This window comes from Canis lupus, chromosome 2, assembly GCF_048164855.1.
Source record: "Canis lupus baileyi chromosome 2, mCanLup2.hap1, whole genome shotgun sequence".
NCBI lineage: Eukaryota > Metazoa > Chordata > Mammalia > Carnivora > Canidae > Canis > Canis lupus.
This window is the reverse complement of record NC_132839.1, coordinates 74,243,755-74,766,475: the sequence shown is the minus strand read 5'-3', so window position 1 is coordinate 74,766,475 and position 522,721 is coordinate 74,243,755. Positions and strand designations below refer to the sequence as shown.

The window sequence follows — 522,721 nt, the reverse complement described above, 5'->3', positions numbered from 1 at the left end:
AAATATACACAAAAAATTAATATATATTGATAGTGGAAGTTGTTTTCTTTTTTCCCCCTCTTATTAACTAATTTAACTTTCTCTAAAATCAAATGAAGGTAGGTATTGTTATCCCCATTCTAAACTTCAGAGCACAATCTCGGAGGAGGTAATTTGCTCAAGGTCAAAAAACTAGAGTGCCTGGCTGGCTCAGTAGGTGGGTGTGTGACCTTTGATTTCAGGGTTGTGAGTTTGAGCCCCACGTTGGGTGTAGTGATTACTGAAGAATAAAATCTTACAGCAATACAAAACAAAACAAGGCACCTGAGTGGCTCAGTTGTTAAGTGTCTGCCTTGGGCTCAGGTCATGATGCCAGGGTCCTAGGATCCAGTCCCACATCAGGCTCCTTGCTCATCAGGGATCCTGCTTCTCCATCTCCCTGTACCCCTCCACCCGATTCATGTTCTCTCTCGGTATCTCTCTCTCTCAGATAAATAAAATCTTTAAAACAAACTAATGTCATGAACTGGGTTTAAACTAGACATTTATGACCGAGTTCAATTCGCTATTACATTATACAGTCCTTAAAAGAGTCGTATCATTTTAAAATTGAAAAGCATTTAAATATATAAACACATGAGCCAATGCACAAAAATTAAAATTTTGAAAAATCCAAATATGTTTAGTATTCATAAAGTTAAATATGCAATGGCCATTACTTACCAACTTTGTTTAGTTACTAAGTTAATGCAATGTTAGAAAAATTAAGTTCACAAGCCTAAGAATGTTCTCAGCCAACTTCTTGAAAACATACTAAAATTGATCACAGTTATGTTTTTTGCATCACATTTGAGATAAAAGTGAATATTAAAAATGAAAAGCTGAAAAGATTTAAAAATAAACATGAAAAGCTAAGATAACAATACAATTTTATAATATAGCAAAGAAAAGATAAAATGGGTACACTATATCATGAAGTTCTATCATTCCTAAAAGGCTTGAAATAAAGTCCTTGATTGAACTAAGAATTGTTGAATGGGCAATAAGGAAATGGTTTGGAGTACAGAATGATAAGGTTAGGTAATGAAAATAGAATAAGTCAAGTCAGTGAAACTAGGGTAATTATGCAAGTTACCAAGATCTAGTAGGGGAGAAGAAAAAAAGACAAAACAAGGAGACTAATGTAGAATATCTGCATTCTTGCCAACACTGGAATGGTGAGCCAAAAGTATACAGCAGCAGTTTGATAAAAATGATTTTTTTTTTTTTCTGAAACTAAATTGAGTAACTGTAAGTTGCCCTGGCCAGAAGACTCTTTTCTTGGGCATAATAAAAATACATGTGGTATAACAAGCTCTGAGTGAATGTCTGGCAAAGAGTTTGGGCCATGTTTAGTGTAAAAGAATACCCCAATTTGATACCATATACAAAAATAAATACTATATATTAAAGACTTAAATGTAAAAAATTAGAATAAAAAAATCATTCCAGAAAGTCTATAAGCAAGGGAAAACTTCAAAACCAAAAGTAGAACCAAGTAGCTGTTTTAAAAATACTTATTTAACCACAGATCATGCAAAAGATCTCTTACAAATTGATTTTTAAAAAGACAGCCCCATAAAATTAGTGAATACTGTTAAATAATGTACAGAAGAATACAAATGACCAACGGAAAAGTGTTCACATTCATTAGCACCCAGAGAAATACAAAGTAAACTGACAATGAATGCCATGTAAAGTCATATCTTATTGTAGCTTTCATTTACATTTCCCTGATGCCTAATGCTGTTGAGCAATTTTGCATGAGTTTATTAGTCATGCATATACCTTTTTTTGAGAAATGTCTGTTCAAATTATTTACCCATTTTTGGTGGAGTTGTCTTTTTATTATTGAGTTTTAAAATTTCTTTACAAGTTTTATTTTTTTAAAAGATTCTATTTATTTGTTCATGAGAGACAGAGAGAGAGAGAGAGAGAGAGAGAGGCAGAGACACAGGCAGAGGGAGAAGCAGACTCCATGCAGGGAGCCCAATGCAGGCCTCAATCCCAGGATCATGCCCTGGGCTGAAGGCAGGCGCTAAACCACTGATCCACCCAGGGATCCCCCTTCTTTACAGATTTTATTTTATTATTTTATTTTTTTTACAAAGATTTTATTTATTCATTCATGAGACAGAGAGAGAGAGAGAGGCAGAGACACCGGCAGAGGGAGAAACATGCTCCATGCGGGAAGCCCAATGTGGGGCTCAATCCTGGGACTCGATCCTGGGACTCCAGGGTCACACCCTGGGCGGAAGGCGGGCACTAAACCACTGAGCCACCCAGGGATCCCTCTTATCAAACATTATCTGCAAATATTTTCTCCCAGTCTGTGGGCTGTCTTTTCACTTTCATGGTCATGTCCTTTGAGGGACAAAGGTTTTTATTTCTATGAAGTCCACAATTTATTCTTTTCTTTTGTCATTTGTGGTTTTGGTATCATATCCAAGAAATAATTGCTTAAACCAAAGTAATGAATTCCTACATTTTCTTCTAAGAATATTATAGTTATATTATAGTTCTATATAAGAAATAATTGTATTTCTTCTATAGAATATTATAACTATTGCATTTTATCTCTTTAACTTATTTGAGTTAATTTTTATATATTCTGTAAGGTAGGGGTCCAACTTTATTTTTTGTATGGATATCCAGTTGTCCCAACACAATTTGTTAAATTTAATTCTTTTCCTCCATTGAATTGTCTTGATAACCTTGTTGAAAATCAATTGCCCACAAATGCATAGTTTTATTTCTGGACTTTCAATTCTATTTCATTGATCTATATAACTACCCTTATGCTAATAACACACTGTTTTGGTTACTGTAGCTTTGCATAAGATTTAAAATAGAAAAATGTGAGCCCTTCAACTTTGTTCTTCTTTTTCATGATTATTTTGTATATTCTGAGTCCCTTGATATTCCTTATGAATTTTAGGATCAAAAAAAGACAGCTGGTATTTTAATAGAGATTTTATTGAATCTGTCCATTTGTTTGGGGAGTATTGCCATCTTAAGTATATTAAGTCTCTGATCCATGAATGTGGTATATATTCACATTTTCTTTTTTAATTTCTTTAAAACAAATTTTGTAGTTTTTAGAGTACAAATTTTGTACTTTCATTAAATTTATGTATTTTATTTTAATGCTATTATAGATTTTTTAATTTTCATTTCTGGATTATTCATTTCTAGTATAGAAAAATGCAATTGATTTTTGTGTATTGATCTTATATCCTGCAAACTTGCTCAACTTATTTATTATAATGGTTTTTAGCAGATTCCTTGGAATTTTCTATGTACAAGATGATGACATCTGCATAGTTTTACTTCTTCCTGTCTAATCTAGATAGTCTATATTTCCTTTTTGTCAGTAATTCCCCTGGCTAGAACCTCCAGTACAATGGTAAGCAGAAGTGGCAAGAGTGGATATCCCTTCCCCCTGCCTAAGCTTAGGGAGAAAGCATTCAGTCTTTCACCATTAAGTATAACATTAGTTACATGGTTTTTTGGTAGATGATCTTTCTCAGTTTGAGGAAATTGCTTTTCACCCCTAGTTTATTGAGTATTTTTATCATGAATGAATGTTGAGTTTTAAGGGTTGGGGATTTTGTCAAGTGTTTTTCTGTGTCTATTACTGTGATCATAGATTTTTTTGGTCCTTTATTAGTATTGCATATTGTATTAATTGATTTTCAGTTACGGGCCTTTGCTTACATTCCTTGGATAAATTTCACTTGGTCATGTTGTACATTCTTTTTTTATATACATTACTGGAGTTAGTTTGCTAGCCACTTTCATTATTGAAAGATCTTTTTCTGAGTATAGAATCTATGTGGACAGCTTTTTTCTTTCAGTACTTTAATATGTTGCTTCACTGTCTTCTGGCTTGCGTGGTTTCCAACAAGAAGTCTACTCATTTTCTAATCTTTGTTCCTCTATGCATTTTTCTTAACCTGGCTTCTAAGATTTTCTGTCATCACAGGTTTTAAATAACTTTTTAGTTTTTTTCATGTTTCTTTTTTTTTAATTTTTTTTTAAATTTTTATTTATTTATGATAGTCACAGAGAGAGAGAGAGAGAGAGGCAGAGACACAGGCAGAGGGAGAAGCAGGCTCCATGCACCGGGAGCCCGATGTGGGATTCGATCCCGGGTCTCCGGGATCACACCCTGGGCCAAAGGCAGGCGCCAAACCGCTGCGCCACCCAGGGATCCCTTTCATGTTTCTTATGCTTAGTGTCCATTGAGTTTTGGGATCTGTAGGGTTAGCATTTTCATCAAATTCAGAAATTTTTTTCAACCTTTACTTTTTCAAATATTCTATTCCTTCACTCCCAGCTCCTTCTGGGACTCCAATTACACATAAATTAGGCTCATGATGTTGTTTCCCAACTTTGTAATGCTCTATACATCTCTCAGTGATTGGCTGTTGGTTTTTTTTTTTGGGGGGGGGGTGAGTACAGGAGGGCACAAGGGGATGTTTATGTTGCCGTATCTCAAAGTTCACTCATCTTTTGTTTTTGCTGATGGTTGTTTGGATTCATGAGTCACATGCCTAATCTCTTTAGTAAATGGTTGTCCATACCCATGACCCCATTTCCAGAACATGCTATCTGGATAGGCTGAGAATTTTCCAAATAACCAAGTGCTTGTTCTTTTGTGCTTAGCAGCTCATTCTCAACCTACCTCTATCCTCTCACATTTTACTATAAGAAGCAAGGAGAAACTAGGCTGTGCCTTCTAACACCTTAGTTGAAAATCTCCTTAGTTAAATATGCAAATTTATCACTTACAAATTCTGCTTTCCACCCAACACAATATAATTCAGCCCACTTCTCTACCACTTTATTTTTTTTTTAAAGATTTATTTATTTATTCATTCAGAGAGAGCGAAGAGAGAGGCAGAGACACAGGCAGAGGGAGAAGAAGCAGGCTCCCTGCAGGAAGCCCGATGTGGGACTCGATCCCTGGTCTCCAGGATCACACCCTGGGCTGCAGGCAGCGCTAAACCGCTGCGCCACCGGGGCTGCCCTCTACCACTTTATAACAAGGATCACCTTTCCTCCAGTATCCAATAACATGTCCCTTATTTCCATCTGAGACCTCACCGGAAGCACTGTGAACATTCAGCAACATTCTGTTATGACAATTTATTCTCTAAAAATTCAGGAACTTCCTCTATAGCTCTCCTGACTGTGCTCTCATCAGAAACACCTTTAATGTCCACATTTCAGCCAACAATGTCTTTAAAGCAATTTAAGCTTACTACCAAGTACCTCAAAATTCTACCAGCCTCTATCCATAAGCCATTTCTATCTTGTAGGTATTTGTTACAGCAGCACACCACTACCTGGTACCAAAATCTATATTAGTTTCCCAGGGCTACTATAACAAAATACCTCAAACCATGCAACTTAAAACAGAGGAAATTTGTTGTCTCACAGTTCTGGAAGCTAGAAGTCCAATTTCAAGGTGTTTGACAGGACCATGTACCCCTTGAAACATGGGGGAGAATTATTACTTGCCTCTTCCTAGGTCTGACGTGAGCATCAATCCTTGGCATTCTTTGGGTGCAGCTACATCTATCAATCTCTGCCTCTATCATCACATGGCTTTCTCCCTCTGTGTCTGTGTTCAAATTTCCCTGTTCTTGTAAGTACATAAGTCATATTAAATTATGGCTATGTTAATGATATCTTAATTATACCTGCAAATATCCTATTTCCAAATAAACCTGTATTCACAAATACCAGGGCTTAGGACTTCCACATATATTTTTGGGGGACACAAACTTATCACATCAACAAAACCAAAACTGTTTCTTGAAAAGGTCAACAAAATTGACATATTTAGCTAGACAGGAAAAAATGAGAAAACATTCAAATTATTATAATCAGGAATAAAAGAGGAAACATCACTATTAACCCTATAGAAATAAAGTATAAAGGAATACTGCAAACAACAGGATGCCAAAAAACTGGATAACCTAGATGAAAAGCATAAATTCCTAGAAAGACACAAATTATCAAAACTGACTCAAAAAGAAGTCGAAAATCTGATTAGACCTGTAACAAGACATGGAATTTCTAACTAAAAAACAAGTTCACACACACACAAAGCCTAGTAAGACTAATTATCTACTCTATCCAGATAATCCCACTTCTTTCAATTCTTCATATCCTTACTCTATCATTTTACCTTAACTACCTTTTCTGAGACAAACCCAATAGTCTATTAAATAATATCTGCTTTGAGTCTCTTGAAATGCTCTGCCCTGGTTTGCAGGGCAAAGTCTGCACTCTCCTGATTTTCATTTTTCTGGCCTAATTTTATCTCTGTTCTGTAGACTTCCCTTGAAGAGTGGCAAAATATCCCACTCCAAAATAAGCTACTTTGACATAAGGATTATTTTGAGCTAACGGTACCTAAAAAATAGCAGATGCAAAAGACTAATCTTCTTTTCTTCCTGAAAACGGGGATTAAAAACTCCCATGTGAAAGATACCCTCCCTGTACCATAAGAAATGGCATTCTTACCATCAAGGAGATGCTGAAATTGAAGAGTCTATACAAACGGAACTTATTGACATAATTATTTTTTTTTCTCCTCACCATAGTTTATAGTTGCTTTCCCACAGTCGCGTCTCTTTGTTCAGCCAAATATAAAAGCATGCATGCACGCAGGTGTCATTTCTTTGGGTCTTTTCCTTAGGAAAAGGAACACGTATTTGTAGGCTTTTCTTCCTTAATCTGTCTTAGGTTAGTCTAATTCTCAGGCCGAGCTGAAAAACCCTAAGAGGGTAAATTTTGTCTCCCTTACATTCCCTAAAGCTAGAAAGTCCCATTCACTCCTTTAAATAGTGGATGGCCAATTTCTGAATTTCTACTTCTCTAACCTTTTTCTCTTTCACTCAATCCCCTAGTAATGATATTTTCATTTTAATGGGCAGGTCTTAAAAATAATAATAATAATAATGGGCAGGTCTTGCACCTGAAACTAAACTAACTAAACAAAACCCGACGCCAAGGGAACAGTATCCTCCTTAAGAACGGTAACATCCATCATTAGTTCCTTGAAACCATTTTCTTGAAGCAAATACGATTCCTACCTAATGCTGATAAGAAAAAAGGGTGGGCACTTGGGCAAAAGAAGTACTTTCATAACGAACGAAGCACAAATCTATGGCAGGGCATAATATTTGGGGAAAAGCTGCCAGGTCCGAAGTCTAAACAGAGAAGCAATCAGTGCTCATTTTTCTTGCCCAATTTAGTTGGCCTATTAACGCCTTGAAGAAGACTACTTCTCACATCCTGTGTCTTCTAGCCCAGAAGCCTGGGAAGGAAAAGAGAGAGAGAGATGACGCGCAGGCCCGCCCAAGTCCTCCCTGCGCGTACTCTGCACGAGTATCTGGCCCAAGAGCAAATCCCCGTTCTCGGTTCTTGCAACATTCAGGGCCTTTTCGTTGCCTGGAATCCGGGCGCCCCCGCCCGCCGCCATCGACATCTTCGGCACCGGGAGCAGAAGTTGACGCAGGACGTCCTAAGGGCGTCCCCGGCCTCGTCCAATCAGAGCCCAAGAAGGAAGGGAGGGTGGGCCGGAGCTCCTGACGCACAACCATTCGGGGCCCGCCTCCGCGCGTGTCACGTGACTCCAGTCCACGCCTCCCGTCCGCCCCTGCGGAGGCCCCACGAGGCTCCGCCCCCCCGGGTAGAGCTCCATGATTGGTCACTGCTCGCGCGGTCTCCTGGGTGACGGGAACGCGTTAGCCCTCCTGGAGCTGACTCTCCGCGCCTGCGCACTTTCCGGATCGCGCGGCCGCTCTAGCCTTGAGATGAAGGTAAATAACTTACAAACCCCGGGGCCGGCGCGGCGGGGAAACGCGACCACAGGCGCTGGGCCCGCTGAGCGTCACATTGAGGAGAGGGGGCCTGTGTCCCCCTCCCTCCTCCCGAGGGGGGCTAGGAATGGCGAAGAGAGCTGGGTGACCTGGGGCGGGGTGGGGGGGCGAAGTTGAAGGAAAGAGGAGGGGAACGCGGAGAGGGGAGGCCTCATTTCTGGGACCGCGAACGGAGTTGAAGCGGGGCGGGCGGAGGGAACCCGGGCACGGCCCGAAAGGAGCAGACCGGGTCGGAAAAGACCCCGAACTACCCACGGCGGGGAGACCGGTATGCTGGGAGGCTCGGCCCCCGCAAGCAGCTGAACCCCTGGCAAGCCGCGCAACCGCTCAGCGTTTAAAAAGAGTGAAGAGCTTCCGAAAGAAGAATGTCAGAGTGTATCGCCGGTGACTAATGTACAAATCACGCAGTGGCTCGTGGATGTAATTCGCGGGGAAATCTGCGCCTGCACACGCGGGTCCTGCTGGAGAGCATCATCCTCTGCACGCACCGTTCCTGCGCTTGGGCTTCGGGCGAACCCCATCCCCGGCCCCTGGGCTACAGCGCCCTCGCCCCCCTGCTTTACCACTGCCTTAGCCCTCCGCCCCGATCTGGCAAAGAAATGGATAGTTCAATTTTAAATTGAAGATTCCTTGTGGCTCTTAGCGTGGAAATTGGAATTGACAGGCTGGTAATCGATCATAACTTCACATTTCTAAAGCCTTTCACGATTTCTGAAGTTGTCAGCACGGAGGAGGCATTCCTCTTGGTTCGCAACTGAAAATTTTGTGCTTGAGGCAACTTAAGCGACTTGTTTTAAGCCCTACAGCTGATCATAAGTTAAAAAGTACAATTCAGACCTTGGTTTTCTGGTGTTGAAGCTAGCGCTTTTTCAGTCTACTGTATATGGAGCACTATACTGTATATGAAGAAAACTAAGATGTACGATCACAGCCAGAAGAGGTCTACCCGGGAGCTAGTCAAATTGAAGTTTAAGGATCCCTCACTTGCAGGAAGGGGTTCCAGGGTCACTTGGTCACAAAGGTCACACCTTTTTTTCCCAAGGTGTTTTCAAGCTCCACGAAACGTGGATGGACTTGTAATTATAATACACTTCTGTTTCCAATAGAGATGGATTTCATCTCCTTAACATACCAAACGACTAATGATTGGTATTTAATTTTAAAATTATATATATACATTTATTTATATTTTTTAAGACAGAGAGTGAGAACATGGGTGCAAAGGGAGAGGAGGAAAGAATCTCAAGCACTTTCCCAGCCGAGTGCAGGGCTCAATTTCAGGACCCTCAGACCATGATCTGAGCAGAAATCAAGAGCCTGACACTTGGCCAACTGCGCCACCCAGGTGACCCTTGGTATTTAATTTTAAGCATTGAATGAGTTTTGTATGGCCACTCTGATTGTCAAGCCACCTGTAGTAGTATGTGAACTTCATATGCCTAGCTGTGGTCTATGATTTAACCTAATTGTTTATAATTTAACCTAATATTAAAATTAAATTCTCTTATTCAAGCTCTATATTCGTAATTGTTTTGGATCAGTATTGTTTGATATAAATGTACTGTGAGCGAATGTAATTTAAAATTTTTAGTGGCCATCTTAAAATGTTTTAAAAACAAACAGGGATGCGTAGGTGGCTCAGGGCAGATCCCAGGATCTTGGGCTTGAGTCCCCCATCAGGCTCCTCCTGGCAGGGAGCCTGCTTCTCCTGCCTATTTCTTGCCTGTCTCTCATGAATAAATACATAAAATCTTTAAAAATAAATAAATAAAATAAACAGGTAAGATTAATTTAAATAATATATTTTATTTTATCCAGTATATTAAAAATATTATCTCAATATGTAATCAACAAAAAATTATCAATGAGATAGTTTACATTTTTCATAGTCCTTGAAATGGGTATGTATTCTATATTTACAACACTTCTAATTTGGACTGCCTACATTTCAAGCCCTCAATAAAATCAAGTCCACCTGTGTTTGTGGCTTTTATATTGGGTACCCCAGTTCTTGACTGTATGAGTGAAAAGAAAGGCTTTTGAGTTGACCACCAGTCAACCACCACCCAGTAGTCAAAGTGAGCACTTAATGATTAAGTAAATATAACTAGTGGGTAAAGGTAGAAAATAATTTTGAATGAAGGACAGTTTGTATTTTTATCATGGTTAAGTTTTTTTTTTTTTTTTTTTTGAGATTTTATTTGTTTATTCATGAGAGACACACACAGAGAGGCAGAGACACAGGTAGATGGAAAGGGAGAAGTAGGCTCCACACAGGAAGCCCGATGTGGGACTTCATCCCAGGACCCCAGGATCATGCCCTGAACCAAAGGCAGATGCTCAACCGCTGAGCCACCCAGGTGTCCCTCAAAAACATTTTAAACCAAAACTTTATAATAAATGCTTGCCTATGTGTTGAGGTCCATACTTTAACAACCAGATTGTAGAAGTTCGTTGGTTGGTTGGTTGATCTGATTATTTTGTCTGTTACATTGTTGACTTTTTCTGGATAAGCTCTAACAGTAAGCCTTTAACATCTGAATCTTACTGTTTTCATGATCATGTTTGATATCTTTGACCAACCCTTAATTGTATGTTTTGAAAATATAAAAATATTTATCTTTTTAGCGTGTTTTCTCACTGCTAGAGAAGAGTGGGCCTGGCACACCAATACAGTTCACCTGGCAAAAAACATCAGGAAACTACCTTGCAGTAACAGGGTAAGAAATCAGTGAATGTTTTAAGTAAATTATCCTGACTTCAAATGGTTATATGCCTGCATAACCACACAATTTATTTAGTAGCGGTTCTTGTGTGATGCTTGTATAGTGGGAAGAATAATACATTCACCTGCATGAACATCACAGTTCATAAAATCTTTTCCCTGGTACTAACTTTGTAGATATAAATTATGAAACTGTCCCGAGAGAGTGCTGAAATCATTTGGATGGCAGCTTAAATATTTTTGATATACATTTATAAAAAGAAACACTTAAATTTTAATTTTGTGCTCTCTTTGCTTTTAGAGCTGATCATATTGTGAAAATCTTTGATCGCCATGGTCAAAAAAGAAGTGAAATTAACTTACCTGGGTAAGTACAGAGGTGGATCAGAAACTTCTTCAAGCTTTCTTTCCTAAAAGATAAAAAAGTATTACCTTAAAACTATAATCAAATAGAATTTTACAACTTATATAGAATCTGTATGTCCTCTTTTGCTTTCTTCAATTGCAAAGCAATTTGTTTTTCTGTTTTTTTTTTTAAACATTTATTTACTTATTTTTAGAGAAAGAGCATAAGTGGGAGAGGCAGAAGGAACAGGAGAGAGAATCCAAGACTGTGCTCAGCACAGAGCCCAATCTGGGGTTGCATCTCAGGACCCCGACATCACAACCTGAACAAAGACCATTGACTGCACCACCCAGGCACCCCAGGGATTTGATTTTTTTAACACATAAGTTGTTAGTGAAGTGTGTAGACATATAGCATATGAGTTAGAGTTGATATTTATAACCTCCATACGTTCACAGGGAAGCTTTAATGTACAATTACAAATGAATCCAAATGAAAGATTCTTATTTAATTATAAACAAGCCTTATTTTGTGTATAAGCAGAGAAGATAAGCCCATATCACTGTAATATTTCCTCTCATAAATTGTTGGAAAATAATTACTTTCAACATACTTTTTAAACCTTTTTTTTTTTTTTTTTTTTAAAGAGTGTGCATGCCTGCAAGCAGGGTGGCAGGGGACGTGGGGCAGGGTAAGAATCTTAAGCAGACTCCACACTGAGTGAGCCCCAATGTGGGGTTTAATCTCATGACCCTGAGATCATGATCTGAGGTGAAATCAACCGTCTGATGCTTAATTGACTGAGCTACCGAGGTGCCCCTTGACATACCTTTTTAAAGGACAAGGCCTATCAGTTTTCAGTAAATCATTTTAGATTACACAAAACATAAGCATTTTTAAAAAAGATTATTTATTTTAGAGAGAGTGTGTGTGTGAGCACAGGGTTAGAGGGGGAGGAAGAGAGAGTCTCAAGTAGACTGCACCAACATGGGGCTTAATCCCGTGACCCTGAAATCACGAGCTGAAACCTTTTTCTCTCTGTAAATCTTTTTTTTTTTAATATTTTATTTATTTACATATGAGAGACAGAGAGAGAGAGGCAGAGGGAGAAGCAGGCTTCATGCAGGGAGCCCGACATGGGACTCCTAGGACCCCAGGATCACGCCCTGGGCTGAAGACAGGCGCTAAACCGCTGAGCCACACAGGAATCCCTCTCTCTGTAAATCTGATATAACCTTTAACACTTGGTCATACAAATTACCTCTTGATTCCAGAATTGATTGCTTTGTAGGGGTACTTGATGAGTTTGTTTTACCAGAAGGCCAGGTTCTTTATAGGATGTAAGAAAATGTGCTTACAAGGTGTGATTTTATTTAATGTAATATATATAAAAAATATTTAAAATAGAATTTAAAATTTTCCCATCCCCTCAATAATAATAAAAAATTTAACTTAGTGAGGTACCTGGGTGGCTAACTCAGGTAAGTGTCCAACTCTTGGCTTCAGCTCAGGTCATGATCTCAGAGTCATGGGATCGAGCCTCGCATTGGGCTCCACACTCAGTGCAGAGTCTAAAGATTCTCTCTCTCTCTCTTTGCCCCTCCTCCTTCCTGCTTACATGCTCTCTCTCTCAAAAAAAAAAAAAATTTGTATTATCTAAGCAGTGAATAGTGAGTTGTATTTTCCGCTTTAGAAAGTTTATGATCTATTCAAAATAGATTGAATGGTCTTGTTATAGATAAAAATCACAAATACATATTTAAATTTCTTTCTCCTACTTTAAGAAAACGTATAGTTATATTTTGCTTTCTTTTTTTAAAAGTAACTGTGTTGCTATGGATTGGGATAAAGATGGAGATATCCTAGCAGTGATTGCTGAGAAATCTAGTTGCATTTATCTGTGGGATGCCAACACAAATAAAACCAGCCAATTAGACAGTGGTATGAGGTAAGAATAACTTTTTTATTTTAAATCTTCACTTAGAAATAAGATTGTTTGTAGGTTTGATGCTAATAATACTTACTGCTCTCATTATAAAGATGTGTTTGTGAGTTATTTTCCTATGAAAGTTTATTTTTTTATTGCATATAATCCTATTGATTTTGCCAAATGAATTAGAATAAAATTGTTAAAATTGTAAAATATAAATAGCTTCTTGAAAATTTGCTTTTGGCAGAACAGACTAAAATGTTCAAAGATGAGACAAAACATCTGGAAAAATCTGCAAATAGGATTGGCCTCAGGCATTGCTGGGTCCACTGCTTCTAGTGATGCAGTCAAGACTCTCTCCATCTCTTAGGTCTTCCTTTCTCTCTATTGACTTTATTCTAAGTCAGACTCTCCCCATGGCTGCTGCCAGCTATTGGGTTATATCATTCTTCACAGCAAGTTATGCCAAAGAGAAGAGCATGTCCCCATCACATCCACTCCGTTACTCAAAAGGTCTCTGAGTAGAGTAGTAGGCAGGGCCATGGGATTGAAAATTCCTATAGGTGAAGAGTGGGATAAAAGTTGAGACACTTCCCAAATGGAAAATATACTGGGTAATAAAAGAAATGACAGATTTCTGCTAAAATAGAAACTATTATACCATATGGAATAGAAAAATTTATTCACAACTGAAACTTGGCAGTTCAACGTTGAACAAGTTGCTTGCTTTACTTCTTTCTAAACTTCAATTTCTTCAACTATATGGAATGTGAATAATAACTCCCACGTAGTGTCATATGACATGCAGGTAGGCCACACACATACTGCAAGATTAGACTGTATATTTCCAGTTTACTGAGGAATAACAACCCGAAGGAAGTAAGGTGGCCATGAAGAACAGGACCAGAGGTAACTCTAACCCTCCAAATTGACACATGAGGTATGCAATTCACAGATGATATTGTCCACCCATCATAAAGTCTTGCTAGATTTGAGAGCCTTCATTTCTTGCTCTGTCCTTTTATACTTTGGGTATATATCACTTTTTAGAAAGATTTTACATACTATCTGTTCTTCCATTCAAGAGAATATTTATAAATATCAATTAGTGGTTCTTGAACCAAATTAAGCATCAGTGAGAATGCATTCTCATGCAGAGAAAAATGCATAATTAATCTGTGGTGTTTCAGACTGGTATATGTCTGCCTCTGCTGTCTATCTTCCCACAGATCCATTTCCTTACATCATCTCAGAGTTGTTGTGATGTTTAATTGCATGTCATGGCCAGGCATAAAATCAGGAACTGAATGAATAGTATAGATGTTACTGTAATTATCAAGGTAGAACAAATTAAATATTTGTTGATATTAATATTTAATGTCTAAAAGACTTTTGTATATACATAGGTACAGCTACTATTATTTGTCTCTTATTTAAAGGTCAATCTATTACACTAAGATACTTAAACATAATTTTTAATATCAGTTTTTTTAAGTATATTAATTTTGCAAACAAATATCCTTAAAAAATTTAAATTCCATTTGCAAATTTAGTTGGAATTTATTCTTTTGAGCACTTCAGATATCTTAGTACACAAAACATATTCAAATATAATCATTGCAAAACTTACTACAGTGTCACTTAACTATCTTAAATTATTATGTTAACACAACAGATTGAATTTATTAGTTTTTACTAAGTGTATTTTTATAACTTCTTAGAATTATAGTGGTACATCCCCTGATCTTACCTAGGCTTATAGCAATTATGTCCCTGGGGTACAGCAATCTTTCCAGAGAACTAAATACAACATCTCATTTGTGAACCAGTTGATTTCTGGTTGGATCATTGGACATGGTTGCTTCTTCCAAAGGCCATTCAGACCTAAGTACTAGTCATCCTACTCAGTCTCTTTTCTAATTGATCTTCAGTTTTTATATCAGCAAGACTTTTTTAAGTCTGTGCCTTTCACATAGGTTGCATTTTTTTTTTTTTTTGTAGCCACATGCATTTTCCTAGAATAATATATTCTTTAACTTGGCCAAAAATACATGTAATCACTATATATTGTTCTCATCCGCTAGCATTATTGGGAACTTATGTGTGTCACAATATCTTATTGTAATTTGTAGAGCCTTCTAGAGGCCTTATCTCTGAAGAAAAGAAGATGGGGTCTGTTCAGCTGGCTCTTCTTTTGAGGATATTTGGTTACTTGATCTTCTTGGAACATACTGTTTAACTCTTTTTCTAGTTGGTTGTTATGTGACTGTTGGTAATGATAAACTATTGAATGAACTATTGTTACACTATTCTTACTAAATGTAACCACTATTGCTGATCACACTTTGGGCTTCTCATGCAGTTCCTCCTTTCTCTGGTGCTATTTAGCTGGCTCACAAGTCTTTCTATTTGTGTTTTCTGAAAAGCAGACTCCCAAACAGGATTGAGTGTGTGAGATTTATTACAGGAAATACCTGTAAGGAAACATAGAAGGAGCAGGTTAGAAGAGCCATCAGACCACAGTGCATATCTGACCCTTGTAAAGGGGAGAGGGAAGGAAGAAACGTTGGGTAGAAACATCTTATACTGGAGCCCAATTCTAAGAAAGTTCAGGTAGGCCTCTGAGGAGACTTTCAGCCAATGTTACCCATCAGTGGAATTCTGTCTCTCAGGAATGGGCCTCAACAGTATCCTTGCCCACTCAGTTACAGTCTAGGAAGCTGTGGGAAGGTATGGCCCCAGCACATCAAAGTAATAGATTCCAGTGGGGGCCTTCATCAGTTACACTTTCCGTAGCTAGAGATCTGAGAGGCATATTCTCATAGCTGTCACGCCTACTTAAGCAGACAGAAAAACAAGCATATTGTTCTTCTAAAAACATATATTTAATAGATGAAACCCAGCAGCCTGGGATATTAGTACTTATTAGAAATAATTTTTCTAACTAAATATTTTATTACATTCACCTATTGTTACAATGAACTTTTTGTATACTTTACATGAATTTTTGTCTTTTAGGTATGAGCATTCTTGAAAGCAGTATTGCTTTATGTAAACAGTGAATGATCTGTCAGTGGTTCTCAAACTTTAGCTGCATCAGAGTGCCTATTAAAACACAGATAGCTGAATGCCACCCCCAGAGTTTCTCATTCAGTAGGCCTGGGGTGGGATCAGAGAACTGGCATTTCTGAAGTTCCCAAGTGATGCTGTTGGTCCTGGGATGGCATTTTCAGAACCACTTTTCTATACCCACTGTGATTTCTTTCCTTGATATATAAAATGAGCTACTCTCTCAGGAGTCCTGATTCCATTTAGTAGGGAATTACATAAAAGTTTAGCCAGTAGGTCTTAGAATGTACTTAAGAACTGATGGTAGGCAAATGTGCTTTCTACCTCTTTCCAAGTGAGCTAATCTTTTTTTTTTTTTTTTTTTTAAGATTTTATTTACTCATGAGAGACACACACACACACAGAGAGAGATAGGCAGAGGAAGAAACAAGCTCCATGCAGGGAGCCCGATGTGGTACTCGATCCCAGGACTGGGATTAAGCCCTGGGCTGAAGGCAGGCGCTAAACCACTGAGCCACCCAGTGATGCCCCGCTGAGCCACCCAGGGATCCCCCGTGAGCTAATCTTAATAGTGGCAGAGATGGGAAAAACAAGAAGATGTCAATGGAGTAGAAGAACCCTAGGTTCATCTCATCCCATAAATACAACTAGATAACCATCAAATCATCCTAAATAGCCCAGTAATCAACCAGAAGAATAACAGAACAAACTCTACAACTAAAGGGAGAGAAGAAGCCACACTGAAGAAGGTAAGTGTGGAGGCGTGGTCTAGTGGAGAAACAGATCCTGACTGCTGTGGAGGGGAAGGAGTCGTCATCATGGAGAAGAGCAGCAAGCAAGCCTTTGGTTTGGAAAATGGGGCTGAATTTCATGAATTCTCATGACCATTGGTGCTTAAAGCTTGGAGTTTTCAATGTCCGTGGCCTTGGCTAGGATCAATCCTGGAAGGCACTGCTCTACTCCTGGGAAGAAGGCAGGGAAACAACCCTGGGACATACAGCATGAAAACAACATCTGAAGAGAGCCCAGGGCAGAAAGTGGGGAGATTATTTGCTCTTCTTAGAGCATGTTCCTGAAAGATAGTACTCAGAGAGACACCTCTCTGTGAGCCATTTCCCTTTCCCACCCTTCACCATAAACACAGAGCCATCTATAGAAGCAGTGCAGTGTGGCTACTGGCTGCCTAATTTGCTTATACTAAGCACTCCCTGGCTTTAGCAGAACTGCTTTGCTCAGTCATGCTTACCTCAGTCCCGGTGTGCCCAGCTCCTCCTCCAGACCAGCACAGACCCCTGCCCACACCATGTCTCCCAACCAGAGAGTGCTGCAGAGCCTCAGTTCTAGTGGTTCTATGACAGGTCTCATATCACAAGCAAACCAAAGCACATTTAGTTAAAACTGACCACATTCAGGTCAGTGACCAACACTGTATACAGCAGACAAGAAGAGCCTCTGCAGATGACTGGCCTGAGGGATAGAGTAGCCAAAACACAATAGCAGAGGGTACAGAATGTACATTGAGGGCATTCCCTAAAGCTCCAGGCCCTGGGCACTACATCTATTTTATAAAGTCATTATGTTCAGGAGCAGGAGATATAACTGGATTTTCTAACACAAAAAAAGAAAGCAGAGACTTAGAAAAAAATGAGAAGACAGAGGAATTTATCCCAAATAAAAGAACAAAATAAGACCACACCCAGAGATCTAAGTGAAGTAGATATAAGTGACATGCCTGATGGAGATTTTAAGCAACAATTATAAGGATACTCACTGTGCTTGGGAGGACACCAGTGAGACACTACCACAAAGATAAAAGAGTTAAAAAAGAACCAGAGATGAAGAGTGCAATAAATGAGGTCAGAAACACACTTGATGCAATGAACAGCAGGCTGGAAGACCCAGAGGAACAAATTAATGACCTAGAAGACAAAGTAATGGAAAGCAATAAAGCTGAACCAAAAAAAAAAGATGAATTCTGCAACATGAGAATAAACATAGGGAACTCAGTCAAATGTAATAATATTCCCATTATAGAAATCCCAGAAGAAGAAAAGAAAGAAAAGGGGGCAGAAAATTTATTTGAGGAAATAGTAGCTAAAAACTTTCTTAACCTGGAGAAGGAAACAGACATCCAGATCCAGGAGGCACAAAGAACTCCTAACAAAATCAACAAAACAGACCCACGCCAAGATATATTGTAATTATGCTTGCAAAATACAGTAGTAAAGAAAAAATTTTCAAAGCAATAAGACAGAAGTAGTCACTAACTTACAAGGGAGAACCCATAAGGCTAGCAGGAGATTTTTTTCAACAGAAATTTGGCAAGCCAGAAGGGAGTGGCATAATATCTTCAAAGTACTGAATAGGAAAACTCTGCAGTCAAGAATATTCTATCTAGCAAGGCTAGCATTCAGAATAGAAAGAGAAAAAAATTTCCCAAACAAAACTAAAGGAGTTCATGACCACTAAAAGAGCGCTGCAAGAAATATTAAAAAGGACTCTTTGAATGCAAAAGAGAAACCAAAAATGACAATATAAAGGCAGGAAGCACAATTTTACAGAATATTTCTGTAAAAAAATTCAGTCAAGGAACTTATACAAAAAATGGATATAAAATATAACATGTATCTAAAACATGGGAAGGAGAGGAGAAAAGAATGAGTTCAAAATTAATCAACCATCAACTTAGTATAGACTGCTATTTGCTAAAGAGGTTATATACAAACTTAAGGGGAACAATATATCAAACAACACTAATAAACATGCAACAAATAAAGAGAAAGAAATCCAAATTTATCACTAAAGAAAATCAAACCATGAAAGAGAGAAAGACAAGAAAGGGTCAGAGAAAATCTCCAGGAACAACCACAAAACAAGTAATAAAATGGCAATATATACATATCTATCAGTAATTACTTTGAATGTAAATGGACTAAATCAAAAGAATAGACCGTTAGAATGGATTAAAAAAGCAAGACCTGTCTATATGCCGCCTAAAGGAGATTCATTTTAGATCTGAAGACACCTGCAGATTGAAAATGAGGGGGATAGAGAAACAACATGCAAATGGATGTTGAAAGGAAGCTAGAGTAGCAATATTTATATGGGACAAACTAGACTTTTAGACTTTAATACGAAGACTGAAACAAGACAAAGAAGGACACTATATAATAAAGGAGACAAGAAGGTGTAACAATTCTAAATTGCATAAGGGAAATAAGCCAGTGAAAGACAGATTATAAATTTTATAAATGAAATAAGTCAGCCAGTGAAAGACATGATTTTAGTCTTATGTGGAATTTAAGAAACAAGACAAGCAAAGGAAGAAAAAGAGAGAGAGAGACAAACCAAGAAACAGACTCCTAACTATAGAGAATAAACAGATGGTTACCAGAGGGGAGGTGATGGCAGTGGCGGTGGAGGTTAGGTGAGATAGGTGATGGGGATTATGGAGTGCAGTTGCTGTGATGAGCACCGAGTGTTGTATAGAAGTGTTGAATCACTATATTGCACACCTAAGACTAATATTATACTGTATGTTAACTAATTGGGATTTAAATAAGAATTTTAAAAAGTGACAGAGTTGGAAAAGATATGTCCTACTTAAGGTGGTGAATTCCCAATGATTTTTACAATTTAATATGTTATAGGACCCTACTTTTAAATTTTTTCAAATTTTTTTAAGGGAAGGAGGCTGAGGAAGAGAATCTTAAGAGGTTCCATACCCACTGTGGAGCCTGATGCAGGGCTCAATCTCACAACCCTGAGATCATGACCTGAGCCAGAATCAAGAGTCAGATGCTTAGCCATTTAAGCCACCCAGGCACCCAGACTCCACTTTTTTTTTTTTTTAAAGCACGTGATGTTAAAAAATAAAAAAATAAAGCATGTGATGTTAATCATCCATTAACATTTTTCCACATTTACAACTGTCATTAGACTAAACTACCTCATCATGAGTCATTTTATGAAATTTGAGGTTCCATCATGACTGAAGCGGAGCTTGTATTCATTATATATGTATCTTAGGTCTAACTGACCATAAGATCATCTTAAAGCATCTCCAGAATGTCTTTAGCACTTAGTCTTTGCCTAAAGCATTAAGTTGTTATTTTGTTCTATAACTTCTAAGTAGATATTAAAATTATTCATGAAATGCTTTTTTAAAGAACTCTTTGGATATTATGATTGTGAATCTTTTAGTGATTTATATCTTAATGTTACAGGGATCAAATGTCTTTTCTTCTTTGGTCAAAAATTGGAAGTGTCCTGGCTGTTGGAACTGTTAAAGGAAATTTGCTTATTTATAATCGTCAGACATCTCGAAAGATTCCTGTGCTGGGTAGGTTATACCTGGAAACACTGCTAAATACTTAAGATGCTTTAGATAGATGTCATGTTTTACTGCCTCAGATTTTTTTTTTTAAGGAAGGCGATATTTGCATTTGTGTCCTGGAAGTCAGAAGCCCCTTCTCACTTCCTTTTTTTTTTTTTTTTAAAGACTTTATTTATTTATTCATGAGAGAGACAGACAGAGAGAGGCAGAGACATAGGGAGAGGGAGAAGCAGGCTCCATGCAGGGAGCCTGATGTGGGACTCGATCCCAGAACCCCGGGATCATGCCCTGAGCATGAAGGCAGGTGCTAAACCACTGAGCCACCCTGGCATCCCAGATATTTCTGACACTGCAAGGGAAATTATGTTGTAATAAAGCTCCCCTGGTCAAGCCATATATCTAGCTAACCTACAAGATCCCTCTTCACTGTCTACTAAGAATTATCCAGGCTACATAGAATGGCTGCTCTAATGGCAGCTTGTGCCTTTGGACACCAGGACATTAATAGCATGGCTTCCATTTGTCCCTTTCTCACCTAGATTGTACCTGTGGACGTGGAATAGCTTGGTGTTTATCAATACCTTAGTAGATGGACTGAAACATTTGTGACTGTTTGGTCCAAATATATTAGATTCTTAATTCTGACCTCTTACTCTCTCCAAACACCAATTTAGTCTAGGTGTGCACTGTGAGTTACATTTGCCTCAGAGTATATGACTAGAGAAGGTTTTGTTCCTTGTTTGACCTTGGTTCAGGTTCTTTGATTCCCCCAATCTCTGGTCACTTAGCATCTGTCCTCTGAATGAATACCCAAGAAGAAGCAGATGAATTCTTCTCAATGATTAGAACATCATGCTGGTGAATGGTAAAACTAGTAGGCTTAATTATACCCAGGTGGCCAGAAAAATTATCATTTATTGCTAAGGAAGGAATTAAACTCTGCAGAGAAGAGTGCCCACAGAATACTTGAGAAAGTGTCTATCAACTAAGGACACTTAATTATTTCCGTTTTTCTCACATTTATGTCTATCTTTAATATCAGTGGTTTTGGTGCTCCAGCTGAAAGGTAATGCCATTGATCCTATAAAACTAAAGATATTTTGAGTTACAAAAATCAATGTAAATTGACCATTTGACTTCAGTTAGGCAATTTTTTGTATCCCACTTCATCTGTAAGAATACCCTACCAGCTAACTTAAGGCCCCAGAAATTTTGACACTTGACATATGAGAAAATAAGTTGTCAAAGCATGATTATTTCATGTCAGGTATTTATTACATATATGTGATTTTATATGTGATCTTTGTATTTAATATAAATATTGAGTCTGTTCTCGGTCATTTATTGTGTAAAATGGGCCTGAGGAGATTCAGGCTGATTATGTATCTTAGGTCCTTTGGCTAAATACATACTGCCTCTCTTGGGGTTGGTTATGATTTGTGGCTCTACTTTTTTTTGCTTTTAAATAACTCACTTTCCTAGATCCAAGCTTTTCCACTCTAGATAGCCACTACATGGTAGCATGGTCTGCCAGCATTTCACAATAACTAAAATCTGTTAATCTTGTTACATCTTGTACTCATTTATTTCCTTCAGCTAGACCAGATACAGGCAGTTCTCATGTTGCATGGTTCTTGTATACATGAAATTCATTTACTGTGGTTTAATTAAATATTGCCAGCCTCCCAGTAACATGATTCAAACTTCAGTTACCAGAATATATTAATTGTGAATTAATATTATGTCAATAAGTCAGTACATGTGAAGTGCCCAGAACACTGTAAGGAGGCATACAAAACAGGTTAACTGTTCTTGATGTTAAGTTTAACCTGAGTTCTGAGCTCTGGAAGCCAAGAGGCCATCATCTATACAGGAGGAAGAAAGAAGAGCTTTTCTTCTCCCTTTCTGGGGTATAGAAAGAAGTCTGTCTTTGACATTTCCCACCTCTCTTCATGCATTCTTTTTCTTTCCTGATGCCCATCTCTTTGGGCCCAATTGCAATGTACACAAGTCCCTTAATCTATGATCATTAAACTCTCCTATATCTCAGTGTCTTCTCTGAATGATCCCTTCTCTTTTGTGCCCTCATCTCCTGATTTGAAATGCCATTTATATCCTGACCAGTCTTATATTTGTCTCTTCCTATCCCTAGGCTCATGTATCCAACTGCTTATTCAACATCTCTGATGAGATGTCTAGTAAACACTTTAAATTTAATAATTTAATATCTCTAAAACCCTTTTGACCCACAGCTGTCCCCCCTCACCACTGATGACATCCCATCCTTTTAGATCTTCAGGCTAAAACCTTAACATCATCCTTGACTCTCCTCTTTCTCATACCTTCTGCATCTAATTTGCCAGAAAATCTTGTAGGCTCTTCAAATATTTCTGGAATCCAGCCTGTTCTCAACACCTCTCATGTTACCACTATGTGTGAGCCTCAGACATCTTCCACGTGAATTTCTGCAATCTCTGAACTGGTTTCCCTGCTTCAGCTCTTTCCACATTATACAATATTCTCAGCCTAGGTACCAGTGAGCTTTCTGCTCAGAAGTTTCCAATGGCTCTCCATAAGCCAGAGGTTTTACAATGGCCATCCAACACCTGCATGATTTGGCCCTTGCAAACTCCCTGATTTCATCTCATATTCCTCTCTTTTTACTTCCTCTGCTCCAGTTACACTATCCTTTTTGCTGAGCCTCTAACACACCAGACACTCTCCTGCCTCAGGCTCTACTCACTTAATAACTACTTATTTAGAACCTCCTTCCTGCATAGGTACTGTATTAAGTTCTGTCAGGGGTAGGAAGAATAAAATGAGTGTGGTCTCTGCTCTCAAAAGTAGCTAAAATAGCTAAACTCTTATAGTACTTTATATATGCCTGGCACTCTTCTAAGTGCTTGAACTCATTTGACCTTCAACTCTGTGAGACAGGCCCTAAGTATTATCCCCAATTTATGGATATGTGACTAAGGAATAGAAATGTTAGGTAGCTTACCCAGTGTTTTACAGTAAGTGGTGGAGCCAAGATTCAAATCCAGGCAGTCCGGCTCCAGAATATGTATACTTAACCATTCTACATCTCATTGTAGAATTAATCTTGAGACTCAAGGATTTATCTATCCTAGGACCTTCAACAAATGTACACAGTATATGATTTCCCCCACCCAAAAAATTCAGTTTTTGCACTGGCTAGGTTCCTCAATGAAAAAGTTTCCTGACACTCACTGGTTCCATCTAATATCATTGACTGGTTAAGTGACTCAGTTCTCAACACAAGTCTCACTAGGATACATTCAGATTTGGAGCTCAGCATTATCAGAAGTCATATGTGCTCTAGTTTTACATGAATATCCAAAACTTTGAATGTTGAATCTGTTTATACCAAGGGTCTACCATACTGTGAAGCTGAGTATAGTAAAGATAACTCAAGTGCCTTGGGATTTACTTCTCTTGAGACATTATTGTTATAGGTTTGGTTGTATGGTAAATAAACTTGTCAAGGAGTGGAGGAGTATCTTTTCGTGTTAGGGCCTATGCTCCTATCCACATAATATTGAAAAGCAGTATTGCTCTTAAATAGAGTTAGAATTTGATTTAGAATTTGGTAATAAACTTTTATATAAGGTTGCTTAGACATCGACTGCTTTGATGAGATTTAATATTCCTTGTCTGTTTAATATCCAAGACATATTACTTAGACTTTCAGATTGATATCACAGATCTTTTATTTATTTATTTATTTTTTGAGAAACCCATGTGTCTATACACAAATCATCTCTTTTTCAGGAAAACATACTAAGAGAATCACATGTGGATGTTGGAATGCAGAAAATCTGCTTGCTTTAGGTGGTGAAGATAAAATGATTACAGTTAGCAATCAGGAAGGTGACACAATAAGACAGGTAATACAATAACATCTTTGGTATGATATATTCAAAATTTTTCCTGAAATAAAGTTTGTCTAACAATCTATGAAATTTTAAAATCCCTATGTGAGATACATATGCAATAACTTCATATTCTAAACAACAAAAGCTGTTCTTTTTTATGTATTAGAACACTTTTCTTTCATTGGAGTCCTTTACCCAAATATCTTCCTTTGTACATTTTCTGTTACCTAGAATTAACATGGACTACCAGCTCTATGGTTATAGGCTGTATGTTTGTGAGATAGCTTTTATTTTATATATATAATATAAATGTTAATAACTGGACTCAGTCTGGTCTGCCTGATTCTTTTTTTTTATATATATATTTATTCATGAGAGACACAGAGAGGCAGAGACATAGGCAGAGGAAGAAGCAGGCTCCGTGCAGGGAGCCCAACGTGGGACTTGATCCCAGACCAGGATCATGCCCTGAGCTGAAAGCAGACGCTCAACTGCTGAGCCACTCATATTTCCCATGATCTGCCTGATTCTAAAGCCCATACATTTAACTGATATGTTAAATTGCTTCCAAACTAACCATAATTTAATTTTAGGATGAAGTTTACTACTGTTCAAATTTCCCAATTGATTAGATCTTCAGTGGCTCCTCCTTAAGGAAATTTGTATTACTTATAGTTACTACATAATCTCACCAGTGGGTAAATTTTACTTTGGACTACCTGGCTTATGATTTAGTATTTCTGGGGCAATATTAACTAGCAAGTTCTTTGAATACCCTCTAGGTATATTGGCACTGTGCTATGCATTTTAGAAGAAATATGAAATATGGTCCTATATTAGTTCTCTATTGGTTCGTAACAAATTACCCCCAAACGTAGCAGTTTCCAAACAATATACATTTATTGTTTTATAGTTTTTGTGGATGAGGAATGCAGGTGCATTCCTAGCTGCATTAAGATCTCAAGGCTGGGATCCCTGGGTGGCGCAGCGGTTTGGCGCCTGCCTTTGGCCCAGGGCGCGATCCTGGAGACCCGGGATCGAATCCCACGTCGGGCTCCCGGTGCATGGAGCCTGCTTCTCCCTCTGCCTGTGTCTCTGCGCCTGTCTCTCTCTCTCTGTGACTATCATAAATAAATAAAAATTAAAAAAAAATTAAAAAAAAAATCTCAAGGCTGCATTTTATTGGTCAAGGTTGGAGTCTCATCTGAAGGCTTGACTGGGAAAAAAAATCCGTTTCCAAGCTCAATCACATGGTCATTGACAAGAGTTCAGTTCCTTACAGGTTATGGTTTAAGGTCTCAGTTCCTCTCTGGCCATTGATTAGAAGCCTGCCTAATTTCCATGCCACATGGATCTCTCCATAGAGTGTCTCACAATATAGCAGGTGGTAAGAGAATGAGAGCAGCTATTTAAAACTTAAGCCACAATCTCTTAACAAATAACTTGATCTCAAAATTATTTTTGCTATATTTTGTTATGTAGAGGTGAGTCCCTAGGTCCAGCCCACACTCAGAGAGGTGTAGAGATGGGGATTATAGAAAGAAACCAGGATCACTGCGGATCATCTTAGAAGCTGCTGACCATAGGCCCTTACTCTAAGAAGATACAAACAAATCATGCTAAAACACACACAGTCTTATATGATTGCCATATTTTGTGGTATAGTTTACAAGTTCTATAATATTTGAGATGGAGGAGATCAATGAAAGTTGGATTGTGAATCTTTAAAAGACAGATGATCTGAATTAGTCAAGGTATAGGATAAATTGTAACAGTTCCAGACTTACAGGGGATCTAAGATATGGTAGTTTGGGTGTTTTTTCCCTCTTTCTCTTTCTTAGGTAACAGAGACAGGTAGGCAAATCATCTGTGCATCTTTGCTTTCACAGGGCGCTATACACAGTCCCAGGTTTTCCTCCATCTTCTTATTGCTCTGCCATTTGCAATGATGTTTTGTCTTCATCTGCATAATTACCCACACCACATCTGCATTTCCGCTCCAGAGAAGGGAGAAAGAGAAGTGGAGTGCAGGAAATATTTAAAGGACCTAGTCTGGAAGATGCATTTTATTATTTCCATTCATATCACTAGAACCTACTCATATAGTCACACCCCACTGCTGCCAGTGAAGCTGCAAATTTAGTCTCTGTAGGAAATCATGTGCTGTGCTGGAACTTGTTTTAGTGGAAACCATAAGACATTTAACAGCCTGTCATTTAACCCAAACAAAAGAGCATGGACAGAGATATGAGGAGAAACTTCTACCTTGTTCATGGCTTGTTCAAGATTGGCTTGACTGAAGATAGGGGCTTTCAGCATTTATAGAAAATAAGGCTGGTTGGTTGTTTCCTGTACTTGGAAAGCTCCAAAAGTGAGGCAGAAGTAACTCAACCGTGTTGAGTAGAACCATAGCACAATTAAACTGGTTTCTAAGATTAATTAATGTAGAAACCTAAAATTTTCTGGAAACCTAAAATTTTGATCATTCTATTTTGGTGCCATTTTGAATTAGAATGGTAGATATACAAGTCCAAATGCTTTAGCTCCCCATTCATTCTTATATATCCATATCAGACATCATCAGTAGATGTTGGCATTTTTTTTCCTCCTCAAGACATGGCCTTACAATATTTTGCTATATAACATCCCAGGAAATCACTACATTCAGCTATTATTTACATACAAGATAGCTATTTACCTTTTTTGATCTCTAAGAAGTATGCTTCTAGAATTAGACATACTATTTAAGTTGTCATGCAGTAAGCAAAGCATACGTTAAAAGTATTGCTTTATTTGGTGTTGTCTCTGAACTGCTTTGACTTTACTATTCTACAGATCACTCCATTGTTACTTGTGTGAATTTATTTTGATTCTACTAAGGAATTGTCTTATTTCTTAAATCTGAAGATTGCTTTCTTTTATTGATACTGGAAAATTCTGTCATCTCTTTCAGTATTAGTCTCTTGCCCTTTCTATTCTGTCCTGGAGTATCTGTTAGACATACATTGGACCTTCTCTCTCTCTTTCTCTCTCTCTAAGATTTTATTTATTTATTTGAGAGAGAGCAGGGGGAGGATCAGAGAGAGAGGGACAAGCAGACTGCACTGAGTGGGGAGCCCAACATGGGGCTCAATCTCATGACCCTGAGATTATGACTCTGAGATCATGACTTGAGCCAAAACCAAGAGTCAGATGTTTTACCAACTGAGCCACCCAAGCACCCCTCTTTGTCTCTCTTTCCTCTCTTTCATAATATCTATCTTTTTGTTACACTGTGCAACCTTGTGGATAATTTACCTAATCAATGTATTTACTCTTTCTACAAATTTGTCTGGTCTTCTATCTTTTTGAGTTTTTTTTTTTATTTTAATGATTCTACTTTTTGTTTTTAGGAAGTATTTTAGGGCAAAATAGGCAAACAGGGTTAAAAAGTCCAATTATGAAATAAATAAGTATTGAGGGTATAATATACAGGATAAGGAATATAGTCAGTAACATTATAATAATTTTGTATAGTGAGATAGTAACTAGACTTACCATGGGGATCATTTTGTGATGTATATAAATACTGAATCAGTATGATGTACCCCTAGAGCTAATAGGATATCGTATGTCAAGTATACAGTTTATCTCTCAACAACATTGGTTTCAACTGTGTAGATTTACTCACATGCAGATATATTTTGGTAAATACAGCACTGTAAATATATTTTCTCTTAAGATTTGCTTAATAATATTTTCTCTAGATTACTGTAAGAATACAGTATTTGATATACATAACATACAAAACATGTATGAGTTGAGTGTTCGTTATTAGTAAGGCTTCCAGTCAACAGTAGGCTATTAGTAGTTAAATATGGGGGGAGTCAACATTATATTTGAATTTTCAACTGTGCAGTGGCTTAGGTCCCCTAACCCACACATCGTTCAAGCGTCATCTGTCTTTAAATTAATAAAGAAAAGTACTTTGTAGTTTCCTAAAAAATCTGCCTGGACTTTTTTTTTAAGTCTATTGTCATACTTATGAGTCCTTTTGTGTTTTCAGTCATTTTTAAAGTTTTATTATGATCTCGGTGATAATTCTGTTATTTTTAGATCCACTAACTTTTGTTCTTGATGCATTATTTCTTGTGACATTTCTGATTTTGAATTGTGAGCTCATCTTTCAGCAGGGCTTGTATGTGGAAATTTTTTGGAGCTTTGGAAAAGGCTTTGGATCTGTTTTTGATAAACATTCCAAGGAGTTTCTAGACCACTCAAAGTATAAATTTGGACTTCAGAGCCTAAGCAAGAGAGGATGGGAGAGTCTTTTATTTGAAAAGAACTTTTTCAGCTTTTTTTTTTTTTCTGACCCAAAGCTCAGCCAGACTCAAATGAGCTTCTTTATTGTCTCCTTACCAACTGCTCTGGATTACACAGCATCAGTTTCTACACATACTTTGGTTATGGTTTAATCTTTGTTTATTGTCCCTGGAAATTTTCCTTACCTTTTTTCAATCTTATCTATTTAATAAGACATGTGTTCTGTTTCATCCAGAATTTCTAGATGTTTGTAACAGTGGGATTTTTAGGTATAACAAGTGAAAGCAAGTTACTGGTTTTATTAATATTAGGAATGAATAGGAAATGAATAGGAATGAATAGGAAAACACTTAGTGTTGTGCTTGTTCATAATGATAATATTTCTATCCCTACAGACAGCAGTGAGATCAGAGCCTAGTAACATGCAGTTTTCCATGATGAAGACTGATGATCGAATGTCTGCTGCTGAAAGCACAGTAAGAATTCTAAGTCAAATCCATATTCGTTATTTTGATAATTTTGTAGATTATACTTTCTCCTTTTCTAGGATGGTTCAGAATGTATAGTGATAAATTATTATCTGTCATTTATTAAATTAGTATTAGACTCCAGTGTCTCAGGCATATGTTACTTTTGCTGCTCTGGCAGCAGCTAGCTACCTGTATCACAGCAAATGAGGAAACCTTCCTATTATATTTGGTATTGTTCTTCTCATTCTTGTGGTACTAAAAACAGTGAGGGTCCCTTTATAAACAGAAATTTTGATTTGTTTATGATTTTTTATTTTCACTCAATTGGAGGTGGTAACCAGAGCTCTAGAAATTGTAGCTTTTATTTTCTTAATACCTTAGATGCATTTTACCTGCCACATTTTATTGTTCTAAAATCCAGATGATTTTTATAATTAATACAAATATGAAATGAAATAATGTTTCTATTTCTTAAAAAGCTGTTATTAACTTGATATAGTGACTTAATTGAAAGAGTCAAGGAAATATATCAAAGCATTTCTCTTATATAAATCCATCCTTCTTAATGAGCTCAAATAAGTAATATACTCTTTTCTCTCCCTCACATGGTTATACCTTCCACTGAGAACTACAGTTAAGTATTGGCTTGCATGAGTAATAGAGGGACACTATCTAGCCACGTTGACCAATGATCTGCAGATGATGGAAATAATGATCCAAAAAACCAAGCTCATTTATCCACACAGTATGGACTGTAATCCCCAATGGTTCAAAATCAGAATGACTTCTTAAGAGGGAAGACCCTTTGTACTCTATGAATTCAATTTCAGTGGAATTATGTCAGACTTCCAGCCCAGTACTGCACAGTACTCTAATGAGAGGTATAGAGGATTTTAAAAAGTTAATCCATCTAGCTATTTTAGTGTCTTCTCAAAGGCTGTGTTGGATACGTGTAAAGCCAAGGACCCTTCTCAGACTGTATATTAGTACAATATATTTTTTAAAGTCACATTGTTATCTTATTAATTATAATGTTTAATGTAAACTTGGCTTACTGTTTTCATAAATGAGGTTCAGCTATTTGAATTTGCTTATTGGTCTTCATGAAGTACTGAATAATTCATTTCACAATCTCTTAATCTTTTCTGGCAGATCAGTGTAGTGGTTGGCAAGAAAACTTTGTTTCTTTATAATCTGAATGAACCAGATAACCCAATTGATCTGGAATTTCAGCAGCATTATGGGAACATTGTCTCCTATAGCTGGTATGTGCAAGAAGCTCATTACCAAAAGATATCCATGTGTTTTTCCTTACTAATTATATCTAATTTTTGCCCATAGCATTTTCACTTCTCTATGTAACATTTTCTGGATCATAGACTATGATTTAATATGTGAAACTACCTAACATATTATCTGGCCCTCAACAAATTGTATTCTATAGTTCCTTAGTTTTAATGTACTTGCTAACTTATTGTATTGCCAATGATAGTTAACCATCCATTTACCATATTATTGCCTTTGCTGCTATAGGTATGGTGATGGCTACATCATGATTGGTTTTTCACGTGGAATTTTTGTGGTCCTCTCCACTTATATTCGAGAGATTGGCCAAGAGGTATTTCAGGCTCGTGACCACAAAGATCGTCTAACCAGTATTGCAGTATCACAGACCCTTAGTAAAGCTGCTACATGTGGTGATAATTGGTAAGTTATATTCAAAAATCTCAGAAAATGTTATGTAAGGAATATTTAAGAGATTCAACAAGACTTTGATAGCTAGTATGAATCTGTCAGCGATACTCTCCTGCACTTTTAAAACATTTTTGCAATTGAAAATTCCTAAGACTCCTGCTGTAACACATAGGGCAAAACCTAAAATGCTAAATGTATACTAACTACAAAACCTAAAATGGAGAATGCTTGAAAAACAATCTTAAAATAGGTACTTCCAAATAATATGGTGTCAGCACACTTCACCCCGTCTCTCTCACTGAATACAATGATAAAACCTGGGCAGAATGTATGGAGCAGTTATTTAAGGACTCTGAAAAGTGAATAGTAGGCAGAATAAAGAAGAAGAAGAGCAGAATTTGAAGTATCACTGAACCAGTGAGGAGTCCCCTACTTGTCTTCTACTCTCTCAAGATTCAAGACAGCCAAAATCTGGAAGTGAACACCAAAGCATAAATGAGAGAGCTCTGAGAGAAACCCTGTAGTTCTGGCTCAAGTTGCAGGAAAGAGAACTCCTAACACTTAGTTGGGGAAATCTCCCAGTTTCCTTTCTTTTTCTTTCTTTCTTCTTTCATGCCCCAGCCACCAAGCAACCTCATCATGGCAGTGGCAGCAACAGCAATGGCAGGAAGGACCTACAGACACCTACTCTGACACAGAGTAACCTTCCTTAAAGGATCTATGGCCCCAGGAATGGGGGCAAACTCTGTTGCTTATTTTTCTCTCTGCCCTCATACTGCGTGGCCACAGGCATGGGTGCAGTTGTGGGAAGGACAAGGCACTATAGGTAACTAGAGCCCCAGCTTTCCTGGAGGAAGATAAAAAATGGGAGCCCCAGGAAATCAGAACATACTAGGAAGATCCTGAAGAGGAAGAAGTTCTGGAAAGCAACCCTCTGAAGATATTTATGAACTCCCAGTTTCACTTCTTAACGATATATGCATATCTCATCCTAAATAAACCAAAGACTCTGAGAACTGAACTGAGGGATAGATCATAATACAAGTCCTATAGATCACAAACTGGGCTGAATAGGGACATATCTGAATACAACTGCAAAGCCTTTCAAATTGGAACTGACATTGAAACCACAACCCGCAGAAGGCTGGTTGATACTCAACCCAACAGAGTTGATTGCCTGCTTAAAAAAAAAAAAAAAAAAAAGTTAACCTTCTCCATGGGATTTAAAACAAGATACAAGAGTCTCAAACATAATGTTCAGCATGTCCAAAATATAACCCAAAGTTATCTGATATATGAAGAATCAGAAAAATTTCAACCTACTTGGGAAAAGGCAATTGAAAGATGCCAATACCAAGATGATGCAGGTAGCAGCTATTACAAAAATGCTCCAAGAGATAAGGGCTAGCATTTTCAAAACAGATGAAAATGTAGTCTCAAAAAAGAAATAGAATCTCTAAAGAATAACTAAATGGAAGTTTTTAGACCTGAAAAGTATAATTAATACAGTATACTTAATAGCAAAATGGAAATCACAAAGAGTCAGTGAACTTAAAAATAGACCAATAGAAATATCCCAGCGAACACAGAGAAAGAAAAGATTGGAAGAAAATAAACAGTCAGTCTCAGCGGCCTGTGAAACAATACCAAAAAAATCTAACGTTTACGTCACAAGAGTTTCAGAAATAATGGCTAGAAACTGCTCACATCTTCCAAAAGACATAAACCTATATATTGTAGAAGCTCAGCAAGTCCCTAAAAGGATAAGTCCAAAAAAAACCTAGCTCAGACACATCAGTATCAAACTGCTAAAACTAAAGACGAAGAAAAAACTTGAAAGCAGCTAACGAGCAACATTTTAAATGACAGTGGATTTCTCACCATAAGCCATTGAGGCCAGTTCCAAGGAAGCATCATGACTTAAGTGCTGAAAGAAAAGAACTGTCAGTTTCATTACGCAGTGAAATACCCATCAGTGGTTTCTTCTCAGATGAAGAAAAATGAAGAGAATTTATTGCTAGCAGACCTGCTGTAGAATTGCTGAAAGAAGTTCTTCAAATGGAAGAGAACAGATGACAGAAGGAAATTTGGGACATCAAGAATTAAGGAAGAGCAACAGAAATGGTAAATATAGCAGCTCATTTTTTTTTCTTTTGAGATTTTTTTAAACATATATGTTGCTGTTTAAAGTAAAAATTATGATATTGTTTGATAGTGTTTTCAGTATTTAAGATACATTACATAAGACAACCACAACAGAAAGGGGAGAGGGTAGGGGCTCCTGGGTGGCTCAGTTAGTAAAATGTTTGCCTTCAGCTCAGGTCATGACCTCAGGGTCTTGGGATTGAGCCCCATGTCAGGGCCCCTGCTCAGTGGGGAGTCTGCTTCTCCATTTCCCTCTGCCCCTTCTGCTCACTCCTGCATGCACTCTTTCTCTCTCTCAAATAAATAAATAAAATCTTTAAAAAATAAAATGTTTAAAAAAAGAGAGGCTAAAGTTATTATATGTGATTTCTATAATATTTGAAGTGGTAAAATACTTATTCTAAAGAGCCTATGAGAAATTAAATATGTATGTTATAATCTATAGCAATCACTAAAAAATACACAGATTTATACACAAAACCCCAATAGGTAAATTAAAAGGGAATACGGGAAATGTTCAAATCTAAAAGGTGGCAAGAAAGGAGAAATGGAAACAAAAGGGAGAAACAAAACAATAAAACAATAGATTTAAGTTCATACAGATCAATTAACTATGTTAAATGTGTAAATGACAATGCTATTAGACTATTAGAATTTTTTTTAGAATAGAATTTTTAAATGACCCTATTATTTGCTGAAACTCACTTCAATTCACACGGTGAATACAGGTAAAACTTGGGACAGCTGAAAAAGGTCAGTGGATCATATCAATGTCAGTATTTCCATTATAATATTATTCTATAGTTTTTCAAGATGTTACCATTTGAGGGAAAGGTGGAGGGTATGTATGATCTCTGTATTATTTCTCATAGTTGCATACAGATTCATAATTATATCAAAATAAAAAGTTAAATGATAACAATGAGAGAAAATATAAAGGGGAAAAGCTCTGGGAGGGCAGAAGGGAGGAGGGTGTTAAGACCAGGAAGAAAGATATAGCCATTAGGTGCCAACATTGTGCTGCTACACAGCTTTCTTTGGCCAACCTATCTTCCCTGTGACCCTATGCAGTAAAATGCCCCCAATTTTTCAGAGTTTTTGACCTATGTCTTGTGATTCCAAATCGAATGCTCTTTCTGCTATACCTCATTACTTTTTGTATGAAGAAAGTCAGGGTGATGGGGGGAGCACGTTGCAAAAAGAAACCTTTTTCCTCTAACAGCTAGGGAGAATGTTTTCCTACTCATACTTTTCTTCAGGGCAACTTCAGCCTCTTTGTTCCTGAAACTACAGATCAGAGAATTTAACCAGGCACATCCACCATACCCCTAAGAGATTTCTTTTAAAGATAAAATAAATTACAGAAATTCTGTTATTGTCTTACCTCAACCCAATAGATTTTCTATCCTACATATATCCCTTTTTGGAGAACACTGACTTGTTCTGTAGCGTACAATTTTTTGTGAATGAAAACTATTTTATTTAACACCTGTATTTACAATATACATATTTTTTCATTTTTCAGTATTAAAATTCATGACTTGGCAGAACTGAAAGACATGTATGCTATAATCAACCTGGACGATGAAAATAAAGGTACCGATTTTTCTGAAGCAGAGTGACATTTTATCACTGCGGTGACAGAGTAATGTGTTTATTATTATTTGATTTGCATTAATCATAGGAGGAATAAAACTAACACCCTTCATTAGAGTTCCCTAAAATAACTTACTTATTTTAGTAATTATAGAAGACTGTAAGTCCACTTTGATCCAAAGATTTATAGTGAATTTAATCTCAATTTCAGTTATAAAACCTAAATTCTTACACTCTTTCCCTTTGTTCCACTACTGAATGAATCAGTGCTCCTGTTCACATGCATACCTGTCCGTGGTGAATTTTTACTTTGTATAGACAAAACTATTAAAGATAGCACTTGAAGATTTTTATGTCTGCAGCTTACATGAAAATACGTGCTTGTTTGCACCAATATAACTTGTTTTTTATTAATCCTTGATTCTGTCAAATATTTCAGGTTTGGGCACGTTGTCCTGGACAGATGATGGCCAGTTGCTGGCATTGTCTACCCAAAGGGGCTCTCTGCATGTTTTCCTGACCAAGCTTCCCATACTCGGGGATGCCTGCAGCACAAGGATCGCGTACCTCACCTCCCTCCTTGAAGTCACCGTAGCCAACCCTGTTGAAGGAGTATGATCATGGTGTTATTTTGATTTGATTTATTAGGAAAATCAAAAAAGTTGTAGCAGTTGATTTGCTACTGTGCTTTTTCTGTATTATAGGAGCTGCCAATCACAGTTTCTGTTGACGTGGAACCCAATTTTGTAGCAGTAGGGCTTTATCATCTGGCCGTGGGAATGAATAATCGGGCTTGGTTTTATGTCCTCGGAGAGAATGGCAAGTCTCAATCCAGCTGTTGTTTTCTTACTTTCTTACTTAGCATTTAAATTCTGTTACTGTTTGGGAAGCACCATGTCTTTCACTCTTTTCCTTCAGCTGTCTCTTTCTTAAGAAGCTTAAACAGTTTTGTGAATCCTCTAAAAATTTTGCATAATTTTTGGAAAGATCTTATTCTTTACCTTTGTAGTGAATACAGCATGGTATAGTGGGCAGAGTATGACCTTAGGAATTAGGCCCTGAGTTTAAATTCCCCAGCTGCCTCTTGTAGCTAGCTGGGTGACTAGATAAATTCTTTACTTCTCTGAGCCTTGGTTTAGAAGACTTCGTCCAGAATATGAGGATTCTTCTACACGTAAGGGGTCATGAGGAAAACTAAATGAAATAAAATGATGTGATCCACTTTTGCACAATGTCCTTCTTAGGCACTCCTTGGTCAGGTAATTGAGTTCCTCCCTATTCCTTTTATTCTTGAGGTAATGACCACTAGCATCTGAAGGGATGCTAGTGGTCATTTTTTTTTTTTCTTCTCCCCACTGGAGGTCAGATATCCCTTAGGAGTAGAACAAGCTGGAGATTTAGCCTCAGATAGAGTACACCATTAAGCTTATTGTCACTAAAGTGGAAACTTTTGGTTGTTTCACGTGTAATTTTATTTTCTACTACTTTGTTTCATGTGATTCATTATGGAATTCCTGAAGGCAAATTTATGTAACAACTAAGATTTTCTTTACAGTGGCTAAAATAAAAATTTTAGATTTAGAATATCCTTAAAAATGCACTCATTTAAAAAATGCACTCATTTAAAAATTATTTGCAAATCTTTGTAATTATATTTTTACATGTATGTTTTTTTATTGCTACAGCTGTTAAAAAATTGAAAGATGTGGAGTATCTGGGGACAGTTGCCAGTGTTTGCCTTCATTCTGACTATGCTGCTGCACTTTTTGAAGGCAAAGTCCAGTTGCATTTGGTAAGTAATTTTGATGTCCTGGAGCCCTCAGGACTCTTGATGGATGACCCGGTTTAGTGATAATGAACAGCTTAATGTCATATTACCAAGAACATTGGTCAGGAAGCAACCACATACAGACTAGCTAGAAAATCAAGTGTGTTGACGGAATGAGCACTGGGTGTTATGCTATATGTTGGCAAATCGAACTCCAATAAAAAATATACAAAAAAGGACTAACAAAACTCTTTGCCCTTCTGGATGAGATGTTCAGTTAATTTTCTTATTCTTTTCCAATAAAGCCAACAAAGTTTCAACTATGCTACTCACAATATTGCCATGGTAAAAATGACCCAGTTGGAAAATGCATCTAGTAGAAAATTAAAAACTGATTGGAAAGTTCTATGCCTGAGCTTCCTGAAATGAATTGACTTATATATTTGGGCATATCACTTACGGGGAATCCTTGAAACTATGCTGGTTAAATTGTTCAAAAGATAGTGGCTCCTGAGACAAACCATTGAGACTCTTAATCATAGGAAATAAAATGAAGGTTGTTGGACAGGAGGCGGGGAGAGGGACGGGGGTGGGGTAACTGGGTGATGAACTAAGGAGGGCACGTGATGTAGTGAGCACTGGGTATTATATAAAACTGATGAATCACTAATCTCCACCTCTGAAACTAATAATATGGTAATTAATTGAATTTAAACTTTAAAAAAAGGATCTAGCGTTAAAAAAAAAAATAGAGACTTTAAAAAAGAAGATATTGGCTTCTAACCAAGGGCATCTCCTACATCTATTTCTTGGCTCTTTGCTTCTGGGAAGCCAGAGAATAGCTACTAGACCACTGTAGAGCCTCCCACAAAGATTATTCCCACCGAAGAGGGATGTTTAATGCTGCCCGACTGGCAAGCTGTGATCCCTGTCTGATGTCTTTCTCATTAGACTGGTAGTCTGAGGAGTCTGAATGTTTAATTGAACTTCAGGAGAAGACCTTCCCCTATCTCCCAAGATGGTGTGGACCCACTTTACTCAAATCTATAAGCTACTCTGATTCTTTATGTTTTAGATAGAAAGTGAGATCTTGGATGCTCAAGAAGAACGTGAGACTCGGCTTTTCCCAGCAGTGGATGATAAGTGCCGTATTTTATGCCATGCCTTAACTGGTGATTTCCTCATCTACGGTACAGATGTAGGTATTGGCTTCTTTGATATAGAACATGGGGGAATTTCTAATTTTTACTTTGTAATATATATATGTGTGTATTGTATACATTATGTTAAATTGCTATGTACAGTACGTACACACTTATGTACAGCCCAGCATATAGATCACATGATTTGCTAGTATCAAGTGCTTTTGATTATAAGCAATTCTGATGGCAGAGTAAAAAGAGCAGACTTTGGAGTTTGGAAAATCTGGGCTCAAATGCCAGTTTTATTACTTGCTAGGTGCTACTTAACCCCTTCCAAGCCTCATTTTCCTTATCTAGATGCTAATTTAATTTGATGATGAACATAAGATAGCTTATTCAGCTTTAGATTTCCAGAGCCTACATTTAGTAGGCATTTAATAAATAGTAAAATTAATTGAATATTGAGAATCCTACTTTGATCTTTTGGGGATGTTTTGAAAAAGAGAGAGTTGGAGGTTGGGCAGAGGGAGAGGGAGAAAGAGAATCTTAAGGAGGCCCCAGGCTCAGTGTGGAGCCCAATGCTTGGCTCAGTCTCACGACCCTGAGATCATGATGCAAGCAAAAATCAGGAGTTGGACACTTAACTGACTGACCCACCCAGATGCCCCTCCCTGGCTTTTGGTCCTTTGAGTTACCAGTACCCTATACCTCTACATAGTAAGCTAGCTAGATGAACATTCTAGTAGTAGCATCTTACATTTGTAAATGTTTTCAGAGCATATCATGCCTATTATCTTGTTCAGTCTCTAAAAGAATTTAGTATAGGTGGTAGGAAGGGCACTATTTTCCGCACTAGAAAAACAATTATTCACAGTTTCAAATGCTTCATTTTCTCACATTAAACTGTTTTTTTTAAAGCATGTTTTAAAACATGTTTATTGCCATAAGAGAGACTTTAAATTTAAGTTCGACAAAAAATAATAATCTTTTTACTAATATATACCAATAGGGTAGGTTTCATGTGTCAGATTAAGTGGTAAGGGATATGGTAAATAATAGTAAATATAATACATTTGTATGATAACGTAACAGTTTGTAAAGCCTTAATCTCACTTATTTTATCTCATTAGTTTTATAAAACAAGCAGAGAAGTTTTAGAGACTGAAGAAAAGTGAAGATTAAGCAGTTAGTAAGTTTGTAACAAATGTGACACTTGAACCACGATTCCACATGGCATTTTGAAATAAGAACTCAAAGTGTGGGATGACTGGGTGGCTCAGTGGTTGAGCCTCTACCTTTGGCTCAGGTCATGATCCTGGGGTCCTGGGATCGAGACCCACATCAGGCTCCCTAGGAGGAGCCTGGTTCTGTCTCTGCCTACGTCTCTGCCTCTCTCCCTGTGTCTCTCATGAATAAATAAATTTTTAAAAAAAGAACTCAAGGGCAGCCTCGGTGGCTTAGCAGTTTAGCGCTGCCTTCAGCCCGGGGCATGATCCTGGAGACCCGGGATCGAGTCCCACATCGGGCTCCCTGCATGAAGCCTGCTTCTCCCTCTGCCTATGTCCCTCTCTCTCTCTCTCTCTCTCTCTAAAAAAAAAAAAACAAAAAACAAAAACTCGAAGTGTGATAGTCTGTCAGTAAGTCAGCATTTATCTCAGTCTCTTTCTTGAGTAATTCTGAAAATATGTCTTTAAAGTTTTATCAAGTTATTAATATACAACAAACTGCACTATTTAAAGTCTACAATTATATAACAGTTTTGATGTGCATATACCTGTGAAACACCATCAACTTAATCAAAATAGTGAATGTATTCATCATTGCCAAAAGTTTTCTCGTGCCCCTTTATGATTCCTCCTTCCTGTCCCGCCCCCTCTGAGGTCACTATAAATGAGTTTCTGTTATCTAGTTTTATATAAATGGAATCAGAGTATGTACTTCTTCCTATTTGCCTTCTTTTATCCAGGATCATTATTTTGAGGCTTATTTCTCTTGTGTGTATCAATTATTGATTACTTTTTCTTTTTTGCATTTTATAGAATACACTTAAAATTGACTTAACCATGAACCCAAGGATGGACACTGGGGGCTATTTTCAGTTTGGGGTTGTTTCCATCCTGGATTGTTTCCAGTATGGGGTATTTACAAATAAAGCTGCTATAAACATTCATGTTCAAGTCTTTGCATGGGCGTGTTTTCTTTTCTTTTGGATAAATACTAAGAAGTAGAATGACTACATCATATGGCATGTGTATGTTTAAGTTTTTAAGAAACTGACAGACTATTCTCTAAATTGCTTGTACCATTTTACATTCCCATCAACTGTGTGGATGTTCCAATTCCTCTACATCCTCATGAACATTTGATATGGTCAGTCTTTTTAATTTCAGCCACTCTTAAGTGTGTACTGAAATCTTAACTGTGATTTTAATTTGCTTATCCCTAATGGACTCATGTGAAGCATCTTTTCTTTCTTTTCTTCCTTCCCTACCCCCACCAGCATCTTTTCACATGCTTGTTTGTTCTCTGTATATCTTTGGTGAAGTGTCTGTTCAAATTTCTTTGGCCATTTCTTAATTGGATTGTTTTCTTATTATTGATTTTTGAGAATTCTTTATATATTCTAGATTCAAGTCCTTTATCAGATACATGCTTTGCAAGTATATTTTTCCCAGTGTATCAGTGGTCTTTTCATTCTCTTAACAGTGTCTTTAAAGAGAAGACATTTTTAAAATTTTTGATGAAGTCAATTTACTAATTTGTTTTTTACAGATCATGCTTCTGGTATCATATCTAAGTAATCTAACCCAAGGTCACAAAGTTTTTCTCCTTTATTTTCATCTGTAAGCTTTATAGCTTTATGTGTTTTTTTTTTTAATTTTTATTTATTTATTTATGATAGTCACAGAGAGAGAGAGAGAGGCAGAGACACAGGCAGAGGGAGAAGCAGGCTCCATGCACCGGGAGCCCGATGTGGGATTCGATCCCGGGTCTCCAGGATTGCACCCTGGGCCAAAGGCAGGCACCAAACCGCTGCGCCACCCAGGGATCCCCTATAGCTTTATGTTTTATATTTAGGTCTATGATCCATTTTGAGTTAATTTTTATTTATGCTGTGAGTTATAGATCAAAGTTCATTTTTTTGTTTATAGATATTCCAATTGTTTTAGCACCATTTGTTGAAAAGACTGTCCTTCCTCCACTCAGTCCTCTTTGTACTTTTGTCAAAAATCAATTGTCCATAAATGTGTGGATATTTTTCTGGAATTGCTCATTCCATTGATATGTGTGTTTGTGTTTATAACAGTATCACCCTGTTTTAAGTACTTGTATCTTTATAATAAGTCTTGAAATCAGGTAGCATTAGCCCTCCAATTTTGAGCTCCTTTCTCAAAGTTGTTTTGGCTATTCTCAGTACTTTGCATTCCCATTTGAACTTGTGATAAGCTTGTCAATTTTTACAAAAAGCCTGTTGGGAATTTTAAAGGGATCATGTTGAACTTATAGATCAGTTGCCATCTTGACAAAATCTACTCACCAATGAACAAGGTATATATCTCCATTAATTTAGGTTTTATCTCCATTAATTTAGGTTTTAATTTCTCTTAGTGTTTTCGAATTTTTGGTATACCAGTCCCCCTTTTTGTCAGAGAAATGAAGATATAAGTCCACACAAGAATTTGTATACCAGTATTCATAGCAAAATTACTTACAATAATCAAAAGCTGGAAACAACCCAAATGTCCATCAACTGATAAGTAAACAATATATAGCATATCTGTATAATAGACTATTGTTTGGCAGCAAAAAGGAATAAAATACTGATATATACTGCAACATAGACGAACCTTGAAAACATCATGTTAAGTAAAAGAAGACAATCAGAAAAGGCCACATACTGTATGATACCATGTATATGAAATGTCCAGAATTGGCAAATCTATGGAGATAAAAAGTAGATTAGTGGTTGCCTAAGACTGCAGGGTGGCAGGGGAGTGGAGGGGGGTTGGGGAGATTAAGGAAAGACTACTAAATGGGGTTTCTTTTGGAAGTGATAAAATATTTTTAAATGAATTGTGATCAAGTATGCAACTCTGTGAATATACAAAAAAACCATGGAGTTGTACATTTTATGTGGGTGAATTACATGGTATGTGAGTTATACTTCAATATGCTTTTTTGTTTTTATTAAAATGCAGACATCTTTTTAAAAAGGGAAAATAATCTCTGGGGATATCTGGGTGGGTCTATTCTGGGCTTCTTTATTCTGTTCCAGTGATCTATGTGTCTGTCCCTTCATCCATACTACACAGTTTTGATTACTGTAGCAGAACAAAAAAAAAAAAAAAAAAGAAGTCTTGAAACGGAATAGACTAATTTTCCCACCTTATTCTTTTTTTATTCAAAATTGCTTTATTCTAGTTCCTTTGCCATTTCATATAAATTTTAGAATAATCTTGTTTCTATCTACAAAAACGTTTTAAGATTTGAATTGGAATTATATTAAACCTGTATATCAGAGAGAATTAATTAACATGTTTATTGTGGTGATTCTTCCAATCCATGAATACAGTATATCTCTCCATTTATTTAGATCTTCTTTGATTTTTCCATCAGTGTTATATAGTTTTTAGCATACAAATGCTATGCAAGGTTTGCTAATATTTATACCTAAATATTTCATTTTTTAAATGATTATAAATGGTAATATATTTCTAAATTTTGGTATCTATAGTTCATTGCTAATATATAGAAATACAATTGATTGCATCAGATGGTTTTGTTTAATTTTCTAATTTGTCTTAACAGCAAAAATGTTTAAAAATAGCATGATTTGGAAAGCTATTCTTAAACAGTAAGGATATTTCCTATAAGATGAAAATCTGAAAATCAGTTATGCTTTAATATCACTAGGAATGTTAGAACTAATTGACTGTTGAATCAGATGTACATTCTCACTCATTTTCTTGGGTCTATACCTCTACATGTAATAAATATTATTTTAGACTTCATGAAAAATACAGTATATTATCTCTTAAAATTGGAAGTATGTTTAAATGCTTACAGTATTTTCTCGACAACCTTATATGTGTACTACTGGGGTTTTTTTTTAGACTGGTGTTATTCAGTATTTCTACATTGAAGACTGGCAATTTGTTAATGATTATCGACATCCTGTCAGCGTGAAAAAGATTTTTCCTGACCCAAATGGAACCAGATTAGTTTTCATTGATGAAAAAAGTGATGGATTTGTCTACTGTCCAGTAAGTCTGGGAGATTTTTTTTAAGCATTCATTTTTTTAAAAATGTGATATGCAAAAGTATTTTAATATATATTATATATAAAATAATTTTTTCTTAAACAGTTCAAGGATTGTAATACTTTATAGTGTTTGTGATCCATTTTCATAACTATTTACATCAAGAAAACTTTCTCCATTATTCTATAGTTTTTCATAGTGTCAGTCCCAGAAGGATTTTTTAAATGGAAAAATAGTTATATTCTGTACTGCCTTAACCTTATTTACTGCACAATATTACAGTACATCTTGATGTGTATGACTTTTCTCTCCAGGTGTGCAATAAGCTTGAGAAGGCAAGGACTCCTCTCTGCCCACCTCACTTGATTTTCCTTTTGCCTTAATGATCCTAAACACAAAGAAAAGATATTTTTGTATAAGATAATAAAAAACAGATGGGCCCTTTTTAGAATCAGTTACTGTTATTTTTATAGATCCTTAACTTTTTCAAAAATAGGTTAGAAGGAGATAGTTTTTTACATCATTTGCTGTACTTGAATTTTTCATTTACTTTTGATACCCAGTTAATGATTTAGCATGTTCTTGGTCACAGTTCACAGAGACTACAGTTGCTCTGAGATGCATCCTAATAATTGTTCCCCTCACCTTAGTAGCCACTTGATGAAGACCACTTTCCCCTCACTGGCCACTTCACAAGATACTGAGCCAGCCTCCCTGCCTGCCTGCCTGCCTTCTCTCTCTCTTCCTTTCCTTCCTTCCTGTTTGTCCTTCTTCTTCTTCTTCCTTTATATTTTTCTTTTTTTTCTCTTCTTTTTATCTTTGATAAATATAACCGGTTTCTACAGGAGCACCTGGATTATCTAGGCAAAATTCCCAATATGCCAGTTCTTGTTCACCCCATTCCTCTCCCAGTCATAAAACAAATGAGGGAAAATGACCTCAAGAGAAGGATAACCCTGAGTTCTTTCTTCTTGACCCAGAAATTCCTCTTGTACAGATCCCCTTTCTGTAACAGGGCTGTTATTCCAGCTGCCTGGCTTCCCTGCATGGGTTCACCACAGAGGGAAGCTGCTGCTGAGGGTCCTGTGAAAGCAGGTGGGGAAATCGGGGATCTGACAGGAGTCCAAGTTAGAACTGGGGTCTGGCTGCTAGGGGAAGGGTGAAAAGCTAGAGCAGTCTAAATGAATTGACACATTTTTCTTTCTCCTTTTACAGTTCTCCTTTCCTAGATAATTTCTGTTAAAGAGGCTACATGACCTTCCTCATGTAGTTGCCATGAGGTTTCAGTGAGTTGGTTTTTCTAAAGATTTTATATTTTTAAAGATTTTATTTATTCATGAGAGAGAGAGAGAGCGCGCGCGCAAGTGAGCAGAGACACAGGCAGAGGGAGAAGCAGGCTCCATGCAGGGAGCCTGACGTGGGACTCGATCCCAGGACTCCAGGTTCACGTCCTGGGCCGAAGGCAGGCGCTAAACCGTTGAGCCACCCAGGGATCCCCTGAGTTGGTTTTTCTAAACACATGATCAGGCATCTGGTAGCTATTTAGCAGGTGTTAGTGAAAGCCCTGCCTCTGTTTTGCTTTACTACCCTTAAACCCCTTAAGTTCCAGAACTATCTCACTGTTTCCTCCCATTCCCACTCCCATCTCCAACTCTAACCTGCAGCTTAGTTACATGTTAAGGAAAAAAAGAGTCTGGGTAAAACAACATCCACACAAAAGACTGACTCTCCCTAACCCAGCCCGTGGACGGTGTTAGCTTTTATACAAATGAAGATCTCCCTGCTGGGTTAGACTCTTAGGCAGTTGTGGGCAAGATGTCCGAGGGGAGTACAGGAGTGAATTCCTCTTTTAAATGACACCAGACAGTCTCTACAGGGAAGGCGAGCTGGGCAGGGCAGGGAACGGCAGGCTTGTGCGGAGCCTTTCCCACCGCCGAGGGCCCCTGGACTCCAGCCCGGAGGGCTGTGCATTTGATCTGATTTGATCACTCACCCTGTCAAAGTCTGTTACTACTGCAGCTTACTTTACTACTCCATTTCAACAAATTTGAGAGAAACATTGCTCCTGTGGCATACATATGTGAAAATGTGTATCTATTCCGATGGCTGCTGTTCCTCTGTCAAGTTTTACATGTCCTTGCAACTTCCCTTCATATGTATATTTATTCAATCAGCTGTCCCACACTGTGACTGATGGGCTACCGTAGAATTGGGAGAGATGACTTTTTCCCTACAAACACCCTAATAAAACAGCCTTGTACTGCATCACACACCAGAAGCCCATTAAGGATGATTTGCTGTGTATTACAGGAAGTTCATAATATGTAGAGTGTAGTAGTTAAGTGCGTGGACTTTGAAGACAGGCGAACAGACCTGGATTTAAGATTAGTAATAATTACAACTAATATTTTTGTGCTGAGTACTCCTTAACTGTATAAATTCTCTCTTAATCCTTAAAGCAGCCCCAGAGATAAATACTCCTATTTTTTTAAAGTAAACTTTATGCCCAGTCTAGGACTCAAGCTCATAATCCCAAGATCAAGAGTCACAATGTTCTACTGACCGAGCCACCGGGCACCCCAACAAATAATCATATTATTGGCCATTTTACAGGTGAAGAAACTAAGGTTAGAAAAGGTAAGTACCTTGTCCAAGGTCACACAGTCAGAAAACAGTATCCGTGGTATGAGCCCTGGGTGGCTTCCTCCAGAGCTCTCACCTTGATTGGGTTCCCAGTTTCACCATTTATAAAATGGGTGCAGCTCTATCTACTCTGTAGGTTGCTATGTAAAAACTAAACAAGATGATGTGCGTAAAGCTTTTACTACAGTGCCTGCCATGTAATAAGCACTCACAAATGGTTGCCTTTTTAAAAAGACTTTTGGGGCAGCCCGGTGGCTCAGCAGTTTAGCGCCGCCTTCAGCCCAGGGCGTGATTCTGGAGTTCCGGGATCGAGTCCCGCGTCGGGCTCCCTGCATGGAGCCTGCTTCCCCTTGCCTGTGTCTCTGCCTCTTTTTCTCTCTGTCTCTCATGAATGAATAAATAAAATATTTTTTAAAAATAACTTAATAAAAAATAAATAAATAAATAAATAAAAATAACTTAATAAAAAAAAAAAAGACTTTTGCCACCAGTCGAGTGACATTGGTTGTCTCATCTGCACAAAGCAAGGGTCACTATAACACAGTGGTCAGAAGCAGACTGTAGAGCCAAACTGCCTTCTGGTTCAAGTCCTCACCCCCCTAGCTATCTATCTTTGGGCTAATTTCTTTGTGGCTGAATCTCTTCATCTGCAAAATGGGAGTAAGAATGCCTGTCTTGTATAGTATGAGTTAGAATTAAATGAGGTTGCGTTTATATGAGAAATTAGCATGATACCTGAAAAGTAGCACTGTCTAATAGAAATATAATTAGAACTACATATAATTTTAAATTTTCTACTAGCCATATTTTTTTAAAAGAAGGTAAAAAGAAACAGGTGAAATTAATGTATTTAACCCAACATTGCTACTTCAGTATGTCATCTATGTAAAAAGTATGCTGAGATGCTTTACCCTTTTTTTTATATTAGCTCCATGAGACCTAGTGGGTAGTTTAAACTTTCATCTCAGTCAGACTAGACACATCTCAGTGTTCAAATAGCCACATATAGATGTGAAACAGTGGCTACTGTGTTGGACAGCACAGCTCTATAGTATTATTCACAAGTCTTCCATTTCATTCTTATTTTGAGAACAAGATGAGGTAGGGTGGAGGTAGATTTCTTAGCTTCACATTGTTTTTAAAGATTTATTTATTTATTTATGATAGACATAGAGAGAGAGAGAGGCAGAGACACAGGAGGAGGGAGAAGCAGGCTCCATGCCGGGAGCCCGATGTGGAACTCGATCCCCGGACTCCAGGATCGCGCCCTGGGCCAAAGGCAGCCACTAAACCGCTGAGCCACCCAGGGATCCCCCTCAGCTTCACATTCAGGGAATATATAAGCCTGTCTGCCAAGGTCCCTGGAATATGTGGATTGATTTTTTTTAATAGTTTATATCACTAACAGCACATTTTATGTTTATTGGAATGCATTATAGAGAGGTTTTTGAAAAAAAACAGACCCAGTGGAATTTGATTTTCAAATACGTAGGAATTAATCTGCTTCTTCTCTAGCTAGAGCATTTCTCTACCAGGTATTGGAAATTTTCTGAACACAGTGTGTTCATAGTTTAAATATCTCTTGTCTTCAGCAGATTCAACTTTTTTTCCCCCTAAGCTGAAGCTTTGTGTCCATATTTGTAGTTTTTCCTGAAAATTCACCAAGTTTTAGAGAAAAACCTTAATTTGCCGTATAAACCACAGGGTTTCTTTCAAGCCAGATCTAGTACAAGAATAGAAAAAGGTAATGTAAAAAAAAAAAAAAGAAAAAAAAAAAGAAAAAGGTAATGTGCTTGCAGTGTTGTTGGGTTGCTGGGAAAGCTACGCCAGCCAAGGCAGCGGAACAGGCTCCTACCAAGGCAAGTGATGACATTTAAGTACAGTCTTGAGGCAAATCTGTAAATCCTGTTTTGTAGGTTAATGATGCTACCTATGAGATTCCAGACTTTTCACCAACCATCAAAGGTGTTCTTTGGGAAAACTGGCCAATGGATAAAGGCGTATTTATTGCATACGATGATGATAAGGTATACACTTACGTCTTTCACAAGGACACGATACAAGGTATTTAATCACTTTTTGTGCATTTGTTGACAAACAGATTTCCGTGACAGTGAAATTAAAACCGTCCTTTTGATTTATATGCCGGTATCCGCTTTCAGCATTAAAATGTCTTTTAAAATCTAAGGATCCAAGGTCATTTTGGCTGGAGGCACCAAAGTCCCCTTCTCTCATAAACCTTTGCTGTTATATAATGGAGAGCTGACCTGCCAGACGCAGAGTGGAAAAATCAACAACATGTACCTGAGCACGCACAGGTTCCTCGACAGTTTAAAAGATGTGGGGCCTAATGAGCTGAGGCAAATGCTGACACAGACTTTAATGCTCAAGAGGTAGGACTCAAAACACTTCTCTGGAGCGTCTCATTTGCTTTTGTGATTTTAAAGGTCAAATCCTATTAAAATAGATGGAGATGATAGTATTTATCTTGTTTACAGTATTATTGTGAGGCCCAGGTGAGAATGTATGTAAGTCCTAAAGGAAATACTGTTGTACTAAGCCCAAATAGCATACTTACTGTGAAATTCTAATAAACCTATTGTTTCAACAGTATCCTAATGTCAACATAAGAATTTTGGTTTTGCCTTGCTTGGGATTTCCTTTTTCTGCTTTTTTGTCTTACCTATTCTAGCCACCTTGAGTCTTCTTTGTGGTTTTGACCATGTCTTAAATGTTGCTGTTCCTCAGGGTCCCATGAGCCCCCTCTTCTCTTCTCTAATGATTCTTTCTGAATGAATCTCCTCTACTTACATGGCTTCAATAGCATTCATAAGAGGCTGACTCCAAAACGTCCATCTTTCACTTAAACGTATATTTACCACTGCCTGCCAATTGTGTGTTCGGAAGCCCATGAACCCCTCAGATTTGCTCTATTTTAAACAATTCATCTGGGAAACCCTGAATGGCTCAGCGGTTTGGCGCCGCCTTCAGCCTGGGGCGTGATCCTGGAGACCTGGGATCGAGTCCCACGTCCGGCTCCCTGCATGGAGCCTGCTTTTCCCTCTGCTTGTGTCTCTGCCTCTCTTTCTCTCTGTGTCTCTCTTGTGAATAAATAAATAAAATCTTAATATAAAATAAAATAAAATAAAATAAAATAAAATAAAATAAAACAATTAATCTTCCCCAGCCCCCTCGCTTCCCCTAGTCCTAATCCCATGTGTACATGTCCCAACACACACACACCTATACCTACACACACCCACACACCAGACTCTTTTCTCCGTTCCCCCACCCCCACCCCATACTCCCCCATTAACTCAGGCCCCCACTCAGAGTAATGTATAATGGAACCACTCCCTGACTGCTCTCTCTACTGATAGTCTCATGACAATCTCATTTATTCACTACACTTGAAAATATCAGTCTGATCCTCTTACCCCCCTGCTGGAGATCTTTCCCATTGCCTTGAGGAAGAAATCCCTCCTCCTCAGGGACCTCAGGACATATTAGATCCTTGTTTTATTACTAGTCTCAACTGTGCCTCTACTCCCTCTCTGTTCTGCTGGCTGCTTGAATTCGATATTTTTCATGATTCTTTGCCTTGGCACATACAGCTTTCCCTTCCTGGAATGTCCTTCCTCTGTGTCTGTAGGCAGTAACTTCTATTTTTCACATTCAGCTGAGGCCTCTCCTGCTCCAGGATGCCTTCCCCAGAGCCCCCTAAACTCTGGTGGCCTGGGTTGCGGGCCCTCCTGGTGAATGGCCTCCAGGCAGTAAACACAGTGATTTAGAGCACTTTGCACCCTCCTGCTATGTGATGGGCTGGTCTTGGGAGGCCTCTGAGCTTCACTCTTCCTCATCTATAAAGGAGAAATTATAATATTCCTTAGTGGTTAGGGTAACACAGTGAGAGAATCTATGCAAAGTGTTTGGCACAGATTCACATATTAGAAGCACTCAGTTAACCTCTGTCACACTGTGTCAGGGTCATCTGTTGACTTATCTGTCTCTTCCACCTTCCCCAGTCATGACCACCTAAAGGACAGTGAATGTGTGTTTGATCTTTGTATCTTGGTTCCAAACACAGTTTCTGGCACAAAAAAGGTGCTCAATAAATGCACATTGGGTGGGAAAATGCAATAAGTGAATAGATGTAATACATTCTTTGATGTAGCAGTCCCACAAAAAGTTCAATTGGCATTTGTGGCTGTGCTTTAAAACCAGAGATCAGCAAGCTTTTTCTGTTATGGACCAAATGGTGAGCATTTCAGGCTTTAAAAGCCATGAAATATTTGTCACATCTACTCAAGCCGTTGTAACACAAGAGCAGCCAAGACAGTCCATAAAAATTTAGGCCAAGTGGCTATGTTCCACCCAGACTTCGGTCATGGAAGCAGACAGCTGACTGGATTTGGAGTGTAGGCCATAGTTGCTGGCCCCTGTTTTAAACTTCCCAATATGTAGGAACAGAGAGAGTACTGCATTAGATTTATGTGAGAACAGAAATATTTTCATCTATGTGTGAAGTAAACCCAAAAACAAATAAAAAGAGTTAGTTGTTAATGATGGAGGTCATTACACAGAGTAGATTCAGATTAGTAAAAAATTCAAGAGGGGATCCCTGGGTGGCTCAGTGGTTTAGCACCTGCCTTCGGCTCAGGGAGTGATCCTGGAGTCCTGGGATCAAGTTCCATATCAGGATCCCTGCATGGAACCTGCTTTTCCCTCTGCTTGTGTCTCTGCCTCTCTCTCTGTGTGTGTCTCTCATGAATAAATAAATAAAATCTTTAAAAAAATTTTTTCAAAAAAAAAAAAAAAAACATGTATCTGTACAATAAAGAAAGAAAAGTTTATGCAATTTTCTATAATTTGGAAATGATGATTAAGGATGAAGAACTGTTTTGCAGAATTTAAGACCTAACATTAAATTATATATAACCTGAAAATTACCAACTAGGGGTCAAGTAGAGCTCCCCAATTAAACCAACATATTCAAATGCTAGGTTTTCAGATGCTTGGGAAATGTGCAAAATTCTGAACGATCACACTGCCTGGAATGAGCTGGCCAGAGCTTGTCTCCATCACATGGAAGTGGAGTTTGCAATTCGCGTCTATCGGACAATTGGAAATGTGGGCATAGTGATGTCCTTGGAACAGATAAAGGTAAACAGCATCTCATGAGACTTACTGTATTAGGATCTAAATGGTATTTATTCAATTATTTTAAGTTTCTGCAGTGAGTCTTCCCTAACTCATCAGCAAATTGACCAATGAAACGTTACTACTTCCTACTAAGCAGAAGCTTTAAAAAATAATAATAATAAAAAAAAAAAGAAATGAAACCCTGTATTCCTTCTCATTAAAATTGCTTTTATTTGTAGGGAATAGAAGACTACAATCTTTTGGCAGGACATCTTGCCATGTTTACTAATGACTTCAACCTGGCTCAGGACCTGTACCTTGCGTCCAGCTGTCCTGTTGCTGCCCTGGAGGTATGGCAGTGGATAAGGATGGGAAGAACATGCAACGGGGGGATCCCCCTTAAAAATTTAAAATTAAATTTAAAATTTGGGACGCCTGGGTGGCTCAGTGGTTAAGTGCCCGCCTTTGGCCCAGGGCGTGATCCTGGAGTCCCAGGATCGAGTCCCACATCAGGCTCCCTGCATGGAGCCTGCTTCTCCCTCTGCCTGGGTCTCTGCCTCTCTCTGGATCTCTCATGAATAAGTAAATAAAATCTTAAAAAAGAATGAAAAAAAATAAAATTTAAAATTTCTCAGCACCAGAAACCACATGCCTTCCCACTCCTGGAATTTAGACATTTCAGAAAGCTTTAAGAACCCTGGAGTATTCATTAACTTCAAAAGTACTTTCATTTTGTGTTCTGTGGAACCATAAAAGGCATGTTATTGTAACATTACCAAATAATTTAAAGTCTTACTCTGTCCAAAGAGAACAGATTATGTAACTTACAAAAACACGCACACACGGAAACAGCTACCATTTATTGAGAGCCTACATGGTGCCAGGCACGTTTCTAAGCACTTAATGTATTTTAACTAATTTAACCCTTACAATAATCCCAGGAGATAGTTATTTTCTCCATTTCTGAAATGGGGAAAATGAGATACACATATCTTTTACTTGGCAATGAGATTCTCTTGTGTGTTAAGAGGTGAAATAAGGACCTTATTTTCCCAGAGGTGAGCATTACAGGGGAAGGACTAGAACAGAGGGAAGGACCTAGCTCAATTGTAGGGTGAAGTGGCTATATAGAATAGCAATTAAGAACATGAACTTTAGGGTTAGACATGTCTGGGTTCAGATCCCAGCTCTGTCACCCTGGGCAACTTATTTAACCTTTCTATGTCCTACGTCCTCTTTCTCTAAAGTGGGGTAACAATATCTGGCCCACAGGTTGTTGTAAAAATTTAAAAATGAGGCTAGACCTGATCAGTAGTAAAGACACAAAATGGTTGCTCTTTGTCATTAATGTTATCTTACCTCAAATCAGCATTTCCACAACTACCTAGAGGAGGTGTTTTGAAAACATACTTGGTATTAGTTTTACAACTTCATTTTCTCACATTGGTCTACAGCGAATTTTCATTTTTAAATTTTAAGTAAACTGAATTGTGTTTTAACAAAAAAAAAATTAAATAATTTTACATTATTTGTAATAATTAGGGACACCCTGAGAAATTTTCAGAACTTAGACTACTAGTACGCATGGAAGTAGGAATATGGTTGTCATATGAGGGCAAAAATGTCCCCTTAATTCTTCTGCATTTAGCTGTGAGCACTTGTGTGCTACTGGATTTGTAAAGGATTTGAGGTGTTGATTTCCCAGTGTCATTCCTTTAACCTAACTTTGAAGGCTGAGGAGTTAGCTACGTAAAGGGATTAGAGGCACAGCCCTGCTGCTCAGCTTTGCCAGATACTAGCAGTATAACTTTGTATATAAAACTAGCCTCTCTTTGCCTCAGTTTCTGGATCTCTAAAATGGGTACAAGGAAGGTTTCTTGCAAAAGGCCCAGTTGGAAAAAGTAAACAAGCTAATGCCCTTGAATAGTAGTACCTGGCAAATAATAGCACTTGAAAAATATTACTTGTTATTAATTCTTTACAAAGGGTGAATAAAGTGAAGAGTGAACTGTAAAAGATTCTCTAATGATTAGTTTATGTTCGGAATTGTGTGCCAGATGCAGATAAAAGACCATAAGAACCAGGAAGAAAGACACGTTCACATTTTATATTTATGTCTGTTATTCATGTTGTAATATAGCTTCACATTTTCTCAGAAAATAACATCAATTCCTATAGTAAAGTATTTCTCATTTTTTATTAGCTCCCCTCTAATAAAAATTAATCTTAATTGATTGGATTCATTTTAATTCAGTTTAATTTTTTCTTATGGTAGAAATTAAATAATAAAGGATAATTTTTTTTAGGTAGGATTGAGTTTTGGAAGACCACAAACCATTGTAATAGTAAGACATTTTTGCTCTCCCAGAACCAATATTACCCCTTTCAAGTATACTGAGAATGTGTGCTCTAGTAATATATTATCCTTGCCAAGATCAAGTTCCACTTTTTAAACAAAAGTTTTTCTAATCGCTTCTAGTAAAACTAGCACTGTGTGGTGACTATGCAAAGTAATTTGTTCATTTGAAATTAAGGTCTCTCTCTCCCAATAGATGAGAAGGGATCTACAGCATTGGGACAGTGCCCTGCAACTGGCCAAGCGGTTAGCCCCAGACCAGATACCGTTTATATCAAAAGAATATGCTATTCAGCTTGAATTCACGTAAGTCCTTATCTTTCTGTTTTTCAGTCAGTATTTAACTTCTGAGTATCTCCAATTCCAAATTAGAAGGCCCTCCATTGATTTAATAATTGCTTATTAGGGGTAAAAAGCAGGGACGCCTGGGGATTCAGTGGTTGAGCATCTGCATTCAGCTCAGGTCATGATCCCAGGGTCCTGGGATCGAGTCCCACATTAGGCTCCCTGCAGGGAGCCTGCTTCTCCCGCTTCCTGTGTCTCTGCCTCTCTGTGTGTGTGTCTCTCATAAATAAATAAATAAAATCTTTTGAAAGAGGAGGGTAAAAAGCTATGTATATGTACTTCCAAAAAATGTCTTTTCTCACTAATGAAGGGTTGTCCAGGCCTTTGTGTACTTTTATTTCCAGCATCAAAATTGAAGTCTGAGTGTCAGCCTTTTCTACACTTAGTCTAAATACTGTTTTGAATCACGTTGGGCGAGCAACAGTTACATGTAGCACCGGGTTGATGTACTGCTTTTCATAGCCTGTGTTTGTGATCGTGACCTCTTTGAACACTTTGAGGATTTGCAGTAAAATTTCAACTCATATTGAAAAAAAAAAAAAAAAACAGAATTTGGTCTACATCTTCTGTTTGCTTAAAGTTATAGTTTTTCTTTTAACTGAATTGTGTGGGGATAAAAATTAGCATTGAAAGTCAAGCCAGGGACGCCTGTGTGGCTCAGTGGTTGAGCATCTGCCTTTGGCTTAGGTCATGATCCAAGAGTCCTGGGATTGAGTCCCACATTGGGCTCCCCATAGGGAGCCTGCTTCTCCTTCTGCCTATGTCTCTGCCTCTCTCTCTCTCTGTGTGTGTCTCTCATAAATAAATAAATTCTTTAAAAAAAAAAAGAAAGAAAGTCAAGCCAGAAGCTTTTTACAGGAAGTTTATTCAGCACTTGAGTAATTAATCCTTCATGTTGCATGACTAGGCTTTACAAATCTCTCCTACCTTGGGAAATTCCATAATCTATTCCAATAGAGTTTAGAGTTTTCTGGTGCTCTTCATTGCTCCACAGTCATAATTGTCAGTAGTCTTAATTGACAGACTGTAGATTTTTATTTCATTGTTACATAAAGGTGTAATTTTAGAAGCAATTAAGATCCATTTTTAAGCTCACGTGCAGCCATGGTTGGTGCTACCAATGCGAACACCCATAGAGAGAATTCAATTGAATAATTTACTTGCAAATTAAGTTCACACAGGTATGTACAATAACAACTATATCACAACTGGACAATTTCTTTTGACATTTATTATACCTTCCAATTTCAAAAATAATAAAATGTGGAAAAGTATTGATCTTTGAACAAAGAAAATATGGTTCTAATAGTCTTTTTAAAATATTTTTATGTAGTTACACTTTATTTTCGTGCAGACTTTATTTTTTTTCGTGCAGACTTTAGATTCATTGCCAATATTGACACCCAAATTATAGCTCTAGAAATTATTCTATCAAAAAGTAGTCCTTCACTTCTAACCACGATACCTTATTTGAAATTTTATTTTTTAAAAATTAAAACTTTTTAGAGATTTTAATTCTTTTGTACTCAACTTCAATTTAAATTGAGTTTAAATTTAAATTTACATATCTGCCCCTTAAAAAGTGACTCTGTAGGGGCGCCTGGGCTGGCTCAGCTGGTAGAGCATACAATTCTTTTTTTTTTTTTTTTAGAGCATGCAATTCTTGATCTCAGGGCTGTGATTTCAAGTCCCAGGTTGGCTGTAGAGATCATTTAAAAACAAAATCTTATTTAAAAAAAAAAGTAATTTTATATATTAAAAAGGACTGATTGCAAACTTACTGTATAACATATGGGACAAATGCCTTGGCCCTCCATCTGTGTCCTGAGGGTGACAGTCTTAGAGCACAAAATTTCTGTGCTGAAGGGAAAGGGGTCATTACATTGAGAAATGCAATGTACACTTATCATAATGAGCACCGAGGAGTGTATAGAATAGCTGAATTATTATACACCTGAAACTAACATAACACTGTGTGTTAATTATACTTGAAATTTAAAAATAATTTTTAAACACAAAGGATTCCCCCCAAAAGTGGCCCATCACATTTAATGTAGCTCCCCAAAATGCCTAACATACTACAAAGTAAGTACCCTACAATGTAGCATAATCCAGCTTTATAATAATTATTTTTTTGAGAGAGAGTGCATGTGAGGTGGGGGAGCAGAGGGAAAGGGAGAGAGAGGGATCCCTGGGTGGCGCAGCGGTTTGGCGCCTGCCTTTGGCCCAGGGCCTGATCCTGGAGACCCGGGATCGAATCCCACGTCGGGCTCCCGGTGCATGGAGCCTGCTTCTCCCTCTGCCTGTGGCTCTGCCTCTCCCTCTCTCTCTCTCTCTCTCTCTCTCTCTCTCTGTGTGTGACTATCATAAATAAATAAAAATTTAAAAAAAAAAAAAAAGAAAAGAAAGGGAGAGAGAGAATCTTAAGCAGGCTCTGTGCTTAGCCTGGAGCCCAACATGGGGCTCAGGTTCATGACCCATGAGATCATGACCAGAGCTGAAATCAAGAGTCGGATGCTTAATTGAGCCACTCAGGCACTCCTATAATTATTTTTAAAGTAGCAAAATAATAATGAACTACACTTGAAACAATATCTTATATGTTGTGTATCACATCTTTTGTGAGCTCAAACAACTCAGTGACAAAGATTATCTTTTAAATATTGTATATGGAAATGAGATATTTCAATATGTATTAAAATTCACTCTGATTTTTCTTTCAGGGGTGATTATGTAAATGCTTTGGCTCATTATGAGAAAGGAATAACTGGTGATCATAAGGTAACCTTGAATAAAGATATGTTTAATTATCTTTAGGTTTGTTAGTTTTATTTAAAAAGCCATGCTGTGAATTGCATTTTATTTACTCAATATCTAGTAGGTGAGCTCTTTTTCAAGGATATAGTTAAATCAGTTAAAAACACTTACAAACTAAAGATGAAAATATTTTTATCAGTATGAAAAAAATACATCGTCCCTTGTATGCTAAACATGAGATGCTTATTAATGTTGGAAGTAAAATTTTTATCCCTTCCCACTTACAGGCTAACTATGATATTCACGAGGCTTTTCCTTCACTCTTTTAAAAAGTTTCAATAACCACTGTAAAGTGAACTCCCAGTCCATAAAAGTCCTTTCTGCCATTTCATCTGTCACACTGTATCTTTTATGATGATCCTGGAAAGCATGTACTTTATACTATTCCAGCTCATTCTCCCATCCCAGAATTTTAGCTCAAGAAGCTAAATTTTGCAGTAAAAATTGATGTTTTTACGTGATGTCTTGCAAAGATTGAAAATCTTTTTATTTCCTGTTTTATATCTAGAATTTTTATTACAAAAGTAATACAATTTCATTATAGTCAATTTTAAAAATCGCTACAGTGTAACATGAGAAAGGAGAATCCACCATTCTCTCCTCTATCACACGAATCGGTGGTAACCACTGTTTTTTTGTTTGTTTTTTAAGATTTTATTTATTTATTCATGAGAGACACAGAGAGAGAGGCAGAGACACAGGCAGAGGGAGAAGCAGGCTCCAGGCAGGGAGCCTGACGTGGGACTCTTTCCCAGGTCTCCAGGATCACGCCCTGGGCTGAAGGTGGCGCTAAACCGCTGGGCCACCAGGGCTGCCCGGTAACCACTGTTAATAGTTTTATATATTTCCACTCAGAATCTCTTGTAAGCATACAAATATGTATGAAATGTGGGTTTTTACTAAATATGAAATCATTCGTTTCTATTCATTTAGCAAAGATCAACTGAAATCTGTTCTACGAAAAGCAGCATTCTGCTTTCTTGATGGTCTCTGAAGTCAATACATACAAATCAATTTTAATCATTTAAGAGTTTCTAATATTCTGTTGTTAATATATAGCACAATTTTTTAATCTACTCTTTTATTGAATTATAATTGTCTTTGCTTTTTTACTATCAAAATACTGCAATGAATATTCTATCGAGTATGCATGTATCAATAACTACCTGAGATAGTATTTCGGAAGGACATATTCTTACAGATGGGATTTCTAGGTCATAAAATGTATGCTTTTAATTTTTTTTATTGTCAAATTGCTCTCCAGAAGAATTTATAGCAACTCACACAGCTCCTGGCCATATATGACAGTGTTCGTTTTCCCCCACATTTCCCACAACACAGAATGTTATCATTTATCTTCATCTACCAATTCATAAGCCAAAACAAAGGTATTTTGTGTGTATTTTATTTTTAGTGAAGCTGAGCATGTTTTATTTATTGGTCAAGCATATGGTTTTTTGTTTTTGTTTTTGTTTTTTTAATGAATTGCCTGATCATATCCTTTGCCCATGTAACTCGGGTTTTGATACTTTCTTTGGCTACATATATTTTATGTGCTTTCTTACATCTGTGTTAGTGAATACAGTAACTATTACTGCATGGCTATTTAAATTATTAAAAATTAAATCAAATTTAAAATCCAGTTTCTCGGGCAGCTCTGGTGGCTCAGTGGTTTAGTGCTGCCTTCAGCCCAGGGCATGATCCTGGGGACCCAGGATCAAGTCCCACATCGGGCTCCCTGCATGGAGCCTGCTTCTCCCTCTGCCAGTGTCTCTGCTTTTCTCTCTCTGTGTGTGTGTCTCTCGTGAATAAATAAATAAGATCTTTAAAAAAATAAAATAAAATCCAGTTTCTCTGTCCCACTGGCCATATTTCAACTGCTCAATAGCCACTTGTGACTATTAGCTACCATATTGGACCAAACAGATATAGAATATTTCCATCATCGCACAGTGTTCCACCAGATATGCTGCTTCACATAAGATGCAATCTGACATTATATTTCACTAGTCCAGATTAGTTACTTGAAAGTTATTTAGTTATCTTTAATGAATTAAACAATTTTAATTTTACATAAAGTTTTTATTTTTAGAAAGTTTTTTTTTTTTTTTTTTTTTTTTTTTAATTTATGATAGTCACCGAGAGAGAGAGAGGCAGAGACACAGGCAGAGGGAGAAGCAGGCTCCACGCACCGGGAGCCCGATGTGGGATTCGATCCCAGATCTCCAGGATCGCGCCCTGGGCCAAAGGCAGGCGCCAAACCGCTGCGCCACCCAGGGGTCCCTACATAAAGTTTTTAATGTTTAATCATGACTAGTAGAGAAATCTTCAGTTTGATAAATGGTTTTTCCATAATTTTGTTCATAGCATTTATGCTGTGTATATTACCTGTTATATAAAATTTTATACCAAGAAGACATACAAAGATATACAAGGCATTATGACAAGGGATAGTAAAAATTTGTTCTTAAACATAAAAGATCTAGACTTTTTTTGGGGGGGGTGATGACTTTTTTTTTTGAAACATTTTTAAATTTTTATTTAAATTCAATTAACATATAATGTATTATTGGTTTCAGAGATAGATCAGTCTTATATAATACCCAGTGCTCATTATATCATGTGCCCTCCTTAATGTCCATCATCCAATTACCCCGTCCCTCCACCCCCCTTGCCTCCAGTGACCCTCAGTTGTTTTTTTTATTTTATATAAATTCATGTTAGTTAATATATAGTGTATTATTAGTTTCAGAGGAAGAATTTAGTGAATCCAGTTCTATATAACACCAAGTGTTCATTATATCAAGTGCCCTCCTTAATGCCTGTCATCAGTTACCTCATCCACCTCCCCTCCTGAACCATCAGTTTGTCCTAGAGTTGAGTCTTTATGGTTTACCTCCCCCTCTGCTTTTATCTTATTTTTCCTTCCCTTCCCCTATGTTCATCAGTTTTGTTTCTTAAATTCCACATGAGTGAAATTATATGGTATTTGAAAAGATGTAGACTTCTGAATATATATATAACTTTGTAACAGGTGATTTAGGAAAAAAAAAAAGGATTCAGTGTTATTTCATAATCTTGAGAGATTTGCCTGAAAGGATTAATGGAAGTAACATTTGGGCTCATTTGAGAAAGTAATTGTTTGGCTGAAATACATTAGTATAACTCAGGGTCTGATTTGTTAGTTATTTGCCTGATAATTCCAGGAACATGATGAACTGTGTCTGGCTGGAGTGGCCCAGATGTCCATACGAATGGGAGACATACGCCGAGGAGTTAACCAGGCCCTGAAGCATCCCAGCAGGGTCCTGAAAAGAGACTGTGGAGCTATCTTGGAGAATATGAAGGTATACTTTTCTCTGAATAAATATTCCTGCGATCTTATATGTAACAAATTCAGTGTTTTAATAATCTCATATTACTTTAGCAATTTTCAGAAGCAGCCCAACTGTATGAAAAAGGTCTCTATTTTGACAAAGCAGCCTCTGTTTACATCCGCTGTAAGAATTGGTAAGAATTTGCTACAGTTTGTTCTGAGCAGGTGTGGAAATGAATGGGTCCTGGTGGTCTGCCCTCCTGCCTGTACATCCTGTTCCCTCTTCTCTTTTTCTCCTTCTTCTTAGAGGAGTTCATATTCATAGTTTGCTTTCCAAAAAAAAAAAAAAAAAAAACAGTACATCCTGTCAGTTTGGTGTGGGGACATCCCTGATCAGACACATTACTGGGGAAAATAGCCCTATTGTCCTCGAAGAGCTAATGAACTAACCTTCATTTTCTCACAGAGAAGGAGGACAGGGGTGGGTGTCATAAGGAAAAGCAGTTATGTCTGCTTTTATCCGTAGGAAGCAAGATTTTTTTTTTAAAGATCATGAGAACTGTGTTTTGAATCCAAAAAACATCTGATTGTAAGGAGCTACTTTGGGAGTGAATATAGTGCTGACATTATTGTCCTAAACCTACATTTTAGGGCAAAAGTTGGTGAGCTTCTGCCTCGTGTTGCTTCCCCAAAGATTCACCTGCAGTATGCCAAAGCAAAAGAAGCAGATGGAAGGTTTGTACGTTGTCTCAAATTCATACAAATTGAAAGCACTGTGTAAGTTTGATAAATTAACCATCCACCTTTGTACCTCTACGAAAGGCAGAGTGGAGGAAGAAAACATCTTTACCCTTTGCCAGGCCTGAAGTGCCAGACTGTTCAGTTTCTCCCATATCTTATATCCCTCAATTGATCTTTTGTGTGTTCAGATATAGAGGCTACTGTCTCTTTTGAGAGTTAAATACTAAAAGTTGATATTTTGATATAATATGGCATTAAAACAAAGTGATCCTCATTTTATTAAGAGGAATAACTTACAGATGCAGAAGACAAGAGCAGTGAAGAAATATGAACTCCACACCTATGACTGCACAGTATGAGCTGCAAAACAGTGTCAAGATATTGCAGTGGAGAGTTAATATCCTAAATATACAAAGATTCCCTGCAACTTGATATAAGAAATTCAAAGTCAAGGAATCCCAGAGTAGAAAACACAATTATGAAATTGCTTTTCATACAAACAACAAAAGTTCTACCTCACTAATAATAGCTAAAGTGACAGTATGTTATTTTTTAACCTATAATATCATGGAAGATTTTAAACTAATCACCAAATCATCAAAACATACTCTGAAAAAAAAAAAAAAAAACATACTCTGAAAAAAAAAAAAGTACTCTGTATGCATGATTGATGGGAGTATAATTTCTATAGCCTTTGGAAAATTATTTGGCAATAGACATTAAAAGATTTTTAAAGGTCAGTACCATCTACTTTTAGAAAAGCAACCTTAGGAAACAGATATAACACTAAGTATCTTGTTAAAAGGGAAAGAGCTGGAGAGCTTGTCTGGAAGAGAAGTCTTGAGCTCCATCTAGAGGTCAACGTGCAAAGATTTTCTCTGTCACCCTCAGCTGTATCCATAAATGTGAAATAGTCTGTATTTTCTTTAAAATAAATTTCCATTCCTACTCAAAAAACAACAGCACAGTGAGGAAAAAAAGCAAAGTGTAAAAAATGATACGGTTTAGACGAGAAAAAGCAATTTGATATTAACACTTTACTGTTAGTTTATCAGACCTCTAAAAAGAACACATTTTATATATTTATATATATTTCATTTATATATATTTCAAGAAAAATAAGCAACCACCATCAGTAAAAAAACTGTCCAATTTATTGACACTTTCCCCCCAAATGTGGCATGTTAAGAAAGCTTTTCTGAACCAAATATTTCTTATAGATACAAAGAAGCTGTTGTGGCTTATGAGAATGCAAAACAATGGAACAGCGTAATCCGCATCTATCTGGATCACCTCAACAATCCCGAAAAGGCTGTCAGTATTGTCAGAGAGACCCAGTCTTTGGATGGCGCCAAAATGGTAGCCAGGTAACAGAATGCATTATTTTTGGACTTCCAAAAACTAGCCTTAAAAGAAAGTGCCCCTTCCCTTCATCAAATAAATACATTCAAAGGGAATATTTATTCCTTTTCATTTTTTTGGTAGGTCTAAGTGTTTAAATTCAGTCTGTTTCTGGTAGAGTGGAAGAGTTCATTTTTCAAATATAAGCATATGTAGTGTGTAGAACTGCAGTTTGATTAATTTTTATTTTTTTATTTTTTATTTTTTTAATTAATTTTTTTTTAAGATTTTATTTATTTATTCATGATAGTCACACAGAGAGAGAGGGAGAGGCAGAGACACAGGCAGAGGGAGAAGCAGGCTCCATGTAGGGAGCCCGACGTGGGACTCGATCCCGGGTCTCCAGGATCGCGCCCTGGGCCAAAGGCAGGCGCCAAACCACTGCGCCACCCAGGGATCCCTAATTTTTATTTTTAAGTGGTTTCTCATAGTTGCAAAAAGATTTGATTTTGTAAATGACAAACTTATTTTACATGAATCAAGGTGATTAAAGTACTTTGTTTTAGGTTTTTCCTACAGTTGGGTGACTACGGGTCTGCCATCCAGTTTCTCGTTATGTCTAAATGTAATAATGAAGCTTTCACACTGGCTCAGCAGCACAACAAAATGGAAATCTATGCAGACATTATTGGTAAATACCATTGTTTTCCCAAATTTCTCCTAAAGATTTGTGACATAGAAATACTTGACCCTTAGAATCTAATTATCAGATTGGCATGCCCATAAGCACACGCACACACACCATTTATACGTAGATACATGCATATCTATATGTTACTTGTTAGATTTCAAGATTCCTACCGTCTTAAAGGTGAAATGGAATTATAAGACCATTTTCAAAAATTAAGGTTTTTGGGTAACCTCTAAAAGAGGCCAGATTTCCCAAATTCTGTTTGTCAACCAGTAGTAAAACAAAGTTCCAAAATGAAGGTGATAGAAAACACAAAAGAATTTTCTAAGAAATATTTTCATGAATTTTTAAAAGTGACTTACAAATTAAGATTATATGGTTATTCTTTGATGAAGAGTGATATACACAGATGTGGTTTTCCAAAAGAAAGTCCAAAAGAGAATTTTATAGTCTGAGAACACATGCTAATAGGTTTTCTTCCCTTGCTTGCAATTATTCTTAGAAACTACTGAAATAATTTTCAGATTCTCATTTTATGGGCCATACATAATGTTATTTGTGGTAGTGTTTTGTTTTGTTTTTATTGTAGAAAAAGTATATAACATAAATGTGCCATTTTAACCATTTTTACATGTACAGTTCAGTCATATTACGTACATTCACATTATTGTACAACCATCACCACCACTCATCTCCAGAACTTTTTCATCATCCTGAACTAAAACCCTGTATTCATTAAACAGCACCTCCCCACTTCCCTGTCCACCAACCCCTAGTAGCCACTATTCTACTTTGTCTCTATAAATTTGACTATTCATGGTACATCATATAAGTGGAGTCACAAAATATTTGTCCCTTTGTGTTATTTGGGGTTTTTTAAAATTTCTTTTTGTTTATTATTTATTTATTTATTTATTTTTTAAGTTGGCTCCACGCTCAGCGTGGAGTCCAGTGTGAGGCTTGAACTCATGACCCTGAGATCAAGACCTGAGGTCTAATCAAGAGCTGGCACTCAATGGACTGAATCCCCCCAGACACCCTTGTGTTATTTGGTTTTAAAAATTCACAAGATGACCATAAGAAATGATGATAGAATTTATTAGAAAATTTTTATTTCAGTCTTTCAGACAAACAGGTGAAAGCATCTTCTAATATCTTAGCCATTCAGATAATTGGAGAAAATAAAAAGCTAAAGAAAAAAAGGAAATAGAGATAAAAGCAACGTTAGAATTATTAATGTTTAACTTGACAGATGACATTTCTGTCTTAACACTACAAATCACCATAGGACTAACACATTTAGGTTTTTTCCATTTCCGAAGAATGTGGTTTATCCTGCATCACACACATGGTTCCTTTTTCTCCACCTTTCTTTACCCCCTTCTCTCATAAACTCCCTGTGTGCCTTGGGGCTGGAAGTCCAGGGCTGTCACTATACCTTGGCATCGTAATGGGCCTCCAACTCCCCTGGGTAAGTGTAAACAATGAGTCAGAACTCCTGCAGATTTGAGATTCTTCTTCTGTGCTTAACATATTTAAGCTTCAAACCAAAGGAAAAACAGTTATTATCTGTAAATGGCATCTATGGGCTCCTTGAATATTATCTCCTTACTTGTGTGATAAATATAGACAGTTGTCTAAACCAGGCATTGCTGAGACAGGGAGACTTGTATGTATTATGTTTGACTTCTGACTGTTCTGAAGCTCTAGGCACATCATGATAGCGATTATGGTCCTGATTGTTCCTGTTGTTTCAGGAAATGAGATTGAGACTCTTTAAGATGGATAACAGTCACAAAGGGTAATGTCAAACCACAGCCTAGATTCTCAAAGGCCTCATCATTTCCTGTCCTGATTCCTGTGTTGAGTAAAAAGAAGGTGGAACAGAGTTGATATTTGGTATAATGAGGGTGAATGGTTTTTGTGATGAAAACAACACTGATATTCAGTTAAAATTTTTTCAATCACCTGTTTTTAGATCTTACTTTTAAGTTAGCAATAAAAGGTCAGCAAGTTTTACTCAGATATTTTACTCAGTGAATTTTTGTTGTAGGTTCTGAAGATACTACTAATGAAGACTATCAAAGTATTGCCTTATATTTTGAAGGAGAAAAAAGACATTTTCAGGCTGGAAAATTCTTCTTGCTGTGTGGCCAATATTCACGAGTTCGTATTTCCCAAGAAAATATGCATTGAATTCCACAAGAATTCTTATAGGAAATATTTTATCTATCTATCTATCTATCTATCTATCTATCTATCTATCTATTTATCTATCTATCATCTCTATGCCCAACATGGAGCCTGAACTCATGAGCCTGAGATAAACACTCACATGCTCCATTAACTGAGTCAGCCAGGTGCCCCAGAAATGTATTATGCTCCCAGACACCCAGATCTGGAATCTGAGTTAACTTTAAATCATCTTCTCTCTCCCACAGCTGGTCACATTCTTTCCTTGTAGTATCTCTGACATCTGTCCCGTTTCATTATAACGATCATCAACTTAATTCAAACCTGGGTCACTCACCTCACTTATTTTTAGATTAATACAATATTATTTCTACTTTCCCTGTTTTTAGTTTCTGTCCCTGTAACTCCTCCTGCATTTTGTTCCCCAGACAGTACATACTTTCTGTGCTACAGAACCCCTACAGCAGGGGTTACGGTGTTCCAGCAAGGGATGTAACTAATTGAAGCTGTACCTTCATTGTATGTCAGGTCAGGGGCCAATGGGTGGCACTTGTTTGGTCTGAAGGAAATAGCTTCTGCTTCCAGAAAATTCTTGCCTTTCAGGAGTTGGTCCTACTAGTGCCTGATCATAGGATTTTTCATGAGAAATAGGAGTCTCAGTCTCCCAATTTTAAAATACGGGCCCAGATATTCATAGAATACCTCAGCCACTGAAGAAACATGTCTGTGTGTGAACTCAGCCTTCTGGCCACCTATTTACTGTTTCTGGGCACTTAAAGTCCAGACTCCTTAGCTGGCACACAAGAGAATTCCCGCAAATTGATCAAGAAGCCTGAACTTCCCAACAAGCTGTTGGCATCCAGCTGTTTACACTGAAGAAACCTGTATTCCCGCTGGCCATTCCCCATCCCTGTTCTCACCTGGATTCCTCTCCGTCCTCTTCCCCATCTACCACAGACTTGTTCATCTCAAGTCCTTTTTCCTTGGTGGCACCTTTAGGGTCATCCCTATGTTTAATCAACTTTTGTTCCTCAGAGCACCTATGAAAACTGGGCCATACTGCCCATTTGTCTTTTAAACTTTTATAACCTTAAATTTCTTCATAGGTGTGGTGGTGTAGTGTTCAGGAATCAGACAGTTATGACTTAAAATAATTGGTTCCTTATAGTATCATGTTACATAGATCTCCCCAATTAGATTGTGCATAATACAAGAGGGGCCATATCATATCCTTCCTGGGATTCTCCGCAGCATCCAGCACAATCTCATGCATAGTAGCAGGTGGGCAGCAAATATTTGTTGAATGAACAAATGAATGAAAATAATTATATCTTCACAATGAAAGAGGGATGGTTTTTTATTCTCCTCTCACCAGAAGTCAGAACTAAATTCTTCAGAGGATTTGCTGGATCCTTCCATTGTTTAAACTGCACTCAACCTGTTAAGTGTCTATTTTAAGACCCAGACTATGCAAGCCCCTGGCTGAGAGGAAGATACTTTCACAAACTATAATTACTTTAAGTATGTGAAAGCTTTGTTTTTCCCCAGTGTGAAAGCAGCCTGAAAATTTTTAATTGCTATACGATTCTCATTTCAGGCGCTTAAACATTTCCTGAAATGTCCAAGCTCAGAAGATAATGCGGCAATAGAAATGGCAATTGAAACTGTAAGTAAACACTCTAATGCGGACTTTTGTGAATGCCAATATTTTTAAAACTTTTTGAAGAAATTTCCAAACATACAAAAGTAGACCAAATAGTGTAACAAGTTCCCATGTACCCATCATCTGACTTCAACAGCCATCAACATAGAACCAATCTTATGTCATTCATACCCCCACCTCTTTCCCAGTATTATTTTAAAACAAATCACAGACACCATGTCATTTATTTATGGGTACAAAATCTGTCTATAAAAGATAAGAACCTTTGGATTTTCTTTTAGGTGTAACTTGGATGCAATAAAGTACACAAATCCTAAGTATATAACTCATTTTTTCAGATATGTACACTGGTTAAACCCCTACTGAGATCAAGATATAGAACATTTCCAGCTCCCCAGAAGGCTCTCTTATGTTGCCTCCCAGTCAGTGCCCCCAGCCAAGGGTAACCACAATTCTGACTTCTGTCCTTATAGATTGGTTTTATCTGTCTATGTATTTCAGATAAATGGAGTCATACATACTTTGTACTATTTTATGTCCAGTTTTCTTCCAATCAACAGTCTGTTAATGCATGTGTGTTACTACATGCAGCAAGAGTTCATTCTTATTCGTGGCTGTGTAGTATTCCACTATGTGACTATACCACAATTTATTTAACCATTATTCTGTTAACAGGCATTTGGGTTGTCTCCAGTTTGGGCATGTCATGAATAAGGTTGCCATAAATTTGTTCATGTCTTTTGATGGACGTAGCACTTTGCCTTATTGGGTGTATTTATATTTCCAGGAGTAGAATTATTAGGTCATAAGATACAGATATTTTAGCATAGCAGGCATTGCCAAACATTTTTTTCAAAGTAGTTATACCAATTTACACTCTACCCGCAGTGTGAAAGAATTTAGTTGCTCTCTTTACTAACACCTACCAGTCTATTTCATTGTAACTATTCTGATAGATGTATAGTGTATCTCATTATGGTTTTAATTCATTTTTCTAAAGACTGATTACTGAGCAACTTTTCATATGTATATTGGTCATTTGGATAGCCTCTTCTGAAGTGCATTTTAAATCTTTTTTCTAATTTTTAATTATATCATCTCACCTTATTCTTACTGATTTGTAGGACTTTTTTTAATAATTTCTAGATACAAGTCTTTTCATCAAAATGTGTATTGTGAAAATTTCTCAAGCTGTGGCTTGCCTTTTTATTCTTCAGTGTGTCTTGATAGAAATTCCTAAGTTTTAATAAAGTCCAACTTATGAATCTTTTCTTTAATGGTTAGTGTTTTTTAGTCCTATTTGATAAGTCATTGCCTATCCCATGGTCATTAAGGTATTTCTCTTTTGTTTTCTTCTAGAGATTTGATTGCTTTAGCTTTCGTACTTATGCCTATCCCCATCCTGGATTAACTTTTGTGTATGGTGCGAGGTAGGAGTCAGGAATCTTTTTTTCCCATATAGGTATCTGGTTGATCCAGCACCATTTATCAAAAGACCATTTTCCCCCCCCACTGAATTACCATGGAGCATTTATTATAGATGAAATGACCATTTTTGTGTGAGTCTGGTTTTGGATTCTGTATTCTCTTCCATTGATTTGTCTCCCCTGTACCACTACCACACTGTCTTAATTGTTGTGTTATATGTATTCTTTATTATAATCTGTGGATTTGCATATTCTAGACAGTTTATATAACTGGAACCATACAATATGTGACCTTTGTGCCTGGCATCTTTCATGTAGAATGTTTTCAAAGTTCAACTGTGTTGTAGCATGTACTAATACTTCATTCCTTTTTTGGCTGAATAACACTGTATTGTAGGACTCTACCACATTGTGTTTATCCATTCATCAGTTGGTAGACACTTGGGTTACTTCTAACTTTCGAGCTTTTATGAATAATGCTGCTGTTAACCTTTGTGTACAAGTTTTTGTGTGGACATGTGTTTTCATTTCTCTTGGGCATATATACCTAGGAATTGGTAGGACATGAGTTAACTCTATGTTTAACATTTTGAGGAACTGCCCAACTGTTTCCCCAAAGAAGCTAAACCATTTTACATTTCCAGCATTGCCTTGCAATTTCTCCAACAGTCATTTCTTGATATTATTGAGCATCTAGTTAGGATGCAAATTTCTCCATCTCCTGTATTTCCCACCAACTAGTAATTAATTCTAGATACTTGATCAGACACAGATTTGATCTTTTTAGATAAATGACTTCATAGATGGTACTGTGTACTTCATATTTCATCATATCAGTAGGCTCATATCTTTTTGTTGTTAGGATTTCGCTTGGGTTTACTTTGGATATTTTTTTAAATTTTTGTTTAAATTCCATTAACATGTAGTGTATTATCAATTTCAGAGGTAGAGGCCAGTGATTCATCAGTCTTATAAAATACTCAGTGCTCATGACATCATGTGCCCTCCTGAACATCCATCACCCAGTTACCCCATCCTGCCCCCCGCTCCCCTCCAGTAACCCTCAGTTTGTTTCCTATGATTAAGAGTCTCTTATGGTTTGTCTCCCTTTCTGATTTCATCTTGTTTTATTTTCCCCTGCCTTCCTATAAGATCTTCTATTTTGTTTCTTAAATTCCCCATGAGTGAGATCATATGATAATTGTCTTTCTTGATTTATGTATTTTGCTTAAGTAGGTTCCTAATATCTTAATTTGCTCAGGCTGCCCTAACAAAATACCACAGAGTTTAGGTGGCTTAAAAAACAGAAATTTATTTCTCACAGTTCTGGAGGCTGAGAAGGCTAAGGTCAAGGGCCCAGCCATTTTGGTTGAGAGCTCTCTTCCAGACATGTAGATGGCCACCTTCTTGCTATGTCCTCACATGACCTTTCCAGGAAATTTCTCTCCCTTCCCCTTTTTATAACACCACTAATCCCATCATAAGATCCCCACCCTCATGACCTCATCTAACTGTAATTACTCCCAAAGGCCCTATCTTCAAATATAATCACATCGTGGGGTAGGGCTTCCACATATGAACTGGGTAGGGGGGACATAAACATTCAGCCTATAATATAGCCCATAATTTGTCATCTCTGTTTTTATGGTGTTAAAATGGATTTTTGGATGTTGGAGCAGTCAGCCCGATCCCTCCATTATAAGGTTTCCCATCAACCTTTTACCTAATGGCAGCCATTAATATTTATTACCTAGATCCGTTATTTCATTAGGGGTTGTAAATGACCTCTGTAGGTGACCTCCAGAGGTAATTTTGTTTTTAATATCATTGTGAAATCATAGGTTTTTAACGTATTTGATTTCAGTCCATTGCAGTTGATATTGTTTATGCTCAAATGTCTCTTTGTGTTAATGATTATTGCATTTTGACACAATCCTAATTAATCTCTAATAGCTTCCTTGCCCTCAGGTACAACAAGATATCAGAGATTACATTTCTTAATTTCGTTTTTAATTATATAAGGTTCAATTGTACAGCTTTATAATTCGATATCTGTATGCACTACAAAGGATCATCATCATAGGTCTAGTTACCATCCATCATCATATAGTTGACCTATTTCACCCATCCCCCAACCTCCTTCCTTTCTGTACCACTGGTCTGTTCTCTGTATCTATGAATTTGTTTGGTTTTATTTTGTTTTAGATTCCACATATGAGTGAAATTTTATAGTATCTGTCTTTGTCTTATTTCACTTAGCATAATTCCCTCAAAGACCATCCATGTTGTCACATTTGGCAAGATTTCATTCTTTTTTATGGCCGAGTAGTATTCCATTGTGTATGTATGTATGTGTGTGTGTGTGTGTGTGTGTGTGTGTGTGTATATATATATATATATATATATATATGACATATTTATTCATCCTATGAATGGATGCAAATTTTCATATCTTGGCTATTGTAAATGTTGCAACAAACATAACTGCACATATTTTTTAAATTAGTGTTTTTATATTATTTCAATAAATACTGAGCAATGGAATGGCTGGGGCATGTGGTAGTTCTAAATTTTTTGAGGAATCTCCATACTGTTTTCCATAGTGACTGTACTAATTTAAAATCCCACCAACAGCATACCAGGGTTCCCTTTTAGCCACATTTTTTCCAACATTTGTTATTTCTTGTCTTTTTGATAATAGCCACTCTAATAGGTGTTAGGTGATATCTCAATTGTGGTTTTGATTTGCATTTTCCTAATAATTAGTAATGTGCAGCAGTTTTTCATGTGCCTGTTGGCCATTTGTATGTCTTCTTCAGAGAAATATCTATTCAGATCCTCTGCCCATTTTTTGATCAGGTTGGTTTTGTTGTTGAGTTGCATGAGTTTTTTATATATATTTTTTGAGTTTTTATATATATATTTTGGATGAGTTGAGTTGCATGAGGTTTTTATATATATATTTTGAGTTTTTTATATATATATTTTGGATATTAACCCCTTATTGGATATATAGATTGCAAATACCTTCTCCCATTTGGTAGGTTGCCTTTTCGTTTTTGATGATGGTTTCCTTTGCTGTGCAACTTTTTAGTTTGATGTGATCCCATTTGTTCACTTTTGCTTTTGTTTGCCTTGCCTTTGGAGTCAGATCCATAAAGACATCACTAAGAGTGATGTCAAGGAATTTACCCCCCCCTTATGTTTTCTTTTAGGAATTTCATGGTTTCAGGTCTCACATTTAAGCCTAATACATTTTGAGTTAATGTTTGTGTATGGTGTAAGAAAGTGGTCTAGTTTCATTCTTTTCAATGTGGCTTTCCACTTTTCCCAAGTTTGTGGGAGTGGGGACAGGGGCTGCACTTATCTTGTTCACTTTTATTTTATTTTTATTTATTCTTAATTTTTTTTTTTTAGAGAGAGAGCATGAGCGGGCAGGTGGCAGAGGGAAAGGGAGTGACAATCCCAAGCAGGCTCCACTCTCAGCATGGAACCAATGCAGCGCTCTGTTTCCCAACCCTGAGATCATGACCTGAGCCAAAATCAAGACAGAAACTTAGCCAGCTGAGCCAATTTTTATTAAAATGATTGTCTTGGGGCGCCTGGCTGGCTCAGTGGTTGAGCGTCTGCCTTTGGCTCAGGGTGTGATCCTGGGGTCCTAGGATCAAGTCTCATGTTGGGCTCCCCAGAGGGAGCCTGCTTCTCCCTCTGCCTATGTCTCTGCCTCTCTCTGTGTGTCTCTCATGAATAAATAAATAAAATCTTAAAAAAAATAAGACTGTCCTTTCTTCATTGTATGGTTTTGGCTCCTTTATCATAGATTAACTGTCCCTATATGTGTGGGTTTTATTCTGGGCTCTCTCCATTGACCTGTCTGTTTTTGTACTAGTACCATACTGTTTTGATTACAGTAGCTTTGTAGTATAATTTGAAATCAGGGAGCATGATTCCTGCGTGCAATTTTGTTCTTCTTTCTCAACATTGCTTTGGCTATTTGGGATCTTCTGTGGTTCCATACAAAATTTAGAATTATTTGTTCTAGTTCTGTGAAGCATGCCATTAGAATTTTGATAGGCATCACACTGAATCTGTAATTGCTTTGGGTAATAGGGACATTTTTTTTAATTTTTTAATTTTTATTTTTTTTAAATACACCCTTGTCTTCATGCTCCTACACAACACAGAAAACCCACTTCACACATAAGCCTTTCCTGAAATTTCACCCTCCTTAGAATCTTGTCTAAGTACTTTTGAACATCACTTACCACTACAATTATCACCCCTTCAGAGTAATAGCTCCTCAAGGTCAAGGACTCATTTTTTCATAGAGGGTTTAGCACATTGTGGGCACTCAGTAAATATTTGCTGAATTGAACACATGTTGGTTCCCAGCTCAGTAGAAGCACTATATAGATGATATAAATTTTTTTCCAATCTTCCATTCTTTTCTTTCCTTTCTACCTTGAGACACCCTCCCCCGAATTGAACTTTCTTATAGTCTGTCCACTCTTACTTGCTGACCCTATAATTAAGAATATCTTTAAAATATTCATACTTCACCCACCTCAACCCCACCCCCATCTTCTACCCCTCAAGTTGCTGAAATACATTCTTGGCATGTGTGTATGTGTGTTGATGTGTGTGTAGTAGAGGCCTAGTGGAGAATCATTATCTGAGTGAACCCAGGAGATGGTTGAGAAAGATGGGTCTTCACAGTATCCGGTAGCCATGTCGCGGGCCTTCCTGCCTCTTTGCAGTCAGCTTCTGCCTTCACCTTTCTATAAACCTTCTCTAAAAGGTCCCCAATGATCTCCTACATGCTAAATGCATGAGTCTCTTCTCAGTCTTTACTCCATGTTATGGCAGCATTTTATGTTATTATACTACACCTTTCTTGAAATTTTTACTCCCTTAGAACACTGTTTCTCTAGTTCTCAGATGGTCCTTTCTCAGCCTCCTTCACTGACTTTTCTGCTCCTTAAATGTTAGTGTGCCTCAGCCTTCTGTCTCCATCCTCCTTTTAATTTTAATTCTTAGTGGCCACACCTGTTCCTTACCAGCTACCCTTTCCATCTATCCTAACATTTTGGGTGTGCTCAAGCCTCTGAAATTCAAATTTAACTGGTGTCCTGTATTTTTATTTGCTATATCTGGCAACACCATTTACTTAGCACCAGTCCAGGCACTTTAAGGGTATTAACTTATTTAATCCTTAAAACTGTGAGTTAGGTATTATCTTTATCCTCATTGAGGTCCCAAGAGTAACCTGAAGATCACTCAGGTGATCTTTTGAGTTCAAGCAGGCTGATTCCAGAGCCTTTCTTTGCTTTAACCATGTCTCTATACTGGCTTATTCACCCAAAACCATACACATGAGGAACTATAAAGGATTTCTCTTCCATACAGCGAGCGTCCTTTTCCTTATGGCAATGGTAAAAGTAAAGGCAATAGATTTATAAAAGCTTAGCTTTCTTGCACTGATGACACACAAGTGTGTAGAAATCCACAAGAGCCCCTCTACTCCACAGATTCACAACAATCCCTTCTGCACAAGGAACTTTCAAACTTCTTTTTATTCCTTCCCCTGTAGCAAGCTAGGCCATGTGTTGCTTTGTCCTAATGACCATTACCTTCATTTTCCAGTGGCTTTTCTTACTGTATCACTAATACAGTGAAGGCAGTGCTATACTCCAGTATTCCTCCCCTCTAGTGTACCTCCAGTTGTATTCTTGGCTCACCCCTTTTTTATAGACACAAGAGTCTTAAGCCTCCTACTCATGTCAGTAGTTACTCCAACTAACACATTCCCATCCTCCAATATGGTACATAAGTTTTCTTCTACACTATGCAACAATAGTGATTTAATGCTGACCTTCATGGAAGTGACTCTCAGATCTAGATCTCCAGGCCAGCATCCTCTCCAAAACTCCACCTACACTTCCAGTTGCCTGCCCTCTTCTGGGTCCCTACAGCCATACTTTTTCTGCTTTGGATGGCATGTGGCCATGGACAAGTTCATTTCCCTTGAAAATGCTGAAGATGCAGCAGTTGGTGCTATGTTGTCACAGACGGCCCAGTTCCTGCACTCAGGACCCTATTGTCTAGATGTCACTTACCTTAAAGTTTTTACTGAAACATTCAAGAAGTGTATTCTGTCTGTGAAAAAAAAATGCAGCCTTTTGATACAGCAACTTAGAGAAGCTATAGCTTCTAAGGAGAGACTTTTATTAATGGAGACTTTATAAATGAATGAAGGACTCTGAATTTGTATCATGTCAGGTTCTTAACTACAGATATTTCTACAATTTTTTTATTCTATTTCCTTAGCACAAGATTATTTATTTCCTCCACTCCTCTTCCTTCCTAGTTTTTTAAGATGCTGAATTTATGGTTTCTTTCTCTTCCTAACTAGGTTGGTCAAGCCAAAGATGAACTGCTGACCAATCAGCTGATAGACCACCTTATGGGAGAGAGTGATGGCATGCCTAAGGTACCAGGAATATTGTTGTCACTTGGATTTTTTAAGTATTTTAGTTATGATTTGACTTTATTCTGCCCTGTTTTTACCTATTATGGCTCCTGCATCATAGACTTAAACAGTTTTCTAAGTTTAGCCTGAAGTCTTCTAAACTGACCCTGCATTTTAGAGGATATTAGGTATATTCACTCTGACACTGGCATTGCCACCTGTGCAATAGGCACAACCATCATCAAGATAACAATTCTTACCACCCGCAATTTTCCTCAAACAAAGGTAAAGAGTTTTATTTATTCTGGGAACTATAAGAAATATTATTAGAATTATGAGTTAGCATTAATCCCTAAAAATCAGTATACTTTGTTCACATTTCAAATATTGGGGAACTAATAACAATCATATTCAGCGGGATCCCCAGGTGGCTCAGTGGTTTGGAGCCTGCCTTTGGCCTAGGGTGTGATCCTAGAGTCCCGGGATCAAATCCTACATCAGGTTCCCTGCATGGAGCCTGCTTCTCCCTCTGCCTGTGTCTCTGCCTCTCTCTCTGTGTCTCTCATGAATAAATAAATAAATAAAATATTTTTTTTAAAATCCTATTTAGCGTAAAAGTAACTCACTGTAAATATAAAGTAGAAATAAATAATTAAGAACATATTTTCAAAGTATGTGACTCTTGGGAGTTTATACAGACACTGATCCTCTTTCATTCCCTATGAGAATGACCTTGTTTGGTTTTATTTTGCCTTTTTCTTGCCTTTTACTGTGATGTTTGAGGTGATTTTCTTGTGAAGGGAGTCACCTTACTGATTTGGAGCAAAGGTGCAAGAATGTCATAGCTGGAGAGGATTATAGGGAACTTGATCCCCGAGTCCATTTCCAGTATTTCACAGATAGAGATGTGGAGCCCCAGGCCCTTAGACTGTTCCAAACCAGCTCACCTTATGTCCTCTTATTTTAACAAAATCAGAAACCAGCATCAAGTATATGAAATTGTCTAGAGGTGAAGAGAATGGGAATAGAAAATAGTCAAAGGCCAAAGTTTTTATGGGCCAAATTTATATAGGTGTAACAGTTTTTGAAATTTTGCAAAGTTAGTACATTGTACCAACTTGATTTCAAGTACACAGGAGGTAACTCTATGGTGTAGGGTTAGGAACAGATTCTGAGGCCCAATCACCATGGGTCAGATCCAGACTCTGAAGAGGCCCTGTTATGTTTGTTTCTCATCAGTGCAATTGGCATATAATTGTACCTTCCTCCCAGGGAAGGTATGAAGATTTAAACACATTAATACTTCTCAAGTACTAGGAATATGACCTGGCGCATACTGAATTATAAATAAATACTTGATAAAGCAAATTCTTTGTTGAATGGATTTTTTTAAAAACAGTATCAAAAGTGGATTTCAACTGAAATGCAAAATTGTAGGTGTTTCTCCCCTTAGCTAATGAAGACAGTGATGTTTCTCTAATGGTTTGTATGTCAGGATGCCAAGTACCTGTTCCGCTTGTACATGGCCCTGAAACAATCCCGAGAAGCTGCCCGGACTGCCATCATCATTGCCAGAGAAGAGCAGTCTGCAGGTAGGCCCTGGAAATTCATCTGTTTCTCATATTCAAGTAGTAGAATCAAACCCCATCCTCTTTTCTGATCTGGGTTTGCTCCGAACCCAGAAGATTAAGGAAATAATCATTTCTGGGTTCGAGAGAAGTAAAATAATTCCCCATCACAGAATAACCCCATTAATGTGTCCTTGCTTGTGCTGTTTCATCCTCCCTTAATGGCCTCAAGGCTCTCATCTCCAAGAAGGCAGCCTCTCTACCCTCAACCAGCACATAGCCTCTCTCCTACACCATGCAACACTTCCTTCCCATCCAATGTATAGGGCTTTAACAACATAAAAGATGTTAGAAGATGGGAGATGATGTGGTATGGTTATTGACCTAGCTCTTAAGAGTATACAGGGACTATCTATAGAACCTCCAGAATGGTTCTACTCACTTATTCACATGCTCTCTGAATATTTATTGACTAATTTTTGCAAGCTGATTCTTTTAGATGTTCATAAATATGGAACACAGCTTTGGCAAATATAGAATTTAAAAAATCACTACTTTATTCATTTTACATTGATCCAACACTTACTATAGGGATACATGATGCGGGCTCAGGATTCAGAGGACTGAGCCCCAGTTCTGCCCTTAGGGAGTCCTGGTTAGGTGGGACACATAGAAAGTAGATTCAGAGTTGTTATACAGGCTGAGAAGTGCCAGAGTGGAAAGAAAACCCATTAGAAGGGCACCATGAGAGAGACCCACCTCATCCTGAGGGGTGGATGTATAGGGAGTTGGAGGATGGAGAGGAGAGAAGGCAACAGAAGTTCCCCCCGAGTTTTGAAAGGCCGAGGTTCAGGCAGGAGCTGAGGGAGAAGGGGGTGTCCAAGGAGAACAGCAGCAGGGGGTGCAGGGGCACCTACCAGGGCTCAGAGGCAGGTCCATCAGGCAGGCAGAGGCAGATCCTGAAGGGCTCGGGCCCTCTGCTCAGGAACTTGTACTCCATCCCCAAGGCCCTTGGAGGGTTTTCTGTTGGAGTGTGAATTTGGCATTTTTCCAGAACACTCTGACATGAGAATGGAGGCAGAACAAGCACAGGGGAGTGCCAATTAGTATGCTGCTGCAGAGTGGTGCTGGCGAGAAGCATGAAAGCGACCCGTGGGGCTGGACTTTGGAGGCTTAGAAGGTAGACTCAGAACTGGGCTGACCCCCTGGCTTTGGGAGCAGGTGGTGCCCTGAGGAAGGAGATACCTCAGATGACAACATTCTCTCCCTGAGGGACTGGCTGGACACTATCATCAGTTAGCACAGGAAAAACTATTAAGTTATTTTAGATGAGAAATTTAAAAGATAATGCTGGTAACAAAGTCTGCCTGTACAGTGAGGGTCCACATGATGATGAGCCCCTGGTGATGCATAGAAATCTTGAGCCACTATATTGTACACCTGAAACTAATATTACACCGTATGTTGGAATTTCAATAAAAACTTCAAAAAAATAAGGACTACAGGAAGTCCTCAGATTTCATCCTCTGCAATAATATCATTCTGCCACCTTTTTTCAAGGAAACTATCGGAATGCCCACGACGTTCTCTTTAGTATGTATGCAGAACTTAAATCCCAGAAGATCAAGATTCCCTCGGAGATGGCTACCAACCTCATGATTCTGCACAGCTATATACTAGTGAAGGTGAGGCCCTTCGAGTGACTCGGGACGTAGTCTGCCAAGTGAGTTTATCACCTGAAGGGATTTCTCATGGGCACCTCTCCATCGGATTAGAGCCATTTTCTAGATCTCCATACTGTTAAGTGAAAAAAACAATAATTACACTGTATGCTACCTTTTGTGTACAAAAGGGCAAAACATAAGAATGAATATATATTCACTGTAAATAAAATTAGAAATATACTCAAAAGTCTAGCTAGCAAAAGTAGTTTCCTAAAGGGAATGAGACATGGGGCAGAGGAGGCATGGGACCAATCCCCAGGAAGGGGATAAGAGGGAAAGCAGGTTTCTCTGTGTATATATTAGGGAATCACCTGGTAAAAAAAAAAAGGATTTACCTAAGACATTTAACCAGAGCTTACTAGTTTATGAATTCTAAGATAGATTTTATACACTCCCACAATTTTTGAGTTTAGTTTTCATCTCAATATAAAACCACATATTCACTGAAAAGACTTAGAGAATGTAGAAATGTATAATGGAAAAGTACCTTCTAAGTCCATCGCCCTACGTAACAGCTGCTATCACTGCGCTGTAAATATCCTTTATGCTTCTATACATACATGGGTGCACTCTTACTTTTTAATCACATTAGGATTATATTTATGTCCAGTTGTATTTTGTTTTTTTAATTAGTAAATTTTAATTAAAAAAATATAGCATGCAGACCTCAAATGCTCGTATGTACCATTTACTTAAATGTTTTATGTGTATAAATACATTCACACACACAGCATCTCTGTAAAGATATAGGTAGAATTCAACTTAGGTATTTTTCTATATTTTCATTATATCAAAGCACATCTTCCCATGTTAATGCTGATTTAGTTTTCAGGCCAGTCTACAAGAGCTTATTTAATTTTGATGGTACCTAGGATAGAGGACTCCTCTTACAAATTATTTAGATCCTGATATGATCTCTTAACAGCACCATCCCCCAGAACTTTCTACAGCGTTGTAAGTGTACTGTGTCTGTGCTGCCCCCTACAGCAGCCACTGGCCTGGCTGTGGAGCACCTGAAGCACAGTTAGTGCAACTGATAAGCCAAATTTGTTTTATATAATTTTAAATTTAAAATTTAAATAGCTGTATCTGGCTAGTGACTACCATATTAGGCCACACAGTTCTGTAAGAAAAAACCCTAGAATTCCAACTTGCAACCCCCAAGAATACATTTGCTTCCAGAGCAGCAGGAGCATACCTTCTCACATGGAAAGAAGTAGAAAGGGAGAAGGGAGACTTCTCTCAACTGCAGGCATGAGTGGTGATGCCAATGTGCTAGGAGCACAGAATCCAGCAAAATGGAGTTTTGTGGGGTAGAAGACGGGAAGCAAGGGTTAGGGAATCCTAAGAAGCCCTCCAGAACCAGGGCTTTCTACCACCATTCATCACAGGGATGGCTCTCAAGTCTTTTCCTCTGGCCCCAAGAGCTGGCCTGTCACTTACATAGGACCAACCAGACACCCTGCTCCCCTCCCACTGAGGGGCACCTGTGACTCTTCCCTATTGCCACAGTTCTCAACTCTTATGCAAACACCAAACATTCTGAGGCCCAGAGAGTCAGTGGAGGACAAGCAGCAAGGGATTCCCTATCCCTTCTTGAGATTCAGTTAATATTTATTATGTTGCAGAGCTCAGTAAATTATACTATCTTCCATTTGCTTAGACCTGATGCCTGGGAGTTACTCTAAACTCGCCCTGCACATTCTCACCAAATACCACCAGTTCTGCCTCCTACTGGGTCTACTTCTCTCCACCCCCACCCCTATCTCCTGCCTCACCTCTGTGGGCTACCCCATCTTGCTGGATGATACTGTGACATCATGGCCTGGCCATGATCACAGACCACACACATACTCACTCCGTACTCACCCAGTCTTTCCAGCCACCACTGCCCCTTGGCCTTAACCACAGCAGTGCCCTCTTCCCTTAACAACTCATCCTTTCTGCCTGAGAGACTCCACTTTCAGGTCTCACAATAACTTGGCAAAGTTGGTATTATTAACCCTCCAACGATGGCCAGTAAAAGATAGATCAGGGATTTGAACTCATGTCACGTGGTCTAGGGTAAAGTAAAAAGCAGAGCACAGAGAAGGGGTAAGGCCAGTGAGGCCATGGTGCCAGGCAGCAGCTGCTGGAAGGAGAAATAAAGGAGAAATCCCAAGTCCAGTAAGCCAAGAAAGGCTGTGAGGATCATGGGACGACCCTGTTCAGGGTGATAATGAAGGAGTTGATTATCTAAGGGAATAAAGCATGAATTAAGATTAATCAAAATATCTTACAGTTAGTAAAATACATCATTTATTTCAGATTCACGTTAAAAATGGAGATCATATGAAAGGGGCACGTATGCTTATTCGGGTGGCCAACAACATCAGCAAGTTTCCGTCACGTAAGTACTGTTGAGAAGAGCCTGTCATCCATATTTCTGCATTAATAGCAGTCACTAACTCAGCCAGCCACTGTTCTCTGCATAAATTAACCTATTTAATCCTCACAGTCACCCCCCCAGGAAGTAGTATAATGGGATCCCAAGACACCCCCAGGTTTGACAGTTCACTAGGACTCACACAACTCAACATAGTAGTAGTGCTGAAGGCTAAGACTGATTTCAGCAAAAGAATACAAAAACCAAATTGGCAAAGGGAAAAGGCACTCGGGGCAGAGTCCGGAGGAAAACAGGCAAGTTTCCAGGAGTCCCCTCCAAGTGGAGTCACCTAGGACACTCTTGACTCCTCTGGCAGTGAGTTGTGTGATAGCACATATAAAATGGTATCTACCAGAGGTGCTCATGAGAGACTCGATGCCCAGGGGTTGTACTGCGGGCTGGGTATGTAGGCATCCCCTGCTTGGCATGCACTAAATTTCCAAACTCCCAGAAAGCAGGTGTTTGGCTTAAACCACATTGTTTGTACAAAGAGTTTAGGCACTGTGAGTCACTCTTACCTGGAAATGGCAGAAACTTCCCCAAAACCCAAGTTCCAAGATGCCAGCCAAGATCAAGCAGATCTTTCTAAGGATAACAGCTTCAAAAGTACACCCATGGGTACTATTATTATTTTCCCTATTTCACAGAGAAGCAAACTGAGGCAAAAGAAGTGAAGTACCACTTGCCCAAGATCACAGTGTTAGCTAATAAGTCTGACTCTGTCCTCAACCATGAAAGGCCACTGCTGCTATAAATATGGTCCCATTATTCTAAAAGACACGTCATTATAACATTCAATTAATAGACTTTCTCACATTCTACAACAGGAGTCAACAAAATCTTTCTATAAAGGTACAGATGTCAATGTCTGGGGCTTCATGGACCATAGCGGTTGGTCACAACTACTATTTTTACATAAACCGTACGGAAGTGAATGAGCATGGCTGTGTTCCAGCATAACTTTATTTTTCTTGGATGCTGACATTTAAACCTCATCTAATCTTCACATGTCACAATACTCTTCTTCGATTTCTTTCAACCATTTGACAACATAAAAGTCATTCTTAGCTCATGAGCTATACAAAAACAGGGGGCCAGATTTGGGCCACAGGTCAAAATTCAGCAACCCCTCTTCTATAGCTGTATTCTTTTTTGTCACATGAAAAAGACTTTAATTCTGTACCATGTAATAGGACAGGCACTCTCATGACTGCTCCGGGGAACAGTATGGCCTTTCTAAAAAGCAATTTGGCAGTTTGTGCTAGGAGCATTTTTTAAAAAGTCATGTTGTTTGATCCAGTAATTCACCTTCTGGGTATCTGTCCTGAAGAAACAGACACATGTAGAGAGGTCAGTGCATAAAATTAGTAATCTCCCTTACCATTCACGGGCAGCCCTGTCAAAGGCAAAAATGCATCTCAGTGGTATCAGAGGATACATGCAAAAGGTGACAGCAAGGGAGTGCAGGTCCTGGTGTCACAGGGCAAAACATAAGATCATCACAGGAAGGACACTGTGATAAGCAGTGACTGCACTGCTATGCCTCATTCAACAAACAGGTCATATCTGTTTTTTTGCCAGAAAAAAGCAAATTTAGAAAGCTGTGATCCTGTTTTCCTCCTGAAGGAGGATGGAGTCACGACAGTAGAGGCACTGTACATTCTGCTGTCCCGTTTCTATTGCAGACATTGTGCCAATCCTGACGTCTACTGTGATCGAGTGTCACAGAGCAGGCCTGAAGAACTCTGCTTTCAGCTTCGCTGCTATGCTGATGAGGCCTGAGTACCGCAACAAAATAGACCCCAAATACAAAAAGAAGATTGAGGCAATGGTCAGGTAGGCAGTGACAACTGGTTCTACTATCTAATCACATTTTACAAACGTATTTTTTACAATATGGCTGCTAATGTGCTGGCTCCGTAAGAGAATGGATTAGGGGTAGCAATTAGAATTGTATTCAGCTACCAGCTGCAGAAAACCCAACAACGACTTGAAAAAGGATTTATTTGATTCCTAAACAAAGTGTCATGGCTCAGGGTGGGTGCCGCTGTGTCCTGATACCAGGAAAGCAGAGCCCTGTGTCTTCCAGCTTTGTCCTCCAGAGCACAGAAGTCTCCTCCCTTGTCAGGTGGGTGGAAAATGCTAGAGCATGTCTCCCCTGACAATTTAGTGCCACTGTGGCCTGGGCACTAGCTTGGAAGAGATGCTAGACATTCTCCCCCCACATAAGATTCCTACACAACTAGGAGGTCTAATATGGTAACTGCTAGCCACATGTGGCTACTTAAATTTAAAAGATTTTATTTATTCATGAGAGACACAGAAAGAGAGACAGAGACACGAGCAGAGGGAGCAGGCTCCCTGCAGGAGGGCTGACCTGGGACTGGATCCCAGAACTCCGGGATCTCACCCTGAGCCAAAGGCAGATGCGCAACCATTGAGCCACTCAGGCGTCCCTAACTTAAATTTAAATTAATTAAAATTTTAAAAAATTTAAAATTTGGTTCCTCAAACTATCCATATGAAAAGCTTCATGTGGTTCATGGTTACCGCATTGGAGGGTACAGAACTGGAACACTGCCATTGTCACAGAAAGTTCTCTTGCACAGCCCCGCATAGCCTTTACCGCTTCAGGACACTAAAGGGAGAGACGGGAAGAAGCAGGCTTACCACGCCAGTGGCACAGGAAGAGAAGAGACGGCAAGACCCACCCATGTTGTCTGCCACTTAATGGGCTAAGAACTGCAGCCCCCAAGTGCCTGTATAATGCTACAGTTTGACCCATCTTAATTCCTCTTCCTCCTCCCGGAGCTCTGGAGTGCAGACTGACAGTGAGCTTATCTCTAGTGTCAGATTCTGACTGTGAAGAAGCAGGCATGTCACACAGGATTCTTTCTCACAGGAGACCTGATACATCTGAGACAGAAGAAGCCACAACCCCATGTCCATTCTGTGAATTTCTTCTCCCAGAGTGTGAACTCCTCTGTCCTGGATGTAAAAATAACATCCCATATTGCATTGCAACAGTAAGTTTGTTTATAATACACACACACACACACACACACACACACACACACACACACACATAGTGGGGGGAGGGAGACCACTTGAATACCTGATGTGTATAAAACACACTTGGCAATCAGATGGTCCTGGGCTTAAATCCTTTCTCTGCCACTTGATTGGCTATATAACCTGCAATTTGCTTTACTTTGCTAGGTCCAACCATAACAATGCCTGCCTACTGAGATAAACTGCAGGCTGATGACAGAACAGTCTGAAGCCTTAGTACACTACTGGCCATACTGAATAAGTGGTGGTTTTTATTATTAATTTTATCTAGTAGAAACAAAATTTAAAGAATTTATTTTATTTGACAGCACAATCAAGGGACTGATTGGGGGGTGGGGACAGAGGGAGAGGGACAAGCACACTCCACACTGAGCATTAGAGCCTGACACGGGGTTTGCAGGACTCAATCCCATGACCCTGAGATCATGACCTGAGCTGAAATCAAGAGTCAGACACTCAACCCACTGAGCCACCCAGGTGCCCCCTATTAGGAAATTTTAAATACCAGATTATATGTTAATCACTAGACTATCTTAAACTTTATTATAAAGGAAAATAAATTTAGGTAATGATGTCACAAAATTCAAGACTATTCTTTTATACATGAATTTGATAAGTGATATCTGGCTTCAGTCTGTTTGATGCCATCTCTATTACTCGCCTAATTTAGAGGTCTGGCTTTTAATTTTAATACATTTATTATAATTGAATAATGGCGGGAATTTTTTTCAGTGAATTTTACTCTTAAATGTACTGTTTCCAGGGTCGACATATGTTGAAAGATGATTGGACTGTGTGTCCACATTGCGATTTCCCTGCTCTGTACTCAGAATTTAAGATGTAAGTGTGCATTGTTTCATTCAGTCACACAGAGTTCCCCAAAAATAGGCCTTTCATTCAATCACTTATTCTAAGGTCTCCTTATTCATATTCCTATAGATCTCTAAAGACCCAAACCTTCTATGACCTTTAAGAACATTTTCCTTAAAGAGGATCTTGCATGAGACTGAATATTCCTAATTCTTAAATCACGTGATGAATATGTACTAAGGAGGTATAGACAGGAATGGTTGTTTTTCTCATTAGAATAACCCAAAGCTAACGGAATATTACATATTTAATCTACTCTGCTTTCCCTCCCCAAACAGCTTGTTAAACACTGAAAGCACATGTCCTATGTGTTCAGAAAGATTAAACTTTGCTCAACTAAAAAAAATCTCAGACTGTACCCAGTACCTGCGAACAGAGGTGGAGCAGTGAGCGGCATGTGCAGGTAAGTGCCAGACCATCTACTCACTTCCCCAGGGCACGAGGGTCCACAGAGTAGACAGTTTTACAGTTTGTACGGGCAGTGGCTCCTTTTTGTGCATCGTGTAACTTGTCAGATTTGAATTATCTTGACAACAAAACTTTAATGTCCTTAAACAATGCTAAAATGCAGAGTGTACAATCTCCATGGTGACAAAGGCTTTCTGGCCAAGCAGCATCACGGATTCCAACTATAATGTATTTTATCAAATTATAAGGGCTTCTTTTTAATCAGTCCATTACTAGAGCCAATTAATAACAATGGAGCTTTTTAAAGTTCAGAATATATATATTCTGAATAAAACTTTTAGCATCCATAGATCTGAAAAATCCCTCTTTCCAAGTCTCATTTTTTGTCACATGAGAGCTGCACACACCCCTTCAATTTGCATTCCATTGGCAAGAATTTACTCGTGGCCACACATACTGCAAGGGAGGCAGGGAAATGTTGTGTCTACCTGGGAAGCCAAAAGCCTGCCCACGTGCGGCAGACTCTTCAAAGGGAAGCAGGGAGCTCAGTCCCTGCCACGGCATCTAGTCTAGCCTGCTTAAAATGGGACTCTGGCCCTCTGTCAGGAGCAGCTCCGCTCAAGCAGCTGCTCCGGTGGGAACCCGGTCGTTAGGTGTGACTCCCCTCACCCTCACCCCTGTCACCCAGTCCATGGTGAGTCCTCTCAACTACCTGCAGTGTAGCAAGTTCCTTCATAAGCCCCCCGGGATTTTTTAATCACATGTGCAAAAACAAAGGCTGCTGGCCACCACCTCTGCTCACTGTGCAGCAGCCCCACTAACCTTTTTGCTGTTCCTTGAACATTCCAAACTGCTTTCCACAGCACCTGCAACTCTTCCATTTCCCCCACAAAGGCTCCAGTTGCCCCCACATCCTCATCAACACTTGTCAGCCTTGTTGTTTATAATCATCTAGTAGGTGGGAAGTGGTATCTCATTGTGGTTTTGATCTCCATATCCCTAATGGCTCAGGATTTGGAGCATCTTTTCATGTACTTGTTGGCCATTTGTGTATCTTCTTTGGAGAACTGTCTATTCAAGTCCTTTCTCCATTTTTTAACTGGCTAGTTTGTCTTTTTATTGTTGAGTTATAATAATTTTTTAAAATTATTTATTCATGAGAGACACACAGAGAGAGGCAGAGACACAGGCAGAGGAAGAAGCAGCCTCCACGCAGGGAGCCTGATGTGGGACTTGATCCCGGGGCTCCTGGATCACACCCTGGGCCAAAGGCAGACACTGAACCACTAAGCCATCCAGGAGTCCCGAGTTATAAGAATTCTTTTTTTTTTCTTTCTTTTTTTTTTTTTTTAAGGTGTAAGAATTCTTAACAGACTCTAGATATGGGTGTTTTATCAGATACGTGATTTGCAAATACCTTCTCCCATTCTTTTGCCATGTACATGTCCCAGTATCTTTTTCTGAAAAGATTGTTCTTCCCCATTGTTACTGGGTTGTCTTTTTGTTATTGAGTTGTAAAACTTCTTTTATTTGTATCTAGATATAAGTCTGTCAGATATATTTTTCAAGTTTTTTTTCTGTGGCTTTCCAACTCTTTTCCTTAATGCTGTCTTTTGATGAGATTTTGATGAATTATAATCTATACATTTTTAAGTTTTATGGTTATTGTATCCTGTCAAAAAAAGTATTTGCCTTCTAACAAGTCCCAGGCTTATTCTGGTATGTTTTCTTCTAGAAGCTGTAGGTCTATGATCCATTTTGAAATTATTTTTGTTTATACTCTGAGAGGAGGATTGAGATTCCCCCTGCCCCAGCTGGATATCCAGTCTTCCCACACCATTTGCTGAAAAGTCTTCTTTGCCTATTGTATTACTTGGGTGGTTTTTTTTTTTTTTGAAAATCAATGAGGTTTTAAATATTGATCTATTTCTGGACCTCTCTTCTTTTCCTTTGATGTATTTGTCCCCTATGCAATACTACGCTATCTTAGCTACTGTGACTTTCTAGTGTATCTTTAAATCAGGTACTGTGGATCCAACAATGTTATCATTTTTTCCAAGATTGTTTTCACTACTCTTAATCCTTTCCATCTCCCTATAAAATTTTAGAATCAGCTTGTCAAATTCTATTTTTAAAACTTGCTCAAATTATAATTGGAATGTTTAATTTTCCTGTGGCTGTATAACATCACAAATTTAGCATCTTAATATATATTAATTATGTCAACTTTATTGATATATAATTGACATCAGTTGTTTTAGGTGTGTATGACATAATGATTATACAGAAATGATTTTACCACAATAAGTTAGCATCCGTCGCCACACAGAGGTACATATTTTTTTTTTAATGAGAACTTTTAAATCTCTTAGTAACCTCCAAATGTACAATATGATTAACTGTAGTTACCATGCAGTACATTACATCCCTAGGACTTATGACCTTGTACCTTTTGACCACTTTCATCCATTCCATCCACTCCCCACCCCAGGCCTATGGCAACAACAAACCATTCTCTGTATCTATCTATGAGTTCAATTTTTTTGTATGTATAAGTGAGACTATACAGTATTGTCTTTAGCTAGTTTCACTTACCATAGTGCCCTCCCCTCAAGGTCCATCCATGTTCTTGCAAATGGCAGTATTTCCTTCTTTTTTATGGCTGAATAACATTCCTGTGTTATGTGCGTGCACTGCATACACTTGTGCCATTTTCTTTATCCAGTGTAGATGAACACTTAGGTTGTTTTCTTATGTTGGCTATGGTAAATAATGCCAAAATGAACAAGGGGGTGCGGATATCTTTTCAAGATAGTGATTTTGTTTTTCAGATAAATACCCAACAGTGGAACAGCTGGACCATATGATAATTCTATTTTTAATTTTTTGAGGAACCTCTGTACTGTTTTCCACCGTTGCTGCCAGTTTGCATCCCCACCAACAGTGCACAAAGGTTCTCTTTCCTCCACATCCTTGCCAACACTTGTGATTTCTTGTCATTTTGGTAATAGCCATCTAACAGGTGTGAGGTGATACATCATTGTGGTTTTAATTTGCCTTTCCCTGATAACCGGTGATATTTAGCAGCAGCACCCTTTCATGTACCTGTTGACCATTTGTGTATCTTGTTTGGAGAAATTTCTATTCAGATCCGGTGCCCATTTTTAATTGAACTATGTGAGTTTTTTACATTAACCCCTTATCAGATCTATGACTTAAAAATATTTTCTCCCAATCCATATGTTGCCCTTTCATTTTGTTCATGGTTTTCTTTGTTGCATAGGTTTTTAGTTCAGTGTAGTCTCACTTGTTTATATCTGCTTAGCTGCCAAATCCAAAAAATCATTACCAAGACTAATGTCAAGGAGCTTACCCCCTATCTTTTCTTCTAGAAGTTTTAATGCTTTCAGGTCTTCCGTTCAAGTTTTTAATTCATTTTGAGTTGATTTTAATGTATGGTGTGACCTAGTGCTCCAGTTTTCCCAGCACCATTTATTAAAGAGACTCTCCTTTCCCCATTATATATTCTTGGCTCCTTTGTCACAAGTTAACTGACCATATATAGTTTTTTTTTTTTTTCTGAGCTCTCTGTTCCATTGATCTTCACATCTACTATGTGACTTATTGTTGTTGTTGTTGTTTTTTAAGATTTTATTTATTCATGAGAGACAGAGAGAATGGCAGAGGGAGAAGCAGGATCCATGCAGGGAGCCTGACGCGGGACTCGATCCCAGGTCTCCAGGATCAGGCCCTGGGCTGAAGGCGGCGCTAAACCACTGAGCCACCCGGGCTGCCTGTGACTTACTGTTTTTATGCCAATACCATTTTTTATTACTATAACTGTGTAATATAGTTTCAGGAAATGTGCCTCCAGTTGTGTCCTTTCTCAAGATTGCTTTGGCTACTCAGGGACTTTCATGGTTCCATACAAATATTAGGATTGTTTATTTCTGTGAAAAACATCATTGGAAACCGCATCAAATCTGTAGATTGTTTTGGGTAGTATGAACACTTTAACAATTTTAATTCTTCTAATCTGTGAGCACAGAATATTTTTCTATTTATTTGCCTTTAATTTCTTTCATCAATGTCTTACAGTTTTCAGCAAAAACTTCCACTGGTCTTCCACATCCTTGGTTAAATTTATACATTCTTTTTTATGCAATTGTAAATGGGATTATTAACCTCTGATAGTTATTAGTATATAGAAATGCAACAGACTTTTGTATATTGTGTATCTTGCAACTCACTAAATTCAATTAGGCTCTAACAGTTTCTTAGTGGTCTTTAGGGTTTTCTCTATATATCATGTCACCGACAAATAGTAACACTTTAACTTCTTCCTTTCCAATTGGAACGCCTTTTCTTTTTCTTGCCTAACTGCTCTAGGACTCGTATTATGTTTCATTAAAAGTGCAAGAGTAGGCATCTATCTTCTTATCTCAGAGGAAAAGCTTTTAGCCACTGAGGAGGATGACAGCTGTGGGCTTACCCTATAAGCCAAGCCCTTTGTTATGTTGAGGATGTTCCCTCTGTACCCGCTTTAGTTAAGCTTTTATCAGTGGATGTTGAATACTGTTAAAATGCTTTTTTCTGTATCTACTGAGATGATATGATTTGTATTCTTCATTTAATTAATGTGACCAATCACACTGATTGGTTGTGGATGCTAAACTATCTGTGCATCCCTGGAATAAATCTCAGTTGATCATGGTAGATGATCCGTTTAACATTGTTGAATTCAGTTTGTTGGGATCCCTGGGTGGCTCAGCGGTTTAGCGCCTGCCTTCGGCCCAGGGCGTGATCCTGGAGTCCTGAGATCGAGTCCCACGTCGGGCTCCCTGCATGGAGCCTGCTTCTCTCTCTGCCTGTGTCTCTCATGAATAAATAAATAAAATCTTTAAAAAAAAAAAACAAAAAAGAATTCAGTTTGCTAGTAGACTGCTTAGGATTTTTGCATCTATTTTCATCAGGGATATTAGCCTGTAATTTTCTTTATTGTGGTATCCTTGTCTGGTTTTGGTATCTGACTATTCCTGGCCACATAAAATGAGTCTGGAAGTGTTCCCTCCTCTTCTGTTTTTTGGAAGATTATTTTTAGGATTGATATGAATGCTTCAAGTGTTTGGTAGAATTCACCAGTGAAGCCATCTGGTCTTAGACTTTGTTTGCTGGGAGGCTTTTTGATTACAGATTTAATCTTCTTGCTAGTAATTGGTCTGTTCAGATTTTGTTTCTTCATGATCCAGTCTTGTAAGGTTGTACGTTTCTAGGAATACTCCATTTCTAAGTTGTTTCATTTGTCCATGTTCATAGTAGTCTTTTTGTATTTGTTATCCTTTGTAACATCTCTTTTCTGTTTAAGTCTAGCTCAAGTTTCATCTATTTTCTTTAGCTCTTAGTTTTATTGCTCTTTTATTGTCTTTTTAGTGTCTATTTCATTTCTGCTCTTTATTTTCTTGCTTTTGTTAACTTTAGGCTTAGCTTGTTCTCTTTCTCTTTCCTTGGAGTATAAAGTAAGATATGTTTAACTTGAGATCTTTCTTGTTTCTGGATATAGGCACTAATTGCTATGAGCTCCCCTCTTAGAACTGCTTTTGCAGCATCCCTTAAGTTTTGGTATGTTGTCTTTCCATTTTCACTTGTCTCAAGGTATGTTTTTTCTTTTGATTTCTTCTCTGACCCACTGATTGTTCCAGCATGTTGTTGAATCTCCACTATTTTTTAATTTTCCAGTTTTCTTTTTATGACTTCTAGTTCCATATCTTTGTGATTAGAAAAGATATTTGCTATGATTTCAGTCTTCTTAAATTTACTGACTTGTTTTTGTGGCCTAACCTACAATCTGTCCTGGAGATTATTTCATGTGTGCTTAAAACTGTGTATTCTGCTTTTGGATGAAATGTTCTGTAAATGTCTGTTAAGTGCACTGTTTCATTATATTGATTTTCTGTTTGGATGATCTATCCACTGTCTGCCCCTGCCCCTATTATAATTGCTTTTTCTCCCTTTAGACCTGTTACTTTCTGCTTTATATCTTTAGATACTCCTATGTTGGATGCATACACAAATGTTATACTCACTTTTGTGTTGACCTCTTTATTATGTAATGACCTTCTTTGTCTCTGGTTAGTCTTCCTTTCAAAAACCTTTTTTGCCTAATATAGTTATTCCAGCTTTGTTTTGGCTTCCATTAGCCTGGATTATCTTTTTCCATTCCTTCACTTTCAATCTGTGTCTGTCCTTAAAACTGTGTCCTGTCAGCAGCAAGACAGATGGATATGGTTTCTTCATTCATTCAGCCACTCTATTGATCAGAGGATTTAGCCCATTTGCATTTAATTATTGACAGATATGGACTTACTGCCACTTTTGTTTTCTGGAAATTTTGTAATTCCTTTGTTCCTTTTTTCTCTTGCTCTCTTTATGATTTGTTTTCTATAGTGATATGCTTAGATTACTTTTATATTTTGTGTATCAACTGTAGATTTTTGTTTTGTGAATACCATGAGGCTTACATTAGACCTATTGTAAGCTGGTAAATTCTGAGGTTCTACATTTTTACCCCCGTTCTATTTTTGATGTCATAGTTTATATCTTTAACATTTTGAGGGTCCATTAAACTGTTGTCATTATGGTTATTTTACTACTTTTGTAGGTGATTAACCCACCATTACAATATAAGATTATTCTGAATTTATATATTAACCTTTAAATATTCAGATACATATTTTCATAGGTTTTCCTCTTACTAAACAGTTTAAAGCACCTTTAACATTTCCTGTAAGGCTGGTCTAGTGATTATGAACTCCTTTAGCTTTTCCTTGTTTGGAAAACTGTCTCTTTCAATACTGAAGGACACCATTGCCAGGTAGAGTATTCTTGGTTCACATTACTTTTCGTTCAGCAGCCATGCCACTGTCTTCCAGTCTGCAAAGGTTTCTAACTGAAAAATTTACTAAGGGTCTTACAAGGTTCCCTTGTATATAACAAGTTGTTTCTCTCCCTTAGCTTTTGGCAATTTAATTACAATGTGTCTTGCTGTGGGTCTTTTGGGGTTCCTGTTGTTTGGAACTCGGTTTCCTGGATTTGGTGGTCTGTTTCCTTCGGGAAATTTTCACCCTCTTTCTCGTCTCTTTTAAGGACGCATATAATGTGAAAATTGGTTGGCTTGATGTTATCCCATAAATCCCTTAAGCTGTAATCACTTTCTTTTTTTTTTTATCTTTTTGCTGTGATTAGAGGAGTTCCATGGACCTGTCTTCAGGTTCACTGATCCTTTCTGTTTTAGTGTTACTGAACCGTTCTTTGTATTTTCCAGTTCAGCAGTGGTATTCTTCAAGTTCTGTGATTTGTTTAGTACTTTCTTCACGAATTGTTTTATGACCATTGTAAACTCTTTATCATGTAAATCACTTATCTCCATTTTGTTAAGGTCTTTTTCTGAGGTTTTACCTGTTCATTTGGAACTGTTTCCTCATTTTCACTGATTGTGTTGGTTTCTATGCATTAGCTAAAACAGCCACCTCCCCCAATCTTGGAGTGGACTCATGTAGGAAGTAAGCCTAGCCATTCAACACTATCCTGGTTCTTTCTTCTTTGTTCATAGTTGCTCCCAGTAGTTGAGGGTATGCCAAGACCTGTCAGCATCCTAAAGGGGGGGGAATCAGTCAGTACCTACATGCAGGCTGACTGCAACTTGGACCTACAGTTATTAGGATAAGCAAATAAACCTCTTTTGTGGGAAGACTGGGCATTTCTGTCTGCTGCCTCTGCATTAAGCTCTGGCAGATTAGCTTGTTAAGAACTGTTTGTGACAGTCCAGTTGGATTTGCAAACATAAGCCCCACTGGCCACCAGAGCTAGGTGATTAAGGGGTGTCCCCTGGGTGGCAGCTGTAAAAACTGGAGTGCCAGACTTGTGCACAAGTTCCTGAGAGATACTGGCCACCTGGCACAAGGCAGAGAGAGAACACAAAGATGGTGCCTGCTAGACTCTGCAGTGTGTTGCAGTTAGCCCCTAAGTATGTGTTAAATTAGAAGCCTGCCCTTCAGGTCAAAGCTTTTAAGATTATTAGGCCTTTTTCACAGACTGGATGCATTTCAGTCTGCTGCCTCTGAGCTAGGCCTTGGGGGATTAGCCACGGGATCACTTGAACTCGTTTTGAACTGTTTTTCAGTTTGCTATGTCCTCTACTCATGGATACAAGGCCCATTGCCTTTTAAAGCTAGAGATAGGTGTGGGAGGCCCATCTCTCAGGTGGTAGTCTTAAAAGTCAGGACACCAAATGTGGGGTCCAGATCCTTTACCCCTCAGGGAGAAGTTAGGAGTTGTTGAGTTCCCTCCTGGTTGGGTGTCATCATCCTGGGGGTGGGGCTTACAGCAAGATTTTCTCACCCTCTCCTGCCATTTTGATTTGGGTGTTTTCTTGTTCATCTGATGTACAGGAGTTGATCAGCTAGTTTCTGGCTCTCTTTCAGAGACTTGTTCTATATGTAGCTATAGATGCACTGCATCCACGGGAAGAGGTAGTTCAGGATCTTCCTACATTGCCATCTTGAACCAGAACCTATCTCACAGTTTGTGGATCAGCAATATAGGCGTGGCTTAGCAGTCTTCCGTTCAAGGTCTCACAAGGCTGCAGTTGGTTGGAGCTGCAATCTAATGTGAGGTTCTTGTCTAGCCTGTTTGTTGATGGAATTCCATTCTTTACTGTCAAGAGTACTGAGGCCTTCATATCCTAGAAACAGCCCTCGGTTTCCTAACACATGGCATTCCCTACAACATGGAACTGTGTTGCTTCTAGTCCAGAATAAGCCTGTGAAGTTCAAAAGGGTTTACGTGGAGTTTATATGCAGATTTGGGGGGGGCAGTGCTCTTTTCAGGATATTCTCCTTCACATTTCAGTAGTTCTGGCAGATCCAAAGTCTCTTCTCTGAGTCTGAGCTAGTAAGTCATAGACTTACCCTCAGGTGCAAGCACATATGAAGATGAATCTTACCCAGCGGACTTCTGTTTTTTTCAAGAGTTGACACCTTTTCCAATTTCTACCAGCTTTTGGTTGCTCTCCAATGCCTTTGAATACTTATATTTTGTCCCAAGTTTGTAACCAGTATCTGCATGAGGATAATATGCAATTCTGCCAAAGTAGGATCTTTCTTGTGTTTTTAATCCTACATACACTCTCTCCAAACAGTATCCCTGCATTATTGTAGATGCTTAGACCCATGATTCATATAAATTACAGATTATGCTTCAGAAAGTTATGATTATGCACCATCTTTTGAAGAAGTCACTATAAATGTCTTACTGTATAAGGAGTACTGGTTGGAACAGCTGTTCACGGACTCCTCTTAGACAAGGAATCATTAATGACCATTTAATTTCAAGAAAATCTTCACGGATTGCTGAGCACTTACCTTGTATTTTCCCATTCTTTCCAGTAAGGTAGCTATTATCACCACCCTCACTTTATAGTAACAGTCCAACAGCTTGCCTGTACAATTTCAGTCAAGGCCAAGATTTAAACTCAATATTGATAATAGACCAGCAGTTTCCAACTTGAATATGGTCATTCTGCTTCACATTGCAGAAATGAGCAAAAACTTCAATACAGCTTTGCTTTATTATTGCATGCCAGTTACGTGAAACACTTCTAAGATGTGATTTTTTTTTTTTTTTTTCTCCAAGATATAATGTTCCTGAAAAGATACCTTTTTCCCACAGGAAACCAAGTTTTTACCCCTGTGGTTTCTGGATACAGAAAAAAGACTCTCCAAGTCACAGACATTGTAGAGGTGCCATTGTAGAATGGCAAAACAATGACATATACCCTCGCTGTTTATTATCTTCATGGAGTTCTTCAAAGTCCTATATATTCTATGCTCTGCACTGTTAATAGTAGCCTATGATGTAACTGTAAATATTCAACTTTTTTGATAACTTTTATATTTTGAAATATCTCCTTTAAAATAAAATTGTTGACTAGATATAGTAATGTTTGTTTTCTTGGATTTGGAGATAGAAAAAGGAAGAAAGGAAAATAGCTCTGCAGCACATCATGAAGTTTGGGCAGCACAGATATTAAGTTTAGTAGAATTAGTCTTAGAATAAAAACACCAGTTTGAAAGAATGAAATTATAAATCGTAAGCTTGCATCTCCTGAGTCATTAATTCCTTTCACAAAAGTAAATCACTTGGCTTCCTCTGAAGACATACATTATTCAGAATCTTCCCAATATCACACACCACTCCATATTTTTCTTACATCAGTATATGCTTCCTTGCTGTCCAAAGCCAATGTTACCAAAGTCTGAGCAGCTGGCAGAAATGAGTCATGTAGCCTAATTTTGAATGTTTCCGATGATAGGATCTTACAGTACAGCCACCAGCATCCTGAGTATTACAGAGGTAGTTGCTAGCCTACGGTAGTACCCAAGTGCCAATAATGTTTTATTGCATCCAAGTATCCACATACATAATGCCTCCAACTTTATGATCTGATCTTCCTCCCACAAAGGCTGGCTAGAGAATAGGCCAGAGGACTTGGCTTTACTAAGTGATATTAGTCATTACCAGTAAACCCACCTATTATCCTGTTTTCCCGCTATCACTGGAGGGATGTTGTAAAGTTACAGGAAGAAGAGCCATAGGCAGTTGGGATCTGTGAGAATAAAGCACATCATATTTGGGGAGTGACAGGCTTTAAATATTCACTATAAGCATAATTACACCAGAACTTATTTAAGAAGATACTCCTCCTAGTACATACAACAACACTGTTCCTTGTTAATAACTTCAAGAGGCCAAATAATGTTGCTACAATAATGGACTGCTAAAACTTAACAGGATGAACAATAAAGCACGGTAGTTTGTTATAGCTTCCAAAATGGCCAAGACACAATGGATCTCAAATGAAGTAATGCAGTTTTATTCTGCAAAGGCATGTGGCATCACGTAGCTTCAGGAGACCCACGCTGTCCTCCTCATATTTTAAAGCATATATATAATCTCTAATTCTAAAAGTTATACACTGATTATGCCAATCATAGAGCATTTAGAATTAATAACAAAATCATAATTTACAGTAAAAGACATTATTCATTGTTCTGGCTGCAAGTAGATTACACTCCCTTTCCTAGGGAGTAAAAAACAAACAAGTAGGCAGACATGACTTTCGTATCAAAAAGCAATAGAAAGGGAAGAATATGCAAAAGAAAGCCATGCTCACCCCGCTAGTGAGGTGAGGCAGTTATCAATCAAGGAGATCTTCCCTGAAGCAGAAATTTCAAGCTGGGCTTTAACAAAGAGAGGGGCAAGGCTGAAGGCAATGTTTCATTCCCATAATGAACTTAGTCTACATGAAAGACGTTTTTCACACTAAAGTGGTAAATACACTTTAAATGTCTCAAGAACTTTTATGTCTCACCTCCCAAACAAGACTGTCAATTACTTAAAGGGAGAAAATAGTATCCTAATTTTACATTCCTTTTAGCACATACCTCTGAGCATTTACTGACAAAATTTCCAAATAGACAACAAAACTCCAGGCTAGTTCCACAGCCTCAAAGCCATTCAGCAAGTACAGGTACAATCTAAAATTCCAGTACAGTTTGTAGAATCAGTCACAGAGCAGAACCAGCTCTCCCAGAGACAAAGTAAACAAAAGCCAGTGTTCATTTTGTCCCAAGCCAGAGTGAGACAGAGATTATGTCTGACCCAGCCTAGACTCTACTGGTCTGAACCTGATGAGCTGAGACTCTGGAAAGATAAAAATGCGGCAATCCTTTAACAGCCAGGCCCTCATACCTTCTAGTGATAATACCACAGAGGCCTCTCCATGACACAATGTTCACAAGACAGAGATGGCTGGCACTCGTAGAGGTAATCAAGCTGGGCATTAGAGTTCTGACTGTCCAAACGCCATAGTTCTACATCACATAGCTCGTTAGTGAGGAATATAATTAGCTTTTTACCCAATCATTTGCAAACTAGTAAGGAATGTAATATACCAACATATTATTTTACTGTACAAGATTGACATTCTTAAGAATTTGCAAATGTATCACATGGAACATTTTTATTCCTAATTTATATTTTGAAGATATTTGACAATATACAAAGAATACCAGTTCTAGGTGGTGACTGTTTTGTATTAGCATTTATTTACAAAATTTCACCACATTAATAATAACTACCTTTTAAAAAAAAGATCAGCACCGGTCCTATAAAGGCCATTAGGATAAATGCTTAAGCCTACAAAAGTTGCCTTAAGTACCAATGCTCCCAGGCATATTATTGTTAACTAAAATCTGACTCCAAAGCCCACATGTAGTTTCGGATTATACACAGTCAATTTGAAGCACAATCCAAGTAGATTAACAGGGGACAGTGGAGGACCCAAGCAGTCCTATCAACCTCTATAAGAGGTGTATGTTAGCCTACTGGTTACATCCCTCTAGCTGTACCACCACTTATTTATAATGGGATAACTGAGTTGCCCCATTATGCTAAAATATGATTCCTTTGGAAAAAACAAGGCATTATCTAGACAAGCTAGACTGGTCAACAGGGTGAGTAAAAAGTGGCTGTCAGTAGTGAAAAACAGTTTCATTTCTTTGAACTTTTTCCTTTTCCTTTTCTGGACTCCTTATCTTTTTCTGATTTTGAAGGCTTTGAAGATTTTGTCTTCTTCTGTTGGGAGGAAAAGAATGCACAAAATAGTTAATAGCTATACTTATGAGGAAATGAAATAAACTAATTTCTAAAATAAAGCAAATCTTTACCTGCAACTTAATAAAAAGAAAGGTTGCAAACATCTTCAACTACCACTAGGCCTGATGAGCTTACTTTCAAGCAACAACTAGGCTATCTGGAGCCTTTAACTACTGAAAAGCTATTTAGAATCTAGAACTAAGATATGTTTCCAAGGCATACAGTTTCTTGGATTTAGGACACAGGTATATTTAGGAAAGACAAAATGAGTAGGAGATAATTTACTAATAAGGTAACATTTTAGTGAATTTCCTTTCCTTTCGGTTTCAGATTAGAGATCTAAACAGGTTCAATTAGTTTGAGCCTGGAATTCTGTTCATATGTCTACATAAGACTACAGAGCTACACCGCAGAAGGCCACTTTTCCTACCTCTGCATATACAAAACAGAAACGAGGGACAAGGATGACACACACTAAGGATAGAAGAGAACAGACTAGATTCCTTTGCCTTAGCCAATGGTAAACAGTGGGCTGACACCATAAATGATTTTAATCTTTCCTAGCACGAGACAAGATTGTTTTATTCTCAGAAACTTCTATAGGCAGTTCAATGGCTATAGTAAAACACAAATTATAGAAGAGAGAAATGGTTTCATTGAAAATGTTTTTCTTAAACTGTAGAAATATGTGTCTGTGGTAAAGCACACAACAATGGCCAAAAATGGTACTTTTTCTAACACAGCATATGACCATTAATATGATGGCCTATTTTCTTGCTATCTGGCTCTTCCACTATTAAAAGCAGCTGACTATAAGAATAAAATCTGGGACACCTGGGTGGCTCGGCACGTGATCCTGGAGTCCCAGGATTGAGTCCCACATCGGGCTCCCTGCATGGAGCCTGCTTCTCCCTCTGCCTATGTCTCTGCCTGTGTGTCTTTCATGAATAAATAAATAAAATTAAAAAAATAAAATAAAATCTACACTTCTCTACCCTGAAAGTAATTAACGTAAAAGCTTAAACATAGGCCCTGAATAATTTTAGAAGGCAAGTTCTACACAAGAAAAGATAAACTGCTGAGGGTGTATCATAGCATTTCCTGTCTATAGCTTAAAATACTACCTTGATCATTCCATCAGTTTCCATAGAGTCTTGGTCTTTCTCATCAGATTGAGAGTCATCTTCAATTAACTCTTCATTGTATTCAGAATCCAGTGCCGGGCCTGTGCTGTGTCTGGGTGTCTTTACTGCTTGAAGTGAATATGGAGTAAGGTGGACTTCCTTATTGTAGGTTCTTGTGAAGGCTGCTTTCACCTATAGAAAAGGAACAGAAAGAGTCTGTTAAAAATGTAAGTGCCAAACAATACATTTAAAGGTTTCATGAGTTCCTGCAGGGTCCTTGAAATATTTAGCAAAATATTTATGCATGTACATGTAAGTGTATTTACATACATTTTTCTATGGAGAAGTCTATATTTTTCATGACATTCTTAATAAAGCCCATGACTCAAAAACAAGAACTAGTATTTGGGAACATTAGGAAAAAAAAAAAAAAAAGAACTTTAACTCATCATTTTTGCCTGCTTAATCGCATTCCACAGTTTTACAAAGTGAGAAGCCTATGAATCAATAAATCAAAAAAGACTTACAGTAAGGTACAAATTAAAAGTTGGCCTTAAATTATCACAAAATACATAAATTTCCTTTACCATAATAGTAGTGGTTAATTCAAAATACTAAGTAACTTGAAAAGCCTTAATTTGAAACTTCTAAACATAATTGTACAATTTAGTCCTTGAACACTAACAATGGAGGTCTCTCATGAGAATTTACCCATAACCATAAAGTCAGGTCAAAATTCTAGAGAAGGCAAGCCATAGAGAATATATCTAGAAATATAGAAAAAAGAAACAGGCAGAGTATGAAGTACTGGACATTACAAATTCATGTTATGTCACTTTATACAATGAAAGTAAGGAATACATTATTACATAATAGAATGTCCAACTATAATAAATACTAAATTCATAGATTAGGCAAACTAAGAAAAAGTATCCAAATCCTCAGCCAATACAAACAACTTTGTTTTCATATTACCACCATCTGATTTATTTTCCCAGGCTCATCCGCCCACTTTTATAAGGAATACATTTATATTTGCTTCTCAGATTTTATGTCTTGCCTTTTCACTCAATGTTAAGCAATGATAGAACTATAAATCGTTAAGGTCAAATGCAGAAGTCCATTCTTAATACTGCACTCAAATATGGAAAGCATAGACCATAAGAAGCAAAAAGGCATTTAAGAGGGAAAATTTTAATCTTTTTAAAGCACCTACAACATCTCTGAAATATTCCTACTATAAACCTGGTAATTACAAGTGATGGAGAACCAGTGGGTTAGTTACGTAATTTACCTTGGGATCCAGCTTGGAGAAGGGACTAGGTTTCCCTCCCCAGCTGCTAATTTCCATGATATTCTCAAAGTCTTCTTTCATCAAGTAGTAGGCATCCATAAGAGCAATAACATCCTGTACTCCTTCTACCCCTTGTGAGGTCAAGGGCTGTACAAGTGCATCCCTTATATGTGACAGATAATCCATGTTTACAGTCCTTTTGCTGGAATAAGTTCTTAAACCAAAACAAAAGAGGCATAACTGTAGTCAGTGGCAAACTACCACCAAGCTCAAGACATAAATGCTCAAGTTCAATCCACCTTTAATAATGCCCAATGTAAAAAAAAAATAAAAAAATAAAAAAAATAATGCCCAGTGTAATGTCTACTATTTAAATCAGCTGGTAGAAAAAAAATAAAAATAAAAATAAATCAGCTGGTAGAGAAAGCCTAGCACTCACTACAACATCAGGATAATGGATACAGACCAGTGTGCTCAAAGGGAATGGATTTCCTACTTATCTGCATCAGTGAATGAAAAACACAAATGTAGGTTCTACTTCCAACCTACTCTCAAGGCCTGGGCAACAATAAGACTTCTATGTGCTCATACTCATTATAACCAAATATTACTCATTCCCAGTTCCAAATATTACAAGCATCGGGAAAAGGCAGTGAGATTTCCTACCTCAAGTACCAGTGCTACTTCCTACATGAGGGCTTGTAACACCATTTGATCTCTGATTATAACACGCAAAATTATATATGAATGTTTCCCTCATATTTCCTAATATGAGGTTACTCCGAAATCTTTAGTTCTAGAGCAAGGCTTTCCCCAAACTTAGAAAACTGCCGAAAATGTCCCTGCAGAATCACAAGGTGGTCCACACTTGTGAGAGGAAGGCTTCAGGAAAAAGTCTCGCATCTGCTGAGAACAATGCTATCATGAAATGACTTTCTCACTCACTCTTAAATATGGTCACTCAAAACTAGAACAAAATGCCACCAATCTAAACCTTTCCAATCCAGCTGCTTCCATCATCAAATGAGGAAACAAGAAACCTCAAAAGTTGCTGGGCTTCAGAGCCCATAAACATTTTTAAATTATTAATGGGCCCTGCTATTGCCTTTAGGTAACTGAATATGAAGAGTTCTCTTGATCAGAAATCTAGAACCCTGCTCCTGTCAAAGAATCCAAAAACTCGTATTTTAAATTCACCCGTTTCCTCTAGATTCAGTAGTCTTCCATAACCAAGCACTATTAGTGCTTAAAGACAAGCCCTAAGCCACAGTGCCTACAAAAATCATGAAACCTTTCTCAAAAGTATTCTCTCATATTTTGTTAATTACTGTTACCTTCTACTTAGAATCACAGAAAATACCTCTAGAAAAGTCTAAAGGTATCATCTAGTGTTCCTAAATCAAGGGTTCTTAACCTCAGAAATCTGTAATTCCTCTAGCATTATTTGTACTTTACTGCCTTTGGGATTAATAAAAATCAAAGAGCTTTCAGATTCTCAATGGCATCTATCACCCTAACTAGAACTAATACTAAAAGTACTATTTTGTACTTCCATTTTTAAAGATAAACTGAGATCTATAAAAGTTCAAGGACTTAGGGTTAAAAATTAAATAGGAAGGTCCTAATTTATTCTAAAAATTCTGAATTCATTATAGATGTCCTTTGATGATGATAATGTCCTGTATATGATTCATTAAGGAACATTCATGGAGCAATTTAATGTGCTGGATGAGTAGGCCTCAGTTCCTATCACCAGATATGTTCGGTCTAACAGGAAAAGGGGACAGACATACAAAAGCACAGCCACAAAACAAGATGGAAGTCCAATGCCAATGATCTATGAAAACGGTGGGGGCATCAAAGATGAATACCTACCACCAGGGCACAGGGATGCATCACCTTTTTTAAAAGCAGAGGGCAGGGAGTAGAAAAGAGCTTAGAGCCAGGCCTTGCACTTTGACCACGAGCAGTGGGGAAAGCAACCCCTTCCAGTTTATAGAGGCCATAGACATCCCTTGGCTCATGGTCTCTTTTCCCATCTTCAAAGCCAACAATGTAACATCTTAGAATCTCTTTCCCTCTCTGACTAGATACTGCTGTCTCTCTTTTATTTCTTTTTGGTAAAGATCCTTGTAATTACACTGTGCCTGCCCAGATAATCCAGGAGATTCTTTGCATCCTAAGACAGCAATAAATGTGTGTTATTTTAAACCATTAAGGGTTTTTTTTTTAAAGATTTTATTTATTTGACAGAGAGAGAGAGAGAAGAGAGCGTGGCAGACAGAAGAGAAGCAGGCTCCCTGCTGAGCAGGCAGCCCAATGTGGGGCTCCATCCCAGGAGCCCGGGATCATGACCTAAGCTGAAGGCAGACTCTTAACTGCCTGAGCCACACAGGTACCCCTAAACCATTAAATTCTTAGCAATTTGTTACAGCAACAATAGGAAACTAATACAAGAGTGGCAAAAAAAAGCGCCATGCTATAGGCTAGGAAGAGGGAACATAGTCAGAATTTTATAGGAACAGTAGAAAGGAAGCATTTCAGTTCAGCTTCAAACAGAAGTTAAGAGTGGACCAATGTTAACGAATATTCCCTCCAGAGATCAGAAAAAAAAAGAAGACTACTCAAGTAGTTCTTTGTGGTTAAAAATAAATTCCTAAAGTTCACTGAATATTTGGGTGTGTGCACATTTTCTAAGTTTTTCAACTTTAACAAAATTGTACCAAATAACAAGAATTTTTGGACTTCATTAAACTTCTCCAAACTTCTTGGTTTTTCAACTTTAACAAAATTGTACCAAATAACAAGAATTTTTGGACTCCATTAAACTTCTCCATTAAACACTGATTTTTCAATCATCTGCACATCTGCCTCCTGTTGTTATATGCTAAACTGTGTCCCCGATCATAAATGACTAGTTCAGTTTATTACTAGGATAGGTAAAAACTAGTTCATTTATTTAAATAGTCTCTCTTTCTTCCTATTAAATTATTTGGAAGCTGAGACATTATGTATCCCTACAAGTAATAGGTGTAGTCACAATAATAAATAGTAGCACTACCTCAGATTTACATAGCTTCAATATTTATCTTAAAATTATGGCACATCTACCAACTGTGCTCATCTTCAAAGTATCCTTTTAAATGATAAAACAAGTATTATACCTATTATAGATAATAAAACTCAGGCCCACAATATATAAGGAACTTATCCAGGGTCATTTATCTAGTTAGCAATAAAATCACAACTAAAACACAAATCTTTTAATTTACACTATCCTCACTGGATAAAAGCTAAATATGCTATACTGATAAAATGCCAGACATGAACTAATACCACTTACCTGAGACTCATGTGCAGTGCTAGATCCTGTACAATACGATCGTGTTTGCCGGTAGATGAGTGCTTCCCTAACCAGCTTGGGAAAGTAGGAAACTGGGTCATGTACCCCCTCATTAGCTCTCCAGGAAGAACACTGGCATAAATGGCCTTAAAAAAAAAAAAAAAAAAAAATCAATTGCAGTCCACAATCTGAATTCAGTACCAAGCTGCTTCCTACACAGCTGTTGGCTTCTGAGTCGTTTCTGGCAAACGAAGCCACACTGTCCTAGGCACCTAATTCCAGGGCATCACACCCCTTCCCTCTGTCTCTCATCTGTTGGTAGGGGAAGCTACTCCCAGAGAAAACAACAGATAAGTCCAAAACACGTTATGGCCCTGAGAGAGATCTTGCTAACTAGGTCTCCGCACCAACTGACCCCAAGAAACTTGATGCACAAAGGATTTTAAGAGGAACATGACTGTCTTTAACATAAACTATTAACAGCACAGGTAGATCAAAGCATAGAAAACTGAATAGAGTATTAAGTAAACCGACACTAGAGAAAAGATTTTTATTTATTTTTTAAAGATTTGATTTATTTATTCATGAGGAGGGGGCAGAGAAATAGGCAGAAGGAGAAGCAGGCTCCCTATAGGGAGCCCAATGCAGGACTCGATCCCAGGACCCTGGTATCACAACCTGAGAGCCAAAGGCAGACGCTCAACTTCTGAGCCACCCAGGTGCCCCAAGAAAAGATTTTTAAAAAGGTATTCTTGAATATCTTCTTTATCCAGGGCTTATACTTTCTTGAAGTTGGAATTACACATAAATTTTGTATCCTGCTTTATTCTAATAATATTCTCTCATAAGCATTTTTTCATATTAGACAATCTTTTTTTTTATATTAGACAATCTTTATAAATAATTTTAAGGACTGCGTAATAGTCCATCAAGAGTATTTATCATAATCATTCTCCTATTGCTAGACATGGAGATTTTCTCCAATGTCTTAGAGTATCAAAACTAATATAGTATTTTTGTACAGCAATCTTTTCCTATGTTTAAAGTTATTTCTTTAGGATAAATTCTTAAAGGTACAATTTTTAGTTTAAAAAGTGAACACTTGGGGATCCCCAGGTGGCTCAGCAGTTTGGCGTCTGCCTTCTGCCCAGGGCGTGATCCTGGAGTCCCAGGATCGAGTCCCACATCAGGCTCCCTGCATGGAGCCTGCTTCTCCCTCTGCCTGTGTCTCTGCCTCTCTCTCTCTCTCTCTCTCTGTCTCTCATGAATAAATAAATAAAATCTTTAAAAAATAATAAAAAATAAAAAAATAAAAAGTGAACTCTTGTAAAACATAATAGAAAGGATTCTTTACATCCAGAATGCATCTTTATTTTTTGTTTTCCAACAATGTATAAGTAGAATTAAGAGAGGAGGAGGCCTCCCAAAAGTCCCTTGCTTATTATTACTCACATATCAGCTGCTGACCTGCCCTGGTTGCATTACTTCAACTAGGAGAGCCAAAAAATGACAAAAAAGAAATGGACTCTTAAGGTAAAGCAGAGCAAATAAAACTTTTGACTGACATCTTACTTACGTCAAGAATCTAATGTTCCTATTTCCCTATGTCAATTTACATAAAACATTTTGAAACCCTGAAAAATAAGGCTTTTTAAAAAATTTTTATTAAGAAATCACAATTGTGACCACAGAGTGATTTAATTTAGAACAAGACTTTATTTTTGCCCTAAGAGCCATATGTTTATCTGGTATTTCAAATAACTCTACGAACTAAAAAGCTATTTTGTTCTCTTTAACTAAAGCAGAGTCTGCATTTTAAGGAGAGCCCTGTGCTTACCTGTGTAGGCAGAAGACTCCAGTTTTGCTTACTCCGGATCTGACGGTCCACTAGGTCACCATCACATATGCTATCTGCTGCTCTGCTTAAAAGCATCAAGTGCTTTTTCATGTCGCCCCTGCATAAATAAACCAGTCTGGATTACACCACTGTCCGTATCTCATACCCCTCTTTCCCAGGTATATGGCCTTCGCTGTGCCAGGAGGGTATGAATTCTATCCCTCACTAATTCTGAACACTCACCCTGCAGCTACAGGTTTCACATGTAAGTAGTTCTCCTGGACGAAGAGGGGTGCTATTGAATAATCATGAAAAAAGAGATCTGACTTATCCACAAGTGACATGTGAGCGGTCTCCTCTCCAGCTGCAAACACTTTCCGGGCAACATCAAACGGGCCCTAAAAAAAGGGAAGGACACACCTAATAGAATGGCCAATGTCCAAAATACTGACAACATCAAATGCTGGCAAAGATGTGGAGCAATACGAACTCTCATTTATTGCTAGCAGGATTGCAAAATGGTATAGTCATTTAGAAGACAGATTGGCAGTATTTTTTACAAAACTACTCTTACCATTCCATCCACAATTGTCCTCCTTGGTATTTATCCAAATAAACTGAAAACATACTACACAAAAACCCTGCACATGGATCTTTACAGCAGCTTTATTCGTAACTGACAAAACTTGGAAGCAATCCAAATGTCTTTCAAAAGGTGAATAAACTGGTACATCCAGACACTGGAATATTATACAGCACAGAAAAGAAATGAGCTATAATAAGGCCATAGAAAATATATGGAGAAACCTTAAATGAGTATTACTAATTCAAAGAAGCCAATCTGGGGGCCCCTGGGTGGTAGTTGGTTAAGCATCCAACTCTTGATTTTGGTTCAGATCATGATGTCAGGGTCGTGAGATAAAGCCCTGCATCATAGAGCCTGTTTAAGACTTTCTCTCCTAACCCCCTGCCCCTCCCCCAGTCATACTCGCTCACTCTCTCAAGAAAGAAAAAAAGAAAGAAGCCAACCTAAAAAGTTTATATACTGTATGATTCCAACTACATGACTCATTGTGAAAACTGATGCAACTAGAGACAATAAAAAGATTAGTGATTGGGGTGCCTTGGGTGGCTCAGTCAGTTAGGCGGCTGAGTTGATTTTGGCTCAGCTCATGACCTCAGGGTCATGAGATCAAGCCCTGTGTCGGGCACCACACTAAACCTAAAGTCTGCTTATCCCTCTCTCTCTGCTTCTCCCCCCTGGCTCATGCTCTCTCTCTAAAATAAATAAATAAAATCTAAAAAGATTAGTGATTGTCAGGGGTTGGAAGAAGTGATGGATAAACAGGAGGCAGTGAAAGTATTCTGTGTGATATACAATGGTAGATAAAAGCTTGATACATTTGTCAAAACCCATGGAAGCTGTATCAAGAGTGAACTAACCCTGATGTAAACTATGGACTTTGGGTGATAATGATGTAGGTTCAACTATAACAAATGTATCACTCTGGTGGGGGTACTGATAGAAGAAGAGGTTGCAGGAGTCTGGAGGCAGAGAATAAGAAGGGAAGTCTTTGTACTGTGTGCTAAATCTCACTATGAAACTAAAACTGCTCTTAGACCTCTAGTTTCAAGTTTCAGACAGGTTATTAAATGATAAGCCATTTGAAATAGATTATTCTCAAAGTTCCAAAACTTCAAAACATGAAATCTATACATAAGGGACTCTGAAAAGGCCATTTTATAACTACTGAAGCATGAATATAATTTAAAACTTCTATATCTCATAATTTATACATAATATATGCTAACAAACAGTCCTTGAAGAAAAATTAATCTGAACTAGAAAATCTTTTATAGCAGCTGTCTTTCTTATTATAAATATCCACAGGTTCAATAGGCGTTATCAAGGAACTATAATAACTACTTCTATTAAGTTAATATGAACAGAACAAGAAATGCTTTAGCTTGAGAAAGTAAATGGAAATTTATTTTACCAGTCTGATATCCTTTTTGGCTCTATGAGAATCAGCCTTGGCCTGGTCATAGGTTAGTGCCTTACTGCGTGCACACCACATACTCAGATTGTGTAAAACCTAACAGAAATCATAAATAAGACATGGTCAAGGTGAAACTCTGAAAAGTCGAAGGCATTAATTCAAAAGAATCAGCAACTGTTAATAATACCTATCCCATTTACCTGTCTGATATCTTGATTGGCACCCAAAATTATTTCATTCATAGCCGGAGGCGGGATCTTCAAACCCTCTTTAAATGCAATAGACATCATAGCACCCTGAAATTAACAAAGGGGAATCGTAAATTTTTTTAATTCACATAATCAGGTATTTTTAAAAAATTTATCAGATACTTTTAAAAACTGACCAAAAAGTAAAAAGGATAGTGTGATGGAGAAAAAAATTCCAATCATCATACCTTAATCTGTTCAACTCGAGGTCTTTGAAAACGAAGATCAAAACAATAATGAACCAAAGAACGAATCTTAGGATGATTTCTATCATTGCACATGCAAATAATGGGAATTTTTGTATGTTTTATCAGGCCAATTAATTCCTGAAAGGCAAATTTGCAACACAAAAATAATTAAAAAAAACAATAATACTACACAGTATTTTAGGTTTTGAAAATTTCAGCAAAATGCTTTAATTGTAAATATCACAGTATAATTAGTTCTTTAAATATTAAAAAAAAAAAAACCTACAACTAAAAAATCAACAGTAAAACTGCAAAACTACAGTGCTTTCCTTACCTGAATTCCTCCCCTGTCCTCATTGCCTGCCATGCCATCTACTTCATCCATGATAAGAGCATGTTTTGAGCCTACTGAATGGGCTGCTCCATCTGACCCATGTTGAGAAGCTATGGGATGCAACAAAAAAGAGCAATTGCTCAAATACTGCTGCTTTATTAAAAAAACACATAAACATTTTAAACTGACAATACAGAGGTCCATAGTACAAAATGCAAAAGGTACAAGCATATGCAGATGAAAATAAATTCTCCCTCCCACCTTTGCCCTCTCAGGTATCCCTATACATATTAAAAACATATGTGTGTAAAAATACACATCTTGGTTTTATCATTCAATATATTTTGGTGATTTGTTCCTTATCTGTAAATATAGAACACCTCATTTTTTAAGGCTGTTTAACAATATCCCATTTTACACATGTATCATAATTAACCATTATCTATTAAAATACGAAGATGCTTCCAATCATCTGCTATTATAAATCATACTACGTGAATATCCTTATATATGTAATTTTGGATATATAGAAGTATATCAATTGCTAAATTCCAAGGCTAGAATTTCTGGGCTAAAGGGTATGTATAATGTCACTTTTGAGAAATACGGCCAGACTACTCTCCAGAGTAGTATCAATTAACACTCCCACCAACCAGAGTGACGTTTCCTGAGCAAATCCTTTTAATAATGATTTGCTACACCACTGAAAATACCAAGAATTCAGGTGATCATGCAATAACGACTTTAGGTTCTAAACCTGCACTAGTGAGTCTGTAGTTTGAGCATCTTATTTTTCCAATCAACTCTGGCCATACTAGACCACCAGCTATAGCCAGAAACATAGTGGCACCTTCATAGTTTCTTCTCCTCTGCTACTATCTTTGCCTATATGAACTCTTTTACCACAAATGATCCTCTTCCATCCTTCAAGATCTGTCAAACAAATGTCACCCATTATCCTGGCTTTCCCTAGTGCTTCAAATTGAATCACTTCATCTACAGGCCTTTATTACCTCACTCATCACCCTGAATTCACTATGAATCCTCTAAAATAATGTGCAAAAATGCATAAACATATCCATATATGTACTTTAACACATTCTCAGAAACCTCTAAGACCTGAAAAAAAGGTGGGAGGACTATTGTCCTGTAAGAGTTCCATCATTAGCCCCAGGATTTAGCAGGGTGCTTGGCACATAGTAATGTTCAATTCTGGTTTCTAAATGTTGAAGTGAACTTGAAAAACAAAGAAAAACAGTTCAAATACCCACATACTTGAATAAAAGCCTGTGATGCTGGTATTATTCAGTGATTCAGCAACAACCTCCTTCAAACTATTCTTACTCCGAGTATCACTCGCATTCAGTTCCACGTAGCTATATCCCAATTCCTAAACAAAATATTGGAAACCATTACTATCACAATGCAAATTAACTCTCCCAAAAAACAAGGCAATTAATGAAGAAAGAGGGCATAAAAAAGACAAAGATGATATGATAATATGCTTCATAATATAAAGAGATTTTTTAAATATATACATATATACCACACATACACAAACATAAGTTCGGTCTTAAAACCATAGCTGATAAATCACTCCTCTAGAAGCGGTTTTACTAATAAGTTTGCTTCTTAAAGTCCTATAAAGAATTAAATACACCCATCCCAAGATTTTAATATCAGATATAGAATTAATTATAAGATACCAAAAATAATTCTTGACTCTTCAAGATAAAGATAAACCATTCATTATCAAACCATCCCAATACACAATCTTCTTACCAAGCTATGAAAAATCAAGTTATTCTGGCTCATTTCCCAAATTTGATTAAATTGATCATAAGCATTATAAAATGCCTTAAAGCAATTCCCCTCCAAAATAATGATAATAATAAAGGGAGAAAAGAGTCATGTTCACAATTTGTAGAGACCAGGAAAAAAAATTTTTTTTGTTTTTTTTAATATTTATAATAGAATAGAAAATATATAGCCGTTATACCAGCTAAACATTTATGCTCAAAATATAAAACAGGGACAAAACAAAACCACCAGCTTATAAGACAAGGGTTGGGAAATCCAGTAATAAATTTAAAACAAGCTTAAAAATCCCTCATTTTATCATTCTGATACCACTTTATTATTTCACATTCTGATACATGAACTCTGGTTTGCTCTAAGGACTCCTCCTCTCTCTGTCTCAATAAGGAAGCCGTAGAGACCAGAGCAAAGGCAGGCTCAGACTACCCGAGTTCATACTCTGCCACCAGCTTCCTCTGTTAAGCCCATTTCATTTGTCACATGAGGATGGTAAGAATACGTATATTCAGTACAAAGGATTTTTACAAGAATATATAAGATATTTATATCCATAAGAGTCTATAAAGACACATTTATATTACCTAAAAGATAATGCATCCAAGGGCTTATTAGCACATTGCCTGACACATACATAAATATGACCTATTATTTTAATTATCAATATTAAAAAAGGATGAAAATGACAAATATCCCCATAACCAAAGTAAATTCTAACAGTTTGACTTTAGAAAGTATACTACACAGAAGGTTAAAATACATATACCACAGACCTACTAACACACACGTGTCTATCTCCTACACATGCCCATTCCTGGGTTAGCTTTCCAACTGCACTATAACAGAACACTCACCTGACAAACCAAAGAAGCTGTGGTGGTCTTGCCAACACCTGGAGGGCCTGAGAGCAGCGCTGCTTTAAAACTAGAGCCATCATCTTTGCCAGCAAACTTACCAAACTTTGCTGCTAAGAAAAAAGAAGTTCCAGAGTGTTAGCCTACGTTATCTAAGAGAAATGCAGGAATGGCAGGAATCACTGTGCATACACTGAAAATCAAGCACAGTCCTCCAGTTTACTTCTAAATTTGTAGAATATTTTCTACAAACCATAAACGAGTTTCCAGATCATTTAGTGAAATTCTACTGCCCACCTCACTTATACCCATAATAACACACTACAACTAACTCTGAAATTCTGATTTAAAACCATAATTTTATGAGTTTCCTATTCTATAAAAGCACAGGTCAGGAAGCAGAGTATCTGGGCTCCAATCCTAACTCCAGCTATCCTAATTCCACCGCTCACCAACTGGGAGAAGTGATTTAACCTCCTGGGCCTATTTCCTCCTTTGTAAAATGAGGGTAACGATGGCAATGTGCCTGGCAGAGATATTGTAAAGATAAACATTCTGATCGCAGAGCCAGATGCCTCAATAAATGTCAGCAAGCATCATCAGCTACATGATCACAAAAACAATGAATTGAAGATGGTGTGTCTGCAACTATCCTGTAGAGCCCAACTCTAGAGCATTCTTCTCCCCTTATCCCATGCGTGTCTGACACATCAGGGGTGCTCAATACATACACGATGACAACATTGGCCAATGTCTAGTGACCAGCTGGACATGGACAACCCAGTCATCACCACAGGAATTCAATGTGATGCTCACTAAATTTTGCCTTATTTCTCACACAATATCCTCTAAGGCTGCTGGTGAAGCTCAAGAAAACACTATTAACATCACAGATGAAACCTCACAGAAACTGAAACCTCAGTTTCAATAATACCCTGGACATTAAATACAGATTTGTACTGTTCATTTTGCACGACAAATACACGGTAAAGAAGCACAGAAACCAGAGCTCAGACCTGCTAAAAGCAAACACTGCCAGGATTTTTAGGCAGCCTACTCTGTAAGCATGCTTTGGCTTTTAATTTGCACACTCTGCCAGCCCCCAAGTCTCCTTGGCACTCTCAGTGGCTCACTCACACATCTTCGAACCTTGGTACCTGTATTCTCTCCCACACAATGCTCCTCCCTCCCTTCACCTAGCTAACCCCTAGGAAACTTAGTTTCCAAGTCTTTGCTTAGCTCTCCCTTCCTCCACACACTCCATGCCCTTAGCACCTTACGCTGACCCCTATACCAGTACTTGGCACAACATATCTTAATTGCTGGTTCATCTATGTCTGTGGCTAACTGAGCTCCTTGAGGGAGACGGTTTTGTTCACAACAGCACCTCTGAGGCCTAGTACAGCACTTGGACTCAGAGCAGGTTTTCAACAAGTGTTTGCTGAGAGATGAACGAGACAACTATTTTACTTTCTTACGTATGTGGAACTGAGCAATTACACAGTGACAGACACACACAAAATGAACGAAGCTGTAAAATCACCGCGTTTCTTGTCTTCAGAGGGACCCCTGTGCCAATTTTGGAGCCAGCGTAGGAGCTTGTTGGCACAGCTCTGGTCACCTTGCTGTCCAATTATGGTCTTGAGAGAAGTTGGCTTATATTTATCCACCCAGAGCAAATTTTCCACTTTGTTTTCACTGCTGTCACCGGCCAAATTCCTAGCCCGGCTGTCGTCATTTGTCTCCTCAGCCACCTGCTCCTCAAAGTTCAGGCATCTCCAAAGCACACTTGTTTCCTTTTTTACGGACTTTATAGAGCTGTCCTTCTTGGGAGTAAGTCTACTTCTTTTAGATTCTGATTCCTTCTTAGTTGGGCTAATTTTTCTTTTTCCTTGGTCTTTTTTTTGAGGTGTTCTTTCCAATTTGGACTTTTCTTTCTTCATCTTTAAAATTGGAAAAGTGAGGAAAATAGAAAGCTGATAAGATACACAAAATGTCTATCCTGCTAACTGTACTCTCTAGGGCAACTCAGGATATCCAAATGAGCCACCCAACGTGGGTCTCACTTTTACAATGAACCCTGCTGCTGTGGAATCACCACTTTCCCAACTTTATAAAAATTATCAATAAACACACCAAAAAGCACCCAAATGCAATTTTTTAGGTGAGAACATATCAGTTTACAAATGATAAGTATTCCATAATCAGCCTGAAATCCAAGGTAAATTTTTTTCTAGCTTTCTGATTTATTAAAAGTTAACACCTCCACAAAAACTTGTACCCAAGTATTCACAGCAGCATTATATTTAATTATGATTATAAATTAATTACAAAACTACATTATTATTACAACCAAAATATAGAAACAACCCAAAATGGCCACCAACTGATGAATGAATAAACAAAATGTGGTATGCATACACAATGGAATTTTAATCACCAAAAGAAAGGGAGCAAAGTCCTGACACATGTATTTCAGTGCAGTTGAACCTTGAAAACATACTAAGTCAAAGAAGCCAGATACAAAGGTCACAAATTGCATGTTTCCCTTTAAAATGTCCAGGACAGGCAAATCCATAGAAACAAAAAATACAACAGTGGTTGCCAGGGGCTGGGGATGAGGAATGAGGGCTAACTGGGTATGGGGAATGATGAAAATGTTCTAAAATTAGACACTGGTGATGGCTGTACAATTGTGTGAATATACTAAAAATCTCTGACATACATTTTAAAAGGCTGGATTTTATGGGTGAAAGTCTCAAAAAAGAAAAAAAAAAAAATATGCCTCTTTGCCAGTGAGTGGATGCTGAAAATTAGTGGATGAAAGTTTGAGGAGAAATAGGTTATTAGCATAGTACTAACATGGTCTCCAAGATATTTATCAGTTACAAACGGGAAAATAGTCACTTTACTAGTGGAGAAACCAGTCAGAAACCAGTTTAATCAAGGTTAACCTCACTAACAGGAAGACATACTGACCCAGGGTCATGAGATCAAGCCCCAAGTCAGGCTCTGCACTGGGCATGGAGCCTGCTTAAGATTCTCTCTTCCTCTCCCTCTGCCTGCCCCCACCTCTCTAAAAAAAAAAAAAAAAAATTAAAAGGCATATTAACATACATAATATAATGCATTGAGGACAAAATACCACTTCTGTGGAATTCCTGCCAAAAATGTGTAACTTCAAATCTAATCATAAGACATCAAAAAACACAAACTATGAGACATTCTACAAAAGAACTAACTAGTACTCATCAAAAGTCTCAAGTCTGGAGGGTGCCTGGGTGGCTTAGTTGGTTAGGCACTGGACTCTTGATTTCTGCTCAGGTCATGATCTCAGTGTCCTGGGATCAGGACCCTACACTGGGCTCTGCCCTCAGCATGGAGTCTCCTGTCCCTCTTCCTTTGTTCCTTCGCCCACCTACGCTAGCTCTAAAATAAATAAAATCTTAAAAAAAAAAAAAAAAGTCTCAGGCCAGGGTGCCTGGCTGGCTTAGTCAGCTAAGCTTCTAAGCTCAGTTCATAATCTCAGGGTCATGAGACTGAGCCCATGACAGGTCCTGTGCTCGGTGGGGAGTCTTCTTCTCTCCCTCTCCCTCTGCTCCTCTCCCTGTTCATGTGCACATGCTCACTCCCTCTCTAAAATAATTATCTCTTGAAGGCCATAAAAAGACAAGGAAAGGCTGAGGAACTGTCATAGATTGAAGGAGATGAAGAACAGACCACAACTAAATGCAGTTTGGGATCCTAGAAAAGAAAAAGGACAATTGGGGAAAAATGTGAAGTTTGAATAACACCGGTACTTTTAATTAATAGTATGGTATCAATGTTAATTTCCCAGCTTTGATAACTTCTGGTTGGTTATGTAAGTAGCTCACATTAGGGGACACTGGGTGAAGGGCCAATCCCAATAATTCCCCAAGACTGTTTAACTGCAATAAGTAGGAAGATCACCTCACTACCTGGGTGACAGAGCTTGGGGACATTAAAGCTGGACCACTGGCACCCTTGTGTCCTGTATGTGGAAAAAGTCCTGAATAGAGTGGAAATGAATGAGGACGACAAAACAGAAAACAGCAACAGAAACTGAAAGAGTCCTGAGTCTGTGGTCTCCAGACCCAGTAGTTCTGACATCAGACGCGGCCAGCCCACAATTGAGTATATGAGACAATTTTTTTTCCTTTTTGCTAAAACTAATACGGGCCTCTATCCTGAGAAAGCCCTAATAAGTTAATAAATTCTAAATGAAAAGGACATAACATGCTGGTATCTATGACATATCCTTCAAAGAACTCTTAAAAGCAATAACCTTTGTATAAATCACTGCAAGATGTGGAAAGTTTAATAAGTAGATATGGTAGGTGCACTATATTGTGCTCTCGCTCTCTTCATACTCCTTTAAGAAAGGTAAGAAAATACACCAAAGAAGACAGTCTAAATCAAAATCCACCCGCTCAGAAGGAAATAAGGTAGGTTCATCTGTGGTGGAAAGGGAAGTTAATCTTTTAGGTAACAGGCCTGTAGCCACTCACGAAACATCTCTATGAAATAAGAAAGTTGTTATATATACCAACTGAAATAAATCAAGTTCATTTTATACAAACCTCAGCTTCAACTGCTATTTCGTACTTAGACTTCTTGCCTGGCATGGTTCGAATCAGATTTAATAGGCCATCTTCATCAATAATATTTGTCCCCAAGGCTGCTGCCTATTGATTAAAAATACAAATCATTAAAACCATACCCTAACCATTACCTTTTGTCAAAAAAAAAAGAATGATAAGGGTCTGTTCATAGGTGAACACCACATCTGTAAATTAGAAAAACTGGAATATAAGTTTTAAAAACCATATTCATTAAAAAGTACCATTAAAAAGAGAAAATAAGAGATCTATCCCCTAAGAGTTATGAGCTGGCAATGGAGGCATCACATTACCACTTCTGTGGGTTGCTTTATCTTTTCTTCTACCCTAGGAGGCACAAAGCCACTCCAGGCCTTCCAGGATGGACTCGTCTGGAAGATTTTGTCTTCCCCCACCATCTTCTCTGTTAAAATAACTCCAATGTGTCCACCTCCGAGTGAAGAATTACGATTGAAAATCAGAAAAGTCCTCATCCTCCCCAAACTCCCTTATAAGCTATGAATAGCAGCCATATGACAGCTCTGGCCAATGAGACTTAAGGGGAATTCTACAAGAGGTATTTCCAGGAAAACTCTTATAAAGCCAATCACAACAAGTGTGACATCATGCCATGCTTCCTTTTTCCTGCCTTAAATGGGGACCTGAATGCCTACAGCTATAGTTACCTTGTAACACAAAGCAAGGTGCACAGAGACCAAAGCTAACACAATCAAGATGTCACAGATGGGGAATGGAAGTAGCCTAGCTACATCACAGAGCTGCTGGGCCATCCGCTGCAACTGCCTATCTCTGGGATTCTTGTCAGGTAAGAAAATAAGCAGCTATTTGCCAAACCACAGTTATCAGATACTCTGTTACTTGGCTAAACATAATTTTCCCCAACACAAAAAGAGCTTTCAATAAACAAAACTTAAGATGGAGTCTCACAGTAGCATATATAGAAGTATTTAGGCCTAGAAGAAAAAGAAAACTGCATTTGCTTCTATCTTTGAAAAATGATCTAAACTAGAATACTACACTGAGAAATTCAACTGAACAGGAACTATGCCTTCAACTGGAAAGCCAAAATCCTGAAGTTGAAGCCAGAGTACTTCTGCAGAAGAAATAATATAGGGATGAAATTACTTTTCTAATTTTTCTCTTCATTTAATTCTGTGTAGAGGGCATTACTACAAATACTCCCAGTAAGAGCCTGCCAAGGCAAGCAGACTATCTCACTGTGTCAAAAAGATAGCAGGACCCACCTTATCACTCTTGGACTGTCCACTATCACGACCCATGACAAGGTAGTTTGTTTTCTTGCTGACATTTCCTGTTACTTTTCCCCCATAACGCTCAATTAGAGACTTGGCCTCATCTCGTTCGATGGACTCCAGCACTCCTGTGATTACAAATGTAAGGCCTTCCAAGCAATTTTCAGCTCCCTAAAAACCAAAATGTTCAAGCAGAGAGGAAATTACATGGTAACCTTCCAAAGAAATATTTGGCATCAATACTGCAGGAAGTTGATTTTTCTCATTTGACATCATAAATAATCTCAGCATGAAAAATTTGCAGGAAATTCACAGCAAGTAAGTAGAACCTGAAATTAAATCCTGAGAAATTCTCATGTAGGTTGCATTTAAAAAACTTAAAAAACCAGCAATGAAAAATATCTATCCACTACACTTCACTAAAGCTTATGAATCTATTCATACTACTCTCATGTCTTTTTAATATTTAAACCACTAGTTAATTTGCAAAACTTTAAATAAACTAGATAAAATCCACCTATAGAATTTCTTGTTGTTAAAAAAGAAAGATTTGATTCTAAAAAGGCTAAGCAAGTTTGAGCTCTTGCCCTTCTCTCTGTGTGATAGTAAATCGAACAAACTGTAAGTAACTTAAAGGCAAAATCATATTATCTCTTGATTAGAAAGATAACTTAATATACAAAAGATACTAGCCAAAGAGAACTGGATGAAGGAGACACTTAATCTTAATTGGAACTATGTACAGTTATAGATTTTTTCAAATTTTTGCAATGGTTCAATAAAATAACCAAGGAAAATGAAAATTATGTAAAAACCATTCCAAGTTACTTATTACCCTTTGAACAGAGAATTGGGATCAATATAGATTTAAAACAGGCCTGAAATGAAGAAGCTAAGCAAATATCAAAGACTACCCCAATACAAGTTCAATCTTTCACCATCCTGCTAAAGAATCTTTCTTAGTGGGGGGAAAAAAGCTATGAATCTGCTTGGAGAGAAAAAGTTTGATTAACGACTCAAGGTCCCTTCAAGCCCTATGATTCTAGGATTGAAATAATCTTGTGAACAATAAGGTATTTAAATTCTTCTCAACAAATTCAAAATGACCCTGGGAAAGTCCAAATGCAAGCCTCTATCCCACACCCTAATCACCTATCCTGAACTATCAACCATTGTGGCTCTGAATACCTATTTTACAACCAATCTCAGCATTATTAGCCTCTCGACCAAACTCTTCTACTCTAGAACATGTGGGACCAGCAACCTACCTAATATCCTCAACCTCTACTCAGTATTTCCTCCACCATCTTGCCTTCATTGAGTCCCCTAAGAACTTCACTTTGCCTAAAGTCCTCTCAAGCAGCAGCACTTGGGTGGCTCAGTCGGTTCAGCATCTGCCTTTTGGCTCAGGTAATGATCTCAGGGTCCTGGGATTGAGCCCCACATTGAGCTCCCTGCTCAGCAAGGAGTCTGCTTCTCCCTCTCCTTCACCTCCTCCCCCAGTTGTGCATGTTCTCTCTCTCAAATAAATAAAATCTTTAAAAAAAAAAAAGTCCTCTCGGGAGCTTGCTGAGTCTTACAGTCTTTCTTACACCACATGCAAGAGGCAGGGCTGACATCCTCCTCTAGCCTCCTACGCAACCCCGCAGCCCTGTAAGGTTCATCCTCATCCCTTCTTTATTAGGGGAACTACTAATCTCCATTTGTAATCTGAATCCCCTCCTCTCTACCTTCTCAGAAATCTTCTATTACATTTGATTATCCTTCTCTTTCTGGTATACCTTCTATCTCCCTTTCTGGTGGATCCACACCTATCAGCAAAAAGCTCTGGTTTTATGACTACCATATTCCTCAAAACTGAGCCCCTCCAGGGTTATTGGTTACTTAAGGGAAATTTTTTTCTAATAGTATCAAGCAGTAATTCATACTATAAATAAAAATCCCTAATCACAAAGATGGTGACTAAGGCTTTTCTGTTAATTTTTTTTTTTTTAAGATTTTATTTTTTTAAGTAATCTCTACACTCAATGTGGGGGTTGACCTCACAACGCTGAGACCAAGAGTCACAGTCCACTGACTGAGCCAACCAGGGACCCCTCTCCATTTTTTTTTTTTAATTTTTATTTATTTATGATAGTCACACAGAGAGAGAGAGAGAGGCAGAGACATAGGCAGAGAGAGAAGCAGGCTCTATGCACCGGGAGCCCGACGTGGGATTCGATCTCGGGTCTCCAGGATCGCACCCTGGGCCAAAGGCAGGTGCTAAACCGCTGCGCCACCCAGGGATCCCCTCCATTTTTAATTATAAATTCTCTACTGCTATGAACATAGTGAATACATGCACGGACCCAGGGACCAGAGGCCCTAACAAAACAGCATGCCCTCTTAGCACTCATACCTTTGGTATTTCTTTGGAGCCCAGGGCTTTGGGGCCTTCTCGATTTAAGTAGCTTCGATACGCTTGATAATTTGTGCGTCTCTTCTCAGAATCTTCAGGACTTATAGACTTTGGGGAGAGGGGGGGAAATTGAATAAAGTCATGCAAATTCATGTAAAATTCAAAATACGTATCAATAAATACACATTAAGTCACTTCTGTGTTTGGTCCTGAAATTAACATTTTTAGCTAAGCTATACAGTACTCCCCAGTATAGATAAGCCTGGCTTATAAACATCCTTGTATCAGCTCTTCTCAAGCCTTTTGACTCTCTAAAGGCACATATGCAAGGGCAGATTAGGTACATAAACCAAGCTGCTAGCACCAAGAGAAGAAACAAAAAAAGTACATTTCAAAAATTCATGTGAATTTCAAGTTCTTTTCCATAATATAACCATGTGTATTTTAATGAAAAAAATTAATTTCCCCCCCAGGTATACTTGATCACACAAGAAGATATCTCATGTTATCCTATACCCTTGCACACCCCTAAAGCAACATAAATGGCCCTATACCTCTGAGTATAGGAGTACTACAGGCTGACGATTGAGGGCTTCCTATACACAGCAGGTTCAAACAACAGGCAAGCTTTACTCCAAAAAGTAGACACATTCTATATGCCACCACCTCCTTTCTAGGTTTAATGTCTCCTATTCTGTTTCTCTCATATAGACCTCTGGGTCTATCTCAGAAAACCGTGGGGAAACTTTTCAAACTATATATCCCTGGACTCACTCCAAGGTTCCGTTAGCAATAATCGCACCTCGGATAAACCTCATTGGCTACGATACTGCCACTGCGCAAAGCTACTCCAAGTATCTGATTCAGAAATATGGGATATGGCTGGGGCATGTGTATTTGGGGGAAAATGACCGTAATAATTCTGATTTCAGAACCAGTACAAGAAAGGTCTCTTGTTTTTTCTACTTCCCATTTCATATTCTTTCAACTTATAAGCCAGCTCAAATCCCTTTGAGAATAAAAATATTACTTTTATACAAATAAATTATTTTAATCAATAAAATAAGTAAGCTGCTTTGGTTATAAGCTAAGTAAGCCATTAGAAGCTGCTAGACTCTGTTTTAACAGTGGTTCTCAAATGCTGGTGGGCATTCATATCCATCTGAGCTTATTAAAATACACTTATTCAGACTACCAAGTCATATATTTAATAAGCTTCAAAGGAGAATCCAAAGCATACCAAAATGGGAAAATTATTTATTTATAGCATTGATTCTATAAAAAACATAATTATGATTTATAAACCACTTATAAAGTAACTTTGAAGCACATCCATTTATGAAGTCAAAATTATTTAACCCGGGTAGACTGAATTTATTAAATGCTTTGATATTCCCAAATGCTAAAATAAAAGTTCTAAGTCATTTCTATTCTAACTTTGAAAAATAAGGTGAAGAATAAAGCAACATTTAAAGGTTTCTTCTCCTTTAATAAAAATAGACTAGCCTCTATAAAATGAACATGTTTAGTATGCCTGAAGAAAAACATTCATCTACCAGATAAGCATTTAGTGAAAAACAATCTGAAACCAAATGTTAATTGTTCCCTCAAGCATATTTATGAGCAATGGCCACAAATAAAAGCATCTAGAAATCACCATTTCACTATTCTGCACAAAAAAAAAAAAAAAAGTGATAAGCAGTTAAAATGGACAATATTCTACTTTTAACTCAAAGTGCATTAAGAGGCTTGAAGGAACAGTGGTTTCTCATTATGAATCTAACATGGGTCCAAATAGAGATCTTAAGAAATCATCCAATTCTCAAATATATATAAAAACAAAAATTTTGAAAACTATACTGCATTATTTCATTGTTTTTTGCCTTTCCAAATGATTTCATTATCTCAATGCTGTTATACAAGAGCAAAATGGGGTACATTCAGGACAAATTCAAATGATTTTAATAATAACAAAAACATAGCACTTATTATGTACCAGGCACTGTTCCAAAATTCCAATACTAACTCAGGTACTATTATTACCCCTATTTTACAAATGAGGAAACCAAAGCAGAGAGAAGTAATACATCTGCTCAATGGCAGGGCTATATGATCTGAAAATGGCTCCAGAGTCCATGCTCAAAAGCCACCATGTTATTATATTGCTGTTTTGTTTTGTTTTTACCTCAGAGGAACTGAATTAAAAGTTGGCTCTGCTACTTACTAGCTGGATGATCTTGGAAAAGTTCCTTAACTCTTTCATCAGCCTGTTTCCTCATCATTAAAAACTATCACGTTACAGGGTTGTTGTTAAGATTAAATGAGATATCGTATGTATTACTGCAATATCTAATACAGTTTAACACTCAATAAATATTGGCTAATTTAGCTACATTAATAAGCTATATTCTGCAAAAGCATCTAAGTCAGATAGCTTAAAAGTACTACCATGACTTATAAAGCTAAAAGTAAACTTGAAAACAGTCAAACCCAAGCCAACACATAGCCCCCAAATGATAAACTTCTAGAAAATTTCTACCTCTTTTTTAGCTGGAGAACTTTTGGGTTTCTTAGGAGTCTTTGTCTGTCCTTTTAATTCAACAGCATTTTTTCTTTTTGAAGTCATAGGCTCTGTTTCTTTATAAGAACTCTCTCCTTTTTTTTTCAAAAGGGCCAACTTGGAACTGGCTTTTGGAGAAGTTTCTATTTTGTGAGGTGATGACTTCAAATGTTGCTGAGATCCTATCAAACTTTCACATTTAGCTTGCTTCTTAGGACTACAGTTCTTCCTGCCATCTGAAAATTGTTCTGTTTTTACTAGAAAGAAAGAAAAGAATATGACTGTTGTTTTGGAAAAAAATGATACTCCAAATCAAGACCTTTTTTTCAATAGTAGCACACAATATGGTGATCTCTTAATATTCATATTAAGATTTTAGTTCTTGAGTCTGGCCAAGGAGGTGATTAAACAGCTCAGCTTCTCTTAAAAAAAAAAAAAAAAAAAAAAGATTTTAGTTCTTGGGCAGCCCAGGTGGCTCAGCGGTTTAGCGCCGCCTTCGGCCCAGGGCGTGATACTGGAGACCCGGGATCAAGTCCCGCGTTGGGCTCCCTGCACGGAGCCTGCTTCTCCCTCTGCCTGTGTCTCTGCCTTTCTCTCTCTCTCTCTTTCTCTTTATCTCTCATGAATAAATTAATAAAATATTTTTTAAAAAGAAAATCTTAAAGATTTTAGTTCTTTATACAGAACATTTATTTTTAAAACTTAAACATTTGTACATTTTTGTATAACCAGTTCAAATTAAAGGATCTGTCTTTTTAAATATAAAGGACTCATGGGGCACCTGGGTGGCTCAGTCAGTTAAGCACTGGACTCTTGGTTTCTGCTCAGGTCAGGATCTCAGGGTTGTAAGATCCAGCCCTGTGTTGGGCTCTACACTGGATGTGGAGTCTGCTTAAGATTCTATCCCTCCCTCTGCCCCTCCCTCCTCAAAATAAAATAAATGAATGAATGACTCATTACTTCAAATGATATCATAAACATCTAAGGCCATGGCCTTTATTCCACAGATAAACTTCAATGACCTGAAACTTACACAGAGAAAACTTACTGAGTAGAATGTCACATAAAAATTCTGTGTTTGTAGGGGCACCTGTGTGGCTCAGTAGTTAAGCATCCAGCTCTCGGTTTTAGTTCAGGTCATGATCTCAGGGCCATGAAATTAAGCCTTGTGTCAGACTCTCTGCTCAGCACAGAGTCAGCCTGAGACTTTCTCCCTCACCCCTCCACCCCCCTTCCCTTCCCCTGCTCACCACCTACAAACACACACACACACACACACACACACACTCTCTCTCTCTCTCTCTCTCTCTCTCAAATAAGTTTTTGAAGATTTTATTTATTTATTCATGAGACACACACAGAGAGAGAGAGAGAGAGCAGAGACATAGCAGAGAGAGAAGCAGGCTCCATGCAGGGAGCCCAATGTGGGACTTGATCCCAGGACTCCAGGATCACACCCTGAGCCAAAGACAAATGCTTCATCACTGAGCCACCCAGGCGTCCCAATAAATAAATATTTCTTTAAAATGTCTGTGTTTGTAATATAATCTGAAAGCCCAAAATTCTGTAATTTCAAGGCTATATAAATGAATTTACTTATAGGGAGTAAGACCATCTATACTAGCAGATGCTTAGATTATCAGGACCAGTAAAAAATAAAACCTACAATCAGCAGGAAAGATTCTGATGACATGGACAACTACAAGTCAACTCTATGAGCTTGAAACATCTTTGCCATCTATACTGAAGCCCACATGTTGCAATGCACTTGGAAATTAACCTTAACATGAAACCAAGAAATGAAACACATTTTTTACAACAATTATAGACTGGCATTCAACAACAGCTAATATCCAAATATAGCTTTCAAAGTATCTAAGAACATGTTTCAATATTCCTATGAAATAATGTCTACCTAACAATACAAGGCAATTACTGAATAGAATGTTTAAACGGGTCATCATGAATTTTCTTCTGTAAAGGTAAATAAATGTTCTAGCTTACTTTTCTCTGTTAGTATTACCTTTATGAGGAGATTTATGTTTTCCTGCTTTACGTAAATTGGCTTGGACAGATGAAAACGTTTCTCGCTCCTCTGGGTCCTTCCAAGCCTAAGAAAATTTAAAGTGTCAAATGTGACAAATAATGGGAAAACTACTATCACAAAGTATGTTGTTAAGATTGACCAAAGTTTTAATTTAATTAAGTTTTAATTCTAAGGGCCACATTCCAAAGCAGGAAGACAATATAATAAATTCTCATTCATTCATCCATAAAGTTTCTCGGAAAAATGAAGCATTTTTTTCTTACTTTTAACTTTATAGATAAGGAAACTGATGAAAAGTTATAAAAAATACATCTATAAAAATTATCACAGTTGTTCCCAACTTGTGAGAATGGAAGACTTGCTTCTGTTTCTTTCATCTCAATTCTTAAATTGTTAGTATTATGCAGTTAAAAACTAAAATCCAAACCCAAAAGACTAAATTTAAAAAACAATCTAAAGCTCAAAAGAAGACAGACACTTTCTCAAGAGAGGGAAAAAAAAAATTTCTCCAGTGCTCCCTCAAAACTCCATTTTACAAAGAGGTTACAAACTGGGATGCATAACACAGTATTTTTTTTAATAATTATAATTTTAAGAAAATAAAAATAAAAAATAATTATAACTTGAATGCATTTAGGGGGAGTAAGGGTTTTCAAACGACAAAGTCCCTCCATTCCTTATTGTCTTATATCCACCAACTATAAATCTTTTAAAATAGGTATTAATATTCACAATATTAACAGAATGCGGTTCCATGGAAACAAGACTAATTTTTTGGAGATCAGGTGCTTTAAAAAAACAGATTCTTTTAAAGACTCCCAAAAATAAACTCATTATTATTGGAGGCTGTCCTAACACAGATATTAAAATTGCTAATTAGAATTAGCAAAAATGTGTTCCAAAAAGAAGAAACCAGTAATTAGCATTAAAGTTATTAAACTTTGGGCAGCCTGGGTGACTCAGCGGTTGAGCGCCACCTTCAGCCCAGGGCGTGATCCTGGAGACCCGGGATCGAGTCCCATGTCAGGCTCCCTGTGTGGAGCCTGCTTCTCCCTCTGCCTGAGTCTCTGCCTCTCTCTCTCTCTCTGTGACTCATGAATAAATAAATAAAATCTTTAAAAAATAATAAATAAAGTTATTAAACTTTAAATTTCCTTAAGAACTTTTGTGTTATTCTTTAAACAAGTACATAAGAGCTCATTTGTGACAGAGAGTAAGTACAAGCTAAAATTCATTGTACTGTTAAGAAAGATTCTGGTTGGCTTTGGATCAATCAATCTTCCTTTTAGAGCAAGAATAAGTTTCTCAATGAGCTTCCCCAAAAACATCGTTAAAAATTACAATAATTTAGCTTCTTTCTAGAAGAGTTATTCATGGTTGTTATCTCCAGAGCCTAGAATACACAGGTTTGAAAGGGAACACTGATCTGCAATATATATTCAGAGTACAAACAATTTGGTGATACGCCACCTTTTTGGTCTTGGGCTCTTCATCCAACATAGCTAATGTTCTGGCAAACTCTTCATCTTCATGCAGTTGTCTCTCCAACTGTAAAAGGTATCAAGAGAGTAAGCTTTTTTCTTTTTATAAATAAAAGTTTTTAAATGTTTGAGTCATGATACTTAGAAGAAACTGGAAAAAACATTTTCCACAAAGTATGACATTCTTCCACTTAATAGTTCAGTATCACAGATTGCTTCATTAAGTCAAATTAGATTTCAGAACACTTATTTTTAGTTTTACAGGTGAAACAAATTGTGCATATTTTTAAATCACATTTCTCACTTATAATGTTCAAAGTCTATAGTTTTTAAGAGTCCCAATACAACACTTATAGTTCTCTTATTTCTATTTATTTTGAACTCTACAAAGAACTCTGAAAAGAATCTCATCCTAATAGAAAAACAATAGTCTGAAGGGCACAAAAAAAAGTAAATCTAAGAAATAAAGAAAATTATGTAATTTCCTTGCACACAATATAATCATCAAATTTCCATTTTCAGTCACTAATTCAAATATATCTGTTCTGACTTGAGAATTTAAGCCACCATATCACAGAAGTTTTCCTAACATGCTAATATAACACACAGATATTCTAATTACTTTGTTATTATTTCTAGTATTTTCATTTGCAGCAAAATGGAGGTTTTCCAGAAAAGAAGGTGTAGCAGAATATACTTCTCATTACAAACTCACTGGTATTATGCCCCCTGATAAAACAGCTTAATGTAACATCAAATAAAAGCCTACTTATATTATTCAAACAAAGGAAAGAATGTTCAAATCACCCAATCGAAAAGAAAAGGTTTGGAAATTGGCATATACCTGATGAGAACACAGTAACCAAGCCTCTTCTTGTTTTTTAATAAAATAATCTTGAGCTACACAGAACCATAAGCAAGCCAGACAGATGCACATCAATACATTCTCTGTTGCCTAATATTTACTTACCATATCTGAATTACACATCTAAGTACTAAAAAAAATATATATGAAAAATCTTCATCATTGAAAGGTCCTTCAAACTCTAAACCTCCAAGTGCCCTGCAAGGATTTCTGGTTGAAACTCGTATCATTTTCCCAAAATTTCACACTATGTAGTATACGTTAGTAAAGAGAATTTGAGAAGCCAGAACAGAAGAAATGTAAATACTCCCACTAGAAATTCATTATTGGTAATTATGGCATCCTTTGATCAAAAGTCCTGATTTTAAATACAATGTTTAGCACAGGTAGTATTTAACATATTAACTTGTTAGATATTAGACACACAATTTATTAAATGTATAAACAAAGAGGTAAAAGTGAGAGAAAAAAAGTCTTGGAAAGGTAATTAGAAAAGACATCACTGTTTTTTTTTTTTTTAAAAAAAAGACATCACAGTTATTAAAGACCCTCAAAGTCCATCATCAGAGTAATAAATTACTCAAACAAGATTCTAAAAGAATGTGACAGAAATGGGAAAATATGGTTTTATGATACGAAGTACCACAGCAAGTTAGGAAAGGGTGGGACAGACTTCCAGTATACGGGACAGATAAGAAGTCATATCCTTAAAATCACAGTTTTACCTAAACCATTTGTGCTACCTTCAGTCATATGGATACCTGTTTATGGTTTATGTAACTCAGTGTAATCAAATAAGATGGAAAAGATTTTGAAAACACAAACTCCAAACTGCCAAAGTATTTCATAAAACTGGAATACTGTTCTCTCACAGTATTTAATAAGAGCCTTTTCTACACCAAGCACTAAAATAAGCACTGATGTCACAAAAGTTAAGCAAAACATAAACAGCCCTGGTGGGTGGAGCTTAGAACCTACATATAGGAAGACACACAAATACTAATTATAAGAAGTGTTTAAAAGTAGCTACAATGGGGTACAACACAGTATATAAGAGGGGTTTCTGATATAGTTTAGGAAGTATGAGAAAGTGACACTTAAGCTAATAGCAAGGGGGTTCAAGCATTAGGTATCAAGGTCTGGAGCCTCTGACGGAGACAAACACTGCTCTTAGAAATCCTTTCTTCTTTTGGCTTCCAGAAAATACCAAGCTTTCCTCAAACTCCTACTTCACTAGCCATTTTCTTAAATCTCCGTCGTTGGATCATCTTCCTCTTCCTGACCTCTACATATTAATAGTACCCTAGAGTTCAATCCTGAGATTTCTTTTCTGTTTATATACTCTCATCCAGTTACACAGGTTTCAAATACCATTCAAATGCTAATGATCCCCAAACATACATCTTTGGTTTAGATCTCCCCGCTCCCCAGCTCCAGATTCCTCTATAGAAACACCTACTCCACATCTCCCCTGGAAATCTATTAGACATCTCAAACTTAACATGTCCAAAACAGAATTCTCTTCTTTGTACCAGTGTTCCTCTTAATAAATGGTATCATCATTGATCCAGTTGCTCAAGCCAAAAAACACGGAGTCCTCTTTTCATCTTCTCTTTCCCTTATACCTCACACCCAATCTGTCAACAACTGGAAGGTTGCACCTTCAAAGCACATACAGATTATGACCACTCCTCATTACCCCTTCCATTATCACCCAGGTACAAGGCAACATCTTCTCTCACTTATCCAACCATAGTAGTCTCCAAACTAATCTGCTTTTGATCTTGCCAGACCATGGTTTATTAGCCTCCCAGTAGCCAGAATAATTTTAAGATCCATCAAATTGTGTCCACTTCTGTGTTCAACCATTCCAATGGCTTCTCATCTCACAAAAACTAGAATCCAAAACCCTTACCATTCCAAGTCCTTTTGGTAGGTTACAGAGACTTGTCATGACTTACAAGATTTCCAAATTCATCAAATCAAATGTTTCTACCTTAAGAAAAGCACTTGCAGTTCTGTTTAGAGGAAATCTTCCTCCAGGCAGTCAGACTGTCATTTCATTTTGTTCCCCAATGTCACTTCCTCAGAGGGGCCTTTCCAACCCCTCTATTTAAAATGGAACACTCATAACCCCACTAATCATCCCTAAAACTATCTATACCTTCACTTTTCTTCACAGTAGTTATGATGACCTGACTTTTTTTTCTTTTTTTTCTTTTTCTTTTTGTTTTTACTGTAGTATCCTTAACACCTAAGCTAGAACTGTGCCATATACTCAGTAAGGGCTCATAAATATTTGTTGAATGAATGTAACAGGTGTACTGCCCAAGAGAGCACTCTGAACTAGAACAGATTTAGGGATCATCAGCATATATATAGTATTTAGAGCCACAGGAGTGGATGAAATTACCCATAGTGAAAAAGAAAAAGGATATGACCAAATTAAATTATTTTAACTATACTAAATACAGCTTCTATTCAAAGAAATCTAATAATAAATCTTTAAATAAACATCCCTTGCTCTTATTTATCTTTTACATAAAATTAAATTTTTATAAATTATATTTTAACTCATTTTACACATAATTCTTACAATGAGAGTCAATCCAAAATTAAACTGGGACAGTCCCAAACTGTTTGCCTAAGTAGACTAAATAGCAAGATACAACATCAAGTTGTTAATGATACGTAAATGAAATGCCAATACCTCTGCATCCTCATCAAGTTGCAATTGCTTGGCAATGGCTTCATCATTTAATCTGGAATCATCTGCATTCTGTGAAGGCTATTTCAAAGAAAATCAAGCAAGATCAGCATAAACCTTAAGTAAAAATAAGGTGGGTTTTTTTTGTTTTTTTTTTACTGTAGCTAATTAAATACACCAGTGAGAGATAAGTTTATGTTATAAAATAGTTTCACTGCACACCAGCCAGAAGATTATGTTCACAGCTACTCCCTAACCATATCCAATTTCCTAATGAGCAAATATCCTATAAACAGATGGTTTTCAGTTAATTCTATTGAAGTGTTCAAAAGAAGTACCCTGCAAAAAACCTATAAACATATAGTCTTCAGAATAATCCAGAGCATTGGGAAACCAATGTGTGTGTGTAAATGGTTACATTTGTCCGATAGAGGCACTAATGAAATCAATATACACACACCATTTGGCAGGGCTGAATTCAGAAGATTACTTTCACTTTTATTTATCCGTATTTGTTTCTTAAATGTCCAGAAAAAAATAAATCCAACAGCAGCCAAAGTAGAAAGGTCAAAAATATAACAGGTGAGTCCTATTTATAAGTTATATATTTATGACCTCAAATGGGAATAAGCTTACTGTCCAATTCTGTCTGGCTGAGGTCAATGATACCATGAATTTGCATTCTGAGTATTTAAATTGTAAGAGTTACAATTTATTCTTATGATTTAAATTATCTTTTCCCAATTTCAAATATAAAAAAATTAAATGTGCAATATTTTAACTTCCTCACCCTCTAAAATGATGGCAATATGGTTTATCCATTATCACAGAAAAACAATTATCATTAATAAAAACACAGACCTATTTATAACATCCAAATTTCTCTTATTAAAAACAGTGAATGGGTACAAACCCTGAATATTCTTGCTTGCATGTAGAACACTCACCTCTTTTCTTTTGCTTGCTACCATCTTCTTATCTGATCTTTGGACACTCCCAGTTCCAAAATAATCAAGCACTGACGTGGGGGTAAGTTTTATTGGTGATAAAGGTTTATTCTTGGTCTTAGTGTTTTCTTCATTCTTTTTCATGTTTGATGTCCCAAGATAACTATGTGTAGATCCTCCATTCTCTTTTGATTTAGAAGCTGCCTTCTTACACATAAAGTCATCTTCTTCATCTTAAATGGAATATAACCAAATATTATAAAATATCGATTCTAATTTTATAAAGCAACCACTTCCATCAGCTTTATAGAAAGCATACCAGAGCTAAAGAATGCTGATTTCTTTTCTTCCTATCTCTTGAATTCAATACTTATCCTCACCTTTACCAATGCCACACATGTAATAAACAATTCCCGTCAATTACCACCCAGAGCCCACAAATATAATTATTTACTCATGTATTCAACAAATATTTACAGAGCACCCATTATGCACCAACACTAAGGATTTAACAATGAATAAAAAAGACAAAATCCCTGACCTCATGAAGCTTGGGGTCTAGAAAAGGAAAAGATATAGAAGTAAACAAATAGGGCAGCCCCGGTGGCGCAGCGGTTTAGCGCCACCTGCAGCCCGGGGTGTGATCCTGGAGACCCAGGATCGAGTCCCACATCGGGCTTCCTGCACGGAGCCTGCTTCTCCCTCTGCCTGTGTCTCTGCCTCTCTCTCGTCCTCTCTGAATGAATAAATAAATAAATCTTTAAAAAAAAAATAAAAATTTTAAAAAAAAGTAGTAAACAAATATATGCTGTCAAGTTATAACCGCTATAAAGAAAAAGTAAAACAGGATGAAAGAATTAAAGAGCAATGGGGGATGCTCTTTCAGTTATGGTTGTCAGGGAAAGCCTCTCTGATAAGCAATGAAGTAACCTCAGGCAATGAAAAGGGCAAATGCAGAAAACTTCAAGTGAATGTGCTTGGAGTTTACTGTGACTGCAGCGCAAAGGGGCTATAGCACAGGAGTTAAGGTGAGAGAGGCAGGAGTCAAATCACGTGGGATTTTCCAGGTCATGCAAAGAATGTTAGGTTCTATTTTAGAATAAGAATCCACTGAAAAATTTTCAGCAGTGATCAAACTTAAGTCCTGTCCTTTGGAGAACACACCGTCAAGGGGCAAAAGCGAATGCAGGAAGACCATGTTGAAAGCTACTGCTGTTACAGAAGAAATGCTGACGCCTTGGACTAGGTGGTATTTGCAGAGGTGGCAAGAAGCTGTCAGAGTCTAGCTATATATGAAGTGGGCTGTCTAGCAAATATCTAAGCCTTCACTTAAGACTTTAAGCACATTGTTACATTTTATCTTTCTAAAAAGTTTCCATTAAATATCTGGTTTTAAAAGTCTTTCTAAGCTTTCTAGTCTTTCTAGTCTAACTTGGATACAACAGTGTACCTCAAAAGGGCCTCAAAAAATTTTGTTTGGCTCTGTGATTCACAAGATAAAAAGCTCTTTGTGTTGGCCTAATGACAAAAGACATCCAATAAAAAGAAAAATCTAAAAGGCACTTGTGAAGACTGGGTCACTAGGGGTGGTAGGGACCGCTTCATAAATTTGGTATGCAAGGCCACATATGAGTGAGTCACTTCCTCTCAAATAGTCCTCCGTTCAGCCAAGAGCATTTGCCAGGTACTGTGCTATTCCTATGTGGTTGCCATCTCAAAGAGGAAAATACCTAAGATATGTAAAAATCAAAAAGGACTTCGTCTTACTTTCCAATTACTAAGTTAAAATGAAACTATGAACTCTACAAACTAGAAACCCTTGCAGGTTTCTGATTACTAAATATAAAAAGTAATCCACCACTTGAAGCAAATTCATCACAAATGAATTGTTCGCTACAAATTCCCAGAAATTTACACCTTAGGCTACCCTCCAAGGGCCTGCAATAATCATGGGTAAATTTGTAAGATGACTCCATACTCCTTGCCACCAACAACTGGACCAGGAGTGGGCACTTGGATCACAATGGGGGCCAATCTTACCCTTGATCAGTTTGCTGAACATGTTTAAACTAAGGTACTAAAGATTCATTCTTGCATTCAGTGAGATGTGACAATGGCCTAACAAATGCCATTTTGCTTAAAGTAGGCTTTTTACAATAAGCAGGTTTTAACCTGCAACCAAAAGATTTTAATTAAAGCATACTTGTTTTATCTTCAACTACAGTCAATCTACCTTCAAGCTTAAAATAAAAATTCATTCGTAAATTTTTCTAAGCACATCCACGGCTTGATATACTTATCAGATTTCAGTATAACTATTGTTAACAAGAGTCAGCCAGCAGATTAGGTTCAGTAACTGATGTATCTGTTCTCCCTGCCTGATAATCGATCCTTCTTTGCCCCTGCCAGATGTGGGAAAAGGTGTCTGATTCTGATGGTTTTGCAAAGGAGAGGTGACATTATCACCATTCCACTTAAGTACACCAACCATAAAAATCACCTATAATGTATTATTAGTTCTAATATAAACACTGATTATGAAAACATGTAAACCAGAAAGAATTTCCAGAAAGCAATTTGGCAAAATATATGCAGACCCTTAAAGATGTTCATAACCTTTAGCCCAGTAATTCCTGGAGATAATCAGAGGTACTGACAAATATTTGTATACACGAACATTTAGCACACTATTAGGAACATGAAAAATGTAAGCAACAGAAATAATCAAAACTGGGAAAGAGCTATATAAATTGTGGTCTAGCCATACAATGGATCCATGTAGTCATTAAAAGTTAATCTCGAATTTCAAAGCTCAAAAATATTATGGGAACAGTAAAATTAAGCTGGCAAAAAAACAAAAATGCATCACTCTTTTCCTTTAGGTTAGCCTTACCATTATAGGTATGTCACCCCTAAAAGTGGGGTCTTTTTTCACGAGCCTTCTCTACTAGAGATCTCTTTGTAACAGTGGAGGGTAATAGAGCCTTTCTCTGAATTTTTGGTTTAGAATACACAAATTCAAACTTAACAATGTCTTCAAGCTATAGATCCAAAAGATGTACTATACCCCAAACACAGACATAATTTTATAAGCATTTTCATAATTTAAGTAAAAATGGAATTACACATGAATTTTCAAAAAAATATGGAAGTGTTCTGCATAAAATTTCAACTGTGTTTATATTGTACTAAGCTAAAACTACATACAAGGCGCCTTTTACTCTGCTAACCACAAAATAAATAGCTCTCCAGGCCCCTTGGAAAGTAGAAGCAATTTGAGTGAAATACAGCTATGAAAAGAGAAAAGACTGGCTTCCTTGATTTGACACTTACATAGTATTCCATGATTTATGCACTTCCCCATACTCCTTACAGTGACTGGGAAAACTAACAACAAAAAAGTAAACTCATGATCCTAAGCATTAAGGTATTTCTTATAAATACAGAGGGTTTCATTAAGGATAATATAGAAAAATATGGTGTTCTATAAAGTCGCAGATATATCTGAAAGAATTTGGTCATCTTGCCTTGACAAAACCAGAAAACCTGAAGAAATCAAGAGTCCTACTGTCTGTACTATGACTTCTAAACTGGCTGTCTTAAAAATCCTTTAGTCCTTAATATTTCAAAGGCTATATACCAATACGTTATGGAAAAAGAAGGCAAAAGAGGCCAAAGGTGAGAACAATGCTTGCCGAAGACAGTCATTTAACAGAAGCTGCTGTCACCATCCTCACATAAAATAAATATTTTACGATCCTAAAGTGTAGAAATGAAACATTCCAAATAAAGTTATGATTATTTCTCTTTTTTAAACATTTGTTCTTATTTTTTAATAAGCCTAAATTTGTTCTTGCACCTTCAGAAGCCAAAGGCAACTTGTGTTCCCTTCTCCGCAGAAACTTATAATACAATAATGATAAATAGATCTAAGTCCAATTTCTCAGACCTAGTTGAAAATCATGGGCAATTGAACACTTAGAATCTCCCTCCAGGATATCTGTCTCCTTATAAAAACACCATTTATTTTTATTTATACACAACATAACCTCAAATGTGGTAACAATCACCAAATAAACGAGCATTATCCAACATACAGCAGAGGAATTGCCTGGGAAAGAAGATTGCTTTGCCACTCTGAGTTAGAGACATTCATTTATTTAGAAAAGATAACAAATGAAAGAGAAAGAAAATAATGTGCAGGTCCATATAAAAATCTATTTACAAGCAAAAAAGGAAAAAAATCTAATTATGGAGTTCATCCTACTTAGAGTTTGGGATTCTGACGTTCATTCCTTTCGTCTGGAACACAAAAGAAACAAATTAATGGAGATCGTGCTAGAGAGATCTGGCTACAGAGATTAAAAATAATTTATTTTGCAACAACTAGTCAAAAACTAAAAAGGGAATCTGAGTTCCCTTTTCCTACAAAATTTCCAAAAGGAATCTGAGAGCCTTTTCCTACAAAATTCCTTTTCAATACTTCTTTGAGTCAAAAACCTAAACTGTTATTTTGGTTTTGGAAGTAGAGAAAGGTTCAAACATATGCCAAGTCTTTAATAAGTATTTGCTAATTAGGTGGATGGAAGAGAAACTAAACATCCATCTTCACACCATTTATGTGGTGAATCAAATATTCTGTACTTTAGTATAATTAAATAAAACCTCTGAGATTGACCATTTTTACTCAAGAAAGAGAGCTCATGATTCAGTACCACTAAATCCTCTTAGAATCGAACAGAGTTCATTATATTTTTTTAAAAATAAACCCGTAATTTGTGAGGCCTAGTGAGGTGAGTAATGATATATAAGAGGAAAAAAAGTACCGGCTTGCGTTGTGATGTTATCCACCACATAGGTCCCAACTCCCCACCAGAGTAGGAATAACAGTCCATTGAAAGTCACTGCCAGTTTCAATTACTAAGAAAATGTAACACAGAAGGAGAAAGTGGAACAATTTACTACTTACTTTCCCTCCCTCTCTCTCCACTGGATCTCACAGAAAAAGGAAAGTAGCAAGGGGAGCCTCAAGGGGAGGCTTGGACAATGGGACACAGGTACATCACACAGAGCTTCTTACAATTCTTAGGTATGAAACAGGCAGCATGGAGGAAACCTGATTGGCCATCAAGAGTAAAGAGAGTGGTTCAACAATGCCATTCCCCACTTTCATTCACATTCCACTTTCCCACATATGAGAGGAGGTAACAAAATTGTCTCAGCATCAGAGCCAAGTATAAATCACTTGTATATTATTTTATTACTATTTAATTATACTTTCCTAATATAATCCTACTTCCTCGGCATTCTAGAATACAATCCTGTGTCTCTCAAAGTTTCACAAGTGCCTGACAGTAAAACATGTGTCTCAAGAACAAACAGCAGTATGCTCATTTTCAAAGATGCTTCAGAACCTCAAAAATCATTAGATACTCTAGTGCTCCCCTATGCCACTTAATTTTTTTTCAGGTCTCATAATATGCACTTTTAAAAGAGGCCTAAAGAACAAACTATTAGGCAAAAAAGACTGTAAGAAAGCATCTAGCTCCTATAAAGACGTTTCAGTTAATGTCAATCTGTGAATAAAATTGCTAAAGCAGTAACCGTGACTTTTGACTCATCTATAAAATGGAAGTGTCTAAAGGTTAAAAACAAGAAATGGAATCCCAATTGCCAGAAAGTGAATGGCAGGTCCCCAAACACAGAACTACAGAAGAGGAAAGGTTTAGTGACAATTCTGTGCAATAATATCAAGAGCAGATTAAATGGAATATTCAACAAGACAAGGATCACAGGAATAAACCATGCTAACCTAAGTGCTTCTTTTTGTAAGTTAAAGGACTAGCAAACGAAATGAATCTAGAAATAAGGGTTATCTGGAGTTCAACAAAACATTCACCAAATTCTCTTCTGATAGGGTAAGGCAAGGTTTCCAACCTCTACATTAACATTTTGAGCCAAATATTCCTTCTGTACGGAGCTCTCCTGCACACTGTACAATGTTTAGTAGCATCTCTAGCCTCTATCAACCAGACGCCATAACACCTGCCAGCTAATGATGACCAAAAATGTCTCTGGATCTTGCCAAAGGTTCCCTGAGAGACAAGTCACCCTTGACTGAGAAGCACTGATTCATGGCAAGATGAAATACGAGATAAGTAACAGAGGCTATTAGATCCATAAGTAACTGAACAACTATTCATGAGAAATAGAAAAGCTATATCCAAGGCGCTGATTAATAGATTGTGTCAATTTTGGAAAAGGTACCTTTACCTGTCTCTTAACACTAAATAATTTTACCAATGACTTGGAAAGAAATACAAAGATATATTTAACAAATTTGTAGAAGCTATAAAATCTGATATGGAAAAACAAGTAGATGAAAGACATCCAAAGAATTACTACATTCTTCCACAGTAAAACTCTGCAATTTTAGATTGAAAATTGCTTCCTTTCCAAAAAGAAGTTTCTAAAGGAAGCTTTCTAAATGTAAGTCATCCCTAATATTAGGAAGATCTGAAGTTCAAATGAGATGGATATGAAATATAAGCCTTATAATAAATAATGCGATTCCATTCATGAAGTCAGTAGAAGTGTTTTTGAAAAAAAATTACAGTATATAAGATGAAATTTATTTCATCATTGTGGTAGACTTCTTTCACTCTGGACACAGGTGTTTCAAATAAAGTAAAAGACTCCTATGTAGAAGATACCATAATTAAGAAAATATAAGCCATGGGGTGCTGGGTGGCTCAGTCGGTTATGCATCCGACTCTTGGGTTTCAGCTCAGGTCATGATTTCAGGGTTGTGAAATCAAGCCCCACAGCAGACTCCATGCTCAGCACGTGGTCTGTTTGAGATTCTCTCTCTCTCTCGCTCTCTCCTCCCCAACCCCATTCATTCAAGCATGTGCTCTCTCTAAAATAAATAAATCTTTAAAAAATGTTTCCCCATCAAAAAAATATATATGAGCTACAATACTAGGTAGTATTAATCATGTAAATCTGTAAAAATTTACACACTGAATTTTTAAAATAGATTTTCTTTCTATAATAGGTTAGAAAGTAATGAATAATGCATATGAAATAGCAGATGCTTCCACATTATTCTCTTTCTAGCACACAGTACCTAAGTTTCCATGATAAATTCTTCCAAAACTTTTCACATTTATCTCAAATTTCTGTCTCTTCCAGGAAATGTTTCCTGAACCTCCAAAACAAAAGTTACCACTCCCATGCCTCAATATCCTTGGAAGATATTTTTATCACTGCTAATTTTTTCCTTAAATAATTTTTATATAAGACTTATCTTCCCAATGAACTCTAAGCCCTGAAGACAAGACTATGCTTTTATTCTGGTATCTATTTCATAGAATATTCAGTACACTATTACATACATACAGTGAACACATGACATTTGTTGAATAAATAAATTAGTGAGGATTTAATATTGTTAAATATTGTTAAATAAATGAATGGATCAGGATACAAAAGCCTGGAATCTAATAAAAATACAAGAGCTTCAGGGCACCTGGATGGCTAAGTTGGTTAAACGTCTGACTCTTGCTTTTGGCTCAGGTCATGATCTCAGGGCCGTGAGATTAAGCCTGCATCAGTTGGGCTCTGCACTGGACACCGAGCCTGCTTGGGGTTCTCTTTCTCCTTCTCCCTCTGCTCCTCCCCCAGCCCCACAGCATGTGTGCATGGGTACGCATGCGCTCACTCTCTAATAAATTTTAAATGTCTTTAAAAATAAAAAAGATGTAAGAATTTCTTTCAGAAAGAAATTTAATAAAGGTAACTGTAAAGTCTCCCTTTTCTGGACCTGAAAACTGGAAAAGACTTGGCTTAATAGTAGCATATGTTCAAAAAAATTTATTATTAGTGGTGCTTTGATCCATAAGATTAATAAAGTCAAAAGGAAAAACAAAATGCTGCTGGTAGGGAATGGGGAGAACCCTCAAAGGAGCACTATGCCTAGAAGCAGAAAGTGGAAGCCCTATCTATTCTTCATAATATAAGTAGGTAAACTACATTCTTAAAATGAACCTCAAGAAATACTATTCTCTTTTAGGTAATCATAATCTTCACTGTGAATCACTCATTTATTGTAAAATATATTGTAATGAAGCATAAACAGGTATGTTCACAAATCAGTAATCCAATATCCAAAATAAGAACATGAATAAAATTAAGTGCATACTATTAAATTCCACACAGAAATTTAAAAGAATGAGATAAAAGTCTTTCTGAGGAAGAGGCAAGGAGGGAGACAGGAGAGGAAAAGAGGGAGAAAGGGAAAGAGCAAGTCAAAGACATTAAGTTATGAAAAAGGAAGCTACAGAAATGTCAAAATAAAATGCCACTCTAATAAATACAAAGCTGTATATACAGATATATATGTACATTTGGGTGCGTGTATATATTATTTATATAGCTATGTAAGGCAAAGGAATGGATGACAGAATGAAACATTTTCATCTGAATTGTCTCTTTTTTCAATGAGAATGTGTTACTTAGATAATTTAAAATAATATTAATCTAAATACTCATCGCCCAAAATGATAAATTTAGTTTCTTTTATAGTCTTAGTGCATAAATCAATATTAATTTATAAACAAGTATAATCAAAGAAATGTAATACACAGTTCTTAGTTTCCTCTCACTTCAGAGAAATTTTTTGTCTCAATCACTCTGGTTTCCCTGAAAACATCTAAGAAATGTTCTCTATCTTATACATAATCTATTCCTATTTGACTGGTAAGCAAAACTGTATGTCTCTAAAGATCAGCAAAAGAGAATGTGACACACACACATCCTCAGCAGTATTTTCTGCTACTGTTTTCCAAAGCCACAGATTGCTAATATTACATGGTGAAATAGAGACCACCACATTCTCAATTTTTTTCCCATTTAACATCCCCAAAATAATTATAACTTCAAGAGCACTGTCTCTGGAATTATAAAATTCCAGATTAAAATTAAAATTAAATTAAAAATAACCGTTATAAACAAATTTCAAGACAGGGAAAACCCCCATCATTTTCAACCAAACACCAGCCCCTGATGAAACTGCCTAATAAAAGGTCATCTTGGCCAAACAAAACTCAAGGTCTCTCACTTCATTAAACAGCTAAAAGTAAATATATTTACCCAGTAAAACAAGTATTTGGGATTTTACCAACTTACAAGAACATTTTACTAGAGTCCGTGGTTAGCTAGGAAGATGTCTATATGCTATTTTTTCCTTTCCCTGTATTTTGGAAGATTAATGTAATCAACGTACTTTAAAAATCAACAGAAGACAGATTTAATAAAAGTGATGATGAAAAATACATCATGAAGCTAAACATGCTAACAAGCCTAAAGAGCTGAATGAAGTACCTGAATGTACAAAAGTACTTGAATGAAGTACATTATTTTCTCAATTAAGGTTATTTCCTATTTTTCTCATTGTTTATAAAGCCCTGTGCAACAGGAATGTGAGCTACATATGTAGTTTTAAATTTTCTCATAACCGTATTTAAAAGAAGTAAAAAGAAACAAGTAAAATTAACTTAAATGTTTGGTTTAATCCAAATAACCAAATTTTAAAAAGTAAAGAAACAAGTGAAATTAATTTTAATAATATATTTTATTCAACCCAACATACCCAAATTATTATCATTTCAACATGTAATCAATACTAAAAAATATTAATAAGATAATTTACTTCATTTTGGTACTAATTCACTTACAAGAGTTTCAGTTTGGGCTAGTCACATTTCAAGTGTTCAAAAGCTGTAACTAGTAGTTCCCATACTGGACAGCACATATCCACAACAAGTGGGTCAAATACAATTTCTAAATTTCTGAAGTAGTTACAAAATCAACAGAAAGTCCTAAGTACTTAAGCCAAAACAAAATGTCTTTAGCATAGTCTTTAAAGGCAGATGTAGAGATACAACAAAATTAAAATGTAAGACTAACAGTTAATAATTGAGCATTTACCATATGACCCTGTTTTAAATGCTTTTCAAGAATTATCTCATTTGATCATCAAAAGGCCTCTGACATACGTGCTAGTAATAAATCCATTTCACAAATGAGGGAACTAAGCCACAGGGAAGGTAAATGAAGGTTAACCCACCCAGACTGAATCAAGAGCTCATGCTCTTAAACACTACAAATACTATGCTGCAAGAAAAATACCAAACAAAAATTGGTTTATAAAAAATAAACTATAGAATAATGAACCACAAAGTGTTTCTTTTATTTTTTTAAGATTTTATTCATTAGAGAGAGAGAATGAGCATGAGCTAGGGGGGAGAGGCAGTTGGACGAAGAAAAGTAGACTCCCCGCTGAGCAGGGAGCCCAAGTGGGGCTCCATCCCAGGACCCTGAGATCATGACCTGAGCCAAAGACAGCCATTTAACTGACTGAGCCACCCAGGCACTCGTTTCTTTTGTTATTAATAGGTTGTTAAAACCAAATCATTGTCATATAACCCTCTTCCACAAGAATCTCCAATCTCCAAATAAACAGTACAATTTTAGGTTAGAATTTTTATTTTTAAACTATTATTACCATAAATATTCTATTTAACCTGATACTAGTAATATTTATATTTATAATGTGAATATTTCTTCATGACCCACTACTGAAAAACTATAGTTTTAGTTTAAAAAAATATTTTTTTAATTATTTTAAGATGAAGCATTTTCCAGCTTATTAATTTCAAGAAGCTACACCTTTCTTAAAACTCTTTATATTTCTGATTTTATTATGGGCTGCTTTTTAACAGTTCATTCTCTTATGAAGAGGGAAAAAAGGACTTATTTTTCTTCCCATGCACCTGTCATTTCAAGGAATAACAAAGTATGAGAAGATAAATATAGGCAAGGAAAGAACTAGCTTTTTCCTATATCTTAATTCTAAGAAAAAACAGAATACTATATAATTAATACTGAACATCCTATTAGATGGGTACATCATATTTCAAGATTTTCAGCTAAAACAAGGGGATGATGTTCACCTTCCCATATATGTGCCACCAGCAGAATGACATAAAACACTGATAATGTTCACAAAATTTTCAGATAAAATGCTGGGTATCTATTCAGAAAATAACATTTGAAAATACCCAGTCTGAAATAAACAATCCTGTGTTAGAGAAAATCTGTGATCAGAGCTTAAATCGTCTGACCCTTCTGTGTACCTAAAATCACAAGATAAGGATAGCCAACTGAACCACAGTTGAAGGCCACGGCTGTCTGCACACTAACTTTGACGTTTCCAGGCTGTCACTGGGAAGCTTGATCACACCACCTTCAGTTACATAATAAACCTATCACCATACTGTTTCTAGTATCCCTCCCACATATTCAAAACTTCACAAAGGTGGCCAGATCTCAGAGGGGGATCTCTGAATAGAAGAGTGCATTTGCACAATGTGCCTGAACAGATATTTAGCAATAGAACAAAAAGGTTAAGGCCTGTATCATAATGAAGAAATATCTCAGCTTACCAAAAAGCTTACAGAAAATACGTTCATGTTACCTACATTGTTTTTGATCATTTGAACAACTTTATCAAATAAATGAGAACCTACAAAACTCATCTGTGGGCTTTTCCTTTTTCCTTCAGACTGTTTTTATTTGCCTCAGGCATCGGGTCTGGCCCTTCCCTACGCATCATCCAGGGAAGTCTCTCCAACAAGCCTATTCAATTGGTGTTTCTGCTTTATAGAAAGTGAGACAGACTCAAACAAGCTATTAGGACACTCAGGCAGGGCTTCTGACATTCCAGACTCAGGTTCCTTCTACAACAGGAAGGACTTTCCTTTTCTGTTTTATTCCTTACTTATCAACCAGTGGTTCTACCATGAGTACCTGCACACTCTCAAGTAACAGCCCATACATTTAACTAAAGCCTTATAGTTACTCATATCTTCAAAAAACCTTGACCTTTTATCTGCAAATTCCAATAATATTAAACTCTTAGAGGTGGGGACGCCTGGGTGGCTCAGTAGTTGGATGTCTGCCTTCGGCTCAGAGCATGATCCTGGATCCTGGATCGAGTCCCACATCAGGCTCCCCTTGGGGACCCTGCTTCTCCCTCTGCCTATGTCTCTGCTTCTCTCTCTGTGTCTCTCATGAATAAGTAAATAAAATATTAAAAATAAAATCTTAGAGGTGATATGTATAATCAATAAAGCTGTTTTTGGAAAAACAAACAAACAAAAAACAAAACCAAAAATCAAGAGGCACCTGGCTGGCTCAGTGGGTAGAGTCAAGGTTGTGGGTTCAAGCCCCATGTTGGGTGCACAGATTACTTAAAAAATAATTTTCAAAAAAATTTTTAAAATAACAAAAAACCCTTAAACATGCTAAAGACATTAACTCTCCAATTATCCTAATTATAGTATCATAGGTAATCCAAACACCTAATATGTAACTCATTTCTCAAAAATGTTTATAAATCACTACTGCAAACTTTTTATGTCTCTCATTACTTCACTCCTAGTCAAAGCCTCAACTTCCCTAATTACAGTTTCTATACTCCATCCCACCTTGAACACTAGCAATCTAGCAATCATCCTTAAATACCATTTTCATCATTCCACAACTCTCTTCAAAAACTTCAGGAGTAAAAAAAAAAAAAAAAAAAAAAAAACTTCAGGAGTGCCTGGGTGGTTCAACTGGTTAAGGATCTGCCTTCAGCTTAGGTCATGATCCTAAGACCCCAAGATCAAGCCCCACATGGGGCTCCCTGCTCAGCAGGAAATCTGCTTCTCCCTCTCCCTCTACCCTTTCTCCCTTGCACATTCTTTCTCTCTCAAATAAATAAATAAAACTTTAATGGTTCCCTTTTCCCTGCTATGTTAAGTCTAAATTCATCTGCCTAGCTTTCAAGGTCTTCCCTCATCCTACCTCCCACCACTCCTTGTCATGTGGGCAAGCAGTCTCTTCTGTGTCCTATGAACACACCAACCCCTGTACTGGATGCTGTGCCTTAAATAATCCCATCTGCCTAAACGGACATGTTCTTTCCTCCATCATCTGCTCATCCTTCAACTGCCAGATCAAATCCTACCCTTTAAGCACTCGGCCTGACTACTGCTTATTGCTGCCTCAAGAGACTCCTAGAGTACTTGGGAGTCTCTGATCATCTATTATATCCCCAGCACCTAGTAACTGGGTTGTAAAAATGACTCAATAAATGTTTGTTGAATATAAGTTGTACTATGCTATGCCAAAAATAATTATGTGGCTTTTCCCTATCTCTTCAAACCAGGTGTATTCACTTCAATAGCAATAAAAATAACAGAGTGCTAAAAATAATGGTTTCAGAGGTTTTCTTCAATATGAACAAATCAGTAACCTATGAAATGCTTTCACGGCCCCTTCAAGCATTTCTGTATAGGAACCAATTCAAAGGGTTGAAGATTAATACATTTACATTTTTATTCCTGTTATTGTCTGCCCTAGTAGTTAATAATGTCAGAATCAAAAGGACTTTACAATGAACACATCTGAGTTTTTCCTCAGATGACAATTCAGAGTTCCTTACCAAATGACACGATCATTTATATATTTTACCATTTGAAGATTAGTGTACATTTATGACTTTTGCTTTTTGACCATTCAAAACAGATCGAACAAATGAATTTAAGTAGAAGAGCAATTACCTTTTAAAAAGTCAATGCTAAAGTCTAGGGTCACAAGGGAATACAAAGAATTCAGGTCACATCTGCACTATATTTTTTTAAAAGATTTATTTATTTATTTGAGAAAGGGAGAGGAGAGGGAGAGAACACACATGAGCTGGGGAAGGGGCAGAGGAATAAGGAAACTCCCTGGTGAGTGCAGAGCCAGATGCAGGGCTCAATCCCAGGACTCTGTGATCACGACCTGAGCCAAAGTCAGATGCCTAACTGACTAAGCCACCCAGGCACCCCATGCTAAATTATAAACCACAAATATGAATACCATTATATACTTAGATTATGACTTTAGAATGCAAGATAAAATACTAACGTAAAAAAGAAGTTTTAAAACACACCAATAATATTTTAATATATGATTAAAGATAGAACTTCCAACTTATTCGATATAGAACACCTAGGGGTGCCTGGGTGGCTCAGTCGGTTAAGTAGCTGACTATTGGTTTTGAATTGGGTCATGATTATAGGGTCCTGGAATCAGGCCCACATCAGGCTATGTGTTCAGTGGGGAGTCTGCTTGGGGATTCTCTTCTCCCTCAGCCTCTCTCCTACTCACACTCACATGTGCTAAAACAAATAGATAAATATTTTTTTAAAAAAGAACACCTAAAAAAATTCCAAGGCCAATAGCCCTGAAATTGCCCCACAGAAAATGCCAAGGATAATGACTATAGACTTATTCTGATAAATATAAACCAACGAAGCAAAAAAGGCAACAGAAATTCTATTCAAAGTGAAGGAGGTACACCCAGACACCAATGAGAAGCTCAAGAACATAACGCACACTACTCTTCTTCTAAAACAATAAACATATTCAGTACCTTACCTGTTTCTGAAATATATGTAACGGGATCCTGGCGTAGAATTTTAGCAGGTTTAGAGGCCAATGGCAATTTTTCTGGTTGCTTTTTGGCATTTTTAATCTGCACTGTCTCCTCTGATTCTGAATCTGTACATGAAAGGAAAATCAAACAAAACTCTCAACAATAAAATACAGTGCATTTTTACAGTGACTGTTAACCAATTCTTCAAGGCTCATTTGAGATAAAACTCGTATCGTGCATTCTCACAGGTTACTCCTACCAGTATTAAGTCTTTGTCTTTGTTTTCTTTTGTTACTATAACAAATCACCACAAATTTAGTGGCTTAAAACAACATAAATGTATTATTTTACAGATCTGAAGGTTAGAAATCCCATATGGGTCTCATTGGGCTAATATTAAAGTGTCAGCAGGGCTATGATCCTTTCCTGGTTACTCTAGGGAAAAATTCATTTCCTTGTCTTTTCCAGTTTCTAATGATTGCTAACATTCCTTAGTTTATGGCTCCCTTCCTCCATCTTCAAAGCCAGCAACATCAGGCAAAATCCTTCTCATGCTGCCATCTCTCTGGTTCTCTTTCTTCCACAGTTAATCTCTCTCTTGTGTTCTCTGTTCTCTTCCTTGTGAATACAATGGGCCCACCACCAGAGAATCCAGGACAATCTCCCTATTTTAAGGTCATCTGATTATCAACCTCAATGCCACCTACAACTTTAATTTCTCTTTTGTCATGTAACCGAACTGAACCTATTCACAAGTTCTAGGAATTAGGACATGGACATCTCTGGGAGCCACTAGTCTATCTACCACAACCTAATCACCCAAGACATTTAAATACAAACCAAGACAAAGCAATACAAAAATAGAAGTTTCATAAACTTTAGTATCCTTCCTTTTCCTCTGCCATGCATTTATAAATCCTATTTCATACAATCCTAAACTGCATCAAACAATTAAATTTCCAGTTTCCCAAAAGACAAACTCCCAGGGAATGAGGATGTGTATTTATTTCAAATTCCTTACAGTATACAGCAGTTAAAAACTCACAATAAACATTCAAATATTTTTAGGATGGAATCAGAATCTTTGCTATCATAGTCAAATCCTAACAATCTATAAATGCTTCCTTAGGTTACCTTTTTAAGAATTCACACCAGATGAGTCTTCTCCACAAAAGCAAAACCTAAAACTTACTGAGTTTCACCATTATTTTAATCTATCATAAAAGACATCCATAAAAATACACATTCTCCATTTTAAAAGTATATTCAAATATTTTATATGGTGCTTTTCCATTTTAAATGCAAGAAAAAAGGACTAGATTAAAAGCACAAGGGATCCCTGGGTGGCGCAGTGGTTTGGCGCCTGCCTTTGGCCCAGGGCGCGATCCTGGAGATCGGGGATCGAATCCCATGTCGGACTCCCGGTGCATGGAGCCTGCTTCTCCCTCTGCCTCTCTCTCTCTCTCTCTCTGTGTGACTATCATAAATAAATAAAAATTAAAAAAAAAAAAAAAAACACAAAAATTAAATTTTAAGATCTTTGTTCTTAAAGCAATATTCTAAGGCACTATTTTCCAAATTCAGTTTCTAAGCTCAGTCACAATAGTAGCATGAATATTTTTAAAAATGGGGATCCCTGGGTGGCTCAGCCATTTAGCACCTGCCTTCAGCCCAAGGCGTAATCCTGGAGTCCTGGGATGGAGTCCCACATCAGGCTCCCTGCATGGAGCCTGCTTCTCCCTCTACCTGTGTCTCTGCCTCTCTCTCTCTCTCTCTCTGTGCCTCTGATGAATAAATAAAATCTTTAAAAAAAATATTTTTTTTTAATAAATATGCCATATTCAAAGTAAGTCTAAGACATACTATATATACTATATACCCCCCTGAACATATTTAATACATTAACGTATTTCAGCTCTGATAAGTTCTGATATTAAAACTATTACAACTTTTTTTGAGCATAGAGCCCTCCCCTCACAGGACCTATTATAACATCAGAGAGAGCTGTGTGTCTCAGAACATCAGTTTGGAAAACACTGTTGTTGTTGTTTTTTTTTTAATTTTTATTTATTTATGATAGTCACACAGAGAGAGAGAGAGAGAGAGGCAGAGACACAGGCAGAGGGAGAAGCAGGCTCCATGCTCCAGGAGCCCGACGCGGGATTCGATCCCAGGTCTCCAGGATTGCACCCTGGGCCAAAGGCAGGCGCTAAACCGCTGCGCCGCCCAGGGATCCCAGGAAAACACTGTTCTATGGGATATAAAATTATTTTAAAACTTTAAAGCTCCTCAGAAGAAATATTACCTGAATCATAGATGATCCTCTTTTTCTTGTTTGGTTGCTTCTGTTTAGAGTCATCTTCTTTACAAGAACTATTTACCTATAAACAGTACAGTATGATTAGAATACAAAAAAGTCCATATAACTTAGTTTTTTTCTCTTTAAACTTGAGCTCGGTAATTTTGCCCTCATGGAGAATTTTTTGCTTGTCATAATGGAAGAGGGGGTTGTTACTGACATCTAATGGGTAGGTGGTAGACCAGGGATGTTTCTAAACATCCTACAATGCCTAAGACAGTCCTCCACAACAAAGAATTATACAGCCTAAAATGTCATTAATGCCCTAATTAGACTGAAGAATAAGCCTGATCCACCATCAAAAAGAGAAAAGATAACAAATGCTGGCATGGATGTGGAGAAAAAGGAACCTTCTGCACTGCTGATAGGACCATAAAGTGGAACAGCCACTATAGAAAACAGTCTGGAGGATCTTAAGAAAAAAAATTTTTTTAAAGATTTTATTTATTTATTCATGAGAGACACAGAGAGAGAGGCAGAGACAGGCAGACAGAGAAGCAGATTCCCCGTGGGGAACCCAAGATCATGCCCTGAACCAAAGGCTCAATCACTGAGCTCTCCAGGCACCCCTCAAAAAAAAATTTTTTTTTTAACTACCATATGACCCACCAGTCTACTTCTGGAAATATATCCAAAGGAAACAACAACACTAACTCAAAAAGATATCTGCACCAACCCCACCCCCCACCCCATGTTCACATAATCACTTATAATAGCCAAGACATGGAAACAATCTAAGTGACCATCAAAGTAGGAAAGGATAAAGTTGTGACACGCATTAAAAAAAAAAAAAAAAAAAGAGGAAATCCTACCACTTGTAACAACATGGATGAACCCTGAAGGCATTATGCTAAGTGAAATAAGTCAGACAGGGAAAGACAAACACTATATGATCTCATCAATTTGTAGACTCTAAAACAAAAAACAACCAAACTCATAGAAAAAGAGATAAGACTTACAGTTACCAGAGGCAGGGAGTACAACTAAAGGAAAGTAGACAAAAGGTTTAAACTTTAAGCTATAGGGATCCCTGGGTGGCGCAGCGGTTTGGCGCCTGCCTTTGGCCCAGGGCGCAATCCTGGAGACCCGGGATCGAATCCCACGTCGGGCTCCTGGTGCATGGAGCCTGCTTCTCCCTCTGCCTGTGTCTCTGCCTCTCTCTCTCTCTCTGTGACTATCATAAATAAATAAAAATTAAAAAAAATAAAAAAATAAACTTTAAGCTATAAGTACTAGGGATGTAATATACAACATGATGACTATAGTTAACACTGCTATTTGACACACAGGAAACTTATTAAGAGGGTAGATTTGAAAGTTCTTATTAAAGAAGAATTTTTTTTTCTTCTGTGTTTATATGAGATAATGGATGTTAACTAAATCCACTGTGATAATCATTTCACAATATATGTAAATCAAACCATCATGCTATATAACCAAACTTATATAGCTATATATGTCAATTATTTCTTAATAAAACTGAAAACAAAAGAATCCAGACAATAATTTTAACAGATGGGAAAGAAAGAATTGCAGAAAAAGCTGTATTATTAATCAGCTCCACTTTCACCACTAATTTACATATAACAAAGTATAAAAGAAGGTCAGATATTACAAGGCAAATGCTTTCTGAAAATGATAGAGACAAATAAAAATTAAGGAGTTGTGAGCCCTGCACCAACCAATTCCTGTTAGAAAACTAAAGATAACCGAGGCAAAAGGTATTATTTATATTTAGTAGTTATACATTTCTAAACTATTTAAATTTTCCCAAAATGCATCAAGAAAGTAATCAATTATAAGATAAAAATATGTTTCTAGGGACACCTGGCTGGCTCAGTCTGAGCATGTGACTCTTGATCTCAAGACTGAATTCAAGCCCCACATCAGGTGTAGGGATTACTTAATAAAATCTTAGGGGCACCTGGATGGCTCAGTCAGTTAAGCATCCAACTCTTGATTTCAGCTCAGGTCATGATATCATAGATATGAGATTGAGCCCCACATCAGGCTCTGCGCTAATATTCTCTCTCCTTCTCCCTCTGATCCCACCCCTACTCGTGTGTACTCTCTCTATATAAATCAATCAATCAAATTTTTAAGTGAATAAATAAAATCTTTTAAAAATGAAATATGCTTCTATTCATTAAACTGAAACTTGAAAAATATAATAAGCAACTAGCTTGCAAGAAAATAAGACAAAAGAACTATTTTAATTCAAATGCACCACCAGACTAGAGGACAGAGTTAGAATCAACTACATTAACTCCCAGAAGGGAGAGAGCCACAGAAGGGGAGTCTCAAATTCTGCCAATAAACTTAGCCCAAATCTGTGGCTGTCTCCTGAACTACATATGAATGGAACAACTCCCAATGCCCCAGCTAAGTATAAAAGACTTGAACAAAGATTTCATATGCTGCCCATCACAGGGGAGACAAGAGTTGAGAGCTTGAGTTCAGCCAAATTAATTGCCTGCTAAACCAAAAGAAATTAACACTTTTTGGAGGAATGTAACAGAGTCCAAATTTCCTATACTATATAATTCACACTGTCCAACGTAAGTCCAAAATAACCAGACACACACACAAAAAAATTAGGAAATGTGACCTGTGATGCTTAATTTTACCTGTGAACTTGTCTGGGCCTCAAAGTGCTCAGATTATTACATCAAACATTATCCGAAGTATTTCTATGAAGGTGTTTTTGGATCATTTTAACATTTAAACCAATAAATTGATTAAAGCAGATCGTTCTCTCTAATGTGAGTAAACCTGATCCAATCAGTTGAAGGTCTGAAGAGAACAAAAGGCTAACCCTATCTTATATAAGAGAATTCCTCCTTCCTGACTGCCTTCAACCTGGGATATCACCTGTTCCTACCTTGGCTAGCAGGCTTGAGCCTGCAATCACCCTACTGGCTCTCCTGGTTCACAGGACTTCAGATTCATACTTAAACTATACCATCAGCTATCATAAGTCTCCAGCTTGCCAACTGTAGGTCTAGGGACTTGTCAGTCTCCGTAATTATGTGTATGAAATCTTTCAAATGAATCTTTCTAGATTCTACTTCTCTAGAGAATGCTAGTACAGATTTTGCTACAATGAAATGGAGTGGTGCAGTACCTAAAAAATGGAAGTGGCTTTGGAACTGGGTTATGGTGAAGGCTGGAAAAGTTTTGATGTGCATGCTTAAAAAAGCCTAGGACTTCTAATTCACGAAGGCAATGCAGAAAGACCTTGAACTCACCTCCACAGGACACACCAAATCTATACCTATTTATAGAGCAATTCCTCCTGAAGAACTGGGGGCTGACTGAACAGCTTCTGCACTACAAAAGATAGAGAGACCACATAGAGAATAGCAAGAGAAATAGAGACATGGTTAACGAAAGGAACCCCCACCCCTGTCACTGCAAACCGCATTAGGGAAGGATAGTACTGAGGGACCATAAGTAGATTTGTCTTCCCTGGAGCAGAGAAAAAAGGTCATGGTTTAAAAGAGTAACTAGATTATAAAAATATCCAGCCCTAGGATTCCACCAAATGGTGGGGGAGCTGCTGGAACTCTGCAGGTTGGTGGGCCAAGGTAAACCCCTTGAAGGGGCCATGGTTTACATTCTCTCTGCACCCTGACAGCATGGACAGGAGTAGGGTGCTGGTGCCCTTGGTGACCTATCACCTCAGTATCCCCCAGGCCCCATCCCACACCAGCCCCAGACACTCCCCCCATGTGACCCTAGTGCAACACACACCACAACATCCCTGGTTAGCTCCCCCCTATAGTGCTAGTTGTCTCGCCAAGGTGACACAAGTGCAAGGCACCTCAGAACACTCCAGGGCCATACCCCTTTGGCTCCAGATAACTCCAGACAATTTTGGCTCCATTTCAGCTTCAACTGTCCTACCAGGGCACCGTGTGCACAGAGAGCCCCAGAACCACCCAGCTTGTATGTACTTCAGCCTCAGCAGTCCTGCTATGCAGAGAGCCCTAGGATCACCCTGCCCCCATCCACTTCAGCTCAGGCCATCCCACCAGTAAACCCCAGCAAAAAGTGCCCCAGGACCACCAGCTACAACGTCAGCTAGCCAGCCAAAGTCACCGGTGACTGCTTTGTATCTAAGGTTCTGTTTGGAATAAGAATATGCAGGGTTGCAAGAATCCCTGAGTGGCTCAGCGGTTTGGCGCCTGCCTTCTACCCAGGGCATGGTCCTGGGTTCCTGGGATCAAGTCCCACATTGGGCTTCCTGCATGAAGCCTGCTTCTCCCTCTACCTGTGTCTCTGCCTCTCTCTGTGTCTCTCATGAATAAATGTATAAAATCCTTAAAAAAAAAAAAAAAAAAAAGGCCCCAAGTAGCCAAAGCAATCTTGAAAAAGAACAAAACTGGAGGTATTACAATCCCAGATTTCAACATATACTATAAAGCTGCAGCAATCAAAGCAGTATGATACTGGCACGAACTAGACACTTAGATCAATGGAACAGAAGAGAGCGTCCAGAAATAAACCCATACTTATACACTGAATTAATCTACAACAAAGGAGGCAAAAATATACAATGGGAAAATCTCTTCAACAAATGGTGGTGGGAAAACTGGACAGCTACATGCAAAAGAATGAAACTGGACCACAGTCTTACACCATAAATAAACTCAAAATAGATGAAAGAACTTATGTTAAGAACTGAAACCATAAAACTTCTTAAAGAAAATACAGGCAGTAATAATCTCTTTGATATCAGCCTTTTAGGAAATTTTTCCTAGATGCCTCCTTCAGCAAAGGAAACAAAAGCAAAAATAAGATTATTGAAACTACACCAAAATAAAGGCTTTTGCATAGCAAAGGAAACCATAAATGGTTCCTTCATAAAATGAAGAGGCAACCTACTGAATGGAAGAAGATATTTGCAAATGATATACCCAATAAGGGGCTAATATCCGAAGTATATAAAGAACTTTTACAACTCAACACCACAGAAACTCAAATAATCTAATTAAGAAAATGGGCAGAGAACCCAAAAACACATTCAGATGGCCAACAGACACATGAAAAGGTGCTCAACATCACTAATCATTAGGTCAAATAAAAAACACTATGAGATATTACACTATAACCTGTCAAAATGGCTAGACTCGAAAAGACAGGGTTGGTGAATATGTGGAGGAAAAAAAAAAGGCTCATGTAATGTTGGTGGGAATGCAAACTAGTACAGCCACTGTGGAAAACAGTGTGGAGGCGCCTCAAAACACTAAAAACAGAAAGGCATACAATCTGGTAATTCCACAAGTGAGTATTTACCCAAAAAAATCTCAAACCACTAATTCAAAAAGATATATACACCCCTACATTTACTGCATTATTTATAATAGCCAAGATATGAAAACAACTTAAATGTCCATCAACAGATAAAGATTTGAGATACACACATACATATACACACCCACACACACTATTACTCATCCATAAAAAGAATGAGATCTTGCCATTTGTAAAAACTAGAAAGTATTACACTAAGTCAGACAACAAAAGACAAGTACCATGTGATTTCACTTATAAATGAAATCTAAAAAAAAAAAAAAAAAATGAACAAACAAAGCAAAAACTGATCCATAAATACAGAGAACTAACTGGTGGTTGCCAGACGGAAGGGGGTTGGGGACATGGGCAAATAAGGGTGGAGGGAAGTACAGATACAGGCTTCCAATTATAAAATGAATCAGGCACGAGGATGAAACATACAGCATAAGGAATACAGTCAATGATATTCTAATAATGTTGTATAGTTATGGATGGTAGATACACTTGTGAGCATAGTAAACACAGAGTTGTTGAATCATAATGTTGTACACCTGAAACTAATGTAACATTGTCAACTATATAGTTCAATAAGCAAAATAAATACATTAAAAAGAAAAATTTTGTAAAATGTAGGCTTCTGTGAAGGGACTGTTAGTGGTAATACGGATGTTAAATGCAACTCCAGCAAAGTCTTAGGGAGAAAAGATAAGAGCTAGTGAAAGTTTCTATCACCTTGAGAATATACATATCATAAACAGAATGTTTAAAATATGAACATGAACGACCATTCTGGTAAGGATTCAGAAAGAAATGAAGAACATATTGTTGGAAATTGGAGAAAAAGACAATCCTTGTTATAAAATGGCAAAGAACTGGCTAAATTGTGTTTTAGTGCTTTGTGAAAGACACAACTTGTGAATAATGAAATTGAATATTTAGCTGAGAACATTTCTAAGTAAAGTGTTGGAAGGTACAGGCTGTTGGAAGGTCCTCTACAGTAAAATCTAAGAGGAGAGAAATGAACTGAGTTGTTAAAAAGAACCAAGACTTAAAGATTTGGAAAATACTCAATCTGTCTATATTGCAAAAAATGAGAATGAATCGTCTAAAGAGAATACTGAAAGTGTGGCTAGACTATCACTCAATAAAGAGATGGTGGAATTACACAAGCAGAAACACTGCTAGTTCAAAATGAAAGAAAAAATGAAGGAAAGGCTGTCAGACTTCTTGATTCTACAGGACAGGACAATAGGCTACTCAACTGCAAACCTGCACTATTCTCCAAGAAAAGGAGATGAGACCATAAAGGTGATTCAGAGATCATCAGGGCTGTCTTATTTCTTTTTTCAACAGATCAGACTCCATCAAGAAGCCTTGGGAATGGGACCATCCTGAAGAGCTGTCAGGGTGGTACCACTGTTCTAGTGGATCCAGAAGGCAGGGCATCGAACTAAAGATTTTCTCAAGCTTTAAGATCTAATAGAATTTGCCCTGTGAGGTTTTTGGACTTCTTTGGAACCCATCACCCCTTTCTTCCTTGTGATCTCTTCCTTTTGAAATGAGAATGTCTATTCTGTGCCTGTCCCACCACTCTATTTTGGAAACACATACTGTCCGGTTTCAGAGGTTCACAGGTGAAGAAAAATTTTGCCTCAGGATGAATCATATCTGGAGTCTCGCCCGTATCTGATTTTTTTTCCCCATATCTGATTTAAATGATATTTAGATAAGACTTTGGACTTTAGAGTTGATGTTATAGTGAGTTCCAACTTCTGTGAGAAACACATGAATTTGGGGAGCCATTTGGCAAAATGTTTGGAATGAATGCTTGTATTCCTCCAAAGTCATATGCTGAGTCCCTATACCCCCATTGTGGCTGTATCTGGAGATGGAGTTTCTAAGGAAGCAATTAAGGTTAAATGAGGTCATAGGGACGGAACTCTGCTATGATAAGCTTAATACTCTTAGAAGAGATACTAGAGAGCTCACTCACATACATATATGTACACACACTCACTAGCTCTCTCCCTGTCTCAACCTCTCCCACCATGTGCTCACACCAGGAAAAGGTTATGTGAGGACATGGCAAGAAGGTAGCCACTACAATCCAGGAAAAGAGCTCTTGCCAGGAACCGAACTAGCTAAAACCTTAATCATAATCCTGTCTCCAGAACTGCAATAAAATAAACTTCTGTTGTTTAAACCATCCAATCTATTATATTTTTGTTACAGTAGCTGAAACTGATTAATACTTGAGCCATAGACTCAAGAGAAAAGGAATTTAACAGAGACCAATCCTCATATGTTAATATTAACAAACAAAAGTTTAAAGTAGCAATTATAGGGGTGTCTGGGTGACTCAGTCAGCTGAGCATCTGCCTTTGGTCACGATCCCAGGGTCCTAGAATGGAGCCCCACATCAAGCTCCCCTCAAGGAGCCTGCTTCTCCCTCATCTCCCTGCTTGTGCTCTCTCTCTCTCAAATAAAAGTAAATAAAACCTTTAAAAATAAAGTAGCTATTTTAACTACATTCAAGAACATAAAGCAGAAAAATTAAAACTATGAAAAGGAAACTAATTAAAATTCTAGAATTGCAAAACACAATATTCACAATAAAATATTCACCACATATGTTTAATAGCATATTAGAGAGGAAGGAGCTTAAAGACAAGCTTAAAGACGAGAAATTATACAATCTGAAATACAGAGAAAGGAAGGATAAAAATGAACAAGCTTTGATGAGCTATGAGACAATATCAAAATTCTAATATGTGTATAACTGGAATCCCAGAAGAGGAGAAAGAGAATGAGACAAATATATTTGAAGAAGTAATGGCAAAGAGTTCCCAAATTTGGTGAGATTTATAAATTTATAGATTGAAGAAGCTCAGAAACCATAAACAGAACACACACACACACAAACTATACCCAGGCACACCACAGTCAAAGCTAAAAACCACACATAAAAATCCTAAAGGAAAACAGTATCAATCCAAAATTCTGTAACCAGCAAAAATATCTTTCAAGAATGAAGATAATTAAATAGAAGCTTCCAGAATTTGTTACCAAAATCTTACACTACAAGAAATGATAAAGAAAATTCTTCAGGTTTAAAGATATAGAAATTCAGAAATTCTTATCTTCAATAAGAAATGAAAAGCACCAGAAATGGCAAATATGTGGGTGAATATAAAAGATCAACTTTTTCCTTTTAATTTCTTTAAAATATGTGTTTAGAGAAAAAAGTATTACACTGAATGTGGAGTATTAACATAGGTAGATATAATACATGACAACTAAAACATAAAAGATGAAGTGGTGATAAACAGACCTGTAGAGTTGCAAAATTCTTACATTTTACTCGAAGTGGAATAATATGAACTCAGACACACTACTGTAGCCTTTGCCTGCTTTCTATGGCGACACTGTACCTTAACTTTTCTGAGGCCCAAAGAAGACAGAGAAAAGAATAAAGCTTTCCTCCAAAGCCTTCCTTCACCATTAGTCCAACACCTTTCACTTGGGGCTCACATCTCTACGAGCAAACTCTGGTCATAAAATGCAAAATTTTAACAACTAAAAAGGGTTCCACCTCTATTTCAGAAAAACAAGCAATGAATGCAGTCAGCTACATTAATTAGAAATACACTTACCTTCTTCTGCAAAATGAGTTGAAATCTATTTTATTTTAGGCTCCCACTACATCAAGTCTAGGAACTGAATTTATTTAACTTTTTATACAATTCAACATTTATCTGGAAAACTGACCTTAATTTCCTTTATTCCTTTCTTTGATTTTAAAGTTTCTTCAGCAGACTTTGTTTTCTCATTCTTCTTTACTGTTTCGGTTACAGGTTTCTTTCCACTTGGTATAACCCCAAAGAATTTCCGAATATCCTAAAAGCAAAAAAGGACATGCATAAACAAATACTAACTGCACAAAATTTGAATTCCAACTACAAAATGGGACAGCTCTACACACACACACTGGTTTACCTTCAATTTCTTCATAATGAGATAGTTCCAGGTGTGCAACAGCATTCTTTTCACATGCAAAAGTTAAGTGATAAAATTACCTGAGTTAAAAATAATTTGCCTAATGAAAAATATGTTAACTTACAGAATTTGGCCAAAAACAGAACAAAAATGATCAAGTGAAATATTTCTTAACAACAGCACAATTACTAAAGAGGCAAGTAACAAGTATTTATTGTTCATACATACATATACTCATCCCACCAATCCAGGCCCAGTGAGGGAGAAGACAAATGTTGAAGAGTATAATCCTTGCCCATGGGATTTATATTCCCACTATAACTTCATTATTATTCTTTCAAATTCGCAACCTTGATCATTTAAGACCTTAATAACTAAAAGCCTTACAAATTATTTTTTATGATATTTTCAAATTCTGAAAAAATACTTTGATGCTTATTACAATATTCTAAGAGCTCTATCCCCTTGTGTTATACTGAATTAAAATTAATCATAATGAAATTTACAATGTAATTTACAATTTAAATCACTTTTATCTTTTGCATACATATCCTTCCCTACTTGTTTAGATTTTAGCTTTGAAGAAAGTGTAGTGTAGAGAACAAGAATAGACCTTAGAATCAAAAAGCCTAGGTTTGAATACCTGCTGTAGTTTTTATGTGTGACATTGGGCAGGTTACCTGAATCTGCTTTCCCATCAGTAAAATGGAACTAATACTGCCTACACTTTATGAGAATTACTTTTTGTTCAGCAAAAAGCTGCCCTTCTCCTCATTTATGAACTATTATCCTTTCACATCACAGACACATCTCTATTTACAATTACCTCTGCTCCCAGGTAAGGATATGAGGAACACAAAAAAATGAGATCCAAATAAGGATCTGAATTCCTAAGAACTGGGTTCAAGAGCCAGGTGTTCTCCTCATTCTATCCTTAATGGTCACACTCCTGAGTTTTCAATCCTTTTTACCTTTTTCAACCTCTCTCTTTATTATAGTGAGGAAAATGACTGTTAAAAGTACTTTGTGAAGCAGGAACCTGGGTGGCTCAGTGGTTAAGCATCTGCCTTTGCCAGGTTGTGATGCTGGGATCGAGTCCCACATCAGGGCTCCCATTGGGAGCCTGCTTCTCCCTCTGCCCATGTTTCTGCCTCTCTTTCTGTATCTCTCATGAATAAATACATAAAATCTTTAAAAAAAAAAAAGGCACTTTGTGAAGTATAAGAAAGTTAACAATTATTTCCTAAATCCTGGCAATAAACGTCATACTCTTAACATGTCAAAAATCCCAAGTAAGTGTGTAATGCACACACACACAAACACAAATAGCCGTGTGTCTAAGAAAATAAAGCAAATAAATGAAATACACAGATACCTTAAATTTTTATTAAGATTATAGACTTTCCTGGTTTTATGTGCTTTTGTAAATTTCTTAATTCACAAAAGTCACAAACCCATCCTAATAAAATCTAAGTCTAAAAAATACTATTTATGAAATGGATACCTCAGCTATGAAAAACTAAGACATTTGTGTCAGGTGCTAAAGAAAGATGGACAATAAAGAAAGCCACAGTCTTCCGTATAACTTGCAAAAAATTGGGTTTGAGGTTGACAACCACTTACTTTATTGTTTCTGGAGGAAATGAAAGTTTCACATTGGAGTTTCACTTTTAAAATTACCAAATGGTTCTTCAAATGGTGGTAACAGCAAGCACACCCTCCACAGCATGGCACAGCACATGCACCATGGAAATACCAAAACTGAGTATTAATAATGAGGTTACAGTCAGTGCTGGTTTTCAATCTGTATTAGAACTACAAATGCTTAAAACCACAAAGACAAAGAAAACAAAACATAATTTAAGAAATGGAATTGTCGGTTATATTGAGACTGTCTGATTTCTGTTTGTTCCATACTGCTACTCCTTAGCATTGTTAAAATCTTCCTTTCCAAGTAATCCCTTCTACTCGTATCTCCTTTCTCTTCCTTTCCTTTATCTTTCTTTAAAGATTAATTTGAGAGAGAGAGACATGGGAGGAGAGAGGAGGAGTCCTAAACAGACTCCACACTGAGCTAAGCCCACTGCCCCATGCGGTGCTCAATCTCACCACCCTGAACCTGAGCCAAACCAAGAATCAGATGCTTAACCCACTCCACCACCCCAACATCCCCCTCCTTTCCTTTACTCTACTCTACTCTCTCACTCCCCGCACCCTTATACTCTGACACCAACAGAGCAGTTAAAGAAATTACAACATGATCTAACTCAATATACACTGAAAATCTAAACTCTTGGAAAAGAATTTTCATCAGAATGAAAGCCAATAGACTCTACCTTTTAAGGATTATCTCCAACATGAGCAACCATCATGTATGTAAATATCTAAAGGTCGGATCCCTGGGTGGCGCAGCGGTTTAGCGCCTGCCTTTGGCCCAGGGCGCGATCCTGGAGACCCGGGATCGAGTCCCACATCGGGCTCCCGGTGCATGGAGCCTGTTTCTCCCTCTGCCTGTGTCTCTGCCTCTCTCGCTCTCTCTGTGTGACTATCATAAATAAATAAAAATTAAAAAAAAAAAAAATATCTTAAGGTCACTAATTTGGCTTCAATTCAGAATGACTTCACCTTCCTCCTCAACACTCTCTGTCTAGCATTCCCAGTTTTCATGATTTTGTGAAATGATGGACATCTCTAATGGTTAATCATATTCCCAAACAATAGATCTAAACAGCACTTTTCCCTTCAAAGAATAATTTTTGTTGAGTCTATGAGTAAAAAAAGAAACAGATTTTTAAATTTACTTTTATAATCTTGGCAAAGGGAAAGACTAAGCAGAGCATCAAGGCTAAAAACCATCCATAAAGAAAGATCTGACTCCATAAAAATAAAAGATCCCATAAACAAAAGTTAAAATACAAACAACTAACTTCAAAATATCTACAATATTTATTATATATAAAGGTTCCTACAAATCAATAAAAGATAGCTGAGTAGAAAAAACAAAAGGCAACTAAAGCATATTATATAAAAGATCCAAATAACCAACAAACAATATGAGATGTTCAATTTCAAAAATAACAGATAAATTGAAGCTGGATTATTTTTCTCTAAATGTTAAAATATTGATAATGCCCAGATTTATCAAAGATATGTAAAAACAGATGCTCACACACTATACTGCTATTAAAGTAAAAACTAGTATAATGGAAGACAAAAACTGTTCCAGAGGACAATCAGCAACACTCATCAAAATTGTAAATGTATATACCCACTGTCCCAGGAATTCCACCTCTAAAAGAAATGATAATAGAAAATAATATTATTTTTATTTGGGGAAATCAAAAAAAAAAGTAGTAATTATTTCTTCTTATTTTATTCAACAGTTATTAGCTGAACAAGAAAGTCAGTTCAAATGAGGCAAAAGTTTAGGCAAAAATCACAAAGTTAAAACAAATTTTAGCACAAATAGCTAATAAGTTTTTCATGTTTTTACTTATAGCTACTGGACATATATCTTTTGATGACTCTATGAAGTATACAGGGGCAAACAACATCTCCATCTTACAGATGAATAAAATTAAGTCGAATGCAAGCTTTGTCAGTTTTGCCATTTACTACTACAGGTCACTTGGGATGAATTACTTCTCTGCTCTTTAGTTTCCTCTTGATACCACATGCCTCATAAAATTCCTGTGGGGATTAAGATGGTACACCAAAACCTCCACTATGGAACCCGGTAGTCTGACTCCAAATCTCTTTCATAGTTTTCCACTTGACCATGACTGTCCCTTCAGAGTTTCCCTATAATTGTAAGATCTATGCAAAGGTAGCCATATCCTACAACTAGCAGTATGGTCTTTCCCTTCTCATTCCTGATACATTTGTGTGCTTACAGGCAGGACTCAGAACACAAACAGGAAAATGCCTTCATGCAGCTACCTAAGAGATAAATATATAAAGAATTAGATTAAAAACTGCTAAGATAGATCTTATCACTAAACTATAAGAGGACCAGGAGCACAAACACAAATAGCCTTTGGGACAGCTTCCCAACAGAAGCAACACCTGAACTGAGTCCTAAAATGATTAGGAGGAGATTTTTTTCTTTTTTTTTTTTTTAACGTAACCTCTAGCTCCAACGTGGGACACAAGCTCACAACCCGAAGACCGAGAGTCACAAGCTCCACTGACTGGGCCACCACCTGCCCCAGTAGGACATACTTTTGATAGTCATAGAAATCTGAGCTTGAAGGCAGGGCTGTAAGTTCCACATAGCAGGCTTGTTTATCTTACCACTCTATCTCAAGTACAGGGACAGCACCCTGTAGATGCTTAATTAATACTGGTTCAATGCAAGGAGCACCTGGCTGGTTCAGCTAGTGAAGCATGCAGCTCTTGATCTTGAGGTTTGAGTTTGAGCTCCACGTTGGGTGTGGAGATTACTTAAAAATAAAACCTTAAAAAAAAAAAATCAGTTGAACACATGAGTAGTTATTTCTAAGGTCACTGACCTTCACACCTGGGCTCCAAAAGAGGTTCTTCATTACCTAAAATGAAACTCATGGTAGATTTGTTTTTAAAAGATTAAGTATTAAAATAATATTTAACTGAAATTAATTTTGTGCTATGAATTTACCTTACTGCTTTTGGCTTTAAGAAATTTTAAGTGGATTTTTTTTAAAGTGGATATTAAATTAACACCTATTGTATATTATTTCTTAAGTACATTATTAAAGTTAACGTTCCAGGGGCACCTGGCTGGCTGTTGGTGAAGCATGGAACTCGATCTCAGTGTTGTGAGTTCAAGCCCCCGCTGGGTACAGATATTACTTAAAAAAATAAAATATTTTTAAAAAGTAAAAATAAAAATAAAAATAAATAATAAATAATAATAAAAATAACGTGACTTCTATAATTGACCCTTGCAATATGGTATTCTCTTGTCACATTATAATACTATGGCTACTTAAAAAAATTAGAAAAAATTGCTTCCACTTTTAGTACAATATTTCCTGTTTTTAACCAAACGAATTGCCTTTTATTTATTTTTTTTAAAGATTTTATTTATTTATTCATGATAGACATAAAAAGAGGGGGTGGCAGAGACACAGGCAGAGGGAGAAGCAGGCTCCATGCCGGAAGCCCGACGCGGGATCATGCCCCGGGCCAAAGGCAGGCGCTAAACCGCTGAGCCACCCAGGGATCCCCACGAATTGGCTTTTAGAAATTTACATATATATCTACATATAACTGATGTTAATAATACAGCCAAGTCTAGCACTGGACTCAAGAAATTCTCTGAGGAAGATACCAGTGAGTAAAAGTGTGGTCTGAAAAATTTTTAAATAATAACAGGTTATAACCAGAAAGAATTTTAAGAACCTGCATCAACTAACTAACTTGCTTGCTTCCTTCCTTCCTTCCTTCAACAAACATTCACTGAGAGTCTTCTATGAGCCAAGAACTATTTTTTTAAGATTTTATTTATTTATTCACAGAGACAGACAGAGAGGCAGAGACACAGGCAGAGGGAGAAGCAGGCTCTCCGTGGGGAGCCGGATGTGGGACAACCCCAGAACTCCAGGATCACGCCCTGAGCCAAAGGCAGACACCCAACCGCTCAGCCACCCAGGCGTCGCAAGCCACTAACTATTCTTGGTGTTTGGAATAAAACAGACAAAAGTGTCTGTTCTTGTGGAACTTCATTCTATGCTCTTGGTCTTTCTGTCTTCAGGGAAAAAAAGCAGAACACAGGAAATAACAGACAAAATAAAGCACAGCAAAGGAACAGAAATGGAGAATATATGATTAAGGGAAATATCTACCTCTCCTCCTTGCCTTGGAATCTACTCAGTCTACTACCTGAGACGTTGCTTCCAAGACCGTGAAGAAACCCACTTCTATTCTTAGTTGTGGTGAGGAAGATGTGTAAAATTCTGAAGCCACAGTATGTATATCATATGGGCCTTAGACTACTCTTTCAATGAAACAGTGTATCACAGAAAGTTTTCAAGTATACCTGATCCAAAAATACTAACAAACACTAGCAAAATTAAACAGAAAATGGAAATTAATGCAGATTTTTTTAAAAATAAGTTCTTCAAATCTGCATAATTGAGATAATTGAAACATTTAAAACTCTTTATGCCTGATATAATGGTTTATTTCAACATTTTGACATTTTCACCAAGGTTATTGTAGTCTGATTATGGTTTTTATTCATTCAGAAATCAACTTCTTACAATTGATTTCTAATCTAAAAAATTTAATCTACTTGAATGAATATTACAAATATGTTCAAATCAAAAAGACCTACCAACCTAAATGTCCACTGACAAATGAATACACAAAGATGTGGTGTGTACACACAACCACACGAATATTACTCGGTCATGAATAAGCATGAGATCTTACCATTTGTGACCACATGGATAGACCTGGAGAGTATTATGCTAAGTGAAATATGTCAGACAAAAAAACAAATCCCATATGATTTCATTTATATGTAGAATATATAAAACAAACAAAAACCACAGAAAAGACCATACATACAGAGAACCGGTGGTTGCCAGAAGGGAGAGGGTGGAGGGGATAGGCAAAGAGAGTGAAGGGGCGTGGGAGATACAGGCTTCCAATTATAGAATTAGTAAGTCACAGAGACGAAAAGCACAGCATAGAGAATATAGTCAATGGTATTGTAACAGTGTTTTACAGTGACACACAATAGCTACTACATTAAAAAAAATAGCTACTACATTCATGAGCACAGCATAAACTATAGAATTGTCAATTCACTATGTTGTACATCTGAAATGAATGTAACATTGTCGACTATACTTCAATTTAAAAAGTACGTAATTTTAAAAAAAAGAAAGAAAATAGACCTATCAAATAATAAATACTGTATTTCTCTAGGCTATATTATTCACTGTCATTAAATGTTCAATACAAAACAAAAAACAAAAAAAAATAAAAAATAAAAAAAATAAAAAAATAAATGTTCAATACATTAACTATAAAGTAGAAAGGACTAGAGAAGAGGTTTCCATACCAGTAAATTTTATTCTGGTTGACTTCTCTTCTATTGGAAACATTAAGTTTATTTATACTTCTTCATTCACCAAATACTTATTGAATATGTACCACATGCCAGGCACTGTATAGCAGTTCTCCATCCTTATGGCCCCTATCCTTATGGCCCCTATCCATACTATATGCTAGTATAAGAAGCTGTCAATAACAGGTTGACTATTAACATCCAAAATGTGTGCCAAGACAACATTAAACATACCAGGCTTTGTTTATGCTTTTGTAGATCTGACAAAAGCTATGAATATTTTCCACAAAACACTATATTACAAATACATATTTGGCCTTTATATTCCTGGCACAGAGATCCTAAAACCCTTGGACTTAACTGACAGGCGTATCCTGTTACTTACAATCAGCCCTTTGGATCGCATCTAAGTTTATGCTAATGAGGCAACTCAGGATGGGGACTGGTCACTAGAAAGGCCAAGGATGGGAACTCTCCACCCCACTCCTAGGGCTATAGGGAGAAGAGGAAGGTCAAGACTGAGTTATAAAAACTCTCAATCAAGCAACGTCTGATGTTTGAAGAATATCTGGGTTGGTGGACATATCAAGCTGCTGAGAGGGTGGTGTACCCAGAGATGGCCTGAAGTTCTGTATATCCCCCAATCTCCCATATCTTACACTGTGGATCTTTGCCTTCCGTTTGACTGTTTCTAAGTTGTATCCTTATGATAAACTAGTAAATATAAGTAAAGTGTTTCCCCAAGTTCTGTGAGACATTCTAGCAAATTATCAAACCCGAGAAGGTCTTGAATAACTAATTTAGAGGCAGAAGTACAGCTGTCTCACGACTCTCAATTGACTTCTGAAGTGGAAGCAGTCAATGGGATTGAGCCCCTTAACCTGTGCAATCTGCACTAACTACAAAAAATGTCCAAATTGAACCGAACTGTAGGACACCCAGCTGGTGTCAAGAGAATAGAGAACTAATTGGTGTCAGAAAACACCCCACACACAAAACTTCATGTAACCTAAAATGCAGAGTTGGGGTGCCTGGGTGGCTCAGTCAGTTGAGCAGCGGCTCAGTCAGTTGAGCAGCCGACTCTTGATTTCAGCTCAGGTCACTATCTCAAGATTCTGGGATCAAGCCCCACATCCGGCTTCACACTCAGCAGGAAGTCTGCTTCAGGATTCTCTCTCTTCCTCTGTCCCTCCACTTGCCTGCTATCACTCTGCCTGCGCACTCTCTCTCTCTCTCAATAAATAAATAAATCTTAAAAAAAAAAAAAAAGAAGTGAGGTTTTCCCATGAAACCTATTAATGGTTCCCCATGAACCCAAAATTTTAAAGTTCTGATCCACCTACATTGTGTAAGCTAACTCACATCCATCTCAACATCATCTCTAAATCTTGTGTCTCCACTCCTCCTCTAAGCTCTGTAGCCAATAGTCTGCCAGAAACATCTCTGTCCAAATGCCCCAAAGATGCCTCCAATTCATATTGTCCAAAAGTAAGCTCATATTCCTCTGGGACTTGCTTCTCTTTTATTCCTCACCTCAACGCATATCACCATCATTTGCCCAAACCAGAAAAATGGGCACTGTTTTTCCTCCTCAATCTGACTCTACCTATTCAACCCACCTATCTCCCAAATACTGCTGTCCTCTTCCCTCTATTTTTATTGCCAATGCCCAGATTAAAAGCTTCATTTATTTACTTATTTAATAAACTCTCAAACAGACTTGCTCTGACAGGCAATAATTTAAGCACTTCAAAAAATTAACTTATTCAATCCTCATAACCACCCTATGAAGTTTTTTAACTTCAATTAATAGATGAAAAAAATTGAGAATGCCAACAAGATGTTCTATAGTAAAAGTTTTGAAATTCAAGATGCTTAAATGTAAGCAAAAAAAAAGGTTTCTTGCATTTTCTACTTTAAGGTGTAATAAACAATTCTACAACTCTATTAGAAGCATCTTCTAGCAAGTAGCCAAATGCAATTTTAATATGCAGAAGTCAAGACAAAGTACCCAACTTTGCCAAGTACAAAAAATAAAAAAATAAAAAAATTCCTGTGTTTTTAGCCCTTTACCTGTACCAAGCAGTTTCCAATTTGGTTGGTTATAATATTAGTAGAGTTAGAGATGAAGAAAAAATTCTTCTTGCAATAAACACTCCTAAACCCACAAAGTAAGCTTTCATAATGACCTTTAGCTTTCAAAGGTCAAAGTACAAAAGCTGCTATATATTTACTTTGACGTATAACCAAAAAACTCTAATTACTTATTTCCACTGCTGATGAGCTCAACCAATAAACAAGTCATATTTGTCTATCAAAAATGCAAAAAGAAAGTAAATTATGTCACTCTGTTCACTTTTCTTTGAAGGGTACAGGGTTTTATGCAAATAAGTACTACAGTGCTCTGTAATTGCCAAATATTGTATCTTGGCTTTACTTCTCTACTCTAAAAGTAACAAAGAAATATAAATATTTGATTAATAATGTTAAGCCACCCACCAAATCCACAACCAGAAACTGATTACCATCATCAAATTCACAAGCTCTATCCAAATGTAAGAATCTTTCATCCTGAAAAACACTGAAAGACAAAATTTTATATCTGACTAATATACCCAGTGATTTAACTGGTAGCAGCACAATAGAAACAAATTATGAAATAAACTTAAAGTACTTAAAACTACATTAAGGCCTTTGAAAGCAAAAAATTGTTGGAATGCTTTCCCCTGAGATCAGGAAAAAGACACAACCACTCCCAATACTTCTATTCAATCCTGTGGAAGTTCCAGCAAAAGCATTTAGGCAAAAAAAAAAAAAAAAAAAAAAAAGAGATAAAAGGCACCTAGATTAGACAGGATGAAGCAAAACTATCTCTATTTACAGATGAAATGATCTTATATAGAAAAAAAATCCTAAAGAAAAAACTATTAGAACTACTAAATGAGATTAGCAATGTTGCAGAATACAAAATCAATATACAAAAGTATATTGTATTTCTATACTCTTGGAATAAACAATCTAAAACTGAAATTAAGAAAACTATTTCAGGGACACCTAGGTGGTTCAGTGATTGAGCATCTTGCCTTTGGCTCAGAGCATGATCCCGAAGTCCCAGGATTGAGTCTTAAATTGGGCTTCCTGCAGGGAGCCTATTTCTCCCTCTACCTATGTCTCTGCCTCTCTTTGTCTCTGAGTAAATAAATAAAATCTTTAAAAAAAAAAAAAGAAAGAAAAGAAAACTATTTCATTTACAATATCATCAAAAAGAAAAAGGCGCTTGGAAAAAATAAAAGTGTAAAGCCCATACCTTAAAACTATAAAACACTGTTTAAAGAAATTGAAGACCTAAACAAATGGAAAGATAGTCCATGTTCATAGATCAGAAGACCTTCTACTGTTGAGATGGCAATATTTCCCAAAATGATCTACAGGATTCAACATGATCACTAATAAAATCCCAGCTGGCTTCTTTAACAATTGTAAAATTCATGTGGAAATTCAATAGCCCCCGACCAGAACACAAAACAATCTTGAAAAATAACAAAGTTGAAAGACTAATAATACTTCCTGATTTCAAAACTTACCACAAGGGGGGGTGGGGAACTTACCACAAAACTACAGTAATAAATACAATGCATTACTGGCATTAAGATAGATACATAGGGGAAATACAACAGAGAATCCAGAAAAGAACCCTCACACTTACAGTCAATTGATCTTTGACAAGGGAGACAAGATAATTCAATGAGAAAGAACAGTCTACAACTGGTGCCAGAACAACTGAACATACACATGCAAAAGAATAAATTTGAACTTCTACTTCACATCCCATACAAAAATTAACTCAAAATGTTTCAAAGTTAAATGTAAGAAGTAAAACTCTTAGAAGACACGCATAAATCTTCATGACCTTGGATTAGGCAATGGTTTCTTAGATATAACACCAAAAGCTCTGAGGAAGTGATGACTGAGGCTTGAATGATGAGAAAAAGGCAGATATACAAGGAAGAATCTCAACAAGGAGAAGAAACAGCAAAAACAAAAGATGGGACAGAACAGCATAAGATACTCAAAAGACAGATAAGAGAGGCAGGGAGGGGCCTTACAGGGCAACTACCAGTATATATGGCAAAATCTACATTATAATAGAGTGACAGCACACTCCAGGGAGAGCATTCACATAGTAAACTACAATATGAAAGGTATCCCCTAGAATAGGGCATGAAGAAGCTCAAATGTATTTAGATTTGACAGCTTCTTCAAACAGGCTATCCTCTAGGTCTCATGTGTGTTTAATTCAATCTTATGCATATTTTCAATAAATTATACCAGCCAATGAATTATATATGCTGACTTCTTTAAAATGGCAGCTCAGGTTTTATTCACATTTTGAGTAAATAATTAAACTCTCATAGCAATCCAAATTGTTTACATGGCTTCTTTTCTCTTTTCATTTTTAATTTTGTTACAGTTCCTTTAATAGACATTATGTTTACATTGTTCAAAATTCAAGAGTAAAAAGTCTCCCTCCCATCCCGCCTCTCAAGACACATATTTCCCACCTTTGGAGGCAACAAATGCTATCAGTTAGTTCCCTGTGTAACCTTCCAGACTACAAGCTAATGTGTATATATTCTTTTCTCTTTCTCTACACAAAGTGACACATACATAACTTACTGTCCTACACCTTCATTTTTCACTGAATTATCCTGATAATTGTTTTATATCAGAGTATAAAATTTTCTTTCTTAATGCTCACAGAGTATTCCATTTTGTGGATACAGTATTTTATTCCTTTATTAATAACTTCAAGAAAAAAAAATGTAGCTCCCAAGGCAAAAGTCGTTAACATCTACAGAAGGGCTCAGAAGATTTGCAAATCCTCTTAAATGCTGTGATATGCTCATATGTATTTCTGTGGGCAGAAAATTTGCATACCACTCATCACATTATCACATAACTGTAACCCAAAGAACTACTGTTCTACAATATAACATGTACACAGATGTTCAATAAACCTATGCTAAACAGAATTTTAGTCTGAGGTTTTGCTAATATTTGTACTAGAGATAGAAGGACCAAATTAAATACCAATATAACCAAAAATTCCTATGTTATAAACCCTTTTCCCTTTAACAAACAGCAAAACTCCTTCTGACTCCAACTTCTTTTCCAAGAAGGGCTTTATTTTTCACCTGTATTGTGAACAAGAGTACTAAGAACCAAAATTTAAAGTATCTGAATGATCAAAAGTTGACTATACAAGACACTGTTCGCCGAAACTGACAGCAGAGGCATCTTTGATGCCCCTTAAACAGTGTAACATTCCACAGAGTCCTCCTAAGAAAATTAGATCACTGGTAGTCACATAGTAGCAGAATACCTCCACATGCCAGGTTCCACAATAGAAGCTTTAGCTTTATTATTCTGTTTAATCCTCAAGATAATCACTTAAGGCAGCTATATTTTGCCCCTTTTAACAGTTAAGGAAAACACAGGCTTTAAAAAGGTTTAAGTTAAGCTATTTACTTAAATCAAATAAAGCCCACAACCTCATAACTAGTAAATGGTAGAGCAAGACTAAATCATCACCTCACTCTTACCTTCCAGTCTCCAAATCCCATCAACTTTCCACAATACCATAGTGCCTTAAGTCCAAAAAGTAATATTGATAATCATTTTAGGGAGCCAAGATAATACAGTGGTCAGAATTCTAATCCAACCATTTATTAGTTGTATGACAAACTATTTAAACTCTAAAAGCCTCCTTTTACCATCTGTACAACTAGCCTGCTATGAGGTTTAAATGAGAAAAGGTTTATAAAACCAATAGCTCCCATATTGGCATTTGGTACAAAGTGGCTAGTATGTCTCCTTTGAGGAAAAAAACACAAAGGGCTGCAAGGCTTCTCAATCTGGCATAAAAATTTTCCCTCCAGAATGCTGGCCTTGTGACAAGCTACAAAATAGTTGAAAAAAATTATGTCTGATTACGAAGTAGATTCTAACTTAACAGGACATAATGGATTGTCCTTCAAATACAGTATTTCAAACACACGCCTGTCTATCTATGAAGGTCTGTTCTGATGGCTGCATCATCATTTCTCTCTCAATTTACACGCTTTATGCAGAATCACACAGAGGTGGGGTTTTCTTTTTAAGATTATTTTTAACACCAGGTGATAAGCGATGACAGCTGTCAAACATATTACATCTGCGGGGTTTGGGTTTTTGTTGCTGTTTTTTTTGTTCCTAGTAAGCCGTGTTATCCCATTAACTTCTTTGAACTTCTTTAAACAAAATAAAGCAGCCTCCCTACACCTTCGGTCTCGAAACGGCTGTGTGATGATGAGCTTTTCATGGCGCTATTAATGACGAAAGTTGAAGGCCTAAGACAACTTCTCCTAAGAAAGGAAAAGTTTGTTACGTTTTTCTCCGCTTTGAACCAAAGCTTGAAATCAATGCTTGAGGGCAGGACGCACACAGAGGTTTGGGGCAACGCCAAACAGGAAAACAACTTTATCGATGAGCCCCCAAATCACCTTTTTACTCCCTTCCTTTCTCCCTTCCCCCAAGAATGAAGAAAAAAAAAAAAAAGAAAGAAAGTGCTGCGCAGCACCACAAGCCCTGCGCGCAGCCTGGCGCCCAGCGCTGTAACCCCGCGGCCCCCGGAAAGCCGTGCGCCCAGCGCCCCCTCTGCGGCCCCTCCGTGCCCTCGCTCCCTCCGCAGCCCCGCACCGCCATCCTCCCCCACCCTCCGCACCAAAACCGCCCGGTCCACACCCGGCCTGCCAACTCCCCGAGCCCCCGAGCCGCACAGCCTCCCCCCGGGGCTCACCATCGCAGCCCACGGACTAAGGCGCGAGCCGGCGGGCCTGTCGGCTGGGGAATCCGTTACCGGGACTCGGGATCCATTCGCGCCAACAACTTCTCCCGCGAAGTGGAAAGAGGCGCGGGGAGGGGGGGGTCTCGGCGCCCGGTGATGACGTCAGAAGGCGCGCAGCTCCGCTCCAGCCCGGGCGGGAGGCGGGAGGTGCGACGTCGGCCCAGGTGACGCCCCGCAGGCCCCGCGGGCCGCTGCCATCGCGAGGAGCCGCGGGAGCGGGGCCCGCGCGCACGTTTGCGTCGGAGGCTTTTGCCGGGGGCGCTCGAGGTTGAGCCCCGAGGGCGGGCGGAGCGCGTTTCCCCGCACGACACGTGCGGAGGGTGCCCTGCCCTGCGCCCCGCTTGCAAGTGTTCTGACCCCCCCCCCCGCGGTGGAAATACGCGCTTCACGTGGAGGTCTCGACGTACTACGTTTCTTTTTTTTTTCTCCGCACATTATATTTAAATATCTATTGTTTAACAAGAGTTTCTCCGAAGAGGAGTTACCCTCATTTTTTTTTTTTTATTATTAATGAGAGAGGCAGAGGGAGAAGCAGGCTCCATGCAAGGGGCCTGATGTGGGACTCGATCCTGGGTCTCCAGGGTCACGCCCTGAGCCAAAGGCAGACGCACAACCACTGAGCCACCCAGGCTTCTTTCTTTTCTTTTTTTTTTTTTTTTTTTTTTTTTACTGTTTGACCCACTGAAATGTTGTTGTTTTGTTTTGTTTTTGCCTACTAAGTGGAGACCCACAGTTTGAAAACCAAGCTAAAGGACAATTTTATGTTGTGTAATTGCAGACCAGGAAAGACTTTGGTGAAATCATCTCATCATCAACACCCACTCCGTTTTATAAGTGAAGAATGGGAGGCCCCAACAAGCTGAGGGGTCCAGGCGGGGAGTCTGGGCCTCTCCATCCCCACACCTGCACTAAGTTCCTCAGAGCAGTGGGGTGGGTGAAGCCAAGTCATAAGCAAGGTGTATCACGATAAGAAAAACAGTGATCCCAAAAGCTTTGGGGTAAACAGGTTCCATGTTAATAGATAAGCTACGAGCTTGGAAGAGAATGATACATCTGCGTACAATTTTAAGAGAAAACGGGAGACCCTACGGAGTTTAGTGGGGGAAAAGCGGTGTCTCTGGCTTTGGTCCGAAACTTTGAGATGTTCGCTCATCACCTACACTCCCTCCACTTTTTAGGTCTTGCATTTTTATCACACCAATAGCTCTTCAATGAAAGATAGTAAAGGCTTCTGGACTACAACAGAGGCAAAGTGTGCAGAGCTTGTATTTATTAAATACCAAATTTAATATGTGCCAGGCGTGCAGCTATGGACTATCCTAGTTCAGCTCATGTAATACTCGCAGTGACCCTGGCTACTATTATTATCCCCAATTTACAAAGGAGTAAAGTATTAGGAAGAGGGCCTCATTGCCTCAGACCTCCTGCAGCCAGTATCGTAGGGGATCCCAGCTGTACAACATGCTAATTGAGTGACCATGGGCAAGTTACTAAGCCTCAGTTTCTTCATCCTTAAAATCAGAATAATAATAGTACCTCATAGGGCTGTTATAGGATGTTGTTGCTGGCACATAAGATACTAATTTTTTTAAGTCTACTATTTATCATTATTATGCAAGGCTGGGTGGATAGTTCTAAAAATGAACTTATGCACTCCATGATTTTTCTTAGGGAAATACCTAATGGGGGAGGTGGGGATCATTAGATCCTTTGAAAAATCAGTAGAAACTATGAACCTATTCTCCAGAAAAATGTACACAGCAGACACATCACAGAAATTTTTGCTTATAATCTCAGAGGATCTAAACCAATGTAAAATATTTGTTGTGTTGCGAATAAGTAAGATGCATATTCAACATTTTCCATCTTTTATATTATATTACTTTTAACTTTCGTATTTCTCTTTCAGGATTTGAAGACTTCCTTGAATATAGGTGAGACTTAAGTCAGAAGCCTGTAAGTTCCAGTGAGACTTATTGGATTGTTTTCTTTAGGAACATTTACTTGGAAATATTCTATCTCAGAAATGTACCAGATTAAAAATGCTGCATATGCTTTGATACTCCTCCTCTCATCTGGGCTAGTGTGTCTGATTTGACAGTTCCAGATGTAAACTTTAAGAGGACTTGCAGGTTCCTACCTCGCTCTGTTGGACCCCCGAGCTGCCATGGGAAGCAAGAGAAGGGGCCAGCTGCACCCAAGCTGCCAGGCTTGCCAGTGAAACATCTTAAACCCACCATACCAGCTGCTGGTGAAATTCTACTATTCTACTAAATGACCCCAATCAGACTCTTAGAGCAGAAAAGTCACCAAAAAATCAAGGTTTGCCTAAATTCTGACAGTAGTGTAAGCATAATAAAATTATTCTTCTTTTAAGGTAGTAAGTTTTGGGGTAGTTTGCTGTGAAGTGATAAATAACCAGAACAAAACCCAAAGTGTAAAGAACCCAAAATGTAATCAAAACTAAGCATGAACAGAATATTCATACTTCTTTTCTCCACTGTGGTGGTGTTTATTGATGCATCATTCAACAAATATTTATTGACATGTAGTGTGTGTCAGCACTTTTGCTGTGCTTGCTAGGAACCCACAGTTAATAAGAGAGACCGTCCCAACTTTTCCTGAAGTTTCTATCTTTGAGGAAAAGAGAAAAATAAATAAGTAGACAAAAATAAAGGCTGTACTTTCAGATAAGGGTTAAGTGCTATACAGAAAATAAAGCAGCTTAATGAGCTAGAGGATAGCTAAGAAGGGTGTGGAAGTATTGTACATAAATGACCTGAGAAGGAGTCATTGAGCTGGGACACGAGTGTTAAGAAGAGGCCAGCAAGTATAAAGGCCCTGACATGATTATGAGTTAAACATGCAGGTAATAGGCAGCTAGCCAGTTCTATGGCCGGTGCAGAGTTAACAAGTGGAAGTGATAAGACATTAATTTGGGTGGAGGTGAGGGGAGAGATCCTCTAAAGTCTTAGGCCCCAAAAAGAAGTTTAAATTTTATTCTAAGTGTAATAGGAAGGCTTTGTAAGATTGTAAGCCCTGCGATTGCAATGATCCCATCATTCTTACACTTGGTATTTTTTGACCAAAAAGAAAAAAAGACTACTATGTGTTGTTTTTTAAAGATTATTTATTTATGAGACATGGGGGAGAGGGGGGCAGAGACACAGGCAGAGGGAGAAGCAGGCCTCCAAGCAGGAAGCCTGATGTGGGACTCGATCCCAGGTCTCCAGGACCACTCCCTGGGCTGAAGGCAGCGCTAAACTGTTGAGCCACCGGGGCTGCCCTACTATGTGTTTTATGGCAAAGATGATACCCATTTGTTTTCCATGGTAGAGAAATCTGAAGAGTGCTAAAAAGATTACCAAATATGATTTGTTTTACTCGTCTATAGGGCAACAGTTATCTCTTACTAAATTTGTTTCTCCACAATAACCACATCTGGACTTTAACCCTTCCTGGGCACTACTCTATTATAGTGTCCAGTTTGCATTTGTTCCGGGCAAAAGACCAGCCTATATGTACCTCCCATCTCTGTGGCCTCTCTTTGACAATGAGAATAAAATGATAGGAGATCATAACTACTTGCATGTCTCAGTATTAATTGAAAGACTGCAATAATGCCTTTCCAAGAAATTGAGGGTATACAAAGAACATAACACATTAGGGTTGCTGATTTTTAGATAGTTTTTCAGAGAGACATAGAAAAGTCATTTATTGGTGATGTAAAACATAATCTAACGAAGACTGTTGGCATGTTTTCTTAAAAATATTTTCAAGTTTTTCCTCATGCCCTCCTTATGAGTTTAGTTCTTCATATAAATATTTCTCAAACCAAGCTGATGAATAAATAAGACTATTAATTCATTGTAGAATGACATTGGTAACAGATAATACAGCAATTGGATAAGTATTACTGTTTCCAGAATTAAGGACAGGCATATATTAAAAGCCTAAATTATCTTTAAGTAATTTTATTTATTTATTTATTTTTAGGATTTTATTTATTTATTCATGAGAGACCTAGAGAGAGAGGCAGAGACATAGGCAGAGGGAGAAGCAGGATCCCTATGAGGAGCCTGATGTGGGACTCCATTCTCAGACCCTGGCCAGGATCACGACCTGAGCCAAAGGTAGATGCTCAACCACTGAGCCACCCAGGTGCCCCAAGTATTTTTTTTAATATTATTGATTTATTTGAGAGAGAGAGAGCAAGCACAAGTAGGGGAGAGTGGCAGAGGGGACGGGAGAAGCAGACCATGCTAAGCAGAGAGCCTGATGTGGGGCTTGATCCCTAGACCCCAAGATCATGACCTGAGCCGAAGGCAGACGCCCAACCAACTGAGCCACCCAGGTGCCCCTTAAATATATTTAATAATGATTTGAGACCTACCATAAAGAAGACACATTTTTAAGGGATTTTTAAGGGATTATATATTGGTTCTGATTACCCGATGCTCACTGGCATTGTGCATCCTTAAAAGAAGGCTTCAGGGAAAACTTTGTCAACAAAGTCAGTTTTGTGAAAGTCAAGGATCTCTTTCCCTCCCCCAACTTAGGGGTCTATCACTGGTGGAAGAATTATTTCTATTCAATGAAGAACCTTTTACCACAAAAATTAGAATAGTGACATTAACATCTTTATTGGTATGTTTCTAAACTTGTGAATAGTTGGAGTATGCATATAATAATTGGCTCTCTTTCTGTAACACAACAGAGAGTTAAATAATTGTCCTCCTGAAATGACTAAAAACTGTGTATTATTTAGAAAGTACATGATTTGAATTTTGGACATCCACTATAATCTAACCACTGCCATGTCTAAGTGGAAGACAGCTGTTCAGTGTAAATTCTCAGTGTTAATGCCACTGCCTTAGTTAACATATCTGTGTGATAGAAATACCTCTTCACTTGGAATCTCTTTAAAATCCTTTTCAGAATGGAAACAACTGGGTGGCTCAGTGGTTGAGTATCTGTCTTTGGCTCAGTTCATGATCCCAGGATCCTGGGATCAAATCCCACATCAGGCTCCCCATAGGGAACCTGCTTCTCCCTCTGCCTACGTCTCTGCCTCTCTCTCTGTGTCTCTCATGAATAAATAAATAAAATCTTTTCTAAAAAATCCTTTTCAGGAGCACAATAATTACATTGTCTTTCACATAGACTTTTATAAGTCAACAGAAATCAATCGAATTTTCACTGTGCAACAACAAATATGACTTTCTGCCCTCTGGATAAATATTAGCATGTCCTGCTTTGTCAAGGTTTATTGGAACATATTCCTTATAGAAAACAGTCAGCAAAGTAGCTTATCCTTTTCGGTGTTTGTGATGACTGCAGATCCAGCCCAGTGATGTTGACCTTGTAATCCATTTATGAGCATAATCATTAAGTCATAATCTGTCACCATGATAGTGCATATATTCTAATTTAGGAAATTAGGCACTATGCCATTTATCTTAATTCTTCGATGATATCCAATTAGCCTTCTTAATATGATTATGCTTTAGTAATATAAATTTATATAAACTTGCCTGATGATTTTTATAAACTGTAATAATAAAAAGTTTATCCCAAGTATATCAGTATCTTCACTTAAGTTAGAGGAAACATTTACATTTAAAGTACTAAACTAGGGATGTCTAGGTGGCTCAGTGGTTGAGCATCCACCTTAGCTCAGGGCGTGATCCTGGAGTCTGGAGTCCCGAGATCAAGTCTCAAATCGGGTTTCCCACAAGGAGCCTGCTTCTCCCTCTGCCTATGTCTCTACCTCTCTCTGTGTGTGTCTCTCTAGAATAAATAAATAAAATCTTTGAAAAAAAAAAGTACTAAACTAAACAAAAAGCATATAACTTCACTGCTGACAAACACATTTGGTTATGCCATATCTCAAGTTGCAGACTAATTTCCTAAAATATTAATTGGCAAGTCTAAAAGTGATTATAGACAGAGCAACAAGAATGCCAACAGCATTTTGTAGTAATAATTGATTTTATGGTTAGGATAATCTTTCATTCTCCAAATCCTACAACTCAAAGTAATTCCAGGATTTTTATTTTTATTGTTTTATGGAATTAATGTGAAGCATAGCAAATAAAAGAAACTACCATCAGTTATCTGAAAATTGATGCTATAGTAAGAATGACCAGATATCTGTAAATTATATACCTTTAAGACTCTTGAGAATCTGAGCTTCCATAATATGTACCCTGAACCTTCATTCGAATTACAATGTTTGCAATAAAAAAATGTTTTTAACTTCATTGGAAATCTTACATATCATCTTTCTTGACATGCAATTTAAATAGTGTTGAATATATAATCACTGTTTATATAGAGTAGTGTATATGAGAAGAAAAAAATCTTGTAAATGAACACAAATCAGAATAGAAAAGACACATGAAAAGGAAATTCCAATAAACTCATATATTCCATAAAATATACAGCAAAAATTTTATTCAGATAAAGTCTAATTCATTGCCACAAAAAAGATATAAGCAATACTTTTTAACATATCCATTTAAACTGCTAGTTGTGACAGAGAGGGTTAATCTTGCTTGAAGACAAATAAGGTCAAATGCTTTGGATTCTACATTTTAAAATATACTTGGCTTGATGCCTTTTTATAAATATTATCATTAGCTCTAGGATGGTGATAAGCATTGTAATTGGTAAAGTAAATAAAACAGACCACTAATACCTGGGATTCCCTAGACATATTTTAGAAAATGTTTCTTTTAGTTTGAGTGGAATTTGCAAAAACTTAATATTACTAAATGTTGTATATCACTACTATAAAAAAGGAAACTCCATACTATAGTTGAATTTCACCTCTTTTCCCTTCTTCCACCATGGGGCAATCTAAATCTGATCATGAGAGCACATCAGATAAACCACAACTGAGAAACATTCTATAAAATAACTGACCAGGATTCATCAACAGTGTCTAGGTCATGAAAAACAGGGGAAGACTGAGGAACTGTTAGAGATTGGAGAGAACTAAAATACATATTAACTAAATTAAATGTGGAATCCTGGACAGAAAAAAGACATTAGAAGGAAAATGGGTAAAATTTTAATAAGGCATTCAAATAAAGTATTCACTTTAGTGAATACTAGCATAGCGTAGTATCCTGATCATTGTAAATGATCATTGTAAATGACTATGTAAGTTAACATGAAGCTAAACAGAAAGATATGTGTGAACTCTCTGTACTGTTTTTTCAACCTTTCTATAACTTTTTTTAAATTAAAAGAAAAGATTCCCCCAAGGTAAATGGCTGTGGTTGAACAAACAGGATTGGAGGTAGGAAACAAGAATTGGTTCAGGGGGGGACCCCTGGGTGGCGCAGTGGTTTAGCACCTGCCTTTGGCCCAGAGCACGATCCTGGAGACCTGGGATCGAATCCTACGTCAGGCTCCCGGTGCATAGAGCCTGCTTCTCTCTTTGCCTCTCTCTCTCTCTCTCTCTCTCTCTCTCTCTGTGTGTGTGTGTGTGTGTGTGACTATCATAAATAAATAAAAATTTTAAAAAATAAAAATAAATAAGTAAATAAATAAAAAGAATTGGTTCAGGGGCATGTTAAGTCTGACTTGTCAATTAGACTTGGGACAAAAGAAATAGTCCTGACCAAAGAAATCAGAAAATTTATATTTATGTCTAAATAATGTATAAGATGGTCATGAAGCGTAATGAAATTATAAGAAGGATTCTTTGCTTTAAAAAATGAAGACAGGGTATTATGCTGAGTGAAGTAAGTCAATCGGAGAAGGACAAACAGTGTATGTTCTCATTCATTTGGGGAATATAAATAATAGTAAAATAAAAAAATAATAGTAAAATATAAGGGAAGGGAGAAGAAATGTGTGGGAAATATCAGAAAGGGAGACAGAACATAAAGACTCCTAATTCTGGGAAACGAACTAGGGGTGGTGGAAGGGGAGAAGGGCGGGGGGTGGGGATGAATGGGTGACTGAGGGGGGCACTTGATGGGATGAGCACTGGGTGTTACTCTGTATGTTGGTAAATTGAACACCAATAAAAAATAAATTTATTTTAAAAAAAGAAAGAAATATAAACAAGCCATTAGAACAAAATTTCCTAATTGATATTATGGGAATTAGCATGGATTAAGGAGCAAAGCAAGTCACCTTAAGACATTTAAGTTTGTTTGTGTGTGTGTATGTGTGTGCTCAATTTAATTCTGATTATAAAATCTTTAGCATAAAATACCAAAAAAAATGCCACCAAGAATATCCTTGGAAATATTTTGTTCTGTTGTAGAAGCACCTATTTTTGAAAAAGAAATTTGACATATATATTTGATAATTTACTTTTCTTTTGAGACTATGCTTTTCAGAAATTTTATATCCTCCAATATTATTATACAGGATGACTGGCAATGTAAGTAGCTTGCTTTCCATAATAACAGTAAGTAAATATATGGAGAACATACTATGTGCCTGGAAATTTTCTAAGTACTCTACATGTAATATATAAAATATTTCTAAATTAAACTAAACAGAAAAACAGAAAAAAATAAATAAAATAAAATAAAAAATAAAAAATGAAGACATAATTAATAAATTATTAATAACCTGGAATTTATATTTCTATGATTTCAACAAAACATTTCTCTAGAAGTATTTATTTTTTTTAAAGATTTATTTATTTATTTTAGAGAGAGAGCATGCACACATGCACAGTGAGTAGGGGCAGAGGGAGAGAGAGAATCTCAAGCACTCCCTACTAAGTGTGGAGCCAAGGTCATGAACTGAGCCAAAATCAAGAGTCAGGCACTCAACTGAGTGAGCCACCCAGGTATCCCTCCCTAGAAATATTTCTTGACGAAATACTTTCTTTACTTGGTTTCAAGGGTCTCTGTAGTCTCCTGGTTTTCTTCCTTCTTTGACAGCCAGCCCTAGGACTGTTGTGTTCATTGCTCCTGATTTTCCTGTCCTCTTAACCCTTAATTGCCCTAGGGCCCATTTCTCTACTCACTACCTGGTGACTTCATCCAATGTCATAGCTTTATAAACTGTCTGAATACTGACACTTCCAAATTTCTATCAACTGCTGAATTTTCCTGTAGACCTCAGAGTTGTATATTCATTTTCCAACTTCACATCTCCACTTGACTGTCTACGAGATATATGAAAGTTAGTGTGTTCAAAACTAAATTCCTGACCCTCTCCCACAAACCTGTGTCTCAACTGATAGCACCTCCATCCTTCTATTTGCTCAGGCCAAAAATTTTGAAATAATCTTTGAATTTCTCTCTCTCTCACTCTCTCTCTTTCTATCTCTCCTCCCCCTCAAGCCCCACCACCACTGTACACACATTCAAACCATCAGCAAATTCTGTTGGCTCCACCTTCAAAATCCAACCAGAACCCAACTAATCTCATTATGTCTACCACTACCACACAGGTCTAAGCTACCATCATGTCTCCCCGGTTATTGTCTCTTGACTGATCGCCCTGATTCTGCTTTTGTTCCACTTACAGTACGGTCTAAACACGGCACCCAGAGTGATTCTCTTCTTTTTTCTTTTTTAAAGATTTTATTTATTTATTCATGAGAGACACACAAAGAGAGAAGCAGAGACATGGGCAGAGGGAGAAGCAGGCTCCATGCTGGGAGCCCAAAATGGGACTTGATCCCTGGACTCCAGGATCATGCCCTGGGCTGAAGGTGGCACTAAACCACTGAGCCACCCAGGCTGCCCAAGTGATTTTTTTCTAAATTTATTTATTTATTTATTTATTTATTTATTTATGATAGTCACAGAGAGAGAGAGGCAGAGACACAGGCAGAGGGAGAAGCAGGCTCCATGTAGGGAGCCCGACGTGGGACTCGATCCTGGGTCTCCAGGATCGCGCCCTGGGCCAAAGGCAGGCGCCAAACCACTGCGCCACCCAGGGATCCCCCGAGTGATTCTTTTCAAATGTGGTTGGATCATATCACTCTCAGCTGAAAACTTTCCAGTGCTCCTCTTCTTGGTAAGAGTATAGAACAAATCCCTCCCTTTTCCCCTGCACCATCTGGTCCCCTTGCCTGTAATTACTGCCTTCTACTCAAAATCATTCCATTCCAGCCATAGTTCTTCATTGTTTCTGGAAGGTAACACATGATTATGTTTCAAGGACTTTTCACTCACTGTTCATTATGTACCTAGAGTGCTCTTCCCCCTGATAACTGTATGGATCATCCCTCACCACTACAAAGTCTCTACTCACAATCAAGGATGACTAAGCACCAGCACTATGAGTGCGAGTCAGGTCAGCAGAAACATAAAATAGATTTAAATTCCAGATAATTAGCAATTCAAAATACAGAACAGCTGTGTATGGAGAATTTACTGACATAATCACAACAAATAACCTTGTAAGTGTTAGACTTCAGTGTAGGAAACAGAAATCATTCTGGATATTTCTTTCAGAAAAAGGTTTTGCTGTTGTGTTAGCAGGGAGTTAATTTGGTACTTAATATGTTGGAGGGGCAGGAATTGAAGAAATGAAGCCAGACATCATAACTAGACTCTTGGCTTTAAGGTCACACTTGGAGGGGCACCTGAGTGGCTCAGATGGTTAAGTGTCTGCCTTTGGCTCAGGTCATGATCCCAGGATCCTGGAATCGAGCCCTGCCTGAGTCAGGCTCCCTACTCAGCATGGGGTCTGCTTCTCCCTCTCCCTTTGTCTCTGCCTCTGTCTCTGGCTTGTGCTCTCTCACTCTCTCAAATAAATAAATAAAATCTTTTTTTTTTTTTTTTAAAGGTCACACTTGGAAACTGTAACTGCTGGTGCTGCTGTTTCAACCACTGCCAATGCTACAGCCTCCCACACTTAAGAACTTGGAGCCAGTCCATGGACCATGGAACTGACTGCTGCAAAAACTCATGATGCTGGACATGGTGCATCAGCTTCTTTTACCACCTCCATCCCCCTTCAACAGTTTATATGAAAACGATCCTGAACATAGAATTCTAAACCCAACCAATCATAGTACACTACAATACTCAGCCATAAATAATCTTTATGTAAAAATAACATAAACCCTAAATATCAATTTAACCAAAAAGGTAAATTTTTTTACCAACACAAAATGATAATATAAGAAACGTAAATCTTTATCTACCCTAACAGCAAATCGATAGTCTAAAGTTAATGAATTGAAAGATAGCAGTACCTGAATATTATGCAAAATATAAATGCGGAGATGTACAAATTCTAGAACAACTAAAAAGTTGAAAAGGGAGGAAAGGACTTGGGGGGAATAAATACCTTGATATATAGGAAAATTAATTTTAAAAAGACCACACATAGAAAACAAAACTAAAGTCCTAAAAAGAAAATATGAGGGGTGCCTGGGTGGCTCAGTCAGTTAAGTGTCTGTCTTCTGCTCAGGTCATGATCCCAGAGTCCTGGGATCCAGTACCAGGAGCAGGGAGCCTGCTTCTCTCTCTGCCTCTGCCCCTTTCCCTGCTTGTGCTCTGTCTCTCTCTGTCAAATAAATCAATAAAATCTTAAAAAAAAAAAAGAAAGAAAATATGAGAGGATATCTTTAGAACTTGGGGACTGTGTTCCTACCCAGAAATGCTAAGGGAAATGAATAATAAATTTGCACAAAAATGAAAAACTTCTTCACTTGTGAGTACATTAAGGTAGCATTAAATAATGTTCTGAAATTGATTATATTATATTCTGAACACACTGAAAACTGTTGAGTTGTATACTTTTAGTGGATTAATTGTATGGCATGGGAATTATATATCAATAAAGCTATTTTAAAAGAGTTAAGAGACAAAATGTAGAAAGAAAGTAGTTGCAACATATATATCAGAGATTTAATGCTTTATGTATAATGAACTCCTTCATTAGAAAAAGGCAAAAAATAGGGAAGTTTAAAAATGAGGTAAAAAGACAACCTACGGGAGAGGAAGTACAAATGACCAATAAGAATATGATAAGATTAGTAATCAGAGAAACCCAAATGAATACAAGAATGAAATATCTTCTTTATCATACTAACAAAAAAGAGAAGTGCTGGTAACACTTAATATTGAGGAGAGTAGGGGAAACTGCTCTCATGCACTAATGGTAGGAGCTTAAAAGTATCAATTGACTTTCCAAAGGGCAATAAAGAAATATTCATAAACAGAAAATGTACATACCCCTTAGCCCCAACAATTCCAATTTTAGTAATTTCTTGTATCTCAACAATATGTAGAATTATTAATTCAGAGTTGGTAATTGCTGCTGAATTGTAATAGGAAAAAAAAAATGGAGTGACGCCTGGGTGGCTCAGTGGTTGAGCAAATGCCTTCAGCTCAGGTCATGATCCTGGGGTCCTAGAATCGAGTCCCACATAAGGCTCCCTGTGGGCAGCCTGCTTCTCACTCTGCATATGTCTCTGCCTCTCTCTGTGTTTCTCTCATGAATAAATAAAAGGAAAAAAAAGAAGAAAAAAATGGAAAAACTTGTGTTTTTCAGTAAGTAAATGGTTAAATAAATAAAATATGTGCACTGATGCCATGAAATATCATGCATCTATTCCGAGAGATTGCACTAGACATGTGTACTGACATTGAAAGATCGTCACAATAAATTATTAAGAGAATAAAGCGTGCTGTGAAATACTGTATATGGTGTGTGATCATATTTATGTTTCTTAAAAGTATGAAAAATGTGTGTGGCCTGTGGGAGTAGGTGTATGTGTATAAAGATACACTCTAAATGTTAATTGAGGGGACCTCAACATTCTGCTCCATGTTCTCTTATTTTTACTCACTTAAAACCACCTCTTAATAATATCCAAAATATATAAAGAACTTTTTACTCATTACAAAAAAAAATTAAAATAGGCAGAAGTCATGAATAGATATTTTCCGAAGACATACAGATGAGCAACAGATATATGAAAAGATGCTCAACATCACTCATCATCAGGGAAATCCAAATCAAAACCAAAATGAGATATCACTTCACACCTGTCAGAATGAATAAAATTAAAAATTTTAAAAAAGCATTGACAAGGATATGGAGAGAAAGGAAAACTCATGCACTGTTGGTAGGAATATCCATTGATACAGCCACTGTGGAAAACAGTATGAAGTTTCCTCAAAAAGTTAAAAACAGAATTGCCACAGATCCAGTAATTCCACTACTTTGGGTTTTTCTCCAAAGCATACAAAAACACTAATTCAAAAAGATAGATAGACCCCTATGTGTATTGCCGCATTATTTTTAATAGCCAAAACCAAATATGGAAGCAGCCCAAGTGTCCACTGATAGATTATTGGACAAAGAAGAATATATATATATATAGATAGATATATATATAGTTGAATATTATTCAGTCATAAAAAAGTGATTTTAAAAATTAAAAATTGAAAAAAAGAATGAAATTTGCAACAACATGAATGAATCTAGAAGGTATAATGCTAAGTGAAATAAATTAGTCAGGGAAAAACAAATAGCATATGATTTCACTCAGGTGTGGAATTTAAGAACCAAAACAAATAAACAAAGGAAAAACAAGACAAAATAAAAAACAGACTCTTAAATATAGAGAACAAACTGGTGTTTACCAGAGAGGAAGTGGGTGGGAGGATGAGTGAAATAGATAAAGGGGACTAATAAGGTACAGAATTATTATGTTTTGTTTTTGTTTATAAATTTTATTTTTAAGTTGTCCCCACACCCAACATGGAGCTCAAACTCACAACCAGAGATCAAGAGTGGCTTACTCTACTAACTGAGCCAGCCAGGTGTCCCTAGAATTATTAAGTCATTATATTGTACACCTGAAACTACTATAACACCGTATGCTAATTGAACTTGAATTTTTAAAGTAAATAAATATATTTTTTTAAAACCACGTCTTAACAATTTGTTTCTAATATTTTTAAAATATGAATTCTAAAAAGAAACAGGAGTCAAGTGTCTACTCAGATTGACTAATTAGTCTCCAGAGATGAAGACTGAGTATGTGGTAGTTTTTAAAGCTCAAGAAGTGATTCTGATGCACAACAAAGATTAAGACTTTGGAAAACTGTATAGAAATTTCTCAAAAACTTAAACATAGAATTACCATATGATCCAACAATTCCTTCTCTGGGTACATACTCCAAATAATTGAAAGCAAGGACCCTAACAGATACTTAAACACTCATGTTCATAGCAGCATTATTCACAATAGCCCAAAGGTAGAAACAACCCAAATGATCACCAACAGATAAATGAATAGATAAAATGTAGTATATCCATACAATGAAATATTATTCAGCCTTAAAAAGGAATTAAATTCTGACACATGCCACAACATGGATGAAACATAATGCTAAGTGAAATAAGCCAGACACAAAATACAAGTATTGTATGATTATATTTCTGTGAGGTACCTGGAATAGTCAATTCATATAGACACAGAAAGTAGATTGATGGTTGCTGGGGTCTAAGGGAAGGGAAAATGGAGAGTTATCATTTAATGGATACAGAGTTTCAGCTTGGAAAGATGAAAGAGTTCTGGAGATGGATAATAATAATGGTTGCACAAAAATGTGAATGTACTTAATGCCACTGAACCACACATATAAAAATGGTTAGAATGGGAAGGGTACCTGGCTGGTTCACTTGGTAGAGCATGGGACTCTTTATCTGGGGGTCATGAGTTCAAATCCCATGTTGGGTGTAGAGTTTACTTTAAAAAAAAAAAGGTTAAAATGGAAAATCATATATTTTTATACTATAAAAAATGTTTTTAAAGAGTTGAGAAAAATGACACTTTTACCTCTTACTACATGATTTATCTCCATTTATGTCCAGAGCTCCAACCACTATTAATATATTGAAAATGTCCACATTATACTTTTGGGAGAAATCTTTCCTCAAAAGTTAGTCTCAAATAGCTACCTCCACATTGGATACCTAATACCTCAAACTCAAAGTTTTAAAATATTTAAAACAGGGATGCCTGGGTGGCTAAGTGGTTGAATGTCTGCCTTTGGCTTAGGGTGTGATCCCGGGGTCCTGGGATCAAGTCCTGCATCGGGCTCCCCACAGGAAGCCCGCTTTTCCCTCTGCCTCTGTCTCTGTGTCTCTCATGAATAAATAAATAAAACCTTTAAAAACTATATTTAAAACACCATCTTCTTTTCTTTTTTTTTAAAGTAGGCTCCACGCCCAGCATGGAGGCCAACTTAGGGCTTGGACTCACGACCCTGAGATAAGACTAGAGCTGAGATCAAAAGTTGGATGCTTAGCCAACTGAGCCACCCAGGTGCCCCCACCATCTTCTTTTCAAAGTCTCCCGAGTTCTCAATTTCACCCAGTTGCCCAACTCGGAAATCTGAGTCATCATAAACTCTTACCTCTCCTAAACTCAGTCTCAATATTCAGTTGGTTATCGAGTCCAGGTGATATTTTCTTCCAACTGGTTCCTGAACTTGTCTCTTTCTCTCCATCTACAATGTACTACCTTTGCTCAAGCCATGTTATTTTTTGCTCAGCTTAAGAGAAGAGCCATTTAACCTGTTTTCACCACCTCCATTATTTTTTTTAAAGATTTTATTTATTTAAAAAAAAGATTTTATTCATTTATTCATGAGACACAGGGAGAGAAAGAGGCAGAGACACAGGCAGAGGGAGAAGCAGGCTCCATGGAGGGAGCCCGATGTGGGACTCGATCCCGAACTCCAGGGCCACGCCCTGGGCCAAAGGCAGACGCCAAACCATCGAGCCATCCAAGGATTCCCCTCCTCCCCCCTTATTAACCACTCCATGCACTCACTGCCAGAGGGATTCTCCTAAAATGCAGATCTAATCACGTCACTCTCTCATGGCAGAAAACACCAACTAAACACTAAACTTTATGTCTCCCTCCATACCATTAACTATAGAATATAGAGTGCCTGCCCAGGCAGAGGCTTCATGTGGCAGCCCACCTTGCATCTACAGGTGGCCCCATGACTAATTTTCTCCAATGGAATGTAATTAGAAATTACGTACATTACTTCCTGGCCAAAGCTTTTCAGAAGATTTCCACTTCTACATGCTGAGTACAGTGGGTAAGATTCCTTGTGAGGCCTTCAAGGGTAGCAGAACTACAGGCATAAGCACCCTGGGTCTCTGAATCACTGTGGAAATAAGCCTCTGAAAACTGGGTACCCTTTCCTCAGACAAATGTGTAAAAATGACCTTTTTGGGCCTCGACTTCATATTTTGGAGTCTATTTACACAGTATTACCCTAACTTATATACTTGCCTAAAATATTTTCAATGGCTGCCTATCTCTTTCCAGTAACATGGTTCACAAAGTCCTTTATGATCTGGTTTTTGCCAATCTCTGCAAATCATTTCTTGCCATTCCCCACTAACTCTTAAGGCCTGGGTGTCCTGAACCACTTGTCAAACTTCTTCATCTCTGGAACATCCAATATGTTACTCCATCTACATGGGATAGCCTCCTCTCTCTTTCTGTCTTTCTTCTGGCTGACATCTCATCATTCTTCATTTTTGAGGACTTAGAGTTTTCAACTCAATCCTTCCACCTACACACATATGTACATGTTCATGAGCACATGTCCCACTGGATTGTATATCCCTCCTGTGTTTTCCTATAAAATTTGTAAATACTGTAACATATTCAATTTACTTGTTTATTTATCTATTTCTATTTCTTAATTGAAGTATAGTTGACACACAGTAATTACAGTAGTTTCAGGTGAACAGCATAGTGATTCAACAAGTTTATACATTATGCTGTGTTCATCACAAGGGTAGCTACCATCTGTCACCACACAACACTATTACACTGACTATATTCCTTAATGCTGTACTTCTATTCTCATGACATATTCATTCTATAAGTGAAAGCCCATATCTCCCACTTTCTCTCTCATTTTCCCTAGGCCCCGCCCACCTCCACTCCAGCAATCTTTGGTTTGTTCTCTGTATTTATGGGACTATTTCTGCTTTTTGTTTGTTTATTCATTTGCTTTTTAGATTCCACTTATAAGTGAAATCATGTGATTTGTCTTTCTCTGACTTCTTTTACTTATCATAATACTCTCTAGATCTGTCCATGTTTTCACAAATGGTAAGATCTCATCCTTTTTTATACCTGAGTAATATTCCATTGCATATATATGTATATATGTGTGTGCATATATGTGTATATGTGTATATATATATATATATATACACATGTGTGTATGTATGTGTATATATCTCATATCTTTACCCAACTACCTATTGATGGAAATCTGGGTTCCATTCGTATCTTGGCTAATGTAAATAATGCTGCAATAAACACAGGGATACGTATAGCTTTTCAAATTAGTGTTTTTGTTTTCTTTGGGTAAATATCCAGTGGTGCAATTACTGGATCATATGGTATTTATACTTTTAACTTTTTAAAAAAATATTTTATTTATTTATTCATGAGAGACACAGAGAGAGAGAGAGAGAGGCAGAGACACAGGCAGAGGGAGAAGCAGGCTCCGTGCAGGGAGCCCGATGTGGGACTCGATCCCGGATCTTCAGGATCACACCCTGGGCTGAAGGCAGCGCTAAACCGCTGAGCCATTCAGGGAGCCAGCCCTATACTTTTAACTTTTTGAAGAAACTTCATACTGTTTTCCACAGTGGTTGCACCAACATACATTCACACCAACAGTATCAAAGGGTTCCTTTTCCTCTACTTTCTTACCAACATCTTCAATTTTAAATCTCAACCTCCAACAAAGTGCTTGACCCAAGGGGATACTCAATAAAGATTTTTTGAAATGAATAAATGAATGATGACTTCTGGACTCTACTGGGTCTTAAAACCCTTATCTAAAATAAAGGGCTAAACTAGGTGATTTCTAAGGACCCTTCCCACTGTACACTTCTGTCACTTGTATGAAGCGTTATGAAGTGATGTTTTGAATACAGAATTCCTAGACCACATATGTCTGTCCCACTCACTTGATACCTGGGACATACTATTTTTTTCTTAGACATTTTATGGTTTTTATTATGCATCTTGGCTAAGCTGTAAGCTCTTTTTTTGGAGGTGGGAACATATATATTCTCTCCTAAGACTTCATATGGGCCCTTTTATAAGTAAAATATTCAATAAATATTTGATAATTTTTCAGGAAAAATGTAGTCCCTATTCCAATTCATTAAATCATGATAAACGTTTCAAAAATTCATACCCTATTTTCATAAATATTTGAGAATTTGTTAAGCTTCAGTATTAAGTCATTATCATAAAAATTTCTTCATATTTTTCCTCATTCATTCTTTCAAAAAGAATGTTTTCATTGTGGCAAAATATACACACATAAAATTTATCATTGATCCATTTTTAGGTGTACACTTTGTTGTGCAACCAACACCATCCATCCCCCCAAAATGAACTCTTTCATTTTCCCAAACTGAAACTCTGTATCTGTTAAATGACAATTCCTTTTTCTCCCCACTCCCCAGCCCCTGGCAACTATCATTCTACTTTCTGTGACTATATGAATTTGACTATTGCAGATACCTCATAGAAGTATAATCATATAATATTTGTCTATTGTGTCTGGATTATTTCATACTGTCTTCAAAATTTATCCATGTTGTGGCATGTGTCAGAATTAAATTCCTTTTTAAGGCTGGGTAATATTCCACTGTGTATATATACCATATTTTGTTTATCCATTTGTCTGTTGATAAATGCTTAGATTGTTTCTACTTTTTGGCCATTATGAATAATGATACCATGAACATGGGTATACAGATATCTGTTGGAGTCCCTGCTTTCAATTATTTGGAATATATACCCAGAAGTAGAATTGCTGAATCATATGGTAATTCTATGTTTAATTTTTGAGAAATTGCCATACTATCTTTCACAATATGTGCACCATTTTACATTCTTACCAGCAATACACAAAGGGTCCAACTTCTCTGCATATTCTCTAACACTTGTAATTTTCTGGTGTCTTTCTTTTCTTCATAGTAGCCATCCTAATGGGTGTGAAGTTATGTTATTTTTATCTAAATGTGTTCTGATTTCGCCAGCTTAATGAACTTGCCCTGACAATTATCCAATTCCTTTGTTTTCTCATATAAAACCTGAAATAGTTTACTGATAAATCATTGGCCACTAGCAAACAAATATTCAGTGTACATTTCAAAACTTAACCTCTGTCAGGACAACTGGATGGCTCAGTTGGTTAAGCCTCCAATTCTTGATCTCAGCTCAGGTCTTGAACTCAAGGTTGTGAGTTCAAGCCCTGCATTGGACTCCACATTGGGCGTGGAACATACTTAAGAAAAAACTTAACTTTGAGATGCTTAGCTGGCTCAGTTGGTTGAGTGTCCAACTCCTGATTTCAGTTCAGGTGATGATCTCAGGATCCTGGGATCCAGCCCCTTATTAGGCTCAGAGCTCAGACTCACCACTTGAGGATTCTCTCCCTCTCCCTCTCCTTCTGCCCCTCCTCCTATTTGCTAACACCCTCTCTCTAAAGAAAATAATAAATCTTAGAAAAAGAAGAGAAGGAGACGAAGGAAATGAAGGGATACCTGGGTGGCTCAGTCAGTTAAGTGTCTGACTCTTGGTTTGGGCTCAGGTCAAGATCTCGAGGTCATGAAATCAAGCTCCACGTCTGGCTGGTGCTTAGCAGGGAGTCTGCTTGGGATTCTCTCTCCCTGCCCCCACCTCTCCCCTCACTCACACTCTTTCTCTTTCTCTCTTTCTCAAATACATACATACATACATACATACTTTAAAAAAAGAAAAAACAGTTTTTGTCAGTAAAAATTTTTTAATTAATAGACTTTTTCTGAGAAATTATAGTTACAGAGTTCCCATATACCCCTTCACTTCTTCCCTCCCAGCCCCAACTCTTCCCCTATTTTTAACATCTTGCATCAGTGGGGTACATTTGTTAGAATTGATAAGCCAATATTATTACTTTATTAACTAAAGTTCATAGTGTACGTTAGGGTTCACTCTTTGTGTTGTACATTCTATGGGTTTTTTTTAAGATTTTATTTATTTATTCATAGAGACAGAGAGAGAGAGAGAGGCAGAGACACAGGCAGAGGGAGAAGCAGGCTTCACGCAGGGAGCCCAACGTGGGACTCCATCCTGGGTCCCCAGGATCATGCCCTGGGCTGAAGGCGGCGCTAAACCGCTGAGCCACCCGGGCTGCCCCATTCTATGGGTTTTGATAAATAGATCCACCATTAGAGTATCCTACAGAATAATAGTTTCATTGCCCGAAAAATGCACTGTGTTCCACCTATTCGTTCCTCCCTCAACCCATTCCCAGGTAATCACTGACCTTCATACAGTTTCTCTTTTACTTTTTCCAGATTATTATATAATTGGAATCATTCAGTACATAGCCTTTAAAGATTGGCTTCTTTCATTTAGTAATTTGCATTTAAGTCTTCTCCATGTCTTTATCTGGCTTGATAGATCATTTCATTTTATTGCTAAATAATATTTCATTGTATGGACTTATCACAGTTTTGTTTATCCAATCACCCATTAAAGGACACGTTGGTCATTTTGGCAATTATGCCTAAAGGTGCTGTAAACAATCATGTTCAGATTTTTGTAAGAACACAAGTTTTTAATTCTTTTGGGGAAATACCAAAGTTTGTCATTGCTGGATGGTGTAAAAGGAAACTTATAAGTAGTTTTGTAAAAACTTCCAACCTGTCTTCCAAAGAGTGTGTAGCATTTTGCATTCCCACCAACAATAAATAAGAGTTCTTGTTACTCTACATTCTTGCCGACATTTGGTGTTGTCAGTGTTTTGGATGTTGACCATCCTAAAAGGTAGGTAATAGTACCTCCTTGTCGTTTTAATTTACAACTCCCTAATGATATATGATGTGGAATCTCTTTTCATATGCTTAATATCTCCTTTGCTAAGGTGTTTGCTCAGATCTTTGCCTGCTTTCTAATTATTTTGTTGTTGTTGAGTTTTAAGAGTTATTTGTATATTTTGAATACCAGTCCTTTATCTGATATGTATCTGTTTTGCAAGGATTTTCTCCTAGTCTGTGGCTTGTCTTTTCATCTCTTAACAGTGTTTTTTGCAAAACAGAATTTTTTTTAATGAAGTCCAATGTATCTTTTTTGGGTTATGTTTTTGGTGTTACACCTAAGAAGTCATCACCAAACCCAAGTCTCCTAGATTTTCTTCTCTGCTGTCTTCTAGACTTTTATACTCTTGCATTTTATGATCCAATGGATTTAGGTCTATGACTTACTTTGAGTTAATCTTTGGGTGGTATGTATAGTCTGTGTCTCTATATTCATTTTTTTTACATGTGAATAATTCAGTTGTTCCATTATCGTTGTTGGAAAGGCTAACCTTTCTTCCTTGAATCACTTTTGCTCCTTTGTCAAAGATCAATTGACTCTATTTATGTGGGTTCTCTAGTCCATTCTGTTTTCTATGTCTCTATTCTTTTGCCAATAGTACACTGTCTTGATTACTGTAGCTTTAGAGTCTTGAGATCAAGTAGCATCAGTCCTTGGATTATCAATCCTTCAATATTTTGTTGCTGTTCTGGGTCTTTTGCCTTTCCATATAAACTTTAGAAACAATTCATCAATATCCATGAAACAACTGGCTAAGACTTTTATTGGGATTGCTTTGAATCTATACAACAAATTACAGAGAACTCACACCTCAATGATATTTAATTTTCTTATCCATGTACATGGAATGCCTCTCCATTTATTTAGATTTTCTTTGATGTCTTTCAGTAGAGTTTTGTAGCTTTCCTCCTATAAATCTTGTACAGGGCAGCCCTGGTGGCTCAGCAGTTTAGCGCCGCCTTCAGCCCAAGGTGGGATCCTAGAGACCCAGGATTGAGTCCCATGTTAGGCTCCCTGCATGGAGCCTGCTTCTCCCTCTGCCTGTGTCTCTGGCTCTCTCTCTCTCTATGTCTCTCATGCATTAATAAATAAAATCTTTTTTAAATAAATAAATCTTGTATATATTTTATTAGATTTATACCTAAGTAATTTTTTTGGTGCTAATGTAAATAGTATTGTCTTTTTAACTTCAAGTTCCAGTTGTTCATTTCTGGTAATAATTGACTTTTATATATTAATTCTACTCAATTATAGAGAACAATCTGATGGTTACCAGAAGGGATATGTGGGGGAGATGGGTTAAATAGGTGTTGGTGATTAAGGAGTGCATTATGAGGCATCTGAGTGGCTCAGTTAATGGGCATCCAACTCTTAATTTTGGCTCAGGTCATGATCTCAGGGTCATGGGATGAAGATCTGCATCAAGCTCCACATTCAGTGCAGAGTCTGCTTGTTCCCCTCCCTCTGCTCCTCACCCTACACTCTCTCTCTCTCTCAAATAAATAAATAAATAGATAGACAAATAAATAATTTTTTTAAAAGAGTGCACTTGTTAGGAGCAAAGGGTGATATATGGAACTGTTGAATTACTGTATTGTACACCTGAAACTAATATAACAATGTATGTTAACTAACTGTAATTAAAATAAAAACTTTAAAAATAAATAAAATTTTATATATACATATAGCATATATATGATATATAGTATATAGTATACATATACATAGTACACACATATATATGTACATATGATATATATGTATAATATGTATAACTATAGCAACCTTGCTATAGTTACTTCTTATTTCCAGGATTTCTTTTATTGGGTCTTTTCTATAGATACAATAATTATCATCTATGAACAGACTTTTAGTTTTTACTCCCCAATTTTTATACTTTTTATTTACCTTTCTTGTTGTATTGGATTAGCTAGGACTTCTAGTATGATGTTGAATAGAAGAGTAGACTTCTTTGCCTTGTTCCTAATCTATATAGGAAAATATAGTTCCTCATCAATAAACTTTTATTACTAATATTGACTAATTTTTCCTTTTTTTCCTTTATGCTCTTTTTTATTAAAAATAAAAAATTGGGCAGCCCTGGTGGCGCAGCGGTTTAGCGCCGCCTGCAGCCCGGGGTGTGATCCTGGGGACCCTGGATCGAGTCCTACGTCAGGCTCCCTGCATGGAGCCTGCTTCTCCCTCTGCCTGTGCCTCTGCCTCTCTCTCTCTCTGTGTCTCTATGAATAAATAAATAAAATCTTTAAAAAAATAAAAAATAAAAATAAAAAATTGAGGCACCTAAGTGGCTCGGTGGTTGAGCATCTGCCTTTGGCTTGGGTCATGGTCCCAGGGTCCTTGGATCGAGTCCTGCATTGGGCTCCCCACAGAGAAACTGCTTCTCCCTCTGCCTGTGTCTCTGTGTCTCTCATGAAGAAGTAAATAATATCTCTAAAAAATAATAAAATAATAAAATTTTTTAAAAATTGGAACACCTGTCTGGGTTATTTGGTAGACCTTGTAACTCTTAATCTCAGGGTCATGAGTTCAAGGCCCACATTGGGCATTGAGCTTACTTTAAAAAAGTCACTGAGGGTGGGAACCCAGGTGGTTCTGTCAGTTAAGTGTCTGCTTTTGGCTCAGGTCATGACCCCAGAGTCCTGGGATTGAGTCCCACATTGGGCTCCTTGCTCAGGAGGGATCCTGTTTCCCCCTCTGCCTGCCACTCCCCCAGCTGGTGCTCTCTCTGTCAAATAAATAAACTTTTTAAAAAAATCATTGATTTAATTTTTTTAAATTTATTTGTTTATTTGAGACAGAGACTGAGAGGGAGAGGCAGAGACATAGGCAGAGGAAGAAGCAGGCTCCATGCAGGAAGCCCGATGTGGGACTCGATCCTGACACTCCGGAATCACTCCCTGAGCCAAAGGCAGATGCTCAACTGCTGAGCCACCCAGGTGTCCTGAGTTAAAAAATTTTTAATTGAAAGTTTAGATTAAATATGTAAAAGAAGGAGAATAACTATAACCTATTATTCACCATCCAAACACAATATAGCAAAATGTGGGTATTTTCTTACAATTCTATATATTGGTTATTGCTTTTATTACATCATTATAATCATACTGATTATTCAATTTATTATCTGGATATTTTTCAGTTAGTTTTTTCTTTTTTAAAGATTTTTTAAAAATCTATTTGAGGATTTCTCTCTCTCCCCCTCTGGCTGTTTATGTGTGTGTGTCTCTCTCTCTCTCTAAAATACATAAATAAATCTTAAAAAAAAAAAAAAAAAAAAAGAGGAGTGCCTGGATGGCTCAGTTGGTTGAACGTCTGCCTTTGGCTCAGGTCATGATTTCAGGGTCCTGACATCAAGTCCCACATCGGGCTCCCTGCTTGGATGCTGCTCCTTCTCCCACTCACCCTGCTTGTGCTCTTTTGCTCTTTTCTGTCAAATAGATAAATAAAATCTTTTTTAAAAATGTTAATGACTCTATGATGTTTTAGCAAATGGATATTCCATGCCTTACGTAATTATTCCCCTGTGAATGGATCTTTAAATTGTCTTAAATTTTAGGGCACCTGAGTGGCTTATTTGGTTAAGCATATGCCTTCAGCTCAGTTCATGATCCTAGGGTCCTAGAATCCAAATCCTTGTCAGGCTCTCTGCTCAGTGGGGAGCCTACTTCTCCCTCTCCCTCTGCCTGCCACTCCTCCTGCTTGTGCTCTCTCTCCCTGTCAAATAAAGAAATAAAATCTAATAAATAATTAAATAATTTCAAATTTTTTACTCTGTCATAAATAATTCTGCTATAAAATATTTGCACATACAGCATTTTATGTATTCAGAATTAATTTATTATGATAAATTTCTGCTATTATTGAATTAAAAGATATGAAAAAATCTAAGGTTAATTATATATTGGAAAATTGCTTTCTTTAAGTATTATACAGATCCATGTTTTAATCAGCAATGTCTTACAATCTCATTAACAGTTTTCATCACTTGTTTTTATTCTTGCTAATTTAATAAGAGAAAATATTTGGAGTTTGGGTTTTTTCAGGATTTTATTTTTAGATCATCTCTACACCCAATGTGGGGCTCAAACCTAGAGTAAGAGTTGCATGTTTTACCAGCTGAGCCAGCCAGGCATCCCTAGAGTTATTTTTATATGTGTTTTTAATTACTGGTTATTTAAAAAAATTTTTTTTAATGAGACAGTTGCACTTCCTCTTTTGCATACTTTTTATTCATGTTGTTTGGCCATTTCTCTAATTTACAGTGTTTTTCTTATTGATTTGCCTGAATTGCTTATATAATAAAAAATTGACTTTTAGATTTGCTCAAATATTTTCCAAATTTGTTATTGACCTTTCAATTTTTTCATATATCTTAATTATAGCTAAATTATTTATATAGGTTCATATTCAAGTTTATAAATACCATTATATAAAGTATATATTAATGTAATTTAATATTTCATTTTTTCTAGCTTTCTGTAGCTATATATTTTTAAATTAAATATATTTATGAGGATGTAAATTATCACATTTAAAAATTTTATTTTTGGGCAGCCGGGGTGGCTCAGCAGTTTAGCGCCACCTTTGGCCCAGGGCCTGATCCTGGATGACCTAGGATCAAGTTCCATGCCAGGATCCCTGCATGGGGCCTGCTTCTCCCTCTGCCTGTGTCTCTGCCTCTCTCTCTCTCTCTCTCTCTCTGTGTCTCTCATGAATAAATAAATAAATTTTTTTAAAAAATTTATTTTTAGTAATCAGTTCACAATATATACATATATCATTATGTTGTACATCTAAACTAATATAATGTTACATGTCAATTATATCTCACTAAATCTGGAAAAAGTATTTTATACGTAGTGAATTAATTCCATCAACTCCATTCATTTAATTATTAAGCATTTACTCAGATAAGTGATGATAAAAATTTAGATAACAGACACTCTTGAGGGACACCTGGGTGGCTCAGGGGTTGAGCGTCTGCCTTCCGCTCAAGGTGTAATCCCGGAGTGCGGGGATCGAGTCCCACATCGGGCTCCCCGCAGGCAGCCTGCTTCTCCCTCTGCCTGTGTCTTCGCCTCTCTCTGCAGCCCTCATGAATAAATAAATAAAATCTTAAAAAAAAAAAAAAGAGAGAGAGAGACATTCTTGAAGTCTGGTGGAGGAGATAAACAATTCTCGGATTATGTGGTAAATGCAGTGATAGAAGTATACATACCATAAAATAGGCACTATAATTCAACTTTAGTGACTACTAGGCCCCAGATATTCCATAGAGACCAAACAGTAATGTCCCCTGTTTTTGGGATCCCTGGGTGGCACAGCGGTTTGGCGCCTGCCTTTGGCCCAGGGCGCGATCCTGGAGACCCAGGATCGAATCCCACGTCAGGCTCCCGGTGCATGGAGCCTGCTTCTTCCTCTGCCTGTGTCTCTGCCTCTCTCTCTCTCTCTCTGTGTGACTATCATAAATAAATAAATTTTTTTTTTAAAAATGTCCCCTGTTTTTAAAGAGAGACCTAGAGAGAAATTTAAGTCAAATAGGAGTTATAAATTTATAGTGTGATGAGTGTCATAACAGAGAAAGTATGGGCTGCCATGGAAACATGGAACAAGGAGATATATCTATATCAAATCCAACTGTCTTATTTCCTCTCTGGCTGCCTGAGGACTAATCACAGTCATGAGCAACATGGTTATTGTCCAGACCAGGAAGTTCATGACCAACTGACTACTTCACCCAAGGAATACAACAGTCCCTAAGACAAAAATTCAGGAAAAACTAACCCAAATGTACAAGACTGCACCAGATGTCATCTTTGGATTTGGATCCAGAGCCTATTTTGGTGATGGGAAGACAACTGGCTTTAGCATGATTTATGATTTCTTGGATTACACCTCCAAAAAATGAACCCAGATATAGACTTGTAGGACACGGCCTGTATGAGAAGAAACAGACATTCTGCAAGAACAGAATGAAATCAGGGGGATTGCAAAGGCCAATGTTGGTGCTGGCAAAAGTGAACCGGAGATCAGACACAGAAGGAGTAAAGATTCTATAATGACTTTATCTACAGTGATTGTGTGGATTTTTCACAAGAGGATTAATAACACTATAAATTTTTGAAATTTGAATAAATAAGTAATTCAAAACAAACTAGGAAATTGGAAAAAAAAAAAACAAACTAGGAAATTGGAAAGTCTTGCTAGAGGAGGTACTGCAGTTTTGAAGAACACATAGACATGGGCTAGACAAAGAGGGGGACACATCCTATGCAGAGAGCACACATATCAAGACACAGGATGTGAGCCCTCCACATGTGTCCAACTTATTAAAAATTGTTTGTTATGGCTGAAGGGAAGTGTATGACATGTTAAGCAAAGAGAAATGAAGTTCAAAATGTGGGCAGGAGCCAGAATATAGCATCTTTTGTGCTAAATCTTAGTGTCACTTTCTGAAGAATCTTTCCTTTTCACATAGAAATAAGAATAATGTTTATTGAGCACTTATTATATGTCAGTGTCTCTTCTAAGTGCTTTAAGAGTATTAAGTCACTTAATTCTCACAATTAACCATGCAGTAGATACTAGTATTGCACCTTTTCTTACATCACAGGAAACACTGGGGTGCAGAAAGGTTAAATAACTTATCCCCAGTCACACAGCTGTATTTCAACTCAGGCAGTCTGATTCTAGAGGCCAAACTCTTAACCACTCTGCCTTTCATTATTATGGGATACTTCAAATATTTAAAAGATTAAATTTTTAGAAAGTTATTTAGAGCCTCTGGATTATGTAGAGTATTCTCTTTCTACTTATTCCAGAATCATGTTGTTTCAGTTGTGCTTTTTTCTTCATATCTAAAGGTAATCTATGCCTTCACTATTTTTCTTTTCAGGGTTTTTTTTTCTTTGCTTTTCTTTTGGGTAATTATTGCCTATTTATTCGTCAAGTGAACATTTACAATAATTTTGTTGAACTAAAATTTGGGATTAGAGGATTGAGGTCAAAGGTGCATTTAAATTTATAAATTAAATTTGTCCACTCCGAAAGTGTTATATATTTCTGCATTCACTTCTTTCAAGTTTATTGATACACTTCTATAATTTTCTTAACATAGGTAGCATTTGACAAGGTTATTCTTAAACATGTAATTTCTGTGGTAGTATAATATCTTTTTTTTTTAAGGTTTTATTTCTTTATTTGACAGAGAGAGCACAAGCAGGGGGAGAGGCAGAGGGAGAACGAGAAGCAAACTCCCCACTGAGCAGGGAGCCCATCGTGGGGCTGGATCCCAGGACCCTGGGAAGGCAGATGCTCAACCGGCTGAGCCACCCAGGTGCCCTGGAAGTGTAACATCTTATTGTGTTTTCTAATTCTGTATTATCGACATAGAAGAATGCTATTTCTTTGTAATGCTTCTCCTGAAACGTGAAAGAATAATATTACCACGCAAAAACTATAAAAATAGGAGGAGTATACACTTTATTCAGTAATGTTCGAAACATTTAGGAAAGATCTGGGTCAATATGAAAGACTTACAAAGAGAATATGGCATTTTTACTGATTGTTTATCTGTGTTTTAGTCACACGTCAAACTACTGTCAGTGGTGCATTTTCATATCACTTTCCCCATAGTAAGAGAGAAGGAAACGTGTTGGTGAGCGTAGTAGAGCCACCTCCCTCAAATTACGTTGCTCTCCATGACCCATCCTAAGTCTCACAGTTCAAGCTAATCATTGACAGAGCTTTACAATCACAAGCTTTTACTGAAGCGTTGATAAGACAGGCGAGCAGTTAGTGGCAAATGAAGCCAGGCTGTGCGGCTGGATCTCCAGGGAATGAATGGATTTTCCTCAGCACCGATGAAAGCAACACACACTATAGGAAAACAATGTGCAACCACGGGCTACAGAGATCTGTCATCCTGTCAGCATTTATTCTCCTAGGAGCTGTTCCTGGATTCTCTGGAGACGGAAGAGCTATATGGTCTAAAAATCCTCATTTTAGTCCGGTAAATGAAAGTCAGCTGTTTCTCTATGACACTTTTCCTAAAAACTTTTTTTGGGGCGTTGGGACTGGAGCATTTCAAGTGGAAGGGAATTGGAAGACAGATGGAAAAGGACCCTCTATATGGGATCATTTCATCCACACACACCTTAAAAATGTCAACAGCATGAATAGTTCCAGTGACAGTTACATTTTTCTGGAAAAAGACCTATCAGCCCTGGATTTTATCGGAGTTTCTTTTTATCAATTTTCAATTTCCTGGCCAAGGCTTTTCCCCGATGGAATAGCAGCAGTTGCCAACGCAAAAGGTCTCCAGTACTACAATTCTCTTCTCGATGCTCTAGTACTTAGGAACATTGAACCTATAGTTACTTTATACCATTGGGATTTGCCTTTGGCACTACAAGAAAAATATGGGGGGTGGAAAAATGAAACCATAACGGATATCTTCAATGACTATGCCACCTACTGTTTCCAGACGTTCGGGGATCGTGTCAAATACTGGATTACAATTCACAATCCATATCTAGTTGCTTGGCATGGGTATGGGACAGGTATGCACGCGCCTGGAGAGAAGGGAAACTTAGCAGCTGTCTACACTGTGGGACACAACCTAATCAAGGTACTGTACAGCTGGCTTCGGGTTATAGCTTCAGAATGAAAGAAACACTAAGAAATGTATCTTCTATTTAAATAATTCTTTTTATTGACACCAACTCAACTAATTGGGATCTAACTCACAAGTTCTAGCCTCAAATTCACATTTAAGCTTGTGTTGTATTTATCTAAGCTCTGAATAATGTATTAAGCCACTTATTTTCCTTAAATGTGCTTTTAAAATTTTGCAACTCTTAAAATCTACAAGTATACATTAGAGTGTGAGAACATGAGTTTACTTTCATTCTGTGAAAAAACAGTACTTTACAAACCTAATTGCTGAAACCCTTTTCTGATAACATGCAACCATTTCAGAATTATTTTACGGCTGGCCATTCCCAATCACTGTTTGTTGTCAGTATTGCTATTCTTGATGATACTCAGCAATAATAAGCTAAATACATGGTAACTAACTGATTCATATTAATACAGGAATTGAGATAAATGTACTTCACTGTTGGTTTTGTCTGTATTACATGGCAGAGAAGATGAGGTTAACTCTTCTAGGAGTTACAATTAAACTAAGAATATAAAAGCTGGGAAGAATATGCTCTACTCAGAATGTTTTATTTTATTTGTTTTTATTTATTTTTTTTTACTCAGGATGTTTTAAAAGCTAGAGTTAATGCTGGGAGGTTAAAATTACTAAAACAGTGGTGAAAATGTAAGCAAATAATGGCAAATATTGGCTCAATGCTTACTATGTGCCAAAGACTATATTAAGCATTCTGTGTATATTATCACATTTAATCCTCATGATAACTTTATGAACTAGGTCCTATTAGTATCCCCATGTTAAAGATAAGGAAACTGAAGCTTAGTGGAATTAAATAAAATTCATTTATAAATGACAACATAATTAAACACCAAATGTATTAAGAATGTTTTTAAAAGAGCAATCTTTCAGGGATTTTGAAAAGACTTCACCTCACTTCCAGGCTAATATCTAGAATCAGGTTTGACTTTTTGAGTCAAATAATTTCCTTGGGGAAAATAAATTACTCTGGACATCTGTTATGTTTTGAAAATGAAAACACTTTATTTGGGTTTCATAATGTGCTAGGAGGAGTAATTTGATTTTTTATAATCAAATAGGAAATGCACAGAAGTAGAAAAAATGTATAGGAACATAAAATTATTCCGTGTCTAAATTTGCACATAGAAAAATATCTGCCCATTCTTTTCTTTTTGAACTTTCTGGGCTACTATACATGTGTGTCATACTATGGTTTAGTCACATCTGCTTTTGCAGTAAACAGATTGCATTATGATTTCAAGGTCACTTACATATCTTTGATTAGGGCTGTCTATAGAAGAAATGATTAATGTGAGAGTGTACTGTGATTTGGCAAGGAGGACTTTAAAGGGGAGAAAACTTATAGCTATGAAGATTATATATATATATATGACAGAAAAATATTCCTTTTATCTAGTTCTTTAAATTATGAAAACTTATACATTTGTATATACTACATGCTAGTGTAGATTGAGAAACATCAGATTGTACCAGAGGCTATAGAGCAAAAAAGTTAAATTCCTCTCTCCCTCTCCACCCACCAATCCCAACCTCAAGGAAGCTACTGTTGATGGTTTCTGATACAGTTTTTTTAAAGTTAAATAGGCAAATACATGCACATGTAGGTTTAGTGAGCCTTATAAAGAAAAATGTTCTGAATTGTTGAAAAGTTTTCAGTTACCTGGAAAAAGGTTAACAATTGGAATTTTCATGAACACTATGTTTTGGGGGTTAATTTAAAACCTTCAAAACTGGCTATCTGATTTTAAAAAACACACAGGAAAAGTGGTAACTAGCAAATAGACATTGCTTTCAAACTTAACATATAAAATGCCGTATTTTCAAATGTTTTTCATTTTCCCCTCATTCGAGATGAATTCTGCCTTTAACACAAAATTAGCGCTCTCTGATGGTGAAATAAATTTTATTGTTCTAAATTAAGGGATTACATTTTTTGATTATTGCATTTTCCAAATAATTTCTATCTCTTTAAAATTTCTAAATCACTAACCTAATTAAGGAGTGGAAGGAGTCTCTTGAAATCAGTCAGAAAGTGAAATATGCTTCATAACCCAGTGACATATAGCTCCAGAGAGAAATCTTGCAATGGTTTGGTAGCCCGGCATGACCTCCTCTTGCCCATTTGTTCCTTCTCTCTTCTTCCTTTAACATGGAAAAGATACATTTGACATTTTATGTTGCAATCAGGTATTTTTTTTCCTTATTCTGCCCCCTGTGGCCCAGAAACAGCATTCTTGGGGATTGGTTTTTAGTCCAAGTTAACACATTTTACTGAGTTAAAAAAACAGGCTAACATACAAGTAAATTCACTTTATTTCCCCCTCCTCTGACATTGAAAAGATTTCATAGTGGCTGTTGGGGTCTCTCTAGTTCTGGGACAACCTTGAAAAAACTCCATTTCAGTATGCAGAGTCCTGGTTTGGAGGAAACCTGAAAGGCCTAGCCAGTTCTGAGATGGATCTGGAACTTAAATTTCAACTTTATTGCAGATTCAGTGATTACCGTGAGTCTAAGACTCAGGTGTAAAAAAAAAAAAAAAAAAAACCCTGCCATAATCACACCTACTAATGGATGCTCCACTCTGAATTTTGAACAGTATTTGGAACAGAAAGAGAGAGTACATTTTTTGACTTCCCCATCTCTAAGCATGGTAATCATGGCTTTAAATATTATCTGTAATTTTGACAATTATTATCCCTGTTTTATCACAGAGTGATTATTTCTAACATGCATCATGTTCCTGCCTTGCATAAAATCCATGAAGTGACTCTCCAAAGCTTTTTGGGACTTAAGTCCTGATTTTTCATCAAGAAACTCAACCCACAACCCTGGCCTCCATTTCAGCCTCCTTCCTGGCCACACTCTCCCATGTCCATCACTAATGCCAACCCCTTGTACTCCATATTCCACTATGATGCACTACTAGCAGTATCTTGGTTTTACCTCACTATTTCTCCCCATTCAGTCTTTGCCAGTGTTCTATCCAGTGAGGTTGCCCTTTGTACTCCTTACTTCACTCATCTAATGTCCTTCCAGACTTAGTTTAGGCAGTCACCACCTCTAAGTTATCCTTGACCTGTTAGGTTAGTGTCCACCCTAAAGACTCCCACAGTGAGTTGTGCTTGCTTCTACCTTAGCACTCATACCATCTGGTACTCTTCTGTCTCCCCAAGTAGCCTCAGAGCTCCCTGAAAGGAAAGACTGTTCTTTGTGTTTGTGTTTCTAGCACCCAGCACACAATATTAGGTACATGCTAGGTAGAAATGTTGGTTGAGTGGGTGGTTCAGGATTTCTATCTTAAACCTTGTAATCTAAAAACCAATCTCAAGTTTGAAATTCACATTTTGTTGCACTATGGCTGATTCTTGAAATATTGCCTATGTTAATCCACTGGTATATTAGTCAGGACTTCTTGGTTGTGAGTGACAGAAACCTAATTCAAGTTGGCTTAAGCAAAAATGAACAATTTCCTGGCTCAGGAACCAAATCACAGGGATGAATGGACCCAGTAATGAGGACACTGCCAGAAGCTCTTTATCTCGATCTCTAGGGTCCTTTTCTTCTTGGGGGGTTGGCATGATTCTCTCTTTTGTAGAGGAAATATTTCTTTCAGATTCAGCTTTTAAAACCCCAGAGACAGGGATCCCTGGGTGGCGCAGTGGTTTAGCGCCTGCCTTTGACCCAGGGCGCGATCCTGGAGACCCGGGATCGAATCCCACGTCAGGCTCCCGGTGCATGGAGCCTGCTTCTCTCTCTGCCTGTGTCTCTGCCTCTCTCTCTCTGTGTCTATCATGAATAAATAAATAAAATCTAAAAAAAAAAAAAAAAAAAAAAAAAAAAACCCCAGAGACAATGGGGGGTGGGGAGGGGGCACCTGGGTGGCTCAGTTGGTTAAGCGGTTAAGTGTCTGCCTTCGGCTCAGGTCATGATCCCAGGGTCCTGGGGTTAATCCTCCGCTTCTCTCTCTGCTCGTCCCCCTGCTCATGCTATCAGGTGCACTCTCTCATAAATTAATTAATTAATTAATTTCCAGAGACAGATTCCAGCCTATGTGGCCGACTGCTCTAAAGCCCCAAGGTTTCACATTAGTAAAGGCAGTTAAGATATCTGTTTTCTTTCTATTTTTATGGCCATAAATAGGCATAATAATTTAAGTCCCCCTCCGCTTAAAAGGGAACGTCTGAGAGCCTCTGAGTAAGCATGCACAGAGGTTAGGGAAGATGAGTTTGCTCATATGACGGTAAGTCATTCAGTTTATTGCTCCACAGAATAGCTTCCATGATAGTTTTGACTTCACCACTTCAAATTTGTGTCTTTCATAGACGTGTACTGTTTACAGAGTACCAGGATTTCTCAACCTCAGTACTATTGACATTTGGGACCAAATAATTCTTTTTTGGTGGGGTGTCCTATGCGTTGTAGAACGTTGAACGGTGTCCCTGGACTCAACCCACTAGATGACAGCAACACCCTGGTCTCCAGGGTTGTGACACCAAAATTGTCTCCAGACTTTGCCAAATGTCCCCAGCAAGTGGGAGGTACATACAACTCCTCTCCTTTCCCTCTCCTGAAAACCACTGAAAACCTTACTAGACAACTGGCTGAAGACATGATGCATAAAGATCAAGGACGTTGAAATATAATTAGTATTAGGGACATAAAATTGCCTTGATTTTTAAAAATTGCCTCAAGATTTTCACCAGAAGGGATCCCTGGGTGGCTCAGCGGTTTAGCGCCTGCTTTCGGCCCAGGGCCTGATCCTGGAGATCCAGGATCGAATCCCACATCGGGCTCCCTGCATGGAGCCTGCTTCTCCCTCTGCCTGTGTCTCTGCCTCTCTCTCTCTCTCTCTCTCTCTCTCTCTCTCTCTCTCTCTCTGTGTCTCATGAATAAATAAATAAAACCTATAAAAAAAAAAAGATTTTCACCAGAAGTGTAAGTTGCCTATATAAACTCTAAATTAATTTATGTCTAGTTTGGCTTTCACACATTGAGAATAGAGACTGCCTCTACCCCTCTGCCTTATTTGTGAGATACTTGCAAGAGCTGCCCTAAATCATTTCTCTGATATAGTTATTTGCGATCAAAAAACTAACCCTACATTTTGAAAGCTTGTACTTTTTAAAAAGCAAAATTCAAGGATTCAAACAAATATAAGCAATTTTTATCCCTCTTTGATGCTACAACATTGTGTTTCACAAAATTTGTTTTGTTTTATTGTGCATCACTTCATGTTGGCTTTCTTTATTTTTTACTTTTTTTATTTATGATAGTCATACAGAGAGAGAGAGAGAGAGAGGCAGAGACACAGACAGGGAGAAGCAGGCTCCATGCACTGGGAGCCCGAGGTGGGACTCGATCCCGGGTCTCCAGGATCACGACCCGGGCCAAAGGCAGGCGCTAAACCGCTAGGCCACCCAGGGATTCCTATGTTGGCTTTTTATGCTGGGGTCTTTGTCTGGTTTTTTTTTTTGGTGGTGGGGGGTGGGTTGTTGTTGTTTGCATATCCAAGTGCCACACGTATCCTATTATTTGCTAAAATGTTTTTCTTTAAAATATTTATCTTGAGGGATACCTGGGTGGCTCAACGGTTTAGCACCTGCCTTCAGCTCAGGGCATGATCCTGGAGACCCAGGATCGAGTCCCACTCAGCTCCCTGCATGGAGCCTGCTTCCCCCTCTGTCTATGTCTCTGCCTCTCTCTTTCTGAGTCTCTCATGAATAAATAAATAAAATCCTAAAAAGAATAAAATATTTATTTTGAAAGGAAATTTTAATTCTACAATACATGTGACTAGTATTTTCAAATACCCTTAAAATAAACATGTAACATGTAAACCATAAAATTTCATCTTTGCTTCACCTAATGTCATGTCCCATACAAAAAGAGGTAGGTCTATCGGACTTGAAAATAACACTGTAATACAGTTTCTCCTAAAACCAAAGACAAAAAACAACAAAAATAAATAAATAAATAAATAAATAAATAAATAAATAAATAAATACAATGTGCCATCTTAAAAGGTATCAAAAAATGTTTTTTCTTATGTAATTAAAATAAATTTAATACTGTAAGACTATTAAATGGAATAATGTCCATATTGATGTATATATATATGATCATCTTAAATATTCATAATTTGTTTTTTGAATGTTTTCAATTTATTTAAAACAAACATTTTAATACAATTTTTAATAAAATAGGGCATCTGGGTGGCTCAGTCAGTTGAGCATCTGCCTTCAGCTCAGGTTATGATCCCAGGGTCCTAGGATAGAGCCTCGCATCAGGCTCCCTGCTCAATGAGGAGTCTGCTTCTCTCTCTCCCTCTGGCCCTCCCCCTGCTCATGCTCTCTCTCTCTCTCTGTGTCAAATAAATAAATACAATCTTTAAAAAAAACAATTTAAAAATAGGCTTATGTAAAATAAAATATATGTCAACACTTTTTTGTATATCACACAAATGATGAAATTATTTTTTAAATTCCTTAGGGGTTCACGAGATTGCTTAATACTGTGAAACAGGCTTTCAGGACAAGAAATGTTGGGAAACTCTGCTCGAGGTCGATACTTCACCAACTTGTTCCTGAGCCTGGGATAAGATTTGATTTATTCCCTATTTTTCTACCTCTTTGAAGAATGTTGTCTTACCATTTCTAGGCATCGTTCCCTCAGAGAAGTTCATGCAAGGCTGGGTAGGTATTAAGTATTCAATAAATAATTCAATTGATTATTTTCTATTTAAGGAAGCTCTACCTTGTTCTAGAAAGGATTTAAAACTACAATGGAATAAAATTGGATTTCAGACATATACACGCACACACATACACACACTCATCACAGACTCTGGCATAAACACACAGGCTTTTCAAAACATGCAAATTACCAATACATATGCCTGTTTCTATCAAAAATTTTACATCCAAAGCCCATCTTGAAACAAGCTGCAGAATATTGATGACACTTAAAGCTGAGTGATGTGCTCATGCGAGTTCACTATATTATTCTTTTTATTTTTATATGTTACATAAACTTCCACAATTAAAAGTGAAAAATAGGAGTGCCAGTGGCTCAGTTGTTAAGCGTCTGCCTTGGGCTCAGGTCATGATCCCTGGATCCTGGGATTGAGCCCAGTGAGAGGCTCCTTGCTCAGTGGGGAGTCTGCTTCTCCCTCTGTCTCTGCCCCTGCTTGTGCTCTCTCCCTCTCTCCTAGATAAATAAATACTTTTTTTAAGTAAAAAATAAAATAAGTAAAGGATTATTTTATATTTTAGAAGAAAACAATTGTCTTTATGTAGTATACCTCTTAAAAGCACTATTAGAAGTCTTAACCAAAATTCAGTGTTAAAACTCAAAACACAGCTATAATGTGAAAAAGTCACCATTCACATGATTAATAGCCAAACCTTCTTTGCCAACAGGATGCTGCAACTGCTTTATTGAACAAGAGGACTGCAGTGTTTCACAGGCACATTTAAGTAGATTAAATGTCATTTTTAAAGCTTTACTGCCCAAACCTCCACCAATAACTTGAAGACTAAGTGTCATATTTTGAAATGGAAATAGCTTTCAGGAGCCTTCTTTAGCTTGTCTTGGTCAGACAGAAACAAAGTCTCCAATGATCATCTGAAATTATTTTTTTTTTCCATGAGAAAAATAAAGGAATGTTTAAAAACTCCCTCGTTAAAGTTGGGTTCTAAGGCAACAACATACCAAAATTAATTTTTGCTAAATCTGTGATTTAAAAACTAGCCCAAGCTTTTGTGCCAAAGGACAGAAAAAAAAGAAGGTTAAAAAGAAAAAAAAGCCTTATTACTTGCTACCTTTTACCACTTTCCTCTCCCACACAAAACAAACAAAAAAAGGACACAGAAAGGAGGAGATGGGGAGAAAGGACAGAGATTAGTCTTAATTTTTACAGTAAAGTGGAAGATTGAGGCAATTATTGCAGATAACCTTTTGACATTCTATCATACTACTCTTACTAATTATTACTATAAGAAGAATATTGCATAACCACCGTAGTGTCCAAAACTGTACTAGGTACTTTTCATGTATTATCTCATTTAATTTGCACATCAACTCTGCCAGGTAGGGTACTCTCAGAGCCAACTTGCATTGATGATGCTGAAGCTCAGAGAAATTCCCCTGAGGTTATGCAGCTGTATGTGGGTTTTTTTTGACTCCACAATGATTGTCAGAGCCAAAATTCTAATTTTATCCAACCGAATCCAAGCTAACAAGGTTTAACAACATGAATCAGCCACCTAGCTTCAGTGAAAAGGAGCAATTTACAGTCTTAAAACCCATGGCATCCGCTTGCGATGATGCTGACTCACAGATATTTAACTTCACTCTGCCTATTTAAAGACCAGAACCATCCATCGACATGTTTTATTTGTCCACAAAATCTATGAACAATTTATCCCTGACTCATACATTAATCATGAGGTTTTCCATGTGTCCCCATGATTTTAATGTTTTATTCGCTCAAAACTTTAGTGTCCTGTTAAAGTGATGTTAGATCATGTGTGTGCCCTTGGCAAAACCATCTGAAGTTTAAATAAATGTTAACACAATTATTCATTGAATTAGCCAATCCATAACACCTATATTATAATCCCAACTCATCTCCCTTAGGATCTAAGACACAAAATATAGGAAATAATGATTCAACAAGTTAAGACTAGTGTTCTTACAGACATTTCTAATCAAATTTGAATAAAAAGATAAAAACTACTTGTTGATAAGAATTGCCAAATACATTTCTATAACCAAAATACCATTGTTAGATATAAATTCTGTTAAAAAAAAAAACAACCCAATTTGTGGAAGACAATTGGTATTCTAAAACCTTCAAGAGAGCAATATTTACTTTTTCTAATCGTTGAGTAGAAAAAGTTATACTTCAGTGAATGATTAACAAGAGTTTAAATAAATGTAATTATAAATGTTCAGAGAATAACATTGTGATCATATTTAAACAGCTTGATTTGAAACAGACTCTCTCATAGAAAATACGGCCCAGCTGGAGATTGGAAAATACTATAAGCAGTGAAGCAGTGCTAGATATGATGCAAGAAATGAACTGAGGAAACCTTTACATTAGCTTACAGTGTAAACTAAGTCATTTAATTGTATATCAAATTACTGTATATAAAAAATCTTATTGAGAAAACTCAAAACTCATTTAGTCTATATTCAAAGAAGAGGGAGTCATTAAACCATTGAACATGAAGGATTGTGTTGCTGAAAATTAGTAGGAAGGCTGAGAAAAGACCCGAACCTTCTAACTTACTAACCAGGAAAGAGTGAATCAGAGAAGTAATTAAAATGGCTGTTGGCTGATCTACCTGAAAATGTTGGAAGTGACTCTTGAGAATGGAGAAAACCAGATCTTTTAGTATTGGGGGCAGTATATTGATTGGTTGGTTCTTCATAGTGTCATATCTTGGCCAGAATTATGTGACTGAGTCTTTAAAAAGAGACCTAGTGTTTACTGTTATCAGTTCTTTTGTGTTAATCACGTATGTATCGTACGTCTTCTGCCCCTACCTTTGATTATCAACATATTATTGTGGAGTAAGAAGTCATTCTTTAATATATAGTGAAATCTAGAATAACTGAACTTTTTCTTTCAGTTTCTGTTTTTTCCTTTGAGATTTTTGGAACTTTGGAGAAACTGAAGAGTAACTACATACAACAATTAAATCCACTGACAGAAACCATTTGTTTCAACCAATTCTCCTGACTTTCGTAAATTACAAAAATAGTGCATTTTTACTGCAAAACATTCAAACAATATAGAAAGACATAAAGTAAAAAATGAACAGTCTCCTTTTTCCTTACTCCCTGACCCCGTACACTGGAAGTAACAACTGCTAGCAGCTTATTCAATGTCCAAATACTTTTCTATGTGTATATGAACACATACATATAGTCACTTTTCTTTACAAAATTTACATCATATTATGACATTACATTTTGATTATTGTCTCTGATTAATTGAAATGCAAAAGTATTCTGCTTCTATCTACATATATTTGTACTTCTCTTTCCTACTAGAGATTATAGTTCATCTGAAAGCAGGAGTTATCTTATTAACTTTTTTCCTCAATGCCTACCAAAGTGCCTTGTGTTTATTAAATAAGTATTTGTAGACTTGAATTTAAGCAATTAATCAATGAGAATGAATGAAGAGAGCAGAACCTCATAATAGCTGTGGGTGGAAGGAAAGAGATAAAATGATTCGTTGAAACTTGCTTTTGCTGATGTGTGTAATTCCTATAGGGGAAAAAGAAATTAAACAGAAGGTAAAAAAACAAAAAACAAAAAACAAAACAAAACAAAACAAAAAACAAAAACAGAAGGTAATGCTGATGAATTCTCAGTTTGACTGGGTACTAATATGGTGCCCCAGCTGGTGAGTCTGGATGAAGGCATAATCAAAGCCACCACTCCCGGCTACCCTCTTTCTCTTGAGTATTGCTGGGACCCAAAAACTGTCACATGGCTTTCACAATGTCCTGGTGCCTTGTCTGTAACATACCCCTTACATTGTCTCTGCCTGTTCAGTCACCTTTGAGTCTAAGGCATAAAAGTATGTTTCTTTTTTTTTTTTTTTTTTAAGATTTTATTGGGGATCCCTGGATGGCTCGGCGGTTTAGCGCCTGCCTTTGGCCCAGGGCGCGATCCTGGAGTCTCGGGATCGAGTCCCACGTCGGGCTCCCGGCATGGAGCCTGCTTCTCCCTTCTGTGTCTCTGCCTCTCTCTTTCTCTCTCTGTATATCATAAATAAATAAATAAATCTTAAAAAAAAAAGATTTTATTTATTTATTCATGAGAGACACAGAGAAAGGGGCAGAGACACAGGCAGAGGGAGAAGCAGGCTCCATGCAGGAGCCGGACGTGGGACTCGATCCCGGGTCTCCAAGATCAGGCCCTGGGCCAAAGGCGGTGCTAAACCACTGAGCCACCTGGACTGCCTAAAAGTATGTTTCAAAGCCATATAAATGAATGTGTGTAATGTCCTGGAAATGACAGTGACTGAGAAAGCAGAAAGACTTACTCTTCTTTTTATACAATTTTTTTAAAGATCTTATTTATTTGAGAGAGGGAGAGTATGAGAGAGAGAGAGAGATCACAAGCAGCAGGGAGGGGTAGATGGAGAAGTAGACTTCTTGCTGATCAGGGACCCCCAATGCGGGGCTCAATCCCAGGACCCTGGGATCATGACCTGAGCTGAAGGCAGATGCTTAACCCACTGAACCACCCAGGCTCCCCTGAAAGATTTAGTTCTAATTCTGGTTTTTCCACTGAGACTTTGAGCAAGTCACTTATTTCTTGGGCTTCAGCATCTCATCTATAAATAGGAGATTTTTGAAGAATGGATCAAGTGGCCTCTAAGGTCCATCTTCTACCCCTAGTTATCATCAGTCAAGAGCACAGGACCTAGAGCAATACAGCATGGGCTTGACTTAGTTTGTGAAACTAGGCAAGTGAATAACTTAGCCTTCTACCCCTTCATCTCCTCTGCTCTAGAGTGGGAATGCTAATAGCACCTATCTTAATTCTCCAAAATGGGATTAAATGAGGTAATACACGGGAAGCACTTAGAAGAGTGCTCAGCACATGTGGCACTAGATATGTGTTAGTTCTTATTACTATTTATATTACTAATTTTCCATGGTTCTGTAATTTGATCAGTGTTCTAATTGATCATGAAAGTCACTCATTTTTAAGATCATTTAATTGATTTGTTTGAAAATTGTGCTGTGAAGGGACACCTGGAAGGTTTAGTCAGTTGAACAGCCAACTTCATTTTGGCTCAGGTCATGATCTTGGGCTCCTGGGATGAAGCCCTGATTCAGAGAAGTCTCCTTAAGATTCTCTCCCTTTCTCTTTGCCCCTTCCCCCAGTCATGTGTGCTCTCTCTCAAATAAATAAATAAATAAATAAATTCTCTAAAAAAGAAAGAGAGAATGAGAAAGAAAATTGTGCTGTGCTGAATGCTATACAACGACAGCCTCCTTCCCTTTTTGGTCTAACATTCACAATGGTGTAAAGATCTCAATCCTCAATCAAGATGGTCAAGCATGGGCAGCCCGGGTGGCCCAGTGGTTTAGCGCTGCCTTCAGCCCAGGGCCTGATTCTGGAGACCCAGAATCAAGTCCCATGTCAGGATCCCTGCATGGAGCCTGCTTCTCCCTCTGCCTGTATCTCTCTGTCTCTCTCTCTCTGCCTCTCATGAATAAATAAATAAATAAAATCTTAAAAAAAAAAAAAAAAAAAAAAGATGGTCAAGCATGTGGAAGTGGCCCCTAAGGATTCATGGATTCATTTAGCCTCTGACACCAGTAAGGACAATATCTAATGCCAATTTTGCTGGTTCTAGGAAAGGGGCCCAGGGAATTACACACAAGTGTTCTCTGCTGTGCTAAGCACTTGGACAACTACATGGCTTTCTGAAAACCCCAAATTTCCTGGCAAGTCCTCCTTGACCTTTCTAGGTGATCTAGAATTTCAGACATACATGGATATTTTCTCCTCAGCATTTGAGAATAGGCAACTATCTATCACTAATTCTATCACTGGTTAGTTTTTTTTTATCAATTATAATCAAGTACAGCAGAAATTTATTTAAAATATAATTTTAGGGTAACTTGGATGGCTCATTCAGTTAAGCATCTGCTTTTGGCTCAGGTCATGATCTTGGGATCCTGGGATTGAGCCCTGCATCAGGCTCCCTGCTCAGTGGGGAGCCTGCTTCTCACTCTCCCTCTGTCCCTCATCCCCACTCGTGCTATCTCTCTCTCTCTCTCTCTCTCTCTCTCTCTCTCTGCTCTCTCTCAAATAAATAAGTAAAATCTTTAAAGAAAATAAAATAAAACATAATTTTAAAATAGTATGTTGTGGTTCATGTCAAATGGTCCCCAACTGCTTCAAAATTTAGGACTGATGGACATAAAGAAACCAGGATGGTTTAGTAAAGTGATCTGAGAGGCCTGGGTTCAGATGCTACCCTTACCAGTGCTCAGCCTCTGTGAACTTCAATTTCTTCTCTAAAATGGAAAAAATAGCTCTGCAGGGGCTGTGCTATCAACAACATATGTGAGATGACAGCTAACTAGCTGATCCATAGTGGGCATTCATTCAGCAAGTACTCTGTGACAGGCTCTTCACAGGCATCTGTATGTACAACGGTCAGCAAAATAGATACAGTTTCTGCCCCCAAGAAGCTGGTAGGCCAGGCACAGTTCTGCAATCCATGGGCCTGAGATGTACAATCGGGGGACCTTCTGTAAGATAAAAAAAAAAAAAATTATGGATGCAAAGTTAGTACAAAAGTGAACATTTATTTGGAATGAGAAAAATATTACAACAGATTACTGTAATCTTAGAGATTCATATTCCTTCTTTTCTGAGGTCTCTTTGGAAATTCATCAGCAATACTTTTCTAGAAATGCTTCTAAATGCAACCAGCTTCCAACCCACCTAGAACATTTTATAGGGACCCATGCAAGTGAGGAGTCCTAAGGCTTCCGCTTCCTTCAGTTCCGGGAAATCTGCCTTTGTTGCCAGGCCTAAAACTAGTAGGTTTTATTTTTGTTATTGTAATAACTGTATTATTTGTAATTTCCAGAGTGGTTTCTACATGGACTGTCTTTAACTCTTCATTCCTAAATCCTGAGGAAAGGCTTCATGTCCCTCACCCAGGCCATTTTAGCTTCATTTATACTCTGAGATATGCTCCTTTTGCATGAAAAAATTACTAACAGGATCCCAATTGTTAATGTAATAATAACAGGAAGCTTAAAATAGCATTCCAACCTCTGCAGAGTTGGCATGCAAATGTTCTTCTTGGGCAAGGAAATTGAACTTCAGTTAAGCATCAATTTGCTAATATTGATTTCTTAAAGCTCCCTTCTAATATCTGGGGAAACCCACAGATGCTTCACTTAATTAATTATAAGCTTTATTCTAGACTTTTTTTTCCCCTCTGTGTTGCCAGGTTTAGACTCTGATTCAAGCATTAGTTGAATTTACTAATATTATCATTGAAATTAGGATTCTATAAGAATATTAAAGCCATTTTTTGAAGGAACAAATATATTAGAGTTTAGTTTTTACATGATTCCTATAGGGAAACCCTGAAACTATACAAATTGATAACAAGCAAAGATTTGTTATAATCATTTGAAAATATGATGATGAAAAGAAAAAAAGAGGGGGCACCTGGGTGGCTCAGTCAGTTGAGCGACAGCCTTGGGCTCAGGTCATGATCCCAGGGTCCTGGGATGGAGCCCTGCATGGGCTCTCTGCCCAGGAGGGACCCTCTTCTTACTCTCCCTCTGTTCTTCCCTCTGCTTGTGCTCTCTCACTCACTCTTTCTCTCTGAAATAAATAAAAGCTTTTTTAAAAAAAGAATATAAGAAGAAAACTCATTAAAACAAAATATAATATGATTATTACTGAGCTATTCCAACTATAGAAAACATGAATTTGAGGGATGCCTGGGTGGCTCAGTTGATTAAGCATCTGCCTTTGGCTCAGGTCATGATCCTGGGGTCCTGGGATAAAGCCCAGAGTCCTGGGTTCCCTACTTATGGGGAGCCTGCTTCTCCCTTTCCCTCTGTCCCTTCCCCTGCTCATGCTGGCTTGCTCGTGCGCTCTTTCCCGCTCTCATGCACACAAATAAATAAAATCTTTAAAAAAAAAAAAAACACACATGAGGGGATCCCTGGGTGGCGCAGCGGTTTGGCGCCTGCCTTTGGCCCAGGGCGCGATCCTGGAGACCCGGGATCGAGTCCCACGTCGGGCTTCCGGTGCATGGAGCCTGCTTCTCCCTCTCCCTCTGCCTATGTCTCTGCCTCTCTCTCTCTCTCTCTCTCTCTCTCTCTCTCTGTGACTATCATAAATAAATAAAAATTTGAAAAAATTTTAAAAAAACGTGAATTTGAGCCATTAAAAATAGGATAGGTAAAAATTTTCTTTATGAAAGGTGGGAACTTTTATTAATATTTAAGCTGCCTCCTAAGACAGATGAGGGTAAGATACTGTTTCCAAGAATTTCAAGATTCAAAAAAAATTTTTTTAAATAACAGTCATATATTTTATTTTATTTTTTTAAAGATTTTACTTTTATGTTATCTCTATAGCCAACATGGGGCTCAAGCTCACAATCCCAAGATCAAGAGTCACATACTCCACCAACTAAGCCAGGTACCCCCACATATTTTTAATGAAATAATAGTCATATATTTTTTATCAATGAACAGTAAAAGTTTGCATACCTTAAGCCCTCAATAAATATTTGTGGAATGCAGAATGAAGGACAGCAATTTTAATTAACAGAAAACTTGATACTAATATAAAGTGCTAGTAGAAGAAACAAATGAATCAATGAATCAAACTGAAATTATGATTGCTATTATTTTTGGTTTCAGGTGTAGAATTTAGTGATTTATCACTTACATATAACACCCAGTGCTCATCATAACAAGTGCCCTCCTTAATCCCCATCACCCATTTAGTCCATCCCCCACCCAACTCCCTCCATCAACCCTCAGTTTGTTTCCCATAGTTAAGAGTCTCTCATGGTTTGCTTCCCTCTCTCTCTTTTTCCTTACCCTCTGTTCATTTGTTTTGTTTCTTAAATTCCACATCTGAGTGAATATCATATGGTATTTGACTTTCTCTAACATTTTGCCAGCATAATACACTCAAGCTCCATCCAATCAAACTGAAATTAATCCCAATTCAAATGGACAATGACTAAAATTCAATCAGCTGCAAGAAATAAATGAGAACACACATATCTAGCCATGAAACTCAAGAGGTAGGGAGAGCTAGCTGCAGACCACTCTTCTAGGCCACACAGACTTCCCACCATTGTTTTTCACAGCAAGATAAATTATTTTCAGCTTAGTCTTTTAATGTACTTCAAATTTATATTTGTGTTATCTTCATAGGGTCTTGACATGTTTACCTCTTTCAATTTTCACAACAATTCTCTAGCGTGTTTCTTTTTAGCTAGAATAACAGAGGGAGAACTGAGGCAACTAGGAGGGGATGATTTATCCAAGGTGATAAAGCCAGTTAGCAGTAGGTCCAATACTAGAGCCTGGGTCTCTTACTTTCAAGACCCTTTCTCCTACAGTAGCATGTAGGTAAATAGCAGTTTCCTGTCGTTCTTGCTAACCATATATCCCCAAATAGACAACCAATGTTTTGAAGCAGTTGGTCAAAGAACACTCACATCAATGGACAAAATGTGTGAAAAGCAATTTGGAACTATGTAAAACAATTTTGAAAATAGGTAGCCCATGCCTGGGATTAACAGAAGGAAAGAATCCAAACAAATTAAAAGTTATATTCCAAAGTTAGATATTACGACATTATTTATGATGGGGGGAAAAAAAGAGAGGAAGGAAGGAAGGAAAGAAAAGCAAGCTAATGCATATCAAAAGAGACATAACTAAGTAAACCATATTTCATCAAATTGGTGAATGGTTATGAAGACTAGGAAGATGGAAAATGCTCAAAGTGATTTTAGCTGGGAAATATATTTGGAAAAATTGGAAGGGAACACAGAAATATGAAAACAGTTTGCTCTGATTGTGGAGTTTTAAAATAAATTTTATAAAATAAAATAAATTTTCTTTAACTGTTTTTATTTAAGACTTTATGAAATAACTTTAACCATAAAAAAGTTTATAGTTCACATGAAGGTATTTCAACCTCAATGTGACTAAAATCATACACAGATGTGGAAATTTAGCTTTCGACAAATGTTTGGGGCTTTCTTAAAAACAGGCGCCTGTGATGTGTGAGGTTTGTTCATCTGTCTTCAACCCCTGTTGTCCACAGGGTCCCACATGTCTTCCTGACCTCTGACCCCGTCTTCACTTTGTTTCTAAAGTCATGCCCACTATCTTATTTGCTTCCTATCATTCATAGAACTTATCTGAGTCTGGTCTTCTAGGCATCAAAGAAGCTACTACGTTAGACTAGAGGAGGGAACAGAACGAGATATTAGGCCCCTGGCTGTTTCTCAATGACATCAGGCCCTGATAGCTGGCTTGGAAAGAAAAAGCTGCTGACTTCCCCTTTAAGCTACTGAATCTACTGAATCTAAAGAACAAAGGTTGAAGCTCCCTTAAATCAATCATTCCAAAGGTAGATGGCCTTGTACAAGATAGAGGGTAACCTTGAAAATCGCACAAGGACTGTTGTGCAAGGTTGCAGAGCCCGGGCCGCACTTCTGCACCCCATTTTAGTTTTCCCAGTAGACCTCCTTCATGAGTGTCAGACCAAAGGACACCCCTAGATATCTCTCTTACATCTAGATTTATATCCAACTCATACCTCGAAGCAATACTTTTTACCTTGTTACTTGGCAAACAGGATCAAGTTATAACCATAAGTGCCACACAAAGAACCTCCCCCACATTCCCCACATAAGCATGGAGAGGCTGTCTTCAGGCCAGAGCACAGATAACCTTAGATACCTTGATAGCCTATGCAAACAGCAGCAAAGGTGAAAGAGACACTGTGGAATACGAAGGTCACCTTGGGGCATGACAACACATATCTATATATAGATATATACAGATATCTCCAGAAAACTTGCTTGGAAGGGAATTGCAAATCTGTGTATCTGTTGTCCTCCAAGCTATCCTATTTCTCATTAAAATGCTGACCTAGGGATGCCTGGGTGCCTCAGTGGCTGGGCGCCTCCCTTTGGCCCAGGGAGTGATCCTGGAATCCAGGGATCGAGTCCCACCATGGAGCCTGCTTCTTCCTCTGCCTGTGTCTCTACCTCTCTGTCTCTCATGAATAAATAAATAAAATCTTTAAAAATAAAATAAAATAAAATGCTGACGTAACCAAGATTTTATCAATGCTTAGGTCATCTTTCATATACTCACTGAAATAGGTATTAGATCATCTATCTTAAAGAAATTCCCCTCTCCTTTTTTTGTTCCTCTGAGGACTGATTTAATAAATGTATACTGATTCCATCTTTCTCTTTAGTTTCTGACGGCATGGTAGTTGTGAGGCAACTTATTGTGACTTGGAATCTTGTGTGTCCAGGGCTTTAGAGTTTACACATCAGAGGGGCACAACAGCCCTGAAGAGATGTACTGATCACTGTGGTGTTTGTGAATGAAATTACAGAGGATAGCAAAGGATTAAAAGAGAGATTGGAATAAAGCAAAGAATGCTGCCTTTGAATTCTAGTCATGCATGATTGCTTTTGTAGCAAATCAGAAGGGAAAAAAAAAAGGAAGAAAGAAAAGGGAGCAGCTTTCAAGTCTCTCTATTGTTATTTCAGCTCCAGAAAAGCCTAGAAAGAGCACCTAAGACCATTTCAGGTGAAGTCTGTCCCAGACTCCCTCTGTGTTTCCTTCCAGAAGCCGGAACTCAGGTTCTGGATTAGGGAGAAGGCCACAGCCTAAATACTTCTCTAGTAGAAGAACATCCTGGAGAATGTTTGGGTGCTGAATGATTCCAGGATCTTCCAGTGAAAATTGAGCAAGGACAAGTGGAATAGTGGTAATACTTCAAAGCATCTACTCCTTCAGAAAATCTTTCAGGGAAGGATTTAAATTAGCTATTGCATAAAGCAAGGAGGCATCTGTTCTGGAATCCTTACCTCTTAGGGTAACACCTATCTCTCCCCATCCTAACACAATTTAGGGAACTTTTCAGTGTTCACAGAATCTATTAGTTTTTTGTTCTGTTTTTTTTTTTTTTAATTTTTATTTATTTATGATAGTCACAGAGAGAGAGAGAGGCAGAGACATGGGCAGAAGGAGAAGCAGGCTCCATGCACCAGGAGCCCGACGTGGGATTCGATCCCGGGTCTCCAGGATTGCGCCCTGGGCCAAAGGCAGGCGCCAAACCGCTGCGCCATCCAGGGATCCCCCCTTTTTTTTTTAAGATTTATTTGAGAGAGAGAGAGAGCATGGGTGGGGAGAGGCAAAGGGAGAAGGAGACAGGCAGGCTCTTGGAGCGGGAAGCTGGTTGTGGGGCTCCATTCCAGGACCCCAAGATCATGACCTGAGCCAAAATCAAGCTTCAGACGCTCAACTGACTGAGCAACCCAGGATCTATGAGGTTTGAACCATTGTTCAGATATGATTGTTTTTGGCCTACAAAAAGGCATTTCAGATCATTCAACCCAGTACAAAATACAGCTCTAATGAGCAAAAGACAAACTAAGAAACAAAACGGAAAGCAGATATTGTGAGTTAAAAATAGTAAGGGTTTGTGCACTTGTTTTAGAAACACCTAAACAGAGGAGGAATTGGGACACCTTGGAAGAGATGTCAGGAGGCAAGCAAGTCTGAGGGGAAGAGATACTGTCACACAGATAAAGGACAATTCTAAGGCTGCCAGGGTCACCAAGTGACCCTGAGCATTAACTGGCCTAGAGTCCTTAATTGTAGGCCTTGATATTGGCTCCCCCTGAAATAGCTCATGACTCTTTACCAAACTTTTAATTATTTTTTCATTTAATGACCTATTTTATGCTGTTTTATACATGTTTTCTTCCACATATTCCATCTTATTTTCTCAATAAGATTATTGGCTCCTGAGGGCACATTTCTGTGCCATTTATTTCAGTCTCTCAGGGCAGATCAAGGCAAACCAAGCACTAAGCTAGTGCTCACTGAGTACCTCTTAAGTAGACTAGAAACCTATCATGAGGCTCTGTTACAAGAAAACCCAACTGGAAATGTAAATTGTGGGAGGACCAATAGCAACGACATGCATCTTTGAGCAGTACCTCCTACATGCTTCATTGTGTGCTACACATTTAATATATATGTTAGCGTCACATCTAACAACTTTACAAAGGGTATTATTATTATTATTATTAACTTCTTTTTACAGCTGAAGATACTAAGAGATTTCAGAAAGGTTAAGTGAATTATCTAAGGCCACATGGTAAGTATCTGAACTTCAAGCCCAAGAGTGCTGAACCCAAAACCCACACTCTTTCCTGCAGGGTATAATCCCTGTCATCCTTTTACAATAGCAGTAATAATAACTGCTATATTAATAATAACAATATTGTTATAAAAGAAGAGTTATAAAAATAAAAGTTATATTAACAATATTAGTGTTATAAAAATAATAGTAACAGTAGTAATAATAATGGATTATATAGGGGTTACTCTGTGCCAGGCACTATTCTAAAGTCCTTTACACGTATTAATTCATTCAATCTTCACAAGCCCAGAAGATGGGATCTATTATTCATTTACAGGACTTGGAGAGTGCATTATCTAGGACTTCTAAGTTAGGGCTAAAAGGAGATTCTGTAGAACAATGAAAGATCATTGCTCTTTGTTTTTTTAAGGAGAGGAAGAAACTCTGTAATCCACACCTTACCTACACTCAGCACCAAGAGGGCGCATGAAAGGAGCCAGGGAGAGCAAAAGTAAGATGGAGTTTGGACCAGGGCTCTTTGCTTGCCCATTGGCAATCCAATAGGAGAGGCTTTACGTTGGAGGCACAGCAGAAGCAGACAGAGAGCAGACTTTGAGATCATTAGGGTTCCCTGACAGCTCTCTGCTGCATCGTGTGCTTCACTAATTTGTCCATGAAAAGACCTTCTACCAGCCAAGTTACAATCCTTGTGAGTTAGGACCATAAAGATTAATGATATTTTCTTCTTATTAGGCTCATTCGAAAGTTTGGCATAACTACAACACAAATTTCCGCCCATATCAGAAGGGTTTGTTATCAATCACGTTGGGATCCCATTGGATTGAACCAAACAGATCAGAAAACATGATGGATATACTCAAATGTCAACAATCCATGGTTTCAGTGCTCGGGTGGTTTGCCAACCCCATCCATGGGAATGGAGACTATCCAGAAGTGATGAAAAAGAAGTTGCTCTCCACTCTACCCCTTTTCTCTGAAGCAGAGAAGAATGAAGTGAGGGGCACAGCTGACTTCTTTGCCTTTTCCTTTGGACCCAACAATTTCAAGCCCCAGAACACCATGGCTAAAATGGGACAAAATGTGTCACTCAATTTAAGAGAAGTGCTGAATTGGATTAAACTGGAATATGGCAACCCCCGAATCTTGATTGCTGAGAATGGCTGGTTCACAGACAGTCATGTGAAAACAGAAGATACCACAGCCATTTACATGATGAAGAATTTCCTCAACCAGGTTCTTCAAGGTTGGTTGCACATTAGCTCAATTTTTTAAAACTTTGTAATACATATCCTATAGGACACTTAAAGTCATCTTTGAACATATTATTGTTGTTGGGCTTTCCCATTGTGCAATGTTGATAGAATTTTTGTGTTACTCTCATGTCCTTTTTTTTTTTTTAATTTATGATAGGCACACAGTGAGAGAGAGAGGCAGAGACACAGGCAGAGGGAGAAGCAGGCTCCATGCACCGGGAGCCCGACGTGGGACTCGATCCCGGGTCTCCAGGATCAGGCCCTGGGCCAAAGGCAGGCACTATACCGCTGCGCCACCCAGGGATCCCTCTCATGTCCTTTTTAAATAAAAGTTTGAAAACAAAATAATACTAGACTGTAGATATACACCCTTGTTGGCAACAAGGTGCTGTATCATTCTTTTTATTTTTATTTTTTAAAGATTTAAAAAATGTATTTATTTATTTGAGATATGGAGGAGCAAGGGGGAAGTGAGAGAGATTCTCAAGCAAATTCCAGGCTGAGCATAGAGACTCAGGAAAGGGTTGATCTCTCAAGCCTGAGATCATGACCTGAATCGGGAGTTAGACACTTAACTGACTAAGCCACCCAGTTGCCCTCATGCTCAATCATCCTTTTTAAAAGGACACATGCTACAAGAGATATGTTCCAAAGTTTTCCAACAGTAGTACCTTAGTCTGAGATACTGAAAGCTTTTCTTGAAATTAGGCTCCTTAAAAAGAGCACCTGGATGACCAGTTGGTTGAGCATTCCACTCTTGATATGGATTCAGGTTGTGATCTCAGGGTCGTGGCATGGAGCCCTGTGGAGGTCTATGTGCTCAGTGGGGAGCCTGCTTCTCTCTGTCTCCCTTTCCCTCTGCCCCTCCCCCCACTTGATCTACCTCAAATAAGTAAATAAATAAATCTTTAAAGAAAAAATAAATTGTGCTCTTTTTATTCTATTACATGACTAAATGGTGAAAAGGTCTAAAGAGTGAGCCATGAATGGCAAAATTGAGTAATTTCTATTGCTCCTGGGTGTTTCTCTGACCCCTACTAACCCCCTCATTCCTTTTCTGCTACTCAAGTAGTGACATCTACAGGTGGCTGATTGAAATAATGGAGCAGAAGACAAACTCAAATGATGATGGGTCTGTCCCCTACAGAATTGGGCTCCATTTCACCCAAATATAAAGAAATTCTCAGTAGATCTTTCTAAAAGTTTGTAGCCCTCTTTAGAAGTCGCAAGCCTATGGGTGCCTGGCTGGCCCAGTCAGTAGAGCATGCAACTATTTTTTTTTTTTTGAAGATTTTATTTATTCCAGAGAGAGAGAGAGAGAGAGAGTAACTGGGATTAGAGCAGGGGGAGAGGAACCAGCAGACTCTGCACTGAGTGTGGAGCCTGTCACAGGGCTCGATCTCAAGACCCTGAGATCACAACCTGAGCTTAAACCAAGAGTCAAATGCTTAACCAACTAAGCCACCCTGGCGCTCCTGAGTATACAGTTCTCGATCTTAGGGTGTTGAGTCCCAGCCCCACATTCGGGATAGAGTTTACTTAAAAATAAATAAACTAATTAACTAATTATAATTTAGAAGTCACAAGCCTAGAGGAAAACACAGGTTCTGCAGGAGTACCTTCAGGGAAGGTCCTCAGGGAGAGCAAGATCTTTTTGCCCCAAACTGTGGGAAGGAGCATCATGGAACAGCCACGCCCAGCCATGGGCATGTGCACATGGGGGCCTCCAGAGCAAAGGACTCTGCCTAGAGAGCCTTGGCCAAATACCATGCAGTTGGGCAGAAGGGGTATCCATTCCCTAGGTGTTACCATTCCATCTCCCCTGAGGGCCCTACAACACCAAAGGGACTAGAACCAGGGCCTACTGGAATGTATTGATCTCACTAGAATCTCTTGGGCTGGATCTCGCACCTTTTAGGAAAAGAACATCAGTGACAAAAACCCAAAAATGCGGAAGTGATGCATTTCTATGAGAGAATTGGAAGCTTTTAAGAAAAGAAAAATAGTTCTTAATTGATTTAGGTATTTGTTGCTTTTATTGCTGTTGTTGATTCTCATATTTCATTTCTACCCAATTCCTAAAAGTTATTGAATCAGGGGTGCCCGGCTGGCTCAGTCGGTAGAGCATGTGACTCTTGGTCTTGGGGTTGTAAGTTGGAGTTCCACATTCTCGAAAAAAAAAATAGATCTTTAAAAAATAAGTTATTGAATTGGAGTTTTCAAAGATCCTGAAAGATCTTTTCCAATCTTTTCTGTTAACAAACGAGATCAATAAATTTGCCCAATAGCACCCTCCCAGGAGCATAGCAGCCCCCTACCTCCTGCCCCTCACCAGTCAGTTCTCTTAAAGCACTATACTATTTCTCCTCATGGACACTCACTTATGGTCATTCTGCAAGCTGATTTTTCAGTCCTTAAAGGGTGGTTTCATAGAAGATAGTTTGTGCACAAATGGGAACTAACCCAAGCTTGCAATGAAAAACTCTTGGTCACGAGCAGACATCTGCCTTGGTCCCAAAGGGTTCTGGGAATTTCTATGCCTTCTGACACAGATTCACACACTAATATTCTCAGGAATATTTTAAAATTGATCTTTTAACTGTGTCTTTTACTTGCTGTGAGTAGGGGGAGGACCATTCTGGATGAAACTGACTGCCGCTTCTCAAGTATAAACATGAATCTTCTATTTTATATAATGAGCCTGTAATTTAGGAAAAAAGTTGGTTTCACAATATGCTCCTGGCAACATGTCCCCTGGCAGATTGTTAGCGAATCATAAACATGAGCAAGAGTGAACATCTCTGCTTTTCTTCCTCTGTGCAGCAATAAGGTTTGACGAAATACAAGTGTTTGGCTACACTGCTTGGTCTCTCCTGGATGGCTTTGAATGGCAGGATGCTTACTCCACTCGCCGAGGATTATTTTATGTGGATTTTAATAGTAAACAAAAAGAAAGAAAGCCCAAGTCTTCGGCATATTACTATAAACAGATCATACAAGAAAATGGTTTTACTTTCAAAGAGTCCACCCCAGATGTGCAGGGTCAGTTTCCCTGTGACTTCTCATGGGGTGTCACCGAATCTGTCCTTAAGGTAAGTGACTGCTTACAAAGTAACCATAAATTGGTGCAAATAGTACACAGTATTTTATTTCCTTTATTCAGTGACAGCTGTCAGACAATAGCAAATATGACTATTTGGAGGTTATAGAGGGGAGTTGGGGTAAGAGGAAGGAAGGTGAGAATCAAGGCTTATGGAGAGCCTTTCATGTGCTAGAATTTATCTTTGGTGATGGAGATGGGAGGCTGCCCTCAAGAAGTATACAGTCTCCAGGGAACTTATAGCTATTTTTGCAAGAGGCATTGGTCAGTAGTATCAAAATTATAAACTTTTTTATATATTTTGTTTTGCCAAAAGCAAATTATTATTAGTGGCCCTTTATTTAACTGGTTCCTGTTATTTGATAGATTTGAATAATTTGCTTATGAGGTCCCTATGTCCTGGTGGGGACTCCCAAGCCTCATTCGTCACCTTCATCACATGACTTACTTAAATGCCACCTTCTCAATAAGGCTTCCCTCCACTCCAAAAAAATCACAATCCTCTCATTCCCCTTTATTCCTTTCCCCCCCATATATGCTATTCATCACTATCTAACATACTACTATGTACTTTTCACACGTTTCTTTTGTTCTCTAGCTGTATTGAGATATAACTGACTACCACATTATGTAAGTTTAACAACACATTGACTTGATTCAATTATATATTGCAAAATGAATACCACCATAACAATTCCCATTTCTTTTTGTGGTGAGAACATTTAAGATCTATTCTCTTGGCAACTTTATGTAATACAGCGTCATTACTAATAATCACTATGCTGTGCATCAGATCCTCAGAACTTAATTTTATCACTGGATGTTTGTACCCTTTAACCAATATCTCCCCATGTCCCCCACCTCCACAGCCCCTTGTAACTGCTCTATGGATTTTTCTTTTTTTTTTTTTTTATAATTTATTTATTTATTTATTTATGATAGTCACACACAGAGAGAGAGAGAGAGAGAGGCAGAGACACAGGCAGAGGGAGAAGCAGGCTCCATGCACCGGGAGCCCGACGTGGGATTTGATCCCAGGTCTCCAGGATCGCGCCCTAGGCCAAAGGCAGGCGCTAAACCGCTGCGCCACCCAGGGATCCCTCTATGGATTTTTCTTATGTCATTTTTTCACCCTACTAGAATGCAAGCTTTTTCTGCAGAAGGGTGGAGATGCTTGAGGCTTTGCTCCCTGCTGTGTGCCTTACTAGGGCAGCGTCGGGTACATGGACCACTGAGCACCGGCCATGTACCATGCAAAGTGAATTTGTTAAGGCCAACTTTTAGAGCCAGATGAGACCTTAGAGACCTCCTCTTCCAAATCCTTCATTTTACAGATAAGGAAAGTGAGATCTATCATTTCATAAATGAGTCCAAGGTAACATAAGTAGTAGCAGGACTGTAACAGGCATCCCCAAGCCCCCACATTTACAGTGCTCTTTTCAAAATAATAGCAACTATTTTTTAAAGATTTATTTATTCATGAGACTCAGAGAGAGAGAGAGAGAGAGAGGCACAGACACAGGCAGAGGGAGAAGCAGGCTCCATTCCATGCAGGGAGCAGGACATGCGACTCCATCCCAGATCTCCAGGACCACACCCTGGCCTGAAGGCGGCGCCGCTGAGCCACCCGGGCTGCCCGCAGCTATTTTTTTAAGTCCTTATTATGTGCCAAGCATATAACTGTTGTATATATGCATATTCTCTCCTAAATCTTAAAACCCTCATTTTACAAGCAAGGAAACTGAGGCTTAGGGAGGTTACCTGATTTGTTCAGGGTACCCAGATCTGTCTGCTTCCTGACACCATGCTATAAGACCTCACAATTCCACACTATGGCCTATATTCTAGAAGCATATGGAAAGCCAGCAAGATCTACAAGGGATGAGACCAAACAAAAGGGCTCAAACCATGAATGAATAAAGTTCACATATTATGAATCTCAGTCCCTGTTGATACTTAAACATGATTTGGTAAAGGCTCAAAGATAATATAGGGGGGAAAGATAGAGTAACCTAAATACAGAACTGACTCATCTTCAATTTGTGTCTCCTGTAGAGCCAACTACTTACTCGGTTGCTATCTCTTCCACATGGCAAAGGCAGGCCATCTTTCCCCTACTACTTCAAATGGGTTTATACTTTTTATAATTCCACACCCAACAAAGAAAGATCCCAGGAGAGATAAGAGTTCCTGCCTGTATATGACCCAACCTGCAAGTTTCTGCTTCATCTAAAGACCCACTTGTGCCCCAGTGATTGACACTGTGAATGTCTATCCTACCTGGGGACCCTACCCTACTCCTAGGAGGAAGAGTGAATCACTTGGGTCAGAGGAAAGCAATTCTATGATCAACTAGTTCTGAGTCTCATGCTTATACCTGAAGCCCAGGGAGGCATCAGCTGCCCTTGAACTTGGACTAAGAGTGAGGATGAATTGTTTGCCAAGAAAAATGAGAGTGCTTTTTGAAAACACAGTCAGAGGATGTATGAGTAGATGCCAAAAAACTAGATGTCCTCTATAGGAAGACTGACAAAATGAAAGTAACACTTAAAAAATATTAGTATATCTACCTATAAACATCCCTATCTTATTTTCCTCCAGCCTCTCAGTATTCTTTTCTCCTCTCACCTTTTGTTTTGAGAAATTTCAACCTAGTGCAATAAACACTCATATTCCCTTCATCTAGATTGACTAATTTTTAGCATGTTGCCACAATTTCTTTCTCTTTTATAAACCAGTGAAAAGTTGCAGACATTATTACACTTCACCCCAAAATATTTCTATTCAAACGTGTCTCCTAAAAATAAGAACATTCTCCTATATCATTATAGCATTATCAAACCCATATTTAATATTGATTCATATCATCTAACATACATTCCATATTCAAATTATCCTAAATGTTCCCAAAATGTCCTTATAAAGATTTTTAGATCAAGAATACAAACAAGGATGACACATTGGTTCTCATTTATCTTCAGCCTCCTTTAATTCAGAATAATTCCCCCAAGTTCATGTTATTATCACTTTTGAAGAGCCCAGAACATTTGATTGGAGAATGTCTCATGTTCTCCATTTCTTTTTTTCTTTATTGTAAAGATAAATAAACTTCTGTAAAGATAAACTTCTGTAAAGATACTACATAGATGAGGTTGTATTTCCCAATATATTGCATCAGGAAGCACGTGTCATTGTTTCATTATGGAAGATGTTATTGTGTTGAAGTAGTAGTTACCATATTTCTTGATTAAGGCAGCATTTGCCAGACCTCTTAATTGAAAGGTAACTTTTCCATTTGTAATTAAGACGTAATCTAAAAAAAAAAAAAAAAACAAGAAGTAATCTGCTGGTTACACTTAGAGACCATATACATATCCTGCTTCCCAACAACATATCACTAATGGTCTTTTTTTTCTTAAGATTTTATTTATTTATTCATGAGAGACACAGAGAGAGAGGCAGAGACACAGGCAGAGGGAGAAGCAGGCTCTCTGAAAAGAGCCTGATGCAGGACTCAACCCCAGGACTCCACCCCAGGACTCCAGGATCGCAACCTGAGCCAAAGGCAGATGCTCAACCACTGAGCCATCCAGGCGCCCTACTAATGGCCTTAATATTGATTCATAAAATTTACCTGAATGATTACTTTGTAGATTGCAAAATGATGAATTTCTAATTGTTATTCCTTCTACGTATATTAGGTAATTCTTTTAATTTCAATGCATTATATATAATTCATTACTGTAATTGTTTCATTAGTCCTTTTGATGCACAAATTATCTCAAAGGTGGCCAGTGGGACTCCTTCAAACTGCTCCTGTGTGACATTTCCTTTTCAGTTTTTAAGTGCATCCTTATTTTTCTGGCATAAGATGTACCAGCATCACCTCATTCTTTTCCTGCCCCAGATAGGAAAAAGCCATTTCTCCAAGGAGTCCAGGATCCTCTTAGTGGGAAACAGAATTTTAGAACTAAGCTCTTGGGAGCTAGGGTTGAGATCATAGTTCACCATTTCCAACCAGATGTCTAAGCAGATTAATCACACCCACTTCTCAACCGAATGCTTTTTGGAGGTTTTTAAAAGATTTGCATTTGGCTTGCCTTACCTCATAGCAAGATTGCTCTTTGAACATCCTTTCAACATTAAGATGCTCTGAGGTTTCAAAACACTGGGATTGTCAATCTAAGCTAGAAGGATTTTACTCAATTATATGCAGATTTAACTTCATGCTCACATGATCAATGCTCTCTTAGTTTAATGTTCTAGATAACTAGCTGGCAGATGGTAAGTGGGCAGTGATATGGTTTTGTAATTAGACTATGAAGGATGACATACGAGAAAACAATTAGAGGGAAAATATTTACCCAAGGTTAATTACCATTTTTCCAGGTGTATTTAAATTCAGCCATAGGAAGGAAAAGTACTTTAAAACAAGTACAGAACTTTTATTTTTTCTTATTAATTTTGAAGTTGGAAATGTTTCTCTTAAGCCCTTTTCTGTTTTAATTTAGACTCAAGGGCCTAACAGGAAATTATTGCAACCGTGGAAAACTAAACCCAAGTCATGACTACCTTATGTTTGTAGATTGCTTTAGAGTTGACAGAGTGCTTTCCCAGAGTCATTGACTCCTCACAACACACCTGTGCGGTGCGTGAGATTGCTCTGTTACTATACAGAGTTGCCAAATCCGAGTTTCAAGGGGGCAGAATAAGGACAGGAGTCCAGGATTATCTTCTTACTGGGAAGCAGGGTATGACACACCATCAGATCCAAAGTCAATTTGGGAGTTTCCTGGGGATATTTTATGTTTTTTTTTCCAGTCATAATCCCAGTACCTTGCATAAAGAGGGTGTTTGGTATTTTCCTATTGGATGAACACATGCCGTATTCTCACAGGCACATGGGTAGGGACAACATAATGATGCATATGTGGTCTCCCTTGGACTTTTCAAATATAAGGTGTTAGAGAGTTGCGTTAGGTACAAGGTAAGGGGTTGTTCCCTACGCCATCCCACTGGCCTCTTTTAAGAACTCTGGCTGGGTCAACCAGCCACCTCTAACTCCAAGTTCTGATCTCAGTGAAATCCTTTGCAGCTGGAATTTCAACTTTGCTGGCCATTTATGGGAGGGTTTAGAAGGTCAACCTTCCTTCTAACTAAGCCAAATTTCCAGATGCATTTGCACAGAATCATGTGAGACCCCACTACGTCACTTCAGTTTTTAGGACAAATGAACTAGAAAACCGTTTCTCAGTGTTTTCTGAAAAACAACTTGCCTTGGAAGCCAAGCCGTGGGTGTGGTCCCTTTCCTGTCTTCTGGTCTCCCTGAGAGATTGCAAGAGCTGGATGGGAGGATAATCCAGCAGGCCTCTTGCATGACATCACCAGCGCTGCAAGAACATGCAGGTGGTTAAGGCTCCATGCTTCATTCATTTTCTCTATTGTCAGTAAGCAGCACAGTAAGACCGGGGCTCTTCTTCCCCTTCCATGGTGCATGCTAAGGGCCCGTGAGCCGGGTGTGCTTTACCTGAATGTGCTTGTTTTTCACAGCCCAAAGTCGTGGCTTCCTCCCCACAGTTCAGCGACCCTCACCTGTACGTGTGGAATGTGACAGGCAACAGACTGTTGCACCGAGTGGAAGGGGTGAGGCTGAAGACACGGCCGGCTCAATGCACAGATTTTGTCAGCATCAAAAGACAACTTGAGATGTTGGCGAGGATGAACGTCACTCACTACAGGTTTGCTCTGGACTGGCCCTCCATCCTTCCCACCGGCAACCTGTCCACGGTTAACCGACAAGCCCTGAGGTACTACAGGTGTGTGGTCAGCGAGTCGCTGAAGCTCAGCATCTCCCCGATGGTCACGCTGTACTACCCGACCCACGCCCACCTGGGCCTCCCCTCGCCGCTGCTGCACAGCGGGGGCTGGCTGAACGCGTCCACCGCCCGCGCCTTCCAGGACTATGCCGGGCTGTGCTTCCAGGAGCTGGGGGACCTGGTGAAGCTCTGGATCACCATCAATGAGCCCAACCGGCTGAGTGACGTCTACAGCCACACCAGCAGCGACACCTACCGGGCAGCGCACAACCTGCTGATCGCCCACGCCCTGGTGTGGCACCTGTACGACCGGCGGTACCGGCCGGCGCAGCGCGGGGCCGTGTCGCTGTCCCTGCACTCGGACTGGGCGGAGCCCGCCAACCCCTACGCCGACTCGCACTGGAAGGCGGCCGAGCGCTTCCTGCAGTTCGAAATCGCCTGGTTCGCCGAGCCGCTCTTCAAGACCGGGGACTACCCGCCGGCCATGAGGGAGTACATCGCCTCCAAGAACAGGCAGGGGCTCTCGCGCTCCACCCTGCCCCGCTTCACCGACGAGGAGAGGAGGCTGGTCAAGGGCGCCGCCGACTTCTACGCGCTGAACCACTTCACCACCAGGTTCGTGATGCACGCGCGCCAGAACGGCAGCCGCTACGACGCGGACCGCGACGTCCAGTTCCTGCAGGACATCACCTGCCTGAGCTCCCCCAGCCGCCTGGCCGTCCTGCCCTGGGGGGAGCGCAAGGTGCTCAGGTGGATCCAGAAGAACTACGGAGACGTGGACGTGTACATCACGGCCAGTGGCATCGATGACCAGTCTCTGGAAAATGATGAGCTCAGAAAATACTACTTGGAGAAATACATCCAGGAGGCTCTGAAAGGTGAGGTCCGGGCCCACCCCGGATACCGTGAAATGACATTACCGGCTGAGGTGAACGAAGGAAGGAACGAGGGGAGGAGGTGCGTTAGTGACAGTGCCAGCTCATGAGCGAAAATTGGGCGCGTATAGGCAAGTATTTTTTTTTAAAGATCAAGAAAATGCAAATTACCTGAACTCTCACTCCCCCCAAACAAGCACTGGTAGTATTTTGGATTATTTACTCCCAGTACGCATGCTGGACACTTTTAGTACAAGTGGAAGTTTTTGTATCCAATTTTTTTTTCTAAATATAACATTATAAGTGTTCCACGTTTCTAAAATTGCCTTAATATTATTTTAATGGTTGCCTAAAAGCCCATCATATGAACATATCTTCTTTTTTTTTAAGGGCATCTACATATGCCATGAAGCTTTCCTTTTTTTTTTTTTTTTTTTTTTTTAAGATTTTATTTATTTACTCATGAGAGAGGCAGAGGGAGAAGCAGGCTCCATGCAGGAAGCCAGTAAGATTTTTAACATGTCAGAGGCAAAAAGCTCTATGGAGAAAAAACAGCAGGGAAGAGGGTGACAGGAAGTGGGGTACGGGAGTAGTTACTATTCTAAGGCGTGGTTGGGGAAGTCTTCCAAGATCTGGAGGAGCAAGGCAGAAAACTATCCAGTTATCCGTGAAGTGTTCCCAGTAAGAACAGCAAATGCAAAACCCTAATGTGGGACCATACCTGGCTGTTTGAGGTTCAGGAAGGAGGTCAACCTGGTTGAAATGAGCAACGGGGGAAAGTAATCAAAGATGAGGTCAAGGAAGTACAAGAACTGTGGCTCTTACTCTGAGATAGGCAAGCCATGGAAGGGGACATGATCTAACAGTTTAAAAGAATCACTCTCGCTACTCTTTTTGAATACATTATAAAGGAGCAAGAACAGAATCAGGGAGGGTTGGGGTAGTGTAAGTAAGAAATAATGGGGGACTGGATTAGGTTATTAAAAATGGAGATAGTTAAGAACGCCTGGGTGGCTCAGCAGTTGAGCATCTGCCTTTAGCTCAGGGCGAGATCCTGGAGTCCCAGGATCGATTCCGGCATCAGGCTCCCTGCATGGAGCCTGCTTCTCCCTCTGCCTCTGCCTCTCATGAATAAATAAAATCTTAAAAAAAAAAAAAAAAAAAAGTGGAGATGGTTAACAAGTGGCTAGCTTCTCGATTTATTTTGAAGGTAAAGTCAACAGAATTGGACGGAGGGTGTGAAGAAGAGGGAAGAATGAATGTTTTGGTTTGAGCAACTAAAGAGTGAGTGGGTCAGAGACTGGTAGAACAAATTTTTGGAGTTGTTTGGTGTTGCACAGGTTAAATCTGAGAGGTCTATCAGACGTCCAATTACAGATGTCAAATAGGCTATTTGGAGTTTCAGGTTCAGAGGGAGGTCTGAGGCTGAGATACAAATTGGGAGTTAAGAGCAAGAATGGTGTTTGGAAACAATAAGGCTGGATGATATCACAAGGGAGCAAGCAAAGAGGCCTGAGCCCTGGGACACTTCAATATTCAGAGGTCAGAGAGATGAGAAACCAGTAAGAGTTAATAGGAGCCAGTGCTGTAAAGATAACTAGAGGAGGGTATGCAATCTAGGTGGGGGGGGGGGGGCTTTTTTTTTTTTTTTTTTTTGGCTAGAGATATCAGAAGTTAAAGCATGTTCATATGGAAATGACCCAGTAGTAAGGGGAAATACATGAAAGAAGGGGAGAACAGATGGAGATGTCCTTGAGTAAACAAGAGACAGTAAACTTAGTGTATAGGTGGAAGAGTCAGCCTCTTCCAGGAACATGGACAGGTCATCCACAGTAGCATAAGTATGACAGCAGGTGGACAGATGTGATTATGGGAAATTGAAGAATTCTCCTGAGTACTTCAGGTTTTAAGTAAAATAGGTAGGAAGATCATCCCTTCAAAGCAAGATGACAGAAGGTGCTGTATGTTTAAGGAGGGAAAGGTGTGTCATCAGACAAGTAAATGACTAGGGGAAAACCAAGTATGGTTATTGGGCAGTAAGTACCAAGAGCACATCTGAGGTCTGGAATCAGGCCAAATAGACAAGATTTTTTTCTGCTTGTAACCAAATGAACACAATGACAATAAGTCCTTTTACACTTTGGTGGCTCCAATTCTTAAATTTGTTTTTGTACCCTCCCCACACCATCCCAGTGTTTTTGTATTATTTATGGATCAAAGTTTTACTTCAAGGGGATCCCTTGGTGGCTCAGTGGTTTGGCGCCTGCCTTTGGCCCATGGTGTGGTCCTGGAGTCCTGGGATCGAGTCCCGCATCAGGCTCCCTGCATGGAGCCTGCTTCTCCCTCTGCCTGTATCTCTGCCTCTCTCTCTGTATCTCTCATGAGTAAGTAAATAAAATCTTCTTTAAAAAATAAAGTTTTATTTCAAAAATTTTAAAACTCAATTACACATATTTTTACTTTTTACCAATCATAAAAGAATGTCAAAAATCCTTTAGGGACTACTGCTACTTTAATGAGCTTAGCTTATTTCAATAGAAACTAAATTCTTACTCAGATATTTTATAGCCCATTTGTGATTAATGTTCACTTCTGATATTTTTCAGCACACCTAATTGATAAAGTCAAAGTCAAAGGCTATTATGCATTCAAACTGACTGAAGAAAAATCTAAACCCAGATTTGGATTCTTCACGTCTGAATTCAAAGCTAAATCCTCAGTTCAGCTTTACAACAAACTGATCAGCAACAGTGGCTTCCCTTCTGAGAACAGGAGTCCTAGATGCAGTGAGACTCAAAGAAACACAGAGTGCATGGTCTGCTTATTTCTTGTGCAAAAGAAACCACTGATATTCTTTAGTTGTTGCTTCTTCTCTACCCTGGTTCTACTTTCATCGATTACCATTCTTCATAAGCGAAAGAGAAGAAAAATTTGGAAAGCAAAGAACTTACAACATATACCATTAAAGTGAGGCCACAGAAAGTTCTTAGTGAAACTGATCCTATTTCTGTCTGCATGATAGAAAGTCTAAAAATTCACTCCAGTCCCAAATACTGGTAACATAGAAGACAATTTGAAACACTAGTAGTAACCAAGGTGATGACAATCAAGGTCTCTGCTGTGTGGTCCAAATGAATTTTCCATTAGGTGTTGACATCACTGAATACAGTTTTTAGATCTGAAGACTAAGATCTAGAGAGTAAGCTAGGATTATCTGATACAATGCTTCATTAAGTTTAATAAGCTGTTATCCATCATTCTTCTCTGGCTTCCTTCTAGAAATACCAATAGCTAATTATAGCAACTTAGAAAAAAGTGCAACTTTTGCTAGACTCCATAGCAGAAATCTAAAACTCTTAACACTGGATATTCAGTGATTATTCTATCACTTCTAACAAGGTGCTTTTCCCCTTTAGAAGATATACAATAGGGTAAATAGTGCTCCTTTATCATCCATTCCAGCACTTTTTTTTTCCAGCATAGACTCTTAAACACATTGATCCTAGTTTTTCTCAATAGAAATAAAAAATCATTTAGAAAACATGGAATTTTGTGAGGTCTCTCCTTGCATTAGATCTGAGTTTTTTTTAAAAAAAAGACTTAACTTCCATAACCCATCTCATGGGAAGATCACAGGACTAAGATTAAGGAGAGTTAGACCCATCAACTGCCTGAGGAGACAGCACTCAACCTCACAGTACAGCAAATTCCTTGGGACAAACTGACAGCAATCTTCCGCACTTGGATTGTTGAGGCAGCACACAAGATCTTAACATACTTAGGAAAGTTAAATATTCTAAAAAGATGTAAAGTTTTATTTTTATTATCAAGTCTTCAAAGGACCATATTATTCCATAAGACTTGCTCTCTCCTGAGTTCCACTCTTCTGACACTATGTGTATATGGGGACACTCAAACTGCACCTTGACATTGCAACTTTGGATACAATTCAGAATGTAAATGTTTGAAGGACTTAAAACTTTCTCCACTGCACCTTTTGAAGCTGGGATTAAGTAAATACGAACTGGGAGTTTGACTTTTTTGAACTCTGTGCTTGATTTATTCACTGTATTCTAAATTTTAAGGAAAACCTGAATGTAAACCCATTCATACCCTTTCTTTGGGTTAGTAAACATTTAACCACCCATTTCACCTAGTTGCTAATCACTGTCCACATGCTCTAGGAATTTGAGTCAAAGGAAAGCGTTCTTGTCCAAAAAAACCTTGATAGGAAACTACCCTAAATTAAATAAATTGTGCTTTCCACAAATGACTATGTCAGAAGTCAAATTTTGCAGGTAATGGAGATTCTGATAAGAGCAGGAAGTTTCAAAAATACCATAATGAGGTAATACAATTGGTCAGGTGAATACAAAAGTGATGGGAAATCAATTTTACTTTTTGGCTGGCCAAATTATTATTATTTTTTTTAATTTTTATTTATTTACTTATGATAGTCAGAGAGAGAGAGAGAGAGAGGCAGAGACACAGGCAGAGGGAGAAGCAGGCTCCATGCATCGGGAGCCTGATATGGGATTCGATCCCGGGTCTCCAGGATCACACCCTGGGCCAAAGGCAGGCGCCAGACCGCTGCGCCACCCAGGGATCCCGGCTGGCCAAATTAAAACAGTAATTGTGTTTTTTTGTCCTCGTTGCCCCCACTGTATCCATTCTCCCAGCTTTGGCGGTTTTTATATTATGCTTTTTATGTTTCCGAATAATTTTTGGTATTTCCTCTTTGAAAACTCGTATCGCGAGCCTAAGGCTATCCACAGTTACAACTGATTGTTTTAATGTTAACTATGGGGAAAGACTGTCATTTAAAAGAATCACTTGGCTGGGTTGGTTGTTTTTCCCTTAGTGCCACATGGATTCATTGACCCCAAAGTTCCAGTGAATATCCTTATAGGAGTTATCAGTTGAACAGCTTATTACCAACTTTTCAACCTCTCTAACATCCAACATCTTGAAAAAGTAATGAATATTCAGTCATAGGAATAACAAAATTTAGAATTAAGGTTTTGCTTTTCTGGTGTCTAAATACTTTGTGTTCTGATTAAAAATTATCTTGTATTGTTTATCATTTAAATCTTCAATACTTTGTCTTTCTTTACATTTAGAGCTGAAGTTAAAATGTGTCCTTTTTCAAATGTTACCTTGCCATAAACTCCCCCAAATTGTCAAGTCCCAAACTAATGCTTACAGTCCTAGAACACCAGGGAATTACAAGTTTTTAAACCATCACCATACAAGAATCCTTAAGTAAATATTTAATCTAAATCATGATCAATTATACTTAATACTCAGGTTTATCCCAAACTGATTTTAAGATTTTATTCACGAAGAGACAGACATAGGCATAGGGAGAAGCAGGCTCCTCATAGAGAGCCCAATACGGGACTTGATCACTGGACCCCAGGATCACGCCCTGAGCCGAAGACAGACACCAACAGCATAGTCACCCAGGCATCCCTATCCCAAACTGATTTAAAAACCAAGTCATTTGAAATGGACAGCTTTTTGACAGGGTAAGACCTTTAGAATTTAAGCCTGGGACTTGGGGGAGGGGGGCGGGGGTGGTGGAAATCCTCTTAAAAATCAGGTGTTCTATTTTGGTGTGGTATTAATTTGCAGTCAATGGAACAACCCCATCTTTCACTAACAAGTCTGATACATATGGAAAATATAACTCTAGTGTTTAAAGATCCTCTGTAAAATGAGGTGGTCAGTACATTGACTAATTTCTTAATCTAACTTATTCCAAATACACTGCTTTATGCTGATTATTTATATTCACTAACATTATCTGGTCAATTTTAAGAACCATATAAAATGTGAATGGGTCTGGTGTATAATTGGATTCTGCCCAACATTGCCTCTGCCCATCTTCCCAAGCTGTGTGCATCCTGGATAACTTTCTTTGGAGTATATAAAATATGGATATCTAAACCTCAAAGTTGGGAAATGTAACACACAAGTGATTATCCATTGTAGACCTATTGGACGATTCTTCCCAGGAGAAATTGGATTTTCCCTTACCACATCCAATTTTAACTTTTTAAAATTTATTCATTTGACACAGTGAGCACAAATGGAGTAGCAGGAACACCAGGGAGAAGGAGCAGACTCCCCGCTGAGCAAGGAACCTGATGCAGGGGCTCAATCCCAGATCCTAGGGTCCTGGGATCATGACCTAAGCTTAAGGCAGAGGAGATGCTTAACCAAATGAAACACCCAGGCACCCCCTACCACATCCAACTTAAGTGAAAAAAAAAAAAAAAAAAAAAAAAAACACTGTTGCTACAACCAGCCTCCAATTATTATGCTGTGAAGTCTCACCCATCATGTTAATCCATCTCACTGTGAGAAATTACTTACTCCCACGGCTGCTTCCACCACCTATACAACTGACACTCTCAATTGTAACACCTTTATCCTTCTAAAATATTGCCATTTGGAATTTTCTTCAACCTTCAAAATCACTTATATAATCCTCAATACCTTCCAAAACATTTCTTTCCAGTCCCATTGGTGAGTCTTCAACCTAGGTTGAATGGTACCTCCCTGGCAACCTAGGTACCATTCACCCCGCAAATAGCTATGCACCAGGCACTATTGTCCCTAGTACTCTGAATATCCCAGTGAGAAAAGATCCATCCTCACAAAGGTTACATTCTAACTGGAAAAAAGCAACCAATACACAACAAAGTAAACCACATTACATTATAAATGCTATGGACAAAAGCAAGTGAAGCAGAGGTAAGGGTAGGTATGCTAGGATGGGGCTGAGGAATCAACACAATAGGGTGATCAAGGCAGGCTTCACTGAAAATATCTGACAATAGACTTGAAAGTTAAATTGCCACTCCAAAGGGAAAGGACTTCAAAACAAACAAACAAACAAACAAAGGGAAAGGACTTCTAAAAAGACAACTTGAAGGTTTTAAGGCAGTGGTACTGAAGAATAGCAAGGCCAGTTCAGTCACTCAATCAGACACAGTGGAGGTTGAGAAAAGCATTCTCACTACTGCTGAAAACAGATAACCAGCCAAAAAGCTAATATACAAATCCAGGCAAAATGTAGTTTTTCATTTCCTAAGTTATGAAAAATCTCAAAACTTTATATAAGGCTGGTGTTTCCATCAGTTGAGATGGGAGAACTGCAGAAAGAGGTTGGGAGCAACCCTGCTAAGTTAGTCCAGTATGGTCACATATTTGAAGTGTGACACACAGAATTGGGGGATTTTGAGTGTTATCAATTTCTTAAAAAAAAGTCAAGGACTGAATATGGGAGTAAAAAGCTGAGGTAGTATAGAGAGTGAATAGAGTATCTTGGACACAACAGCCCTGTTTATCATGAACACAAATTAACTTTATCACTTTGTTCCACTCTGTTGCTTTCTACACAAGTTACCAGTATCCAGACAGGTGACTCAAGCATACTTACCTCACAAATATTCAAATTATGCCTCTGTAGAATTAGTAGATACCTTCAGGATCTCCCCCCAAAGTTCTACATCCAATGATGAACAGTGTTGCCTGTCACTGGTACTGTATTCCTCTTGCCTGAAAAACCAAATTCAGCCAATTCTCCCATAAAGTTTTACTAGAAAAAAATTCCTGTTCTATTCCTTGTTACTGTTCTTGGCACAAAACAATTTACTTCTGAATGGTTTAACTGCCAAATAGCTAGAAAGAATTATTGGTTTAAGAAAAAGCCACAGGGGTGCCTGGATGGCTCAGTTGGTTAAGCCTCTGCCTTTGGCTTAGGTCATGATCCTGGGTTCCTGGGATGGAGCCTTGCATCAGGCTTCTAACTCATGCTCTGGGTCTCTCTCAAATAAATATTTTTAAAAAGAAAGAAAAAGCCCCAAATCAGTGTAGTTTTTATTGCATTCTTAAGGTATCACAAATAAGTCTGAAAAATCATCTGGCATCTTGCTGTTTCTGTTGCTGGACAACTGTAAAAAGAAATGAAAAGATCTGTCAATTCCCATCAATACCCTCTGAAACATGTTCTACCTTAAATAATCTAAAACATTGTCTAAGATTCTGACTTACTAGAGTTCATAGGAAAAATGCATGGCAATTTTCTTATTCTGCCAAATTTAGTGTGTTCCAGAATGTAACTCACTTTCTGCCATTATAACTCCAGTTCCAGACTTAGTAAATTAAGACCTCTATAACTAAACCAGTAAGGAAACTTACAGACACTGCCAAGAACCTACCTCAGAGCTTATTCATCAGCCTGCTGAACTGTTCCTTTTTCAGAAACATAGATACCATCCAAAAATTTTCTGATATCCTTGTTTTTAACAGTTGTTGCTTGCTGGATCAAAGCAGCTATTAACAGCAAAAAAAAAATAAGTAGATTATGTTATAGCCAAACTCATCTTAAAAGGATTTTACTAAATGCCATACTTAAAAACCTCTGTATCTTGGTAGTTTTACTTAATTCCACAAATTAAAAAGCTCAGAGAATACCGTGTATTCAACTACAAGATTTAAACAAAACTTCATAGGCAGTAATTAGGCATACTAAACATGCAAACCTGAGTTTGAAACAAGTTCAATGTCATTTCCTTCAAGAATTAACTCATCTTTTTGGGCTTGAGATACCGAACAAGCAACACCTAAAAAGAGAAAAAGGCATTCACATAATGTCAACATAAAATCAAATCTGTATATTCAATTTAAAAACATTTAAAGTAGCAACTTATTCCATTTAAGACTCCACACAACAAATAAAACTTCTTGAGATTCTAATTTTATAGGACCTGACTTATCTGGGCAACAACATCTGGTTTGTGTTCCTGCTTGAACAAATTTGTTCCAGAGTAGTCAGACCTTCAGTGCTTCAGTCAAGAAGTGTAAGATGGTATTCAGCTAGCACAACTTAGCTGTGCAAAGCTTCATTATAAAGTGTTATATAACAATCCCCACTAAATGCTGTTGATCACAGCTAATACCACACAATTATTTTTGTTCATTAAACTGATACTAAGAATTCCTTCTTTCCACCCCAATGGAATCAAGAAGCTTCAAGAGAGCACTAAACTGGGCAGCCCCGGTGGCGCAGCAGTTTAGCGCCGCCTGCAGCCCAGGGCGTGACCCTGGATCAAGTCCCACATCAGGCTCTCTGTATGATGCCTGCTTCTCCCTCTGCCTGGGTCTCTACCTCTGTCTCTATGAATAAATAAATAAAATCTTTAAAAAAAAAAGAGAGAGCACTAAGCTTTAAAATTTTCTAATTGTTGGGGCACCAGGCTGACTCAGTCAATGGAACATGTGACTCTTGATCTAACGATTGTGGCGATTACTTAAAAATAAAATTTTTAATGCTTCTGTGTTTACTGTTATCAAGCAAGAACTGTTGCAAGTGCATTTTGATTTTAACTCATTTAACCATAGATGTTCCCAATTTTAGAGGACTACAATGATGCACAAAGGTAGATGATTTGCCCAAAGTTGAAAGGAGAACTGAGATCTGAGTCTGATATTCATCGCTATTCAAATTTTAGGATTTCACATTTTGCAAAGAGAATTAAACTCTGCTAACACTCCCTGAAACTACTCTAGTGCACAAGCCTCTAGGAATCACAATCAGTACAAACAGGATATAAAACCATAACTGGCACCAAGAGTTATTATAAGCATAATCAAAATGGACAATTATGAAGTATGGATTTATAGCCAACCCCAAACCCCAGTCTTCACAAGTAAAAAGGAACCATTTCTGAACCATATGCACATACCTGGCCTCATCCGAACCCTGCGAATGTATTTTTCACCTAAGAAATTTCGGATTTCAACAAGAGAACCATTCTCCTGAATAACAACGTTGATGGGGAAGTGAGCATACACCGACCTCATCTTGTAACGGAAGCCCTGTTAGGTAAACAATTAGCAAAACTGAGCAATTTCAAAGACAAAACCAGTTTCTAAATTTTGTAGGATGCTGACATTACTTATAATTTAAAAATGAAAGTCTTCACATAGGAATGCATTGTCACCTGACCAAAATCTTCCAAATTGTATACATAAACACGTTTCTGACTCTTCAAGACTGTAAAACCCTTTAAAGCAGCATTTACTTTATTACCCCCCCCCATGACCGCAGTAAACAATGTCAGCTTTTAAAAATGAGAACCCCAAAGCCCTTCTTCTTGGACGTGAGACTAACATTTGAGTTATTACAGTATGCCAGATGGTAAGAATTCAGACAGGCCTCTGTGCCCTCAAGGAACTTACTCTGGTAGCAAGGTAAATAGGGGAAACATGACCTAATAGGCTTATAATGGAGTTGAAAGGTGCCATTATGGGGTGCACTCTGAATGGGCTGGGTTTTAATGCAAAGAAAATCGTTTCAGCAAAGACAGCAACATGATCTTAAAGGCTGGGGGGAGAGGGAGTTATAGAGAATAGTGACATCAAATAGGTTTTTTTGTTAGTAGACTCGGAGCACAGAAAGCTGATCCAGCCTTTTCTACACCCTCAAGGGGCCCTGGTGGTGAGAGGCAAGCCAACAACAACAAAAAAAGCAAAGCGTACCCTATATGCTACGTTCTCTATAAACAAAACACACATCCCAAAGGTGTGAATTTTATGTGAAAAAAAAAAACACCATCAGCCTACTAAGACCATCTTGTCTTCACTAACATTTATCACTTAATCCCAAAGACCAACGAACGCCTATTAAACTGCTAAGATCACCTTTACCCAAAGACCTCAATAAGTTACAGGCATAATCTATGTTCTGCAGTAGACATTGATGTTGCATAGGTGAAGTACAGCCGAGGAACTCCTTCCCCTCCCAAGCCAAGCTGTCTGGTCCGTCTGCTTACCAGTGTCACGCCCTTGATCATGTTCTGAACGTGACTACAGATCGTGCGAACGGTAGCCAGTTCTTTTCTATTTCCCCACCATTTGTCAACTCGGAGCTGTAACAGAACAAAACTTCCGTGAGAGGCTTTCCAGTTAATAAGGAAGCCTGAAAGAAAAATTCACTTATTCACAGAATTATTCTACATTTTCAGTATCCACCCCGATTAAAACCACCACATATAAAAAGCCCTCAATGATCTCACAAGGGAATGTCAACCCAGAAATACTAATTTTTCGAGTTGCATCATACTTCATGCCTGGAGAGCTTGCAAGACCTGCCTGGTTCCCAAGATTCCCACGAAATAATCAGGAGAGAAAGAAGCCTAACTTTTAACAGTATTAAGACCTCGACACAAACGATGACTCGTACCAACATCGAGCTTTATAACCTATTCACTATTTCCTTTCTCCACTTCACGAAGGCCGTTAACACCGAGACTAGCCACACTTTTGTGGACACCAAAATTTTTAAGCTGAGACACTGAACCTCAATTCTTTAATTCTTAGAGCGACCAAATTCGGAGCTAATCAATCCCTACCTCCCAAACGAACAACGAATGTGTTAGGAAAACAACAACAACAACCCGTATCTCACCCTCTTCTTCTTCTTTCCGAGAAGACTGAGTTCTACGTTGATGTGATTGAAGTCCCTTCGCAGGGTTCCTCTGGGGCCCTTCACGATCACAGTGCGTCCCTTCAGGGTGATGTCGACTGGGAGAGAACATACCAGTGAGGCCTCGGAACAAGGCACATAGCAGGCAGTAAAGACGTAAGAACACAAACATCAGGTCTCCTACCATTTTCTGGAATGTCGACAGTCTGATTGCTGAGAATGGTCTTCATTCTGAAACACAAACGCGTGGCGTTACGAGGCGGGCGCAAGGCCTGCTGGCGACCACAGTACCCCGCGCGGGGCTCCCCCGCTACCGGAGGCCGGCAAGCAGAAACCCCGGGGAGGGCGCAGGGGGCCCGAGCGGGAGAGCAGCCCCCGCTGGGTCCTGACCAGGAACGAGCAGCTTCCAAGAAGACATTAGGCGCAGAGGGCGAGCTCCCGCTCAGCGCAACCCTAGGCGCCCCATTGAGGCGGCGCCATCACGCCAACGCTGAGGGGCGGGGGTAGGCCCTACAGGCCCAACACAGGGCTCGAATCCCAGCGCCGCCAGATCCATATGGCGCTCGGCGCGCGGAGGAACAACCGGCATAAAGGCTCCGAGGGCCAAACTCGCGCCACTGGCTTTCCCACAGCCGATGGCTTCAGATTCCCCAAACCCCCAAAACTCAGAGACAACCTCACCTCGCAATAGATGCGGCAAAGAGAGAGCGTCATTCGTCATCACGTACTTGTAGCCCGTAAGGGCCCTGCGTCTGGCGTCATAAGTGCGCGACGCTACCAGGCTAATGCAGCCAATTGCGGAGCAGCTCCGGTTCCGCTGGATCCGCGGCGGCTCAGGTTCCTTGTCATAAATAGAGCGACGGTTTGTTGATCTGTCTTTCCCGGGAGTTCATGATCCCTCGACCCTGCTAGAAAAAAAAAAGGAGAGGGATGTCTCTACGCTGCGGGGGCGCCGCCTGCACCGTGGGGCCCCGGGTGAGCGGCGGGGACCGCAGGGTGCGGGCTCGGGTGGACGGTTTCCCATCTCTTCAGAGCGCCCAGTAATGAGGCTGGCTCTTACTCAGCGTTTACCTTTAGCCAGGCGCTATTCCCAAATTCCTCGTGTAGTATCTCATTTAATTCTCCGGACCCACGATCAGGTAGGGTCTCTGATCCTGGTTTCTAGGGAGGTCTTTCTGGCAGATGCGGAGGGCTCCTCCCCCCCCCTCCCCCGGCTTATCAGAGAGAACTGAACCCTGTATTAGTGGGAGCATCATAGGAGCCCTGGGATGAGCACCCCAAATTCCTGCTTTGTGTTGGGGCTCTTAGTTTGTAGTAGACCCCCGTCTGAGCGATGAGAACGCAAACCTGTGCCCTTCTTTAGGGGCACTCATCAAATGCAGTAGCAATCCCGCAGCACCCCAACAGGCACTCTTCAATTGTTGAAGGTTCTCATGCCTTACGTGTACTGACTCGTGATTTTACTGTTCTGGTTCAGATCTAGAAGCCAGTGATTGCTTAACGGTCAATAAATGTATATTGAGTGACTACCGTATTGAAACATAGAATGTAATCTAGAAAATTAAAATATTAGGTTTGGTTTCCTGCCTTTCAGTTCTCTGAAACCAACTGAGTATTACCTCTGTATTTTGTTTTATTATTTAAAAAAAATACTTTATTTATTCATGAGAGACAGAGAAGCAGAGGCATAGGCAGCAGGAGAAGCAGGCTCCATGCAGGGAGCCTGACGTGGGACTCGATCCCGGGTCTCCAGGATCTCCAAAGGCAGACGCTCAACGCCCAGCCACCCAGGGGTCCCTCCCTCTATATTTTAACACCTATGCCTCTCCAAAGCCCAAATAAGAGAGACTTATTGCAAATTTTCCTTTTAAACGTCCTTGACTGGACGCTGGAGTAGAAAATTCAAAGTTGTGACATCTGCAGATACTGCAGTTAAAACTTTATAAAAGACAGACTGTTAGTAGTTAAGTGGATTACAAGAAAGTGTGACATAGTGCAGCTTGGGTGGCTCAGTGATTTAGAGCCACCTTTGGCCCGGGTTGTGATCCTAGAGACCGGGATCAAGTCCTACACTTGGGCTCCCTGCATGGAGCCTGCTTCTCCCCCTGCCTGTGTCTCTGCCTCTCTCTCGCTCTGTGTCTCTCATGAATAAATAAATAAAGTCTTAAAAAAAAAAGTGTGATATATGTTAGCCAGGTCCAAAGGTTTCCAAATCTCTTGTACCTCCAGCAGTAAACAGTTGCCATTCTCTTTTAGGTTTCGTTTGTTCTTGCGACTTTAATCCTAGATTCTGAGCTCCTACACAGAGCTTGTAAATTGTTCTACATAATTTCTGTATTCTCTGGCTTTACCTTTTCTTTTAGGTATTAAAATGGGTTAAAACTAAATTATTTCAAACCCCACTAAATACATGTCATAATGAACTCTGTCTTTAGGTATTGGGAAGATATTTATGCAGTCCATTCCGAACAGTAAGTTCCTTGCCAGATAAAAAAAAGGAATTCTTACAAAATGGACCAGACCTTCAAGATTTTGTATCTGGAGATCTTGCAGACAAGAGCAAGTGGGATGAATATAAAGGAAACTTAAAACGCCAGAAAGGAGAGAGGTAATTGAAATTTTGAGATAGATTCCTTCATTGTGCATTATTTTCAGATATAACCAAGCCCTAGATTATAATTTTATTTAGACTTGGTATATTTAGCTAAAAATCCTTAGAAAGAAGTAATCAGACGTAGAACAGGTAAATACCTGAAATTGGTGGAATCCTCTTCTGTTCTCTGTGCCTTTTAATAGTTTTTATTCAGTCTTCCTAGGACTTAGCCATCCTATACCACCATCTCCCATTTTGCATGTAGCATGAAATTTCTTCATAGAGCAAACATCATTTTGCTACTAGTTGATTTGATCTTGATAAATTTTTCATGTTACTGGGTATTGATGATCTAACTTGTTGCTCCTCCTATTCAATGTACATATGACCTATGGATACCTTGCTTTATTCAAAAGAATGGTGAGGTAATTTCACACAGAGGGCAAATTGTTTTGGGAGATACTTTACCCGACAACTTCTAGTTCACAAGTGGATATAAACTAAGGGGAACCTGAGGATACATAGTCTTCACTCCAAATTTTAGAATTTTTTCCCATTTAATAACCATCATGAATCTGGAACCTTGAGCAGAAAGTATACTTGTGGGATCTCTCTTTTCTCTGAACAAATACAGAACTTTTTATTAGTATTATTCACTGGGGAATGAGATATTCAAAAACTTCCTGGTTAATAGTTATGTTTGGCTTTCCTCAGGTTAAGACTACCACCATGGCTAAAGACAGAGATTCCCATGGGGAAAAATTACAATAAACTGAAAAATACATTGCGGAATCTGAATCTTCATACGGTAAGTTTCAAGTGTTAAATTTCCCTGTTAACTAAAAGTCATGGTGTTTCTGCATATGTGTAACTTAAAATTTAATAAACTACAAATCAAAAGTAGCAAGGAGAGATCCCTGGGTGGCGCAGTGGTTTAGCGCCTGCCTTTGGTCCAGGGCGCGATCCTGGAGACCCGGGATCGAATCCCACGTCGGGCTCCCGGTGCATGGAGCCTGCTTCTCCCTCTGCCTGTGTCTCTGCCTCTCTCTCTCACTGTGTGCCTATCATAAATAAATAAAAATTAAAAAAATAAAGTTGTTTAAAAAAAAAAAAGTAGCAAGGAAAGTGACTAAAGATGTTTAGGGATGCAGTATTATCAGTAATGGAAATACATTTAAAAATCATTTTCTCGGGGTACCAGGCTGGCTCAGTCAATGGAGCATGCAGCTCTTGATCTTGAGGTTGTTAGTTCGAACCCCATATTGGGTGTAGAGATTACTTAAAAATAAAATCTTTAAAAAATTTTTTTAAATCATTTTCCTTGCAAAAGAAATAAGAAATTGTATTTCTTAATTTCACATTTAATAGTACAAAAAATATTAGGAGTTTTTTTGTGAGTGTGTGTTTGTGTGTGTGTGTTTTAAAGATTTTATTTATTTATTCATGAGAGACACAAAGAGAGAGAGAGAGAGGCAGAGACACAGGCAGTGGGAGAAGCAGGGCTCCATGCAGGGAGCCCGACGCGGGACTCGATCCTGGGTCTCTAGGATCACACCCCGGGCCGAAGGCGGCACTAAACCACTAAGCCACCGGGGCTGCCTTTTGTATGTGTTTTGTGTTACAAATTAAGTACATGCTTATTGGAAAGAATATAATATTAAATGTGTCATATATGCAATCCCAAATGTTAACTACACCAGTTTTATTTATTAGCATATTTCCATCCAGACCTTCTTTGCATATATGAAATATATACATTCATGTTGTTTTTATTTTTATTTTTTTAAGATTTTTATTTATTTATTCATGAGAGACACACAGAGAGAGAGACAGAGACACAGGCAGAGGGAGAAGCAGGCTCCATGCAGAGAGCCCGACGTGGGACTTGATCCCTGGACTCCCTGATCAAACCCTGAGCTGAAGGCAGGCACCAAACCGCTGAGCCACCCAGGCGTCTCCATTCATGTTCTTTTTAATTTAAAAATGGGACCTTGGGATGCCTGGGTGACTCAACAGTTAAGCACCTGCCTTTGGCCTGGGGCGTGACCCCAGGGTCCTGGGATCAAGTCCCATGTCGGGCTCCCTGCTTGAAGCCTGCCTCTCCCTCTCCCTGTGTCTCTGCCTCTCTCTCACTCTCTCTCTGTTTGTCATAAAAAAAAAAAAGAAAGAAAAAAGAAAAAGAAAAAGGAAAAAAATAAAGACACACATACACACACATGCCTGATCACTAATTTGCTCAGTTAGTTAATATTTTCAACTTGATTCTATTCCATTCCCTTTACTCACAGGTGTGTGAGGAAGCTCGATGTCCCAACATTGGAGATTGTTGGGGAGGTGGAGAATATGCCACCGCCACAGCCACCATCATGGTAAGAACAACCTCAGACTATAAAGTTTTAGTCTAGAAACTGAAAGGAATATTTTGTGTCTCCTAAAAATGTGCATTATGAATCTGTGACCAGATTTTTTGTTACATGTGAATTTATGAGAAATGTGAGGAAAAAAAACCTGACAGAATAATCTAGCTGATGATATGCTCTCATCCTTCTCTGAATAAAATCTATTACTGATTTTTCCATGTATGTGACAGTTAATCATGTGCTGCCTTAAGATATCTCTTCCATTTTGGAAATGTTATTCATGATTGCTTAACCTTTTCCCCCCTAAACAATAATAAGCATTTATTTTTGTCTCTCGTGGCCATTTGGTTGCCTGGAGTATAGCTGATCTTGACTGGGCTAAAATTGGACTGCGGGAAGTAGTTTGGGGTCTCAGGGTTTAGGTCTGCTCCACAGAGCTTTTTTCTCCTTAGACCAGCAGGTTTCCAAGCCATCCATGTTCTTATCATGAAGAATGGAAAGAGCACCAGAGGGCAAACCAACCATCCATGCACATTTGAGGCCTCTGCTTGGTCATGCCTGCTATCATTCTTTTGGCCAAAGTAAGTCACATGGCCAAGCCAAATAGCAATGGAGGTAGAGACATAAGCTCCTCCCCCATAGGAGGGCCCTGCAAGTTAAATGGCAAAGGGTGAGATGTGTAATCTTAGTGTGTTGGAATAACAATTGCCATTAACTGTGTACTCTACCATATATATCTAGAGGGGTTCAGAGATTGAGATATTGGGGTTAAATCTAAAATCTGTGCAACTGAAAGGTCATAGTTGTCTGGGAATGTCTTGAGTTGTACCAGCAGAAGGCTATTTACTTGAGGAACCAAGGAATCTTATGAAATAGAGCTGGCCCTGGAGCTTATCCAAGTTACAGAACCTCTGTTCTTGAAGGCAGGAGTGATTTAGAACACTCCATGATGGAAAACTCTGGTTTCATCCCTTGCCTGGCCCTTCCTCACTGACTTATGAGTGATTTCTGGGAAGAGTTTAGGTTTCAAGAAATCCTTATGAGATGTTAGGACATAGCTATGAATGTCCCCCGCCCCTGCCCCCGCAAGGGTTAAACATAAAGAAGAGCTTTCTCTTCCAAATCTCAACCTATTACTTTGCAGCTTTGAAACTCCAGTGGCCCCAGAACATCTGCAGTGGCTTAGCTTGGCATAGGGCAGAATGTAATAGTGACCTGTAGCAGCAGAAGCAGTGTTCTACAGAATAACCCACAGGAAGCAGAGTTTATGTGTTGTTTCATCTATTTAACAAGAAGGAACTTCTATTTAACTCCAGAGACTTACATGTTGATTTTTTTTTTTTAAGATCTCATTTATTTATTTGAGAGAGAGAGAGTGAGGGCATGTGCCTAGAGAGAGAGAGAGAGAGAGAGAGAGAGAGTACACCTGAGCACGAACAGGGGGAGGAGGGGCAGAGGGAGAGGGAGAGGCATATTCTCCGCCTAAGCAAGCTCTCATGACCTGAGCCGAAGGCAGACACCTAACTGACCGAGCCACCCAAGATCCCCCATGTTGATATGTTAATTGAATATTTTATTTCCTTTAGAATCATTTTTATTAATATTAAATAGGTACAAAAGAATATAAACTATATGTAAGTTTAAAGAGTAACTAAGTAATAGACAGCCTGGTAACTCCAGCTTGAGAGTAGAACATTAACATTACCTTGAACCCCCCTGTACATCACCTTTTTTTCCCCCTTTAACAATTTTTTTTTTTTTTAAAGTAGGCTCCACATCCAGCATGGAACCAGTATAGGGCTTTTACTCTTGACCCTGAGATCAGGACCTGAACTGAGATTGAGTCAGACACTTAACTGACTGAGCCATCCAGACGCTGCTCCTTTAACACTATTTTTAATTCTGAGTTTACCTTTAACACTATTTTTAATTCTGAGTTTATCGTTTTCTTTTCTTTCTAGTTCGATTACATATATTTGTATTCCTTAACTATATTTTGTTTACCTTTGAATGTTTCAAATTTCCTGTAAGAATCAAACTGTACTCATATGTTTTGTAATTTGCTTTATTCTCTCAACATATGTTCTTTAGGGCCATTCATGTATTTGATTTAAATTGTAACATCTCTGTTCTAGTTGATGGGTGACACATGTACAAGAGGTTGCAGATTTTGTTCTGTTAAAACTGCAAGAAATCCGCCTCCACTGGATGCCAGTGAGCCCTACAATACTGCAAAGGCAATTGCAGAGTGGGGTCTGGATTATGTTGTCCTGACATCTGTGGATCGAGATGGTTAGTGTACCATCATTGCCTCCTCCAGAAATTGGCTCTTACTAAGTTGCAACATCATCTTGAGCAGTGGACTCTTTTGTTTCTAGATATGCCTGATGGAGGAGCTGAGCATTTTGCAAAGACTGTATCATACTTAAAGGAAAGGTACATGTTTTTCATTTGCTTGTGTAATTTGAGGGCTTTTTTTTTTAGCCCATATAAATTCAGTTTACTTATGGTGGTTACCTTAAAGCAGAGGTTATTAACCTTTTAGGGGATTATAAGCCCTTCTGATAATCTCCTGAAATTTACATGGTCTTTTTTCTGGAAAAAGTATATTTAAACATGCAGATACATATTTGCATAGAATTTTAGGGATTTAGCAGCACAGACTTATGGGCCTTTATTTTTTTTTTTTTAAGATTTTATTTATTTATTCATGAGAGACACAGAGAGAGAGGCAGAGACACAGCCAGAGGGAGAAGCAGGCTCCATGCAGGGAGCCCGATATGGGACTCAATCCCTGTCTCCGGGATCACGCCCTGGGCCGAAGGCGGCGCTAAACTGCTGAGCCACCCAGGCTGCCCTAGACCTTTAGTCCATAAAAGCTGTCCTTCATATTTGAGTGTTAGTTTAAACTTTGAGTAATTTTTTTAAAAATATATAAAACTACAGTCTTCCAGCACTAATTTTGAATAAATCATCCTCTAAAAGTATATGGAATGAGATAAACTCCCACATTGTTAAAATATGCAATGCTTGATATAGATTTTATTCATATGCATTTGCCCTGGGAAATTTACCCATTACATTTTATTAATATTTAATCCCATCTATTTAAAAAGCACTAAAAAAGGGTGTTATGCTTACTACCTATAGCTTAGTGTTAGTTGAGCACCTGGCACTTAGTAAATGTTTTTCTAATGATTCCCCAGTGTTTTCTTTTCTTTTTTTTTTTATTTTTATTTTTATAGTTTACTTTAAAAAGCTCTGTTTGCAACCCACTAAATTGGTTTCACAAATTGGTCTCAACTTTACAATTAAAAAAACAGGGAGTTATAAGCTATGTTCTTTCAGCATCTCTTATATCTGTGAGAGGGTATGTATGAGTTCTTTCTACATCTGTTCTCTCAGGAGACAGCTCCAGAAACTTTGCCATTGGTTTTATGAAAAAATTTATCAGTAGTTCTAGTCATTTCTGCTGCTGTCTAAAGGAACAGCACTGTGACCTAGTTCACATTTTCATGCTTGAATGCATGCATAGATATAGCCAGAATATAAATAAGAAGATTAATGTTTAACTTGTATTTCATTTAAGCAAAGCTCATGACTCAGCAACTCAGAAAATAGTTTTTTAAACCTACAGCACTTGTGAAATATTTGTGTAGAGGAAGGGAGGATGACACTATTTGATGAATTTTTAAAGAAATCAGAATTAAAGCAATCAAATGCTCCTTGCATTCACATAAGAAATGTCCCAATTTACTTTGCAAAGAATAAAAAGATATTTTATATTTCATGTTTTAATGTTTATAATTGTTATAAGCAATTTTTTCTTAATACTTTCTCAATAAAGTGTAAGTCTATTAACCTCAAAATTTATTCTGATCATTATTTGCATGCAGATGTATTTTAACTACTATGTACAATATATTTGATGTTCAGGGTTTATTTTTTCATAAAACAGTTTATATGTGAACATTTAGTTATGTGTTCATGCTTTCCTTGGCAAGACTCCAAAGATGCCTGTGTTGAAACTGATACTTAATGAGTACTAGTAATTTCTGTTTTGAGTAATAATTATGTCAATGCTTTGCCTGAGTTTGATACTTATTTTTTTTCCCCATAGGAATCCAAAAATTCTTGTGGAATGTCTCACCCCTGATTTCCGAGGAGACCTAAAAGCAATAGAGAAAGTTGCTCTGTCAGGATTAGATGTGTATGCACATAATATAGAAACAGTTCCAGAATTACAGAGGTGATTACATATACAGAGTAACTGGCAAGTTTGGAGGGCCAGCATCTGCTATATTTTCTTACTTTTTGCAGGGGAGAACTTTCTATTTGACTTTTACAAAGTGAACTCTTTCCTTTTTTTTTTTTTTTTTTTTCTCTTTCCTTTTGTAACAAAATATTTTCTGAAAATCAGAAAATATTCCTAACAAAAAGAGCATAAGCACCATCTGTAATATTTCCACCCAGTAATATTGATTACTATAACCTAACTGTATATATTTATATGCATATGTATATATATTTTTTATATTTTATTTATTTATTCATGAGAGACACAGAGAGAGAGGCAGAGACACAGGCAGAGGGAGAAGCAGGCTCCATACAGGGAGCCCAACGTAGGACTCGATCCCCAGTCTCCAGGATCACAGCTGGGCAGAAGGCAGTGCTAAACCGCTGAGCCACCCAGGCTACCCAAGAAAAGACTTTTAAAAATACTTTTGGCACTAAAATTTCAATAAGTGATACAAAAGGAGCAGTTCTCATTCAGATGTATTTTCAATCTCTTTTAAAAAAATATGTACTATTCTTTCTAATAATGTTAATAGTGAGGAAAATTTCCAGATTGTTATGCCACACTAATAATTCATTATTATATCAGAAAGATAAAAATTATTTTAACCTTCAGAAAGATTAGTATGTTTATCTTACTTAATTTTAGTAAAGTATATTTGGCAGTGTTGTTACTGGCCACTACATATTATCTGTATTATAGAACTTGAAAAAACTATGATAAACAATAACCAGTGTTTCCACTAAATCATAAACATTAAGGGAACATAACTTAAAATCAGTGGAGACATACTTTCAAGAGTAATTATGTTCACTATTGTCGATTTTGTGATTGTTTTTAAATTCACAAACTGGTTTCCTTTCTTCCTTTGAGCTAGTCTCTGATTAAAAATAAGAACAGCAAGTCAGTTACACAAAATAAAGGTGCACTAGAAATTCAAACAAACACTGGATTAACATCAAATAGTCAGCAATTCTGTCCTTTTGGCATTCTCGCCACTTAAAACATGGTGGTTTGGCTGCTGTTGAGGTCTAACACACAGCCTGTTCCAGCCCTGTCATTTCTCATGATACTACCACCAGTGGGTGCCAATTTCCCTGGTTTCACTTAAGAAACATTATCCTTTCCAGTGAAAATTCCAGAATCCTGCATTACCTAAGAGATGTCAGTGTCATATACTCACCAGCAGAGGGCAGCTTGGTCTTTATAAAAGCACTGAACATAAAAGTTTCAGGCCTCTGAAATGTGGGTTCATGTTAAACAGTTTTTCCTTTGTTCAGTATTGAGATTTTCTTACTTCTACTCTTTTTCCCTTTTCTCTTGACTATCCCTTGCAATCACTCATTCTCAGCTTCAAATTCTGGTTTCTCAGTAATTCATAACTTACTTCTGTTCTAGCTTTCTCTGCCCAAGGCTTAAAAGGCCTTAAAAGTAGGCAGAATGAAGGGGCCCAGTGAAGCCTGATTTTCTTTATCAAAGTAACAGCTAGACACTTGTGCACCAAATGCTAGTATCAAACCACATGATATAATACAGTGTTCAGAATGTACTCTCCTGGTCTTTTAGATTGCTTGCATAACTATGTACTTAGTTGAGCTTGTGGTTATTCTTGCTGACAACAGCCCTGCTGTTTTCAAGGAAAGTTCGTGATCCCCGGGCCAATTTCAGCCAGTCTCTGCGCGTACTGAAACACGCCAAGGAAGTTCGGCCTGATGTGATTTCTAAAACCTCTATCATGTTGGGTTTAGGTGAAAATGATGAGCAAGTATATGCAACAATGAAAGGTAATAAAAAATGAAAACTCTTTTTCATTTAATTTGAGGAACCCCATTTCAAAGACCCTGTTATGCCTCCTCTATGGTCTCAGTGAAAGTGCCCTTAAAAACAAAGTACAGGATATGATTCTAATAGCGTAAAAAGGAAAGGAAGTATGTTTTCTTAGGAACTTTATGGGATGATATGCAGAAAACTCAGGATATGAAATTTGTATCCCATTTTATTCCCTACCCTTTAATCAAGTGAAAATAAGATTCTATCCACTTTTCTTATTTAGTCATTGCAGTTTTAAGAGCCAGCCAGGTGCCAGGTACCAGGAGCTCTGACAGGCAGTGACAAGATGAATGAAATGAAGCCAGGCCTTTGAGGAAGAGCTTGCTGGTAACACTGTCACATAATATGATGTGCTTTGGACTTTATGAATCTTAGTCTCATAAGCCCATTTGCTTTGTGATTCTTGGGCTTTATAAACTGGTTAGAAAAAAAAAAAAGGCTGTTATTTAGTTGAGGATCCTTTGCCTACTTGCCATTGTTTATTGGTTCTAAGAGTAACAATTCCAAATAGTAATTAAAAGGTCCTTATTACTAGAATAAAATTACAGTTTTACTGGAAAAATTCTCATATATGATAGGTCAAATCACATCCTCTAGAGCATGTCTTGCACAGCTAGTAAAACTGAATATAGCATATCTGGTCTATAATATGGGCGCTTTCAGGCCTTTTAAAATTATTTTAGGATTTCATTTATTTATTCGACACAGAGAGAGAGCAAAAGCAGGAGGAGCAGCAGAGGGAGAGGGAGCAGACTCCCTGCTGAGCAGGGATTCCCGATGCAGGGGCTCAATCCCAGGACCCTGGGATCACCACCTGAGCAGAAGGCAGACACTTAACCATTGAGCCATCCAGGGACTCCAATTTCAACCCTTTTATATACTGTTCCTTTCACCTTTTCTAACAGACTCCTGCTCAAAACCCCCTTCACTCATATTTTAGTATTTATTCCATGGTCTTACTCATTCCTATTTTTTCAATCTTTTCATATTCCCTGGCACTTTCAAATGGATATAGTCTTACCTCCCAACATCAGGATTATAGGCCAGGGTAAAATTCACATTGTTCTGAAGTAAAATTTTGCCCAGGGAAATTATGCTTGAATCAACCATTTCAACCATTTCAGCATCTAAATCTCTACTGGAGCATATCACTCTCAGTCTCAGGGTTGTGAGTTTAAGATCCATGTTGGGTGTAGAGATTACTTAAAAAAATCTTGGGGTGCCCGGCTGGCCCAGTCTGTAAAGCATGCAACTCTTAATCTCAGTGTTGTAAGTTCATGTCCCCTTTTGGGTATAGAGATTACTTAAAATGTTTGTTTTTTTTTTTTTTTAATTAAAAAATCCTTTTAAAATATGCTAACATAATGTGTGCCCTTTTTTTCTATAGCACTTCGTGAAGCTGATGTGGACTGTTTGACTTTAGGACAATATATGCAACCAACAAAGCGCCATCTTAAGGTATTGCAATCTTGAGTTGCTGAACGTTTGCTGGTAATTTGAATTAAGTCTTTGTTGTCCATAGGTACAATTAAGAAGCTGCTGGCTTTTTAGTGAATGTTCCATGTCTATTTCCAAGTCCCAGTTTCCATTTTATTTTCTGGATAAAGCCAACAGATATTCTGGCACTTTTTTTTTGCTGCCCTAAAAATTGTACAACTTAAGTGAATGTACAAAAAAGAAATAGTTGAGAAATTGCATTCATTTGCATGTGGTCATCTTGTGACTTGTTTTAGAGTCAGAGGTGATGTAAAAAAGAAAAGTCAATCTTATTTCATTCATTTAAGAAACTTTTGTTGAGTAGTAACTGTGAATACAGCACATCTGGTCTATAATATGGGTGCTGGTAACACTGTCTACACACAGTGCTAAGCACAAGATACAAGACAAGACAAGGAAGTCTTGGGCCTCAGGAATCTTACAAGTATGATTAATTCTTGTTCATACCTGTTAGTGAAGGAGTAATACAGATACATAATCTCTATAGATGGTCTCATTTTTTTTATCTTTTGGAATAGTTAACAAACTACAAAATTGGTATTTTCTCTCCTAATTCCCCAGAATCAAGTCCTGATATAGGGGGTAGTAACCAGTGGACAAGTAGTCTGTGAGGAAGAAAAGGAGGAAAGCCTCCGGGCAACTGGATAAATTATGAAGTGAAAACCAGGAAACTATGCTCATGAATGTATGAGCATAGATTTTCTACAGAATCAAAATTATTTAGGGAAATTCTAAAATCTATCTGAATTAATTCTTTAAATGTAGGTTGAAGAATACATTACTCCTGAAAAGTTCAAATACTGGGAAAAAGTAGGAAATGAACTTGGATTTCATTATACTGCAAGTGGCCCTTTGGTGCGTTCTTCATATAAAGCAGGTAAGTTACACTGCAGGGGATGGTTTTATTTAGACCACAACTTTCCATGTGAAGATTATAATAGCTGTGGTTGCCTTTTGTAGGAAAAGTAAGTTTTTTCTGGAACATCCTTAGGAACTTTGCTCCATAGGGCTCATGTTAAGGAAAAATTTATCTTAAATCTGTTTTTTTCCTTAAATAATCCCTTCAGGGACACTTGAATGGCTCAGCATTTGAGCATCTGCCTTTAGCACAGGGTGTGATCCCAGGATCAAGTCCCCACATCAGGCTCCCTGCAGGGAGCCTGCTTCTTCCTCTGCCTATGCCTCTGCCTCTCTCTCTGTGTTTCTCATGAATAAATAAATAAAATCTTAAAAAAAAAGAAAGGAATTTCTTCCCCGTTTATAGCTCAGCTACTATGACGAAAGCAGGAGTAATCAGCTTATTCTTTGTATGGATTTCAATAGTAGGTTATTCAGAAATGACAAATACCAGTTAAGTAAATAACATGGTTTTCTGAAAAATGTATATTCATTTGACAGTCATGCCAGCTGCATCTCTAAACTGCTAATTTCAGATCAGTTTAAATCCTAAAAAGTATCTGACTGCATTGCTGCTTATTCATTAATATCTTTGTGGTTTTCCTCCCAGAAGCAACAAAAAAAAATTTGTAAGATTATTTTCCATATAGGAATTTCTAATGTTTTGGGACACCTGGGTGGCTCAGTGGTTGAGCATTTGCCTTCGGCTCAGGGTGTGATCCCAGGGTCCTGGGATCAAGTTCCACATTGGGCTCCCCATGGAGAGCCTGCTTCTCCCTCTGCCTGTGTCTCTGCCTCTCTCTGTGTGTCTGTCATGAATAAATAAAATCTTTAAAAAAAAAAGAAAAAGAAAAAAATTTTTACTGCTTTTTCTAGCTACACCGCAGTTCTTCACCTTTGTAATTTCAGCTCTTAGTTTGATTAGTAGCTTGATTTGACTTATGAAAAGAAAAGCCTTGGAATGCCTGGGTGGCTCAGTGGTTGAGCATCTGCATTTGGTTCAGGGCATGATCCTGGGGTCCTGGGATCAAGTCCTGCATTGTGTCCCTGCATGGAGCCTGCTTCTCTCTCTGCCTGTATCTTTACCTCTCTCTCTGTCTCTCATGAATAAATAAATAAAATCTAAAAAAATAAATAAATACTTTATTTATTCATGAGAGACACAGAGAGAGAGGTAAAGATACAGGCAGAGAGAGAAGCAGGCTCCATGCAGGGACCCCCATGTGGGACTTGATCCTGTGACTTCAGGATCACACCCTGGGCTTATATATGTAAAAGGAAAGCCTCTTCAAGGGATAAAAAGTCATGTGATAATGGCCATCAAAAAGTCTGTAAGAACATATCTAAAGCTTGAATTTAATCCAAAAAATGTTTATAATGTTTTCCCTGCCAGTTGGACTTAACAATTATAATTTCTTGAAGAATAAACAGTTATTTTTTTGATAGGTCTAAACCACATGATTACTTTAAATTATCTTTTAGATGATTGTTTTATATATTGCATTTAAATTATAGATCTAAATTAGGCACACATTGGCAAAAACTAATGTTTGTATATTAGTAATATTCAGTGTGTTCCTATAAAGAAATTCAAGACATTTTAATGAACTAACAACAGCTTATCCTAGTTATAAAACCTAAGACTTTGATTCAGCACTGACTCACAGGATGTGGGGAATTTGGAAGCCAATAAAGTGATGTATTCTTCAAGCAAGAATAATTCTGCAGACAAGCTGAAAACATAAGTAAAGGATAGGACTAACATCAGCTTCCGGAGTGGTTAAAGTAAAATCATTTGAAAAGTTTTTATTTTGTTTTAAGAGAATTTTCTAACATTTACAAGAAAGTGAATTATGAACTTTGTAATGTTTTTAAAGTTACCAGGAGGCAACCCCGGGTGGCTCAGCAATTTAGCGCCACCTTCAGCCCAGAGCGTGATCCTGGAGACCTGGGATCAAGTCCCATGTCAGGCTTCCTGCATGGAGCCTGCTTCTCCCTCTGCCTGTGTCTCTGCCTCTCTCTCTCTCTGTGTGTCTCTCATGAATAAATAAATAAAATCTTTAAAAAAACAAAGTTACCAGGATAAGAGCAAATTCTACTACGTAGAACATTAGATTCAGATGATGGGCTAGGGCCTGAAAATGTTGATTCTACTCCTGCCAGATTTAGATAAGGTATGGAGGGGCATGACTAACTCTCCATTACTTGGCTGGGTTATAAACCTTGGGATTCTCGGTGATTGTGTACAGATATGGTCATTGTGGTTATACTTGTATATTAAGATGACAAAGCAAAGTTCATTAGACTCCTCATAAAATCAGGCTCACAGTGCTGGTCTCTGCCACTAACTGAGCTGTGCTGTAACAGTGAGAGACTAAATGGAATCCTCATGACCTGAAAAGGGAATGTGCCCCCTCTAAACAGCTAACTTAATGCACAAGCACAACTGTGGGGCTGGAGAGAAAACCCATTATAAATGAAGAGCTCTTGCTTCCCTAGAGGGGAATAAGCTAAAGGGATTCCATCAGACGAGTCTGCTCAACTGCAGTGAGGTCTGTTTTATAAACATCAGATCCAGGCTAATAATATAGCAGAATTGCTCTCTAAAATGAATTGTGCCAACAGCAATACTTTGTCAGTGATGAGGAATAGATAGTGTACAGAAAGTAGAAAAAATGTTCAAAAGCAGACCCGTAGATACAAAAGGGCCACCCTTTATAATACTGAGTTACTAGAAAGAATAATAGAGACTGGTGTTAAAATTTTTTTGTATAGGGTGTAGAGTTTACTTTAAAAAAAAAAAAAGATACAGCTAATGGGGTGCTGGGTGGACTCTAGTCAGTAGAGCATGCAACTCTTGATCTCAGGGTCATGAATTCAATTCCCACGGTGGTATAGAGCTTAACATTTAAAAAAAGGGAAACACTGAAGTATGATTCTGAAATTTATGTTAAATTGATATTAACGTGTTTTCATTTTTCCTAAATAGGTGAATTTTTCCTGAAAAATCTAGTGGCTAAAAGAAAAAAGTCCTCTAAAACATAATGAGACCTTCAAGATCACAGGAATTTTTAATATCTGATTCCAGATGGTAATAGAAGTGGTACCAGAATGCCTAGACTTCAGTGGATATACCTCAGTCTCTTTGTTTTAAGAAACATGTCAATAGCTGTGCATATTTAAATTAAGTAATTCACTTGTCTTTTAGCATATGTTCTGTGTTCTGTTAAACAATTGATTGCTGTGATGTAATCATAAAATATCTTTTAAGAGTTTTACTGTTAACAGTATAATTAAAAATACTTGAAAAACTTGGAGAAAAGCTTCCAAGCCTGTTACCTATACATCGTCATCACATTTCACTTCTGAAAAATGACACTGTTGATGAAACAGTCAGTATAGGGACACCTGGGTAGCTCAGCAATTGAGCGCCTGCCTCCAGCTCAGAGTGTGATCCCGGTTTAGGGATCAAATCCCACATCAGGCTCCCTGGGAGGAGCCTGCTACTTCCTCTGCCTATGTCTCTGCCTCTCTCTCTCTCTCTCTCTCTCTCTCTCTCTCTCTCTCTCTGTGTTTCTCATGAATAAATAAATAAAATGTTAAAAGTATAGATCGAGGCTGTGATCTGCTTACTTAGAGTTGGCCTATGTCCTTTACAGAGTACTACAGCATCACTGGAATAATTTAGAAAGGCTGAAGAGTTTGAATGCTGATTCTTCAGCAATGGAAAATAGTTTTACATTAATTACTTGTTTACGACCTCTGTGAAATCAAGATTATGATGTTATTGAAGACAGAAATATAACCTAAGAAAAAGGGTGTTAATCCTCATTTTATAGTAGTTTGCTACATTCATGTGCACTATCCCATTTATTCCTTCTCTTTTTCACACCACATTGGTGAGGTGGTTGTATATGATGTTAATGACCTGAAGGAGGATTTTCTTCCCTAGGTACTAGAACTCAACTTCCATCTTTTGACTCTAAATCCTGTTTTTCTTTTCTTTTTTTAATTTTAATCCTGTTTTTCTACTACATTCTTACAAAGAAGTTTTTAGATAGCTATATTGTAAAATCTGCAATGTAGAAGGCCAATTCTATTTTGAATTTCTAAGTAGGTGAACTAGTATTTTTTATAAAAGTAATGCATAACTTCGAACATTATTTACATTTTAATTTAACTCAGGGGAGCCATATATACTTTGACTTATACTTTCTTTATAGATTCTAATAAATTTTGCCGTGTAAAATTAACCCAACTTTAAACATCTCCGGAAGCAACATCTGTTGCTTCAGGGGCAATGATGCATTAATAGGGCCATTTAACTGCTCAGTCACTGGAGTGTATAATTCTTGATCTCGTGGGTTTGAGACCCATGCAGCCTGTAGAGGTTGCTTAAAAATAAAATCTTTAAATAAATAAAGTTTTTACAAATCTGTTATGTCACAGAAAAATGGATTACTATTGAGATTCTATGACATAATCTGGGTATTTCCTAATTTTGCACAATGTAGGTGAATGGTAATGAAACATTTGTAGCAGAAGAATAATTTGTCAAATGAAATTTTCATAGAATTCAATGTAAAAGAATTAAAAGCATTTTATTAGTGCAAATACATGTTGCGGCTTCATATTTTTAACTATTTATAAAAACAGTGAATGATAAAATGAAGCTATTTTGATACAAATGTGAAATTGGGAGTCATGAATGACATTTTGGTCAGCCCCAGCATTAGCGCAGTATTGAGAAAACTGATAAAGTGAAATAATAGTGAATCATGTATAATTTTATACTTTTTTTTAAAAGATCTTATTTATTTATTCATTCATGAGAGACACAGATAGAGAGAGGCAGAGACACAGGCAGAGGGAGAAGCAGGCTCCATGCAGGGAGCCCAACATGGGACTCTAGTCCAGGTCTCCAGGACCACGCCCTGGGCCGAAGGCGGCACTAAACCACTGAACCACCTGGGCTGCCCATAATTTTAAAACGCCTACTCTTGCAATCTCAGGACACTCTCCAGTTAAACTTAATCCCCCAAATTGAAAGAAGTATAGCAAGAAATGTTTGTTTCAAAGTGGAATCACAAATTGTAGCTTCTGGATTTGTTATTTCTTCACTCATTACATAAATGGCCATATGACATGACTAGAACATGTGACCAAGTACCTGGATCTTGTTGGACATTTGAGTGTGGTTAATATATGTTGTACAGTTGCACAACTGTACAAGAATGGACAGGCTTAAATCTTAAAAGGCCAGAACAGAGCTTTCACCTTCCTAAGCAATGATGCATTAATAGGGCCATTTAAATGCCCAGACATGATGAGAGGTCTATATAAAAATTCTTGCTGGAGCTGGACAATTTAACACATCAGTGGTCTCCAATGTAATAAAGTTTGGTGCGTGCCCATTTTGCCATATCTGATCTTTTTCTTTCTGTAGCAAGCACAAAGGGCATTTTTAAGAAAAGAAAAGTGATAAATGCTTATGGTTTTTAGGATACCAACTAATACAGGAGTCCCAGCCTCTTTTCCAACTACCGAATCAGCCAACCCTGAAACCCACTTCCTGTTTGGTGAGATAATAAATGTCTGTATTAATGAAACCGATTTTGGGGCACCTGGGTGGCTCAGTCAGTTAAGCAGCTGCCAGAGTCCTGGGATCCAGCCCCACATTGAGGGAGCCCCTGCCCCACATGGAGCTCTCTACTCAGCAGGGAGTCGGCTTCTCCCTCTCCCTTTGCCCTTCTGCCTGCTTATGTTCTCATGCCTCACTTTCTCCCTCTTTCTCTAATAAGTAAAATCTTTTTTTTTTTTTTTTTTCTAATAAGTAAAATCTTTTTTAAAAAATGAAACCAGTTTGAATAGGAGTTTCTCTTACTTGAAGCTTGAAAGCATCTAACTTTGGAAGTATTATCAATATTATTACTTTAACAAACATGAGCACCAGTGGCTTTGCAGAAAATTGAGAGTAAAATTCCAAAGAGGGATTCAGAATGTAAGTAGAGCATAGTAGCAGGTACAGCCATGAGAGAGGTGTGAGACCATGCCCTTCATCCCCCTGAGGGTCAAGCTAGACATGTTTGCTGATAAAATATTTTAATCTATTTTACATGACAATTTCCTTTGACAATGATTTCCTTGCTAAAATTTTGGCCGCTGCCTTTTCATTTTCAAGAGTTCTGTGATGATTCTGATGATGCCTTTTTTTCTTTCTTTTTTAAAACAGCATCCTGTTGGTTTCCTAGCTGCATTTCTTCTATTTTTCTAAGGATAATTAGTCTTTTGAAGTTGTGTTTCTTCACCTTGAGCCCTGTCTCTCCTTTGTTTTATCTCTGCCTTCTGTGTTGAAGGCTCTCAACTGTCTGGTGATCCTTGGTTCTTCATGCATACGAGTGATGAGCCACCCTAAGGTTGATGGGAAGCTGAGGTGGAGGGAGCCATCTAATTGATGGAGCTTCACTGTGGAGGTGTTTCTCAGTGAGGGACTCCCAAATATTTGGATTATTTCTCTAAAGCCATTCAAAGTTTTAAAAAAGAATAATCTTGGGTGCAGTGGTTGAGTGTCTGCCTTCTGCTCAGGGCATGATCCTGGGGTCCTGGAATTGAGTCCTGCATTGGGCTCCTCACAGGGAGCCTGCTTCTCCCTATGCCTGTCTCTGCCTCTCTCTGTGAATAAATAAATAAAATCTATATATATATATATATCCATCTGACCAAAACTTTCCAGAAATTTCTTTAAATCTCTTTACCACGGATAGCCCCTTCCTATTCTCTATGTTTTATTGGATAATGTCTTTCCCCCCTCTTGCTGTAATTTTAATGGGGTTCTAAGAAGGGAGAGGTTATAAGTGTGTGCTCAGTATACGATGCTGACAGAGAGCTCTGCTTGCTGTCTTTTTAATAATAGCTTTGTAGATAGTTTTACATACATATTGTAATTATCTATGTGTGTACATATGCATTTATATTTAAACCAGTCATTTGCAGGAATCCTGAAACACCTCTGTAGAGATGTTTGGATCACAGTTTGAAAATAATTGCTAGAAAACTAATAACACCTAATATTTACTTTACATCTGTGTGTTTGACATTACGTAGACATGGTCTTTAAGTGTTAGAAGAACTGTCATCCCTGGTAGTTTCCTAAGGTTGGTGTTACTAATTAAAACTACCATTGTGTTGGGACGCCTGGGTGGCTCAGCGGTTGGGCACCTCCCTTCGGCCCAGAGCTTAATCCTGGAGACTTGGGATGGAGTCCCGCATCGGGCTCCCCACGGAGAGCCTGCTTCTCCCTCTGCCTATGCCTCTGCCTCTCTCTCATGAATAAATACAATCTTAAAAAAAAAAAAAAAATACCACTGTGTTTCCTAAACTCTACCCATTCGTATACAACCTTCACAATTTTGCCCTACAAAAATTGATGAGAACTACAGTATTATTATTGTTTTTTTTTTATTGGCTGAATTTCTAAACTTAAATCCCTTTAAAATGAAACTTGAGGGATCCCTGGGTGGTGCAGCGGTTTAGCGCCTGCCTTTGGCTCAGGGCGCGATCCTGGAGACCCGGCATCAAATCCCACGTCAGGCTCCCGGTGCATGGAGCCTGCTTCTCCCTCTGCCTATGTCTCTGCCCCCCTCTCTCTCTCTCTGTGACTATCATAAATAAATAAATTAATTAATTAATTTAAAAAAATGAAACTTGATATCCCCCCACCACAATGAAAAATCAACAATAATAGCAAAGAAAATGTTGATTTTATGTGTAAGTCTGCTAATTGTTCCCAATTACTATAACCTTCCTACGATGATAGAATTTTTAGCTGGCACATAGTTGGTTGTCCTGCTAAAAATTATATTTCCCAGACTCCGTTGGAGATAGTTGTGAACCTGTGGCTAAGTTTTGACCAACAGTATGCAAACGGTGGTGATTTGTGCTACTTCTAAATGTGTTCCTAGGGACGCCTGGGTGACTTAGAGGTTGAGCATCTGCCTTCGGCTCAGAGTGTGATCCTGGAGTCCCGGGATCGAGTCCCACACTGGGCTCCCCTCGTGGGGCCTGCTTCTCCCTCTGCCGTTGTCTCTCTCTCTCTGTGTATGTCTCTCATGAATAAATACAATATAATAAATACATAAATACATAAATAAATACATAAATAAATAAGTTCTTAAAGGGGGGTCATCCTTTCCTTCTCTCCCCTCCTCCCTGCTGGTGAGGATGAGAACATGACCTTGGGGCTGGAGCAGCCATCTTGGATATTGAGATAGGAGAGTCGCGTCAAGGATGGCAGAGCAACCAGGTGATGAAGCCTCGACCTCTCTATCTGTGAAGGTGCTCTAACCAGCCCTGGACCACCTATGTGGACTTTTATATGAGAGAGAAATGTATTTCAGTTCTGTTTAAGACACTATAATTTTTGGTCTCTGTTAGAGCAACCAAGTATATGTACTAACAAATATCATTTGTAAATGTTTATTCTAACACCTTTAAAATAAATTCCTAACAAGAAAAAAATGTATATTCAACTAAAATTAATCTCCCATGGTAGTAGTGGCATATTGTAAAATGCAGATCTACAATGAGCACTCTTTTATCTGTCTGCATTCAGAAAAAGGAAGGACAGAAGGAAGCAAGAGGTCACTGTATCCAAATTATCCTGTGAAGTTTAAAGGTTATTTATAGGGGTGTCTGGGTGGCTCAGTCAGTTGAGCATCTGACTCTTGATTTCAGCTCAGGTTCTGACCTCAGGGTCACCATCGAGCTTGGTGTCAAGCTCCTCACTGAGCGGGGAGTCTGCTTCTCTCCTGCCCCTCCCCCAGCTCACCTGTGCTCTCTCTCTCTCTCTCTCTCTCAAATAAATAAATAAATCGTGGGCAACCCAGGTGCCACTTCAGCCCAGGGCGTGATCCCAGAGACCCGGGATTGAGTCCCGTGTCAGGCTCCCTGCATGGAGACTGCTTCTCCCTCTGCCTCTCTCTCTCTCTCTCTCTCTCTCTCTCTATCTCTCATGAATAAATAAAATCTTTAAAAAAATAAATATTTTTAAAGGTCATTTATAAATATTTTTTGCAAGACTGGCACTAATGTATTTCTTGTGTTTTGGTCCAAAACTTGAATACAGTGCCAGAATATGAATAAACTAGATGGTAATAACTAGTTTGGTGCTGCACACTCTAGTTTTTGTTAAAAAGTGACTACACTGTAAAAAGAAAATCTTCAGTGTTTCCATTTTATCATTTTAACCATTCTAAAGTGCATAACTGAGTGGCATTAGGTATATTCACAAATGTCGTGTAGCCACTGGTGTCTCCATTTTGACAACTAAATGTTCTCATAACACCTTGGAGTTCAAGGGTTCCTATAATCTGTTCTTAGTCTAACCTTCCAGACCAGTTCTGCCTCTTCACTCTTCTTTCAACTCCAGAGAAAAGGCAACTTGCCTTCCTTAAACCCAGTCTCAATTTTCCTGTGTCCATCTTTTCGCTTCCATTGCTTCTGCCCCTGATGTGTTAATTCTACCCATGGTTTCCTTCCAAATCATGTCTATTAAGATCCAACTCAAATGCTTTCCTTTCTGCAAGTTGAGAGTCTCCAAGAGGATGAAAGGCATGGACTCACATCCTTCTCAGCTGCTGCTCAGGTTCTTCTTTTTTAATGTATTTATTTATTTATTATAATTTTTTGTTCCTTGGACTTTTTTAAAAAAGATTTTATTTATTAGAGAGAGAGAGAGAGAGAGAGAGAGGCAGAGACAACAGGCAGAGGGAGAAGGAGGCTCCATGCAGGGAGCCCGACGTGGGACTGGATCCTGGGACTCCAGGATCATGCTCTGGGCCGAAGGCAGATGCTCATCCACTGAGCCACCCAGGCATCCCTGCTCAGGCTCTTTTACCCTATCTACCTTCTGATTCTTTCCTTGGGATGCTATTCCTCTAGTCTGCCTAAGGCCACAGGTACTCACTCTTTTCATAATACTTCTAAAATTAGGACAAACATTTTATGGTCTCATTCATTTGGGGAATATAAATAATAGTGAAAGGGAGGGAATAGAAGGGAAGGGAGAAGAAATGGGTAGGAAATACCAGAAAGGGAGACAGAACATGAAGACTCCTAACTCTGGGAAACGAACTAGGGGTGGTGGAAGGGGAGGAGGGCGGGGGGTGGGGGTGAATGGGTGATGGGCACTGAGGGGGCACTTGACGGGATGAGCACTGAGTGTTATTCTATATGTTGGCAAATTGAACACCAATAAAAAATAAATTTATTATTTAAAAAATGAAAAAAATAAAATTAGGATGCTTTCAACATCAGGAAAAGCTCCTTTCCAAATTGTTGCGACCTTGAGCAAATTAATCTCTCTAGCCTCCTGCCTTCATCTGAAAATTGGAATAGAACTTCTCTCAAAGGACTTAAGTGAAGAATAGATGAGAAAATGCACCTTGGGGATCCCTGGATGGCTTAGTGGTTTAGCACCTGCCTTCGGCCCAGTGCGTGGTACTGGAGTCCAGGGATCGAGTCCCGCACATCAAGCTCCCTGCATGGAGCCTGCTTCTCCTTCTGCCTGTGTCTCCGCCTCTCTCTCTGTGTCTCTCATGAATAAAAAAATTTAAAAAAAAATAAAAAAAAGAAAGAAAGAAAATGCACCTAAAGGGCTTGGCATAGAGTTTGCTTTGTAATGCTATGTTAATTATCGTCATTTTGGTGATTCAAGAGCCTACATGTGGTTCTGGTTCAATGGGACCAGCTTGTTATGCTAAAGGCAACGTCCATCACCTGCAGCCACTATGCAGTAAGATATTTGTATAAACATTGATCTCATATAATCTTTGTAACACTTTTTTTATTTTTTTTGTTTTTTAAATTTATGATAGTCACACAGAGAGAGAGAGAGAGAGAGAGGCAGAGACATAGGCAGAGGGAGAAGCAGGCTCCATGCACCGGGAGCCCGACGTGGGACTCGATCCCGGGTCTCCAGGATCGCACCCTGGGCCAAAGGCAGGCGCCAAACCGCTGTGCCACCCAGGGATCCCCTGTAACACTTCTTTGTGTTAGAGAGGAATTATCTCTAGTTTACAGATGAGGAAAACAAGGCTTTCAGGTAACTTAGCCAAGATATCAAATGCTAATAGGTAGTGCAATTAGGATTTAAAGCTTAAGTGGAATGACATATTCTGGAAAACACATTGTGAGTCAGATTTCACTTTTTTATATACCCTCATATCTATTTGAATGTTTTGTTTTTTTTACCCTTGTCCCTGTATTATTTTCTTTCTTCTTCTCCTCCTCCTTCTTCTTTTTCAGAGAGGGAGGGTAGAGGGGCAGAGGGAGAGGAAGGATCCCAAGCGTGGAGCCTGATGCAGGGTTTGATCCTACAGCCCTGAGATCGTGAAATGAGCCAAAATCAAGAGTCGGACGCTTAACTGACTGAGCCACTCAGGTGCTATCTCCATATTATTTTCAGTTGTAAATCCTAGTTAATAATCTCACCAGTATTCATTGCCCCAGTCAAAAACATACCAGCTAATAAAAATAGAAGCCTTATGTCATTTAAAACACACAGAGATGCTTTAATTTTCTTAGCAGGGGGAGAAAAGGCTAACCACCTTCTTGCAACTTTTCACACAAAGGACTCAAATTGCTAAGTTACTTGCCCAGTTACTGGGTTTTTTTTTTTCTCCCCATTTGTAATGGGGAGAAAAATATACTGGTTCTATGAGCTATCTTTAGCTCATCTTTCCTTCTTTTTAGTCAATAACTATACACATAATTATTTACTTATAAATCCTAGGCATTGAAGGATCCTGCAACTTAAATTCAGTGCCTGATTCTGCTTTTGTAAGAAACCTCTGGGTTATAATCCCTTCGATAGACTATTAAACAGAATACAAGAATATTTTCAAACAGGAATATAAAGCAAATTCTAATTAATAAGCTCATTCTCACTTCAAGGTCTTTTTTTTTTTAAGATTTTATTTATTTATTCATGATAGTCACAGAGAGAGAGAGAGAGAGAGAGAGAGAGAGGCAGAGATACAGGCAGAGGGAGAAGCAGGCTCCATGCAGGGAGCCCGACATGGGATTCGATCCCGGGTCTCCAGGATCGCGCCCTGGGCCAAAGGCAGGCGCCAAACCGCTGTGCCACCCAGGGATCCCTCACTTCAAGGTCTTATGAGTAAGGAATCAGTTTAGGTTGAATCCGTCTGGTGCTTTTCTCTTTCTGGTGTTTTGTTTTTTTTCCCTCTGATCTGCAAACGTTTTCTTAAAAAGCCAGATAGCAAATATTTTAGGCTTTTCAGGCCAACGGGCAAAACTGGGGACTTACATAACCATTTAAAATGTAATCTTGTAAAAATGTAAAAACTATTTTTAGCTTACAGGGGGCTGGCCAGATTTAGCCCATGAGATTTGGTTTGTCAATACCTGATCTATTTGCTAAATTCCCACCCTTTCTGACATCATTTGAAAGAATGATGTAATACCCTTTTCTTACAAAACTAAGGAGTAATGTTTTTCTGTCTAATGTCAGACTGTCATGACTCATTTGTTACTTGCACCGTGACAAAAAATACACTCACGCAATTGTTGATACAGAATATTTTATTTATGTATGTGATATCTGTAGATGTCTGTCCTCATCTTTATATTTGTCTCTGCATTCGTACTGAACTGCAAAATTCCTAAAGGATGAGACATGTATCTGTTCAACTTTATTTGTACATTCTCAGCATAGTACAAGCAACAAATGGACATCTGACATATTTCAATAATGATAAAGCACAAGAGAAAATAAAATATAATAAGAGACATAAGAAAAGAGCATATGGAAACATACAGAAATTCTTATTTTAGAATTATGCCATACATAATTTCTAAAAATCTACTTCTTTAAGCTCATACATGAGATTATATTGGTTTTCTTATTTAAAAGGAAACTTCAATGAGTTACAGAAATAAAATGCAAAATTAAGGTAACAAATATTTTTGTCTCCTGCACTAAAAAAAATAATGATCAATGAGAAAAAATGAGAAGTGAAGAATAAACTAGACTAATACTAATATACTCTTCATGATTAAAAAAATTGCCTTTTAGTCTTATTTGATTGACTGTAAATGAACAGTGATGATCTTGGGCTAAAACAACAACAACACAGCTCCTTAAAACAAAAGGAGCAAAGGAACATTAACTCAAACCAAACTTTCAGGGTCACTGATAACATGGAAGTATAGGAAAATGTTTTAAGCACATTCAAAAAAGAAAAGAGAGAAAAGCACACAAGGCCCCATCCTGCCACTGCATCTTCCTTCCATGTTCAGAGAGACAAGAAAGGCTTGAAAACAGGTTACCCAATTAAGCCAGACGCCTCTAAGTCTCCAGGACACTTTTAGAAAGGCTGGCCAGCTTAGCCCAGTATTCAGAATAGCAATTTCATGGTTTAAAATACAGATTTAATGACAAGTAAATAAACCAATGATCAGAAAAACTGAAGAGTGCCTTTTCCTTTACGACGTGATATTAAAGTGCTGTCTATGTATTTTGTATAATCAAAAGTGTTTGAGGTTTAATTTTTGTTTTACAAAAATTGACACAATTAAAACCAACATGATTATCACTCATCCAATCACTGAGGTAACAACATTATAAAAATATGTAAAAAATATTCTAGATTCGTAATACCAGATATGCTAATTCCCATACCGCTAGTATAAATTTGATTATTAAAAAAATAGCTTTGTTTCCTTAAAAACACTTGGTTCATTTATCACTTAATATCAGATAGATATCTGCTATCCTAAAGTACCAAAAAAATTACAAATAAAAATGGAGATGTCTATACTCTGGGTTTCTTGTTTGGTGGATCCTGAAGACTAAACTTTGGAATTTCTCCAGAAGGAGCATACGGAATTCTCTTTGAAGACACCTTTTTTCCAATTGTTTCAATCTGGGGGGGAAAAAAAGATTTTAGAAACAAAATGTATTTTTTTCCTTTTAAAAGCAAAAGAGGGTTTCAAGTTGTCTGGTTGCTATGAAAGATCTTTGGTTCCTTCCATATTTTTCATGTTTCTAGAGTCATTGTATACTCCTACTCTCCCTAGCAATGTCTAGACACTCTTACTCCTGCCACTCCCAACACCAGATCCCCTCAGAAGACAGGCTCACATGCCTCCATTGTCTCAGCACATGGATGAGAGCAACTTACAGACCAGATTCCAAGGAAATCACATTCTCTCTCAAACTCTATTCTCATGTCTACTTAGAATTAAAAAGGGCAACTCCCACTGAAGTTCCCATACTTTTCACTCAGACCTCTCAGGTGCGAGGACAGTGCTGAGCACTCAGAAGGTACAGGATCCTGTACAACAACTCTACTGCATTTTGCAGTTTTCAAAACATTCATATAGGAATAAGTGACCTGGGTCACTGTGGTCCAGACAGTTTGACAGAACAGCCTGGGTGGCTCTGGGAAGAAAAATCTTTTCTTCTAAGTTTTATATCTTCTTACTTGATCTTTAAATAGAGTAAGGCAGGGTACATTCTATCCCTATTTATTAGGCAACTGCTGACTCCTAGGTATATAAGGAAGACCAATACTGAATGATCTATAGATCACAATTAAGGAGAGAATGAAGTAATTACACAAATCACATAGAGATTTCCCAGAGAACTGACATGGTGCCCCTGAGTTATGTTATTGCTAAAGAAGGGAACATGAAAATTCTAAAAGTCAAACCCACTACAAAAAAAATGACCAAACAAAACAAAGCCAATCCAGGATCCTAATAATTACCTGGAAGCCAATGGTTTGTAGTTCATTATGGAGCCCATCCAGGACACGTCGCCCATCAAAGATAAAGGCTGGCTTCAGCATTTTTTTATGAATGCGTTCATAATCCAGTTCCTATAAAGACAGAACCAAAACCACAATTAGAACATATATATGCATACATACTCAACCCCAACTGATACCAGAATACTCTAAAATTTTCTTTAGGGGTGGCTGGGTGGCTCAGTCAGTTAAGTATCTGCTTTCGGCTCTGGTCATGATCCCAGGGCCCTGGGATTGAACCCCTGCATCAGGCTCCCTGCTCAGTGGAGAGCCAGCTTTTCCCTCTCCCTCTGTCCTTCCCCCAGCCCATGTGCATGCACTTTCTCTCTCTTATATAAAATCTTTAAAAAAAAAAAATAATAATAATAATAATAATAAATAAATTTTCTTTCTTTCTTTCTTTCTTTCTTTCTTTCTTTCTTTCTTTCTTTCTTTCTTTCAAGATTTTTTATTTATTTATTCATGAGAGACACAGAGAGAGAGAGAGGCAGAGACATAGGCAGAGGGAGAAGCAGGCTCCATGCAGGGAGCCCAATGCAGGACTCGATCCTGGGTCCCCAGGATCATGTCCCGGGCTGAAGGTGGCACTAAACCACTGAGCCACCCAGGCTGCCCAATAAATTTTCTTTCATATTACTTTTGTCACCTCACCTTAAACATGTCCCATTCTGTGCAAATAACCACAGCATGGGCACCATCACATGCTTCATATGGATCCTTAGAAATGGTCACAAGCCGGGACACTGTAACAACAGCAACAAGAAACTGGCAATAAAAAAGGAGTTATTGGAAATTATGCACTTTAATACTAGGATTGCAGGAAGAGTTGAGGGTCCAACAGAAGTGAAATGGTATGATTGAAGTGAGAATAAGAGTAAAGGTCGGGGCCTAGAGCACCTAAAACTTGTCCTAGCAGCATCTCCTAGGAACCTCTGGGGCTTTTTAAAATATGTTGGAAAAATCATTAGACTAAGCTGCACACAACTACTTCAAATCAAAGTTGATGGAACAAAGTCGAAGTGTTTAATTTTAGAGAAATGAGGCTGAAAAGAGGTTTTACCAATGATAAAAATGGAACCACCATGGAATCAGCACAAATATTTATCAATAGATGAATGGTTAAAGATGTGTTTTATATATTTATATATATTCAATATGGAATATTATTCAGCCATAAAAAAGAATGAAAACTTGCCATTTGCAATGACACAGATAGAGCTAAAGAGTATAATGCTAAGTGAAATAAGCCAGTCAGAGAAATACAAATACTATATGATTTCACTTATGTGTGGAATTTAAGAAACAAAACAAAGGACAAAGAGAGAAGAGAGAGATTAAGAAACAGACTCTCGGCTATAGAGAACAAACTGATGGTTACTAGAGGGGAGGCAGGTGAAGGATGGGTAAAATAGGTGATGGGGATTAAGAGTGCAATATCATGATGAGCACCAGATAATGTATCGAACTGTTGAATTACTAAATTGTAATTCTGAAACTAATATAATACTGTATGTTAACTATACTGGGATTAAAACTTTTTTAAAATGTAGCATTTCATTAAAAAAAGAAAAAGAAAAGAAAACACAATGACAAAACAACCAAAGGTTTCTAGTGAACAAACAAGTCTTAGGGCCCATACTCAGTGATTCATGAAACTCACAGCTTTACCTTGGTCATCCTGTGAAACTCCTGGGTGAGAAAGATCCACAACTATTTGTTCCCTTGGTACTTTTGGATCATATATATGGAGATGTGCACCTTCATCCATCAAATATTTGCTGATATATATACTAGAAGATTCTCTGAAGGAAAAAAATCAGTATTGCTAAGCTTTCAAATGGCATATATTCTAATACCTAGGGGTTTATAGAGGTAAGATTCTATTTCTTGTGAGGACATGGATGTTTATTTTTATTCTTTATACTATATATATGTATATATTTCCATACACATACCCACCATAAAAAATCAAAAAAAGATGAGTTAACACTCTCAAAGGGGTTGAAATATTTTAAGGAACTGATTGATACCTTGTATCACCGGTGTCCTTTTTGAATGCAAATCCCAAAATAGCTATCTTCTTATCAGTTACTGTATTAAACAAACTGTCTATAATCCGGGAAGCAAATCTCCTTCTCTGGTAGTCATTCATATCTATAACCTGAAATTACACATACAATTATGCAATGTTGGATGTACAATTAGTGCAGAGGGGCAGCCTATGCCATACACTGTTCAGAGTTTTATAGTACTATTGTATGAATACCAACTTCATAAAGTAACAGGAGGCAAAAACTAACCAACCTTGTTAGTATCTATTGATTTAAAAAAGAATTAGCACCCCACCACTTAAAGCCATCATGAAAATTTCCATTTGGCTTAACTTTCCATTCATCAATCTGGAATGGAATGGATGGTGAGAGCACGACTAAGTTTCAACCCCATTAGAGGTTAAAAAAGGCACTTAGTGTTCTCCTTAGCCAGCTTCTCCAAACTCTGTGGAAGCAAAGCTGCAAGCAATCAAATCCCAAAGCCCCCCCCCCCCCCGCCCATATGTTATCCCTCACCCCTCACCAGTGAGTAGAAAGTGGACAGAGAACATTTGAACAATGCACAGAGTTATAGTTGCTTCTGGATGAACCAGAACATCACTAACCCTTGGCAAAGTTGTTTCTGAGAGGGAGCGTGCAGGGATGGTCAGATGGAGAGGGAGACAGAAGAACCTTAAGCAGGTCCAACACAATCTCACCACCCTGAGATCATGACCTGAGCCAAAATCAAGAGCCAGAAGCTTAACCAACAGAGCCACACAGGTGCCCCTCCCTTGGCAAAGTTTTTTTTTTTTTTCTTGGCAAAGTTTTAAAATAAATATTATAAGAGTAAAAGTCTCCAATCACCTAATCCTTTACTCTCCTAAGAGTGTATAGACAAGACTTCAAATTAGTGACCAGATGAATGTAAGGAAGGAGACTGGCGTTTACTTTTTTTTTCAAGGCTCTGACTTTTAGGGGCTGTTTTAAAGTCTGAGAGCTGCGGAAATAAGCTCCAAGTGTTGAAAAACCAAGCCTTTATCTGCATTTTTGCCATGACGACAGGAAGATAAAGTCATCTTGCTGGATTGAGTGAAACAAACTTTTATATCATACATTTTTCTTAAAAATGTACATTTCCTTATATTCTCACCCACTGCTGAAATCTAAAAACTATAAACTTGCAGGAAAATTTTTGAGGAAGATATTTATACTGGCTGGTATCTTGGACAAATTATTTAACATCTCTAAGGTTCAGTTTCTTTACCTATAATGGAGGCCAATATTAGTGATGAGGACTAAATGAAATACTATACCCAAAGTACCTAAAAAAATGCCTGGTGCAGAGAAAGCACTCAATTAATATTAACTCTATTTTCAATTTGGGAAGGGTCTCTAATTTTAGCTCTGCAAATCTCAAAAGGACAAAACAAGTATCAACACACACAAACCACTTGAAAGAATTACAATACAGATTCCTCCTTTATTTTGATTTTCTGTTTTTCTTTTTTAATTTTTTTGATTTTCTGCTTTTAAAGATAGAAAAGATTTATAATTTAAAAAATATTTCTTCATTTATTTTAGAGAAAAGGAGAGAGCACATCAAAGTGCAGGGGGGTGATGTGGGGTGGAGGGAGAGAGGGAGAGAGAATCTCAAGCAGATTCCATGGTGAACACAGAGCCTGATCTGGGCTCAATACCAAACCAAGAGTTGGACACTTAACCAACTGTGCCATCCAGGTGCCCAAAAAGATTTATAGTTAAGCATAATAATTCTTGGGGTGTCTAGGTAGCACAGTTAAGCACCTGACTCTTGATTTCAGCTCAGGTCATGATCTCAGGGTTGTGATATCAAGCCCTATGTGGGGCTCTGGGCTGAGTGTGGAGCCTGCTAAGATTTTCTCTCCCTCTGCTCCTCCCCCTCTAAAAAGAATAACAGTTCTGCTTTATTCTGAGAGCAAATTTGTTATAGAACTAGAAGAAATATGGCTTATCAGAAATTTTCATCAGAGTTCTTTAGCAAAAAGGGCAAATTAAAAACATAGACGCCTAACAAATAAACCTAAAATAAACAAATTGAATGTAATAATAGTTGAGTTCCCGGAATAAATAATTCCTTTCAAAAACATTTTACAGACAAAAGGTGACAGGTTTTAATTAGAAATTAATCAAAAAAAAAAAAAAGAAATTAATCAAAAGTTGTTGACTATAAAGATTAATACCTGCTGCCAATAACGAGCTACTTCAGGCAAATTCAGAGCTTCACAGAGATAAACCAAATTCAGAACATCCTTCTGAAAGCAGCTTCCGCCAAAACCTGAAGAAAAAAGTAACAGTATTTTCATTTAAAAACCACAAATGAGGGGGCACCTGGGTGGCTCAGTTTCTGAGTGTCTGCCTTTAGCTCAGGTCATGATTCTGGGATCCTGGGATCAAGTCCCACATCGGGCTCCCCGTGGGGAGCCTGCTTCTCCCTCTGCCTATGTCTCTGCCTCTCTTTGTGTCTTTCATGAATAGATAAATAAAATCCTTAAAAAAAAAAAAAAAAGAATCACAAATGATTCATGTGACAAATCTGTCACACTAAATTTAAGGGCCTGTGCTAGAATTTTTTTCTAAGTAAACTCCATACCATACATGGGGCTCAAACTCACAACCTTGAGATCAAGAGTCACATGCTCTACTGACTGTGCCAGCCAGATGGCCCCATGCTAGGATTTTTGGGGGCTCTTTTTTTTTTTTTTTTTTTTTAAGAGAGAGGGGAGGGGTGGGAATGACAGAAGGAGAGGGAGAGAATCTTAAGCAGGCCCCATGCCCAGTGTGGATCTCACAACCTTGAGATCAAACCTGAGTGGAAATCAAGGGTCAAACACTTAACCAACTGAACCATCCAGATGCCCCTAGGATTCTTTTTTATGACTGACTGATTGATTGATTGATTGATTTGAGAAGGAGAGAGGGGGGTGTACCAGCAGTAGGGAGGGGCAAAGGGAGAGGGAGAAGCAGACTCTCCAGTGAGTAGGGAGCCCAATGCAGGGCTCAATCCTAGGACCCCGGGATCATGACCTGAGGCAAAAACAGACACTTAACCGACTGAACCACCCAGGCACCCCTACACCTAGAAATTTTTAATAATAAAATTTGCAGGCAGCCCAGGTGGCATAGCGATTTAGCACCGCCTTCAGCCCAGGGTGTGATCCTGAAGACCAGGGATCAAGTCCCACATCAGGCTCCCTGCATGGAGCCTCCTTCTCCCTCTGCTTGTGTCTCTGCCTCTCTCTCTCTCTCTCTCATGAACAAATAAATAAAATCCTAAAAAATAATAATAAAATTTGGATATTGGAAATTTAGTGGGTTTATAGATTGTGTGAAATCTGCAAGCAACTAATCAACTCTATAAATAATTCCCAGATAATCTAGTTGTTTTATTATGGCTACATTTTCTATTTTATTTTTCATTCATCTAGTATCACTGTCCCATATCTCTTATTTTAGCACAGGGCTGGTAAACTTTTATGGGACAAATTGTAAATATTTTAGCTTTCGTGGGCCACACAGTCTCTGGCACAACTATTCAATTCTGCCTTTGTAGCTCAAAAGCAGTCAAACAATATGTACTAAAATAGCCATGGCTGTATTCCAATAAAACTATTTATAAAAACAAACTATGAGTCAGGTTTGGCCCAAGGACAATAGTTTGCCCACTTCGTTCTAGTGCAAATTCAATATACAGTGAGGATTGGCAGGGGCTTTGAAGTCAGAAACACCTAGCCACTCAGCAGTTATAGGACTCTGAGCAAGTTGCAAAAATTTCCCAAACCTCAATTATTTCTATTAAGGAGATACCAGCACCTTCTTAACAGGCTACAAGGATTAATAAAAGAGATACATAAAGTACTAGTTCAGAACTCTGATAATAAGCCTTCAAGAAACAGTAGCTATTTTTACTAAATGGTAGCTTAAAGAAAATACTAAAAAGATAGAAAAGGGCCAGGGAAAATAGTACTGGGATACGGCATAAGGGCCCAGAAATACAAGACAAGCTGCCCAGGGCCCAATCTATAAAACTCTATTTACCCTGACATCAACCTTATTAACTTATATCTAAAAATACACTCAATTTTTATTATCCAGTAGTTATATTCTGCAAAAGTGCCAGAAACATGGGATTACTGAATACTAAAGCATTGCTCCTAGGGGAAATAGGTTCCTATTGAGCTTATAATGGTCACATTTCACCAACAAATTGATACATTATCAGCTTATTTTTATTACATTTTTAAAAATTTTATGTTTTTTGTAAGTTGGATATTTCATATATATATAAATTTATTTATTTGTTAAATAAATAAATATATATTTATATATATATGTTAATTTTAATTCCAGTAAACATATAGTGTTATATTAGTTTCAGGTATACAACACAGTGATTCAACAATTCTATATATTACCCAAAGGGCTATTTAAAAAAGTGACATTACCAAGAAAAAGTACAAAAATGTAAAAAATGTGACACTAAGTAGACCACTTGTTTACAGAATAGGAGCTGAAACAAGAGAATACAATCACTGCCTTACGTAACTTTTGCTGGGAATGTCTCTGTTGGGTGGCTCAAATTTTTTGCTGTTCAATTGTCTGTAAATGACCATGAAAGTACTATGAGTATTGATTTTGGGGTTACAAAGAAATTTTAGCAAGTAAAATTATTCATACATACAAAACTGGCAAATAATGAGGACCAACTGTATATCACCAAGGCCACATTTCCAAAAGCGTATGTAGTAGGCAAAGCAAATGATGGGGAATTTTTTTTCCTCTTTGTAAGGTATTGAGTTATTTCTTATGTGGTCTCCTGAACTTACTCTTCCTAAATGTTCTAACTAAATACTAATTAATCCTCCTAAAACAGTGAACTATATTTATCTTACAAATCAATCAATAATTATTAAAACTACATAACTTTAATTACTGCTTCACTTGGAAAGTTCCTGATAAGTTAAAGGTTACATGTTATAAAGACTTCCTTAAAGTTAGAGACCTAGCTACTGATGAACCTACTTTATGTACAGAAAAATTTCAATTTACCAACACTGGCTTTCAGAAACTTATTTCCAATTCTCTGGTCCATTCCAATGGCTGTTGCCACCTCTTCTACATCAGCCCCTGTTGCTTCACAGAGGGCACTTATGGAGTTAATGCTGCTGATCCTCTGGGCAAGAAAAGCATTTGCTGCCTTTGGGGAAAAAAAACAGGAAAGGCATGATGTGTTAAAATAGCAATTTTATATGTCTCTATAGTAATTCACTGAATTGATACAAATTACTGAGGAGATATAAGTTACTGGACTCAATTTCAGGAGGCTATGGATGTGCTGGTAAAGGAAAATATTTTAAACTAGAGAAGAAAGATGAGAAAGATGATTAAGAATGGGATTAAAAATAGAGTGATTTTATTGTATTTTTTTTTTAAGATTTATTTATTTATTTATTCAGAGAGAGTGAAAGAGAGGCAGAGACACAGGCAGAGAGAGAAGCAGGCTCCATGCAGGGAGCCAGACTTGGGACTCGATCCCGGGTCTCCAGGATCACACCCCCGGGCTGCAGGCGGCACTAAACTGCTGCGCCACCGGGGCTACCCTATTGTATTTTTTTTTTTAAGATTTTATTTATTTATTCATGAGAGTCAGAGAGAGAGAGAGAGAGAGAGGCAGAGACATAGGCAGAGGGAGATGCAGGCTCCACGCAGGGAGCCTGATGTGGGACTCAATCCTGGGACTCCAGGATCACGCCCTGGGCCGAAGGCAGGCGCTAAACCGCTGAGCCACCCAGGGATCCCCAAAAGAATGATTTTAAAAACTATTTTCTTTTTAAAGATTTATTTATTTGAGAGAGAGAAAGAGAAAGTAAGCAACTACTGGGGCGGGGGGAGGGGCAGAGGGAGAAAGAGAGAATATCAAGCAGACTACCCCTGCACACAGAGCCTGACACAGGGCTGGATCCCATGACCCTGAAATCATGACCTGAGCCGAAATCAAGAGCCGGACACTCAACCAACTGAGCCACTCAGGAGCCCCATTAGAAACTACTATTTTAATGCATCCTCCATTTTATGTCACATTTTATTAAAAATTTATAATTTTTTTACTTTAGAATTTTTCAGAATATTTTTACCCTTATATTTGATTTCCCTTGTGAAATTTATTTCATAATTATTTCATAATGGACAGGAATATTATGTTCTAAATATTATTAAGAGAGTACCTGTGTAGCTTATCAGGCTTAAGAGATATAAGTCCTTAGCTTTAAATTTAATGGAGGGTTGAATGCTATGTACCAACCAGTTTGGAAAGTTCTGAAGACCAAGTATTAGTGGTGAGGATCTTTTCTCTGGGAACCCAGTGCTCATACACAGCACACAGTGCCTGCACAGCTCTCTGGCCCTCTGGGGTTTCATCCCCTCCAATCAGTACTCTGTCTGGGTTCTTTAGGTCCTTGATGGCTGTTCCTTCTGCCAAGAACTCAGGGTTGGACAGCACCTAGAATCCCAATGCAAAGCAAAGTTTTAAGCTTAGAATTAGCCACAGGCAACTACAAGTTGTCAATATTTATATAAGAATCAGGTTCTAGTGCTTCCTTTTTATCATACCTGTAAATTCAAGTTGGGTTTTGTGTTTGCATCAAATATTCGGCGAATACTTTCTGCTGCCCGCACTGGAACTGTGCTTTTCTCAGTCACAATTTTGTACCCATGTGAGTTTTGCACAATGCGTCTGGCACAAGCCTCAATATACTTCAGATCTGCCGCGCGACCTTTCCCCATTCCATACGTTTTTGTTGGAGTGTTCACCTGATAAAAGCATATGGGATTACAAAGTATCTATGAGACATTCAGTGATTTCAAGATGAACCCTGAATCATCAATTAACCAGTTAAGTGGGAAGTTAACAATCATCATTAGTTTTAATTCAACCCTCTATTAGATTCATGGAAATGATACATTTTATAATCACCAGACAAAACAGCCTGAAGCATTTGGGGAACTCATTCAGCAAATTTCTGTTGAGAAGCTAGTGTGTAATGACAGTTATCAGACAGACACGTTCTAAGCTAAGCCCTGAAGATATAAAGATGAATAAGACTGTTTTTGTCCTAAAGGAGTTTATAGTCTGAAAGGAAATGTATGTTTTCTTTCCTTTCTTTATTGTATGTAATATATTATCCTGGTCTTTTTTTTTTTTTTAAGGTTTTATTTATTTATTTATTCATGAGAGACACACACAGAGAGAGGCAGAGACACAGGCAGAGGGAGAAGCAGGCTCCATGCAGGGAGCCCGACGTGGGACTCGATCCTGGGACTCCAGGATCACGCCCTGGGCCAAAGGGAGGTGCTAAACCGCTGAGCTACCCAGGGATCCCCTCCTGGTCTTTAAAACCAAATTTTAAATTCCTTTTCTATCCTCCTTTTTAAATAGACCTATATATCAATACCTTTTCAAAAATGTTTGCAGTATCATTCACAAATGCTTTCTCAGCTCATTAAAGGCTAGACATTATCTAGCATCTTCAGGACTCACCATACTATGCAGACGAAGACTATCAAATAGAAAGAAAAATAAATCATGAGTCCAGTGAGCTGCCTTTGCTCCAACCACCTCATTGGAAAATGAGGTTTGTATGCTCTCTAAAATCTCATCTGGAGGGGTGCCTGGGTGGCTCAGTCCATTAAACAACTGACTCTTGGTTTGGTCTCATGTCATGATCTCAGGGTTGTGAGATCAAGCCCCATGTTGGACTCTGCACTGAGTATGGAGTCTGTTTAAGATTCTCTCTCTCTCAAAAAAAAAAAAAAAAAAAAAAGATTCTCTCTCCCCCTCTCTCTTTGTCCCTCTCTACTTGCTCAGTCACTCTCTCTCTCTCTTTAAAAACTAAAATAAATAAAAATATTTCAAAAAAATAAAATCTAATCTGGGTTTTATAATGCTTTGGTAAAAATCAAAGCACTCCAGAAAGCCTAAAATTCTATATAGGTATAGTGTGAGTGTGTGCGTGTGTTTTAACTAGGCTCCATGCCCAACGTGGGGCTTGAACTCAGGGCCCTGAGATTTAGTTGTGTGCTCTACCAACTGAGTCAGCCAGGTGCCCCTTACAGGAATAGTTTCTGAACCAGTAATTAGTGATACTAATTCTCATTTCTTGACAAACTTATAACCTAATAGGGACTAAATAAAGGAAGGAAGCCAAAATAAACCAAAACTCAAAGACTGTGTTGAGACGTGAAAATCAGGAGAACAAAAGTTGTTTATCTGCTTGGAAAAGTTAGGAAAAGCCTTAGACATGGAAGTACCCAAGTTCAGAAGGGCCAAGATGGCTAACAGGATAGGTGGAACATGCTAAAGATGAGGCTGGATCAGAGAGCTTCCCCTATAAAGTGCTCTGAGTATCACAATTGAAAATTGATCCACATAAAACTCTTCCTACCTGCAGTTTGCCTGAAAATAGCTGGGGGTAGGAGGAAAGGGAGAGAAGCAGTAAAGAAACAAGATCAGCCATGGTTACTGCTGACCATAGAGAATGTGTAAACAGGGGTTCATTATAGTATCATCTTCATCTTTTATATGAATTTGATATTTTCCATAAGGAAAAGTGTATGACAAATACATTTTAAAAAGCTAGTCAGGGGATCCCTGGGTGGCGCAGCGGTTTAGCGCCTGCCTTTGGCCCAAGGCGCGATCCTGGAGACCCGGGATCGAATCCCACGTCAGGCTCCCGGTGCATGGAGCCTGCTTCTCTCTCTGCCTGTGTCTCTGCCTCTCTCTCTCTCTCTCTCTCTCTCTGTGTGACTATCTAAAAAAAATAAAATCTTAAAAAAAAATAAATAAAAAGCTAGTCAAGAGAATAATGGGAAGTAGATGCAAGTTATACAGTAATAAGTTACCATAACATTTATACACAGTAGCTTGGAAAGACTCACAGTGGCTCCAGCTAGATCTGCACAGAGGCAACTATAAAATTAACTGTCTGGCCAGACCACCCTAAAGGGACTCTACTGCCTGAGAATAGATTCTCTTAAAAAAAATTTTTTTTAATAGAAAATCCCCCTATTCACATCTGAGCTCCGGTTATCCAAAAGTTGGACTTAGATAATTTCTTGATTTTCTCCAAGTACCTAGTTATTCCAAAGTCTTTTCTCATTTTCTATGTCTTGTACCTTAACCTTCTCTAAGCTTAAGTAGAGGATGGGTTGGCAAGTCACAGAAGCTGCACCAGTTTGTCTGAAGTAATTAAGAATGCTAAATGAGAGACTAAACTCATAACACTTTCACCACTGGCTTCATTACCACTTTCTTCTGGAGTTAACATACCTCTATAGTACTGCTTTTGTCTTATCAGTCCGAAAATAATCCCTAATTCAACAACTTATAATCAACAAAATGCATAATCAATTCAACAACATCTACCCTCTGGGGACCCTATGATGTTTCTTTCCTTTAGTTCATGGGACTCAGTCAAAGCCCAGACCACTGGCTTTCCCTTTATTCTTCAAGGCTCTAAAGGTCTTGAATCGTGTAACTCAGTCATAAGAGTATATATCCCATCACATACAGAATATTTGAGCAAATGGCTACGAGGACAGTAAGAAGAAAAATATCTTGGTTCAAATATTAGATTACCAGAGTTACTCCCAAGCATTGGCTCTATTTTTTCATTACAAAGGTACAACAGGTTAGCCATATTATGAGTCAAAGGTGCCTGTGACTAGCCTGTCACCTAACCAATACAAGCCAAGTTGCAAAGAGTTCATTTAAAATGATTTCTGGTGGGGGAGCTGGCTGACTCAGCGGAGCATGAGACTCTTGACCTCATGTCAACTTTGAGCCTCATCTTGGGTGTAAAATTAAAATCTTAAAAAAGTTTTTAAATAAGAAATAAAATGACTTCTAGAACATAATTCATCTAGATAGGAGATACCCATAAGTTTGCACACACATTTTACCCGATTCTCTTTATCTCACCTCTACCAAGCAATGGTTGAAATCTTTTTTTTTTTTTTTTTTTTAAGATTTTATTTATTCATGAGACAGAGAGAGAGAGAGAGAGAGGCAGAGACACAGGCAGAGGGAGGAAATGCAGGCTCCATGCAAGGAGCCCGACATGGGACTTGATCCCAGGTCTCCAGGATCAGGCCCTGGGCTAAGGCGGCGCTAAACTGCCGAGCCACCTGGACGTCCCCAAGCAGTGGTTGAAACAAGAAATGATGAAATACATATACTATCACCACACTGGTCTCACACGTTGTCAGCACCTCCTAATTTTAGGTCCCAGACTGAATTTTCTCCAAATTCTTTTGCTCAGTGACTGGAAGTGACACGTTTGACCAGATGACTACGGGGTATGGTCAAGTGCTGGGCAAAGTGACAACCAAGATTCCACTGGACAAGTCTTGATACCCACGGATGACTATTAAAATACAATGAAACTCCTGTGTAGACAAGAATGTATTAGAACTCACACAGCGAAAGAAAATACTTACAGAAATAAATACAAGATCAGCTTCTTTAATGGCATCGTCAATATTGGTAGAAAAAAACAGATTCTTTCCTCGGCAGGATTCAACCACTTCTTTCAGTCCAGGCTAAAAAGAAAGAGTCGTGGTTACAGTTTACCAGTCACAGGAGACGACCTAAAAGAATAGCATTTTACGTGGTTGTTTTTATTTATTTTATTTTATTTATTTATTTATTTATTTATTTATTCATTCATTCATTCATTCATTCATTCATTCATACTCATGAGAGACACAGAGAGAGAGAGGGGCAGAGATACAGGCAGAGGGAGATAGTTATATTTTAATTTAAAGGTCTAGACTTGCCCTCAAACAACACCTTTGTAGAGATATCTAAGATCACACAGCAAAGGCCAAAAGTGTACATTATGTAACAATGCTAAACACAGCAAAGTTGGCCTTGCCTCAGTAGTAGCACAGGCTCATTTCAATGTGTCATTGTTTACCATGTGCCTGATTGTTTTATAAGAGTTAACCATTATCTGAGTATCAACACAATTATCTGAAAATTCAAGGTCTTCTGTGATTTCAAGCAGACATTTGATTTTGCATCATCATTATGAATGCAGGTTCTTACCCCCAAGAATTCAAGTCATACAACTGGTTGTCAGTCAACATTTACTCTGTGCCTACATAGACGTATATTTTTTCTAAGTCCTAATGTAAGACACACTTTCACTGAGAATTTTATTACTTTCCCCACACAGTTTAATAGGAAATATAGTTACGTTAAGAATATTGAGCTGTACAAAACCACCTAACAAGTATTCTTGTCTGAAAGAAGGAAAGGAAAGGAAAAGAAAGGGGAAAAAAAGGGAAAAAAAAGAAAGGAAAGAAAAGGAAAAGGAAAAGGAAAGGGAAAGGGAAAGGGAAAGGGAAAGGGAAAGGGAAAGGGAAAGGGAAAGGGAAAGGGAAAGGGAAAGGGAAAGGAAAGGAAAGGAAAGGAAAGGAAAGGAAAGGAAAGGAGAAAAAAAATCAGATCTAAATCTGCTTAGATCAGTCCAATCAGCAAAATCCAGACTGAGTATTTTTTTTTTTAAGATTTTATTTATTTATTCACGAGAGACACACACAGAGAGAGAGGCAGAGACACAGGCAGAGGGAGAAGCAGGCTCCATGCAGGGAGCCCGATGTGGGACTTGATCCCAGGTCTCCAGGATTACGCTCTGGACCGAAGGCGGTGCTAAACCACTGAGCCACCCCCACTGCCCCTGAGACTGAGAATTTCTGTAGGATAAACAACCTGGTTTCTTCAACAAATAAACTGAAGAGAAAAACAGCTAAAAAGAGAAATTTTTAAAATTATGGTCTTAAAAGATACAAGTGATGCAAATGTAATTGTTCTTGCAATAGTTACAATGACCCCCATAACACCAAATTTGATGAATACGTCCCAGTCTTGATTTCTTCTGTATCTGGCATAATGGAGAGCTCATTCATTCATTCAGCAAATGTTTACAGAGTACTTATTATGTGCTAGTCACTGAGTTACTCATAAACAAAACATATACAGTTGACCTTTGACAACATAGATTTGAATTGTACAGGCCTGCTTATATGTGAATTTTTCTCAATACAGTACAGTACTGTAAATCTATTTTCTCTTATCATACTGTTTTCTTTTTAAAGTATTTTATTTATTTATTCATGAGAGACACAGAAAGAGAAGCAGAGACACAGGCAGAGGGAGAAACAGCCTCCCTGTAAGGAGCCTGTTGTGGGACTCAATCCCAGAACCCCGGGATCATGACCTGAGCCAAAGGCTCAACCACTGAGCCACCCTGGCATCCCTATTATAATTTTCTTTTCTTTTTAATTTTTATTTATTTATGATAGTCACACACAGAGAGAGAGAGGCAGAGACACAGGCAGAGGGAGAAGCAGGCTCCATGCACCGGGAGCCCGACGTGGGATTCGATCCCGGGTCTCCAGGATCGCGCCCTGGGCCAAAGGCAGGCGCTAAACCACTGCGCCACCCAGGGATCCCCCCTATTATAATTTTCTTAATAACACTTTCTTTTCTCTAGCTTACTTTATTGTAAGAATACAGTATATAACATAAGGTGGGTGCCCCTAGCCCCTACATTGTCAAGGGTCAACTGTACATCTTTTTTTTTTTTTTTTTTTTTTTTTATGATAGTCAGAGAGAGAGAGAGAGAGAGAGAGGCAGAGACATAGGCAGAGGGAGAAGCAGGCTCCATGCACCGGGAGCCCGACTTGGAATTCGATCCCAGGTCTCCAGGATCGCGCCTTGGGCCAAAGGCAGGCGCTAAACCGCTGCGCCACCCAGGGATCCCCAACTGTACATCTTTATGGGGCTTGTACTACTAAAACTCTTCTGGGTTTTGGTTCACCTTTGATGAACTACTTTTTGTTGCTTTTCTATGGCATTCCCTTCTCCTATCATCAAACATTAAGAGTTTTTCTGGGTTCTGTCCTTGACTCATGCTCCGCTCTCTCTACAGACTCTTCTTGGGAGAGCTCATTTACTCTGATTTCAACTACTACCTGTATTATCCTAACTTTACATCTCAAGCCATGCATTATTTACTTACACTTTTGATATATCCAACTGCCTCCTGAACATCTCTATTTGGATGTCCCAAAGCCTTTATAACTAAATAGGACCAAACAGAACTTGAAATTTCATTTCCCACTACCCTCCACAACATCCTGCATCCTTAATCTAAATTAATGGCACAATCATGCACCCATCATCCAAACTGGAAACCTGGATATCTTTCTAGACTCCTTCTTCTCCTTCACCCTTCTTATATAATCAACAATCAAGTCCTGTCATTTTCTTTCTAAATATTTTTCTAATTAGTCTAGTTAGTCTCAAAGCAGATGGAAGAGGCTGTGTACACAAAGAACATATTAAATACTATAATGACATATTATAGAATTTCCCTACCAGTGACCACAAGTTAAAATTAGTCACTAGTAGGGACTTCCTGACCTGAAAACATGGTATTTACAATGAAAAATCAATGTCATTGATTTTTATAATTATCCTTGAGAACAAATACTTACTTAGTTGTATATTTTTAAATGCATTATAGGATACAGATTTACAAAAAAAAGTTGATTGCAAAGGTATCCAAGCTAGACATAAAAATATTCTTTTGCCTTGTCCAAGGTAGGTATGTATAAAGTTACAAGTAGTAACAACATGTATATGCTACTCAATAAAGCAATTCAGAGAGCAATGTGAATTCCAGTTAAACCTGTCATTTTTGGGGATCCCTGGGTAGCTCAGCAGTTTAGTGCTGGCCTTTGGCCCAGGGTGTGATCCTCAAGTCCCGGGATCAAGTCCCGGGATCAAGTCCCACATCAGGGTCCCTGCATGGAGCCTGCTTCTCCCTCTGCCTGTTGTGTCTCTGGCTCCCTCTCTCTCCATGTGTCTCTCATGAATAAATAAATAAAATCTTTAAAAAAAAAAAACTGTCATTTTTCTTTTATAGTTCTTCTCATTTGATGTTTCACCTAACATTTTACATCTCCAAGATGGCCAAGACAATGTAGAGGAATAGTTCATTTTACAACATAAAATTAAGAAGTAAAAATGGAACAAAAGCCTAACTCTGAAAATTGAATGGGTCACACAATTCATTACCTAAGTTGTTGCTTTTTTTTAATGCAACGTTGTAGAAATTATTTTCTGACTTATAAATTCTTTAATTTATAAGGCATGTTTTAACAACTGATATCTTAGAAAGACACATGAAAATTAAAAGCCTAAATCATTTACCTGCTAAAAGGAAAATCATTTACTTGCTAAGATGATTTCTTCTAGAATTTTAAAGTAGCAGTGCCATGGGATTTTTTTTTAAGGTTTTATTTATTTATTCATGAGAGACAGAGAGAAAGAGAGAGAGAGAGAGAGAGAGAGAGAGAGAGAGAGAGAGAGGCAGAGACACAGGCAGAGGGAGAAGCAGGCTCCATGCAGGGAGCCCGATGTGGGACTCGATCCCCGGTCTCCAAGATCACGCCCCAGGCTGCAGGCGGCGCCAAACCGCAGCGACACCGGGGCAGCCCCCTCCAAAATGTTTTTAAAAATTCCTCCAAAACCAAATCTATTGGTAATAACAGGAAAGGAAATGCTATAGCACTAAAGTAATTTAAAGAACTATTATGGGGGAGAGAGGGGGAGGGTGCCTAGGTAGTTCTGTCAGTGAAGCAACAGACTCTTGGTTTTGGCTAGGATGACGTCATGGTATCAGAGTCATGGAATTGGGCCTGTGTTGGACTCTACAATGAGTGTAGAATCTGCTTCTCCCATCTCTCTCTCTCTCTCTCAAATAAATAAAAATCTTTAGAGAACTATTATAGGTAGTTTGTCTGGTAGAAAAAGAGAGGGTAAAGTACAAAGAGAAGGTACCACACACACAGAGGTTATTTATTTATTTACTTTTATTCCAAGTCTGATTCAGATAGGAATAAATCCATGATGTTGGATAGCTACTACTCTATGGGTGCTTTTTCATGGATTTCTATATTTTATATGCCTATCAAAATATTGATAGGGTTGAGACTTCCCTTCCAAAGGACTAACACATTTAAAGACTATGGTTAAGCAACTGACTCTTGATTTCCGCTCAGCTCATAATCTCAGGGTCATGAGACAGGAGCCCCAAGTCAGGGTCCCCACTCAGTGGGGAATCGGCTTCAGTTTCTCTCCCTATCCCTCTGTCCCTCTCTTTGCTCATGCTCTTTCTCTAAAATAAATTAATAAATATTATATATAAAGACAGACAGAGTATGGTTGATAACAGTCTTACAAATAACAAAGCTTTCCTGAAGGAAAAAAAAAGAATATATTAATGCTGGAAAAAATTGTTACCATCAAATTTTCAAATGCTTCTCTGCTGGGTTTCAAAAGCATAATATCATGAACTCATTTTACAATGAATTTTTTAAAAATGGGATCCACATAGCTTAATAAAATAGTTGAAGCATATTTTCCTAACTATACAATATCTTAATTCACAGAAATTTTGAAATTCTAATTAAACAAATTTGCAATACCAACCACTAGATATAAAAGACATCATTTATCCACTCATGGCTTACCTGATATGAGTACAGTACAATAACCCCCAAATATAATGGACTTATATGAATTAATATTAAAAACATCAAGTTTTATTATTTTCTTAAAATTCTAAAATTTTACTATTACAATATGGTAACCACATTAACAAAATTAGAAAATTAATTAACATGAGAAAATAGAGAAAAGAAAAAAAATACCCATATTCTCACTGCACTAATGTAACCATTATTAATATTCTAATATATTTCTTCCCAGTCATTTTCCCTGGGCATATCTGACATAATTATAGTTGTAATGTCCATAACATTGTGTATCTAGATTTCTCATTTAATTTCTTTCCAGTTGCAGTCATAGATTTTTACATTAATAGTAATTTATTTAATAAAATAAGAAAACAAAGAACGTAAGAACAAAGAGTTGTTTAAAATAGTTTACCTCATAAATAGGAAGTGTAGGAGAGTTCCATGCATTAATTCTAGATTCATTGACGTCAACAACTGTTACCCTGATTTCAGGGCACATATGAGCGATGACACTACATGTAGGTCCTCCAACATAGCCCGCACCAATGCAACAGATCTTCTTAATTTCAAACATGATTAAACTAGAAGAAAAGCAGTAAGACTGTTCTACTATTGAAAATAGAAAATTTAAAGAAATCACATTGCACATTTATCACACTTCATAAAAACTGTCAAGGTGACAGATATCTGGAAAGATTTCCTGCATTCACACTATTAAGAATTATTAAAAGTGCGAAAATATATAACATTCCAATTGGAATGTCTGTTCTAGTTTGCATTAGCATAAAACATGGGGAAAAAAGTAACTGTTATTACTGAAGAAATGCCACAAAGATTATAATGATCGAATATTCAAAAATTCAAGGAAGAAAATAAAAGCTTACTTGGGTCTCTAAGGCCACTCGGGTAACTTTGATTGCTGAGGAAAAATGCAAGGGTGACTACACCAGGGCAATTCTTGCTTAAATAAATGTCGGTGTACAAAGGTCAGCCTATGGCAGGTTTAGATTAACGTGACAGATATTAAAACACATGATAGGTAATAAGATTAGTTTGAAAGTCCAGAATTGACCTCTGTGATTATATTCCCTATACAATTTGGCTTCAGTAGTTTATTTTTAGGTACTTGACAATGATCTTAAACTCCATTTCAACTTTAATCAGAAACTATGAGATGGTTAAAGGAAAGTAATTTCTGTAGTTAACAAAGCTGTTACACAGATTTTGATGGGTTTTCAAAAGCCATTTAGGTGAACTGATTCACACTAATCAAAATGACAAGGTACTGATTTATATATAAGAATATCAGTTTATTCATTATAATGAGAACAAAAACTATCAAACTGATCAGACTCTTAGAATTTTAGTCCTTGCGAAGACCTCAGATATCCTCTAATCTAATCCATTCATGGATTCCCAAGAGAAGGAAATTGGTTAACAGAGAGTTTAAGAATTTGCTAATATATTCCTGCATGGATCAAAGAAGATACTACAGAAGGCTAATCTCATTACAATGCCTGGCAAGCACAACCCTATTGTGAAAAAAAGATACACAAGCCACATAATTCAGATGATCCAATTCCCTTAAAGTCTGAATCTGTATTAAACCAAACAATGTTCTAATTACTGATTTTCTGGGTAGACTTCCCTACTGGAAAAGAATGAGCTGAACAACCCATACAAGTATCTTGGTCTTGAGGAAACAACGTATCTTGGTATGAGGAAACAACCATCTGACTTATAAATCAATCTTCAGTGGTCATGTTTCATAGATATCAACTCAGAGTCTAATCTCTAATGACCTTTAAAAAACTTAAAAAAAACCCAGAAATTTGGTAAAAATATAAGCAAAATTTGGAATCTATTGATTCTACAAAAGAAAGCAATATTCTTAGTGATACACATACAAAGAAATTTTTAAAATCTATTTTTTTGTGTTTTTTTTTAAGATTTTATTTATTTATTCATGAGAGACACACATAGATAGAGGCAGAGACACAGGCAGAGGGAGAAGCAGGCTCCATGCAGGGAGCTCATCGCGGGACTCAATCCCAGGACTCCAGGATCGTGCCCTGGGCCAAAGGCAGGCGTTAAACCACTGAGCCACCCAGGAATCCCCTATTTAATGTATTCTTAAGACCTATTCCACTCCCTTCTATTTTTTATTTTTACATTTTTCTGTTTCTGGTAAAACTCCGTCTCTTTTTTAGAAGCAGTTACACTGTATTCCATTGTGTAATTATTAAAATATTAAAACCATGCTAAATCTGGTAGATTCTCTTTATTCTTTTTTTTTTTTTTTTTTAAGTAGGCTTCAAGCCCAATGTGGGGCTTGAACTCATGACCCTGAGACCATGCTCTACTGGCTGAGTAAGCCAGGGGCCCCTGGTAGATCCTCTCTTTAATAGTCCAGAATTCAGGTTGTACTACAAAGCTGTGGTCATCAAGACAGTGTGGTACTGGCACAAAAACAGACACATAGATCAATGGAACAGAATAGAGAACCCAGAAATGGGCCCTGAACTTTATGGTCAACTAATATTCGATAAAGGAGGAAAGACTATCCATCGGAAGACAGTCTCTTCGATAAATGGTGCTGGGAAAATTGGACATCCACATACAGAAGAATGAAACTAGACCACTCCCTTTCACCATACACAAAGATAAACTCAAAATGGATGAAAGATCTAAATGTGAGACAAGATTCCATTAAAATCCTAGAGGAGAACACAGGCAACACCCTTTTTGAACTCAGCCACAGTAACTTCTTGCAAGATACATCCACAAAGGCAAAAGAAACAAAAGCAAAAATGAACTACTGGGACTTCATCAAGATAAGAAGCAAAGGATACAGTCAACAAAACTCGAAGACAACCTACAGAATGGGAGAAGATATTTGCAAATGACTTATCAGATAAAGGGCTAGTTTCCAAGATCTATAAAGAACTTATTAAACTCAACACCAAAGAAACAAACAATCCAATCACGAAATGGGCAAAAGACATGAACAAAAATCTCATAGAGAAAGACATATATATATATTTTTTTACCTAGTGCAAGATTGATGATTCACTCTGCCTTTTTTTTTTTTTATTTATGATAGTCACAGAGAGAGAGAGAGAGAGAGAGAGAGAGGCAGAGACACAGGCAGAGGGAGAAGCAGGCTCCATACACCAGGAGCCCGACGTGGGATTCGATCCCGGGTCTCCAGGATCGCGCCCTGGGCCAAAGGCAGGCGCCAAACCGCTGTGCCACCCAGGGATCCCTTGCCTTTTTTTTTTTTAATTTTTATTTATTTATGATAGAGAGAGAGAGAGAGGCAGAGACACAGGCAGAGGGAGAAGCAGGCTCCATGCACCGGGAGCCTGACGTGGGACTCGATCCCGGGTCTCCAGGATCGCGCCCTGGGCCAAAGGCAGGCGCCAAACCTCTGCGCCACCCAGGGATCCCTAGAGAAAGACATAGACATGGCCAACATGCACATGAGAAAATGCTCTGCATCACTTGCCATCAGGGAAATACAAATCAAAACCACAATGAGATACCACCTCACACCAGTGAGAATGGGGAAAATTAACAAGGCAGGAAGCCACAAATGTTGGAGAGGATGCGGAGAAAAGGGAACCCTCTTACACTGTTGGTGGGAATGTGAACTGGTGCAGCCACTCTGGAAAACTGTGTGGAGGTTCCTCAAAGAGTTAAAAATAGATCTGCCCTATGACCCAGCAATTGCACTGTTGGGGATTTACCCCAAAGATTCAGATGCAATGAAACACGGAGACACCTGCACCCCGATGTTTATAGCAGCAATGTCCACAATAGCCAAACTGTGGAAGGAGCCTCGGTGTCCATTGAAAGATGAATGGATAAAGAAGATGTGGTTTATGTATACAATGGAATATTACTCAGCCATTAGAAATGACAAATACCCACCATTTGCTTCAATGTGGATGGAACTGGAGGGTATTATGCTGAGTGAAGTAAGTCAATCGGAGAGGGACAAACATTGTATGTTCTCATTCATTTGGGGAATATAAATAATAGTGAAAGGGAATATAAGGGAAGGGAGAAGAAATGTGTAGGAAATATCAGAAAGGGAGACAGAACATAAAGACTCCTAACTCTGGGAAATGAACTAGGGGTGATGGAAGGGGAGGAGGGCGGGGGGTGGGGGTGAATGGGTGACGGGCACTGAGGGGGGCACTTGACGGGATGAGCACTGGGTGTTATTCTGTATGTTGGTAAATTGAACACCAATAAAAAATAAATTTATTATAAAAAAAATAAAATAAAAAAATAAAAAACAAGGCCTCTTTTCTAGTGAAAAAAAAAAATCTAAATAAATGGGTTAAGAGTACCCTATTATCACTTGTGAAGCCGCACAAACATGATATTCCTATTAAACTTCTTGGGTTCCAAAATTAACCCCAGCAAAAATACTGATCCTAACAAAATTTACTTTTGGCAACCATTCGTCTTCCATTTCTTTACCCTTCTTCTACTCTTCAGTTCTGCCTTTTACTCCTTTCCAGGCCTCAAGTGCCCTGTACACAAGAAAAAAGAGAACTTTCTAGGGGGAAAGGACTGCACTGGGATTGCCTCGAGGTTAAAGCTCAGGGGAATGTTCTAAAAAAGCTCCCACCTGTGGGACAGCTGAGCCTAGAACATGCTTACCATAGATGTATCTCTAGCACTCGCTGCCACTGTCCCCACGGCTACAGTAGAAGGGGCTTGGCATCGGGTTTCAGAAACATTGCTTCAGCTTGCTTCAGGCCTAGTCCTTTGTTCCCTTTCATGAAAAATTAATATTCCCAATTTAAGGGTCTATCTGTGGGCACAGCAGACAATATGGCCCTAGATATAGGCCCTGACACTCAAGAATTCAACAATTTATTTAAGCAAAAATTCAGCTGAAAAATATTTATTAAACACTCAACTATGTTGCAGCCACTAATGTTCTATGTACCGTGGATACAACAGTGAACAGACAAGTACAGGGATCCAATAGGGAACAGACAGGTACAGGGATCCAATAGGGAACAGCAGGTACAGTTCCTACTCTTATATAGTTATAGTCTCATGGGAGAGCACAAAACAAAATAATGGCAGCTGTGATACATTGTGTATAAAGGAAATAAATATGTAGGTGGAGAGGGAGAGACTGAATATGGGGAAAGAACTATTTTAGATAGGGTAGTTAAAGGACTCTCTGCGAAGGTGACTCTTAAACTGACTTAAAAGATGAAAAGGAAGGGCGTCTGGGTGGCTCAGTCAGTTAGGTAACTGACTCTTGATTTCGGCTCAGGGCATGATCTCAGAGTCTTGAGATCAAGCCCCTCATTAGGCTCCATACTCAGCATAGTCTGTCTGCTTGAGATTCTCTCTCTCCCTCTCTCAAATAAATAAATAAATAAATAAATAGTCTTTTTTAAAAAAAAAAAAAGAGAGAGAGAGAGAGCATACACACAGAACAGGGAGAAGCAGACTCCCTGCTGAACAGGGAGCCCCATATGGGATTCAATCCCAGGATCCTGGGACCATGACCTGAGCCAAAGGCAGACGCTTAACTGACTAAGCCATCCAGGTGGCCCCACTAAATAAAATCTTAAAAAAAAAAAAAAAAAGAAAAAGATGAAATGGAATTTGTCACACCCAAGTAACATATAAGGCAGTATAACCAATTAAATGACAAAATGAGTACTAAAGTCCAGAGGCGGAAAAAAAAATAAGAAGGTATCTACATCAAGGGAAATGTAGAATTTCAACCTGGCCTAAAGAATAAAGAGGGTATAGAAAGAAAAGATAAGTGGGGGAGAACATTCCAGATTTAAAAAATAGTAAGGACTCATATACAGAAATGAGTCCAAAGTGAGGAGATCAGCCTAGTTGGAGAAAAATATCAGTATTAAGAAGTGGTAAGAGGTAATGACTGTCTTGTAGAGTAGAAATGAATTTAAAGTGGGTCTTAAATGCCCCTTTCAGGGAAGCATGTCCAGGACAGTTCAGGAGGCTACAATTCAATAACTTAAGGCAACATAATTAAAAGTAACCATAACAATCAACAACATTTGTGTAGCTAAAATCTAATAAACTCCACTGAAGGAAAAAACAATGGGGGGGGGGGGGAGGATCAGCCTGTAGCTTGGGAAGAGGGAGTTAAAGACAAGAATGATGTGTTTAGGGGATCCCTGGGTGGCTCAGCGGTTTAGCGCCTGCCTTTGGCCCAGGGCAAGATCCTGGAGTCCTGGGACGGAGTCCTGTGTCGGGCTCCTAGCATGGAGCCTGCTTCTCCCTCTGCCTGTGTCTCTGCCTCTCTCTCTCTCTCTCTCTATCATGAATAAATAAATAAATCTTAAAAAAAAAAAAAAAAGAATGATGTGTTTATTTCAACAGAGTCTAGAGAAGACTGACACAGAATCTGGAAGTCAGAAGTGTTCTCGTTTCAGAGAGGTGGAGCAAGAACAGGTTTTCCCAATGCTTAGATGGCATGTTCTCTGAAGATTCTTTGCTCTGATTCCACTCTCCCCTATGAATTCAGATTCCCAGGAATCATAATACTGGAAAAGGATGACACAGATTTGAGATAGAAGTGTTCCAGGAACTGCAATAAAATTTCCCTACTGTAATATCAAAGTTTCATTCTAGTGAAACCATTAGTCTCTTATGAGTTTAATCATATAAGCTAACATCTAAAGCCTCATTAACTCTGGGTCCAAGGAGGAAAAAAAAAATTCTACCTTCCACATCTTCGAAGCTGATGATTAAGTTCTGAACTGTGATGAACCTAAAGAACTATCACACCCTTACTGAACAGCTAGCCAGCCTCTCTAATTACAACCAATATATTTGGAATACTTAAAAAGTAGAATTTCAAAGTATTTTTGGACCAGAGGATCTGTTGGGGTTACCATTTAATCCGACAGCCAAGAGGTTATAACATTCTTATATAAACATAGACTGAATGTTTACATGATGCCACTCTTGGGTTAAAGGAGTTCATAGTTTAATAAAGTGCTCCCAGGCAAACAGTTCTTATCTGCTGCTCTTCCCTCAGCACTTAGAACAGGAGGCTCTCAATAAATGCTAATTGAATGAATGAGTAACTCTCCATTAGGGCTTGTTTGAGAAGAAGACTGTTATTTGAAAATCTTTAGCTCAGACGGCTGATCATTGCATTTTTGCTGAAATTATCCAGAACACCATCATCCTTTTTTTATGTAGAACTTTGGCATGTCTTCCCAGAGTTACTTCTTATCCACTTTGCTTGCCAGGCTGTATTCAGCTTGCCTTACATATAGCAGCCAGGGCAAACCACTGATGGGTCTATATTATAGAATTGCATGTGTTTTGGGGTGTCCCTGTGGTTCTATTTCACATGAAGTATGGCTTGTAGATGATAATGGGAAAATTACTGAAGAACTGTGCAAGTCCCAATAAATCATTACTTGGATGTTTCAATAAAATCTTTCAGTCTTTATATGGAGCTTGATACAGTATTAATAATATACTTTGCTCAACACAGATGTCTTCTGATTCCATATTTAATTTCTACTTTTATGTACCTTCTGACCCTCTACTGTGCTGTCAGGGAAATGGGAATGTTTGCTTACTGAGTGTGTCAGTTTGAAATGAGTTTTTAACCTCCATATTTTGGGAAAATCTCAACAAACCAAGCTGTTCCAAAACTACTCTTCATCTAAAGTTTTATAAATTCAGATGAAGATTTCAACCTAAAAGATGTGGCTAACAAATAATGAAGGTCCTATTACAATCTAAACTAAATATAATCTCTCCGTCCCCACCCCACCCCTCTTCCGTATACTCTGCATAATCACCCAGGGGCTAAAGCAATGGATGTTGTAGTTGGATACGTCAACCTCAAGCACATCACCTTAGTTTTTTACAAAAACTAGATACTAACAGACGCCTGACCGGGGAAAAAAGATTTAATCAGTGAGAAAGGCAGTGTTAATGTTATATCTAAAGGGCCTCCTATGAAGCTGTGGAAATAATAAGAGGGAAGATGAAGTATGCATATTAGTTACAGATTCTATGTTTAAAAAAGGAGTATAGTAAGGGGAGAAGAAATGAGACCCTTTCAATCAGGGTTGTCTCCCGCTTACCTTAACTAGATGCGGGTACTAACAAGCGCATCTCACAGCAGACAGTAAGCGCTTTCATTTCCAGAACCCCCCTGAAAAAACAGACCAGACTACTGTTCTCCATTTCACAGGGCATTTGAAGAAACTCAAAGACTCACTGTGTCTTTGCGGGCAGTCAGTGGACAGCTATGCCTCTGTATATCCATGAAAAGCTCCCTACCCGTGAATCCCTCTTTTCAATACACCAGCATTTTCAAGCCTACTCGGTTATCTTCCTATATATACAACTATGCTCTTTCACGGTCAGCACCCAAGGTAGGCCTTCCCTGCTGAAGTAAAGCAATTCTATGGTGTGGCGGCCAACAATGGATTCCAGGACAGCCCATACTGTCACGATGGCAGTGTCTTAGGATTTCGCCCTCCAAAAGGGCTTTCTGGCTTTGTTTTCTCTTTAGTTTCTTAAGAAGGGAGGCCAGTGACCGGAGGAAAGCAGCAGCTCCCCAGGTGAGCAGACTAACCACAAACAAAAGACCAGGACTCTGAGACCAAAATGGGGTCCCTAATCGGAGGACCGCTTCCCTCGGTGGACGTTCGGCTTCCTGGGGGAAATCTCATTTGTTTCAAGTCAGAAAGTGGGGGAAAAGCAGAAAGAGGAGCGGCTGGAAGACTCGGGAGTATAGAATAAAAAGACCGAGCTAGGCCATCCTCAGGGCAGCGACCCAAAAGGCGATTCCCGCCCAGGGCCCAGAGGAGGAGACCGGGGTGGTGAGACCCGGCGCCGCGGACCCAGCGCAGAGCGCGACAGGACTGGGAGCCGCGCGCACTCCCCCGCCCCGCCCCGCCCCCTCCACGGCCGCCGGCACCCGGGACCTTCCCGACCCCGCGGCGGGGCCAGCCCGGGAAAGGAGCTCACCCGTTTCCAGGCACCGAGCGCAGCGGCTGCTCCGGTCCCGACCGCCCGGACAGCTCCTCGCTGTGGGCCGCGCTGCAGCAGCTTCTGCACGCTCGCCCTGCTCCGCCCGACCTCCGCTCCCCGCACGCCCCTCCCTCAGGCCGCCACGCACTGCACCCAGAGTCCCGGGCCTGAGCCCGTATTTAAAGGATTCGGCCCGAGAAGGCGGAGGCTTCATTCCCCCGCAGCCAGGCCCCCCAGGTCTCTACCCTCCACCGCATCCCTGCTCCTCCTCCCGCCACGCCAGCCCCGGGACCGCCCCTATTTCCTGCAAGCCCCAGGGGCGGGGCGAAGGGGGCGGGGCTAGGCGGAGCCAGGGGAGGCTCCGCCCCCGGCCGAGCCCGGACGAATCGGCTCGGGCCAGCTCAGCGGTCCCGCCCCTTCCGCGAGCGGCACTGGGCGGAGCTACGTGCCCGGCGAGTCCGCTGACGGCCGTGGGGCGGGGCTCCAGGTGCAGCTAGGCCGGGGTCGGGGGTCCGCGGCCGCCGGAACCCCGTGGCTTGTGGTCTGGTCCCGCTTCCCTCCCTGTGTCCCCGTCCAGGCAGACAGACAGTCGGCGCTGAGGTGATGCCGCGTGCGCGACAGGTCGGCCATAATCCAGGGACTGCGGGGGTACAGGGCCGGCTGCGGCCCGAGGGGACCGGAAGGCCTCGGCCCCCCTTCCGGTCCCCGCAGCACCCCCGAGGGCCCACCGCGTCTTCCCGGCAGGTCAGTGCGCCCGGCCGCGGAGTCCCTCCCACGCCCTCGCGGCCCGCGGCGGCCCAAGGTTTAGTCAGGTCCCTCCCCTCGTCACTTCTGGGAAGGAGGCGCCTTGCGTTAGTGGGATGCTGAGCCCTCTCATGACTGGACCGGTTAGTGCCTCCGCCCTGAGCCCGGGAGGAGACGCATGACACCACGCTCTCCAGTCGTATTTTCCAGAGAGAGTCCTGCCAAATTCGGAATCTGGCTTGTCTGTGCTGAGAGTTTGCAACATCCAACTTCCGTGTATGAGGAAGAGTAAAATTAATGTATGGAGACTGCCCGTTGTTTTTTATTTTTTTTTTTAGATTTATTTATGATAGACATAGAGAGAGAGAGAGGCAGAGACACAGGAGGAGGGAGAAGCAGGCTCCATGCCGGGAGCCCGATGTGGGACACGCCCCGAGCACAAGGCAGACACTCGACCGCTGACCCACCCAGGTGCCCCGAGACTAACCGTTTTTAATGAGGCCAGTTCTGTTCTCTTACTCCTCTCCAAAGTCATCTTAAATCTCAGATCTGAGAAGAAAAAAGCAGTCATGACTTTTTTTTTTTGGTGTTCCTCATTAAAGTAAGAATTACGTCAGGCTACATAATCTGCACTTGAAGTCAAAGATCTTTTTCAAATACGTCACGAGGAACGTGATTAGGAGTTTATAAAGGCACATTAAAATACCTCATAGATGGTTTTTCATTTATTTACGTTTTATTTATTTAAGTAATCTTTGCGCACATCATGGGGCTCTAGCTCACCACCAGGAGATCAAGGGCCTCATGCTCTTCTGAATGAGCCAGCCAGGCACCCCGAGATGATGGTTTTCTTCACAGGATCATGGCAACTTTAAGAAAGCTGTTGAAGGTTGATTAGACAGTTTGCTCTAGATTGTCGAAAGTATGATATGATACGTAGGTGTCGTACATTCTAAGCAGGTAAATTCATTTGTCGAACGAATATTTAGTGCCGATCGTGTGTTAGACTTTATCCTAGAGGCCACGATGCAAAATGGATTAAGACCCAATTCCTTCTTCCAAAGCTCACAGGCTAGTAGGAAAGATAAGTGAACAAGTAATTGCATTTACATGGGACAAATACTGTGCTATAGTAATCTTTTTGAACTTGGCATACACATAGATTTAAATTACCTATTACAGTTAAGTTGTAATAAAAACCACTTTTCTATTATTCTTCCCTTTGTTTTGAATTAAACATTTTTCCACCTGGTGTTCACTTTACATTCTTCATTAGTATTTTGATAGTAATCATAATCTTTGAAATAGTACAATCTCAGAAATTAAATCATAATATCAATACTAGCTAGAATGGACCTTTGGACCTAGGACTGCAGTTCTCAAAAGGTACTGACCATCCCTGAGACCCTTTCAGGACACCCAGGAAGTCAAAACATTGTCATAATAGTACTAACATTTTATTTGCTTTTTTACTCTCCTCTTCTCACAAGTACACAGTGGAATTTTCCAGAGGCTGTATGACACTTGATATGATGACAGATTAATACAGATATTATAGATTCATAAAAATGTAAAGCAATACCAGTCTTCTTATTAATTTTTAATTTGGAAATACAGCATTTTTCATAATATGTGGTTAATGTTAACATGTCATGAATTTATTATCATCAACGTTAAGGAATGCATTTTTTACAATTTGTCAATTTTCATTTCAAATAAGGTAAATACCAATAGCTGTTCAACATGATAAAATATTTTGGGGCCTCCAGATTTTGAATGTGTTAAGGAGTCCTGAGAACAAAAAGTTTGAGAACTGCTTGATGTAGACCAATTATTTTCAAATTATGTTTCCTGGAGCTCTCAGTTTCTGTGCTGGTGTGTCACTCAAGAAAGAGAATGAGTCGATGAGTGGAAGGTTAAAACAGACGGAGGTGGGGGAGCTCTGGATCTCCTACGAATATTTCCCCTTTCCTCCACATCAGAGCAGTTCTACTTTTATGTTTAGTCTGCTTTATATATCAATTTTTTGTGTAGGATTTCAATTTATATATGGGATCCTCTTAAAACTTAAAAAAAAAAAAAACCACATTGATTCATTCATTGACTAAGTATTTCTCTCCAAATGTTTCCTACATACTAGTCACTAGGAATACAATTGAGTAAAGAACGATACATTCTCTTTCCCTTCCTTCATAAACTTTACTCTTTGGGGAAACATCAATCGCACAGATAAATGTAAATTACAACTTTATTAAGGTGGGATATATATACTCTTATGAGAATATACAATAGGAGTATTTTACATAGTAGGTAGGGATGCTTCCTCAAGTTGTGATAATTGAGCTTCTAAAGGAAATATGAGAATTAGCTAGGGAAAATGAGGAGAGTAGATACAGGAATAAAATGAGTGAATGTGAGAAGAGCAATTCAGAGATAATTACAGTAATTAAGAATTAGAAATAGCATGTCCAGGGTACTAGCCATGGAGATTCAGAGAAATGAACAGATTCAAGAGATTTGATATAACTAAGTTAAACTACTGAATAAATCTTGTAAATTTTCTCCGTTTCAATATTATCCAGTATCTTTTAAAATTTTAGTAGTCCTGCAAAATACTCAGGATGCTTTTTTAAAGATTTTATTTATTTGGGGGAGAGAGAGAGTGCACATGCTCAAGAGCGGGGCAGTGGGGAGGTGGTATGAGGAGCCAGGGCAGGAGCAGAGGGAGAGGGAGGGGGAAAGAGTCTCAAGCAGACTCCATGCTGAGCATGATGTGGAGTTCTATCTTTCAAATCTGAGATAATAACCCTGAGATCAAGACCTGAGCTGAGGGCAGCCCCAGTGGCACAGCGGTTTAGTGCCACCTTCAGCCCCGGGGTGGGATCCTGGAGTCCTGGGATCAAGTCCCATGTCAGGCTCCCTGCATGGAGTCTGCTTCTCCCTCTGCCTGTGCCTCTCTCTATGTCTCTCATGCATAAATAAATAAAATCTTAAAAAAAAAAAAAGAAACATACTTGACTAAGCCACCCAGGCACTTCAATACTCAGGTTACTTTTAAAAGAATCAAGGTCACTAATTTATATGGCATTTTCTGTTTGGAATTCAGAATATCCCAACATAGGCCAACATGTCCTGTTTCTAACTCTGGACTTCAGCTTTAGCAAAAGTATGAAATGAAGTGGATTTGAGTTATCTTGACTAATCACCATAAGGGCCTGCCCCCATACAACAGTCCAGTTTACTCTGGAGAATTTTATCCCTGGTTAATGGACCATAGTAAGGTTTTACTTGGATGAAAGGTAAGCTTTTCTTTTGTAAAATGGGTATATCATTCATATCTTAGGCTTAATGATTTTGGGAAAGGGTACCTGTGGAAATTGAGGAGCTGGAAATTTATTTCCTTAAATACATCTGTGTAAGACAAAAACTAAAATATAGTGTCAGAAATTGACAGTTTGCAGTCTTGCAAATTCTCTTGTAGTTCCTGCATTGTGATCTTGCTGTCACTTTACCCCAAAATTGTATTAAATAGAGGTAATTTCGAATGTGGAGTAGAGATTCTACTTGGTTTGTTCATTGAGGGAGCCAAGTAGGTTTAGGTGAAAACGGTACAAATTAAGACTTAGATCTTCTTTTGCTTCTTTGTGTATTTTGGCCAAATAGAGTGAAAGGAATTAAGTGATACCAACAGTATGGTTAGTTATGCAAGTGACTGAAGTGAGAGGGATACATATGAACCTTTGTTAGGGGAGAGCATGAAGATTGCTTTGCATTGCACTTTTTTTTTCTTTGTATGTCTGAAAGGAAAAACTGTGCCAGACCATACATAGTTTTCCAAAATTCTTTTAGGAATATACAAACAATAAAGTTAGAAATTCCAGGTCTAAGAGCACCTGGGTGGCTCAGTGAGTTAAGCATCTGCCTTCAGCTTAGGTCATGATCCCGGGATCCTGGGATGGAGCCTCACATAAGGGAGTGAGTCTTGCAAGGAGCCTGATGTGGGACTCGATCCCGGACCCCAGGATCAGGTCCTGAGCCAAAGACAGATGCTCAACCACTGAGCCACCCATGCATCCCCCTGCCTCCCTTCTTGATGCACAGCTCATCTTCCACATAGCAGCCAGAGTGAGATTTTAAGTTCATAAATCATACATTGCTCACCCTCTATTCCAAGGGCTTTTGTACTCATAATAAACCCTGAAGTCCTTATTTTGGATTTCAAGATCCTATAAGATATAGACCCTACTGCTTTTGCTTTAGAGACAGACGGGGGGTGGGGGGGTAGGGAGGAGAGAGAGAGAGAGAGAGAAAACGTGATTTGGGAGAGGGGCAGAGCGGGAAGGAGAAGGCCAGGCAGACTGCATACTGAGGAGGCCCAAGGCAGGGCTCAGTCTCACAACCCTGAAATCATGACCTGAGCCAAAATCAACAGTTGGATGCTTAAGTGACTGAGCCCCCCAGGCGCACCTGTAGACCTTACTTCAGATCTCAACTTGTACAGGTCATTTGGCCTTATTCTGGTTCCTTGAAAATGCCAATGATGCCTCAGTCTTTGCACTTTTTTTCTCTTGGAAAACCACCCAGAATCTTGCATAGCTGCATCATTCGGGTCTCACCCCAAATATCATCTCTCTCTTTTAAAAGATTTTATTTAGGGACACCTGGATGGCTCAGCGGTTGAGCACCTGCCTTCGGCTCAGGGCGTGATCCTGGAGTTCTGGGATCGAGTCCCGCATCAGGCTCCCTGCATGGAGTCTGCTTCTCCCTCTGCCTATGTCTCTGCCTCTCTCTTTCTGTGTCTCTCATGAATAAATACAATCTTAAAAGAAATTTAAACAAATTTTTAAAAATAAAAGATTTTATTTGAGAGTGAGAGAGAGTGGGGTGGGGAGGGGCAGAAGGAGAGGAAGAAGCAGACTGCCTGCTGAGCAGAGAGACAGCCACCGGACTCCATCCCAGGACCCTGGGATGATGACCTGAGCCGAAGGCAGACGCTTAACCTCCTGAGAAACCCAGGCACCCTCCAAATATCATCTCTTCAGAAAGCTCTTTCACCATGATTATATCTTAATTTCTCTTTAGCAATTAGTCCCTGAAATATTAGCTTGTTAGCTTTTGTATTTGGCCCTTGTAAATACAATATAAACTTCTTGAGCACAGGGACTAAAAACAAATGGCCTTACCACCACAAGAATTCGTGTTTCCTGAAGACCATTAAGTCTATTATGTGAAGAATGAATATTCATCCTATTAACAATTGTGATCCAAGTCCTTACTAAGTAATAATCCCACCTTTATTCCTTATTATGACAGTGGTGTTTTTGTTTCCTTGGCATGTTTTTTTCCTTGCTTGCTTTTTTTCTTTTTTCTTTCTTTTCTTCCTCTTCCTCCCTCCCTCCCTCCCTCCCTCCCTCCCTCCCTCTCTTCCTTTCCTTATTTTTTTTTTAACAAACAGTTGTTTTAAGATTTTATTTATTCATGAGAGAACAGAAAGAGAGGCAGAGAGACAGGCAGAGAGAGGAGAAGCAGGCTCCATGCAAGGAGCCCGATGCAGGACTTGATCCTGGGAATCTGGGATCATGCCCTGAGCGAAAGGCAGATGCTCAACCACTGAGCCACCCAGGCATCCCCGTTCTTATTTTTAACAGAGCTTTCTCATGAACTGAACAGGCTTATTTTATGGCCAACCATGAAGAATGACATTTCCCTTCCTCATCCCCCCAAGAAAAAAATTGAGAGGGATGTCTGGGTGGCTCAGTAGTTGAGCGTCTGGCCTTTAGTCCGGGGTGTGACCCTGGAGTCCTGGGATCGAGTCCTGCATCAGGCTCCCTGCATGGAGCCTGCTTCCCCCTTTGCCTGTGTCTCTGCTTCTCTCTCTGTGTCTCTCATGAATAAATAAATAAAATAAAATCTTAAAAAAAAAAAAAGAAAAAATTGAGAAAATAAAAATGGATTATTTTTAAGCATCAGGAAAAACTCTGAAATAACACTATTAAAAGTAACTCTACTGCAGAAGAATTTAAGGTTTCACTTAGTTCCCTACCCATATATGGAAATCAGCTAATATAAATATAATTAAATTTTTTATAATAATTTTTGCTTTTGTTTTTTCATCTCTAGAACTAAAAACACAAGGTTTAGCTTTTTTTTTTTTTTTTTTTTTAAGACTTATTTTAGAAAGAGAGAGAGCGTAAGGGGGTGGGCAGAGGGAGAGGGAGAGAAAGAATCTCCAGCAGGCCACACGCTGAGCCCAGAGCCGAGGTGGGGCTTAATGGGGCCCAATGCAGGGGCCCAATGCACAGGTTGATCTCACCACCCTGAGATCACGACCTGAGCAGAAATCAGGAGTCAGGCATTTAACCAACTGAGCTACCCAAGTGCCCCAGGTTTAGCATTCTTAATACCAGTGGTTCTTACCCTTAGCACCTATAGATGCCTAAGTCAAACCCTATACCAGAACCTCTGAAGTGTGGGACCGAAGTATCAGGTTTTTATTTTATTTTAAAGATTTTATTTATTTATTCATAGAGACACACACAGAGAGAGAGGCAGAGACATAGGCAGAGGGAGAAGCAGGCTCCATGCAGAGAGCCCGACGTGGGACTTGATCCAGGGTCTCCAGGATCACGCCCTGGGCTTCAGGCGGCGCTAAACCACTGCGCCACCAGGGCTGCCCAGGTTTTTATTTTATTTATTATTTTTTAAAGATTTTATTTATTTACTCATGAGAGACACAAAGAGAGAGAGGCAGAAACGCAGGCAGAGGGAGAAGCAGGCTCCATGCAGGGAGCCTGATGTGGGACTTGATCCTGGGTCTCCAGGTTCAGGCCCTAAGCTGAAGGCAGGTGCTGAACCTCTGAGCCACTTGGGCTGCCCAGTACCAGGTTTTTAAAGCTTTCAAAGGGCAGCCAAAGTTGAGAGCTGTTAGCCTAATAGTTTGCTCTTTAGCTTTTATTGCATGGGTTTATTTACCTATTAGTCAAAATGTATTTGCTTTCCAGTTTACCTTTCAAGGATTTTAAAATCTTGATTGGAAACTGTGATATTCTATGTTTTAATCTTTAATGTTTTTCTCATGCCAAGCTCTGACCTAAAGGTGCCATTGTCCATTCTTAGTAGGGTGAATTCTTTGCAATGGAAATTCAGTGGAACTGCCCCAAATAAATATCCTGTTTCCATACAACTTCAGGTTTTGAAAAGGGAGAGTGTGTGTGTGTGTGTGTGTGTGTGTGTGGGTGTGTATGTGTATGTGCATGTGTTATTGGAACAGTGGGGGCCTTTACATAATAGTATTTATTTAGGACTTTACAAAGCATTTTTACAGACATTTCATTTGATCTTTTTACTTTAGCTCTATGTAAAGTGCTATCATATTTAAATGAGGAAAAGAGTCACATAACTAGTTTTCCCTTAATGTAGGCCGCTCAAGATACCATTAGTCATTTAGTTATCAAAAACTAACATTCACATAGTTTCATAAGAAGGGAATGTGTTGTAACATACTGAATGAATATAGTAGAAATGATAACCCAGGGCACTTGGGTAGTTCAGTCAGTTATGCGCTGGCTCTTGGTTTCAGCTCAGGTCATGATCCCAGGGTTGTGAAATCAAGCCCTATGTAGGGGGTCCGCACTCAGCATGGTGTCTGCTGGAGATTCTCTCTCTCCCATTCCCTCTGCCCCTCCTTCCATTCTCTCTTGGTCATGCTTGTGCTCTCTCAAATAAAATCTTAAAAAAGAGGAAAAAAATGATAACCCAGCTCTCTTTTAAGCCAGCTATTAAAGAGATTTGCAAAAATGTAAAACAGTGCCATTCTTATCACTGAATTTTCATTTTGGAAATTGGTTATTTTTTTCATAAAAACCTTTATGTTAGCATGTAGTGGGCTTACTGTTATTTTAAAATACTTAATACTTTTAAATGTTCTGTTTTAATTTTGGGTACAGTATAGATAGATGATAAATAGATAGGTAGACAGATAGACAGATAGATGATAGATAGATATAACAATGCATATGAACAAAAATTCTTTGGGGTCCCCAAATCAGAAAGTTTGAGAATCACTATAAGCTATATGCAATCTTTTAGCTGTAAGAAAGCTAAAAATCTGAATGAATTCTTTACCTTAACATTAAGCCCAACTCACACAAAGCTACTTGAGGACTTCTTCCCCAAGGCTAAACACTATTAGCAATACTAAATATTTTTATTGCACATGAGACAATCACTCAAATTAAAATAGAAGTTTGAGAACTGAACAAAAATTACAGATAAGTGATAGAGAACACCAATTGTCAGCTTTCTTCAACAGAAACATCCTTTCAATATCTGATACTTTTGTAGATTAGCATTGGAATTTATGACAAGATTATTATTATTTTTGAATTTATTTATTCATGAGAGACAGAGACAGAGAGGCAGAGGGAGAAGCAGGCTCCATGCAAGAAGCCCGATGCGGGACTCGATCCCGACCTGGGATCATGCCTTGAGCCAAAGGCAGATGCTCAACCGCTGAGCCACCCAGGGGTCCCACAAGATTATTTTTATTACAAGTATATTACAATTAGTCAAGCTTAACTGTTGCCAGTTTATACCTATTTATGTGACTTTTGAGTTCTTAAAATATTATGACACAATGAATTCTTTGGATGTTGTGGAGAGAGAAAATTAATCTCTGTTCTTCAATGGAGAAATTATAATTTTCAATTATACTTTAAGCTTTAAGCCTTGTATTTTCTGATTTAGCTTTGGCTAATGGAAATCATGCTTGAAGCTTGAGAACACCAGCTTTCAGTAGGCCGTGGTTAGTGAAACCCTCTGGGAAAGAGGATGTTGACAGAGGTACGACGATGTGAGAACAGAGTAAAATGTAGTTTTTAAGAAAAGGGTTTTAGATTAAAATGGAAGGCTAAGCAAATTTGCAAGGATATAAATATTAATCCATTTGTTGGGAATGTAGGCTCTGATATCAGATTTGTATCTGTTCTGTATGTTGTCACCACAAAATTCTACTTGCTGGATTAATTGTAAGGAATCCCCTTTAAGACACCCAGACTTCCAGTTTAATGTTTATATACTAGTTATCAGGGAAAGCTGCATTCAGGCCCGGGTCTGTAATGCCTTTTTAATGTACAATGCCTCTTCCTTTGGCACTGAATTAATGAGTGACTATATAACAGATTCATTTTTTTTAAAGATATTTATGTATTTATTTATTTATTGGTGGGGGGGGGGATGGGTTGGGGAGGCTGAGGGAGAAAAAGAATCCTAAGCTGGCTCCATGCCCAGCATGGAGGAGCCCCATGGGGCTGGATTTCACAATCCCAAAATCATGACCTGAGCCAAAATCAAGAGTTGGACACTCAAATGACTGAGCCACCCAGGCACCCCAACAGATTCATTTCTTTAAAAACAACATGGAGAGTGTCTGGGTAGCTCAGCTGGTTAAGTGTCTGCCTGCGGGTTGGTCATGATCTCAGGGTCCTGGGACAGAGCTTCACAGCAGGCTCCCTGATCTGCGGGGCATCTGCTCCTCCTTCTCACTCTGCCTGCCACACCCCCTGCTTCTGCTCTGTCAAATAAATAAAATGTTTCAAAAAAAAATTTAAAAATGTGTATGGTACTTAAGAGATGGCTCTTTGTATAAAAAATGTTAATTATCACGATTAAAAATAAAAAACAACATAGAAGACTTATTCCATGATGCTGAATCTGCTATGTAGTATTCGTGTTTGTTTGTTTTTAAGGATTTTATTTATTTATTCATGAAAGACACAGAGAGACAAAGGCAGAGACGTAGGCAGAGGGAGAAGCAGGCTCCAGGCAGGGGGCCTGATGTGGGACTTGATCCTGAGACTGAGGCTCACGCCCTGAGCCAGAGGCAGGTGCTCACCTGCTGAGCCACCCAGGCGTCCCTTGTGCTCTTTAATTCGCTCAGTTCTTCAAAATAAATAAAAACAATGCAATTCAAATCCATTCATCATGAACACATAGCCTGTTTGAGCTTATGAGCAGTATAGGAACCAGATATTTTAAAGTAAGGCCTCTGGTATTACAGGGATTCTAAGTATTTTTTTCTCATTCCCATATTTCCTAGAAATAAGCAGTTTTGTACAAGGAAATATGCTTTTCCTTTTCTTTAGATTTTATTTATTTGACAGAGACCATAAGCAGAGGGATCAGGAGAAGGAGAAGCAAGCTCCCTGCTGAACAGGACCCTGGGATCATAACCTGAACCAAAGGCTGATGTTTAACTGACTTAGCCATCCAACCCCCGCCCCTTGCTTTAAGACTTATTTTATTTTTTAAAGATTTTATTTATTTATGAGCGACAGGGTGGGGGAGGGGCAGAGACACAGGCAGAGGGAGAAGCAGGCTCCATGCAGGGAGCCCAACGTGGGACTTGATCCCAGGTCTCCAGGATCACGCCCTGGGCTGCAGGTGGCGCTAAACCGCTGTGACACCAGGGCTGCCCAGACTTATTTATTTTAGAGGGAGAGTAGGGGGAGGGGCAGAGGGAGAAGGAAAGAGAGAGAATCCCAAGCAAACTCCCCACTAAGTGAGGAGCCCAACGCATGGCTTAATCCCCACAACCTTGAGATCATGACCTGAGCCCAAATCAAGAGTTGGATGTCCAACTGACTGAGCCACCCAGGTACCCTGGGAATATTCTTTTTTGATATGAAAATTATTTTTAAAACTACACATGCTATTTTTCATCTTACATATTCCCTGCTTCCCAAACACCTCCTCCCACCTCCCTTTCAAGAGACATCTTAGTTTGGCATCTGATGGTTGAAAATGTTTTCTGTAAGGGCACCTGAGTGCACCTGAGTCTTCACTCAGCAGGGAGTCTGCTTGTCCCTCTTCCTCTCCCTCTGCCCTTAACCCTGCTCCTGCTCTCTCTCAAATAAATGAATATGTTAAAAAATATTTTCTGTATAATTATGATTAACACCCATTCTAAAGCAGAAATAGTTAAGCAAAAAGTAAATACAAACACTGTTGAAATGTTTATTGAAGCAACATAGCCCATTTGTTTGAGAATAGATATGTATGCAAAGTTAAGTTCCCCAGGGGAAAAGATCACATTGATAACTCCAGTTTCTAAAAATCTGAGCATCACATAATCACAGGTAGTGTTTATGAACTTTTTAGTGGGGAAAAAAATCAACTCTATAAACAGATTTGGAACTGAGACAACTATCAAATGAAATGGCAGGAAGCAAAAAAAAAAAAACTTGTTTTATTAGAATTCTTTCTGAGAGGAAAACTAATATTGCAAAAACATTTAATGAAAACTTAGTTTTATGGGAGTTCAGATATCTATTGACATATAAATGAAAAACTTTAGCCTAAAATCATTATTTCCAGTAAATTATGTATTTCACAAATTTTGCTAAAGAATACTTAAGTATCACATAGACACTGACATCATAACCATGCCAGAGCAATTTTACCATTTTTACATGTATATGAGAATTAATGATCTTTAGTATCTGGGTGCATTCCAGGTCATAGAACAAAAGCAAAGTTTTTACTTTTGTGTGTGTTCAGTAGTTACATGTCTTAACACTATTAGATATTATTCTCTCAAAGCAAATGTCCATTAATCCTGTATTCTAGGAAGAAATTAAAAAGAACTAAAGAAACATAATTGCAATCTAAGTTCCTAGAGATTCTCAGAATCCCTACTTCTGAATATTGGCCCCATTGCTATTACATAAATATTCTTCTTGTAACTTAAAGTTCTCTCTATGGAATGTTTTTAGTTAGGGGTAAAAAGTCTTACAAAGAAACTGTTTAAGAAGGGATGTAAGCATTTTACTAAGCAAAAGATGCTTGCTTCATTTCCCACAAAAGCCAAACAAAACAATACATTACTAATGTTTTCTATTTATTCATTAATAAAAAGTGCATAGTACAAGCCCTTTATCCCAGTCCAAGTACTCAGTAAAAGATTACAATAAACCCTGGATGGCACAGACATGATTTGTTTGGCATGATTTAAACATTTAAAAACAGCAATTAATATTCAGTACATCACATGACCACTTTCGCTTTTAACAAAGTAATCAGACATGACAACAAATACATCTGATTTTTCCTTTAGAAATATTATGTTAAGACTAAATCTACTATTACAACAACAAAAATTTAACCCATTATGTGTAAACTCTTCATTTCTCCTTCAAGTTGCTGTTTTATGTCTTAAGCTGATGAGCTGGTCAAATTTTAGCACTTTTATTTAGAGTGACAAATTCAGAGTGATCAATTTCCAAGCTTCCTTTGAAAATATGAGAAATCAGTAATTCTATAAACACTATCACATCACATACCACAATGACACTAAAAGTAACCAGGGAATAGCTGAACCTAATACTTTGGAAAATCTCTGCAAGTTATTTAAAAAATGACTTGCTGGCCATGGGATAGTGCTTAGATAGATACATGATAAAATCTTTTACTATACACAGTTCCAATGTTAACTTTTTCCATATGGAAAGCAAGAAAACATTTTGTATAAGGGACATTAAATGACTCTAAAACAATATAAACGTAATATTATTTGTGGAATATTTAAGAGCCAAAAGTGATTAAAATATGAAGCTTTATCTTTCTTTTTTCCAGATTTAAAAATGATTATAGCCACAGTTCAGGTGAATGTTTACAAGCCAAGTAATGAATATGAATGTGCTAAATAAAAAGGCCACATGTAGAAGCTTTAAGAATTAAATAGAATAATATAAGTTACTAGTTAGATTACCAGGAATACTTTATATGCAGTAGTACTCAGTCTTTCTCAGGAATGCAGAGAAATTTTACAAGCAAAAAACCCAAAACTAAGTATTTCTCTAGGAACTTTTGTTGCTAATTAGATGGTCCATATAGAAAAGGTTAATACACCAGAGATGTACTGTCAATTTAGTGTATGTGACAGAAATGAAGAACCAGGAATAAGAATCTAGATTTGTAGGTCTCTAGCTAACACTAGATATTCTGTTTCCATGTCAAGGCCAACTGGTTTCAACCAAAGCCAGTTCTCAATTATTTGTGAGCCACAGATTCAGTGAATGCATCAGTATCTCTGCCAGAGACTGGCTTTCTAGCAGCTTAGACAACAGAGTATTAGGATATATGTGCAAGCCTTCAAAGTCCTGGGGGCAAGGGCAGAAAAAGGAATGCTTATGGAGATTTAGCTCCATCAAATGCCATCCCTGCCCTTTCTGCATTAAATACTGGAATAGCTATAAAGCTGGGAAGGCTTCCAGTAGACCACAGCAAGACAAAACCTTAAATCTATGGTGCTCATTTATCCAAGTTTTCACTTACCTTGTTATGATCTCTCAATTAGCACAACTAATTAAGAGTAGGTTATATTATGTCAAGAAGTTGAGCACAAAGCTAAGATGCACAGAAGGAACGCAAGCAGTCAATATTGGATTATATAATGAAATGAAGCCCTTAAAAAGTGTATGGCCTAAAATGTAATCATAATAAAGGGGAAAAAATACCCTAGGAGCGTCACACAATTGTATCAGAGACTCTATTAAACAGTACAATGATATAGAGAAGTTTATTAGTTCATACAAGTAATTTCTCAGATCGATACAGTGAAAAGCTAGACTGATCTGGGGGGAAAATCCTTACATGATAGCAAAATATCTTCTAGTCCCCATAAACCATCTGTAATCACTTGCTAAGAAAAAAATTCCATAACCACATAGGTCATGCAGACTTGTTTCTTATGCCATGTGTATTCATTTTCTTTCAAAGTGAGCAAAACAATGCAACCTTTTACTTTTTATACATTTCAAAATTTTACTTTTATTAATGGAGCTCCCCACCCCAATCCATCTTTTTACTAAAGAAGAATGATATAAGGGGTGAGAAAAAGATCCTTGATTGCGTTTTCATTTTCCTCCTTTTCCCTTGGAGTAAACCAAGAATTCATCAAATATTTTCTAAAGTCAGAAGGATAACAAAAGACTCGATTTTTTCTTCACAGAAAAAAAACAGACTAAATAAGTAAATAGCATTCAAATGTCAGTTAACGAAATAGGCCCCCATTATAGCTTTAAGATAGTTCCATTTAACAGGGAAGTGTTAGAACAGAAAAGAAGGTTCCTGAGAGGCACCCATTTAACAAATAAATTATAGCTTAAATTATTACTGTATAGAATATACCTGGCAAAGGCAGAAAGAATTAACTTTTTCCCTCCTTTTGCAAACCTTGTAAGGCTATAATGGACTGTAAATCATCCACCATATTTAAATCACGTTTATTTAAAGTTCTCCTAATATTAGACATTTTTGTGGGAATAAAAAACTTAGTAAACAACTATTTCATTTCTTTTCCTCTCCTTTCCTAGCCACATAAGCCAGTTGTAGTGGATGACACAGATTTGTAAAATATTCCAAAGGCTGCCACAGTCCTAAGAACTAGAAAAAACTGCCACCCACAAATAAACATCAAGGTAAATGTAAATACAGTGTGGTTCTAATTTTTTTTTCATACAATCTCAGACAACCCCAAGTAACTTTATAAATACCTTATGAAAAAAAGCAATTTTAAAACCTATCAAAACTATTTAAAATATTTAAAGGCAGAGATCTCAAATTTCCTTCAATCAGGCCAGAAATCATCACAAAAAATTATGATCACAGTTACAAATAGAATGAGTGGAATGTTTAAGTTTAGGATAACCAAAAAAGCCCATGTAACTTTTTTAATATAATTATTTACTCAAATATACTGTAAAAAGGAATGGTGACAACACAGGAAGCAAAAATAAGCTTGCAAGTGAAATTTCTAGAAGCTCATGGAAACAATACCATCCCATATTGCAGATGCAAAAGGAAAAACAGTCTAATGGGGTTAAGAGTACTCTGGTCATCTTCGTTCATTTGGTCGTGCAAGGTGTTAACTATTTTCACTTCCCGTATCACAAAGTTAGTCCACAGGAGGGGCTGGTGGATCTTGTCCCTGGCATTAGAAAGACAGAAATTATGGAACTGATTTCTTGAATCCCAGTGCAACCAATCTAACACACACAGTAAGAACTGAGCAGCGTGCCCCCACCCTCCAATCTCTAATCATATACCTATTGGGACTTTTCATGTTTTTGTACGAGGAACTTAGATTAATACTATAATTCACCAATGGTTGTCTCATTCCTCCCTGTAGCACAGAAGAAAAGACAATTGTGTAACAGTAATAGGACTTGGAAGAAACTGCTCTCCCTCACAGCACCACAGGTGACATTTAAACCAACAAAGCATCTCTCCTGCTTAAGGTGACTGGGCACACGCTATAATCAAAGTGAAGGCAGAGACTTTTGCTTCTCACTACAGAATGTCAATGAGGAAAGCATGTGGCTCCAGCTGCTACTGACAAGCATTCTATGACCACAAAGGGAACCCACTTTGAAATGAAGCTGATGATAGGAAGAAAGAAAGTAGGTTTTTGAGGATACTGTTAAGCAATCTAAACACTGACCCTACCTCTCTGGATTTTCTGATGTGAAAACCAATAAAGCCACTTGTTTAAACCAGGCGGAGCTGATCTTTTTTATTTGCAAGAGGAAGTATTTGAACTGGAAAGGAAAGATCAGAGCTTTTAGGAATCTTCAGGAAGATTTCATTTATTTATTTTACTCTGACATGCTATATGAGGCCCCAGTTGAGAGTGGTCAATTTTTCAGCTTGAAATTAGTCAGTATGTTTTCTTGCTTATTCTTAGAGCAATGGCTCTACTATCCTAGAACTACTGGCCTACAATGAAATAAGGTTTAGGGGCTGTCATCTTAAATTTCTGTTACTTTTAATGGCTTCTAGGCCAGCTTATTAAGTTGGATTTCTTTAGCTCCAAATGTTGAGGAAGTTTCTCTTTGATATTAAAGTAATAAAACTGTATGTAGAAAGTAAGAAAAAAAGATTGATGAGAAAGCATCTCATCAAGATAATATACAAGCTGTTTTATGGATACCTTTTCTTCAAGAGAAACAAAAAATAAATTTAGGCTTTTTATTGTGCTAATGATGCCTTCCTTCTTTCTTAAAGTCAGCATGGCTACATATCTAAATGTTTTATTCCTAAAAAAAAAAAAAAAACCAAGAAACCAAAAACAAAAACACTGGGCAATTATCAATCCACATCTGCTTTCTCCTACATAAGAAATTAGTTTAACTTCTAATTATTAACAAAACAAGATCATGGAAAAGAAGAAATTCTTTTAGGAATTCCACATGAAGGTTGGAGAAGGGAACTAGTGGGATAATTTGGTGTTCAACAAGTGAACTCATCATGTAAATAAATACCTTTAAAGAGGTAATATCCAAGTCAAATAGAAAAGGAGGGGGATCCCTGGGTGGCTAAGTGGTTTGGCGCCTGCCTTTGGCCCAGGGCGAGATCCTGGAGTCCCGGGATCAAGTCCCCCATCAGGCTCCAGGCATGGAGCCTGCTTCTCCCTCTGCCTGAGTCTCTGCCTCTCTCTCTCTCTCTCTCTCTCTCTCTCATAAATAAATAAATCTTTAAAAAAAAAATAGAAAAGGAAAAAATATAGATACTGGTTCTCAAAACGATTAAAATGAATCCTTCAATGAAGTTTCTGTTAAAGTCAGCACCAAAAACTCCCTATTGGGTCACTTTATTTATCATATTTTTTATCTAGAAGGTTTTAAAAATGGTAGTAATCATGACTATCAAGATTTACCAACATGAATGATCCTACTTCTCCTTTGTCAGTTCAGTTGATCTATTATGCTACAGAACTGGAAGAGCTTAAGAGAAACTGGATGGGGAAACAGGATTTCACCAGATAGGCTCACGGCCTCTGTTGCATTTAATAGCTAGAACAGAAGGTGAGAAACCAAAGTAGAGGGAAAAACACTTGAACTGTAGCTGACAAGAGAATTTAGGGAGCTGGAACCACGAGAAGGAGGGGGTCAACTGTGAGGAACTGGGGAGTAGAACACTGATATTTGAGAAATACTGCCGTGTATTATTATGAACTGGATCCTTTTTTTTATTAAGAAAGACCAGAATGCAGGTGAAGATTGGAATTTATTTTAAAATTCTTTTTGGGCTACTGGTCTGTGCTTTTCTCTGTATGTAACTCCATGAAGACTAAGCCATTTGGGGTGGCAAGATTTACGAGGACTGCCCTGGAAGAACTTATTCTGTGAGTTAAATCTTCCTTTTGCTAATTCTGGTATTTCAGTCGAAACAAACTCTCTCATTCCCAGGCCACACCCATCCCTTACCCAAATGAATTTCTAATACATAACACTTACATTATGAGGACTGGTTGGCTTGCCAGTTAGGTTGGATCCTCTTAGATTAGGAGGTCTCAGTAGAAACAAGATCACTGCAATAACCATCCAGGCCATCAAGATCATGGTAATACTGATGCCATTATCACCAGAGGGCCCTGGTACTAAAGACAAACAAAAAATATATTTGCAACAAAAACTGTAGCATGGTTATAATACTGTTAGATAATGTAAAAAGAAATTCTAATGTTTAAGTGCCAATTTCAAAAATTGTATTAAAATTTAAAAATTATATAAATAGGGGCACCTGGGTGGCTCAGTTGGTTAAGCAGCTGCCTTCGGCTCAGGTCATGATCCCAGGGTCCTGGGATCAAGCCCTGCATTGGGCATCCAGCTCAGCTGGGAGTCTGCCTCTCCCTCTCCTTCTACTCCTCTCCCCTGCTTGTGCTCTCCCTCTCAAATGAATAAATAAAATCTTTTTAAAGACTATAAATAATCTTAAAAAGTACAATTATGAAATATTACATTTTCAATTTCCCTTTCCTCTTGTGAGAAAATCTATATACTAAACAGTATAAAATAGTCATAGGACAAAACCTATTATATGAAGATTTTAATATTTTGGTGTGATCGAATTCTTTGAGAGTTTAGAAAAATTAAGAACTCTTTCTACTCTAAGAATCCAAGTACACTCTTAATTTTGCATATAATTTGGGAAGGTTCACAAACCCACAAAACCACCAATTCCTAGATATACTACAAAACCCAGGCTAAAACCACTTGATATACAATAAAAACACTCTACCTTCAGGAGAGGAAAATTCTGCATTTTAATTATAGAAGCAACATGAAAAAATAATAGAGCTTAAGGAAAAGGGACCATTTGGGCTGTATAATATATAAAGATCCCTTTCCTGATATTCTCAAACAGAGATAGTAATTTGGCTGCCTTTTTTTGTAAAAAGAAGTTGGATTCAGATATAGATATTCTAAAGTCTATGCATTTATCAAGAGAAAAAAAGTCAGGGCTATGTGTATTGATAGTAGTCTCTCCCAGCTCCTTAAGGCCATATCTTATTTAATCCATTGTAACAAGTACCTAGAACGATGCCTGGCCCACAATATGAGCTTAACAAATTTCTTTTTTCTTTTTTTTTTTTTTTTAATTTTTTTTTTTTCTTAACAAATTTCTGATAAAACAGACTTATAATTGATGTACATTAAAGAACTCAGTTGTCAAAAATGAAAATTATAGATTAGATTTCTTTTTTAAATTTTTATTTATTTATGATAGTCACACAGAGAGAAAGAGAGAGAGAGAGGCAGAGACATAGGCAGAGGGAGAAGCAGGCTCCATGCACCGGGAGCCCGATGTGGGATTCCATCTCGGGTCTCCAGGATCGTGCCCTGGGCCAAAGGCAGGCGCTAAACCGCTGCGCCACCCAGGGTTCCCTAGAGATTAGATTTCTAAAGTAAAACATAGTATATCTACGTGGTTACTAAAGTTCAGGACTATAACTGTTTTGGTTTCCTTGCCTGGAGAAAAAGTAAAAGAAATCCAGGCAAGATATTCAAATGAAGCTGATGTACTGCACTGGGGTATTTGGACCCAGATCTCACTCCCAAGAAGGGAAGGGATGGATAGCATTACTGAGGCCAAAGGGTTAGTGACCAAAGGGAACAGCAGTCAAGCAAATTGCTGGGTTGGCCCAATAGCAGGCTGGATAGGAATGGGGCCTCTTGCCCAAACCTCCATCACTTCCCCAGAAGCAGCTAACACAGGACTCCAGGTAATCGAAACTGCCCTATCACACAATGGGTTATCACACAATGCAATAGTACTTTTTCCCCTCTATATCCACATCCATTCCCTTCTTTGTTCTCTCCCATTATACTAAATTATAGTGCTCATTTTCCAAGACCATTCTCTCCTTTGTTTTCTATACCTTACCACTGCCTCATTTTTTTTCTTACACTTACCACTCCATACATGCTCGTTTTCCTCTTCCTGGCTTTTAAATCTTGGAATTTTCTTGGTCAATTTTAGGTTTCCTTCTCTTCTGGCTCTACACATGGTCATCCTCACCTGTGGTTTCATTTACCTTCTGTATGCAGACCACCTCTAAATTTATATATACTCAATCCCAACTCTTCCGAACTTCAGATCAAATACTCAACTGAATGTTTACATCAACAGTTGCCTATTTTTTTAATCTTCATACCAATAGTCTTAAACTGTAGTATACATTCCAGACATTCAGCAGCTTCTTAAAAATGCAGAGGACTAAGTTTACCTTGCAATTAAAATACTCAATATCCCAAACTAAAATCATGAAAATCTCTCCCAACCCCATCCTCTATGCCCCACCCAAATTGGGTCTCCATTCATCCAGCTGCCTAGGCCAGAAACTTAAGAAAACATCTATTGTTCTCTCTCAATGACCTTTTATTCACTCCATTATGAAGTTTTCTGTCAATTTTACTTTCTAAATATCACTCAAATCTATCTACTTTATTTTTATTTTTATTTTTTTTTGAGAGAGAGAGAGAAAGCACATGTGAATGGGGTGGAGGGAGGGGCAGAGGGAGGAGGAGAGAGAAGAACCTTAAGCAGGCTCCATTCTCAGGACAGATCTAATGTAGGACTTGATCTCATAATCCTGAGATCACAACCTGAGCTAAAATCAAGAGTCAGATGCTTAACTGACTGAGCCATCCAGAGGCCCCATCAAATTTATTTATACTGGCATTCCATACCTGCTCAAGCTAGCATCACTTCTTGTCTGATTTATTGTGATGGCCTCTTAACTCATCTCCCTATACCTATTCTTGCCGTCCCTAATTCTATCCTCTATGCTGCTCCAAGAATGATGTTTTTTTAAAAAAGCAAATACTATTTTTATTAGTAATACCTAAAATTTGAGTGGTTACTTTGAACCAGGCATAAGCTCTGTTAATCCTTTTCTTTTCTTTCTTTTTTTTTAAGTAGGCTACATGGGGCTTGAACTCACAACCCTGAGATCAGGACGTGAGCTGAGATCAACAGTTGGACTCTTAACCAACTAAGCCACCCAGGCACCCCAACTCTTAATCCTAGCAATTTATTTTATGGTAAGTACTATCATATTTTCATTTTATAGATGAGGAAACTAGGGAAAAGGGGGTTTAAATCCCAATGTCATACAGTTAGTATGTGGCCAAGCTGGGATTTTAATACAGCTGGTCTCATTCCAGAGCCTGTATTTTTAATCTTTAAACTTTGCCATGTCAGAATCTCTGACAATACCACAGAGTGAGATAGAACCCTGAAAGGTATTAGTCCTGTGAGTAGTACAATTGGAAAATACAGATTTAAAAGAGATATTTTTCCTTTTTAAAAAATATTTTATTTAAATTCAATTTGCCAACATATAACACTCAGTGCTCATCACATCAAGTCAAGTGTCCTTCTTAATGCCCATCACCCAGTAATCCCATCCCCCACCCACCACTCCTGCAACTCTGTTTGCTTCTCAGAGTTAAGAGTCTCTCATGGTTTAAAAGGGATTTTTGACGCATAAATTTATAACTAGGTAAAATCAGGTTATTTAAAGCAAGTCAAAGAAAGATAACTATGACTTCTATACATTATCATTTCTTTCTTTTTTTTTTTTTTTAAGATTTTTTATTTGTTCATGAGAAACACAGAGAGAGAGAGGCAGAGACAGAGGCAGAGGGAGAAGCAGGCTCCATGCAGGGAGCCCGATGTGGGACTCGATCCCAGGTCTCCAGGATCATGCCCCGGGCTGAAGGCAGGCGCTCAACCGCTGAGCCACCCAGGGATTCCCTACATTATCATTTCTTATAGTACCCCTCTCTTTCAGAAATAAAATGCTAGATTAATTGCATAGGCCAGAAGTACAACTCCAAATTATACAATTTGGAAAGTAGGTCTCTCTCCCTCTTTTTTAAGACTTTATTTTTTTAAGTAAACTCTACATCCAACACGGGACACAAACTCAAAACCCTGAGGATCAAGTGTCATATGCTCTACTGACTGAGAGAGCCAGGTGCCCCAGGTCTCTTATTTTTTGATACTCTTTGCACATAAAGTATTCTTTAGTTGAACCTCAGATCATCAGTTTACTAATTCACATCTTAGACAAAGCACCCCTAACAAAATGCCTACTCCCCTGTAAGACTCTCATATTGATGTTATGGTTTCTCAGTTCTCTTTAACTGTCTCCTAGCTTGGTTCTTTTTTTTTTTTTTTTTTAATTTTTATTTATTTATGATAGTCACAGAGAGAGAGAGAGGCGCAGAGACACAGGCAGAAGGAGAAGCAGGCTCCATGCACAGGGAGCCCGATGTGGGATTCGATCCCGGGTCTCCAGGATCGCGCCCTGGGCCAAAGGCAGGCGCCAAACCGCTGCGCCACCCAGGGATCCCTCCTAGCTTGGTTCTTATTGCTGCCTTTCCTTCCTGCATACCCTGCTTAGAATCCTGCTTGTAACACATCTGTTGACTAATCCAGTGACACAATCTCTACTGCCTACTGCTTCAACTTTGAACTCTTCAGCCTGGTCTTACCTCATATGATTTGGCCCTACTCATCATATTAACTCTTAATATTTCTCAGAAAAAGCATCCTCCTGCTCTAGTCAACCCCATTATCACCTTCTTTAGCCAGTGGTTCCCTGGCCTGACTATGCATCAGAATGGCATACGATGACATCAGTACCACAAATTGTATGGACCTTCACACCATCTAAATTCTGGAGCAGCTCAGGGATGCCATCAGGAACCAATGATATTTGTAAAGCTTACAAATATTAATGGGCACAATCACATGGGAGATATAAATCTGTTCTCTCATTGCCTGGAAATTATCTGCCTTCAGAGAGTAAACACTTTTTATTCTATGGTCTCGTAAGATGTCAAATCAGAAAAACATAAAAGGGCTCTATATATCCAAGTACAGCATTCTGTTTGCTTTAGGTTTAACTGTTTAGTTACAAGCAAATGTATTACAAATAGCTTGCCAAATGGAATATTCACAATGACGTTCTTAACTTAGCTGGATACCAGGAAGACGGAAGAGTAGACAGGGATGCTCCCAAAAGATTATTTCTATAAACTGATACAGGTTTCCAGGGGAAAAGTAGAAATAGAACAACAGTGAAAGTGGTGTATTAGCACCAGGAGGCTTTAACTCCACAATTTTGGGGTTGTAGAGAATAATTACATTATCCTCAGCTTGGCTACCTGTTTTCAAGTTGATGTACTCCAGAAGTAAGCTAGTGATAGAGCTGGTTTCCATACAACACTTTACCTGAAAGGCAATCTTTCAGAAGATTAAGCAGACTGGTGTCCTGCTCTAGAGAAGAAAACTGTGAGTGAACACCACAGTGAAGTAGAGGTTAGTTCAATATAAAGAATCATGCAGGGGATCCCTGGGTGGTGCAGCAGTTTAGCACCTGCCTTTGGCCCAGGGCGCAATCCTGGAGACCCAGGATCGAATCCTACGTCAGGCTCCCGGTGCATGGAGCCTGCTTCTCCCTCTGCCTATGTCTCTGCCTCTCTCTCTCTCTCTCTCTCACTGTGTTGCCTATCATAAATAAAAAAAAAAAAAAAAAAAGAATCATGCAGCAACTGAATCTGCTAATACATGGCAGCTAAATTCTGCTACCATACAAAGTAATGAGCTCCATATTCAATTAAATCATCTCAAATACATGCAACACACCATGGCAGGCACAATGGGTACTGTGACATAATAAGAAATATGTAATTGTTCTTCATTCCAGGTCCTGGCACAGAAATTCTAAAACCCTTGGAATTTCCTGAGAGATAGGAGAGAAATGTCATTTATTATTAATAATAAACCTGAGTTTATGCTAATGAGGTGACTTTGGTGGGCCCCTACAGAGCTTCAGGATAGGGCCTGGTTGCCAGAATTTGACCATATAATTAGAGAGCTAGAACTTTCAGCTCCACTCCCTAACCTCCAACCAGGAGAGGGGCTGGAGATAAAGTTAATCACCAATGGCCAATGATTTATTCATTCACGTCTACAGAATGGAACCTCCATAAAAACTAAACAATGGGGTTGAGTGAGCTTCCTAATTGGTGAATCCCTCAAGGTGCTGGGAAAGTGGCACACCCAGAGAAAAAGGGAAACTCTGCACCCCTCCACTACATACCATGCCCTGTGTAACCCTTCTATCTGATCATTCTTGTGTTGTAACCTTTATGATACATGGTAAGGTAAGTAAACTGGTTTCCTGAGTTCTGTGAGCCATTCTAGCAAATTATTTAACCTGAGAAGGTAATTGTGGGAACTCCAGATTAATATATATTTTATGAAAACAGTATAAACTCACCAGAGAAAATTTAGAATACAAAGAAAAGTAATTCTATCACCCACAGGAAACAACTGTATAAACCATTTAAAAACATGGCTTTCAGAAAGGATTTCCATCAAATGCTAAAAGAAGCAGGGGAGAAAAGCTGGCCAATATAAGTAAATATTTAAGCTCTAGAATTTTGTCTTTATAAAATTTAGATTAAAGAAATGAAATTTCACTCAAAGAAATGAGGTTTAAGGTGGGGCTGGCTCAAGCATCACAAATACCACAAATGTAATAAATACTTGTTTTTCCATAAGGAGTTCAATAAGATTATTTTCAACTAGAAAAACAAGTTTTAGCTTTACCGGCTAGGACAAAATTTTGAGCTGCTTATTAGAGGGCACATTGTAGATTAATGAATGCTACTGAAAAAGCAACTTAAAGAAATCTGGAGTGGAGGAACCACCACCACCACCCATCATCCTAACAATCTAACACAACATCTGCACATTACCATTACCTTCCTATCCAGAGCATATAATCATCACTACCCTGCTGCACCAATGGACAATATTCTGGTAAAATTTCTACTTTGGGCTAAAAACACACTGTACTAGCTCCTATTCCTCTAAGCTGTTATATTTACAGAGTTTAATGGGACACTCAGTTCACACAGTGGTAATAATAATTAATAATGTAATAACAAGTATACTTTTTATACATTTTAATAATAGTACCTTACTGTGTTATATATAACACTTTATAATAGTACCTTACTGTGTTTTAGCTTCATATACAAAATAAAGTGGAGCTCAGCTTCAGGAATGCTAAGTATAAAATTAATAAATGAAATCTGGTAATATGACAAAAGCCTTAAAATTTACATAAAATGTAAGAGGGGCAGTTAAAATGTTGGGATTCAGAATGGGATCAAACTTAAGCTATTATTAACTTAAAATAGACTCTTAAAGGTGTTATATGTAAACATCAGGGCAACCACACACAAAGAAATCTATGGTAAATACACAAAAGATAAAGTGAAAGAAATATAAGCATAACACTAAAGAAAGTCATCAAACCACAAATGAAGAGGGCAAGAGAAGAAAGGAACTATAAAAATGGCCAGAAAACAATGAACACAATGGCAACAAGTATATACCTATCACTAATTAACTGTAAAACAAACTAAATTCTCCAATCAAAAGATACAGAGTGGTGGGGCACCTGGCTGGCTGAGTCAGTAGAGTATGTGACTTTTGATCTCAGGGTCATGAATTCAGTGGAGGCCTACATTGAGTGCAGAGCTTATTTAAAAAAAAAAAAAAAAAAAAAAGGCATAATAGAGTGGCTCGATGGGTAAAACAACAAGACTCATCTATATGCTGCCTATAAGAGACTCACTTCAAATGTAATGACATACATAAGCTGAAAGTGAAGGCACAGAAAAATACATTCCATGCAAATAGAAACCAAAAGAAAGCTGGGGTAGCTACACTTGTATCAGACAAAATCAATTTTAATACAAAGACTATAATAAGAAACAAATTAGGGCATTATATAATGTTGAAGGGATAAATCTAGTAGGAGGATATAACATTTATAATATTTATAGGAGCACCTAATATATAAAGCAAATATTAACAGACTTAAATGGAGAAACAGACAGCAATACAGTAATTGTAGGGGACTTTAATACCTCACTTACACCAATGGATAGATCACCCAGACAGAAAATCAATATGGAAACATCAGCCTTAAATGAAGCACCAGACTAGATGGACTTAACTGTATATACAGAACATTCCATCCAAAATAAAGAGAATACACTTTCTTCTCAAGTGCACATAGAACATTTTCTAGAATAGATCAGATATTGACTACAAAACAAGTCATAATCAACTTAAGAGGACTGAAATCATTTTTTCCAACCACAGCAATATAGAACTAAAAGTTAATTTCACAAAAAAGCTGGAAAACTGACAATATGTAGAGATTAAACCTGCTACTGAACAACCAGTAGATTAAAGAAAAAAATATTTAAAGACAGTATTCATCCATTTTAATTTTATTTATTTATTTATTTAAAAATAGGCTCCATACCTAACATAGGGCTTGAACTCTGGACTAAGGGATAAAAGTTGCATGCTCTACCAACTGAACCACCTAGGCACCCCAGAAAAATTTTTTATAAAATAAAAAATATCCCGAAGCAAACAAAAATGGAAATAGAACACGCAAATTTATGTGATGCAGCAAAAACAGTTCTACAGGGACTTTCACAAAGATAAATGTCTTCCTCAAGAAATAAAAAAAGTCTCAAACAATCTAACTTTATGTATCTCAAAAACTAGTGAAAAAGAACAAATGAAGTCCAAAGTCAGTAGATAGAAGGAAATAACAAAGATTAGAGTAGAAGTAAATGATATAGAAATTAAAAACAGAAAAAAATAAAATAAAATAAATAAATTAATTAATTAATTAAAAAAAAAACAGGAAAGACTGGTAAAACTTAGAGCTGATTCTCTGAAAAGATAAGCAAAATGGACAAACCTTTAGTCAGACTAACCAAAACAAGAGACAGGACTCAACTAAAATCAGAAATTAATGAGGAGATGTAACAACTGATACTACAGAAATACAAAGGATTATAATAGACTAGTATGAATAATCATATACCAACAAATTGGACAACCTAGAAGAAATGAATAAATTCCTAGAAACAGAGCCTACTAAGACTGTATCATAAAACAAAAAAATCTTAACAGACTGATAACTCGTAAGGAGACTAAATCAGTAATCAAAAACAAAAACCTTCACTGGTGAGTTCTACCAAACATTTAACATTGTCTCTCATGAATAAATAAATAAAATCTTTTAAAAAAATTAAAAAGAATACCAACACTTTTCAAATTCATCCAAAGATAGGAGTTAACCTACTAAATTCATTTTATGAAGTAAGCATTACCCTGATACCATACCAAAACCAACAAGGATGCCACAAGAAAAAAAGTTACAGGCTAAAGTCTTTTATGAACACAGATGCAAAAATTCTCAACAAAATATTGGCAAATGGAGTTCTTTTTATTTTATTTTATTTTATTTTTTATGACTGTGAGAGTCACACAGAGAGACAGAGATGTAGGCAGAGGAAGAAGCAGGCTCCCTGTGGAACTCGATGCCAGGACCCCGGGATCACGACCTGAGCCAAAGGCAGATGCTCAACCACTGAGCAACCCAGGTGCCCCAGCAAACAGAATTCAACAATATATTAACTGTGTAAGTATGTAAGACATACTTAACTGTGAAACCTGAACTTTTTTCCTCTAAAATCAGGAACACAACAAGAATGGGTCACTGTGGCCACTTTTATTCAACATGATATTGGATATCCTAGCTAGAGCAATTAGGAAAGAAAAAGAAATAAAATGCAACCAAATTTCAAAGGAAGAAGTAAAAGTGTCACTATTTGCAGATGACATTACATATAGAAGACCCTGAAGAAGTCACTGAAAAGAGGTTAGAATAAACAAATTCAGTAATATTGCAAGATACAAAATCAATACGCAAATCTGTTGTGTTTCAATATACTAAATATAACTAGCAAAAAGAGAAATTAAGAAAACAATACCATTTATAATTACATCAAAAAGAATAAAATACCTAGGAATAAATTTAAGCAAGGAAGTTAGAGACTTTTATGTTGAATCAGTAAGATACTAATGAAATAAATTAAAGATGACACAAATAAAAAGACATTCTATGCTCATGGACAGGAACAATTAATATTGTTAAAATGTTCATATTAGGGATGCTTGGGTGGCTCAGCAATTGAGCATCTGCCTTTGGCTCAGGGCGTGATCCTGGAGTTCCAGGATCGAGTCCCACATCAGGCTCCATGCAGGGAGCCTGCTTCTCCCTCTATGTCTCTGCCGCCCCCCCTCTCTCTCATGAATAAATAAGTAAAAAATCTAAGAAAAAAAAAAAGTCCATATTACTCAAAGCAATATACAGATTCATGCCATCTCTACCAAAAAGTCCAATGGCATTTTTCATAGAAATCTAACAATCCTAAAATCTGTATATAACCACAAAAGACCCCAAAGAGCCAAAACAATCTTGAGAAAGGAAAAAAAAAGGCTGAAGGCATCACACTCTATTACAAAGCTATGGTAATTAAAACAGTATGTTACTGGCTTAAAAACAGATACATAGTTGGGGTGCCTGGTGGCTCAGTTAGTTAAGCATCTGCCTTTGTGGTTCAGGTCATGATCCCAGAGTCCTGGGATAGAGCCCCACATCAGGATCCCTGTTCATCGGGGAGCCTCCTTCTCCCTCTCCCCGCTGGCTTATGATCTCTCCCTTTCAAAAAAAAAAAATTACCTCAATGGAACAGAATAGAGCCCAGAAATGAATTTATGCATTTATGCTCTATTAATTTATGACCAAGGAGCCAAAAATATACAATGGGGAAAGGACAATCTCTTTACTAAATGGTAGTAGAAAACTGGACCACTATCTTATATAATACGCAAAAATGATCTCTTAATGAATAAAAGATCTGAATGTAAGACCTGAAACCACAAAACTCCTAGAAGAAAATACAGGCAAGTTATCTCCTTGACAAAGGTCTTGTCAATGACCTGAATGTCACACCAAAAGTGAAACCTACAGAAGCAAAAATAAATAAGTGGGACTGCATCAAACAAAAAAACTTCTCAGCAAAGAAAACAACAAAATAAAAAGGCAACCTACTGAATACAAGAAAATACTTGCTCTTTAAAAAAGGGGTGTGTGTGTGCTTGGATGGCACAGTGAGTTAAGCATGCAATTCTTGGTTTCAGCTCAGATCATAATCTCAGTGTCATGAGATCAAGTCCTGCATCAGGCTCTCTCTTCAGTACAGAGTGCTTAAGACACCCTCCCCTTTTCCCTCTGTCCTTCCCACCATGCATGTGGCCTCTAAAATAAATAAATAAGACAAACCATGAGAGACTCCTAACTCTGGGAAAGAAACAAAAGGTTACAGAAGGGGAGGTGGATGGAGGGATAGGGTAACTGGGTGACAGGCATTAAGATGGGCATGTGATGAGATGAGCACGTTATACTATATATTGGCAAATTGAATTTAAATAAAATTTAAAAATTTAATGAAAAATTTAAAAAATCTTAAAAAAAAAAAAAAAGAAAGAAAAGAAAAGAGGTGTGCGGGTGGCTCAGTCAGTTAAGCATCTGCCTTTGGTTCAGGTCATGATCCCAGAGTCCTGGGATCAAGCCTCGCATCGGGCTCCCTGTTCAGCAGGGAGCCTGCTTCTCCCTCTCTTCCTCTGCTCCACCTACTTGTGTGTTTTATCAAATAAATATATAAAATCTTTTTAAAAAACTGCAAATCATATATCTGACAAGGTGTTAGTATCCAAAACATATAAAGAACCCATACAACTCAACAGCAAAAAACAATCTGATTAAAAAATTGTCAGATGGGGCAGCCCGGGTGGCTCAGCAGTTTAGCGCCGCCTTCAGCCCAGGGCATGATCCTGGAGTCCCGGGATCGAGTCCCGTGTCGTGCTCCCTGCATGGAGCCTGCTTCTCCATCTGCCTGTGTCTCTGCCTCTCTCTCTCTCATGAATAAATAAATAAAACCTTTAAAAAAATAAAAAAATAAAAAATTGTCAGATGATTTAAATAGGCATGTTCCCAAAGAAGACACAGATAGCCAATAGGTTAAAATCAATAATCATCATGAAATGCAAACAAAATCATAATGAGATACCATCTCATACCTGTAAGAAAGTCTATTATCCAAAAGACAAAAAATAACAAGTGTTGGTGAAGATGTAGAGAAAAAGAACCCTCGTGCACTGCTGGTAGGAACAGAAATTGGTGCAGCCACTATGGAAGACAGTATGTAGGTTCTTCAAAAAATTTAAACAAGGGATCCCTGGGTGGCGCAGCGGTTTAGCGCCTGCCTTTGGCCCGGGGCGTGATCCTGGAGACCCGGGATCGAATCCCACATCGGGCTCCCAGTGCATGGAGCCTGCTTCTCCCTCTGCCTGTGTCTCTGCCTCTCTCTCTCTCTCTCTCTCTCTCTCTCTGTGTGACTATCATAAATAAATAAAAATTAAAAAAAAATTTAAAGAACTACCATTATATGATCCAGCAATTCACTTCTGTTTTTTTTTCCAAAGAAAATGAAAACATTAACTCAAAAAGATATACGAACCCATGTTCAATGCAGCACTATTTACAACAGCTAAGATATGGAAACAATCTATCTCACGTATGTGTGGAATCTAACAAAACAAAACAAGCTCCTAAACACAAAGAACCTACTGGTGGTTGCCAGAGGTGGGAGGTGTGGGGTGGGAGAAATGGGTAAAATGGAATGAAAAGGTAAAAAACAATTTAATTAATTTAAAAATGCATACAAAGGATGTGTGTTCAACTATTATTTATAATAGCAAAAAAATGTATCGGCAGCCTAAGATTCCAACAAAAGCAAATACTTTAAACTCTGTGTCTGGATGGCTCAGTCAGTTAAGTGTCTAACTAGATTTCGGCTCAGATCATGATCTAAGGGTTTTTTTTTTTTAATTTTTATTTATTTATGATAGTCACACACAGAGAGAGAGAGAGAGAGAGAGAGAGAGAGGCAGAGACATAGGCAGAGGGAGAAGCAGGCTCCATGCACCGGGAGCCCGACGTGGGACTCGATCCCGGGTCTACAGGATCGCGACCTGGGCCAAAGGCAGGCACTAAACCGCTGCGCCACCCAGGGATCCTGATCTAAGGGTTTTAAGACTGAGCCCTGTATTGGGCTCCACACGCAGCATGGAGTCTACTTGAGATTCTCTTTCCCTCTCCCTTTGCTCCTTTCCCACTTGTATGCAAGCACTCATGCACTCTCTCTAAAATAAATAAATGAAATCTTTAAAAAAAATAAACACTGGTATATCCCCCTAATGCTTTATTAGTAACTATTTTTAAGACAAATATATACTGGTATGTTTATAATACAGTAATGAAAAACAACACATACAAAGTGATCTCATTTCATTAGTGTATTTGAAATTAATTGTGTCAGATTTCACCCTCCTGTTTTTGTTTTTTTTTTTTTTAAGATTTTATTTATTTATTCATGATAGTCACACAGAGAGAGAGAGAGAGGCAGAGACACAGGCAGAGGAGAAGCAGGTTCCATGCACCGGGAGCCCGATGTGGGATTCGATCCCGGGTCTCCAGGATCGCGCCCTGGGCCAAAGGCAGGCGCCAAACCGCTGCGCCACCCAGGGATCCCGCCTCCTGTTAATGTCATACTTCCATTCTTATAAATTATTATGGCATAAGACAGAATTGGCTTAAATGTTATTATTAGTTCCCCTAAAGTCATTTGTGTCCTGAAAAAAAAGGTGCCTCACCTAATAGCGACCAAGTCTAGAGGTACCTGGGTGGCTTAGTTGGTTGAATGTCCAACTCTTGGTTTCGGCTCAGGTGTGATCCCATGGGTCATGAAATCAAGCCCCAAGTTGGCTCTGCACTCAGTGGGGAGTCTGCTTGAGATTCTCTCCCCTTTCCCTCTCCCTCTGCCCCTACCCTATTCATGCATGGACACACACCTGTACATTCCCTCTCTCTCTCAAATAAATAAATAAATCTTAAAAAAAAAAAAAAGCCACCAAGTCTATCAGCTGTATTAACAATGCAGGGTCCATCTTCCTGCTTGGATTCTCACTTTAGCATCACTACTGCTCATAAAGCCACACTGAGAAACCTCCCAACTGTCTATGCTCTCTTGAGAATGCCAATGTCAGAGCCAAAAGGCCCAAAGCTTCCAAACCATAGGAAAGAAGGCCTCCTTCCTTCATTCGAAAGTTCCCAAAGCTGCTATAGATGCAACGAGATGTTAGAGAAAAGGGTGAGGGGTTTGTGCCTAGCAGCCTTGATTATTTTCCAGTGTGACTAGCCAAAACTGCACTGTTACACATACATTTGCCAAGAAAAAGGTCTGAAACATTTTGCACCAAGTTGTCAATAATGGTTATCTTTTAGTATTCTGGAAGTTTTTTCTTATCTATGACTTTAAAATTTTCTTCAAAAAAAATAAATAAATAAAATTTTCTTCAATGACCAGTTTGTTTCTGAGGCAAAAAAGGTTAAGTTAAAAAGTGAAATATTTAATGAGGAAACACATTACTGAAAACCACTTCTTTAAGCATCAAAGTGTAAGAAAAATTTCCAACAAATATTCATAGTCATCTGTCCTCTATTTCTGTCCACAGTGCCAAGGTTCCTCCTGTCCCATCATTACTTACATTCCTGAAGACATTCTGTGTCTGTGCAGTAGGACTGGGACTGCCTCAACTACAAAGAAAAAGAAGAAAGGAAAGTTAGCCATTGGACTTAACCGAAAATGGATAATCTATATTAGAAATATGTTTTGTGGGCAGCCTAGGTGGCTCAGCGGTTTAGTGTCATCTTCAGCCCAGGGCGTGATCTTGGGGACCCGGGATCAAGTCCCATATTGGGCTCCTTGCATGGACAGGCAGAGGGAGAAGCAGGCTCCATGCAGGGAGCCCGATGTGGGACTTGATCCCCGGACTCCAGGATCACACACTGAGCTGAAGGGAGATGCTCAACTGCTGAGCCACCCAGGCATTCCAGGAAAACAGATCTTAATGTAAAAATATGGCATATATCCTAACTCTAAATATGAAGGGAATTAATCAAAATATTCTTTAAAAATTATACATTCTATGGCCATAGACATATGGCCAAAACAACAAATGCTGGTGAGAAAGTAGAGAAAAGGTAACCCTTGTGCACTGTTGGTGGAAATGTAAATTGGTGCAGCCACTATAGAAAACAGTATGGAAGTTCCTCAAAAAATTAAAAAAAGAAAGAATCACCATATAATTCAGCAATTCCACTTCTGGGTATTTATCCAAAAGGAAAATAGTAATTTGAAAATATACACCCCCCCCACTTCATCGCAGCATTATTTATAACAGCCAAGACATGGAAGCAATCTAAATGTCCACTGATGTATGAACGGATAAGGAAAATGTGGCAAATATATATACAATGGAATATTATTCAGCCATTAAAAAAATGAAATCTTGCTATATGCAACAACATAGCTGGACCATGAGGACATTAAGCTAAGTGAAGAAAGTCACACACACACACACACACACACACACACAAGATAAATACTGTATGATCTCACTTATGTGTGGAATCTAAAAACAAAAAACAAACAGAGCTTAAGGATAGAGAACAGACTCAATTTACCTTGCCCGAATCCAGCACAGGAATCACTATCTGTGATTTATTAGGCTCTAGCCTGATGAAATGTATTTCTTAAGTACTAAGACATGAATGTTAAAATGATTTCTTAATTCATGAGCTGCAGAATGGATGCTGTGTTAGCAGGCATGAAAACAACACTCATCTTATACATCACCATCACAGCTCTTGTGTGACCAGGTGCACTGTCCACGAGCAGTAATATTTTGAAAGGAATCTTTTTTTTTTTTTTCTGAGAAATAGGTCTCAGCCATGGATTTGAAATATTCGGTAAACTATTTTGTAAACAGATGTGCTGTCATGCAGGGCTTGTTTTTCCATTTAGGTAGAGTAGATTTAGCATACTTCTTAAGAACCCTAGAATCTGAGGAATAGTAAATGAGCATTGGCTTCAACTTAAAATCACCACTCGCATTAGCCTCTAATAAGACAGCTTGTCCTTTGGAGCGAGGCATTGACTTCTCCTTTGGCTAAGAGAGACCTAAATAGCATCCTCTCCCAATAGAAGCTGTTTCACCTACACTGAAAATCTATCATTTAGTAGCAGTTACCTTCATTAACTACCTTAGCTAGATCTTTTGGGTAACCTGCTGCAGTTTCCACGTCAGCACTAGCGGCTCTACCTTGTGGGTTTTTTGTTTTTTTTTTTTAAATAGAGATGATCTCTTTCCTTAAAACTCATGAACCAGGGGGATCCCTGGGTGGCGCAGCGGTTTAGTGCCTGCCTTTGGCCCAGGGCGCGATCCTGGAGACCCGGGATCGAATCCCACGTCGGGCTCCCGGTGCATGGAGCCTGCTTCTCCCTCTGCCTATGTCTCTTCCTCTCTCTCTCTCTCTCTCTCTGTGTGTGACTATCATAAATAAATAAAAATTAAAAAAAAAAAAAAACTCATGAACCAGGGAAGCCTGGGTGGCTCAGTGGTTGAGCTTCTGCCTTCAGCTCAGATCGTGATCCCTGGGTCCTGTGATCAAGCCCCTCCAACAGGCTCCCCACAGGGAGCCTGCTTCTCCCTCTACCTATGTCTCTGCCTCTGTCTCTCATGAATAAATAAAATCTTAAAAAAAAAAAAAAAAAAAGACAAAACTCCAGAACCATCCTCTGCTAGCTTCAGCTTCTCTTCTGTAGCTTCCTCACCTATCTTAGCCTTCATGGAATTAAAGAGTTAGGATTTTGCTCTGGATTAGGCTTTGGCTTAAGGGAAGGTGGTGACTTTGGTCTTCTATCCAGAGCATTCAAACTTTCTCCATTATTAGCAATAAGGCTGTTTTGCTTTCTTATCATTCATGTTTTCACTGGAGTAGAAACTTTAATTTTCTTTCAAGAATTTTTCTTTCACATTCACAGCTTGGTTGACTGGAGCAAGACACCCAGCTTTCAGTCTCAGTTTCTAACCTGCCTTTCTCACTAAACTTCATCATTTCTAGTTTTTGAATCAAAGTGTGAGACATGGGACTCTTCCTTTCACTTGAACACTCTGAGGTCATCGTAGGGTTATTCACTGATAGTTTTTATTGTAATATGTAATATAAATTATACATTTAAATTATAATTCACTTTAAAAGTAATTGTAAATTTTAACATATTATTAAAATATATTTTATTTAAATATATCTTAAATATTACATAATGAGAAAGTACTTCAATTATGAATATTTAAAAAAATTTTTTTAAAGATTTTATTTATTTATTCATGAGAGACACAGAGAGAGAGAGAGGCAGAGATACAGGCAGAGGGAGAAGCAGGCTCCATGCAGGGAGCCTGATATGGGACTCGATCCCGGGTCTGCAGGATCATGCCCTGGGCTGAAGGCAGGCGCTAAACCACTGAGCCACCCGGGCTGCCCGAATATTTAAAAATTAATGTAGATTAACTCACTGCCCCATGTATTCTTTTCTAGTCTTAAAATATGCACACTTTCACATAATTACAATTATAATAACACATATTGGAAAACTGTATGTGGTAGGTACTGTACTAAGGACTTTAACTTGTTATCTTCTTTAACCTTCAACCAAGGGCTGGAGGCAGATTCTATTATTGCTATTTTCCCAATGGATGAAACTTGCGTTTTGGAGAAGGTTAGATACCCAATATAAACTTCAAATTCTCAATTTTTTTTCCAGAGTCTAATTTTTTAAAAGATTTTACCTATTTTATTTATTTATTTATTTATTTATTTATTTATTTATTTATTTATTTATTTATAGATTTTACCTATTTATTCATGAGAGACACAGAGACAGACACAGGCAGAGGGAGAAGTAGGCTCCATGCAGGGAGCTCAATGCGGAACTTGATCCCAGGACTCCAGGACCATGCCCTGGGCCTAAGGGAGGCGCTCAACCACTGAGCCACCCAGGTGTCCCAAGAGTCTAAATTCTTAACACAATTCCATTCTACTTCATAATGTACAAAATTCTGTTTCATAATCTGTTCATATATCATTACATCCTCTCAAGCATAATTCTATGGTTACAAAATACTTCTATGAAGTGACCAAATGTATAACTGAACTGAAGCAAATTCAGATTGAGGTGAAAATAACCATAGGTATAGTTATTAAATAGACTCTAAGACCAACATAACCAATGTTTTCCTTCTGCACTAAAAGAAATCTCTCTTGGGGTACCTGGCTGGCTCAGTTCATAGAACAAGTGACTCTTGATCATGGGGTGGAGAGTTGGAGTCCCATACTGAGTATAAAGATTGCTAAAAAAAAAAAAAAAAAAAAAGAGAGAGAGAGAGTACCATGGGAACAAAGTGCCATGAGAAGAAAGAGCAGGTTTCCCTTTGGGATTATGATAAATTTTTTTTTTTTAAAGGGTAATGTACAATTTGTCCTGTTATAGGAGTTTCTAAAAAATTAATTCATTCACATATAAGGTAAAACGAGAAATTAAATCAATTTAATGTGGAAGCTGTACTGGCTCATAGTAATTTTTCCTAGGTAAAGACAGCCAGAAGACTGGGAGTCCAATGATTTTCAGCAGGCAAGGATAAACCCTTTGGTTCATGGTGTACAAGCAGGAGTTCCTTCAGCTCTAAGAAAATTAAATTAAAAATGAGTGCCTGCAAGCATGTGCACAAACACACACACGCAACCAAGAATGAGAAGAATTTATCCATTGGGAGCCTAGCTGAAGGTAGCACTTTATCCCTAGTTCAAGCTGCATCGAATCTTTGGGACATTCCACCAATTGGATCCTGCTCTTCTGGCTGGTTTTCTATGAGTTCCTGGTGACATTCTTCATGTTCACCAGCAAGCAATGCTGCTAACTTTGAATAATGAGGCGCCAAAGTAGCATGATCACATTCCTAGCCCAGCACTTAAGTATTTTTTCCAAACCAGTGTTTTGGAATATATATTCAGTGTTCAGATTCAAACACCTATGATGAGTAAAAAAGTAATTTCTTTAAATAATTTTCTTTTAAAAATTTAAAAACCATGTATTTTCAGTACAAGAAAATTTTACTGTTTTGATGGAACTCTTTAAACAAAGGCCTAATTTACAATACATCTCAGTTTTCTCTGGACTTATTTGGAGAATACATATTGATGCTAATTTTGGCTTACTCCAAAAGGAAACTATTTGTGAAAACAAAAGAAAAAAAAAACAAACAAGGATAATATGTGAAGGAAACAGAAATGCCAGTATCTACAGGATGGTCACAGGCTTCAAATATTTTTCGTATTATGATGGAGGGGAAGGGAGGAATCATATGTGAACTATCTAGAGCCTACTGTTGCTGTCCAGATAAACTTTCATGCCAACACTGATCCTAGGATACTAGAAAAGAAATAAAAGTAGATTTAGATCTCTCTACCTAACTAGGATGGTCAAGGAAAGTTTTTGAAGTGAGTTAGTTTCAAAATCACAGAGAAAGCACAGTATGAATAAATGTATTTCTAAATTAGGGAAATAGGCAGATATTAAAAGAAACTGAAAGAATAAAAAAGATCTGGCGCAAAGATTTCACGTTAGGGAATACTGAAGAATCCAAACAGTCTCGTTAGGATATCTCAGGAGCCTGATACAAAACCTTGGCTGTCAGAGGTGGCCTATGGGAAAAATGTAGACCAAAGAGATTTTAATAACAAAAAGGAGATAAATGGATCTTCTATGAGGAATCTTACTTTGGAAAAATTTACTGACAAGAATTACAAAGAACAGCATGTTTCTCTTTGGAGTTATCAAAATGTACCTGTTAGGGAGACTGAATGTCTGTGCCCCAACTTCATATGCTGAAGTCCTAAATCCCCAATGTGATGGTATTTGGAAGTGGGGCCTTTGGGAGGTCTTTAGGTTAAATGAGGTCCTAAGAGTGAAGTATCCATGATGGGATTAGTGCCCTTGAAGAAGAGACTAGAGCCCTCATTCTCTCCGTGCCATGTGAGTATACAGCAAGAAGGCAACTATCTGGTCAACCAAGTAGAGAGTTATCATGAGACACCAAATCTGCCTGCACTTGTTCTTAAACTTTCCAGACTCCAGAACTGTGAGAAATAAATGTTTGCTGTTTAAGCCAGCTGTCTATGGTATTTTGCTATAGCAGCCTGAGCTAAGACACTACCTAAACAAGAACTTATTTGCTATTTTTTAAATTTTATTTATTTATTCATGAGAAACACATAGAGAGGGATCCCTGGGTGGCACAGCGGTTTGGCGCCTGCCTTTGGCCCAGGGCGCGATCCTGGAGACCCGGGATCGAATCCCACATCGGGCTCCTGGTGCATGGAGCCTGCTTCTCCCTCTGCCTGTGTCTCTGCCTCTCTCTCTCTCTGTAACTATCATAAATAAATAAAAATTAAAAAAAAAAAAAAAGAAACACATAGAGAGAGGCAGAGATATGGGCAGAGGGAGAAGCAGACTCCCTGTGGGGAGCCTGATGTGGGACTTGATCCCAGGGCCCCAGGATAAATAAATATACAGTAATATGTATATGTATATACATAAGCATATATGTAAAAGGCAGATGCTCAACCTGAGCCACCCAGGTGCCCCTTATTTGCTATTTTTCTATGTCTGCCCAAGAACTTCACATATATGGGAAGTCCCCTCCTTTCCCACGGAGCTATCTATGCACTGGTAAACAGAACAGTTATTAAAAGTAAATCTTTAAAGTCAGAGGTATTTGGGTTCAAATTCTGTGTCTGTCACTTTCTATAAAGCTTCTTCAAAATATAAGAGACATAAATATGACCTATTGATGTCATTGATGTTATGGGTTGTTTGGTTCCTGTCCCAGATGCACCAATGAATTAGAGACCCGCGACCAGAATGGGGACAGTTTATTGAGTAGATACCGAGTACATTTTCAAGTGAGAAAGCGGGGCCTGGCCAGAGTAAGAGTGGCTCTAGCTGCATTCTTTTAAGCCTGTTTTTGTATATGTAAATTTGGCTTTAATTGACATTTTTGATTGACAGTTGGTGGTCAGATATCATTTTGGCTTCTGCGCATCTGCCCATTCATGATGCGTCGTTATAATTGTATTTATGTACTGTATATTTATGAGATCTTACGAGCCTCTATTGTGACCCTAAAGCAAGCTGTACCTTTTGTGTGCCTGTTCAGCTCTTCAAAGTCTCCTATGGCTTCTGAGCCAGCTTTGTGGGTAGGCTTTTCTTGTTCTGTTAGCCCGTGGAGGTAGCTCTTTCAAAGGTGTGGCTGTTAACCCTCAGAAGTGGCTGCAAGAGCATGGCAGCATCTGCTTTATCCCTCATCCCATCACTACCTACCTAACATTATGAACCTTAAAGTATTCTAAGAATTAAATGATATAATTAAACATATATAAAATTAAACATGTGTATAAAAAACCCAGTTCGTGGCCCACGGGATAATGTTTTTAGATTATAGCATCACAGCAATATTCAGGAAAGGGGGAGAAAGTCCTTTTAAAATTAAACAGAGGGAATCCCTGGGTGGCTCAGTGGTTTGGCGCCTGCCTTCGGCCCAGGGCATGATCCTGGAATCCCAGGATCAAGTCCTGCATGGGGCTCCCTGCATGGAGCCTGCTTCTTCCTCTCTGCCTGTATCTCTGCCTTTCTCTCTGTGTGTCTCTCATGAATAAATAAATAAAATCTTTTTTTAAAAAAATAATAAAATAAAATTAAACAGAGCTGCCTGTTTGTGAAATAAGCATGCTCAACTTTATCACTACAATTTTTAAAGAAATGAAATTCTAAAACCAACAACAAAAAAATACTTTCAAAGCAGTAACTAAATAGTTCAGTCAATGTCCTCTCTAACCAGACCTCACACAGCTCAGAGTGTAAGGCTGGCTTGAAAATCTCTGAGCAGGAGATTCCTGTGGCTCTCCTCAAAACATAAATACAGCAAAGTATTCATTTCTTTGAGAAATATTAAGGAATGATTTTTATGTGCATTTTGCCAAAGATTTTTTTTTAAATTTTTATTTATTTATGATAGTCACAGAGAGAGAGAGAGAGAGAGAGAGGCAGAGACATAGGCAGAGGGAGAAGCAGGCTCCATGCACCGGGAGCCCGACGTGGGATTCGATCGCGGGTCTCCAGGATCGTGCCCTGGGCCAAAGGCAGGCGCTAAACCGCTGCGCCACCCAGGGATCCCTTGCCAAAGATTTTAAGAGACTATTTTTTCCTCAAACTCCTCAGAGGAATTATATAAATGAATTTCATTTGCAACAACTAAATTCCTTGCAAGCTTGAGAGCAAGATATTGAAAAGTGAAGACGAGAAATAGGTATGCCCATGTTTAGGTACTCTAACTGATCATCTGTCTCACGTCATGAGTTCCAATGTGAGGTTTGGGAAATACAGTCACAAAATAGCAAGTATATATTATGGATCCGTAGACATAGTAGAGAGCCTACTACTAGTAGAGAGACAATAATGACACAAAGCACTATTTAAAGGGGGAAAAAAAAAAAGAACAAAACAGAACATTTCCTACATTCTAATGTGGCTCAGTCATGTTCCAGTAGTTCTTAGGGATAGAGCAGTGACCAAAATGGACAAAATCCTACCATATGATGATAACTCTTTATTAACATTCTGGTTAATGTATTCCAGACACACACATCTGTAATACAGATGACACCTGAATGACACAGTGGTTAGGAACGTTGACCCCTGGCATAGTCAAAAATCCGTGTGTAAGTTCTGACTCCCCCAAAACTTAACTAGTAATAGGCTGCTGCTGACTTAACTGATAACAGCTGATTAACATGTATTTTGTATGCTATATGTATCATATACTGTATTCTTATAAAAAAGAAAACTGAAGAAAAGAAACATTATTAAGATAATCATAAGAGGGCAGCCCTGGTGGCGCAGTGGTTTAGCGCCGCCTGCAGCCTGGGAGAGAGAGAGAGAGAGAGAATCAGACTCCTTCCTGAGTGTGGGGCATGACCCGGAGATCACGACCTGAAATCAAGTTAGATACCTAACCCACACACACCTAGTAACAAATCTTTTAAGGTCAAAAACCAGCTTTATATAACTTTTAATGCTGCAGAGCATTCCATTTAATTACATCATCTCCAAATTTGTACACGAAAACAATGCTGCAGTGAATATTCCTACAAATACATTCTTACGTATTTAATCTCTTTAGGATAAGGAGAGGAATTGCTAGAAAAAAGGTATACACATTTTAGGTTTTCATATATGCTGCCAAATTACAGGAGGGATGTTTTAAAGAAATGACAAAATACAAATAAAGAACATTCAAATATTCCTACATAATCACACCATACAGAAGTCCAATGTTTCAACTGGGAGACCAGCTAGAACCTAGTATTTTTTATCTAACTTAGTTCTTAACGACTAAGTAGCATTTCTACATATTTTTCTATAACATTAACAAAAATAATCTGCAGCAACCCACAATAATCCATGCATGTTTAAGCCTCAAGACTTCAAATAACTGAGTTAAAGGCAAGTCTGAATATTTTGAAAATATTTATTTTTAAATATTTTTATTGATTTATTCATGAGAGACACAGAGAGAGAGGCAGAGACACAGGCAGAGGGAGAAGCAGGCTCCATGCAGGGAGCCCAAGGCAGGACTGAATCCCAGGACTCCGGGATCATGCCCTGAGTTAAAGGCAGACGCTCAACCGCTGAGCCACTCAGGTGTCCCTGAAAATATTTTTTAAACCTCTAACACTAATAGTTTGGGCTACTTTGCCCAAATGAAAAACATGCACTTTTTCCAATCCTATAAAATATCTTCTAATTTGGAAATTATCGAACCAAAAATCACCATACAATTTAAGGCCATTGACAGGAGAACAGTATAATCCATATGTTATACCCTTATGGTACAAGTGATTTTGATTTTATACAAATATAAAGATATATATACATATATATGTATATGTAGAGATACATAAATACATAGATACATGATTGGAAAGTCCACAAACTAAATCCAATCTCTGGCCAAGCAAGCAATAGTGATCATGGGGTCAGAGTGGTAAGGAGTAGGCAAGAGGGAGACTTTGACTTTTTGCTCTATTTCCTACATTATTTCAAGTACTCACAACTTAGATATTTACGTGTTACTAAAAGAAAAGAAGATTTCAATACCATTACACTATTGAAAAATGTAGAAATCTTAATCCCTAATGTGCTAGTATTCAGATGTGGGGCCTTTCAGAGGTGATAGGTTATGAGGATGGAGCCCTCATGAATAGGACTCATGCTCTTTTAAAAGAGACCGCAGAATGCTCTTGCCTTCTCTCTACCATGTGAGGACCCAATGAGAAAACAGCTGTCTGCAACCTGGAAGAGGGCCCTCACCAGAACCCAACCATGCTGATACCTGATCTTGGAACTTCCAGTCTCCAGAACTATGAGGAATAAATTGCTGTTGTTTATAAGCCACCCAGTCTATGGTACTGTTTTAGAAAACTAAAAACTAAGACATTTGCTAACATGAAAAGATCTATGAGGTGAAAAAAAAAAAGTTGCAGAAATGTTTGTGTACTATGGATCCCTCCTATATAAAACAAATTTCTAGAAAGATGTATGTAGCAGACTGTATTCTCCAAAAGCAGCCACAGCACTACTTCCAGTCACACAGGCTCTTCCAGATCTTTCTACTCCCTATTAAGAGGTGAATGGTCTTAACTAAGAAATGGATTAACATTAATTAAAATTAATCAAAATTAATGCAAAATGGGTTAGATTTGAATGTAAGACCTGAAGCCATAAACTCCTAGAAGAAAACATAAGCAGTAAGCTCCCTGATATTGGTATTAGTGATAAATTTTTGATCTGACTCCAAAAGCAAACATAAGTGGGACTACATCAAACTAAAAATCTTTTGCGCAACAGAGGAAACCACCAATAAAATGAAAAGATAACCTACTGGGGTGCTGGGTGGCTAAGTGGGTTAAGCAGCTGCCTTCAGCTCATGATCTCGTGGGCCTTGGGATCAAGCCCCGCACTGGGGTCCCTACTCAGTGGGGAGTCAACTTCTCCCTCTGCTTCTCCTCCTGCCAACCTTCCCCCACCAGCTCACATACATGTGTTCTCTCTTTCTCAAACAAATAAAATCTAAGGAAGGAAGGAAGGAAGGGAAGGAGGGAGGGAGTCTGGGAGGGAAAGAAAAAAAGAAAAGAAAAGATAACCTACTGAAAGGAAGAAAATATTTATAAATCACCTATCTGGTAAAGGATTAATACCCAAAATATTTTTAAAAAACTCCTACAACTTAACAACAAAAGATCAATCTGATTTAAAAATTCTAAATAGACATTTATCCAAAGAAGACATACAAATGGGTAGCAGGTGGGCAGCCCTGGTGGTGCAGCAGTTTAGCGCCGCCTGCAGCCTGGGGTGTGATCCTGGAGACCCCGGGATGGGGTCCCATGTCGGGCTCCCTGCATGGAGCCTGCTTCTCCCTCTGCCTGTGTCTCTGCCTCTGTGTGTGTGTGTGTGTGTGTGTGTGTGTCTCATGAATAAATAAATAAAATCTTAAAAAAAAAAAAAAGCCTGGTTTCCTTAAAAAAAAAAAAAATGGGTAGCAGGTTCACGAAAAGTTGTTCAGCATCACTAATCATCAGGAAAATGCAAGTCAAAACCACAGTGAGATATCACCTCTTACCTGTTAGAATGACTATTACCAAAAAGACAAGAAATAACAAGCATTGGTGGGGATAGAGAGAAAAGGAAACCCTGTGCACTACTGATGGGAATGTAAACTGGTGCAGCCACTATGGAAAATGGCATAAGGTTTCTCAAAAAATTAAGAATAGAATTACTGCCACATGATCCAGCAATTCCACTTCTGGGTATTTAACTGGAGAAAATGAAAACACTAATTCAAAAATATATATGCACATCTATGTGCACTGCAACATTATTTTCAATAGCCAAAATATGAAAACAACTTTTAAGTGTCCATTGATGGATAAAAATGATGTGTGTACACACACGCACACATACACACACAGAAGAATACTATTCAGCCATAAAAAGAATGGAATCTTGCCATCTGTGACAATCCAGATGGACTCTGAGGACATAAGCTAAGTGAAATAAGTCAGAGAAAGACAAATACTGTATAATCTGCCTTCTATGTGGAACTGAAACAATAAACCAAGCTAATATATAAAGAGAACAAACAGATTGGTGGTAGAGGGTGGGCAAAATGGGTGTAGGGGGTTAAAAGGTACAAATTTCTAGTTATAAAATAAGTCAAGGGGATATAGCATGGTGACTATAGTCAATTATAATATAGTCAAACACTGCTTTTTTGGAAGTTGCTAAAAAGGTAGATCTTAAAAGTCCGCATCATAAGGCAAAAAATTTCTTTGTAACTACATATGATGACAGATGTTAACCAGACTTACTATGGTGATCATTTAGTAATGTGTATCATTTTGTTACACACCTGATTAGTATTATTTGTCAATTATACTTTAGTTGAAAACAACGAAGTGTAGTTTATTTTCTCTCTTCTTGAACCTGAGCAGACTTGTTGATTGTTACAATCAAAAGTATAACAGGGGCAACTGGGTAGCTCAGTTGGCTGAATGACCAACTCTTGATTTTAGTTCAGGTCATGATCTTGGGGTTGTGGAATTGAGCCCCACATCAGGCTCTGCACTCAGCACGGGGTCTGGTGGAGGTTCGCTCTCTCCCTTCTCCCTCTGCCCTTCCCTGCTGTGCTTGAGTGCGGGCTCTCCCTCAAATGAATCTTAAAAAAAAAAAAAAAAAAAAGGTACAGGGGCACCTGAATGACTCAGTCAGTTAAGCATCTGACTTCTGCTTAGGTCATGATCTCAGGGTCCTGGGTTAGAGCTCCAGGTTAGGCTCCCTGCTCAGCAGGGAATCTTCTTGTCCCTCTCCCTCTTCCTCTGCCCATCCTCTCCACTCGGGCTCTCTCTCTCTCAAATAAATAAGAACTTTCAAAAAAGTACAACAAAAAAGTTTTATAAAGAGAGCACCTGGCTGGCTCAGTCAGTAGAGCATATGACTCTTAATATTAGGGTCATGAATTTGAGCCCAATGTTAGGCATGGAGCCTACTTAAAATTACAATTTAAAAAAAGGGATGTCTGGATGGCTCAGTTGATTAGGCATCTACCTTCGGCTCAGGTCATGATCCCAGGGTCAGAGGATGGAGCCTCACAATGGGCTCTCTGCTCAGCAAGGAACCTGATTTTTCCTCTCCCTCTGCTTGCTGCTGTGCCTGCTCCTGCAGGCTCTGTCAAATAAATAAAATCTTTAAAATATATATATATATATATAATATATAAAATATATATAAAATTAAAATATATAAAATTATATATAATACATATATAATATATATATATATATATATATATATATATATATATATTTTAAGTATAACAGAAGTGCCATAGGCTAGGTCATAGACAGCACCCAGCTGCTAGGGCAGGAGACCATGTGACTCTGGATCTGGGTGAGTTTGAGCCCCATGTTAGGTGTAGAGATTACCTAAGGAAATTTAAAGAAAAAAGTATCCACCTGTTGCCTGGTTCTCACCTTCCTCCAACCATAGTATAATATGGATACTCAATCTTGGAACCAAGCCACCAGTGCTGCGAGGAAGCAAAGCAGCCACATGAAAAGGCCATATGTAGGTGTTCTGGTTGAGAGTACTAGATAGGGTTTCAGTCATCTACCAGTATCAACTGCCAGACAGTGAGTAAGTCAGCCTCCAGATGCTTCCTGCTCCCAGCCCTGAGACGTACAGCTAAAAACCCACACATGGCACAGCACACAAGTCATCTCTACTATGCACTGTATGAACTCCAGATACACAGTTTGTCAACTGCCAGACAGTAAGTCAGCCTCCAGACACTTCCTGCTCCCAGCCCTGAGACGTACAGCTAAAAACCCACACGTGGCACAGCACACAAGTCATCTCTACTATGCACTGTATGAACTCCAGATACACAGTTTGTCAACTGCCAGACAGTGAATAAGTCAGCCTCCAGACGCTTCCTGCTCCCAGCCCTGAGATGTAGAGCTAAAAACCGACACATGGCACAGCACACAAGTCATCTCTACTATGCACTGTATGAACTCCAGATACACAGTTTGTCAACTGCCAGACAGTGAATAAGTCAGCCTCCAGACGCTTCCTGCTCCCAGCCCTGAGACGTACAGCTAAAAACCCACACGTGGCACAGCACACAAGTCATCTATACTATGCGATGTATGAATTCCAGATACACAGTTTCTCAATTTAATAAAAGATTGTTTTATGCCACTAAGTGTTGAAATAATTTGCTATGTAGCCATGTGACTGGAATGAGATTTTAAAAAAACAGTTAATAGTTCATATTCAGTAAAGAAGCATGAGAGGTTGAAAAATATAAGATTTTTACTTTCTCTTTTAAAACTTACTGTATATTGCCTGAATTATTGAATTAAATATACTGATGTGCAATCACTGTTTTATCTTTTTTTTTTTCTTCAAGATTTTCTTTATTTGAGAGAGAGAGAGAGCACAAGTGAGGTGAGGGGCAGAGGGAGGAGTAGACTCCCCACTGAGCAGGGAGCCTGAAGTGAAGATGTGAGTCTTGATCCGGAGACTCTGGGATCATGATCTGAGTGGAAGGCAGACCCTTAACCAACTGAGCCACCCAAGCGCCCCCACTGTTTTATCTTTTAAGTAAAACATAACTTCACTTCTTTTTTTTTTTTTTTTTTTATAACTTCACTTCTTAATTGGTAAAGTGAATTATACCTCTAACCAAAGAAGGACTAACTAGTCTTCTAGTGCCTGAATGATACTCATAAAAAGTATTAAGGTTTTAAAGAAAAAAATTGACAAAAATTTCCTTTATTGACTAAAATAAAACCCAAAAGTTAATCAGATGATTAAAAAGGCTTTGGAGCAACATGTAAAATGCTAAATATATTATTATTATTAAATATATATATATATACACACACACACAATCCCCCCCCACACACACACCATAGTATCTAAATATATATTTGTTAGAAAGATCTGAAAAGATGCACACCAAATTCATTTAGGGAAGCAGGGAATAAGCCAAATACAGAGAAGTGAGTGAGGAGTTTAGTCTTATTTTTAATGTACTGAATTTTTTTTAAGGATTTTATTTATTAATTCATGAGAAACACAAAGAGAAAGGCAGAGACATAGACAGGGAGAAGCAGACTGTTTGCAGGGAACCTGATGCAGGACTCGATCCCTAAGATTGGGATCATGACCTGAGTTAAAGGCAAACGTTCAACCACTGAGCCACCCAGGCATCCCATACTGATTTTTTTTTAAAGAACATATTTATATATTATTTCAATAACTGAATGTTTTATAATTAAATAAGATAACTAGCAATAGCTCTATTTGCTAGAGAAGTTTCTCAAAAAAATTTTCAGGCACACATATTTTTCTTCTGGGAAAAAGTCCAATGAATCTTAATGTGAATGATTTAAGTACCATGAACATTAGCCACAATTTACAAGGCCTCTGGGCCTATAAATAGGAATTTGACCAAGGATCTCCCAGATCACGTGTTTAAACTACTTTAATAAGAAAATAAATTTAAGTAAATTAAAAATGTTCATGCTTCAGTTATACTGTTTAGAGTTGAAATATAGAGCTCAACAAACCAAAAAAAAAGGGGGGGGATTACCTATTCTAAATCTCAGGTTACAACAGAGAACAGGAAAGACACAGAGCATAATCCAAGTTCACATTACTAAATCTACCTGTTCTCTCTTTCTGGAACTATCATTAATAGAAGAAACTTTATGCCAAGAGACAGCCATTCAAGGAGAACAGGAGAAGGAGGAGGTGGCAAGAGAGCAAATAAGGGTAAACCCACAATAATTCTGCAAATGGCTTCAATGGGAATGGATAAAGTCCCTCTGCAGGCCATTTTTATTATTGTAAGGAAATATTAATCATTAAAAAAAAAACAGAAACAAAAAAACCCAAACCCCAAACAACTAAATACAGTAATTACAAGGAAATGCCTTTTTAAAAAAATTTTTTAAGAATACTAGCCTCACAAAGGGCACACACAAAAAATACCAGACAAATTTAAAAAATCGATTTAAATTTTTAAATCAGATACCTGGATGGCTCAGTTAGTTAAGTATCCAAATCTTGATTTCTACTCAGGTCATCATCTCAGGGTCATAACATCAAGTCCTGCATAGGGCTCCGTGCTCAGCCCAGAGCTGAATTGCCCCTCTCCCTCTGCTCCTCCCCCTGCTTGTGCTCTCTCTCTCTCAATAAATAAATAAGTAGAGTCTTAAAAAAAAATTTTATAATTATATTAAAATTTTGTGTTGGCACCTTTCTACACATGTAGAATATTCTACTACTATGTCAAGAAAAATCCATATTTATCATTGGGCATACTCCCATATTAAATCAAGTAATGAAACAGAATAACTTACTTGATAAAGATATCTGATTTTGATTGAAAGGAACTCACTATATATTCTTATCTACTTCTTTGAGTCTGATCAGCCAGTATTTAGTGAAAAAGCACTAATTAGAAATAGACTTTAATGTCAGATATTGCCTCTATTTATTAATGTCTCTGAACATTCCTGAGACAAATTGATACATACATGCACCTAGTAAAATACAACCTTGTTATGAACAAGTGTATAACTCAATGAAGTAATTAAATCATTGGAAGGAGATGCCAAGTAAGCAAAGCTTTGTCATTAGCACCCCAAAATGGGCATTCTTTGTACTGCAATCTTATCAGACTTAAATTGTTTATAATGTATCATTTAAAAACACCCCTATAAAACAATTAGAGATACAGTCATCTGCTTTAAAGTCCATATTGCGGGGATCCCTGGGTGGCTCAGTGGTTTAGCGCCTGCCCAGGATGTGATCCTGGAGTCCCAGGATCGAGTCCCACATCAGGCTCCCCTGCTTCTCCCTCTGTGTCTCTGCCTCTCTCTCTCTATGTGTGTCTCTCATGAATAAATAAATAAATAAAATTTTTTAAATAAATAAATAAATAAAGTCCATATTGTGGGCAGCCCTGGTGGCTCAGTGGGTTTAGCGCCACCTCCAGCCCGAGGCGTGATCCCGGAGACCAGAGATCAAGGCCCACATCGGGCTCCTTGCATGGAGTCTGCTTCTCCCTCTGCCTGTGTCTCTGCCTCTCTCTCTCTCTATGAATAAATAAATAAAATGTTAAAAAACATAAATAAAGTCCATATTGCATACAGAAAATAAAATAAATGAAAATCAGATTTATATTCTTTGTACCAGTAGAGCTTAGAAGTTAAAGAATCAGAACTTACATAAGCACTGGTGAGGCAATAGTAAAGAATTTGAATTGCTGTTTGCATCCATCTTTCCTTAGGAAATATACAAGGTTTTCTATTTTTATATATTTTTTTCACATGCTGATGAGAAAAAGTCTATCAATTTAGTAATCAAAGTATGTAAAAACAGAAAAAAGTCTTATTAGAATTACTGGAAAGGTAAACATCATAGAATGTATTTTCTTTTCAAATCATATAACAGTAGTACGTTCAAAAATTTTATTCTTCAGTGAAAAAAATCTGTGATTAGTGTACATTATTTTACTGCTTATAATGCCTTTGAAGTAGCTTATAAAATTTTGTTTTTAGGGGTGCCTGAGTGGCTCAGTCAGTTAAGCAGCTGACTCTATTTCTGACTCAAGTCATGATCTCCAGGTCGTGGCCTCAAGCCCACATCAGGTTCCATGCTCAGCGGGGAATCTGCTTCAAAGTCCTCTCTCCCTCTTCCCTCTGCCCCTCCTCCTGCTTGCACACACATGTGTGCATGCATGCTTTCTCTCCCACAAATTTTTTAAAAAGTTTTATTTTTAGGGTTAATTATTTGACTATGTAATGCATTCACATAGTTTTAAAATGTCAAAATGCAGTCAAGAGTCTCTGACTTACTGCTTTCTCCTATCTTCCCCTAGAGCCCCACTGATCACAAATACAGTGTTCTTAAAGGTGCTTGAAGTAGACCAACAAGTAGCATAACTAAACATGGAATTAAAGAAACAGCCCAGGGCCTAGAGTTAAACTGCCAGGGTTGAATATGCCTCTGCCACTCTCTAGTCAGCTCTAACATCTGGGGAAAGTGACAACCTCTCTGTGCCTCAGTGTCCTCATTTGTAAAAGGAAAACTTACATCAGAGACTTCCTTTGGGCTTAAAACTAGTACCTAGACTAGCTTCAAATTCTCCTCAATGTAAGCATTATTAGGAGCCAAGGTATATCCCTTGGAAATCATTTCTATTTATTTACAAACATACTGACCTACACATATTCCTCCCATATACACTCTCATACTCAACCTGCAAAAGCATTTCTATGGCTTTCACTATCATTTCTCAAATATTTCTAAAGTATGTTTCTTCTTGTGTTTCTAATAGTCTTTGTGCTCTCTGTTGTTCAGAACATAGAGGTCCATATCTTTTTGATGAATGCTATCTTTTGTCAATATTATTCCTGTGTTCCATTTGTTTTGGCTTTGAATTATATTTTGTTTGAGATTAGAGGTATCCCATTCTTTTGAGATAGCTCCTTCCCACTCCTTTATCCCTTATCTATGATATTTTGTTTTCAGGGTCTGTCTGCCCTGTAAATAGCATTTCAAAACTCCAATCTGTCTCTTTTAACAGGGGATTATAACCCACTCATACATAACAATTTACTTACGTTTTTTATGAATTATGCCTTCTCTTCTTTATTCTTGCCTGCCTTCATAAGATTATTTGGCATTTATTTATTTATAGACTTTTTTAAAAGATTTTATTTATTGATTCAGGAGAGATACAGAGAGAGGGGGGCAGAGACCTAAGGAGAGGGAGAAGCAGACTCCCTGCAAGGAGCTCAAAGTGGGACTTGATCCCAGACCCCAGGATCACACCCTGAGCCGAAGGCAGACATTCAACCACTGAGCCACCCAGGCGTCCTTTTTTTGAAGATTTTTGTTTTATTTATTTACTTCTTAAAGATTTTATTTATTTATTCATGACAGACACAGAGAGTGAGAGGTAGAGACACAGGCAGAGGGAGAAGCAGGCTCCATGCAGGGAGCCCGATGTGGGACTCAAACCCGGATCTCTAGGATCATACCCTGGGCTGCAGACAGTGCTAAACCGCTAGGCCACTGGGGCTGCCAGTCCTTTTTTTTTAAACTCTACTTTTCACCTGACTCAAATGTTCTCCAATATGGGAGTACCAGGATACCCTGGATCTGAGAGGCAGATCTTTGGTTGTTGTGATTGGCTTACATCCCACATGACTTAGAAATGTCCTGCCACATATTCACATGAGGGAAAAATCGGAGCCTTTATAATCTAAGTCCATCAAAAAATAACAGCAATAGTTATTTTTTGTATGATTTTACTTCACACTAAATTATCAAGGAATTTAACTAGACTCCAGCATTTAAATCAAGGGAAGATTATACTCAGTTTTGTGTACAATTTTATGAAGAGTTATTTAGCATTTCAGAAAATCATGTTGTGGGATCCCTGGGTGGCGCAGCGGTTTGGCACCTGCCTTTGGCCCAGGGCGCGATCCTGGAGACCCGGGATCGAATCCCACATCGGGCTCCCTGCATGGAGCCCTCTGCCTGTGTCTCTGCCTCTCTCTCTCTCTCTCTCTCTCTCTGTGACTATCATGAATAAATAAATAAAATCTTAAAAAAAAAAGAAAATGTTGCTGGTGAAATTTAAGACTAGTACAACTTACTTGTGTAAGTCTACAATGATAACCGTAACCTTCACAATGATTTCCTATTAGACAAACCTAATTATTTCATCTTGTCTTTAATGTAGCAATGTCCAACCACATTGTGGTGCTCCTCTTATTTTCTTCAACTGCTTTCTTGTTTTTCTCTTCAGCGTTACAAAGAAAGACTAGGTCAGTGAACAGTTAGGATACGCAGACAGCTTCCCTTATCAAAAAAGCATGCAGGATGGCTAGAGAATGAACCTTTTAATGCTCAAAGTAGGGAAGACTTCATTCTAAGGCTTTATATACACAGTACACCGTGTTACTGAACCAGGCATTCTTCCTTTTCCTTCCTCTTCTACAACCATTAGAGATCTGGCTTCTTTATTGTCCTTAACATCCAAGTAGGAGCTCTCCTTAGGAATATCTTCTACTTTTCTTAGAAAGCAGTAATCTAGTTTTAGCCAATAGCAAAGCCCTTAGCCAGTCACTTTATAGTCCATGAGGGGAAAAGAAAGGCAACACACCCAGCGACTCAACAGATTTATACCTCTTGTTTTTACTTTCTAAACTGAAAGATTTTTGCTTTTTGTTTTAATTTTTATTAGCTATTCGCATATACAATTTATAGAGTTAAACAGTGCTACAAGTTTGTTCCCAAAAGAAGCAGTTCCTCGGGGATCCCTGGGTGGCTCAACAGTTTAACGCCTGCCTTTGGTCCAGGGCGTGATCCTGGAGTCCTGGGATCGAGTCCCACGTCGGGCTCCCCGCATGGAGCCTACTTCTCCCTCTGCCTGTGTGTCTGCCTCTCTCTCCATGTGTCTCTCATGAATAAATAAATAAAATCTTTAAAAAAAAAAAAAAAAGAAACAGTTCCTCATCTCTTCCTATTTCCCCTCTCAAAGAGGCAACAACTTTCAACTTTTAGCTGATCATTTTAGTATTTACCTCCATTCTTTATATATAAATATGCATTATTGCTACTTTTTGATTTTTCCATTTTTAAAAGATTTTATTTATTTACTCTACAGAGAGAAAGAGAGAGAGAGAGCACACAAACAGGGGGAGCAGCAGGCAAAGGGAGAGAGATAAGCAGGCTCCCCCTGGAACAGAGAGCCTGACATGGGTCTCAATCCCAGGACCCTAGGATCCTGACTTGAGCCAAAGGCATATGGTTCAACCAAGTGAGCCACCCAGGGACCCCTAATTTTTCAGTTTTAAGCAATATCCATGGATTCACCAGTATAAAATACGAAAATCTAGTTCTTAGTTCTCTCTTTTCTGAACTCACCACACATGTACACTCTTGCCATCTCCTAATAGTTACATGGTAAATTAGTTTAGCTCAATAGTCAATTTAAATATTATCACTATGTAAATGCTCTTAAACCATGTAGTGAATTATAATTACTTTTTTTCTTTTCTGTACCTCCTTATTCTTTCTTTCCCCCATTTACTTGGTTTTCTATGACTTTTGACAATTTGCTTTCAGTTTTCTAGATCACCAGATACCTAGACTCACCAGATACTCTATCAATTCATCTTTCTGAAAAATCTCTGCTAGAGCCATGTGACACCCTCTCAATGAAACCAGCTGCCTTGTGTTCCTGGTGCACAGCTATCACCTTGGGATCTCTGTTCATCATTATCCTGGAAGTTACTTTTGCTTCTTGTGTGTGCCAGATCTCCTGCTTTCGACACTCAAATCTTATTCTTCTTTCTGGGTTTATGCCTTCAATTTGGTGAAAAATAGTTCATCTTCGTAACTAAGAAATGGTACATGAGGTACCACTTCTTCTCTTTAAGACTCCCTCCTATTTGACCGATACTTTGGTTGAATACAAAATGCTGTATTTGTGGGACGCCTGGGTGGCTCAGTGGTTGAGCATTTGCCTTCGGCTCAGGGCGTGATCCCGCGGTCCCGGGATCCAGTCCCACATCAGGCTCTCTACAAGGAGCCTGCTTCTCCCTCTGCCTCTGTCTTTGCCTGTCTCTCTCTGTGTCTCTCATGAAAAAATAAATAAAATCTTTTTAAAAAATGCTGTATTTGTAATAATTTCCCTTCAAAACTTAACGTCTTTGTTCCAATGCCTTCTAGTTCTGTTGCTGAAAAGTCTGTAGTCTTTATACTCTTGATCCTTTGTATGTGACCTGTATTTTCCAATAACAGTAAGAAGGCCAGAATTGTTAGAACAAAGTGAGCAAAGGGGAAAAGTGTGGTGGGCAGGGGGACAGATCATGTAGAGCTACATAAAGTTTGTTTTTTCACTCTAAGTGTTATGCAGAGCTACTGTAGGATATTGAGGGAAGGAGGAGTATTATCTGATTTATCAAAAATAGATCACTTCAGCTGCTATAGTGAGAACTAAACTTCAAGAAAGTGGGGAATGACAAGAAGGGTAGAAGCAAGGAGCGTCATAAGGAGGCTAATTTCAATAATCCAGGCAAGAGCTGATGGTAGACCAGATCAGGATGTTGCACCAGAAGTATGAGAAATGTCTGGATTCTGAATATATTTTTAAGGTTGAGCCAAAAGGATGTTTCTGCATTAGCTATGAGGTTGAGGGATTAAAAACTGATATAAAAGGTATTGCCTAGGGGCAGCCCCAGTAGCCCAGCGGTTTAGCGCCACCTTCGGCCCAGGGTGTGATCCTGAAGACCTGGGATTGAGTCCCACATCGGGCTCCCTGTGTGAAGCCTACTTCTCCTTCTGCCTGTGTCTCTGCCTCTCTCTCTCTCTCTCTCTGTCTCTCTCTCTAATGAATAAGTAAATAAAATCCTTGCTTAAAAAAAAAAAGGTATTGCCTAAGCAATCAGAATAATGGAGTGAATAGAGAAGACACAAAGTTTAAGCTTGGGGGCAAGAAAAAAATTTGGTAATACACATATCAGATATAAGATATTTACTACTTATCTAAATGGAGATAGTGCATCAACACTTGGACATATAAAACTCTGGAATTCAGGAACAAGCAGCACCTTGGCTGCTTTCATTCTATGGTATGACTTTGGCTCTTTCTGTTTTGGCACTTACCCTCCCTTTGATACTATTCATTTTCCATGCCAGGTTCAGTGTGAGCCACATAATATCCTTTTAATATGTCTTTTTCTGCTTAATGCTGCCAGAACATCTATAACCTATAATAAAGAACCTTAACTGATACTGTTACTACATTAGGAACAGAAGTTAGTTTTAAATTGTGAATAAAAAGAATTTTATTAAAATACAAAGGAAATAATGGTAAAATCTTAACTGCTCCTAAGGTGAATATAAGCCACAGCAAAACCCATCTATTTCCACAGAGTAGGCAAAACTAAACTGTAGCCCAGCATACAACTAATGAGTTAACCATAAATAATCATAAAATCCTCAAGTTTCCTCAGGTTTTTACTTACTATTAGCACTTTAAGTCCTCAGGAATTGGTAATATTCTAACCTATAAGAAAATCCAGTTTATATGAAGTAAAAACAAAACAAAAATTCCTAATTAGTACTTAGAATTAATGAGATGCTACTCTATTGCAAGGATGAATTAAATGTCCATGTTTAGAAAGATGAGAAAAAAATCTCTGCTCTATCGTCATACTGTGATACATTATTATTGCATCCATGAGTTTCCTGAACATGCAGACATCTAAATCCTAGTGGCTATAACTAATACAGAAAAATTATACCTTCAGATAAACTGCTTGTAAAATATAGGCTAAGGAGTTAGACTTCCACAGAGTAATAAGATAAAGGTACTAAAAAAAAGTATAAGGGATGCCTGGGTGGCTCAGTGGTTTAGTGCCTGTCTTCAGCCCAGAATGTGATCCTGGGGACCCGGGATCGAGTCCCACATCGGGCTCCCTGCATGGAGCCTGCTTCTACCTCTGCGTGTGTCTCTGCCTCTCTCTCTGTGTCTCTCATGAATAAATAAGATATTAAAAAAAGTCTTATAAAAAAAATAAAATAAAATAATAAATAATAAATAAATAAATAAATAAAAAAGTATAAGAGTACAAGATAATGAATGCATGAGAAGTAGAAAAGCCTAGTATATTATAAAAGAGTGCTGACCATATTTAAACCAAAAAAATATATAGTTTTTGTTAAGTAACCTTTTTCTGATTATAAGATATTACAGAAAATACAGAAAACTGTAAAAAAAAAAAAAAGTCTCACCTTTTTATAACATTTTGACATATTTTCTTCAAGTCTTTTCTTCCTAGACACACATATATATGGTATGTGTGGGTACAGAAAAGCAAGACCAAACTAAATGCCATTTCTATATCTTGCTTTTATTCATTCTGTATATGAATTTCCCTTAGGTTATTATATATTCTTTAAAGACATAATTCTTTTAAACATCTGTATAAGATTCCAGCATATGAACATACCATGATATAAACAGTGCCCTACTGGTAGGCAATTAGGTTTGTTTATAACTATTCACACTAGAAATAATGCTATAATAAAGACTATTACACAATACTGAATTTAGAGAAGTTAGACCTTATTTTTTAATTTCTGAAGTTAGAGATCTTATTTCAAAAGATACTCTCTTTCAGAAACGTTTTTAGAAAGCACTTAATATCTACTAAGTAGATACGGCTCCAAAATGCTGCTTGATTTGGAGTTTAAAGAAAAGGGAAAAAATTATAAAGCACAATTCAAATCAAGCCTAATCAGCTACTTTCCTTATTGAATCAAATGAGTTCCTCCTCTCTCCTGGCATCTTCCATACTACTATCAGCATGTTATACATCAGTGGATCACCTATCCAGGATCACCCATCAGTGATTTACATCATGTGAAAATATCCAGCGAAGACTAAAAAGTGTACAGTTTTAAAGGTTTGTAAAATTTTCATATAAATTAGATTTTACACTAGAATTGCTATAAACAATGTTCCATCAGGCATGAATGTACCTATTTAAAACAAAACAAAACAAAAGCTAAATATGGTTTCCTGACATTCTACTAAAGAGAACAGAAATGTACAGGAAATCCTAAAAAGTAGAGCTTAGTTTTAGCCATCTCTAAAAAACAAGTGGCAGAGCTAAGAGAAAAAAAGCATGGTAGTATGTTAAAAATAAAAATACTATACTAAGAAAAAAAGAGGTAGTAATTCTTATCAAAAACTGATCTCCTGGGAAAATTTACCAGTTAAATTACAAGTCTATTTTTTGTTCCTAGTATCACAGTAATTTGAAAAAAAAATTTGCCTTATGTTTAAATTTGGACATAAAATTTTATATTTAATGTCACAAATAGGAGAAAATACTTTAAATATTCTCTCTTCAGACTCATCTATTTTTATATCAAGTTATCACAGATATGAAATTGCCATTTTATTTCTATAGCCACAAGTCTAATTTAATTTATAAGTTCTTATTTTATTGATTTCCCTCTAAGACATTCTTTAGGATCATTAAGTCCTAACATATGCTGACTCTAAGAGGAAAATCATTCACAGAAAACACACTTCTGATCACTATATACAGACACTGACTCAGCAAAAAACCTACTTATTAACCACCAATTCATATATTTGAGCAAATATTTATTCCTGCCTTTATTAACTGGTCTATGATAATACACCTGTGTATAATATTCTAGAACAAAAAAAATGTTATGTCTAACATAATAATATACTTTTTAAAAAAAATTATTTATTTATGATAGTCACAGAGAGAGAGAGAAGCAGAGACACAGGCAGAGGGAGAAGCAGGCTCCATGCACCAGGAGCCCAACGTGGGATTCGATCCCGGGTCTCCAGGATTGCGCACTGGGCCAAAGGCAGGCGCTAAACCGCTGCGCCACCCAGGGATCCCAATAATATACTTTTTTAATAATCAAATTTCTTCTTTTCCACATAAAAAGTATAAAGTATAATATATAAAATGTCCTGTATTTAAGATTGTAGAGACTTGGGAGAGTCTTAAAAACCTTATAAATTCAAATCTCACATCAATTCAATGAGACTATCTAAAACCTGTTGTTCAGAAAACTGCCTCTGTCAAATAATTGATTTGGATTTGGAAATGCTTTATATAAAGATTTTTATTGTCATATCATTTGTTGCAGTAGGATCTAAACCATGTCACAACAGGAACTGTGTCTTCATAGCCATTTATCAGGTAAATAAGCTCCATACTATATTCAATAATACAAAACAGAAAAGGCTATACACGTGTTACTTACCTATGATGGTGATATCACCAACATAAATATACCATAAATAAAGACAGCAATCTGTTTTTATCTCTAATAAAAGAATTGCCAGCAAACTTTGACCATTATGACTTCAACCATTGTGGAATTTCAATTATGAAATAATTTTAGTGACAATCAGATGAAAATCCTCCAATAACCAACATTCCCACAGAAATAGGACAGAAAGGGGTACAGGTTAATTCTGAATAGGACTATCCCATTTATCTCACCAGATTGATCAGCCTTCTCATTGCATGTTCATGAGAGCAAACACATTCACAAGGATCAAATCCACCTTCTGCCATGATTGCCCAGCTTGATTTAACTTGACTGTTGAAATCTAGGAGGAAGAAAAAAATATTTTAAGACTACTACTATTCATCATTACTAATTCTCTTGAGCTACGAAAAATTCGTATTATCATACAGATTTATAGTAATTCTCTTAAATTAAGGATACTTCATATTTATTAATGACCTATATTTATGAATTGATTATATAATGTACATAAGACTAAGCTTGTGTCCTCCTTAAAATTCATATTGTTAAAAAGGAGACAGCGGGCCAAAAAAAATAGTCGCTCATGCTAAAACCCACGTCAGCAAGCCAATACTTAATACCCAATCTAGCTGCAGAGTTTTTTAAGATTTTATTTATTTGAGAAAGGAAGCAAGAGAGAGCACAAGCAGGGGGCAGAGGGAGAAGCAGGCTCCCCACTGAGCAGGGAGCTGAGCTCAATCCCAGGACCCTGAGATCTTGACCTGAGCTGAAGGTAGATCTTAACCAACTGAGCTACCCAGGCGCCCCCTAATTGCAGTTTCAACCCCAAGAACTGTAACCTTTAGCCAGTCAACATGGAATTACCTAGTCAGCACTAGTGAGATAATCCATCCAGAGACTCCTTCCATTCCCCTTAGGAAGGTGATGTTGCATAAAACAATATATTCTTTGCTAATAAGTTCCTTTTTACACTCTCCCTCTGCCTTTTTTTTTTTTTAAGATTTTATTTACATATTTGACAAAGAATGAGACAGAGAAAGCACACTCACAAGCGGGTGGTGCAGTGAGCAGACGGAGAGAAGCAGGCTCTCTACTGAGCAGAGAGACCAATGTGGGGCTCGATCCCAGGACTCTGGGAATATGACCTGAGCCTAAGGCAGATGCTGAACCGTCTAAGCCACCCAGGAGCCCCTCCATTTATGGCTTTAAAAATCGTTCCTTCTGGGCAGCCAGGGTGGCTCAGCGGTTTAGCACCGCCTTCAGCCCAGGGCCTGATCCTGGAGACCCAGGATGGAGTCCCACGTCGGGCTCCCTGCATGGAGCCTGCTTCTCCCTCTGCCTGTGTGTCTACCTCTCTCTCTCTCTCTCATTAATAAATAAATAAAATCTTTTAAAAAAATTTCCTTTTCTACAGCTTGGTAGAGCTCCTTTCTATTTACTAGATGGGATGCTGCCCAAGTCATGAATTGTTGAATAAAGCCAATATGATCTTTACATTTACTGTTTAATTTTTCTTATTTAACAAATTTGGTGAAAGCAACAGGATCAAAGGAGACTTCTGACAGCTTTGGGGACAACAAGAAACACAGGTGTGGGAGCCCATGAACTGCTGAAGTTAGTTCACTTTCTTTCCAGTCATTTCTGAGGGCCATTGGGAACTTCCTGTCAGTTCTGAGCTCTACTCTCTTTCTCTTGAACTCCTAAACTAACTGGCTTTTTAATCCAGGGCTTAGTGGGTCAGCTTCAGCCTGAAGCTGAATCTCTACCTCTTGATTTGGTCCACAATTCCCCAGTTGTTTGGAATTCCTTTCCTCAGTTCCAGTCACAGTACCCAATTACTGGGATTTGGTGGTTTAGTCCTTTCCTCAATTCCAATCCACAGTCTCCACTTACTGGAGTCTGCTGGTTTAATCCATGCTGAGAACTGGTGATGGTATGCAAGGCCATCTCTTGGCCAGTCCACAATAACATCTTTTGGTTGCTGCTGGTATGTTAGGGTGCATGTGTTTGTTTGTCTTATTTTGTGTGCATAAAGGGTTATGGCTAACAGGAATCTCGGGGGGTTGGGGGAAGCCACAAAAATTGGTAGGCAATGGAAGCATTTAAGAGCTATTAGAGAGGTTCAGTGGTTGAACACCTGTCTTTGGCTCAGATCACAATCCCAGGGTCCTGGGATCAAGTCCCACATCAGGCTGCCCACAGGGAGCGTGCTTCTCCCTCCACCTCTCTTTCTCTGTGTGTCTCTCATGAATAAATACATAAAATCTTATTTTAAAAAAAAAAAAGCTGTTAGAGTGCTCATCACCCAACCCAAAGACTCCTGTATTAAGTGGGTCACAGAACTAGTTAGGTTGACACTAGGTCACCTGGCAACCTCAAGAAAATTTCTGTGCAATGAGGTACACTGTGCAATTCCCAATCCAGAGGCACATCCCTTTTAGGTACTAGGCTCAGCTTTCTAAGAAAACCAAAGTTGGGTAATGGGATCCTTAAACTCTAGAGAGTAAAGCATGCTTCCTTCTGGTACTCCTGCTTATTTTATGCCTAAGAACTATGGTCCAGAAGATACATCGACAAAACCGGCAAAATCTTACTAAGCTTTTTTGGGTCCTGACATCCTGATTTGGTAACCATCAAATTGGCAGCCCCAAAATGTGGCCAGACAAAAATGTGAGTTACACCCCATTTATGGCTAGATATGGCTGCACAGAAAAGGCAGGTTAAATTCTAATTGTGGCTAAGATCCTACCAAATTGCCCTCCAAGAAATTACAACCTAGAATTATAATGGCCATTTCAAGAAATGTTCCAATTAGATAAGATCATTTAATAAACACATTTAAAAGCAAGCCTTCCAAATCAAACAGAATGGGATGCCTATTTTTACTGGTATGCAAGAGACACCAAAAGGCTTCAAAATTCCAAAATAGCCTCATTAAAAGATTTGTTGTAAAAGGCTAGTGAAAAACTAAGACAGAAATGGTACCTAAAAGCAAAAAGCTTTAATCTTTTTAAAAATATTTTATTTATTTATTTATGATAGACACACACGGGGGGGGGGGGGGGCAGGGGGCGGGGGGTGCGCAAAGACACAGGCAGAGGGAGAAACAGGCTCCATGCAGGGAGCTCATGCAGGGAGTCCAACGTGGAACTTGATCCCTGTCTCCAGGATCATGCCCTGGGCCAAAAGCAGGCACTAAACCACTGAGCCACCCAGGGATCCCCTAATTCTTACTGCTTCCTTCTATCTTCCTTTATTTGAGGACTCATTCTAGTACTACTGTCTGAGCCTCCTTTATGGACTGTAAACCAAGTTAATGACCTTATAGACACCACTCCCATATCTGACCCAAAGGAGGGCTCCTCCCAAATGGGACTCTAAGATTTTCTGGTAAACTGCTACACTATTCTCTTAAATAGCCAAGGGAAAACTAACATTAAAAATAAAAAAATCTTGCCAAATTCCTGTAAGAAACAGAGCTACAGATGGGATCCCAGGAAAACTGGTAAAGTGGGCTAAGGAAAAAAATTCTTACCAGAGAGTCAGCTCTCCCAGATCTGTCTGTAAGACCCAGTAAAGACACAAAAATAAGTTCTTTTGCATTTTCCCTGGGGATCCCTCTGACGCCCAAGGGGCGGGGGGGTTATCTGATATGGCAGAAATGCTTGCAGTTTGTCCCAGGTGAAAACTGACAAGATACCTAAAAGAATCTTTAAGTAGTTCTGTGACTGGAGATTGGTCAGACTGAGAGCTGATATTCAGAGCCTGGTAAGAGTATTTTTTTTAGGACTCCTCCCATAAGCTAAAATGAAAGTAAGTCTCCAGAAGGAAAGAAAAAAATCACCTGAAGCCTTTGTAAAAGTATTTACTAGGGGGGGGAGAAAAAAGAAGAATGTAATTAGATGGGTGGATCAACCTATGATTTCATTCAAATTGCAACCGAATTCTTTGAGGAATTTAGAGCAACTGTCTACATCTTACAAATCTTGGCAAAATTTGAAATGCAACTCCAGAGGCAATTCAAAGTTTACCTAATTCCTTTTATTACCAATTCCAAAACTTCCCCTATTATTTCAAAAGGCTTATAAATATTGACCATAGGAAACCAAAGTCCTGGGAGGAATTTGCATTCTTCCTCTGTGCCTTTGATATTAAATAGTAACTCTTATCTAGACCATCCCAATTCCTTTTTTTTTTTTTTATTTTATTTATGATAGTCACAGAGAGAGAGAGAGAGAGGCAGAGACACAGGCAGAGGGAGAAGCAGGCTCCATGCACCGGGAGCCCGAAGTGGGATTCGATCCAGGGTCTCCAGGATCGCGCCCTGGGCCAAAGGCAGGCGCCAAACCGCTGCGCCACCCAGGGATCCCTAGACCATACCAATTCCTAAGACTGAAAATAAAAGGGGGTGGGGGGACACTTTTTAAAATTCAAATTGCAAACAAAGCTCTCTAGCCCAAACTCTAAGCAGAGAGCCTCCTTAAGATTTCCTGTCTCTACAAATATAAATCCTTTTTAAAAAATTTCTTTAGTAATCTCTACACCCAATATGGGGTTGGAACTCACAACCCTATGCTCCTCCTACTGAGCCAGCCAGGTGCCTCAACAAATACAAATCTTAAAAATCTTCTCTATGGGGCACGTGGGTGGCTCAGTTGGTAAAGCATGCATCTCTTGATCTCTGGTTGTGAGCTCAAGCCCCATATTTGGCATAGAGCTCACTTTAAAAAGAATTCTGTTGGGATTCCTGGGTGGCGCAGCAGTTTAGCGCCTGCCTTTGGCCCAGGGCCCGATCCTCGAGACCCGGGATCGAATCCCACCATCGGGCTCCCGGTGCATGGAGCCTGCTTCTCCTTCTGCCTATGTCTTTGCCCCCCCCCACATCATAAATAAAAAAATTTAAAAAAAATCAAAAAAGAATGGTTTAACGGTCTTTTTTTTTTTTTTTTTTAAAGATTTTATTTATTTATGAGAGACACACAGAGAGAGAGGCAAAGACACAGGCAGAGGGAGAAGCAGGCTCCATGCCAGGAACCTGATGTGGGACTCGATCCAGGGACCCCTGGATCATGCCCTGGGCTGGAGGCAGGCGCTAAACCGCTGAGCCACCGGGGCTGCCCCTGGTTTAACGGTCTTAAAAATAAGTGCTTGTTAAGTATTTGTAAATCTCAGAAATAAAACAGAAATGAATCCAAACATGATCTAGGATAATTTTTCAGTATAAAAGCTAGCTTAAGTATGTTGGTTTAATTAAAACAGACATATCTTTTAGGTTATCATATTAAATATAAAACTTTTATTCTACCTGGGTTTACTAATCAAATAAATTCATTTGATCTCTCACAAAATCTGACAGCCAAAAAAAAAAAAAAAAAGCTTGGGGGTGATGGATGACTCTGTCTAATGGCTTGTGTGTATAATCTAAACATGATTGTTAAAAACAAAAAGACGTTATGTAGAATAAAAAGTTGTAGGGTAAACTTTAGTTTCCTCCAAACCTTTTTGATAACCTGAAACCGTGAAGTTTTGTTAATTTAGATAATGATTTAAGTTAAATTCATTTAATATCCAGATCGTTTCCAAATAAGATAAAATATTAAAACACTAATTATTGAACACAGGCTTATCGATTTTTGGCTTCCTTTTACAGAAGAACTAAAGATACTTGGGAAAAGTACGTTTCTAGAAATTACATAAAGTATTTAAAGTCTGCCAAGCCACAGATGCTAATGCAATGACAGTTCACCACTGTTTACTTTCACGAGAAATTAAGGTTTCTAGAGCTGAAAGACTTTAACATATGTAATTAAGCTCTAGGAAATAAGGGAAACATCTCCCTATGCAAGGAAACCAGGAAGTGTGTTTTTGGTAAAAAAAAAAAAAAAAAAAAAAAAGGCATGTAGATTGGTACTGGATCCTAAATTCTAGGTTCCCTCAAATATCTGGCTAAAACATACCATGCTACTGTTACTAGTTTTCTCCCACTCTCCTGATTTGGAATCACTAAGAACAAAGACTACCTTCAAATCTCCTCGGAAGGGACTATACTAGGTCCTCCTCACTATCCAGATAGAAACTTGAACCCTGGATACACATCTCACAGCTGACAAAAACTGCACCTGACATCTGGGCCTATGCAAACACTGGAGACCTCCAAATCAAGCTGATTAGGAAGATTAGCTGACATCGAGGTGCTTCCTCCCAAACACTGGATTAACACTCATACTTAACATGAAACCCTTCTTCCCTTTCTCTTCTTTACTGCGGTACTGGGTTGGAAACATAATACCATCATCCATATTTCCCAGGCCACTGCCAAGTGGGGTAACCTCTGGAATTTAAAACAGCTTTTTTAGGGGTGCCTGGGTGGCTCATTGTTGAATGTCTGCCTTAGGCTCCAGTTGTGATCTCGGGGTCCTGGGATTAAGTCCCACATGGGGCTCCCAGTAGGGAGCCTGCTTCTCCCGCTGCCTGTCTCTGCCTCTCATGAATAGATAATAAAAACCTTAAAAAAAAAAAATCTTTTTTATTTCAAGCTAAAAAGAAAACCTAACTGACCTGTGCCTTGAATGAACAAACACAGTCATCCCTGTGAATTAATCTAGTAACAGTACTACCTTAATGGGAATGGTTTGTGCCTGGACAAGGTTTGTCTTTGTCTATGGTGGTCATCATTATCCTGGGGGCCTGTAAATGACTAGAGCGCTGGTACACAGCCAGGCAGTGCCTCTTTGGTTATCTCAGTGTGCCCCTAACTGCTATACTTCATTGATCAATTCCCCTGAATTTACAGAGCCAAGTTAGAAAAAAACCCACCAGGAGGCTTTCATGATTCAAGATTCAGTTTCTTTGGTGGGGCCCTACTTCCACAGTCAGGAGTAAGTCTAAATGAGGCTACAATTAGAAACCTCTCCTTTACTCTTAAAAGTATTGCGAAATCCACAATAGCTGTCCATCAGAAGTTCTTTTTTATTTATTTTAGATTTTATTTATTTATCCATGAGAGACACAGAGAGAAAAAGGCAGAGATATGGGCAGGAGAAGCAGGCTCCCTGCAGGGAAATCCCCGGACTCTAGGATCACACCCTGAGCTGAAGGCAAATGCTCAACTGCTGAGCCAAAGGTGTTACCCAACAGAAGGTCTTAAGGCTGACTGGCCACAGTTGCTTTTTTTTACCCCCGACAGCTTTTTTTTTTTTTTTTTTTTTTTTTAAATAATAGAATGGCCCTTATTTATCTTTTAGCTAAGCAAGGAAGTGTGTGCATGCTGTGACCGTCACTACCTGCTGCACCTTGATTAACATTTCTGGGAAAATTGAAACTCAGTTACATAAGATCACTAGGCAAGCCACTTGGCTTTAAACCTTGCCCTCCTTCAGCAGGGTCTTTCTCTGAGTTATTTGATTTTGATGGTTTCAGTCTTGGGAACCACAGCTTTAAAGCGTATTCTAAACATTGGGAAATCATCCTGAATCTAATAATCATAATAATCTCCCTGGCGCCTTGTATTTTTTCAAAAGCTTTACCTGAATGTTCCTAGCTGCTAACCACCATGCAAATGATCTAAGATGAGAACATCAGAAAAAGAACAAAGAGGAGTGCCTGGCTGGCTCACTCAGAAGAGGCTTGCAACTCTTGTCTCAGGATCATGATTTCGAACCCTGTGTTGGGTGTAGAGATTGCTTAAATAAAAAAAGAAAAAAAAAAAAGGAACAAAGAGAATGACTGACTTAAAAATTGTGAATCCCATGTGCCTGGAGGCTCAGCTGGTAATGCGTGTGACTCTTGATCTTGAGGTTGTGAGTTCAAGCCCCATGTTGGATGTAGAGAGTACCTGAAAATAAAATCTGAAGCAGGCTCCCTGTTGAGGTTCCTAGGATAATGACCTAGGATAATAACCTGATGTGAAGGGAGATGCTTAACTGACTGAGCCACCCAAGCACCCCAAAAATAAAATCTTTTAAAAAATACTGTGAACCTCAAGTTGTGGCCTATCACAGAGATTAAACAAAAAGAAAAAAAATGTCACAACCTGTGAATATCCCAAACAAAAAACAGAAGACTGAGATCCTCAGAGCTAAAAGTGGCACTAATGCTTTAAGTTTTGATCACACCTCTCAGTTAAGCTGCAAGTCTCATCAAAAGAGGTGAATTGTTAAAAAGGAGACAGCAAACCAAAATGGAGTCACTTGTGCTAAACCACACACCAACAAACCAAGACTTACTATACAACCTAACTGAAGTTTTGACTTCCCAGGAATACAACCTTTAACCAGTCAACATGGAATTACCTAGTCAGCACTAGTGAGATAATCTTCCTGATAAACCCTACTATTCCCATTAGGAATGTGCTCTTGCCTGAAACAATGCATTCTTTTGCTAATCATTTCCCTTTCTGTCTTTAAAAATCTTTCTTTTTCTATACTTCAGCAGAGCTCCTTTCTATTTGCTACACAGGATGCTGTCTAATTCATGAACTGTTGGATAAAACTAATTTTATTTTTGAATTTACTCAGTTGAGGGGTGCCTGGCTGGCTCAGTCAGTGAAGCATGCAGCTTTTGATCTCAGAGTTATAAGTTCGAGCTTACACGGTGTATAGAGATCACTTAAAAAAAATCTTGGGGGACTGGGTGGCTCAGCAGTTAAGCACCTGCCTTTGGCTCAGGTCTTGATCGCAGAGTCCTGGGATAGAGCCCCACATTGGGCTCCCTGCTCAGTGAGGAGTCTGCTTTTCCTTCTCCCTCTCTTCTCAACTTGTGCTCTTACTCTCTCAAATGAATAAAATCTTTAAAAAAATAAAAATCTAAAAATAAATAAATCTACTCAGTTGAATTTTTGTTATTTAACAATATGTTGAAGCCTTAACCCCCAATTTGATGGTATTTGAAGGTAGGGCCTTTGGGAAGTAATTAGGTCATGAGAGTGGATTTTATTTTATTTTATTTTTATTTTATTTTATTTTATTTTTTTAAAGATTTTATTTATTTATTCATAGAGACACAGAGAGAGAGAGGCAGAGACAGGCAGAGGTAGAAGCAGGCTCCATGCAGGGAGCCCAACGTGGGACTCGATCCCGGGTCTCCAGGATCACGCCCTGGGCTGCAGGCGGCGCCAAACCGCTGCGCCACTGGGGCTGCCCGAGAGTGGATTTTATAAATGGAATAAATGTCCTTAAAGAAGAGACATGAGAGATGATCTCTTTCTGTACCATGTGAAGATACAGCAAGAAGGCATCCATCTACAAATTCGGAAAAGGGCCCTCATCAGACATTGCCAGCACCTTGATCATGGACCTACCAGAGTCCAGAACTATGACAAATCAATGTCTCTGGTATTTTGTTGTAACAGCCTAAACTAATGAAAAGAACTGGGGATCCCTGGGTGGCTCAGCGGTTTAGCGCCTGCCTTCGGCCCAGGGCGCGATCCTGGAGTCCCCGGATCGAGTCCCACGTCGGGCTCCCTGCATGGAGCCTGCTTCTCCCTCTGCCTGTGTCTCTGCCTCTCTCTCTCTCTGTACTCTCATGAACAAATAAATAAAATCTTAAAAAAAAAAAATTTTTTTTAAAAAGAAGAAAAGAACTCTGCAGTCTTCATCCTACCAAGAAAGCCCTCTGAAATAAAAAAGACAAAGTTATCTAAAAATGATACCAATGTTGAGTGGTGCATGAAGTAACTTAACAATAGCCAGAAAATAACTGGGAAGATTTTGAAAAATAAGAGTAACAAGTGAGAAGCTAAGATGGAATACAACTGATACTTAAGATGGAAAAAAGAGATCAATTAAACAATTCATAAATTAGCTTAAAGGAACTTCATTCATTCAAAAACTAATTAGGCATTAGAAATATAAAAATGGGCAAAAACGGATACAGTCCTTCCCTAACAGTGTTCACATTCTAATGGTTAAGACAAATATTAACCTAAGTATTTTTTAAATTATAAATACAAATTTGTAAATGCTATAAAAGAGAAATGGACCAAAAAACTGAATACATAAGCCACAAAATAAGAGAAAATATTTGCATATATCTGATAAGCTGAATATCCAGAATATATGAAGAACGTAACACAAGAAAAAAATAATCCATTTTAAAATGGGCAAAGGACTTGAACAGACATTTCTCTAAAGATACACAAATGACCAATAAGCATATGAAAAAATGCTCAATGTCATTAATCATTAGGGAAATAAAAATCAAAACCATGAGATGCCACTTCATACCTACCAGGATGACTGTAATAAAAAAAATTAAAATAAGTGATGTGAAGAAATTAGAACACTTCTATATTGCCGGTAGAAACATAAAACGGTGTAGTCTCTCTAGAAAACAGTTTGGTAGTTCCTCAAAAAGTTAAACAAAGAATTATCAATAATCCAGGGCTGAAACCTCAGTCGACTGAGTGTCTGACTCTCCATCTCGGCTCAGGTCATGATCTCAGGCTTGATCTCAAGCCCAAGTTATGCTCTGCACTCAGCAGAAATCTTGCTTGTCCCTTTCCTTCTGCTCCTCCCCCACCAACCCCAGGTCACATTTGCACTCTATCTCTAAAATGAACAGATAAAATCTTAAAAAAAAAAAAAAAAAGATTTTTCAATGACCCAGCAATTCCAATTCTAGATATATACCCCAAAGATTTGAAAATGGACTCAAACAGATATTTATATACTATTACAACAGCATTATTCATGATAGCCAAAAGAAATAACCCACTTGGCCACCATCTGATAAATGGATAAACAAAATGTGGTATATGCATGCAATGGAATACTATTCAGCCATAAAAAGGAATGTAGTTCTGACACATGGATTATGCCATGAAAACATTATGCTAAGTGAAATAAGCCAGACACAAAAGGACAGATACTGTATGATTCCACTTACATGAAATATCTAGAATAAGAAAATTCATACAGACAGAAAGCAGAACAGTGGTTTCCAGGGGCTGAGGCAGAAGTGAATAGAGAGTCATTGCTTAAAGAATACAGAATTTCTGTTTGGGGTGATAAAGTTTTAGAAATGCACAGTAGTAGTAATTGTACAATATCATGAAGGTAATTAGTGCAACTGAATTATAACCTTGAAAGAATGGTTAAAATAGCAAAATTTGTTATACATATTTTATATTTTGCCAAATTTTTTTTTTTTTTAATTCTGGTTGTCCAGGACTAGAGGGTTTGGGGAGAAATGGGGACTGACTACTAACTGGTACCTGTTTTCTTTCGGGATTAAAAAAATGACCTAAAATTGATTATGGTGATGGTCACACAACTCCATGACTATACTAAAAACCACTGCATTTTACACTTTAAATGATGCATCATATGGCATGTGAGTTGCATCTCAAAAAAAGCTGTCATTAAAGAAAAAAAAAAGGAGGGGCACCTGGCTGACTCAGTTGGAAGAACGTGTGACTTGATCTCAGGGTCTTGAGTTCGAGCCCCATGTTGGAAGTAGAGATTAAATAAATATACAAAAAAGAAAAGAGAGAGAGAGCACATACAGGTTCTAAACTTAGCTAGGAAAAAAAATAAAATAAAATAAAAATAAACTTAGCTAGGAAGTCAGAGAAGATTTTATCAAGAAGTTAATTTTGAGTTGAAAGTAAAAGGATGTACTGGAACACAACAGGGCAAGACAGAAGTAGAGGTATGAAAATTGGGGTCTAGAGGGCATTCCAGACACAAAAGGAAAAATAGGGTAAAGCCCCTGGCACGAATGTGCTGGAATCCAGAGAACAAGAGTAGTCTGAAAGGAGACCAGGGAGGTCAAGGGTATAGGTTACACTGGGTGTCTTCTAGGCTATGTTCAAGATTAGGTCTTCATCCAAATAGTAATGTGAAGCCCATAAAGGGCATGTTCTGAAAAGATCACCTTGGCTGTATTATGGAAAACTGATATAAGGGAAGCTAGTCAATATAGGAAGCCTAAACAAAATGCTCTTTCAATAGGTCAGAGATAATGATGTCCTTTCTAGAATTATCTAGGTTTGATGACAGCATATTAAATCACAGGGGGCGGAGATCGACAAATTATTCCATAAATGATGAAGGGCACAGCTGGTTCTCCACCCTCATTCCTTAAACCAAAATAAATTCTAGACGTGTTACTGATTTAACTTCTTAAAATAAGGCCACACATAGAAACAGCAACTAAAGCAACTAGAGCAATGGATTAGAATATCCACAACTGACCCATGATTTTTAAGGGGAATTTAGAATATGACAAAGGTGCCACTTTCAACCATCAACTATTTAATAAATGGTAAGATAACTTTTTTTTTACTGTTTTTTTTTAAATTGAAGTATGATGCATATATAAAAGATTGGAAAAATATACATCCAACTTAGTAAGTGGTTAGCTATAGGGAAAAGAATATAATCTTCAAACAGACTTTCACTTTGTTAATTTTTAAATACTTCTTACAATGAATGTGTGTGCATTAATATATTAAGACTTTCAAAACACAGAAGTTTAATTTTTTAAAGTCACAAATATGTAACAAGAAGACAACTGGAATACTTGCATAACAACATAAATCCAAGACACTATACAGGATCAATAAGTTTGACAGCCAAAAATTATGAAAGTTTTTACACACCAAAAATATACTGTGAAATAAAAAGACAAAGAACTTGGAAAAACACTTGCAACATATATCTGGTTAATTTTCTTAATTTATAGTGAACTCTGAAAAGTCAATATAGAAATGGCAATCTTACAAAAAAAAAAAGCAAAGATCATGTTCATAGGAAAATAGAGAGCCAATAAACAAAAAAATAAAAGAGGTGCAAATTATCCCTTTCATCTATCCGAAGATTGGTAAAAATTAATTTATCTAGTCAACTTGCATATCCATATCCAAATAAGCATACAATGCTATTATATAAGGATGTTCAGTGTTTATGAGAGCAAAAAAATGTGTATCCTTCATCACTATAGTTCTGATTAAATAAATAATAGTATGAGTTCATGAAGTCCTCCACAGCTGTTGAAAATGAGGCATGGGGCACCTGGGAGGCTTCATCAGTTAAGCATCTGACTTCTGCTCAGGTCATGGTCTCAGGGTCCTAGGATGGAAACTCGCAGCTGGCTCCAGAGCTCAACGGGAAGTCAGTTTGTCCTCACTCTTCCTCTCCCCCTGCTCATGCTCTTTTTCTCTCTCTCAAATAAACAAATAAAATCTTAAAAAAAAAAAAAAAAGAACAAGGCAGATTTCTTTGTAATGATTTGGGGAAATATCCAAGATAGACTGAGGTGAAAGCAAGTTGCAGAACAGTCGGGGCAAACCTACTTCCCACCTAGTTAGTACCTTCTGAGATCTGTATGCCTGAGTTAAGGGGAGGTGGGAACTGGAAGGGGAAACAGAAGTTGCAGGCCATCTAAGCTGGAGAGCCTAACTCTCCAGAAGGCAGGAAATTCCAAATATGAACTCTACTTTACTGTTTTGTGCAAGCCCCATTTAAAAAAAAAAAAAATCATTAGGGACACCTGGGTGGCTCAGTGAACATCTGCCTTCAGCTCAGGAAGTGATCCCAGAGTTGCAGGATGGAGTCCCACTTCAGTCTCCCTGCAGGGAGCCTGTTTCTCTCTGTGTGTGTGTCTCATGAATAAATAAAATCTTAAAAATGATTAGCTTTCATGTCAGAGAACTTACTGTACATATCCAACACAGAACACTCTGAAAGTAAATATATCCCACCTTTATGGGCAGATAAGGGACACTTGGATGGCTCAGCGGTTGAGCGTCTGCCTCAGGTGTGATCTAGGTCTGGGGATCGAGTCCCATACTGGACTCCCTGTGGGGAGCCTGCTTCTCCTTCTGCCTATGTCTCTGCCTCTCTGTCTCTTATGAATAAATAAGATCTTTATAGGCAGATAAAATTCACTCTTGAAAGCCTATTTCTCACCTGTCTTTTCAAATCCACACACAAATGTCCACTTACAAATACTGGTCCTCCCTCTCTTCTTCCCTCCCTCCTTTCTTTCCTATCTGTGCCTCCCCAGGCAAAAAAAATGTCAGTTGAAATGAAAAGGTATAAGATTTTTTTAATGAAATTTAAATACTAAAAGGCCTAATAGCTACCCAGTTCTGTAACCTCTGAACACAGAAGTGCTAACAATTTGCCTTTTATAACTAAAGGGAGACCTGTTTCTATCACCTATAAAAATTGTAAAACAGCTCTTAATCCATTTGATAAACAAAACTGGATTCCACCAATACCACCAGTACCTCCCACCTCCAAAAAGCCCAGCTTCTTGAGGGCAGGAACCTGTATTAGTCATCACTGTCTCCAAATACCTCCTTCACTGCTTAAGCCACAGCAATGAATAAATATTTGCTGAATCTCTGACGTTTATTTTCTCTGCATCTACATATGCCAGAAGCATGCAAATCAACAAGAATTTAAAGTATATGGTAGTATTAATTAGCCTCCAGTAAAATGAGAAAAATGTATTTATAAATAGGACATTCCTCAATAGTGCTATGCATCTGTGGAGATTTCTTAACATAAATGAGCTGTTTTAAGCACTCCTCAGTTTTCACTTAGTAGTTTCCACTTTAAGATTACTTGTTTCGGGGATGCCTGGGTGGCTCAGGGGTTGAGCATCTGCCTTTGGCCCACGATGTGATCCTGGGATGCTAGATCATCAACTCCCACATCTGGCTCCTTGCAGGGAGCCTGCTTCTCCCTCTACCTATGTCTGTCTCTCTCTGCCTCTCATGAATAAATAAATAAAATATTTTTAAAAAAATAAGATTCCTTATTTTTCTGAAAACACAATGGAAAGAGTTCTCTCTTGGCTAGGATCTCAGAACAATTGTCAATGCACACCAGCAGCTAAGCACTAGAGCAAAAAACTTAACTAATCCCATCTCACATTTAAATCTCTTGTGTCCAGGGATCCCTGGGTGGCGCAGTGGTTTAGCGCCTGCCTTTGGCCCAGGGCGCGATCCTGGAGACCCGGGATCGAATCCCACGTCAGGCTCCCGGTGCATGGAGCCTGCTTCTCCCTCTGCCTGTGTCTCTGCCTCTCTCTCTCTCTCTCTCTCTCTCTGTGACTATCATAAATAAATAAAAATTAAAAAAAAAAATTTTAAATCTCTTGTGTCCAGAGACATTAAGAAGCTGCTGTATCGTGGGCAAGACAGAATTGGGTTACTGAATCAGAATTCTGGTATATCAGAATTTATTTGGGTTGTTTTACAAATACCTAGAATTTATTTTAGGGTACAGGAGGGTATTTTACAAATACTTAAGGGTATTAAAACAATGGCTCTGATGTCCTTCTCTTAAATAACATGTCCCTAATGCAAGAGATCTATCTATGCTAAATTCCAAAGTCATAGACTTGACTCATGAAGACAACCAGCTTTATTGCAATGCCTAAGTCATGAAAATATGAATACATTGAAAAAATTCAAATCCAAAATAATCCAGAGGAGGAAGGAATTAAATGTGGGCTTAGATAAACATAGATGAAATAAAACAGGCCATTTGTTGACAATTATTGAAGTTGGGTGACAGCTTCTACAGAGTTCCTATACAATTCTACTTTTTCATATTTTCAAATTTTTAATAAGCATATAACTTTTACATCAGTACTTTCCTATTACAATTAATATTTGCAACAGCAATCTGACTGCAGGCATAAGTTAACCAACAATTTATAGGTTGCTTTTTATGCCGCATAAAGGACAAAACAAGTGCATACATCTAAAGCTCTCAAACAACTCAACTCCTATCATAGAAAAGAAGTGAAAGGAAACACTCTGAATGTTGGGAGGGCAAATGCAATTCCCTCAGATCCAAGTAATTTCCTCCTTCCACTGCAACTAGCAGACATTTCCTAGTAGAGTTCAGCAGTAATAAGTCAGTTGAGTCATCCTGTTTCTACATGCTTAGGGAACTTTCCAGGGCTGTTAAACAGTTTATTATCTGCTGTTAGAACCTTTAACACTCCAGTTCATGCTGTGTGGGTTTAATTTACCTGATCTCACCTCAGGGGAGCCAAATTTATTTATTTATTTTTAATTGAAGTTCGAGCAGGGAGCCAAATTTAATTGTCTACTTATAACTCTGGAAAAGGCGAAAAAGTAGATAGTGTGGTCTCATACCTCTATTTTCTAGAATTATGCCATGGAATTACATGCTTGTATATAGGATTGATTCCTTAGGGAGTAAACTTCTTAAAAGTGGTTTGTTTTTTTAAGATTTTATTTATTTATGAGAGACACACAGAGAGAGAGGTAGAGACACAGGCAGAGCGAGAAGCCGGCTCCATGCAGGGAGCCCGATGTGGGACTTGATCTCAGGACTCCAGGATCACGCCCTGGGCTGAAGGCAGACGCTCAACTGCTGAGCCACCCAGGCGTCCCATTAAAAGTGGTTCTTAATGATGCTAAACACTCTTTGTAGCAAATCATAAAACCGTAAAGTTATCAGTGTTACTTATTTTTATCAGACCACGCGGTATCAGTGGTATCCCCAGAAGTATACAAAGTAAAATGGAAAATGTCAACTTTTCCATTCCTCCCTCCCCAACTCTCCTCCCCAACCTCCTCCCCAGAGGTACCACTGCTGATAGTCTGGTGTGAATACCCAAGGTCTTTTCATATATATTTATACTCTTATAAATATGTATACACATTAATCATTTTGGTGGATCTTAAAGATACACATTCTGCCAACTTGCCGTTTTGTAGCATAAAAAGCCTTCGCACGTGTCAATACATAAAAAGCTCTACTTCAATTGTTTTTTATTATTTTTTAATTTTATTTATTGGGATTTCATTTATTTTTTAAAGATTTTTATTTATTTATTTATTTACTTGAGAGAGAGAGAGAGAGAGAAAGGAGCACATGAACAGGGAGCAGCAGGGGCAGGAGAGAGAAACTCCCAGCTGAGCCGGGAGCCTGACCTGGGGCTCAATCCCAGGACCCTGAGATCAGGACCTGAAACAAAGGCAGACCTTTAACCAACTGAGCCACCCAGGCGCCCCTACTTCATTCTTTTTAAAGTCTACACAATACTCCAAAAACATGAACACACAATTTTAGCATTCCTTTAGTAGAGATTACATAGGGACTTGCCAATGTTTTTTTAAGCAAACTCTACCCCCATCGTGGTGCTCAAACACATGACCCTGAAATCAAGAGCTGCATGCTCTACTGACTGAGCCAGCCAGTCACCCATGGAACTTTACAATTTTTTAAATAAATATAACATAGCAACAAACATCTTTGTGCTTATATTTTTATGGGGCGGAGTACAAAAAACATTACATCTCTAGACCTAAGGTCATACACAAAGAGCTTTTGCCAATTCTAATGCTATCAAAAGTAGTACATGTTACTAATTGTGTGACTGATAGTACAATAACACAGATACACTCAAAAGGATTTGTGCCAGAATGTCAGACCCCAAAAATATATCTCATTGTTATTTCCTAATTCCAATAAGGCTGTATATCTTTTCAAGTTTATTGGCATTTATATTTCTTTTTCAAACTTGTCTTACTGATGTTAGTTCTTTTTTTTTTTTTTTTTTTTAATTTTTATTTATTTATGATAGTCACAGAGAGACAGAGAGAGAGAGGCAGAGACATAGGCAGAGGGAGAAGCAGGCTCCATGCACCGGGAGCCTGATGTGGGATTCGATCCCGGGTCTCCAGGATCGCGCCCTGGGCCAAAGGCAGGCGCCAAACCGCTGCGCCACCCAGGGATCCCCTGATGTTAGTTCTTTATAGCTTCTTTTTATTTATTATAGCTTTTTATTTGGTATTAAACCACTGTTGTATCATAGTAAGATTGGTAACTTTTTATTTTTTAAAGATTTTATTTATTTATTCATGAGAGTCACAGAAAGAGAGGCAGAGACAAAGGCAAAGGGAGAAGCAGGCTCCTCGCAGGGAGCCCAATGTGGGACTCAATCTGCAGACCCAGGGATCACATCCTGAGCCAAAGGCAGATGCTCAACCGCTGAGCCACCCAGGCGTCCCAGATTGAGAACTTTTTATAGGTTATTTGCTTCTCTTCCTTCTAGCTGGCTCCAAAGCCAGATTCACAAGGGTCTATTTTTACATATTTTTCTATTTAAATATTTATCTATCTTCTCAGACTATTAGCCAAAGAGTTAATAAAATTACAAATCATAAAAAACAGATCTAAAATCCTAAGACAGTCATTGAAAATAACATCCAATGACAATATGAAATAATATTTGGAAAGTATTTTACTTTTCTTTAATATTTTAACTAACACTGATTTCTTCCAGGAATATGCTGACAGAACTGAAGGGTAACAATAAACTCTAGATTTTTTTTTTTTTTTGATAATTTACTTAAGCTCTTTCATTTTGGAGCTATTTTTTGTTACTATAGAGGTTAAGGACTCCCATTAAGGAAAAAAATGTCTTCCAAGCCATTAAAGATTTAGGGAGAAAAGCATTTCTACGTTAGTATGTGTATATGAGTTCACTTTGGTTCCTCTTACAGAAGAAAATATTTGGTTTGGTTAGATCCTTTTAAGAACCTATAATATTCGGGACGCCTGGATGGCTCAGCGTTGAGATTCTGCCTTAGGCTCAGGGTGTGACCCTGAAGTCTGGGGATAGAGTCCCACATCAGACGCCCTGCGGGGGACCTGCTTTCCCTCTGCCAGGGTCTCTGCCTCTGTGCCTTTCATGAATAAATAAATAAAATCTTTAAAAAACAAAACCAAAAACCTATAATATTCGAAATGCCTTTAATTCGAAAAGCCTTTAAAAGAGAAAACTTGGAACGCCTGCGTGGCTCAGTGGTTGAGTGCCTGCCTTCAGCCCAGGGTGTGATCCTGGAGTCTGGGGATTGAGTCCAACATCTGGCTCCCTGCACGGAGCCTGCTTCTCTCTACCTGTGTCTCTGCCTCTGTGTGTCTCTCATGAATAAATAAACAAAATCTTAAAAAAAAAAAAAAAAGGAGAGAGAACTTTACAAATGCCTAGGGGTAAAAAAAAAAAAAAATCCCAAAATATAATAAAATGTTAACATAGGTTTGAAGGTTATAAAAGTCATTTTTAAATGAGTGATTTTTTAACACATGGCAAAACAGTAAATATTCAAAAGTGCTTTTAATAAAAAATGCTTGGGAGACTCAGTCATTTTTTTTTAAGATTTTATTTATTCATGAGAGACACAGAGAGAGAAAGAGAGAGGCAGAGACAGCCAGAGGGAGAAACAGGCCCCATGCAGGAAGCCTGACGTGGGAATCGATCCAGGGTCTCCAGGATCACGCCCTGGGCCGAAGGCAGGCACTAAACCACTGAGCCACCGGGCTGCCCTCAGTCATGAATTTTTAAAGGAAATAATCCAGTCATATGCTAAATTAACCTACAATAGTTCTCACATTAATTTGGAATGGAACTACCATTACATGACCTTTACCTATAAATGGCCTTAAACTGTTTACTTCTTGTTTCACCAACGGATAGCAAATTTCCTACAAGTAGGTAAATATAACAGAAACAGGAAAATAAAAATAAAAAAACAGCAAGACCGAGAAAGATGTCATGAAATCTGAATAAAAGACAAAAAAACAAACAAACAAAAAAGACAAAAACCCTGGGGCACCTGGGTGGCGCAGCCACTTAAGCGTCAGTCTTTAGCTCAGGTCATCATCCCAGGTTTCTGGGATCAAGCCCCTCAAAAGGGCTCCCTGCTCTATGCGGAATCTGCTTCTCCCTCTCCGTCTGCTGCTCCCCCTGCTTGTGCTCTCTGTCAAATAAATAAATAAACAAATAAATAAAATATTTAATTTAAAAAAGACAAAACTGAGGATCATTAAAAATTAAGGACTAGTAAGCAAAATGATAGATAAATCTCTAAAGTCACTAAGAGACAAAAGAGTTAAAATAGCCAAGAGTCTCAAAAATTTTTGAATAGGTAAAGCCCAAGAGAAAAGATAATTCCTAAATGAGTCACTATAGCTAATTAACAAACATAAAAAAGTCACCCTGGGGGGCACCTGGCTGCCTCAGTCCGTAGAGCATGTGACTCTTGATCTTGAGTTCAAGTCCCAAACTGGAGATAGAGTTTACTTAAAAAAAAAATTTTTTTAATTAAAAAAAAATAGGGCACCTGGGTGGCTCAATGGTTGAGCGTCTGCCTCTGGCTCAGGTTGTGATCCTGAGGTCCTGGGATTGAGTCCCATGTCAAGCTTCACACAGGGAGCCTGCCTCTCCCTCTGTGTCTCTCATGAATAAATAAATTTTTTTTTTACGATTTTATTTATTTATTCATGAGAGACATAGAGAGAAAAAGAGGCAGAGACATAGAGGGGGAAGCAGGCTCCTCGCAGGGAGCCCAATGTGGGACTCGATGCCGAGCCTCCAGGGTCATGCCCTGCACCAAAGGTGGCACTAAACCGCTGAGCCACCTGGGCTGCCCGATAAATAAAATCTTTAAAAAATAAAAAAGTAAAGGTCACCTTAACTAAGTCATTGAATACATGCAAATTAATGTGAACTTTCACTTAAACAGAACACAGAAAGTACAATAGTACAATGAAAGTTTACTCATACACTGCTAGTCCTGTAGTTAACTGCTACAACACTTCTAAAAAATAATTTGAGGATATGTATCAAGAACCACAGGGGTGCCTGGCTGGCTCAGTCACAGAACATGCAACTCTTAAAAACTCTAGACTCACGGCTGTGAGTTTGGGCCCCACATTGGATGTAGAGTTACTAAAAAATAAACTTATTAAAAAAAAAGGACTATAAAAATGTTCCTACTAATGACATGTATTATTTGTGGTTTATTTTTAAATACTTCAACAGAGGAGGGGAAACAGAAGGCTGGAAAGGAATAAATCTTCCCTATAGAATTCCAAGTAATTTAAGTAGATTTTTTTTTTTTTTTTTTTAAGATTTTACTTATGCATGAGAGACAGAGAGAAAGGCAGAGACATAGGCAGAAGGAGAAACAGGCTCCATGCAGGGAGCCCGACATGGGACTCGATCCCAGGACTCCAGGATCATGCCCTGGGCCGAAGGCAGGAGCCAAACCGCTGAGCCACCCAGGGATCCCTCTTAACCCCTTTACATTTTATAACTTGGGAGTCTCTGGCCTCTGCTGCCTCTGCTCCACTGAGGTTCCAATGAAAACTGAATGCAGGACTTGGAAAGGTGTTTTCCTTTCCTTCTTAAAATAAATCCTCCCAGTACCTACATCAAAACATAACAAAATGGCATCTTATCCTCTATACATCTCAAATTAATTCCTTAAAGGGGGAGGGGGGTGCTGGCTGGCTCAGTCAGTAGAGCATGTGACTCTTAATCCTGGGGTCATGAGTTCAAACCCCACATTGGGTGTAGAGATTACTTTAAAAAAAGAAAGAAGAAAAGGAGGAGGAGGAAGAGGACAAAAGCAAAGTAAAGCAATCAGGTCCAAGAACCCAGAATTACTGCAACTTGATTTTTCCTTTATTTTTCTCAAGGCTGCATTATAAAAATATGTGCCCTTATTCAACCTCCCTACTTTGTTGCCAATCTCTAGTTTTCTTCTTCAATAAAGGTTAGTTCTCTGCCCTGCTTCCAAGAGCAATATTACTAAAAATTCATTTCCCTCATAAGAAATGAGTCAGAAATCCAGTATGCTCAATGTGAAATTCTTGTGGTTATGGGAAAAAAGGAATGTAGAATTACTATATGCCCAGAAATTAAACGCAGGGAAGAATTAGGCTACATTAAAATGATAGTCTAGGTTCTGTTAAGGTGATCAGATGATGTTTTTTCTTGTTTTCCTAAGTTTCTATACTACATTTTACTGCTTGAATCAATTATGTATTTACATAAGAGTATGTAAATCTGTATATATATGTAAACATTCCTACATACATTAAACAAATGATTCTACCCAAAATACTAAGGTTGATGTCGGAAGTCCCACACACTAGTAAATTTTTATCTATAAAGAGAGGTTTGCAAATAGTCTAAAATCTTAAGAATTTAGTATTTAAGAATAATTATATTTATATAACCCTAAATGGCTAAGGACAGAAGTAGTAAGGACACTTCATTATATACCATTTTGTGGCTTCTGAGCTATTCAAACAAATATTAACTTTTTAAAAGAATAACCATACAATAAGCTTCTTCTTGTTCTTCCCTCTACTATGACCATTAGCTCTAGGAACAATAATTGCATCTCAATTTTCTCTTGGACTAAATATGCTAAATTTTCTGAACCCTCTATCTGACCCCTTGTCATCACTGAATTTGTTGGCCAGACTTAATATATAATAAAAAGCTGGAACACCTAAGTGGCTCAATCGGTTAAGCATCTATCTCTTGATTTTACCTCGGGGCATGATCTCAGGGTTGTAAGACAGTCGTATCAGGTTCCACTCTAGGCAATAGATATAGATATAGATATATAGATATAGATATATTTTCAAAGGGTTTCTAAACTTTTTAAGTAAACGTATTACAAAATGAACCAGGAACGCCTGGGTGGCTCAGTGGTTGAGTGTCTGCCTTCGGCTCAGGGTATGACCCCAGTTTGGGGGTCGAGTCCCACGTCGGGCTCCCTGTGAGGAGTCTGCTTCTCACACTGCTTATGTCTCTGCCTCCTCTCTCTGTCTCTCATGAATAAATAAAATCTTAAAAAGAAAAAATGAACCAAATCCCATCATCAATAAATGACTAAGTATATAAACGGACCACACAAAGGTGGTTTAGAAATACAAAGGGTACTTCTAAATCAGCCTTTGTCCTAAATCTGGGATAATCATTCTTTGCAAACTCAGTTTGGAAAAGATAACCTTTCCCTAAAGAGTACACTTATGATGAGCTCTAAGTACAGCACTGCTGAATCACTATATTGTATACCTGAAACTAACATAACACTATGTTTACTATACTGGAATTAAAATTAAAAACTTAAAAAAAAAGAGTTTACCTTTCTTTTCTCCTAGTCACTCTTTGGTGGAAGCTTTAACAAGAAAAATCAAAATACTGAAACTAATGTTGATATGATGATTTGCCAAATCGAGTTTAAAATAAAGGCAAATGGGGGACACCTGGATGGCTCAGGGGGTGAGTGAGTGCCTTCAGCTAGGGGCGTGATCCTGGGTCTGGGGATAGAATCCTGCATCGGGCTTCCCACAGGGAGCCTGCTTCTCCCTCAGCCTATGTCTCTGCTTCTCTTTGTGTCTCTCATGAATAACTAAATAAAATCTTTTTTAAAAATAATAAATAAAGGCAAACGGGAATTCACTTTTAAATTCATTTTAAAAATACACATGAAAAAGAACAAAAGGAAAAAGACAAGGACTAGCTAGTTTTGCTTCAGGCATTTTCCCAAGGCATATCCAGAATCACAGACATCCGGATGCACACCATAGCTGAGATGGTAAGAAGGAAAAAAAGAAGGTAGAGAAAGAAGGGTAAGAAATAATACTATAACCTTAAATAAGAAATAAATTCTTTTTTATAGAGTTTTCTGAACATACCAACCACAAAATGAATTTATTTATACATCAAAGCTTGAATTACAAATAAATGACAGTATCAATATTTTAATAAATGGTCCTAGGAAAACCTCCTAGCAATTAAGAAGGAAAAAGCCCATCAGTAATGCTAGAAAACAATTAAGGCGAATATTTATTTGACTGTTGTGTAAGAATTACTACATACAATGGAAAACACCAACAAATCAACAACTTAATACTGTGTGCAGGGGATCCCTGAGTGGCACAGGGGTTTAGCGCCTGCCTTTGGCCCAGGGCGCAATCCTGGAGTCCCGGGATGGAGTCCCACGTCGGGCTCCCTGCATGGAGCCTGCTTCTCCCTCTGCCTGTGTCTCTGCCTCTCTCTCTGTGTGTCTATCATAAATAAAGAAAAAAAAATCTTAAAAAAAAAAGTATAAATAAAAAAAAATACTGTGTGCATTTAAAAAAAGAAAATCCCAAATAAAATAAAAAAGAGCAAAAGAATTGGGAAAAAAAACACATTTGACTAATATGGCCGGCAAAGACATCTTAATAACATAGAACATATGCAAACAGATTCTTAAGTAAGCTACAGACCGCATTTGAGATTATAAAACTATAAAAACGGGGTGGCCTGGGTGGCTTTGCGGTTTAGCTCCGCCTTCAGCCCTGGGCCTGATCCTGGAGACTTGGGATTGGGCTCCCTGCATGGAGCCTGTTTCTCCCTCTGCCTGAGTCTCTGTGCCTCTCTCTCTCTATGTCTCTCATTAATAAATTAAAAATAAAAAAAATCTTAAAAAAGACAAACTATACAAACTTTTAAGGCAATATGAATCTAGAAGTTAAAAAATGTTCATGCCCTCTGAATTAATTCTGCTTCTAGCAAAAAAAAAAAGAAAATCTAAAATACAAAGATGGTTCTCATAATTTTGTAAGAATGAAAAACCGGAACAATCTAAATGTCTAGATAAAAGGGAATGTTTAAGTTATGATATATACTGTGAAGTATTATGCAGCCAAATGCTTCATTTTCTTTCATAATGACATGGGGAAATGATCATAATACAAAATTAAAGTATATATCAAAAAGGATATAAAAATAAGCAAGCACATGTACACAGTTAAAAAACACAGGAAAACACACGTTCAAAAAAGTTGAAAGAATGCATACCAAAACTTCAACATTGGGTATCTCTGGGTAACATGATTTTAATTTGCGCTTTACACATTTTAAGTATCATGCAATGATCATACATTAACTCTTAAAATAAGGAAAAAAAATTTCAGATGCAGCAGCTAAACCCAGGAAAACTAACTCAGATTTATCAGTAAATGGCAAAAAGTAAATAACTAAAAACATGGCAGGGATATAATTAAGAGGTTTAGGAGACATCAATCAGATGCAATGTACAGATCTTATTTGAATCCTAATTCATAATTTTTTTTAGTTTTATTTTTTTAAGATTTTATTTATTTATTCATGAGAGATACAGAGAAAGAGAGGCAGAGACATAGGCAGAGGGAGAAGCAGGCTCCCTGCAAGGAGCCTGATGTGGGACTTGATCTCGGACCCCGGGATCATGCCCTGAGCCAAAGGCAGATGCTCAACCGCTGAGCCACTCAGGCGTCCCTAAATCCTAATTCAAACAAACACTGTAAAAGAACATTTTTTTTTTTTAAAGAACATTTATGTTAAGAACAAAAACTCTGAACACTGACTGGATTAAAAGACATTTAGGAATTACTAATATTTATATATATACTTTTTTTTTTTTTTTAGCATAACTACAATTATCACACCTAAAAAGAGTCCTTATCTCTGAGAGATCCCACTAGGTATTTTCAGTTAAAGGAAGAGAATGCCTGGGATCTAGCTGAAGATAATCCTGCAAAGGGAGAAGCACAGACAAAATAAAACTGCCATGAGTGGGCAGCCCTGGTGGCCTAGCGGTTTAGCGCCACCTGCAGCCCAGGGCGTGATCCTGGAGACCTGGAATCGAGTCCCACGTCAGGCTCCCTGCATGAAGGCTGCTTGTGTCTCTGTGTCTCTCTCTCTCTGTCTCCATGAATAAATAAATTTTAAAAATCTTAAAAAAAAAAAAAAAAAAGGCCATGACTTAAGTAATTGTTGAAGCCAGTTGATGGGTACACCAGAACTCATTATACTATTTTATCTTTTTGCACCAAAAATTTCAAACATACTCAAAGTTTTTTTAAAATACAGTTTTACAGAAAAACAAAACACTCTTCTGCTTTCCCCATGCAAACATAGGTAGGGGGTTCTACTTGAGAAATCAGGGATAACCAGGCTGATTCAAGGTCAGAGGATGAAAATTATCTTCTGTGATTTTAAGAAAGTGACTTACAATGAAATCATCTTTTCAAAGAGTCAGCCAAATCTTTACAGTCATCAAGAATCATATCAAAATTCTTTCCATTAAAAAAATAAAAACTCACAGCAAGAGCAAAATGCAAAGTAACAATTTAGAATGCATACAATTTGTTTCTAAAACAGAAAATCTAAAAAAATAAAAAAATAAAACAGAAAATCTAATAGAGGGGATGTTCAATGAAATGGGGAATTCAGAGTAAGTATTCTATGCACTTCTTCTAAAAGGTATCAATTCTACTGATGAAAGCTCCAAAGTTATAAAACCAAGAAAGTGAAATATGCCAGAAACTGCTGGCACTGCCTCCAGGTCATTCAGAGAGCCCACACCTGAGTTTGCTTTCTACTCTATTTTTAACCTTATTCCCAATTATATCAGAGGTAACGGTTCACTTCTAAAAATAATGTTTCTAGAAACAGCTTTCCTGCTCCAAGTTTTTATGCAGAGGTTTTTATCCAGTAGTCAATTAGATAAGTGACCAAACAGAAGAGTAGAGAGATATCCCAAAACTTTGGCTATCTTTCATATTAAACATGAAGAACAAAATATTTGTCTATCATTTCTAGCAATACTATCATTACAATGCTATAGACTAATATACTACAATTAAGTATTTGGGATTACTTTCATCAGAAGACCCAACATCTCAATGTAATAATGTGTTCAAACTTAACATACAACAGATTTTTTTACAACATTTTTAACATATTCACTTACTCTATTCTTTTTTTTTTTTAAGGAAAGTTTTTTTTTTAAGATTTTATTTATTTATTCATGAGAGAGAAAGAGAGAGAGAGAGAGAGAGAGACAAAGACACAGGCAAAGGGAGAAGCGGGCTCCATGCAAGGAACCCGATGTGGGACTCAATTCTGGATCTCCAGGATCACACCCCAGGCTGCAGGCGGCGCTAAACCGCTGCGCCACCGGGGCTGCCCCACTTACTCTATTCTTTTATCAAAAATGGATCTCAACCAAACATAGCCATACCAAAAAAAAAAAAAAAGCCATACCTATAGTTTATATTTGCCTGTAGCTTGGCTAACTACTTTCACATGCTAACAACAGCCCTTCTGACAAAGTCAAAAGCAGGGAAATTATCCATTATTATTATTTAAGATTTTATTTATCCATCCATTTGAGACACGGATAGAGGCAGAGACATAGGCAGAGGGAGAAGCAGGCTCCCCACGGGTAGCCTGATGTAGGACTTGACCCCAGGACCCTAGGATCACAACCTGAGCCAAAAAGGCAGATGCTCAACTGCTGAGCCACCCAGGCACCCCAATTATCCCTATTTTTAAATGAGGAAAATAGGTTAAGGGAAACTAGCAATTTGACCATAGTCACACATCTAATATAAGACTGGACAGGAAGTCACAATGTAAATTCCTGACCCGGATTCATTCCACATCTGTCTTGACATGACCAATCACGCTAGTGACATTTGTTTCACTCTTACAAAGATCACTTTCGAGCAGTACAGAAATTACATAAATATCAACTGACTTCCTATTACTTCTTACTAATAATGTACTTTTAAATACATTTGCATCTCTGATGGAAAGAAGTCACGGAAGTATGCAGACACAAGTTCAAATTGGTCAATCATTTGCTAAAAACTGTGCTAAAGCTATGACTGGGAGAAGTTAAAGACATTTTAAAAATTTAAATATTGAAATAAACTCCATTATCTATACCTTAAATATCAATTCTTTGTGCTTAGGAGTTAAGATTCCCTGAATTCTATCATGACAAGTTTTTTTTTTTTTTTAAGATTTTATTTATTTATTTATTCATGAGAGACACACAGAGAGACAGAGACATAGGCAGAGGGAGAAGCAGGCTCCATGCAGGGAGCCTGACGTGGGACTCGATCCTGGAGATCCAGGATCATGCCCTGGGCTGAAGGCAGTGCTAAACCGCTGAGCCACTCAGGCTGCCCTATCATGACAAGTTTTAAAACTCAAATTATTAGCCAAACAATTATAGGTACAAATCCCTTATAATATTTCCTATACTAATCCAACAGGGTGACCATATATTGTTCCACCTAGAATGAGCCATTTGTAAGAGAAAATACAATTAAGAACCATCTCTGAAATTCTTACAAAATATTTTTACAAATAACTAAAAGTTTCAAGACACTCTTTCAGAGAGACCATACTATTCAAAAGGAAGAGATTAAAGCAGGCTAGAAAGGATAACAAAACGCTTATTTTCCACAGAGTGGAATGCAAGAAACAAGGTATGATCAATAGGCTCATGTAAGATATCACTGTAGAGATAAGATATATACTGGAGGATGGTAAGTCGTCCTTTACTCATAATTCAACAAATCACAACTTGACAAGTGGTAATATTAAAACTTTGGGGATGCAGCAGTTCTCACCTACTCACTTAAAAAGAACTGAGGTCCAGACAGCTTCGGGGACTTACCATTGTCACAAAGCAAAGGTCAAATTCAAACCCATGTCTTCTCTCACTTCTCCTTTCCTAAGGAGGATATATCTAAAAAGTCGTCAGGGGACTAAGTAACTGGCAGAAGAGTTTAGAGGAGGATATAAAAAAAATAAAGGGCATCCCCTACCTCTAAGAGCCTGCAATCAAACTAATTATTAATTATAATTAACTCATAGAATAATAATTACATACCAGTATATAATTAACAGCCAAAATAAATGTCACAGACAAATGACTTCTCAGGAGAAAGCTCAAAATCAAAGAAAGGACCTACTTCTCTTCTCAACTAACCTATCCCATTGCTTCTAAAAGCTTAACTCTTCAAAGTCAAGAATTTCTCAGCTTAATTCCTCTGTATCTGCAGCACAGAGCTCTGTTATAGGTCTACCTCTAGGGTGGCCAACACTTTTCTAGAAACTCAGTTACTGTGACCCACTTTCCCTATATCTGAGACACTACCTTCTATTTCCTCAGTGACCTTTTTCTCCCTTACCTATTTGTACTCTAGGAATCACCTTAGGCTAATACATCATGGGATAGCAGAAAGAATATATCTTAGATATAGAATTCAAGTTATGGCACTACTGGGAAAAGGATATATTAGCTTCTCTGTGACTTCAGTTTCACTATCTATAAACCAGGAGTGATAACTGAAACTATTCTTTTTAAAGGGTTGTTTCAAGGATCAAGTGAGAATGTGTAAGAGTGCTTTATAAGCTATAAAATGCTCTGGGCCAATTCAACTCTAAGCCCTTAGATTTGAAATTTATCTTCAACTCTCAGCCCAAGATCTTTGTATACTCCTTCGGCATGTATGCCCCTTGGGCTCAGCTATCACTCTTCTGCATACAAGAGAAAGAGCAGAAAGAAGTCTTCTGTTCTTGGCCCCTGACCTATGAATTTCCTGTCCTCTTCTGGCTTTTCCTTACTTTTGTTCAATCCCAAAGATTCTCTCAAGGTCTGGAGTAAAATTTATTATGAATGGTCAAAGGAAAAAAAATTTCCAAGTGAATGATCTTGGTTTATATTCAATATCATAACCAAAATCTTCATATTCTAAAATGTTTTCTAAAATTTCTACTCAGGAGTACTTATTAGTCATATTCTGAATTAAAAAATTTTAAACTGGGGATCCCTGGGTAGCTCCGCGGTTTAGCGCCACCTTCAGCCCAGGGCGTGATTCTGGAGTCCGGGGATCAAGTCCCGCATCCGGCTCCCTGCATGGAGCCTGCTTCTCCCTTTGCCTGTCTATGCCTCTCTCTCTCTCTCTGTCTTTCATAAATAAATAAATAAATAAATAAATAAGTAAATAAATAAATAAATAAATAAATAAATAAATAAATAAATAAAATCTTTAAAAAAAATTTTTTTAACTAAGGGAAAAAGGCTGTTTTTCCCTAAGTTAGAAAAATTCAACAGAAGAGGACACAAAAATTCCATACCATGTTATCCCAAATCACAGTGGATAGAAGTTACATAGTTAAGAAAGCAGTTTTCAATAGCTGTATTACAAAATACTAAGGTGCTCTGAAATTGTGAAGTATATCACAAGAATGTTACAAGTCTGTGAATGATTTACATCATTCAAGTAAATTAGAGTGGAATCAAGACTTTTTCCTCTCACTCATCTACTTGCCTATATGATTTCTTGAACAGAAAGGAGTTATGGTTATTGCTCTCCCACCTCACGGAACTCCTCTCATCCATGCTATGGCTAGGTAGCATGTCTGTACATAGATGCACATAAATGCCATTTATGATGACAGGAAAAATGCTTAGAACCACTGTGATAAAGAAACCAATATTATCAAAAAATGAAATTAGAATACAAATTTTTTTGTCCTCAAAATTTTGTCATTTTGCTTTACATAACTTTTGCTAAGAGTAACAAAGAAACAAAATACATACTATGCAAAAAAAAAAATTAACTTGTATTTTAAAAAGCATAGTGTAAGAGATAAAGCAAGATAGCAGCCAGAACACTGACCTCTAAGCCTGGTGCAAATACCATAAAGATGCTTACTGCACTCCTATCTTGATTTGAAACATCTTTATTAGCTGTTAAATTTTGAAAACACTACATGTAGTACTTGTCAATGAGTGCAGTCAAGCAAAAACCAGCTTCATTTTGTATTTTTACAAAGCTGAGACTCACATCTGTGCTTTGATCTAAATTTAAAAAAGGAAATGAAAATTCAATATGAAAATAAGCAATGAGAAGGTAACTTTCTCCAAAACAAAAGCACTGAAGTTCATAATGTCATAAACAAAATAAAAACCCTATAATATATCTAAAAATTGGGTTTTAGTTGGGAACCAAGATTTTACTTTTTCAAAGGAGCTTTTATTTTTATTTATTTTTATTTTTTAAAGATTTTATTTATTTATTCATGACAGACACACAGAGGGGGAGAGAGAGGCAGAGACACAGGCAGAGGGAGAAGCAGGCTGCATGCAGGGAGCCCGATGCGGGACTCGATCCTGGGTCTCCAGGATCTGGCCCTGGGCTGAAGGCGGTGCTAAACCGCTGAGCCAACCGGGCTGCCCAGGAGCTTTTTTTTTTTTTTTTAAAAGCAACACAAATTCATAGTTTTAAAATTCAAATATAAAAAGGTTAAAAAATGCAAAAAGGTAACTCTCCTCTCTTCTGAAGCAACCTCTATTAAAAACTCTCATGCAAATCTTCTAGGCAGTACAAGTATATGTATGTTGTATATTACTCATCAAATTATGATTAAAGTCACTATCTTTCAAATCACTAAAATGCTAAATAGAACTTTTCAAAAAATAGACTGGTTGCTCTAATTATTCAGAGCTTTTATTTATTTTTTTATTTTTATTTTTTAAAAATTTTTATTTATTTATGATAGTCACAGAGAGAGAGAGGCAGAGACATAGGCAGAGGGAGAAGCAGGCTCCATGCACCGGGAGCCCGATGTGGGATTCGATCCCAGGTCTCCAGGATCGCGCCCTGGGCCAAAGGCAGGCGCCAAACCGCTGCGCCACCCAGGGATCCCTATTCAGAGCTTTTAAAGCTAATGTTTCATCACTTATAATGGTGAAAAGCAGGAACTACATTCATATTCAACCTCAAATGAAAACTTTAAGTAATCCTTTTATTCAAAGTATCTTCTAAAATGTAGCCAGTTAAGGGGTGCCTGGCTGACTCAATCCAAAGAGCATAGAACTCTTGATCTTGGGATCATGAGTTCAAGCCCCCTGCTGAATGTAGACACCACTAACAAAATAAAACTTAAAAAAAAATGTAGCCAGTAAAAAATGAAGTTTAGAAAATTTCTAAGGCCTTGGTAAAAAGCTCATTAAGTTAAACCAAAAAAAGGGGTGCCTGGGTGGCACAGTTAAGTGTCTGCCTTTGCTTCAGGTCATGATTCCAGGGTCCTGGGATCAAACCCTGTGTCATTGGGCTCCCTGCTGAGTGGGGAGCCTGCTTCTTCCTCTGCTTGTCCTCCTTGCTGGTGTTCTCTTTCTCAAATAAATAAATATCTTTAAATCAAACAAAACTCTAAGATACAAGCTTATATGGGTATCATATCTCATTTATACCAAAGATGCATTTTAAATAATTACATAAGATTGAAAGAAAATACACGTACAGAAATAACTTTTGAATGAGATTATAGATTTTGTTTTGCGCATCATATAGAACTATCTCTTGCAGCTTTTCAGTAACAAGTATGTCTTTTGTTAAAAAAAAAAAAAAAAAGAGGGGCTATTAGAAATCCATATCCAGTTCAGGTTTATTTATTTATTTTCCCCCAGTTCAGGTTTAAATAGAACAAAACAATTCATGAAAATAGTTCTACCAGCTTATTCTGACACCTGTAACAAGTAGGTTTATTTATTATAACTTCCATGAATCTGTAAGACAAAAAGACTACACAATACTGCTGTAACGAAGTCCATAAGCTTTGGGTCAAGGCAGAATTGGGTTTGAATCCCAACAGTACCAGTACCTTTACCCTGGACAACCTACCTAACCAGCCAGAGCCTATTTCCTCCAGTATAAATTAGGGATAACAGTATCTGACTTAGAGGACTGATGTAACCAGGTAAACAAAGTATGCAAAGGAACTCAAAGGACCAGCAAATATAACCATTAATAGTAAATATCATTATTGATATTCAAGCAGGTAACTGTTTTTTAATTTCAGACTCAAATAATTTTCAGCCCTTTTTCAAAATGGCTTTGAAAGTGCCCAAACTGCTCTTTACCCAATACAGGATGATCAACTCAAATGTGCTCAACTATAGAAACAATCATTCATATGGTTAGTATTTATTATATGGGTCAAAGCATGAATATACAGATAAATACAAAACAAAAAAAAAAATACCTTTACTTATAAGCCTGTAGCAGTTGTCTAAGAAGTTGGGACACCAGCGGTTGAGTGTCTGCCTTCAGCTCTGGGCCTGATCCCAAAGTCTGGGATCGAGTCCCACATCTGACTCCTTGTCGGAGGCCTGCTTCTTCCTCTACCTAGGTCTCTGCCTTTTCTCTGTGTCTCTCATGAATAAATAAAATCTTAAAAAAATAAAATAAAATAACTAAGAAGTTTTACAATCTTAAAAAATCTTAATATAAGTCAAAATATAACAGAAAACAGTTGGGAGTACTGAACTTTTTGCAAAATCTTCACATTCAACATACTAATATATTATTCATCATTACCAATTTAGACAATTTAGTGTCTTATATTGAGGTTTTGTTCTAAGTCCTATTAAATTATATGGAAAAAGATATAAATAATTTCTTTTAGCAATGCACCTTTTACAAACCTAAAGTTGTAATTTTTTGTCTTTTATTAGGCTTGTCCATTAGCAAGCCTACTGATTATCTAATTGATCCTCCCTGACCTCATGGTCCTCCCAATCAAATAGGGAATATAGGGACACCAGGGTGGCTCAGTGGTTGAGCATCTGCCTTTGGCTCAGGGCCTGATCCTGGATTCCCAGGATCAAGTCCTACATCAGGCTCCTTATATGGAGCCTGCTTCTCCTGTCTCTGCCTCTCTTTCTGCATCTCTCATGAACAAGTAAATAAAATCTTTAAGAAAAAAAAAAAAAAAAGGCAAGACAGCCACAAACAGTTAAGTACAGAAGGTGAAGTGATGGGAGCAGACATATGGCTATTTACAGAAACCTGAGGTGGGCAAGGACAGACCTCTGGTAAAGGTCATGTGTGACCTGAGCCTCCAAAGATAAACAGCCAGGCTTAAAAGACCGGGAAGAGTCTAAAGACAATCAATGTTTCTCTAGTTTAACTAAGTTCCTCCACCACGAAAAAATCAACACACCAATCAAATTTAATTTTTTTTAAACTTATTTGGAAAGGGGTCTTGCAGTGAGAAATCTATTCAGTTTATAATGACCCAATAATAGTTCAAGTAGTAAATCACCCAAATCAATGGAGAGAATGTAGGAAGAATTCAAAATGACTATACGAACAGATAGTAAGTGATAGGTTTTTTGGTATGTGGAACACAAAGAGAAAACACTTCAAATACTTTAAATTTACTGTAAGCTTGGTAGGCTTCTCGATACAACAAAGCAAGAAGACCTAGAAGTCTTTGCAGACGTCACCTCCTTCTGCAGCTTTGCCTGTGCAACTTCAGGCAAACAGACCAAAAAAAACCAATTGGACTTCATTAAAGACTGGATTGGAAATGCGCAGAATACACTATCTGGCCCTTAATAAAAACATGGCCTTTCAAACCGAAGTACTATGTACAGTTCTAAACACTAGTTCAGAGGCAGCAGGGTACAGTGATTAATAGATGTGTTCAAATCCAATTTTCTGTCACTTACCATGTCACAGTTCCTTCACTTGTAAAATGGGAGTAGGAATACCTACCTTTGAGTTGTTGTACAATTAAATGAAAAACATGTAATTTTTTAGCATAGTACTTAAGGGTGTTCCCCAAAATGGTAGCTATCATTACTACTATAAAGCAAGAAGTAAATCTCCTAGAGAAATGTCATTAAAATATCAAGAGGGGAGCAGCCCGGGTTGCTCAGCGGTTTAGCCGCCTTCAGCCCAAGGCAGGATCCTGAACACTTGGGAGCCTTCAGCCCAAGGCGTGATCCTGGAGACTTGGGATCGAGTCCCACATCAGGCTCCCTGCCTGGAGCCTGCTTCTCCCTCTGCCTGTGTCTCTGACTCTCTCTGTGTGTCTCTCATGAGTAAATAAATAAAATCTTTAAATAAATAAATAATAAATAAATAAATAAATAAAAATAATAAAAAATATAATACAATGTGGCCGTTCTTTGGCCCAAACACCAAGAATTACTGAAAAGAACCAAGGCACTGTCCTATTTTAAAAGGGGGGGGGGGGGGGCTAAAAACTAGGGTTCTTCCATATAAAGAACTGATCTAAAACAGCATGTTCAAGAGAAATACACACTTGTTCAGCAAGTTCATTCATTCAGCTAACATCCATTGAGTTCCTACTATGCAGTGAAAAGGACAGAGAAGGTCCCTATTTTCTCTGTGAAAAGGACAGAGAAGGTCCCTATTTTCTCTGTTTAATTCCTAGTGTAAGAAATGGAACATAAAAAAATAAGGAAATTCCAGGTAATACAAAATGTTATGAAGAAAATGGAAAGATAATTGGGGAGCAAACTCCTCAAAGAAACAACATATGAACTGAGACCTGAATGACATGAAATCAGCCACTGGAAAGTCTGGGAGAATATTGAAGCCACAGGGCACAGTAAGTGCAAATACCCTAAGGCAGGAACAAGCCTGGCAAGTTCCAGGGACAGTGCCAACAGGACTGGAAAACAGGAAGAAAGTGACGTGGCCAGGCTCCAGCTTACTAATGTAGGCAGAGAGATCAAGCAAGGTGAGTTAAGGGAAGGAGGCAGGGCCAAAACATGTAGTTTGGATTTTATTCTGGCCGTGCTGGAAGGCTTTCCAAAAAAAGGGTCACATAATCTGATTTACATTTTAAAGGATATCTCAGGCTGTAATATTCTCTTATATTCTCTTATTAAGGCTGTTAAGAGGAATGCACCATAAAAAGCCAAAGTGGAGGCAGGGAGACTAGGAGGTGAGAGTGAGAATGAGAGCTGGCAAAGGTAGAGGCAATAGTAATGAGAAGTAGTGGGCAAATTTAGAATGCATATATTAAACACTATCATTAACGGCAAATCAGAGAAAAAGAACTAAGTCACACATAAGTAGTAAGCACCTGAGACTGATTACCCAAGAGATACAGAATAAAAATAGAGATTGAAAGGTTTTAAGTTAAGTTTGTGACTAAGGGACATGAATGGGTTATTAGTATATTGACGATACTTCCTAGTAAGTATCCTCTGAAGCTGAGGTGAAGGGGACATTTCCTTCTCTTTTGGCACCACCTAGAAGGCACTGGACTAAATGGGCATACATCCAAGACTCTTACGTGTGATTCATAAAGTAAAATCTTTCGGGACCTTACTGACAGAGGCCCGGCCAGGTGGTCGGCTTTTGGAGCAGAACATAGCCATGGAAAAAGAAGTAAAGCTTTACCCAAATCAAATCACTAAATTAGCAAAACCCTTTTAAACTTCTGTTATCAACTTATGCTATTCTGCCCCTGCTCTCTCAAGAGTTAAACAAGAAAACCTTATACTGTCACACAAAGCATATTAATTTCTTAATATTATCATAGAAGTCTGGGAGGAAATCTTTTAAAACCAAGATTTTAATCATTACGGTTTTGCAAACATACAGTGAATATATCCTAAAATTTAAGGTTCAAAAGTCCCTCTCTACGAAGATAGAAATTTTCTTACTCCAAAGTGCTACCATGTAGAAAAACCAGGTTACAGAAAAGCACATGCAGTATGATACCATTTTTGTGTAAAATGTGTTAACGGTCAAAAAAAAAAAAAAAAAAAGCCTGGAAGGATATATAAATCACTACTAACATTTTGATTATCTCTGGATGGCAGGATTATCAATGACTTATTTTCTTTTTTTTGCTTATCCATTGTAATAACTTACCAATTATAAGTTATTTCGTATAAGCTAAAATATTCAGTTCAAGTTACATAAAAGGTAAAAAAAAAAAAAAAAAACTTCGAGAAAACAATTTCATTTATCTAGATCAGCAGGATTTCAACTGTGGTATTAAGAAAAAAAGAGCTCAGTTGCATACACAGGAGAAAGCAAGCTGTTAAGAGGAGGTCCCTGGAACACCACACAAGGATACACCCTTCAAGGAAGCTGTCTAAATGCCTAAGCTCTCTTCCTGGATTTCATAAGGGGCAATCAATTGGCACATGCTTCTTCTTTCTTGCCATTTACCAAAGAAACACCTCCATTAATCACTTCTCTGGGGACATTTTTTTTTTTTTTCCCTCTGGGGACATTTTTTAAAAGGGGAGGGTTTCAAACACCAAGTTAGGGCAAAAAGGTCGGGTCCTCTGGTCTCCTCCGTGCTGTCGAGGGGCGCGCAGGGTGGCAGGGCTTGAAGCCGTCTACACCAGAGGCATCTGCGTGGCAGATCACCTGAAGTGGAAGGGAAGGCAAGCTTTCTGCAGCCCCCCCTGAACTGGGCGGTGAGACCGCCTCCTAAGATAAAACTAAACACCCGAACGGTCTTACACCATCCAAGTTACTGTGCATGTGGAGCCGCCAACGGTTTCTGACAACACACAGGAACTGGAAGGTCTCAACAAACACAGGTATGACGTGCGTGAGGCTCATCTGACTTCTTGATGCCAAACCAAGACATTCTCTTAGTAAGGCCCTATCTTCGATTCTCCAAACTAGGGCAACTCAAAACATCCTACTTTCTACAGCTAGCAAATACCATCTTGGCCCAAACCCGAACCGCACACAGAAACAGCCACTTTGGAAAACTTTGGCTTTAAACGGCCACGCTGGACTTGCAAGCACTCCGGTAACCAGTTTGCTTTTATAAAGGGTGCTACCTCTTTTTTTTTTTTTTAATGTCAGCTCTGGTTCCACTTACTGAACAAACAGAAAAAGAATACTTTCAATTCGCACCACAGTCAGGACCAAAAAAGCTCCCGCTTTCGGGATGGCAGCTTTCCTGTCTTGTCAATCACAACAAAGGACGCATCCTAATGACTTCATCAAACCTAGAGAAACAGAGGTAAAGGATAACAGTGTGGATTTCAGGGTCTGTGGGGTTTTCCTTCCAGCTACGACTCTCTTTTTACTTCCATTATACGCCTCCACCCGAGCTGACGGTCTTGCCCTAAAAATAAAACCACCCGTAGCTACCCGTCCACTTTTTCCTGCTAAGCCCCGACTCTGGTTTCCAGCAGAGAAAGCCAAATTGCAGGCTCTTCTCCGCCTCGCTCTTCGCCGGGGGGGCGCGGGGGGGGGGGCGGGCTCGGCGGCCGCGGGCTTCTCCCGGTGCACAGGCACCAGCCCGGCGGGAGAACCGCCGAGCCCGAGAAGCCAGCCCCGCTCTGCCGCAGCCGCCGCAGTCCCCCAGAGCCGGAGGAGCCCCCAGGGTGAGGGAAGGGTGGGCCGGCACACGGCGGGGGCGGAGGGGGAGACACTCACCCGCCCAGACAACAACCGACGGGGCGGGGAGGATGGGGGCCGGGACCAAGGCTCGGCAGAAAGACCGCCTGAAGCTTCCGGAACGCTGCGGCTGCCCGGGACGCCGCGGCCGCTGCTGCTCCTGGCCGCTGGCTTCCTCCCCTCCTCTGTTTTGATTCGATTGACCACGTCACTGTAAGCCACGAGACCCGGATCTGCCGGCTCCCGCGGGCGGCGGCGCAACAGATTGCAGCGACTCGAGACCCCAGCGGCCCGCGGCGGAGCATGCGCGCGCCCCGCGCCTGCCCAGTGCGTCGGGGGAGGCGGGGCGGGCGCGGGCGCGACGGGCGCGGGCGACGCGCTCTCGGCGGGGGCGCGGCGCGCGGGGGTTGCAGTTCCGGTTGGGAGGGGTGGGGCCGAGCGCCGCGGAGCGAGGAGGGCGAGGCCCCGCGGCTCTGGGGAGGTGCTGCCCGCCTGACCTCTGTTTCGTCTTGGCTGAACCACGTCGTGGGCTGCGCGTCTGCCTTGGCCGGACTTGGTGGCTTTCTCAGACCCGAGGGCTTAGCATAGCGAGGGGACAAGTGGAGGCGGCCGCAAGTTCGCGTTTGCCGAAGGAAGGATACCTCTGGAGAGTTGGGTGGTGGTTGTTGTTGTTGTTTTTCCCCTCAGGCCCCGACGAAAATAGAATTTAGTCCTATGCACAAAAGTATGTCAAATGTAAAAAAAAAAAAAAAAAAAGTATGTCAAATGTAGAAGTCCCCGGACCCCTTCGGCCTCCCTAACGTCCTCACAGCCGGAGAGCTGTCTGAAATGAAACTCGAGAGAGATGTTAAAGGGACTATCAGCAACCAGGGGAGATAGTGGAGAATGGGCAGGGGCGAGGCTTTGTTGCGGGGACAGGGATGCTGGGTGAGGGAGGAGTAAGAACCTCGCTTCTTTTGGACCTGGTTGGTGCTTCCTACTCTCCCACCCTTCTGGCCTTCCTAGTTTCCCAGCTAAACCTTTGGGGTCCTAGAAACTGCCCAGTTTGGCAAAACTGGGAGCTACTTTGCTTTAGAACCACGAGTTAACAGACTTTTTAATGAGAACAGGACCAGTGGCAAACTCAAGATTCCAAGCAAAGATTTCACAAAGGCGTATCCTCGCCAATCTTGCAGAAGAGGTAAAAATTAGCTGTTAAAAACAAAACAAAAAACCTCTTCCTTACACCGACTGGATGAGCTGTTTACCTCTCCGAATTGCTACCCATCAATTATTATTATTATTGAATCCTCTCACCTGAGTCACCTGCAGCACATTAGTCGTAGGATCTGCAAGGTCTTTTTAATGGACGTGGATATTGCACATAGATAAAGACTTCTAGAAAATTAAAGATTTCTGGTAAGACTCCAAAGTATTTCCTAGTTATTTAGCAGATTACAAGTGAATAGAAGCCAAACTTCTTGACCCTGAATCTGCCATCTTGAACTCGATTTACTCAAATTTAGAGAGCTTGAGGTGGAATCTAGTACCCTAATGAAGTTGAGGTGCTGACACTATAGCAGAGGGAACTTTCATTTGTGGAACGGAAAGTCTTAAATGCTTGGGCGCACTCATGTGCACAGATGTGTTTGAGAACCCTGTTTAAAACAGTATGTCACAAAACTAAAATTGTATGGGCTGTTGCAAAATTATCAATACTTGCTTTATAAAGTAACTTATAGGAAAATTAAGACATTAGGATCCGTGGTAGGCAGGCAGCTTCCAAGGTAACCTCCAATGATTCTCACCTCTGGAAATGTAGTCCCCCCCCAGCCCTTTGAATCAGTACTAGTCCCATCCATAGAATACAGCTGAAGGTGTGTGACTTCTGAGACTAGGTCATAAAGGCACTGATTGCAGCCTTTCACCTCATTCTTTTGGGTTGCTTGCATTGGAGGGAGCTAGTGTATACAGCACTCTGCTCAAGCAGCTCTATGAAGGACCGTGTAGAGAGGAACAAGAGCCTCCAGCAATGGCTGCACCGACTTGCCAGCCATGTGAGTGACTGGGCTGATCTTGTAACCCCAGCCAAGCATTGGATGACTGCATCCCTGCCCCAGCATCTGCTTGCAATCTCATGAGAGACAGAAAGGGCCAGCTTTACTCACAGTGATGTGGGATCTTGACCTGGTTTTTGCCTAATAGTAAAGTTCAATCAACGTTTCTAAACTTGAAACAGTTTAGAAAACAAGAAGCATGTGTGTAATTCTCATAATTTGAAGAATAATATAGAATTCCTACCACAGTACCTGGAACATAGTAGGTACTGAATAATTACTTTTTTAAAAAGGTTTATCCATTTTAGAGACAGATTATGTACAAATGCTTGAGTCAGGGGAGGGGCAGAGGGAGAGAATCTTCAGACTTCCTGCTGAGCTCCAGTGCCCAAGGCAGGGCTCTATTCCACCTCTGAATAAATATTTGTTGAGTGGACACATAAAATTAAAAGACACACCATTTAGAAAATGCTGGAGGGATCCCTGGGTGGTGCAGCGGTTTAGCGCCTGCCTTTGGCCCAGGGCACGATCCTGGAGACCCGGGATCGAATCCCACGTCAGGCTCCCGGTGCATGGAGCCTGCTTCTCCCTCTGCCTGTGTCTCTGCCTCTCTCTCTCTCTCTCTGTGGTGACTATCAGAAAGAAAGAAAGAGAGAAAGAAAGAAAAGAAAGTGCTGGAAATATTGATAAAGGAGTAACACCATAATATATGAAGGACTCCTACAAATCAATAAGGAAAATATTAATGCCTCTAATACATGTGTAAGTATAGAGTATAAACTGATGATTCACACACAAAAAGGAGGTACAAATAACTAATTCTGCAAATTGTCAATCTCATCAAAATGCAAATTAAGGTGTACCTGGCTCAATCAGTTAAGCATCAGGACTCTTAATCTCAGCTCAGGTCTTGATCTCAGGGTCATGAGTTTAAGCCCCACATTGGCCTTGGTGCTGGGCATGGACCCTACTTAAATAAATAAATGCAAATTAAAGTAAGGTCTTTTTTACTACTCTATGGAGAGATTAAAGATTTTTTGTTTTTAAGTAATCTCTACACCCAACATGGAGCTCGAACTTACAACCCTGAGATCAAGAATCTCATGCTCCACCAACCTAGCCAGCCAGGCACCCCTGGAGATATTTTTAAATAGGAGTATCTCATATTGATACTGTTAGCACTATTGGTAGAAATTTAAGTTGACATTTAGCTTTTTGGAAGTCAATTTGAGAATATATACAAAGTTCTATAAAAATCACAGCCATTGGCTCAATTTCACTAGTAGGAACTTAATTGAAAAGTTAGTAAGAGGGATGTCTGGGTGGCTCAGGGGTTGAGCATCTGCCTTTGGCTCAGGTCATGATCCTGGGGTCCTGGGATCAAGTCCTGCATTGGGCTCCCTGTGAGGAGTATCTCCCTCTGCCTGTGTCTCTGCCTCTCTCTGTGTGTCTTTCATGAATAACAAAATCATTAACAAAAAAAAAAAAGGTTAGTAAGATTATAAAGATATTAATTGCATTTATATGATGGAATAAAAATGTGGAAATGACCTATTTGAACAATGGTTATGGAATGAATAACTTTGTTGCATTGTATGTTAGGATCTAAGAAACTTTGAGTATAGAAGTAATTTAAAACAGATTTTAATAAACTTAATCACATTTTATATGATGGAGAAAAAAATCTAGAAATAATCTAAACATAATGGTAATATAATGGATGAATATGTTAAATTGTGTGTTAGGGATTAACAAACTTCAAAGTTTCTTCCCTTTCTGAACCAAACCCAACTTTGATTCTTGATCTAAAGAAGAAAGCATTCTGAGAGATTTTCCTAAAACTACTGACATTAGTTACTAGGGGTGGGAGGCAAGTGGAGAGGAGTAAGTGGTGAGGGACTCCTTATGACATTTTACCCTTTTGTATGGTTTGAATTTTTACAGATCCATACGTTAGTTTTGCAATGAAAACAATTATTAATTTTTTTTACTTTTTTTTATGCTTGCATTAGGCTGCCTGTCTATATACAGACTGCCATAACAAAATACCACAGACTGGAGACTCAAACAACAGAAATTTATTTTCTCAAAGTTCTGGTGGTAGGAAATCCAAGATCAGGGTGCCCACAGAGTTGGTTTCTGGTGAGATCTCTCTTTCTGGCTTACAAATGGCCACTATCTGGCCGTGTCCCCACATGGCCTTTCTTCTGTGCAAAGGCCCTCCTGATGTCTCTTATAAGGACGCTAATGCAATTGAATTAGGGCTTACCCTTATGACCTCATTTAACTTTAATCACTTCTTTATAGGCCCTATCTTCAAATATAGTCACACTGGGTGGTAGGGCTTCAATATATGAATCTGAGACATAATTTAATCCATAGGAGTGGTTAAATATATATAACATAAAGTTTACAATTCTAACCATTTTTGAGAATACAGTTCTATGGCATTGAATACATTCATGCACCACCCAGGTGCCCCTCACTTAGCATAATTTAGGGTCATCCATGTAGTTTATAGCAGAATTTCCTTTCTTTTTAAGGCTGAATAATATTCCATTGCATGTATATACCCCATTGTGTTTATTTGTTCATCCACTGATAAAAACTTGAGTTACTTTCACCATTTGGCTTATTGTAAAACTTCTATGAATATGAGTACAAATATCTATTCAAGTCCCTGCTTGTTATTCTTTTAGACATTCTTAGACATTTTACATTCCTACCAACAGTGCATGAAGGTTCCAATTTCTCTGCATCCTCACAAATACTTGATACTTTCTTTTTTTTTTTTTTCATATTATCCATCCTAATGAGTGTGAGGTTGTATATCATTATGGCTTTGATTTGTGTTGTCCTGATAATTAGTGATGTTGAAAATCTTTACATGTGCATATTGGCAATTTGTATATATCTTCTTTAGAGAACTGTCTATTCAACTACTTTGTTCATTTTTTAATTGGGTGGTTCTTTTTTTGTTGTTGAGTTATAGGATTTCTCTATATAGTCTGGATATTTTTTTTTTTTTATAGTCTGGATATTAATCCCTTATAAGATAGATATATAATTTGTGAATATTTTGTTTCATTGCATGTGTCCTTTGCACTGTTGCAAAGTGTCCTTTTTCACTTTTCACTCTGAAAATGTCCTTTGCACAAAAGTTTTAAATTTTGGTAAGGTCCAATTTATTTTTTTCTTTTGTTTCCTATGCTTTTGGTGTCATATCCAAGAAATCATTGTCAAATTCCATGATGCTTTTCCTCTGTTTTCTTCTTTTAAAATTTATTTATTTATTTATTTGAGAGAAAGAGAGAGAGAGAGAGAGAACACAGAGGGAGAGCACACAGAGGGAAGAGAGGGAGAAGCAGAGTCCCCGCTGAGCAGGGAGCCTGACACAGACTCAATCCTAGGACCCTGAGACCAGGACCCAAGCTGAAGGCTGATGCTTAATCAACTGAGCCACCCAGGTGCCCCCCTCTGTTTTCTTCTAAGAATTTTATAGCTTTAGCTATTAAATTTAAATATTTGTTCAATTTTCAGCTGATTTATATATATACTGTAAGGTAAGGTTCTAACTTCATTCCTTTGTATTTGGATATCCAACTCTCTGAGCACCATTTGTTGAAAAGACAGTACTTTCCCTATTGAATAATGTTGATACTCTTGTCAATCATCTGACTATATATGTGAGTATTTATTCCTGGGTTCAATATCACATTGTGTGTGTGTGTCCATTTTTATGCCAATATCACATTGTTTTGATTTTTACTGTGGCTCTGTAGTATGTTTTGAAATCCAGAAATGTGAGACCTTCAACTTTTTTATTTTAAGATTCTTTTAACTATTTAGGGTCCTTTGAGATTCCATATGAATTTTAGAAATGATTTTTCTATTTCTGCAAAAAATGTCATTGGGATTTTGATAGGGAATGTTGATCACTTTTGGGTAATATAGATGTCTCTTTTTTTAAAGATTTTATTTATTTATTTGAGAGAGAGCATGAGCGGGGGGAGGGAGAAGGAGAAGCAGGCTCCCCATTAGCAGGGAGCCTGATTCAGGACTCAACCCCTGCCTGGACCCTGGGATCACGCCCCAGGCTAAAGGCAGATGCCCAACTGACTGAGCCACCCAGATGTCCGGGTAATATAAACATCTTAATAATATAAAGTCTTCCAACCTACAAACACAGAATGGATGTCTTTTCATATATTTATATCTAATTTCTTTCAGCATTGTTTTCTAGTTTTCAGCATTGTAGTTTTTTACTTCCTTGGTTAAGTTTATTCCTAAATAATTTATTCTTTTTGGTGCTATTATAAATGGAATTGTTTTCTTAATTTTTCTTTTGAATTATTCATTATTCGTGTATACAAATGCAATTGATTTTTGAATGTTGATTTTGTATCCTGGAACGTTGTTGAAGTTATTAGTTCTAACAGTTTTTTTGTGGAATCTTTAGGATTTTCTACATATAAGATCATATCACCTCCAAACAGAGATAATTTTACTTGCTTTCCAATTTGGACACCTTTTATTTATTTTTCTTGCCTTGGGTCTAGCTTGGACTTCTAGTACAATGTTGAATAGAAATCATAAGTGAATTAATTATGACTACCATACAGCATATGGTAAAATGCTTATGGACCTATTGTTAAAGGAAAAAGTGACACAACATGCACATTATACTTATATATGGATAAAGAATATTACATTGATGAATAAACACTAAAAAGAGGAATATTAAAAAGTGAAGATGGTTGTGTTAGGAAGTGAGATAATTCTTGATCTTACATTTGAAAAAATTTTTTAAAATTTTATTTATTTGTTTAGAGAGTGTGTGTGCCAGGAGAGGGGCAGACGGAGAGAGAGACAGAGAATTTCAAGCAGACTCCACACTGAGCGCAGGGCCACACCCAGGCTTGATCCCAGGTCCCTGAGATCATGACCTGAACCAAAATCAGCAGTCAGATGCTCAATTGAGCCACCCAGGCACTGTTCACATTTGAAATTTTAAAAATATTTCAACAGCTGAACTATAGTCTGAACTGAGCATACTAAGAATTACTATGCTTTTTAATATTAATATTCTAAAGATTTTGGGCTTTCTTCTTAAAATTAATCCATTCATTTCAAACAATATTGGAGATTGATATTTTATCTCAGAGCTGAAGGTTTTGCACCTATTAAAACAGTTTATAAACTGTTAAAATGCCTGAGATACCTTAAAGTTCAGAGAGGTCTATGTTTTTATGTTTAGCAATTTGGATAAAATACTTAACGATTTCTGCGCTTTATCATATTTACTTCCAATGCTTTTACAGTTCGCAGTCTTCTTTTTAACTATAATTTTAATGTGCTGAAATTTAAAATTTAGTCCAATATTTTCTATTTTCCTTTTCATTTGATTTTGTTTTTTACTTTTTTGTTTGTTTGTTTGTTTAAGATTTTTTATTTATTCGTGAGAGACACAAAGAGGGAGAGGCAGAGACATAGGCAGAGGGAGAAGCAGGCTCCTTGCAGGGAGCCCAATGCAGTCTCAATCCTGGATCCCAGGTCATAGGCCCTGAGCCAAAGGCCAATGCTCAACTGCTAAGCCACCCAGGCATCCTTGTTTTTTTACTCCTAAGCCTAGGTTATTTTCAGTTCAGCAGGTGTTTGTTGAATACCTCTTATGCAGTGGGACACTATGGGCACATTGATGAATGAAAATCATGGGGAACCCAGAGTGGCTCAGCAGTTTAGCGCCATCTTCACCCCAGGGCGTGATCCTGGCAATCTGGGATCAAGTCCCATGTGAGGCTCCCTGCGTGGAGCCTGCTTCTCCCTCTGCCTCTCTCTCTCTCTGACTCTCATAAATAAATAAAATCTTAAAAAAAAAAAAAAAAGAAAGAAGGAAAGAAGGAAAGAAAGAAAGAAGAAAGAAAGGAAATCATGTGGCCTACAAAGAAAATACAGATCCAATATTTAGTTCTAAGTTCTCAATTATTTATTTTTTTATATGTAAACTCTTAATTTACTTAGGATTAATTTTGGACAACATGCTTTTATAGTTTTTTTGAAAGTTAGTGAGGCACTTCAAATTCACATTAGACCTCTTTTATTATTCAGTATAAAACCTTCACTGTTAGCCAGTTGAAGATAGTTATACAACTTAAATTTAGGAGAATTCGATCTTGAGAAAGTATATTCACTTTTACAGTCATCAGAATAAATTAGTTTACTCTTACATTTTTAAGAGCTTGCTGTCTCATTACTATCATGCTATTTCCTCAGCTAGAGCACTTAAGTTGTGTCTTCATAATTTCAAACTGCAAAGGGAACCAAAAAAAATTTAGTATGTTTGCTTTTTCTATGTAATAATGAATAGATAATATTCTATTTACTAATTTTTTAGAAAGTAATAAAGATGGAATTTATAGAATGATTTTTCAAATTTTTTGTGTAATAGATATTGAAGATGGGGACTTGGTGAAGGAAAATATTGAAGTTTCATGAGTAGAAATTGGAAAAGTAAAGACATTTCTAAGGGGTTAGGAAAATAAAAGGCAAAAAATAAAATAAAATAAAAGGCAAAAAATAAAATAAAATAAAAGGCAAACTATTTGTCCCCTGACCTTGGGGATAGTGTTTAATAAGTAAGAGTGGGGGGAAAAAAAGTACATGTGGATAATGTTTAATAAGTGTGGAGAAGCAGTGTGATAGCTTCAGTATAGTTGCAACTTGCCCTTCCACATTTCTTCCTTTTAGAAGATATTACTTATGGGCACCTGGTTGGCTCAGTGGGTAGAGCATACAACTTCTTGATTTCAGGGTTGTGGGCTCAAGTCACACATTGGGTGTAGAGATCACTTAAAAATAAAATATTTTTAAAAAGAAAATGTTACTTATTTCATTCTTTGGAACACATTAAACACACACACACACACACACACACACGCACAAAACTAGAGATTATTGAATTCTAATAGTGAGTAAGCTATGTCTGTTTTTATTCCCCAATCTCTAACTCCTCACCAAAGTATTTCAGTTTCTTTAAAGTTTAAAAGATACCATATTCTGCTATGGAGATATTCTTTCTCCTAATGTGATACGTAGAATTGTAAATCTTGAGAGACCCCAAAGCATTGCAGGAGGATTTTAGGTGCCCCTTTTCTATTCCTGGCTGTTATATTATCTCTTTATCTGACTAAATCCACAGACTTTTAGCTTCAGCCACATTCAAAAATGCCACCTATTAATTCCTTGCTAATGGAAATCAACTTTATCTAAATGCCAAATTAATGGGAGATTAAAATAGATGAAAGATGTTCCTTTCCTGAACTAGGCTTTAATCTAGGATTAGCTATGACTAGAAATCCGTGGGCTCTGGGAAGAAGGCTGTGGACCTTGAGGAGGAAAGATAATTAAAAAGTAGACTGGGATATCAGGGATGATCTGGAATGTTCATAGATTCAATTTCATAGGATTGTGAGTCAGCAACAAGCCCACACGTAATTAAATGGCACAGTATATCTTAAAATGCTCTGTAAACAATAATAAACTAGACTATTAAAAAACCAACCAATTCTGAATGATTTATAAAATTAGTCTTATATACATATTTGCAAGATGTACTTATACTTCTAATTATATGAAACAGTTTGAAAGGAGGGCACCTGGTGGCTCAGTGGTTGAACATCTGCCTTTGCCTCAGGTCGTGATCCTGGGGTCCTGGGATTGAATTGTGCATCAGGCTCCCCACAGGGAACCTGCTTCTCCCTCTGCCTATGTCTCTGCCTCTCTCTATATGTCTCTCAGGAATAAATAAACAAAACATCTTTAAAAAAAAAAAAGAAGAAGGATCCCTGGGTGGCTCAGCAGTTTAGCGCCTGCCTTTGGCCCAGGGCGCGATCCTGGAGACCCGGGATCCAATCCCACGTCGGGCTCCCGGTGCATGGAGCCTGCTTCTCCCTCTACCTATGTCTCTGCCTCTCTCTCTCTCTCTCTCTCTCTCTGTGACTATCATAAATAAATAAAATAAAAAATAAAAAAAAAGAAGAAAATGAAAAAAACAGTTTGAAAGGAGTCCAGGTCAAATCATTGTATCAGGGATTGTTTCATTTGAAGTGAAAAGGAGTCCTGATTTTGACCCCACAACTAAAAATACTTGATACATGATAAATACTACCCTCCCCTAGGACACCTGGCTGGCTATCAGTGGGTCATGGGACTCTTGATCTCAGGGTCATGGGTTCAAACCCCACATTGGGTGTAGAGATTACTTAAAAAAAAAAAGAAAAAAAAAAAGATTATCCTCCCCTAATTCATTCTGTGTTTGAAAAAGCATCAGCTTTTGGAGGCTATCCCTTCTGTCATTGGGTTAAGTGAGAGGTACCAGTTAAGAAAATTAGTACAACCCCCACCATTATTCCATCCCTCATGTAAGAGAAGACAGGAACAGTGAAAGTTGCCTTTTAGAGGGAATACAGTATTATAAAGAGAGGGTATTTTCTTTCCTTACATCGTGAGGGAGAGTAGAGAATTTCCCCCTTCTCTAAGACCAGAAAGGGAGTTACCAGAAGAACCATTCACTAAGTAGAGGTGCTTGAACCTTCTGAATCATTACCTGCTTCAGTAAGTTGAGAATCAGTGATTGCCTCTGGTCTAAAAATTGCTAAGCCATTTCCCTGATGTTGCTAGGGAATAGAAAAAGAGACATGAGAGGGGCACCTAACTGGCTCAGTCAGTAGAGCATGCAACTCTTTATCTTAGGGTCATAAGTTCAAGCCCCACATAGGGCATAGAGCTTAAAGAAACATAAAAAAAAAGTACATAAATAAAAATTTAAATATTTTTAAAAAGACATGAGGAACTGGGTAAAGCTGAGAGAGGGAGGTATCAGCTGAGTAGTGGAGCTGTCTGCATACCTACTGTTTGGAATGGCAAGTTTCCCAAGACTCAAGTTGTACTAGATGGTATAGCAGGGCCCTAGACAACTGCCCCATCACCACACATGCACAAATGCACGTGCGGTGCATACCCATACCAGCTGTGTATTATTTCCAGCTCAAGCGGTCAAAAGAAACTCCCAATTCCAAATTCTGAGGAGAGAAAAACCAATTAGCCCAGCTTAGTCCATTCCTGGTCCAATCAACTAGGGGCTCAAGAGCAGTATTATGAATGAGCAAACTCTTAGAGAAGGAGGCATGGGCAAGCTCATTTTAAAAAGTGAATGGAAGGAAGGTAAAAGAGATATCACAGCACAGTTATCTGCAACCAATATTTTGATGATGGGATACCTGGGTGGCTCAGCGGTTAGGTGTCTGCCTTCGCCTCAGGGTGTGATCCTGGAGTTCCAGGATCGAGTCCTGCATCGGGCTCCCTGCATGGAGCCTGCTTCTCCCTCTGTCTATGTCTCTGCCTTTCTATCTCTCTGTGTCTCTCATGAATAAATAAATAAAATCTTAAAAGATACATATATTTTGATGATAACAAAATTGGGGAAACTGATCCATTGTAAAAGAAGATATGTTCCATTTCCTGACTGAGTCTTCCATTTTGAGGTAAAAATCTGAAGAATAATGTCATTGTCCTATAATATCTAATAATGTTTAATGTAAAATTTAATTGCCATTATGACATGACTGTAGTTGGCAAAAGGGTTACATATTTTATCTCTCTAATAAGTTATATTTATGGAAGATCCCTTCCCCCAAAAAGTACTCATTTGGAATAACTGTAATTTTAATTAATCATTATGTACCTGACTTCTAGGCAAAATGTTTTTTGGACCATAAGAAAGTTCACAGTATACAAGTAGTCATCATTATCAGCAACATTAACAAATATCTATAAAGCACTTATAGAAGGTCAAGTCTTTCTGCTGCTGCAGTCATGGTTAACTTCAAATAAATAGTGCCTTCTAAAAGGAAATCATTGGAGTGCTGGTGCTGGAATAACTGGGAATCCATATTTAAAATCTTAAGTATAGGGGTGCCTGGGTGGCTCAGTCAGTTGAGCATCTGACTCTTGATTTCAGCTCAGGTCATGATCTCAGAGTCATGAGATCAACCCTGCTCAGGATTCTCTCTCTCTCTCTCTCTCTCCCTCCCCCCCCCCCCCCGCCTCTCCTTCCCCTCCCCCACACACAAAGAAAACTACTCAGCAATAAACAGGAATGGATTGTGGATATACAAAACAACATGGATAAATCTCAAATGGATTATGCCAAGTGAAATAACTCCATGTCAAAGGTTACATACTGTAGTATTCCATCTACAACATTCTGATAAAAGTAAAAATATAGGTGGTTCAGTTAGTTGAGCGTCTGACTTCGACTCAGGACACAATCCCAGGGTCCTGGGATGGAGTCCTATGTGGGCTCATGATCAGCAGCGAGTCTGCTTCTCCCTCTCCTTCTGCCACTTCCCCACTCATGCTTGCTCTTTCTCCCAAATAAATAAATAAAATATTTTTTAAGTAAAAATAGGGGTGCCTGTGTGGCTCAGTTGGTTAAGCATCTGCCTTCAGCTCAGGTCATGATTCCAGGGTCCTAGGATCAAGCCCCACTTTAGGCTCCCTGCTCAGTGAAGAACCTGGTTCTCCCTCTCCCCTCTACTTGTGCTCTCTCTCTCACTATCTCTGTTGCTATCTCTGTCTCTCACAAATAAAATCTTTTTTAAAAAACATTTTAAAAATTTTAAAAATCTTTTTTTAAAAAATATAGGAACAAATATAATGCACATGGATCACTGGTTTCCAAGATTAGGAGTGGAAAAGGGTCATACAGACAGCAGGAGGGAATTATTTCAGGTGTTGAATTGTTTCATTCTCTGTGATAGTGGTTACAAAAAGATACATGTGCAAAAAAAATCTACACATGCATAACATATCATAGATCTGTACATACACTGAAAACATGAATTTTTATGTATTTTTTTATTTGACAGAAAAAATAATTACCTGCATAAAAAGCATCCTTGATGCTTTAAAGAATGGTACCTTGTTATCCATATTGAGCTTACAAGTTTTCATAAATCTGTTGCATGAAAGTGAAGCTCTTTAAAACCATACCAGTCTTTCTCTAAGATGTCTCTTACACCTGTGCACGAAAGATCAACAATCTTTTAGAACAGTTTTTTTTAAATATATATTTTATTTATTCAGTCATGAGAGAGAGAGGGAGAGGCAGAGACCTAGGCAGAGGGAGAATCAGGCTCCCCACAAGGAGCACGACATGGGACTCAATCCCAGGACCCTGGGATCACATCCTGAGCCGCAGGCAGACGCTCAACCGCTGATCCACCCAGATGTCCCATTAGAACAGTTTTAATGAAGTAAAATTAACTTAAATAGCACAAATTGAAAGAGTATAATTTCGTAAGTATTAATATATGTAGACAACCATGAAACCACCACATCCAAGAAAACTATTTATCACACATGTCATTTTGTAGTCCCTAATTCCTCTTCATTCTATCCCCTCTTTCCCAAACAATCATGACCTCAGTTTCTGTAGATTGTTTTGCATTTTATGGACTTTTATATAAATGTATTCACACAACATGTACTCCTTTTTTGTCTAACTTCTTTCACTCAGCATAATTATTTTGAGATTTATCCCTGTTTTGTGTATCAAGAGTTCATTCCTTTTTATTGCTGTGTAACATTCTGTTGTAGGGTATACCATAATTTGTTTATCCATGAATCTCTGGGTTTTCAGTTTGGGCTATTAAAAATAAAGCTACTAGGAACATTTGTGTATGTGTCTTTGTATGAATATATACTTTCATGTTTCTTGTATAAATACCTAAGAGTGGAATGGTTGTGTCATATGGAAGGCACATATTTAACTTTTAAGAAACTATCAAACTGCCAAAGTACCATTTTACATTCCCATCAGCAATGTGTGAGGGTTAATTCCTTCTTATCATCACCAGTAACTGGTACAGTCTTTTCAGTTTTAGATGTTTGTGTGGAGTGTTATCTCATTGTGATAATAATTTGTATTTCCCTCATATCTAATGATGTTGAGCATCTTTGCATGTGTTTATTTGCTATATTATATACCGTCTTTGGTCAAGTAAGTCTAAAGATTTTAATGAAGTAGCTTTCAAGAGATACAAACATAAAACTTAAACTTCCAGGTATTTACTATTTCCTCTAAGAGTTCCTTTTTAATAGTTGGTTTAAATGATAACTTTATTGAGATATGATTCATACACCATAAAATCCATCCTTTTAAAGTGTATAATTCATAGTTTTTAGTATATTCATAGATTCGTGCAACTACTACTATTGTCTACTTTCAGAACATTTTCATCACTCTAACAAAAAAAACGCATAATCAGTAAGAATCACTTTCCATGCACCTCCTTTTTCTGCCCTGGAAACCACTACTACAGTTTCTGTTTCTGTGGATTTGCCTATTCTGGCCTAGCAGTAGAATTACTCAGGCGTACGGTAACTCTAGGTACAGCATTTGAGTAATTATCAAACTGCCTTCTAAAGTGGCTATACCATTTTACAATCCTACCAGCAATGTATGGAAGTTCCTTGCATTCCACATACATTCTACATTCTCATCAACTTGTTATTGTCTTTTGGGTTTTAGCCATCTTAGTGAGTATGAAGTGGTATGTCAATGTGGTTTTTGACTTGCATTTCCCTAGCGACTAATTATGTGAGGGCATCTTTGCATGCACTTAATGGTCATTTGTATATCTTCCTTGGAGAAGTGTCTATTCATATCTTTCACCCATCTTTTAATCAAATTGTCTTTTTATTTTTGATTTGTAAGAGTTATTTGTTTTTTAGGGATTTTCTTTTTTGTTTGGTTTTAAAGATTTTTTTTTTGAAGATTTTATTTATTCATGAGAGACACAGAGAGAGGTAGAGACATAGCAGAGGGAGAAGCAGGCTCACTGCGAGAAGCCTCATGTGGGACTCGATCCCGGCACCCTGGGATCACGGCACCCTGGGATCACGCCCTGAGCCGAAGGCAAACACTCAACCACTGAGCCACCCAGGCATCTCTGTAAGAGTTATTTGTATATTTTGGATTCAACTCCCTTACCAGTTACATAATTTGTAAATTTTTAAAAAATATTTTATTTATTTATTCACGAGAGACACAAAGAGAGAGGCAGAGACAAAGGCAGAGAGAAAAGCAGGCTCCCTGCAGGGAGCCTGATGCAGGACTCTGTCCCAGGACACTGGGACCACACCCTGAGCTGAAGGCAGCCGCTCAACCACTGAGCACCAGGTGTCCCTATAAATATTTTTTTTATTCAGTAGATTAATTATCCTTTCACTTTCTTGATAGTGGCTTTGAAGCAGCATTTCTTTGAAATGGAATGCTTCAGAGTTTTTAATTTTGGTAAAATCTAGTTTGTGTATTTTTTTCTTTGGCACTTGTATTTTGGTGTCATACCTAAGGAACTATTGCCTAATCTGAGGTCATGAAAATTTACCCCTATGTTTTTTCTATGTGTTTTACTGTTTTAACTCTTAGGGCTATGATCCATTTTGAATTAATTTTTATGTATTATGAATTAGGGGTCCAACTTCATTCATTTGCCTATGGAGATCCAGTTGTCCCAGTACCATTTGTCGAAAAGACTTTCAACATCTTTTTTTTTAAATATTTAAAAATTTTTTTTAAAGATTTTTAAAAATTTCGGGATCCCTGGGTGGCGCAGCGGTTTGGCGCCTGCCTTTGGCCCAGGGCGCGATCCTGGAGACCTGGGATCGAATCCCACGTCGGGCTCCCGGTGCATGGAGCCTGCTTCTCTCTCTGCCTGTGTCTCTGCCTCTCTCTCTCTCTCTCTGTGTGACTATCATAAATAAATTTTTTAAAAAATTTTTAAAAAATTATTTATTCATAGAGATGCAGAGAGAGAGAGAGAGAGAGAGAGAGAGAGGCAGAGACACAGGCAGGGGAGAAGCAGGCTCCATGCAGAGAGCCTGACGTGGGACTTGATCTCCAGTCTCCAGAATCACGCCCTGGGCTGCCGGCGGCGCTAAACCGCTGCGCCACCAGGGCTGCCCTTTCAATATCTTTTTAATAGTTTTAATCTCTAATTGGGAATATGTCTGTGGAAAACTCATGCATCACTTAATTTCAAAGCTCAGTATCATCATACTTAATTTAATGTCTGCCAGAGTTATCTGTCATCTTATGACTTGAACATGAATAGTCATAGTTTAGTTTGCTTTCACATCTGAAAGATGTCCAGGAACTAAGCTAGATTTGCTTTTTAAAAAACCATGTTTCCTAGTACAGTAATAGCTCATATTATTCTTTAGAAACAAGAAAATGTAACTCTTGGCATTATTATTTAGTCCTATAGTTTCTTGTATAAATGTATCATTTTTTAAATTGCAAAGATATTGGTAGAACCTTAACTTATATCCAGTCATAACTTCATTAGAGCTAGAACAACTAGCTTCAAAGTTTACTTTTAAACAAAATTTATTTATGTTAACAGAAAAAACATACTTTTAAGCAAAATTTGCATACATTAACAGAAAACATTTGGTCTTGTACTGTGTTAACTTAGTTGAGCAAGAACTGAGTCCCAGAAATTTTCTTCTTTACATAGTTACAGGTTAACCTGGGCCACAGGAGACATTTTGGACGAGAGCAAAATTTGGAAGACAGAGGTGAAAAAGGAGCTATCTTTAAAAAAAAATTATGGCAACATAATTCACTCTCCATATAACCATATAACTAGCCCATTATCCTCTTCTTTTTACACAGGAAGGGTCAATGCAGTACACCACATACTGTTGCAGTTCACGCACATTGTCACCCATTTGTTGGCTCGTTTGGAGGTATGAAACTGCAGCGGGTGTAAAGCAACTCTACCTTCCTGCTGAGTCTCTTCCTTTAGCTTCTCCAACTCTGACTCCTGAGTCAGCTGCACATTAGCTTCATAATGAAGGATTCTAGCTTCTCTTGTGGTTACCTGTACCACTAAAGTTAAAGGCTTAGAGGTGGTAAGGGACCGAAGCAGGTTCCAACTTGTCCTCTCCTACTAGTTTTTGCCATTGGTCCATTTTCTTTCTAGACTGCCTGCCATCAGGCTTAGCACCACAGAAGCAAAAGCCATGCATAAACTATTTAACCAGCTTCCATTAATTGTGTGAGGTCAAATTCCTATATATAACAAATCCTATGTCATTTCCAGGGATACTGTTTTTCTGATCAAATCCTGTTACATCATTACACACTTACAATTTGAGAATACTTTCTGTCAATAAGGCATCTAAGTGTATAATTAATGAAGAGTTAACTGGCCTATACGATCTTCACTCCTTATTCAAAAATACCTGCCCAGAAGATGTCTTATCCAATAATTTTTTTGTGAGCTCTTGTTCTTTAAGATATTCAGCTCGAGATTATCACTTGGATTTTCCCCCATGTTCTGCTTTAGTATATCAGATGAACACCAAGACTGGATGAAGTGGCCTGGGGGTAAAAAATAAACTTTTAGTTCTATTGAATATAGGAGTACAATGTACAATACTGGTTAAGCTTACTAATCAGCCTCTTAGGGTGATAGAATTAATTTAAGGGATATGAAATGCCACTATAAAAGGGATACAAATTAAAATGTGATTTATTTCTCTCCCTAATGGGTAAAATTTAAAAGAATAATATATTAATTGATTATTTAACCAGTACTAGTTGGGGATGTGAAATGAGAAGATTTAGAGTTACTTAATCCAGCCCCTGCCTGCTGTTATTGCAAAATTGGGTCCCTCATTTCAACTGATTGTTCAAGGATATCTGCCAATCAACCTGGTTCACTGGTATCAGTTCCAGAACACAGGGTCATGGAAAGCAGTAGCCCAGTGTCCAGCAGATGGCAAAATTCTTGTGAAAGAAGAAAAAGAACAAGTTGGTCCAGGGGGCTAACTTGCAGGCAGTATTCCTGGCAGTGATAGAATTAGATACAAATAGAAGCCCTACTCTTTGAGTGTCTACTGATTCTTGGGCTGTTACCAATGGATTTGTAATCTGGTCTAGCAAGTGGGCCAAACATAACTGGATGATAAAAGGGGTACCCGCTCTTTGGAAATCTTTACATGAATTCCAAAGGCAAATAAAAGTGAAACATGTTGCTGCTCAACAAAGAAACTTTATGCAAAGGGTCAACAAGTGTGATCTCTTGAAGGGGCAATCTGGGTTCACAAAATGAATTGACATTAGGGAATTCAAGCCATGCAGCAATGGACCACATGACAAAATGTACTGGTGGCCTTTGCTGAAATGCTGTTAATAACAATTCTGTTTACAATTAGCCTTTGGAAGTATTCCCAGGGGAGAAGGTCCAGTACAGAGCTGGCAAGTAGATAATATTGACCCTTTAGCTATTGCTCTAGGGGAAATTAGATGATTATTGACAGAACTTGATGCATATTCTGTGTTGGGTTTTGCATACCTAGTGACTAAAGCCACTGTCTTTAAAATTTCCAAAGAGCTGGAACGAGAATATTGTGCCCATTTGGCTCTCTTAGTTACACCTCCTCAGATCAAAGCACTCACTTCTCTGCCCACATAGTACAACAATGGGCAAAGAAACATCCCAGTTAATGGACTGGGCTTATCATATTCCTTATTACCCTCAAAGGAGTAGATTAATAGACAATTAGAATTGGACTAAACACAGCAACTACTTAAAAAGATGCTGGGATGACGATGGATTGAAGGATTGGTCTACAAACTTGTAGCTTGTGTTTTGCAACTTAACATCAAGGAGACTGTATTTGGGTCTCAGTTAAAAACAAACTGTTACACTTTTACAGTGGAAGGGAAAAGAGAGTGGGGAATAATAGAGGTACATAAAAACAGGTCTTTCATAGTTCATGACAGTTTTCTTTTTTAATGCTGTCTTAGTCCCTTTGGGTCGTTAAAACGAAGTACCACAGACTGGGTGGCTTATGTACAACAGAAATTTGTTTCTCACAGTTCTGGAGGCTGAAAGTCAGAGATCACAATGCCATCTTGGTTGAGTTCTAATGAGGGCCCTCTTTCAGTTTGTAAACTACTGATTTCTCACTGAATCCTCACAAGGCACAGAGCAGAGACCAACAATTTCCCTTACGACTTTTATAGGGGCAATACTCCCATTTATGAGGGAACAACCCTCATTTAATCCTAATCACCTCCCAAAGGCTCCACCTCCTAGTACCATCACAATGAGGAGGGGCTTTTTTTTTTTAAGATTTTATTTATTTATTTGAAAGAGAGTATGAGCCAGAGAAATCACAGAGGGAAAGGAAGAAGTAGAAGCTGCCCTGCTGCTGAACAGTGATCTGACACGGGGCTCTATCCCAGGATCCTGAAATCATGACCTGAGCCGAAGGCAGCCATTTAATGGACTGAGCCACCCACAGGCCCCAAGGGGAGGGTTTTGATATAAGTTTGGGGGATGGGTATGGACACAATCAGTCCATAACAAACACACTGGACTGGTAGTCCCTGGACTGGATGTATAGTTAAGGGCTCCCAAGGCCAACAATGTAAAACAAGATAGTATCTACTGATTTGAACCTAATGCAAGAATTTCAAAGACATTGATGGGATAGACTATCCCTTCCCCCACTTTTCCAAGTTGGGGCTAACTATGCAAATGTTTTGTTGCTAGTGGACAAGATAGCTCCATTTTCTCTACTTCTTGAATCTGATCCCCTAAATTTGGAGCAGACTGGAAGCTAAGTCCAAACACATCTCATCTTGTTACCAACTACATGGACTAGCCTAGCCACTAAAGCAGAGAGATCTTCTTCAGGGGAAAGGTTTGAACTAAAATTAATGACTATTGAAAGAAAAGTGAAATTATTGCTAGAGGAAAGGAGCCAACAAATTGCTTTTGCAGAAGGGAAAATCTAACAGTGTCCGTGAGGCTTAGATAGAGACTTAGAATAAGAGAATAATATTCTGTCTTAGCTTAGACTCAGGTGCCTGTTCTAGGGGAAGGAGTCTGCCAAAACCTCTTCCTCTTTTGAAGAGCCAGGAAGTGAGATGAAGAAAAACAGTCTACCAGGAACAGTCTACATTCTCAAAATGAATCAAAAAGTGGGAAGTTTTAACTATGACTATACAGAAAAATACTAATGTGGCTGTGTCTTTTGGTTTTTGTATCACAGGACATTATCCCTATGGAGGAGAACTGGCATTTCCAAGGAAGAGGTAGACTTGATTAATGATAGGTTGATTACAGTTCTTAATCATTCAGCAGATGTATGCTTAAAGTTCAGATAGCTTTAGATTCAGGAGGCAGAAGAATTATAAAAGTTGGTATAAAAATATAAGAAAATGCATGTTGATATTATTTACTGGTTTGGTTTCTGCTTGAAATCATACCTCTTTCTTACTAGTTATTGCAAATGCTTATTTAGAATCTGTGTGTACATTTCTTTTTTCTTTTTTCTTTGAAAGAGAGAAAGCAGAGACAGAGCACGAGCTGAGGGAGAGGGGCAGAGGAGGAAGCAGGCTCCCCACTGACCAAGGAGCCCGATATAGGGTGCCATCCCAGGACCCCCCATCATGACCTGAGCCAAAGGCAGACACTCATCTGACTGAGCCACCAAGGTACCCCTGTGTGTGCATTTCAATTGTACAGAAAGTTAATTTCTTTCAAAATAAGGATAGTTGTTTTACCCATAGATTAGAATGGTGGACTATATACTGTGACAGTTGACTCCCACAGGCCAGAAATGAGCCTGCATTGTTTTGCTAGTTACTGTATGGCACTGACCCCTGGACAAGGCATGAAACATATTGATAGTGTTGTTTCGTAACCATAGGTCTGAGGAACTTTGGGGTAGTTGTGATTTGTACCACTTGGTTGACATTGAATATTAATATCATTGAGACCAGTGCTTTATAGCTGGTCTCAGCTCTGCTGTTGGGACTAGCTATTTAGCAGGAATATACCTATATGATAAGTAAAATGTAACAAACTCCACCCAAACTTTATTTTGGGCCTTTTGCTGATATTCTGTGCACACATCAGTGGCTCCTGATCTGGGAGAGAAACTGCATCTGGCCTCCACCCTTACGTAGGGCAAACAAAGCAGCCTACCCTAGCCTCTCTGGACCCCTGAGAGTGAGGCAGCCTTTGATGTGATGCAATCTTTATTTTAATGCCATCAATATATTCTTTTTTTAATAGAGTATAAATTTGTAAGCGTTGTGATTTTGAGTCTTGTGACTTTTCTTGAGCAATAAAACCCTGTTTATCACTGTTAATGCATGTATAGATATTATACATTAAAAATATTCTAAGAAAATAAGGGTGTGCAATATAGGTTATCATCAGGGACTCTGTTTAGAAGATAAGAAAAGATAGAAAGGATGACAAAAGGTTGTAATATTACCTAATTTAGGAGAAACATAATCAGAATATTTTGACTCCAGAACCCCACTACTTAAGAGGGTTCTTGTTCCAATTAGAACTATCCTCAACACATAGCAGTTAATTTGAAATTTTAAAACTTGACTAAACTTTCAGCTGTTATGATATCACACTGTGGTTGACCAAGAATTTGGTCAGATTCCAGAGAATTATCTTATGATATTTAAACTTAGAGTTTCCTATTAAATCCTAGAGTTTCCCGTAACTCCAAGCTAAGGGCACCATGTTTCACATAGACAGTGGGGAATATAAAGAGAGATATTCATGAATAAATTGAATTGTTTGGTGAAATATTTTGTAGCATCCCACATGAGTTGAAATGGGAAGAATTTAGAAACCCTACCATAGAAAAATTTTCAGTTCTTAAATATAAGTTATCTAGGACTAGAGCAAAAGTTTCATCAGAGCATAATCTTAGATCCAACAGATAAGAATGAAAAAGAGATGGTATGTGACAATATTTTGAAAGGACAGTGGGAAAGCAACAAAAATCTTACCCTAAAATCATAGAAACCAAGGTATTCATAGCTGAACTAGGAACAAAAGTTTTCCTTAACTGAATGATCTATATGGGTGGAGGCCTGCTTTTCCTACTGGAAGACTGACCCTATAAACATAATTTAGGTCCTGATATCATTTTCAACAATTAAATCATAGGACCTACTGAGTAATATAAGACAGACACTGTGGTTATTTGATGACTGAATAAACATGACACAGAAAAAAGAACATACAGTACTTGGCTTTGATAAATAGTTCTCCACCCAAATACACATAAGGAGCAACTGCCATTAAATTTTGGATGACTCTGTCCACCAATTACTTGTAAGCAGAGTAGATAGGTCATCAGAGACAGTCTAAAATAAAACCTGATAGTCATTAGCTGGCAGTAGTTGAGCATTTTTGATGTGCTAGTACTTTTTTTTTTTTTTTAAAGATTTTATGTATTTATTCATGAGAGACACAGAGAGAGGCAGAGACACAGGCAGAGGGAGAAGCAGGGGAGCCCAATATGGGACCCCATCCCAGGACCCCGGGATCACGACCCGAGCTGAAGGCAGATGCTCAACCACTGAGCCACCCAGGCGCCCCTGATATGCAAGTTCTTGCACTATGTGCTAGGTATAGGATGTGATTAACAATAATGCAATAGATAACATTATTATTACCTTTTCACAGATGAGAAAACTGAGAGCCATAAAGTCACTCCAGTTTTCTGACATCAGGCCATTGTTTAATGATCTGTGCAGAGTGGCTGGTGGCAGCAAAGGAGAAAGAGTATCTGAAAGGAAAAAAGCAGCTCACTAGACTTTCATCACCAAAAGTGATTACTTCAAACGAAGAATTCGTAAGAATTTATTCTATCTCTTCTTCTATACATTAATTTATACATTATGCATAATTTATATGAATCACAGCACCAATTAAATTACCACTTTTATAAAGTATTTTATTCTCCATTCCACTCGTTTCTTTCTTCTTCATCATCATCACTCAGTGTTAACTGTAAACTGTGCTTTGCACTAATATACTAAATCTTAGTCAAAGAATCAATCAAAAAGTCCTTACCTTCTGCTTTCCTGGTATGCTAAGGATTTTAACAGATCCCCACTCCCCTTCAATAAAGCAAAACAATCCCCACCTACACAAAGTTTGAGAAGATGCACAACACAAAATAATGCAAAATTAAAATGTGTAAAACAGAGACTGAGCTGTCTGATAAAGAGGTGATTCCTTGATTTTTCTCTTTCTTATATCTAAAATGTACACATTTAAACTCCTATTCTGAGAGGAAAAAAAGTAACAAGAGAACCACTGAATTGACATTATGTAAGGTAGATGTTTTCAAATTTAACAGATAGGCATCTAATACATTTAATTGAAATTTTACATTTTAACCATTTTTGTTATATTAACCATTTTATTACATTTAGAAACAACATTTCTAAAGTCCCCAGTGTATTCAGGAGATGCTTCCAGTGGTTTTACTAGCACAAAAATAACTTTTAGTTTAAAAAAATTTTTGTGAGATATGACACCCACACTTGAATTTAACTAAGATCATAGTTCTTCAAGTGTTCTTGCTTTTAGTTAGTTACACTTTTCCGTATACATTCATACAATGTGCTTTATTAGCCAAATTTCCCACCATAAACAATCAACAGATAATTACTGAGCATTTGATGTGCTCGCTTCAGCAGCACATATACTAATTACTGAGCATTTACTATTTATAAGACTTTGATGGACATTGTAAGAGAGAAAAGAAATAGATGACAGGGCATTTGCCTATGAAGAACTACACTGAGTGGGAGAGAGAAAAAAACAAATGAAAAATGAATTCCTTTTAAAATATTCATCCCATGGCTACAGAGAAGCTGTTACTATCTTGACTCCACAAATACCTGACTCTGGCCACCCCTCACTTTCTTTTGCTGGCTCCCGTCACTCAGCATTGACCCTTTAATGTAACTCCTCCTCAATGTTCTCTTGTTCTCACTATACACGGTCACCCTAAATGATCTCAATTCTTCCAAGTCTTCAAATTAACGTCAATGCAAATGACTCCCATATCTCTACCTCTTTGTGCTGTGGAATCACATTTCCAACTGCCTGCTGGATTCATTCCAGTGGACTTTGTGGTTATCTCCTTACATGCATCACATCCCAGGTCCAGAGCTAGGCTTCACTGGGCCAAGAATTCTGTCTACCTCTCTTGCTGGTTACTGGTTTAAATGAGCACAAAGCATTCTTTTAGGTCTCAGACTGATTTAGTGCTGGGCATTGAGACTCAATCTAGGCATTGACAAGCAAATAAATGGAGAGCACCACATGGAGAGATGGCCTCTTTCTTCCTCAATATAGTGTAAGGGAGGAAAACTTGTTTTTTCTTCCTATCTACATTCTTCAGCTGGTAAAATAATAAAATTGACATGAGACAGATTAGCAGGAGAAAAATCTAATTTCATACTAATGGGAGCTCATAAAGCTCAAAGAAGTGACAAAGCAGACAGTTTTTATACCTATTAGACAAATAGAAAATAAATTTGTGGGCAGCCTGGGTGGCTCAGCAGTTTGGCGCCGCCTTCGGCCCAGGGCCTGATCCTGGAGACCCGGGATTGAGTCCCACGTTGGGCTCCCTGCATGGAGCCTGCTTCTCCCTCTGCCTGTGTCTCTGCCTCTCTGTGTGTGTCTCTCATGAATAAATAAATAAAATCTTAAAATAATAAAAAGAAAAAAAGAAAATAAATTTGTGAAGAACTGACAAGACAAGTTTGGGCATGGGATAGTAAAATACTTGAAGAGGTTTGTATGCACTACTCATGAAGAGTGAGTGCGTAACTAAGTTTGTTTATAAAGCCTTCTCAGCCCCGAATTTCTTATCTCTGGCAATAAGGATGCCTTCTTCCCTCCAGGAGCAAGGAGGGCACACTTCACATAGGGAATTTATTTTCTGTCTTGAGGTGGACAGAAGGTTAGAGTGCCTTTCGTGCACTGTTTCTTTCTTAAGTAACTTTAATTCAAAAGAATCAAGATGCCAAAGTGGCATATTTGGTGGTAGCATGCCCCAAACCCTATCAAACGTCTTATGCAGGTATGAGGCCAGAAAATTTGCAGGAATCATAAAAACTAGCCTAAGGAAGAGGTTGTCACAAGAAAGAGGACAGAGCAAGAGAAGGGAAATGGAACTGGAGGTACTTTAGTTTAACCCTAAAAGCCCATCCCACTTCTGGATTTCTGATTGTGAGCCCAATACTATCCTTATTATTCCAGCCTGTTTAAGGGCTTATGTTGCTTGTAGCCAAAAGCATTCTAGTTCATATACTCATTGTTGGTTAATGGAATCATCATATACACACTCACTTAAACTAGAAATCAAAGTCACTGGAGATGCCTCCCTCTTTCACAATCAAATTGCTCTGTTGTTTCTGACTCCATAATCTATCTCACCTTAGCTCCTCTTTTTCATTCCCTGTTGTCATCCCCCATGGCCATTACCTCTGACCTACAATATTGCAATGCTTCCTAACTGGAGTCTCTCTACTTTTAATCTTTCCTCTTCTTTCAATTCATTCGACGTGTTTCTTTCTTATAGTAACTTTTTAAAACATAGAATGAAAACAGATTTTTAAAAATAAAACATAGACAAGATTGATGCTATAACTTTGCAGGATTCGAATGGATTTCATTGCCTATAACAATATTTCCTAAATGCGTTCCATACAATAGTTTCAGGAAAATATCAAAGAAAGGGTTTTGTGATTAAATACATTTAGAAATTTCATCTGTGGTAGCCAAATTCTGTGATAGTCCCCAATGATCCTTCCTATCTTCTGGTACTTACTCCCTTCTGTGATGCCTTCCCATACTCAATCAGGATTGGTTTATGTGAGCACTAGATTATGGTAGAAATGATGATATGTCAGTCCAAGGTTAGGTCATAGAGGTTAGCTTCTGTATTGGTTTTTCTTGTATCACTCATCATGGGAAAGCCAGTTGCCATTTCATGAGAGGAGGTCCATATGGCAAAGAACAAAGGCCTTCAGCCAACAGCCAGGGTCTATCTGATAAGCTTATAATCTTTCTCTACTGGGGTGCTTAAAAGAACAATGATGGAGGAGCCTTTCCCTCCTTACCACCCTGTACATTGAGCCTCCACAGATTAACACAACAGATTGTGCTGGAATAGAAAAATAATTATTTATAAAGGAGAACTATAATATGCAAGAGACAAGAGTTAACATATCAACTAACTTGAATTTTCCTTTATATCTCAGAAGGAAAAGCACCCAAAGACTTCATTGGGAGGGAGCCCTCATGGGGCTGTTCCCTCCATTCCTAACAGGACAGTCCAGGCTCTTGCCCTTGCCTCTGCTCCAAACATCTCCTCTTCAAGATAATCCTACAACCCCACACTATCCTTGGAAAAAAACCTGGCCCTTCTCTTTCAATAGGAAAAGATTTCTTCTCTGGACCTTTCTCCTACCATCTCCCTACAGTCTAGGCCATACTGTTTCAAAAAGAGACTCTAAGAGAAGTCAGCTCAAATCACTATAAGAAGTCTAACTATATTGCTTATTAATACTAATCTTCTGGTGAGTAAGAATTTTTCATCAGTGGGTACCCACTCTTAGTGATTCTGGTCTCAAGTAATTTTCTGAACTTCAACTAGATGAGCAGCAACACTGCCAGTCCTTTTGGTCATTTGGAGGTAAGTATATCTCCCAGGACCTTGCATTAATGATTTATCTTGAAGATATCAAAGTCTAAATTCATACTGAAGAAAGAATGTGCCCTCTGTCATCAAGATTCCCTGTTGTGCTAATAAGTTCCCAGTGGTTTCTTTCCTACTCCTCCAAGTAGCTTGAGCCATTACAAAATTAGTGGCTTTTAAAGTCTTCCTTCTCTTTAACTCAGAGACTGGCACCAGCCTCAGTTGTGTTCTTTAGACTCAGACACTCCTCCTGATAAGAGATAAGAAGGATTGGCAGCCCCGGTGGCGCAGTGGTTTAGCGCCGCTTTCCGCCCAGGGCCTTATCCTGGAGACCCAGGATTGAGTCCCATGTTGGGCTATCCGCGCGGAGCCTGCTTCTCCCTCTGCCTATGTCTCTGTCTCTCTCTCTCTTTGGGTCTCTGTGAATAAATAAATAAATTCTTAAAAAAAAGAGAGAAGGAAATTGTTGATACTTTCCATCATTAGGGCATGGTCTAATGAAAGCAAGAATGGAAAAGATCAGGGAAAGGGTATCTGGTTGGCTCAGTCAGAAGAGCATGTGATTCTTGATTTTGGGTCATGAGTTCTAGACCCGCATTGGGTATAGAGATTACATAAATGGGGATCCCTGCGTGGCGCAGCTGTTTGGTGCCTGCCTTTGGCTCAGGGCGTGATCCTGGAGACCCGGGATCGAATCCCACGTCGGGCTCCCGGTGCATGGAGCCTGCTTCTCCCTCTGCCTATGTCTCTGCCTCTCTCTCTCTCTCTCTCTATCATAAAAAAAAAAAAAAAAAAATTTAGAGATTACATAAATGAACTTAAAAAAAAATCAGAGAAAAACAAACAAGTTGATAGCTTAAATGCATAACTCCAGGAGAATATTTTCATGTTTATTCACTCAAATACTATTTATTGAGTGCCTGCTATATGGCAGGCATTCTGGGTACAAAGACAAGTAAGATGTAAAACATGTACCACATGATTCTCTGAGAATTCGTAGCTTAATAGAGGATTGATTATTGAGAAATTGCTTGGCCGGATGTTTTAATCTCCAGTCTAATCCTCAATTTGCTAAGTGAGTCCCTTTGATTTCCTTGTCCTCAAATTCCTTGTCTGCACTTAGTAAAACTTCTTCAGAGTCTACATTCGTAAGTGTACAATATTTGATTTGGACAATATGTGATCTTTAATTCCTGCTTCCTAAATCAATTTCAAAGATAGACTAAGATCCCTCTTTTTTTTTTTTTTTTTTTTAGATTTTATTTATTTGACAGAGAGAGAGCACAAGCAGGAGGGGTGGCAAGTAGAGGGAGAAGCAGGCTCCCCACTGGGCAGAGAGCACAACAGGGGCCTCCATCCCAGGACCCTATATCATGACCTGAGCAGAAGGCAGATACCAACCAACTGAGCCACCCAGGTGCCACTCAAGATTCCTCTTTAAGGGCAGCCCCGGTGGTGCAGCGGTTTAGCGCCACCTGCAGCCCGGGGTGTGATCCTGGAGACCTGGGATCGAGTCCCACGTCGGGCTCCCTGCATGGAGCCTCCTTCTCCCTCTGCCTGTGTCTCTGCCTCTCTCTCTCTCTCTCTCTGAATGAATAAATAAATAAATCTTAAAAAAAAAAAAAAGATTCCTCTTTAAAACTAGATCGAATCCTAAGCAGCTAGCTCCATGTCACCTTCTCCTGGTTGCCTTCAGTTGCCAAGAACTAAAAGGTTCAGGAAGCATTCTTTCAGAGAGAGAGAAAAAGAAAACAAAATAAAAAACAAGAACAAATGAATCTTAGCTATTGTGGAACCTAAAGTCCCAAAAGTTTAAGAAAAGAAAAGCCTCTAGGGGCTGGCTGGCTAATTTGGTAGAACATGTGACCCAGGTTGTGAGTTGGTATGCCTTGCCGGGTGTAGAGTTAGTTTCCATAAAAAAAAAAAAAAAAAAAAAAAAAAACTTAAAAAAAAAGAAGGAGAGCTTCTAACCAGAGTCCAGGCCAGTCTTGTTCTCTGGCATTCAGACTCCTTTCAATCCCTTTGTAAGTCTCAACCAAGTGTTCAGACACAATCATTTAGTGAGGGATAAGTAGGACATTTGTCTACTCTTCCTACCAGCCAGTACTATCAAACAGTATTTGCATTTCCATGGTAACTCCAAACCCCTCCCCTTTGTCCTCCTTCATTATGGATTCTTTTTTTAAAATATATTTTTAAAAGATTTATTTATTTATTTGAGAGAGAGAGAGAGAGAGAGAGAGAGGCAGAGACACAAAAGGAGGGAGAAGCAGGCTCCATGCCGGAAGCCCGACTCAGGACTCGATCCCTGGACTTGATCCCGGGACTCCAGGATCCCAGGACTCCAGGATCGGGGGACTCCAGGATCACGCCCTGGGCCAAAGGCAGGCACTAAACCGCTGAGCCACTCAGGGATCCCCTTCGTTATGGATTCTGATGCCTTTCCACTTTCTTTCCTATAAGGTACAGTTGAGAGAAACAGGATGGCTAAAATTGGAAAGAGGAGCCAGTGTGTTCCTACAGAGCCACTGATTAATTATAAATTAGCATTTTTCAACATAACATGATGGAGAGCTATGACATGGAAAACAGTTCCCATATATTATGTTATATAAAAAAATAATAAAACTTGCTTTGACCTCATTTTCTTCTCATTAGCCCTTTTCTCCTTTATCGCATTTTGCAGGTTTTTGTCTTTTTATTGAATTTACATTTTTCATTGTGTCCTTTATCTCACCAGTTCTCCTTTTCCCTTTTTTTACACTGCTTAGTACATTGTAGAAATGCATATTTCTAAATTTGTTATGCTGTACTTTTTGTTCTTTAATAGATACTGGGCAAAAGGAGGAGTTCAGGATACAAGACATTTGTGTTATATTCATTTTCTGCCTCAGTAGAGAAATAGTGCCTTCTAGTGTTTGCAGTAACATTTTGTATTTGCACCATTTCCATTCTGAAAAGTAAAATGATACTGTTACTTTTCATAGTTCTACTTATTTGTTAAATATATTAATAATATTTTCATTTTAGAGACTTAAAAGTAAGGACCAAAAAACATTTCTTTAATGAGTTGATAATAGCACTTAGTCCAAATATGTGAAAGGATTAGAAAAATGTATCCTACTTAATGCATTCCCCATTTAACTGCCATCAGTCACCAACAGGTAAGGAAACAAATCACAAAAATTTGATTCATGATATTGCCAGGACTCTAAAAAGATACCATAAATAGAGAATTGCAAAAATGCTTGAAGGCACCATGAACAGGAAATATTACAGAAGAGTTGCTCAAGATATCCTTTTTGGATTTTGAAATTTTTTTAAAGATTTTATTTATTCATGAGAGACACAGAGAGAAGGCAGAGACACAGGCAGAAGGAGAAGCAGGCTCCCTGCAGGGAGCCCAACGTGGGACTAGATCCCAGGAACTCTGGGATCATGCCCTAAGCTGAGGGCAGACGCTCAACCGTTCAACCACCCAACCGCTGAGCCACCCAGGCATCCCTTGACATGGGTTTTGAAAGGATTTGACTGACATGTCTTCTTTGGTTCTGCTGCTCCTAAGTCACCTCTATTTCTCCTACAACTGGCCATGTTCTTTGGGAGAAGAGCTGTTCTCTCAGAGAAGCAAATATATTCCTTACGCAATTTATCATTTGTGAGAAGTTAACTGTTGTCCAGTATTTCCCAATTTCCTGTGGCTGGATAAGCATTCCCTGAAATGGATTCTCACTTGTTGACTATTATGAAAACATGAGGAATAAGTATGTGAATGTGTATTCTCTATGTATTGTATGAGGGTTCTCTAGATATACAGATGCAAATATAGATATATATAGACATATATATAATTATATACATGTCTATGTTTTTATGTATCTACATATACACATATCACAATGGTTCTGTTTCTACATATCTTTATTTTTTTAATGACATTTTAAAAAGATTTTTAAAAATTTATTTGAGAGAGAAAACACACAAGCAGAGGAAGGGCAAAGGGAGAGGGAGAAGCAGACTCCCTGCTGAGCAGGGAGCCTGGTGAAAGGCTTGATCCCAAAACCCCAGGGGTCATGACTAAGCCACCCAGGTGCCCCTATATATTTATATTTATAAAGAGATTTATTATAAGCAATTTGCTCATGAAATTATGGAAGCTGACAAGTCCCTGGATCTGCAGGGTAAGTTGGCATCTGGAGATGGAGAAGAGCTGATGGTACAATTCCAGTCCAAATTCAAAGCCTGAGAACTAGGAAAACCAATTTTCAATTCCAATTCAAAGCCTGACAGGCTCGAGACTCCAGGAAGAGTTGGTGTTTCCGTTTGAGTCCAAACAGAAAAAATTCTCCTTTACTTGAGGGAAGATTAGCCTTTGTGTTTTATTCAAACCCTTCAACTGTTTGGTTGAGGCACATCCACGTTTAGGGGGATGTGCTTTACTTAGTCCACTGATGCAAATTTTAATCTCGGGACCCTGGGTGGCTCAGCGGTTGCACGTCTGCCTTCTTCTCAGATCATGATCCTGGAGTCCGGGAACGGAGTCCCGCATTGGGCTCTGCCTAGGTCTCTGCCTCTCTCTCTGTCTCTCATGAATAAATACATAAATCTTTAAAAAAAATGTTAATCTCATCAGAAACACCTTCACAGATACACCCAAAATAATGTTTGGCCAAATACCTAGGCACCCCATGGCCCAGTCGAGTAGATACATAAAATCACAGGTATTATCAACATATACAAATTAAAATATGTTTCTTTGTCCTGCATACTCTTTAAAATGTTTACAGCATAATTGTTCTATAATGAGCATATTGTTTTAGTATTCGTTGTTTGAGTCTTATAAATTTCTTTCTTCAAAGAAGTAGACTGTACAATCTCTAAATGAGTTATTGTAGACAGTGTCTTTACTCTACAAATAACTGGAAAGAATATGGAGATAATATTCATCGAGTACTAACCATTTATTTGGAATTAGTTGTTTGTACATTTAATTTTCACAATAATCAACTGAGGTAGGTAAGATTACTATTATTTTAGAGCAAAGAAACTGAGACTTAGAGAGGTTAAATAACTTGCTCCAAAGGAGCAGAATATGATTCTAGAAATAGAAACCGATATTAGGGATGCCTGGATGACTCCGCAGTTGAGCGGCTGCCTTCAGCTCAGGGCATGATCCCAGAGTCCCCGGATCGAGTCCCACATTGGGCTCCCTGCATGCAGCCTGCTTCTCCCTCTGCCTGTGTCTCTGCCTCTCTCTCTCTCTCTCTGTCTCTCATGAATAAATAAAATCTTAAAAAAAGAAACAGATCTCAAAAGCCCATATTCTTTCTACTCCAATTTATCATTAACAAGCTATATTACTAAAGCAAACTAATTAACTTCTTAAGGCCTTGCAAATTACTTATTTGCAAAATGACTATGAACTGGGTGATTTTTTAAATTTGTTTTTTAAGTAATCTACACTCAACATGGGGTTCAGACTCAACTCTGAGATTAAGAGTTACATGCTCTGCAGACAAAGCCAGCCAGGTGCCCCTAAACTAGATGATATCTTAGGTCTCAATTGTTAGAGTTCATGGCAGACATTTCCAATTATCTACCCAATATCCATTAAGCTATTCACCCTTGCAAATAAAATAGAGACAAACTCATTTAACACACTTTCACCTTTACCCTTATTCCTACCTGACCAGACATGATGCTAAAAGAGAAACAGCATGTCCCAATTCCTTGGTGCAATATTTGTTTTCTACTGTTCTCCTAGCTAACAATCTTTTCAATTTCATTCCAGGGTCTAATGTTGGCCTTCAAAGTACAGTGTGTTCACCCCAGGGTAGAATCAAAATGAGTATAGTTGTGCCAAAATAAACATACATATATTTAAAACCATAGTGTTTTCCTGAACACAGGGAAAATTTTGTCATTGAAGCAATTTGGAAAATACAGAAATATTGGAAATAAGAAAAAATAAGAAACCTGTTATTCCTTAATTAAGAGAAAGAGAAAACCACTTTTGAAAATTTTGCTGTGTTTGAATTTCACATAGTGGAATAATCAACTGTAAACCTGCGTTAAACATATTCAGCAACTATTTTCAGACAGTGTACAATTAACAGCGTAGACTGCAGTTTCTGAGAGAAAGAAAACTCATGAAGTGAGTCTCATGATTGATCAGCTCTCTGCATAGGGAAAATTTCCTAACTATAGTGCAGAGAGTTTGAATTTGCAAAGAGCATAGAGATCCTGCTGAACTGAGAAGGCAGACATAACACTCTGTGGCACCTTGGGTTGGCTAAAATCTCAGGGGGAAGGCATTGGAGAGGTACAGGTACAGCTGTACATAAAGGGGGGTTCAGATACATTTACATCTAGCTATCTAGATCTATAAAGCTATATATTTTTTTGTTACACTGAACTATATAGCACTACACACACATACATATGTAGCAAGAGAGCAGCAGGGGAGAACGGCTAGGTATAGATATATAAATTTATATAGTTATATATCTCCTATCAACACAGAAAAAGCATTTGATAAAATAACCATTCATGACATAAATTCTCTTATCAAATTAAAAATAGAAATGTTCTGGGACACCTGGATGGCTCAGCAGTTGAGCTCTGCTTTCAGCTTAGGGCGTGATCCTGGGGTTCAGGGATCGAGTTCTACATCAGGCTCCCTGGGGGGAGCCTGCTTCTCCCTCTGCCTATGTCTCTGCCTCTCTCTGTGTCTCTCACGAATAAATATTTTTTAAAAATAGAAATTTTCTTAGTCTGTGTAGAAACATGTACAAAAACTGCAGATAATATCACTTCTTGATGGACAAAGGAATGCTTTCCCTCTAAGACTGGGCATAAAGATAGGATATCCACATTCAACATATCTAGTATTATTGTATCAGAGGTCTTAGCTGATGCAATAAGGCAAGAAAAAAAGATACAGAAATTAAAAAGGAAGAATAAAAGTGTCTCTATTGACAGATCACATTATTGATTGCTTACATAGAAAATTAGAAAAAAAAGTGCTATATATATTTTTTTAAGATTTTACTTATTTATTCATGAGAGGCACAGGCTGAAGGAGAAGCAGGCTCCATGCAGGGAGCCTGATGCGGGAATCAATCCGGGACTCCAGGATCACGCCCTGGGCCAAAGGCAGGTGCTAAACCGCTGAGCCACCCAGAGATCCCAAAAGTGCTGTAATTAAGAACAAATTTCGCAGGGAATCAGGGTTAGAGAATCACTTGTATGTCAATATGCCAGCAACAAACTACTGGAAAATAAAAAAATTTTAATGCTATTTATGATAGTATTTAAAAATAACATAATTAGAAATAATTTAACAAAAGGTGTCTAAGACTTCTTCACTGAAGAAAAGTAAAGCATGACTGGGAGAAATTAAAGATCTAAATAACAGAAAAATATATCATATTCATGAATTGAAAGATTCAAAATTATTAAGAGATCAGTTGTACCTAAATTGGTCTATAGAATCAATGCAATCTTAATCTAAGTGTCTGAAAACTCTTTGGAGAAATAGACAAGCTTGTTTTTAAATTTATATGGAAATGTTAGAAACTAAAATAAAACAATTTTGGATAACCTATGTTATTTCAACACTGTTGAAAGAGTTTTGTTTCCCCATTCCATTACTTTGATGCTCTTGTCAAAAATAAACTGATCTGGGACACTTGGGACATCAAAAAAAAAAAAAACTGATCTTATAAGTGTGGATCTATTAAGGGGCTATTTTGTTCCATTGATCTATTTATTGATTTTATGTTGGTACCACACTATCTTGATTGGTCTATATGACTGTTGTTGGTATGACTGGTTCTAGAGCCTGTAGTCCACAGGGCAAGTACTCAGGAAAGGAAAATGGATGTGAAGTGGGGGAGGCAAGAACAAACTGAAATTTGTAAGGTTGAGCTGGATGCCAATAAGATGGACTGGAACTTAAGTAGGACTTTTATCGCCTTCAAGCTTCCAATTTTAATGATGGGGGTGCATGCAAGGAATCCAGCTGGTGCCTTTTATCTAAGAGCTATTCAGGTACCCTCCCCAGGAGGCAAAGAAGCTGCAGGAGGAGATCTGGCAGGAGCTAGAGTTGCTGTACTGTCCACACCAGCAGATAAGAAACAACTGTAACACTTGCTGGTGCTCTGCACTGACATTACAAGTATAGGAAGAAAATAGCTGCTACTTCCCTTCTGCTTTCTAAATCTCATGCGAAGAAATCCCTCATGGCCCTGGAACTATGTGTTGGGCAACTATTCTCCATAGTTCTCTCACTTTTTTTTTTAAAGAATTTATTTATTTATTCATGAGAGACACACACACAGAGAGGCAGAGACATAGGCAGAGGGAGAAGCAGGCTCCCTGCAGGGAGCCCGATGTGGGACTCGATCCCAGGACCCCAGGATCACGCCCTGAGCCAAAGGCAGATGCTCAACTGCTGAGCCACCCAGGCATCCCTCTCACTTTTCTATACATTTTTAGAGCAAAGGCAGTGTCAGACTTTATTTGGGAATATCATTTATTTCTTATTTATTTATTTATTTTGGGGGAGTGGCAGGCAGACAGAAAGGGAGAAACAGACTACCCACTGAGCAGGGAGCCCAACATGACCCTGAGATCATAACCTGAGCATCATCATGGCAGATGCTTAAAAATCTGAGCCATGGGAATGCCTGGGAATATCTTTTAAGAGATATTCGTCTAGTGAACAGCCTTGAAAGAAAGAGGTAGTGTCTCCCTCTGGAACAGAAGTTACATTTACTTGCTCTCCAATGTAAGACAATAATGTAATAATGACATTTCCAAGGCAAAGGTTGGGCAGGTTTGCTTGCTGCTCATTATAAAAGACTGGGAGTTTTCCTAAACTGAAAGTCCCTTAGCTGTGACACAAACCTATGACATATGTAGCACCCACCTGAGTCCACCTTCATGTTGCCCCTGCAGGGCTTGGTGGGGGTGGGCATGAGGGCAACAGCTTCATGTTCATACATGTTCAACATGTATGAACATGAAGCTCATGCTGACTGCTTATGCCATGAGAAATAAAGACCTCTATCTCTAACCTGCGTATCTCACATCTTACACCAGATCCATGAACTGTGGCAGACTTTTAAGAGGGTAAAATCTGGAAAATGTGGTTCCAGCTTCAATAAATTGATACAACACAAATCCACTGCAGAGAGACAAAGGGAGAGAGGTCTAAGGGGCGAGAGAAGGAGGGAGTATGTGGTAAAATGTTAGCAATTGGTACATCCAGATGAAAGCTATGTGGGTGTTCATTACACTATTTTTTTTTTTTTTTAGAAAGAGAGAGAGAGAGCAGGGGAAGGGCAGAAGAGAGGGAGAGAGAGAACCCTGGGCAGACTCCACACTCAGTGCAGAGCCCACATGGGGCTCAATCTCACGACCTTGAGATCATGACCTGGGCTGAAATCTAGAGTCAAACGCTTAACCGACTGAGCCACCCAGGTTCCCCCTATACTATTCTTTCAATTGAAATTTTACAAAGCAAAAAGTCAAAAGGGAAATATCACCCAGACTGCTATGTGAGACAGTAGAGTGGGAAGAGTTGAAGCAGGGATCTTAGTTTGGAAGTCTTAAGGAGTGAGCCAAACCACAGAAATCTAGGAGCCATTTTATCAACTTTCTTTCCCACATCCAAACTATCACCAGGTCACCGGGTTAATGTAACCTCCTAGTCAGCTTAAATTTGGGCAGAATCTCTGCTTCAGTACCAATACTTAGATTAGGGGAAGGCTAATAAAATTAGCCTAATTGGTGATCCTGCCTCCAATCTAGCCCTCTCCAAGTCATCATCCAAATTGTTGCCAAGATAATCTTCAAAGATCTTTTCTGACCAGGTCATTTCCCCACTCAAAACCCTCAGTAGCCAGGACAAAGTTCAAATTCATTTACATGGCCCACATGGCCTCATGATCTGGACCACACACTTGACTTACACATGCACCAGAACAATGGTCACATCTTTGTTCCCCATACACATCACATTCTTGTACATAGTGTTTCTGCTGTCTGGAATATTATTCCCACTTTGACTTCTCGAGAACCTGTTCATCCTTTCATATCCGGTGACTGCATCACTCACTGGTGCTGAGACACTTTCCCAAACCTTGCAGTGAGAATTTCCTCCTCTGCACTATTTCATAGCCTTGCACATGCTTCAATTGTTTTACACATCACACGCCGTTATTTTATTGACATGGTTGTCTTCCCAACGAGGCTGTGTCTTACAGAGACTGACTCATAGTTGTAATCCAATGCAAAGGACAAGTACTCCATGTGGCAGGTGTTCTAGAACAGCTCGTTGAAGTGAACTAAAAATCTTGTCACATTAAGAGAATTTAGGAAGAGCAGTGAAGAGATGAAATACTGAAAATGCCAAGCATAAACTTTGCGTGGCTGAATTCTAGGATGCCCACCCAAAGAGTCAGCTCTGAGTCACATCTTTTGAGGTTTGAAAACACATAAATGAAGCAACTGAATGTAGCATTTTAACCACTTACTTTTAAGAGGATTTCTTGCTAGCTACTTGGGGAAATACAAAATTATGGCAAATATCTTTTTTTTTAAACAGGAAATCTATGGAAATTCAAATCGAGTGTTAAAATATAAGGCTAGTTTATGAACAGAGAGAATGAATAACTTGGAAGGAGGAAGATGGTATAAACAAAATTTCTATTTATTAATATAGTATCTTTTTTTCTTGCATTATCATTTTGTACTCTCTGAGAGCTAGAACTCAATTTCTATTCCCACCATTTGATAGGTCCTCCAGGGCAGCCCCAGTGGCACAGTAGTTTAGCCGCCTGCAGCCCAGGGTGTGATCCTGGAGACCTGGGATCGAGTCCTGTGTCGGGCTCCCTGCATGGAGCCTGCTTCTCTCTCTGCCTGTGTCTCTGCCTCTCTCTCTCTCTCTCTCTCTCTCTGTCTCTGTGAATGAATAAATAAAATCTTTTAAAAAAATTAAAAGATGAAAAGTCCTCCAAAAAATCCTTTAGATTTTTTTTTTAATCTAAAAAAGCTGAAGTCAGATAAAGATAGAATAGAGTGGTGGTTGCTAGAGGCTGGAGGTGGGTGGAGGAAATGGGGAGATATTGGTCAAAGGGTATAAACTTCCAGTAATAAGATGGCTAATTTCTAGGGATCTAATGTATAGAATGGTGATTACAGCTAATAATACAATATTATATATTTGAAAATTGCTAAAAGAGTAGATCTTGGGCAGCCCCAGTGGCCCAGCAGTTTAGCGCTGCCTTCAGCCCAGGGCCTGATCCTGGAGACCCAGGATCGTGTCCCATGTCAGGCTCCCTGCTTCTCCCTCTGTCTGTGTCTCTGCCTCTCTCTCTGTGTGTGTCTGTCATGAACAAATAAATAAAATATTTAAAAAAAAAAAAAGAGTAGATCTTAAATATTCTCACCACAGAAAAAGAAATGGTAATTATGTGACAGGATGGAGGTGTTAGCTAATTCTTTGGCAGTTATCATTTTTGCAATATATGTGTATAGTTTAAACTTACCCAATGTCGTATGTCACTGATATCTCAATGAAGCTGGAAAAAAAGGTCTTTGTTTCATCAATAAAGTTGTTGAATTACTTCCTGAAACTTTATATTTTACAAGAAACATTGTAAATAGGATATTTTGTAGCTACTATTTTTTATGCAGCAGAACAGCTCTAAAATGCTTTAAGGGGATCCCTGGGTGGCTCAGCGGTTTAGTGTCTGCCTTCGGCCCAGGGCATCCTGGAGTCCTGGGATCAGGTCCCACATTGGGCTCCCTGCATAGAGCCTGCTTCTTCCTCTGCCTGTGTCTCTGCCTCTTTGTGTGTCTCTCATGAATAAATAAATAATAAATATTTTTTAAAAATAATAAAATAAAATGCTGTGAGATAGGCAAAATAATTTTAAAAGCAAGATTTTGTACCAAACTGTCTATGATATGTTTTAATAAATTAATCCAAAAATACTACCTTGTAATATTAGTATTTAAGAGCACCAATAGGTCAGCCCCGGTGGCGCAGTGGTTTAGCGCCGCCTGCAGCCCAGGGCATGATCCTGGAGATCCTGGATCAAGTCCCACGTCAGGCTCTCTGCATGGTGCCTGCTTCTCCCTCTGCCTGTGTCTCTGCCCCTCTCTCTCTCGGCGTCTCTATGAATAAATAAAATCTTAAAAAAAATTTAAAAAAAGGAGCACCAATACATAAAGGCAGTGTCAGGAAAATTGATGTCCTCAGCAAGAAGAACAATGAACAGAAGGTGTAATGATAACAGATGAATGAGGAAAAAGAATTCATCAGTTCCTACTTTGCTTTCATTTTCCATCACAAAGAATTATCCTCAAATTAGAAAAGCTAAGAGCTACACATGAAAGGCAGGTGAGGATGTGAGAAAGCATCCAGCTCTTTAGTGTAACTTCACCTCTCTGGTGTACTAAGAAAATTTGAAATGTGGTGGTAACTTTGTTGGGAACAGGAAAAGTGCCAGAAGACTGGAGATGGACAAATGTCCTCATTTTCTAAAAGAAGAAACTATCAGCCTGTGAACACATTTTTTTCCTTGGCAAAACTCTGGAATGGAAAATTAGACAAATGGTTTGTGAATCTTTTTAAAAGTGGTGAAAATAAGACACAGCATGAATTCACTAAAAAACAAGTGGATCTAAATGAAGCATTCTTCCTTTCTAATAGGGTTCCTATTCTCCCTGGTCTGACCCCTTCAGGGTGACACGAGGGAAGAAGGTGGGTGTAGGAGTGGAATGAGGCTGAATTCTCTTCCCAGCTCCCCTACTTACCAAAAGTGAGACTTGGCCACTCAAATTCTTGGAGCCTGTCTTTTAACCCAAATGTGATGGAGCTTCTTTGAGCTGGCTCTGCTCTCACCCAGGGACTTACTTGAGACCAATCTCACATGTGTGGTCTTATTACAAAACAATTCAAACTTTGAAGGCATCGATAAATAATGGGGATTATGTTATACATGACACAACAAAACTTCTCAAAAATCCCCTTAACTAACCTGACTCTTTCCTTAAAATTCTTCCCCTCAGGAATCTACATCATCTCCTTCACTTTAACTCCCTCAAAACAAACAGACAAAACACCAAAAAATTCCACTCTACACAGCTTCTCCAGGTATATTTTTGCTTTCAATAAAATGCCAATATTTAGGAAATGAATTTGTGCTTAGCTAAAACCAGACCATACTCATGTGTACCCTAGGGAGCCTGAATTTGGTCACATCAAAAATTAAAATAATAATACCTATGTCAGAAACTTTTTGATAGGACTAGCTTACCAATTATATGTGAAAAAGTTTTGGTCTCATCACATAATAAGTAGTAGCCATTATTATTCACCACTACTCTCACTGCTGTGATAGAGCAAGAAAATGGTACGGACTCTGTATATCCTTATTTTTTCAAGGTGTTTGACTAATCTTCATGGAAAAGGAGGGTTGGATGATAGTACAGTTCATTGGAAGTTGAAACAATTTATACAAAGGTGAAATAGAAGTTTCTAGTAGTTTGTCAGAGGCCTCTATGATCCTATGCTGTTAAACATTTTCATGAATCACTTAACATAAAGGAGGGTATTAGACACATGCTCATCAAATTTGTAGTTAATATAAAATGGGGGGTGGTGGTGAATAGATGACAAGCTTAATGACAAAACCAAGATTCCAGAAGATCTGAAAAGGGTGATACAAAAAAGCATTTTAATATGGGTTAATGTAAAATCAAGTTTCCCCCAATGGTTACCTCTTACATAATTATAGTGCAAAAACAAAACCAGGAATTTGACATTAGTACAAAGTGTGTGTTTAATTCTGTGTCATTTTCTCACGTGTAGATTTGTGTAACCACTGCTACAATCAAATCTATTGGTGTTGACATTTTAGCTTACCTTCCTTTATGTTCCTTTACCATCCCACATTTATAGTATAACTGTCTTAAATATTTCCTCTATATACATTGAGAACCACATTAGACAGTGTTACAATTTTTGTTTCAATGGCCAAACAGAAAACCCAAGACAAAGGAAGACTGTTGTGTTTACCTATATTTTGCTCTTTTTTAAAAATTTTTATTTATTTATGATAGTCACAGAGAGAGAGAGAGGCAGAGACATAGGCAGAGGGAGAAGCAGGCTCCACGCACCGGGAGCCGACGTGGGATTCGATCCCGGGTCTCCAGGATGGCGCCCTGGGCCAAAGGCAGGCACCAAACCGCTGCACCACCAGGGATCCCTCTTTTTTTTTTTTTTTTTTTTTTAAGATTTTATTTATCCATTTGACAGAGCACAAGCAGGGGGAGGAGCAGAGGGAAAGAGAGAAGCAGGCTCCCCATGGAGCAGGAAGCCCAATGCAGGACTTGATCCCAGGACCCTAGGACCATGACCTGAGCCAAAGGCAGACCCTTAACCAACTGAGCCATCCAGGTGCCCTATTTTACTCTTTCTGTGTTCTTTCTTTCTTTCTGATGTTACAAGATTCTTTTATCATTTCCTTTCTGTTTAAAAGAGAACTTCCAGGGGTATCCCGGGTGGCCCAGTGGTTTAGCGCCGCCTTCAGCCCGGCGTGATCCTGGAGACCTGGGATCGAGTCCTACGTTGGGCTCCTGGCGTGGAGCCTGCTTCTCCCTCTGCCTGTGTCTCTGCCTCTGTGTGTCTCTCATGAATAAATAAATAAAATCTTTTTTAAAAAATAAAATAAAAGAGAACTTCCGGGGATCCCTGGTTGGCTCAGCGGTTTGGTGCCTGCCTTTGGCCCATGGCGTGAGCCTAGAGTCTCGGGATCGAGTCCCACATTGGGCTCCTTGCATGGAGCCTGCTTCTCCCTCTGCCTGTATCTCTGTCTCTCTGTGTCTCTCATGAATAAATGAATAAAATCTTTAAAAATAAATAAATAAAACTTCCTTTAGCTACCTACCCTTTTAGGGTAGGTCTAATTTCATGAATTTGATGTCATATTCTTTTAGTTCTCCTCCATCTCAGTATGTCTTGATCAATGCTTACTTCTGAAGGATATTGCTTCTGGATAGAGAATTCTGATTTGACTCTTCTTCTCTTTCATAACTTCATAATGTTTTGCCATTTACTTCTGGTTCTACAGTTGCTGATACAAAATTTATTATTCCAATTGTTTACTCTATATAATATTTCATTTCTCTCTGAGTGCTTTCAAAATTCTCCCATGTCTTCAGTTTTCAAAAGTTTGACTATGATATGCCTTGACATAGATTTCTTTAAGTTTTTCCTGTTTGGAGTTCAGTCAGTTTCTGACAACTACTTATGGGTTTTTTGGTTGGTTGGCTGGTTGGTTGGTTGGTTGGTTTTGCCAAAATCAGGAACTTTTCAGTTCTTTAACAAATACTTTTTCAGCCCTGTTTTCTTCTACTTCTCTGTGTAGGACTCTGAAAACATGACTATTAGTCTTTTTTGTTATAAGCCCACAAGTCCTCAAGATTGCTAATTTTTCTAAAAATTCATTTCCTCTCATTGTTCAGACTGGGTAATTTCTTTTCTTTTTAAAGAGTTTTATTTATTTATTTAGAAATAGAAAGTGCAAGCAGGGGTAGGGGCTGACAGAGTGGGGAGAGAGAATCCCAAGCAGACTCCATGCTGAATGCAGAGCCCTACATGAGGCTCCATCTCAGGAACTCTGAGACCATGATCTGAGCTGAAATCAAGAGTCAGTCACTTAACTAACTGAGCCACCCAGGCACCCTAGACTGGGTAATTCCTAATTCTTCTATCTTCAAGTTCACCAATTCTTCATCTGTCCTCTCCATTAATCTGTTGAGCCCATCCATTAAGATTTTTATTTTGGTTATTGAACTTTTTAGCTCTAAATTTCCATTTGGGGATGCCTGGGTGGCTCAGCGATTGAGCGCCTGCCTTCAGCCCAGCGCGTGATCCTGGAGTCTTGGGATCAAGTTCCACGTTGGGCTCCTGCATGGAGCCTGCTTCTCTCTCTCTGCCTGTGTCTTTGCCTTTCTCTCTCTCTGTGTCTCTCATAGAATAAATAAAATCTTTTTTTTAAATTTTCCATTTGGTTCTCCTTTATATAACCTATTTCTCTTTTAAGACTGTTTCTTTGCAAAACTTTTTTTTCTTTAAGCATGCTCATAATTGCTTGTTAAAATATATTTATGATATCTGCTTTGAAATCCTTGTAAAATTATTCTAACATCCTTGTCATTTTGGTGTTGGCATCTGTTAATTGTCTTTTTTCATTCATTTTCAGATCTTCCTGGTTTTTAGTATGAGCGATTTTTTTACTGAAACCTGGACATTTGAGTTATTACAAGACTCCAGATCTTATTTAGATCTTGTGTTTTAGCAGGCCTCTCTGCGCTGGTGGGAAAAGGGGGGAACACTACTTCATTACTGCCAGGTGATGGTGGAAGTGTTGATTCTCTTCTATGATACCCTGGGTGGATAAGAGGGATTTGATTACTCCTGAGTAAGGGTGAGAGTTCTGGCTTCCTACATGACCTCTGCTGACACCATGGGGGTGTGTATGGTATTGTTACTACTGAGAGGTGATGAAAGTCCTGAATCTCTATTAGGCTTCTTCTGACACCACTCAGCAAGGAGGAGGGATGTCTTGGGTACAGATGGAAGTCCAGGCTCTCCACATGGTCTTCACTGACACCACAGGGAATCCCTATGTTCTTAATCACCAAGCTCTTCATTTGGCTTTCTCTGACCCTTATCCAAGCAGGGGGATTGGGATGATTCATTACAGCCTGGAAAAAGTGGAAGTCTAGGCTCCCTACTGGGCCTTTGCTGGTGATTATGTGGGTGGAGCCACAGATTTTTTTCCTTTGATGTTTGTATAAAGTACGGCAGTTACTATTTAAAGAGTTTTTGGCTAGCAAATATCCCCTTCCCAGTCCTTTGGCTAGAGAGAACAGGCTTTTCTTGGGGACACTATTTTTTAAATCTGTGTCCATTGGTAGTTCCATGTTGCTGGCTTTTCCAGTATACAGTCTGGAATATATGCAGTGAAAAGAAAACCCAACAACTCAGCACCATGTTATTCCTTGAGACTTACCATCATTAGCTGGTCTGCTTTATCCTCTCCATGTATCCAGGGATTTTAGTTGCACTTAGTGGAAAGAGTAGGGTATGTAGAAGTCTATGCTAACTTTTAAAATCCTCTTGTCAATCCTATGTGGTAACTATTATTATAGCCATTTCAAATAGTGAAACTGGATACAGACTGGTTGTCATTTGCCCAAGATCACACAACTAGCAAGTGGGAATATGAGATTCAAACTGAGGCAGTGTGGTGTCAGAGCCCATGCTCACGACCACCACATAGGCTTATGACAACCATTTATTTATTCATCACTACATTTCAGTCAAAGTATCATCACGTTTTAGTGAAATGCCGGGACACCTGCACCCCAATGTTCATAGCAGCAATGTCCACAATAGCTAAACTGTGGGAGGAACCATGATGTCCTTCGACAGATGAATGGATAAAGAAGATGTGGTATAAATATACAATGGAATATTATTCAGCCATCAGAAGAGAAGAATACCCGATGTGGAAGGAGCTGTAGGGTATCATGCTGAGTGAAATAAGTCAATCGGAGAAGGACAATCATCATATAGTTTCACTCCTAGGTGGAATATGAGAAATAGTGAAAGGTATTATAAGGGAAAAGAGGGGAACTGAGTGGGAAAAATTAGTGAGGGAAACAAACCATGAGAGACTCCTAACTCTAGGAAACAAAGGGTTGCAGAAAGGGAGGTGGGTGGGGGATGGGATAACTGGGTGATGGGCAATGAAGAGGGCACTTGATGGGATGAGCACTGGGTATTATACTATATGTTGGCAAATTGAATTTAAATAAGAAATGTAAAAAATAAAGAAAAAAGTATCATCACATTTAATTTCATTAATTTAAAAAATATTTATTGAGCACCCATATGAAACACCTTGTACTAGATATAAAAAGACAACATTAAAAAGACATGCTCCCTGACCATAAAATGATTACAGTCTAGTAAAGGGTGTAGAAATATAAATAATCATAATGGAACATTATGACTGCAATAGTAGATATATGTGGTAGATACAGTGGCTGCACAAAAGAGAATGTAAGTTTGTTTGGAGAAGGAAGAAAAGTTTCACAAGTGTTTAATTTGGATCAAGAAATGGTTGAGGCAAAGAAGTAATTCCAAGCAAAGAGAATAGCATACACAAGGGCATGGAAGCATGAAAATAGCATCATATGTTTGGGAAGCAGTAAATAGAATGACATAGCTGTTGTACATGGTGCATGTTGTGTAGAGGGTAGCATTGTTTTTCTCAAATTATCCTGAAGTTGCTTATTAAACAATTCATTATTTCTCTACCTATTTGAAATGCCACATGTATTACATACTAAATCTTTATAAGCTGTCAGATCAGCCCATTCCTGCTTTACTACCTGTTCAGAAAATGATTTGTTTCTCAACAACTTTAAAATATATTTTGATATCTAATAGTGTCTTTCTTTTGCAAAGATTCTTAGATTTAGAATGAAATGGTTCAGATGAGGGAAAAAAAGCCCCTTGGAATTTTAGTTGGAATAACATTAAATTTATAAAGTATCTTAAGTAGATGGGAAAATCATTAAAATTTTGAGTCTTCCAATAAAGAAATGTGTCTTTTTATTTGAGTCTTCTCAATAAAGTTTTATGTTTATGTGCTATACAATTATAATGTTTATTGCTAGATAATTATTTTAGTTTTGTTTTATGAAAACACAATTATGAAATTAATTTTTTATTTTTTTAAGATGTTATTTATTTATTTGACAGCGAGATAGAGCCAGAGAGCACAAGCAGGGGGAATGGTAGAGAAAGAAGGGGAAACAGGCTCCCCATTGTGCAGGGAGCCCAATGCAGGGTTCAACCCCAGGAACCTGAGATCATGACGTGAGCCAAAGGCAGACACTTAACCAACTGAGCCAGCCAAGTGTCCCTGAAATTGATTCTTAAAATTATTATACAAATACATAGTGAATTCATGTCAAAGTTTTATTTAATTCATTAATGAGACAATCAGTAAAATTGAGGTCCTTCAGAAAAGAACTATGGGCAGTTGGAAGAGCATGTAACTCTTTTTTTCTTCTTTTGAGGAACTCATGCACTGGAGAGTGGTAAGGGCAGAGGGAGAGCAAGAGAGTGAATCTTAATCAGGCAACACTCCATCTCATGACCCTGAGATCATGATCTGAGCAGAAATCAAGAGTTGGATACTTAACTGACTGAGTCACTCAGGCACCCCAGAGTATATGACTCTTGATCTTGGGGTTGTGAGCTTGAGCTCCACGTTGTATGTAGAGATTACTTAAATAAATAAAGTCTTTAACGGGCACCTGGGTGGCTCAGTGGTTGAGCGCCTTTGGCTCAGGTGATCCCGGGATCCTGGGATCAAGTCCTGCATCAGGCTCCTGGCAGCGAGCCTGCTTATCCCTCTGCCTATGTCTCCACTTCTCTCTGTGTGTCTCTCATGAATAAATAAATAAAATGTTTAAAAAATAATAAAGTATTTAAAAAAGAAAAAGAAAAGGAGAAGTAGAAGCATAGAGTTAGTGGGAAAATAATGCTGAAATAAGATTGCTAAATTAGATGCAAAACCGGTCAGTTTTACTGTTCTAGGAACAATAAAATATAATCTTGGGCTTATCCTTACTCCTTTTTTTTTTTTTAATTTTTATTTATGATAGTCACAGAGAGAGAGGCAGAGACACAGGCAGAAGGAGAAGCAGGCTCCATGCACTGGGAGCCCGACGTGGGATTGGATCCCGGGTCTCCAGGATCGCGCCCTGGGCCAAAGGCAGGAGCCAAACCGCTGCGCCACCCAGGGATCCCCTTATCCTTACTCCTAACAGAAAAAAATTACATCCTATTCATTTCTATAAATTAAGCTCAACTATTACAGGAAGACATCTAGTCCCTAATCAATTATTGGTTAGTGTTACAATTTCTGAGTCAGAGATGATCCCTGGGCAGTTTACTTTAAAATGTTCTAAAAAAGTGCTGAAGCACAGAAAAGCCAACACAATATTGAAAAAGAACAAAGTTGCAGGACAGACACTAGCAGACTTCAAAATTTACTATAAAGCTACAATAATCAAGACAGGGTGATATGATGAAAGAATGGACAAAAAGAAATAGAGTACCCAGAAACAGACCCATACAAATATATGCAAATATATACATATATTTGTATGTATAGTGAATATAGTGAACTGATCTTTGACAAGGAGCAAAGGCAATGCTGGAAAAAAAAATTATGGAGAAGAGATAGTCTTTTCACAAAAGGTGCTGGACAACTAGATATACACATACATATAAATGAATCTAGATACTAACCTTACTTAAATCTTTCAGAAGAATTAGCTCAAATGGACTTAACTAAAAAAATCGCAAAACTATAAAACTTCTAGAAGGTAATATCCAGATAATTCTAGGTAAAACTAGAAATTTTAGAAATAACACCAAAAGAATGAATATCTATGAAATATATTAATAAATTGGACTTAATTAAAATTTAAAACTTCCTTTCTGCAAAAGATAGTCATGAAAAAATAAGCCATAAACTGGGAGAAAATATTTGCAAAATCCATATCTGATATAGCACTTAATATTCAGAATATAGAGAGAACCTCTAAAATTCAACAATAAGAAAAATATATGTTGTTAGGGAATTGTGAATTAAAACAATAAAATATATTAATAGAATGGCTAAAATCTCAACTGCTGACAATACCAAATGTTGGTGAGGATGTAGAGCAACAGGAACTCTCAATGCAAAATGGCATCACAACTTTGGAAGACAGTTTGGTAATTTCTTTTATCTTTTTTTCTTTATAAAGAGTTTATTTAAAAAAAAAAGAGTTTATTTTTTAGTAATCTCTACACCCAACTTGGTACTTGAACTCACAACTCTGAGATCAAGAGTTACACACTCCACCGACTGAGTGAGCCAGGTGCCGCCAAGTGGCACTTATTTTTAAATTAGCATATGTTGTGTTATTTGCATGTATGTTAATGAAATATTCTATTTCCCCCAATAAATTGATAGTTTCAGAGTCTTCAGAGTCTACATCTTATTCTTCTATGTATCCCTAGCATCTATGAGCATACTCACTTCTATATATCCCTAGCATCTATGAGCATACTCATAAATGTTGATAACAGCAGCTTTTCTTCACATGTAAAGCTTTGCCTGGGAAGAAAGATGAGAATAACCTGTGTTTAAAAGCTTGCGACGGGAATGCCTGAGTGGCTCAGCAGTTGAGCGCCTGCCTTTGGCTCAGCGTGTGATCCCGGATTCTCAGGGTCGAGTCCCACATCAGGCTCCTTACATGGAGCCTGCTTCTGCCTCTCTCTCTGTGTCTCTGACTCTCATGAATAAGTAAATAAAAATCTTAAAAAAAAAAAAAAAAAAAAAAAGCTTGAGATGATCCCTTACATATATGGTCAAAGGATTTTCTTTTTTTTTTTATTTTATTTTTTATTTTATTTTATTTTATTTTATTTTTTATTTTTTTATTTTATTTTATTTTTTTAAAGATTTTATTTATTTATTCATGAGAGAGACACAGAGAGAGTCAGAGACACAGGCAGAGGGAGAAGCAGGCTCCATGATCGTGACCTGAGCCGAAGGCAGATGCTTAACTGACTGAGCCACCCAGGGCCCCCTACCTAGACCATGCAAATCTTGATCTCAGGGTTGTAAATTTGAGCCCCACAGGGCTTTATTTAAAAAATAAAAAAAAAATTTTTAAGATTTTATTTTTATTTATTCACAAGAGACAGAGAGAGAGAGAGGCAGAGACACAGGCAGAGGGAGAAGCAGTCTCCATGCCAGAAGCCTGATGTGGGACTCGATTCCGGGACTCCAGGATCACACCCTGGGCCAAAGGTAGGCTCTAAACCACTAAGCCACCCAGGGATCCCCCCCAAAATAAAAATTTTTAATAAAAATAAATAAACCTCTTACAACTCAACAACAAGAAAACAAACAACTGATTCAAAAATAAGAAAAGGACTTAAATAAATATTTCTTCAAAGAAAGTATACAAATGATCAATAAACACATAAAAAGATGCTTAACATCATTAACTATTAGGGACATGCATATAAAAACCACAGTAAGATATCACCTCACACTTGCCTTTAGGGCTATTAACAACAACAACAACAAAAAATAACAAGTTTTTGTGAGGATGTGAAGAAATTGGAATCCTTGTGCACTACTGGTGGGAATGTAAAATGATACAGCCTTTGTGAATAATTACATGGTATTTCCTTTAAAAATTAAGTATTGGGGCACCTGGGTGGCTCAGTCAGTTAAGTGACCCACTCTTGATTTCAGCTCAGGTCATGATCTCATGGTTTTGAGATTAAGCCCCACATAGGGCTCCCCACTCAGTGGGGAATCTGCTGGAGATTCTCTCTCTTTCCCTCTCCCTCTGCCCCTCCTTGCTGAACTCTCTCTCTTTATCCCTCTCAAACAAACAAATACATCTTTTAACAAAGATAAAAAATAAAATATGGATGGGGTACCTGGCTGGCTCAGTCAGTAGAGCATGCAACTCTTGATTTTGAGGTTATGGGTTTGGGCTTCACATTGGTGGGGAGTAGACTTTACTTAAAAAAAAGTTTAAAAAAATTAAATACAGATTACCAAGTAATCCAGCAGTTTTACTTCTAGAATAGAATAATTGCAGCAGGGTCTCAAAGAGATAATTTCCATACACATGTTCCTAACAGCATTATTCACAGCAGGCAAAAGATGAAAAATAAAGCGCCCATAGATGGATGATAAATAGATAAACAAAATGTACTATACACATACAATGAGCTAATATTCAGTCTTAAAAAGGAAGGAAATTCTGATGCATGCTACAACATGGATGAAACTTGAACACATTATACGAAAAATAAGTCAGACATAAAAGGACAAACATCGTATGACTCCACTTATAAGAGGTACCTAGAATAGAAAACTTCATAGTGGCAGAAAGTAGAATAGTGGATACAAGGAGGGTAGAGGAGGGAAGAATGGCAGGAAGAATGGGAAGTTTTTATTTAAAGGGTATGGAGTTTCAGTCTGGGATGATGAAAAGTTCCAGAGATGGATGGTGAGGTGATGGTTCCACAATATGAAGATACTTAATGCCCTTGAGTTCCACACTTAAAAATGGCTAAAATGGTGAATTTTATTTTACCACAACTTTAAAAAAATAAAAAGCTTGAGAGACGCCTGGATGGCTCAGTTAAGCATCTGCCTTTGGCTCAGGTCCTGATCCCAGAATCCGGGATCGAGTCCCACATCAGGCTCCTTGTGGGGACCCTGCTTCTCCCTCTGCTTATGTCTCTGCCTCTCTCTCTCGGTCTCTCATGAATAAATAAATAAAATCTTTAAAAAATAAAAAAATAAAAATAAAAAGCTTGAGATTGGGGTGCCTGGGTGGCTCAGTGGTTGAATGTCTGCCTTTGGCTCGGGTCATGATCCCGGGGTCCTGGGATTGAGTCCTGCATCAGGCTCCCAGCAGGGAGTCTGCTTCTTCCTCTGCCTATATTCCTGCCTCTCTCTGTATGCTCTCATGAATAAATAAATATTTTTTAAATCTTTAGAAAAACCCAAAACCTTGAGATGATGAATTGGAACAAAGCCTTGTGAGCCTGATAGAAATCCTTGTTACTTAGTTTTATATAAGGACAGAAATCTAAAAATCTAATTGTCTAGTGCAGAGAATAAGGTTTTGTTGTTTTAAAAAAGTTATTCTCTTTATCAATAAGTGTGCTTAGACTACATACTACTCCAGGGGATCCCTGGGTGGCTCCACGGTTTAGCTCCTGCCTTTGGCCCGCGGCGCGATCCTGGAGTCCCGGGATCAAGTCCCACGTCAGGCTCCCGGCATGGAGCCTGCTTCTCTCTCTGCCTCTCTCTCTTTCTCTCTCTGTCTATGAATAAATAATAAATAAATCTTAAAAAAAAAGACTACATACTACTCCAGATACTTTTGAAGCTCTAATTGTGGTAGTATACTTTTCCTGCACTTTTCAGATGGGAAATATGGGAATGCATCTTTCTTAATCAAATATACAAAATTGAGGAATAATATATTATCAAATGCTATTTAAACTTTTCTTTTAAACTAACTTCCTGGGGAGGAGGGAAAAATGAAAAATAAATACACAAAACTGTCTTTCCTAATGTTAACTTAAAAATATATTATATTGGGACGCCTGGGTGGCTCAGTGGTTGAGCATCTGCCTTTGCCTCAGGGCGTGATCCTGGAGTCCTGGGATCGAGTCCCACATTGGGCTCCCTGCATGGAGCCTGCTTTTCCTCCCTCTGCCTGTGTTGTGTCTCTGCCCCTCTCTCTGTATCTCTTGTGAATAAAACCTCTGAAAATATATATACATATTATATTAATAGGTTAAAGATATGTAAGAATTCACAACCTTGTTAATACATAGAAATCATAAAAAGGAGGATAAAATCTACTTGCATCAGATCAGAACACAGTGCTTTTGCTGAGATCTTTATATAAGTCTATCTCCTGCTACTTTGGATTATGCTTTTCATTACAGTTCTCCTATACAGAGAAGCTTGGCCTCTGTGGGATCTCCTGAGAGTGCCTAAGACATGCTGCTTTCTAGCTTCAGAGGGCACAGGGAGAATTGTTTGCATATGCTTTCCTAAACCTCTGGGAAGAAAGACTTAAAGCTGGATCATTCAACATAGAAGGGAGTCATTCCCTAGGATGGTAGAGTTGAATGCTCAGCTACAGAGATCTGCAAGTGGCTATGAATTTCCACCCCAGGGAGCATCAAGAAAGGGAAAGATATTTATCTATTATTTATAGGACACTACCTACTGTAGTCACTCTCACTTGGTCCTTCTGAGTTAGGTCATCACCCGAGTGGGGAAAGTTGTTACACCATGCTCCTCTAATCCTAGTGCAGAGGCTACAGAACAGCAGAGACAGAGTGTAGCCCTCCTCATAACAGCAATATTCAGGAAAGTAAGAAATTATGGTTGTACCTTGTTGTATCAGATAGGGTCCTGGCAGGAAGCTAGTGGTTAATTAGAAGAGTTTAAGAGACTATAAAAGTTACAGGAAGCTGACAAATGCTAACAATAGCAGGGGCCACTTGGCACCTCCATGCTTGAAGGGGTAGAGGGAGCAAGTTACCAGAATACTTTTTTTTTAAAGATTTTATTTATTTATTCATGAGAGACACAGAGAGAGTCAGAGACATAAGCAGAGGGAGAAGCAGGCTCCCTCTGGGAGTCTGATGCAGGACTCAATCCAAGGACCCCAGGATTATGACCTGAGCCAAAGGCAGATGTTCAACCATTGAGACACCCAGGTGCCCCAAGATTACCAGAATCCTAAAAGAGCCATAGCAATAGCTTTAGCTACAGCTGAAAGAGAGAGCTATTGGACAAGAACTGCAACCTTTAGTAGGGAAATATAGCATTGCTAATCCTTGGTTCATCTCCAGCCAGAGCCTAGCCACACTCAGCTGGAATCCAGAAGGTAATGAAGTCTTATTGATGTCAAGACATCAGATGATACTTCCAGCATCTAGGGGCACAGAGTAGAGAATGTTGGAGAGTGGATTTGCAGGAGCAAATGAAGACTATCTGACCAACTTAACAAGGCTTATATGATTTATGAAATTCTGTATTCTAAATGGATGATAAATAATTGACACATGATTGAGGGGTCAAGTAGGTAGAAGCTGGTCGTGGATTTTATTTAGTGGGAAGTTCATGGCCTTTGATATGACCAAAGGAAGGGGGCAGCTTTTGAAGAACAGCTTCTAAAGGATTGGGATCTTTGCACTGGGGCCCCAGCGATTCTAGGGTCTAACAGAGAGGACTCTGGTTTAGAGGACAGAAAGGAATTAATTAACTAACTCAGCAAAAACAACTGAGATGGTCAGCAGAGGGCAGTCTACCGGAAAGTTGGCCAGTGTCTTAAAGTGTGAAGGCTTTATAGCCATGTCCCAGTTGTAGCCAGATATTCCTTGGAAGGAGTGAAATTATAAAGTCGTTCCCTTAAAAAATTCCCAACTAAAGAATCCCTGTGCCTAACAGGAACCAAATCAGTAACATAAGACAAGGAAACATATTCTGTGCTATCAAAATAGCTTTCCACTCCATACTGCAGGTATTCTGAAAGCCACAATGGTGGGAGTTCTGCTCTATTCTACAAATCTGGAATAATATAACGTGCATTACAATCAATACTGTGGTAGTCACTGGCCTGGAGCAAAGACTGTGGATCTAAATGCTGCTTTCCATTCTTGCCGCTAGAGCTCCTCACCACAGCTGGGGTGAGTAGGAGATAGAAGCTAACAAGATGGGAATGGCAAAATTCAGTGAAAAAAAAAAAAAAAAAAGAAGAAGAAGAAGAAGGCAAAATGACCTCAGAGTTAGGACTGGGTGTTTCAAAAGAAAGTTAAATGAGAGGCTTGGGTAAAACAGGCAGTGATGAGAGAAAGAAAAGAAAAAAGTCTCAAAAAGCTGGTAAACACAAGATCAGGATAGAGTGGTAGGGAAAAAAAATTGCTCTGCATTTGGAAGAAGAGGAAATTTGAATCTGAAGAGCAGTAACAGTAGCAGGAGCTACAAAAAGGAAGACTTGAACATTTCAAACAATGGCGATTATCATCAGGGTCAGATGAACCAAGGATTAGCATTACGCCTTGCTGCATTTTTTTTTTTTTTTACTGTGAATCAACACATAAAAACACATTGTTCAGTTAGAGGCAACAGAAGAGTTACCAGATTAACTCTCCATCAGTCTAAAACCAAGTTGACAAACGTTCACATATATGTTTTTGTAAATTATACTCTGAGAGTGTGTGACTTTTTATATCTAACCCTTGTGTCTAAGCAGTACAGTATATACTCAAATGTATGTAAGACTCATTTATACTCTTTGGAAATACTGAGGATTCCAAAGAGCACAGTTTACATGGTTAAGCATTGTGGTAGAAATTAAAACAAATTATTGAAATATTTATTTTAAAATAACTATAATAGGGGTGCCTGCGTGGCTCAATCAGTTGGGCAGCTGACTCTTGATTTCCACTTGGGTCATGATCTCAGGGTCATGCTTGGTACAGAGTCTGCTTGGGATTCCCTCTCTTCCTCTGCCCCTCCCCCCTTTAATAATACAGTTACTATAATAAACAAAAAACTATAATAAACCTATTACATACTTACATAAATAATATATCTTTAGTGAAAAATAATTATATTTCCCAAGATATAATCTCTTTCTAATGCCTGGTTTAATAGAACACAGCTGGATTTTCATATATACTTTTGCATTCACTATGTGCATATATTGTTTTGGTTGAAGTATATAAAGAAAATCCAATCTCATACAAATTCAGTTGGAAAGGAAAGAAATATTTTATTTTATTTTATTTTATTTTATTTTATTTTTTTTAATTTTTATTTATTTATGATAGTCACAGAGAGAGAGAGAGAGGCAGAGACACAGGCAGAGGGAGAAGCAGGCTCCATGCACCGGGAGCCTGATGTGGGATTCGATCCCGGGTCTCCAGGATCGCGCCCTGGGCCAAAGGCAGGCGCCAAACCGCTGCGCCACCCAGGGATCCCAGGAAAGAAATATTTTAATAATTTTTCCAAATAATTGTGGATATTATTCTTTAGTACTACACTAACTCCAAACAAGGGGGTCATTCCTCAAAGGTTAGTTGCAATGTGGAATCTGAAATGTACCCAGTGAATTTTTTGTACTCTGTTACATTAAAATGCATTGGTCTCTCTCAAACCTTGAATGTATGTTATACCTATGCATGGTTTTGTAACATCATGTATTGGTCATTTGGAAAATATTTGTTCACTGACTTCTGCAGATTTTTAAAATATTAATATATTTCATTGTACATTATCAAGCAACCACATTTGTTAATATCACCACCAATTTAATCAGAAACATCTTTAAGCATATTGGGAAGTTGTCAAGTCACAGTGACAAATATTTTCTAAAACTCTAATTTTCAGTTGAAAGTTTGAATTTTATCATTGGCAACAAATTCTGCCAGCTGTTTTCCTTGAAGTGACAGGCTTACCTTGTTCATTTATGATAAAATGTCTGCCAAATACCCAACCCTTGATAAACATAGTTTGCTTCAATAATTATTTTAAGTAAAAATGGTGTTCCATGGAAATAGTGGCTAATTTAGCTCCCAACTCAACCAGTTTGGCAAGTGCTTTATCGTGTGCTTCGGTATGCAATAGAAGTGCTTTCTTGATCCTTCCCATGAATCACACAGAATATTAAAAAGGCATGTATTCAAAAGCTGAAGTTTGATTAAATCAATTTCTACTGCTTCGTCAAACACATTCTAAAGTGAAACTGGTAAAAAAGAAAAAAAAAAGAGTGGCACCTTGTTGGCTCAGTAAGTAGAGTATGCAATTCTTGATCTTGCAATTGTTAAGTTTGAGCTCCATCACGGGTGTAAGCAATTACTTAAAATCTTAAAAAAAAAAGAAAAAGTGAGGGGTGCCTGGGTGGTTCAGTTGGTTTGGCTCAGATCATGATCTCCAGATCAGACTCCCAGCTTAGTGAGAAGCCTGCTTCTCTCTCTCCCTCGGCCCACCCCTTGTGCTTTCTCAAACAAACAAACAAACAAACAAACAAACAATTCTTAATAAAAAGAAAAAAGTGAAACTGGTATTTTTTTTTTAAAGTAAACTCTATACCCAATGCAGGGCTTGAACTCACAACCCTGAGATCAAGGTGCATGGTCTACCACCTGAGCCAGCCAGGTGCGCTGGAAACTGGTACCTTTTTTCTATTTAAAGATTTACTCAAAAAAAAAAATAAATAAATAAAGATTTACTTATTTGGTGGGGCAAGGGGGCGGGGGCGCTGGTGCAGAGGGAGAGAATCTCAAAAGACTCCCCACTGAGCACAGAAGCACAGAAACAGATGCAGGGCTCCATCTCACCAACTATGAGATCATGACCTGAACTGAAACCAAACATTTAACTGACTGAGCCACCCAAAAGCCCCAAAACTGATATTTTTTAATAGTGAGTGGGTGGCATTAATCAAATTATTACTAGTACAGTAATTGTTTTTGTCCACTATTGCTTTTATGTCATCAGTGCAAATGTCAACACGGTAAAAGTCAAATAATGTCTTAGTTGTATTATGATAATAGTTAAAACGTTATTGCAGACCGACCCTTGAAAACATTATCAGGGACCCTTGTATTTCTGTGGGCTATACTTTTGAAATGAATTCTCCCTATCCCTGATAGAATGTAAATCCTGCAATTCCAAAGGTTTTCTGTTTCTTGTTCACTGATTTATCTCTAGGGCCTACATCATGCCTGGCTCATAGTAGACACTCAATACATACTTGTTTAGTTAATTTTAATGAAGTAATCAACTGGAACTATATCATTATAGTGGAGAACTTAGAATCTACATTCCTGGAAACTCATTTTTAAAAATTTAGTTTTAAATAGGTAAAATATACAAGAGGGTACATGGTGAAAATTCTCCCACTTTGCCTTCTCCAAGGCATTTTTTTTTTTCTCCAAGGCATTTAAATTGCTTTCTCAGAGATACCCACTACTGTCAGTTTCTTATGCAATTTTCTAGTGATATTTTGAGGATTCGCAAGCATTATAAACACAAGCATATTCCTTTCTTCCCTCACACATATGGTGGTATCCTATACACAATATGGACTGCATAGTGGTTTTTTTAAAAGTAAACTTTTTCTTTTGGAGTAATTGTAGATTTATAGAAAAGTTTCAGAGATTCTTGTACACTGTTCACTTCTCCTAATGTTAACATCTTATATAACCATAGTACCACATCAAAACTAAGAAATTAATATTGACACAATACTATTAACTAAATTACAGGATTTATTTAGATTTTACTAGTTACTAGTTAGGTCCTTTCAGTTCTAGGATCTAATCCAAGATACCACGTTGCATTTAGCATATTGCTTTTTTTTGCCCTTAAAATGTACTTTGGGGATTGTCTCATATCAGCTAATATATAGTTGTCTCATTCTCTGGAAGGATTGTAGAATGACTTCCTAGAAGTAGAATTTCAGAGCCAATGATTATGTGTATTTAAAAACGACATGGGGCGCCTTGGTGGCTTAGTCGTTTAAGCGTTGGATCTCTATTTTGGCTCAGATCATTATCTCAAGGTTTTGAGATGGAGCCCTATGTCTGGCTCCATGCTAAGCAGGGAGCCTGCTTAAGATTCTGTCTCTCCCTTTCCATCTGCCCCTTTCCCTCTTTCTGTCTCTCAAGAAAACAAACAAACAAACAAACAAACAAACCCAAATCCCTCTCTATCAAAGAAATGACCATACTCTCCCAAGTTGTCCCCCTGTGATTTGAATGTTGCACATCTCCTTGAAGTTCCAAAATTAAGATTGGGGACTGAATGAAGTTGATAAATGTAAAGTACTCAAAACACTTCAAAATAATTATTTTTATTTATTTGTTTATTTTTTCAAGGTTTTATTTATTTATCATGAGAGACACAGAGAGGCAGAGACATAGGCAGAGGGAGAAGCAGGCTCCCTGCCGGGAGCACTGATGCAGTACTCTATCCCATGACCCTGAGATTACAACCTGACCCAAAGGCAGATGCTCAACCGCTGAGCCACCCAGGTGCCCCCCAAATAATTATTTTTAATATATTGACACAAATACACATAGCATTGCAATGATTTACATTACACCAATAATTCATTGTACCGTGACCCACATGTATAACCTCTGCGGACCACTAGGGGGCTCTGATGGAAGGGTTTTTTATAATTTATATTAGTCCACTAGGGAGGTATTTCCAAATGATGCTTTAGAATTCTGACCTCTTAAAACCTGAAAGAGAACATCTAGTCCAGCTTCCTTATATTACAGATGAGGAAACCAAGGTTGGCCAAGATAGCTAGCATGGAGTAGAGCTGGAATCAAAAATTTCCTCTTGGTTCCGATGGCAGAAGTTCAAGAACTTTTTTTCCATGTGCCTCCACTTGAATGATTCACTGCCTGTGAATCACTTTGGTGCCACAATTTTAGTAATTCTTGCTAAGACCGTGTATTTGTGATATTTTTCTCGGAGGATACTTTACTAACTGATGAGGAGAAAGCAGCTCATGAAATAAAAACTTCTAAATAAACTTTATTACTTTATTCCAGAATGTTCTATGTAAAGTACCGCTCAGCACCAAAACCATATCACTTCCTGAAACCCTAGCAACCATTTTCAATTTGCCTTTCAAACTTACTATATACTTAAAACATTTTTCTCTTATCTTCATTTGTTCACTCAATATTTATTGAGTGCCTACTAGTGCGAGACAGTCATAGGCCCTTAGGTTTACAGAAGTAAAGCTACCATTCCTCCACAAGAAGCATCTATTTCTCCATTTAAAAAAATATGTATTTATTTATTTTATTTCTCCATTTTCCACTTTAACATACAAACTATTTTCACATGTTTTAGTTTAGTGGTGCTGGTAGTGTGGTCCCTGAACCAGCAGCAAGAGCAGCAGCATTTGAGAACTTGTTAGAGAAGCAAATTATTAGGTCCACCCCACACTCTAGGGATGGGGTCTAGCAACCTGTTTTTGTTTTGTTTCGTTTTTTTAAACAAACTCTTGAGGGATTCTGATGTAGATTCAATGTTAAAAACTTAAAAAAAAATGTCACTAGTGTCAAGGTTAAGAAACCCTGTTCTCTTTTTTTTAATTTTTAAAAAAATTTTATTTATTTATGATAGTCACAGAGAGAGAGAGAGAGAGTCAGAGACACAGGCAGAGGGAGAAGCAGGCTCCATGCAGGGAGCCCGATGTGGGACTCGATCCCAGGACCCCGGGATCATGACCCGAACCCAAGGCAGCCGCTCAACTGCTGAGCCACCCAGGGTGCCCCCAAGGTTAAAAACTCTTACACCTCGGTACTGATGATCTAAGTAGCTCAAAGATCAACATCTGACTTCGAAATCTACCTCAGGCATCTACATGGAGTTACCTGTTTCAAATACACCTGATGCGACCCAACAATGACCACTTTGAATTCAGCGACGTGGAGTATCTGGAACAATCGCGTTAGTAGTGGCACTTTAATGGCTTCAGAACAAAAACGGACCGCCGTGGGATTTTTCTGGGCCTACACCGACAGAAAATGGGCCGGATGAGTTCTGGAATGGTGTTTTCGTGCCCTCGACCCAGTCAGGCGCAGCAAGCCCGGGGGTCCTGGGTCTGGCTGGGTCAGGACGGCGCTCGCAGCCGACCGGGGCCGCGAGAACCCGCTAGCTCGCGCCCAGCCCTCCGTCAGAGGCCGCGGGTGGGAAGCCTCGGCCGCCCCACAGCGATTTGGAGAGGGGCGGAGGCACCCGAGAGGACCCGGGAGGCCCGCGCAGGGCCGGCCAGCGCGGAAGCCGCACCCTCCTGGCCTCAGACGCCGGCAGGGCGGAGCCACGCGGCCGCAGCTCCGGCAGAGACGCGCGGCGCAGCGCGGCGCGGGCTCGCGTTTGAGGCGTATGGGGCTACAACGGGAGCGGCTGCGCCGCCCGGCCGGGTCAGCGTCTTGCGCATGCGCGGAGCCGGCGCCATTTTGGTGGCCGGGCGCGGAGGTGATTCCACACTGAGGAGAGCGCGGCGGCCGGGTGGCAGTGGCAGCGTTCGTGTGCTCGGGTGTGAGTCGCCGAGGGAGGAGGCGCTGGTGGAAGAGGTGGCGGCGGTGGCGGTGGTCGTAGCGGTGGCGGAGGAGGCGGGTACGAATCAGCTGCGGGCGGAGACATGGCCAACATCGCGGTGCAGCGAATCAAGCGGGAGTTCAAGGAGGTGCTGAAGAGCGAGGAGGTCAGAAATGAACTCGCAGACATGCCCCCACCCCAGCCCTGGGCGGGAGGGTGCTCCCAGCGGCGACCCCGGCCCCCCGGTAACCCCTGGGTGGCCCTCTTTGCGGCCGCCCTTTCTGCCTGTGGGGAAGCAGCAGTCTCCCCCCTGCTTCCGTCGCCCTCCCCTCCCCTCCCCGGGCCCTGGGATGGACAGTCTCGCGGGCGGGCGGTCTGGAGAGGAGCACGGTTTGGGGGGCAGATGGAGAAGGGGGCGCCTCCTGGAGGGGTGTGAGCTCTAGAGAGAGCCCGAGGCCGTGGCAACAGCTGGAAGTGTGGATGTAGGGTGGGGAGGGAGCAGGCCGGGCCTGAGAAAACCCGGGAAGTGGGTTGGGGGAAGGGGAAAGGTGGTAACTGGATCCCGAGAGCCGCGCCGCTCCGAGGCCCGCACTTTTGAGGGTTTTCTACGTTACAGCCTCTTTGGCCTCCACTGTCCTTTTCTTTTGGGAAGGAGCGGTAAAAAGACCTTAGGTACTGATGAAAGAAGGACGTTTCAGAGTTACTCCCTCCTTAGTTCGGTGTTGGGAGAGAAGAGGAGACGTAATGGGATACTATTCTATTGGAGTGGGGAATGAGGGAATTTTCACCTGAGGTAGGGAATTAATTCCAAAATAGATCATTATCTCATTTTTCCCGACTTCCCCCCCCCCCCACAACCCTTCCTTCACCCCACCCCCAATTCCTAGGCCTCTTTTCTGTTGACATCTAAAGCTTTTTGATTGGGTCGAAGGCATGTTGTTTGGTGTATTAAAGGCATTTAGATATTTTTCGATAGGAAAAAATAATGGAGGGTAAAGAGTAGCTTATTTCAAAATATTGTTTACAAGTTACAGGTCAGAGTCTCTCCTAAGACAATGCCTCTGTGACTGTTGTGTTATGCCATGAAACTTCATTATGATGTCTCTCATAGTTAACTTGATTCTTACTTTTGAAAAACCAGCCCTATTAAAAACATGGGATTTCCCCCGGATTAATATATTATTATACCTCCTTATTGAGTAGGTTTGTATCATAATTGAAATTATTGGAAACACTTTTTTTTTGTCTCAAGCTGCTCTTGAGTCCTGCAGAATTTAAATACTCTGCTGTTTGCCATATTTACTTATATAGTATATTCAGAATATTCTAGTGATTTGACTCAAAACTGTACAAGGATCAGTACAATTTTTTATACCCACAACAAGAATGCCAAGTTTTTCCTCCTTGGATTTAACAAAGAGAGAGATGAAAAAGTAATACTGAAATAGTTATTATTTTCAAGATGTCACATACCATTATTGGATGTATCATTACTATTTGTATTTTTCTTTTATGTTGGAGCGTTGATAATCTCAATGATTTGTGAAATTCAGCATTCTAATGAGTAATTGACATAAGTGGCAATACTTGAGCTTTATTTATGTCACTGATTCTACAGTAATCATTTCTCCAATTAGACATGGAGAATATAATTCTTTAAGATTAACTTAAAATAACAAATACTAGCGATTTACTAATGTAGTAGTCTATAAGAAATGATCTGTTTTACAGAGCATGTGTATGAACTCTGACCTCTGTATTTGTTCAAGAGCCAAAACTCTGAATGGAAGGATGACTTTGTATTTTTGTGGTACAATGCAGAAATAGGATCATAAATGTCTGTACTGATATACAGTGAAACAATGATTCTAACTTTTTATTCGCAAGAAAATATGTTCCAGGATAGTCGACATATATATAATCCTATGAAATATTCAGCTAATACTGTTGCCAACAGCCTAAAACATTTCTTCTGTTAATAAAGTTGTACAAGCCTGAGACTTAATATGACTTCTTTCTAGTGCTTTATTTTCTATTAAAAATGGTAAGTTACTGCTCTCAATTCATATGGTCTCTTTGCTTCGTATGAGGTGACTTTCACTATATTTTTAGTACTTCAATTAAAGCTTAAAAGAAATCTTGTATCAACTCTAGTATGCATATTGTTAAAACAATACTGCTCTGTAAGGGATGTTGAAGTCTTGCTTCAAGTAAGCATTATGGTATTTCAGAGAAAGAGAATAGGAAATGCTAATAAATTGTTTTAAGAAGAGTACCTTTATAAACCTGGAAGGAAATTTCTTCTAGAAAATAAATTGCAGAGTACATTTAGGAAAGGGTCAGATAATTTAATCTTGGATTATAACCAATAAATAGCTTTATTTTCATCGATATTTTAGTAGGTCCAGTTTTATAAGTGGATTGTGTTGATTATTTTCAGCTCATTGAATGACTTGTAGTAGAGTCCACGTGTTTTCCTTTTTAAGTGTGGAAATGTAGTATTTTGAGTGTCTGGTCAAGTAATTAAGTATTTCATCATATCATCTACATAAATCTCTAGGTTTCCCAAAGTTTGTTTCATATGGTCTTGTTTACTAAGAATACTGATTGGTTTAAGGAATTTTTTTTTTTTTTTGTCTTTTGTTTTCTAAAGATAGCTGATGTTTGCTGAGTTCTAACCATAAGAGGTTATAAGTAGTCACTCTTGGAGTGTGTTAATTAAAATCTAGGCTTGAAGATAAATCAAATGTGAAAAGCTAGGTGCAGAATAGTGTGGAGGAGGCTACCATTTGTATTGGAATAAGGGGGGAAATATGTGTATTTTTCTCCGTGAGAAATTGGAAAATTGATTACTTCTGTATGAGGGAATTGGGTGGTCTGGGGTAATGGGCATTAAAGGATCCCTTTTGAGTTTGGAGTCATGCATATATATTATTTACTTAAATAAAATAATAAAGGCATCTAGGTCTTTTTTCCTTGAGACTGTTTGGAAATCCATCCTCTATGTTTCAGATACTAATTTTAAATCTGTGTGAATTTTAATATTTCAAATTGCCAGGAATGGAAAATTGATTAAACTACATTTTTTTTAAACTACATTTTATAGTTATTTTATGAGTCGAATTACTAAGTGAAATGTTGATTGTGAGGATATAATAAAACCATAATTTATATTCGGGTTGTATTATTGTTGTTAACAACTAAGCACCATTTGTAGATTGACTCTTAATAACATTTGTTTATGCATTCTTGCTAATTTTCAGGAACAGTTCTTTGAATTAGATTTCCTGTTTCTTCGATGAGGAAATTGAGATTCAAAGAAGTTAAATTATTTGTCTGCAAGCATGTAGCTTTGGGACTTAGATCTAGGTGTGCTTGTGTTTATATTGTACACAGTGTCATTACTTTCCAAGGATAGGCATGCTTTAATTATTTAAAAATAACTGAGACTGGTTTGTATTACTGATTAAAGGATATAAACACAACCTAATTTAATAGTTTAAACATTAAAAGAAGTATTACCTGTTAAGTAACTTAAATATTTATTTGCATGTCAGTATGCAAAGTACTTTAAAACATATTTTTTGTTGTTGTTTACTTCAGAGAGAAAGAGAGCACGCATGCTTACAAGCCAGCAGGGGCAGGGGGCGGGGTGGGGGGGTATGGGGCAGAAGGAGAGAGAGAGAGAATCTTAAGCATACTCCCCTGGACCTCAGAGCCCTGATGACCTCGAGGTCATGATCTGAGCCAAAATCAAGAATCAGATGCTTAACCGACTAAGCCACCTAGACACCCCTGCAAAATACTTTTAAATTTGAAACTCAATAAAATAATATGTCCCAAGTCAATGCTCAGACTCTTGGGGTTTTTGTTGTTGTTGTTATGTGTTATCTGTAGTTTTTTCATATTGTAGCTGTACTTTGCTAACATTTGCTATGATTCTAATAGAGTATATTTAGGCAGCCCAGGTGGCTCAGCCCTGGTGGTTTAGCACCGCCTTCAGCCCAGGGCCTGATCCTGGAGACCCAGGATCAAGTCCCACGTCAGTCTCCCTGCATGGAGCCCACTTCTCCCTCTGCCTGTGTCTCTGCCTCTCTCTCTCTGTGTCTCTCATGAATAAATAAATAAAATATTTTAAAAATAATAGGGGATATGGCAATTACAAGTTGATTCGTGAAATTCCCATATGTAATTTATGGCATTACAAGTTGATTTCATGAAAACTGCTATTGTGAAGTTTTTTTCTGTTTCAGTGGATTTTGTATTTAGTGTCATTATTATATTTAATTTTTTTTATTTTTTTAAGATTTTATTTATTCATGAGAGACACAGGGGCAGAGACATAGGCAGGGGGAGAAGCAGGCTCCCTGCGGTACCTGATGCAGGACTCCGAGATCACAACCTGAGCCAAAGGCAGATGCTCAACCACTGAGCCACCTAGATGTCCCTTTTAGTGTCATTTTAAATTTAATATATTTCATCTAATTTGATCCAAAAAACTAATTGGCGAGTCTTTAGAAGTAAGTCTGTTGATTTTGTCGACCATAGTTTCTGTCCTTAGCTCTATTGACATTTTAGGCAGATAATGAATTCTTTGCTGTGAGTGGCTCTCCCTTGCCTTGTAGGATGTTTAGTAGTATCTCTAGCTTCTATCACTAGTTGCCAGTAGCACCGCCAATGCTCTTCCCTACCTCTTTGCCCTCTTTCCCTGCCAGTTGTATCAACTAAAAATGTCTCCAGACTTTGCCTAATGTTGAGAACCACTGCTGTAGACAGAACTCTTTAGAAGAACATCTCAAACAGTTATCTGTGTAAGATATGTAGTATATTTTATCTAAAAGTTGAATGGACAGTAAAGGTACAAAAAAGTTTGTAGTATGGCTACTACTAGTTTTGAGTGGTGTTTTGTTTTTAAGATTTTATATTTTTCCCTTTGTAAATTAATGATTATTTTTTCTTTTAAACTTTTTCCTTTTTGACTTAAAGGAAAAGGTGAAATTCCCCGCTCAGAATGGATGTAACTAGAATGTGAACAATTTTTTCAGTCAAAAAGTGGTTTTTATAGTTATGTAAGTTACAGCTCCGTGTAACATTTAAATAGTCTACTTTACGGGGTTCTGGGTGTGGGTTGAGTGAGGAAAGCTTTTGATTGGATTAAAAAATGGTGCCTGTCCAAGTAATACTGTTTGGGGTACATTTTTTGTTTCATTTTACTGTTATAAAAAGACTGATCTCTATCAGGTATAGATTTACCTTCCAGTAAATAAGGTTATCAATAGTTATTGAGCAGTTATTGGGACCACATCCCAAGAAGACTTACTTCGTTGGATATAGATAAAAATGTTAGATGCAAAGGGTAAATGTTATGGGAGTTTTGAGGGTATGTGTATGGAGGAGGGTTTTTGTTTTTTTTTTTTTAGTTTTTATTTTAATTCAGTTAGTTAACATACAGGGTTATATTAGTTTCAGGTCTTTAATATTGGAGGGAGATTTTTGAGTCCTGTTCCAAAGGAGGGTTAAGACCAACCTAAAATTTCAGAAGACAGTGCCAAAGGAATTTCAGGAGTACTGGAATTTATTTATAAGTAAATGATTTTTTTTCTGTCGGCACCTGAATTGAAACTAGGGAACAGAGATTATTGACAAAATTAGGCAAGAAACTTTTACATATTTAGAAAGGTTATATGCACAGTTCTGATATACACATAGTTGTGGAATTAGCACCTAAGTATCTGCACTACTGTCTTTAGGAAAAAACATCTTTTTCACGTCAAAGTAAAAGGTAACAATAAAGTGTGACCAGCTCACAGATCAGGTGTGCAACAGTATTACCAGCACCACAGGAACCCTCAGCCATCCCTTTCCAGGCATTTTCTTGATTTCTAATAGTACAGATTAGCTTAGGATATGTTTGAGTAAAAGAATAGACACAAGTATATACTATATGATTGTTTTAATTCTAAATATTTTTATTTTTTAAAAGATTTTTTACTTATTTATTCATAGAGACACAGAGAGAGAGAGAAGCAGAGACACAGGCAGAGGAGAAGCAGGCTCCATGCAGGGAGCCCCACGTGGGACTCAATCCCCTGTCTCCAGGATCACACCCCGGGCTGCAGGTGGCGCTAAACCACTGCGCCACCAGGGCTGCCCAATTGTTTTAATATTAAAGGTCTTCAAAAGATGCCCTTCAAATTCTTTGTTCAGGTGACGCCTGGGTGGTTCAGTTAGTTAAGCTTCTGACTCTTGATCTTGGCTCAGTTCTCCAACTCAGAGTTGTGAGTTTGTGCCCTGCCATTGGGCTCCACACTGGGCATTGAGCCTGCTTTAAAAAAAAAAAACAAGGGGCAGCCTGGGTGGCTCAGCATTTTAGCGCCGCCTTCAGCCCAGGGTATGATCCTTGGAGACCCGGGATCGAGTCCCATGTCGGGCTCCCTGCGTGGAGCCTGCTTCTCCATCTGCCTGTGTCTCTGCCTCTCTCTCTGTGTCTCTCATGAATAAATAAAATCTTTAAAAAACAAAACAAAAAAATCTTTGTTCAAAAAATGTGTTAGTCGTATCTTAGAAAATGTGTTAAAATGCATTAAGTATTCAAGTTGAAAGAGACCTTAGATCTAGGCCAAATCCCATACCTAAAAGATTAGGAAACTGAGGCCCGAAGACATTGATTGTTATTCAGTGATACAGATCTGGTTAATGAACCCAGGCTTTTGGCATACTGGTCCATTCTAACCATTATATATGGTTGCTTTATGGGACTTCTCTCTCCCCCCCATAATACTGTAAGTGCTGAATGCTAATAAAACTTCCAAGAAGGAGTGACGTTTAATATTGACTATCATAGGGGTGCCTGGGTGGCTCAGCAGTTGAGCATCTGCTTTTGGTTCAGCGCATGATCCCAGAGTCCTGGGATCGAGTCCCACATTGGGCTCCCTACCGGGAGCCTGCTTCTCCCTCTGCCTATGTCTCTGCTTCTCTCTCTCTGTCTCATGAGTAAATAAATAAAAAAATTTTTAAAATTGGCTTTTGGGGGCAGCCCCGGTGGTGCAGCGGTTTAGCGCCGCCTGCAGCTCTGGGCGTGATCTGGAGACCCTGGATCAAGTCCCACGTCAGGCTCTCTGCATGGAGCCTGCTTCTCCCTCTGCCTGTGTCTCTGCCTCTCTCTCTCTCTCTCTCTGCATCTCTATGAATAAATAAATAAAATCTTTAAAAAAAATTGGCTGTTGTGTTTAAGTATACCTTTTTTTCCCTCTCTTGGTGTGAGAACTTAAATCTGGCAGGAGGCAGAGATATTTCACTCCTTAAGCATGATACAGTAAATTTAGCTTAGTGATTAAGAGCGTGGGCTTTGGAATTAGATTTGCTTTGAGTCCTGGCTTTTCTACTTAATACCTGCAGGACTGACTGTATCTTAGTTTTCTTATCTGTAGGAATATAGGAAGATAAGAGAGTCTTTACAGTGCTCAGAGCAATTCCAGGGCTATGTGAATGGATAGCTGTTAAGATGTCAAAATTAGCTGTATGTTCATATTCTGCTTATTGTTCTTGGATCATAAAGGTTTCCTACAGTGGTGTAGTGATAGCTCTATGTGAATTTGCCTGAAGAAAAGATTTAAAATGAAGGGGGTTTAGTACTTCTGATAGTGTTTCTTTGTCATCTATGTGCAAACAACTGTGGCCAAGGGGAATACAAAAGAATATATGTGGGCCTTATTCTCAAGGGGTTAATTAATCTTTCTTTAGGGGCCAGTTATAAATTGAGGAAGAGTTTGTGTTAAAATGTGACTTTTTAAAAAAATGTGACCTTTTTTTTTTTAAGATTTTGTTTATGTATTCGAGAGAGAGGCAGGCTCCAGGCAGGAAGCCTGATGTGGGACTCCATCCCTGGTCTCCAGGATCACGCCCTGGGCCGAAGGCAGGCGCTAAACCGCTGAGCCACCCAGGGATCCCCTAAATGTGACCTTTTTAAGCGAAAAAAAAGTACATTATTTGGAAGCCTTTCAAATAATACAGCTTTATGGGATTATTTGGGATTTCTTCATGTGGCTCTGGACTAAGAAATCTAGATTCTAATCCTGTGGTCTATGTAATCTTGAATCCCGTGGTAAAATTCCTATTTTATTTTTAAAAATATTTATTTATCTGAGAGAGTGTGAGAGCCTGAGCTGGGGTGGGGATTATTGGGGTGGGTGAATAGGGAGCCTGAGGCAGGGCTCCATCTCAGAATAGAGCTGAAGGCAGATGCTTAACTAATGAGCCATTCAGGTGACCCTAAAATTCCTGTTTTAAAATTGGTCTTGAAAGATAAAAAGTGGCAGTCACATCTGTCTGACATCCATGGTGTTCTCTTTTGTAATTTTGCAAAGGAGAGAAATTTCATTCAAAACCCTTATCCTGGGCAGCCCTGGTGGCTCAGCGGTTTAGCGCCGCCTTCAGCCCAGGGTAGCGGGATCCTGGAGACCTAGGATCAAGTCCCATGTCAGGCTCCCTGTATGGAGCCTGCTTCTCCCTCCGCCTGTGTCTCTGCTTCTCCCTCTCTCTGTGTCTTTCATGAATACATAAATAAAATCTTTAAAAACAAAAAACAAAACCCCTTGTCCTTTTTCTCCCCTAGTTCTTTGCTTTTATTGCAGATTTAAAATAATACCTACAGTTGAATGCCTACTATCTGATGTTTTATATGTATGGCAGCTTTATGAGATTGATGTTATTCTTGTTTTACAGATTAGAAAATTGCAGCTCCGAAGAAATTACTTAACTTTTTCAGTCTCAAGGAACTTGTTGGTGGAACAGGGATTGGAAACCAAGTCTCCCAAATATTTACTGATTATCGTGGAAAGAATAGCATACAAACATGTCTGCTGCTTGCTACCTGCCCATTATTTTTGAAGATTTTTAAACAATTATGGAATAATTTACATTTAAAGTTCAGAAAACATTGGTGTGAATACCTTTATGTTCATGGTATAGATTTAACAGATCTTAACTCTCTCATATTAGGTTAACTTGCCTCTCCCCCAAGGAATAAAACAAAACGTACAGATGAAGCTAACTTTGTAACCTTTTCCCTTTTCCGTTTTTTTTTTTTTTTTAAGATTTTATTTATTGGGGATCCCTGGGTGGCTCAATTTATTTATTTATGAATAAATAAATAAAATCTTTTTTTCTTTTTTATGATAGACATAGAGAGAGAGAGAGAGAGAGAGAGAGAGGCAGAGACACAGGCAGAGGGAGAAGCAGGCTTCATGCCAGGAGGCCGACGTGAGACTCGATCCCAGGACTCCAGGATTGCGTCCTGGGCTGAAGGCGGCGCTAAACCACTGAGCCACCCGGCTGCCCTTCCGTTCTCTTTTTTAGAAGTAACCACTGTGCTGAAGATGCCTTTGTTCTTCCCATTCATACGTTTGTTTTTACTATTGAAACCATAGTATTTTTGAGTGTGAAAACCCTTTTTAGTGTTTTTAAAAGTTTAACATTTTTTTCATAGATGATTATAGTATTCTGCATCTTCTGCAATTTTTCTTCTTAGTGTTATTCTTTTGAGAATTTCTCTATGACAATGCATATTGTTTTAGTTCTTTAAATTTTTTTTTTTTTTTAGATTTTATTTATTCATGAGAGAGAGAGGCAGAGACATAGGCAGAGAGAGAAGCAGGCTCCCTGCAAGGGCATCATGCCCTGAGCCAAAGGCAGATGCTCAACCACTGAGCCACCCAGGCATCCCTAGTTCTTTAAATTATTGTAGTATTTCACGTCATTTTTTTTTTTTTTTTAGGGTTTTATTTATTTACTTGAAAGAGTGAGAGCAAAAGAGAGCACAATGGGAGAGGGAGAAGCAGACTTGCAGCTGAGCAGGGAGACCTATGGAGGGCTCGATCCCCGTACCCTGAGATCATGATCTGAGCTGAAGGCAGATGCTTAATCAGCTGAGTCCCTCACATCAGATTTGTTGTTGTTTATTCTCTGTGGACAGCATGTAGTTTCAACTTTTAGTTGTGTTACAAAAAAAAAAAAAAAAGCATTGAACATTATTATACTTAGGAGTTTCCTAGGAAATAGGATTGTAGGATCTGAGCGTATTTGCATCTTCTGCGTTACTGAATATTACTTCATTCTACCCGTGATTGTATCAATTTATGCTCTTCTAGCAGTGTATAAGAGTTCTAGTGACCTGACATTTTTAAGATAACATTCTTGTCGGTCTGATGGATGTGAAATTGTAGCTTATTTTGATTTCCATTGCCAGTAGAGATATTAAGCATATTTTTGTGTTTTGGCCATTAGACTTTCTTTTGTAAATTTAGTGTTTTCATTTCTTATCCATTTAAAAAAATTTGGATGGTTTGTATTTTTCTTATTGATGGGCAGGAATTCTTTATGTGTTTGTGTAATTTTGTCTACTTCCATTATGTGGCTTGATTTTTTAACTTTTATGCTTTTTTTTTAATGTGGTATATTACACATGTAAAACTTACTATCTTGTATATTTTGAAGTGTACAGTTTCAGTGTACATTATCGTACCATTACTACTGTCCATCTCCAGAATTTATTTCATCTTGTAAAATTGAAACTCTGTATCTATAAAATCCTAGCTTGTCACTTCTTTGTTGCCCTGCCTATGGCATTCATTGTTCTACTTTTGTCTTTATGAACTACTCTATTATATGTTATTTGTTCTCTAGTGACTATTTTATTTGGCTTAACTTTGGCATATTCTTTATATAACTGAAGTTTAATTTTAAGTAGTCACATTTTTAGAGGGGCACCTGGTGGGCTCAGTTGGTAGAACGTGTGACTCTATCTTGGAGTTGTGAGTTCAAACCCTACGTTGGGGGTAGAGTTGACCTAGAAAGAAGTAAGTCACATTTTTCTATTTTTTCTTGTATGGTATGCTTTTTGTATTTCGTTAAGAAATCTTTACTTTGATTATCATAAAGATACCTCATATTTGGTTTTAGGAACAATTGTAAGTTGTATTCCTTAACCTCTATACTCAGGCTTCTGTCTCTACCATATCAAATGCAAACTATTTCTTCAGGCATTACCAGTATCTTCTGATATGTCAAATGCAGAGTAACTTCTCAGCAATCCATTTTGTATACCATTCTCTTCATTTCTCAGAGGTTTCCTCTTGGGGTTGCTCTGATGCTGCTGGTTTTCCTTCATCCTGTGTTATTAATCACTCTAGGTCAGGTTTTCATATCTCAGATAGACTATAGTAAAACAGTTTTATTTACATGTATTTCTCTGCAATTTCTGTTCAGCCCTCTTGGTGCCATGCCACAGGATGGATGGATGGATGGATGGATTTATTCATTCATTTTATTTATTTATTTACTTGCTTACTTGCTTACCTAAAAATACTTAATTTTTTTGAGAGAGCAGGAGCAGAGGGAGAGGAAGAAACAGACTCCTCGCTGAGTAGGGAGCCCAACGTGGAGCTCCATCGAGGGACTCTGGGATCATGACCTGAGCCAAAGGCAGACACCCAACTGACTCAGCCACCTGGGTGCCTCTGTGCCACAGGATTTAATTTTTAAAATATGATCATTTTCCTTTAGGGTCTCTACTGCCTGTTGCATAAAGTCAAAACTTTTATACTTTTGTTCTAGCCTACTTTTCTTGACCTACTTCCTGTCAAGTCTCAACACAGTTGCATGCCTATGCATACTTCACTCTCTCATATCTTCAGCTACACTAAATTACTCACTGTTTAGTTGCTCTGCCTGGAACAAGCCCATACCTCCTCCTTTGCCTTTTGAAATATACTTATCCTAAAATGCCACTTCTGATAAACCTTTTGTGAAAACACAATTTACCCCTGTTCTCCAGTGTCATTTTCTGAGGATTTAGTTAGTTACTGTATTATTGGTAATTGTACATATGTCTTTCTGTTCCTGCTATATATCCTTGAGCTCCTTGAGGATACTTACTCATCTTTTTTTCTATATAGTGCCTGGAATTAGTAGGCTTAGTGACATTTACCGTAAGCCAAAAAATTTTTGATAGGCATGTACTTTTTTTTGGAGCTGCTGCTGAAAGTGCATAAACCTTTCATAGGTTTTAGGGAAGGCCTAGTACTCTATGACTTATTTTTAGCCTTTTTGGAATTACATATTTTTCTAGTGATTACAAATGCAGGGCTAGTATATGTAGCCTTCTCTCTCAAGTGACGGTTGGTACTTTATTTTTATTATTTTTTAAGATTATTGATTTTCTAATTTATTCATAAGAGGCACAGAATGAGAGAGAAAGAGAGGCAGAGACACAGGCAGAGGGAGAAGCAAGCTCCATGCAGGGAGCCCGACATGGAACTCGATCCCGGATCTCCAGGATCACGCTCTAGGCTGAAGGCGGTGCTAAACCGCTGGGCCACCGGGGCTGCCCATGTTTTATGTGAACTAGTTCAAGAGTTGGTTGTCTGATACTGTTGCTTTTCAGCAGTGATAATACACTTTGCTTCATTTTTCTTCAATCTTTCTGTAGTAGTTCCTTCTTTTTATTTTTTCTGTTCATTTATTTATTTATTTATTGAGAGATTTTATTTATTCTTCATGGGAGACACACAGAGAGAGAGAAGTAGGCTCTATGCAGGAAGCCTGATGTGGGACTTGATCCCGGGAAGAGCCAAAGGCACGCTCAACTGCTGAGCCACCCAGCTCAGTTTTATTCTACATATGTAGAATATACTGAAGTTCATTCATCTATTGAACATCTGGTAATTTCCAGTTTTTTGCTGGGGCACATATATAAGAATTTTGAGTGTATATCTGAGAGTCGTATTACTAGGCCATTGAGTGTTTGGATGAGATGTTAGGTATTTGGGTGAGATATTAGGTGGTTATATGTCTCAGACATTTATATCTGTAGGTTGGTTATACTTTGATTATATCCTTAGTTGTTTACTTAAATGTTTTATTTACTCTTAGGAACTGTGAGTGAGAGTCATTGAAGGCAGAGACCTATCTTATATTTTTAATTTTCCATTGCTTAGCTCATTACCAGGCAGCAGCAGGCATTTGTTTTCCTACATGAGTTTAAGTTTTGTTTTTTTTTAAAGTGCCAAGGAGCTCATCATCAACCATTATGAAAGTGTAACCACTTATCCTGCTTCTGGGACTAGGGACTTTATAATATGTTGAGAAAGGTGGCCTGTAGATGAAGTTGGGTTTCTGTTCATTTTAAGTGTTGATAATGTAGTCAGGCCATGATTTGAAGTGATATAATATAAACGGCAAAAACTGGGAAATAAGGTGGTAGGAAGGCAGCCTTTTTTTTGCTTTATTCTGTAGTTTTCCCTGTTAAAGATCTTAGGGGGCATCTGTTTAGTGTTCTTTATGACCTATGGTGTATCACTATGGGTTAACTATTTTAAGGCTACATGCTTAATATTTATTTATTAAAGATTAATTATTTATTCATGAGTTCTGTAGTTTTCCCTGTTAAAGATCTTAGGGGGCATCTGTTTAGTGTTCTTTATGACCTATGGTGTATCACTATGGGTTAACTATTTTAAGGCTACATGCTTAATATTTATTTATTAAAGATTAATTATTTATTCATGAGAGACAGAGAGGCAGAGACATAGGCAGAGGGAGAAGCAGGCTCCCTGCAGGGAACCCAATGTGGGACTGGATCACAGATCCTGGGACCACGCCCTTAGCCCAAGGCAGATGCTCAACTGCTGAGCCACCCAGCTGTCCCTGTTCCACAAATATTTATTGAATGCCCTCTATTGTTGGTAATTAAGATAGACATAGTCCATGCTATTATGGAATAAATTATAGCCTAGTAAGGCAGTGAAACATTCAACAATTATTTGTTTATTGAGTTTAAGTAAGGAGAACTGTCTGGGGTGGGGTAACCTAAACCTCAGGGAAAGATCCTTAGGAATAACCCTTAAACTGGTATTTGGGAGGGTAAATTGGAATTAACTTAGTCATACATTAGGTTGATCTATTTTTTCACGCATACCAAAAGCACGAGTAATCATACAGTCAAGAATATAAAACCATTTAATTGCTTTTCCCTTTTAAATAAATACCCAGTTTCTATGAATACAAAAGTAACAATTGCTTGTTATTGAATTTTTGAAAATATAACGAATTATAATAAAGTAAAAATTATCTGTAATCCCACCCCAGGGATAATTCTTTTTTTTTTTTTTAAGATTTTATTTATTTATTAACGAGAGACACAGAGAGAGAGGCGCAAAGACACAGGCAGAGGGAGAAGAGCAGGCTCCATGCTGGGAGCCCGATGTGGGACTTGATCAGATCAAGTCCAAGATCAGGCCCTGAGCTGTACTAAACTGCTGAGCCGCATGGGCTGCCCTAATTCTTTCCTTTAAAATATTTTTGTCTGTCTGAAATTTCAAACATGTAGAGATACATCTTAATTTTGGTTATTTCCTTCCACTTTTTTCTTTAATTTTTTTTTTTACATATGTATATATACACACTTATTTAGAAGTTTTTATTATTTATTTATTTTTAAGATTTTATTTATTTATTCATGAGGGACAGGGAGAGAGGCAGAGACACAGGTAGAGGGAAAAGCAGGCTTCCAGCAAGGAGCCTGATGTGAGACTCCATTCTGGACCCTTGGATTCATGCCCTGAGCCAAAGGCAGGTAGGTGCTCAACTGCTGAGCCACTCAGGCGTCCCTATATAGAAGTTTTTAAAAGACTTTTAAATATAATTCCAATCTGACTTTCAACCCAAATTTGTAATTTTTAATGTTTTTTTTTTTTTTAGTGATCTGAAGCTGTCTTTCCCTACTAGACTCCCTATTCTTGAGAAGTTCAAGAATAAGCATTGTGGCTCATCTTTGTCTATTCAGTACCAACAGCTCTTTAATTTATTTAACAAATATTTGAGGGCTCCTTTTATCCTTGGTGCCATGATATGTGCTGGGAATATAGTGATGAGTGGGGCAAGGTGGGACACACAAACGAGATAGAGAGAGAGGCAGAGACACAGACAGGGAGAAGCAGGCTCCTTGCAGGAGGGAGCCTGATGCGGGACTCGATCCCGGGACTGGTATCATGTCCTGAGCCAAAAGCAGATGCTCAACCACTAAGCCACCCAGGTGTCTCTTAGGAAGACCTTTTGTGAAGTCTTTCTAAATAGCCCGGGCAAGAGATGATTATAGCTTGTAGATGATTGTAGCTTACAGTTGAATAGGAGACTAAAGAAGAGTATTGGGGATATGTATTAAAAGCAGATTCAGGGATGCCTGGGTGACTCAGCAGTTGAGTGCCTGCCTTTGGCCCAAGATGTGATCCTGCAGACCTGGGATCGAGTCCCACGTCGGGCTCCCTGCATGGAGCCTGCTTCCCTCTCTGCCTGTGTCTGCCTCTCTTTCTGTGGGTCTCTCATGAGTAAATAAATAAATAGAATCTTAAAAAAAAACTAAACTAAACTAAAGGTAGATTCACAAGGGCTTGCTGATGGTGTAGAGGAAAAGTGAAGAACTTAGAAAAACCCCTAGACTTTTGTCTTTAGCAACCAGACAGATGATGGTGCTAATTTCTGAGATGGGAAAGAGTGGGTGGAGTACATTAAAAGTTGGGAGATATAAAATTTTTGCTTCATTCTTGTTAGGTTAAAGCTTAGAGTGGGTAACCTAACTCTAGGAGAATTTGGTTAGAAAAGGAGGGAACGTAGTAGGACAAAGTTCTGGTTTTCACCATGAATCCCAAGCATCTTTTGTAGTTGAGCTTAGAAAAAACATGGAAAGATAAGGAAAGTGAGCTATTAGTGATATATTAGGAAAACCAGCGGAATGTGGTATCTCTGAAACCGAGACAGTTCCAAGAGTGGTTAACTTTGTCATGCTGCTGAGTGAGAGAAATGCCCACTGTGAATTTGCAGCGCAGTTATCATTGGTGACCTTGGCTATAATATTTTCATTGGAATGGTAAGGATGGATATATGATTGGAATGGTGAAGATGGATATATGATTGGACAGAATAATGTGAGGAACTGGCAGCTGTAGTCAACTTTTTAAAGTTGTACTCTGACAGAGAACAGAGAAGAGGCGGAGCTGCAGAAGAATATGGCTTCAAAAAATTTTTAATTTATTTTGGAACGGGTATGTACCCAAGTTCAAGGAGGGAAAGGGACAGACAGACTCTATACTGAGCTGCTTGGAGCCTGATGTGGGGCTCAATCTCATAACTCTGAGATCATGACCTGAACCCAAATCAAGAGTCAGGTGCTTAACTGAGTTCCCTAAGTGCCTCTTAAAAATTTTCTAATATTATGTTGATGATGTTTATATGTTGATGGATGGGAGAAATTGATTATGCTAGAGGAAGGAGGAGTAATTGAGCCTGCAAAGTCCTTGAGAATAACAGGAGTGGTATTACTAGCATAAATGAAAGGATTAATCTTTAATAGGAGCAGAGACACTTAGGGCAATGTTAAATTTTCATTTGGGATTTGTGGTCTTCACTTGAACATGAAACCAATTAATGATGGTTGTGTGTGTTTCTTTCCCCAGCAGTGCTGCTTGGGGCAGACACAGGAAGGTAGTTTTGTTTTGTTTTGTTTTGTTTTAAGTTAATTGAGGAATGAGTTTAACTAGCAGTGGGGCTTTGCCATATGAGTACCATGAAGGAACAAAAGCATCAATGTTAGCAAGGGAGTGATTGATAATGACACAATGGTGATGTACAATTAATCCAGCTAATAGCTGAATTTGGAGTACTAAATAGTGAACTTGATCTAAGGAGGTTGGAAATCTGAGAAACTTGAAATGGATTTCAGAGAAAGTACAGTTTTTGGTGATGACAAAATTATGTGTATGACCATAGGGATAAGAGCTTACAGTCTATAAATATTAGAAACAGTCTCTATCTCCTTACCTTTTTTAAAAAATTTAAAAATGTACAAAGATGACAGATGTAAGTAGCAGTCTCTCATAGGCCAAATATAGCCATTGCTATTAACATACTTTTTTCTTTTTACTAAATCAAGGTCTTAGTATGTAGTATACTGTTTTGTATTTTTTTTCTTAATTTATATTTCTTTCTTTCATTAGTTTCTTCCTTCCTTCCTTCCTCCCTTTCTCCCTTCCTCCCTTTCTCCCTCCCTCCTCCTTTCCTTCATAGGCTCTATGCCCAAGAGGGGCTTGAACTCACCACCTTGATAAGATCAAGACCAGAGTTGATATCAAGAGTGAGATGTTTAATTGACTGAACCACCAAGGCATCTGAGACATCTTATATTTTCTATGTGGCATTAAATATTCTTTTAAAATGTTTTCCTCTTTAGGGTTGGCTGGCTGAGTTGGTGAAGTGGGCAACTCTTGATCTTGGGAATATGAGTTTGAGCCCCACGTTGGGTATAGAAATTACTTAAATCTTTTTTAAAAATGAAATATTTAAATATTAAGTAGTATTAAATATTAATAGCATTTAATTTATATATTTAATATTTTTTAAAGTTTTATTTAAATAAAACTTATTTATACAATCTCTGTGTGGGGGTTGAACTCAAAACCCTGAGATCAAGAGTCTTATGCTCGGGATCCCTGGGTGGCGCAGCGGTTTGTCGCCTGCCTTTGGCCCAGGGCGCGATCCTGGAGACCCGGGATCGAATCCCACATCGGGCTCCCGGTGCACGGAGCCTGCTTCTCCCTCTGCCTATTTCTCTGTCTGTCTCTCTTTCTCTCTCTGACTATCATAAATAAATAAAAATTAAAAAAAAAATTAAAAAAAAAAAAGAGTCTTACGCTCTTTTGACTGAGCCAGCCAGGTACCCCTAAACTGTTCTTTGGTTGAATGTTTAAAAGTTGTTTCTGTTTTATACCACTATGTGCATGTGTGTGTGTACTGAATGGAATATCTTTGTATAACTTTTATATGAGTTTATTTCTCTAAGATAGATTTCCTGGAAAAAAGATCCTGGATCATAGTGTCTGAACTTTTCATATGCTTATGACTAAAGTGCTTCCCAGAAAGTTTGTTGTAAATTACTCTAGCACTGGCCCTGCATGGGGCAGCCAGATTCATCATATTCTCACCTTTAAAACAATCTTTTTTAAGAACGAAATAGGAAAATTAATTGTCCAATTTTATATTTTAATTTTACTTAACTTAAAAAAAAAAGATTTATTTATTTGTGAGAGACACAGAAAGAGAGGGAGGCAGAGGGAGAAGCAGGCTCCATGCAGGGAGCCCAATTCAGGACTTGATCCTGGGACTCCAGGATCACGCCCTAGGCTGAAGGCAGGCACTAAATCGCTGAGCCACCCAGGGAATCCCTACTTAACGTTTTATTAAGAAAATTTTCAAATGGAAAGTTGAAGTATAATTACATTCCCACTACTGAGATTTTACAATTGTTAATATTGCTGTTACCAAAATCTTGAGTTTGCATCTGCTAAAAATAACATTCTTTTACTATTCTACCAGAGAAGATGTTAATTCCTTGGTATCTAACATTCATATTTCCTCAGGTTTATTAGCCTTTTGGGAGAGCAGAATCTACTTAAGGTTTACAAATTGCATATGAATGTTATTTTTAGTCATTTAAAATTTACAGTGGTTCTCTCACACGCACCCTTTTTTTTTTTTTTCTTTTTGACACTGAAAATCTTGGAGATTTCTTTATGGTGGTGCTTTTTATAATTCTTGTAAACTAGGAGTTTATGTGTAAAGGTTTGACTAGATTCAGGATAAATGTTTTTTTTTTTTTTTAATTTTTATTTATTTATGATAGTCACAGAGAGAGAGAGAGAGGCAGAGACACAGGCAGAGGGAGAAGCAGGCTCCATGCACCGGGAGCCCGACGAGGGAATCGATCCCGGGTCTCCAGGATCGCGCCCTGGGCCAAAGGCAGGCGCCAAACCGCTGCGCCACCCAGGGATCCCAGGATAAATGTTTTTGACAAAAAGACTTGTAGTATATGTTTCATATTCAGTGATTAATAAATGTGTAATAATATCAGGTTGTCCTCAACTGTTAGCAATGCTAGGTCATTTGATCGTTGCCTGCATTAGTTATTTCATTGGGGGGTTGTAGAAAGTTGATTTTCCTAATTGCCAGCTTTAAATTTGGTTAGCTAATATTCTACTAGAAAGAAGAGTTTTCCATCATCAACTGGAATGAAAATTACTTACTATCAGAGTAAATATTTGGTTTAATAGTCCCCTCCAATGGCAATAATGATTTTTTCCTTTCTCTTCTTTTATGATTGAATGTGTGGATCTTAGCCAACTTGGGCTACCATAACAAAATACCATAAAGTAGATGGCATAAACAACAGAAATTAGTTTTCTCACGAAGTTCTGGAGGTTGGGGACTTCAAGTTACAGCTTCAAAAGTAATTTGAGCTTTGTCTCTGTTGTTTAATATTCTTGTGGTTAAAATAACATTTATGCAAACTTGGATTTGCATGTTGGATTTTATAAAAGTGTTTAGGTGGAAAATTAGTCTTAAGTGGTAGAAGTGATGTTTTTTTTATTGGTGCCCCAATAAATATTAAAAATGAACAAAAAAATTTTTTTTTTTAAAGGGACATGGAGGGACACCTGGGTGGCTCAGAGGTTGACCATCTGCCTTTGGCTCAGGGCGTGATCCTGTTCCGGGATCCAGTCCTGCATCAGGCTCCCTGCAAAGAGCCTGCTTTTCCCTCTATCTCTTTGCCTCTCTATCTGTGTCTGTCATGAATAAATAAATAAAATCTTTTTTTTTTTTTTTTTTTTTTTTAAAGGGACGGGGATCCCTGGGTGGCGCAGCAGTTTAGCGCCTGCCTTTGGCCCAGGGCGCGATCCTGGAGACCCGAGATCGAGTCCCACGTCGGGCTCCCAGTGCATGGAGCCTGCTTCTCCCTCTTTCTATGTCTCTGTCTCTCTCTCTCTCTCTCTCTGTGACTATCATAAATAAATTAAAAATAAAAAAAGAAGGGACTTGGAAATGCCTTAATTTGACTTAGACCTTTTTTGAGAGAGAGAGAGGCAGAGGGAGAAGCAGGCTCCCTGCAGGGAGCCCAATGCAGGACTGAATCCCAGGACCCCGGGATCACGTCCTGAGCCAAAGGCAGTTGCTCAATCACTGAGCCACCCAAGTACCCCCGACAAATACAGACCTGAAATTGAGACAAAATTTTATTTTCCTAAAGAAGGGAAATGACAAAAAAAAAAAAAAAAGAAGGAGAAGAAGAAGAAGAAAGAAAAGAAATCATTCTTGAATTCTTGGAATAAATCCAGTAATTTTTTAAAGATTTTATTTATTCATGAGAGACACACAGAGAGAGACAGAGACATAGGCAGAGGGAGAAGCAGTCTCCCTGTGGGGAACCCACTGTGGGACTCGATCTCAGGACTGCAGGATCACGACCTGAGAGCCCAAGGCAGACGCTCAGCCGCTGAGCCATCCAGGCATCCCTGTGAAAATTTTTTCAAAGAAGAAATACAGAGTAAAAGCTTTTGTTGTTGTTGTTTTTTGTTTTTGTTTTGTTTTGTTTTGTTTTGTTTTGTTTTGTTTTTGGTGGACCATGAAGTTTATTGAGTGATAAGCACCCGAAGTGGGAGGGGACCTGAGAGGGTTGGCCCAGAGTAAAAGTTTTCTTTTTTTTTTCTTTTTAAATTATTTACTGAGAGAGAGAGAGAGAGGGAGAGTGCGAGCACGCATGGTGGGAAAGAGAGGGAGAGAGTTTTAAGTGGACTGTATGCTGAGCATAGAGCCTAATGTGGAAGAGATCACAAGCTGAGCCAAAACCAAGAGATGGTTGCTTAACCAGCCACCCACGCATCCCAGAGTAAAAGTTATCCATACTTACTCTTTTCTTCCTCTCCTCAGTCCTAATCCTTTCTTTCAGTAGTAACTTTGAATAATTTTTTATGCATTTATATATTTAGTAAATACAGGAATTTTCAGTTTATGAACTTTATAAATTTGAACAAGTGTACAACCACACTAAAAGTATTTCAGCTCTGTGTGTGGTGACAGTTACTGTAAAGGAAAGCTTGCGCAGTATCACAAGACTTAAGAACAAGTTTTTGACATCCTTTGCTCCCACAGATGCATAGCTTCTTACATTATCAGCATTCCCTACAAACCACCAAGATATACGGTTACATTTGTTAAAATATGAACGTACACTGATAGATCATAATCACCCAAAGTCCATACCTTAAGGTTCACTCTTGGTGGTTTTTATTCTGGAAACAATGTATGTAATGACATGTGTTCATCATTATAATTCTTATAGAGTATTTTCTTTTCTTTCTTTTTTTTTAATGTTTATTTATTAGTAGTCTCCACACCCTACATGGGGCATGAACTCATGACCCCAGTATCAAAAGTTGCATGCTCTTCCAACTGAGCCAACCAGGCACACTCTCCCGCTCCCGCCCAGTGTATTTTCATTGCCCTAAAACTTCTTTGTGTCATCCTGTTTCCATCCCACCACCACTACTGCTGACCTTTTTACTGTCTCCATAGTTTTGCTTTTGCAGAATGGCATATAGTTGGAATTTCACAATATGTAGCGTTTTCATTTTGGCTTCTTTCACTTAGCAATAAGCATTTAAGTTTCCTCTGTATCTTTGTGGCTTCATAGCTATTTATTTTTATTATATATTTGTTGCATATGTAATTAATATATATTTAATATTCTGTTATCTGAATATATTACAGTTTATCCCTTCATCTACTGAAGTACCTCTTGGTTGCCTCCAAGTTTTGGCAATCATGAATAAAGCTGCTATAAACATCTGTGCGCAGGTTTTTGTGTGGATGTTAGTTTTCAACTCCTTTGGGTAAATAATTAGGGAGTATGATTGTTGTATCATATGGTAAAGAGTATGTTTAGTTCTTTTTTTTTTTTTTTTTGTATGTTTAGTTCTGAAGGAAACCACAACTCAGTTTTCCAAAGTGACAGCATAATTTTGTACTCCCACCACCATTGATTGAGAGTTTCTGCTGCTCCATATCCTTGCCAGCATTTGGTCCAGATTTTGGCTGTTCTAATAGTGTTGTTTTTTGTTTGTTTGTTTGTTTGTTTTTTAAGGATTTTATTTATCCATTCATGAGAGACACACACAGAGAGAGAGAGAGAGAGAGAGAGAGAGAGAGAGGCAGAGACACAGGCAGAAGGAGAAGCTCCATGCAGGGAGCCCGATGCAGGATTTGACCTCCTGTCTCCAGGATCATGCCCTGGGCTGAAGGCGGTGCTAAACCACCGAGCCACCTGGGCTGCCCCAGTATCTCATTGTTTTAGTTTGCATTTCCCCCATGGCATATGAAGTGGACCATCTTTTCCTATGCTTATTTGCAATCTATATATCTTGTTTGGTCAGATGTCTGTTAAGTTCATTTTTTAATTGTGTTTTCTTACTCAGTTTTATGAATTCTTTGTGTTTTTTGAGTAATAGTCCTTTATCAGATACGTCTTTTGCAGATATTTTCTCACAGTCCCTTTTTTCATTATTCTTGTGACAAAACTGTCCTTTGCAGAGTAGTTTTTTATTTTAATGAAGTCCTACTTACCACTTCTTTCTTTCACGGATTGTACCTTGGTATTATATCTAAAAAGTCATAGGTATATCAAGTTTATCTAGATTTTCCCCCTTTGCTCTTTTCTAGTTTTTTACTTCTGTATTTTACATTTACATCTCTAATCCATTTTTTAAAGATTTTATTTATTCATGAGAGAGACACAGAGAGAGAGGCAGAGACACAGGCAGAGGGAGAAGCAGGGAGCCCAACGTGGGACTCGATCTCGGGTCTCCAGGATCAGGCCTGGGCCAAAGGTGGCGCTAAACCACTGTGTCACTGGGGCTGCCCCTCTAATCCATTTTGAGTTAATTTTCCTGAAGGGTGTTGTAAGGTTTGTGTCTAGGTTCTCTTTTTTTTTTTTTTTTTGCATGTGTGTATCTAGTTTCAGAAATATTTGTTGAAAAGACAGTGCTCTGTTGTATTTCCTTTGTTCTTTTGTCAAGTTGACTATATTATATTTATGTGGGTCTATTTCTGGGTTGTCTATTCTGTTTCATGGATCCCTTTGTTCTTTGGCCAATACCATTTTTTGATTACTGTAGCTTTACTGTAAATCTTGAAGCTCACTCCTCCATTTTTTTAGTTCTTTGATATCATTCATCAGAGCTTTGTAAGTTTTCTTCATATAGTTCTTGCACATATTTTGTTAGATTTATATACCTCAGTATGTTGGCTTGTTGGTGCTATTTTTTTTTTTTTAAGATTTTATTTATTCATGAGAGAGAGAGAGAGAGAAAGGCAGAAGGAGAAGCAGGCTCCGTGCAGGGAGCCTGATGTGGGAATTGATCCCGGGTCTCCAGGATCACGCCCTGGGCTGAAGATGGTGCTAAACCGCTGAACCACCCAGGCTGCCCTGTTGGTGCTAAAGTTAAATAGTATTGTGTTTAAACCGCTGAACCACCCAGGCTGCCCTTTTGGTGCTAATGTTAAATAGTATTGTGTTTTAATGTTAAATTCCAATTGTTCATTGCTGATATATAAGAAAATGGTTGACTTTCATATGTTTACCATGTATCCTGCAACCTTCCTGTAATTGCTTATTCTTAGAATTAACTTTTGTCATGTTTTTGCAGATTTCTACAAAGGTGTCATTTGCAAACAAAGTTTTATTTTTTCTTCCTCAACTTGTATATGTTTTCTTATTGCAGTAGCTAGAACTAGTGTAATTTTGAAAAGGAGTGGTAAGAGGGGATATCCTTGCCTTATACCTGATCTTAACTGAGAAAGCTTTGAGTTTCTCACCATTGAGTATGTTAGCTGTAAGGTTTTTTTTGTAAATACTACTTATCAAGTTAAGAAAGTTCCATTCTATTCCTAGTGTGTAGAGTGTTTTTGTGCATGGGTTTTGGATTTTGTGAAATTCTTTTTCTGCATCTATTGATGTGATTGTGTGGTTTTTGTTGTAGCCTGTTGATGTGATTGGGTTATGTTAATTGATTTTTTGAACATTGAGCCAGCATGTATACCCAGGATAAATTCCACTTGTCATGGTATACAATTGACCCTTGAACAACACAGAGTTGAATTGCACAGATTCTCTTATGCATTTTTGACAAATATAATACAGTGGTGTGAATGTATTTTCTCTCCCTTTTGGCCTTGTTAGTATTTTCTTTTGTCTAGCTTACTTTGTCATAAGAATACAGCATTAATGCATGTAACATGCAAATTAAGTGTTTATTGATTGTGTTACTAGTAAGGCGTCTGGTCAGTAGTGGGCTATTATTAATACTTAAGTTTTGGGGGCATCCAAAGCTACATGCAGATACCCAACTGTGCAGGGTATTGGCATCCTTGACCCTCATGTTGTTCAAGGGTAACCATATGATTCTCTTCATTGTTGGAGTAAAGTTGCTAATTTTTTTTGAGGATTTTTGCGGACATGTTCATGAGAGACCCTGGTCTGTACTTGTCGTGTGTGTTTGGTAATACTGGCCTCATAGAATGAGTTAGGAAATACTTCCTGCTTTGCTTCTACCTTACAAAAGAGATTATAAGAGGTAGAGAACTGGCATAATTTCTTCTTTAAATATTTGGTAGAATTCATCATTAACAGTATCTGTGGCTGGTGCTTTTTCTTCTGTAAAGTTATTCATTTTTTTTTTAAGATTTTATTTATTTATTCATGAGAGACACACAGAGAGAGAGGCAGAATCATAGAAAGAGGGAGGAGAAGCAGGCTCCATGCAGAGAGCCTGATGTGGGACTCCATCCCGGGACTCTGGGATCACGCCCTAAGCAGAAGGCAGATGCTCATCCACTGAGCCACCCAGGTGCCCCAAAGTTATTCATTATTGATTCAATTTCCTTAATACATATAATCCTATTTAGTCTCTTCAGATAGTCTGTCTTCAGTTTTGGCAGATGGTGTCTATTAAGGAATCCGTTCACTTCTTAGATTATCAGATTTGTGAGCATAGTGTTGTTTGCAATATTACCTTGTCCTTTTAATGTCTGTGGGATTAGTGGAGATGGGTCTCTCATTTGTGGTATTTAGTAATTTGTGTTTTCTCTCTTTTTTCTTAGTCTGTCTAGAGGTTTATCAATTTAGTTGATTATTTCAAAGAACCAATTTTTGGTTTAGTTGGCTTTTCTATTTCTTATTTTCAGTTTAATTGAATTCAGTTTAACTTTTCTCATTTTCATTGCTCCATCTTTTAAATTATTTTCCTTTTACTTTGTTTATAATTTGTTCCGTTTCTGGTTTCATAGGTGGAATCTTAGATTATTAATTTTGACTTTTTTCTGATATGCATTCAATGTGAATCTCCCTCAAAGTACTATTCTTATCACATCCTGTAGATTTTGATAAGTTGTCTTTTTGTTTCATTTAGTTCAGAATATTTTTAAGTTTCTATTAAGATGTCTTCTCTGACAAATGTGTTATTTAGAAGCGTGTTGTTTAATCTCCAAGTGTTTTGAGGTTTTCTAGTTCTCTTTGCATCATTGATTTCTAGTTTTTTTTTTTGTTTTTTTTGTTTTTTTTTAAGATTTTGTTTATTCATGAGAGGCAGAGATAATAGGCAGAGGGAGAAGCAGACTCCCTGCGAGGAGCCTGATGTGGGACTCAATCCCAGAACCCTGGGATCATGACCTGAGCCAAAAGCAGATGCTCAACCACTGAGCCACCCAGGTGCCCCGATATGTATTTTATTTTTACTTATTTTTAAAATATTTTATTTTTAAGTAATTTCTACAACCAGTGTGGGGTTTGAGCTCACAAACCTGAGATCAAGAGTTGCATGCTCTACCGTTTGAGCCAGCCAGGTGTCCCTGATTTCCAACATAATTCCATTGTGGCCTAAAAGTATACTTTCTATGATTCTTGTTCTTTTGAATTTGTGCTTTATGGCCCAGAGTATGGTCTAGTGAATGTTCTATGTAAACTTGAGAAGAGTGTATGTTCTGCTACTGTTGCATAAGTAGTCTGTAGATGTACATTAGATTCAATTTAGTGTTTGTTGATCAATCCATCTATGCCTGCCTACTGGATGTATTAAATAGTGGTAGAGAGATGTTAAAGTTTGACGATAGTTGTGGATTCATCTGTTTCTCATTATAGTGTTTTTTTTTTTAAGGTCTTATTTATTTGACAAAGCATGAGAAAGCATAAGCAGAGGGAATGAATGGGTAGAGGGAGAAGCAGACTCCCCACTGAGCTGGAGCCTGATGTGAGACTTGATCCCAGGACTCTGAGATCATGCGCTGAGCCAAAGGCAGACGTTTAACTGACTGGCACCCTCTCATTACAGTTTTGTTCTTACTGCCTTATGTATTTTGATATTCCATTTTTTAAAAATTGTTTATTTATTTTAGAGAGGGAGAGGGGCAGAGGGAAAGGGAGAGCAAGAATCTCAAGCAGACTCCCTGTTAAATATGGAGCCCAATGTGGGGTCGATCTCACAACCCTGAGATTGTGACCGGAGCCAAAATCAGGAATTGGATGCTTAAACGATTGAGCCACCCAGACACCTCTGAAACTCCATTGTTACACTGATATATACTTTAAGGATTTTTTTAAAAGATTTATTTATTTTGGTGGGGGAGAGGGAGAGGGAATCCTCAAGCAGACTCCGTGCCGAGTGTGGGACACAGTGTGGGGCTTGATCCCAGGACCCTAAGATCATGACCTGAGCCAAAATCAAGAGTCAGACGCTTAACTGAGAGCCACCCACCCAGCTGCACCCCCCGCCCCTTTGGCTTTTTTGAATAGTGCTGCCATGAAATGAGTGTGCAGATTGAGACCCTGCTTTTTGAGCATGCACTTGGAAGTGGAATTGCTTGATCACATGGTCAGTCCATTTTCATTTTTTAAAAAAGATTTTGTTTATTCATTTGACTGAAAGTAAGAGAGCATAAGCGGGGGGGGGGGGGTGGTGGGAGAGGGAGAAACATACTCCCTTCTGAGCAGGAAGCCGAATGTGGGGCCTGATTTCAGGATGCTGGGATCATGACCTGAGCCAAAGGCAGACACTCAACTGACTGAGCTACTCAGGTGCCCCTGTTTTCAATTTTTTGATGAACAACTTACTGTTTTCCACTGTGGCTGCACTGTTTTACATTCCCACCAGTAGTGCACAAGGTCCCGGTCTCTCCACATCTATGTCAACGCTTGTTATTTTCAGTTTTTTTGATAGTAGCCATCCTGATAGATCTGTGTATCATATTGCGTGGGTTTTTTTTTTTTTTTAAGATTTTATTTATTTATTCATGAGAGACTCACAGAGACATAAGCAGAGAGAGAAGCAGGCTCCATGCAGGGAGCCCCATGTGGGACGCGATCCCTGGACTCTAGGATCATGCCCTGAGCTGAAGGCAGATGCTCAGCCACTGAGCCACCCAGGCATCCCTTGGAGATTCTATTCTATCTTTTTCATTTGTTTTTCCTTTGATTACGGTTTTTAGAGTTTCTATTGACATTTTTTCTAACTTATGGACTCACTTTTTGTTTGTGTTCACTTACTAATAAGCCCATCAAAGGCATTTCTAATTTCTGTTACCATATTTTTTAAAATTATCTAGCATATTATTTTAATTCCTTCTTGGAGTTACCATCTCTCTGCTAACATTACCCATTTGATTTGGATGTTGTCAGCTTTTTCCTTAATGGCACTTAGCATATTAACCGTAGTTTAAATTTTTAGTCTAATTCTAGCATTTCTACCTTCTGAGTCTTTTTCTGTGGTTTTGTTTTTTAGTATGCCTTAATTTTTTTTTTTTCTTTTGAAAGCCAAAGCCATACATGATGTCATGGGTAAAAGGAACTGAAGTAAATAAATAGGCCTTTGGTGTGAGACTTTATGTCTATCTGTCCAGGGAGGATTAGTCTCTGTTTACTGTTTGCTGTATATATCAGAATCCAAAATCTCTGATGCTCTTGTTTTTGTCTTCCCTGTTGCCTCTGAGGCTCCTTAGAGACATCTTAAGTCAGGCCTGAGACATGTGGTTCTTTGAGTTGTAATCCCCTGTTATTACACAGGAGGCCTATTGAAGTGGTGGTTTGAGGAGGGGAAGCATTCTGTAGTCCTGTAATTGGGTCTTAGTGTTTTAGGGAGTCTACACCCCTAAGCTTCAAAAGTACTTCTCATTCTCCCTCCCCCTCATATAATACTGGAAGACTAGAGGGGTTTGGAATAGGGTACTTCTCTTCCCTCAGGTTGGTTAGATACGTTAAGACCCCTGTTGGAAGTTTCTCTTGAGGACAGGCCTTGGAAATCAGAAAACTCTAGGTTTATTTCAAAATGGCTTCTTTACCTTCCCCCTGCTAGGAGCATGAGGGCATTTTCTTCTGATTTTCACTGTGAGAACCAGTAGGGATCCTGGAGGTAAAAACTGAACAAAAGCAGGAAGGCCCCTTGAGAGTTTTTCAGTCTCAAATTCATCCAGACTGTGCCTCCAGCAGTTTGTCAATTACAGTTTAGGCTTTCCTGCCTGGGTAATGCTTCATACTTGTGAGCTTTTGCCCTGGTAAGTTTGAGTTTTATTTTCTGCCCATTGTGTATCCATGATTTGGGGGCAGCATTTTGTCCTGTGGCTTCAATTCTCTGATGGATTTTAGAAGAGATGATTTCCAGTGTGTTTAGCTTCTTTCTTTTGTGGATGGGAGTGATGATTTCTAAGTTTTTACATGCTGGATTGGAAACCAGAAATAAACTCCTTTATTTTTGTTTGTAGCATTCTATTAAATGCTACAACCTTGTGAATAGTATGAGTACTCAGTAAATATTCATGGAATTAATATGTTCAGAACTTTAATTATTCCAAATTACATATTGTCTGAAGTATGAGGACAGAAGTCCAAAAAATAAAATTTTAATGACAGACTGTTTTTTTTTTGTTTTTTTTTTTAATTTTTATTTATTTATGATAGTCACAGAGAGAGAGAGAGAGAGAGAGAGAGAGAGAGAGAGAGGCAGAGACATAGGCAGAGGGAGAAGCAGGCTCCATGCACCGGGAGCCCGACGTGGGATTCGATCCCGCGTCTCCAGGATCGCGCCCTGGGCCAAAGGCAGGTGCCAAACCACTGCGCCACCCAGGGATCCCATGACAGACTGTTTTAATTGGAAAGGCTGTCATTTCCTGGTTCTCTATAGCTGTACTTGTCCAATACTGTAGCCACTAGCCACATGTGATTTTTTTTTTCAAGTTTTAAAAAATTGTTCTTGATTTTTTAGAATGTACAATTCAGCAGTCATTAGTATATTCACACACAAAGTTGTGCAACTCTTACCACTATGTAATTTCAGAACATTTCATCTCCCCTAAAATAATTCTCATGCCCATTAGCAGATCCTTCCCATCTCTCCCTTCCCTCTCCTTTCTTAACAGCCAATAATTTACTTTCTATATCTGTGAATTTGAATATCACATGTGGCTTTTGAACACATGTAATGTGGGTAATCCAAATCGAAATGTGAATATGATTTGTAAATTAAACACTGAATTTTGAAGACGTGAGCTTTTTTTTTTAATAGATGTAATGAGCACAGTGTTTTTTTTTATTTTTATTTTTTTATTTTTTTATTTTTATTTATTTATGATAGTCACAGAGAGAGAGAGAGAGAGAGAGGCAGAGACAAAGGCAGAGGGAGAAGCAGGCTCCATGCACTGGGAGCCCGATGTGGGATTCGATCCCAGGTTCCAGGATCTCACCCTGGGCCAAAGGCAGGCGCTAAACTGCTGCGCCACCCAGGGGTCCCCAAGACGTGAGCTTTTTACAAAATGAAAATATCTCAGGAAATTTTATTTTGATTGCATGTTATTCTTTTTAGTGTGATTAGTAGAAAATTTTGTGGCTCATATTAGCTATCTGTTAGAACCGATCTAGAACTTGTATTTAGTGAGTATCGTAAATGTTCCCCATGGCTTCAGTTTCCTTCTACTCTGTTTCCATGTCAGCCTGTTTTGGATTTGTGACATGCCCTAACCTTCAGAATTTTTTTTTTTTTTTTAATAACTGCTTGGAAGGTGGAAATCTTTCTTAAAAGGGAAATCCTATAAGGGAATCTTTCTTATAAGGCCCTGAGGGGCCTTAGTAGGGGAAAATAAGTCATTCATATTAAATTCGGGGAAAACAATGGCAACTATTAAACCTTTTCATCTGCATTTTCAGCAAATTTTAGGGAGAATTGAATTTCACATTTATTTGCATGATACTGATAAACAGTGCTCCTAAATTTTGGTTCTTGTGATTTGACTGGGAAACAAACCAATAGTTTCTTTATAGCATATGAGAATGTGAGAATGTTCTGTAATGTTAGGGGTAATTCAGAGTTATATTTGTCTATCTGAAATTTAGATTGAAATTTTGTTTTAGAATAAATTTTACAGAATAAATACACGTGAGAATAATGTGACAAGGGCTCCTTAAAAAACAACAACAACCAATATTTGCTTTAGGTGGAAGTTTTCTGCTCCTACATCATTGTCAAAAGTCAACATATTCCAATGTTAAATGACCACTATACATTCAGCATTTATTCTATACTGTTTTATATACTGTATTCGTTAAAGTCCCCCAGGAACTGTATATAGTAAGTACTATGATAATCCCCAGTTGATAGAGGATGAAACTGAGTTTCATAGTTGTTAATTAACTTTCTTGAGGTCACATGTTAGTTTAAACAGGTTAAGTAACAATGTATTTAGCGCTTTTATGATGAAATCTTAGTTTTTAGTTTTTCTCACTAGAATGTAAGCTCTAAGTGGGCAAGGACTTAGTTTTGTTGACTTTAACACTTGAGATTTCTTTCTGGCATATAGTATACTCAAGGAATTTGAAAGATTTTTGTGATGATGATGTCAATTCACCAAGAGATGTGCCATGGCTTTGGAAATCTATTAGAATTGCTTTAAATTCCACACTATTGCTTATTGGCAGTAATGCTAATTTACCAAATTCAGATTAGGTGTGATCTTATGTGCTATTTTGCATATTTTGTATTACATTTTAATAGTTCATTTAAAATTTTTACTAGGAACTGTAGCTTCTATTCATCTCTTTTCCTTTTACATGTTAGAAACACATTGGAGCCACAAAGGAACATCAGAAAAACCAGGACTACCAGAGGCCCCCCTGTGTGTTTAGTTGAGTTGGGAGAAGAAAGTATAGAAAAGCAATTTTGTAGCTGTCCTCACAAAAAATGTGTAACACAGTTCTTCAAGGTTTCATACCAAAGCCATAGTGTTCCTGGTCATTAAGATGAATAACACATTGTTTTGGTATTTATTTTTAGGAATAACATTTCCTTCTTATACTGGAAACAGAGCTGTGAAAAGAAATTTCTAAAATAGGGCTTTGAAATCAAAGGTTTTTGTAACTAACATTATTAGAGAAAGGGTAACTATGCTGCTGCTTTCCAGAAGATTCTCATTTAAATTTGAGATTTGTATTCTCATTTTACAGTAATAAAATTGAGAGATGTTATGTGACTTACCTAAATTAATGCCACAAGTAAGTGACAACTTGGATTCAACTCCCATCTAACTTCAAAGGCCATACTTTTTAAAATACTGTTACATCTCTTGCCATTTTTCATTATATTCCTTACAGTTCTTGGTCTTAAGTGGGATTTTAAGGTAGTTGGGCACTGGGAACAGAATTTTGTATTATGGAGTAATTGGAGGTTAAACTGTGAAGATAATAAAGGATAATTGTTGTGTGATAGAAAAATTAAGCTATGAAAAATCTGTTTTTAACTTTCCATTTTCTTTTTATCTTTGGTTATCTGCAGATAAAGGCCCTACTCTAGACCATATAGGATTCTTCTTTATAATGGATTCATCATGGTGATTGTATTTTTTTTAGCTAATTTAGTACATTTTTCATACACTAATGGTGTGCTTTCTCTAGAGGAGAAAAAAAGACCTATTTTTCTCAAATTATAATTTGGAGGTAGTGACAGAAATAAGGACAGAGGAATACTAATAAAATTAATAATTGTTTATTTAGCATTTTACTAACTCAAGAATTGGGGGCAATCTGGAAGGCAGCTTCTCTTATTTCTCTTATCTCTTCTTTTCCTCCCCAAAACTTTAATCATCCTTTACTATATTCACATTTTAGGGTTATGTACTTTTGGAAAGTGGGTATTGTGGGAAGCTATAAAGAACTTTGAAGACATTGATGATTTGTAAGATCGATTACTCTAGTTTTACTTAGAACTTTCAGGGGAGAAATGGAAGTCCTTTAGTTCCACTTGGGGCTTTTTCCTTGGTCCGTGAAAGTGTGATGCCTCTGATTTTCATTTTAACATTTTTCATTCCTGTGCATACTGGAAACGTATTTATTGTTGGTAAAATTGTATATTTCATCCTCCACCACAAATACCAAAGGTGATAATGATTTTTGAGAGCACAGGAAAAAGTTTTTCATGTGTCGATTTGTAATTAATTTTAGTTTGGGGGCAAAACTAACTTCAGAAAAATATGAAAAACAATCCCAAATGTAAAAGGTTATGAAATAAACCTACTAATTAGAATATTTTAAGTGCATAAAATAAGTTTTTAATCTTATGTTATTAAAAGATTAATTAGAAGTCATGAAATCTTTAAAACTTGGGTTTTAAGATACATGTTTTCAGTTCTTAACATTCTGTATTAATACAAACTAGTAGAGAAAATGTAAAATGCTATCTTCTTGTTGGAGGCTTGGGGGGAGGAAGCCAAGGACCTTAAAACAGTAATTCTTACATTGTACATCCAGTAAGCAAGCTTAAGAAGGTAGGTTTGAAAGCAAAAAGTTTACTCTTGAAATATTGCAAGGCTTTTTTTTCATAAAAGTGGTTATATTGTGTTACTTAGGTAAAAATATGAAATCCTAACCAAAAAAAATGAAAACATAACTTGTAAATTAAGGACTTAGGTTTTTAACCATTGAGAGAGAAAATTTACCATATTAGGAATATAGACTTGGACCAGTAAGGTACTAGTATAGATTAGATAATGTAAGTGGAGAGCTCGTTTGTAGACAGGTACTTTTGAACATTAATGTGAATCCCACTGGAGATTTTTCTAAATCATTTAAGGTCACCATTGACTCAGAATGGATTGAGAAATTGAAATGATACTGTAGATGTGAAAGGACTTTGAGATATGTAAATTGCAAAATAAATAGATATAGATAAATTTAAAATAAGTCTGTTTTGAAAAGTAGGTAGTTGCCACTGAAGTAACTAAAAAGTTTAAACTAAGCAACTTAAATTGAAGAAGGCATTAGATGATTCTAGTGAGGCATTTAGGCTTTAGTAACTTTTAATGGAAAAGGAAATTAGATGCTTAGAGTTTTCACCATCTCGGTGGATGGAATAGTATTTCAGTTAACCAGAACAGCCAAGTTGTTGCAGTTTAAGTGAGAGCTTATATCCTAAATGACTTTTAATGATCCTGAGTTTTCTGTTTATATGGATAGAACTCACTGTTTATATGGATAGAACTCATGTAATATGGGGGTATAGTATAGCAGTGTTCATCTGCAGATGAATAGTCTTATCACTTTGGACCTAACTTACATGAAGTTGGCAAATATAAAATAGGTGTCTGCTATTTTTTTCTAAACATTCTAATAAAGTTAACAAGCCATTGTAGTGTTGTTCAAAGTGGTGTTATTTCATTAAAAACAATGAAGTGAAAATTTGTTAGTTTTTTTGTTTTAAATATTCTTAAAACTGGCTAATTAAATTCTAGAAAAGCACAGGCTATTATTTTTACTAGAGCAGAAAATCAAGTTTATTAAAGAGGGGGTTTCAAAATTTTTTATAGATAATACTTTAAAATAGGCTTTTTTCTTGCTGATATAACTAACATTTATTTTCTGTTTATTTTTAAGACGAGCAAAAATCAAATTAAAGTAGATCTTGTAGATGAGAATTTTACAGAATTAAGAGGAGAAATAGCAGGACCTCCAGACACACCATATGAAGGCAAGTACTTTTTTCTGTATCAAAATATTGTGCGTATTAGAACTTATCTGAAACATTAAATCAGAATAATCTTAAGCATCTATAAACTACATGGAAGATAACTTCATTTGGCTTAGGATATTACAACATTTAATAATAAATTTAGATATTTATATAGATGGATTTTTCTTACTGAATTTTAGCTGATTTTTTTTCTTTCCCCAATATAGATTTAGTGGAGCCAAGTTACAGTTATACAGGTTAGAATTTAGCAGTAGAAAACATCTAGCATGTTAAGCCTCAAATATATGGACTATATAGATGCTCAGTTACCCTTCATATGGTATCTATAACAAACCTTGCCTTAAATTTCTGATAAAAATTTTTTTTTAAAAGCTCCTCTCCCTTGTTTGTCATTTAGCATTTCATTCATTCATATGTCTTCACACAGGCTATATTCCAGATATTTAATTTTCTTTATTCAGGAAAGCTTTGAGTTATCGTTTTAAGACGGAGAAAAGAAAGGAGGCAACTTTGTTGAACTTTGTGTTCACAAACTAAGTTTGTAGCTACTTTAGACTAATTGGGTGGTAAGATATAGAAACAAGCTTTATAGCTTTTTATTTCCTCATTAGGCAAATCTTCAGTAATGAATATTATTGTAATTTTGGGTTATGTAGCATAACCAAGGTTCTTGCATATAATAGGCATTCAAATATATGCTTAGTAGAAATCATAATAACAGAATTTGTGGTAATAGAGCTTTATATGCATTTTCTCATTGAATCCTTAAATCTTATGAGGTAAGTAGTTATCACTGATTCATAGATGAAGAAATTTAAGCTCAGAGAAATTAAGTGCCTTGTTTAAGGTCACACATCTAAGTGGCACAGCTGGAATTTGAGTCCTAATAGCCTTTGACTTCAAAGCCAATGTTTCCAATTACTCTGCTTCTGAATAAATGAGGATTGACTGAATATTGGAAATGGTGGTTATGTCTACTCTGAGGTGGTTCTATAATTCTGTAATGAACAGATAAAAGTTATCAGAAAAGTCCAATAGTCTAGAATATCTTTGTTTTCATTTAAATTTTTAAAGATCCTAGAACGTCTTTAGCATATTCTACTAAATCTTAAATGATAAAATTCTATTTACTGTTTTATAGTTCATATGAGCCATTTCTTGAAATCCTTTAGTATTATATTGTTTATTGAGTGCCTCCTATATGCCAGGCCTTGTCTGGATACTTTGATGGCTGCTGTTCACTTAGTCCTTTTGACAATTCATTAGATGGAAAAAAGATCTTTAGTTATCTTATAAAAATCAAGTTCTTAGTAGTAGATATTGTATGGAATGATACACTAACTTCTTAAAAGCAGGCATTATGAATATTCTTGAATCTTTTTTAGGTTTAGATGTATTTTTAAAAAACAGTATGGCAGTAGCATTATCATTCTAGGACTCTTTCAGCAAACTGGTATTTATAAACAAAGCACCTCCTGAACTAAAGCTAGGTAGGCAGAAAAGTAGACAAATTTTAAAAAATTGGATAGTACTCATTTGAAAGATAATTGAGTTATTTTTTTTGATACTTGAGTTATAAATGTACTATATTCTTTATTAATTAGAAACAAGTTTGGTCATATTTAAGTGTTTATTTCTGCTGCTGCCACTAAATAAGATATTAATGTTTGATAATACTAATTGTTTTTGTTTTGATAAGCCTAGTTTCAATATGCTTTTTGAGTATAAATCATATTCTTTTTATCATAAATAAAATGATTGTTGAGAAGTTCATTTTATTTAGGAAAAGCACTATTGAAGGGCATATAAACTAAGGTACTTTTTTTTGAAACATGAACATGAGAAGTATTTGATATTTATTGCGGGTTCTTGCTAGTTTTTGAGAATTTTTTTGTTGTTTTTTTAAATCTCATAGCCAAGGCAAGTGTTTTCATGTGTAATGTTAAACTGGTTATAATTATTAACTAATGAGGAAACTATTTTATGTGTGTTACAAGTAATCAAATTGAAAAGCAGAACACCCATGTTAAAATTACCATATTGCACATACTATACTTAAATCTATTTTCTTCTTTTGCTATAATAGTGGCAAAGGAACAGTTTAGTTCTTGAACCTTTCTTCCTAACAGTTGTTTTGAATTTATGGAATAGTTGATATTTAAAAAAATTCCATCCCTTCCCTATCTTCTTTTTAGATGAAGTTAAAGATTATAAGTTTTTAATATTAAAAAGCTATTCTTTAAAAAGAAATGATTTATAGTGAAAACTTATGAGTAATATAGTTATAAAGCTCTCTTAGTTGTGTTGCTCTGATGTATATATATATATATATCAAATAATGCTATGGTTAATGTTACAGTGGTTATATATTGAGAGTTGTCAGATAATAAGGCAAGATAGAGCATATTGATAGATGGTATTAATAGCATGTGGAGCAAAAATAGGATTGGGGGGACTCTAGGGTCCAACATTACTTAGATAGTATCTCTGGACTCTCACACTGCTAACAAGAAATTGTTTTGAGCATCCAAGAAGGAAGAACTTTATATGAAAGTTTATAGAGACAGTAATCTTAGAATTTATCAGAAAAAGTAAGATTCTTAGAAAGGAAAAAGAACCTATGTAATACTTAGGCCAAACTTCTATTTGAAGCTAGCAGTTATAACTCTAAACAAAAACAGGTGTATCCATATACACAAAATTTTCTCCGGTATTCTTCTTTTACCTATCCCTTCCTTCCTTCCTTCCTTTTCTTCCTTTTCTTCCTTTTCTTTCTTTTCTTTTTTTTCTTTTCTTTTCCTACTTTCCTATTTTCCTACTTTCCTTTATTTTGATTTCACTATTGCTGTATGCTCTGATTTAGGCATCTAGTTCAACTCATGCATCAGTCATTGTGCGATACCATTAAAAAGAATTAGCAAGAAAATAAGAATTGGAACCAAAAAGGGCTTGAAAAAAGTGGTACCAAGTGAATTGTTCTTTTGTTTTTCTCCCAGGTCCACATTCATGTATTCCTAACAATGGAGGGAGGTGGATTTGAGAGAACCCAGGATATACTGAGAGTTGAATTATGAAATTATGAAGTTAATGCTAATGCATACTTTTATTTTATTTTACTTTTATTATGGAAAGTGTTATATATAGAAGACAAATGGTATAATGAATCTTTGGTGTGCTCATCATCTAGCTTTAATAACTATCACCTTAAGGCCAGTCTTTGATCTCATCCATCCCTTTATTATTTTGAAGCAAATCCTAGGCATAGTTTCATATGTGTTTCAGTAGGACAGTTTTATTTGTTCCGTTTTGGAATAGTGTGTATTCTCTGTTAATGAATCATAAAATCTTAGGATTAGAAGGTTCCTTGAAGTTAGAATTCAAATCCACCCTCTCATCCAATGGAAGACTTTCCCCTTCAGAGTTTCCCTGAGTGACAGTTATCTTCCCCTTGAATTACCCAGTTACGGGATGCTAGATAAACTTCTTTAAAAATATGTATTTGGCTGCTAGTTGCTCACGATAACTTCAAAACAGAATGTTGCCTTCTCTTTACATATTATTGGCAAGAACAACCTCTTTGTTTTTGTTTTTTAAGGATTTTATTTATTTATTCATGAGAGACACACAGAGAGAGAGAGGCAGAGACACAGGCAGGGGAAGAAGCAGGTTCCATGCAGGGAACCTGATGCAGGACTCGATCCTGGGACTCCAGGATCACTCCCTGGGCCGAAGGCAGGCGCTAAACTGCTGAGCCACCCAGGGATCCCAAAAAACAACCTCTTTGTAAAGTGTTTCTTTTTGTATACCTGTTGAGAGGACGATAATAGGGTTTTTTGGTTTTATTTTGTTTTGTTTTTATCTTTATGCCTACCTGGTATTGTTGAACTTTATTTTAAAAATTTTAACAAGAAGTGTTGGCCTTTAATTTTGGGCACAAGTTAAAAGTTTGGAGGCATTTTTGTATTTGAGAGAAACGAGCTAGAAGTAGATTTTTCCGGTTTATGACATAACCATATGTACTTTTTTTCTGTACCATCTATGCCTTTATACTTCTTGTGTTCTTTATGTCTTTTTATTCTTTCTGTGTTTTCTGTTACTTAGCGACTCTTCTCAGTGTGAACTAGAGGAAACAAAAGGAGACGGAACCTGTATTAATTGTCCCAGTGACGCATTGCATTGTCTTTGGATTTAATGTATTTATCTATCTCTAGCTCTGTTATTCACTGATAAACTGATATAGTTGTGTAAAATGGCTATATGTTTTAAATAACTTCTAAATGAAAAACTAGTGTTTTTATATTTACTTTTTGAATTTCAACTTTTAAATGAATTTGTTGTAATTGAATATAAAATAGTACATGGTTTGAAAAGCTATTTCACTATGTTTGGCTTCACATATTTGGGGTGAGTAGCCTTCTTAACTTTCTGTTTTCCCCATTTTTTAGGAGGAAGATATCAGCTAGAGATAAAAATACCAGAAACATATCCATTTAATCCCCCTAAGGTATTGTAAGCCTATTTTTTGTGCATGAACTTCTAAAATTTTTTTCCCATTTGATTTATATTTTAGTGCTTATTAAGATTACAGCTTTTTGAATTGTTGTCTTAGAATTTAGTATGGACAAGATTTCAGGTAATGGCAGATGGTTTGCTTCTGGAATTAGAATGAAAAGCAAGCTTACTCAGAAGCATCTAGTAATGGCTATAGACAGGAATAGGATTTTCATCTGACAATGGCTTAAATTCTAGGTCTGGAAAAATTTGCAATGTTCCCAAATTTAGAGAATCCTTATACAAATTCTTACTTGCCTCGAAAAAGTTTTGTTTTTTTTGTTTGTTTGTTTGTTTTCTTTTAGGGAAGAGTATATTCTGAATTCATTCAATAGTTATTTGAGTACTATGTGCCAATGTAGTGATAAATAAGACTTACACTGTCCTTGCTTTCATGGAGCTCACATTCTAGCAGGAAAAAAATCATGAATAAATAATCGCAACAGAGAAATATTAAAAGAGGAAATGGAATGCCCTAGATCATGTATAACAAGAAGACCTAACCTAAACTTTCTCACTGAATAGCTTCCTTTATGTCTTTAATTTTGCTATTATCACTTTAGGCTAATTCAGCTTTATTATGTTCCTGTTTTGCCTATTAATTTAATCCATCTTTGCCATTCCTATTCATTCCTTGCAGTGCTGTTTTGTAAGTCTTCCTAAGGTGCAGTTTTGATGTTTTTCTTTCTTTGTTAATAAAGTCTAAACTCCTTAGCTGGGCATTTAAAACCTCCTACAGCCTGACCCAAGTTGTCCTTTCGATCCTAATTTTTTACCACCTCTACCCAAAACATAGATCTCATTTTCCAGTCTAGACTATTTGCTGTTTGTAGATGTTGCTTACTATTTCATACTTTTCTCTCATTTTCACTGGAGTCATTATCTGTATCACTTAAAATTCTAGATTCTTTTTGAGTTCTAGGTAAAGTATCACCTTTCATGTTAAGCTGTATCCACTAAATTGTTCCTCTTCACTAACATTTTATATAATTTATATACAATTGCCTTTGTGAACAATGCAGAGGTTAGGTACACTGACTTCCCTGTGCCTTAGAAATCCACATATAACTTTTGACTCCCCAAAATCTTAACTACTAGTAGCCTATTGTCATCCAGAAACCTTACCAATAACAAAGTCAGTTAACATATATTTTGAAAAAAAAAAAAACATATTTTGTATATATATTGTATACTTTATTTTTATAATAAAAGCTAGAGAAAAAAATACTAAAAACATAAAGAGGAAATCCATTTATAGTACTATACTGTATCAAAAAAATCCATATATAAGTTGACCAATGCAGTTCAAACCCATACCGTTTGAGGGTCAACTATGGTACCAACTCAAGTACAGTACCAATTAATGAGGTGAAGGATCATGTATTATACGTCTTTGCATTTTCTGTGGCTCCTTGAGTGTCCTTGAGCATCTGATAGCAGTGACTCAGAAAATGTTCTGGAATTCATTCAGTCTATTGGTTTTTTTCCCATTTAAGAATAGGCATAGTAGGGATCCCTGGGTGGCGCAGCGGTTTGGCACCTGCCTTTGGCCCAGGGCGCGATCCTGGAGACCCGGGATCGAATCCCACATCGGGCTCCCAGTGCATGGAGCCTGCTTCTCCCTCTGCCTATATCTCTGCCTCTCTCTCTCTCTCTCTCTCTGTGACTATCATAAATAAATAAAAATTAAAAAAAAAAAAAAAAAAGAATAGGCATAGTAATGGAAGTTCCAGGGTGCATTGGGATCATCTGTTGGTTGGAGTGTCTCTTATTCTGTATCTTATGTACATCTATTTTCTATAGTACCCATTTGATTTTTTTAAATTGTTGTAAAATACACATAACAGAAAATTTACCATTTTAACCATTTCTAACTGTGTCATTCAGTGGTATTGAATACAGTCATATGCAATCATCAGCACTATCCATCTCCAGAACTTTTTCATCTTACCTAATTAAACAGTAACTTCCCCTACTCCATGCCCCAGCTCTGTAACCATTGTTCTACTTTTTCTGTATGAATTTGATTACGTACCTCAATTAAGTGGAATCACACAATATTTGTCCTTTTGTATTTAGTTTATCCATATTGCAGCATGTATCTGAATTTCATTCTTTTTTAAGGTTAAATTGTAGTCAGTGTTCATATATGCCATGTTATCCATCCAACCGTCAAGGGGACATTTTGGTTGTTTACCTTTTTAGCTGGTTGATTCTTTTTTTCCTATTATAAAAGTAGTTTGGGGGTGCATGGGTGGCCCAGTCAGTTAAGCATCTGACTATTGATTTTGGCTCATGTCATGATCTCAGGGTCGTGGGGATCAAGTCTCCATGTTGGGCTCCTCCATGCTGGGCATGGAGCCTGCTTAAGATTCTCTCCCTTCCCACAGGAGATAATAAAATTACTTGTGCAAAGGTGGAAAAAAAAAAAGATTCTCTCCCTCTGTTCCTCTCTTCTCTTTCTAAAATAAATAAATATACATTTGAGGGGAAAAAATAGTTTGTGCTTTGATAGAAATTTGAGAGTTACATAGTGAATTATAAAAAAAAAGAGAACATTTTTCAACATGACATTTAGAGATGACCACTATTGATCTGTTACCTTGTATCTGTGACTTAATTTTTATCCTCCTCTTGGTTTCCCTCCACTGGATTCAGTCTAGGTTTCAGTGTTATCATTGGAATGAATACTCACTTGAGGATAGTTTAATTGTTTGAATACCATAAATTTAACAAAGGAAAATTTTAAATGATGGGACCCAGTGGGCACTACTTTTTTGATCCTGATAAGGAAGGAGTGAGGGCAAAATCTCTAAAATAGTGAATATGACTCCACTAAGAACAAGAGCAGTCCACCAAAGTTCAAATCTACTTCAGTCATTTAACTGGCTTTATATATATATTTTTTAGTGATCTCTATACCCAATGTAGAACTCAAACTTTGTATCCCAAGATCAAGAGCTGCATGCTCCAACTGAGCCAGCCAACACCCTGGCTTTATAATTTTAGGCAAGCTGTATCACTGCTGTGTGCCCTAGTTGCCCTATCTATAAAATCCTCGTTTAGGATTATAAAGATTAAAGGAATTAATCCATGGACAAATTATTACAATAATTCTATGAAACTTTTTTTCACATATTTAATATTTCCAAAATCAAGATATACCTTTCAGTGATGACGTGTCATAATTTAATTTGCAGTTTTTTTTCTTAGGGTACATAAAGTAATGGTGTATTAATTCATGGTATCTGAGATTTAATGAAATAGTAAAGCTTTTTTTTTCTTTAAATGATTTTATTTATTCATGAGACTCAGAGAGAGAGGCGGAGACATAGGCAGAGGGAAAAGCAGGCTCCCTGCAGGGAGACCCAAACGGTACTTAATCCCGGGACTCCAGGGTCACGACCTGAACCCAAGGCAGACACTCAACCACTGAGCCACCCAGGTGTCCCTGAAATAGTAATACTTATAACTGCCTATGTAGAGTAAGCATTATGTAAATATTAGCACTAACCAGTGACTACCACTCTAAAAGGTCCTTCCTTGAAGTAGTCTGTTGACTTCCTTCTGTGACATCATTTGAGAATACAGCATTGATACTTATATTTCCTGTATAAATTGAAATTCTTGTTCATTGCTGGTGAGAATGTAAAATGTTGGCGCTGTTTGGAACATAGTTTGATCAAAATGGTAAACATAGAGGGTTTTTTTTTTTTTTTAAGATTTTATTTATTTATTCATGAGAGACACAGGCAGAGAGAGAGAGGCAGAGACATAGGCAGAGGGAGAAGCAGGCTCCATGCAGGGAGCCCGACATGGGACTCGATCCCAGGTCTCCAGGATCATGCCCTGGACTGAAGGCGGTGCTAAATCACTGAGCCACCCAGGCTGCCCCAACATAGAGTTACTTTTTGACCTATCAATTCTACTTGGTTATCTACCTAGTAGAAATGAAAACATGTCCACACAACAACTTGGTACACAAATGTTTATACTGGCAGTATTCATAATGGCCAAAAAGTGGAAATGACATAAATCTCCATCAACTGAATGGATAAAGTGTGGTAGATACATACCATGGAATATTATTTGGTTATAAAAACAAATGAAGTACTGATAATGTGGTATAAGATAGGTGAGCTTTGCAAACATCATGCTACATGAAAGGAGCCAGACACAAAAGGCCACATATTGTAAGATTTCATTTATATGAAACATTGGAAGAAGCAAATCCAGAGAGTCAAAAATTAGGTCAGTGGTTGCTTAACACTGGGGCTCTGTGAAGGAATGGGGAGTTACTGCTGATGGTTACACAGTTTGCTCTGTGAATATACTGAAAACCATCATGGAGTTGTGCACTTTAAATGGATGAATTATGATCTCTCAGTGAAAGTGTTTAAACATTTCCCTTTGTAATCTTATATAGCTCCAAAGTGATTACATAGCCCTGGCTCTTTTTCAAGACTTGATATTTTATTTAATCAATTTTTTTTTCATTTGTTTTTTAAAAGGTGTTATTTATTTATTTATGAGAGACAGAGAGAGGCAGAGACACAGGCCTAGTGAGAAGCAGGCTCCCTGCGGGGAGCCTGGTGTAGGACTCAATCCCTTGTAATATAAAAATAGAACTGTTGCTCTTCAGGCCACTACTATCCTAATTCCAGACATTCCATATTGAGGTAGCTTCAAGATTTAGAAAAGTCTTCCTTTAATCATTCTTTTTTTTTTTTTTTTTTAAATCTTTTTTTTGAATACTTTTTTAAATTTTTTATTTATTTATGATAGCCACAGAGAGAGAGAGAGAGGCAGAGACATAGGCAGAGGGAGAAGCAGGCTCCATGCACCGGGAGCCTGATGTGGGATTCGATCCCGGGTCTCCAGGATCGCACCCTGGGCCAAAGGCAGGCGCTAAACCACTGTGCCACCCAGGGATCCCTCCTTTAATCATTCTAATGTGTCTCCCTCTGCCTTCAACTAATTAACCTTAGTTATAATTTAGTATTCTTTTAAATATGATATTCATCCCATTTATGGCATTAAGCTTTTGCAGTAAATGTTAATGAACATAATATAAATATATTCTAGATATGTATTACATTGATAAGAATTTTTACTGATTAGTAAATATAATGGAAAAGGTGGGGAGTATTTGTAAATTTCTTGTAAAGACATTGTGTTCATATATGTTTAGTATGTAGGCTCAAGTTTAATTTTAAGCTTCATGAGATAAAAGTATTGAAGGTAGTTGATTATATTCTCTTACTTCTGTGCAACTAAAATTGTACAAGATTGATTGAAACTTACATTGATAACAGTGGTCACAGAGTATTTCCTGTTTATTATTCTGTAGTATATTATTAACCTGAAGAGCAGAATGTTTGCTTCTAGACAGAGAAGATGTATCTTTGAGTCAGCTGAATATAGTGTAGAAGGAATTTAATCAATGCATACAACCAGTTTTATTTCTAAGGTGAATTATAATAAACTATTAATGAAAAACTCATTAAAATAGGAAAACTGTAGCTCTATGATTTGTCCAGTATGTATTAGAGGTTAGGTTGTGAATTTTCCTGTTTTTTTTCTTGATATTATAAACGTAGTTGTATATGTCAAAATTTTTTTTTTAAGATTTTATTTATTTATGAAAGACACAGAAACAGAGACATAGGCAGAGGGAGAAGCAGGCTTCCTGAGGGGAGTCTGATGTGGGACTGACTCAGTCCCGGATCTCAGGATCACGCCCTGGGCCAAAGGCAGGGACTCAACCACTGAGCCACCCAGGCGTCCCTATATGTGAAATTGAGTATAAATACCATTTTTTAAAGATTTTTTAAAAAAGGTTTTATTTATTCATGAGAGACATAGAGAGTAAGGCAGAAACACAGGCAGAGGGCTCCCAGGGAGCCCAACGTGGGACTCGATCCTGGATCCCGGGGTCACGCCCCGAGCCAAAGGCAGCCGCTCAACCACTGAGCCACCCCAGGCGTCCCTAAATACCATTGCTAATAACTTTTAATGTATCTGCTCATCTGTATACACATATTTAAAATAGCAGTTTTTTTTGTACAATAAGTTTAGTTAAGGCTGGTTTAATATCATAACATCCTTGAGTTTTAAGGTTGAAACCGGAAATTCATGTGGGAGTGTGAGCTCACGTTACCGTGAAATAGTTCCTGAAATGTTTGAACTAAAGAGTGAATGAATAGGATATTGTCCTCCAGGAGGAGATAAGATTAGTGATGACCTCAGTATTGGTGTGCCAGTATAGATAATAATAGTCTCTTTCCTTCATTTTGGTCTGGTAACACTATGTACATGGTGTTAAGATTTACTTCTATTCCTTGAGTGCCCCTCAAAAGTAATGAGGTGTTCTGAAGTTACCCAGATGGCGCCATTAGTTTCATTTGTGAAAATAAGGAAGCTTGAATTATAATTAGTAAGTCGTCTTAATACTATATTTTGTACCTGTTTTTTAATCAATGTCAACTATGACTGAAGTAGGTTATAAATGTCATTGAATTCTTACTTACTCTTATGTTTCACCCCTTCCAAGTTTTTTTTTATTCTACATTTTTGTTGATATACAACAGAGGTGTTAGCACTATGAGAGAAAGTGACAAATACAGTAGATATTAATTGGGTTTGGAATAATAGGACAAAATTCTGAGACACATGTGGATACCACTAGTGATATTAAGGCTTGAGAAAGAGAAAGACATGAAAAATCTAAGAAATGAGGTAGTTGATACAGAATAACAAAAGAGGAATGGGAGATAAAGAGTGGTTGATCACAGAAAAAACTAAGATAATTATATCTTATATCCATACTAGTGGATAATGGAGTGTCCTCTTGAAAATTTTTTTATTACATCATTTACAAGTTCAAAGGTGTCTATTCCTAAAACTATAGATTCATACAAAGTAACAAAGTAGTTTAAAAATTTTCTTGATCCTGCATATGTGCATATTTGTTTTCATATAGATCCTATAGAGATCATGTATTAAAAGACTGTTCTTTAAAAATCAAGACATCAAAAAAAATAAAATAAAATAAAAATCAAGACATCTTGGATCACTTGCATATCCCATAAACCTTCTAATGACTTAAGTAGTAATTTAAAATTCTTGGGGCCTCTAGCTGGCTCAGTCAGTGTAACATGTGCCTGTTTATCTCAGGGTTGTGAGTTGGAACCCCATGTTGAGTGTAGATGTTACTTAAAAAAACTTTTCAAAAAATGAAATAAAATTCTTTTTCCAATGTTGAAAAGATTAAACCAATTTTCATTTTTTTTTTTTTTTTTTTTAGGTTTTATTTATTTATTCATGAAAAGAGAGGCAGAGACATAGAGAGAGAAGCAGGCTCCCTGCAAGGGCATCATGCCCTGAGCCAAAGGCAAATGCTCAACCACTGAGCCTCCCAGCAGGCATCCCCAATTTTCATTTTAAAGTCACAAAATAAAAATAAAAATAAAAATAAAATAAAATAAAATAAAATAAAATAAAATAAAATAAAATAAAATAAATAAAAAAATAAAATAAATAAAAAATAAATAAAAATAAAAAATAAAAAAATAAAGTCACAAAATGCTGTAGTGTCCTTGAGTTACTGAGATTATGTCCTTGAGATTATGGCATATGGTTATTTTATATCTTTATGCTTTAAACTCAATGAATGGTAGAAATTAAGATATGGATATTGTGGTTATATCTGTTATGAAGAGATATTTGTTGTACATATGCCATTTTTGCCTTTCTTCGATCTGCTCTATATTTGAGAGGCATGCTGGTTAGCTGTGTAATAGGTTTGTTATAATGTTGATAGCATATTCATTGAGTGTGAGATACTTTAGATACTTGGGATGCTCTAGTAAGCAGGATATATACTCAGCCTTTTAGGGAAGGCCAGACATAAAAGGTAGAGATCATAGAAGTGTCACCAATATGATGACATAGGAAAATACAGGGTGCTATGAGAACAGATAGGAAGAAGTGATATGGAAACTAAAAATTGAAGGATTAAATAGGAGTTAACCCGAAGAGGGCATCAAGATGTGTTATTGAGAGAAGAAACAGATATAAAAGACCCAAGGCAAAAAAAAAAAAAAGTTTTTTTTAAGATGATTTGAGATATAGGCTAGGGGTCAGTTTAAGGGTGCAGGCTTATGTAAAGGGAATGAGCAGTCATTCAGGGGCCTTAAGTAGGGTAATAAGTCAGTTATACTTTAAAGTATCCTCTTGGTTTCAATGTCGAAAATGGATTGAAGGAAGCAGAACTGAAGGTATTAAAGTCTGTAAACTGTTCAGTAACCCAAGTATACAGTGATGGTCTTGTTTAATGAGTTGGTGATTCTGTGGATGAAGTGGATATCTTTGAAAGCAGTAAAATTATTCTAAGAATTAAAAAGGATCAAGGAATGAAAAAATTCCATCAATTTTAGGTGTTTTGAAGTAATTGGTAACTTGAAATGTTTTTTTAGCATATAAGTTAGTAATTAGGTAGGGAAGTAGTAACAGGTAGTATAGACAAATCGAGTCACAAGGAGTGAAAGCCATCTGCTTAGCTTCTTTCCATAAATGTCTTAGATTTGGAGCACATATTGACGAGTTAATTTTTGTAGAGTACTTACTTGACTTGGGGCACCTGGGTGGCTTAGTTGGTTAAGCATCTGACTTTCAGGTCTTAATCTCAGTATGGTGAGGTCAGGCCCTAATTGGGCTTCACGCTGGGCATGGAGCCTACTTTAAAAAAAAAAAAAAAAAAAAAGACATTGCTTGACTTGTAGTAATTAATCTATTAATTGTAAAGGAGTTTTGACTCAAATGACTGTTATATGTGTCAGATATAAAAATAATAGTAACAGGTTCCCCCCCAAAATAATAATTGTAATTGGTCCTTCAAACGCTCATAAGTAAGAACTGATGGACTCGATCAATTTCATTTCAAGGTGATCTGTTAGAGTTAGCATTTTCACTTTGTTGGCTTCTTATTCATCCATGCTAAGACAAATAGGTGATTAGAGACTTAGAATCTGAAATGATATTGTGTAAGTTTGCATGTTATTCTATTGCTAACTATTTGATTTTGGATAAATTTCTTAGACTCAAAGCCTCAGTCTCTCCTCAGTGCCAGTGCCTTTCAAATAAATTGTAAACACCTGGAATTGTTGGGTTTCTTTAGAGGTGGAGCATTTATTAAAAGGTTTAAAAAGAATTTATGTCATTGACAACATTCAGTTTACTGAATGCTTTGTCTTCCACGCCCCTCCCGTCAGCTAGGCAAAATGATGGTAATGTAAGTATGGACTTTTTTTTTAATCTGAGGTTTTCATTTTCTTGGAGTTATACTTGAATTATATGTGTTTTTGTTACTTAAAAACTCAAGTGTGTTTTATATTCTAGGTCCGGTTTATCACTAAAATATGGCATCCTAATATTAATCTGAGGTTTTCATTTTCTTGTAGTTATACTTGAACTATATGTGTTTTATTTCTGTTACTTAAAAACTCAAGTGTGCTTTATATTCTAGGTCCGGTTTATCACTAAAATATGGCATCCTAATATTAGTTCCGTCACAGGGGCTATTTGTTTGGATATCCTGAAAGATCAATGGTAAGAGATTTTGAATTCACCTTCTTCCCTCTCAATCAATTCCAAGGCTATATTTAGAATGTTACGCATGTAATTGCCTCAGAACATAAGCATATATTATACTTTCTCTTATTTGGGCTGTGATTTTAAAACTTTATGACATCTCTTAAGTGCATATTCAAAAATGTGTTGGGATGTGTGGGTGCCGCAGTTGGTTAAGCGTCTGACTCTTGGTTTCAACTCAGGTCACAATCTCAGAGTCATAGCCCCAGCCCCACTTTGAGTCCCAAGATAAGCTCAGAGTCTGCTTGAGATTCTCTCTACCTCTTCCTTTACCCCTGCCATCACCTCTGCATGCGCACTTGGACTCACGATCTCTCTCAATAAATAATCTTTTTTTTTTTTTGAAGTGTGTTAGAATTGAGATCACAGTGATTTACATAGTGACTTATTAGGTAATGTCAGATGCTAGCTTTATATTTTGAAAAGTCTTGATTTCATTTGTGGTAAATTTGGTTCTTTGCGATCTCTGGAAGATACTTGTGAAAGATTAAAAAAATTAAGTATTGAAGTAATCAGCTCTGATTTGGATGGAATATAGGCAACAAAAATCTTAAAAGTTATGTTAAGTGAGCTTAGTCAAGGTTCTCAAATTCAAAGAAACGAGTACCTATCTTTGTAAGTGATATCTTTATTTGCATAGCACTTTATAGTGCTTTCAACATGTTTTGTCTGATTTGCTGTTAGTAGCAGAGTGTTTAGGAGTTCCTACCCTGGAGCCATTAAGTTCAAATCCTCACTCTGCTATTAATTCAGCTGTGGTCTTGAGCAAATTACCTAGACTTTGTGCCTTAGTGTCCTCATCTCACAAGATGGGGTTAAAACCTACTTCATAGGATATTAAAAGGATTAAGTGAATTGTTTTATGTAATTTTCTTAGAGTAGAGCCTGGCATATTCTAACAGTATGACTATAAAAAACTAAGACAAGAAGTATATAACAGGACATCAGAATGGGCAAAAACACTAATAAGCTATGTGTTTGATTTGTTAAGAAAGGGAAAGAATGGAACCTGAACAAAGTGAAACAGGAATGACATATAATGTTTGTGTGATTTGGTTTATTTAGTCTGGATAAACAGACAAGAACTCTTGATATGGTTTTGCTTTTCCATTCTAATAGAACATCTGAGTAAAGCCTCCTCCCTCGGATCATCTCTTGGGGTCTGATTTCGTGATCTGTAGTCCATACCCTTAAACATTGAATAGTGTGGAATAGACCTTGTTTTATTCTGTCACTCTTTTATTTATTTTATTTATTTTTTATTTTTTTATTTTATTCATTTATTTATTTTTATTTATGATAGTCAGAGAGAGAGAGAGAGAGAGAGAGAGAGAGAGAGAAGCAGAGACACAGGCAGAGAGAAGCAGGCTCCATGCACTGGGAGCCCGATGTGGGATTCGATTCCGGGTCTCCAGGATCGCGCCCTGGTCCAAAGGCAGGCGCCAAACTGCTGCGCCACCCAGGGATCCCTCTTTTATTTATTTTAAAATCTGTACAGTAGCTATACTGAATAATTTTAAGATTTTTATTTAAATTCAGTTCATTAACATATAATGTATTACTGGTTTCAGAGGTATAGAGGTCAGTGATTCATCAGCCTTATATAATGCCCAATGTTCATTACATCACATGCCCTCCTTAGTGTCCATCATCCAGTTACCCCATCCCTCCATCTTCCTCCTCTCCATCGACTGTCAGTTTGTTTCCTTTGATTGAGAGTCTCTTATGATTTGTCTCCCTCTCTGATTTCATCTTTTATTTTTTCCTTTCTTCCGCTATGATCCTGTTTTGTTTCTTGAATTCCACATCTGAGTGAGATCATGTAATTGTCTTTCTCTGACTTATTTTGCTTTGCATAATATACTCCAGTTCCATCCATGTCATGGTAAATGAAAGATTTCATTTTTTTAAATTGATGGCTGAATAGTAGTATACACAAACACACACACCACATCTTCTTTATCTACTCTTCTGTTGATGGACATGATGGCTGTTGTGGAAATTGCTGCTATGTGCACATGCCCCTTCAGCTCACTACATTTGTATCTTTTGGTAAATATCCAGTAGTGCAATTGCTCGGTCGTAGGGTAGCTCTATTTTCCATTTTTTGAGGAACCTCCATACTTTTTTCCAGAGTGGGTATACCAGTTTGCATTCCCACCAACAGTGTAAGAAGGTTCCCCTTTCTTCATATCCTCACCAACATCTGTCTTTTATTTACTTATTAATTTTAGCCATTCTGGTCAGCGTGAGGTGGTATCTCATTGTGGTTTTGATTTGTATTTCCCTGATGCCGAGTGATGTTGAGTATTTTTTCATCTGTTGGCCATTTGTATGTTTTTTTAGGAGAAATGTCTTTTCATGTTTTCTGCCCATTTCTTGATTAGATTCTGTCATTCTTTTATTTTGTGACTTTTCACATTTTGTAGGCCTCAGTGTTTTTATCCATAAAGTTATCTCAGAGTCCTCTTAGAGTAGATTGGTCATTCAATGATACTAATGAATTTTTGCAGACATTGTACTTCTTTCTTTCACCTGGTTTCTGGGACATTAGTTCTTCTATTCTCCCCCTTTCTGTGCCTATTCCCTGGACTCCTTAACTATTTCCTCCCTCGTTTCTAGGAGCTTTGCAAATGAGAATACCTTGGTCCTCTCTTTACTTCTGCTGCTTTTCATCTGTACTCACTTCCTTGGTATACTCATCTGATTTTAAATACCAGCAACTCATAAATTTATCTTTCTTGAACTCCAGACTCATATTCTCATGTCTGCTTAACATCTCTACTTCAATATGTGTGTAGTAGACATCTCAAACATGTTGAAAACTGAATTGATGTTCCCCCAACCCAAAACCTGTATCACTTCATCTAAGTTATTGGCAGCTACATTCTTGCATTTGTTCTGGTCAAAACCTCATCATGATCCTTGGTTCTTATTTCTCTGGTACCCTGTACTCTGTTTATAAATCTGTTGGTAAAACCTCCAAAATTTTATTAGCAGTTTCACTATTACTACCTGGCCCGAGTCACATTACCTCTTTCCTGAATGATTACTGTAGCCTGCCTCTCTGCTTCTGATTTTACCCTACTCAGCAGTTCTCGGCAGCCAGAATGATACTTATCTCTCTGCTCCTCCTGACATCCCCTTTTAAAAACAAATAAAGCTCCAGACTAAAATTTTCCACTGACTTCCCTTTTTGTTCAGAATTAAGCCAGCAATAACCGCACTTCTGATTATCTCCCTATAGACAGTTGAAAGATTATGGTATATTATGTAGAAAGAGAACTTGGCACTTTTGTACAGAAACACTTTTTGTCAACTGTCCCATTTCCTTAGGCTGGTGTGAAATAGCTGAATTTAGTCTCATTTCATATTTATATAATTGTAATATTTAAAAATGTCAAAGACACATTGGATAAAAATAGGTGACATTAGGTATACATGGATATCTAATACCCTAAGCTGCCTCCCACCAGATTTATTGAGGTATAATTGGCAGTGGTTATTCATGTTTATTTAGCTTCAGAGCTGGAATTTGGTAAAGAAAACTACAGGATAATAATATTCAGAAAAATAAGGGATGCCTGGATGGCTCAGTCGTTGAGCGTCTGCCTTTGGCTCAGGGCATGATCGTGGGATCCTGGAATCAGGTCCCACATCGGGTTCCCCACGGGGAATCTACTTCTCTCTGTATCTCTCCTGAATAAATAAATAGAATATTTTTAAAAAAGAAAATAAATTGAATAAACATTGAGTAATTTCTAGGTGTACTAGAAAAAATTTGTCTTGGTCTTTTGTTAATACATGTAGATGGTGAGTTACCTTTAATGTTTAACAACTCTATGTTAGTATGGTTTATTTTTTTAACTCCACAATGTGTCCTATGTAGAAACTATTTTCTGATGTTTTTCCACTGACAACCTATTATGACTATAGGTGTCTATTTACCTGGGGAAATAGAAGAAAACGACTACACATAAAAATTGTACTTAAATGTGGGCAGCCCGGGTGGCTCAGTGGTTTAGCGCCACCTGCAGCCCAGGGCGTGATCCTGAAGACCTGGGATTGAGTCCCACGTCGGGCTCTCTACATGGAGCTTACTTCTGCCTCTGCCTATATCTGCCTCTCTTCTCTGTGTCTCTCATGAATAAATAAAATCTTTTAAAAAAATTGTACTTAAGTGATATTGTCCTTCTAAAAGACATGAACAGGCATTAAGAGAATACCTAGATGGTTGATAAGCAGTGCTTAGCATTATTAGTCATCAGGGAGATGCAAATTAAAATTACAATTAGATACTACTACACACTTATAAATAGTTCTTGTGCTCTGATGGTAGGAATGTGGTTCAACCACTCAACCTGCAGTATCCACCAAAGCTAAATATGTACCTTTGATATGGCCTAGCAATTCCACTCCTAGGTCTCTATGCAAGAGAGATGAATGCATTTGTCCACTAAAAGACTTGTACAAGAGTATTTATAGCACGTTTAATCAATAACCCAAATGTCTATCAATAAGAAAATGGATACTAATGGAATAATTATACAATGAAATGCTACACAGCAGTTAAAAAAAAAAAAGCACATTAACATGAACAACATGGATAATTCTCACAGACATGCTGAGTGACCAAAGCCAGACACAAAGAAGCATATATTGTATGATTCTGTTACCAAATTCAAAATAAGCCAAAACTAATTTATGATGATTGAAAGCCCTACTGAGTCTGTGTGCATAAATATTTAATTAGTCCTCTTAACTGTTTATTGAGATCTGAGCAAAATTAATTTACTGAAGATAGGTTTGCAAGGTACATCATCCACTGACTATTAAAATTAGCTGACACATTTTGAAATTTTACATTCTTATTTGCCTGTTAGGATTTGTTTTTTCCACACAATCCTAAAAATCTCAGTGTATTATGAATTTAGTCAGTACTACGTAAAAAGAACAGTAAATGTAGTGAAAGATTGTATTTTCACTTGTATACTTTTTCACATTACTAAATTTAGATTTAAAAATTAATGTAGAGCAGTCAAAAAATACGCACATTTCTTTACACTATCAAAGATGCTATATTACAGTATTTAAAGCCAGAAGACTAGGTTTTGGTTTGATAATAATTTTATTACAACTGGTTATTAATTTTTTGTCCAGCTTTTTAAAACTTTGCATTTAGGGTATTTTTCCCTCTAGCATCTAGTATTTATTTATTTATTTATTTATTTATTCATTTTACCTGCACCCACTCTTAAAGTGTGTGTGTGTGTGTGTGTGTTTTAAGGGAGGGGTGCAGAAGGAGAGGGAGAGGGGAGAGAATTCTATGCAGACTCCACACCCAGTGCAGAGCCCAACATGGGGCTTGATCTCACAATCCTGAGATCATGACTTGAGCCAAAATCAAGAGTCCTACACTTAACCAGCTGAGTCCATTTTTTGTTTTTATTGAAGTGTAGTTGACATACAATATTAGTTTCAGGTTTCATTTAGGTATCTTTTAGCCAACTAATGTTTTTTTAAGATTTTATTTATTTATTCATGAGGGACACAGAGAGAAGCAGAGACACAGAGGGGAAAAGCAGGCGCCACGCTGAGCCACCCAGGGATCCCACCAACTAATTCTTAATAGCTGATAAATACCTCCCCTAATATTTCATTATGAAAAATTTTAAGCATACAAAAAAAACATAACTTTTTCTCATTGAGATTGTTATGAATCAAATCTAAGATTTTTTTTTTTCTTCCATATTGAGAGCAAAGTGTCCCTTTCAGCATTCATCTTTAGGTCCTTAGTTTCTGATTTTTTGAAGTTGTAAGTCCAGGAATTTATAATAGTTTGTGTATTCTAAATTAAGACACTATAAATAAAAGAAGTAGAAAGTATTTATAATAAGAATTTACAAATCTGTAAGGGAAGAGTTTCTCACTTTAAAAAATGTTTTTTATACTGTAAAATACATATGACACAATTTATCATCTTAGTTTTTTTAATTGACATATATAACATGAAATCTTAACTGTTTCAAGTAAGTGGTAAGTGTACAGATGAGTATTATTAAGTATATTCATAGTGTGCTACTAGTCTCTAGGACTTAATTTTTTTAAAGCAGTACTAGGTTCACAGCAAAATTGAGAAGAAGGTATAGAAATTTCCCATATACATATGCATAGCCTCCTCCATTATCAACATCTTCTATCAGAATGGTAAATTTGTTGCAGCTGATGAATCTGCATTGACATCTCTCAGTCACCCAAAGTCCTTTTGTCTATATTATGATTCACTCTTGGTATTGTCTATTCTGTGCATTTGAACAAGTGTATGATGACATGTATCCATCATTGTGTACAGAGTATTTTCAGCACTCTAAAAATGTGCTCTGTGCTCTCTTCATCCTTCTACCCTACTCCCTTCCACCTTTTCATCTTTTGAACCTGAATCTATACCTTTTAAATAATAACTTCCCATTTCTCTCACCCTCCAACCTATGACAACCACCATTCTACTTTCTGTCTCTCTAAATTTGACTTTTCTCAGTACTTCATGAATCATAGTATTCCTGGCTTCACTTAACATAATGTCATCAGGTTTCATTCACATTGCAGCATGTGTCTGATTTGTCTTCCTTTTTTTTTAAGGCTGAATAATATTCCATTGTGTGTATGTATATACCACATTTTGTTCATGGGTTGATGGAAATTAGTTACTTCTACCTTCTGGCTATTGTGAATAATGCTTGTTATGAACATGAGTGTACAAATATCTGAGTCCCTGCTTTCAGTTATTTTGGATATGTACCTAGAAGTGGAATTGTTAGATCATGTAGTAATTCTGTGTTTAATTTTTTTGGAGAATTGCTATACTGTTTTCTGTAATTGTTCCATGCATAAGGATTCCAATGACTCCACATCTTCACCATCAGCTGTTGTTTTTGTTTTGTTAACATCCTAACAGATGTGAGGTAGTATTTCATTATTTGATTTGTTTCCCTAAGGGTTAGTGATACTAAGCATCTTTTCATGCACTTATCAGGTAATTTGTATATCTTCTCTGGAGAAATGTTTGTTCAGGTCCTTTCTTATTTTTTAATTGGGTTTTGTTGTTGAGTGATAGGAGTTATATATTTCAGAGATTAACCCTTTATCAGATACATGATTGGCATATATATTCTCACATTCTCTGGCGTGCTTTTCATTTTATCCTTTGCATAGGAGGTTTTTCTGTCTACATAGTTAATTTTGCTATTAGAGGGATCCCTGGGTGGCGCAGCGGTTTGGCGCCTGCCTTTGGCCCAGGGCGCGATCCTGGAGACCCGGGATCGAGTCCCACATCGGGCTCCCGGTGCATGGGGCCTGCTTCTCCCTCTGCCTGTGTCTCTGCCTCTCTCTCTCTCTGTGTGACTATCATAAATAAATAAAGATTTAAAAAAAAAAAATTTTGCTATTAGACCAATTTCCCTGTTTTTTCTTTTGTTGCCTGTGCTTTTGATGTTCTATCCAAGAACTCATTGTCAACTCCAGTGTCATGAAGCCTTCCCCTGTGTTTTCTTTTAAGAGTTGGATAATTTGGGACAGCCCAGGTAGCTTAGCGGTTTAGCGCCGTCTTTATAGCCCAGGGCATGATCCTGAAGACCCGGGATCAAGTTTCATGTTGGGCTCCCTGCGTGGAGCTGCTTCTCCCTCTGCCTGTGTCTGCTTCTCTCTCTTTCTCTCTTTCTCTCTCTTCTCTTTCTCTCTCTTCTCTCTCATGAATAAATAAATAAAATCTTTAAAAAAAAGAGAGAGTTGTATAATTTTAGCTTTTGCACTTGGGTCTTTGATCCATTTTCACTTAATTTTTATGTATGTGTAAAACAAGGATCCAAATTCATGCTTTTGAGGGCTCAAGTTTTAAAAATATTTTGGCTTATTGAGATATAATATATAAAGCTATGTAGTGTTATTAGGTTTTGCTCAGATTTGTGAGATTTAAATAGCTTTTATTTTATGTTTTCTTATTTTTATTGCAACTTAAAATTATTGTGAGTTTATTTTTTTTTTTAAGATTTTATTTACTCATCTCACTGAGTATGCATGAGTGAGGGGAGGGACAGAGGGAGAAGCAGACCTCCCACTGATCAGGGAGCCAGATGTGGGGCTCCATTCCAGATCCCAGGATCATGACTTGAGCCAAAAGCAGATTCTTAACAGAAGGAGCCACCCAGGTGCCCCAAATTATTGTTGGTTTAATAATTGTTTTAGTATGAAATACTTCCTTGAAGGGTGCCTGGGTGTCTTGGTTTAAGTGTCTGCCTGCTTCTCCCTCTCCCTCTACCTGCCACTCCCCCTGCTTTTGTGTGTGCCTGTGCGCACTCTGTCAAATAAAATCTTAAAAAAAAAAAAAAAAAAACCTTCCTTGAATGAAGATTTTTCTTTAGTATTCAGATAAATTTCCTTGAAAGAAATAATTGTATTAATTAAAATTATATAACTTAAGATTTTATTTATTTGAGAGAGTGAGGGTGCGCGTGAGCAGGGGAGAGGGGTAGAGGGAGAGAAGCAGATTCCCCATTGACCAGGGAGCCCCAGGGTTCTGAGATTGAGCCCTGCATTGGGCTCTGTACTCAGGGGAGTCTGCTTCTTCTTCCTCTGCCCCCCTCATTTTTCCCCCTGACTCGTGCTCTTTCTCTTTTAAATAAATATATAAATCTTTAAAAAAAATTCTGTTCTCTTTAATGCTAGTTTAGCATTTCAGCTAATTTTTGTGTTCTAACCAATTTTTCCTATTCTTGTAAGCCTTTCTAAAAGGGTAGATTGATCAATAAAAAATTTTACTCTGATTGCATTTTAGATGGTTCATTTGTAAGTAATTTTTAATTAATATATAAGATACAGATCTACAGTCGTGTACTGATTTTATTGTATTGTTTTAAAACAGTCTTTCTTTCTTTCTTTCTTTCTTTCTTTCTTTCTTTCTTTCTTTCTTTCTTTCTCTCTCTCTCTCTCTCTCTCTCTCTCTCTCTCTCCTTCCTTCCTTCCTTCCTTCCTTCCTTCCTTCCTTCCTTCCTTCCTTCCTTCCTTCCTTCCTTCCTTCCTTCCTTTTTATTTATTTTAGAGAGGGAGGGAAAGAGTCTTAAGCAGACTTTGCATTGAGAGAGCCTGACATGGATCTGTCTCACAACCCTGAGATCACTACCTGAGCTAAAACCAAGAGTTGGACACTTAACTGACTGGGCCGCCCACATGCCCCTAGAACAGCCTTTCTTAATTAGCTCAAACTGTAATCCGTTAAAGCAGTATTTCTCAGATATTAGGTTGCATAAGAATCACTTGGAGTGCTTGTTATAAATCACCCTAGAGTTTCTGGTTCAGTAGGTCTGGGATGAGACTGAAGATTTTCATTTCTTAAAGTTCCCCAGGTGATGTTGACACTACTGGTAGGTGAAACTACACTTTATGAGATACAGTGCCTTAAGGCGTCCATTGTTGGTAAAAAAATTAACTTTTATTGTAATCATCTAGGATGGTGACGTCCTGGAAAATTGAGAAAAAAGTGACTCAGTAATTTTCTCTGATCCATGGTTATAATGAAGAATCCATTTGAAAAAGATTTAGAATGATCTAATTTGTATGGTTAAAATGGGTATATTGGGGGGTGCCTGGCTAGCTCAGTCAGTAGAGCATGTGACTCTTGATCTCTGGATTTTGAGTTTAAGCCCCACGTTGGGTGTAGAAATTACTTTAAAATCTTTTAATAATAATAACTTTTTTTTTAAAGATTTCATTCATTTATTCATAGAGACACAGAGAGAGAGAGAGGCAGAGACACAGGCAGAGGGAGAAGCAGGCTCCATGCAGCGAGCCCGATGTGGGACTCGATCCCGGGTCTCCAGGATCACACCCCGGGCTGCAGGCGGCGCTAAACCGCTGCGCCACCGGGGCTGCCCTAAAATCTTTCAAAAATAAAATGGGTTTATTATTTAGTACTCTTCAGCATTTTATGTATTTCATTGTTGTGTTTGTATTTATAATATTTCTGTATTGATCAAAGAGTTCCCTAACAGAAATGCTAAGAATCCTTGCTGGTTGTAGATACCATTTTTTAGATAAATATTTGCTTTATATAGGTGCATAAATTAACTGATATATTTAAAGCAAATAACTTGCTCTAGTTCAGTATGTTATGAAATGATTTCAGGCTTTCTTGAAAATAAGGAATATTTGCTTGATGGTATCTTATGTGTTTTTGGAGTGGCATTGAAAGAAAGTTACATGTACGTACTAGTTTACCACTTTATGTCTAGAGAAATGGATAGAAAGTCAAGTCAGTGAGTAAAGCTGACCAAAAGGATATTGGCAACAATAAGAAAAGTAAATCCAGTTCAGGATGGTTTGAATTGCTCTTAGAAATAGAAAGACTGGGGATCCCTGGGTGGCGCAGCGGTTTAGCGCCTGCCTTTGGCCCAGGGCATGATCCTGGAGACCCGGGATCGAGTCCCACGTCGGGCTCCCGGTGCATGGAGCCTGCTTCTCCCTCTGCCTGAGTCTCTGCCCCTCTCTCTCTCTCTCTCTCTCTCTCTCTCTCTGTGACTATCATAAATAAATAAAAATTAAAAAAAGAAAAAAAAAAGAAATAGAAAGACTCATTCGTTCATTATAAAGTCAAGGAGAAAAAAATATGATAGGCAGATATATAAATTTCTATAACTTAGTTATATGATTAAGATAAAAATCTAGATTATTTTTAGCTCCAGTAGTTTTTATATTCAGAAAATCACTTAACTTTTGTCACGCTGCATGTTCTTAACTGAGATGTTTTCTTGTTTTGTTTTTTTAGGGCTGCAGCAATGACTCTCCGCACGGTATTATTGTCATTGCAAGCCCTTTTGGCAGCTGCAGAACCGGATGATCCACAAGATGCAGTAGTAGCAAATCAGGTAAGACTTGCTTGTACTTACCTATGAATTTCTACTACTGTAGTGATTTGCAGTGTTAACACATGAGCATAGTTCTATTTAGAAAGACTAAATTTGGAAATGGTTTTCTTTCTCATGGTAAGATTATTTTGTCAGATGTAATAGCGAAAACCTACTGATTTTTAATACACTACTTTGAGTATATGATGCTTTTTAAAAAACTTAATGGAAATTTTCAAACACAATGTCAAAATATTTATATAGTGAATACGCATATTCCTACCTGCATCTGGATTCTGTGATTAGCATTTTACTATACGTGCTTTATCATGTGCGTATCTATCCATCCCTCCATTTAGTGATAATCCTTCCCTGGTAATTTTAACCAGCTCTTGCTGTGACTGAAGTGGCATAGTGTAAAAGTTACCAAGGATCTTAAAATTGCCAGATGGAATAAATATTTTTTAGTTTTGATCTTTCAGTTGATGTGATCTCCAAGGCAGAGGTCCGCAAATTACACCTAGAGTTATTGTTTTTGTAAATAATGTTTTATTGGAATACAGCCACATCCATTTGTTTACTTATCTGGTCCTGTGAGAAACCCTGTTCTACGCCATTAGGATTTACTGAGCTTTTTTTTTTGTCCCCCACTTGGAATTTTTTTCTTCTCTTAACTTCTAACATACTACTCTCTTCTCATCTTGGTAGTTGTAGTTATTCCTTCTTAGTTCCTACAATTATTTCTTTTCTTCCTTCTAAAAAGAGTTCCTTGGTTTAGACATCATTCCTTTTACTTTTACTGTTGTATATGGTCACATGGATGATCATATCTACACTGATACTATCACCTGTAAGTTGAGAAAATGTTTAGGCATTACCTCTCCTTGAGTGCAAGAGCCTGTTCAGAACTGGATAGTTATATATGTTTCATGGATACCTCAGCATAGCATTCCCAAAACTGAATGTAGAATCTTAAATCCTCAGGGCAGCGCGGGTGGCTCAGTGGTTTAGTGCCGACTTCAGCCCAGAGCGTGGTCCTGGAGACCTGGGATCGAGTCCCACATCAGCTCCCTGTATGGAGCCTACTTCTCCCTCTGCTTATGTCTGTGCCTCTCTCTCTCTCCGTGTCTCTCATGAATAAATAATCTTAAAAAAAAAATCTTAAATCCTGCAAACGTGACCATCCTTCTATGATACCATCGCCTATTTAGTTAAGTATCCAAGCCACAGACTTGAAATTCTCTGTGCCTTCTTTTCTCTTGGTGATTCCATTCCCAATATCTCTCATACTTCTCTGATCGGCCTTAGTTCACATTTTAAAAAATGTCTTAGTTCAACTGCTCTGATAGCTGTCCCTTCCTTCATCTACTTGATAGCAGTGAGCTTTTTAAAGTAGAAATCTTACTTTACTACTAAAAACTTATTAGAAGCTCGGATATCACCTACTTGGTAAATCCAGATTCTTTGGTTTGCAGAGTTTTTCCATGATTTAACTGTCCACAAAACCAGCTTCATCTCCTAAATTCTTATTATTCCTCGGACTCCCGTTTTTTATGGACTCCTGCTTTTTTTAAGATGTCATTCATTTCTACCCGTCAGTTCACCTGGTCTGCTATGTTTCCTCTGCCTGGTTCCTATTAATAAACCTGTTCCTTTCCCTTGAAAAGCTGTTTGCTCTGGGGTACCTGGGTGGCTCAGAGTTGAGCATCTGCCTTTGGCTCAGGTCGTGATCCTGGGCCCTGGGATCGAGTCCTGTATCAGGCTAGCCTCTCTCTCTTCCTCTCTCTCTCTCTCTCTCCCCCTCCCTCTCTCTCTCTCTCTCTCTCTCGAATGAATAATTAAGATCTGAAAAAAAAAATCTGTTCACTCCTTATTTTCTGTATATCCTTATTAATATAATGTTTGTTTCAGAGTGCTTAGAATTAGGGTTTTACATGCTATATATATGTGCTGTTCGTTCGCTTTTGGTAGTCGGCATGGCTTGAAGTCTCAACTTTGATTTCCTGTGGAGTTATGAGCCTCAAGGGCTGAGGCTGGACATGGAACTTTCTCCAGCTCCTAGAACAGTTCAATAATTTGACATATTTCCTTGTTTAGAATTCGCAAGAATTCTTAATACAAGTAGAAACTAGATGTATTATTTTAATATATAATAGAAGCATATCAGTCTTAGAATACTCAATACATATAATTTTACTTATTTTTCAAAAGATTTTACTTATTTTATTCATGAGAGAGACAGAGAGAGGCAGAGACATAGGCAGAGGGAGAAGCAGGCTCCCTGCAAGGGATGCCAGCACTCCAGAATCAGGCCCTGAGCCGAAGGCAGATGCTCAACCACTGAGCCACCCAGGCATCCCCATGTAAAGTACTTTTAAAAGGAATACTAAAGTGAATTGAACAGTTACTTTAAATGTATATACTTCCATTATTAAGTAATGTTGGTTCCAAAGTATTTAAGAATAAATTTATCTGGGCAGCCTGGGTGGCTCAGCGGTTTGGTGCCACCTTCAGCCCAGGGTGTGATCCTGGAGACCCAGGATCAAGTCCCACGTCAAGCTCCCTGCATGGAGCCTGCTTCTCCCTCTGCCTATGTCTCTGCCTCTCTCTCTCTTTCTCTGTATCTCTCATGAATAAATAAGTAAAATCTTTTAAAAAAACTAAAAGTACTGTATGGTGGGTTCATAAACATCTCAAAACATGGTATAAATTAAAATACTGCATATTAGGGCATCTGGTTGACTGACTCAGTCTGTGGAGCATGCAACTCTTGATCTCAGGATTGTAAGTTTGAGCTCCATGATGGGTGCAGAGATTACTTAAAAATCTTGTTTTTTCCTTTAAGTTGGCTCCATGCCCAACATTGAGCCAGAACTCAAAACCCCAAGTAAAAGAGTTGCATGCTTTACCTCTGAGCCAGCCAGGTGCCCCCAGAATAAAATCTTTCTTAAAAAGCCTTTGCACATGGTATTTTCTTGAATCACTGTATATTAATACAGTTTCAGCAAAATAGCAAAGTCCACTTGTATTCTATTCTGAGCTGTGGTTAATATGAAAGTTGGTTTGCCTGGGTGGCTCAGTGGTTGAGAGTCTGCCTTCAGCTTTGGGGCATAATCCTGGGGTCCGGGATTGAGTTCTGCATCGGGCTCCTGCATGGAGCCTGCTTCTCCCTCTGCCTGTGTCTCTGCCTCTCTCTCTTTCTCTCTTGTCTCTCTCATGAATAAATAAATTTAAAAATATATATATGAAAGTTGGTCACATTTGTTACTGTCCCTACAATTTTAGAAGCAGATAATTCTCTTTGGTTGTATAATGTTTCACACTTTGCAGTGTTTAGAAAAATATGTGTACATCACTTCACTGGTATTAGTTTTCTGTTACTTACATCTATTGAAATTGGAGATTAAAACTGGTAAGTATAATTGCTCTTTTTCTTTTCTTTTTTGGTCAACATTTGTGAATCAGAGCTTCAGGTCAGACTTTTTTTCTTGAGTGACCTTGTTTGCAACAGAAAGTTGAATCAATCACATTTTATTTATTTATTTGTTTATTATTTTATTATTTTATTTATTTATTCATGAGAGACAGAAAGAGAGAGAGAGAAAGAGAGGCAGAGACGCAGGCAGAGGAGAAGCAGGCTCCATGCAGGAAGCCCAATGTGGGACTCTATCCCAGATCACGCCCTGGGCTGAAGGCGATGCTAAACCCCTGAGCCACCAGGGCTACCTAGAATCAATCACATTTTAAATGTAAATTATTTTTACTTAGAAAAAGCCAGTTCTTAGGTTATTAAGTATTGAATATTGTGACTGCATTGTCATATTGTTCAATTTTTTTCTTCATTATAGTACAAACAAAATCCCGAAATGTTCAAACAGACAGCTCGACTTTGGGCACATGTGTATGCTGGTGCACCAGTTTCTAGTCCAGAATACACCAAAAAAATAGAAAACCTATGTGCTATGGGCTTTGATAGGGTAAGTACCAAAAAGCTTGCTTTTCTGATGTAGTTATTGATTTAAAATTATTGCTGCAAATCCTTGGCTGACAAAAGTCGTTCAGAGATGCTATAAATCAGGTTTTATAAACTTCTGTTATTATAATCAGTGATTTTTTTCCCCTTTGGCTAATTCCAGTCATTGGTTTAGAAGCTTGTTACGCACTACAGATACAAGGTGTGATTTTTCAATATGAAGACAGTGCATGATTCAGTATTTTAAAAATATGTTTTGAGATTTGATTTTTTTTGTCCCCTTTCTTCCCTACAGAATGCGGTAATAGTGGCCTTGTCTTCAAAATCATGGGATGTAGAGACTGCAACAGAATTGCTTCTGAGTAACTGAGGCATAGAGAAAGAGCTGCTGATATAGTCAAGCTTGCCCCTTCTTGAGGAGCATCAACATCTGTTATTTTTAGGATTCTGCATAGATTTCTTTTAAACTGGCATTCTTGCCTAATGATGTTATCTAGGCACCATTGGAGACTGAAAAAAAAAAAATCCCTGCTCTGTAAATAAAGCTAATTAAACGTCTGTGTAAATTTAAAAAGGGGAAATACTTTAATTTTTTTTTTCTTAATAGTGTAAAAATTCTTTGAGCTAAGCTAAAACCATGGAAAAAACATGCTACTTTAGTGTTTAGCAGTGTACCAAGACTAGCAAGAGTTTGCTTCAGGATTTCGTTGAATAATTAAGATAATATTTTGAGTGTGTCAGGGCCATTCAAATTGTTGGTGTTGCATCACAGCTACCTTAACTGTTTTTAACATGGATCCTCTGTGCCTGTGAATTTACTTGCATGCTTGTACTTGACTTCTTAGGATGGGTAGCTGAAAAGACCACCATTTTAAGCATTTGAGAATTCTTAAATATGAGATTTATCCAGAATTGAAGATGGTGACCTATTCAGAGCCTTTTTGTCCTTGTCAACAGACTAGGACACCATATCTATTTTTCCCCTTCTTAGCACACACAGCTAATATTCTAATAGTAAATTTCTCTATATTTGGTGGGGAAATATGCCGAGGGACAGTATCCCTTGCTCCATTTTTAGGTCATCCATTTGGAATGTTTTGTTATAGCTCTTCACTCTTAAAACTTTCCAATGTGAGTAATAATGTAAAAATGGAGCTGCCAATTTTGTTCCTCTTGCAAAAATAGTAAATACTTGTTGCAATATTCCCAAGATTTAATGAAAGAACCTAACTTAGTTTTTCAGTGAATTTGACATCTTTCTATTTTTAAACTGATGAAATTTTCTTTGAGAACTTGAAATGATGCAATCAACTATTGGCAGTTTTTTAGCCTAATTTTGACTTTACAGAGATTACTTTATCAGGTACTTTAAAAGTCACTCTTGATTGCATTTGCCCCTATTGACACATGAAAGCTGTGTGGTGTTCTACTGTACATACTTCAGATACACATAGGAATAGAAGTGTGTTATAAATCTAGCTTTCTTTATGATGTTTCTGATAATATGAGAATTGAAAACTTTACCTTTTCTTGTACATAGTCAGACTTTCTATTCGTATTAAAGTTACATTTCATTCTAAGTTCAAAAGTTTGAAAATTATTAGTTTTGCAAGCTCAAACACTAATGTGACCATTTTATGAAGACTGAAATGGATTTATGCAGGCAGTTCTATACATAGAAACAGTTCTTATTAAATTTTCAGGACCAATGCAGAATAACAAAAATGTAATGGAATGAGAATGAATTAAAGTAAGGCTGTATATTGAAAGTCATATTTATAAAAGGTTTGCTTTCTTCAAGTGTTATTTATCCTAAATTATAATCATTAAGTGTTTGGAAAATAGTTTTGAACCATAAATTCAGCATAATTTCATTTGACTTCTCCATAATCTTAGAAGCAATAAAAGAACCATTATTAAATATATTGTAATATTAAAGATGTGAAGGTTCTTCCAAAAACTTGTAAGGCTTTCCTAATTAATAGTAAACTCTTGTAGTTGATATTATTGCATACTAAACACAAGTTGCTATGTTTTTTTCCCCTATATATTTGCTTAAGCATAAATTTCTTTATACAATCACCTCCTTTAATTGTTATAGTTTAGTTACTTTCTAAAGATGCCAAAGGAAACAAGATTTTTCTTTATTTATTTTAAATAGCTAAAACCTTGTACTTTTCTTTATATTTTGAAGTAAGGTTGGGATTGTGTGAAAATGTGGGCAGCTTTGTTCCACTATTGGTTAGTTTGTTTTGTTTTGTTTTGTTTTAGTGGAGGGTTGGTTTGGTAATATTTGGATTATTTTAAATATCAAACACATCTACCCAGTTAACTATTTGCCTATATTATCAGGGTATATTTAATTGTCCTGTGGTTAGACAAAAGAGAATGAACTCAGAGGTTACTAAGGTCAAGCATTACATACTTAGCTCTTGGAGGCAGCTATACCTTTATACCTTGCCTTTGATTTTTATGCACATTAGCCCATAGGTAATCTCATCCAACTATACTTCAACATCCTCAGTGCCCAGGAAATTGAAAAGAATAATATTTGGTATGAGAGGTTCTCCATGATGCATTTTCATTTCAAAAATTTACTTACCTCCTTTACATTAAATGTGATAATCCCTCTCTCTTTTCTGGTGCATTTCTCACCGTCTTTCAGTTTCTTGTTTTTCACTCTTCTACAGATAAATGTATTTCCCCAAACATAAAAATTAAGGCAATTTTTCCCCCTCTGGTCTTAACGTGTTTGGGAAAAGGACACTAAAAGTGCAGGTCTAGAGAAAAGATACCCTGGTGGAAATTATTTTTTATATTTCTGACTTTTTTGTGATTCATCAGTTGTAAAGGCCTCAAAAATGATGGTTAAATATATATATATTTAATGCATATATATATATATTAAATGATACCTCATTTAGGGCAGGCAGATTTGCTAGAGGTCACTGATATTCCAGTAGGCTTTTATTATAATTGGGTGTTTCCTGGGTATGTCCCCAACTTTTAAAAAGACAAATACTTAATTGTATAGTATTTCAGTACAGATTACTGACTGAATGAATGAATAGCAATTTGTCACCCAAGTAAGTATACAGTAGGTGGTATATAAATATTTGAGGAACTTTGTACTAAATTAAATTCTTTGAGTTGGCTCCCCGAAATATTTGGAATTGTGACTGTGGTTTACTTAAACACATAATACATTCAAGTATATATATGTTTGGATTCTGGGTATTTTTCTTTTGAGGAGAGTAATCTATGAAATGAAAGTAAGACTGACTTTTTTTTTTTTGGAAGTATTTCACGATTGTTGGTGGCGCTTAAAACTATGCAAAAATAATTTTTAAAGTATCTATGAGAAAGAATTGGCAGTTAAAGTGGATATTGCTTATTTATGCACTATAGATTGCAGCATATTGTGTTACTGTTTAGGCTGCTTATTAATAAGTTTATCGCTATGAAAAGCAGATCTTGGCTATAAGTGTATGCCTGATTTGAGCTTTTAAAACTCTACAGTAGGGATATGATAATGTTCCCACAGTACTTATAGCAACACAGGAAAAAATAAAGCATTTTTGTTGTTTTAAAGATTTAAGATGGATTCAGGCAGGGAAGCTTTGGAGTCAGGTATACTTTCTTGTACATAGATGGAAACAATGTTTGGATATGATGATAAAGGAAGCCGTCTGTTTACAGTTAACTTTATTTCATGGACTTTTACAAAATGATGTTGTATTAATCACTTTTTCTAGTTAAAGAAATTTCAATTCCAGGGTACAAACCATTGATTTTAAAAATTCGCATTTCCATTCCTTTAGTACCAGTTTAATATAAATGCTTAACATCAGCTGTTTGCTATCACTGGGGAAGAAGGTAACTTGAAGTATTTACTGATAAATAGCCTTTTCCCAATGTTACTTTTCTGCCTTGTCTAACATATAATGTCACATGTTCTGTTTGCACTGTTGCAATATGGATCAAAAATCTTGTGGCATAGGGATAGGGGAATGTTAGTATCTCCCTTGTCCTGTTTGTTCTGTTACTGCTTTATTGGACTGATCTACCCTCATAAACCTGTGATCTTCACCTAAATGTAAGTTGTGAATGTGTCACCTTTTGCTTGGTTATTTCAACCATGCTGCTATATATATCAGGTGTGGCACAGTTTTATCAGTTTGGTTCTAGGGGGTGAGTGAATACAAATCATTGCACTGTGCTGTTAAATGATCTTTGTGTGCTTGCTGTTACCTACTTTTTACAGGCATCATAATAAAAGCTAGACTATTTCTTTGGGGGGAAAGAGACTTATTTAATGTAATTTAAAGACTTTTCCAATAGAAAATGAAATGCTATTGAAAATAATATCTATTTTTTAGCTTTCAGCAATTGATGGTGCTTTGTTGTGGTGTCTGCTGGAAGTCTACTGCCATTATAGGGATTCTCATTAACCTCACTGAGAAAAGAACCTTGCTTGTTAGCTTCTCTAGATCTCTATTCTAAACAATCTGTTAGTGATGATAAATTCTGTAGGAGGGTCTATTCTGAGCCATTAACTTCCTGTAAGGGGAAAATGGGAGGGTTACCAGAAAGACCATTGAAGCAGGGTGGGCTGTGGGTGGAGGGTTGGGTATTTGTCTTGAGAATTAAAAACTACGAAACACTTTTGTACACAACTGATTTTTTTAAAAATAAACACATTTTTAAAGATGTTGAATTTTTTTTCCCCCCTTACTGGGAATTCTTAAAAATAAATGCATGCATGTTTTCCCCTGAAAATGGTTTATATCTTCTTTCTGGGTACTCCTCTAAGGATAGGCAGTTAAGCTTCCACATTACTTTGAGCAAGAAAAAGAACCATGTAGACAAGGTTCATAGTGATGAGGATATGATGATAAATGGGATAAATTATATTGGATCCTTGAATTTAAAAATGTGTTGAAACTGTTTAATTAAAGTTATTTATTTGAAAATAGAACATTATTTGGCTAGGTTCTAATCCAAAATACAGAGTAATCCAGAGTGAGTTGGTACTGAAAGTAATGTTTATTCTGTTTTCATATATGCACACAAATCATTCTGGAAAGAAGGTGCCCGTTCCCATGGAAAAGACTGAATTGTTTCAGGAAGTCCTGGGTTACTATCCTTGGATTACCCCCTGCCTCCAATACTGATAATTTAAAAGAGGCTCTATTGGTTAGGTTTTGTACTAGTTTTTTCACATGGCAAAACTGATTGTTACTTTATGTCTCTAGGGCATTCATAACCAGCTCTCAGCAGACCTATGACTTTTCTGTAGCCTGGAGATGGAATTCCTCCTGACTGGAATACCAGTATGAAGTGCTCTTTTCATGGAGCAAGCTGGATCTTTACATATTAAATCAAGAATAACATGGAATTCAAGTGAGCTCTCATACCAACCCCTAGCAAAAGATGGTCAGATTCAAGGGTAGTAAACACTTGGTATATGTTTTGTTTCAATCATTGAAGAATTGAAAATTTTCAGTGAAATAATATGAATTCTCTAATGCCTTTTAGAAGTAATGTCCTATAGTAATATACTATCTACTCATGTATTCATGTTGTAATGTTCCTTTTACCCCATTTAATTTTAGTAAAAAGACATTAAAGCACAACTTTATTCTATTTAATCTCCCTATTGTAAACTGACCTTTTAATAAGATACAGAACCAAAATCAAGAAGGCCAAGCTGTTTAAATACTCAGTGTACAATATATAGAGCCTTTTATAAATACATATAGGTAAAACAAATACAATAAAACTGGACATTTGAGACACCCAAAGTATTTTCTTACAGAGTTAATATACCTAATACTTTGTTTCTCATTTACAGCATAAAAGCTTTGCTGCATGTACAGAATATGACTAACTTGATGTAAGAGCAGCTAGTCACAGGCCTTTTCTTCACTTACACAGCTAACATACAGCTCTTTAGTTACGGTATTTATTCCTCAGTTTTTAATATGTGAAATACATTTTTCCTTTGTGCACATTATTGTTTGCATTATATTATGAGATGAATGACATGAGTCGGATACCTAGAGTCACAGGGGTTTTGTTGTAGAAACCCCATGATATTGTATTTCTATGTGCCTACTAAACTTGGTAGCATTTTCAGACCTATAATGCTATTCTTGTTTTCCTTGAAAATAGGAAATACGGAGGGATCATTTGCAAGCATGAAAAGGAAAAGCAGTTCAGGTGGGAATAAGGTCTTCAAGGAAAGTGTACCCAAACCAGTCAAATCAATGTTATGAATTGAACAGAATGTTTGATAAACTAGCTTCAACTGTAAGGTTCCATGACTTCTGTTGAAGTTACTTCACATGCACCAAACATACTTTTCTCTGTCTTTGGAGTAATAGAATAAATAGCAATTTTCTTGGTTTATGGAACCCATAGAAAATGGTCATTTAAACCACAAAATCTAATTAGCCCTGAAAGCCATTTTATTCCATTTGTTTGTATTTTAATATTTTATTCCACTATAGATGCTTTGATTCATAATTGTATCATTCCATCTGTCTTTGTATATGAGGAGATGTGTAGCTCCTTTCAGATTAACCTTATTAAGATGTCATGACATAGAGATCAAATCAAAAGACAAAAACAGATTTGAAGCACCTTGCTGGCTCACTAGGTAGACTATGTGACTCTTGATCTTGGGGTCGTGAGTCAAGCCCCACGTTGGGTGTAGAGTATTTATTTATTTATTTATTTATTTATTTATTTATTTATTTATTTAAAGATTTTTATTTATTTATTCAAGAGAGATACAGAGAGAGAGGCAGAGACACTGAGAGAGAGGCAGAGACAGGCTCCATGCAGGGAGCCTGATGTGGGACCCGATCCTGGGTCTCCAGGATCACTCCCCGGGCTGAAGGCGGCGCTAAACCGCTGAGCCACCAGGGCTGCCCTAGAGTTTACTTTTTAAAAAAAAAAAGAGTAACGGGGGGGATCCCTGGGTGGCGCAGCGGTTTAGCGCCTGCCTTTGGCCCAGGGCATGATCCTGGAGACCCGAGATGGAATCCCACATCGGGGGCTCCCGGTGCATGGAGCCTGCTTCTCCCTCTGCCTATGTCTCTGCTTCTCTCTCTCTCTCTCTCTCTGTGTGACTATCATAAATAAATAAAAATTAAAAAAAAAAAAAAAGTAACAGGTAGCCCAGGTGGCTCAGCGGTTTAGCGCACCGCCTTTGGCCCCAGGCGTGATCCTAGAGACCTGGGATCAAGTCCCATGTCCGGCTCCCTGCATGGAGCCTGCTTCTCTCTCTGCCTCTCTCTCTCTCTCTCTCTCTCTCTCTCTCATAAATAAAATCTTAAAAAAAATAACAAATTCAGGGTAATAGCTGAGATGATTTTTTTAAGGTTTCTTATTTATTCATTAGAGAGCCAGAAACACAGAGGGAGAAGCAGGCTCCCTGTGGGGAGCCCAGTGTGGGACTCCATCCCAGGACCCCAGGATCATGATATAAGCCAAAGGTAGATGCTCAACCACTGAGCCACCCAGGCACCCCAGCTGAGGTGATTACTAACACGGTTTATTTTCCTTTAAAAAATATGCTTTCCAAATGATAAACGTTTATTTTTAAGAACCAGAAGTAATGAAGAATTTATAGTGGGAAATCTCTAATCCTCTTCCTACCTGTAGTACTAATCCATTGAGACAACAGATTTAAAATGTTTTCTGGTTTTCATTTTTAGATTACTTCCAGGTCTCTAAGTAATAGACTTATATCTCTGTAAGTAACTTTAGGCTTTGTAATACCTACATTAATTACGTTTCTGTTCCACAATTACATATAGTATCCCTAATTTTATCCATAACCTTCATTTAGTACAGATGATCCCTGACTTAGAATGGCTTGATTTACTTTTTTTTTTAACCTTATGATGGTGTGAAAGCAGTATGCGTTCATTAGAAACTACACATTGAGATTTGAATTAAGACTTTTTCCTGTGTTAGTGCTATGCAGTATGATACTCTCTTGTTATGCTGGGCAGTGGCAGTAGCTGCATGCAGCTCCCAGTTAGCCACTTGATGAAGGTAAATAATACACTTAGAACCATTCTGTATATGTAATAGCCATCCTGTTTTTCCCTTCAGTACTGTATTCAATGAATTACTTGATATATTCAGCTCTTTATTATAAAATAGGTTTGATGTTAGATGATTTTACCCAGCTGTATGCTGATGTGTTTTGAGCACATTTAAAATGAGCTAAACTGGGCAGCCCCAGTGGCTCAGCGCCTACTTCAGCCCAGGGCCTGATCCTAGAGACCCGGGATCGAGTCCCACGTCAGGCTCCCTGCATGGAGCCTGCTTCTCCCTCTGCCTGTGTCTCTGCGTCTCTCTCTCTTTCCGTGTCTCTCATAAATACATAAATAAAATCTTTAAAAAAATAAAATAGGCTAAACTGGGGCACGTAGGTGGATCAGTCGGTTAAGCATCTACCTTTGACTCAGGGGTGATCCCAGGGTCCTGGGATTGAGTCCTGAGTCTGGCTCTACGCTCAGCAGGGAATCAGCTTCTCCTGTCCCTTCCCCCACTGGTACTCGCTATCACTCACTTTCTCTCAAAAAAAAATATAAGCTGTGATATTAGGTATATTAAGTGCATTTTCAATTTATATTTTTAGTTTACTATTGTTTTATTGGCATGTAATTCATAAATTGAGGAAGATCTAC

The 522,721-nt window shown here is 38.0% G+C and overlaps 8 protein-coding genes, 4 long non-coding RNA genes and 1 pseudogene across 68 annotated transcripts; 6 read left to right on the top strand and 7 right to left on the bottom strand.

Moving 5' to 3' along the window:
- The first annotated feature begins 7,719 nt into the window (after positions 1-7,719).
- On the top strand, positions 7,720-180,131 carry WDR19 (WD repeat domain 19). 27 transcript variants are annotated; one of them, XR_012021601.1, is made up of 39 exons: positions 7,720-7,856; positions 10,545-10,636; positions 10,943-11,008; positions 12,810-12,935; positions 20,213-20,328; positions 24,115-24,230; positions 28,916-28,996; positions 30,143-30,255; positions 30,524-30,697; positions 34,356-34,426; positions 34,866-35,038; positions 35,131-35,245; positions 36,112-36,218; positions 37,270-37,392; positions 42,451-42,600; positions 47,157-47,304; positions 47,429-47,633; positions 50,244-50,403; positions 50,622-50,732; positions 52,935-53,044; positions 55,807-55,864; positions 59,107-59,247; positions 59,328-59,410; positions 59,868-59,951; positions 61,178-61,324; positions 61,865-61,989; positions 64,043-64,155; positions 65,780-65,848; positions 73,685-73,762; positions 75,237-75,333; positions 76,870-76,994; positions 79,341-79,422; positions 81,144-81,294; positions 82,361-82,484; positions 83,294-83,370; positions 83,679-83,803; positions 97,733-97,873; positions 101,194-101,335; positions 104,089-112,773. XR_012021601.1 is itself a non-coding variant. In XM_072807342.1 (38 exons), the coding sequence occupies exons 1-36, from the start codon at positions 7,737-7,739 to the stop codon at positions 83,788-83,790; spliced, it is 4,143 nt and encodes a 1,380-aa protein (XP_072663443.1). In that variant the 5' UTR covers positions 7,720-7,736; the 3' UTR covers positions 83,791-83,803; positions 170,493-170,517; positions 179,360-180,131. The 27 variants fall into 27 exon arrangements, 9 of the variants coding, with proteins under 9 accessions (XP_072663443.1, XP_072663428.1, XP_072663407.1 ...); XR_012021602.1 differs by having other exon boundaries at positions 104,086-112,773; XR_012021610.1 differs by lacking the exons at positions 101,194-101,335; positions 104,089-112,773 and adding an exon at positions 160,139-160,345.
- Positions 95,950-168,828, bottom strand: RFC1 (replication factor C subunit 1). Of its 2 annotated transcripts, none has more exons than XM_072807378.1 (25): positions 168,536-168,828; positions 154,413-154,541; positions 145,293-145,368; positions 142,990-143,112; positions 128,458-128,690; positions 127,514-127,591; positions 123,928-124,005; positions 122,434-122,521; positions 120,390-120,667; positions 117,851-117,958; positions 115,444-115,623; positions 114,161-114,265; positions 111,103-111,502; positions 109,560-109,672; positions 108,166-108,280; positions 106,891-107,000; positions 106,557-106,694; positions 106,321-106,416; positions 106,118-106,216; positions 104,364-104,518; positions 104,121-104,238; positions 102,284-102,429; positions 98,941-99,154; positions 97,647-97,838; positions 95,950-96,501 (listed from the first exon to the last, which is right to left on the bottom strand). In XM_072807378.1, exons 1-25 carry the CDS (start codon positions 168,536-168,538, stop codon positions 96,418-96,420), a joined length of 3,459 nt encoding a protein of 1,152 aa, XP_072663479.1. In that variant the 5' UTR covers positions 168,539-168,828; the 3' UTR covers positions 95,950-96,417. The 2 variants fall into 2 exon arrangements, with proteins under 2 accessions (XP_072663479.1, XP_072663482.1); XM_072807381.1 differs by having other exon boundaries at positions 109,560-109,669.
- On the bottom strand, positions 118,632-118,697 carry LOC140624019 (U4 spliceosomal RNA; annotated as a pseudogene).
- Positions 180,132-197,180: 17,049 nt separating the features above from the next.
- On the top strand, positions 197,181-234,278 carry KLB (klotho beta). Of its 2 annotated transcripts, none has more exons than XM_072807281.1 (5): positions 197,181-198,114; positions 218,878-219,388; positions 222,222-222,490; positions 228,049-229,320; positions 231,796-231,936. In XM_072807281.1, exons 1-4 carry the CDS (start codon positions 197,290-197,292, stop codon positions 229,297-229,299), a joined length of 2,856 nt encoding a protein of 951 aa, XP_072663382.1. In that variant the 5' UTR covers positions 197,181-197,289; the 3' UTR covers positions 229,300-229,320; positions 231,796-231,936. The 2 variants fall into 2 exon arrangements, with proteins under 2 accessions (XP_072663382.1, XP_072663372.1); XM_072807271.1 differs by having other exon boundaries at positions 197,186-198,114; positions 228,049-229,192; positions 231,796-234,278.
- Positions 225,463-228,742, bottom strand: LOC140621858 (uncharacterized). The gene is made up of 3 exons (XR_012021585.1): positions 228,616-228,742; positions 227,775-227,888; positions 225,463-225,811 (listed from the first exon to the last, which is right to left on the bottom strand). It is a non-coding gene; the product is annotated as an uncharacterized lncRNA (long non-coding RNA).
- A 2,786-nt stretch (positions 234,279-237,064) lies between the features above and the next one.
- On the bottom strand, positions 237,065-241,435 carry RPL9 (ribosomal protein L9). Its single transcript, XM_072807296.1, has 8 exons — positions 241,368-241,435; positions 240,871-240,917; positions 240,669-240,784; positions 240,034-240,129; positions 238,945-239,077; positions 237,742-237,822; positions 237,418-237,532; positions 237,065-237,150 (listed from the first exon to the last, which is right to left on the bottom strand). Exons 2-7 carry the CDS (start codon positions 240,914-240,916, stop codon positions 237,426-237,428), a joined length of 579 nt encoding a protein of 192 aa, XP_072663397.1. The 5' UTR covers position 240,917; positions 241,368-241,435; the 3' UTR covers positions 237,065-237,150; positions 237,418-237,425.
- Positions 241,436-241,463: 28 nt separating this feature from the next.
- LIAS (lipoic acid synthetase) lies at positions 241,464-257,482 on the top strand. Of its 3 annotated transcripts, none has more exons than XM_072807293.1 (11): positions 241,469-241,661; positions 243,122-243,294; positions 243,994-244,087; positions 245,568-245,648; positions 247,775-247,931; positions 248,018-248,075; positions 249,760-249,888; positions 251,575-251,720; positions 253,154-253,224; positions 254,029-254,140; positions 257,150-257,482. In XM_072807293.1, exons 1-11 carry the CDS (start codon positions 241,617-241,619, stop codon positions 257,203-257,205), a joined length of 1,122 nt encoding a protein of 373 aa, XP_072663394.1. In that variant the 5' UTR covers positions 241,469-241,616; the 3' UTR covers positions 257,206-257,482. The 3 variants fall into 3 exon arrangements, with proteins under 3 accessions (XP_072663396.1, XP_072663394.1, XP_072663393.1); XM_072807292.1 differs by having other exon boundaries at positions 241,479-241,825; XM_072807295.1 differs by lacking the exons at positions 243,994-244,087; positions 247,775-247,931; positions 248,018-248,075 and having other exon boundaries at positions 241,464-241,661.
- A 9,260-nt stretch (positions 257,483-266,742) lies between these two features.
- On the bottom strand, positions 266,743-295,974 carry UGDH (UDP-glucose 6-dehydrogenase). Its single transcript, XM_072807050.1, has 12 exons — positions 295,679-295,974; positions 287,076-287,244; positions 281,552-281,653; positions 277,667-277,867; positions 277,359-277,556; positions 276,107-276,254; positions 273,241-273,335; positions 271,019-271,149; positions 270,657-270,790; positions 269,640-269,731; positions 268,950-269,060; positions 266,743-268,103 (listed from the first exon to the last, which is right to left on the bottom strand). Exons 2-12 carry the CDS (start codon positions 287,235-287,237, stop codon positions 267,993-267,995), a joined length of 1,485 nt encoding a protein of 494 aa, XP_072663151.1. The 5' UTR covers positions 287,238-287,244; positions 295,679-295,974; the 3' UTR covers positions 266,743-267,992.
- Positions 295,975-296,116: 142 nt separating this feature from the next.
- On the top strand, positions 296,117-311,980 carry LOC140621808 (uncharacterized). Of its 2 annotated transcripts, none has more exons than XR_012021547.1 (2): positions 296,117-296,425; positions 311,613-311,980. It is a non-coding gene; the product is annotated as an uncharacterized lncRNA (long non-coding RNA). The 2 variants fall into 2 exon arrangements; XR_012021546.1 differs by having other exon boundaries at positions 296,117-296,724.
- SMIM14 (small integral membrane protein 14) lies at positions 296,751-391,903 on the bottom strand. 12 transcript variants are annotated; one of them, XR_012021490.1, is made up of 8 exons: positions 391,602-391,892; positions 377,488-377,597; positions 353,961-354,070; positions 328,337-328,385; positions 313,720-313,862; positions 311,930-312,021; positions 297,209-297,497; positions 296,751-296,974 (listed from the first exon to the last, which is right to left on the bottom strand). XR_012021490.1 is itself a non-coding variant. In XM_072807068.1 (7 exons), the coding sequence occupies exons 1-7, from the start codon at positions 391,865-391,867 to the stop codon at positions 297,491-297,493; spliced, it is 777 nt and encodes a 258-aa protein (XP_072663169.1). In that variant the 5' UTR covers positions 391,868-391,892; the 3' UTR covers positions 297,138-297,490. The 12 variants fall into 12 exon arrangements, 11 of the variants coding, with proteins under 11 accessions (XP_072663169.1, XP_072663215.1, XP_072663201.1 ...); XM_072807068.1 differs by lacking the exon at positions 296,751-296,974 and having other exon boundaries at positions 297,138-297,497; XM_072807100.1 differs by lacking the exons at positions 296,751-296,974; positions 297,209-297,497; positions 377,488-377,597 and adding exons at positions 308,301-311,411; positions 391,039-391,168 and having other exon boundaries at positions 391,602-391,890.
- Positions 390,428-414,434, top strand: LOC140621796 (uncharacterized). Of its 7 annotated transcripts, none has more exons than XR_012021539.1 (3): positions 390,428-390,748; positions 412,026-412,178; positions 414,184-414,434. It is a non-coding gene; the product is annotated as an uncharacterized lncRNA (long non-coding RNA). The 7 variants fall into 7 exon arrangements; XR_012021538.1 differs by lacking the exon at positions 390,428-390,748 and adding an exon at positions 390,781-391,182; XR_012021541.1 differs by lacking the exon at positions 390,428-390,748 and adding an exon at positions 391,584-391,889.
- On the bottom strand, positions 399,950-451,236 carry LOC140621788 (uncharacterized). Of its 3 annotated transcripts, XR_012021530.1 has the most exons (6): positions 450,342-451,236; positions 414,174-414,286; positions 408,911-409,049; positions 404,540-404,678; positions 402,204-402,273; positions 399,950-400,446 (listed from the first exon to the last, which is right to left on the bottom strand). It is a non-coding gene; the product is annotated as an uncharacterized lncRNA (long non-coding RNA). The 3 variants fall into 3 exon arrangements; XR_012021531.1 differs by lacking the exon at positions 404,540-404,678 and having other exon boundaries at positions 399,957-400,446; positions 450,342-450,808; XR_012021535.1 differs by lacking the exons at positions 402,204-402,273; positions 404,540-404,678 and having other exon boundaries at positions 399,963-400,446; positions 450,342-450,796.
- Positions 450,171-518,302, top strand: UBE2K (ubiquitin conjugating enzyme E2 K). 7 transcript variants are annotated; one of them, XM_072807162.1, is made up of 7 exons: positions 450,835-451,174; positions 484,847-484,940; positions 489,389-489,447; positions 499,021-499,103; positions 509,962-510,061; positions 513,889-514,017; positions 514,309-518,302. In XM_072807162.1, the coding sequence occupies exons 1-7, from the start codon at positions 451,112-451,114 to the stop codon at positions 514,381-514,383; spliced, it is 603 nt and encodes a 200-aa protein (XP_072663263.1). In that variant the 5' UTR covers positions 450,835-451,111; the 3' UTR covers positions 514,384-518,302. The 7 variants fall into 7 exon arrangements, 5 of the variants coding, with proteins under 5 accessions (XP_072663263.1, XP_072663282.1, XP_072663298.1 ...); XM_072807171.1 differs by lacking the exon at positions 450,835-451,174 and adding an exon at positions 482,757-482,808; XM_072807189.1 differs by lacking the exon at positions 484,847-484,940 and having other exon boundaries at positions 450,875-451,174.
- Positions 518,303-522,721: the final 4,419 nt, after the last annotated feature.

Bases quoted from the DNA above. Each gene is read 5' to 3' on its own strand.
- KLB (XM_072807271.1), top strand. From the start codon at position 197,290: ATGAAGCCAGGCTGTGCGGCTGGATCTCCAGGGAATGAATGGATTTTC. The intron at 198,115-218,877 runs GTACTGTACAGC...TCTTCTTATTAG, and splicing joins TGGGACACAACCTAATCAAG to GCTCATTCGAAAGTTTGGCA. The intron at 229,193-231,795 runs GTGAGGTCCGGG...GATATTTTTCAG, and splicing joins CATCCAGGAGGCTCTGAAAG to CACACCTAATTGATAAAGTC.
- WDR19 (XM_072807342.1), top strand. From the start codon at position 7,737: ATGATTGGTCACTGCTCGCGCGGTCTCCTGGGTGACGGGAACGCGTTA. The intron at 30,698-34,355 runs GTAAGTTATATT...TTCATTTTTCAG, and splicing joins GCTACATGTGGTGATAATTG to TATTAAAATTCATGACTTGG. The intron at 59,952-61,177 runs GTTTGTACGTTG...TATTTCTTATAG, and splicing joins GCAAAAGAAGCAGATGGAAG to ATACAAAGAAGCTGTTGTGG.
- UGDH (XM_072807050.1), bottom strand. From the start codon at position 287,237: ATGTTTGAAATTAAGAAGATCTGTTGCATTGGTGCGGGCTATGTTGGA. The intron at 277,868-281,551 runs GTAAGTATTTTC...TGCTTTTATCAG, and splicing joins CTGATCTTGTATTTATTTCT to GTGAACACTCCAACAAAAAC. The intron at 271,150-273,240 runs GTATTAATCTTT...GTGTAATTTCAG, and splicing joins TAGCTCGTTATTGGCAGCAG to GTTATAGATATGAATGACTA.
- SMIM14 (XM_072807058.1), bottom strand. From the start codon at position 391,867: ATGCTCCGCCGCGGGCCGCTGGGGTCTCGAGTCGCTGCAATCTGTTGC. The intron at 377,598-391,601 runs GTGAGTGTCTCC...TATTTATGATAG, and splicing joins GTCGGTTGTTGTCTGGGCGG to ACACACAGAGAGAGAGGCAG. The intron at 354,071-377,487 runs GCAGGCGCTAAA...TCTTCCTCCTAG, and splicing joins GATTGCGCCCTGGGCCAAAG to ATTTCAACAGTCAAGTTAAA.
- RPL9 (XM_072807296.1), bottom strand. From the start codon at position 240,916: ATGAAGACCATTCTCAGCAATCAGACTGTCGACATTCCAGAAAATG. The intron at 240,130-240,668 runs GTGAGATACGGG...GTTCTGTTACAG, and splicing joins TCGGAAAGAAGAAGAAGAGG to CTCCGAGTTGACAAATGGTG. The intron at 237,533-237,741 runs GTTTGCATGTTT...TGCTGTTAATAG, and splicing joins TGAACTTGTTTCAAACTCAG to CTGCTTTGATCCAGCAAGCA.
- UBE2K (XM_072807162.1), top strand. From the start codon at position 451,112: ATGGCCAACATCGCGGTGCAGCGAATCAAGCGGGAGTTCAAGGAGGTG. The intron at 499,104-509,961 runs GTAAGAGATTTT...TTGTTTTTTTAG, and splicing joins GATATCCTGAAAGATCAATG to GGCTGCAGCAATGACTCTCC. The intron at 510,062-513,888 runs GTAAGACTTGCT...TCTTCATTATAG, and splicing joins ATGCAGTAGTAGCAAATCAG to TACAAACAAAATCCCGAAAT.
- RFC1 (XM_072807378.1), bottom strand. The intron at 124,006-127,513 runs GTATTGGCATTT...TACCTTTTACAG, and splicing joins AACTTGATGAGGATGCAGAG to TTGGAGAGACAACTGCATGA. The intron at 122,522-123,927 runs GTGGCGTATCAC...AAATTTTCTTAG, and splicing joins AAGAGCCCAAGACCAAAAAG to GCTTGGAAGGACCCAGAGGA.
- LIAS (XM_072807292.1), top strand. From the start codon at position 241,730: ATGAGGCTGGCTCTTACTCAGCGTTTACCTTTAGCCAGGCGCTATTCC. The intron at 244,088-245,567 runs GTAAGTTTCAAG...CTTTACTCACAG, and splicing joins GGAATCTGAATCTTCATACG to GTGTGTGAGGAAGCTCGATG. The intron at 253,225-254,028 runs GTATTGCAATCT...CTTTAAATGTAG, and splicing joins CAACAAAGCGCCATCTTAAG to GTTGAAGAATACATTACTCC.